Source organism: Thalassophryne amazonica, chromosome 11 (assembly GCF_902500255.1).
Source record: "Thalassophryne amazonica chromosome 11, fThaAma1.1, whole genome shotgun sequence".
NCBI classification, from domain to species: domain Eukaryota; kingdom Metazoa; phylum Chordata; class Actinopteri; order Batrachoidiformes; family Batrachoididae; genus Thalassophryne; species Thalassophryne amazonica.
In genome coordinates, this window is record NC_047113.1 from 5906616 (window position 1) to 6421028 (window position 514413).

General features: G+C 41.3%; 6 protein-coding genes and 2 long non-coding RNA genes across 11 annotated transcripts; 4 read left to right on the plus strand and 4 right to left on the minus strand.

Moving 5' to 3' along the window:
• Positions 1 to 3976: 3976 nt before the first annotated feature.
• LOC117520519 (stimulator of interferon genes protein-like) lies at positions 3977 to 34935 on the minus strand. The gene is made up of 3 exons (XM_034181848.1): positions 34870 to 34935; positions 14674 to 14900; positions 3977 to 4226 (listed from the first exon to the last, which is right to left on the minus strand). The coding sequence occupies exons 2-3, from the start codon at positions 14898 to 14900 to the stop codon at positions 3977 to 3979; spliced, it is 477 nt and encodes a 158-aa protein (XP_034037739.1). The 5' UTR covers positions 34870 to 34935.
• An 11242-nt stretch (positions 34936 to 46177) lies between these two features.
• LOC117520142 lies at positions 46178 to 46923 on the plus strand. Its single transcript, XR_004563545.1, has 2 exons — positions 46178 to 46327; positions 46368 to 46923. It is a non-coding gene; the product is annotated as an uncharacterized LOC117520142 (long non-coding RNA).
• A 799-nt stretch (positions 46924 to 47722) lies between these two features.
• LOC117520140 (serine/threonine-protein phosphatase 2B catalytic subunit alpha isoform-like) lies at positions 47723 to 202751 on the minus strand. Of its 4 annotated transcripts, XM_034181442.1 has the most exons (15): positions 202623 to 202751; positions 144415 to 144615; positions 127290 to 127414; positions 120580 to 120691; positions 113649 to 113794; positions 102738 to 102877; positions 99737 to 99814; positions 95457 to 95555; positions 95298 to 95302; positions 95120 to 95245; positions 92349 to 92426; positions 89668 to 89752; positions 77370 to 77467; positions 51690 to 51737; positions 47723 to 48465 (listed from the first exon to the last, which is right to left on the minus strand). In XM_034181442.1, the coding sequence occupies exons 1-15, from the start codon at positions 202645 to 202647 to the stop codon at positions 48287 to 48289; spliced, it is 1545 nt and encodes a 514-aa protein (XP_034037333.1). In that variant the 5' UTR covers positions 202648 to 202751; the 3' UTR covers positions 47723 to 48286. The 4 variants fall into 4 exon arrangements, with proteins under 4 accessions (XP_034037333.1, XP_034037334.1, XP_034037335.1 ...); XM_034181443.1 differs by lacking the exon at positions 95298 to 95302 and having other exon boundaries at positions 95461 to 95555; XM_034181444.1 differs by lacking the exon at positions 51690 to 51737.
• An 8217-nt stretch (positions 202752 to 210968) lies between these two features.
• Positions 210969 to 289589, plus strand: ube2d2 (ubiquitin-conjugating enzyme E2D 2 (UBC4/5 homolog, yeast)). Its single transcript, XM_034181367.1, has 7 exons — positions 210969 to 211221; positions 236349 to 236412; positions 250355 to 250386; positions 265552 to 265629; positions 266454 to 266559; positions 268348 to 268441; positions 288381 to 289589. The coding sequence occupies exons 1-7, from the start codon at positions 211198 to 211200 to the stop codon at positions 288424 to 288426; spliced, it is 444 nt and encodes a 147-aa protein (XP_034037258.1). The 5' UTR covers positions 210969 to 211197; the 3' UTR covers positions 288427 to 289589.
• A 30217-nt stretch (positions 289590 to 319806) lies between these two features.
• Positions 319807 to 339694, plus strand: zgc:110843 (uncharacterized protein LOC541492 homolog). The gene is made up of 3 exons (XM_034181751.1): positions 319807 to 319970; positions 330318 to 330520; positions 338919 to 339694. Exons 1-3 carry the CDS (start codon positions 319916 to 319918, stop codon positions 339006 to 339008), a joined length of 348 nt encoding a protein of 115 aa, XP_034037642.1. The 5' UTR covers positions 319807 to 319915; the 3' UTR covers positions 339009 to 339694.
• A 2417-nt stretch (positions 339695 to 342111) lies between these two features.
• On the plus strand, positions 342112 to 344574 carry LOC117520828 (CXXC-type zinc finger protein 5-like). Its single transcript, XM_034182164.1, has 2 exons — positions 342112 to 342345; positions 343186 to 344574. The coding sequence occupies exon 2, from the start codon at positions 343339 to 343341 to the stop codon at positions 344215 to 344217; it is 879 nt and encodes a 292-aa protein (XP_034038055.1). The 5' UTR covers positions 342112 to 342345; positions 343186 to 343338; the 3' UTR covers positions 344218 to 344574.
• A 2169-nt stretch (positions 344575 to 346743) lies between these two features.
• LOC117520658 lies at positions 346744 to 364687 on the minus strand. The gene is made up of 3 exons (XR_004563721.1): positions 364675 to 364687; positions 359196 to 359200; positions 346744 to 346851 (listed from the first exon to the last, which is right to left on the minus strand). It is a non-coding gene; the product is annotated as an uncharacterized LOC117520658 (long non-coding RNA).
• A 3366-nt stretch (positions 364688 to 368053) lies between these two features.
• On the minus strand, positions 368054 to 440253 carry zgc:92242 (uncharacterized protein LOC436899 homolog). Its single transcript, XM_034181928.1, has 6 exons — positions 440142 to 440253; positions 428895 to 429326; positions 376205 to 376322; positions 374525 to 374615; positions 374227 to 374428; positions 368054 to 368371 (listed from the first exon to the last, which is right to left on the minus strand). Exons 2-6 carry the CDS (start codon positions 429064 to 429066, stop codon positions 368208 to 368210), a joined length of 747 nt encoding a protein of 248 aa, XP_034037819.1. The 5' UTR covers positions 429067 to 429326; positions 440142 to 440253; the 3' UTR covers positions 368054 to 368207.
• Positions 440254 to 514413: the final 74160 nt, after the last annotated feature.

A 514413-nucleotide genomic window follows, 5' to 3' on the forward strand; every position in this document is an offset into this window, starting at 1 on the left:
CCGAACTCACCCACCAGGACAGAGGGGAGCTTTGTACAGGCTGCTAAATGCCCAGAGTGTCCCACCCACTTGCCTGTGCGACATCAACAATACTCCCCCCACACACGAAATGCCTTCCCCCTTGTACTTCCTGTCCCCTGGACTGCACAACCTTAATCTGGTCATGGTCACCCCACAGGACATGGCAATCTTGGTTCGAGAGCTTCATCTTCCACAAGAGTCTGTTCCAAAAACCTTGGAGCAGCTCCTGCCCCTCTCAAATCACATTCCCCATGAGCTATTTGAGGAAATCATGCCACAACTAAGTCAGACAGCTGCATACCTGTTCAGGATACACCGTGACAATGCCAACATCTCTTGTGCTCAGGAGGGCCTCCATACTCAACTGTGTGGTCTTCAGTCTAGTATGGACATGCTAGCCTGCATGATGGAGCATATGGAAAGGGAACAGCTAGGGCTGGCCACCACCACCCTGAATGTGGGCAAGAATTCTCTGGGGGCCCTGTACAACCTGGCCAAGCAGCACAAGGAGCTGGAAAGATCCATCAGAGAACTGCACGACTGTCTGAAAGCCAGAATTCCTGATCCTTCCCCCACTACCCCTGAAAGGCCAACCTCCCCATGTTCCCCAACTTTTCCCAAAACTTCAGATGCTGAGTAAATGCTGAGGAGCGCGGACTGACGTAATGGCACTGAACACGGACTATGATCTTGGTTCTTGAGTTTGAATTGCGGACTGGTTTCAGAAATCTGAGTGTAACTAAAAACAAAGAAGGATATATGTTAGTAACGAAGTTGGGTAAATGTCTGTCCTTACCATCATCTGCGTAACACAGATAAAGCTAAATGCATACACATAGATATCACATTGCAAAGTTATAAAAAGGGGACCCTTACACGGCGTGTTTGTAGATTTAGTAGTAAAGATGCACCATAGCACCCTTTTTTCTTAAATTATAGCATGCCTCAAGAGACATGCATTGCCTAAATTTGGTGTCTGGCCAAAACGGGCATTAGAAAACAAGCTGAAAAAGAAGAAAAACAAAGTGGAGAATGTTGAGAAATGGCCTATAATGAAAACCATTATATGATTGACTAAGGCAAATGACTTAAGGACGGACATGAAGGGAAACCATTTATTGTGTTTATCATTTAACTAGACATAGCTGCGCTAACCTTAGAATAGTTTCTTGATTGGTTGACTAAATAGTGGTAACGTAGGGGTTATTTGATGCATTTAAATAATAAATGTGTGACGCTTTAACAAAATAATATGTAGAACCAAGTATAATGGGTTGGAGCCTCTGGTTGAGTGAGTCAATAGATGCCAGAAGATGATTGGTTGCACTGATGTCAATGTGAAGCCTTTACTTTGCCATGATTAAGAGGTTGATGTAACTTGTTTTATGTGGCCATTTTAAGTGCCTTGAATTACACCAAAACTCAATGTTTGAATGTCACCTTGTGTTGATATAATCCAGCTAATTGCTCACCTTGTGCCTTAGTATGTAGGTTCACCTGCACTGCAATATATTTACCGTGTGAAGTATCACTGATATTCATATCCGCACCAGAGTTATCAGTAACTCGAGTGATGTGTTTTTCTTTTTTATTGCAATGCACAAATGAGGATGTCTTGTCAGTAAACAACCCAAGAGTATAGTTGATGTAATGGGACTCTTTCGAGTCCCAGAGGAGGGACTGTAGAAGAATTTTTAGGTCCATATTTGAACTGTGATGAACTATCAAGTGTCCTGATCCGAACTGTATGTCCTCTGGTTGAACTAGCAGGTGTTCAACCCAAAAAAAGGGCTCTATTAGTCATTTAGTCTGTCAGGGGCTTTCCAAGGCCTTTTAGGTGCTTTCCCGCAGGCCACGTGCGGGGGCCTCAGGCCAGCTGCACGTGTGGCTGAGGCCACGTGCGGAGGGGGCCTCAGGCCAGCTGCACGTGTGGCTGAGGCCACGTGCGGAGGGGGCCTCAGGCCAGCTGCACCTGTGGCTGAAGGTCTTTTAAAAAAATCAGTTGTAAATCCTTCATGTTTTAATGGGAGCGTTTGTCACATTGAAATAATGGCCTAACACCTGCTTAGGGTTCACTAGAGGACGCTTCCAATAGAAAACCATGTCTTGGGAATGAAATAAATAAAAAAGTCGAAGGAGGAGCGATGCCCGCGGGTCTCCAATAAATAGACGAGCGCGGTTGTCATATTCAGTCTCTCTAGAGGACTCAGTTTGTCTAAGCTTTGTGTCGAAGGCTTAAATAAACTTAAAAACTCTGTGCATTTTATCTTGCTTAAGGCTGAATTATTCTAAAGTGTTGTGTCCTCTTTCTAGCATATCACTTGCAATTAGTTTGTGTTATCTAAAAGACGACATCCTGAGAAGACCAAAAAGACGAGCCGCGACAATAATTTTAGAAATTTGAATATAGAAAAGCCTGAATTACATTTTTCATTACAAATTAATACTTTTGCAAGGCATTATATTTAATTGTTTGATTTATTCATAAAACGTACTTAAATAAAATTTTTACTTTATATTAAGTTACTGTGAAGGACTTACTCTATTTTAAGGTGCACTCTAAGTTGGGAGTTGTTTTCTGATTCAATAAACCTCTTTTTCCCAGGGTTTGGCTGCAGCTACTGTAAGTAGTTCTGTTTTTAAATTCATGTACATGGCTTTTGACAATAAATACATCAGCTATTCAAAATACAATATAATACAATATACAATAAATCCAGTATAGAATGTAACATGTTTTACATTTTCTGTTTTTGGCTGAGCTCACATGTACATTAGCTGACACTGGCGAAATAACATCATCATTTAAGTTTTTTTGTACGTCATTATTTGTTGTGTGTTGGGGGGGGGGGGGTTTGGCTGGACAAGGTTGGGTTGTTTGTGTTTATTTTCCTTCCCAGGTGATTTGGGGCTGTTCTCTGAGGAAAATGTGCTGCAGAAGAGTCTCTCTCCTCTGTTGCGATGATTGGCTGCACCTGTTGCATTCTCGTGCAGCTCTCTATCAGGACAATCCACGACACCTGTGATGTTCACGTGCAGATCTGAGGACTTCCAGCTGGTACCAATGTAGTGATGAAGAACTACATTTAAACCAGCAGTGAGTTGGATAAGATGGCCAGAGAATACGACCTTGTGACGACCGTGTGGGGACGCTGAGGGCCGTTTCAGAGTCTGACATCGCGCCTGTGAAGGAGGACGAGGGTGAGAGACAAACGTTGTCAGCACACGGCAGAGGTGAATATTCAGAAAAGTTTATCCGTGAATGTAAATTGGTGTCTTATACGCAGCTATAAGTAATTATTGGTGGAAAGTGTTTGGCGTGCTCCTCACGGCAGTGGCGTGTGGATTAATGATCCTCCACTAGCTGTGAGCAGCAGCCTCCTTGAATTAAGTTGGAATTCAGACCTAAACGTGTAGCTGATAAGTTTGCCTCCAAACAATATTTCGTAGTAATAGTGTTGAATAATCTCATCTCTGTTCCTCCTTCGCAGAGTACAGTTCTGGGAAAAAGTCACCTGGGGGGGTGTCGGCGGCTGAGAGAGCGCGCCGCCTTTTCACCTCACCAGAACTTTAATTAATTAGTATTTTATGTATAGCACAAAAGGGAGAAAAATAAATGTTTTCTTTTTGGAACTGCTTCTGATTATTTCATGCTGGGTTCAGTCAGATACTGGACCACTCCTCACTCCGTGTCTTATCCATAACATTATTTGTCCTAAATTACTCCCATCCCAACTTTTCTGGAATATGCTTCAGGCCTTAAATCCAGGAATGTATAAATATTAACACCCCCATCACACACAGCCAGAATGAGGCCAAATGGTGTCAGAATGATGATTCGGCCCACATCAGAAAAGGTGCATTTTGAGGTGCATTTCGAAACACACACAGAGATCAGTCTAACGTGATCTGTGTGTGTGTGTGCGTGTGTGTTGTACTGCTGATAAAGTAACAGTCATGCAAAAGAACACAGCCTGTGATGTTTGTAGTGTGTCATTGCTGCGGCGCTCACCAGGACTCCTACACTTTTCAACACAAGATATGAGGCAGGGAGCAGGAAGAGGAAGCTCCAGCACTGGCTTTCGTAAGACAGAGGATGTGCTGTCAGGTAGAACATCAGGCCTGCCAGGGCTGCAGTCAGTAGGACCTTCAGCTCCAAACCACAAGCTGGCAACACATAGGTCAGCAGGGGCTGACCTCGATATCTGGAGATAACAAAGAGTGGAAAATCGTGGAGTCTCTCAGTGGACTGAATCATAATGTTATCAGTAACAGGTCGGCATTATAACACCAATTCATCCGTGAGGTCAGATTTTAAGGTTCTGTCAGTAACGGCCCTGTCACACTATGATTATTTAGCCAGTGTATGCTAACAGCCCCGTTTCCACCGAGTGGTCCGGGTCAGAATGGTACGGGTGGGAACGGTTAAGTCTGGCTTGGTTTGCATTTCCACCACCAGCAGAATACTTTTATTTGGCAGGCGGAGCACGTAGATATTGGTGAGCACGTCACCAAGTGTATGTACACTCTTGCATGGCTCCTCCCCTCCACATGGAGCCCAAACAGAGGAATTTAACATTTTTTCAATTAATTGAATTTTATTTTTGTCTTGGTGGATCATGGGATTTATTTTCACTGTGTGCAGAATGCTGAAGAATCGACTGATGCCTGTGGTAAAGGCCCCTTCACACATAACATGAATGAGACCAAATGGCGCGTGAAGGATTCAAACGGGCACTATCCGAGCCACACTCGAACGCCTAGTACAGCAGTTGGCACAACCGTTCTGCCACAGCACATGCTGCACTCCACATTCGCGTCATGCTCATGCTGGAAACCGAACGGCGGTCAAGATGAGATTGTACTGCTATCTGACCGTGGTTGCAACATTGCTGCTCTGCTTGGATGTCATTCAGCATCTAGCACAGAAGAAGCTGACCATGCTGTGCCATGCCCGTCAACAACTGATTCCCAGAAAGAGAGAGTATAGTCCATGATGGAGATTTTATGAGTTGTTATCATTTATTTAATTTATCATTGCCTGCTTACATGATATTCAATGTAATCAAAAGTAGTCTGAGTTAAGTTTCTGTTTCTTGTGAAATGAACTGTATCAACTATCTGTTATCTGTGTGATGTGGGAGTGAAACCAGCCACAAGACTGAAAGAATATGTGTCTTAGCTGACTTGTTAAAGGATTCTACATTTATTACTGTCTGAATTATATTCTTTTATACTTCATTTACTCATTTAATCATAATAATTATGTACCCATTCATATATGCTGCACTTAAGCCATAGTGATGAACTAAAGATTGCTTCAGGACTCTGTTGACATCGAAACTTAACTGCTTACTGCTTTCGGTGAAAGAAACGAGCATGTTTCACAGGAAACCATAACTCACAAGCAACCGTTCACACCTCCCTTCCCCAAACACAATGTACCCTGATGCTACGTTGTATTGTTTATGATTTATTTTTCTTTTCTAATAAAAGAGCAGAGCGCCGGAGGGGCGGCGGAGAGGAGCAGGAGAAGCAAGGTTGGTCTTAGGTTTGTACGCGCTCTCCAAAGGTTCTCCCCTTTGTGCAAAGCTCACAAAAGAGATCTCTGTCTAACAGTTGTCTTCTTTATGTGTGATTGTGCTTTAAGAAATTGTGTTTTGCAGGATACGATCTCAGGCACAGTTTAAGTGCTAGGTCCAGTTAGGGCGACGGACCTGACAGTCTACATGATGCAGTGTCCAGTGCCCACAAACCAGCCAGGGACAGCTGGACATACGGACCCTCTGTGTGGCCGGCTGCTGTGTTCATGTTGTGAGTCCATGGACGCCTCAAGTCCATGTGGGACATAGCTGCTCCAGGCAGGTGGCCCGCAACAGCCATGAAATTTGCTGACCTGACCTCTGGTCACTGCGTGTGCGAGGGAGGGTGGATGGGATGTTTTTATTTCATGTCATTTTGTCTCATTCATGTAATTTCATTAATTCCTTCTTTACTTCCATGGACATGGCTCATGAACAAAAAGGAACATAAGGATGATAATTCTTGTATTCTCTGCTCCTCATAACAGGAATGAAATATTTTAACAGACAAAAAGAAATCCATTTGTTTCCTCAGTTCCAACACAGATGCCCTCCCAGCGTCAAGTCATCAAGCATCAATTATACGTCATTACCAATAATATGACTGCCTTACATTTAAACGGTACATTCGTTGTTCTTATAATCTTCTATAGTCTCTCACCATTTTGTCCTTACACATTTTCTTTGATTTCTGAACATTTGTACATCATTTAATTGCGTCCACTGCTGTGAGAGCACGATGTGGTATCATACCTGTCACCATGGTCACACTGCGTTCGTGCGTGTGCACATGATCGTGCATCAAACCATCACCACGCCATCCGCTCACATTCTCAGTGGTCGTACAGCATCCATACACGGCTGTCTGACCATCTGTTCCTCCTGACTGCGGCTGGAATTTTTTGAATTTCGCCCATTCGGCCTGTTTCTTCCACATTCGTGTTATGTGTAAAGGGGCCTTATATGCTGACGTGAATGAATGAGGTACTGTGACACTTTCAACTTTTAAAATAAGTTAATTGTCTTGTTATGGTACAAAGCACTGATGTCCTCTGAGAGCATACTGGGAGCAGACAAACACAGAGAGACCTCTTTTAAAACACTACGTTTCTTCAGCAATGATAATGAACTAAAGTATTTTCAGACATCGTTTTCCAAAATCAGGACGCTTTATGTTGATAAGTTTTCATCCGGCTGTGATGATGAATCCGACTGAAACGAACAGGTAAGTTTAAGACTTTATGTTTATTTTCTGTGTTAATGGTTTTAATATTTGTAATAGTCTAAACTGTTTGCAAAAGGACTGCAGCTTTCACTTGTTCAGCCAATGGACAGCATCAATGGGCATATTTTGACTTATAAGTAACTTACAAGAAACGTATGTCAACAATCACATAACTTACCTACAACTTATGGTCCGTGTATGCGGGACGTATGAGTCATATTTTGAATATATTGTGCATGCCAATTTTTTTTGACGTACTCACAGTATTATGATGTATATCAGCGTGCTTCAACATGCTCTTAACTTATATAAAACTTACCCAAAACTTATTAGACATAGACCAGCATACGCCAGCATTTTTAATACAGTCAGCATACGCTGGCTAAATTGTCAAGGTGTGACAGGGGTGTAATTTATAAAATTATGCATGGATTAGCACCTCCCTACCTAGCTGACCTAATTACACTCTATGTGGCAACCCGTACTCTGCCTTCTCAGGATGCAGCACTACTTTGCGTCACTAAAGTTAAAAAAAAAAAGTCTGCAGGCTCCAGAGCCTTCTCTTATCATGCACCTGTCTTGTGGAATGATCTCCATGCAAAGATATAACAGTCAGATTCTGTGGAGTCATTCAATTTCTCCCTTTTGTATGACTAAAATAACGACGTAGTATGGAAGTATGACTCCTGTCCTTTAAATTCATATTAATAGCAGCGAAACAGGTCTCAGCCTCACTATATCTAAATTTTGGGTCTGTTAGTGAGCACAGGGCTAGCTGCTGGTGACCAATTTAGTAATCTCTACTTCCCTGTAGGCCTACTGCTGGTGAACTACCTTAGGTGCAGTTCTTTCCACTCAACTGATTCTGCTCTTTTTCTCTCTGTCCGAGGCACTGACAAGACCTTCAATGGATGCTGACCCAGGGATGCACCCCAGGGCACTGAACTGACCTCAGGATGCCCTGCCTGCTGCACCAATGAGTGGAAGCCCTACCAGAGAATAAAGACTCAGGATGACTGTTTTTAAATTTTAATTAAGGACTCTGTTTTTGTTTCTCTTGTTGTTTTTTTTTTGTTTTTTGTTTTTTCCCATTTCTGTCTTCTGTTTATTCCAAGGACTAAAGCTCTCCATCACTAAAATGGATTTCTATCAATTTGGCTGCCAAAAGGCAGATTATGCGCTGACGCTGCCCTGATGACAATTCAAGGCTGGACACAAGATATAAAATTTACTGCATTTAAAATGTTGAAATATCAATTTTTAGGTCGTGAGTCCCTGTGTGTGTCTCTGTGTCCTGTTGGCACTCTGGAAGCAGGCAGCAGTGTGTTTGAGTGTGTCAGTCAAGTGGGTGACTCTTTTTTTCTAACATCTTAGTTTAAGACCTTTAAGCTATAAAGTTCTATATAATTGGGGGCGTGGTGCCTTTGAGTGCCAGCTGGCGGCTGCTGAGCGGAGGGTCTCTGTGTCTCGTCTTCAGCTCAGAGTCCACTCGATGCGGCTGGTCGTGGAGACTGTCTGCTTGTTTGGAGTATTTTATGTCAAACACCTGGTATAATATGGCTCACTGGGTGGTAAAATGTCCTAATGGATCAGATGTCTCTGTTGCAGTAGACGCACTGAGTGAAGCTCTCGTCGGATTTAATGTTGTGCGCTAACAGCATTAGCACTTTTAGCAGCTGTCAGTATGTTCACTCAGATTCACGTAACACATGATTCCTGAGAAAATACACAGCTCATCACGTTTAATGTCCACAACAAGGTAAACCGCCGCGCAGACCCAAAAAATAAACACCTGAAACCAGGGTAAGTGGTTCCGATTTAAGAGAGGGGTGCATTCAGGCATCTTTCATTACAAGTAGAGCCACATACACGCCACCCATTTATGCATTAATGAATTTGTCATTTAGCTGCTGTGAACATGGCGCAGTACAGAACATAGCCCAGACACTGGCTTCATTTTGACTCCTCTGGTTCTCTATAGAAAATCAGTGGGTGACATCACGCATGCACCATCCATTATATATGAGGTCTATTAGAAAAGTATCCGACCTTTTTATTTTTGCAAAAACCATATGGATTTGAATCACGTGTGATTGCATCAGCCAAGCTTGAACCTTCGTGCGCATGCATGAGTTTTTTCACGCCTGTCGGTTGTGTCATTCGCCTGTGAGCACGCTTTGTGTGAGCAGTGGTCCACCCCTCTCAGCAGATTTTTATTGCCAATAAACGTCTGAACGATTTGAAGCTTTGCTGCATCAAATTTTTCCAGAAACTGTGAGAGACCTCCAGGTGGAAACCATTCGGAAAATTCAAATGGCTTTCAGGGACGATTTTATGGGGATTACACAGATTAAGGAGTGCTCCAGCCGGTTTAAAGACCGCCCACAGTGTCTGAGAGCGCGGTGCACTCCGAGCGCCAATCAACAGGCTGACACCCCCGCTGAAATAACCAGATCATTTCCAACGTGAAGGCTTTGTTGATCCAGGACGTCGTCTGACTTCCACAAAAATGGCAGAAGACGTGGACATCAAGACTTTTTCGGCACATTCCACTGTTACAGGAGTTTTTTTTTATGGAAAGAGGAGTGGAGGAATGCGCCACAGAGCCGCGAATGGCGCAGGACAAAAGCACCTCCGTGTTGGTCTCACAGGACGGCTTTCAGATGGCTTTCAGACGGCTGTCGGTGGCTTTTCAGTCATGTGACTATCCGAGAAATTGTGCATGACCTGGACATGCCAGGACATGTCCTGTGAGGCTTCATCACAGCATTGCTTTGCGCCATGCGGTGGACGCTGTGTTGATCCGGGACGTCGTCTGACTTCCACAGGAATTGCGGAAGATGTGGACATCTGCACTTTTTCGGCACATTGAGACAGACGTGCGGAGGAATTCCGCGCGTCGCGGTGGAGCCGCTGTGAGTCTATGCTCGCAGCTAGGGATGGGTATTGAGAACCGGTTCCTTTAGGGTATCATTAAGAAATGATTCGATCCATCGACATTAATAACCTTTTTGCTTAACGATTCCCTTATTGGTCCTTCAGAGTGGCCGTTGTTTTTTGAGGGTGTTTGTCAGGAAAATGATCATTTCTCTACATTGATTACAAACCCTGCAGCAGGTCTGTGAAACCGACCTGTTATGGTCTTCTGAAACAGCTGATAGATGTATTTTATAACTTAAAAACTGGGCCAATGCTAACGCCTTAGCATGTTTATGGCGTTTTCAATATTAAAGTTAGCATTAAGCTGTTCGCATCTCAGCACATTTGTTTTCTGCATAATAATTAATGGCTCAGCGTTCATTGTTGTAAAAGAGTCAAATTGTAATTTTTTTGATTTATTTTTATTCATATATTAATAATAATAGCAACAACAACAATAATAATAATAGTAACTCATAATAAGTAATAATGCTACAATACAATTTTAGAGAGACAAAAAGAACCTGATGAAACAAAACAACAGAAAAGATACAAACAACTAACAATGAAAATAAATAAATACATATAGAAATAAATAAATGTTTCCTGTGAACACCTAGTGACTCTTACACCTCCACTTCATCCCTTTTATTTAAGTTTAATGACAATTTGTTTCAGTCAAACCATATTTTCAGTTTGTTAAATTCTTCAGCGATTTCCTCCAGAATTATCTGCCAAGTTAGAAAACTGCTGCATCCTAGTAAGAGCAGAATACTACTGGAATAAATTTGAATAAAGAAAGTTGGGTTTTTTCTCACTAAATGGATGCTGCACTCACTGCAGTTTATTGTCTGGAATAGTCCCAGATTGCATTTCAGAGCTTCTAGAATTCAAACATTTTCATGTGGGTGGTGTTGGGGGTAATTTTGGGTTAGACCTTTTTTTATTTTTCACCACTTTCATCCCTGAATATGTCAATCGTGAGTCACTTTTGTGCGGATTAAAGTTACTAACTGGGACTCCTGTCTTGTTGGGAGAAAGAAACAAGAATCGTCCTCCGTTCTGTTCACACAGCTCCAAACACTGCGCGGCTCTCTGCCGAGTCAAGTTAGAACGATAGATTCCAGTCAGAATTAATCATTTCAAAGTGAAACACTGTTTAAATCAATTGACACCTCTTTCTAAATGTTGTAATACAAACAGACTATCAAATCGATCAAAACATTTTTTTTCCTCCCAAAACCAGACGTCCTGCGCTGATGTGCAGCAGCCGACTGAGCTCAACTCAGAGATACGGAGAGACATTCATGCCAAAATGAAAGGAAATGCTTTTGACAAAAACTACAGATTTTATTTATTTTTATTTATGTCCAGAGATCAAGGATCCAGTGACCAATTTAAAATGTTGACATAGAAAACCTGTAAAATCTACTTTTAGTACACAGAAAATTCACAAGAGGTATCGATAAGGAATCAGATCGATAAGCGGAATCAATAATGGCATTGATATCGATAAAATCTTATCAATACCCATCCCTACTCAGAGCGCAGTGACGACCAACACAGCGAGCACAGTGCAGAGTTTTACAAGCATATTTTTAAACTTTTCATTTCAAAGTCTGCTCTGAGCGTCTCTGTGAGTGTCCTCACTGTGGTTAATCTAAAAACAGCTGCAGACCCACGATGCATAACAACAAACACTAACGTTTTTTTGTTTTCTCACAATACTCCTAAAATCTCTACCTGAGGATGACATAAAGTAATATGTGCTTATAAAACCATCTTACCTCTCAATCAGGTTGCACAAAAAACCCTCCAGAATGCAACCCTGAACATCAAAACCCCCAAAATTTCAGGGGGGACTGAGTGGCCCCAGACCCCCTATGGACAAATGTCCACTTTCACCAAGAACCCCCCCCTTCAGATCATGGCTACAAGCCTGAGATTTTAATTGGTATTAAATGATGTAATAGCTCTAGAAATGTGTTTATCCTGAAGTATTTAAATAATATCTCGGTTAAAGTATTTTTGTAATATGATGCTGCATTAGAAAAAAAGCATTATTATTATTATTATTATTATTATTATTATTATTGCTTTAATCCCTGTTCTACAGTTTGTTAAGAAAATCTTGTATAATTCCTAAGCAGTGGGTCACCCCTCTGAGTCTGGTCTGCTTGAGGTTTCTTCCTCATTATCATCAGAGGGAGTTTTTCCTTACCACTGTCGCCTGTGTTGGTAAGATTAGACCTTACTCACGTGAAGCACCTTGAGGCAGCTTTGTTGTGATTTGGTGCTATATGAGTATAAATAAAATAAATTTAACTGAACAGTTTTCAGGAAGTTGATTAAAAATTCAACTTTTACGATAACAGTGAGAAGGTCATAGGATCGATTCCCACCTGTGGCCTTTCTGTGTGGAGTTTGCATGTTCTCCCCGTATTTGTGTGGGTTCCCTCTGGGTGCTCCGGCTTCCTCCCACAGTGGATTAGAAACTTTAAACTGTCCGTAGGTATGAATGTGTTTGTCTGTATGTGGCCCTGCGACAGACTTGGTGTCCTGTCCAGGGTGAACCCTGCCTCACGTCCTATGACTTGCTGGGATAGGCTCCAGCCCCCCGCACCCTGATCTTGGATAAGTGGCTGAAGATGAATGTGTGTGTGTGTGTGTGTGTGTGTGTGTGTGTGTGTGTGTGTGTGTGTGTGTGTGTGTGTGTGTGTGTGTGTGTGTGTGTGTGTGTGTGTGTGTGTGTGTGTGTGAGACAACATGGTCGGACTGGGAACAAATTTCGGCCCTGGCATATTTCCTCTGGACCAGCCCACTATTGGCCCGACGAATCCACCCCCAAACACGCACACCCACCCGTCCATACCGAACCCCCAATGAACAAATACTAGACACCTAAACACCATGAACACACACCTAAACACACACTTTCACTGTCATTTCACCTTGATCCTGATAACATTAAAAGCAATTACATATTTTGACGAAATTACAAGTTTAAATGACTATATATATATATATATATATATATATATATATATATATATATATATATATATATATATATATATATATATATATATATATATATGTATATATATATATATATATATATATATATATAAAACATCATGAGGTTTATGTCACAGAAATCCTACTTTACAATCACACTGCAGTCATTGTTAAATTATTTCCTTTTGCATTTATAATAAACATTTGTATTTATTTAGTGTTTGTTTTTCTGGTTGAAATAAGATATAAATAATCTACCAGACTTCAAAAAATATACACGTTTCCATGTTATTTTATTTGTGTAAAAATAAATGTCTGAGGTTCCTTATGTTAAACAAGAAATTATCTAATCTGAAATAACAGGTGGTTTTAATACAGATGAAAGGTTTCTAAAGAACCATTTATTGATTTATTTACCTGTTTTAATTACAAGTGTTCTAAACTTTTTTTTTTTAACAGTAATCAGAAATTTTGAGGTAACAACAACAAAAAACATTTCCAATGATTTTTCTTCAGAAAACTGCTCTATAAATGAGCAGTCCTGTCACACGTTAATGTTTTGTACAGATCAGTGGTTTCTGCACCAATCGGATTGGTCCAATCCATTTTGTAGAGATCCGTGGTTTCTGCCACGAGTCTTCCGTGTTTTGGCCCTACGCGTCGTTCCTATTGGACAACACGAAGGTACGTCACAGCTCAGAGTGTCGAAAGTTGGCGCACCTCATCTCGACAGAACACCGGCTCTGTGGTATGCAAGAGATCACTTGACCGAGTGTCTACACGTTCAAATAATAATTAAAAAAGATACTGTCATAACTCTTCACTCTTGGTCAGTCTCTTACAACGGTGCAGCGTAAATACACGCGCTTTCCAGGAGCACATGTCTCCTCCGGTGCAACTTTTTTGTTGGGGGGGGGGGGGGCGACCCCGCCCCCTGTGATTTTTTTTTTTTTTTTTCTGGCGCCGGGTCTGACAAAACGGAAGCAAAAGCACACAAGCGGAAAAAAACGTTTTTGTGTCTCCAAAGTGTGTGTGTGAGAGAGCGAGAGAGAGAGAGGTAATGTGTAACCACTGCTAGGATTCACACAGCAGCAAATTAAGGAGCTGAAGTCCGTAGCTGTTGCATTTAAAGATTAACAAACGTAAAGCACAGTTAATTAAGATAAAAGAAACAATTCCAACCTTGTATCAGTAGAAGAGCAGAGAGAAGTCCAGGTGCCGAGGACTCAATCCATTCACAGGGGTGGGAGCGGCCGCCTGCTCTTCCTGCAATCTGATTGGCCACCCTGTATGCTTCTCCACTGTCATTGGCTGTTGGTCATGTCAATCATTGTGCTCAATGTAAGTCTCCGTTGTGTGATGAAACGGAAACAAAACTGAAACCTAGAATAAGACTGCGCCGTGTATGAAACACTACAGAACTTTTATTTTGACACAAATTCAGGAAGTGGCTCTGCAGCTATGCCGATTACATGCTGTAGCTTCACCAATCACGGATTTTCCTTGTGTTGACAGCAGCGCATGATTCGAGAACACTGTATATTTCCATAATCTCTATAAATATGGGACGGCCAGCCCACCGGGCAAATGCCCAAAATCACAGATTACTAGTCCGAGCCTGTGTCACAACATGTTGCAGTGCACACGTGCCATGCTGATAACATTTTTTGTTTGTCTTGCTTCATCAGTATACTTCCTGTTTCACCCATGTAATTTGCAAATTAGTGCACAAAGACAGGAAAGACGAGGGAGAAGAACAAGTGCTAATAAAACCACCGTGTATCAAAGTACCACAGCTTGACAGCTTGGTGGATAAGAAGAACAAATATTTCACCTACCTGCCTAGTCAGACTTTTCAGCAGACCAATCTAAATAGATGAACACACACACACATACACACACACTCACCTGGTGTTTGCGTGGTGCAGCAGCTCCTCTGTCAGCTGGCAGAATCCGTACACCACAGGGCCCAGGGTTAACATGAGGGTTGCCATGGCAACCAAGTTAAATATCCGTTCAGGTGAGGAAAACACGTCAGGTCCTATAGTGATGGCAGCCATGCCGAGTGCACACAATTTAGGCAAATTCCCACGAGGCCGAGGGACGACAGCATCCTGCTCACTGAGGCTGTGCATCTGAAAGAGTCAGGATCATGGAAAACTCAGTGGAGTGTATGTCTTCATCCTGGCACATTATCCTAGGATCATGGAAAACTCAGTGGAGTGTATGTCTTCATCCTGGCACATTATCCGAAAACTCAGTGGAGTGTATGTCTTCATCCTGGCACATTATCCGAAAACTCAGTGGAGTGTATGTCTTCATCCTGGCACATTATCCTAGGATCATGGAAAACTCAGTGGAGTGTATGTCTTCATCCTGGCACATTATCCTAGGATCATGGAAAACTCAGTGGAGTGTATGCCTCCATCCTGGAACCTTATCCTAGGATTATGGAAAACTCAGTGGAGTGTATGCCTCCATCCTGGAACCTTATCCGAGGATTATGGAAAACTCAGTGGAGTGTATGCCTCCATCCTGGAACCTTATCCTAGGATTATGGAAAACTCAGTGGAGTGTATGCCTCCATCCTGGAACCTTATCCTAGGATTATGGAAAACTCAGTGGAGTGTATGCCTCCATCCTGGAACATTATCCTAGGATTATGGAAAACTCAGTGGAGTGTATGCCTCCATCCTGGAACCTTATCCTAGGATTATGGAAAACTCAGTGGAGTGTATGCCTCCATCCTGGAACCTTATCCTAGGATTATGGAAAACTCAGTGGAGTGTATGCCTCCATCCTGGAACATTATCCTAGGATTATGGAAAACTCAGTGGAGTGTATGTCTCCGTCTGGCCGTTTCACTTACTGGTGGTTGGCTCTCACTGCGGTATTGTATCACTTTCTGTTCCGGAGCACAGCGGTGTTTTTCTGTATCTGTTAGCTGTTTAATCTGCGCAGTTAGATTGATCTAGTTATCTAGATTACGATTTGTTTCCCAGTGTAATCTTTACGTGCCTTAACTAAAGCACTCCTTCTGCTGAATCACCTCTAAATTATTTACACATTATTCACTTTGCGTGTTTTTAGGAATCCGCTAGCTTAGCATAGCTACTAGCTCTTAGCCGATTTAGCATGGCGGCTTCTCCTGTCTCTCCCGCACTTTTCTGCTCTGGGTGTGAAATGTTTAGTTATTCCTCGGCCTCCTTTAGCAGTAACGGTACTTGTAATAAGTGTAGCTTATTCGTAGCTTTGGAGGCCAGGCTGGGCGAATTGAAGACTCGGCTCCGCACCGTGGAAAATTCTACAGCTAGCCAGGCCCCTGTAGTCGGTGCGGACCAAGGTAGCTTAGCCGCCGTTAGTTCCCCCCTGGCAGATCCCGAGCAGCCGGGAAAGCAGGCTGACTGGGTGACTGTGAGGAGGAAGCGTAGCCCTAAACAGAAGCCCCGTGTACACCGCCAACCCGTTCACATCTCTAACCGTTTTTCCCCACTCAACGACACACCCGCCGAGGATCAAACTCTGGTTATTGGCGACTCTGTTTTGAGAAATGTGAAGTTAGCGACACCAGCAACCATAGTCAATTGTCTTCCAGGGGCCAGAGCAGGCGACATTGAAGGAAATTTGAAACTGCTGGCTAAGGCTAAGCATAAATTTGATAAGATTGTAATTCACGTCGGCAGTAATGACACCCGGTTACGCCAATCGGAGGTCACTAAAATTAACATTGAATCGGTGTGTAACTTTGCAAAAACAGTGTCGGACTCTGTTGTTTTCTCTGGGCCCCTCCCCAATCAGACCGGGAGTGACATGTTTAGCCGCATGTTCTCCTTGAATTGCTGGCTGTCTGAGTGGTGTCCAAAAAATGAGGTGGGCTTCATAGATAATTGGCAAAGCTTCTGGGGAAAACCTGGTCTTGTTAGGAGAGACGGCATCCATCCCACTTTGGATGGAGCAGCTCTCATTTCTAGAAATCTGGCCAATTTTCTTAAATCCTCCAAACCGTGACTATCCAGGGTTGGGACCAGGAAGCAGAGTTGTAGTCTTACACACCTCTCTGCAGCTTCTCTCCCCCTGCCAAAGCACTGAAAACCAAATCGATATGTGACCAGTTTGAACTGTAAAAAATATTTGTATTTTTATACAAATATGTTTGAATCATATTTGTCTAATAGATTACAATTTGTTCATGTAAATGGGGAATCTTCTTCACAGACTAAAGTTAATTATAGAGTTCCACAAGGTTCTGTGCTAGGACCAATTTTATTCACTTTATACATGCTTCCCTTAGGCAGTATTATTAGACGGTATTGCTTAAATTTTCATTGTTACGCAGATGATACCCAGCTTTATCTATCCATGAAGCCAGAGGACACACAGCAATTAGCTAAACTGCAGGATTGTCTTACAGACATAAAGACATGGATGACCTCTAATTTCCTGCTTTTAAACTCAGATAAAACTGAAGTTATTGTACTTGGCCCCACAAATCTTAGAAACATGGTGTCTAACCAGATCCTTACTCTGGATGGCATTACCCTGACCTCTAGTAATACTGTGAGAAATCTTGGAGTCATTTTTGATCAGGATATGTCATTCAAAGCGCATATTAAACAAATATGTAGGACTGCTTTTTTGCATTTACGCAATATCTCTAAAATCAGAAAGGTCTTGTCTCAGAGTGATGCTGAAAAACTAATTCATGCATTTATTTCCTCTAGGCTGGACTATTGTAATTCATTATTATCAGGTTGTCCTAAAAGTTCCCTAAAAAGCCTTCAGTTAATTCAAAATGCTGCAGCTAGAGTACTGACGGGGACTAGAAGGAGAGAGCATATCTCACCCATATTGGCCTCTCTTCATTGGCTTCCTGTTAATTCTACAATAGAATTTAAAATTCTTCTTCTTACTTATAAGGTTTTGAATAATCAGGTCCCATCTTATCTTAGGGACCTCGTAGTACCATATCACTCCAATAGAGCGCTTCGCTCTCAGACTGCAGGCTTACTTGTAGTTCCTAGGGTTTGAAAGTAGAATGGGAGGCAGAGCCTTCAGCTTTCAGGCTCCTCTCCTGTGGAACCAGCTCCCAATTCAGATCAGGGAGACAGACACCCTCTCTACTTTTAAGATTAGGCTTAAAACTTTCCTTTTTGCTAAAGCTTATAGTTAGGGCTGGATCAGGTGACCCTGAACCATCCCTTAGTTATGCTGCTATAGCCGTACACTGCTGGGGGGTTCCCATGATGCACTGTTTCTTTCTCTTTTTGCTCTGTATGCACCACTCTGCATTTAATCATTAGTGATTGATCTCTGCTCCCCTCCACAGCATGTCTTTTTCCTGGTTCTCTCCCTCAGCCCCAACCAGTCCCAGCAGAAGACTGCCCCTCCCTGAGCCTGGTTCTGCTGGAGGTTTCTTCCTGTTAAAAGGGAGTTTTTCCTTCCCACTGTAGCCAAGTGCTTGCTCACAGGGGGTCGTTTTGACCGTTGGGGTTTTACATAATTATTGTATGGCCTTGCCTTACAATATAAAGCGCCTTGGGGCAACTGTTTGTTGTGATTTGGCGCTATATACAAAAATTGATTGATTGATTGATTGATCCTGGCACATTATCCTAGGATCATGGAAAACTCAGTGGAGTGTATGTCTCCATCCTGGCACATTATCCTAGGATCATGGAAAACTCAGTGGAGTGTATGTCTCCATCCTGGAACATTATCCAGGATTATGGAAAACTCAGTGGAGTGTATGTCTTCATCCTGGCACATTATCCTAGGATGATGGAAAACTGACTGGAGTGTATATCTCCATCCTGGCACATTATCCTAGGATCATGGAAAACTCAGTGGAGTGTATGTCTCCATCTTGGCACATTATCCTAGGATCATGGAAAACTCAGTGGAGTGTATGTCTCCATCCTGGAACATTATCCAGGATTATGGAAAACTCAGTGGAGTGTATGTCTTCATCCTGGCACATTATCCTAGGATGATGGAAAACTGACTGGAGTGTATATCTCCATCCTGGCACATTATCCTAGGATGATGGAAAACTGACTGGAGTGTATATCTCCATCCTGGCACATTATCCCAGGAACAAGGAAAACTGCCGGGAGTGTATGTCTTCATCCTGCACTAAAAAAAATAAAAATAATAATAATAATAATAATAATACTTTAAATCAACTTAAAAAAAAATGGATGGAATTTGTTATAGCTATTTTTTTTTTACATTGTATATTCATGATTTGGTAAAGTGATTCCAGCAGATTTCAACTGGAAACCACAATTTTCCTTTAGACCAATGTAAATAAGTACTTTGAATGAAGTGCACTAATGTTTCACTTTGTTCAGTGTGACACATTATCCGAGGATGGAAAACTGACTGGAGTGTATGTCACCATCCTGGCACATTATCCCAGGAACAAGGAAAATTCAGTGGAGTGTGTTCCATTCTCGCACATTATCCCAAGATCATGGAAAACTGCCGGGAGTGTATGTCTTCATCCTGCACTAAAAAAAAAAAAAATAATAATAATAATAAATAATAATAATAATAATAATAATAATAATAATAATAATAATAATACTTTAAATCAACTTAAAAAAATGGATGGAATTTGTTACAGCTATTTTTTTTTACATTGTATATTCATGATTTGGTAAAGTGATTCCAGCAGATTTCAACTGGAAACCACAATTTTCCTTTAGACCAATGTAAATAAGTACTTTGAATGAAGTGCACTAATGTTTCACTTTGTTCAGTGTGACACATTATCCGAGGATGGAAAACTGACTGGAGTGTATGTCACCATCCTGGCACTAACCCTAACCTTAACCCTCACTAACCCTTACACTAACACTAACCCGTACACTAACACTAACCCTAATCATAACCTTAACCCAAACATGAACTCTAACCTTAACCCTAACCTAACCCTAACCTTAAGCCTAACACTAATCCTAGCCCTATTTTATTTTATATATACCCACTGCAAAGCGAGTACACTCCAACAAAATATATCTCTCCATTAAATAGGATAGAGCTTGAAAGTTGGTTCTCAAAAACTGAGTGACTGTGAAAGAAGGAGAAGAGTGAGGAAAGCCACCAAGATACCCAGACAACACAGAAGAAGTTATAGGCTTCTGTGGCTGTGATTGGAGAAATTGTGCACAGTGCAAGCTTTGCATTTTTCATCACTACTCTTAGCTTCATAGTGGAGTAGAGCACCAAAACAGATCAAATCCAGGCTGTACCTTCTGGCAATTTGTAGCTAAACTTTCAAGTCTTCTTTTTAAGAAAATCCTCCTCTATACCACTTCATCATGAAGATGGATAACTGGTGATACAAAATGCAAAACTTGCACTGTGCACAATTTCTCCAATTACAGCCACGTAAGCCTATAACTTCTTCTGGGTTGTCTGGGCGTCTTGGTGGCTTTCCTCACTCTTCTCCTTCTTGCACAGTCACTCAGTTTTTGAGAACTGTCTACTCCATGCAGATTTACCATAGAGTGCCATATTGTTTGTATTTCTTTTTAATTAATGTAAATAAAGTCCAAGACATATTCAGTGGCAGCTTCACCATCAGAGAGCCTCGACCACAACCACCACAAAAGACTCCAAGCTGTCACTGATGTTAAAGGGGGAATACAAAGTATTAAGAACAGGGGTATGTAAACTTTGGATCAGGGTCATTTGTGTAGTTCTCTTGTCATTTTGATTTAAAAAGAGGAAACACAGTTGTTTGACAATAAATGGTTTCACCCAACCACTAACCATGAGTGAAAAAAAGTTTTTGTGTTGTCATTCATATTCTCTTAAAAATGGCCAAAAAAGCAAAAATTCTGCCAGGGTATGTAAACTCTTGAGCACAACTGTATTTATCTATTACAGAATTCAGCTTTAATCATTATTGCTAGAAAAGTTAGACAAAAATAACTTTCACTTTACTTCTTTATGGTTACTGGGCAACAAGTAATTTAATGCTTTAACCTATTCTCTTTATCTATTTATCTATTACAGGAAGCAGCTTTAATCATTATAGCTAGAAATACTCTATACCCAGGGATGCACATAACTGGTACTCATTGTGCTCATGTGTGCTAAACATCACTGATGCATGCATAACACTCTTTCTACAGTCTGTCATTGCTTTCCTCTTATGAAGCACTTCCTTTGTGTTTTCTGCTGCGCATCATTTATTTTTAGCACGCACAAGCACCATGAGTACGGGTTATGTGCATACCTGTCTATACATCTATTACAGAATTCAGCTTTACTCGTGTGCTAGAAATGTTAGACAAAAATAACTTTCACTTTAATTCTTTATGGTTACTGGGCAACCAATAATTTAATGCTTTAATCTGTTCTCTTTATCTATTTATCTATTGCTGAATTCAGCTTTAATCATTATTGCTACAAATAATTTATAAATCTATTACAGAATTCAGCTTTAATCGTTATTGCTCAAAAACGTAGACAAAAAGAACTTTCACTTTAATTTTTTATGGTTACTGGGTGAATGCTTTAATCCAGTGGTGCGCAAACTGTGGTACGCGTACCACCAGTGGTATGCGAGCGCTCTCTGGTGGTACACGGGGGAATGTCATGATTTTCCACATTTTTTCCAGATTTTCACTTAAAAAAAAAATCGGAAAAATACAATGCATTACAACCCCTGGCAAAAATTATGGAATCACCGGCCTCTGAGGATGTTCATTCAGTTGTTTAATTTTGTAGAAAAAAAGCAGATCACAGACATGACACAAAACTAAAGTAATTTAAAATGGCAACTTTCTGGCTTTAAGAAACACTATAAGAAATCAAGAAAAAAAGATTGTGGCAGTCAGTAACGGTTACTTTTTTAGACCAAGCAGAGGAAATAAATATGGAATCACTCAATTCTGAGGAAAGAATTATGGAATCACCCTGTAAATTTTCATTCCCAAAACTAACACCTGCATCATATCAGATCTGCTTGTTAGTCTGCATCTAAAAAGGAGTGAACACACCTTGGAGAGCTGTTGCACCAAGTGGGCTGACATGAATCATGGCTCCAACACGAGAGATGTCAGTTGAAACAAAGGAGAGGATTATCAAACTCTTAAAAGAGGGTAAATCATCACGCAATGTTGCAAAAGATGTTGGTTGTTCACAGTCAGCTGTGTCTAAACTCTGGACCAAATACAAACAACATGTGAAGGATGTTAAAGGCAAACATACTGGTAGACCAAGGAAGACATCAAAGCGTCAAGACAGAAACCTTAAAGCAATATGTCTCAAAAATCGAAAAATGTACAACAAAACAAATGAGGAACGAATGGGAGGAAACTGGAGTCAACATCTGTGACCGAACTGTAAGAAACCGCCTAAAGGAAATGGGATTTACATACAGAAAAGCTAAACGAAAGGCATCATTAACACCTAAATAGAAAAAAACAAGGTTACAATGGGCTAAGGAAAAGCAATTGTGGACTGTGGATGACTGGATGAAAGTCATATTCAGTGATGAATCTTGAATCTGCATTGGGCAAGGTGATGATGCTGGAACTTTTGTTTGGTGCCGTTCCAATGAGATTTCTAAAGATGACTGCCTGAAGAGAACATGTACATTTCCACAGTCATTGATGATATGGGGCTGCATGTGAGGTAAAGGCACTGGGGAGATGGCTGTCATTACATCATCAATAAATGCACAAGTTTATGTTGATATTTTGGACAATTGAAAGGATGTTTGGGGATGATGAAATCATTTTTCAAGATGATAATGCATCTTGCCATAGAGCAAAAACTGCAAAAACATTCCTTACAAAAAGACACATAGGGTCAATGTCATGGCATAGGGTCAATGTCAATGAGCAGATCTGATTTGATGCAGGTGTTAATTTGGGGGATGAAAATTTACAGGGTGATTTCCATAATTCTTTCCTCAGAATTGAGTGATTCCATATTTTTTTCCTCTGCTTGGTCTAAAAAAGTAAGCGTTACTGACTGCCACAATCTTTTTTTCTTGATTTCTTATAGTGTTTCTTAAAGCCAGAAAGTTGCCATTTGAAATGACTTTAGTTTTGTGTCATGTCTGTGATCTGAATGAACATCCTCCGAGGCCGGTGATTCCATAATTTTTGCCAGGGGTTGTATAAATACAATGTTTCAAACGAAATGTGTAGCTTGAGATAATTAAAATGGTGTCTTTTAAAAAATATTTGTTGCAAACGTACTCTGCTTACATAGGCATGTACAGGCTGCACGGAATCATGGGATCACTCACTTCAAATTGTTGGTGCGAGCAGGAACAGAAACGTAAATGTGAAGGGTAAATAAATGTAATGTTCTAACGTCGAAATGAGTTTAAAACTGTGGCTAAGTGGAGAGAAAAAGACAGAGAAAAGAAAAGTTGCAGATCAGGATGGAGAGGATATTGGTTCGAGCAATGTGGAAGCAGAACCGAGTAGCACTACTTCAAGTGCTAACGAAAGATGCAACTCTGACCCTGAAATGCCCGCGGATTCTTCGAACAGAAAGCACCGCAAAGCTGCACGAAAATATGACCCAACATATCTCGAGCTCGGGTTCTTTTGGAGCGGGACTGAGGAAGAACCAAAGCCACAATATGTTGTGTGTTCTGAAGTACTGTGCAACGACTCAATGAAACCAGCCAATCTCAAACGGCACCTACATACTAAACACCTGACTTTAAAAGACAAGCCGGTGGACTTTTTTCGAAGAAAACGTGATGAGCTGAAGCAGCCAAAGTCCGCCATTCGTTCCTGTACTGCACCCTCAGCCGACGCACAGGATGCTTCCTACGAAGCTAGCCTGCTCATAGCTAGGTCAGGTGAGCCACACACCATCTGCTCGAAGCTATGTCTACCGCTTGCTAAAAAAATAACACACATCATGTGTGGGGAGAAGGCAGCAAAAAGTTGGACTTGGTGCCACATAGTCTGATTCAGTAAGGTAACAATTCAGGTAACAATAAATAACCACAATAAGGAATAAACATCTCTCCTGTGTGTTTAAAGCTAATTGAGAAGGCATATATGGCTATATTTTAAAATCGGTCATCATGGTGGTACTCACACAGCTGAATTGTTTCTCAGGTGGTACACAGTATTAAAAGTTTGAGAACCACTGCTTTAATCTATTCTCTTTATCAATTTATCTTTTATGGTTACTGGGCAACCAATAATTGAATGCTTTAATCTATTCTCTTTATCTATTTATCTATTACAGAATTCACCTTTAATCATTACTGGTCGAAATAATCTATAAATCTATTACAGAATTCAACTTTAATCATTATTGCTAGAAATCGTAGACAAAAAACTTTCACTTTAATTCTTTATGGTTACTAAGCAACCAATAATTTAATGCTTTAATCTATTCTCTTTAACTATCTATTACAGAATTCAACTTTAATTATTATTGCTAGAAATCTTAGACAAAATAACTTTCACTTTAATCCTTTATGGTTACTGGGCAACCAATAATTTAATGCTTTAATCTATTCTCTTTACCTGTTTATCTATTACCAAATTCAGCTTTAATCATTATTACTTTAATGTGTGTGTGATGCTTTAATCTAGTGTGTGTGTGTGTGTGTGTGTATACGAGTGTTTGCGCACATGCGTTTTTCAAAACAAAGGCCCCAAAGAAGTCACTTATGTACCTTGATGATTTGAAGTCACTTCTGTACTTAAGAACTTTCACTTTAATTCTTTATGGTTACTGGGCAGATCTACAGATCTATTACAGAATTCAGCTTTAGTCATTATTGCTAGAAATGTTAAACAAAAAGAACTTTTACTTTAATTCTTAATGGTTACTGGACAACCAATAATTTAATGCTTTAATCTATTCTCTTTATCTATTTATCTTTTACAGAATTCAACTTTAATCATTATTGCTACAATTCTTAGGCAAAAAGAACTTTCACTTTAATGTGTGTGGTGTTTTAATCTAGTGTGTGTGTGTGTGTGTGTGTGTGTGTGTGTGTGTGTGTGTGTGTGTGTGTGTGCATACGTGCGCTTTCAACTAAAGGGCCCCAAAGACATCTGCCTCGGTGCCCCCAGTCACCATACCAGGAAATTCACGCCGAACACAAATCGTGCCACATACATACATACAGGCTATTTTATATATATACATTTATTCATGAGACTGGGATTTTGTCCACTTTTGTAATAAGGAGTTGGGATTGCGTCTACTGGGATTTTATCCTGTCACCCATTGACGCACCTACAGCCAAATACTCTGCACCAAGTCTACTACAATGAGTGGCAAACAGTCATGTCTGGTAGTTTAGTCGATTCGTAATCAAGTGTGACTCAAAGCAGAAGTTTGACCTTGTTGTCTTTTGTCCTGTTTTAGCATTCGTGTTCGCCATCAACTTTTTTTCATGTTTTTTGTCGGAGCGTTACAGCACCACATACAGGCCTGGCATACATACTGCAGTGTTTTCAGCCGTTTTCAGTGGTTTTGTGCGTACACATATATTTCTTGAATTGGTGTGTTATAGATCACTTTTTGAAAATAGCAAAGGAAAAGATCATATAGGGAAAATTTTGTTTCTGTGTGGATAAGGCCTACAATGGCCATTGCAAGAAAAACAGAATGTCATGAATGACCACACAAGCATGACTTTTCCATCCTTGCAAATTCCAGCACTCCAGTAAAGAGCAGGTCAGACACACCTCTGAACAGTTCTATGTGGCTCAGCAATCTCAAGATATCAGGCCAAACCGAGTCAAAAAAGTAGACTGACATTGTCAAGTCTGACCACACCAGGCCTGCAGTTAAGGAGCTACCTTGAAGGAAAAGACAAACTCACTCTGCCTGTCCTTCACAGAATCCTCAGTGGTCATTACTAGAGTCGATTCATTATGCAGCCCGACCTGCAGCCTTACCTCCTAAAGACAGACACCTCAGACGAGCTGCTGCTGGAGAAACTAATCATTGCCTGTACGTACTAATGAGAAGGAGAGACGACAAAAAGAAACACGCTGCTTCAACACGAGTAATTAGTGCAAGTACAGTGCAGACAGCTGAAGTTCTGCTAGAAAAGAAAAATGGCTACCAGCAAAACAAAGCCGCCCTGCCCCGATCTGCTGTCTGAAATCAAAGAAATGCAACATGAAATGGTATAACTACAGTTGTATGATTTCCATGATTTTCCTTTATAAATCACTGGATGCTTGGATCAGCAATTTCAGTTAAATACTGTATATCATATAGCAGACAAACACTGACATTTGAGAAGTGAAATGAAGTTTATAGGATTTACAGAAAGTGTGCAATAATTCTTTAAACAAAATTGGGCAGGTACATAAATTTGGGCACCCCAACAGAAAAAAAATACATCAATATTTAGTAGATCCTCCTTTTGCAGAAATAACAGCCTCTAAACACTTCTTATAGGTTCCAATGAGAGTCTGGATTCTGGTTGAAGGTATTTTGGACCATTCTTCTTTACAAAATATCTCAGGTGTGTTGGTTTCCGAGCATGGACAGACCGCTTAAAATCACACCACAGATTTTCAATAATATTCAGGTCTGGGGACTGAGATGGCCATTCCAGAACATTGTACTTGTTCCTCTGCATGAATGCCTTAGTAGATTTTGAGCAGTGTTTAGGGTCATTGTCTTGTTGAAAGATCCAGCCCCGGCGCAACTTCAACTTTGTCACAGATTCTTGAACATTGTTCTCAAGAATCTGCTGATATTGACTGGAATCCATGTAACCCTCAACTTTAACAAGATTCCCAGTACCTGTACTGGCCACACAGCCACACAGCATGAAGGAAGCACCTCCAAATTTTACTATTGGTAACAAGTGTTTTTTTCTTGGAATGCTGTGTTCTTTTTATAAATAACTCAGTTTTAGGTTCTTCAGTCCACAGCACCTTATTCCAAAATGAAGCTGGCTTGTCAAAATGTGCTTTAGCATACCTCAAGTGACTCTGTTTGTGGCGTGTATGCAGAAAAGGTTTCGTCTGCATTACAGCATCTCTTTGTGCAAAGTGCGCTGTATAGTTGAACGATACACAGAGACACTATCTGCAGCAAGATCATGTTGTAGGTCTTTGGAGCAGGTCTGTGGGTTGACTATGACTGTTCTCACCATCCTTCCTTTCATCTTATCTGAGATTTTTCTTGGCCTGCCACTTCGGGCCTTAACTAGTCCTGTGCCTGTGGTCTTCCATTTCCTCACTATGTTTCTCATAGTGGAAACTGACAGCTGAAATCTCTGAGATAGCTTTTTGTATCCTTTCCCTAAACCATGATGTTGAACAATCTTTGTTTTCAGGTTATTTGAGAGTTGTTTAGAGGGTCCCATGTTGCCACTCATTAGAAGAGATGCAAAGAGGTGAAACATTTGCAAATGGCACCTTAAATACCCTTTCTCGTGATTGGATTCACCTGTGTAAGGAGGTCAAGTGTCAATGAGCTTACCAAACCAATTTTGTGTTCCAATAATTAGTGCTAAATGTATTCAAATCAATAAAATGACAAGGGTGCCCAAATGTATGCACCTGCCCAATTTTGTTTAAATGATTATTGCACACGTTCTGTAAATACTAGAAACTTAATTTCACTTCTCAAATATCAATGTGTTTGTTTGCTATATGATATACTAGCTGGGGTACCCGGCGCTGCCCGGGTTAACCTGATTTAGACATAAGCCAAGCCATAGACAATTGCCCAACATTTGTTTTTGTAATGCTGATGTCTTACAAATGTAATATTTAATGGGCTAAAGTTTGTCCAGCAGAACTATAAAAGGTGGACTCCCAAAGTAAGTGGAAATACTTGGTTAAAAGACAAACATTTAAAGTCCTTCATGCAGACTTTGTATCTTTGTATTAGACTTTGCAATCAAATTTATAACAGGATAGCACACTCGCTCATTCAGTTGTGGTTCTGGTAGTTACGCTGGAGGTTTGGAAAGACTTTGGCAACCAACTCACATATGTCATGAACAGTGTGATCAAAGGGCAGCTTGACCTCGTCATCCAGAGTGTCAGGGTGCCCAGTAACCATAAAAGATAGATAAAGAGAATAGATGAAAGCATTAAATTATTGGTTGCCCAATATTCATAAAGAATTAAAGTGAAAGTTCTTTTTGTCTAAGATTTCTAGCAATAATGATTAAAGCAGAATTAGTTAAAGTGAAAGTTCTTTTTGTCTAAGATTTCTAGCAATAATGATTAAAGCAAAATTCTGTAACAGATAAAAAGATAAAGAGAAAAGATTAAAGCATTAGTCCAGTAACCATAAAGAATTAAAGTGAAAGTTTGTTTTGCCTACGATTTCTAGCAATAATGATTAAAGCAGAATTCTGTAACAGATAGATAAAGAGAATAGATTAAAACATTAGTCGAGTAACCATAAAGAATTAAAGTGAAAGTTCTTTTTGTCTACGAATTCTAGCAATAATGATTAAAGCAGAATTCTGTAACAGATAAATAGATAAAGAGAATAGATTAAAACATTACTCCAGTAACCATAAAGAATTAAAGTGAAAGTTGTTTTTGTCTAAGATTTCTGGCAGTAATGATTAAAGCTGAATTCTGTAATAGATAAATAGAATAGATTAAGACATTAAATTATTGGTTGCCCTTAATTGTCTCTTTAGGAAGTAAAAGATGTCTTTAACCTTTATGTATCTCACCAGCTTTTTTTGTCTTGTAATAAATGATGAAAATACAAAGTTTTCAGACAGCAAATCTTCAAACTGTACTTGGTTGTACACCAAAGGTAATTATATTTTACAGATTCAATATAATGTTATGTTGAATCAAATAGCTTCTTTGGTTGATTGTATTCAGACAGGAAGGCAAACTGGGTTGTACAGGACAGTCAGGTGCTTAACAGTTGAGAAACCACATGGTACAACACTGTATGGTGTTACATAAAAGGGTATTTCTTACATAAAAGGCTATTTGGGGGTAATTTTCAGTTCAGCTTTTAAAAATGGCACCAGTTTGTTCCCCATGTCACGAGGATTCAGAATATATGTAGTTTTTAGGGCTACATATTATAGTTTGGGTGAGGTGGAATTAGAATTGACCATTTTATACTTTTGTACCCGGGCTTTCTTGATGACATCATCAGGATGGGAGGAGGGATTAGAATTCTGACCACTTTCTAATTGTTGTACTCAGGCTTTCTTGATGACCTCATCAGGATTGGGGGGGGGGTGGGGGAGTGGAATTAGAATTCTGACTGCTTTATACTTTTTGTAGTCAGGCTTTTTTTGATGACATCAAGTAACCATAAAAGATGAATAGGTAAAGAGAATAGATTAAAGCATTAAATTATTGGTTTGCCCAGAACTTAAAAAAAAAATTCTACCAGTTTGTTCCCCATGTCATGAGGATTCAGAATATATACGAGGTCTGTCTGTAAAGTATAGGTCCTTTTTATTTTTTTCAAAAACTATATGGATTTCATTCATATGTTTTTACGTCAGACATGCTTGAACCCTCGTGCGCATGCGTGAGTTTTTCCACGCCTGTCGGTGACGTCATTCGCCTGTGAGCACTCCTTGTGGGAGGAGTCGTCCAGCCCCTCGTCGGAATTCCTTTGTCTGAGAAGTTGCTGAGAGGCTGGCGCTTTGTTTGATCAAAATTCTTTCTAAACCTGTGAGACACATCGAAGTGGACATGGTTCGAAAAATTAAGCTGGTCTTCAGTGAAAATTTTAACAGCTGATGAGAGATTTTGAGGTGATTCTGTCACTTTAAGGACTTTTCACGGTGCGAGACGTCGCGCAGCGCTCTCAGGCAGCGTCATCAGCCTGTTTCAAGCTTAAAACCTCCACATTTCAGGCTCTATTGATCCAGGACGTCGTGAGAGAACAGAGAAGTTTCAGAAGAAGTCGGTTTCAGCATTTTATCCGGATATTCCACTGTTAAAGGAGATTTTTTTAATGAAAGACGTGCGGGCGGATTGCAGCGTCGGCTCGCAGCCGCCGCGACGCTCCGCCACAGGAAAAACACCTCCGTTGGAAGCCTTAAGGACAAGTTGGAACATCTCCAGCTGATAAACAATTTCTCATATACTCACTCCACTGAAAGCCATCAAAAGCCGCCTGGATTTTACAAATGGTTATCAACACGGAGGTGTTTTTCCTGTGCCGCCGCGCTGCCGTCCTCACGTCTTTCATTAAAAAAATCTCCTTTAACAGTGGAATATCCGGATAAAATGCTGAAACCGACTTCTTCTGAAACTTCTCTGTTCTCTCACGACGTCCTGGATCAATAGAGCCTGAAATGTAGAGGTTTTAAGCTTGAAACAGGCTGATGACGCTGCCTGAGAGCGCTGAGCGACGTCTCGCACCGTGAAAAGTCCTTAAGCGACAGTATCACCTCAAAATCTCTCATCAGCTGTTAAAATTTTCACTGAAAACCAGCTTAATTTTTCGAACCGTGTCCACTTCGATGTGTCTCACAGGTTTAGAAAAAATTTTGATCAAACAAAGCGCCAGTCTCTCAGCAACTTCTCAGACAAAGGAATTCCGACGAGGCGCTGGACGACTCCTCCCACAAGGAGTGCTCACAGGCGAATGACGTCACCGACTGGCATGGAAAAACTCACGCATGCGCACGAGGGTTCAAGCATGTCTGACGTAAAAACATATGAATGAAATCCATATAGTTTTTGAAAAAAATAAAAAGGACCTATACTTTACGGACAGCCCTCGTATAGTTTTTAGGGCTACATATTATAGTTTGGGAGTTTATCCTGGACAGACAGACAGACAGACAGACAGAATGAGCCCTTTATGTATATAGATTTAACTAAGATTTCTGATCCAGACAACCAATGATTTATAAAGGAAAATCATGAAAATTATCAGGGGTGCCCAAACCTTTGCATACAACTGTAAAAGACTTAAGAGCAGAGATCTCTCAAGTCAGAGACACCATCAGCAGTCCACACCTGAATGCTCACAGTGTCCTCCATCAAATGTGTCTGACACTTATCCAGTGTTACCACATCCCCAGTTTCCACCTTATGAGACTGAATCAAAGCCTGTGCCATTTTACCACCAGCAGTCAGCCACAGCATTGCCACAGTGCCACCCACACAGTACCACTCCAATCTGATCAGCAGAGTCCTTTAAACTAAGAGAGGTTGCCCACTTGACATGGAGCAACCAATAACATGAAAAGTCCCAAATTTGTGCAAGGTGGAAAGAAGAGAAAGAAAGTGGGTCACTAAAATGTTTGGTTTGTAAAATGACAGTCTGTTACTCAAAAGAATGCCATGGAGAGCACTATATTCAGGTGCCCAAAATCAGAAGACACCTTCAAAAATGATAAGTGCAAAGAAAGTCTCAATCAGCACAGTGGCCTCCATCATCCATAAATGGAAGATGTTCAGAATGACCAGGACTCTTCCTAGAGCTGGCCACATGTCTAAACTGAGTGCTCGGAGGAGAATGGCCCTAGTCAGAGAGGAGATCAAGAACATGATGGTCACTCTGTCAGAGCTCCAGCATTCCTCTGTGGAGAGAGGAGAACCTTCCAGAAGGACAACTATCTCTGCAACAATCCACCAATCAGGCCTGTCTGGTACAGTGGCCAGACGGAAGCCACTCCTTTAGTAAAAGACACATGGCAGCCCACCTGAAATTTGCCAAAAGGCACCTGAAGGACTCTTAGATCATGATAAACAAAATTATCTGGTCTGATGAGACAAAGATTGAACTCTTTGGCATGAATGTCAGGGGTTATGTTTGGAGGAAACCAGGCACCATCCCTACAGTGAAGCATGGTGGTGGCAGCATCATGCTGTGGGAATGTTTTCCAGCAGCAGGAACTGGGAGACTAGTCAGGATTGAGGGAAAGATGAATGCAGCAATGTACAGAGACATCCTGGATGAAAACCTGCTCCAGAGCGCTCTTGACCTCAGTCTGGGATGACGGTTCATCTTTCAGCAGGACAGTGACCCTAAGCACACAGCCAAGATATCAAAGGAATGGCTTCAGGAGAACTCTGTGGATGTCCTTGAGTGACCCAGCCAGAAGCCAGACCTGAATCCAGTCTCATCCACTGCCAACTTCAGTATTTAAGTCGGGTTAACCATGATTACAGCCTGCGTGGGAGACTGCCTTAGAGCAACCTCCTCTTCACAGGTCTCTGTCTTCACCTGTTGGAAGCATGTCTGTACTCTGTGAGAGTTAATAATCACCCATTGTTATGCAGGGCTATGAGCCATTCTTCCTGAGATTGCACCATCAACGGTAAATCCTAGACTGTGATGCTCACAATCAGAATGACGCTGTGTCTGATATATCCAGGCACATACAGGTTCACATTGTAGAAGATGCAATACCTGTTTCTGAGGCCAAACTTGAACGTGTGCAATGAGTTTCACCACAGTCTCTTCACACATTCTTTGTTGTGGTGTACAGTAGAGATATGACCCCCTGATGCCCACAATTAAAAGCAAATCATACCCAATATTGAACTTGTGTGAGATCTTTGTTTTTCAATGCTATGTATCAAATTTCACCTTGATACATGAAGTGTTTGTCACGATACTGTATCACACAAGATTGGGGTGGCAAGAATTACAAGCAAAATGTGCCCAAAGTTGAACTTGTCTCAGCTTCTAGGGTACTATCTCACTGGACTGCAACATCTTGCAAACAGCAATTGCAAGGGCATTCCCTTGACTTCATGCAATGTTCGCTAGGTGTTGCAATTCCCTTGCTTGAGTCACAGGGCATCACATGCATCGTGTGCGGATTTTGAACAATCCAATTGGGGGGAGGTGACAGACGTTCTCGCCACACACTCCCAGAGCTGTCGCTGGTGTTGCAGTGCCCTCGGAAACTAGTATCCCTCATTCAAAACGTGCTAGAATCATGAGAGAACTTTGTGAGGGGTTGGAGAGCCATGAAACTACATTGTGAGTGATTTGAGAAAAGAAAAAAAAAAGATGAACAGGCATGAGCTGCTTTGGGAGCACGCCAAAATAGCAGACATGATTGGAGAGGAACAGCGCTTCTGGAAGTGGCTGAGCAAGTCCGGCAGCCCCAGCAGCCCTGGCAGCCCCGGCCCTGCTGGTCATGGCCTGGCCATGCACACAGTTAGAGCGGGCTTCAGGACTCCCATCCCCATCAACTGGACTTACACTTTACTCATCTTCAACTATTTATCCAGGATTGGGTCACGGGGGATTTATACTTTTAATTATTTATTTATTTTTATGGTGGAGCACAATGGAAATAAGTTCATGCTGCTGGGATGCCTCTGACCTGCCATGTACTCAGATGGGCAGTGGCCTGCACAACACCAGTGGACAGGAGGAGGAAGACAATGCCAGCACTCTGAGTTTTTTTTTTTTTTAAATGAAGGAGCACAACGGAAATAGGTTTAATACTATATTGTGCTATCCTCAGCACTTTTATATACTGTATTGTTCATTACATATATGTTATTGTAGAATAAATAAAATCAAAAGATATACACCCTGAGGCACTGCTGGATATCATGGCACGTCATGGAGAAAAGGTTGGCCCAGTACATGGACGAGAGCTGTGTGTGGATCTCAGAGTGGAGGACAAAAGGATCGTATAAGTGGGGATCGTATACTGGTCATTCCCAGGAGCAGTAGACAGTGAATCCAGCGGGGACATCATTCTGCAAGTTGGTGAGTGCACTGTCCACACTTTTGTTCCTGTACACACCCCCCCCGTCCCTCCCTCAGTGGAGCCACACTAGGCTTTTTTAAATAATTATTATTTTATTATTATTTAGAGTGCTATACCTTCTTGGCTGCAGTCAGCAGAATTTCCACAGCATCGTTTCACATAATAGCAGGATATTCACAGGGCAGTGTCAGCCCACGACCATGAATACTTTGTTTGCAAGCGTGTCATAATTTCAGGTGGCGCTCGACATTTGAGAGACTGCTGTGCAGCATTCACCTGATATGTATGTGGACACTTTCTCCGTGAGTCCATGCGATATTCGGACAACATTCGGGCGACATTCAATAATGTGTTTTTAGTACCAATTCAGTGAACTAGCTACTGTGAATGTAGAGAAGCTTGACTCTTCGACTGGACTGGGTTGCTTGACGTAAGGACATTTCGCTTCAAATCACAGGAGCTTCCTCAGCTAAAATTCTTGCTCTGGTAGTCTGACTTCTGTCTTGACTCTTGTAGAGAAGAATAAACCAGAAGCCAACAAAAGCTGGAGTTTTTAACCTAACCAGACCTCTCCTACCGAGAGGCTGACTGCTATAGGCTAGTGACTAAACAATAGCTCTAATTAGCACCTAATGTGCGCTAGTTAGCACTCTCCTAATGATGGGATGGAAACCTCCCCTGATGGCTCCCTTGACGACTCCCAACAAACAACTAAAAAATGACATGTTAAAACATACTCAAAAAATAAAAAAATAAAGCAGTACTTGTATTTTTTGCTCTCATTTTGACCAGGTTCAGGTAAGAAAAAGAATAATAATAATAATAATAATAAAACAGGTTTCTTCATTGCACATGACTTGTGTCACAGTGTCCAGCTGGTTGGATTTTATTGGGGGGAAAACTGCTCATTAACATGAATTTGAACAAATTTGTGAACAGAATAAATTTGAAAGAAGACTTTTGTGTGCATTGAAGAAATTGTAGATATTTTAATTACATTTATGAAAAATATGGGAGCAAACACAAAAATGTTGCATTGATATTTTTTGTTGCATACATGTAATTCAACCCAATAGTATATTTATTATATAGTTGTGTTCAACCTGGATACTAACTGTATATTAAAATAGATAATGATAGAAATTAAAATTCATTAATCGGGTGAAAACAATGTCCCTTTTCTAAAAAAAATAAAATAAAATGAACAGCCCATCCTTGACTCATTTCTAGATCAAATCTGTCAGAAAAAATGTGTTTCAGATACAAAATGTGTTACAGATGAACAAACTGTGATGTCTCTCTGAGCCCTGTTTCCAGTGCAGAGGGAGAGTGTAAACTATGACAGAACTGCATTATGTGATGGCATTAAAAAAAAAGAAAGAAAGAAAAAAAAAAAGTGCATTTTAAGTTCTGGCTGAGAAATAATGGACAGATACCTTGATGTGGTGGAATCGGGAAAAAAGAAATTTGCTTCTTCTTTACTCTCTCGTTTGTGACTGAACGTTTCATTGACTGTGTAACACTTTCAGTTTTGTTTCTGTTAAAATTCTTTGCATCTTAACTCAACAGCCACACAAGGTGAAGTCATACAGAGAGAGATAAGAAGAAAAGGAAACAAACAGCAGGTGAAGACTGCTATTAACAGGTTTTTCAGCTTTAACTAATTCCCAAATTATTAGGCTCTTACAGTAAAACAGCTGTTGATAGTTTCACACACCAAATTGGAAAAGTACAGCACGTACTGCAACCAAACACAGTTTAACACTGCTGCAAAGTTTTCTGTCACATCTGGTGTTGACATGTAGTTTGAGAGTTTGTGTGGATCAGAGTTTTCTCATGTTAATTCTCACATTTTGATACTGTCTTTGACCATGTTACATAATTCATACATCACATGTGATCTCAATTGTTTCTAGTTCCTGGAGCCACGTGTGTCTGGCTTGGCATCATTTTGACAGATAAATTAGTTAGATTGTTATCCAAGATTAGGTATGATAATACAACTACCACTTTTCATTAATATTTATGTAATTAGTCCATCAATACCTTTAATAAAATTTGGGGGATGCAAGGACTCAGTCCTCCATATTTCCTCAAATTTCACTCCCCCGTGAGGTGTACATTTAATCCATAAAGCTGAGCCTTTTATCTAATGGCCCCTTCACACATAGCACAAATAAGTAGGAATCAGGGCGAAACAGCCCAAATAAGCGAACCCCGAAAACACTGAGCTGACGTCGGGAGGGACACACGGTCAGGCAGGCGAGAACAATCCAGCTGCGATGTGGGAGCAGCTGGAGCGTGTGGAATCACATCACACAGCCACTGTTGAGAAAAAAAAAAATAAATAAAAAACTACACACAATAAAAAACACTGCAATGTCCAATATTTAATCCCTCTTATTGAGCGGACAAAATAAGTATGATCCCTCTGTGTCTGACCCATGGTCAGACTTACAGTCATGAAATGACATGAATGAAGCAGTGCGCTCTCAATGTGATCAGCCGGATATATAAATACAGTAACTGCTACAATCACAGGACACTGATAGATTAGATATTGGTATATAATTCGTGAAAATCACTGGGTTGATATAAATAATAAATAAAAGGGGACCCAATACAGAACCCTGCAGTTAAATAACCCTGGTAAATAAAAAATAAATGCCACTGATGGGATTCAAACCTGCAATTTACAAAAGCTCTGATTAACAGACAGAAACTTTCCCACTGTGCTACAATCACTGTCTTATAAGAGGAGTGTAAAATGCCTAAAATCAACAAGGAGATAAATGTATTTTTAAAAAGAGAGAGAAATCAGACAATGTAGATGAAGTTTTCGTCATCTTCAATTACAGCGAGAAAGGTGCCGTAATTACTGACAAAACAGCGTTTGTTACGGTGTATTTTTTGGTGATACGTGACTGAAAGTGCCGTATTTGTCGCACTGTTGGCTTGTCATAGTGCTGCGGCACGCCGTGTACAGAACACGTGTGTCCTGTCAGACAGACGTGACATTCAGATCACCTGTTGCATGTCCACATGATCTGACAATGCGTTTTACCTGGGACAGTCTGTCAATGTGCAAATTTTTTGTATTTCCACATGACGACAACAAGCACACACACACGCGTGCGTCACGGTGGACAGTTGTTAGGTCATGTCCGTCAAAACATGGTACATGTTCTACAGCTGTGACATCCAGGGCCGGAAATCTCAACAGCTGCTGCTGTTGGCAGCCAACCACACCCCCTGTCCATTCAGCGCAAAGACCAAAGTGTCACTCTTTATTTCTGTGTTATGTGATTTTTTTTATTTTTTTTAGTTACTTTGGCATATAATTGTGTATGTAGTTATTGTAGTAATTATTTCTATACCTGATTTCTTCTATTTCTATAGCAGCTCTCATTTCTAGAAATCTGGACAATTTTCTTAAATCCTCCAAACCGTGAATATCCAGGGTTGGGACCAGGAAGCAGAGTTGTAGTCTTACACACCTCTCTGCAGCTTCTCTCCCCCTGCCATCCCCTCATTACCCCATCCCCGTAGAGATGGTGCCTGCTCCCAGACCACCAATAACCAGTAAAATCTATTTAAGCATAAAAATTCAAAAGAAAATAATATAGCACCTTCAACTGCACCACAGACTAAACAGTTAAATGTGGTCTATTAAACATTAGATCTCTCTCTTCTAAGTCCCTGTTAGTAAATGATATAATAATTGATCAACATATTGATTTATTCTGCCTTACAGAAACCTGGTTACAGCAGGATGAATATGTTAGTTTAAATGAGTCAACACCCCCGAGTCACACTAACTGCCAGAATGCTCGTAGCACGGGCCGAGGGGGAGGATTAGCAGCAATCTTCCATTCCAGTTTATTAATTAATCCAAAACCCAGACAGAGCTTTAATTCATTTGAAAGCTTGACTCTTAATCTTGTCCATCCAAATTGGAAGTCCCAACAACCAGTTTTATTTGTTATTATCTATCGTCCACCTGGTCGTTACTGTGAGTTTCTCTGTGAATTTTCAGACCTTTTGTCTGACTTAGTGCTTAGCTCAGATAAGATAATTATAGTGGGCAATTTTAACATCCACACAGATGCTGAGAATGACAGCCTCAACACTGCATTTAATCTATTGTTAGACTCAATTGGCTTTGCTCAAAATGTAAATGAGTCCACCCACCACTTTAATCATATCTTAGATCTTGTTCTGACTTATGGTATGGAAACTGAAGACTTAACAGTATTCCCTGAAAACTCCCTTCTGTCTGATTATTTCTTAATAACATTTACATTTACTCTGATGGACTACCCAGCAGTGGGGAATAAGTTTCATTACACTAGAAGTCTTTCAGAAAGCGCTGTAACTAGGTTTAAGGATATGATTCCTTCTTTATGTTCTCTAATGCCATATACCAACACAGTGCAGAGTAGCTACCTAAAACTCTGTAAGTGAGATAGAGTATCTCATCAATAGTTTACATCCTCATTGAAGACAACTTTGGATGCTGTAGCTCCTCTGAAAAAGAGAGCTTTAAATCCGAAGTGCCTGACTCCGTGGTATAACTCACAAACTCGCAGCTTAAAGCAGATAACCCGTAAGTTGGAGAGGAAATGGCGTCTCACTAATTTAGAAGATCTTCACTTAGCCTGGAAAAAGAGTCTGTTGCTCTATAAAAAAAGCCCTCCATAAAGCTAGGACATCTTACTACTCATCACTAATTGAAGAAAATAAGAACAACCCCAGGTTTCTTTTCAGCACTGTAGCCAGGCTGACAAAGAGTCAGAGCTCTATTGAGCCGAGTATTCCTTAACTTTAACTAGTAATGACTTCATGACTTTCTTTGCTAATAAAATTTTAACTATTAGAGAAAAAATTACTCATAACCATCCCAAAGACGTATCGTTATCTTTGGCTGCTTTCAGTGATGCCGGTATTTGGTTAGACTCTTTCTCTCAGATTGTTCTGTCTGAGTTATTTTCATTAGTTACTTCCTCCAAACCATCACATGTCTATTAGACCCCATTCCTACCAGGCTGCTCAAGGAAGCCCTACCATTAATTAATGCTTCAATCTTAAATATGATCAATCTATCTTTGTTAGTTGGCTATGTACCACAGGCTTTTAAGGTGGCAGTAATTAAACCATTACTTAAAAAGCCATCACTTGACCCAGCTATCTTAGCTAATTATAGGCCATCTCCAACCTTCCTTTTCTCTCAAAAATTCTTGAAAGGGTAGTTGTAAAACAGCTAACTGATCATCTGCAGAGGAATGGTCTATTTGAAGAGTTTCAGTCAGGTTTTAGAATTCATCATAGTACAGAAACAGCATTAGTGAAGGTTACAAATGATCTTCTTATGGCCTCAGACAGTGGACTCATCTCTGTGCTTGTTCTGTTGGACCTCAGTGCTGCTTTTGATACTGTTGACCATAAAATTTTATTACAGAGATTAGAGCATGCCATAGGTATTAAAGGCACTGCGCTGCGGTGGTTTGAATCATATTTATCTAATAGATTACAATTTGTTCATGTAAATGGGGAATCTTCTTCACAGACTAAGGTTAATTATGGAGTTCCACAAGGTTCTGTGCTAGGACCAATTTTATTCACTTTATACATGTTTCCCTTAGGCAGTATTATTAGACGGCATTGCTTAAATTTTCATTGTTACGCAGATGATACCCAGCTTTATCTATCCATGAAGCCAGAGGACACACACCAATTAGCTAAACTGCAGGATTGTCTTACAGATAAAGACAAAGACATGGATGACCTCTAATTTCCTGCTTTTAAACTCAGATAAAACTGAAGTTATTGCACTTGGCCCCACAAATCTTAGAAACATGGTGTCTAACCAGATCCTTACTCTGGATGGCATTACCCTGACCTCTAGTAATACTGTGAGAAATCTTGGAGTCATTTTTGATCAGGATATGTCATTCAAAGCGCATATTAAACAAATATGTAGGACTGCTTTTTTTGCATTTGCGCAATATCTCTAAAATTAGAAAGGTCCATCCCTTAGTTATGCTGCTATAGACTTAGACTGCTGCGGGGGTTCCCATGATGCACTGAGTGTTTCTTTCTCTTTTTGCTCTGTATGCACCACTCTGCATTTAATCATTAGTGATTGATCTCTGCTCCTCTCCACAGCATGTCTTTTTCCTGGTTCTCTCCCTCAGCCCCAACCAGTCCCAGCAGAAGACTGCCCTTCCCTGAGCCTGGTTCTGCTGGAGGTTTCTTCCTGTTAAAAGGGAGTTTTTCCTTCCCACTGTTGCCAAGTGCTTGCTCACAGGGGGTCGTTTTGACCGTTGGAGTTTTTCCGTAATTATTGTATGGCCTTGCCTTACAATATAAGGCGCCTTGGGGCAACTGTTTGTTGTGATTTGGCGCTATATAAATAAAATAGATTTGATTTGATTTGATTTGACCTGTGCTGGCTGTGGTCTCTGTGGTTTTAATGTGATACATTATGTACACTGAGCCATCATTTCTAGCTGTCACTGATGGCTGGTTTACACACAGACGGTTTTGTCGGCGAGTAGTACGTAGACCGAAGTTCGCGGTAGTTCCGGCTGTTTTCACGGAGGAAAGGGGCAGAGCTCGCCAGCTCCGGTTCTTCTTCTTCTTCTTCGTCTTTTGGCTGTTCCCGTTAGGCGTCGCCACAGCAGATCAGTCGTTTCCATCTCACCCTGTCCTCTGTATCTTCCTCTGTCACACCAACTGCCTGCATGTCCTCTCTCAGCACATCCATGAACCTCCTCTTTGGTCTCCCTCTTCTCCTCCTGCCTGGTGGCTCCATCCTCAGCATCCTTCTCCCTATATACCCTGGGTCCCTCCTCTGCACATGTCCAAACCATCTCAATCTCGCCTCTCTGACTTTTAGTTTTTTGTTTTTTTTATTTACCCAGGTAAAAAACTCATTGAGATTGACATCTCTTTTCCAAGAGTGACCTGGCCAAGACAACAGCCAAAACATTGTTACAGCGATGAGACAAGACAACAATCAAACACAATTTCACACAAGAGTAAAACAATTAAAACCATTAAGACCATTAAAAACCACAGTGAAATTCAGCATGTACTAGAAGCAGTCACAATGTCCAATAGTGTTAGTTTCACGTTCCTTCAAAAGAGATTTAAATTCACCCAAAGTCACAGGATCTGTTAATTTCAGATCCTTTTGGAGTTTGTTCCAAGAAGCGGGGGCAGCATATCTGAAAGCAGTTTTTCCCCAGTTCAGTTCTCACCCAAGGAACTGACATCTGAAATGTTTGTTGGGAAAGTAGGCCGTAAGATGGTTGATTTTTAAACATATATACACACAGATAAGATGGCAGGAGCCCAAGAATACATTTATAGACAAATAAAAACCAGTGTGACAATCTACGAGCAGACAGAGATGGATACTCAGCTGTAGAATACAGTGTACAGTGGTGAACACGGTTTCCACAACCAGTGATAAAACGCAAAGCACTATGGTACACACTGTCCAATTTCTTGAGGTGCTGTAAAGTTGCATTCATGTACAATAAATCTCCATAATCCAACAAAGGTAAAAAAGTTACAGAAATTAGACGCTTTCTTACAAGAATTGAAAAACAGGATTTGTTCTGAAAGAAGAAACCCAATTTCAACTTTAGTTTTCGAACTAGGACCTCAATATGGGGTTTAAAAGACAAATCTTGGTCAATTAATAAGCCGAGGTACCTGTAAGTTGACACAATTTCTATCTCTGTGCCCTCGGTGCTTTTTATCTTGGGGAGATTTGCGGGTAACCATTTAGCATTTGAAAAAAGTATTATTTTTGATTTGTCTGCATTTAAAACCAGTTTAAGATTCATCAAATGAGACTGAATTATATTAAAAGCCGACTGTAAAACTGCAAACGCTTGTTCAACTGTGGCAGAAGAACAATAGATAACGGTATCATCTGCGTAAAAATGACAAGATGTATTGGATATATTACAGCAGAGATTATTAATATAAATAGAAAATAACAGTGGGCCTAGGACAGATCCTTGGGGAACCCCTTTTGTTATGGGAAGAAACAGAGAGGAAGACCCTGAGAAATGAACGGATTGCATCCTCCCTGATAAGTAATTACTAGATAGAATTTCTGATTTATCAGTAATAAATTGTGAATTACTGACAATATGAGTTGGGAAATCATTAGTTTGGATTTTTCCAAAAGTTGATTTGTCTCCAAACCGTCCCACCTGAGCTGTCCCTCTGATATGTTCATTCCTAATCTTGTCCATTCTTGTCACTCCCAAAGAGAATCTCAACATCTCCAGCTCTGCCTCCTGTCTTTTTGTTAGTGCCACTGTCTCTAAACCATACAACATAGCTGGTCTCACTACTGTTTTGTAAACTTTCCCCTTCACTCTTGCTGATATTCTTCGGTCACAAATCACTCCTGCCACCTTTCTCCACCCACTCCACCCTGCCTGCACTCTCTTCTTCACCTCTCTACCACACTCTCCATTACTTTGAAAAGCTCGCCAGCTCCGGTTGTCAGTCAAAATTAACATGACGGACCTTGATCACACGGCGCGAGTTGCTGTGGAAAGCTCCCAATACAGAGAGTATCATTATTATTATTTGCTCCAGGAGCTGTCTGGATGATGGCTGCTTTCAGCGGTCCTTCCGTCTCTGCAGGAGCCAGTTTGAAGATCAACCGTCCCGTTCACGCACGCACATGTAAACAATTAAAAAAAATAAAAAATAAACTCCGCTGCTTGCTGCAGCTCGCTCTTTCCCCGAAAAAACTCTGTCAGAATTGTGTTTAGAAGCCAGTCACCATTTCCTTCATTATACAGCTGTGTAGCTAATAAGTAAAATAATCTCCAGGACGATTTGCGCGTGCACGCATGTAAAATAAAATTTAAAAGAACCTCCGCTCCACGCTGCTGTGGTGCTGCTGCTTACTCCAAAAACTCTGTCATGATTGTAAAATAAAGGACAAAAGAGACATAAGTCCTGCTCACAGGCTGCTACCAGATACAGGACATGTTCACATCTTCAGTCAAACTCCAGACATCTCCATGTCACTACATATTCAGTCCCTGATTGGTCATCGCGGTGCGACGAGAACTGCGGCACTACAGGAAGCGGCAGGATGAAACGGCGATTATAAAGTATCACATGCGTTGTTCGTCATCACGGATGGTCTCCGGGAATTGCTCCCGGAATTATTTGACATGTTGAATAATTCCGGGAGCGATTCCCGGTAAAGCTGGAACTAAACCACGCCCCCTAGTGCCGGCGTTAACAACGGCGTGTGATTCTTAAGACGGCCAAAAACTCTTCCGGGATGCTTCCGGGAGCTCTTACCGTCTGTGTGTAAACGGGGCTTGAGTCTCTGGCCAGTGATCAGCTGAGAGGCGCCTCGCTGTGCTGTGTGCGCTCTGGGTGGCCACTCCCCATCTGTACATACATACATATCAGCATTCTATACAAGTGTGCCCATCCCCCACACGCCCCATGTGTTGTGGGGGGGCAGCACGGCATGCGAAACACGTGTTGCCACGTGTGTTGCTTGGCAACTCCACAGTTGTGGGGGCACGTAGACAAATTCCACATCCAGCTCGAAAGTGATCGTCTGCTCCTTATTTTCTAAGTGTCCCTTTGAGCGGTGTTGGATGTTTGTGTGTGTCACCTGGAATTTGGCTGACACCTGCCACGAGAGGGATCAAATGGGCTCTCACAGGGCGCTCTGTCTTTCGACCGCTGGTGTGGGCGAGTAGTTGTAGCAACAGGTGCACGAGAAGTTAGAGGCGACTCCAAGTTTTCACGACTGGCGTGCAATTCCCCCTTTGTGCGCTTCAATCGTGTTATGTGTGAAGGAGCCATAAGGGATTCTTTCTTTTGTAACCTGTTTTCTTGATCATCTGACACAATAATTAAATAAGGGCTAAATGGGACAATGAACTGCAGATTATTCTGTCCAATGACTCCTGGAAAAGCTTTTCGTGCTGTGAATTCCTCCTCCAGCTGTGCCAGACTCAGCTTAATACAATTCAAAGTACAACATAAAGTTCACTAAAGTAAAGCCGGACTAGACACCCTGTGAGTTGACCCACGTTTTGTTTGTGCCAGAAATTGTTGAGTTACTGGCATACCTGTTTTATTGTAATCTCAAAGATTTTGGATTTGAGCATCTGTCCCACCCCAGATGATAATAAAGTGTCGGTGACTCAACAGAGTGTCACTGCCTTTACTTATTTCCTCACTTTCCGGAGAATTTTGCTTTTGCAGAAATCACACTTGCCACCTTCAGTTAAGGTCTGGTTGCATAATATCTGGTTTCTTTTGAAACTGGAAAAATCTAAGACACTCTCAGAGGCTGATAGGTTCTATCACCACTGGAAGCCTCTGAGAGTGTCTTAGATTTTTCCAGTTTGCAAAGACAAAGTGATGATGCTTTGGAAAGCGGACATATGTTTATGACCTGGAGCTCAAATGTGTCGAGGGGGTTGTGCAGGTGAGAGATCGCAGCTACTCTGGTTTGCTGTGTAGGCAAACACTTACCGACACTTCTCTTCTTCACTGGGAACAAAAAAACAAACAAACAACCCAAAAAAAACAACAACAAAAAAAAACAACACTTTTGATGTCTGGTTCTGTGTTTGCAGCTGAAAACAAAACAGTACACGATTTTATTAGAAGTGATGCTGTTTGTGGGAAGAGACTAATCCACGGGTGGACTGTGGGAGTGTCGGCACAAACCATTCGGAGGGTGGGGGTTTCAGTGGAAACCATTTGAACTGGCACATCCACTAGGTGACTGTGAGTATGCTTTTAAATTTTCCGAGCCAGGCCGAATAGTTTGTGCTGAAACTCCGACACTCCGCCCAGGGATTATTCTCTCCCGCGTCTGTGCCAGCTATCCCCAAATGTGGTCAAATCCCACAATATCATGTAGGGGTTCAAACGAGACTGCGCTGCCCTATTGTGATAACCTGACTCTTGATCATGTTTCACCATCAGCACATCTGTCATTCACACAGTCGCAGTAGCCAGTGGATCTTTTTATTTTTGTTGAATACAGATCAGTCCTCTGTATGCTTTTGTTTGTTTTCTTTGTGTTTTTTTTTCTTCTTCATTTTCCTTTGTTCAGTTTTTGAGGTTTGAGTGCATTTGTTTTTAATTGTTTGCAGCATTCCATAAAATATTTAGATTTAAAAATTGTTTCTGTGGGGTTGAGTGGATTTGTGAATGTGCTGTTCATGTTTAAGTGCTTGCTTTGAGTACATTCATACTAAATGTTTTTGGAGGGTTGTGTGGACTTGGTACCATGTTGTTGGAATTTAGGTGCCTGCTTCAGCTACATTTACACAAAATCCTTTCTGAAGGGTGGTGTGGACTTGTGAATGTGCTATTGGGGTTTACATGCCTGCTTCAGCTGCATTCATACAAAATCTTTTCTGGAGGGTTGTGTTTGCTTTTGCCCACACTGTGCATCCAGAGAGTATTCACAGCACTGAACTTTTTCCAAATTTTATGTTACAGCCTTTTTCCAAAATGGAATAAATTCATTTTTTCCCTTCAAATGTCTACACACAGAACCCCATAATGACAACATGAAAAAGGTGTTTTTTAATTTTCCAAATTTATTAACACTGAAAACAAGTATATAAGTATTCACATCCTTTGCTCAATACTTTGTTGATGCACCTTTGGTAGCAATTACAGCCTCAAGTCTTCTTGAATAGGATACCACAAGCTTGGTGCACCTATCTTTGGGCAGTTTTGCTCATTCCTCTTTGCAGCACTTCTCAAGTTCCATCAGGAAGGATGAGGAGTGTCAGTGCACAGCCATTTTCAGATCTCTCCAGAGATGTTCAATTGGATTCAGGTCTGGGCTCTGGCTGTACCACTCAAGGATATTCACAGAGTTGTCCTGACGCCACTCCTTTGATATCTTGGCTGTGTGTCATTGTCCTGCTGAAAGATTAGCAGTCATCCCAGTGTGAGGTCAGGAGCGCTCCCCATCCAACCTGATGGAGCTTGAGAGGTGCTGCAAAGAGGAATGGGCAAAATTGCCCAAAGATAGATGGGCCACGTTTGTGGCATCATATTACAGAAGATTTGAGGTTGCAATGCTGCCAAAGGTGCAACAACAAAGTATTGAGCAAAGGGTGTGAATACTTATGTACAGGTGAGTTCTTAGTTTTTTGTTTTATTTTTAATGAATTCACCATTTTTATTTATTTATTTATTTATTTTACTTTTTCATGTTGTCATTATGGGGTGTTGTGAGTACAATTTTGAGGGGAAAAAAATGTAATTACTCCATTTTGGAATAAGGCTGTAAAATAACAAAATGTGGAAAGGTGAAGCCCTGTGAATACTTTCCAAATGCACTGTATATATGGAAAATTGAGATTTAAAAAAAAAAAAAAAATCCAATTGTCATTTTCTCAATACAAAACAATTCACTTCTCTTACATACAATAAATAAAAATAGCAGAGCAGAATGAAAACACTTGGATACTGGATAATGTTGTGCATTCTGTACGTCAGCAAGTCTTATAGTGCAAAAGTGCTGTGCATCACAGCCGGTGGAGGAGGAGCTCATTCTGATGAACATTTTCATGCAGTTGGTATCAGTTTATAAAAAGTCATATTTTACTGATTAATATCATGATGAAATAAATGCAGTGTGACATTAAAGGACCTCAGACAACACACAAGGAAATGTACTTGGTTACGGCCTCCGGACTGTGTGTGTGTGTGTGTGTGTGTGTGTGTGTGTGTGTGCTCTTTGACGAGGAAATAAAGGTGCCGTGTCCATAGCAAAGGTTCATGCATATTTTATTCAAGAGTAAAAAAGTGGATCGTCCCATGGGGCATGCGTACAGTGTTTGTGACTGGGGAGTCGAACAGAACAAAAGCAAAAAGAAAGAAAGAAAGAAAGAGAAAGCGAGAGAGAGAAAGAAAGAGAAAGAACCGTGGCACATTTCCTATGGCACAGGGTCTCCCAGGGGGCTTCCACAGTCCCAAAGAAGCACAGCAAGATCAACCGAGGAACAACGCAACGTGAAGAGCAACCAGTAGACAGAGAGCTTAAATATTAAGAATAATGTCCATAATAATAAATAGAATCATAAATATCAAATAACATGAGGAGTCCTCAGGAATTATGATCAGAAAGAATACACGTTTTCCTTTTAATTGTGACGGCATCACACCGGCTTTTCAGTCATAATGTGTCTTACTGCTTTTATTTTTCATCAGTGCAGTTTTAACCATGCAAGCATGCTTTTGGCTGCCTGGACCTCTATAGTGTGACTATTCATCAACGCCAGTTTAATATTTGTTATTCATATTATCCTTTAAAACAACTCCTGTACATCGGCAAAGAAGAGATTAGAGGATGTGGACTGACATTCTGGATTAGAAACGCACCGTCGTTCTGTACAGCGTGGAAAAGAAACCTGAACGTGTCCAACATAGGTCACGAAGAAGAAGAAAACAAGTAAAGCATCAAATGAATACAAAAAATAAATTAACATTACATACAAAATAAATTATTCATTATTCCTCTGTTCATTTATCTTATTGAGAAAAAGAAAATAAACCCTACCGTAGTGAAACACAGAGCACAAATATAACCTTCACATTATTATCAAAGAACTTAACTCTGCATGCGCTGATATAAATGCTTTACACGCCTTTTCTTCTTCTCGCCTTGGCTGCTGCCTGTTTGCACTCTATGTTACATTTTGCTTTTTAGACCAGACTCCCGGCCATCACTGCTGTTTAGGAACAGCACGTGGGAAGAAAAGGAGGCTGTAGAAAGAAAACAAACAGAATATGACTTCACATTTCAACTCGTCCCCCGCCGCTCCAGTACATACATAAAACGTCCTTCGTGTGCTGGACTGCATCCTGTCATCATATGCATCAGATGTACAATAAAACCTCTATGTGTCCTATTTACATGCGTCGGGTTCAAATCTGATCCCTGACCAGTTTCAGGGCTTTACCGTGAGCCGACTGGCCACGGATCAGACGGGGTGATGGGGGAGCTCCACTCAACTTCAAGCTGAAGATGGGCGCGATGCTACAAAAGCAAAGAGCAACCTCCTCTCAAGACAAAAAACAAAACCAAAAAAAAAAAAAAAAGAGTGAGGGCTGAGATTAGACTGCGGCTGAGATTATCTGCCCACATCTGTTGGCGTCAGATAAGACGCCACATGTCGCCGCTTTGTTAAATTTCTGTCGCCGTTCCAAGGCTGACGACCGGCCTGTCTGCAAAACACGCTTTCAAATACAAAGGCAAAAACATTTAAGAATGCGGGTCAAAGCATGTGCACGCACACGGGCATTCCCATAGCAACCACAGAAAATCACCACAATACCTCCAAGTGCACACATACAGGAAGTGCCCCCTTCTTAACTCCCAGCGCTGTCCGTCACATCCTGGGGCAAGCACTTGAGCGCGCTCTCCCTGACACGACGGTCCACTTTTCCACTGTGGTGGTGCTGATGGTCTCGCACGGCGAACAGCAGCTCCTCCTTGGCTGCGCGGGAATTGTTGTTGTCGTTTTCTTCCTGTTGTGTGGGAACACAGGGATTGTAGTTCTCTAAACAGGGCCGATCAGTCCAAAGAAGGGACTCGTCCTTTGTCAGTGAAGTCTGTTTCGGCTCAAGTCTTAACATACAGCTGAGGGCAACGAGGAAGGTAAGTGTGTGTTGTTGTGTGTGCATGTTGTTTCTTCAGTGAATGAAATCTCGTGTGCGGTTTGCATGTTTGTATGCCTATGTACACTTATCGATAAATATGGTACCATATTAGTGCGGTAACTGCGAGCGTGTGAGAGTGCACGTCCATCACTGTATATTGCTGTTGCTGTCGGTCCCATTGGGCTCCCCCATGTTCATGCGGCCCATGGACAGGCCCACGCTGTTGACGGCGTCACGGCGCGGCGGCATCCTCTCATTGATGCGGTCAAGACCTTTGGCCTCCTCAAAACTGCTAATCCGATGCTGCGGGGAGAAGCCTCGGATGGCTGCAGAGACACACACGCACACAAATAAAAGTAATACACACACATACACAAACATTTAGTGCGCGCACCACGAGTTAATATTTAACAAGATATTTAGTAGAATCTTGTGTATCTAAACCTCTGGGAAATATTCAGCAAGCTGAAATAGACTGAACCTTCAAGACCATTTTTATTCGTTTATGAAATGTTAATGTGAACACAATCTGAAGTATTAAAATTGTACTTTTAAATGACTACTTTTGGGATAGAAATATCATAATTTAGTTTCTGTCATCTATAGAAATTTAATCAGGACCATAAGTATTTGGATAGTGACAATTTGTGTGGGATGTCAGGATTTTACAAGAGCATCATGTTGATCGATTCGTGACTTGGTTATTTTCCTGAGCCTTTGTCATCTTTTTGGAATAATTTGGCTGCAAACCTTCAAAATAATGAGCTTTTTAAATAATTATTTTCTTCAATGTACTATTTTTTTTTTTAACAGGCAACATGCCAGTGCACGTACAAACCCTATGATGAATGTAGCCTTTAAATATGAATTTCTTAATTTGATATGGGTGCACATTCCTGAACCATCCAGCAGGTGGAACTACAGGAATGCAGCACTTGGGGAAACTGACTAAGGAATCGGAGGGTCTGGGTTTGCAATTGTCCTTTTTGCACACTATTGCATTTACCACTGTTTTAAACTTTTGGACCAGCACTATTATTAGGACCTACAGCAGTGGACCAACATCCTCCATCGCACCACTTTGGGCAGTGGAAATTAGGGACAGACTGATAATCAGCTCGGCCGATTATTGGCTGATTATCAGCCAGGCCAATTATCAGCATTGGCCGATATCAGCCCCGGCTGATTATTGGTCTGGCTGATCATTGGTAAAGAAGCTAAAGAGCACCCAGAGGGATTATTGGACAATGCCAATTATCGACCCAAGTGATTATTGGTCTATCCCTAATGGAAATAATGATTTTGTTAAATGAAATCTTAACAGACACCCCCAACACAGCAGTCGTTTGTATTTGCTCCACACTCACGTATGACGAAGTGGAATTATAGCAGGTGGAATCTGATTACCAAATCACATTTGGTTGGGTTAAAAAAAAGTACACAAACCTAGAGCGGTGTACGTCAGCAAAGTATTTTAGAACAGAAAATTGTCTATTTAGTATGTACGGCTGAAATAGGATTTTCATTTTGTTGCTGCTTTAAAAGCAGCTGATCTGTGGCGTTTGTGCAAATAGAAGCTCCAGTGTCGTTCAGGAGGCCTGTGAGGAGAGAGGAGCAACACAACTGGATGACTACTGCAGCCACTCACAAATACACCACGTCACCTTAAGACCTGCTACAACAACACACAAATAAACAAATCCTAATGCACAAGATTATAGCCATAATTTATTTGCTTTGAACAAATTATGGGCTGTAGTTCAGGTAGGCCGTGGACAGACACAAACACTACAGCATGCACACTGACGGCTACAGTGCGAACACACACTAAGGGCCCTGTCCCACAGGGGAGAGGATCAATTGCGCATGAATTGAGTACACAAATTACGAGCGTTCGTTGTCGTCCGCAACAAAAATGGCCAAAAATGACAAATGTCCCAGTATGAATTACGGAGATATTAATAATATATAGCGAATATATGATGAACAATCACGGTTATATAACGTATGTAGTGAGGAAACGGGACAGACGCATTGCGATTATCACGGCAGTATTACGGGTGTATTATGAATGCATCGCGCATGTGTTGCGTGTGCACGGCATCTGCACTGCGGTCATAAAATAAGCTCACTCGGGCCGTCGGCATCACTATTCACACCAACAATACAGCCTCTGGAGCATTTCCTGGACTTGGACAAGTTGATCACAGAGTTAATGTTCATGTTGTCATGCGAGGGTTAACTGTTCATGAGTTTGGGGAGCGGGAGGGGGGAAACCGCTCGGGGTGTGAGACGGCGTTTTTTTTTTTTTTTTTGAGTGAGTTGTGGCTAAACAGCAACTCTTCCTTTTGTTGGTGTTAAATAAAAGTCCTGGATTGCAGCAGCTACGTCTTTCCGCAAATCAGCTCCAAAGCAGATGTAATAAAAAGGCTTTATTCGTGGCCAATTTGTCTGCATTCGCTACAACATATTTTAGTTTGTCATGTGGACATGATGGGCACGATATATATCTGTTTTACACACTGTCCCGGTCCACTGTGAAGCCGCAAATCCCCGTCAGTTGCAGATATCAGCGGTTAACGGTAGATATAGAGCGCACAGAGTGAGTATGTATTGTGTATGAATTGAGTATATATGGAGTATGTAAGGCGGATATTGGCTGCGGACATGTGTGCCTCTGTGGATGATCATGGACGTGTTTGGATGACGGCCGACTCATACAGGCATGTTACACGGATATTGCGGATGTTTGGCGAATATGGGCCAATTTTGTGTGCAATCCATACGCAAATCCTCCTAAACGCCAGTGGGACAGGACCCTAAAGACAAACAGCATAACAGCATGACCACAATCTGTTCAGGAGCACTGAAGAGCCTGGCAGACCTGTCCCGCCTTCACTCACGCACACATGTTGCTAATACAGGCTCAAGTAAAATGTGCAGTAACGCTACACAAAGGCCAGATTGTTCGTTTTCCTTTTTGTGTCTTTGCCCATCAGTGGAGAAAATTCTCACAGATTCTAATTCTCTCTGCATTTTTATCCACTTTTGTCACTGCAGGTGACACGTGTTTTGCCGTAGCCGGTGGAGAAACAGATTGATTGCATGTTAACCCTCAACAGAAAGAACTCCATGGTGTCCACGAGAGGCCCCGCCCCCCTGCACCTCAGCCACACCCACTCGCCCTGCTCTTCTTGGCCGCAGCAGAGTATGATGAAAAGAAATGTTAGTGTTTGTTGGGGAGGCAGTGTGCAGGGTTTATCATGCAACGAGAAAAACGCACATGTGCTTGTGCACAAGCGTGCGCTTTAATGTGGTGGAGTCAGAAGGTGACAGATTTTAGGCTTTGGTGTGAGTGCTGATGTGGATAGAAGAGCTCAGTGCATCGTGGGTAAGTAAAATCCATGACCTCATGAACATGGGTGGCTCCGAGCGCGCGCGCGCACACACACACACACACGCACGCACGCACGCACGCACACACACACACACACACACACACACACGCACGCACGCACGCACACACAGAGTGAAATGAGTGGGCTTTTACCTTCAGCATCCTTAACTGTCTCGATGGCTTCTATGGCCTCAATGGTAGCTGAAGGATGGTCAAACAGAAAAGGAAGAAGATAAAGAAAAGACGAGAGGAAGAAGGGAAAAATGTCCCAGAGAAGAGATGAAGTACAAAGGAAGGAGGAAAAGAAGAACTGAGTGAAGGCTGAAAATGCTATTGTGCAGGTGCCCTAGCTAAACAGAGGAGGATTATGGGTAAGTGATGTTCACAGAGGTGTCAGGGTCCACACCTCCAAAACGTCCCATTCCCACATTAGTGTGGACCCAAATCGAGGCACGTTAGGGGGTACTGATGATTCTGTCCAACAGCAAAACTTTTATCAACATTGTGTGCATGATTCCATTTAGTTTGTTTAAATTTGATACTCAACTTTAGCTCAATAGATAGAAATGTCAGGACAACAAAATGTCAGCTGGAGTTCTTGGTATGGGATAAACAGAATCAGAATCTGACCGATTTGAAATTATTTTTACAAAAAATACACAACAACTCAAAGCGTTAGAATAAAAGGAGTGTAAGGACTGAGCATCATCACCCAAACACAAAGTCAGAACTGGGAGAAAAAACGATTAAACCCCGGTCGCAGAACAAAGTCAAAGTTTTCAATATGGAATATGTGAAATGGCTATTTTGAGGAATTGGTTTAAGATACAGTAGTGTTCAGAATAATAGTAGTACTATGTGTCTAAAAAGATTAATCCAGGTTTTGAGTATACGAGGTCTGTTAGAAACGTATCCGACCTTATTATTTTTTTAAAAAACCATATGGATTTGAATCACGTGTGATTGCGTCAGACAAGCTTGAACCCTTGTGCGCATGCGTGAGTTTTTTCACGCCTGTCGGTTGCGTCATTCGCCTGTGAGCAGGCTTTGAGTGAGGTGTGGTCCACCCCTCTCGTCTATTTTTTATTGCGAATAAATGTCTGAACGATTTGCAGCTTTGCTGCATCAGTTTTTTTCCAGAAACTGTGAGAGACCTCCAGGTGGACACCGTTAGAAAAATTAATATGGCTTTCAGGGACGATTTTATGGGGATTAAACAGATTATGGGGTGTTTACTGCCGCTTTAAGGACGGCCCACAACTGCTGAGAGCGCAGCGTGCTCCCAGCCCCCATCGACAGGCTGACACCCCGCTGGAACAACCAGATCATTTCCAACGTGAAAGCTTTGTTGATCCGGGACCTCGTCTAACTTTCACAAAAAGGCAGAAGATGTGGACATCAGCACTTTTTCCGGCACATTCCACCATTACAGGAGTTTTTTTCATGGAAAGAAAAGTGGAGGGACGCGCCATGCCTCCGTTCATTACGCGGGACAAAACCACCTCGGTGTTGGTCTCTCAGGACGGCTTAAAGGTGGATTTCAGATGGATTCCGGTTGCTTTCCAGTCGTGTGAATATCCAATTGTGATTGTGCATGAGCTGGACATGCCAGAACATGTCCCGTGATGCTTCATCATGGCGTTGCTTTGCGCCGAGCGGCTGCACCACGAAGCGGGGTGGAGCAGCTTCTCTTTCCATGACAAAAACTCCTGTAACAGTGAAATGTGCCGTTCATTTTTAAACTGGACGCTGTCTTGATCCGGTATGTCGTCTGACTAGCACAGGAATTGTGAAAAGACGTGGACATCAGCACTTTTCCGGCACATTAAGACAGACGTGCGGAGGAGTTCCACGCGTCGCGGTGCAGCCGCTCAGCGCAAAGCAACGCCGTGATGAAGCCTCATGGGACATGTTCTGGCATGTCCAGCTCATGCACAATCACAATCGGATATTCACACGACTGGAAAGCAACCGGAATCCGTCTGAAATCCACCTGAAAGCTGTCCTGAGAGACCAACACTGAGGTGGTTTTGTCCCGCGTAATGAACGGAGCCGTGGCGCTTCCCTGTTCTGTGTGCCGGCGCGGCCCGGAGGACCTGAACCAGCGTCTGACCGGACCCAGCGTTAAAAGAACAGAGCGGTTCAAAGAAAACAGATTTATTAACCAACTGTGTAATAATGTGCAAAAGGGAGCAGCGGTCTGGCGTGGGAGGACGGCGCGCGCAAATGGACCGGAACCACAAATGTTCTGGACTCAGGAACCCTGCTGACACCCCCCCAGGCGGCTGCACGGACCACCGAGTCTGTGAACAGGAGAACGAGGTTAGTCAGCCCAAACCTTCAACTCAGAGGGAAGTTCACACAAGCATATACTCAGCAAACACTTCCAGGCTTACGTTAAAGGTAGCTCCTCACCGCAAGTGCCAACCAACATTTTCCATGAACGGCGGTGAGGAGCGAACCAAACAATTAACGTAACACGCTCAATTACAGCTGTTAATTATTAGAAACCATAAACATTAAGGTACCTCAGGAAGTGCGCAGTACAGCTTGAGAACCTCACTTCTCCTCTCTCACAGACACGTGCGTCAAACCTGGAGCGGTCCTCAGCGTCTATTGTAATGAAGCTGATCTCTCCAAGTCAGCCTCACACGGATGGCACAAAGGTAATCCTCTGGCAAAGAAGCCCTGTATCTTCAGAGCTTAAATCCAGCAGGCCTCATCAGGGAATGCACTCCAGCTGTTCTCCTGTTGATCTGCACGTGTAGACAGGCAGCAGGTGCAGGCAATGAGTAAGGTTCTCTGATCCTCTGCACACTTCACCTCTTCTCAACTCAGGACCAAATGCAAACCACCTGGGGAGACACAGAGAAAGCAGGCCCAGCCAAACACCCCCCACTCCATGACAATAACCCCCCCCAGAACCACCTGGGGAGACAGAGCAAAACAGGGCCAGCCAAACACCCCCCAATCCATAACAATCCCTCCACTTTTCTTTCCATGAAAAAAACTCCTGTAATGGTGGAATGTGCCAGAAAAAGTGCTGATGTCCACATCTTCTGCCTTTTTGTGAAAGTCAGACGAGGTCCCGCATCAACAAAGCCTTCACGTTGGAAATGATCTGGTTGTTCCAGCGGGATGTCAGCCTGTCGATGGGGGCTGGGAGCGTGCCGCGCTCTCAGCAGTTGTGGGCCGTCCTTAAAGCAGCCGTAACACCTCGTAATCTGTTTAATCCCCATAAAATCGTCCCTGAAAGCCATATTAATTTTTCAAACGGTGTCCACCTGGAGGTCTCTCACAGTTTCTGGAAAAAAACTGATGCAGCAAAGCTCCAAATCGTTCAGATATTTATTCGCAATAAAAAATAGATGAGAGGGGTGGACCACACCTCACTCAAAGCCTGCTCACAGGCGAATGACGTAACCGACAGGCATGAAGAAACTCACGCATGCGCACGAGGGTTCAAGCTTGTCTGACACAATCACACGTGATTCAAATCCATATGGTTCTTTAAAAAAATAATAAGGTCGGATACTTTTCTAACAGACCTCGTATTTCTTATTGTTACATGGGAAAGAAGGACACACACCAATTAGCTAAACTGCAGGACTGTCTTACAGACATAAAGACATGGATGACCTCTAATTTCCTGCTTTTAAACTCAGATAAAACTGAAGTTATTGTACTTGGCCCCACAAATCTTAGAAACATGGTGTCTAACCAGATCCTTACTCTGGATGGCATTACCCTGACCTCTAGTAATACTGTGAGAAATCTTGGAGTCATTTTTGATCAGGATATGTCATTCAAAGTGTATATTAAACAAATATGTAGGACTGCTTTTTTGCATTTACGCAATATCTCTAAAATCAGAAAGGTCTTGTCTCAGAGTGATGCTGAAAAACTAATTCATGCATTTATTTCCTCTAGGCTGGACTATTGTAATTCATTATTATCAGGTTGTCCTAAAAGTTCCCTAAAAAGCCTTCAGTTAATTCAAAATGCTGCAGCTAGAGTACTGACGGGGACTAGAAGGAGAGAGCCTATCTCACCCATAGTGGCCTCTCTTCATTGGCTTCCTGTTAATTCTAGAATAGAATTTAAAATTCTTCTTCTTACTTATAAGGTTTTGAATAATCAGGTCCCATCTTATCTTAGGGACCTCGTAGTACCATATCACCCCAATAGAGCGCTTCCCTCTCAGACTGCAGGCTTACTTGTAGTTCCTAGGGTTTGTAAGAGTAGAATGGGAGGCAGAGCCTTCAGCTTTCAGGCTCCTCTCCTGTGGAACCAGCTCCCAATTCAGATCAGGGAGACAGACACCCTCTCTACTTTTAAGATTAGGCTTAAAACTTTCCTTTTTGCTAAAGCTTATAGTTAGGGCTGGATCAGGTGACCCTGAACCATCCCTTAGTTATGCTGCTATAGACGTAGACTGCTGGGGGGTTCCCATGATGCACTGTTTCTTTCTCTTTCTGCTCTGTATGCACCACTCTGCATTTAATCATTAGTGATCGATCTCTGCTCCCCTCCACAGCATGTCTTTTTCCTGGTTCTCTCCCTCAGCCCCAACCAGTCCCAGCAGAAGACTGCCCCTCCCTGAGCCTGGTTCTGCTGGAGGTTTCTTCCTGTTAAAAGGGAGTTTTTCCTTCCCACTGTAGCCATGTGCTTGCTCACAGGGGGTCGTTTTGACCGTTGGGGTTTTACATAATTATTGTATGGCCTTGCCTTACAATATAAAGCGCCTTGGGGCAACTGTTTGTTGTGATTTGGCGCTATATAAAAAAATTGATTGATTGATTGATTGATTGAAAGAAGGTACCAGTAGATTCAGTAGATTCTCACAAATCCAACAAGACCAAGCATTCATGATATGCACACTGTTAAGACTATGAAATTGGGCTATCAGTAAAAAAAAAGTAGAAAAGGGGGTGTTCACAATAAGAGTAGCATCTGCTGTTGATGCTACAAACTCAAAACTATTATGTTCAAACTGCTTTTTTAGCAATCCTGTGAATCACTAAACTAGTATTTAGTTGTATAACCACAGTTTTTCATGATTTCTTCACATCTGCGAGGCATTCATTTTGTTGGTTTGGAACCAAGATTTTGCTGGTTTACTAGTGTGCTTGGGGTCATTGTCTTGTTGAAACACCCATTTCAAGGGCATGTCCTCTTCAGCATAAGGCAACATGACCTCTTCAAGTATTTTGACATATCCAAACTGATCCATGATACCTGGTATGCGATATATAGGCCCAACACCATAGTAGGAGAAACATGCCCATATCATGATGCTTGCACCACCATGCTTCACTGTCTTCACTGTGAACTGTGGCTTGAATTCAGAGTTTGGGGTCGTCTCACAAACTGTCTGCGGCCCTTGACCCCAAAAAGAACAATTTTACTCTCATCAGTCCACAAAATATTTCTCCATTTCTCTTTAGGCCAGTTGATGTGTTCTTTGACAAATTGTAACCTCTTCTGCACGTCTTTTATTTAACTTTGCAGGGACTTTGCAGGGGATTTTTTGTCTTTGATCATCCTGGAGCTGATCAGTGGGTGAGCCTTTGCCATTCTGGTTAGTCTTCTATCTATTTTGATGGTTGTTTTCCATTTTCTTCCATGCGTCTCTGGTTTTTTTTGTCCATTTTAAAGCATTGGAGATCACTGTAGATGTACAGCCTATAATTTTTTGCACCTGCGTATAAGTTTTCCCCTCTCCAATCAACTTTTTAATTAAACTACGCTGTTCTTCTGAACAATGTCTTGAACGTCCCATTTTCCTCAGGCTTTCAAAGAGAAAACCATGTTCAACAGGTGCTGGCTTCATCCTCAAATAGGGGACACCTGATTCACACCTGTTTGTTCCACAAAATTGACGAACTCACTGACTCAATGCCACACTACTATTATTGTGAACACCCCCTTTTCTACTTTTTTTTTTACTAATAGCCCAATTTCATAGCCTTAAGAGTGTGCATATCATGAATGCTTGGTCTTGTTGGATTTGTGAGAATCTACTGAATCTACTGGTACCTTGTTTCCCATGTAAAAATAAGAAATATACTCAAAATCTGGACTAATCTTCTTAGTCACATAGCACTACTATTATTCTGAACACTACTGTATGTCTGTGATGACTATTAAGCTCCAATATGAAGTCATAGATCAGTACTGTTGCCTCACAGCAAGAAGGACGTGAGTTCGCCTCCCCGCTGTTCCTTTCTGTGTGGAGTTTGCATTACAAAATCATGACAATCCCTTTCTAAGATGGTAGACAAAAATGTCATGGTAAGGAGCTTGATGTCCACTCATGGTTTTTTCCTCTCAATAGGGCAGCACAGTCTCGTTTGAACCCTGCGTGATACTGTGGGATTTGACCACTTATGGGGACTGCCGCTCTGGTGTTCTGGTTTGTTTTCGGCTGCAATCACCGAAGCAGTCGCCAAAAGTGCAGGGTTTTTTTGGTTCCCAGTGGAGAAGGGAAGACGAGGCAAATGGAAGAGGTCGTGTCGGTAAGTGTTAGCCTACACAGCTAACCAGAGTCTTGCCTGCAAAACCGCCTTGACACATTTGTGCTCCGGGTCAGAAACAAACCACAATACATCTCCACTTTCTCACCATATCATCACTTTTTCTTTGCATTTTAATTTTGTTTGCATGTAATTTGCTCAAAATCTCAGAGAAAGTGCCGTGTTTCTGTCCCCGGAAGTAGAGAAATTACGTTATATGTGTCATATTTTAATCCTTTAGTGCCCGCCATCAAACGAGACTGCGCAATGGCCTGAACACAGCAGCAGAATAAGACCTTTTGTGACTAAAGTGAATACTGTGTACTGATATACAACCCCAATTCCAATGAAATTGGGACATTGTGTAAAATGTAAATAAAAACAGAATACGATTTACAAATCCTCTTCAACCTATATTCAATTGAACACACCACAAAGACAAGATATTTAATGTTCAAACTGATAAACTTTATTGTTTTTGTGCAAATATTTGCTCATTTTGAAATGGATGCCTGCAACATGTTTCAAAAAGCTGGGACAGTGGTATGTTTACCACTGTGTTACATCACCTTTCCTTCTAACAACACTCAATAAGTGTTTGGGAACTGAGGACACTAACTTTGTGTCATGATTGGGTATAAAAGGAGCATCTCCAAAAGTGCAAATATAAAAACTGAGCAAATATTTGCACAAAAACAATAAAGTTTATCAGTTTATTTACATTTCACACAACGTCCCAACTTCATTGGAATTGGGGTTGCTCTTTTAAACAAATATTAGCAATGTAACACATCAAATTGTAAGTACACCATGTATGAAACGTAACTTCTAGTTTTTACCCTAAGGGAGTCTTCCCAAGGGATCAATAAAGTTCTGTCTAATCTAATCTAATCTAATCTTTACCCAAGGCCAAAATGTAGCCATCGGGTATAGCGAAGGCCTTGCGTCCATCTGTCTGTCTCTCTGTGCTCAGCATAAGTCCAGTCCCATTCCTGCCAGGGTCTTCAAATTGATAGGGAACATTCTTGGGACACCAACCTTGGAGAAGTTCAAATATGGCTAGCCTTGACTTATGTTAAGAGGTCAAAAGGTCAAATTCAGTGGACATATGACGTGCACTTGATCTTCCTGGGGAAGGCTTAAAGGACAACACTGTAAGTAGCAAACTTGGAGGGTTTTGTCCAGTTTTACAGAATTGGCTTTGACTGAATTGGACTCCATAAGAGGAGTACACAGACTGCTACAGTTGTCTCAGAAATACTTTTTTCTAAAATTTAAGTGCTGTCCAGTCATCTGTTCACCGTAAATTAAAGGATATTTCACATGCCCATGAAGGGGAACAAAGCCAGTCAGCCAGATGGGGGCAATATGACATAAACAGCTCTCGAGGACAACAGTAACCTCATCCTTGGTTGTTACCATGTATGACCATTTTTGGTTCCCAATGAAAGGTGGTGTTGTTACGTCAGGTCACCTAAAAGATGTTTTGTAGTACTTTGGACAGACTGGCTGCCAACCAGTGTTAAAATCCTTTAAAAAAATACAATGATATCAAACAAAATGCATAAATCTATACCACTGACACTTTGACATCTGTGCCAGCTTCACGCACTGACTGGTCAACTGTGAGCTAGTATCATTTGGCTGGCTATATATATATACACTCAACAAAAATATAAACGCAACACTTTTGGTTTTGCTCCCATTTTGTATGAGATGAACTCAAAGATCTAAAACTTTTTCCACATACACAATAGCACCATTTCCCTCAAATATTGTTCACAAACCAGTCTAAATCTGTGATAGTGAGCACTTCTCCTTTGCTGAGATAATCCATCCCACCTCACAGGTGTGCCATATCAAGATCAATCAATCAATCAATCAGTTTTTTTTATATAGCGCCAAATCACAAGAAACAGTTGCCCCAAGGCGCTTTATATTGTAAGGCAAGGCCATACAATAATTATGTAAAACCCCAACGGTCAAAACGACCCCCTGTAAGCAAGCACTTGGCTACAGTGGGAAGGAAAAACTCCCTTTTAACAGGAAGAAACCTCCAGCAGAACCAGGCTCAGGGAGGGGCAGTCTTCTGCTGGGACTGGTTGGGGCTGAGGGAAAGAACCAGGAAAAAGACATGCTGTGGAGGGGAGCAGAGATCAATCACTAATGATTAAATGCAGAGTGGTGCATACAGAGCAAAAAGAGAAAGAAACACTCAGTGCATCATGGGAACCCCCCAGCAGTCTACGTCTATAGCAGCATAACTAAGGGATGGTTCAGGGTCACCTGATCCAGCCCTAACTATAAGCTTTAGCAAAAAGGAAAGTTTTAAGCCTAATCTAAAAGTAGAGAGGGTGTCTGTCTCCCTGATCTGAATTGGGAGCTGGTTCCACAGGAGAGGAGCCTGAAAGCTGAAGGCTCTGCCTCCCATTCTACTCTTACAAACCCTAGGAACTACAAGTAAGCCTGCAGTCTGAGAGCGAAGCGCTCTATTGGGGTGATATGGTACTACGAGGTCTCTAAGATAAGATGGGACCTGATTATTCAAAACCTTATAAGTAAGAAGAAGAATTTTAAATTCTATTCTAGAATTAACAGGAAGCCAATGAAGAGAGGCCACTATGGGTGAGATATGCTCTCTCCTTCTAGTCCCCGTCAGTACTCTAGCTGCAGCATTTTGAATTAACTGAAGGCTTTTTAGGGAACTTTTAGGACAACCTGATAATAATGAAATACAATAGTCCAGCCTAGAGGAAATAAATGCATGAATTAGTTTTTCAGCATCACTCTGAGACAAGACCTTTCTGATTTTAGAGATATTGCGTAAATGCAAAAAAGCAGTCCTACATATTTGTTTAATATGCGCTTTCAATGACATATCCTGATCAAAAATGACTCCAAGATTTCTCACAGTATTACTAGAGCTCAGGGTAATGCCATCCAGAGTAAGGATCTGGTTAGACACCATGTTTCTAAGATTTGTGGGGCCAAGTACAATAACTTCAGTTTTATCTGAGTTTAAAAGCAGGAAATTAGAGGTCATCCATGTCTTTATGTCTGTAAGACAATCCTGCAGTTTAGCTAATTGGTGTGTGTCCTCTGGCTTCATGGATAGATAAAGCTGTGTATCATCTGCGTAACAACGAAAATATAAGCAATACCGTCTAATAATACTGCCTAAGGGAAGCATGTATAAAGTGAATAAAATTGGTCCTAGCACAGAACCTTGTGGAACTCCATAATTAACTTTAGTCTGTGAAGAAGATTCCCCATTTACATGAACAAATTGTAATCTATTAGACAAATATGATTCAAACCACCGCAGCGCAGTGCCTTTAATACCTATGGCATGCTCTAATCTCTGTAATAAAATTTTATGGTCAACAGTATCAAAAGCAGCACTGAGGTCTAACAGAACAAGCACAGAGATGAGTCCACTGTCCGAGGCCATAAGAAGATCATTTGTAACCTTCACTAATGCTGTTTCTGTACTATGATGAATTCTAAAACCTGACTGAAACTCTTCAAATAGACCATTCCTCTGCAGATGATCAGTTAGCTGTTTTACAACTACCCTTTCAAGAATTTCTGAGAGAAAAGGAAGGTTGGAGATTGGCCTATAATTAGCTAAGATAGCTGGGTCAAGTAATGGCTTTTTAAGTAATGGTTTAATTACTGCCACCTTAAAAGCCTGTGGTACATAGCCAACTAACAAAGATAGATTGATCATATTTAAGATCGAAGCATTAAATAATGGTAGGGCTTCCTTGAGCAGCCTGGTAGGAATGGGGTCTAATAAACATGTTGATGGTTTGGATGAAGTAACTAATGAAAATAACTCAGACAGAACAATCGGAGAGAAAGAGTCTAACCAAATACCGGCATCACTGAAAGCAGCCAAGATGCTGATTAGACACCATGATTAGTGCACAGGTGTGCCTTAGACTGCCCACAATAAAAGGCCACTCTGAAAGGTGCAGTTTTGTTTTATTGGGGGGGGATACCAGTCAGTATCTGGTGTGACCACCATTTGCCTCATGCAGTGCAACACATCTCCTTCGCATAGAGTTGATCAGGTTGTCAATTGTGGCCTGTGGAATGTTGGTCCACTCCTCTTCAATGGCTGTGCGAAGTTGCTGGATATGGGCAGGAACTGGTACACGCTGTCATATACGCCGGTCCAGAGCATCCCAAACATGCTCAATGGGTGACATGTCCGGTGAGTATGCCGGCCATGCAAGAACTGGGACATTTTCAGCTTCCAGGAATTGTGTACAGATCCTTGCAACATGGGGCCGTGCATTATCCTGCTGCAACATCAGGTGATGTTCTTGGATGTATGGCACAACAATGGGCCTCAGGATCTTGTCACGGTATCTCTGTGCATTCAAAATGCCATCAATAAAATGCACCTGTGTTCTTCGTCCATAACAGACGCCTGCCCATACCATAACCCCACCGCCACCATGGGCCACTCGATCCACAACACTGACATCAGAAAACCGCTCACCCACACGACGCCACACATGCTGTCTGCCATCTGCCCTGAACAGTGTGAACCGGGATTCATCCATGAAGAGAACACCTCTCCAACGTGCCAAACGCCAGCGAATATGAGCATTTGCCCACTCAAGTCGGTTACGACGACGAACTGGAGTCAGGTCGAGACTCCGATGAGGATGATGAGCATGCAGATGAGCTTCCCTGAGACGGTTTCTGACAGTTTGTGCAGAAATTCTTTGGTTATGCAAACTGACTGTTTCAGCAGCTGTCCGAGTGGCTGGTCTCAGACGATCTTGGAGGTGAACATGCTGGATGTGGAGGTCCTGGGCTGGTGTGGTTACACGTGGTCTGCGGTTGTGAGGCTGGTTGGATGTACTGCCAAATTCTCTGAAACGCCTTTGGAGACGGCTTATGGTAGAGAAATGAACATTCAATACACGAGCAACAGCTCTGGTTGACATTCCTGCTGTCAGCATGCCAATTGCACACTCCCTCAAATCTTGCGACATCTGTGGCATTGTGCTGTGTGATAAAACTGCACCTTTCAGAGTGGCCTTTTATTGTGGGCAGTCTAAGGCACACCTGTGCACTAATCATGGTGTCTAATCAGCATCTTGATATGGCACACCTGTGAGGTGGGATGGATTATCTCAGCAAAGGAGAAGTGCTCACTATCACAGATTTAGACTGGTTTGTGAAGAATATTTGGGGGAAATGGTGATATTGTGTATGTGGAAAAAGTTTTAGATCTTTGAGTTCATCTCATACAAAATGGGAGCAAAACCAAAAGTGTTGCGTTTATATTTTTGTTGAATGTAGATATATCAAAAAAAATCTTCCATGCCTATGTGGAGCATCTCCCTGCCACATCTTAAATAGACGGAGGCAAAATAGCAGTAAAATGTCAAATGGATCACAATGATGAAGAAAAACTCTATTTCAGTATCTTTGCAGCTTTTCTACCCGGTGTGACAGATAAACTGTCTGCTGGACTGTGCAGTGGTATTCAAACTGAAGAAGTTAAGTGGTTGAACATGAAGCCAAACCAAGAAGTCCAGTTGCTTTTGACTGAATTACTCAATATACTCCAAAAAGAATATTGAGATTCATTGACATGTCATGTCCTAGTTAGTTGTTAGTTGTGTCTGACAATATGATGGATGTGTAAGACAGCACATGATGCGTGACGTCAACTGACATTCTCGATTTGGCAAATGTGACAGTCCTCTGATAATCATATTGTATCAGAGTACATATTATACAGTGACAATTGAGGACCGCGGTCCTTACTTAATATCGGTTAGCTAAATTTAAACAAGTTTAACTGTATCTTAAGGCAAAGTTAGAAACTATCTAATACTGGCATTAATCTGTGGAGCCTTGACACAATCTAATTCAGAAACTGTAATCAAGTGTACTAAACAAGCTAGAAAGCTATTTAAATTAACCCACTACAGAAATCTTTGGTTGGTGCCTCACACTGGACCATAGACGTAAATGTGCCATTGCAAAGACGGAGTGAGACAGGCAGATGAGAGGGTCAACTAATGGTAAGAAATGGTATGATACTTTAGGGGTGTTTGCGCATATTAAACAAATATGTAGGACTGCTTTTTTGCATTTACACAATATCTCTAAAATTAGAAATGTCTTGTCTCAGAGTGATGCTGAAAAACTAATTCATGCATTTATTTCCTCTAGGCTGGACTATTGTAATTCATTATTATCAGGTTGTCCTAAAAGTTCCCTGAAAAGCCTTCAGTTAATTCAAAATGCTGCAGCTAGAGTACTAGCGGGGACTAGAAGGAGAGAGCATATCTCACCCATATCGGCCTCTCTTCATTGGCTTCCTGTTAATTCTAGAATAGAATTTAAAATTCTTCTTCTTACTTATAAGGTTTTGAATAATCAGGTCCCATCTTATCTTAGGGACCTCGTAGTTCCATATCACCCCAATAGAGCGCTTCGCTCTCAGACTGCAGGCTTACTTGTAGTTCCTAGGGTTTGTAAGAGTAGAATGGGAGGCAGAGCCTTCAGCTTTCAGGCTCCTCTCCTGTGGAACCAGCTCCCAATTCAGATCAGGGAGACAGACACCCTCTCTACTTTTAAGATTAGGCTTAAAACTTTCCTTTTTGCTAAAGCTTATAGTTAGGGCTGGATCAGGTGACCCTGAACCATCTCTTAGTTATGCTGCTATAGACTTAGACTGCTGGGGGGTTCCCATGATGCACTGTTTCTTTCTCTTTTTGCTCTGTATGCACCACTCTGCATTTAATCATTAGTGATCGATCTCTGCTCCCCTCCACAGCATGTCTTTTTCCTGGTTCTCTCCCTCAGCCCCAGCCAGTCCCAGCAGAAGACTGCCCCTCCCTGAGCCTGGTTCTGCTGGAGGTTTCTTCCTGTTAAAAGGGAGTTTTTCCTTCCCACTGTCGCCAAGTGCTTGCTCACAGGGGGTCGTTTTGACTGTTGGGGTTTTTTACATAATTATTGTATGGCTTTGCCTTACAATATAAAGCGCCTTGGGGCAACTGTTTGTTGTGATTTGGCGCTATATAAATAAAATTGATTGATTGATTGATTGATTTTCCAGGCATGAATATGGTAAATATATTGTAATATTTACATTTACAGGTGAGAAAGAAAAATACTTGTTTTAACACCCCCAAAAACCCTAAAATTTTTTTACCTCTTTTATTAATCACGGTGGAATTATCCTATGTTTCAGTTGCCTCAAAAGCCTTAAGTTGTGACTGGGAATCATGTCACATCAGAGTTAAATGCACTCCAGTTTCAACATCATAAAGGGCCTTTCACACTGTGAGCGAGGCGCGTTCACTTTTTCGCGTCTGGAAGTGCGGAATGTAAATAGGGGTAGAGTTTTCTACATCACTGTTTCTGATCTGGAGGTTGAACAAGTCTGAAAGTCTCCGTGTTTGTGAAGACGTGTTCCTGAAAAAAGAATTAAATAAAAAGCAAAGCACTCAGTCTGTGAGTCATAACCACAAGATTAGCAGCAAAAAGCAGAAGAAGGAGTGACGGACATCATCCTGCTGGGAGAAGCTTTTTTCAGTGCCCGTTCGTCAGTGAGGGGCGGAGCCGAAGCAGCCAACCAGAGAGCCAAAGCAGACGCACTCGGTCCAAAATTCTTCACTTTTGGACATATACACAGATCCAGTTTGAGCAACAGAGATTCTGCAAATTTGTCCAAGGTGCATGAGAAATTTTTAATGCACCCCTGAACACTGACGTTTTATTGGCTAACTTTAGCTGATCCTTTAGCAGCAGTATGCTGGATCAATCACCGAGCTCACTGAATGCTTTGTATTTGTAAATTGTTCGATCTGTTTTTATTTTTTACCAAATAAATCTACACAATAGTTTTTTTTATTGTTACTGCTCTGACTACAAGAACAGTCTCAACTGTAAATAACTTAGATTATCTAGTAACTATCTAGTAATCAGACCTTCAGAAAAATAGCACAGCACTGTTTCATGTTTCTTTATATTTTAAGAAATATATTTTTTTCACTTGTCCCACATTAGGAATATTTTAATAAAAATTCACAATGTTCAAATTTCAGAAATTCACAACTTTTAATGTTCTTTTTTTTTTCTTCTTTTTGTCTCATTTTTCAACAAGGAGGAATGTTTTGAGGCCTGATCCTGAAGAAGGGATCTTATATCTTAAATACAGTTGCACTTCAAAACTTCCAGTGATGGAGCTGAACACCAAGAAGAAGAACACATGAAAGAAGAGTTTCTTGTTGTGTGGGCCACTGAAGAGGAGGTACTGCTGGCCCACCACCACCAGAGGGCACCCTGCCTGGAGTGCGGGCTCCAGGCACCAGAGGGCGCTGCCACCTCACAGGAGCAGCCGGGGTGACAGCTGTCACCTACGACAGCTGTTACCAATCATCTGATCCGCAGCGGTATATCTGCAAGACGTCATCTCCACTTCTTTGCCGAGATATCGCTCTACCAAGGAGGTAACGTTCTCAGCTGACTGTGTTGACTTTCCGACAGGAATATCTGTTCCTTGTGTGTGTTGGACAGCAGATATTCTGTTTCTTTTTTCGACGAGAGGTGGAGGTGGTTTTCCCACCATACGTGTTGCTGGGTGCACACGCACCCACATCTAACTGTTTTTGTTCCTCGCCAGCAGTACCAGATCCGACAAGCGGAGGCAGTGGCCACCTGGGTGTTCGGGACTTGGCGGCTCCAGTATTCCCGGGGTTCGGTGGCGGAGGAAATCGTGTGGTTCCGGTTCTGCTTTGGACGGACGTCTCTTATCTTCGAGCCTGCCCATGTGACACATTTTTTGTGAATTGACTACTTGTCTACAATTGTAATTCGCCGTGTTGGTTGTGCTTCTTCACAACAGTAAAGTGTTGTTATTTGACTTCCTCCATTGTCCGTTCATTTGCGCCCCTGTTGTGGGTCCGTGTTCCTACACTTTCACAACAGGATATCTCGGCCAACGTCATGGACCCCGAGGGGCGTCAACCGGCTGTTGAACGGCCAATGGAAGAACAGGGCGCACAGGCGTCTGCAGGAGGAATGATCGGTGAGTTGCAGCGAATCCTCACCGCCTTTACAGCTCGGTTGGATCTAATGACCGAGCAGAACGTCCTCCTTAACCGCAGGGTGGAGGCTCTCGCCGCTCAGGTGGAAGCGCACCCTCAGGGTACTGCTGCGGCTCTCCCTCCTGTCGATCCTGTGCACAACGTTGACATTCCACAGGTCGTTCAACGACCCCTCCCACCTTCCCCTGAAGCATACATAAGCCCTCCAGAGCCGTACGGGGGTTGTGTGGAGACGTGCGCGGACTTTCTTATGCAGTGTTCGCTCGTCTTCGCACAACGTCCCATCATGTACGCGACTGATGCTAGCAAGATAGCTTATGTTATAACTTTGCTTCGCGGTGAGGCACGCGCTTGGGCTACAGCGCTCTGGGAGCAAAATTCACGGCTCCTTCAGACATATGATGGGTTTGTGAGGGAGTTCAGAACAGTGTTCGATCACCCAAATAGAGGAGAGACCGCTTCAGCCGTGCTGCTGTCAATGAGACAGGGGCGCCGGAGCGCAGCTGCTTATGCAGTCGACTTCCGCATCGCGGCAGCGAGGTCCGGCTGGAATAGCACTGCCCTCCGTGCCGCCTTCGTAAACGGACTGTCGTTGGTCCTGAAGGAGCACCTGGTGGCTAAGGACGAACCGCGGGATTTAGACGGGCTTATTGATCTGGTTATACGATTAGACAATCGGTTAGAAGAACGCCGTCGGGAACGAGACGAAGGGCGTGGCCGGGCACGCGCCGTCCCTCTCCCTTCCGGTTCCAACCGAGCTCCGCCCTCCCCACGCTCCACGGCCTCTACGCTCCGTGTGGTTACAGCTCCCCCTGCTGATGAAGCTATGGACACGAGCAGGGCCACATTTAGACCACCGGATAGACAGAGGAGGCTGGTCCGCGGAGCATGCTTTGTTTGTGGCTCGATAGAGCATCAAGTGAGGGACTGCCCCGAGCGGTTAAACACCAACGCCCGGCCCTAGAAACTGGGCTAGGGGTGGGCCAAGACATTCACGTGGGACACACCCATATTGCCACACGACTCCCGGTTACAATCCTTTATGAGGATTTAACCCTTCAGGCCCCAGCACTGGTGGGCACGGGCTCTGAAGGGAATTTGCTAGACAGCAAATGGGCCAGGGAGGCAGGGCTCCCTCTGGTGGCACTTACTTCACCTGTGCAAGTACGGGCACTAGATGGCTCCCTACTCCCTTTAATCACACATAAGACACCTCCAGTAACTCTGGTGGTGTCAGGGAACCACCGGGAGGAGATCGAGTTTTTTGTGACTCCTGCCACCTCCCGCGTGATTCTAGGGTTCCCCTGGATGTTAAAACACAATCCCCGGATCAATTGGCCGTCCGGGGTAGTGGTTCAGTGGAGCGAGACCTGCCATCGGGTATGTTTAGGTTCCTCGGTTCCTCCCGGTTCTCAGGCTAAGGAGGAGGTCAGAGTCCCGCCCAATCTCGGGACAGTGCCGGTGGAGTACCATGACCTTGTGGACGTGTTCAGCAAGGATCTGGCGCTCACCCTTCCCCCGCACCGCCCGTACGATTGTGCCATTGATTTGGTTCCAGGCGTTGAGTTCCCGTCCAGCAGGCTGTACAACCTCTCACGACCTGAGCGCGAATCAATGGAGACCTACATCCGGGACTCTCTAGCTGCCGGGTTGATCCGGAATTCCACCTCCCCGATGGGTGCAGGTTTCTTTTTTGTGGGGAAAAAGGATGGCGGACTACGTCCATGCATTGATTACAGGGGGCTGAACGAAATCACGGTTCGTAACCGATACCCATTGCCCTTGTTGGATTCAGTGTTCACACCCCTGCATGGAGCCCAAATGTTCACTAAGCTGGATCTTAGAAATGCGTATCACCTGGTTCGGATCCGGAAGGGAGACGAGTGGAAGACGGCATTTAACACCCCCTTAGGTCACTTTGAGTACCTGGTCATGCCGTTCGGTCTTACAAACGCCCCCGCGACGTTCCAAGCATTGGTTAATGATGTCTTGCGGGATTTCCTGCACCGATTCGTCTTCGTATATCTGGACGATATACTCATCTTTTCTCCGGATCCTGAGACTCATGTCCGGCATGTACGTCAGGTCCTGCAGCGGTTGTTGGAGAACCGGCTGTTTGTGAAGGGCGAGAAGTGCGAGTTCCACCGCACTTCTTTGTCCTTCCTGGGGTTTATCATCTCCCCTAACTCCGTCGCTCCTGATCCGGCCAAGGTCGCAGCGGTGAGAGACTGGCCCCAACCCACCAGCCGTAGGAAGCTGCAACAGTTCCTCAGCTTTGCTAATTTCTACAGGAGGTTCATTAAGGGCTACAGTCAGGTAGTTAGCCCCCTGACAGCCCTGACCTCACCAAAAGTCCCCTTCACCTGGTCGGATCGTTGCGATGCCGCGTTCAAGGAGTTGAAACGGCGCTTCTCGTCTGCACCCGTTCTGGTGCAGCCCGATCCTAGTCACCAGTTAGTGGTTGAAGTGGACGCCTCGGACTCAGGGATAGGAGCTGTGCTTTCCCAGAGCGGGAAGACCGATAAGGTCCTTCACCCGTGTGCCTATTTTTCCCGCAGGTTGACCCCGGCCGAACGGAACTATGACGTCGGCAATCGAGAACTCCTTGCGGTGAAAGAGGCTCTTGAAGAGTGGAGACATCTGTTGGAGGGAACGTCCGTGCCATTCACGGTTTTCACTGACCACCGGAACCTGGAGTATATCAGGACCGCCAAGCGGCTGAACCCCAGGCAAGCCCGCTGGTCACTGTTCTTCGGCCGTTTTGACTTCCGGATCACCTACCGTCCCGGGACCAAAAACCAGAGATCGGATGCCTTGTCCCGGGTACATGAAGATGAAGTCAAAGCGGAGTTGTCGGATCCACCGGAACCCATCATCCCGGAGTCCACTATCGTGGCCACCCTCACCTGGGACGTAGAGAGAACCGTCCGGGAGGCCCTGGCACGAAGCCCGGACCCCGGAACTGGGCCGAAGAACAGACTCTACGTCCCACCAGAGGCTAGGGCTGCAGTCCTGGACTTCTGTCACGGCTCCAAGCTCTCCTGTCATCCAGGGGTGCGAAGAACCGTGGCAGTTGTCCGGCAGCGCTTCTGGTGGGCATCCCTAGAGGCCGACGTCCGGGATTATATCCAGGCCTGCACCACCTGCGCCAGGGGCAAGGCTGATCATCGCAGGGCTTCGGGACTGCTCCAGCCGCTACCCGTGCCTCATCGGGCACGATGTGGTCCCACATCGGCCTGGATTTTGTCACAGGCCTCCCACCGTCCCAGGGCAACACCACCATCCTCACGATAGTGGACCGATTCTCCAAGGCGGCCCACTTCGTGGCCCTCCCGAAGCTCCCGACTGCCCAGGAGACAGCGGACCTCCTGGTCCACCACGTCGTTCGGCTGCATGGGATTCCAACAGACATCGTCTCCGATCGCGGTCCCCAGTTCTCCTCGCAAGTCTGGAGGAGCTTCTGCCGGGAACTGGGGGCCACGGTGAGTCTCTCATCTGGGTATCATCCCCAGACCAACGGGCAAGCAGAACGGGCCAATCAGGAGGTGGAACAGGCCCTGCGTTGCGTGACGGCCGCGCACCCGGTGGCCTGGAGTACCCATTTGGCCTGGATCGAGTATGCCCATAACAGCCAGGTGTCGTCAGCCACCGGCCTCTCCCCTTTTGAGGTGTGTCTGGGGTACCAGCCTCCTTTGTTTCCGGTGGTTGAGGGAGAGGTCGGTGTGCCCTCGGTCCAGGCCCACCTGCGGAAGTGCCGTCGGGTGTGGCGTGCCGCCCGTTCTGCTTTGCTGAGGGCCCGGATGAGGACGAAAGCCCATGCAGACCGTCGGCGGACCCCGGCCCCTACGTATCGGCCAGGGCAGGAAGTGTGGTTGTCAACAAAGGACATTCCCCTCCAAGTGGTCTCCCCTAAACTGCAGGATCGGTACATCGGTCCATTTAAAATCCTCAAGGTCATCAGTCCAGCCGCGGTGAGGCTTCAGCTTCCAGCCTCACTGCGGATCCATCCTGTTTTCCATGTGTCCCGGATTAAGCCACATCACACCTCACCCCTCTGTACTCCGGGTCCGGCACCACCTCCTGCCCGGATCATCGATGGCGAGCCGGCTTGGACTGTGCGCCGGCTCTTGGATGTCTGAAGGATGGGCCGGGGCTTCCAGTATTTGGTGGACTGGGAGGGGTACGGCCCCGAAGAACGCTCCTGGGTGAAGAGGAGCTTCATCCTGGACCCGGCCCTCCTGGCCGATTTCTACCGCCGCCACCCGGACAAGCCTGGTCGGGCGCCAGGAGGCGCTCGTTGAGGGGGGGGTCCTGTTGTGTGGGCCGCTGAAGAGGAGGTACTGCTGGCCAACCACCACCAGAGGGCACCCTGCCTGGAGTGCGGGCGCTGCCACCTCACAGGAGCAGCCGGGGTGACAGCTGTCACCTACGACAGCTGTTACCAATCATCTGATCCGCAGCGGTATATCTGCAAGACGTCATCTCCACTTCTTTGCCGAGATATCGCTCTACCAAGGAGGTAACGTTCTCAGCTGACTGTGTTGACTTTCCGACAGGAATATCTGTTGCTTGTGTGTGTTGGACAGCAGATATTCTGTTTCTTTTTTCGACGAGAGGTGGAGGTGGTTTTCCCCCCATACGTGTTGCTGGGTGCACACGCACCCACATCTAACTGTTTTTGTTCCTCGCCAGCAGTACCAGATCTGACAAGCGGAGGCAGTGGCCACCTGGGTGTTCGGGACTTGGCGGCTCCAGTATTCCCGGGGTTCGGTGGCGGAGGAAATCGTGTGGTTCCGGTTCTGCTTTGGACGGACGTCTCTTATCTTCGAGCCTGCCCACGTGACACATTTTTTGTGAATTGACTACTTGTCTACAATTGTAATTCGCCGTGTTGGTTGTGCTTCTTCACAACAGTAAAGTGTTGTTATTTGACTTCCTCCATTGTCCGTTCATTTGCGCCCCTGTTGTGGGTCCGTGTTCCTACACTTTCACAACATTTCTGCTCTGACATTTCTGCTCTTCAAAATGTGAGGAAAGTGTCTCAAAAAACTCAACTAAGAGGTCGAAGCTCCAGAGGAGACCTTCATCTGGTTAAATGTCCTGAGACTCCAGCTCACCTTTTGTCTCTGAAAACTAGCACCTGCTGCCACGTTTCTAAATAAAACAAAGGCTCTTTAAAGCGCAACTATTTTATTATTTGAAAGAGCTGTTTCCTTTATAATTTAGCATTAAATTAATCATTAAACATGTCCACAAAGTCAAAGTTCAGTCAATAAGACTTTTGCACAAGTAGAACTCCCACCCTCATTGTGCATAATTCCAAAGCATTCACAATCACTAGAATAGTTAAATTCATATTTTAGTAATTACAACATTAAAAGCAATCACACAGTCAATGAGGATGTGATTAAATGTTGAAATGACTAAATTAAAAAAAATGAAATGTGACTGTAGAAAGTATACATTAATCTTTAACAGACACAGTACAGTCATTGCTGTGTCGTCTCCTGTTGTGTTTATAATAAATATTTATATTTATGGTGTCTTTTTTCCTGGTTGAAATGCAGATACGAATGAATCAATCTACAAGACTTAAAAATGTACATGTTCATTTTCATGCTATTTTATTTGTCCACAAATAAATGTCCAAGGTTCATTATAATGTTAATCAAGAAATCATCTCATCTAAAGCAACAACAACAGATAAGTTGCGGCATTAATTTAAAGATGAACATCAAAGATTTGTTTACTTCATACTATATTAATTACAAGTTTTCTACTGTAAGAAGTGTTTTATAACTTCAAAATGTAATCAGAAATTAATCTTGAGGTAAAAAAAAACATTTTTAAGGATTTTCTTTAGAAAACTGTATAAATGAACAGTTCTGACAATCCTCGGACACACATTCCTGCACTCTTGTCTTCCGTGTTTTGGCCTGATGCCTCATTTCTAGTGGATGCACGAAGATACGTATGGAGCCCTGGAAGTGTCATTGCAAAATGTTTTGCATGTGGAGAGAATGTGCGCACATTATATTGTGCGCACATTTTATTACATTGTGCGCTCGTTTTATTATATTGTGTGCACGTTTTATTATATTGTGCACTCATTTTATTATATTGTGCACCCATTTTATTATATTGTGCACCCGTTTTATTATATTGTGTGCACGTTTTATTATATTGAGCGCGCGTTTTATTATATTGTGCACTCATTTTATTATATTGTGCACCCGTTTTATTATATTGTGTACTCATTTTATTATATTGTGCACTCATTTTATTATATTGTGCACCCGTTTTATTATATTGTGCGCATGTTTTATATTGTGTGCTCGTTTTATTATATTGTGCACTCATTTTATTATATTGTGCACTCATTTTATTATATTGTGCACCCGTTTTATTATATTGTGCGTATGTTTTATATTGTGTGCTCGTTTTATTATATTGTGCACTCATTTTATTATATTGTGCACACATTTTACTATATTGTGTGCTCGTTTTATTATATTGTGTGCTTGTTTTATTATATTATGCACTCATTTTATTATATTGTGCACTCATTTTATTATATTGTGCACTCATTTTATTATATTGTGTGCATGTTTTATATTGTGTGCTCGTTGTATTATACTGTGCGCTCGTTTTATTATATTGTGCGCACATTTTGTTATATTGTGCGCATGTTTTATATTGTGTGCTTGTTTTATTATATTATGCACTCATTATATTGTGCACTCATTTTATTATATTGTGCACTCATTTTATTATATTGTGCGCACGTTTTATATTGTGTGCTCGTTGTATTATACTGTGCGCTCGTTTTATTATATTGTGCGCACATTTTATTATATTGTGTGCTTGTTTTATTATATTATGCACTCATTTTATTATATTGTGCACTCATTTTATTATATTGTGCACTCGTTTTATTATATTGTGCACTCATTTTATTATATTGTGCGCACGTTTTATATTGTGTGCTCGTTGTATTATACTGTGCGCTCGTTTTATTATATTGTGCGCATGTTTTAAGCATTGTGTGAGTAAAACAAGGTCACGATCTACTTAAACATGGCCACAATTTGTAAAATGTGCACTCAACATTGTCTAGACACATAAATGTTGGCTATTAGTTAACAAACCAGGAGACAGTGTAACACATTTCCCCATTAGAAATGGATCTGGTCATCATGGTTTGGGCAAACAAACACATATAGAGAACTCCGGCTGCCCAGCATGGCATCATCTGGCGTTTAAGCACATTAAAAAGGATGCTGAGGGCGAAGTGTCTCCCCTTTGTGAGGATGACAATTTAGGTCATATTATGGAGTTCATTTTGAACGAAAGGAAAACGTACGCGTGCACGTGTGTTTTATTAATGTGAGAGCACATTTTATTAATTCGTGGGTCAATTAAAGGAAAACGTTTGCACAAATTATCATGGCCAGAAAAAAATATCACTTTAAGTGACCTCTCCCAGGTTCTGTAGATACGTCACGGTGTGCAGCGGCAAAAGTTGGATTGAGCTGAACTTTGACCACAGTGAGCTTGACATCAAGCAGCAGTGTGAGCTCACAGCGTAGTGTCGTATAAGCTCGGTTTTTGCGCATTGTGCCGCAGCATGTTGTTTGTGCGAGGCTTCTCATTGAAAAAATGGGTTTTAGAGCAAAGCGTGATATAGCTGCGTGTGGTGTGAAAGGCCCTTAAGTCAGATGCCTCCAAGAAAGCCTTTACTGTGCTCCATCTTTCTCAATAAAGAGAGTGAAAAACAAATATCCGGCCTACCTGAGTGGCCCCATGGAAGAGAACAGATGGCACAGAATGTAAATTTGTTTTTCAGTGTAATTCTTAGTTTGTAGCTTGTGTCGGCTGCTGTTGTTAGCAACACCTACTAGGATAGCCAATATTAATGCCAACAATTGATAAACTATACATTACATCAGGGTTCTAGCTAGGACCATTTTACTGCCGGGTCAATTATGTGATTGTGGCTCATAGCTTCCCCCCACCGAAGCTACATGGTTTTATACCACTAAAACATTCTTGGCAAGCCTTATTTTAACTCATTTTGGGTGGTTTTAGATGCACTGAATGCAAGAATAAACAAAAAATTATGTTGTAACATTTGTAAGATCTAATTTATTTTTTGCATGTTTCTGTCATAGTCTAAGTTAACAAATGAAATAACATTGAAAATGTAAAAAATAAAATAAAAAATTACTATTTAATGGAAATAGCATTTACTATCGTCTTCAAAAATGACACACAGCAGTTTTTAGCAGCCAGTTTTTCTGTCATCCTGACAAGTTTTGTTTTTTGTTTTGTTTTTATTTTTTCAACAATTTTAGTGGGATTGCAATTCTTTTTCTTTTTAAATAATATAACACCTAATTGTCAAACCTGCTGTTTTAAATAAAAAACTTTCTGAATCAGTTTCACTTTCTTTTCACTGATGCTGTGCCCCTTCTTCTCTCTCTCTCTCAGAAACATGATTGATTTCTGAATGTATCTTAAGATACGGATACAGAAAGACCTCTGAAGGACTTTCATGACGGGGTAAATTTGTTTGCCTTCAGCTCAGAGCGGAGCAGAGACGCTGTTTCCAGCTGCTGCCGCTCACAGCTCTGTGGCCAGAGAACGCGCTGACTCTCTGATCTCTGCTGTTTGCGATTTGATACGAAGAAAATGAGAAATATATTTCTTATTACTTTAACTAATGGTTTAAAATTGCAAAACTATGACTCTATAAGCTTGAAATACAATCGAAGTCAGAATTTTCAGAAATTCTGTTATGACAGCACACCCAATTTGAACCAGAGAGCCGGGCGGAAATTTGCAGTACTGGGCGGGGCCACCCGGCGTGCCCACCATGGCTAGAACCCTGCATTACACGGTATTTCACACGTAAAAATACTGTAACTGTTGTGTGGGCCGCCAGAAGAGGAGGTACTGCTGGCCCACCACCAGAGGGCGCCCTGCCTGAAGTGCGGGCTTCAGGCACGAGAGGGCGCTGCCGCCATGGACACAGCCGGGGGTGACAGCTGTCGCTCATTACCTCTTGACAGCTGTCACCCATCTACTCAACATCATCTCACTCCATAAAGACCAGACGTCATCTCCACCTCGTTGCCGAGATATCATACTTCATTGGAGGTAATATCCTCAGCCATTTGTGTTTCTAATAAGCTGTATATTGTGAGTGTTTGCAGGAGTACTGGTCCCTCTTCTTGTGGAGGCTGAGTGAGTGCAGGACGGCACTCTTTTCCTCTGAGGGATCACTGTAAATACCTCAGCATTCTGAGTGAGAGGTGGAGGTGGCATTCCCACCGTTGTTGTTACTGGGTGTACACACACCCACACTTGACTGTCTTTGTTCTTCGCCAGCAGTACCAGATCCGACAGTCGGGGACGGTGATCACCTGGGAATTCGGGACTTGGCGGCTCCAGTATTCACCAGGTTCTGGGGCGGCGGAAATCGTGTGGTTCCGGCTCTTCTTAGGACAGACGTCTTCTATCCTCGAGCCTGCCCACACGTCACCTTTGTGTATTGACTGTTATGATATTCTGAGATTGTCTGTATGTTCGTTGTGCACATTCACAACATTAAATTGTTATATTTTGGCTCATCTATTGACCGTTCATTTGCGCCCCCTGTTGTGGGTCCGTGTCACTACACTTTCCCAACAGTAACAAAAACTGCACTGACAGCAGTAGCACAGAACTCTTTATATTTATAGGACACAAAACAGAAATCAGAAATGCTAAAAATAAAATAAATCGTGACAACTACTGCTCTCTTACTACTGCTAATGCTTGGAGCAGCCATCTTGGATTTTGACCTTGGGCTAAGTCGTGTTTTAACAAGCTGGATTACGACTTCTGAGGGCTTTCCAATTGAAACTTCTTACTGGTAATTGGGGAATTACGACTCAGTGTCTCTCTCACTGACTGCCCATTTCTTACGAACTAAACTTTATGTCACACAAATCCAGCAGGATCTGCCCTCAGCACCACTGAAGTGGACTGATAGAAGGATGAGAGGAGATGAACAACAGGACAGGAAGGAAAAGATGAGGGGAAGAAGGAACTGGAGGATGGTTCAAAGTAAGATTTAATATCCGTGTGTATTTGCATGCAACCATTTCAGTTCGATTATGTGTGCACTGGTGTGTGTGTGTGTGTGTGTGTGTGTGTGTGTATGCTACATATGTGTGTGAAGCGCTCACCGCTCTGCAGAGTCTGTTTGCCGCCGGACAGGACTCCACTGGGCAGCATGCCTGTTGGGGTCAGTCCCTTCAGGGTCAACACGTTCTCACTCTCCTCCCTGACACACAGACACAGTGCACCACACAGCAGGTGAAAAACACACAATTACAGGGAATTACACACTTCCCCAAACCTGCAAACATTCAAAAATACAACCGTGTGAAAAGAGTTTAAATGTGTGGGGAAAAAAACAGGAACAAATCTGATATTTTTGATTTTCAAAACAGAAAAAAACAGAAACAAATGATGTGTAATTAACTGACTAGACTATTGTGTAGAAATATTGAACAAAAGGAGCTTACTGGGGATAGATTTAGAGTTTCACTCAATCACAGATCCTGTTATCTTCACTTTGGTTCACTTGTCGAGACCAGCGGGGGAAAAAGCTTTTACGGTGTAAAAAATAAACTTTCATATTTTCTAATCCATAAAAAAATACCACTCCACATCTGTTTTTGTACAAACGCATGGTGTGAATGCAGTGTCCCGTGTACCCCTACTAGCCAAAGCTATGAACTCATAACGTAGTGCAATTTATTTCCACATTTTCTTACCAATCAAAACTTAGCCAAGGGGCATGCAAGCAAGTGCATTCTGAGTGCTGGTCACAAGACCAGATAAATGAGAAGGCTGTGTCAGAAAGGGCATCTGACGTAAAAGTTACAAAACCATACATGCATATCATAAACTGAATTTCCATACTGGACTGGTTGAGGCCTGAGTTAACAATGACTGGAACTGTTACTGTTGACCAGCTGGGGGCCATTGGAAACTGTGCTAAGAAAAGGTGAAGAATGAAACCCTGGAAGAGGAGACAAGTTAAAAATGTGGAAGTGAGAGTCAGGACTTTGAATGTTGGCAGTATAAATGGTAAAGGGAGAGAGTGGGCTGATATGTTGGAAAGGAGAAAGTTAGTTATTACACTGTGTGTACAACCCCTGGCAAAAATTATGGAATCACCGGCCTCTGAGGATGTTCATTCAGTTGTTTAATTTTGTAGAAAAAAGCAGATCACAGACATGACACAAAACTAAAGTCATTTCAAATGGCAACTTTCTGGCTTTAAGAAACACTATAAGAAATCAAGAAAAAAAGATTGTGGCAGTCAGTAACGGTTACTTTTTTAGACCAAGCAGAGGAAAAAAATATGGAATCACTCAATTCTGAGGAAAAAATTATGGAATCACCCTGTAAATTTTCATCCCCAAAACTAACACCTGCATCATATCAGATCTGCTCGTTAGTCTGCATCTAAAAAGGAGTGATCACACCTTGGAGAGCTGTTGCACCAAGTGGACTGACATGAATCATGGCTCCAACACGAGAGATGTCAATTGAAACAAAGGAGAGGATTATCAAACTCTTAAAAGAGAGTAAATCATCACGCAATGTTGCAAAAGATGTTGGTTGTTCACAGTCAGCTGTGTCTAAACTCTGGACCAAATACAAACAACATGGGAAGGTTGTTAAAGGCAAACATACTGGTAGACCAAGGAAGACATCAAAGCGTCAAGACAGAAAACTTAAAGCAATATGTCTCAAAAATCGAAAAATGTACAACAAAACAAATGAGGAACGAATGGGAGGAAACTGGAGTCAACATCTGTGACCGAACTGTAAGAAACCGCCTAAAGGAAATGGGATTTACATACAGAAAAGCTAAACGAAAGGCATCATTAACACCTAAACAGAAAAAAACAATCAACTCAATCAACTTTTTTCTTATATAGCGCCAAATCACAACAAACAGTTGCCCCAAGGCGCTCCATATTGTAAGGCAAGGCCATACAACAACCATGAAAAACCCCAACGGTCAAAACGACCCCCTATGAGCAAGCACTTGGCAACAGTGGGAAGGAAAAACTCCCTTTTAACAGGAAGAAACCTCCAGCAGAACCAGGCTCAGGGAGGGGCAGTCTTCTGCTGAGACTGGTTGGGGCTGAGGGAAAAAACCAGGAAAAAGACATGCCGTGAAGGGGGGCAGAGATCGATCACTAATGATTAAATGCAGAGTGATGCATACGGAGCAAAAAGAGAAAGAAACAGTGCATCATGGGAACCCCCCCACAATCTATGTCTAAAGCAGCATAACCAAGGGATGGTCCAGGGTCACCCGATCCAGCCCTAACTATAAGCCTTAGCGAAAAGGAAAGTTTTAAGCCTAATCTTAAAAGTAGAGAGGGTATCTGTCTCCCTGATCTGAATTGGGAGCTGGTTCCACAGGAGAGGAGCCTGAAAGCTGAAGGCTCTGCCTCCCATTCTACTCTTACAAACCCTAGGAACTACAAGTAAGCCCGCAGTCTGAGAGCGAAGCGCTCTAATGGGGTAATATGGTACTACGAGGTCCCTAAGATAAGATGGGACCTGATTATTCAAAACCTTATAAGTAAGAAGAAGAATTTTAAATTCTATTCTAGAATTAACAGGAAGCCAATGAAGAGAGGCCAACACGGGTGAGATATGCTCTCTCCTTCTAGTCCCCGTCAGTACTCTAGCTGCAGCATTCTGAACCAACTGAAGGCTTTTTGGGGAACTTTTAGGACAACCTGATAATAATGAATTACAATAGTCCAGCCTAGAGGAAATAAATGCATGAATTAGTTTTTCAGCATCACTCTGAGACAAGACCTTTCTGATTTTAGAGATATTGCGTAAATGCAAAAAGGCAGTCCTACATATTTGTTTAATATGCGCTTTGAATGACATATCCTGATCAAAAATGACTCCAAGATTTCTCACAGTATTATTGTGGACTGTGGATGACTGGATGAAAGTCATATTCAGTGATGAATCTCAAATCTGCATTGGGCAAGGTGATGATGCTGGAGCTTTTGTTTGATGCCGTTCCAATGAGATTTATAAAGATGACTGCCTGAAGAGAACATGTAAATTTCCACAGTCATTGATGATATGGGGCTGCATGTCAGGTAAAGGCACTGGGGAGATGGCTGTCATTACATCATCAATAAATGCACAAGTTTATGTTGATATTTTGGACAATTGAAAGGATGTTTGGGGATGATGAAATCATTTTTCAAGATGATAATGCATCTTGCCATAGAGCAAAAACTGCAAAAACATTCCTTGGAAAAAGACACATAGGGTCAATGTCAATGAGCAGATCTGATTTGATGCAGGTGTTAATTTGGGGGATGAAAATTTACAGGGTGATTCCATAATTGTTTCCTCAGAATTGAGTGATTCCATATTTTTTTCCTCTGCTTGGTCTAAAAAAGTAACCGTTACTGACTGCCACAATCTTTTTTTCTTGATTTCTTATAGTGTTTCTTAAAGCCAGAAAGTTGCCATTTGAAATGACTTTAGTTTTGTGTCATGTCTGTGATCTGCTTTTTTTCTACAAAATTAAACAACTGAATGAACATCCTCTGAGGCCGGTGATTCCATAATTTTTGCCAGGGGTTGTACAAGAGACCAAGAGGAAGAGAAGTAAGGACATGGATTCATACTGTTGTATTATGGTTTGGATGGGAAGAGAAATGGTGTTAGAGTCATTCTAAAGGAAGTGTATAATAAGAGGGTGTTGGAGGTGAAATAAGTGTCTGACAAGGTGATGCGTGTGAAGTTGGAAATTGAAGTGGTGATGATGAATGTCATCAGTGCATATGCCTCACAGGTAGGTTGTGAGATGAAGGAGAAAGGAGATGTTTGAGGTGAGGTAGATGGGGTGGTAGAGAGTGTACCTGAGGATGAAATAGTGATTAAAGCAGACTTCAAAGAGCATGTTGATGAAGGGAACAGAACTGATGAGGAAGTAATGGGGAGATACAGTGCATCTGGAAAGTATTCAAAGCACTTTGCTTTTTCCACATTTTATGTTACAGCTTTATTACAAAATGTATTAAATTAATTTTATTCTTCAAAAATTCTACACACAATACCCCATAATGACAATGTGAAAAAAGTTTTTTTTTTTTTTTTTTTTTTTAAATGTCAAAAAAAAAAAGGATTGTCTCAAGACTTAAATCTGGGGAAGGGTACTGAAACATTTCTGCTGCTTTGATCATCATCCATAAATGTAAGAAGTTCTGGGCCACCAGGACTCTTCCTAGAGCTGGCTGCCCGTCTAAACTGAGCAATCAGGGGAGAAGGGCCTTAGGCAAGGAGGTGACCAAGAAACCAATGGTCACTCTGTCAGAGCTCCAGCATTCCTCTGTGGAATGTGTGTTTTTTTTTTTTTTTTTTTTTTTTAGCACTGTTGTCGTGCGTTACCTGTGCTGCTCCACAGCCTGTCCAGTGGATTTTTATTTTATTTTTTAGCACTGTTGTCGTGCGTTACCTGTGCTGCTCCACAGCCTGTCCAGTGGATTTTTATTTTATTTTTTAGCACTGTTGTCGTGCGTTACCTGTGCTGCTCCACAGCCTGTCCAGTGGATTTTGATTTTTATTTTATTTTATTTTTTAGCACTGTTGTCGTGTGTTACCTGTGCTGCTCCACAGCCTGTCCAGTGGATTTTTATTTAGCGCTGTTGTCGTGCGTTACCTGTGCTGCTCCACAGCCTGTCTAGTGGATTTTTATTTTGTTTTAGCACTGTTGTCGTGCGTTACCTGTGCTGCTCCACAGCCTGTCTAGTGGATTTTTATTTTGTTTTAGCACTGTTGTCGTGCGTTACCTGTGCTGCTCCACAGCCTGTCCAGTGGATTTTTATTTTTATTTTATTTTATTTTTTAGCACTGTTGTTGTGCGTTACCTGTGCTGCTCCACAGCCTGTCTAGTGGATTTTTATTTTGTTTTAGCACTGTTGTCGTGCGTTACCTGTGCTGCTCCACAGCCTGTCCAGTGGATTTTTATTTTGTTTTAGCACTGTTGTCGTGCATTGCCTGTGCTGCTCCACAGCCTGTCCAGTGGATTTTTATTTTTATTTTATTTTTTAGCACTGTTGTCGTGCGTTACCTGTGCTGCTCCACAGCCTGTCTAGTGGATTTTTATTTTGTTTTAGCACTGTTGTCGTGCGTTGCCTGTGCTGCTCCACAGCCTGTCCTGTGGATTTTTATTTTTATTTTATTTTATTTTTTAGCACTGTTGTTGTGCGTTACCTGTGCTGCTCCACAGCCTGTCTAGTGGATTTTTATTTTATTTTAGCACTGTTGTCGTGCGTTACCTGTGCTGCTCCACAGCCTGTCTAGTGTCGGATTCCCTGTTTGGGAATCCGCTAGCTTAGCGTAGCTACTAGCTCTTAGCCGTTTTAGCATGGCAGCTTCTCCTGTCTCTCCCGTACTTTTCTGCTCTGGGTGTGAAATGTTTAGTTATTCCTCGGCCTCTTTTAGCAGTAACGGTACTTGTAATAAGTGCAGCTTATTCGTAGCTTTGGAGGCCAGGCTGGGCGAATTGGAGGCTCGGCTCCGCACCGTGGAAAATTCTACAGCTAGCCAGGCCTCTGTAGTCGGTGCGGACCAAGGTAGCTTAGCCGCCGTTAGTTCCCCCCTGGCAGACCCCGTGCAGTCGGGAAGGCAGGCTGACTGGGTGACTGTGAGGAGGAAGCGTAGCCCTAAACAGAAGCCCCGTGTACACCGTCAACCCGTTCACATCTCTAACCGTTTTTCCCCACTCGACGATACACTCGCCGAGGATCAAACTCTGGTTATTGGCGACTCTGTTTTGAGAAATGTGAAGTTAGCGACACCAGCAACCATTGTCAATTGTCTTCCGGGGGCCAGAGCAGGCGACATCGAAGGACATTTGAAATTGCTGGCTAAGGCTAAGCGTAAATTTGGTAAGATTGTAATTCACGTCGGCAGTAATGACACTCGGTTACGCCAATCGGAGGTCACTAAAATTAACATTGAATCGGTGTGTAACTTTGCAAAAACAATGTCGGACTCTGTTGTTTTCTCTGGGCCCCTCCCCAATCAGACCGGGAGTGACATGTTTAGCCGCATGTTCTCCTTGAATTGCTGGCTGTCTGAGTGGTGTCCAAAAAATGAGGTGGGCTTCATTGATAATTGGCAAAGCTTCTGGGGAAAACCTGGTCTTGTTAGGAGAGACGGCATCCATCCCACTTTAGAGGGAGCAGCTCTCATTTCTAGAAATCTGGCCAATTTTTTGGGATCCTCCAAACTGTGACTGTCTAGCGTTGGGACCAGGAGGCAGAGCTGTGGTCTTATACACCTCTCTGCAGCTTCTCTCCCCCTGCCATCCCCCTATTACCCCATCCCCGTAGAGACGGTGCCTGCTCCCAGACCACCAATAACTAGCAAAAATCTATTTAAGCATAAAAATTCAAAAAGAAAAAATAATATAGCACCTTCAATTGCACCACAGACTAAAACAGTTAAATGTGGTCTATTAAACATTAGGTCTCTTTCTTCTAAGTCCCTGTTGGTAAATGATATAATAATTGATCAACGTATTGATTTATTCTGCCTAACAGAAACTTGGTTACAGCAGGATGAATATGTTAGTTTAAATGAGTCAACACCCCCGAGTCACACTAACTGTCAGAATGCTCGTAGCACGGGCCGGGGCGGAGGATTAGCAGCAATCTTCCATTCCAGCTTATTAATTAATCAAAAACCTAGACAGAGCTTTAATTCATTTGAAAGCTTGTCTCTTAGTCTTGTCCATCCAAATTGGAAGTCCCAAAAACCAGTTTTATTTGTTATTATCTATCGTCCACCTGGTCGTTACTGTGAGTTTCTCTGTGAATTTTCAGACCTTTTGTCTGACTTAGTGCTTAGCTCAGATAAGATAATTATAGTGGGCGATTTTAACATCCACACAGATGCTGAGAATGACAGCCTCAACACTGCATTTAATCTATTATTAGACTCTATCGGCTTTGCTCAAAAAGTAAATGAGTCCACCCACCACTTTAATCATATTTTAGATCTTGTTCTGACTTATGGTATGGAAATAGAAGACTTAACAGTATTCCCTGAAAACTCCCTTTTGTCTGATCATTTTTTAATAACATTTACATTTACCCTGATGGACTACCCAGCAGTAGGGAATAAGTTTCATTACACTAGAAGTCTTTCAGAAAGCGCTGTAACTAGGTTTAAGGATATGATTCCTTCTTTATGTTCTCTAATGTCATATACCAACACAGAGCACAGTAGCTACCTAAACTCTGTAAGGGAGTTAGAGTATCTTGTCAATAGTTTTACATCCTCATTGAAGACAACTTTGGATGCTGTAGCTCCTCTGAAAAAGAGAGCTTTAAATCAGAAGTGTCTGACTCCGTGGTATAACTCACAAACTCGTAGCTTAAAGCTGATAACCCGTAAGTTGGAGAGGAAATGGCGTCTCACTAATTTAGAAGATCTTCACTTAGCCTGGAAAAAGAGTTTGTTGCTCTATAAGAAAGCCCTTCGTGAAGCTAGGACATCTTTCTACTCATCACTAATTGAAGAAAATAAGAACAACCCCAGGTTTCTTTTCAGCACTGTAGCCAGGCTGACAAAGAGTCAGAGCTCTATTGAGCTGAGTATTCCATTAACTTTAACTAGTAATGACTTCATGACTTTCTTTGCTAACAAAATTTTTACTATTAGAGAAAAAATTACTCATAACCATCCCAAAGATGTATCGTTATCTTTGGCTGCTTTCAGTGATGCCGGTATTTGGTTAGACTCTTTCTCTCCGATTGTTCTGTCTGAGTTATTTTCATTAGTTACTTCATCCAAACCATCAACATGCTTATTAGACCCCATTCCTGCCAGGCTGCTCAAGGAAGTCCTACCATTATTTAATGCTTCAATCTTAAATATGATCAATCTATCTTTGTTAGTTGGTTATGTACCACAGGCCTTTAAGGTGGCAGTAATTAAACCATTACTTAAAAAGCCATCACTTGACCCAGCTATCTTAGCTAATTATAGGCCAATCTCCAACCTTCCTTTTCTCTCAAAGATTCTTGAGAGGGTAGTTGTAAAACAGCTAACTGATCACCTGCAGAGGAATGGTCTATTTGAAGAGTTTCAGTCAGGTTTTAGAATTCATCATAGTACAGAAACAGCATTAGTGAAGGTTACAAATGATCTTCTTATGGCTTCGGACAGTGGACTTATCTCTGTGCTTGTTCTGTTGGACCTCAGTGCTGCTTTTGATACTGTTGACCATAAAATTTTATTACAGAGATTAGAGCATGTCATAGGTATTAAAGGCATTGCGCTGCGGTGGTTTGAATCATATTTGTCTAATAGATTACAGTTTGTTCATGTAAATGGGGAATCTTCTTCACAGACTAAAGTTAATTATGGAGTTCCACAAGGTTCTGTGCTAGGACCAATTTTATTCACTTTATACATGCTTCCCTTGGGCAGTATTATTAGACGGTATTGCTTAAATTTTCATTGTTACGCAGATGATACCCAGCTTTATCTATCCAGGAAGCCAGAGGATACGCACCAATTAGCTAAACTGCAGGATTGTCTTACAGACATAAAGACATGGATGACCTCTAATTTCCTGCTTTTAAACTCAGATAAAACTGAAGTTATTGTACTTGGCCCCACAAATCTTAGAAGCATGGTGTCTAACCAGATCGTTACTCTGGATGGCATTTCCCTGATCTCTAGTAATACTGTGAGAAATCTTGGAGTTATTTTTGATCAGGATATGTCATTCAAAGCGCATATTAAACAAATATGTAGGACTGCCTTTTTGCATTTACGCAATATCTCTAAAATCAGAAAGGTCTTGTCTCAGAGTGATGCTGAAAAACTAATTCATGCATTTATTTCCTCTAGGCTGGACTATTGTAATTCATTATTATCAGGTTGTCCTAAAAGTTCCCTAAAAAGCCTTCAGTTGGTTCAGAATGCTGCAGCTAGAGTACTGACGGGGACTAGCAGGAGAGAGCATATCTCACCCGTGTTGGCCTCCCTTCATTGGCTTCCTGTTAATGCTAGAATAGAATTTAAAATTCTTCTTCTTACTTATAAGGTTTTGAATAATCAGGTCCCATCTTATCTTAGGGACCTCGTAGTACCATATTACCCCATTAGAGCGCTTCGCTCTCAGACTGCGGGCTTACTTGTAGTTCCTAGGGTTTGTAAGAGTAGAATGGGAGGCAGAGCCTTCAGCTTTCAGGCTCCTCTCCTGTGGAACCAGCTCCCAATTCAGATCAGGGAGACAGATACCCTCTCTACTTTTAAGATTAGGCTTAAAACTTTCCTTTTCGCTAAGGCTTATAGTTAGGGCTGGATCGGGTGACCCTGGACCATCCCTTGGTTATGCTGCTTTAGACGTAGACTGTGTTTCATAATTATTGTATGGCCTTGCCTTGCAATGTGGAGCGCCTTGGGGCAACTGTTTGTTGTGATTTGGCGCTATACAAGAAAAAAGTTGATTGATTGATTGATTGATTGGAGAGAGGAGAACCTTCCAGCATGACAACCATCTCTGCAGCAATCCACTAATCAGGCCTGTATGGTAGTGTGGTCAAACGGAAGCCACTCCTTAGTAAAAGGCACATGGCAGCCCATGGAGGTGAAAACAAGGAAGTGAGTAAGAGCTGAACAAAGGATGAAATGGTGGAAGCTCAAGGAGGAAGACTGTCATGTGCCAGACAGGCACTGGAGGAATGTAAAATTAGGCTGGACAACTGTACAGCTACTTCAGAAGTGGTGAGAGAGACAGATAAAAAGGTACTGAGTGTGACATTTGGACAGAGGAAGGAAGACAATTTGAGTTGGTGGTGGAATGAGAAAGTACAGAAAACAATAAAGGAGATATAGCATAAGGTTAAGAGGGGTGTTGCAAAGGTTAAGAAAAGGATATGGTAACAAGCAATATGTGGAGATGAAAATACACGTTTTTGTTTGAAGCAGTGTTTGTCGACCTCCCTTCACAAGTTGCACTGATTGGCCAGACAAAGGGACAGAGCTGGAAAGGATATGCAGTAGATTAGGGCAATAAAGGATATTAAGAAAATGCAGATGGAAATGTGCCTACAAGCAAGGAGTGTGTGTTGAGAAGGTGGAGGGAATACTTTTAGAAGTTAATGTATGAAGAATATGAGAGGGAGAAGAGGCTGAATGATGTGGAGACAGTAATTCAGGAAGTGTAATGCAATAGCAAGGTTGAAGCGAGAAGAGTGGAAAGGCAGTTGGTCCAGATGACATTCCAGTGGAGGCATAGAAATGTTTAGGAGAGATGGCAATGGAGATTAGGAAAATGTTGACAAGTAAGAGAATGCCTGAGGAGTGGAGAGGGAGTGGAGTGCGACTGATTTTTAAGAATAAGGCTGCAGACCTGGAGCAACTACAGAAGTTGATCACCCATGAAGTTTGGGAAAGAGTTGTGGACACTAGGCTGAGAAGAGAGGTAAAGATCTGTGAGCAGGAATATCATGCAGAGAAAAAGCACTACAGATGCAGTATTTGCTCTGAGAATACTGATGGAGAAGTATAGAGAAGGCCATAAGGAGTTACATTGTGTGTTTGTGGATTTAGAGAAAGCGTATGACAGGATATCAATGGCAGAGTTGTGGTATTGTATGAGGAAGTCTGGAGAGGCAGAGATGTATGTGAGGGTAGTACAGGATATGTACAAGGACAGTGTGATGGGGTGAGATGTGCAGTAGGAATGACAGATGTGTTCAAGGTGGAACAGTGAGACTGTAAGGAGTAGAGGTGGTGAAGGTAAACACACTTGGGTGGAGTCAGCTTTTCGAACTAATGAAGAATGTGGTCCAGAGGTGAAGAAGAGAGTGCAGGCATGGTTGAGTGGATGGAGAAGAGTGGCAAGAGTGATAGGGGAAGTTTACAGCACAGCAGTGAGACCAGTTATGTTGTACAATGTAGAGGTGATGGAACTAACAACAAGACAAGTGGCAGAGCTGAAAATGCTGTGAATTTCTTTGGGAATTATGAGGATGGACAAGATAAGGAATGAACATATCAGAGGGACAGCTCAGGAAGGACAGTTTGGAGACAAAGTCAGAAAAGCAAGATTAATATGGTTTGGACATGTGCATGGGAGGGACCAAGGGTATATAGGGAGAAGGATGCTGAGGATGGAGCCACTCGGCAGGAGGAGAAGAGGGAGGACAAAGAGGAAGATTATGGATGTGCTGAGGGAGGACATGCAGGTGGTTGGTGTGACAGCGGAAGATACAGAGGACAGGGTGAGATGGAAACAACTGATCTGCTGTGGAGACTCCTAACGGGAGCATCTGAAAGAAGGTTTTCCACCTTAGTCAACATTGCTCAGTTGATTTACAGAATATACCTTGATTAAGTGTCCCTCGATTGAAGTTTAATTTCTGTGGTTCATAATTGCTGTTAGAGTTAAAATAATACAAACATAATGGAGAGTAATGAAGTTACATTACTTTAATATGTGATACTTAGATTAGGTTACAAATTATATTTTTTTTAACTATTAACTCATAAATATTATAAAAATAATGAATGTTTATGAATTCAGTGGTATGAATATTTCATGATGTGATCCATCTATCACCGAATTAAATATTCGTTCCATTGAAAGAATGTAAAAACATTTATTATTTGTTTTGTATAACGGCTAAAATAGATCCTTGTCATTTTATATTATATTAATTTACAAACAACAGAAAAGGGACTTACATTTTGGTACCTCTGCAGTGAAAAAAAATCACGTGAGAAATGAATCCAGCTTTGGTGCATCACTGCTGCTTTGACATCAACAATCCAACACGAACTTTAAATAGGAATCCACAAATAATTCTGACGATGAAGTCGCCATGCCGCAAATCAAATTGTCATCCATCAGCAAAACACACTCCGCCATGTTTGCTTAAAAGTTAAGCGCCATCCGGCTTGTGTGAGCATGCGCATGGTGTGTGCTCACACAAGCGGGATCGCGCTTGTGCGTGCGTGTACTACCAAAAAAAAAAAAAAAGACTGTGTACTTCCTCAGTGCAGTGAAGAAAATCACATCAGACGGCTTACAGCGCAGTGAATTTGTTTTATGTGTGCGCGTATGTGCGTTGGTGTGTGTGTGTGTGTGTGTGTGTGTGTGTACACACAGAGTTCAATGGTACCAAATGTATGGAACCAATTTTGCACTCTAAATGGAACCAAATTGCACTTTAAATGCAATGCAACACAAATGGGATGAATAATCCATGTCACGTGACATACAACGCATCAATCAAATGACAAACATCCACTCAGCCGTTAAATAAACAAGAATATATTTTCAAGTAACCTTCAAAAACTGAGTGACTAGTAATGAATTTCTCAATAAGTTCAAGAAGTGCACCCCGTGTCAGTGTACACGTGCAAACACGCACACAGAAGTTGACTCACCGTAGAACAGAGAACATTTTGGCCATCTTCCCAATAGCTCGGATCTTGTTTTTGATCACCTCTTTCCTGGCTGCTGCTGCGCTGGCTGTTAGAGAGTTAAACACAGGTAGTTTTTAAAAAGCAGTCAGTGTTGTTCTTTGTACCGTGAGAGAACATACAGTAGTGTTCAGAATAATAGTAGTGCTATGTGACTAAAAAGATTAATCCAGGTTTTCAGTATATTTCTTATTGTTACATGGGAAACAAGGTACCAGTAGATTCAGTAGATTCTCACAAATCCAACAAGACCAAGCATTCATGATATGCACACTCTTAAGGCTATGAAATTGGGCTATTAGTAAAAAAAAAAAAAAAAGTAGAAAAGGGGGTGTTCACAATAATAGTAGCATCTGCTGTTGATGCTACAAACTCAAAACTATTATGTTCAAACTGCTTTTTTAGCAATCCTGTGAATCACTAAACTAGTATTTAGTTGTATAACCACAGTTTTTCATGATTTCTTCACATCTGCGAGGCATTAATTTTGTTGGTTTGGAACCAAGATTTTGCTGGTTTACTAGTGTGCTTGGGGTCATTGTCTTGTTGAAACACCCATTTCAAGGGCATGTCCTCTTCAGCATAAGGCAACATGACCTCTTCAAGTATTTTGACATATCCAAACTGATCCATGATACCTGGTATGTGATATATAGGCCAACACCATAGTAGGAGAAACATGCCCATATTATGATGCTTGCACCAACATGCTTCACTGTCTTTACTGTGAACTGTGGCTTGAATTCAGAGTTTGGGGGTCGTCTCACAAACTGTCTGCGGCCCTTGGACCCAAAAAGAACAATTTTACTCTCATCAGTCCACAAAATATTCCTCCATTTCTCTTTAGGCCAGTTGATGTGTTCTTTGGCAAACTGTAACCTCTTCTGCACGTCTTTTATTTAACAGAGGGACTTTGTGGGGGATTCTTGCAAACAAATTTGCTTCACACAGGCGTTTTCTAACTGTCACAGCACTTACAGGTAACTCCAGACTGTCTTTGATCATCCTGGAGCTGATCAATGGGTGAGCCTTTGCCATTCTGGTTATTCTTCTATCCATTTTGATGGTTGTTTTCCATTTTCTTCCACGCGTCTCTGGTTATTTTGTTCATTTTAAAGCATTGGAGATCATTGTAGATGAACAGCCTATAATTTTTTGCACCTGCGTATAAGTTTTCCCCTCTCGAATCAACTTTTTAATCAAACTACACTGTTCTTCTGAACAATGTCTTGAATGTCCCATTTTCCTCAGGCTTTCAAAGAGAAAAGCATGTTCAACAGGTGCTGGCTTCATCCTTAAATAGGGGACACCTGATTCACACCTGTTTGTTCCACAAAATTGACAAACTCACTGACTGAATCTGAAATATACTCAAAACCTGGATTAATCTTTTTAGTCACATAGCACTACTATTATTCTGAACACTACTGTAAATGACAAAAAAATAACCCCAACAAAAAAAAAATCACTGTGTGAAATCAATATCAATAAATCCTCTGAACATACGTCGGTTTTACTTGTACAGTTTGAACCTTCACAGACACTAACCACAACAGAAATTGAACAAGATGTGTTCTCACAGGAAACACAAGCGTTCCAGCGGTGGAGTTCAGTGTGACGCAGTGTTCATGGACATTTTTGTGCGGTCTTGCTTTAATGATTCATGCAACCCTTGCATTATGTTTCTTTCATTTCTGCCACTGAGAGGTTATTTTTCAGTTACTGTTTATCTGTCTGGCTGTCAGTTCATTAGATGAGCCAAAAATGTAAAAAAAAAAAAAAAAAAGTCTGGTGCAACTCTGTACAGCTCATACATTAAAGCTACTGTATGGACATTTTGGAACAGGGCAGCAAACACTATCCAATACTAATGTGTTCTTCACATTTCATACATCATTTACGACGAATATATAACATCAAATGACAAGAAATATAACACAAAATTAAGAAATATGAAGTTGGAATCATGTTTACAGTCCATCTGGAAAGTATTCACAACAATTCACAATTGTTGTTACAGCCTTATTCCAAAATTGAGTAAATTATTATTTTTCCCCTCAAACTTCTACTCACAACATCCCATAATAACAACAGGAAAAAGTCCAAAAATGTCAGATTTTCCAGTGTACCTTTAGTGGCTAAACATCAGCGATATCAAAGTTGAAAATTATCAAAGCAGATTTGAACTTTATGGCTCACAAACATACAGAGAAACATGCAAAGTCAAATTTCTTCTCCATCAGCTGTTCAACAGCTCAGTTACACTACCAGGTCAGAATGTCTTATGTCTAAATAGCTCTAATTTTTAATAAATAGACACCATTTAAACTTTACCGTAGCTGTGTCATGATATGTCATTTGACTGTAAATAAAAGCTTACCATCTTGTTATGATATTTATCATTAAATAAACATCTCTAAGTGGAAGTATGCAATATTTTACAAATAGTAAGGCATTATAATAATAAGGCATCCCACATGACAAAGACCATGTGAGTGGAAAATAACAGGAGTGTAACCACTGTGTCCAAAGTAAGATCATCATCATCATCATCACCATCTCCCATTGTTGTCACCGTAGCTTATAAAAACAGGTCCAATTCAGCCGTCACTCTAGTACCTCCTTCAGTAGGATGTGTTTCTTACCATCAAAGATTTCTTCTCCATCATTCATGAGTTCATCATCAGAACAGATACTTAAGACGTTGACCAGCATCTCAGTCACTGCACCATAAAGACACAAGCAGATGAGTTACCCAGCAGTCTGCAGTCCTGGAAGCAGGGTTCCTTTAAACATCACATCTTCTCCTCGTTAAACACAAAGCAGCTTCCATGTTGTGTGTCGCTACAGCACACGGTGAAAGTTGTAAATTTTAAACTTTAATTTTTCTCTGGTCGAATGTAATAATGTGCCAAATGAACATCAGATGCACGCATGTGTACAAACCAGTCCATGTCAAGTGTAGAGAGACACAGCCTACATAGATGATGACATTGGGACATAATTATAGTATGACAAAAGTTCTTTAATTTGAATGCAACATTGCAGTGTGAAACCAAACCAACTGGGCCAAATGTATATAAACATGAAGATGTTTCTCTGGACCTTCAGATGTGACAACGCCCTTGGTGGATGACTAATATTGAACACAACCATATTTAACTGTGAAAGGGCCTAAAAATCCAGTTTGCACAATATGGCCCAATTAAACATTTGCAAACAAGTCAAGAACCTGTTCTGGTAGGAGAGAGAAGCACCACCGAACACTTCTATCAATCAAAAGTTACTATAACTTGTTCTTTTACAAAATGTAAAAAAAAGTGAAAGTTTAAATCCGAGCTAAAAAGAAGCCAAAATCAAGATATACTGAAAGGAAAGATGTGGCACAGAGACAATGTTCTATGTGCTATGAACATATAACACTCCTTTTAATTATTAGCTAACCGCAAATATTAGCATAAATGCTAGGAAGTATCATAATTCAACACCCCCATTCCACAGGGTGCCATTCTACTATGATTACCCACGATCCAAAAAAAGTGCAAAAATGGGATCAAACAGGTTAATCTGGATTGCCTTCTAACAGGCTGACTCATAGAGTGTGGATCTGGCAACTGGCTGGTTTATAAAGTGCAGACCTGGCAATCTGCCCGATCACAAAAGTAAGAAGCTGCGCCTTCGGCCAGAACCACAACAAATGCTGCTTTAGCTTCAAAATTTTTACCCCGATGGACACGATCAAAGACGTTTCAAGCTGTACTCACTCGGAATACTCTGTTAAAAGAAGTTCAAACATGACTGAAGCAGTTAAGACTATGAACACTCAGACATTACCACACAAATTCTCAAACTGAAACTGTCATGAGTCAGATTTTATTTTTTGCTGACTCATGACATAAGCATGTCTGGATCTCACTTGTGTCGCAGAAAATAATGGGAAATTAAGATGCTGACATTAATGTTTATCCATATAAAGCTGCCTTTCTCAAAGAGTGGTCTGCAGACCGCTAGAGGTCCATGAGTGACCCCTTGTGGTCTGGGAGTATATTGGAGAAATATTGCATTATAAATTAATATCATATTCTAATTTAAAAGTGTTTCTAAAAACAACTCCAGCGTTTTTATAGATACGTAGCAGCACATATGTGACTGAGTACAAAGCTATTTGTAAAACTGTCAATATTAGGCAACATTTACATCCACCAAGGATGTAATAAAATCATCGGCATTTATTTATTTGTCTGCCTGACTGTTAGCAAGATTACGTCAAAATTACTGCATGGATTTTGACAAAATTTTCACCATGACAGATATTAGGCCATGGAAGACTCCATTCAATTTTGGAGGTGATCCAGGTCCGGATCTGGATTCTGTATCAAGATTTCACTTTATATAAGCTTTGAAGGATTACGTTAAAAAAAACTACTTCATGGATTCTCACCAAATTCGCACCACAGATAGATACGTATTAGACCATGGAAGACTCCATTACATTTTGGAGGTGAGCCAGATCCGGATCTGGATTCTGGATAAAGATTTCACTTTATATAAGCTTTGAGGGATTATATTAAAAAAACCTACTTCACAGATTCTCACCAACTTTGCACCACAGATAGATACGTATTAGACCATGGAAGACTCCATTACATTTTGGAGGTGAGCCAGATCCGGATCTGGATTCTGGATCAAGATTTCACTTTATATAGGCTTTGAAGAATTACGTAAAAAAAAAACCTACTTCACAGATTCTCACCAAATTCGCACCACAGATAGATACGTATTAGACCATGGAAGACTCCATTACATTTTGGAGGTGAGCCAGATCCGGATCTGGATTCTGGATAAAGATTTCACTTTATATAAGCTTTGAGGGATTATATTAAAAAAACCTACTTCACAGATTCTCACCAACTTTGCACCACAGATAGATACGTATTAGACCATGGAAGACTCCATTAAATTTTGGAGGTGAGCCAGATCCGGATCTGGATTCTGGATCAAGATTTCACTTTATATAGGCTTTGAAGAATTACGTAAAAAAAAAAACCTACTTCACAGATTCTCACCAAATTTGCACCACAGATAGATATTAGGGCAGGTAGACTCCATTGAATTTTGGAGGTGATCCGGATTGGCAGATGTCAACAATCTTCGATTGCTCTTGTTTTAATGTAGTGTTGCAGTTTTAAGCAGACTTTTTTTTGGATATATGAGGATTTAGATGGTCTGAAAGATGTCTCTTTTAACTGATATAAAGCGATGAAGACAAATATTTGACAACGTCACACTGATGTTCCAAGCAGCTTGTAACATCTGGTAATCTATTAGTTGCACATTTAACAAGGCTTTTGGTAAAATTTATGCTTGAATACATTTCAAGGAAAACAGTTCAAGTTGATGTAATGAGCAGTCTGACCTTTTTCTCCCACAAAAGGCAGCGACCAGGTGAAGACGTCCATGAAGTTGGGCAGCCAGTAGGGGTGAGGAGAGCAGTTAAACTGACGGATGTTCATGACATTGTTCTCATACTTCAGTACTGCCGCTGTTAACACACAGATGTTCATCAGATGACAATATGAATGTATCATAGAGGCATATGTTTTCAAAAGCAGTTCCAGCTTTGATGGTGTGTGTGTGTGTGTGTGTGTGTGTGTGTGTGTGTGTGTGTGTGTGTGTGTGTGTGTGTGTGTGTGTGTGTGTGTGTGTGTGTGTGTGTGTGTGTGTGTGTGTGTGTGTGTGTATGTTTCTGTGAAAGACCTTTGTTGTTGTAAACATCCAGGTAGTTTGGAGCTGAGAAGATGGTGATGAGTGAAGGAAATCCTGTAGTCTGACTCTTCCTGTACATACGATACCTGTAGAAAGAGTCAACCAGACACATTACAGCTCTTCATACAAAAAAAAATAAAATTCAAATAAAAAAGCCACACTACAGATGCAAACAAATGAAGTGTTCAGAAATTTTTAAAGCAACCATGATGGGTCAATAATTTCACTCCTACAATGATACACGTGTGAAGCCTCCCCATAATGTGCAGAATAGAGGAAAGTGACATAAATCACCAGCTTCAGCTCTACTTTTTACATTGATGATCACAGGTTCTTGTCCAAATTTTCTATCCCACTTCTAAAATGCCATTGGTACCTGTTCCTCACTTTTATCCTGTCTCTTGGAAAATGTGGGTTTCTACTTATTATCTAATTTTAAGGAGGTGACCCTCAGTTTAAAAGTATCACTTGCATTGTGAGGGAACATCAGCTATGGTATTTTGGCCATGTGGCGCATTTCTCTGGGAAAAATCTGGCACATTTTAGGCCCCAGTTAGTAGATGAGGACAAAGGGATGAAAATATCGCACCAGGCTGTGCCAAGTAAATGGTTATTTTGAGAGGTGGGAATGGAGAGGTTGTCTGCCTGGTGGCTGCCATCCAGGACACAAGGCAGTTCTGTAGTGTGGTGGACGCAGCAATGTGTAGCACCAGCACATGCTTCCAGACCTAACATGATCAAGGTCCTGAGGCCCATTGGTGCCCGTGCTTATCCACGGATTCCATAGTGTGAACTGCCAGTACTTATTTAGAGCTGGGTGGACTAAGACAAGGCAGGTGACGTGTCTTGTTCAAGGACACAGGAAGCGTGTCCTGGAATGTAACCCGGGACTATATATTGGTGGACCAACTCCTCATCTCACTGGACTACATGAACATCACATGAAAAAAAGACCCAGGTCACGGAACATCAGGAAAAAAAAGGAAATAAATCTTAACTGTATTTACATTAATGGCTGTAATATTCTGACTGAAATAATACATGTAAATTTCATGGTTGGCAATAACACATAAATAAGAAATACTGTAGTTAAACTGTAGTTTTACACTCATGTTCCTTGGAGGACAAGCTATCTGCCAAATTCACCAGTAAAAGCACTTGGTGTCCCTCTCTAGAAAAGCTAAGGTGGTCACCTGGACCTGCACTTATGCTGGGAAAAGTACCGAAAGCCACTCAGTGATTGATCCAGAAACTGGTCTGGTTTCATGCCCCACAGTTAAACCACCAACTGGGTCCTAGTTGATGATTTAATTCTCATTAAGTCATCAACCATGTTCTCATTAAATACAACCATGAATACCAGCAGTGATTCTTTGCACACTATGTTTATTTTCACAAAGGGGTTTGTTTTTGTTTTTCAGTTGACCAGGCTGGTATCTGGGACATCTTGGGATTTCACGGATCCCCAGTAAGTTGTTGGACATCATAGCCAGCCTATACGCAAATACTGTGTATGCTGGACAGAAACTCTGACTTCTTCACAGTACATTTTGGTATTCATCAGGGATGTGTTCTGGCTCTTTCTCTGTTTAGCACTTGCATGAACTGGGTGTTGGGTAGGTTTGTGGAAACCAGTTCAGGTGCCTTTGTTGGCGAAGAAAGGTTTACTGACCTCGACTTCACAGATGATGCTGTGATTTTGATGAAATCAGTGGATACACTGAATGCTGAAGTTGTGAAGCTGAGTAAAGAATCAGAGTGACTGGATGTGCAACTATTTTGGATTAAGAAAAAAAAAAAATTCCAGGCTTTCAGTGACTGCATGCCATCCAGGACCCGGGGTGGTTTCTGTGATGTGGTGGATGTGGTGACTCGTGACACCAGCACATACTCTGAGACTTGACTTGAATGACGTGCTACATGTGATGAATTCATTGAACTTGCAGAAAGATTCACGTATGTCAGCAGTGGCATTCACCTCCCTGAGTCATCAGCATTTGAGATCAAGAGACGACCGGGAAGAATTTATGGAGTTACAGTAGTGTTCAGAATAATAGTAGTGCTATGTGACTAAAAAGATTAATCCAGGTTTTCAGTATATTTCTTATTGTTACATGGGAAACAAGGTACCAGTAGATTCAGTAGATTCTCACAAATCCAACAAGACCAAGCATTCATGATATGCACACTCTTAAGGCTATGAAATTGCGCTATTAGGGAAAAAAAGTAGAAAAGGGGGTGTTCACAATAATAGTAGCATCTGCTGTTGATGCTACAAACTCAAAACTATTATGTTCAAACTGCTTTTTTATTAATCCTGTGAATCACTAAACTAGTATTTAGTTGTATAACCACAGTTTTTCATGATTTCTTAACATATGCGAGGCATTAATTTTGTTGGTTTGGAACCAAGATTTTGCTTGTTTACTAGTGTGCTTGGGGTCATTGTCTTGTTGAAACACCCATTTCAAGGGCATGTCCTCTTCAGCATAAGGCAACATGACCTCTTCAAGTATTTTGACATATCCAAACTGATCCATGATACCTGGTATGCGATATATAGGCCCAACACCATAGTAGGAGAAACATGCCCATATCATGATGCTTGCACCACCATGCTTCACTGTCTTCAATGTTAACTGTGGCTTGAATTCAGAGTTTGGGGGTCGTCTCACAAACTGTCTGCAGCCCTTGGACCCAAAAAGAACAATTTTACTTTCATCAGTCCACAAAATATTCCTCCATTTCTCTTTAGGCCAGTTGATGTGTTCTTTGACAAACTGTAACCTCTTCTGCACATGTCTTTTATTTAACAGAGGGACTTTGCGGGGATTCTTGCAAATAAATTAGTTTCACACAGGCGTCTTCTAACTGTCACAGCACTTACAGGTAACTCCAGACTGTCTTTGATCATCCTGGAGCTGATCAATGGGTGAGCCTTTGCCATTCTGGTTATTCTTCTATCCATTTTGATGGTTGTTTTCCATTTTCTTCCACGCATCTCTGTTTTTTTGTCCATTTTAAAGCATTGGAGATCATTGTAGATGAACAGCCTATAATGTTTTGCACCTGCGTATAAGTTTTCCCCTCTCCACTCAACGTTTTAATCAAACTACGCTGTTCTTCTGAACAATGTCTTGAACGTCCCATTTTCCTCAGGCTTTCAAAGAGAAAAACATGTTCAACAGGTGCTGGCTTCATCCTTAAATAGGGGACACCTGATTCACACCTGTTTGTTCCACAAAACTGACAAACTCACTGACTGAATGCCACACTACTATTACTGTGAACCCTTTTCTACTTTTTTTTTACTAATAGCCCAATTTCATAGCATTAAGAGTGTGCATATCATGAATGCTTGGTCTTGTTGGATTTGTGAGAATCTACTGAATCTACTGGTACCTTGTTTCCCATGTAACAATAAGAAATATACTCAAAACCTGGATTAATCTTTTTAGTCACATAGCACTACTATTATTCTGAACACTACTGTATGAGGTTGTGGGACAGAGAAGTTTGGTGATGCTGATATCTTTGCAGGAGAATGAAGTTTTTAGGGTCCTGGATTTTCCTGTCTTACTGTACGGTTGTGAGACTTGGATGCTAATCACCAACCTAAGGCGAGTAGTGGACGTTTTTTGTACTAAGTCTTCTGGAGCATCTTTGGGTACCGCTGGAATGACTTTGTCCCAAATTAACAATTACTTATGCAGGGAAAGAGAGACCAGGTGTATTATTTGCATCATGAGGGAACATCAGCTATGAGTATTTGGTGCAGGCATGCTGAGAACCCCAGCACCTGAAAAGGACCTTGGGTATGGCCAGGTATCATCTGGTGGCGATAGACCTGTTGTCTGCCTGGGTGGTTGTCATCCAGAACCCAAGGCAGATCTGTCATGTGGTAGATGTGGCACTGCTCGGTGCATACTCCTAGACCTGAGCGTGGAAGTTAGTTACATTATCTTTGCAGTATATTATTAAAATTAATATATTTTCTCTTAATCATGTTGTGCTGACACACAGTAGTTAACCAAACAAAATGATTCAGCTGTTGGCTCTTGTATGTACATGTTTTCATTCTCTAACAATCCAGCTATCACTGTGAGGCAAGGAAAAGTGAGTAATGTCATCTCCCGTAAAGTGCCGAAGGGAATAAAAAACGGCTCTGAACATGAAACGTCAAGGTAAGCCGTTAAATTAAATGGTGCTCCCTTTTAAGCTGAGAGAAGAACTGAGCCGTGTCAATCATTCAGCAGGAGCAGCTTACCCAGCATCCTGTGCTTCGTGAGCTCTGATGATTGACAGCAGGTTGTTGGTCTGTAGGAACTCACACACTGCAGGGTAACTGAGGACAGACACACAAAACGCTCATAAGTGCTTCAGAACTGGAGAAATGCGAATAAATGCAACAAAACAGAGGTTTTAGTGAACGTGTTTGTACGGAAACACGTCATATGTTTGATTATTAAAAGCTGCAGTAAACAGCAACGTGGGTCATGGTCAGCAGGCTTCTTTCCTGCTTCCTGCATCTTTACATGCGTTATGACTGTGGCCAGCAGGGGGGATCAGTGAGCGCTGGCAGACCTGAGTTGGGTTTGTAGCCTCCTCAGTGCTGTGAGTGCAGCTCTTTGGTCTGTTGATGCTGCTGCTAAACATAGAAAAACTACAAACACGCCTTAACATATGCCTGTGCATATGTGGACCGCAACACACCTGAACACATCGCCTTTAATACCTCACTTCATCGCCGCCCACCTCCTATATAAGTAAGGATTAAACAACGAGAAGCTGTGCATTATACAGTTTGAATGCACGACACATTCAAACTGTATAATGCACAGCTTCTCGTTGTTTAATCCGATTATTCCATGGTGCCACACAGTGAGCTAACACACAAATATTTATTTAAGTTAACTTTTTTCGTGTGCTCTTGATGTTAAATCTTTATGCTGTTGCTTTTGCTGTTTTTCTTGTTTGCTCTCCTCCTCTTCCCATTCCTCAAACGTTTTATTTTGGCCAAAAATATTAAAATTCACTTGGAAATCCATGTTTTATGGCGTTTCTGTCATTCATCTGTCAAAACTGATCTGCGCCAACTGATTTGCGCGTTGCTATGGTGACAACCAGAGCGAAGGGATATTACAGTGACTTAACTCGCCGAACTACGTGTGCATATATATATATATATATATATATATATATATATATATATATATATATATATATATATATATATATATATATATATACACACACACACACACACACACACACACACACACACACACACACAGTGCAACTGGAAAGTATTCACAGCACCTCACTTTTCACACATTTTATGTTACAGCTTTATTCTAAACTGTATGAAATTGAATGTTTCCTCAAAATTCTCCTCACAACACCCCATAATGACAATGCGAAAAATGTTTTTTTTTTTTAAACACACACCTGTCTACATATAAGGTCCCACAGTTGATAGTGTATGTCAGAGCACAAACCAAGCATGAAGTCAAAGGAATTGTCTGTGGACCTCTGAGACAGGATTGTCTCGATTCACAAATCTGGTGAAGGGTACAGAAACATTTCTGCTACTTTCAAGGTCCCAGTGAGCAGAGTGGCCTCCATCATCCATAAATGGAATACGTTTGGATCCACCAGGACTCTTCCTAAGCTGGCCACCTACCTAAACTGAGCTATTGGGGGAGAAGGGCCTTAGTCAGGGAAGTGACAAAGAACCCAATGGTCACTCTGTCAGAGTTCCAGCATTCTTCAGTGGAGAGAGGAGAACCTTTCAGAATGTCAACCATCTCTGCAGCAATCCACCAATCACACCTGCATGGCAGAATGGCCAGACGGAAGCCACTCCTTAGTAAAAGGCACAAGGGAGCGCACAAGGCAGCCACCATGGAGTTTGCCAAAAGGCACCTGAAGGACTCTCAGACCATCAGAAATGAAATTCTGTGGGCTGATGAGACAAAGATTGAACTCTTTGGTGTGAATGCCAGGTGTCATGTCAGGAGGAAACCAGACACCATCCCTACAGTGATGCATGGTGGTGGCAGCATCATGCTGTAGGGATGTTTTTCAGCAGCAGGAACTGGGAGACTAGTCAGGAATGAGGGAAAGATGAATGCAGCAATGTAGAGACATCCTGGATGAAAACCTGCTCCAGAGCGCTCTTGATCTCAGACTGGGGTGACGGTTCATCTTTCAACAGGACGATGTCCCTAAGCACACAGCCAAGATATCAAAGGAGTGGCTTCAGGACAACTCTGTGAATGTCCTTGAGTGGCCCAGCCAGAGCCCAGACCTGAATCTGATTGATGGTTGTGGCATCATATTCAAGAAGATGTGAGGCTGTAATTGCTGCCAAAGGTGCATTAACAAAGTATTGAGGAAAGGGTGTGAATACTTTCTGCATGTGATTTCTTAGCTTTTTATTTTTAATAAATTAGCAAAAATAATAAAAAAAATGTTTTTCTTATTGTCATTATGGGGTGTTGTGAGTGGAATTGTCAGGGGAAAAATTAATGTACTCCATTTTGGAATAAAGCTGTAACATAATATGTGTAAAACTGAAGTGCTGTGAATACTTTCCGGATGCACTGTACGTTGCGTTCCCTCTTTCTCTCACTGTATCTTCATATCACTCCATATCTGGCAGGAGTAGCCAGTCGTCATAGCAACAGAACCGTGCAGTCTCCCTGGGGATTGTGGGATATCGTTTCATGCAGCAAAGAATTTGTGTGTGTTTGCGAGGGTATCATGTTTATGCCAGGGTGTGTAAACCGACCAAGATTTATGTGTCTTGAAGAAAAGTAAGTGGTTGTTAATGGGTCTTGGATGTGGCGTAACTGCACAGGAAGCATCTCTCGCTCATCGGAAGTCGAGCTAAAACTTACGACAGTTCTAATTTGTGGATGAAAGTCACATTGCATCAACGGCAGGCGTTCATGAGGCATCCAGATCATTAAAACTGAACTGACTAAAAGATGAAACAGACACAGAGGGACACGTTAGAGAGCCAGTTTGGGTTCTGGATCCATCTGTCAGCTGATTTCAAATAATAATGTTTGTGTGTTTTGTGCCTCTGAATATTGGATTCTCTCTCTCTGGCTGTTTGGATATCGGGTCAGTGCTCGTGTCTCAGGGATCGACTGTGTCAAGGCGTTGCTCACAAATGAAAGTCAGTCATGTTCATGTTTTACGTTTATGATGGAGTGTTTTGTGGTGCGGGTGTGTAGCTGTGCCACACGTCAGCGCTGTACCTGTAGAAATAGGAGCAGCCTCTGACTGTGTTGTGGCCAAAGTACTCCTGGGTCTTCTCATTGCCAAAGTCTTCAAGGGGGTCAGCCCATAACAGGTCACACATGGGCCCAAACGCCGGGGGCTCCTTGAACCGGTCCAACTAGGCCGAACCACACAGAGAAACACAAAGACGCACACATGCGAGTCAGTTCACAGACGCACAAACTCTCACAAAGAAATGCTCAAAACGGGGCACAAATTAGATACGCCCGCAGTCAGACAAAAAAACAAACAAAACAACAACAAAACAAAAAAAAAACCCATGTAGAATAAGTCACAGGAGAGCGAAGAGCAAACACACACGCAGACACACACTGTCAGAGCAGAGCATCGCCATGGCAACCCTCACCACACAGGAGGGAGAAGATGTCACACCAGCAGATTCACCATGGAAACGCTGACATTAGATGAGGAAGTCTGTGTTCATATGTGTGCCTTTGTATTCCATGTCACTCCGTATGAATACAGCATGTGTGTGTGTGTGTGTGTTGTTGGTTTTTAAATCCAGCTCACATTCAACTCAAAATGGGCAAAAACTGTGTAAAATAATAAGTAAAAAGCTGAAAATTGGTGTGTGCACTCCTCTCAGCAGCCTCAATAACACACTGAAAGTGCCAGTGTGTCCTCTTTGAGTTCTCACCATTATGATGTCATATCTTGGATTTATGTGAAGCCTCATTGCAGATGTATTTTAGTGTACACATAAGCATACAGTATTATTTGATTATTATTTTTTTTTTACCTACATGATGTCATAACCTCATTTATGATGTTGCAGTAGGATGACATCGTGGAATTACACAGAAGAGAGAAAACCAAATAAAAATCCTTCATTCAATAACATTCAAATGAGTTAAGAATGTCAAATTAACAAATTGGCTGATAAATTAAAGATAAATTGGACCTGTTTCGTTCTAGTGTTACCAAGTCAAGTTTTTTTTAAGTGATCCAATACTTGAGTTTTTTCAGTGTACTTCACCGTCTGTAACAACAGTGATTTCCTTATGATGCTGAAACCTTTTCTTAAAATATGATGTTATACAGTTCTACCCAATTTTTTGAACTTGAAGTCTTATGACCAGGGTTTACATTTCAAACATATAACATAGCATCAGACCTGCTCTTATATGACAGGTTATGAGTTACATTTTTGCTGATGTTTTTTCAGTTGTAAATGAAAAGTCACATTCACCAGAATAAGCAAAATTTTCATCAACCAAATTCAGTGTCTGAATCTTCACTTACTGATGATGTCTTCTAATAAAATGTGGAAAACCATCCTGATACTGTGAAAGAGTTTAAAAATAAATCAACTTGAAGCTCAAAGATGACATATTTACAACATGAGATTGTCATGACATCTATTTGATGTCATAATACAACAACTGTTATCTGTTAACAACATTATGTTGGATGGTCAAAGGATTGCATCAAGCAGTTTCCAGCTGGAAAGTATTCACAGCGCTTCACTTTTTCCACATTTAATGTTATGTTGTAGCCTTACTCCAAACTGGATGAAATAATTTTTTTCCTCAAACGACTACACACAATACCCCATAATGACAATGTGAAAAAAAGTTTTTTTTGAGATTTTTGCACTATTTAAAAAAAAAGAAGAAATCACATGTCCATTAGTATGGATGAAATTAATTTTTCCCCTCAAAATATTACACACAATACCCCATAATGACAATGTGACAAAGGTTTTTTGAAAATTTAATTTTTATAAATCCCTAAGAAATCACATGTACATCAGTATTCACAGCCTTTGCCATGAAGCTCAAAATTGAGCTCAGGTGCATCCTGTTTCCACTAATCATCCTTGAGATGTTTCGACAACTTAATTGGAGTCAACCAGGGAAAAACTCAGTTGCCTGGACATGATTTGGAAAGACACACACCTGTCTACACATAAGGTCCCACAGTTGACAGACCACGTCAGAGCACAAACCAAGCATGAAGTCAAAGGAATTTTCTGTAGACCTCCAAGACAGGTTTGTCTCAAAGCACAAATCTGGGGAAGGGTACAAAAACATTTCTGCTGCTTTCAACATCCCAAAGACCACAGTGGCCTCCATCAGCTCTAAATGGAAGAATTTTGGATCATACTTTAGATCTTGTTTTGACTTATGGTATGGAAATTGAAGACTTAACAGTATTCCCTGAAAACCCCCTTCTGTCTGATCATTTCTTAATAACATTTACATTTACTTTAATGGACTACCCAGCAGTGGGGAATAAGTTTCATTACAGTAGAAGTCTTTCGGAAAGCGCTGTAACTAGGTTTAAGGATATGATTCCTTCTTTGTTATGTTCTCCAATGCCATATGCCAACACAGAGTAGCTACCTAAACTCTGTGAGTGAGATAGATTATCTCGTCAATAGTTTTACATCCTCATTGAGCACAACTTTGGATGCTGTAGCTCCTCTGAAAAAGAGAGCCTTAAATCAGAAGTGCCTGACTCCATGGTATAACTCACAAACTCACAGCTTAAAGCAGATAACCCGTAAGTTGGAGAGGAAATGGCGTCTCACTAATTTAGAAGATCTTCACTTAGCCTGGAAAAAGAGTCTGTTGCTCTATAAAAAAGCCCTCTGTAAAGCTAGGACATCTTACTACTCATCACTAATTGAAGAAAATAAGAACCCCAGGTTTTTTTCAGCACTGTAGCCAGGCTGACAAAGAATCAGAGCTCTACTGAGCCGAGTATTCCTTTAACTTTAACTAGTAATGACTTCATGACTTTCTTTGCTAATAAAATTTTAACTATTAGAGAAAAAATTACTCATAACCATCCCAAAGACATATCGTTATCTTTGGCTGCTTTCAGTGATGCCGGTATTTGGTTAGACTCTTTCTCTCCGATTGTTCTGTCTGAGTTATTTTCATTAGTTACTTCCTCCAAACCATCAACATGTCTATTAGACCCCATTCCTACCAGGTTGCTCAAGGAAGCCCTACCATTAATTAATGCTTCAATCTTAAATATGATCAATCTATCTTTATTAGTTGGCTATGTACCACAGGCTTTTAAGGTGGCAGTAATTAAACCATGCCTTAAAAAGCCATCACTTGATCCAGCTATCTTAGCTAATTACAGGCCAATCTCCAACCTTCCTTTTCTCTCAAAAATTCTTGAAAGGGTAGTTGTAAAACAGCTAACTGATCATCTGCAGAGGAATTGTCTATTTGAAGAGTTTCAGTCAGGTTTCAGAATTCATCATAGTACAGAAACAGCATTAGTGAAGGTTACAAATGATCTTCTTATGGCCTCAGACAGTGGACTCATCTCTGTGCTTGTCCTGTTAGACCTCAGTGCTGCTTTTGATACTGTTGACAATAAAATTTTATTACAGAGATTAGAGCATGCCATATGTATTAAAGGCACTGCGCTGCGGTGGTTTGAATCATATTTATCTAATAGATTACAATTTGTTCATGTAAATGGGGAATCTTCTTCACAGACTAAGGTTAATTATGGAGTTCCACAAGGTTCTAGGATTGGTCCTAGGTGCTAGGACCAATTTTATTCACTTTATACATGCTTCCCTTAGGCAGTATCATTAGAAAGCACTGCTTAAATTTTCATTGTTACGCAGATGATACCCAGCTTTATCTATCCATGAAGCCAGAGGACACACACCAATTAGCTAAACTGCAGGATTGTCTTACCGACATAAAGACATGGATGACCTCTAATTTCCTGCTTTTAAATTCAGATAAAACTGAAGTTATTGTACTTGGCCCCACAAATCTTAGAAACATGGTGTCTAATCAGATCCTTACTCTGGATGGCATTACCCTGACCTCTAGTAATACTGTGAGAAATCTTGTCCTTCAATGTGCATATTAAGCAAATATGTAGGACTGCTTTTTTACATTTGCACAATATCTCTAAAATTAGAAAGGTCTTGTCTCAGAGTGATGCTGAAAAACTAATTCATGCATTTATTTCCTCTAGGCTGGACTATTGTAATTCATTATTATCAGGTTGTCCTAAAAGTTCCCTGAAAAGCCTTCAGTTAATTCAAAATGCTGCAGCTAGAGTACTAACGGGGACTAGAAGGAGAGAGCATATCTCACCCATATTGGCCTCTCTTCATTGGCTCCCTGTTAATTCTAGAATAGAATTTAAAATTCTTCTTCTTACTTATAAGGTTTTGAATAATCAGGTCCCATCTTATCTTAGGGACCTCTTAGTACCATATCACCCCAATAGAGCGCTTCGCTATCAGACTGCAGGCTTACTTGTAGTTCCTAGGGTTTTTAAGAGTAGAATGGGAGGCAGAGCCTTCAGCTTTCAGGCTCCTCTCCTGTGGAACCAGCTCCCAATTCAGATCAGGGAGACAGACACCCTCTCTACTTTTAAGATTAGGCTTAAAACTTTCCTTTTTGCTAAAGCTTATAGTTAGGGCTGGATCAGGTGACCCTGAACCATCCCTTAGTTATGCTGCTATAGACGTAGACTGCTGGGGGGTTCCCATGATGCACTGAGTGTTTCTTTCTCTTTTTGCTTGCTCACAGGGGGTTGTTTTGACCGTTGGGGTTTTTCTGTAATTATTGTATGGCTTTTGCCTTGCCATATAGAGCGCCTTGGGGCAACTGTTGTTGTGATTTGGCGCTATATAAATAAAATTGATTTGATTTGATTTGAAGGACCTTAACCAACTATCTCTGCAGCAATCCACCAATCAGGCCTGTATGATAGAGTGGCCAGAGGGAAGTCACTCCTTAGTAAAAGGCAGATGGCAGCCAACCCGGAGTTTGACAAAAGGCACCTGAAGGACTCTCAGACCAGGAGAAACAAAATTCTCTGGTCTGATGATACAAAGATTGAACTCTGCGGTGTGAATGTCAGGCATCATGTTTGGAGGAAATCAGGCACCATCCCTACAGTGAAGCATGGTGGTGGCAGCATCATGCTGTGGGGATGTTTTTTAGCAGCAGGAACTGGGAGGCTAGTCAGGATTGAGGGAGAGATGAATGCAGCAATGTATAGAGAAAACCTGGACGAAAACCTGCTCCAGAGTGCTCTTGACCTCAGACTGCTGGTTCATCTTACAGCAGGACAATGACCCTAAGCACACAGCCAAGATATCAAAGGAGTGGCTTCAGGACAACTCTGTGAATGTCCTTGAGTGGCCCAGCCAGAGCCCAGACCCGAATCTGACTGAACATCTCTGGAGAGATCTGAAAATGTCTGTGCACTGACACTCAACATCCAACCTGATGGAGCTTGAGAGGTGCTGTAAAGAGTAATGGACAAACCTGCCCAAAGATAGGTGCACCAAGCTTGTGGCATCATATTCAAGAAGACCTGAGGCTGTAATTGCTGCCAAAGGTGCATCAAAAAAATTATTGCACAAAAGGTGTGAATACAATAAAAAAAAAATAAATCACCTAAACAGTCATCATATAAACCAGATATTTGCTTTTACCGGACAAAAGTCCCAATGCTTTTTTATGGTTTCCCATCTAACCCTGTATATAGCAGATTTTGTATAATGGATTTTCGCTCACATCGGACAAAACGTCTTGTCTGATTGCAATGCATTTTCATTAAAAACCCCTCGCATGTATCCAGAGCAGTCTGGATGTGCCCAGTAACAAAGGTATGAAATGAGGTTCAGTAGTGACACTTGCCAATTCAAGGAAAGTGGGTACCGTATTTCCTTGATTAAAAGACTGGCTGTTTAGTTTTTCAAACCGTGCTCAGACACAGGACCTAAATGAGGCAGGGCATAATTTAAGGCCAGTGATTATTAAGAAAATTACGCTTGCTGCCTGCACTGTAATATGGTGTTAAGTTTCCCACATATCCCTGGGTTTGATGAACCAACCCACTTTAGATCACAGCCCTCTGCGTGGCTGGGAACTCTACCCAGATCCTGGCGTGCACCTGCTAAATCAGAGACCACAAAGGGCTGTGATTTGTCGTCACTTTTACGTTTTCAATCCTCCTATCCTGACATATTGTAAAGTTTTTGCAATGCACTCACCGATTACATTTCCATCATGGATCAAATACGTTTGGCAAAAAAGTCTGCAAATATGACCAACTTCACAACCCAAATTCGGAAAAAGATGCTCAAATGACCCCCAATTCATGGAGGAAATTGTACGTACCATATCATACCATATCATTGGTTTGGAGGTTGATGATTGTTTTATACTTACAATAGATTTTGTCCATTTTATACATAAAATAGATTTTGTCCATTTTATACATAAAATAGATTTTGTCCATTATATATATATATATATATATATATATATATATATATATATATATATATATATATATAAAACAGATTTCAATTATAATGGACAAAATTCACTGGTCCACCTGAATCCAATATATGCGAGTTTTACTGTACTTATGTTCATATGATTTCTTAGTCTTTTATTTTTAATGAATTTGCAAAAAATTAAAAAAAAAATCCATGTTGTCATTATGGGGTGTTGTGAGTACAATTTTGAGGGAACAAATTAATTTACTGCATTTTGGAATAAGACTGTAACACAGCAAAATGTGGAAAAAGTGAAGTGCTGGGAATACTTTCCGAATGCACTGTAATATTACTAAACTAACCCCACTGCTGCTACATTTCTCCATGTAATGTGGAGTTTCATCAGGAAGGGCATCCAGCGTAAAACCTGTGCCAAATCAACATGCAGATTCTCATTGGATCTGCTGTGGTGACCCTGAGTGAAAACAAGGAAGCAGCCAAAAGGACTTACTTTAACTGTATCTTGAATGCACCGTGCAGAAGGGCCCCTTCACACATAGTGTGAAGTTTGGACGAAGTGCACACTTAGTGCGCATGACACAGGAATCTTGTACAAACAGTGTAATGTCATCCCTGCCTCCAATGCCTCATACACCTGTTGCTACAACTATTTGTGCACATAAGCGCCTGAAAGACAAGTGTGCACTGCGCGAATCCATCGCACCCTCTCACAGAAGGTGCCGGCCAAATTCCAGGTGACACGAACGAACATCTAACACTGCTCGCATGGCACTTAGAAAATGTGTGGCCAGCCGCACTCTTGGCACGACAACAAACTGCAGACAACTGTCTAAGTCCCACACAAGTGTGGCTTTGGTCTGTCTGCTGACATGACAGGAGGTGTGTCCTCCCACTGAAGCAGCTGTGGAAATCTGTGGATCTGGACAGTCCAGCTGGACACCATGTATTGTGTTTGGACAGACATGGACAAACAACTGCCCACTGTGACGTGTGTGTGTGTCTGTTTGCTGTTATCAAGTCGACATAAACAAAAATGTATATCACTGTGGCGACATGCTGCAGTGAGGGAGAGCGCGCGCACATAGACAGGCTGCTCTCAAGTTGAAACGGACCATCAGATCAGAACACGCAGCAGGTGATCTCACTGTCACGTCACACACGTGAGCTCTGCTACACATGGCGTGGTGTATCATCTTGATATCTTAAAGTTTAATTTCATGTGAAGGAACTTTACATGTGAGCTCTTGCCCCACTGACATTAGCATCATTTTTCCATATTTTTGTCTCATTACTCTTCCTTACAATCATCTATTCCTTCACAAACCTTTCATATTTGGTTTACATGCTGTCTCAAGAATATTCTTTGATTCTGGTTTTAAATGACATTTTAAAACGACAACCATGATCAAGGTCAACTGAGATCAGGTGCAAAATACAAGCTTTGAGTGTGTAGATAACTTGGTGAATGTTTCATGTTTTAGTCATGAAATGCACAAAACCTTCCATATATGAGCTCATCCCCCCCCCCAAAAAAAATGCCATGAATTTTAAAGCATTTTGAATTTGTGATTTATCTGTAAATTTCAGTTTTATTCTAATCAATAAATAATATTTTTTTTTATAGCTGGAAACACAAAATGATCTCAGTTCCACACTAACATGACAGGTCAGCACAATCATACAAGATATCTAAAGGTGTATTTACAGTAGTGTTCAGAATAATAGTAGTGCTATGTGACTAAAAAGATTAATCCAGGTTTTGAGTATATTTCTTATTGTTACATGGGAAACAAGGTACCAGTAGATTCAGTAGATTCTCACAAATCCAACAAGACCAAGCATTCATGATATGCACACTCTTAAGGCGATGAAATTGGGCAATTAGTAAAAAAAAGTAGAAAAGGGGGTGTTCACAATAATAGTAGTGTGGCATTCAGTCAGTGAGTTCATCAATTTTGTGGAACAAACAGGTGTGAATCAGGTGTCCCCTATTTAAGGATGAAGCCAGCACCTGTTGAACATGCTTTTCTCTTTGAAAGCCTGAGGGAAATGGGACGTTCAAGACATTGTTCAGAAGAACAGCGTAGTTTGATTAAAAAGTTGATTGGAGAGGGGAAAACTTATACGCAGGTGCAAAAAATTATAGGCTGTTCATCTCCAATGATCTCCAATGCTTTAAAATGGACAAAAAAAAAAAAAAACAGACACGTGGAAGAAAACGGAAAACAACCATCAAAATGGATAGAAGAATAACCAGAATGGCAAAGGTTCACCCATTGATCAGCTCCAGGATGATCAAAGACAGTCTGGAGTTACCTGTAAGTGCTGTGACAGTTAGAAGACGCCTGTGTGAAGTTAATTTATTTGCAAGAATCCCCCGCAAAGTCCCTCTGTTAAATAAAAGACATGTACAGAAGTGGTTACAATTTACCAAAGGTCTGTTAGAAAAGTATCGGACCGTATTTTTTTCAAAAACCTGATGGATTTGAATCACATGTGCACACTCTTAAGGCTATGAAATTAGGCTATTGGTAGAAAAAAAAAGTAGAAAAGGGGGTGTTCACAATAATAGTAACATCTGCTGTTGATGCTACAAACTCAAAACTATTATGTTCAAACTGCTTTTTTAGCAATCCTGTGAATCACTAAACTAGTATTTAGTTGTATAACCACAGTTTTTCATGATTTTTTTCACATCTGCGAGGCATGGAGTCAACCACCTTGTGGCACCTTTCAGCTGTTATTCCACTCCAAGATTCTTTAACAACATTCCACAATTCATTCACATTTCTTGGTTTTGCTTCAGAAACAGCTTTTTTTTATGTCACCCCACAAGTTCTCAATTGGATTTAGGTCCAGGGATTGGGCAGGCCACTCCAAAACATTAATTTTGTTAATGAATGTTAAAGATTTTGCTCGTTTACTCGTGTGCTTGGGGTCATTGTCTTGTTGAAACACCCATTTCAAGGGCATGTCCTCTTCAGCATAAGGCAACATGACCTCTTCAAGTATTCTGACATATCCAAACTGATCCATGATACGTGGTATGCAATATATAGGCCCAACACCATAGTAGGAGAAACATGCCCATATCATGATGCTTGCACCACCATGCTTCACTGTCTTCACTGTGAACTGTGGCTTGAATTCAGAGTTTGGGGGTCGTCTCACAAACTGTCTGCGGCCCTTGGACCCAAAAAGAACAATTTTACTCTCATCAGTCCACAAAATATTTCTCCATTTCTCTTCAGGCCAGTTGATGTGTTCTTTGACAAATAGTAACCTCTTCTGCACGTCTTTTATTTAACAGAGGGACTTTGCGTGGGATTCTTGCAAATAAATTAGCTTCACACAGGTGTCTTCTAACTGTCACAGCACTTACAGGTAACTCCAGACTGTCTTTGATCATCCTGGAGCTGATCAATGGGTGAGCCGTTGCCATTCTGGTTATTCTTCTATCCATTTTGATGGTTGTTTTCCATTTTTTTCCACGCCTCTCTGTTTTTGTTTTTTTTTTTTGTCCATTTTAAAGCATTGGAGATCATTGTAGATGAACAGCCTATAATTTTTTGCACCTGCGTATAAGTTTTCCCCTCTCCAATCAACTTTTTAATCAAACTCAATCAATTCAATCAATTTTTTTTTATATAGCGCCAAATCACAACAAACAGTTGCCCCAAGGCGCTTTATATTGTAAGGCAAGGCCATACAATAATTATGTAAAACCCCAACGGTCAAAACGACCCCCTGTGAGCAAGCACTTGGCTACAGTGGGAAGGAACGAAACTACGCTGTTCTTCTGAATAATGTGTTTTCCTCAGGCTTTCAAAGAGAAAAGCATGTTCAACAGGTGCTGGCTTCATCCTTAAATAGGGGACACCTGATTCACACCTGTTTGTTCCACAAAAGTGACGAACTCACTGACTGAATGCCACACTACTATTATTGTGAACACCCCCTTTTCTACTTTTTTTTACTAATAGCCCAATTTCATAGCCTTAAGAGTGTGCATATCATGAATGCTTGGTCTTGTTGGATTTGTGAGAATCTACTGAATCTACTGGTACCTTGTTTCCCATGTAACAATAAGAAATATACTCAAAACCTGTATTAATCTTTTTAGTCACATAGCACTACTATTATTCTGAACACTACTATATATCTAGTCAAAATGACATCACTAAAGTAAATGATACTTTGTCACAACACCTTTTCAGATTTGTAGATATCTTTAAAAAAAAAAGGTGGGGGGGGGGCGGAGATACATGAAAAACTGAATCCAGAAACTCCCTAAAATCACAATTGCAAATAAGATATCAACTTTAAATTTAGATAGCTATATTTTAAGTGTAAATATCTGGAATTCACATATCAGATCATAAATTACATTCTCAGGTTAGAATGTAACAAGAAAAAAAAACAATATCCAAATTTTAGGGAGCCTACAATCTTCTGGTTACAAATACACTTTTAGAAATCATTTCAAATACTGGAAAAGGAATTCACACTTGTCCCATTATACTTATTGCTATTTTTAATATATAACTCCGATTAGTGATATTCAAATTGTGACTAAGTTTTAAAAAATGGCATGCCTCATGCTCCTCGTGCATTGTACCTTCTTGATGTCGTCCAGCGTGTGGATCTCTGGTGAAAGCCCCCCGTGCACACACAGGAACTGCTGGTTCATCAGGGCAGCCAGCGGCAGGCAATCAAACGCCTCCATGCAGGACTCGTACACCTGCTCTGAGTACTTGATCTTACCTGGAGTGGATTTGGGCAGGAAATTTCAAGTCTTCAGAGAAATGAGCGCCTGAGTACATTTTAACATGCTTTGAACAGCTTCCACACTTGTAAATGTACACACAGTCCCTCTCACTCAGAGTGTGACTGTTACATATCACACACACACAAACACACACACACGTCTGCAAGAAGGAATGTTCAGAACAAACAAGCACGAAGCCTTCACATTAAAACCTCCGTTATAGGAAAGCTGTCATCTCACACACACACACACACACACCACACACACACACACACACACACACACACACACACACACACACACACACACACACACACACACATAGTAAAACTCGCCTAAAATGTCATCTTAGAAATTGGATATTGGCACTCACTGGACAAAAGCAAAAGTCACAATTCTTTTATAAGCTTTTCCATGTAATAAATATATAATTCATTTATTGGTATTTACATTAATTATTAAGATCCTATTGTCTTATGTACAATTTCAATAAAGCCCCTCAATCAATCAATCATAAACAATATTTATGTTTTAATGGCGTCTGCATGAGGGCGTGCGTGTGCGCATACATGAGTTTTTGACAAGAGCGGAAGTTAGCATTCAGGCTGATGTCCGCAAAATTTCTTCTAAAATGCTCCAGAGGTGTTATCAGGTAACAAAAGCAGCGTTTTCAGTTTTAGAAGTGTTTATTTCTCGCTAGCTTTTACATAATATTTGACAAAGGGGATATATTTACACACAAATGAAACAGAGTTTGTAGCTAGCTAGACCAGCCAATGACATCACGGTGCACTTCCGTGACAGGTTTCAAAGTATATGGCAATCTCAGCAAACAGCTACGGAACCGTCTGAAAACAAAGTACTCATGAGTACTCGTGTGTTTCCAACAGGTGACGTCGTTACTAGAAGCGCCCCAGCATGTGCTTCAGTGGAATATAGCTATTAACGTTAAGAACAGAGGCACAGATTAATTCCAAAGTTTACACAAGTGTGATGTTGTGTTATGATGACTCATTTTTAAGTGATACCTGTTCATTTTGATGCAGTCACGGTAAAAGGAGCAGCTGTGATAAGGGTTTTTTTTTGCACCTGCGGCATTTAGTCATAAACGTAGCATGTTAAAAACGCTCAGAACTGTTGTATATAACTGTGAAAAATCTAATAAATATATATATCTGTGTCATCATGTTGCCTGTACAAATGTCTCAGAGACATTCCAAGTCCATTAAGTGACAATAAACAGCTGACTTGGGGGATAAAACAGCATAACAGCCGTTGTAACCCGCATGTCAGATGTTTTTGTTAAAAGGGATTATTCAACATTAAATCTCTTATAAAAAGTTCCTTATAGAGACTGACAGTTTTATGACAGTTGAGAGAGTCTACAACGTCTACAATGTAAATTTATTAGTTGTTTCGTTTCATAATGTGTTTTCTCTCTGTTCTATTTTGCTTTGTCACTTTGTTTCCTTTGTTACTTTTCATACTTCTGCCATGGTTTAGTTCCATTCTTGTTTTGCTCAGTCAGTCTGTGTTTTCATTGTTTATTGTTTAGTTATCATCTGTCTCTTTTTAGTATTCTTTTCTATTATCTGTTCTGCTTTAGTATCGGGTTTTTGGTTTCTGTTTTGTTCTAGTTTTCTTCAGCCATTTCATGGTTGCATTACTGATCATTAGTTTGTCAGTTGTTTATTTTCTCATTTGTGTTGTACCATTGGGTTTTGTATCTGTTATCATGTAGTCTCTGTTTTTCTTGTTCTTCTGCTTGAGTATTCATTTGTTCATGTATTCCCTGATCAGTTCTCATGTTCTTGCCCAGTTCAGTGTTATATGTTATTCTGTCTTATGTTTAGCCTGTTCATTGTTCCCTGTTACTCCTTACACCCAGTTAATTATGTTCACTCCACGTCCTGCACCTGCCCCATGTCTTTGTCTTTCTCTTTGTTTTTGTCTGCTTTGTGTTTTCATTCACTCACGCTCTTGCCACCTGTTTACATATCTTTGTCTATTACTTCACGCCACTTTGCGCACTCCCTGCCTCACCATCTTGCCCCATCCATACTCTTTGTTCACCAGCCACACCCGCTTTCTAGATCCTTCTCCTCATGTGCACCTTGTTAACACCTGCCTATTTAATCTCCTCCCACCCACCACACATTTGCCAGTTTGTCATTGCTTCTAGCACACATTCCAGCCTTTTTGCATCCAGTCACGATTTGTCTCACCGTGTACCTGAAACATCTATGTGTTTCTTGACCGTGCCTTTTGCCTCAGCCCATATGTCAGTGTTTGCTTGTGCCTCAGACCCCTGCCTGGAGATAACTGTGTTTTTGCCTTACCCTGTTTGTACCTCTGCTCCGCTGCCTGACAACCTGTGTACCAAACCTCAGCCTGGAATAAACACGACAACTACTTTTACTACAAAGTCTGGTCTGGGCGTTTGTACTATGGGTCCACCCTCTCCAGGAGCCGGTCTCCCGCCCGTTCTGACATACAAGCTTAATACTGATTATATACGAGGTCTGTCCGTAAAGTATAGGTCCTTTTTATTTTTTTCAAAAACTATATGGATTTCATTCATATGTTTTTACGTCAGACATGCTTGAACCCTCGTGCGCATGCGTGAGTTTTTCCACGCCTGTCGGTGACGTCATTCGCCTGTGAGCACTCCTTGTGGGAGGAGTCGTCCAGCCCCCCGTCGGAATTCCTTTGTCTGAGAAGTTGCTGAGAGACTGGCGCTTTGTTTGATCAAAATTTTTTCTAAACCTGTGAGACACATCGAAGTGGACACGGTTCGAAAAATTAAGCTGGTCTTCAGTGAAAATTTTAACAGCTGATGAGAGATTTTGAGGTGATTCTGTCGCTTTAAGGACTTTTCACGGTGCGAGACGTCGCGCAGCGCTCTCAGGCAGCGTCATCAGCCTGTTTCAAGCTTAAAACCTCCACATTTCAGGCTCTGTTGATCCAGGACGTCGTGAGAGAACAGAGAAGTTTCAGAAGAAGTCGGTTTCAGCATTTTATCCGGATATTCCACTGTTAAAGGAGATTTTTTTAATGAAAGACGTGCGGGCGGATTGCAGCGTCGGCTCGCAGCCGCCGCGACGCTCCGTCACAGGAAAAACACCTCTGTTGGAAGCCTTGAGGACAAGTTGGAACATCTCCAGCTGATAAACAATTTCTCATATACTCACTCCACTGAAAGCCATCAAAAGCCAACTGGATTTTAACAAATGGTTATCAACACGGAGGTGTTTTTCCTGTGCCGCCGCGCCGCGTCAGCTGCGTCCCGACGCGCGGACCCGTCCGCACGTCTTTCATTAAAAAAATCTCCTTTAACAGTGGAATATCCGGATAAAATGCTGAAACCGACTTCTTCTGAAACTTCTCTGTTCTCTCACGACGTCCTGGATCAATAGAGCCTGAAATGTGGAGGTTTTAAGCTTGAAACAGGCTGATGACGCTGCCTGAGAGCGCTGCACGACGTCTCGCACCGTGAAAAGTCCTTAAAGCGACAGAATCACCTCAAAATCTCTCATCAGCCGTTAAAATTTTCACTGAAAACCAGCTTAATTTTTCGAACTGTGTCCACTTCGATGTGTCTCACAGGTTTAGAAAAAATTTTGATCAAACAAAGCGCCAGTCTCTCAGCAACTTCTCAGACAAAGGAATTCCGACGAGGGGCTGGACGACTCCTCCCACAAGGAGTGCTCACAGGCGAATGACGTCACCGACAGGCATGGAAAAACTCACGCATGCGCACGAGGGTTCAAGCATGTCTGACGTAAAAACATATGAATGAAATCCATATAGTTTTTGAAAAAAATAAAAAGGACCTATACTTTACGGACAGCCCTCGTATTGTTCAAATTCAGCCAGAAGTCTGTGTAAATTGGGGGGTTATAACAGCTGCCCCCCTCCCCCCACACATACACCCAGACACCAACAAAGTAAAAAAAAAAGTACTTTCATTGAAAGAACACGAAGCAAAAGATGGAAAAAATAATAAAATTCCACTCATCCATAGCATGTTCTGAGTTTTTCCAATATGTGACATACATCTGCGTGTCCAGGCACGTCCAAGACCACAGCAGCAGTAAAATCAGCAGCTGTGACAAACAGCAGCGTCACCGCACTTTAAGTTTCAAAATCCGACAGACTCTGATAAAGTTAAGAGTTTCGAGGAGAAGTGTGTCGTCAAAGAAAAGCTCAGAAACTTAGCTATTGGACAGAACCGCATTTGTTTCCCTCTGTCTGTCTCGGTCTGGGATGTTTCTGTTTTGCTATTAACTACGTCACATGCAGAGAAATACTGAGAATTGCCGAGTGAGATGTTTTCTGGAAATGCACCTGTATCCTCGCTTTGGGTGAGGAATAAAAAACCATCATAAACCACTAATTATGAGCGCATGTGCACAGGGAGACTTAGAATCATGAGTACTTTGATGTTGTATTGCTAACTTGGACGTTAAAACATGACCTTTAAAATAGGTCAAGGTTAGCCATCTTTTAACTTGTCCAAAGGTCTGAGCCCCAAGAATGTTCCTTGTGTGTTATGTGTCGGACGCAGCTCGGAGAACCGACCAGCGTTTGAAGGACCCAGTATGAAATAAGCAGAGCACGGTACAAAGGCTAACTGAATTTAATACATAACAGTGATACAAAAAATAACAAAAGAAAGTGCGGTCTGGCGTGGTGCGCTCCCAGCAGCGCTAACAATCCGGAGCCAGAAGCTGTTCAGACCCAAGGACCCCGCCGACACCCCCCAGGTGGCCGCAACAAACCGAGTCTGTGAAAGAAGGAACCATTATGTGAGTCCACACTCTACACACAGAGAGAACACTTAAAGGTGTACAAACAGCAAACACTTCCTGGCTTGATTACTAATCAGCTTCCCAACCTGCAGGCATGGAACATCCAGTTCACAAAACTCCACTGCAGTGGAAGCCGATACATGGCTAACGTACAGCTCAATATAATAAGGTGTGAGGGACACCACATTTACTGACTGTATAAATGTTAGTCACAAAATCTAACGTACCTCAGGAAGTGTGCTGATGAGCGTGAGACCTCACCCCCTCCTCTTTCACAGACCGTGCATCAAACCCTGGACGTTCTCTGCATCCACTGATGATGAGATGGCTCCCGAGACGACGATCTCACCCGTCTGGTCACAAGGTCAAGTCTCTGGCAAATACACACTGTATACTCCAGTCTTAAATGCCACCATGTTCCAATCCATATAGATGCACCTCAGCTGTGAGTCCTGACGAGCCGCAGGTGATCAGGGTGAGGTCCTGATAACCTCAGCAACACAGCCACTCAGTCCCAAATGCAAGCCACCTGGAAGGAAAAACAAAAGACAGAAACAAAAAGGCAGCCAGGCCCCCCAGCCATACAACATTGTGAATTTGAAAACTCTGGCAGTAATAGAACTGGACTTATGCTGAGCACAGACAGACGGACAGACGCAAAGTCTTCGCATCACCCGATGGCCATATTTGATGGCCTTGTGTAAAAATAGGTGGTACAGAGAAAAATGTTATGCTAAATAAATCAAATCAAATCAACTTTATTTATATAGCGCCAAATCACAACAAACAGCTGCCCCAAGGCACAATAAGGCTAAATAAGATGACAAAGACCCTGATTCTGTTTTTAACTCAAGGTTCGAAGAAGAATGTGAGCATAAGGCCACACAGAGGCGACACTGTAACTTATTTTATGTTAGACTGTTTGATTTGGCAGCAGGATCAACTCAGAAACACAACACGCAGCATCCCTAAAGTACGTTTCACACACGGCCGTTACAACACATCTGACAGCAGACATAATCACTGGATTAAAATAGCTGAGAAGACATCAGAGATGGACAGAAGGCAGAAAGGGAAAAGCGCGGCATTAAGATGAGAGCAAACGGGACAGAAAGAGGAGTAAAAAAAAGAAGAAAAGAGGCTGATAATTTCATAAAGAGAGAGCTCAATGAGTGAAGACAGGAGAGAACGAGAGACAGGAGATGTTACGAGCTGAAAATAAGAGTCGAGGGAAGAGGAAAGAGAGACTGGAAGGACAATGGGGGGGGGGGAGACAAACAGTGCAAGAAGCAAATCAAAAGCAGTATTGTGGAGACGCCGTGCGACAGCAAGTGTGTTTGTCTACCTCTCCATCTGCATCGTGTCGAGTGAGAGCTCATTATTACTCCTCCACCAGTTGTCATCTCAGTCCACACACACTCAAACATTCATGAAGACACACACACACACACACACACACACACACACACACACACACACACACACACACACACACACACACACGTACAGCAGATGGTAATTGAGGGCGGCCTCTATTCGCCACAGGCACCAGGGGAAATTATCTTCCTTGTCCCTTGGCCAATCAGACACAGAGGAGAAAGTCCCTGAGCCAATCATTAAAGGCCAAATTAATTTGCTGCTAATCACCTGCTGTCGGACAGGACGCCAAAGCTCTGAGAGTCTGGAGGAGGAGACGAGAGAGAGAGGGAGAGAGAAGGAGGAGAGATTTGTAGTGAGGAAGAAAAGAGGAGGATGGAGACAAAGGGGGAAGGAAAACGTGAGGAGGAACTGAAGGATGTGCAGGTGATGGGGGGGGGGGGATCTTAAAACAGAAGTCTATCAGAAAGACATCACTTCATTGTAACTTTGAAAGATGGGACATTTTGGAATGAGTAGGTAACATACGGAAGAACAACAGAGACGTGTGAAGGGAGAGAGAGTGAGAGAGAAAAGTGACAGATCTTACTCACATTCTTGTTTGAAGGTGAAATATTCTGTCAGATGTCTACATTCATGGTTTCCCCGTAGAAGAAAGAGCGTCTTTGGGTAAAGGATTTTCAGTGACCACAAGTACAGCACACACTAGAGGTGTGGAAGACAAAGAATACAAACAGTGCAACAAAAAAACATCATTAAACCTGCAGAATACATCATTTTAACTTCAAGGACCAACATAAACAGTGTCTCTTAAAGGGGTCACATTTCCAAAATCTGGTTTTAAATATTTTTTGGAAAATGTTTGAGGTTTTAAAAGTGGACACGGCCACAGGTTCACTGACTTGTTACGTGAGTGAAGATCAGGGAGTGGCGCTCGCTGTTAGGAACATATACAGGTGAACCTTGTTAACTCACGCAAGTTGGGGTCCACAAAATCGAACCGCGAGTTATCTGAAACCGTAAGTTAATGTGGTTGACCAAAAACATACAGCAGCCTTTATACAGTAATCTAATTTTTGGGGTCCACAAATCGACCGTGGGTAAAGCCAAAACACGAGTTACGCATACGCTAGTTAACGGGGTTCACCTGTACTACATATCTGCTCTCTCGTATCAAACCCGGAGATGATGCAACTCAAAATTTGTGGTAAACCAGAAGCAGGAAACAGAAGCAAACCTTGTTTTTATTTCTTCGCTCGTATAAGTCAATTACAACTTAGAACACCTTATGGCACTCGGCCAACCTCAGGCATTGTTGTGCGGTGTCATGAAAATGGTCGAGCAGTTCTGAGAGACCTCACATTGCCACTTCTGGACTCACCCAGGTGGCACCAAGTTAGCAAAGTCTACTGCTGAACGTTCGTGGGTTGCCTTATGACAGCAAAGACGTTTACAAATAACCCAATCTGCTGTAATTCTGGAGCAGAGGTTGGCTCACTTTATTGTCATCTCACAGTGTATCACTTTATATGTTTTAAAATTCTCGAATCATCTGCATACCAGAACAAAGAACTGTGTGAAATTGTCAGTTTTATTGTCAGTGAAGCTCATACATGACCAGACAGCTCAGCGAAGATAGTATAAGATACTATAAGGTCATGTGTTGCGGAATTTGCACTAAGATGTTAATATGCTTTTGATTGATTGTGTATTTATATTTTAACTATGATGTAGTATGTGGTTGTTTTGTTTTTGATGCATGGGTGGTATGTATCAGATGTGTTGGTGTGTAGCAGACCCCTCTGCTCGAGGCAAATTTCTCCTTAGGGAGACAAATAAAGACACTTTGGCCTTTGGAAATCCTGATCCACCTGGTACAGTCGAACAAACAGAGTGTAATGTGGAATGCCGTGGCTATTTGGATTTTGGTTTAGCAGTACCTTGAACTAAATTTGTCAACGCAAGAGTCTGCTTGTTAAAAAGTGTCTGATAATAATAATAATAATAATAATAATAATAATAATAATAATAATACATTTTATTTGTAATGCACTTTACATTTGACACCAAATCCCAAAGTGCTACAGTATAAAACAGAAGAACACAGAAAACTATAAATCTGTATAAAAGCAATAAAACAGTAACAATAAAATCAAAATAAGAACGATAAAACAGCAGCAGTTATTTAGCTAAAGGCCAGAGTAAAAAGGTAGGTTTTGAGTCCTTTTTTAAAAGCATCCACGGTCTGTGGAGCCCTGAGGTGGTCTGGGAGGGCGTTCCATAGACGGGGAGCAGCCACTGAGAAAGCCCTGTCACCCATGGTCTTGAGCTGTGTCCTGGGCACGGCTAGACAGTGCTGTTGGCCTGACCGGGTCCTAGTGGAAGTGTGTGGTGTGAGCAGTTCAGTGAGGTAAGTGGGGGCCACACCGTGAAGACAGTGATGAGTGTGCAGGAGGACTTTGTATTGAATACGGCAGCGAATGGGGAGCCAGTGGAGGGAGTGAAGAATGGGGGTGATGTGCTCGTGCCTGCGCACCCTCATCAGGACCCTGGCAGCGTTGTTTTGGACATACTGGAGCTTTTGAATGCTCCTGCCAGAGATCCCAATGAGGATCGCATTACAGTAGTCCAGCCTGGAGGAGACAAAGGCATGGACGAGCTTCTCTGCAGCAGGGAGGGAAAGAGAAGAGCGAAGTTTGGTGATATTACGGAGGTGAAAGAAGGCAATTTTACAGATGGAGGTGACATGATTGTCAAAGCAGAGGTGGGGGTCAAATTTGACCCCCAGGTTTATCACAGAGGGAGAGAGGGGAATGTTGTGTCCAAAAAATGGAACAGGAGTTGATGGTGGGTACCAGTTTAGATGGCTTCTGTTTTGGAGCCATTTAGCTGCATGAAGTTTTGACTCATCCACGCCTCTATCTCCTCCAGGCAGGAGCTGAGGCGGGAGACTGTGACCGAGGGGGGACAAGAAGGAGATATGGTGAGGTAGAGTTGTGTGCCGTCAGCATAGCAGTGAAAATTAATTCCATGCTTGCCGAAGACACGACTGAGGGGAAGCATGTAAATGGTGAAGAGGGCTGGGCCGAGTACGGAGCCCTGGGGGACCCCACAGGTAACAATGTGGGATGTGGATCTTGCTTCCCCCAGAGCTGATAAACCTTACTGCTCCAACAAAACTTAATTCCTGACCCAAAACTTCACTCACAATCTTGGTATAGAGATTCATTCAGATTAATCATTTGGATAACAAAAACTTCATTTCATTTGTGAAGATCGATCCATTCCTGCATTTAAGGCCTGTGGTTGTGAGTGGAAAAACTGGGAATGGTGCAACATTTGTCTGTTGCGTCTCCATTCACAGCTTCACATTAGGTTGGAGTAGAAGAGATTGATTGTAAAAAGGAAAAAAAAAATCAAATCTAAGCTCGGGTTTCCAATGTGCCTTCTTGAAGGTGAAATTTCACATGTACATTTTAAGAAAATCCTTCCCTATATCACTTCATCATGAAGCTAAATAAACTGGGCCCTGATGTAAAAAGACACATGGATTTCCTACTGAAACATGACGTACTCTAAAACTGAGAAACTGTTGCACGCACATAAATATCCAGATGTATCAAAGTGTGCATACACATGGATCCAAGCACATTCTGTTTGTACATCCCACTGAACGTGGAATTGAGCACACATGCAGATGTATCAAACTCCTCCCTCTCCACACCTCTATTTAAATATGCAAATTCATGTAAATAGGCCCTGGGAACTGGGATTCCCCTCTCTGTCCGATCATTCCACATGAACACAGAAAAGAAAATTATACCAAGTGTGAGCTACAGAAATGACATAGAGACACGCAGGGATAATATATTTGGTTCCCTGTCAAACAGAATAAACATGAAACGTAAATCAAGTTAGTGGGAGTGGGAGTGTGTGAGGCCATAAACGTTGTGGGCTCAAAGCAGTGCACACACACTGATGTAAAAAAAAAAAAAAAAAAAAAATGAGGCGCACCACAGCTGAAAGTGTGTGACATCCACAACTTTACGCATGCAGTTATTGAGAAATATTGAACACAGGGAGACAATTGGTTAATAAGCTCTGCTGCCTAGTTTCACCATCTAGAAAAACAAAAAATACATTAATAATAATAACAAAAAACATATTTGAATGCGCACACACCCAAATGTGCTCGGGCTGGTTTTCATTCGGAACAATTACACAAATAATCTATACTCATTAAGCAGCTATCTGTCACGCACCATGCCAGCCCCTAGCCTGTTCCCAACACATTGCAATTGCACATCACATATGATTTGAACATTGATGGAATGAAATTGTTTCCTATTAACAAAGAAAAATCCATCATGTGATGGCTCCTTTATAGTAATATACGAGGTCTGATAGAAAAGTATCCGACCTTTTTATTTTTTGCAAAAACCTGATGGATTTGAATCACGTGTGCTTGCATGAGCAAACCTTGAACCTTCGTGCGCATGCATGATTTTTTTCACGCCTGTCAGTTGCATCATTTGCTTGTAAGCAGCCTTAAAAAAATAAACAAAATTCTATACAACAATTCACATGAAAATGTAGGAAATGCTTCTGCCGTTTTTTTTTTTGTTTGTTTTTTTTGTGGCTATTTACATGCAATAAGATGCCAGACAAATTAATTATTTTTGTGTCACTTAGAAAAACATTTCCTGTTCAACGCACATCAGAAGCCCCAATAATTAATATCCATGTGTATTTTTCCTTAATTTCTTGTTTTTGTAGCATTTTTTTTTTATTGGTGTTGCCTGTGTTAGTGGCAAAAAACACAAACAAAACAAAACAATAGAAAAAGGTGTTTTGGACTTTGGGGTCTCGACCTGGAATCCTGTGTTCTCTGCCCCTGGAGCCTGCTGACTGCTGGGGCAGTGTGTGTGTCCACTCTGTTCTGTGTTCCAGGACTCGGCGCTGTCATGGAGAAGGTGGAACAAGCACGCGGTCCCATCCACTGTGCTGATCTGTGCGCACAGATCTGTGACTCCATCCGCTCTCATTCATCCAGAACAATAAAGTCCACTTCATCATCAGATTGATCGCGCAGTGCTTCAATCGTCTTCATGCAGTTCAAAAAAGAGAGAGACTTGACGCACTGTTCCAAGATGCCTGATTATTTTGATGCACTAAATAAATAACTACACCACACACGCTAAAACACTCCACCACACACACTAAAAACACACTCCAAGCACGGCAAATATCACACAACTTTCAAAACTGATTGTTTTCTGCTTTCCGTACCACATGAAACCAGAATTTCTTCACTTCCCAACCAAATTACATGGGTTGGGGATCATTGTTTATTAGGTAATATTAATATTTTACACCAGTTATAAATAAAAATTTGTGTAAAAGTCCTGTTCACAAAATGTGCACACGTGCACACACAGACTGCAGGTCTGCTGGTTGTCATCAAACCCACGTGGGGTGTGTGATTTTGATTGGTTAGTTCCTGAGTTTTCCACCAATGGTAAACACCCCTTTCTCCTGCTGCATTTAAGGGAGTCATATTTCTTTCCAGCCCTCTCGCTCCTGCAGCAGAATGAGGAAATTTGTCATTTTTGCTGTGAGTGTCTGTAAACTGCGCAGCAAATATGAGCATATTATCCCCCCCCCCCCCACAAAAAAAAAAAACTTGTGTAAATTATTAATCAGAATTCAAGTTATACTTGGCCTATTAACAAAATTTAAAAAGTGGTGTGCAGGTTGAATTAGACACGTTCAACACATATTCAAACAGACACTCAGAGTTTAGCAGATTGTGTGCTATGTCCGCTTAATTAGGTCATGTGACATCTGACGTGGAGGTGTGTCAATCGGCTCCAGAGGGTTAAACTGAAAATTAAAAAAAAAAACAGGTCTACAGCAGTCAATTTATTGCTGGTGAACCCACACCTTGGGTGTAATTTTTCCTGCTGACTGACTCTGCTCTTTTTCTCTCTGTCCGAGGTACTGATGACACTGCACAAGATTGACAGTTGCACACCACAGGGTGCTGGACTGACCATGAGATGCCATGCCTGAAGGTGATGCAGCGCACTGCAGTCTGCGTTTGGAATAAACTTTGCCACAGTGACAGGCCCACTGACGGCGTGATGGAGGAATGCTGGCCCTGCACCGCAGGGCGCTACATGACCTCCTGCCTGTGGCATAAATGTGTATGTGGTCATCTCAACAATTGCACTTTCTTTTGATGTTGCTTTGATTTCCTGTTTTCTGTTTCTTCAGCTTTGTAAAAATCTTGTAATGGCCTAAGCAATGGGTCACCCCTCTGAGTCTGGTCTGCTTGAGGTTTCTTCCTCAATCTCATCAGAGGGAGTTTTTCCTTACCACTGTTGCCTGTGTGCTTGCTCTAGCGGTTGGTAAGGTTAGACCTTATTCCTGTGAAGTGCCTTGAGGCAGCTTTGTTGTGATTTGGCGCTATATAAATGAAAATATAACACAATGCTAAAATACCCTCGGCTGTATAAGCATTGTGTTATTTACTGTATAATTTGCAGTTGTTTAGTTAATTATTATGATCCTATTGTATTACGTACAATTTGTACATGTTCAAATCAAATCATCATTTGTTCATTTTGTGCAAATCAAGGAATATTTGTAGATCACCCTCTGTGCATTTGCACATATTAATATTTATGACACAAATTTAACTCCATAGAAAGTTAGCTTTGAGTTATCTAATGTTAGCATGCAAGCTAATGTCCACAAATGTAAATGACACCAGAGGTGTTATCAGGTCACAAGAACAGCGTTTTCAGTTTTAGAAGTGGTTATTTCTCGCTTGCTTTTACATAATATATGAGAAGCATGTATATAAACACACAAAGCGAAGCGGTTTTGAAGAAACCAGCAACTGACATCACAGTGCAGCTCTCCTCTAAATGGCTGTCACCCGTGTCACTCAAGCACGAAACGGATCAGATTATAGAATGTGACTTTTTAAACCTCTTAAAATACCTCTTAAAATACATCAAGGTGAGCCATCTTCGAACTTGTTCAAGGTCTGCGTCCCAAGAATGTTCCCTGTGAATTTGAAGACTGTGGCAGTAATAGGACTGGACTTATGCTGAACACAGACGGATGGATGGATGGACAGATGGACAGACAGACGGACGGACGCCACATCTTCGCAATACCCGATGGCCATACGTTGGACTCGGGTAATAAATTGAAATTTGAAATGGAATTGTCTAGTATAATTCAATCACAACCAGTTGCACAGTAAGTTGTAGTCTAACGGGTATTTTCTGACCTCAATACTGAAGTAGCCCCTGTCCACATAGTCCCCGAGGAAGAGGTAGCGTGTGTTAGCAGGAGAACCTCCAACTTCAAACAACTTCATCAGGTCGAAGAACTGTCCATGTATATCTCCACACACTGCGAAAACAGAGCACAGTAATGATGGTCTGATGAGACGTGCTGATTTTCAGCAGCCACCTCAAGTTTCAATGTTGTTACATATATGATTTATTTGAATCTAAAATATTAAGCATCCATCTGCTCCTTACAAAAATGTCACTAAAAGTGCCAGAAAATTATATGCATACACTCACCGGACACTTTATTAGGTACACCTTGCTAATACTGGGTTGGACCCCTTTTTGCCTTCAGAACTGCCTTGATTCTTTGTGGCAACGATTCAAAAAGGTGTTGGAAACATTCTTCAGAGATGTTGGTCTAAACCGACATGATAGCATCACACAGTTACCAACTGAACCAGACTGCCCATTCTCCTCTGTCCTCTGACATCAACAAGACATTTTTACTGGATTTCACTGGATATCTTCTCTTTTTTGGATCATCAGATGGTTGTGCGTGAAAATCCCAGTAGATCAGCACTTTCTGAAATAGGCAGACCAGCCTGTCTGGGATCAACCACGTCTAAAGTCACTTAAATCCCCTTTCTTTCCCATTTTGATGCTCAGTTTGAACTTCAGCAAGGCATCTTCACCAGATCTAGATGTTTTTCAATTTTCAATTTCAATTTATTTTCATTTATATAGTGCCAAATCACAACAGAGCTGCCTCAAAGCGCTTCACACAGGTAACCTTACCAACCCCCAGAGCAACAGTCGTAAGGAAAAACTCCCTCTGAGGAAGAAACCTCAAGCAGACCAGACTCAAAGGGGTGACCCTCTGCTTGGGCCATGCTACAAACACAGACTGCAGAACAATTCACAGAACAATTCACGGACGAATACACAAGAAATGTTATTGGCGCACAGGACAGGAGGGTCACCGACACAAATATAACTCCCATCTCTGGATGGAGCTGCACCTCTGCTGTTGGGACACATAGATGTACAGCGCCCCCATCAGTAGTACTAACAGTAGTGTTAAAATCAAGAATCTGAAGTTCAACAAATTCATCTCAGTATCTGAGTCAATCCAGGAGAGTTCACCTCGTCCAGTAAGAGCCACCTGATCCAGATGATTGACAGTTGCTGTTCCTTGTCAATCTGACCTGTGTGGAGTCCAAATCAGGTCCTGATCTCCCTCCGGCATGGCCCCAGGCTTTGTAAAAGCTTTTTGTGTTTTATTCTTGCACTGTGTTCTATTCCTTGTACTTTTATGGTAGCATTTTGAGATTTGCTTGTCAAATGTAAAGTGCTTTATAAATAAAACTTATGAATATTATTATTATTAGATGCTGACATGCATGGAGCTTCTACCTGGTAATTGGCTGATTAGCTATTTGTGTTAATAAGCAATTGAGCAGGTGTAGTTAATAAAGTGGCCGGTCAAGGGGAATTATTAGTTAAACAATGGTTCTTGAAAAGAAATAATCTTTAAATTTTGTTGAAATTTTAGCTTATGGCTTCCATATTTATCTTGTGTTTTCACATAGGTGAAAACATAAAGTGGTGGTTTCAGGTGTCTTCTCTTGGCACCAGTGAGGCACAGCTACTGTCACCTCTGCATCATTAGAGTAACAGTGTCCCTTTAGGTGTTCTTTCAGCTTGAGAAAAAGGAAAAAGTTGCAGAGCATGAGATCCGAACTACACCAGCGGGTGTGGTAAGATCTTTCAATTTTCTGCGCATGGCTGAAATACAGGCAAAAAACATTGTGTTGCGACAGTCAGTAAGTAAAGAATATTCTCATACCAGTTTCATGTTGATATCTTGCTTGTTATTGAAATAATCACATTATAGTCACAACATTCCAGCTGACCCTCATGTATATCCTGCACTGCCCTTGCAGACTCCAATATCACAACTCTTCTCTTGGCACCTTGTCATAAGCTTGCTCAAAATCCACAAATAAATGGTAAATGGTAAATGGACTGCATTTATATAGCGCTTTTCGATCTGCATCAGATGCTCAAAGCGCTTTACAATAATGCCTCACATTCACCCCGATGTCAGGGTGCTGCCATACAAGGCGCTCACTACACACCAGGAGCAATAGGGGATTAAAGGCCTTGTCCAAGGGTCCTTAGTGATTTTCCAGTCAGGCAGGGATTTGAACCCATGATCTTCTGGACTCAAGCCCAACACCTTAACCACTAGACCATCACCTCCCCTATACACAATGACCATCACCAAGACACACACCATCATTAGCAATACACAATGCAGCTCCTTCTGGCCTTTTCAATTCTTCTCCATCAGCACTCTCAGAGCAAACATTGCATCTGTAGTGCCCTTTCTCAGCATGAAACCATATTTCGGCTCAGGAATCTTCACCTGGTTTTTAAGACCAGATTCTCTTTCCCATAACTTCATACTGTGGCTAATCAGCTTTATGTCGCTGTAGCTACTGCAGCTCTACACATTTCCATTGTTCTTAAGAATCAGTACAGTTCTTCAACATTCCTCAGGCATCCCCTCACTTTCCAAAATTTTACAAAACAATCTGGATTAAAACTCCACTGCTATCTCTCAAACGTTTTCATGCCTCAACTGTTATGTCATCTGGATGAACTGCGTATCCATTTTTCCATCCTCTTCATAGCTGTCCTCATCCTACATCCTTACTAATCTCATTTACTTTCTCCACATCATCCATTTTTCTCTCTTTCATTTTTTTCATTCATCATCTCCTCAAAATATTCCCTCCACCATCTCAACGCACTCCTTTTTTGTCTTCAATCTGCATCCTTTATTAACCTAACCTGCTGTGCATCTTTTCCAGCTGCTGAGAACCATGGCCTCAGATTTAGAGGTGTTGATCCTCATCCCAGCTGCTTCACACTCAGCTGCAAACTGACACAGTGAATGCTGGAGGTCACGGGCCGATGAAGCCAATAGGAAAACATAATCTGCAAAAAGCAGTGATTAGACCCTGAGCCCACCAAACTGAGGACCCTTCTCCCTCCGACTACACTTTGATATCCTATCCATGAATATCATAAACAAGACTGGTAACAAGGCACAGCCCTGGCGGTGGCAGACTCCCACCAGAAATGAGTCCAATTTACTCCCGAGAACCCAAACAAATCTCTCACTTCATGAGTACAGAGACTGGAAGGCCCTGAGAAGAGAACCCCTCACTCCATACTCCCTCAGCACCTCCCACAGTGTCTTGGGGTACCAATCATACGCCTTCCCCAAGTCCACAAAACACATGTAGACTGGATGGGCATACTCCCCGGCCCCATCCAGGATCCTTGTGAGAGCGTCTGGCTGTTCCATGGCCATGGCAGAGCCCACATTGTTCCTCTTCAATCTGAGGTTTGACTATTGGCTGAACCCTCCTTTCCAGCACCCTGGAGTAGACTATACCAGGGAGGCTGAGTAGTGTGATGTCCCTGTAATTGGCACACATTCTCTGGTCCCCTCTTTTAAATATGAGGATCACCACCCCAGTCTCCCACTCATTAGGCACTGTCCCAGACCTCAACACAGTGTTGAAGAGATGAAGACAGTCCCTCCACACCCAAAGCCTTCAGCATTTCTGGATGGATCTCATCAACACCAGGGCTTTGCCACTGCGTAGTTGTTTGAGTACCTCAGTGACTTCCTCCAGAGAAAATGATGATGATCCCCCATCAGCTTCCAGCTCTTAATCTACTAAAGTGGGCACTCCAATCTGATGCAGGAGTTCATCAAAGGGTTCCTTCCAGCACAATAACCTCCTCAGTTGAGTTTCAACAGAATCCCATCCTTACTGTAGACAGCTTGGATGGTTCCCCATTTTCCCCTCTTGAGGTGCCTCACAGTCCGCCAGAAGCACCTTGGGTCTGACCAAAAGTCCTTCTCCGTGGTTACTCCAAACTCCTCCCACACCCAGTGCTTTGCCTCCCTAGTGGAGGCTGCCATCCTTCATGCCTGTTGGTACCTTGCAGCTGCTTTCGGAGTCCTCTGAGATAACGTATCCTGGAAGGACTCCTCCTTCAGTCGGACGGTTTCTCTGACCACCGGTGTCCATCATGGCATTCAAGGATGGCCGCCCCTTGAGACACCTAAGACCTTCAGGCCACAGCTCCCTGCTGCAGCTTCAGCAATGGAATCTTTGAACACTGAACATTCTAGTTGAATTCCCCCAACCTTCACAGGGATGCCAGAAAAGCTGTGTCAGGGTGTGAGTTGAAGTCAGACAGTGGACTCCTCCAGATGTTCCCAGTTCACCCACCCTATCCATTTGGGCTTACCAGGTCTGTCCAACTGCACCCCCCCCCCCCCAAACACACACAACACACACACACACACACACACACCCTCTGATCCAACTCACCACCAGATGGTGATCAGTTGACAGCTCTGCTCCTCTCTTCACCCAAGTGTCCAGATGATACAATCACAAAATCGATCATCGATCTTTGGTCTAGGGTGCTCTGGTACCACGTACGCTTATGAGCATCCTTATGTTTGAATATGGTGTTTGATACGGACAGCCCATGACTAGCACAGAACTCCAATAACAAGTGACCACTTGGGTTTACATCAGGGAGGCCATTCCTCCAAATCACGCCTCTCCAGGTGTCTCTGTCATTGCTCACATGTGTTGAAGTACCCCAGCAGAACAACGGAGTCCACCATTGAAGCCCCATACAAGACCAAATACTCCAAACTGTTGTTCGGTGCATATGCACAAACAACAGTCAGTTTTCCCGCCACCACCCAAAGGAGCAGGACCCTCTCCTGATTCCCGAGTTCCATGCCCCCAGACGTAGTCTCTGCCACCCAGGTCTGATCCATTGAGACCCTCGATTTTCGCTGCCACCCATGGGGCAGTGCACCCGACCCAAGCGGTTTCTCCCTGTGGGTGGTGAGCCCAAAGTGTGGAAATGGAAAGTCCACGTTCCCTTTTTGGGCTCTGCCTGACTGGGCTCCGTGTTAAGCCCGGCCAACAGGCACTCCCTGATGGACCCTCCGTCCAGGCCTGGCTCCAGTTGGGGGCCCCAGGCTTACTCTAGGCTGGCTCACGTTTTATTCATGTTTTCATTGTGTCATTGGGAACCATTCTTCATCCCACCCCTCCCCTGAGACCAGTTTGCCATGGGAGACCCTACCAAGAACATGAAGGCTCCAGACAACACAGATATCAGGTTCATAGGGGCATATAAACCTCTTCACCATGATAAGGTGATGGTTCCCAGAGAGGTCATGTTACAGTCTTAATCCAAAATGGATATTTTTTTCCTCTACACACAATATCCCATCATGACAGTGTGAAAGATGTCTTTGAGGTTATTGCAAATTTATTAAAAAAAAAAAGAAAAAAAAAGAAATCACATGTACACAAGCATTCATAGGTTTTGTGATGAAACTCCAAATTGAGTTCAGATGCATCCTGTTTCCACATCATCTTTGAGATGTTTCTACAGCTTAATTGGAGTCCACCAGGGGTAAATTCAGTTGACTAGACATGATTTGGAAAGACACACACCTGTCTACATATAAGGTCCCACAGTTGATAGTGCATCTCAGATCACAAACCAAGGATAAAGTCAAAGGAATTGTCTGTAGATCTCCAAGACAAGATTGTCTCGAGGCACAAATCTGGGGAAGGGTACAGAAACATTTCTGCTGCTTTGAAGGTCCCAATGAGCACAGTGGCCTCCATCATCTGTAAATGGAAGAAGTTCAGATCCACCAGGATTCTTGCTAGAGCTGGCTGCCCGTCTAAACTGAGCGATGGGCGGAGAAGGGCCTTAGTCAGGGAGGTGACCAAGAAGCTGATGGTCACTCTGTCAGAGCTCCAGCATTCCTCTGTGGAGAGAACATTCCAGAAGGTCAACCATCTCTGCAGCAATCCACCAATCAGGCCTGTATGGTAGAGTGGCCAGACAGAAGTAAAAGGCACAAGGCAGTCCTCCTGAAGTTTGCCAAAAGGCACCTGAAGGACTCAGTGTAGCTGGTGTCAAAGGCAACTTTCACTTATTTAATTAATTATTTTAATATTCATTTAAAAAGACAATAAATACATATTAACATTTCATTTAAAATGTTCAAGATTAAATAAGTCATCATTTCAAGTAAATATAGGGATTTAATTTTGATTAAAAACACTTTGAGAAAAAGGGGAACTTGTGTTTTGTTCCGCATGTACACGTTCAGGGCATACAGTTAATTGGTGCATATTTAGAGCAGTGGGGATGTTTTCCATCAGCAGGAACTGGGAGACTAGTCAGGATTGAGGGAAAGATGAATGCAGCAATGTACAGAGACATCCTGGATGAAAACCTGCTCCAGAGCGCTCTTGACCTCAGACTGGGGTGACAGTTCATCTTTCAGCAGGACAATGACCCTAAACACACAGCCAAGATATCAAAGGAGTGTCTTCAGGACAACTCTGTGAATGTCCTTGAGTGGACCAGCCAGAGCCCAGACCTGAATCTGATTGAACATCTCTGGAGAGGTCTGAAAATGGCTGAACACTGACGCTCCCCATCCAACCTGATGGAACTTGAGAGGTGCTGCAAAGAGGAATGGGCAAAATTACCCAAAGATAGGTGCACCAAGCTTGTGGCATCATATTCTAGAAGACTAGAGGCTGTAATTGCTGCCAAAGGTGCATCAACAAAATACTGAGCAAAGGGTGTGAATACATATATACTTGTGTTTTCAGTGTTAATAAATTTGGAAAATTAAAAAAAAAACTTTTTTCATGTTGTCATTATGGGGTGTTGTGAGTAGACGTTTGAGGGAAAAAATGAATTCACTCTGCTTTGGAATAAGACTGCAACATAACAAAAATGTGGAAAAAGTGAAGTGCTGTGAATACTTTCTGGATACACCATATGTTAAACAAAACTCTGCCACATTGGAGGCGTTTCTTAGCAACTGCACTGGTGAGGCCACTTATGCCCATGAAAATCATTGACTAACATTAGACAGCTAATCTACAAGTTTAGCCACTGATGTGACACGGAGATTAGGCGGCTAATGCTGGGCGACTAACCTTCGTCGAAGATTTGACTGCTCTATAAAACCGGGCTCAGATGTATTTCCTGATGCAACCCTATTCATTTTTCATGGCTTGGGACCAGCACGCGAGTAATCAGTGGATGTACATCCATATATGGCTGAGTTAGGAAACATTATGATATATGGGTTTTTTGTTGTTGTTGTCATTTTGTCATGAAATAATGCAAAAGGTGGCAACATTGGATGGAATTAATATGGCTGAAGAGCCTGTTGGATTTTGACAGAGGTCAAATCAAATCAAATCAATTTCATTTATATAGCGCCAAATCACAACAAACAGTTGCCCCAAGGCGCTTCATATTGTAAGGTAAAGCCATACAATAATTACAGAAAAACCCCAACTGTCAAAACGACCCCCTGTGAGCAAGCACTTGGCGACAGTGGGAAGGAAAAACTCCCTTTTAACAGGAAGAAACCTCCAGCAGAACCAGGCTCAGGGAGGGGCAGTCTTCTGCTGGGACTGGTTGGGGCTGAGGGAGAGAACCAGGAAAAAGACATGCTGTGGAGGGGAGCAGAGATCAATCACTAATGATTAAATGCAGAGTGGTGCATACAGAGCAAAAAGAGAAAGAAACACTCATTGCATCATGGGAACCCCCCAGCAGTCTAAGTCTATAGCAGCATAACTAAGGGATGGTTCAGGGTCACCTGATCCAGCCCTAACTATAAGCTTTAGCAAAAAGGAAACTTTTAAGCCTAATCTTAAAAGTAGAGAGGGTGTCTGTCTCCCTGATCTGAATTGGGAGCTGGTTCCACAGGAGAGGAGCCTGAAAGCTGAAGGCTCTGCCTCCCATTCTACTCTTACAAACCCTAGGAACTACAAGTAAGCCTGCAGTCTGAGAGCGAAGCGCTCTATTGGGGTGATATGGTACTACGTGGTCCCTAAGATAAGATGGGACCTGATTATTCAAAACCTTATAAGTAAGAAGAAGAATTTTAAATTCCATTCTAGAATTAACAGGAAGCCAATGAAGAGAGGCCAATATGGGTGAGATATGCTCTCTCCTTCTAGTCCCCGTTAGTACTCTAGCTGCAGCATTTTGAATTAACCTAAGGCTTTTCAGGGAACTTTTAGGACAACCTGATAAAAATGAATTACAATACTCCAGCCTAGAGGAAATAAATGCATGAATTAGTTTTTCAGCATCACTCTGAGACAGCACCTTTCTAATTTTAGAGATATTGCGCAAATGCAAAAAAGCAGTCCTACATATTTGTTTAATATGCGCATTGAATGACATATCCTGATCAAAAATGACTCCAAGATTTCTCACAGTATTACTAGAGGTCAGGGTAATGCCATCCAGAGTAAGGATCTGGTTATACACCATGTTTCTAAGATTTGTGGGGCCAAGTACAATAACTTCAGTTTTATCTGAGTTTAAAAGCAGGAAATTAGAGGTCATCCATGTCTTTATGTCTGTAAAACAATCCTGCAGTTTAGCTAATTGGTGTGTGTCCTCTGGCTTCATGGATAGATAAAGCTGAGTATCATCTGCGTAACAATGAAAATTTAAGCAATGCTGTCTAATAATACTGCCTAAGGGAAGCATGTATAAAGTGAATAAAATTGGTCCTAGCACAGAACCTTGTGGAACTCCATAATTAACCTTAGTCTGTGAAGAAGATTCCCCATTTACATGAACAAATTGTAATCTATTAGATAAATATGATTCAAACCACCGCAGCGCAGTGCCTTTAATACCTATGGCATACTCTAATCTCTGTAATAAAATTTTATGGTCAACAGTATCAAAAGCAGCACTGAGCTCTAACAGAACAAGCACAGACATGAGTCCACTGTCTGAGGCCATAAGAAGATCATTTGTAACCTTCACTAATGCTGTTTCTGTACTATGATGAATTCTAAACCCTGACTGAAACTATTCAAATAGACCATTCCTCTGCAAATGATCAGTTAGCTGTTTTACAACTACCCTTTCAAGAATTTTTGAGAGAAAAGGAAGGTTGGAGATTGGCCTATAATTAGCTAAGATAGCTGGGTCAAGTGATGGCTTTTTAAGTAATGGTTTAATTACTGCCACCTTAAAAGCCTGTGGTACATAGCCAACTAATAAAGACAGATTGATCATATTTAAGATTGAAGCATTAATTAATGGTAGGGCTTCCTTGAGCAGCCTGGTAGCAATGGGGTCTAATAGACATGTTGATGGTTTGGCGGAAGTAACTAATGAAAATAACTCAGACAGAACAATCGGAGAGAAAGAGTCTAACCAAATACCGGCATCACTGAAAGCAGCCAAAGAGAACGATACGTCTTTGGGATGGTTATGAGTAATTTTTTTCTCTAATAGTTAAAATTTTATTAGCAAAGAAAGTCATGAAGTCATTACTAGTTAAAGTTAAAGGAATACTCGGCTCAATAGAGCTCTGACTCTTTGTCAGCCTGGCTACAGTGCTGAAAAGAAACCTGAGGTTGTTCTTATTTTCTTCAATTAGTGATGAGTAGTAAGATGTCCTAGCTTTACGGAGGGCTTTTTTATAGAGCAACAGACTCTTTTTCCAGGCTAAGTGAAGATCTTCTAAATTAGTGAGACGCCATTTCCTCTCCAACTTATGGGTTATCTGCTTTAAGCTGCGAGTTTGTGAGTTATACCACGGAGTCAGGCACTTCTGATTTAAGGCTCTCTTTTTCAGAGGAGCTACAGCATCCAAAGTTGTCCTCAATGAGGATATAAAACTATTGATGAGATAATCTATCTCACTCACAGACTTTAGGTAGCTACTCTGCCCTGTGTTGGTATATGGCACTGGAGAACATAAAGAAGGAATCATATCCTTAAACCTAGTTACAGCGCTTTCTGAAAGACTTCTACTGTAATGAAACTTATTCCCCACTGCTGGGTAGTCCATCAGAGTAAATGTAAATGTTATTAAGAAATGATCAGACAGAAGGGGGTTTTCAGGGAATACTGTTAAGTCTTCAATTTCCATACCATAAGTCAGAACAATATCTAAGGTATGATTAAAGTGGTGGGTGGACTCATTTACATTTTGAGCAAAGCCAATCGAGTCTAACAATAGATTAAATGCAGTGTTGAGGCTGTCATTCTCAGCATCTGTGTGGATGTTAAAATCGCCCACTATAATTATCTTATCTGAGCTAAGCACTAAGTCAGACAAAAGGTCTGAAAATTCACAGAGAAACTCACAGTAACGACCAGGAGGACGATAGATAACAACAAATAAAACTGTTTTTTGGGACTTCCAATTTGGATGGACAAGACTAAGAGTCAAGCTTTCAAATGAATTAAAGTTCTGTCTGGGTTTTTGATTAATTAATAAGCTGGAGTGGAAGATTGCTGCTAATCCTCCGCCCCGGCCCGTGCTACGAGCATTCTGGCAGTTAGTGTGACTCGGGGGTGTTGACTCGTTTAAACTAACATATTCATCCTGCTGTAACCAGGTTTCTGTAAGGCAGAATAAATCAATATTTTGATCAATTATTATATCATTTACTAACAGGGACTTAGAAGAGAGAGACCTAATGTTTAATAGACCACATTTAACTGTTTTAGTCTGTGGTGCAGTTGAAGGTGCTATATTATTTTTTCTTTTTGAATTTTTATGCTTAAATAGATTTTTACTGGTTGTTGGTGGTCTGGGAGCAGGCACCGTCTCTACGGGGATGGGGTAATGAGGGGATGGCAGGGGGAGAGAAGCTGCAGAGAGGTGTGTAAGACTACAACTCTGCTTCCTGGTCCCAACCCTGGATAGTCACGGTTTGGAGGATTTAAGAAAATTGGCCAGAGTTCTAGAAATGAGAGCTGCTCCATCCAAATTGGGATGGATGCCGTCTCTCCTAACAAGACCAGGTTTTCCCCAGAAGCTTTGCCAATTATCTATGAAGCCCACCTCATTTTTTGGACACCACTCAGACAGCCAGCAATTCAAGGAGAACATGCGGCTAAACATGTCACTCCCGGTCCGATTGGGGAGGGGCCCAGAGAAAACTACAGAGTCCGACATTGTTTTTGCAAAGTTACACACCGATTCAATGTTAATTTTAGTGACCTCCGATTGGCGTAACCGGGTGTCATTACTGCCGACGTGAATTACAATCTTACCAAATTTACGCTTAGCCTTAGCCAGCAGTTTCAAATTTCCTTCAATGTCGCCTGCTCTGGCCCCCGGAAGACAATTGACTATGGTTGCTGGTGTCACTAACTTCACATTTCTCAAAACAGAGTCGCCAATAACCAGAGTTTGATTCTCGGCGGGTGTGTTGCCGAGTGGGGAAAAACGGTTAGAAATGTGAACGGGTTGGCGGTGTACACGGGGCTTCTGTTTAGGACTACGCTTCCTCCTCACAGTCACTCAGTCGGCCTGCTTTCCCGGTTGCTCAGGATCTGCTGGAAGGGAACTAACGGCGGCTAAGCTACCTTGGTCTGCACCGACTACAGGGGCCTGGCTAGCTGTAGAATTTTCCAAGGTGCGGAGCCGAGTCTCCAATTCGCCCAGCCTGGCCTCCAAAGCTACGAATAAGCTACACTTATTACAAGTACCATTACTGCTAAAGGAGGCCGAGGAATAACGAAACATTTCACACCCAGAGCAGAAAAGTGCAGGAGAGACAGGAGAAGCCGCCATGCTAAACCGGCTAAGAGCTAGTAGCTGCGCTAAGCTAGTGGATTCCTAAAAACACGCAAAGTGAATAATGTGTAAATAATTGAGGTGATTCAGCAGAGGGAGTGCTTTAGTTAAGGCACGTGAAGATTACACTGTGAAACAAATCGTTATCTAGTTAACTAGATCAATCTAACTGCGCAGATTAAACAGCTAACAGATACAGCAAAACACCGCTGTGCTCCGGAACAGGAAGTGATACAATACCGCAGTGAGGTATGCATAATCCTGAGTGCCGCAACGTTTCTAAATTTGCTAAAATAAAACTGTCCAACTTTCTTCTAGGCTCCTTGGCATCTTTAATTGTGGTGGTATTGATCTTTCTATATTGTGATCAGGTCTGTAGTGTTTACACAATTTCCTGATTTTGTTATTCCCCATTCATTCATCCATTTTCTAAACTCGTATATTCCAGTTAAGGGTCACAGCTGCTGGAGCCTATCCCAAAAGGTCACCCCATCAGTGTAGACATATCGGCAGACACTCTCACATACCATCAATTTAAAGTTTCCACTTCGCCTAACCTGCGTGTCTTGTACCTGATGTCATGGTTCCTCTCTGTAACCATTTTGTATCTGTTTGTATGTCAAACCATCCATCTGGTGGCCACTTTATTGCCTCCTTTTTTGTTGACTCCGAAGTATTTGCTTTGATTTGTACTGGGAATCCAGACTGACACAAGTGAGACTGAGTCGTATACCTGTCAGTCTCCTCAGCCTCATCTCTGTATTCTCCCCGAAGCCTCCTAAAAGCCTGTCAGTTCAGATTTTAACTGTCCATCTGTCTGTCTCTTCACCAGTGGTGAAAGTGCCCCTATCAAATAGGTAAAACGTCAAGAATTTTTCTGTTTTGTATTTGCCTACAGCCCTCTACGGTATTTTGCTCTGACATTTATACACTAAAAGAAAAAAAATCCTCTGTGTTATGGGTCAGAATCCGGGAAAGTAGAGCTGCTTGGAAATGTGGATCAATATGTTGCTCCTTGGGAATGAACAGCTTTGAGAACCTCTGAGCTAAGCTGCTCATGACTGACTGTCTCTCCATCTGTCTGTGTGTCTGTCCTCATCGCCGATATGTGTACCTGTGAAAGCCGAGTGATGTACCCACACTGTGTGGGCACACAACCCACACAGAATTATGTCACCTCTAACATTCACATAAATGCACAAATATGTAGGTGCATGTAAAAAAAAAAAAATACTGTCTATAGGTGGTTGTTGTCTGAGTCTCCCAGCTGGCTTATCCAGTTCCTCCATGCTGGCATAAACTTGTTTTCCATTTTGTTCTCCATTGATCTCATTTTTTTCCTCCTCCCTTCGACATTCTCCTCAGTTTATGCCTTTTCCTCATGCAGCAGTGGAATATGTGCAGACATTATCAAAGCCAGTGCCAGTTATTGTGTGGCACATAAGTGCCAATTGGTTCTCTCAGTCAAGTGTGACCGAATAACAGTACATATTAAAAGCCTGGCAGATACACATAGCAGATTAATGAATCAACAAATAGAATCTAATTAATACATCATTGTGATCTTTCTGTGTTTTTGCTTCCCGGTTCCATTTCTTCATCTGTCTCTCTTACTGTCACTATAAGTGCCTTCACCCACGCCTAAGTGTGAACTTGGCCCCAGCCCACAAATGCAGGCCTCAATATAACACAATGGCTCCAAAAGAAATTGATATTAAGGCAGATCTAGTGTGTTGGGGAAAGTGTAGTGACACGGACCCACAACAGGGGGCGCAAATGAACGGTCAATAGATGAGCCAAAAGGTAACAATTTAATGTTGTGAATATGCACAACGATTATACAGACAATCACAGAATCTGATAGCAGTCAATACACAAAGGTGACGTGTGGGCAGGCTCGAGGATAGAAGACGTCTGTCCTGAGAAGAGCCGGGACCACACGATTTCCACCGCCACAGAACCCGGTGAATACTGGAGCCGCCAAGTCCCGAATTCCCAGGTGATCACCGTCCCCGACTGTCGGATCTGGTACTGCTGGCGAGGAGCACAAACAGTGAGATGTGGGTGTGTGCACACCCAGTAACAAAAACAGTCAGAAGGTGGAAAGTCACCTCCACCTCTAATCACACACTCGTGCAGCTCCTGTTAAACCACTTATCTGGTTTGGGTGTGAAGCGTAGCTGTCGCTGTTCACACCAAATGCCAATCCAGCTTCACAGGTAGATGATATCTCGGCAACGAGGTGGAGATGACGTCCAGTCTTTATGGAGTGAGATGATGTAGTGTAGATGGGTGACAGCTGTCAAGAGATAATGAGTGACAGCTGTCACCCCCGGCTGTGTCTGCGGCAGCGCCCTCTCGTGCCTGAAGCCCGCACTTCAGGCAGGGCGCCCTCTGGTGGCGGGCCAGCAGTACCTCCTCTTCTGGCGGCCCACACAACATAGAGAATGTGTTTAACCCGTACTGGATAGAAGAACTGTGGGGTAAAACAAGAAGAATGGGGCAGCACAGTCTCATTTGAAGCCCTGTGTGATATTGTGGGATTTGACCACGTCTGGGCACAGCCTGCCAGTGCACAACACAAACACAGCATCACTTCACACAGAAAGATGGGGTACTGTTTTGTTTTTGGCTGCAATCACTGAAACAGTTGCGAAAAGTGGGGGGGGGGTTCAGTTCCCAGTGGAGAAGGGAAGATGAGGCAAATGAGAGAGGTTGTGTTGGTAAGTTTTAGCCAGATTTAATGTGAATAATGATAATGGAGCTGTCCCAGGAAGTATAATTTTTGTGTCATATGCTCTTTCATTTAACCCCTTTATCCCCCCACCCCCACCCCAAAAAAAACAAGACTACAGTGCCCAATTTCTCCTGTTGTACTTCTACTGACAATGTAGCTATGCGCTGATCTATGATGGTTTATTGTAGACTGCACAACCACCTCAAAAAACTCCAACTGAGGGGCTAGATTTTTTTTAATCCCCTACTTCTCAAGCAGAGCTGGCAAAACCAAAAGCAAGATGAGGGTATTTCACTGGGCATGGAGAAGCTCTAGAGTATAGACTTTCTAAAGTAGGGCTGCAACTATCAATTACTTTCTTTGCTGATTAATGTGTCCATTATTTCCTTCATAAATAGGTCAATTAGTTTTTTGGTAAAGATTCAAATGTCTTATTTTGTCCACAACCCAAAGATATTCAGTTTACTGTTAGAAAAAAGTAAAGAAACTACTACATAGTCAAAAATATTTAAGAAACTTAAATGAACAAATTTGGACAAAAGAATGAAAAAAAAACAAGACTTAAAACAATTAATCCCTTATCAAAATAGTTTGCAATTAAAATGTTAGTCGATTGATAATTGATCATTTGATTAATCATTACAGCTATATTATGATGGAAGACGTGCTGTCAGCATCCAGGGCCAGAATCAGTAAGACTTTTTGTCTATGAGATGAGCTCCTTTTCAAACATGCAGCTTCAAGTGGCTCAGGGAAACGCTTACTAAAAGGGGTCACTGAAGCCTTTATAATTGGTCTATACAGAGAAATTTGATATATATGGAAAGAGCTGAGCCTTCATGAGCTCATTCAACTATCGTATTACTCCAAGGTAATATTACTTCCTCCTTTTCACATACTGTATTTGTTGCCAGATTGTCTTGAGGGTTTTATTCATATATTGCGATGGCTATAGCACCATCTTCTGGTGGGTGAAATGAATGAAAACGTAGCAATGGGCTCTCGACAAAACAGGTGTTATTGTCTGCATGGCAAATGAGTGGAATACAAAAAACACTAAAGTATTTATCACCCTCAGCAATTATTCGGGCACTTGGACTTAATTTCTGTAGCCAGCCACAAACAATACGATGATACAATCAACATACATTTTGTTTGGTCAGATAGATATCTAGTCTCTCTCATTGTATCTTGCATAATGACATGACATCAAAACTTGTTCTGATAAAATATAAGGTACTTCAGGGGTCTGTACGAGGCCCTCTGCTATTCTGTTTCTGCATAGCACATCTTGAACTATTGAAAAGTTATGAAGTTACCTTTGAGTGCTATGCTGATGACACTCATCTTTACATGCCACTAAACGCAGATCATACACTGAAACCCATCTTTGTGTGTATGGGGCCTAAGTGTAGGTGCTGGACAACCAATATATACTGTGGGTTCAATTCCAGGGGTGTCTGCTTCAGGCTACCACTTTGTATCGTTGGACAAGACACTTGATCTGCATCGTCCCAGTCCACACAGCTGTAAATGGATTCCGGCTTTGGCTGGAAAAGTATCCTGTAATGGACTGGTGTCTCATCCCAGGAGCATCATCCACACTATCCTGATGTGCCTCAGAGCCTGTACAGGACTTACAGTGCATCCAAGGCTACAATCTCATACTCTGACCTTGTTATTCCATAGTGCAGTGGTTAATGCATGGATTTCTGAGCTGAATGGTGCGAGTTTGACTATTAGTGGAGCTTTAACTTGTTTCCGGACAAAGGGCAAGCCTCATATTTTGCCTGTTAACATATTCTTTATTTCTGAAATAGCTCCTTTTCATGGTGCTTACACAAGAACTAACTTTGGCTAATTCTACAGTGTGTAGAATTTATTGCCATCTGGTGGTGAGGTTACAGATTGCATTATACAGTCACCAGTCATGATTTTGTTTCCATTCACGTTTTTGCTTCGTTGGTGACAGTGATTCATACTCTATTGACTCCTCTTGTGATGCACAATATGCATGATGCTCCATTTAAAACAAAAGAAAAAACAAATTTGGTGATTCTCAATGTTGTTAGCCTACTCTAGCACCTGGTAAAGGGTACATTCGGGAACAACCACTGACTCCTGTTCTTGTTTCTTATTTTTCCCGCTGCAGTGCAAAATGTGTACCTTGTGTACCAATATGGCACTTCAACATGGCGGCCTCCAAAAGACAGCCCGCTCCCATTGTAGATAAAAAAACACTCTTTCTAATCTAATGAAAACACAATGATTCATTGTTGCAGGTAATTATACACTAATTAACGGACATGAATGTTATATTCCATTTCTGCTCATAAACATGCCTAAATGCAACACACTGTAGCTTTAGCATTAGGGTCTGTGTAGTCTCTCCTGTTATTTTAACTCTTGTGTATGAGGTGAGGATGTTTAACTCCCATGCTAAAGCCAAGAAAAAGAAAGAATAAGAAAAGAAACTTCAGCACAGTGTGAACAAGGTGCCCTCATGATTTAAAGCCTTACGTAATTAACTGGGGACAGGATTCCACTTGGATAAACCATCACTGATTTTCTACTCATAGCACTAATGTTTTAAATAAACTGAACTCAGCAAACTTAATGTTTAAGCTCTCCTCCATAATTTCCTGTACCATACCAGTGACCGGCGCCTCAATATCCAACATAGTGCGCTCCTGGCGCAGTATGGCAGCACCCTCGTCAATGATGCGCAGTGCCACAGCCTCTTCCAACCGGCCCTCTTTGGTGAGATGAGCTTTGAGTAGGTCTACTCGCGGGCGTCCCTCAGCATCAAACACCTCCTTCATGGTGAGCCTGTGGGCCAGAGGGAAGGGCACCGCTGAGGAGAGAGAAATAAGGAGAAAGTGGGAAGGAAAGATGGATGAAGGAGGTCATCGATGATGATGTGAAAGTGGGAGATTAGGGAAGTGAAGAGGGAGACAGGAGACATGGTGACAAATTAGAAAGATGGATTCTGGGCAAAATTACAAAAGTAAGTAAAGTACAACCCCAAATCAGAAAAAGGTTTCATTGCAGACAGCATGAATCAAAGATATTTCACGGTTTATGTGGTCACTTCATTTGTTAATATGAATGCAATCCTGCATTTAAGGCCTGCAACACATTCCAAAGAGGTTGGGACGGGGGCGATTTAATGCTAACAGATGATTGGAATAATGATTTTGCACAAAAGCAGCATCCATGGAAGGTAGAGTCTTTGAGGAGCAAACATGGGTGGAAATCTCCAGTTTGTCAACAAATGTATGAGAAAATTAATGAAAATGTTTAAACATATTGTTCCTGAAAGAAACAGTGGAAAGGTTTTGCATATTTCTCCCTGTACGGTGCATAATATCATTACAAGATTAATGGAATTTGGAGGAATTTCAGTGAGTAAAGGGCAATGGTGCAAGCCTAAGATGGACACCACTAATCTGTGATCTGTCAGATGGCACTACATCAAGAACTGTCATTCATCAATAGCTGATATAACCACATGGGCTATCACAACAATACAAAGATACATTCACAAATGCCACTTCAATCTTTACTGGGCAAAAAAGAAGCCTGATGCTAATCTTGTCCAGAAGCAGAGTTATACCTCTGGGCTCAGAGACATCTGAGTTGGACCATCACACAGTTGAAACATGTATTGTGGTAAGATGAATCAGAATTCCAGATCTTTTTTGTTTTTGGAAAGAAAGAGACACCATGTGCTCTGGACCAGCAATATAAAGGACCATGCAGACTATTATCAGCAACAACTCCAAAGGTTACGTTGTGTCATGGAGTGGGGTTGTGTCAGAGCCTTTAGCAAAGATAATTTACACTTCTGCAATGGCAGCATTAATGCAGAAAGATACACTGAGATTTCACAGGAACACAGACTGCTTTCCACAGACATCCATGGATTATTAAATGACAATGCAAAACCACATTCTGCACACATTATAAAGGTATGGCTGCAGAAGAAGTGGGTACAGGATTCTGGACTGGCCTGCCTGCAGTCCTGAAATTTCCCCAATACAGAATGTTTGCAAAATTTTGAAACAAAAAATGGAACAATGATGATCCAGTACTGTTTCACAACTTAAGATGTGTTTGCAGTTAGAATGGGATAAAATAACACCCAACTCTCTTCTTCACTCGCATCCTCAGTGGCAAAATGTCAGAAGTGTTGTGAGAAGGAGCAGCAACATGCTGCAGGCCTTAATGCAGGAATGGATGCATATAAACTTTCAAGTCCAGACTTAAGAAGCACTTATTTTCCCTTTCATATGGCTAGCATACTGGTACAGTTTTGTTTTACGCTTTTTACTCTTTTAATTCATTTTATTAGTAATTGGAGCGGGCTGCGGCCTCAACTTTACCTAAATTCTGGGTCTTTTAGTGAAGTTTAGGGTTAGTGGCCGGTAATCACTTTAGTATCACTCTGTTTTTCTTGTTGATTAATGCTGACAAATTATACAGTATTTCTTGTCTTTCTGAAGCCTGATTGTTTTTTCTCTGTTTAAGGTGCAGCTCTATCCAGAGATGGGAGTTGTATTCGTGTTGGCGACCCTCCTGTCCTGTGCGCTAACAGCATTTCTTGTATATTCGTCCGTGAATTGTTCTGTGAATTGTTCTGTAATTTATGTCTGTATCATGGCCCAAGCAGAGGGTCACCCCTTTGAGTCTGGTCTGCTTGAGGTTTCTTCCTCAGAGGGAGTTTTTCCTTACCACTGTTGCTCTGGGGGTTGGTAAGGTTAGAACTTACCTGTGTGAAGCGCTTTGAGGCAACTCTGTTGTGATTTGGTGCTATATAAATGAAAATAAATTGAAAATAAATTGAAAAATTGAAATTGAAATTGTGCACATAACTGGTACTCATTGTGCTTGTGTGTGCTAAAAATCATTGATGCACAGCAGACAGCACACAGAGGGAAACACTTTTCCTACAATATGTCATTGCTTTCGACTTGTGAAGTGCTTCCTTTGTGTTTTCCGCTGCACATCATTTATTTTTAGCACGCACAAGCACACTGAGTACCAGTTATGTGCATGCCTGCATATAAATGCATGAACAAAGTTGACCACACAAAACATGAAATACCTTGGATTCACAGCCTGCAATAAAAAAGCCCAATCAAATATCACTGCAGATTTGTCCCCCCCACCACCCTGTTGCATTTTCCATACCACACAACTTTATCTATTTGGAGTTGCAGATGATGGAGAGGAAAACAGGACATTCATTAAAATACAGAGCAAATGATTAATTGATATTGATTAATGATATTGATTAATGTATTCTTCAATAAGCCACAAACGTTCTAATGCATCCACCGTTATCCTGATCACACCTCTGCTGCAGGGTTTCGATGTGTGTCTGTGAGCGCATGTGCGTGTGTGTGTGTGCACCCGCGTGTGCATTGGTGCAGTTATGAAGGCTGCCTGCCTCTGTTCTGCAGTAATGTCTTTCTTACATAATGAAGGCCCCCAGGGTGCTGCTGGAGAGGGGGGCTGACGAAGGGGGTGACACAGCAAGAGTGCAGAGCCGCACACGAGGAGTCTCTCTCTCTCTCTCTCTCTCTCACACACACACACACACACACACACACACACACACACACACACACACACACACACACACACACACACACACACACACACACACACACACACACACAAAAATACTACAACCCCTGGCAAAAATTATGGAATCACCGGCCTCTGAGGATGTTCATTCAGTTGTTTAATTTTGTAGAAAAAAAGCAGATCACAGACATGACACAAAACTAAAGTCATTTCAAATGGCAACTTTCTGGCTTTAAGAAACACTATAAGAAATCAAGAAAAAAAGATTGTGGCAGTCAGTAACTGTTACTTTTTTAGACCAAGCAGAGGAAAAAAATATGGAATCACTCAATTCTGAGGAAAAAATTATGGAATCACCCTGTAAATTTTCATCCCCAAAACTAACACCTGCATCATATCAGATCTGCTCGTTAGTCTGCATCTAAAAAGGAGTGAACACACCTTGGAGAGCTGTTGCACCAAGTGGACTGCCATGAATCATGGCTCCAACACGAGAGATGTCAATTGAAACAAAGGAGAGGATTATCAAACTCTTAAAAGAGGGTAAATCATCATGCAATGTTGCAAAAGATGTTGGTTGTTCACAGTCAGCTGTATCTAAACTCTGGACCAAATACAAACAACATGGGAAGGTTGTTAAAGGCAAACATACTGGTAGACTAAGGAAGACATCAAAGTGTCAAGACAGAAAACTTAACGCAATATGTCTCAAAAATCGAAAAATGTACAACAAAACAAATGAGGAACGAATGCGAGAAAACTGGAGTCAACGTCTGTGACCAAACTGTAAGAAACCGCCTAAAGGAAATGGGATTTACATACAGAAAAGCTAAACGAAAGGCATCATTAACACCTAAACAGAAAAACAAGGTTACAATGGGCTAAAGAAAAGCAATCGTGGACTGTGGATGACTGGATGAAAGTCATATTCAGTGATGAATCTCGAATCTGCATTGGGCAAAGTGATGATGCTGGAACTTTTGTTTGGTGCCGTTCCAGTGAGATTTATAAAGATGACTGCCTGAAGAGAACATGTAAATTTCCACAGTCATTGATGATATGGGGCTGCATGTCAGGTAAAGGCACTGGGGAGATGGCTGTCATTACATCATCAATAAATGCACAAGTTTATGTTGATATTTTGGACAATTGAAAGGATGTTTGGGGATGATGAAATCATTTTTCAAGATGATAATGCATCTTGCCATAGAGCAAAAACTGCAAAAACATTCCTTGCAAAAAGACACATAGGGTCAATGTCAACGAGTAGATCTGATTTGATGCAGGTGTTAATTTGGGGGATGAAAATTTACAGGGTGATTCCATAATTTTTTCCTCAGAATTGAGTGATTCCATATTTTTTTCCTCTGCTTGGTCTAAAAAAGTAACCGTTACTGACTGCCACAATCTTTTTTTCTTGATTTTTTATAGTGTTTCTTAAAGCCAGAAAGTTGCCATTTGAAATGACTTTAGTTTTGTGTCATGTCTGTGATCTGCTTTTTTTCTACAAAATTAAACAACTGAATGAACATCCTCTGAGGCCGGTGATTCCATCATTTTTGCCAGGGGTTGTATATACTATAATAAAAGACACTTAGCAAAGCGCACACAGGCGACACCAACAAACAGGCACAAACTCAGTGACAACAAACAAAGGCATCAATGGTGAAGGTGCATGTGCACATCATGTACCATGTACACGACGTGTTAACATGCAAGCATGTGTGTGAGCATAAAAAGGTATACACACACACAGACACACACACACAAAAGGTATTGTTGTACAGGATCCACAGCGTGTGCTGGTGCCCCACCAGTACTAACACAGATAATGGCCTAGATCACACACTAAAAGTAGGCCTGCTTCCCCCCCCCCCCTCACACACACACACACACACACACACACACACACACACACACACACACACACACACACACACACACACACACACACACACACACACACACACACACACACACACAGTCTCCATCTCTTCTCCTGCCTCCATTTCTTCCCATTTTTTTACTCCTTTTCTCTTTCTCGCTAACTGATCTCTGTCTCTTCAGCAAACTGACACACTGATTATCTTCACTTTAACAGATGAAGATTTTTAAATGTAATTCCCAGGGCTGTGCTCCTCTCTCTTAACCAATAAGTAACTACACACATGAACTATGATACAATTCAGGAACAATACTTTTTATTAAAGAATGAGTCAAAGCCATTTGATGCCACAGAATCGTTTCTTTAATGCAGGCATTCATTTTATATAATAAATTAGAATAAGCTGAAAGTGGCATTGCTTTTCTTCAAATAGTGTTTCATGAATGACCAGGGGTCCTTCAGGTTTTTACTACTGTACTGAAGAATCATTAGCAGTGCTTCCTCTCACCTTTTGTTCACCACATACAGTAACAGAAAATGAAGCATCTGTTGTTAAGTATAGTACAACTAGTACAGCACGACATTTCTGTTCTGAACCGCTATGACACATCGACACCGAATACTGAGACAGTGAACAAACTGTGAACCAAATATAAAGTTCAAATGGGTTCGTTTTTCCATATCGGACATGATGACTTTGTTTTTGCTTCGCAAAGTTAAAACGTTCCTGTGAACAGTCTCATGAGATGTTGCTTTGAGCTTTGAACTTTTACGAGAGTTTGAAGATGTGGCAGCAGCAGCAAACTAAAATTAATACAATTTATACTGTCAAAATCGATCCACTGACCAGTTCATAGTACATTTAGAATGATTCAGGAGTCTGTGTATCAATTTATAGTGACTATAGAAGTTACATGTACAGTAATGGTAAATGGACTGCATTTATATAACGCTTTTCCATCTGCATCAGAAGATCAAAGCACTTTACAATTATGCTTCACATTCACCCCGTCACACTCACACACGGATGTCATGGTGCTGCCATGCAAGGTGCTCACTACACACCAGGAGCAACTAGGGGATTAAGGACCTTGACCAAGGGTCGTTACGGATTTTCCACTCTGGTTGGGCTTTGAACCGAGGATCCTCTTGTCTGAACCCCATTGTCTAAAGAAGGGCAAGCTTTAGTGTATAATTTTTATTTTTTTCTGATAAAACATAATAAAAACATGCATTTCCCACCCATCATGGTTTTTATTTTTGCTAATTAATAAATTGCTAAAATAAAAAATTATAAAGAATGCACCTGATTGGTCAGAAATTTTATGACGTATGCGTATGGGGACCAAGCTCACGTGATATTGTATCTACATACTGTATGTGCAAGTGAGAAAAAGTAGGAGCGCGTTTTAGTGAAATGGGGGTGTTATGCATAGCTCCCAGCTGCACTAACAATGAATACAGAAAAAAGAATGTGAGCTAATATGTGTATGTCGCCGACATGAACGAGTGAAGCTCTTCAGCATCTCACCATGTCATTTCGGTCCTTCAGACTTTTTTTTGAGCAAATGCTTCAGGGGGGAAATACCATGGCTAAAACCTTTCAGTTTCCCCGATCCTCTGCCTTGCCTTTTCTTTTTTCCTTTCAGCTTCGGGGGGGGGGCTCCACCCCGCCAGTCCTCCCTAATTCCAACCCTTTTAACCTCCTGCCACTTTAAGCATTTGTTAATGTTAAAAAATGGCAGGGAGGGGTGGTGGCCAAGTGGTTAATGCGCTTGGTTTCAGTGCAGAAGGTTCCGGGTTCAAATCCCACCCCTGCCACATTTCTCCATGTAATGTGGAGTTGCATCAGGAAGGGCATCCTGTGTAAAACCTTTGCCAATTCAACATGCAGATCCACCTCGGATTTGCTGTGGCGACCCCAAGTACAAACAAGGGAGCAGCCGAAGGGACTTACTTTAATGTAGATGTAAATTAATATTCAAACTTTTCAGCTGGCTGACAGTAGGGCTGTACAACATGGCCAAATTACCGAATCTCAATAATGTCATATCAATATGATATACAACCCCAATTCCAATGAAGTTGGGACGTTGTGCAAAATGTAACACCTCCATTTCGGCGTGTCAGAGGACAAGTTTGGACATGTCTATCTCAGCTTTCAATGCTTACCAGTCCAGTAAGTATCAGTGAAATTGTGGAGAGCTGGACATGTCCAAACTTGTCCTCTGACACACCAAAACAGAGGTGTTCCTTTGTCTCGCTTCCAAAGCGAATCGGTCTTTACGCACGAAGCCTCTGCGCGGCTTTGACAAAATCTCTTGTTAAAAGTGAAATCTGCTGGAAAATGGCTGATGTCCAGCTCTTGTGATAACCAGAGAAAGAGCACACGATGGTCTCGTATCCAAAGAGCCATCCGTTTAGAAATGGTCCGGTGGCTTGTGCCGCGTCGTCGCAGCTCGGAGCGCGGCGCACCGACAGTCCTTAAAGGGGTCCTTAAAGCTGTAGTAACAGACATTATTCTCTGTGAAGCCCGTAAAATTTTCACCGAAAGCCAGATAAATTTTTCGAATGGTTTCCAGGTGCCAGTCTCTAACAGCTTCTGAAAAAATTCTGATGGAAAAAGAAACCCTTTTCATTCCACCATTTCCAGACAATGAAAATCCGACGAGGGGGCGGGACCACTCCTTCCCAAGGCATGCTCACAGGCGAATGACGTAACCGACAGGCGTGGAAAAACTCACGCATGCTCACAAGGGTTCAAGCATGTCTGACGTAAAAACATATGAATGAAATCCATATAGTTTTTGAAAAAAATAAAAAGGTACGATACTTTATTGACAGACCTCGTATGTCGTCCCAACTAAATCAAATTCAATTATCTTCCATGGAAGCACTTTTTTTGAGATGGGGCTACATATACAGTATTTATTAGATGGAAATCCTGCTCATAATTGAATTAAGTTCATCCAATGCATCAGTTTTCTGAGTGCTGCTGCAATGGAGAACCCCCACATTCTGTTCACCTTGTTGCAATGTAGCTCCCCACCTGCGTGTGTCGCCCCATGCTGCAGCAGAGAAGCTCCAAAAGTGTCAACCCCATGAAAAAAGCAGCAGGAATGCATGTTTCTCAGGGAAGCTGAATTTGATTGCTCATTTATGAGTAATATGTGCAAATACGATATTGAACGAGATTCTACCTATGAAACACTTGAAGATGAACATGAAGACCAGTCAGACACGGACAATGAAGATGAAGATCAAGTTTCTCCAGTAGATGATATAAAGTACATTGTATTTAATGACTCGCTAAAGCAATTATTTGAGAAGTGCCAAGGGAACATTTTTTTTTACAGCCCCTGTGGTTGATCTTCACCAAAAACACAGAGGCAGCATGGTGACTGTGCAGGGGACTTGTCTCAACAGCCATGAATCCACCTGGAGGTCACAGCCAGTTGTAAGAAGGGTTGCAGTTGCAAATTTGCTGCTTGCCTCATCCGTTTTGTATACAGGCCATACTTACACTACATTAGCTGAAATCTGCAACACAATGAATATCAAGATATTTAGTGAGAGTCAGTTTTATGCCCTGCAGAAAGAGAACATGTTCCCAACAGTGAACAAGATGTGGAAATGCCACCAGGAACAAGTCCTCTCAGGGTATGTTGGCAATCCTGATTGTGTCCTAGTGGGAGATGGATGCTGTGATTGTCCTGGCCACACTGCAACCTTCGGTACATATTCCCTCATGGATGTCTATACCAGTGGTATCAAATGTGGTGAAAGTGACAGAAGTACAGAACTCACACAATATGGAGAATGAAGGACTGATCAGGAGTATTGGTGATCTTGAGGATGCAGGTTTTACAGTCTCTACCCTTGCTATCAGTCACCAGTACAATGTTTGTCATTTGGGAGAGAGCCGAGGGAAAAAGTTGGCTAAAGTACCCAATAGAAATGAGTGTGTCAACTTGCCGCCTTGGGTTCAATCCATCAAACATCATCTGTGCTGATGTGCAGACACGTGATGGAGATGTCGCTCAGCTTAAGGAAAGGTGGATGTTAATTCTTCGACATATTGTCAGTAAGCATGAATGGCATGTGGCAAGTGTGTATATGAAATGTGCCCATGGAGAGCTGACTCCAGATGAGGAACGCAGTAAAGGTTCAGGGTCCCCTTCTCACAAAGCTCTACAGGTCATTGTTTGTGACAAGCGATTCATGAAGGACATTGAATCAATCACTGAATTTTGTCACACTGGTGACTTCCATAATGTTCTACTCAAGTAGGTGCCAAAGCACCTCACCTTCAGCTACGAGGGAACAGTAGCTGGAACTCTGCTGGTAGCAATGGATAACAACATGAACACTGACAGGAAGCAGGTCGAAACAAAAACTGGTGAGAAAAGAGTCAAACTTTGTACTGAGGAAAGTCAAAGATTCCAATGATTTCACATTCAGGAGGGAGCTCATGGAAGCCACTTTAAGCAGACATATCCATGGGACCGATTCCAAAGATGGTGCCATACCTGTACCAGAACAAGAGAGGAAACCATAGGCAAGAAGGACAAGCCAAACAAGTTGGAAGCCATCTGAAATCATGTCTCAAGATTCCGTAAAACTTGCTGAATGAGTAGTTAAGGGGAAATTTAAAGGTCTGTTAAATTAAAGATTCAAAACAATGACTGACACGTGGAAAAGTAGTTAACATTTTCTGTTGTCAGTTTTGAACTTTTATGAAACAAAATGCAAAGATTTCCAATATATAAATGAATGTGAGACAAAATTTAGCTTGATGATAACAGTATAAATATTTGCAAGTTTGCTCATCTGCCTTGTGGTAAATGTAACATTGAATGGGCCTTTGAACAGTTGCAGCTTGAAGGTCGCAAAGGACGGAATAAAATCATCTGTGTATATTTATTTATGTGTCTATCTGTTAGCAGGATTACGTCAAAACTACTGCATGGATTTTGACAACATTTTCACCACAGATAGATATTAAGGCATAGTAGACCACTGAATTTTGAAGGTGATCTGGATCCAGATCCAGATTCTGGATCAAGAGTTCACTTTATATAGACTTTGAAGGATTATGTCAAAACTACTTCACGGATTCTCACCAAATTTGCACCACAGATAGATATTAAGGCATGGAAGACGCCACTGAATTTTGGAGGTGATCTGGATCTGGATTGGTGGATGTCAGAAATCTCTGTTTGCTCTTGTTCGTTTTGACTTTTAATTAAGCAAACAGCACCTTGTTGTTGTCCTTTCAGCTGCTCCTGTTTGTTTGGGGTCGCCAAAGCAGATGCAGCCAGAGTCGCATTGGTATTTGGCACAAGTTTTACGCCAGATGCCCTTCCTGATGCAACTCCAGGTTTACCATGGAGTTTATGCGGGAAGCGATGGTCTTGTGGTTAAGGCGTTGGGCTTGAGACTAGAAGATCCTGGGTTCAAATCCGGGGACCTGGACCTTACCGTAAGGTCTATTCCAGAGTACTGGAGAGGAGAATTTGACTGATGGTCGAACCTCGGATTCAGGAGGAGCAGTGTGGTTTTCGTCCTGGTCGCGGCACACTGGACCAGCTCTACACGCTCCATTGGGTGCTCGAGGGTTCATGGGAGTTCGCCCAACCAGTCCAAATGTGTTTTGTGGATCTGGAGAAGGCATTCGACTGTGTCCCTCGGGGCACCCTGTGGGGAGTGCTCCGGGAGTATGGGGTCCGGGGTCCTTTGCTAAGGTCCCGGTCCCATCCGGTCCCTGTACAACCGCAGCAGGAGCTTGGTTCGCATTGCTGGTAGTAAGTCAAACCTGTTTCCAGTGCATGTTGGCCTCCGCCAGGGCTGTCCTTTGTCACCGGTTCTGTTCATTATTTTTATGGACAGAATTTCTAGGCGCAGCCAGGGTGTAGAGGGGGTCTGGTTTGGGAACCACAGAATCTCGTCTCTGCTGTTTGCGGATGATGTGGTTCTGTTGGCTTCGTCAAATCAGGACCTTCAGCGTGCACTGGGGCGGTTTGCAGCCAAGTGTGAAGCGTCCGGGATGAAAATCAGCACCTCCAAATCCGAGGCCATGGTTCTCGACCGGAAAAAGGTGCTTTGCCTTCTTCAGGTCGGTGGAGTGTCCTTGCCTCAAGTGGAGGAGTTTAAGTATCTCGGGGTCTTGTTCACGAATGAGGGACGGATGGAGCGTGAGATCGATAGACGGATCGGTGCAGCATCTGCAGTGATGCGGTTGCTGTATCGGACCATCGTGGTGAAGAGAGAGCTGAGTAGGGGGGCAAAGCTCTCGATTTACCGATCGATCTACGTTCCGATCCTCACCTATGGTCATGAGATTTGGCTCATGACTGAAAGAACGAGATCGCGAGTACAAGCGGCCGAGATGAGTTTCCTCCGCAGGGTGGCTGGGCGCTCCCTTAGAGATAGGGTGAGGAGCTCGGCCACTTGGGAGGAGCTCGGAGTCGAGCCGCTGATCCTCCACATCGAAAGGAGTCAGTTGAGGTGGCTCGGGCATCTTTTCCAGATGCCCCCTGGACGCCTCGCTGGAGAGGTGTTCCGGGCACGTCCCATTGGGAGGAGGCCCCGGGGAAGACCCAGGACACGCTGGAGGGACTACATCTCTCGGCTGGCTTGGGAACGCCTTGGGGTTCCCCCGGAGGAGATGGGGGAGGTGTGTGTGGATCGGGAGGTCTGGGCGGCTTTGCTAGAGCTGCTGCCCCCGCGACCCGACTCCGGATAAAGCGGAAGAAAATGGATGGATTGATGGATGGCCCTTGGGCAAGGTCTTTAATCCCTATTGCTCCCGGTGTGTAGTGAGCGCCTCGTATGGCAGCACCCTCACCTCGGGGTGAATGTGAGGCATTATTTGTGAAGTGCTTCGAGCGTCTGATGTAGATGTTATATAAATGCAGTGTATTTGCCATTTACCCAGAGAAACACACACAGCCTCTGGTGTTCCTGAGAGGTCTAACATCTAAGTACCAGGCCCCACACTGCTTAGCTTCTGAGATCTGACGGCATCAGCCTTAGACAGAGCAGACTGGCTGCTATCAAGCAACCACATCCAAAACGTTTATGTTGGCAGGTGTTATTTTACAAATGTAAAGTCATGTGTTAATCCTGGAGAAGGTGGACCGAGTTCCCACTCAATGCAGCGTGGAAGCCTTCATAAATGCCATTGTCTTCTGGGAACCTTTTTCTTATCATCATAACTGCACAGTCTGGATTCACCGTTCTGCATTTCTGCCATAGACCCATCAAGTAAAACTGCAGTATGCTGTGTATGTGCACAATCTGAAAGAATAAAATTCAATAATTTAGAAAACATTTCCTGACAATCCAATAACAGGAGTCAGATTGAAATTTGCAGTCATGGATTCTTTTGGCAATTATTATTGAAATGCATGGCATTTTTACACAGAGGTTATCTAAGTATCATTCATACTTGGGCTAATTTGTCCTATATTTTGGAAATAAAAAAGGTTAGTGAATTATCAGTAAAATGACAATATCCATGCAGACCGACTAAAATCTGTGAGATAAATAAGGACCTGTTTGAAAATGTGTCTCTCCAATCCTCGCCAACAATGTCTTTTAGGGATGCCATTATATTTTCCAAAATTAAAAAAATAAAATATAAATTACAAGCTCTTTTGAATGATTCCATGTTTGAGATACAGTGAGTCCCAGGTTCACGGTCCATTTTCAGTCCAAACACGTCTTTTTCTTGGCAGCAGAGCAACTCCAAAACTGATGGCATCAAGCCACAATGTCCACAAATACACCAAAGAAAATTTTCTGTCCTTGAAGATTGTCCGACATCACTGCTGTCTGAATCGTCAAAATCACTGTCATTACTCTCACAAAATGCCCAAGGAGGTTCAAAAAGAAAACCCTGTGTTGTGATACTAGTCTCTGCCATCATCTTACAGAATAAAATGAAAAACTGACTTGCAAAAATGTGTAAGAAGTGAAAGACGTGCAGAGCTTATGGCTTCCTGTTGTATTGTAAAATTTCCCCATACACATAATTACCATTTCAGTTTGAATGCAGCGCATCCAGCGGTGATTTATTTTTAGCCCACGGCAGGCCAAATACCAGGTGACACATATGAACATCCAACACCGCTTACCTGACACTTACAAAATGTGTGGCCATTCGCGCTGTCAGCACGAAAAAATAGTGAGCAGACAATCACTTTTGAGCTAGATGTGAAATGTGTCTAAGTGACCCATGAGTGAGGCACTGCAAAAAGCAACACATGTTGTGCATGTGTCTCACACATGTGCGCATAGGTTGCACCCCCCCCCCCGCTCCCCCCGAAACACGTGGCATATGTGTGTTTCGCCCCCCACCCCTGCTCCCCCCTACCCATGTGGTGTGTGGGGGAGCGCACTTGCATAAAATGCTTATATGTACAGTTGAGCTCAAAAAACCCTGGCAGACGTTTTGCTTTTTTGGCCATTTTTAAGAGAATTTTTCACTCATGGTTAGTGGTTGGGTGAAGCCATTTATTGTGAAACAACTGCGCTTCCTCTTTTTAAATCAAAATGACAAGAGAAATACCCAAATCCACCTGATCAAAAGTTCACATGCCCCTGTTCTTAATACTGTGTGTTGCCCCCTTTAACATCAATGACAGCTTGGAGTCTTTTGTGGTGGTTTTGGACGAGGCTCTCTGATAGTGAAGTTGCCACTGAATATGTCTTCAACTTTATTTACCTTAATTACAAAAAAATACAAACAGTATGGCACTTTATGGTAGATCTACACGGAGTAGACAGTTCTCAAAAACTGAGTGACTGTGCAAGGAAAAGAGAGAGGAAAGCCACCAAGACACCCAGACAACCCAGCAGACGTTATGGGCTTATGTGGCTGTGTTTGGAGAAATTGTGCACAGTGCAAGCTTTGCATTTTTCATCACTACTCTTAGCTTCATAGTGGAGTAGAGCAGAGAAGGATTTTCTTTCACCAAAACAGATCAAATCCAGGCTTGCATCTCAGATTGTACCTTCTGGCAATTTGTAGCTAAACTTTCAAGTCTTCTTTTTAAGAAAATCCTCCTCTATACCACTTCATCATGAAGATGGATAACTGGTGATACAAAATGCAAAGCTTGCACTGTGCATAATTTCTCCAATCACAGCCACGTAAGACTATAACTTCTTCTGGATTGTCTGGGTGTCTTGGTGGCTTTCCTCACTATTCTCCTTCTTGCACAGTCACTCAGTTTTAGAGAACTGTCTACTCTGTTTGTATTTCTTGGGTGGACATGCGTGTCCTGTGGACGACGCGTGTCCTGTGGACAACGCGCCGCAGAACACGCGTGTCGGGCCGGACACACACGCAGGGCCGACTGGACACACAGTGCCAGCAGATGTGGACATGATAAGAGTGCACTGCTTCATTCATGTCGTTTCACGACTGTACGTCTGTGACCATGGGTCATCTACAGAGGAACAGAAGGATCATACTTGTATTGTTGGCTTGATAACAGGGATTCAATAAAATGTGTTTTTTATGGTGTGTGGTTTATTTATTTTTTTTAAATACGTTCATCTCCTTGTTGATTTCAGGCATTTTATGCACCTTTTATAGGACAGTGACAGTAGCGCAGTGGCAAAGTTTCTTGCTGCCAATTACAGTTTTTGTAAATGGCAGGTTCAAATGCCGTAGGTGGCATGTATTTTTTTTCCACAGCAGCTGCACAATGTGATTACACATGCTCCAGCTGCTCTCACTGTGATCATTCACGCCTTCCCAACCACGTGTCCCTCCGGATGTAGGCTCGATGTTTTTGCGGTTCACTCATACGAGCTGTTTCGCTGTGATTTGCACAGATTTGTACTTATTCATACTATGTGTGAAGGGGCTCTTAACCACTAAACCAGAGGTCTCAAACCGGATTCATACTGTGTGAAGGGGCTCTTAACCACTAAACCAGAGGTCTCAAACCGGTTCCAGAAAGGGCCGAGAGGGTGCAGGTTTTCTGTGCAACCACCCACTCCAGCAGGTGATTTCACTGATTAACTGATTTCACCTGCTCAAAGTGATGTTAATCAGTGAAATCACCTGCTGGAGTGGGTGGTTGCACAGAAAACCTGCACCCTCTCGGCCCTTTCTGGAACTGGCTTGAGACCTCTGCACTAGACCAACACCTCCCCCAAATATCTGATACTGCCAGTCAAATGTATGGACACACTTTCCCATTCAACTCCATGCCCTGACTTGTCTAAACAAACTAAAAGTGAAAAAGTGATGGGTTTGTATTTAAAATAGTCATCTTTTTTGTCCACTTACTTATGGCCTCTGAACATGGAGACACTATGTACACACAGACACAATTCCTAAATGGAATTACTTTTTGTTTTATTTCAACTCTACTGTGGTGCATACATTGACACCCCCGTCTTCTCCCTAGGGAGGTGTTCTAACTGGGAACTCCATGCTGGAGGGATATTTCCCAGATGGCTTGGGAACACCACGGAATCCCCCTAGAAGAGTTAGAAGACTTGGTTGAGGATTGGAAAGTGTGGGATGAGCTGCTTGGTCTGTTGCCACCGTGATCCATGTACTATGCAGCAGAAAATGAGCCAAATGAACAGGGAGAACATTGCTTCTATTATTTCTTATGATGCCCTTATGACGTGTGATGACGAGCAGTTTCATATCAACAATAAGCAGTCCTGCAAAAGTAGGTCCAAACCCGCTGCAGTGGTTCATGAATCACGTCCCTGTCGTGTAAATGAACTCTAAATACTGCTGCAGCAGAGTCTGGTGTACTAAAGCCTTGTTGTTGAATCCAAACAACTACTGATGAAACGGTCCTCAATCACTTTTACAGACATACAGTAGCCGCCCCCCCCCCCCCACCACCACCACCAATAAATAAGCTAAATTCTCCTTCCTTCAGACGTCGTACACCATGCACCGCAACGTGAGACATCACAGAATATGAAAACCTGCCAGACTCAAGGGTCTGTCTTCTGTCAACTCAGAACAAGGTTCTACACACTAAAAACACTTTTGCTTTTCAGGTTAGGACTGATTCATATTTTAAAAGGTCTGTGCGCTGCAGGCTGTTGGAGAACATAAGCCAGAGGAGGAATTACTCATGCATGGAGGTATTCATGGGACTTCATATTTATTTATAAAAGAGAAACATCAGGCCCCAGTCAGTGTGAGACCAAAGTGTACTACTGTGCACTGTCCTGCACCGTATTACACACTGCAGCGATACAGTTACTGCTCACAAAAACAAAAAGAATTGTGGACATGCACAGTGAAAGAAACCTGCAGCACACTCGAAGCACGAACTCAGTGCCTGGATGTGTATTTTTGATTTACAGGTAAGTGTGTGTGTGTGTTGTGTGTGTGTGTGTGTGTGTGTGTGTTGTGTGTGTGTGTGTGTGTGTGTGTGTGTGTGTGTGTGTGTGTGTGTGTGTGTTGTGTGTGTGTGTGTGTGTGTGTGTGTAATGACAGCAGTGTGAAAGTAGGGCAGGTACGAGAGTGAACAGCAGCAGAGACACTGAGCTCCGGGAAAGAACTATACTTGGGGAAAACTACACTTGGCAGTTTGGGAAGAAAAACAACACAACCTCAACACCAACACAATAATAAAAAACACTTTTGGACCTGTCAGCTCTCTAGTCAGCATCATTGAACACAGACAAATGTGACCAGCCGAGAGCTCAGAGAAAATCATTTCTGAGCTTAACGTGTTGATATCAAGAACTGTGAAGCCTTTGGTTTTTTGCAAATATGGACCAACAGCTCTGAAGGCCCCTTCACACATAACACGACTGAAGCCGACTGGTGCACAAAGGAGGAATCGTATGCCACTCGTGAAAAATTGGAGCCGCCTCAAACGCTTCGTACAGCAGTCACCACAACTATTTGCGCAAAGCACATGCACTCTACATTCGCGTGCTGCTCGCGGCGGAGACCTTCGAACGGAGTGCAAGATGAGGTGGCACTGCCATCTGATCGTGTTCACAGCATTCGGACAGCGTGTCAAATGCAGGTCGAACATATCGCGTCGCGGCCACGGAGCTCAACAAAATCACCGGCCATGCTGAACCGTGGCCGAATGGCATGATTGAGGCAACCTTCACAGCAGTGGCCAAATGTCGGCAAATCCCGGACTAATGGCCATTCAACCCACTCTCGGCCAAAGTCCAGGTGCCACCCACAAACATCCAACACCACTCGTGGGGCACTTAGAAAAGACGGGGCTAATCGCGCAGGTGGCACAAGAGTAGAGTGCAGGTGACCACATTCGAGCTGTCTGTGTGAATTGCCCCACATGTTCTAAGTGCCCCACGAGTGTAACCTTACCAAGCAAGACAGATGTCATGCAACACAAATGATGTGAGGAGTGTGTCTACACCCCCCCCCCACACACACACACACACCATGATCCAACATTGTCAGGTGCAGCTGAAGTCGGCAGAGTGCGATCCCTGTCCAGTGCACCATGCATGTGGAGGCTGTAATGTCCAGCTGGAACAGCTGATTGCTGTGTACTCACAACTCAGCTGGAGAACACATGTTGCGCCACGAACATCATGACAACACTCCACGCAATGCACATGTGTGGGTGGGCTCTCATGCTCTCATGACATGCTGATAATTATGTACAGACATGGTCACATGGGGACCGGCCAGCCACGTCTTAGTGTGCACACTGTGAACTTTGTTATCAGCCAGCCGGCCCGATGAACCTCCAATCATGTAAATTGTAGTCCACATGACAGACAAAAAGAGTGGCAAATAAATAAAACATGGGGAAAGTCGTGAACTCATTCAGGTGTGATCGCTTCGCTCATAGCGCTCTGGACACATGGCTGATCGCCGGACAGTGACTCACTGGAACTGACAGTGCACATGACGTGTTAAATTAGAACACAGAAATCAGGACAAATAAATAAATACATCAATAACTACACACATATGTCCATAGGAAATACATAAAATAAATTATCACAGAACAAAGGAACAGAGAGTCAGACGTTCTTTCTGTTGAGATCTGTGGACTCGCAAGTCACAGCTGGAGAACACATACCATGCCATAAAGGATATCACCTGACAACACTCCACCGTGAGGCACGTGCATGAGCTTGTTGTCCTTAATTTATTTCATTTTTTTATATATAGCGCCAACTCATAACAAAGTTGCCTCAAGGCCCTTCACACAAGTAAGGTCTAACCTTGCCACCCCCAAAGCAAGCACACAAGCGACAGTGGTAACAAAACTCCCTCTGAGGAAGAAACCTCAAGCAGACCAGACTCAAAGGGGTGACCCACTGCTTGGGCCATGCTACAGACAGAAATTACAAAACAACTCACAAAACGAATATACAGGAAATGTTGCAGGTGCACAGGACAGGAGGGTTTCAGAAACAGACACCACACCCATCTCTGGATGGAGCTGCACCTCAAACAGAGAGGAAAAAAAAAACAGAATAAGGCATCAGAAAGACAACAAATACAGTATAATTTGTCAGCATTAAACAAAAAGAAAAACAGAAGTAATACTAAGATGATCACCGGCCACTAGCCCTAAGCTTCACTAAAAAACCCAGAATTTAGATCAAGTTGAGGCCGCGGCACGCTCCGTTTACTAATAAAATGAATTAAAAGGATAAAAAGCATAGTAACATACTATGCCAGTATGCTAGCCATACGAATGGGCAAATAAGTGCATCTTAAGTCTGGACTTGAAAATCTCCACAGAATCTGACTGTTTTATTGATGCAGGGAGATCATTCCACAGAACAGGGGCACGATAAGAGAAAGCTCTGTGACCCGCAGACTTCTTATTCACCTTAGGGACACAAAGTAGTCCTGCACCCTGAGAAAGCACAGCACATTCCTTAGGTGGAAATACATAAAAACACATATCACCTTTGAAACGGGCAGCAGCGACGCGTCGGCGCGCACAACGGCAGGCTGCCCCATGTGAAAAGAACCATCTGATCATGTGTACAGTCAGCTGGCGATCTGAATGTCATGTCCACCACGTGAGCTATGGTCCATATGATGCAATTTCCTTCGACGCGCCACTCGCCGGGGCCAGCAGATGTGGACATGATAAGAGCGCATGGCTTCATTCATGTCAGTTCATGACTTTACATCTTTGACCATGAGTCAAACACAGAGAAACAGAAGGATCATACTTCTATTGTCTGCTCTTCATAAGAGGGATTAAATATTAGAAACTGCAGTGTCGTCCCCCCCACAGCAGCGGCGCGATGTGGTGCCACACTTTCCATGTGCTCGCACTGTGTTTGTGTGCGCATAGGAGCGTGCACGAAACCGTCACCGTGGTACCGTTCAGGCCTGTCCAACCGTGTGTTCCTCCTGACAGCAGGTGTGATGTTTCGCCGTTCCCCAATTGTTTTTTTTTTGTTTTGTTTTTTTTTGTGTTTTTTTTGACTGGTTCCTGCTTCTTTCACCCAACTTCATGATATGTGTGAAGGGGCCATGAGGAATATTTCCACTTTGTTGATTCTATGCCACAAAGAAATAAGACAGTTCTGAAGGCAAAAGACAGTCCGACCCTGTAAGTAGCAAGGTGTACCTAATAAAGTGGCCGGTGAGCGAGCATTCGTATATAATTTATTTTTTGTTGCTGAGCTTTGTACATTGCAGTTTCCTGGTGAAGCTATTTGTGACCACCTTCACGATAAAGTGAAAGAATTCAAATACAACATCAATAAAAGGTTGATTATGGAGCTAAACAAAATATCCAGTGGCGTCTGAGCTGGAGGTAAATTTGCATTCAATTCAGACAATTCAAAACATAAATAGTAACAGCAAGTCACTGCTAAATATATATTTTCGCTAAACATTTGGACGTCTGGCTAAATTTCAGTGATTAAACCTGAAAGTGCATTGACCTATTCACATAAACACACACCACAGTTATGAAATTTTCATCTGTGAAGGGGAAATAAATGCTTCCTATATATATATATATAAATGAATTTTCTCACTGTTGTTACCAGCATCATAATGGACGATAGCAGAATGCTGAAGAGAAGAAGACATGGCCGTGGTGGTGGTGAATAAAGGGACTGTTGTGACACTAATAGATTAATTGCAGAAAAGACTTTTAGCTTTTAAAAAAGTTGTATTTTTCTTCTTGTTGGTGGACAGGACAAGCCAGAGTCATCCGGCTTGGGCTGAGAAACGCACCCCGAGAAGACTCGTCTGTTGGCTCCTGTCCACTAGCATCGACAGCAAAAATCAAATGGAAATAACAAATACAGTGGGACTTCCTTAAAAACACCTCCTCCTCCCTGCATTTATCCACAACAATTTCCACAAAAGGAATTAAAACATTTCCATATGTGGTCTTCTAAAACAATGGCATTTTATGTGGATACATTTTTTGGCAGGCTGGGATGATGAATCCAGCTAAAAGGATGCAACAGGTCAGATTAAAACCCTTTACGTTACTCAGTGTGCTGCATTATAATGTTTTCACTTTTGCTGCTACAACCCCAATTCCAATGAAGTTGGGACGTTGTGTAAAATTTAAATAAAAGCAGAATACAATGATCTGCAAATCCTCCTCAACCTATATTCAACTGAATACACCACAAATACAAGATATTTAATGTTCAAAATGATAGACTTTGTTGTTTTTGTGCAAATATTTGCTCATTTTGAAATGGATGCCTGCAACACATTTCAAAAAAGCTGGGACAGTGGTATATTTACCACTGTGTTACATCACCTTTCCTTCTAACAACACTCAATAAGCCTTTGGGAACTGAGGACACTAATTGTGAGTGTCATGACTGGGTATAAAAGGAGCATCCCCAAAAGGCTCAGCCGTTCACAAGCAAAGATGGGGTGAGGATCACCAATTTGTGAACAACTGTCTGAAAAAATAGTCAAACAGTTTAAGAACAATGTTTCTCAACATTCAATTGCAAGGAATTTTGGGATTCCATCATCTACAGTCCATAATGTAATCAGAAGATTCAGAGAATCTGGAGAACCTTTTACACGTAAGCGGCAAGGCTGAAAACCAACATTGAATGTCCGTGACCTTTGATCCCTCAGGCGGCACTGCATTAAAAACCAACATCATTGTGTAAAGGATCTTACCGCGTCCAGAAATGTCGCCACCTTCTCTGGGCCCAAGGTCATTTGAAATGGACAGACACAAAGTGGAAAAGTGTGCTGTGGTCTGATGAGTCCACATTTCAAATTGTTTTTGGAAATCATGAACGTTGTGTCCTCCGGACAAAAGAGAAAAAAGACCATCCAGATTGTTACCAGTGCAAAGTTCAAAAGCCAGCATTTGTGGTGGTATGGGGGTGTGTTAGTGCCAATGGCATGGACAACTTACACATCTGTGATGTCACCATCAATGCTGAAAGGTGCATCCAGGTTTTGGAGCAACACATGCTGCCATCCAAGCAAGCCCATCATTTGTGGGAGCATCACAGCACCACATACAGGCCTGGCATATATAGTACTACATCAGGGGTGGCCAAGTTCGGTCCTTGAGAGCCACCTTCCTGACACTCTTAGTTGTCTCCCTGCTCCAACACACCATGAATCCAATGAAAGGCTCATTAAAAGTCTGCTAACAAGTCTTTCATTGGATTCAGGTGTGTTGGAGCAGGGAGACAACTAAGAGTGTCAGGAAGGTGGCTCTCAAGGACAGAACTTGGCCACCCCTGTACTAGATCATTTTCAATGGATTTGTGTGTACACAAATACAGTATTTCTTGAAAGGCTGCCCCCCCAAAGTACACAACAAAATTGAACTGAAAATAATAATGAAACAAAATAAGAGTAAACATTCATAGAATAACACCCACAACTTGCGGCACTGCTTCACCTCAGGGAACTTTGGTGGAGGCTGTCCCCTGGTGGACAATGACAATTTGGTCAAAGACTAAAGAAATAGGAGACAAAATTCTCATGCTCTTTTGACAACAGCCAACATTTTGGAGTGAAAGGACTGACAATGGCAATGGGAACAACATAAATATAAACATAAATATAATATAAAGGGATCTGAACTTTATTTGAAAAGGAATTTTTTTCTATTCCTACAGCTGTTCATTTCTGGAAACGTCATCTGAATTTCAGTTGGGGAGATAAATTTATTCCCTGTCTAATAAATTTTCACTGAGGATTTTTTAAAAAAAAAATTTTCATTTAAAACTAGACCTGACAGCAGTTATACACGGGGTCCAAACCTTATAGCAAGGAACCTCAAGCACACCAGACTCAATGTGGTGACTGACCTTGCACAAATCCTGCACCTCACTTCTCTGCCACACCAGACTTCCTCATACAATACCACACCTTTTTTCTTGGCACTCTGTCATAAACCTAAACCCACAAACAAACTATGCAACTCCTTCTGGCCTTCTCTACACTTCTCCATCAGCACTCTCAGACCAAATATTGCATCTTCAGTGTTCATTCTGTGTAATTTAAAGCTATTCATATTTAAAATTATAGAAAATTCTTCTTTGAACATTGCTGGTCTTTGATGGATAAATTGTTGAGATATGAATTTCATGCTTTTCTATACATCTGATTTCAGATTATTACTCCCCACTTGAGACACCAACCTGTGAGGGACTACTACGAAATCTGACAGACAGCTTTTTTGTTCATTTTTCTGTGTCATTGAACCATATTTTATGTTTATTTGACTTGATCATCTTTATAACATAAACATGTGAGTGTCCATTGAATGCATGTGCAGATTGTGGCACAGATGACCACTGATGCCGGTAACGCTTTACTCAGTAACGTGTTACTCTAATCTGACCGCTTTTTTCAGTAATGAGTAATCTAACACGTTAATCTTTCCAAATCAGTAATCAGATTAAAGTTGCTTCTCCAAGTCACTGTGCGTTACTATTATTTTTGTATTGTGAGTCAATTGCAGCATTAAATCTGGCCCATGAGCAGAGGGAAGTCCGGGTTCAGTTGAACTGCACACTCCACCCACTTTCAGCAAGCTGCGAGCACAGAGCCATGTCGCTGACCAAACGGTCCCCCTAAAAAAATCGGTCCTCTCTGAAGATGTGGTTCACAGATTAACACCTCGTTTCTGCTTCAAACTGGACTCCAGCCATCATCTATCTCAGCGACAGATATCTGAAGCTTTTGTACAACAATCATTTCCCCATAAATTCAGCATTATTTCATAATAAAAGGAGCCAGAAGCAATCAGAGCACCGAAGTTACACGAGCTGCTACCTGATGCATTCACTGCATGTCGGTCATTTCAAAGCATCATGGAATTTCGCCGAGTTTCTGTTTAAAACTGACCTTAGAATGATTTAAGAGGTTTTACCTTTACCTTTATCATCTGATGGTTAATAATCCCATTAATACATTTGATTGCTTTGGGTGAAGAGACTCCGTCTCAGATGTGCTAATGTGGTCCGAAATGACGCATGCGCAGATGCAAAAGGCGGACCGATTTTTTTAGGGATGGACCATTCAGTCTGCAACACCGGAGCTGCTGTCCAGCCGAGCGGCTCCCCACTCAGCTGTAGATTAAAGGTCCACTTTTGAGGACATTTTTTTCATATGATTACTACTAATAATACTACTTACAATAACAATAAAAATAACTAGGACTGCAAAGAGTCATATATGGGCCCTCGTTCCGTGCAACCGCCTACCCAGGCCAGTGGGTGCCCTTGTGACCACATGTGGGCATGTGCATGCAGGGGTAACCACTCATCACACAGTTAAAATTTTAAACAAATTACACAATGCATCAAGGAGTTATGACATGTTGATTGTTCATCCACTAGGGGGCGCTCAGTGTACAAACAGAGGGGCTGGGTGTGTTGAGGGGCCAACCGTCATCATACATGTGAAGTTTCAAGTCAATCAGGCAAAGCATGAAGGAGTTATCATGATTTGATGTTCTATGGCGAAGGGTCAAAATGGCGGCACCACAGCGGCCACACCCTTCAACATAGAGAAAAGCTTTCGATAACTTTTGGTTAGTATCATCTGTGGATGCTGTTAAATAAATTTGAAGTGCATTGGACAAAATCCCTAGGAGGAGTTTGTTCAAATACAACATGTGGAAATCAAAAAACCCCTATGGGGAGGGATTTTTGAAAATTTCAAGGGGCGCTATTGAGGCATTTTGCCCCGGCCATGGGCGACGCCCTTATGAATTGTAAGAGGTTGTCGTGGTTGACCTGTGTATCAATTTTCATGATGATGTGACAAAATTAAAGCCGTCAAAAGGAAGAACGTAATTTCATGGCGAATGGGCAATATTCGGCACGCCGCCACACGGACGCCGTTACTCGTAACTTCACGGCGTTCATCGCCTACGTTCACCAACTTGTTCTGCATGTTTTAGAAGTGGAATGAAGTTGATTGGGTTAAGTATGTGACATCAGGACCTCTTAAAGTAAAAATAGGACATTTCCCGCCAGAACCGGGGGGCGCTATGGTGCAGGTGGGAACTTAAGATATGTAGACGTTCAGAGCGGAGCCCTCATCATGTCCAGCAAGTTTGAAGGATCTCCGATGAAGTATGTGGGCGTGACAGCCGTTCGAAGTGAAATGGCGGAAACAGAGGTTGAAAAAGCAAATTTTCAAGATTCAAGATTCAAGACTCAAACAACTTTATTGATCCCTAAAAGGGTAATTCATGATTTTACATGTGATGCAATTTTGCATAAAAAATGCAACGGCAGAAAAATTCAGTACACTTAACAGAATGTGGGAACAGATGAATTTTGATTGACTGTTTGATTGTTGACACAAAGTGCAGGAATTTAAAGGCAAAATGCATTATTCTTTATTCTAGTGCCACCTGCAGGTGAAGAAATGTAATTCTTTGCAATATGAGTAACATTAGCAGATCTGTAACAGCTGTAAAATTTTCAGGTTGATAAGTTGTATGGTGTGAGCCACGTCCCCTTTAATATCATAAGTTTACAGTCATGCTCAAAATTTTACATACCCTGGCAAATTTTTGATTTTTTGGCCATTTTTCATAGAATATGAATGATAACACAAAAACTTTTTTAATGCATAGTAAGTGGTTGTGTGAAGCTATTTATTGTCAAACAACTGTGTTTACTCCTTTGGCAAGAAAACACAGAAGGGAGGGGCAGATGGTCCCCCCCCCCATTCCCACTAAATGCAATACTGCAATACTTCAGACCTCTGCAGCCCAGACCTCTAGGGGTTCAGGCACTTGGCGGTTTCCCCCTTATGTCCATCACTCACCGCACTATCCCTTTTCACCTTATTACTTCAGGCAACCACCACGAGGAGATGCAGGTTTGCATCATCTCCTCTTCCACTCCCACAGTCGTTGGGCACCCGTGGCTGCGGGGGCCGGCTGGAATACTACGGTCCTTCAGGCAGCTTTTAGTAACGGGCTCTAAGATAGATTATGGGACGAGTTGGCCGCTAGGAAAGAACAACAGTCTCTGGACGACCTAATCACACTGTGCATCCGCCTCGACAACCGGTTGTAGGAGCACAGTAGGCAACGAGCCCAGAGGAGTTGGCCATCTTGGTTCTCCCTCTCTCTGGCCCCTCTGGTCGTCTCTCCCTCCATAGGACTGGCGTTTCCCAGTCCTGTGAAGTCCCCTTCTGACTGTCCCATGCAGATCGCCAGGTCCCGGTTCTCTTGAGGAGTTAGCACACCACCTACAGGCTGGGGAGTGCATCTACTGCGGGCTGACAGGGCATATCCGAAAGGATTGCCCCATTCAGCCAAAAGAGTGTGCTTTCCAACCGTGTCCAGGTTCTCGGTGAGCGGAAAATGTACCACTGGTGACTCCATCTCCAATACCAAAATCCTGGTCACTCTGGAGGATAATCAGAAGCACTTTTCCACCTCTGCCCTGCTTGATTCCAGGGCAGAGACCAGTTTCATTAATCAGGAAGTAGCTGATCATCACAGGATCCCCTGGAGGAACAGCACAGACCTCTAGGGGTTCAGGCACTTGGTCTCCACAAGGAGATGCAGTTTTACATCATCCCCTCTTCCACTCCCACAGTCCTTGGGCACGGCTTTACAATCTGGCTTCAGATTGGCGACCAGCACTATTAACCGGTGCAGTGAACGGTGCCACTCCCATTGTTTACATTCTGCCATCCCTATTAGCCAGTCCTCCATTACCTCCTCTGCAGACACCCTGCAGGATTTGTTTCAGATACCCACAGCCTTTCACAACCTCACTCCTGTTTAGTAAAAACAGGGCCCAGTCTTTAACCCCCGCATCGTCCTGATGACTGTTCCATGGATTTGCTTCCCAGCACCACTTTGCCATCAAGTAGGCTATCCAATCTTAATCACCAGAAACACGAATCAATGGAACACTTTAAACAGGAGTCCCTCGAGTCCAATATAATCAGACCCTACTCCTTTCTCGTGGATACCAGCTTCTTCGTGGGGAAGAAGGATGGCAGCCTTTCCAGGGAACTTTCTTTTTTTGTGTGTTTTGGCTCAGTTTAGCAGCACAACGCAACTCTGGACACTGTGATGGTTGGATTATCACATGGGATTTATTTTTGTGTGGCTGATTACAGCACACAGCAGCCAGGTGAGAGGATATTAACCACAGGCTGCTGTCTCGGCTCCACATCCACCCTACACTGTGAAACACTCACAGGCTGTTGTTGGAGGTGAGATTCATGTTTATTAATGCTGTCACGGCCTGGCACAGCAGTTCCACGTCATATCTCCTACAGATTTAGAAGATGATCAAGTAATAATATGTATATTACAGCGGTGCAATCCATTCAGCGCATGAGACGACAGAGAGGCGCAGCTGTCTGTGGTATAGATATAGATAGAGTTAGAGACAGATATAGACAGAGATATGATGGAGACAACAGCTTACATTATTTACGTTGCCCATGGGAAGGAATGAACAAATATCTGTACTGTAAGGTCTATTCTGAATATAACAGCCTGTTCAGATTTGCAGTGGCGTGCACACAGTAGCACACAGTGCTTTCGGTTTAATAGCCGCTGTTCACGTTCACTGTACAGGATCAATGAGTCCCACATACATATCAGCAGTTCCTTTGCTGGCTGATGTTGCTTCCTGCTTCAAAAGTCTTCGTAACCTTACATACACTCACTGGCCACTTTATTAGGTACACCTTGCTTGTACCGGCTTACACACCTTTATAACTTCAGAACTACCTTAATTCTTCATGGTATAGATCCAGCAAGGTGTTTGAAATATTTCTCAGAGATGTGGGGCCATACTGACATGACGGCATCCATTCAACCAGTCTGCCCATTCTCCTCTGATCTCTGACAACAAGAAGGCATTTTCATCCACACAACTGCTGCTCACTGGATAGCTTCTCTTTTTCAAACCATTCTCTGTAAACCCCAGAGATGGTTGTCTGTGGAAAAATTCCAGTAGATCAGCAGTTTCTTAAAAACTCAGACCAGCCCGTCTGGCACAAACAAACAAGCCATATTCAGCGTAACTTAAATCCCCTTTCTGGCCCATTCAGATCCTTGGTTTGATCTTCACCAAATCTAGATGCCTAAATGCTGCCATGTGAAGGGCTGATTAGCCATTTGTACTCAACACCTGAACAGGTATAAAGTGGCCGGTGTGTGTATATTACATACATATATATTCCCGTATAGACTGAGCAAGTGGGGTTAATAATTTTGTTTCTTATATGGTTATATATCATTAACTCAGCAACATGGGGTGTGCAGCCAGTACATTCTGAGTACCGGTCCCAAGCCCGGATAAATGAGGGTTGCGTCAGGAAGGGCATCCGGCGTAAAACATGCCAACCCAACTATGCAGACTCAGAAATGAATTCCCATACCGGATCGGTCGCGGCCCGGGTTAACAACGTCCGCCACCGTTGCTATTGCCCAACAGGGTGCCGATGGAAATTGGGCTCCTGCTGGGCGAAGACAACGAAGAAGAGGAGGAAAACGTTGCCATGAACAGTGGGAGAAGAAGAAATCTAGAAGGGTGGAAATGAGAGTGGGGACTTTGAATGTTGGTAGTATGACTGGTAAAGGGAGAGAGCTGACTGATATGATGGAGAGGAGAAAGGTAGACATATTGTGTGTGCAAGAGACCAAGTGGAAGGGAAGTAAGAGCAGGAGCATCGGCGGTGGGTACAAGTTGTACCATGGTGAGGACAGGAAGAGAAATGGTGTTGGGGTCATTTTAAAGGAAGAGTATGTTAAAAGTGTGGTGGAGGTTAAGCGAGTGTCTGACAGGGTGATGAGTGTGAAGTTAGAAATTGAAGGGGTGATGATGAATATCATCAGTGCATATGCCCCACAGGTAGGTTGTGAGATGAAGGAGAAAGAAGATTTCTGGAGTGTGTTAGATGAGGTGGTGGAGAGTGTGCCCAAGCATGAAAGAGTGGTGATAGGAGCGGACTTCAATGGGCATGTTGGTGAAGGGAACAGAAGTGATGAGGAAGTAATGGGTAGATATGGTATCAAGGATAGGAATGGGGAAGGACAGATGGCTGTTGATTTTGCAAAAAGGATGGAAATGGCTGTGGTGAATACCTACTTTAAGAAAAGGGAGGAGCACAGGGTAACATATAAGAGTGGAGGAAGGTGCACACAGGTGGACTACATTCTTTATAGGAGATGCAAGCTAAAGAAATCACAGGACTGTAAGGTGGTAGCAGGAGAGAGTGTCACTAGACAGCATAGGATGGTTGTTTGTAGGATGACTTTAGAGGTAAAGAAGAAGAGAGTGAGAGCTCAACAAAGGATCAGATGGTGGGAAGCTGAAGGGGGAAAGACTGTTGTGTGAAATTTAGCGAGCAGGTGAGAGAAGCACTAGTTGGAGGGGAAGCAATTTTGGACAACTGGAAAAGTACTGCAGATGTGGTGAGGGAGACAGCTAGGACAGTACTGGGTATGACATCTGGACAGTGGAAGGAAGACAAGGAAACTTGGTGGTGGAATGAAGAGGTCCAGGAAGGCATAAAGAGAAAGAGGTTGGTGAAAAAGTTTTGGGATAGTTGGAGAGATGAAGAAAGTAGACAGGAGTACAAGGAGATGTGGCGTAAGGCGAAAAGAGAAGTGGCAAAAGCAAAGGAAAAGGCATATTGCAAGCTGTACAAGAAGTTGAATAGTAAGGAAGGAGAAAAGGACTTGTACCGATTGGCCAGACAAAGGGACAGAGTTGGAAAGGATGTGCAGCAGGTTAGGGTGGTAAAAGATGCACATGGTAATGTGCTGACAAGTGAGGAGTGTGTGCTGAGAAGGTGGAGGGAATATTTTGAAGAGCTGATGAGTAAAGAAAATGAGCGAGAGAAAAGGCTGGATGATGTGGTAACAGTAAATCAGGAAGTAAAAGAGATTAGCAAGGAAGAACTGAGGGCTGCTATGAAGAGGATGAAGAGTGGAAAGGCAGTTGGTCCAGATGACATTCCAATGGAGGCATGGAAATGTCTAGGAGAGATGGCAGTAGAGTTTCTAACAAGATTGTTTAATAAAATCTTGGAAACTGAGAGGATGCCTGAAGAGAGGAGACGAAGTGTGCTGGTTCCTATTTTTAAGAACAAGGGTGATGTGCAGAGCTGCAGTAACTACAGAGGCATAAAGCTGATCAGCCACAGCATGAAGTTATGGGAAAAAGTAGTAGAAGCTAGGCTTAGAAAACAGGTGAAGATCTGTGAGCAGCAATATGGTTTCATGCCGAGAAAGAGCACTACAGATGCAATGTTTGCTCTGAGAATACTGTTGGAGAAGTACAGAGAAGGACAGAAAGAGTTACATTCTGTGTTTGTGGACTTAGAAAAAGCTTATGACAGGGTGCCAAGAGAAGAGCTGTGGTATTGTATGAGGAAGTCTGGAGTGGCAGAGAAGTATGTTAGGGTAGTGCAGGACATGTACAAGAATAGTGTGACAGTGGTGAGATGCGCAGTCGGAATGACAGACTCATTCAAGGTGGAGGTGGGATTACACCAAGGATCAGCTCTGAGTCCTTTCTTCTTTGCAGTGGTGATGGACAGGTTGACGGATGAGATCAGACAGGAGTCCCCATGGACTATGATGTTTGCAGATGATGTTGTTTTTTTTTTTTTTTTGCTTTTAGAATACTTATTTTGTCATTATGCACGCTCTTAACTATTGTTCCGAGATATAAACACAAAATACTGAGCAAAAAAACAATACCCCGACAACATATTCCATTTGAACGCACATCTTCAAATCTGACACCAACACTGGAAGGTTTTTGTTTAATCATAAAGTCAGCTCACATTATAGCTGATAGGTTCTTGAGTGAAGCAATGGTGCATTTCTTAACTGCTGCTCTCAGAAGCTTTCTCACTTGGTGATGCTGTCAAATCTTTCAACCTTGGGAAACAACTTTGCTCCCCGACACCACGGCGAACGTGTCCGTTGCACAGACGACAAGCGTGTTGAACTTTACGCCATGAAGCAGCGTAAAGTCAAGTGGAGAAACCAACTACCCTGCATGCATACAAGCAACATGAGGGCAGAGATACAATCCAACTGCTCCTTAATGTATTTCTCACTTGTTTTTGTCTGTTTGTGGCTCACTACCACTAGCTGACCTCTCCGACGTGGGATTCGGTAAGCAGCAAACCTGCCAGCTCAGGCAAAAATCTCTGTACCTCAGAGCAATGAGGGAGAGCCTGGCAGAAAATCTATAACACAGCTTTCAAGCAAATCTCCTAAATTTGTTTGGGCTGGCCTAATAGCCTAACTGGAGCAGAATCTGATCAGAATCATCCTATTATTGTGCGCATCCTCTCTAATGGCTAAAGTTAATTATGGGGATATTTCATCAGTTTTAATAATGTGAGGAAACCGTTCACAATCACAGTGGCAAGTGCAGGATGAAGGAAGAGAGAGCAAGCAGGAACAGACAGACTGGAGAAATGACTGCTGAAATCAGCATGCTCCATCTGTCCTCATTTGTTTCTGTCCTCCAGACGCTGCAAAATATAACTAAATGGGTGTTAAGCAGCCAAACCTTTGCCTCTCTGTCACACCATGGTCATATGACGATCTGTGCTTTCTCACTGGTCTTTGTCTCAGAAGTCAAACAGTCGTAAAACTGCACACAGTAAAAGCAGCCTGCATGTGCAACATGCACTGTACACACTGTACACACTGTACCTGAAACTGTCTGCTGGGGTTCATCAAATGACATTAGCCAGGACTGACGAAGAGCAACAGCCTTTGCTGTCGGGCTGCTCAGCTCTGAAACGCTATACTTTTTGCCCGTTACAATTTCATGTTTTTACCAGAAATGGATGTTTAGACATTCTTAAAATGTCAACAAACAAAGCAAGTAACATATGTGCATGTGCACAAACAGACTGTAGTCTTTAAATAAAAAATAAAAAAAACAGTGTGACTCCAGTTCATTCACTTGTGTTTTAATCCCTTTGAACACCAGATGGCACAAATCCACTGGAAGCTTTCAAAGTTTGTTTTGAAACAGTTGGTGAAGTAATGAAGCCCCACACAGCACCCGAACCCTGGCGACTAGACTCTGGAACAACATTTTGATTATTGCAAAGGCTTTGAAATCTTCTGCTGCAGTGATTACAGTTTGTCATTACTGTTTTGCAGTACCAGTAAAAATTATTTGGTCCCAAGCCCAGCCACACATTTTATCTATTCTTTAAATCTATATTATAATAGCCAAGTGGCCTCTGGGTGTGTGTGTGTGTGTGTGTGTGTGTGTAAGCATTTGTGCGAGCGTGTGTATGGCTTCGATCACGAAGAAACTGGGGAAAGCTGACATTTGCTGTTTGACATGTCTATGTATTTTATGATTTTACTTATTTTATGATTTTATGATTTTACTTTATTTTAAATGCTGTGAAAACAGAAAGTTGGTAGGTCTAATATTTTGTAGAAATTAGAGATATTAGCTAACAACAGTGAACAATGGCCACTGTGCTGCAATGCATCATGGGAGTTTGGGTTTTAGAGTTTTAAATGTTTTAACAGTGTTGTTAGTGTTATTGATTTGTGTTTTTGTAGTTCAAATAGTTTAGTCAGTTTAGTTAAGTGTCATGTTCCCATTACCATCACTGAGTTAAGTGTCATGTTGCCATTACCATGAGTGAGAAGTGTAGTGTATTCAATGTCTTCCACCACCTTCTCTGTTTGTGGGTGTGTAAAAATAAAAGCACCTGCCTGCTGCTGAATGCAGAAAGGACAAAAAGCTGTGTGTATGTGTGTGTGTACATATAACTTCAATCATGAACAAACTGGGAAGAGCTGACATTTGCTGTTTGGTATGCATATGCAGTGCTGCGTTAATAGTGTGGATCATCATATTCTTCTTGATAGTCTGGCGAATCATTTTGGGATTACTGGGAGTGCCCTCGCATGGTTGACGTCATACCTGACCAGTCGTTCTCACTGTGTTTTGTACAGTAACACTACCTCTAACCTTAGTGACATGAAATTTGGGGTTCCACAGGGGTCTGTCTTAGGCCCCCTGCTTTTCTCCCTTTATATAGCACCCTTTGGGCACATATTGCAGTGTTTTGGGGTTAATCTTTCATCTACTATGCTGGTGACACTCAGTATACATGCTGATAACTGCTGGTAATCTCATCCACATAAAATCCTTAGAAGATTGCCTTGCATCAATGAAAAGCTGGATGTTTAGCAACTTCCTACTTTTAAACTCTGATAAGACTGAAATGATGGTTCTCGGTCCAGTGAGACATCTGCACCAATTTGACCAGTTAACGCTTCGCCTAGGCTCATGTGTCATACATCACACTGACAAAGTGAGGAAACCTTGGGTTAATTTTTGATCTTAAGTTGCCCTTTGACCTCCACATTAGAAATATTACGAGGACTGCTTTCTTCCACCTGTGAAATATAATGAAGATTCGTCCCATCCTGTCTGTCTATGGCGAATGCTGAGACCCTGAGTCATGCGTTTGTCTCTTCTAGATTGGACTACTGCAATATTCTATTTTCTGGTTTACGCAGATGATACCCAGCTTTATCTATCCATGAAGCCAGAGGACACACACCAATTAGCTAAACTGCAGGATTGTCTTACAGACATAAAGACATGGATGACCTCTAATTTCCTGCTTTTAAACTCAGATAAAACTGAAGTTATTGTACTTGGCCCCACAAATCTTAGAAACATGGTGTCTAACCAGATCCTTACTCTGGATGGCATTACCCTGACCTCTAGTAATACTGTGAGAAATCTTGGAGTCATTTTTGATCAGGATATGTCATTCAAAGCGCATATTAAACAAATATGTAGGACTGCTTTTTTGCATTTACGCAATATCTCTAAAATCAGAAAGGTCTTGTCTCAGAGTGATGCTGAAAAACTAATTCATGCATTATTTCCTCTAGGCTGGACTATTGTAATTCATTATTATCAGGTTGTCCTAAAAGTTCCCTAAAAGCCTTCAGTTAATTCAAAATGCTGCAGCTAGAGTACTGACGGGGACTAGAAGGAGAGAGCATATCTCACCATATTGGCCTCTCTTCATTGGCTTCCTGTTAATTCTAGAATAGAATTTAAAATTCTTCTTCTTACTTATAAGGTTTTGAATAATCAGGTCCCATCTTATCTTAGGGACCTCGTAGTACCATATCACCCCAATAGAGCGCTTCGCTCTCAGACTGCAGGCTTACTTGTAGTTCCTAGGGTTTGTAAGAGTAGAATGGGAGGCAGAGCCTTCAGCTTTCAGGCTCCTCTCCTGTGGAACCAGCTCCCAATTCAGATCAGGGAGACAGACACCCTCTCTACTTTTAAGATTAGGCTTAAAACTTTCCTTTTTGCTAAAGCTTATAGTTAGGGCTGGATCAGGTGACCCTGAACCATCCCTTAGTTATGCTGCTATAGACGCAGACTGCTGGGGGGTTCCCATGATGCACTGTTTCTTTCTCTTTTTGCTCTATATGCACCACTCTGCATTTAATCATTAGTGATCGATCTCTGCTCCCCTCCACAGCATGTCTTTTTCCTGGTTCTCTCCCTCAGCCCCAACCAGTCCCAGCAGAAGACTGCCCCTCCCTGAGCCTGGTTCTGCTGGAGGTTTCTTCCTGTTAAAAGGGAGTTTTTCCTTCCCACTGTAGCCAAGTGCTTGCTCACAGGGGGTCGTTTTGACCGTTGGGGTTTTACATAATTATTGTATGGCCTTGCCTTACAATATAAAGCACCTTGGGGCAACTGTTTGTTGTGATTTGGCGCTATATAAAAAAATTGATTGACTGATTGATTGGTTTACCACAGTCCAGCATTAGGGCTCTCCAACTGGTTCAAAATGCTGCTGCCAGAGTTTTGAGACAAAGCAGAAAGTTTGACCACATTACATCCATTTTGGCGTCTCTTCACTGGCTTTCTGTCCCAGTGAGATCAGATTTTAAGGTTCTGCTACTAGCCTATAAAATTATTCACGGACTGGCACCTCCCTACCTAGCTGACCTAATTAAACCCTATGTACCGGACCGGGCTTTGCGTTCTCAAGGTACAGGACTACTTAGTGTCCCTAGGGTAAATAAGAAGTCTGTGGGTCACAAAGCTTTCTCTTATCGTGCCCCTGTTCTGGGGAATGATCTTCCTGCGTCAATTAAACAGTCAGATTCTGTGGAGACTTTCAAGTCCTGACTTAAGACGCACTTATTTTCCCTTTCGTATGGCTAGCATAAATAGTATGTTTCTATGCTTTTTACTCTTTTAATTCATTTTATTAGGAAACAGAGCATGCTGCAGCCTCAACTTTATCTAAATTCTGGGTCTTTTAGTCAAGCTTAGGGCTAGTGGCCGGCGATCACCTTAGTATTTCTTCTGTTTTTCTTGTTGCTTAATGTTGACAAATTACACTGTTTGTCTTTCTGATACTTGATTCTGCTTTTTTTTTCTTTTCTCTCTGTTTGAGGTGTGGCTCCATCCAGAGATGGGTGTAGTATCTGTTCCAGAAACTGTCCTGTGCACCAGCAACATTTCCTGTATGTTCGTTCAAGCAGAGGGTTACCTCTTTGAGTCTGGTCTGCTTGAGGTTTCTTCCTCTGAGGGAGTTTTTCCTTACCACTGTTGCTCTGAGGGTTGGTATAAGGTTAGACCTTGCTTGTGTGAAGCGCCTTGAGGCAACTCTGTTGTGATTTGGCGCTATATAAATAAAATAAATTAAAATTGAAATCTGTATTTACAGTCTAGTCCAGTTTGTTGTCTATGTGGACACCCAGGTACTTGTAGTAGTCCACAATGTCCACCTCAGTTCCATTGATGGTGCTGGGTTCGGAAGGGTTTTCAGTCTTCTGAAGTCCACCACCAGCTCTGTTGTCTTAGATATGTTGAGCTGTAGGTGGTTGAGTCCACACCACTCCACAAACCTGTCCACCACACTCCTGTACTCAACCTCCTGGTCATTGCCAATGCAGCCCACAATGGCAGAGTTGTCTGAAAACTTCTGCAGGAGGCAGGACTGTGACCAGAACCTGAAGTCTTAAGTGTAGAGTGTGAACAGGAAGGGAGACAGGACCGTCCCCTGTGATGCCCCCATGCTGCTCCTGATGGTGTTGGATGTAATGTCCCGAAGCCTCACATACTGTAGGTGGCCTGTTAGGTAGTTGGTAATCCAGGCCACCAGTGGAGCTTCCATCTTCATGTCACATCGCTTATCGCTGAGCAAGTCAAGCCAAATGGTGATGAACACACTGGAGAAGTCAAAGAACATGACTCACAGTGCTGCCTGCCTCCTCTAGGTGAGAGTAAGCTCTGTGCAGCATGAAGATTATGTCATCCTCCACTCTCCTGTTGGGCAGGTACGCAAACTGCAGGGGGTCCAGTGATTATTCAACAACTGTGCAAAGGTGCCTCAGGACGAGCCTATCAAGTGACTTCATAACGTGATGTTACGGCCACAGGTCTGTACTCATTAAATGTGTTGGGGTTCTTCTCCTTGGGCACAGGGACCAGACATGAGGTTTCCCACTGCTCAGGAACAACCATCTGGCTCAGGCTCAAGTTGAAGATGTGTTAGAAAATCCCACACAGCTGGAAAGCACATCCTTTCAGCACTCTGGGGCTGAGGCCACCAGAACCCGCAGCCTTTCCTGGACACAGGCAGGCAACTAAATTCTCTTCTCACATCCTCAGCTGTGATAGTGATGGGAGACGTTGAAAAGAATGAGAGAGTAGTGGAGGGAGGGGAGTGGGGGCAGATTGGTGGGAAGAGGGGGTGGTGTTGATTGGGGAGTGAGGTGAGTGCCCAGGGAAGGGGGAGCAATGAGAGGAGCTGATGGAAGGGTGGTCAGAGTCTACCCTGTCAAACCTGTTGAAGAACAGGTTTAGCTCATTGGCTTCCAGTAGGTCTCCTTCTATCATCTGGTGCCTTCCTACCATGACCAGTGATGGTTCTCATCCCACTCCACATCTCCCTCATGTTGTTCTGCTGAAGCTTGCTCTCCAGCTTCCTCTTATAAATGTGCTTCCCATCTGTGATCTTCTTCCTCAGTTCAAGCTGCACCCTCTTCAGCTCCTCTCTGTCTCCACTCTTGAATGTAGCCTTCTTTAAAGTCCCAATTCACCTACCCCGCATGTCTTTGGATGTGGGAGGGAGCTGGAGAACCACACGGGCAATATGCCAGTCTGGTTTTATTATCCTGTTCTGTTTAATATTTCATTTTGGGTTTATCTACATAGTGGCCAACATGTTTCTCCCTGCGGTCACGAGGTTAACTTGTTTGCTGACACTCGCTAACACTGTATCAAAATGACAACGTTTACGTACATTGAGTGATGGAATGTGATTGTTGGGGTTTGTCTTCTTGTGATAACTGTCATTCCAGCAGGTCTCTTGCGAGAACTATGGTCAACGTTGTGTCCCAAAGTTCTTGAAATGGAATAGCTCCACCTGGTGGACATTTACAATTAATACAAGTACAATAGAATTTCGCCAAGAGCTCTTGTCATTCAAGTAGTTATGGTGATGGAAGGATAAGTATTGCTAAATATTGCTATTTCATTGGGTTTTTTTATTTCAAATTCAGTATTGTCTTAACTTTAAAAGTTTTAACAAGCGCTCCGTCTCTTACTCAGTCCACACACACTCTGCCACATGACTGTTACTGTATTAATGTGAACTGTAATAGCAAAGTGTTTCTGTTGCAGTTATGCGATGTATGGCTTTTTCAAATTGCTTAAAAATCCATCTCATATGAACCCATTCTCCATAAAAATGGAGTTGCATCAGGTTGTCACCTTAAGTCACTTGTTAGTCTCACAACCATACAGTAAGACAAGCAGCAACAGGACCCTAAAGACTTGAACCTTCATTCTCCTGCAAAGGAATGGGCATCACCAAACATCTCCGCACAACGACTCCATAAGCATCCCAGGTGTCGCTTGAGCTCAGAGGCCAAGGGACCTAGAGACTTGAATGTCATTGCATCAACACAAAGTGAATCTCTGCAAGTTTAACACTTTCACTAAGACAAATGTACCCTTGATTTTTGAGTCCCAGAAGTCACTGACAGCCTGGATCTTACTTGAGTTCAGCTAAACTGCTCGTAATTTATGATGACTTATCCAGCATCTACTAACCATCCAGAAAATGGTAGACACATCTATGGGATATTACTACATGAGCAAAGCAACATTGCTTTTTCAGTTGATCTGATGCATCAGGGTTCAGCAGATGCAATAGGGCTCGTATTCATTCTAAAAGATTTTAATTTGATGAGTTACAAGATCACAGCATTTATTGTTTTGAAATATCATCAACACAAGCTGGCTGGAATGGACTGTGGGAATATTATCTGCTGACTTTCAGCTCAACACTTCAAAACTCAGTGAACACCACCTGACACTGAAAATGGGGAATGATGCACAACATACTGTCTAAGCATCCCAAAACCTTTTTAAGGGAAAAACAGTAGAATGCCCTCCTTTTTCCAAGTCAGTCTCATGATCGGAATGTGACTGAGATGAAGTCAAAATACCTCAACAATAAGCATGAAACATCACCAGGAAGAAACTGCCTGGGAACAAGTCCCAGACTTCAGATACTCTGGCAACAAGGAATTTGCAATCAGGTACTTAAAGTAGACCTGCACTGAAATAAATGCAGTCAGATCTTTGGACCAAAAAATGACTTATATTTACACATAAGATCCTTCTGAATGTAGTAAAGTAAATCTTCAAGCCCAGATCTGTCATTCAACGGAGAAATCTTCATTTAAAAATAACAAATTTACAGCTAACATTTAGCCCTCCGCAAAACTGTCCCTCTCATGCTGAGACGTCATGGAGAAGACTCTCTCCCAGCATGCATTGCGCGCCAACTGTAATTTGTGGATTTACGTCACGTTTCATCTGCACCTTTTTCTTGTCTTATGTCTTTTTCTTGGAAGGATCTACTTTTTTAAACTTCATATTGTCTTGGGGTACGCTTGGTGAGTACACATTTCTTTTATTTGCGCTTGAAAATTATTTTGGGGGACTTTTTCATATGCCCGTTTGATTGAGTGGTGTTGCATTCAAAGTCTACTGTCTTTCGCCTCTGGTGTACCGTCGCGGGCTACGGAGGCGAGACCCGCAAAGAATTCAAGTCATTAAAACAATATAAACCTCTCTCAGCGGCCACGGAGCTCTGCGGCTCTGATTACCGAGACGTGCGTCGCTGCGGATTTTGCCGCAAGTCTGTCCTTGCGAGCAACAGGTGTCACCGGCTGCTTCACATTAAAACGGCGAGCGTAGTCTCTGGACTTGTGCCAAGGCTGCACCATTCAGTAGAAAGAGCCGTGTCTGCAGCTGCACAGCAGACACGGGGTGTGAGTGGCCCGTGGCGGAATTTAACGAGCGCATGCACTCGTTAAGCACAGCGGAGGCAGAGAGAGAGAGAGAGGCATGGGGGAAGAACGTCGCCCGCTGTCGATGTCACCGCTGATCTGAGCATGTATCATGTATCAGAGCTGTATCTCACTTTCATTGCAGCTTACTTTTGCATGTTGAAACCAGGATGTGTATAACAGTAACATTACTAACAGATAAAATCAATTTCAATGCGGGATCGGACTGAAGGCGGGAGCGCATCGTCTTGTCCCTGACGTCATGGAAATGATCCGGATGTACAAACTGTTTTCACAGAGGGCTAAATTTTAGCTGCAAATTTGTCATTTTTAAATGAAGATTTCTCCGCTGAATTACAAATTTGGGCTAAGAGATTTACTTTACTGCATTCATAAGGGTCTTATAAATACATATCAGCTATTTCTTTCTGAAATCTGACCACATTTATTTCAATGCAGGTCTCCTTTAAAAATGACCACTTAATTTAACGTCCTGTTTGTTTACCCAGGGGGCTGGTTGCAGGATTAGCACTCAGAGTGCTGTAGAAACATTCAGCCAGCTGAGGTGTAAATACAGGGGTGGAGTATAGTGTGGTGCTAAGGTGTCTCTGGATAGGGATGAGCCCACATATCAATTTCAATTTCAATTCAATTTTTTTTTATATAGCGCCAAATCACAACAAACAGTTGCCCCAAGGCGCCTTATATTGTAAGGCAAGGCCATACAATAATTATGTAAAACCCCAACGGTCAAAACGACCCCCTGAGAGCAAGCACTTGGCTACAGTGGGAAGGAAAAACTCCCTTTTAACAGGAAGAAACCTCCAGCAGAACCAGGCTCAGGGAGGGGCAGTCTTCTGCTGGGACTGGTTGGGGCTGAGGGAGAGAACCAGGAAAAAGACATGCTGTGGAGGAGAGCAGAGATCGATCACTAATGATTAAATGCAGAGTGGTGCATACAGAGCAAAAAGAGAAAAAAACAGTGCATCATGGGAACCCCCCAGCAGTCTAAGTCTATAGCAGCATAACTAAGGGATGGTTCAGGGTCACCTGATCCAGCCCTAACTATAAGCTTTAGCAAAAAGGAAAGTTTTAAGCCTAATCTTAAAAGTAGAGAGGGTGTCTGTCTCCCTGATCTGAATTGGGAGCTGGTTCCACAGGAGAGGAGCCTGAAAGCTGAAGGCTCTGCCTCCCATTCTACTCTTACAAACCCTAGGAACTACAAGTAAGCCTGCAGTCTGAGAGCGAAGCGCTCTATTGGGGTGATATGGTACTATGAGGTCCCTAAGATAAGATGGGACCTGATTATTCAAAACCTTATAAGTAAGAAGAAGAATTTTAAATTCTATTCTAGAATTAACAGGAAGCCAATGAAGAGAGGCCAATATGGGTGAGATATGCTCTCTCCTTCTAGTCCCCGTTAGTACTCTAGCTGCAGCATTTTGAATTAACTGAAGGCTTTCAGGGAACTTTTAGGACAACCTGATAATAATGAATTACAATAGTCCAGCCTAGAGGAAATAAATCCATGAATTAGTTTTTCAGCATCACTCTGAGACAAGACCTTTCTAATTTTAGAGATATTGCGTAAATGCAAAAAAGCAGTCCTACATATTGTTTAATATGTGCTTTGAATGACATATCCTGATCAAAAATGACTCCAAGATTTCTCACAGTATTACTAGAGGTCAGGGTAATGCCATCCAGAGTAAGGATCTGGTTAGACACCATGTTTCTAAGATTTGTAGGGCCAAGTACAATAACTTCAGTTTTATCTGAGTTTAAAAGCAGGAAATTAGAGGTCATCCATGTCTTTATGTCTGTAAGACAATCCTGCAGTTTAGCTAATTGGTGTGTGTCCTCTGGCTTCATGGATAGATAAAGCTGGGTATCATCTGTGTAACAATGAAAATTTAAGCAATACCGTCTAATAATACTGCCTAAGGGAAGCATGTATAAAGTGAATAAAATTGGTCCTAGCACAGAACCTTGTGGAACTCCATAATTAACTTTAGTCTGTGAAGAAGATTCCCCATTTACATGAACAAATTGTAATCTATTAGACAAATATGATTCAAACCACCGCAGCGCAGTGCCTTTAATACCTATGGCATGCTCTAATCTCTGTAATAAAATTTTATGGTCAACAGTATCAAAAGCAGCACTGAGGTCTAACAGAACAAGCACAGAGATGAGTCCACTGTCCGAGGCCATAAGAAGATCATTTGTAACCTTCACTAATGCTGTTTCTGTACTATGATGAATTCTAAAACCTGACTGAAACTCTTCAAACAGACCATTCCTCTGCAGATGATCAGTTAGCTGTTTTACAACTACCCTTTCAAGAATTTTTGAGAGAAAAGGAAGGTTGGAGATTGGCCTATAATTAGCTAAGATAGCTGGGTCAAGTGATGGCTTTTTAAGTAATGGTTTAATTACTGCCACCTTAAAAGCCTGTGGTACATAGCCAACTAACAAAGATAGATTGATCATATTTAACATTGAAGCATTAAATAATGGTAGGGCTTCCTTGAGCAGCCTGGTAGGAATGGGGTCTAATAAACATGTTGATGGTTTGGATGAAGTAACTAATGAAAATAACTCAGACAGAACAATCGGAGAGAAAGAGTCTAACCAAATACCGGCATCACTGAAAGCAGCCAAAGATAACGATACGTCTTTGGGATGGTTATGAGTAATTTTTTCTCTAATAGTTAAAATTTTGTTAGCAAAGAAAGTCATGAAGTCATTACTAGTTAAAGTTAATGGAATACTCAGCTCAATAGAGCTCTGACTCTTTGTCAGCCTGGCTACAGTGCTGAAAAGAAACCTGGGGTTGTTCTTATTTTCTTCAATTAGTGATGAGTAGAAAGATGTCCTAGCTTTACGGAGGGCTTTTTTATAGAGCAACAGATCTTCTAAATTAGTGACACGCCATTTCCTCTCCAACTCACGGGTTATCTGCTTTAAGCTACGAGTTTGTGAGTTATACCACGGAGTCAGGCACTTCTGATTTAAAGCTCTCTTTTTCAGAGGAGCTACAGCATCCAAAGTTGTCTTCAATGAGGATGTAAAACTATTGACGAGATAGGGGGTCGTTTTGAACGTTGGGGTTTTACATAATTATTGTATGGCCTTGCCTTACAATATAAAGCGCCTTGGAGCAACTGTTTGTTGTGATTTGGCGCTATATAAAAAAATTGATTGATTGATTGATTGATACTCTATCTCACTTACAGAGTTTAGGTAGCTACTCTGCACTGTGTTGTTATATGGCATTAGAGAACATAAAGAAGGAATCATATCCTTAAACCTAGTTACAGCGCTTTCTGAAAGACTTCTAGTGTAATGAAACTTATTCCCCACTGCTGAGTAGTCCATCAGAGTAAATGTAAATGTTATTAAAAAATGATCAGACAGAAGGGATTTTTCAGGGAATACTGTTAAGTCTTCTATTTCCATACCATAAGTCAGAACAAGATCTAAAATATGATTAAAGTGGTGGGTGGACTCATTTACATTTTGAGCAAAGCCAATAGAGTCTAATAATAGATTAAATGCAGTGTTGAGGCTGTCATTCTCAGCATCTGTGTGGATGTTAAAATCGCCCACTATAATTATCTTATCTGAGCTAAGCACTAAGTCAGACAAAAGGTCTGAAAATTCACAGAGAAACTCACAGTAACGACCAGGTGGACGATAGATAATAACAAATAAAACTGTTTTTTGGGACTTCCAATTTGGATGGACAAGACTAAGAGTCAAGCTTTCAAATGAATTAAAGCTCTGTCTGGGTTTTTGATTAATTAATAAGCTGGAATGGAAGATTGCTGCTAATCCTCCGCCCCGGCCCGTGCTACGAGCATTCTGACAGTTAGTGTGACTCGGGGGTGTTGACTCATTTAAACTAACATATTCATCCTGATGTAACCAGGTTTCTGTAAGGCAGAATAAATCAATATGTTGATCAATTATTATATCATTTACCAACAGGGACTTAGAAGAGAGAGACCTAATGTTTAATAGACCACATTTAACTGTTTTAGTCTGTGGTGCAGTTGAAGGTGCTATATTATTTTTTCTTTTGAATTTTTATGCTTAAATAGATTTTTGCTGGTTATTGGTGGTCTGGGAGCAGGCACCGTCTCTACGGGGATGGGGTAATGAGGGGATGGCAGGGGGAGAGAAGCTGCAGAGAGGTGTGTAAGACTACAACTCTGCTTCCTGGTCCCAACCCTGGATAGTCACGGTTTGGAGGATTCAAGAAAATTGGCCAGATTTCTAGAAATGAGAGCCGCTCCATCCAAAGTGGGATGGATGCCGTCTCTCCTAACAAGACCAGGTTTTCCCCAGAAGCTTTGCCAATTATCTATGAAGCCCACCTCATTTTTTGGACACCACTCAGACAACCAGCAATTCAAGGAGAACATGCGGCTAAACATGTCACTCCCGGTCCGACTGGGGAGGGGCCCAGAGAAAACTACAGAGTCCGACATTGTTTTTGCAAAGTTACACACCGATTCAATGTTAATTTTAGTGACCTCCGATTGGCGTAACCAGGTGTCATTACTGCCGACGTGAATTACAATCTTATCAAATTTACGCTTAGCCTTAGCCAGCAGTTTCAAATTTCCTTCAATGTCGCCTGCTCTGGCCCCCGGAAGACAATTGACTATGGTTGCTGGTGTCGCTAACTTCACATTTCTCAAAACAGAGTCGCCAATAACCAGAGTTTGATCCTCGGCGGGTGTGTCGTCGAGTGGGGAAAAATGGTTAGAAATGTGAACGGCTTGGCGGTGTACACGGGGCTTCTGTTTAGAACTACGCTTCCTCCTCACAGTCACCCAGTCGGCCTGCTTTCCCGGCTGCTCGGGATCTGCCAGGGGGGAACTAACGGCGGCTAAGCTACCTTGGTCCGCACCGACTACAGGGGCCTGGCTAGCTGTAGAATTTTCCACGGTGCGGAGCCGAGTCTCCAATTCGCCCAGCCTGGCCTCCAAAGCTACGAATAAGCTACACTTATTACAAGTACCATTACTACTAAAGGAGGCCGAGGAATAACTAAACATTTCACACCCAGAGCAGAAAAGTGCGGGAGAGACAGGAGAAGCCGCCATGCTAAACCGGCTAAGAGCTAGTAGCTGCGCTAAGCTAGCGGATTCCTAAAAACACACAAAGTGAATAATGTGTAAATAATTTAGAGGTGATTCAGCAGAAGGAGTGCTTTAGTTAAGGCACGTGAAGATTACACTGTGAAACAAATCGTAATCTAGATAACTAGATCAATCTAACTACGCAGATTAAACAGCTAACAGATACAGCAAAACACCGCTGTGCTCCGGAACAGGAAGTGATACAATACCGCAGTGAGAGACATATAGCTACAGGGAATCCTGCTTATCCTGACCTGACCAATATTAGTTTGTCTAATTACTTTTCATCCTTACAAAAAGAAGTAGAAGCAAGTCGAATACATGCCCTGGTCCACCGGACCAGTTCTTATCTCTTGACACTGTAGTATGAATCAGAAGAGAGCCCATGATTCCCTCTGGATGGGATGCCGGTCCAGTGCAGGTTACTCCTGACCAAGACTGGTACCCATTTACAGCTGGGTGGACCATGAGGACGCAGATTAAGTGTCTTGCCCAAGGACATAGACATACAGCATGAAGCACAGACCTGGAATTGATTTCCGGCCTATATATTGCTATTCCAACCTGTAGACTATCATGCATGTGAAAGGGTTAGCACTTGTAATACTTGGCCAGATCTGGCAACAGGGAACTGAACAGTAGACTGAAAGGCACTCTTCTAATTAATACAAGGTGGTAGTTGTTTCTTACCTGCGTACCACTTCTGTTAGTCTTTAAGTGCAACAGATACTAATTTTAGCTCATTAATTAATTCTTGAGTGAATCCTGGAAATGGTTAGTTTTTCGTTAGCGCTTAGCTTGCACTAGCTTTTACTACATGTTTAGGTTCTCTTGGTGCACAACACTTTACAATAATCTTAGATGATGTTGTCAGACAGGGTGGCCCTCTTAGAGAGCAGTGTCTGTAAGTTAGAGCAGCTTCTTAATTCAGTGGAGTTAGAGATCATGGGCACTCCAGGCGAGGTTAGTGTTGGGCTGGCCAGCACGTCTGTTAGCATTAGCTTAGCTTCTCTGGCTGAAGACAACAAGGGCAAAAAAGGGCAGACAGACAAAAGAACACACTAGTTATACCCACATAGTTATTCATGTTGGCGCCAATGATGTTAGGATGCAACAATCAGAGGTCACAAAATGGACACAGAGAGAACTTGTGACCGTGCCAGAAAGATGAGTCAGCCTCAATTATTGCCCTCTCTTCTCTGAGAAATGACAAGGCATTAAGCAGGCTGATATCTTTGAATAGGTGGCTGGTGCAATTCTGCAGACAGCAAGGCTTTAGTTTTATTGATAACTGGCAGTCTTTCTGGGGACGCCATGGCTTGCTGATGCTGGATGGCTTTCACCCTAATGGAGAAGGCATCGCCATCTTATCTGCGAAAATATATACAGTCCTACAGGGAGGGTAACATTAGGACTGTACAGCAGACCATGGAGCAGGTGATTAGAGAACCTGCAGGGCCAACTATAAATGTGGTTGTGGAATCCATTAGCCTACCAGGGAAAGTAGTGCAGGAAATCCACTGTGGTGACAGCGTAGTTTATGTGCCAGGGAGGGAAATTTTTCAAATTGAAACTGTAGCCTGTTTCCGCAGACGTACCCATAAAAAGCAAAGAGGGACATGCAATGCAAACTTGGTTCCCATTACTACACTGGATAGCACTAAAACTAAGGGTGCCCCACTAGCTGTTTCTACAACATCAGATATTCTGTGTCTGCTATCTCTAGGCTGTGTGGCACTTCACAAACCCAAACCTATTCTAAGAAAGCATGCCTGAATCCAAACAGTCAAAATGCCAACCCATTGAGGTCCTCAGTTTGGGTCTGATTAATATAAGGTCACTGTTGATAAATGATCAAATTATTGAACACTGCCTAGATATGATCGGTTTAGGTGAAACCTGGCTGAAACCTACCTTTGTCCTTCCTTTAAATGAAGCCTGCCTACCTGTGTACATATTTTTTCATGTTCCTCACGATCAGTGGTGGGCACAGTTCTGCTGATCCGCTAACCGTTAATTAGCGAAGCGAACTTTTTGTTAGCAGATTAGCTTTTCAACTAATTTTGAAAACCATTAGCAGACCAATTAGCTTCCACTAAATTTAGCTTCACTGACTTTCAGTCCGCTAACATTTTTTTGCTAGCATAGTGAGCAAAGCTTAACAGCCAAAAACATTTGTAAACCCTATAATCATACATGTTAGTTCCTGTTCATTGCGTGTTTTGCAAGAGTCAGACCACTGTGAGCTCAGCAGAAGGGGTCAGGCTGGCTGCTGTTGCAAAAAAAAGTATAATTTACTTTCCACATACAACAACACAGACAGTGGGCAATTACACCCATAGTTTATCTGAAAAGTGGGTCTGAAGTTCTATTAATTGAAGTTTTATTAGTTGTCACCATGTTGGCAGGGGTTACTCTGCCTAAATCCCAGCCAACACAAAAATGGGGAAAGAGGTGGAGCGTGGATAAGACCACTATAACCTGAGCCAGATGAATTAAACCCCAACACATCCACCTATTGGTAACTTAATAAGTAGGTACTAAAGTCACCTGAATTTGGAAGACTGATTAATGCATGTTTTTCAGGTGGATGGTGGTTCTTATAATGGGGGGCTTGGGTGTGGGTATTAAAAAGCTACTGGTTGCTATAACTATACTGGCCCTATAGCTAACATCACCAAGCTACAGTATCAATGTCTGCTAATTAGTGTCAATGGTGTTAACAGAGAAATTAAATAAAACAAATTTTTTTCTAAAGGAAATACTGGAGCACAGACTTCTTTGATTTTACATTTGTATAATTAACAGCAAGCCATATTATCTCAGATATTTCTAATAAAATGCCAAAAAAGGACAAACATCTTGGAGTCACACAGCAACCAAGACCCTCAACCCAGCACATTAGCTATCACTGAAAGTGCCACACCCCTAATTATTCATAATTTAATGTCTTAAAATATCTTAAATGGATGAGTACAGTTCATTGTACAGTTGTTATAAATAGGGAAACTAACTATAGAGATAGTTGAGATGGTCCCATTCATTCATTGGTGGGCATAGTTCCATTAATCCGCTAACCACAAATTAGTGAAGCGAAATTAGCTTTTCAGCTAATTTTGAAAACCATAGGTGGACCAATTAGCATCCGCTAAATTTAGTTTTGCTAACTTTCCGTCCGCTAACATTTTTTTTTTTTTTTTTTTTTGCTGGCATAGTGAGTAAATCTTAACAGCCAAAAACATTTGTAAACCCTAAAATCATACATGTTAGTTCCTGTCTGTTGTGTGTTTTGCAACAGTCAGACCACTGTGAGCTCAGTCCTCCCTCAGCAGAAGGGGGTGGGCCAGCAGCCGGCTGCTGTTGCAAAAAAAAAAAAAAAAAAGAAAAAAAAAGTGTCATTTACTTTCCACATACTATGACACAGACAGTGGGTAGGTGATGTGAAATGCAAAGCACTTCTCACTCATGGTTTCACTTCTAAACATCTAAATCTGGACAGTTCATCGACATTAATGGCAACTCTGTCATTTTTACAAAGTCAAAATATTGCACATATATTTTAAAGTAATGCGCTAATTCTGAAGGTTGGAGCATTAACAGACACACACGCCAAAAGGCATAATGGGAAAAATTAGTCTCTTTCAATCACTTCTCCTCCCCCCATCAAAATGCATAGAATACTGCCATCTACTGGATGGGAGTGTGACCAGTGACCAACGTTGTTCACTAGTCATTGCAAAAATTACATTTCTCAAACAGAATTTTCACTTTTACAGATGCCTTTTTTTTTTACAAATGAAAGAAATTATATATTTACAAATACACATTTATTTGTAAAAACTAACACACACGTTACAGTAACTTGTGTGTTGGTTTTACAAATAAATATGCATGTGTGTTTGTTAACATTCAAACCTTCAGAATTAGCACATTACTTTAAAAGATCTATGTGATAATTGTACTTTGTAATGTCGATAAACTGTCCAGAATTAGTTGTTTATAAGTGAAACCATGAGTGAAAAGCACTTTGCCTTTCATGTCTCCTGCCCACTGTCAGTGTTGTTGTATGTATGTGGAAAGTAAAAGACAATTTTGTTGGCAGCGGTGGGCAGAGTGCATAAAGACAGAAGCTCTGGCTCATTGTTCGATTGGGGTTTGTGATCACCTTTGATTTTACTCAGAAGCCTCGGTGGTGCTTAAACTAAAACTGGCTTCTCAGTAGGCAACAGTGTACCGAGTCAGTACTAAAGGTTAGCAGTCAACTGTAACTTCTTTTTAGCGATTTATCAGTTTACCATTATAAAAGCTAACTTTTCCGTTAGCGGATTAGCAGTTATCGAAGCTAACTTTTTGGTGAGCTGTGCCCACCACTGCATTCGTTTATCTAGTCACTAGTTGAGATGCTCCCATTCATTCATTCATCCATCTTTTAATTCATTGCATTTCACGAGGTGCACTCCAAGGCTTTACCAAAACCTAGGAATTTATAATAATAATAATAATAATAATAATAAACAGCGCAATTACAATAGGGTCCTCGTAGGACGTTGCCTACTCGGGCCCTAATAATGATAATAACACTACATCTGCTAGTGTGCACCCCCTACAGGTCCTCATCAAAACTGCTGTCCTACATCTAAACAGACTGCATTTATATATATCTCTCTCTGCAAGAATTAAAGAGAGATGGATGAAAAACTATGGCATCAGATCAGCGCCAAAACCATACTCGCGTAAAAATGCATTCACACAGAGATAATTCATATCACTGAGAAATAATTAATCTCAGGTGATTTTTATGACTTTCTGTAATTTATTATGAAATAATGCTGAATTTATGTGGCAATGATTGTTGTACAGAAGCTTTGGAGATCTATCGCTGAGACAGATGATGACTGGAGTGAAGTTTTATGCAGAAACAAGGCGATAATCGCTTAACGCCGTTGTCTCCGACTGACTTCCGTGTCAAAGAGGAGGGCTGTCAATCAACCCTCACTCTCCAGAGATGACCAATCACAGCAGAGCCAGTGCCGACCTGCTTCCTCCCCCCATTGTGCCAAATTCCAACCCTCATAGTGCCATAAGTTTCAAGCAAGAGAGCAGAAATTCCCTGCGCGTGAGCAGAAATCAACTTCGAGTGGGTGGGGAGCGTGCTGCGCGAGCGCAGAGATAATTTGCACACATGTATTTAACACATTTTTCATGCAAGTGTGGTTTTGGCACTGATCTGATGCCATAAAAACAGCACTGAATGAGTAGACAGAGTGATAGAAAGACAAAGACAGCAAGAATTTGGAGTGTATAAGACAGGAGAGGCCATCTCTGACACAGATCAACAAATGCAGATTCATTGGCCTTTGAAGCTTGTGTGTGTGTGTGGGGGGGGGGCAACTTTAGATGTGTGTGAAGTCATTCAATTAATGCACAGCACACACATGAAGGACCATCTGTCCACATGCATGGAAACAACGATCCATCCCCTACCAGCCTGCCCTCATTATTCTCTCTCTCTCAAAAGGTGGTATTCTTGGGTCACAGAGAGAACACCCAATTGTAGACACACAAAGCACAGCATGTTGCACAAAAATGAAAAATGCCAAGTGTGCTCCAAGCCTGGCCAGAAGTGGTGTGTATTTGTAACTGTGTGTGCACAAGTGCATGTAGACGGATGCAGGCATGCATGTGTGCCCGTTGTTTATAGTTCCGCTCATAATTGCTCGTACAGATATTTGTCATTGCCATTATTCCCCCAACCAAACAGGTTACATCTCTGCAAAACTCTACCAAGGAAGAGTTTATTTTCATGGACTTCCAGATCAGGTATTATCAAGCTGAAATTTTGTGCCACTGTCAAGTGCGAACCGATTTCTTTCTGTTATGTATGTAAAAACATGTCCTCTTTGCTGCTATGAATCTTTTAATTTTGCCTAACATTTCATGGATGGCGAGGCATGAGTACAGTTCTCACTTTCAACACACATGATGATTAAATCCTTCATGAACCACTTTTGTAAGCTGTTAAATGTTTGTCATTGATGGACAAACATACTCTATGCCACATTTATTATTTATTTATTTATTAACTAGTTATATGATGTGTAATGTAATTAGTGCCATCAAGGGTGCCACCAGGGACTTTGGGCCCCATGAAAAGAAATCTTACTTGGCCACCCCCATATTATTTTGTTAGTATTATAATTGCATTAGGAACCTCTCAGTGCCCCTGCCAGTCATGGTCCCCGAGAACCCTTCTCCTTATTCTCCCCTTTTCTGCACCTCTGAGTGCCGATGTCGTCTTAAACACGCAGTTATTAAACACAAATGTTTTGGCTTTTAGGGTCCTAGTGTAACGGAGGCCAGCAGGTATCGCTGTGTAGATGTAGTTAGTAAACCTCACTCCCAACAGCTCAAAAGGATTCTCTGGTCACAAGGCCAGAGCCCTGGGTTTTAGCCTTCTGGTTAGAGAGTCCGACTCCCATGCCGGAGCTCGTGAGTTTGTGTCCCGAGGAGAGCGAATGGGCGGAGTCATAACAACACAACGCATAGTGCAGCCGCTACACTAGTTTGTAAGAAAAATCTAAGTTAACTTTCTGGAAGCTGGTGTCCACTCTAGTGGTCTTTACAGATCTGCACTCAAACACACAGCAGGATGACCTCCGACCTCCTCCTGTAGATAGGAGACGGAGGAGCTGACATAGCAGCTACGAGACAAACAAAAGTGAGAAAACATTGTTTTAAAAACACGCACATTCTCAAATGCTTCCACAGTACATTTTATATATTATATCCAGCCTTGATGGTTTTGCGTTAGCACAAATTCTGCTGAATGCGACACATTTGGGAAACATTTCCAAAGCGTAAAAGCTTGTATAAAACAGACAGAGATTTAATTTCATGCAAAACATTTTAGTCTCATGTTTTTTCATCAACAGTCAACTGCTCCCTTATTTGCACTCGGGGTCCCCACAGAAAATCCAAGGTGAAATTGGATGTTGAATTGGCACAAGTTTTTTGCCGGATGCTCTTCCTGATGCAACTCCACATTAAAACATGGCAGGGATGGGTTTTGAACTGTGAACCTTCCACACCGAAAACCAAGTGCAATAACCACTTGGCCACCACCCCATTTTTTTTTCAACACTAAGGGTCCCTTCACACATAGTGCGAATACGTACAACTCAGGGTGACTCACAGCGGTGCGACGCTTCATGCATGTGACAGCGTCTTTCGAGCAGAGACACAGTGCTAGCTGCTGCAGCTGCTCGCAATGTGTTCCATGGGATGAGGTGCACCACATCACGCCAAGGATGTGGAGGAAAATAAAATAAAAACCAACTGTATAATTAGTGAATATCACTGGGTTGATATAAATAATACATCAAAGGGGACGCAATACAGAACCCTGCGGTTAAATAACCCTGGTTAAAGATACTCATGGGGTTTGAACTCGCACCCTCCGATTACCAGACAGAAACTTTATCACTGTGCTACAATCACTGTCTGTAACATGCTGTGATAACAGCATTTGGTACAGCATATTGCTGCTGATACATGACTGAAAGTGGCGCATTTGTCATACTGTTGGCTTGTCCTGGTCCTGCGGCGCACTGCTCGCAGCCCTCATGGCCCGACATGCGTGTTCTATCAGACATGACATTCAGATCGCCTGCTGCATGTCCAAATGAACTGACAGTCCATTTTTATGTGTTATATGTATTTCCACACAAGCACACACATGCGCGTCCTTCAAAACACGGAACGTGTGCTGCAGCTGTGATGTCCAGAACCAGAGATGTCTCAACAGCTGTGGGCAGCCAGCCACGTGCCCTGTCCTGTCAGTGCACAGACCAAGATAGAGTGTGCGAACCACACGTATACACTGGGGGAGCCAACACTCTGGCACACCACATGTGCAACTTCACAGTTGTGGGGCACTTAGACAAATTTCACATCCAGCTCAACAGTGATTGTCTGATGACTGTTGTCGTGTTAATAGTGCGAATGGCCACACATTTTGTAAGTGCCAAACAAGCATTGTTAGATGTTCATGTGTGTCACCTGGAATCTGGCCGACACCTGCCACGAGAGGAATTGATGGGTTCACACAGCACACACCGTCTTTCAGCCGCTGGTGGGCGCAAATAGTTGTAGCAACAGGTGTACAAGACAGCTACGATTTTGCATGTTTTGGACACGATTCCTGCTTCATGCACACTTTATGCACAAATTGACCAAATTTACACTATGTATGAAGGGGCCCTAATGCATGTCAATTTTGTCTTCGTCTGTGTTTTAGAACATTGACATAGTATCATCCTTGTCTTGTTTTTGTCATGAAAAAAATGGCTGTTGATTAAGAGATTTAGTCTCGTCTGACAAAATTAACACAACCACAAATTTGAACACAGAAGTAGGCAATTTGAAAAAATTTGAAATAAAGCAATAGACAGACAGACAGACAGACAGACAGACAGACAGACAGACAGACAGACAGACAGACAGACAGATAGATAGATAGATAGATAGATAGATAGATAGATAGATAGATAGATAGATAGATAGATAGATAGATAGATAGATAGATAGATAGATAGATAGATAGATAGATAGATAGATAGATAGATAGATAGATAGATAGATAGATAGATAGATAGATAGATAGATAGATAGATAGATAGATAGATAGATAGATAGATAGATAGATAGATAGATAGATAGATAGATAGAGGAGAGGAGATCTGCATGGAAGAATGGACCAAAATACCAACTACAGTGTGTGCAAACCTGGTGAAGACTTACAGGAAACGTTTGACCTCTGTCATTGCCAACAAAGATTATGTTAAAAGTATTGAGTTGAACTTTTGCTATTGACCAAATACTTATTTTCCACCATAATTTACAAATCAAGTCTTTTAAAATACTACAATGTGATCTCCTGGATTTTTTCCTCATTTTGTCTCTCATAGTTGAAGTGTACCTATGATGACAATTACAGACCTCTCTCATCTTTCTAAGTAGGAGAACTTTCACAGTCAGGGGCTGACTAAATACTTTTTGGCCCCACTGTATGTCATAAATGCCAAGGGAAAAAACCCTGAGTGCTTCATTGAGCACACTATTTGAGGTTTTTTTGGTTGGCTTTTGTTTATTTTAGCTGTTTCAGACACTTGCAGGACAAAAGGTTCATAAAATACCACTATTTTGATTCAATTTTTGAATGCTAGGTGGAAAATTAACCCTAGTCACATACTATCAAAGCACTACAAGCCATTTCAAAGGAGCAGTTGGATTGAAAGGCTCATTTGGCCAAATACAATAAATGACTTAAAATTTCAAAGGGCCATATTTTAAAAAGTATAGCTGATAGAAACCTAATATATGGCATTTCTACATATGTTTGGTTTAGGAACACCTCCGAATTCAAGGAAATTTGAGAGGGGCAGCACGGTGGATGAGTGGTTAGCACTGATGTCTCACAGCAAGAAGGTTGTGGCTTCCCACCTGGGGCCTTTCTGTGTGGAGTTTGCATGTTCTCTCCATGTTTTGGTGGGTTCCCTCCAGGTGCACTGCCTTCCTCCCACTTCCAAAGACATGCAGGTTAGATGAACTGGAAACTCGGAATTGACCCTCTATGTGTGTGTGACTGAGTTTGTCTGTCTACATGTGGCCCTGCAATAGACTGGCATCATGTCCAAGGTGTACCCAGCCTCTCATCCTATGCCTGCTGAAATAGGATACGCTTGATTGGAGTTTGTGGTATAGAAAATGAATGAATGAGTGATTGTAAAACATCAACAAATAAAGGCAAATGGCTATGAGTAGCTATTGAAACCCAGTCACTGTCATCCAAGAGCAGCCATCATATCACAAGGTATTTCACCCAACAAACAAACCACACACGCAGTGGCACGTGCACGGTAGAGGCGCTCTCTGTATTCCTCTTATGACAATCCTAATCGATTTGTCTTGAATGGATACACCTGTCCTGATTCACCATGGCTTTGGATCTCCTCCTAAAACACTACACCCAAGTATCGCCTGACAGAACATTGCTGATGGGTCTGAAGGAGCCATTTCCTATTTCTTCTTACTAATATCTTGCACAGGTTTTGATTTACCAGCACTCGATCCTGATGACACGGTGGTTCTTCTCTGTGCCATCATAAAGTAAGATTCAAAAGGTGTCTTTACCTTTGCTAAGGATATTATGTCTTCAACCTTGTTTTGGTTGGTTATTTTGTTTGTCGGGAGTATGACTTATGTAACCATAACTGCAACCAAAGCAATAACTGTCACGCCCCTCCCTTACCAAGCATGTGCACATGTGATTGGTTGAAGTTACATTGTTGTACTGCTACAACGATTATCAACTTTTTCAGACTATGAAACGTCAAGGTTAGCAAACTAGCCAGTTTTGCTATCACTAGCTATCTTTCACAGAGATTCAACACTCTGCAAAACCGATGATACTGAATGATAATGCAAATACTGTTACAAAACCAGACACCACTAATCCTAATCCAATGTCTAGTATAAACAAAACAATAAAGTAGAAGAGACGTCCAAGTCCATGTTAGCTGTACAAACCTCGATGGCTCAAATGTACAAGGAAAAGCACAAATGACTAACTTTTCCAGATTCCCACAGCTTTTCCGTAAAAAATTCGGATCAGCATTTTGGTCCTTTTGCTCAAACCAGCCCCATGTGAATTTATACCTGATGAACTTTAAATCGTCTCCCTGCAGCAGAATGTTTCTATCCACTTGCTTTGTAGTTTCAACACGATGTGGAGTTCACTCTAAAATCTGTAATGGTATCTCTCACTGGCTGCTGTGTGGAAGAGCAGTGGCGCGTTACATTTATCCTTCAGTCTTGGATCAGGACATGAAAATGTGAGACTTAATATCTACTGTGATGTCCCATCAAAAACATTTTCAAACTATTTTACAAATACAGTATGAACATCATGAAGTCAGACCACTGACTAAATCCAACACGGGCCAGAAAAACAAAAATAACCCCAAAATGGTCACCACGGAAGTAAAAACCCAGATTTCCGGGAATTCCAGGAAAAACTCCCATCTCTGATTGGTTGTCAGGACATATCAATGTTTTCATTGTGACAATTTGGGACCCGTTAATACTGGTTCTCAATAGATTTGTCACCTTTGTCAACTTTACAAGAGATGGCATTTTCTCCTATTTGGATCAAGAGATGAAAAAAGATGAGAACCGAGATGACATTCACAGAACCAAACAGTAAGGAGTTCCATCAGGCTGCCATCTTGCTTAAGGAATTAACACTGTAAATAAAGCAATGTGCTTATTGCTTACACCCCAAAGCAAAAGTTTGGGGAGGGGGAACAGCTGGACATCCAGTCCTCTGACTAACCGCTGAAGGCTTCAGAGTCAGAGTCGTAACAATGCCACAGCCGTGTCCAGAGGGATAACAGAGATAAATGAAAATAGGACATTTTACATTGCCGACACAAACATTATTTCAGTAACTGTTCTGTTTATCAGAAATTATCAGTGTTCTATCGGCAAAATTTCAGCTGATAGTGAGTACTTTGAAAAGGGCTCATATTGGCTGATAATATCGGCCGGCCGATATATATCGGTCGGGCTCTAGAAAATACCTCAGAAACAGCTCTCACTTTAAAAACAAAAACCACATATACAGAATTGTATTGTCTATAAACAGATGAGTTGAAGTCACGTGTCTGGATTTGTCAGTTCAGCAGTTAATGGTTGGAAAATGGATTGGGATTAATACAGTGGGTTGTAAAAGTATTCAGCCCCTTGTTATTTCACACATTTTAATTTGTTTATGGTATTTCAAATACGAAACGTAAATCAGGCTTCTCAATATAAAAAATTCTAAAATTATCTTCCTTAGACTCAAACTGAAAGTAAATCTCTACAACTTGATATCAATTCATTTAAAATAAAAAAGCCAAGGTGATGGGTTGCATAAGTAATCAGCCCCTTTGGTATAATACCTGTAAATAATCAGTTTAATTACCAGTTTTGTTTTGTTTTTTTCAGACAAGTCAGGAGATGGATACATGAACATTTACAAGTCACTGAATATGTCTTGAACTTTATTTACATCAGTTATGAAGAAATACAAACAGTATGTCACTCTATGGTAAATGTGTGTGGAGTAGACAGTTCTCAAAAACTGAGTGACTGTGCAAGAAGTAGAGAGTGAGGAAAGCCACCAAGACACCCAGACAACCCAGAAGAAGTTACAGGCTGCTGTGACTGTGATTGAAGAAATTGTGCACAGTGCAAGTTTTGCATTTTGTATCTCCAGTTATACAGCTTCATGATGAAGTGGTATAGAGGAGGATTTTATAAAAAAAAAAAAAAGACCTGAAAGTTCAGCTACAATTTGCCAGAAGGTACATCTGAGATGCAAGCCTAGACTTGATGCTTTGGTGAAAGAAAACCCTACTAACCTTCTAAGAAAGATAATTTTAGAAATTTTTATATTGAGAAGGCTGATTTACTTTTTGTATTTGAAATTCCATAAACAGATTAGAATGCATGAAATACCAAGGAGCTGAATACTTTTGCAAATCACTGTATGTCTGAAGGGGCATCACACTGAGTGCCGCTCTAGTTCTAAATACAGTAATGTGCTATCAGGAGGTAAAGGAACACTTGTCAGTTCTGTTGCGCAGGAGCCAGGCTTTAATTCAAAAATAACGAAGGATCAATATCTTATATATTACTGGACGACTTCAGGTTTTAAGCATCACGTTGTGGCTGCAGGAATGTTAATCAAACAAACAAGTCCGATAATTAAGTCTGCCTGAAACATATTTTTTTCATCTTTCCTCTTTCTCTCCACAGCCTGGTCACATCATCTCCTTTGCTGTCTCCCTCACCTCGCCCACACACTCCCTGCCTCTCGGCCTGTTCCTCAGTGTGTGCTGTGTCCTTTGGCTCCTCTTTCACACTTGAGCCACTGAACATTGCCAACATCCATAACGCTCTGGAAGGACTGCACACAGTCCATCGGCACAGAGGTTTACTATCTCTTACTGATGTCCTCATCCCTCCACCTTCCCACACTCACTAAATCATTCCCACCTGACTGATAGATGGTGTTGTTTTGCTGGCTGTGTGTGTGTGTGTGTGTGTGTGTGTGTGTGTGTGTGTGTGTGTGTGTGTGTGTGTGTGTGTGTAAGAGCTGTGATGGATGATGTGCAGGATGCAGGCAGCTCGGCTTTTCCGGTGGTGATGCAGTTGAGGTACATGCGCAATTAAAGACACACAAACAAAAAGATGCAGGGATGGGGGGGGGGGGGGGTGCGCGTGTGTGCGTGCGTGCATGTAGGCGGGGTGGGGGTGGTAGACAAATGATTGGTGGAGGCAGAACGGAATTCCTAGCAGCGCCCCTGCACTCATTTTACACGCACACCCTGAGGAAAGTGCAAGAGTCTCCCACGCCTCTTGCCAACCCCACCCTCATCTAAGCACGACGCACGCACGGAAATACCGGGCATGCCCGAACGTCGCATCCAAGTGTCATCTCCGCTTCTTCCGGCGGAGAGACCTCATGAGTTTATTCAGGGGGATCCAGGAGAGAGAGAGAGAGAGAGAGAGAGAGAGAGAGAGAGAGAGAGAGAGAGAGAGAGAGAGAGAGAGAGAGAGGCGTTGACAGGCTGCGTGCGTGACGCGCCACGGCCACACCAGCCTTCTCCCGACCCGATAAAAACCACGGCAAATCTGTCGCGTCGCCATCCGAGCCCCCCCGTGCCTCCCCTATAGTCACCCACGCGGAAAGCGGGAGCACACACGCGCACGCTTAAAAACACATTAAATATTCCGTAATCCTGCGATGCGCACACCACGAGGGCTCACACGCGCAGCGCAGCATCCCCAAACTCCATTTTGTCTCATTTGACACAAACAGGGGGGACCTGGACGCACGGAAGAGGCGCGCTCACGTTCAGACCGAGTTGAGAAAACGTAGACTTAAAACATACTGTATATAAAAATCTAATGCGAACAGCTGCATTGTGATTTCATCCTCACGCACGGCGCGCGCGCTCTGGCCTCTGCCAAGCCCCCCCCCCCCCCCCCCCCCCACTGTCATTTAAAGAGATCAATATACCCCGAAGACTCGCGTGTGGCTAAAATATAAATAAAAGCAGCTCGCAGATGCTTCATTAGTCGCCACGTCACGGCGCGCCGTGTTCGTCCACGGACCAACACTTCAAAACGCATAAAGAAAGAGGGTTCATGCGTGAGAAGTCCCCCATAGAATCCCATCCTTCCACCACCCCGCCAATCCCTCTCTCTTTACATCGCTGCGTTCGTGCAACATCATCTCGCGTGACATATCCACAGCAGAAGCCAAACACCAAAGAGCGCGCGTGTAATATTTATTTACCTTTGTGTCTGCCTTTCGCCGTCATCGTCACACTGCTTGATGTTTCATGGGAACAAGATGCTCATCTCTCTCTCTCTCTCTCTCTCTCTCTCTCTCTCTCTCTCTCTCTCTCTCTCTCTCTCCGGTATTAATCAGTAACACGAAACCACCGGTAGGAGTGGAGCGCGTAAATGGAGCTCATGCAGCACACAGGGTGTCGCACAATAACTTTGGCTGTACAGAGGACGAGGTACCCCCCCCCCCCCCCACGACACACACACACACACACACACACACACACACACACACACACACACACACACACACACACACACACACACACACACACACACACACATCATGTTATAAATGGAGTAATGCCTCGGTGAGGGGGTGAATTCTAATACAAAAAAAAAAAAAAAACGAGGGAAGACCCTGATTATGGCGCATCATGCGGGATACCCCCTCCCCTCATCCACTGCGCCTCCCCCCGACTCCCAAAACCTTCACAGCCACATGCACAGCGACTGTTTTATTATGAAGGTGCAAGAAATAAATGCAGAAATAGATAAATAACTAAAGCAAACATAAGTGGAGTTAAAAAAAAACAAACAAAAACGTGCGGATCTGCGCTGAGACACGCGTACAGGGATGCAAACAGAAAGAAAATGAATAAATAGATATAGTTTGCACAAAGGTGCAGCTGTCACTGGCCCGTGCACGATGTGGAATGCCTACATTTAATCACCCAGTCGGCGGGACTCGGGTTGCAGTTGGACATCCTGGAGTCGGGACGGGAGCGAAGCTGAGGGGGAGCGGAGGTAGGGGTGGGGTGGGGTGGGGGAGCGCTCGCTCTCTCTCTCTCTCTCTCTCTTTCTCTCTCTCTGTCTCTCTCTTTCTTCTGTCAAGGGCCGAGGTTTCGGCGTTCGGGCCTCCTGCAGGCGTTGGTGATGTGCGCGATGGATGGATGTTTTTCTTGCTGCAGCAGGAGCATCACTCGGTGGAGTGTCCGCGCGCTCTGGGACGGGGAAAGCCTGCTGCTGCTGCTGCTGCTGCGATGACTTTGGGGGAGGATCGGCGGATATCGAGCTGCTGAGGTGGCATGCTTTGGATCCAGAATCCAGAGAGGGGTTTTTTTTTCTGTTTTTGGGGGGTGGGGGGAGTAGTAGTGCTGTGAGGGAAGACTACAAGAGGGCAAAAAAGAGGCGCCTTGGAGAGGACCAGAGATGCGCAAGCTCTGCCTCTCCAGGATGCCAAGGAGGAAAGAAAGAAAGAAAGAAAGAAAGAAAGAAAGAAATGCGTGCTGTGCAGCTGGCAACACCCCGGAATGGCGAAAAAAGAAACTCCCACACAGATTCGCGAACACGCTGGAGGGCTGTTTTTTACAAACACACACACACACACACACACACACACACACACACACACACACACACACACACACACACACACACACACACACACACACACACACACACACACACACACACACACACACACACACACACTGCAGAGTCACACTGCCACCCCGTGGACGCGTTGATTCGAGTGCGCATCAGTACGCGGGGGGTTTGTGACTGTGTACAGTTTGACACCATCATCATTCAGTGGCAACATCCCAATAAATCATTAACTAGTTACACTGCAGAATTGGCATGAAAACGTATTTTGAAACATGATATAAACACATTTTTTGAAATTAGAATCAGTTATTGAGGCTGTAATAAAATAATAAGAGTTTATATATGCATTTCATTACTGCGTGAGTAACCTCGGTGTCATTTCCATTCTAAACAGAAGGACTATACAAACTGCTGAGGAACAGAGTGATCAGTCTTCCTGATCTTTGATCACTGATTACTCTTTGATCCTGATCTTTGATCCTCTGCCTTGATGCTGATTGTTGTGCACTCTTTTTTTTATGCTAGCCTTAGCTTGCTGATCTTTGAACATCACGTTTTCATTGCATTGGCCTTTGTTTGATATGGAAATTAATATTAAGGGACCTTTGATTCTAACCACTAAACTAATTTATAGTCCTGACAGAGGTGTTTGGCAATGTCAAGATTTTTGCAGAACTAAGTTATGAATGTTCAGTCTCCCAGTGATTAGAATGTAACTATTTGATTGTGATTACTTGGAATCTAACCAGCAACCTAAGGCAATAAGTAGGTCTGTAGAATCCTTGCTGCAATGACAAATGCGTAGTTAGATTAGAGAGATTCAGATGACCACTTGCATTGTGAGGGGACTTCAACTATGACACAGTCATGTGACATGCTTCCCCAAGAATGATCCAGCCTGCAGGTGCCTCAGAGATGAGAACCCCAGCACCTGGGAAAGCTCAAGAGGAAGCCCACGTATCACCTGCCCGTGGCAGATATGGTTACTTTTAGGAGATGGGGCATCCCATCCAAGAACCAAAGGTGGTTCTAGTGTGTGGTGGAAAGTGGAATGCATGGCACCAGTGAACACTCCCAGACCTGATGTGACCTAGCTCTGTAGCTCCTCTACAGTTTACTGATCAGGCAGAGAGCAGTAATATATGACTGCCTGTAAAAGCCCATAAATTAGTCCAACTCAAACGAGGGGCTAAATAAAACCATTCAAGTTTAATTAAATCAAATATTTCAAGCAAAAACAATGATTTTAATTAAGCAAAATAAACTTTGTTGATTCGTGTTGAATTAACTTAAATACAAAGAGAATATTAATAATTCTACTCACTTTGTGGGACTTAAGAATTTTAAGCAGGTCACCGACTCGGATGATTTATTTATTTATTTATTTTATTTATTTTTTTTTTTGAGTTTTTGGAAGTACCTAAAAATATCTGACGAACACATGCAAAATATTTCTGCTGAATTCCAAGTAGTTCTTTTTAATATAATTTTTTCAATCAGGGTCCCCACAATCCTATTTTTCACGCACGAATGCATTTCCAGCTTTCTTTCATTTTTAAAAGGTATTATCTCAGCTAAAAATGCAGATATAAAGCTCAAATTTGGAATACACCCTATTTGGGCACCCCAGATACAGTAGTAAATTTCAAAAATGGGATACAGAGCTAATTTTTCATTCAGTAGCATCACAAAAATGGCAGTTTATCCATTCTCACAAAAAATTACAAAATTTCAAAGAGCTGTACTAAAGAAGAGAATCCGAGTTGGTGACCCGGGAAGATTTTGGAAAATTTGATGATTTCACATGGAATGACCCAGTTTGATTTCTAGTTTATGGACAACCTGCGCTACCAAACACTTAAACCTTCTTTCCACAAATGCTCATGCCCCATTCTGTTTTAGCGTTGTTAATTCCAAATACCAATACATCAACGAAAGGAAAACTAACAGACAGCAAGAACAGTGACTTTTCATGAAGAGCAGGTTGCTCCCAAACCAGAATGTGATTAGATTTAACCCTGACAGCAATGGTGCAAATAATTAATTGAAGATGTAACGTTAGGTTACCTTACCTATCTTCTTCTGGCCCAGTAGCTCAAAAGGCTGCAGTCAGTGGATGTCTTCAAGCTTTGTCTGTCTGTGTTCCTGCCTATATTCCAACTACTCCATGTGATGCTTGGACTGTGGCCATTCAAAAGCCATTTTCAGCTTCTGCTGTGCTTAGAGATTCACTTGCAGTTTCTGGAACAGCAGATTGAGCTGGGGGTTTATTTTCAGGGTTTTCCTTCCTTAGGTCAGAGCCTTGTAAGCCTAATTCCAAAAGCTGTTGGTTTCACGGGTGAATCACTTGCAGTTGAGGTCAGCTTGAGTGTCCTAAAGTGAATCACCTCAACAGCAAGTTACCATACTAATTTTCATTTTATCCAAAGACCCAACCTCAACACCACAGCCTGTGGCAGTGAGAACACGAGCACCCCTGACACCATTCACTTAAGCTAATTTTATACTAATTAATTAAGTTTATTTTACTTAAAATAAATGAACATGAGTTTAGATGGAAAGGGGCATAGGGAAGCCCCACAGCCTATTTCTGCACTCTAAAACATTGCAGCCTCATTTAGTTATGTCCACTTGCTACCTCTCTTTAACATAAAGACCTCTTACAAGTTTTGAATGCTGAACTCCACTTTACAAGTTGAGTTAAGTTGTAAAGTTGAGTTCAACATCCAAAACTTGTAAGAGCTCTTTATGTTAAAGAGAGGTAGCAAGTGGACATAACTAAATGAGGCTGCAATGTTTTAGAGTGTGTTATTCTGGTCTTCATATGTCTTGTGGTGTACTTTTTAGACTTTCAAATACATTTACTTCTCTTTTTGTGTATGCATGTTTCCTTCTAATTTATTTTTGCTTCATTATAATAATCATCAAAAACTACTTTCAATGTTATGTTGTGGCTTACTGGATATAGAGTATTGGAGGTTGTCATGGAATGACAAAACATGTTTTTGGGGTCCACATTATGAACATATACATTAGAATAATAGCAGAATATTTCTGATGGCAAAGTACACACACATACCATTGGCAACAGAAAGAGTATGTAGGGGAAACCAGGGCACGGTGAATCAGTAGCTATATCTGCAAAACTACATATATATTTGCAGCAGTTATGCCATATTTTTATGCACAAAAACATCCCCCCTTATAAATTAGTGTTTTGTTTGTGGATACATTAAGGGTAAAACTAAGTGGCAAGTGAAGTCAGTTTTTTTCCTATCAAAAGTAAGTTTTCTGGATGTCAGTGTCTTTGTATTTAGTTTTCACAACAGAGGAAAGTTGGCCCAAAAAATTGTTATTAGTTAGAAGTCTACCCCGTCCAACTGATGAGCATGTGTTATGTCTTCTCCAGACTATCAGATATTTGATAACATGACTCATGTGTGTCACATGCACCCGGGGCACAGTGAATCAGTCTAGAAAGTGATTTACTAAGGCCCAGTATCAAGTGGATGACAAATATTACTTGTTGAAGCTTATACATTTATTTTTACATTAATTATTTCTATAATTTGTGTATATAAACAACAGTTTTCGCGTTTGAACAGAAATTATGACAGTTGTATTTGTAATAGTTTCTAAAGGACTTATATCACTATAGAAAACACTCACACATTACATAGCTGGTTTGCTGGATTATAGTGTTTATATGCATCAGCACATATTTAATAATTTTGAAGAAATCTTTATAATCATGTGTTTTTTTATTATTATATTCTAAGTTGAGTCACTGTGCTCCTGTCACTGATTCACCATGCCCCGTGAATTTGTGTTTGGGGCATAGCAAATCAAAAATTTTGAAAACGATTTTAACTACCTGTAAATTACATTCGGGGAGACATAAATAACACAGCCTTATAAACAATAACTTGTTGTATTAATCCATAATAGAATGACCTAAACCTATGCATAATGTGTTTACCTCATTTTATTATGTCTTGTACTGTTACAAGTATTATTATTGCTTATCCTTGCACATGCTGTTTGATGAACATTTTCCTCTACTTGCATCCATCTTGTGTGTTTTTTAAGAGCTGCCGTAACATGTGAATTTCTCCTCTGTGAGATCAATAAAGTTTATCTTAATCTTAATCTTATGCTGCCACAAAACAACATTTCTGATCCACTGTGCCCATATATATATTTCTACATGAAAACAACAGTTCATTTGACTGTGTGAAAGTATGAAATAATTCCATTTGAGCACATCTACTATCCATATTATCTGTGTTCTTGACAAACTGATAAAAGACTACAAATATGCCGTTCACAAAATCTCGCGATAGCAGCCGCTGCCATTCTGTGTCACTCCGCATTTTAAAAAGCAAAAGTGTAGTTCAGATATAGTTCAATAATCTTTCAAAATATCAAAGTTCACATCGAACACTGGTCCGAAAAAATATGAAGGAAAGAAGTTGCAACTATTTTCGCTGTCTGTACATGGCTGTAACTACAGCTGAAGAGCACTTAGCCGACACCGGAAGTAGATCTGTGCAAAATGTAGTTGTTGAGCAGGCATTTTGGTTCAAGCACGACCATGTAGACAAACGGACTCACCCAAACACACTGAGAGCCACAATGACGCCAGTTGCAGTATGACGCTCGCGGAAGACTTTCATCACCAGAATTTGTATGTCAAGTGTGATGCAACACCAACACTTCCGCTTTTGGCGCCTGGCTTTCAAGATAACACATACAACCTTCAAGATATATAAGAATAAGAGTAAGAAGAACTTCATTCATCCTGAAGGAAACTGTTTTCCAGAGTGCCAAAACAGTAAACATTGCCTTTTTTTTAGAGAACAGTGAGGAAAACATGTTTAATATATATATAAAATCTGGGGCAAGATTAATAAATTAATTAATAATCTAATTGAGCACATTGATGAAAGGTGCTCATCACTGCCAAAGGTGTCATCTTCTAATGCCTTGTTTTCTATAACTAATGGTCCAATTCCCCAAAGAAATTCATAGAAATTCAAGATTCAAGATATACTAAAACAAAAGAAAGTCTGGCATCAGATGGCCCAAAACAGAGAGTGTGTCTAAATCTTCCTATACAGGCTCTGAGACCAGTCAGGACAGTGCTTATCCCTGGAAACTATAGTGAAGCGGTTGAGAGTCTACGACCCCATCTAAATGGGGCAAAGGTCCATCACAGGTTTCTCCACAGCTAAAGCCACTACCATTTATTGTGCATATGTGTGGACTGGAACCATGCAGATGAAGGGTCTTGTACCTTCAGTACAGGACTTACTAAAATGTCACTATGTATACTTCCATCATTATCTGTTCCTGTTATGTTACTCCATGTTCTGTTGATTTTGGGCCATGGTACATGACCACCCCTCTGAGTGTAGTCTGCTTGAGATTTGTTCCTGAAAAGCAACATAAAACAATTTAGTAGTTTTTCCTCACCCACACTGTCTTGCTCATGGGACCTGTAAAGTCTCTGCCTTGCTCTTGTATTGTGCTTTGAGGTGGCATATGAATGCATGGAATTAACTCTGTTATCATCCTTAAATATGTTGATGTTAACAGCATTATTCATTATTATTCAGTGAAAAGACTTTCAGTCCATGCTCTGTGCATTTGACTTTGCATACAAGAAAAGGGGCACTCTATCAACCTGAACAAAACCAAGACTCTTGATCAGGGAAGAACAACCTCCTGTTTATTAAGTTGCCAAGCCAAGTTCTACATAAATTTAACAGTTTTTGGTGACTTGAGAAGTTACTTCTCCAGTACCTCTGATTTCGACTTTGAGATACAATATTTTCTGAAATATAAGGCACTTGCTTTCAGACATCTAAGACAATGAGTCAAAGTGGGACATCAAGTATGAAACCAAAATTTTCCTCTTGCCATACTTCTATATAGATTAGATACCTGGGTCACTTGCAGGAGGCATCTGAACTACCTGCACATCTATCCATCAATGTTGTCTTCTCTATGTCTGGAAGAATAGGTGGCCAAACTACAGAATCAATCTGAAGCCAAGTCCACCAGCATTTAATAACAATCAATAACAATCTTCTTTCATGGGTTATTCACATTTCACTGGTCCTTTATGGTCAGCTCAAGGAAGGAAAATGATCAAGAGGAAGCACCTTAAAAAACAAATAACAGCAAAAACCCCCCCCCCCCAAAAAAACAAACAAACAAAAAAAACAGAATAAAACAGAAAAAAAATACTCAAGAGCAGCAGTGTTAACAAATGAGAAACACTTGCCCAAGACAAGATTTCCTGGAGGTGCTACATGTATCAAGGAATGGATCTCTAAATAAATGGAATTATGAAAACAAGACTTTTATTCAGAAAGGGTTAGGCGGAGCTACTATCGTTGTAGGTGCTGACTGAACACAGGCCGCAGTGATTTGGTGGTCGCCGCTGCAGCAGTAGGAAGTAGTGACGAACCGTCTAGTACCGGAGCTTCGAAACCTGTGTCGACACTTGTGTCATTTTGCGGCGGTGACGTCATTGATGACATTGAGGCAACTCTTCAAACTTTATGTGGTACACGCTGGGTGAAGAATAAATACATAAACAACAGGGATGATGATGATAATAACAATAATAATGCTTCTAAAAATTACAAAAACTTGAATATTCTTGTAAATTCAGGAGACATCTAAAACGAGTTATGTAGTTCTAATACCTAAATTAATACTACATATTATTATTATTATCATTATCATTATTTGTGCTGTAATAAGTTACACAATTATTCATAAGCTTAATAATTTGTGCCAGATATCAATAAGTATTTTGTCAGTTTATTTCGAAGTTCGTAATAAAATCAAATCAGATTAATATGATGACGTAGAGTTCAAAGATTTATGCTGTATCTTCTTTGAAGGGCCAGCAGGTGTCTCATGAAACCTGCTTTAACACAAGGTTCGGTTCTTCAACAAGGCTTCATTCTCACCATCACTAGGAGGAAGAATCGCGGTTCTACCCCTTCTATATCTCACTTTCGACTCAAATTTGTAACGGTGGTTCCTTGTGGTAGCGATTAATTTGAGTGTCTCGTAGCGATATTCCATCATATGTATGTGGTAGTTTAAGAAACGAATAGTGGTATCAATCGCCATTTTAACAGCACGGTTTCCCTTACAGAGGCGCTAGCACAACAATGGCTCTGAAAAGAATTCACAAGGTAAGGAAGTGGACGTCGAGGCCCACGATTTCGCATTTTGGTTAGAAAAGTAGCCTCAATGCTGTTCAACGAAAGCCTGTCTGTGGGGAGAACAAGTAGGAAATGTTGACCAAACAGCTTAGGCTAACTGGCTAACGGTCTTGTGAATAGCGGGTGACGACAGTAGCAATGCGTCGCTTTTCTGTGCTACAAATTGGCCAAGTCCATCGTAATCCTTGGTTTAACCGGTTATTTAGTACCTTAACAACAATGAAATTAAGTCTGGATCCATCTATTTCCGAAACTTACTTATTTCAGTTAAGGTTCGCGGGGGGCTGAAGCCTACCAACGCAAACCAGCGGTATGCTGGATGGCTAACTAAGCTAACTGCTGCTACTTGCCAAGCTAGCTCACTCTGTTATGCTTTATAATAAATTCACACTTGTTACCGAACTTAAAAGGTTTTCTTCCGCCAGTTGTATTTGAGACGGATCTCCTGTATGTTAATAAACACGCACTTTTCCCCATTAAAGTTCGTTTCACACGCGCCTTGATTTGACAGATAAGTGATTCAGATAATGGTGGCTAACGTGATCTCCCCCTCCCCCCGCATTTACCTTTTTATATTTAAGTAAATAATTTGATTTGTAGCTCACATCTTTTTGCGTATTGTAAATGTGTTAATGTAAGCATATAATTTGGATACATGATATACAAGCTATGCTAACGTTACTGTGCCTCCACAGTTTTTTCCTTTTTTTTTTTCCTTTTGTGAAACGGGTTTCTCTTGTGAATAATTTATTTACATTCGTGATCAAATCGGTGCGCTTTTGCTTCTAGGTGTTTGTAGTTGACAAATGAGCCTAGTGTTCGAAAAGCTTTAGCTCAGGCTGGCAGCAGGCCCCACGCCTTGCTCGCCTTTCATGTTGCTGACAGCAGGCACCGCTGTGCCATGTTTCCTTTAGCAGTGTGCTAGCACAGCTAATTCTTCTTCTTTGGCGTTTACCGGCATCCTTTTTGGTGCATTGCTGCCGCCTGCTGCATCAGTCCATTACAGTTGTACTAAATCCTCTTGATAAGTCCAGTGTCTTTCAGGTATTTGAAGAACCAGGACTACTTCCTCCCTTTTGACCCCATGTCCAAAATGCTGCCCACAGAAACTCTATCCAGACCTATCCTTCGAAATTCTGACTAAAGCTTTTCCTTTCCCTGGAATATTTCTCACAATCCACAAGGACATGGTCCACTGTCTCTGGCTGGTGACATTCCAAACACAGCCCATCCTGGTGTTTCCCTAAGAGGAAGAGAGGACTATTCAAGAATGTGTGCCCAATTCTCAGTCTAGCAATAGTGACTTCCTCCTTTCTTGTCCACCATTTTCTTCCACAGCTATTCCGTGGATTTGTCACTCTATTAGCTATTGAAAATGAATGCCTAGCCTTAGCCTCCTGTTCCCAAAAATTTTGCCATTGTAGGTTAATTTCTCTCCATATGATCCACTTACCCTGCGCTTTGGAAAGATGGGTACTGATGTCTTTGCTTTCCTGTCACAGCTTTTTTGGCCAACCTGTCCACCCTCTCATTTGTTGGGATACCCACATGTGCTGGAACCCACATCAATATTACCTCCACTCCTTTCATTGTCATATCCATAATTGTCTAAAGAATCTCATAGATAAGGTCTTTGCCAACTCTTGGATGATCCTGTCCCAATATTACTGATAGCTGATCACTGCACACCAACACTTTATGATGAAAAGCTGTGATGCCCACTGGACTGCCATTAAAATAGCCAACAGCTCCACTGTATACACACTCAAGAAATCTGATGTTCTCTTGTATAACAAAATATTCCAGCCCTGGACGACAAAAGCTGCTCCGGTGGCCCCCTGTATCAGGATCCTTCGACCTGTCAGTAAAAAGTAAAACATGGTCTTGATATCTCTTTTATGTGCTCATAAAATGCATTAACCATGATGCCATTATTATTCTCTGCCCTATGTCCAAGCAGTGCAAGGTCAACCCTCGGCATTTTCAGCTGCCACAAAGGAATGGGAGACCACAAAAATCCCAGACAGAAGACTTTGTCATGCACCATCAGTTCTTTTGCGATTACCTATCCTGGCCACCCAAAGCTTGATAAGCTAGCCACTTCTCTCTCCCAGCTTGGCTGAATCACTGCTTTAACAGGGTGATCATCCCTCTGATCCATCAGGTTTATCCAATAATTTGCTTGTAGTTGCTTTCGCCGCAAGCTAAGTGGCATTTCTCCTGCTTCCAGTTGCACAGTACACACTGGAGATGGCCGCACCGCTCCTGTACATATCCTGAGCGGGCCTGAACTTTAACTAGGTCCAACCAGGACAAAGCTGTCTTGGAGGCAGATCCATATACCAAACGTCCGTATTCCAGTCATGATCTTATCAGATACACATAAATTTGCTTTAAAGAGGCCATATCTGCACCCCACTCTGATCCAGCCAGATACCTCATTATGTTCCTCACCTTCTTGCATTTTTCCACCACTTTCAGTATATTATCCCTCCATGTCACTTTGGAATCAAAAGAAACTCCCAAGAACTTTAAACTTGACACTCTCTCCAAACTTTTACAATATAACAACAGTTTTATGTCCTCTCCAATTTTCTTCCTGGTAAAGAAGATTGTCTTATTTTTCTCAACAGAGAGTCTGAAGCCCCACTTTCTTCCCCAATCTTCTACTTGAGTTACTGCTTCTTGTAACTTTCCCACTATAAATTTAACACTTTTCCCTCTTTTCCATAAACGTCCATCCTCTGCAAGCAATGACTTACCAATGCCTAACTGAATATTTGAGAAAATATAATTTATCATAATATTAAACAGTATAGGGTTTATCACACTCCCTTGAGGGGTTCCATTTCTACCTGACATTTTCTTGATATTGCCGATCCTATCTTAACTTGAATACTTCTCCCTTTCAAGAAGTCCATTACCCAGTGAAATATATTTCCTCCTATTGCTATCATATCCATCTTTATTAAACGGCCCTCCACCCAGAGCATGTCAGAAGCTCTCTCTACGTCCAAAAATATTGCCACCACAGTCTCTTTGTTTATCTGAGCTTTCCTTATCTCATCTTCTATGCACAAGATTGACTCACAGGTGCTTCTCCCTTTCCTAAACCTGCTCTGGTAGTTGGCCATCAGCCCTCTTTCTTCAATTAAGTGTTCTATTCTTCCATTAACCAAGCTTTCCATTAATTTACAGACATGAGATGTCAAAGCTATCGGTCTAAAGGGCAATGCAGTCTTGTTTGGGGTGGGCACTAAAGGGGTAAAATATGACGCATTTTCAATGGGGTTTTGGGCAAATTACACGCAGACAAAGTGAAAATGCAAAGAAAAAATGACGATGCATTCGGACAGTGGACATGTTGCGGTTTGTTTCTGATCTGGAGCACAAATGTGTCGAGGCGGTTTTGCAGGCAAGAGAATGGAACTACTCTGGTTAGTTGTGTAGGCTAGCACTTATGACACGACATCTCCTACCTCGCCTTTTCTTCTCCACTGGGAATCGAAAAAAAAAAAAAAAACTTCAACTGCTTTGGTGATTGCAGCCGAAAACAAAACTGTACGCCATTTATCTGTGTGAAGTTATGTTGTGTGTGTATATATTAAATGGAGGTCCCCGTAAGTCGTCAAATCCTGCAATGTCACGGAGGGTTCAAACGAGACTACAGTCTCCTATAATTCAGTGGATTGCTAGCATCTTTCCCAGGTTTCCTGATCGGGCAATAACTGCTTCCTTCCACCTTGACGGAATCTTTCCTTCCTCTCACACCTTATTATACAAATTTAACAGTTTTTTCGCTGCTCTGCCCCTCTTCTCCTCTTCAGAGAGATTAGAAGAACTATGCACTCTACTCAGAGTTCTCACCATCATTTCTACTTTTTCTGCATTAGATATTGCCACCTGCTCTCCATCAGTAAGGATTGGTTCGCTCCACTTTCTCCTGTTACCCTCCGTCCTCTTGATCATCCCCCATATATCGTCTACAGAAGTTTCCTATAGAGCCACAATAATCCCTCCACTGTGTCCTTTTTGTTTACTTTATAATTCTCCTGACTACTGCCTGTAACTGCTTATACTCAATTACGTTTGTAATTAATTATAATTGCATAATTGTAATTATGCTAGACACTAATGTGAGATTTACAGTTGTATGTAAAAGTTTGGGCACCACTGATGATTTCCATGATTTTCCTTTATAAATCATTGGTTGTTTGGATCATGCGTGCGTTACTTGTGCTGCTTCGTGGCCTGTCTGGTGCCTTAACTAAAGCACTCCTTCTGCTGAATCACCTCTAAATTATTTACACATTATTCACTTTGCGTGTTTTTAGGAATCCACTAGGTTGCGTAGCTACTAGCTTTTAGCCGATTTAGCATGGCGGCTTCTCCTGTCTCTCCCGCACTTTTCTGCTCTGGTTGTGAAATGTTTAGTTGTTCCTCGGCCTCCTTTAGCAGTAACGGTACTTGTAATAAGTGCAGCTTATTCGTAGCTTTGGAGGCCAGGCTGGGCGAATTGGAGACTCGGCTCCGCACCGTGGAAAATTCTACAGCTAGCCAGGCCCCTGTAGTCGGTGCGGACCAAGGTAGCTTAGCCACCGTTAGTTCCCCCCTGGCGGATCCCGGGCAGTCGGGAAAGCAGGCTGACTGGGTGACTGTGAGGAGGAAGCGTAGCCCTAAACAGAAGCCCCGTGTACACCGTCAACCCGTTCACATCTCTAACCGTTTTTCCCCACTCGACGATACACTCGCCGAGGATCAAACTCTGGTTATTGGCGACTCTGTTTTGAGAAATGTGAAGTTAGCGACACCAGCAACCATTGTCAATTGTCTTCCGGGGGCCAGAGCAGGCGACATTGAAGGAAATTTGAAATTGCTGGCTAAGGCTAAGCGTAAATTTGGTAAGATTGTAATTCACGTCGGCAGTAATGACACTCGGTTACGCCAATCGGAGGTCACTAAAATTAACATTAAATCGGTGTGTAACTTTGCAAAAACAATGTCGGACTCTGTTGTTTTCTCTGGGCCCCTCCCCAATCAGACCGGGAGTGACATGTTTAGCCGCATGTTCTCCTTGAATTGCTGGCTGTCTGAGTGGTGTCCAAAAAATGAGGTGGGCTTCATAGATAATTGGCAAAGCTTCTGGGGAAAACCTGGTCTTGTTAGGAGAGACGGCATCCATCCCACTTTAGATGGAGCAGCTCTCATTTCTAGAAATCTGGCCAATTTTCTTGGATCCTCCAAACTGTGACTGTCCAGCGTTGGGACCAGGAGGCAGAGCTGTGGTCTTATACACCTCTCTGCAGCTTCTCTCCCCCTGCCATCCCCTCATTACCCCATCCCCGTAGAGACGGTGCCTGCTCCCAGACCACCAATAACCAGCAAAAATCTATTTAAGCAAAAAAATTCAAAAAGAAAAAATAATATAGCACCTTCAACTGCACCACAGACTAAAACAGTTAAATGTGGTCTATTAAACATTAGGTCTCTCTCTTCTAAGTCCCTGTTGGTAAATGATATAATAATTGATCAACGTATTGATTTATTCTGCCTAACAGAAACCTGGTTACAGCAGGATGAATATGTTAGTTTAAATGAGTCAACACCCCCGAGTCACACTAACTGTCAGAATGCTCGTAGCACGGGCCGGGGCGGAGGATTAGCAGCAATCTTCCATTCCAGCTTATTAATTAATCAAAAACCTAGACAGAGCTTTAATTCATTTGAAAGCTTGTCTCTTAGTCTTTTCCATCCAAATTGGAAGTCCCAAAAAACAGTTTTATTTGTTATTATCTATCGTCCACCTGGTCGTTACTGTGAGTTTCTCTGTGAATTTTCAGACCTTCTGTCTGACTTAGTGCTTAGCTCAGATAAGATACTTATAGTGGGCGATTTTAACATCCACACAGATGCTGAGAATGACAGCCTCAACACTGCATTTAATCTATTATTAGACTCTATTGGCTTTGCTCAAAAAGTAAATGAGTCCACCCACCACTTTAATCATATCTTAGATCTTGTTTTGACTTATGGTATGGAAATAGAAGACTTAACAGTATTCCCTGAAAACTCCCTTCTGTCTGATCATTTTTTAATAACATTTACATTTACTCTGATGGACTACCCTGCAGTGGGGAATAAGTTTCATTACACTAGAAGTCTTTCAGAAAGCGCTGTAACTAGGTTTAAGGATATGATTCCTTCTTTATGTTCTCTAATGTCATATACCAACACAGAGCAGAGTAGCTACCTAAACTCTGTAAGGGAGTTAGAGTATCTCGTCAATAGTTTTACATCCTCATTGAAGACAACTTTGGATGCTGTAGCTCCTCTGAAAAAGAGAGCTTTAAATCAGAAGTGTCTGACTCCGTGGTATAACTCACAAACTCGTAGCTTAAAGCAGATAACCCGTAAGTTGGAGAGGAAATGGCGTCTCACTAATTTAGAAGATCTTCACTTAGCCTGGAAAAAGAGTTTGTTGCTCTATAAAAAAGCCCTCCGTAAAGCTAGGACATCTTTCTACTCATCACTAATTGAAGAAAATAAGAACAACCCCAGGTTTCTTTTCAGCACTGTAGCCAGGCTGACAAAGAGTCAGAGCTCTATTGAGCTGAGTATTCCATTAACTTTAACTAGTAATGACTTCATGACTTTCTTTGCTAACAAAATTTTGACTATTAGAGAAAAAATTACTCATAACCATCCCAAAGATGTATCGTTATCTTTGGCTGCTTTCAGTGATGCCGGTATTTGGTTAGACTCTTTCTCTCCGATTGTTCTGTCTGAGTTATTTTCATTAGTTGCTTCATCCAAACCATCAACATGTTTATTAGACCCCATTCCTGCCAGGCTGCTCAAGGAAGTCCTACCATTATTTAATGCTTCAATCTTAAATATGATCAACTTATCTTTGTTAGTTGGCTATGTACCACAGGCTTTTAAGGTGGCAGTAATTAAACCATTACTTAAAAAGCCATCACTTGACCCAGCTATTTTAGCTAATTATAGGCCAATCTCCAACCTTCCTTTTCTCTCAAAGATTCTTGAGAGGGTAGTTGTAAAACAGCTAACTGATCACCTGCAGAGGAATGGTCTATTTGAAGAGGTTCAGTCAGGTTTTAGAATTCATCATAGTACAGAAACAGCATTAGTGAAGGTTACAAATGATCTTCTTATGGCTTCGGACAGTGGACTTATCTCTGTGCTTGTTCTGTTGGACCTCAGTGCTGCTTTTGATACTGTTGACCATAAAATTTTATTGCAGAGATTAGAGTATGTCATAGGTATTAAAGGCACTGCGCTGCGGTGGTTTGAATCACATTTGTCTAATAGATTACAGTTTGTTCATGTAAATGGGGAATCTTCTTCACAGACTAAAGTTAATTATGGAGTTCCACAAGGTTCTGTGCTAGGACCAATTTTATTCACTTTATACATGCTTCCCTTAGGCAGTATTATTAGACGGTATTGCTTAAATTTTCATTGTTATGGTGTCTAACCAGATCTTTACTCTGGATGGCATTTCCCTGACCTCTAGTAATACTGTGAGAAATCTTGGAGTCATTTTTGATCAGGATATGTCATTCAAAGCGCATATTAAACAAATATGTAGGACTGCCTTTTTGCATTTACGCAATATCTCCAAAATCAGAAAGGTCTTGTCTCAGAGTGATGCTGAAAAACTAATTCATGCATTTATTTCCTCTAGGCTGGACTATTGTAATTCTTTATTATCAGGTTGTCCTAAAAATTCCCTAAAAAGCCTTCAGTTAATTCAAAATGCTGCAGCTAGAGTACTGACGGGGACTAGCAGGAGAGAGCATATCTCACCCGTGTTGGCCTCTCTTCATTGGCTTCCTGTTAATTCTAGAATAGAATTTAAAATTCTTCTTCTTACTTATAAGGTTTTGAATAATCAGGTCCCATCTTATCTTAGGGACCTCGTAGTACCATATCACCCTAATAGAGTGCTTCGTTCTGACTGCAGGTTTACTTGTAGTTCCTAGGGTTTGTAAGAGTAGAATGGGAGGCAGAGCCTTTAGCTTTCAGGCTCCTCTCCTGTGGAACCAGCTCCCAATTCAGATCAGGGAGACAGATACCCTCTCTACTTTTAAGATTAGGCTTAAAACTTTCCTTTTCGCTAAGGCTTATAGTTAGGGCTGGATCAGGTGACCCTGGACTATCCCTTGGTTATGCTGCTTTAGACGTAGACTGTGGGGGGGTTCCCATGATGCACTGTTTCTTTCTCTTTTTGCTCTGTATGCATCACTCCGCATTTAATCATTGGTGATCGATCTCTGCCCCCCTCCACAGCATGTCTTTTTCCTGGTTCTTTCCCTCAGCCCCAACCAGTCTCAGCAGAAGACTGCCCCTCCCTGAGCCTGGTTCTGCTGGAGGTTTCTTCCTGTTAAAAGGGAGTTTTTCCTTCCCACTGTAGCCAAGTGCTTGCTCACAGGGGGTCGTTTTGACCGTTGGGGTTTTTCATAATTGTTGTGTGGCCTTGCCTTACAATGTAAAGGGCCTTGGGGCAACTGTTTGTTGTGATTTGGCGCTATATAAAAAAAGAGTTGATTGATTGATTGATTGATCAGGAATTTCAGTTAAATATATAGCAGAGGAACACACTGATATTTGAGAAGTGAAATGAAGTTTCTAGGATTTACAGAAAGTGTGCAATAATAATTCTTTAAACAAAATTGGCTAAGTGCATAAATTCGGGCACCCCAACAGGAAAAAAAAATACATCGATATTTAGCAGATCCTCCTCTTGTAGAAATAACATCCTCTGAATGCTTCCTGTAGCTTCCAGTGAGAGTCTGGATTCTGGTTGAAGGTATTTTGGACCATTCTTCTTTACAAAACATCTCAGGTTTGTTGGTCTCTGAGCATGGACAGCCTGCTTAAAATTACCACAGATTTTCAATAATATTCAAGTCTGGGGACTGAGATGGCCATTCCAGAATGTGGTACTTGTTCCTCTGCATTAATGCCTTAGTAGATTTTGAGCAGTGTTTAGGGTCGTTGTCTTGTTGAAACATCCAGCCCCGGCACAACTTCAACTTTGTCATTGATTCATGAACATTATTCTCAAGAATCTGCTGATATTGACTGGAATCCATGGGACCCTCAACTTTAACAAGATTCCCAGTACCACCACTGGCCATGCAGCATGATGGAACCACCTCCAAATTTTACTGTAGGTAGCAAGTGTTTTTCTTGGAATGCTGTTTTCTTTTTCAGCCATGCATACCGCCCCTTGTTATGTCCAAATAACTCAATTTTAGTTTCATCAGCCCACAGCACCTTATTACAGAATGAAGCTGGCTTGTCCAAATGTGCTTTAGCATACCTCAAGTAACTCTGCGGCGTGTACGCAGAAAAGGCTTCCTCTGCATTACTCTCTCATCCAGCATCTCCTTGTGCAAAGTGTGCTGTATAGTTGAATGATGCACAGAGACACTATCTGCAGCAAGATCGTGTTGTAGGTCTTTGGAGCAGGTCTGTGGATTGACTGACTGTTCTCACCATCCTTCGCTTCAGCTTATGAGATTTTTCTTGGCCTGCCACATTGGGCTTAACTAGTCCTGTGCCTGTGGTCTTCCATTCCCTCACTATGTTCCTCACAGTGGAAACTGACAGCTGAAATCTCTGAAATAGCTTTTTGTATCCTTTTCCTAAACCATGATGTTGAACAATCTTTGTTTTCAGGTCATTTGAGAGTTGTTTAGGGGCTCCCATCTTGCCACTCATTAGAAGAGATGCAAAGTGGGGAAACATTTGTAAATGGCCACCTTAAATACTCTTTCTCGTGACTGGATTTACCTGTGTAAGGAGGTTAAGGGTCAGTGAGCTTACCAAACCAATTTTGTGTTCCAATAATTAGTGCAAAATGTATTTAAATCAATAAATGACAAGGGTGCCCAAATTTATGCACCTGCCTAATTTTGTTGAAATAATTATTGCACACTTTCTGTAAATTAGGGATGCACGATCCATAATTTGTCACTTTCAATCCTATCCCGATACCTGAATTTGGATATATAGTGATATTTTTCCGATCCTATACCAGGGCTCTGTCTGCTTTAATATTATCATTATTGTTGATTTTGTATGAGGATTTTCTTAAAAAGGAGACCTGAAAGTTTAGCTACAATTTGCCGGAAGGTGTATCTAAGATGAAAGCCTAGATTTGATGTTTTGGTGAAAGAATTAAGTACTTTTTATTTATTTTTTTTAGAGCTTAAAAGAGAAAAGACAGCACTCTCTGTCTGTCTCCTCAATTTTCAATTTCATTGGAGCTTTATTGATATGGGAGACCTGTTTACATTGGCAAAGCAAGTGTTACAGAGTAAAAATTAAGTCCTCTGTCTCTATCTCTGCCCATCTCTGTCTGTCTCTCATTTGCTCTCTCTGTCCCTCGCTTTCTCTCCCTCTTTTTCTTTCTCTCTTGCTGTTTTTCTCCCTTTCAACGGACAGAATCTCTGTTTGCTGTCCTTCTCGGCTGCACGCTGAGCTGGCTTTTCACAGCCTCGAGACAATGAAGTGGCAAACTTTTTAGCACATTTTCAGCAACAATTCGGTTCATTTTTTGGAAAATCCATGCTTGACGAACAGACAATTTGAACCCGACAGCTGGGCAGAAGTTTGCCACTAACCGTAGCTAGAACACTGCGGAAGAGAGCGCTCTCAAACAGCTCGGATTTAGAAAACCTCCCCTCTCCTCCTCCCGCTTGTCAGTAAACAAGCAGATAGCAAACAACAGCAGTTGAGAGGATTCACAGTGGCTGTTCTCTGGTATTGGAAAATGTCTCGGGTTGGATCGGTATTTTCCGATGCGTGAATTACATCTGTATCGGAACCCGATACTGATCCGGGATCGGATCGGCCCCATCCCTGCTGTAGATATTAGAAACTTCATTTCACTTCTCAGATAGGAGTGTGTTCATCTGCTATATCAGAATCAGAAAAGTTTTATTGCCATATGAGTGAACAAGTTCACAACATTAGAAAATTGCTGCGGTACTTGGTGCTAACATAAAAGACAAAAAAAAAAATAGAGCAGTAAAACAAGTAATATATAATAAAACTTTATGCTATAACAGTGTTACAAAATGTACAGAATGTATGAGCTAAGATAAATATATAAGATGTATATACATACACATTGCTAATCCAGACAACCAATGATTTATAAAGAAAAATCGTGAAAATTATCAGGGGTGCCCAAACTTTGGCATATAACTGTAACACCGACTCTTTGCCTGTTCTTATATCAATCCTTGTCTTTTTCCCGTCATTGAGACACACCAAGTTTCTTTCAGTTAACATATCCTCTATAATCTGACCATTATTATGTCCTTTCCCCTCCCCATAAGGCATTATGGGTGTTGAAATCCCCACAGCAAATAACATTATCACTATCAATTCCTTTCACTTTATCTAGTTCATCAAATTCTAACAGTTTACATGGATTATAATATTTTATTACCACTATCTTCTTCCTTTCCACCTATACTTCCACCATCACACATTCATGCTGTTTCCCTATACCTGTCACTATATGGTACTCCCCCCTTCATAATAGTACCACACCCTCTCCCTGTCCTTGTTCCCTATCTTGTCTTAACACCAATATATCCAAACAACACAAAATCCAACCTAGACTTTAACCATGTTTCTTGAATACAGTGGTCCCTCGCTATAACACGGTTCACCTTCAGCGGCCTCGCAGTTTTGCGGATTTTTTTAGTCCAATTTTGCATGCTTTTTTTTTTTTTTTTTTTTTTTTTGCACATTGTGTTCTGCGTCCTCATCAAGCTGGCCGGTCGCGGCGCCGCGAAGGCAGAGCATGCGCATTGTGTTCTGCATGTCTTTATAAGAATCTTCTCGCCCGGAAGAAAAAAGTGCGGCAACAACTACCCATAACTGTGTTCTTCACTCGGAAAAAGACACCTGCACCGAGGTGTCACTCAGTGGAAAAAGACGCTAGTGGAGCGGCGCGATCAGAGGAACTGTGAAATACTGGTCAGTCACTATTAATAATTTCTTATGTGTCCAACCTCGTAGGTTGATCGTTAAAATTAAATTTGTTAGTTCTAAAAGCCATCATCATTATTTATAGGAAAACGTTGTCTGTGTCTTGTCTGTGTCTCAAACAAATGTTTGGGCCTGAAAACAGGTTGGTCTTATTTTTCTACTAAGGTTTGAACTTTGAGAGTGTTTACACACGAGAGAAAAGTGAGAAATGTTAATGCCTGTTTGAGAAAAGTGTATAAAGTGTGTTGTGTAGTGAGGGGTTTTACAGCCTTAAAACGTCTAGAATAATTGTAAAAAAAATAACGCTGACTACTTCGTGGATTTCGCCTATCGCGGGCTATTTTTAGAATGTAACTCCCGCGATAAACGAGGGACCACTGTACATATATTTGGTTTCTTTCTCAGTTCTACTATTGATAAACTGTTTAAAATCTTGTCTGTTTGCTAGTAAACTTTTTGCATTCCATTGTAAAAGTAACATAATCAGGGGCATCCCAAACTATTCCCTTCCTGACTTGGTTGCACACTGAGTCCATGCCGTATCTCTTCCCACTTTAAACCCACCCTATCCAAATGCTGTACTGCTGCCTTTGTAATAATTTGAATCCTGTCAGTTTTTGACATCCACTGTTGCCTTTATTACCCCTGCAATAAAGGTAACCAAGTCCTTCTTTTCTTCCAATGTCCTAGTTTCTTTCTCTTTGAGTATTTCCTGTCTCTGTGTCCATGCAGCCACTGACACACTTTTCCATCTGATATGTCCTCTATTGACGGTCTTTGGTGGATCGACTCTCTTGAGTGCTTCTTCATATGACATCTTCCCTTTTACTTACGTTGTGAAGCTCAGCTTCTCTTTTCATAACTTCACATCCTCAGTATGCAGCACTATGGCCTCCACCACAGTTAAAACATTTTGAATAAGAATAGAAACTTTATTTTTGGCTCACTCCCTTCCCACATTCTCCATAATCATGGCCTCCACCACAATTGGCACATCTCATAGCTAATGGACATGCTCATAGACATTATTAAGAGTAGGCGCCGCATCGACCGCACCGCTACTGCCTATTGGCACTGTCGAGCCGTGGGCAGACTTCACTTTCCCCCTAATGACGTGAACAGGAAGCGATCGTAGCTCACGGCAATTCCCGTTGAAAATAATGGAGAAACAACCTGAGCTTCTTGCATGTTTACATAAAACAAACACAGTAACGTCTGAAAACCCAGATAATATATTCACGAGAGTTTTCAGCATAATATACAGAGTTTTATGTTGTGATGTTAATGCTGTTGTTCGTGTGCAGCAGTTAAATTGCAGTCTTATCAGACTGACTCAGTGCAGTTGTCAATGTTATTGACATCTTGCAGAGCGGCAGACTTTGAAATTTTGAGATTTTGTGTGATTTGAAACCTCAATGGGGCGAATAGCCTAGACTATAGACAGGTATTTTGCAAACACTGTACTCACATTATATATATATATATATATATATATATATATATATTGAATTCGCTGCTCTTCAGAAGTGGAAAGTCCACTTCACTTCTTAACCCCTCTGAGCCATTAAAATGTTAATCGTGAGTCACTTTTGTGTGGATTAAAGTCACTAACTTGGACTCTTGTTGCAGTCAGGAAATGAGAATCGTCCTCCGTTCCTTTGGCACACCTCCAAACGCTGTGCCGCTCTCTGCTGAGGCAGAAGCCAGTCAGAATTAATAACTTCACAGCAAATCGCCACTTTAAATAAAATGGCACCTCTTTTCAAACGCTGTAATACAGAGAATAACCCACAATAGACTAAAACGTTTTTCCTCCCAAAATGAGACGTCCTGCATTCTTTATGAATTACATCCTAATGTGCAGCACAGCCAGCTGCAAGATCTCAGCTCAGAGGTATGGAGTGACATTCATACCAGTAATGTCTGAAAGGAAATGCTTTTGAGAAAAACTACAGATTTTGTTTATTTCTATTTATCTCCAGAGATCAAGGATCCACCATGTAGAGTTCATTATGTCCAGAGTTTAAGGATCCAGTGACCAATTTCACATTTATTTACTTTAAGACTCAATAAAATGTTGTTGACATAGAAAACCTGCAAAGCCTTCTTTTAGTACATAGAAAATTCACAAGAGGTATCAATAAGGGAATTGATAAGGAATCGCCTCGATAAACGGAATCGATAATGGTATCGATATTGATAAAATCTTATCAATACCCATCCTTAATCACGGTTCGATATGTACCTCGGTTTTGAGGTCATGGTTCAATTTATTTTGAGTACAGTATGGGAACAAAGCGCAAAACCTAAATTTGCTTGTTGTTTAAACCAACAATTTATTGTAATATTATATAAACAGGAAAATAAAATAATTGCAACGTGCTACCTGGTAATAAGTTAAATAAAATCTTCTCAATAAACAACAGATATGTCAGTTGATGCTGTCAATTGATTTTCTGAAAACTGTGCTCCTCATGCGGTATGAATTCACACACACACACAGTGTAAATATAAGGTCTTACCTGTGGGTTGTACTGAAGAAAAGTGGCTCTGCGGCACTTTGCGCTGTCAGATCAGTTAGCAGAGCCTTCTCCCCCTACGTTTCCACACAGGTTCTCTGTCTTGGTGCAACAAGTCGAAACACATGCACAGTCTCATTTACCACAAGCTCCATGTGATCCTGACTGCAAACGTGATGAAATCTGAAAACATTACAAAATTATTCAGTTCTCCGTGTGGAGCAGGGACACTGTGCGCGTGCGCAGGATGACGTGCGTGTCAGTATTTATGTGTAACACTTCAGGGGAAAAAAGCATTTATGATACATATTTAATTAAAAGTTAAAAAATCTTTCTGTGTAAATATGTCATGTTACAACGTGACTTATAGACAAGTGCGGCTTACGTATGTACCTTTTCTTTTTAAAATTGGTGGATGGGCTAATATTCAGGCGCACTCTATAGTCCAGAAATGATGGTAAACACACGCAATGCAAACTCACCTGTGCATAGCCCTGTACCGAACTGAACGTCCCGTACGAAAACGGTTCAATACAAACACGTATCGTTACACCCTTAGTGTTCATTTATACATGCCGTACAGAGAGAATACAGCTCAAACTGAAGTCAAAATCCTTGTATTCTTATGGATACTTGGCGAATAACACAGCCTGTGATAAACGGCTGTGGAGTGCAGATTCCACTAAAGCTTTTTTTTTTTTAAACATACAAGTGCACTGCTTCACTTTAAATGCATAATAAGTCCATTTCAGATGATCAGCGCAGACCCTCTTTCTCTTAAAAAACTTTATTTTACTCAGCGTATGGCTTTGTAAAGTTGTAGCGTCACCTGCTACATTGATTAGCTCTTGCATGAGTTATGCACATGCTCTATGGTCTTCTCCATTTTTGTGGGACCGTTACAGCGCCGCATATGTACTACAGCATTAAACTAAGCCTTGAGGCAAAGAATTTTCCTCAAACATTTTTTTTGTAATCAAATTATTTGAGTTACTCCATTAATACACTCAACAAAAATATAAACGCAACAGTTTTGGTTTTGCTCCCATTCTGTATGAGATGAACTCAAAGATCTAAAACTTTTTCCACATACACAATATCACCATTTCCCTCAAATATTTTTCACAAACCAGTCTAAATCTGTGATAGTGAGCACTTCTCCTTTGCTGAGATAATCCATCCCACCTCACAGGTGTGCAGTGTTGCCACAGTTACTTTGAAAAAGTAATCCAATTACTGATTACTCCTTGAAAAAGTAACTTAGTTACTTTACTGATTACTCAATTGTAAAAGTAACTAAGTTAGATTACTAGTTACTTTTTTAGTTACTTTTCCCAGCTGTCGACAACAACCCTCTGCCACCTCAACATGACAATGATACCTGTTTTGGCAAAACTCACTTTATAGTCACCCTTTCTTGACTTCAATGAAAATAAATACTTGTTTTATAAAAAGTAAAATAAAGACCTCTTTCTTGACCTCATATTTAACTGTTGACAGCACTGTAACAGTAAAACTTGCAATTTCGAACCTACATTTTTTATAAATGTAACTATTAAATTCTAACATTTTTCTAACATTTAAATTCTCTCTAAACATTTTACTTGTCGAAATTATTATTATTTTAAGCAATATTAGTAGTTGTAGTAAAAAACGGCTTCAAAACTGGACCTTTAATCTAGGGGTGTTGTGAGGGGGGGCACATCCTTGCCCCACGCCCCCATTCCATCTGGATTCGCCCCTGCTTTGGCATTTGAGCACAAAGAATGGATTACATTTATTTATGCAGAAAACATGACCAGATTTACAGGTAAGAAAGTTTTATTGCGTTTTCACATCATGTGGTCCTCAGAAAGAGAGTTTAGGTGCATTTGAGTGGAAAATAGTGTTAGTTGTTGACACGTCGCGGAGGATCAGCTGTTTTTAACGACCAGATACAGAGCGGCTCAGCTCAGAATTCTAAATAAAGGAGGAAAAAAAGTATAAAAATGTCTTTGTAAAGCTCAGTGCAGGTGTGCTGATCACCGCGCTTTAAGAGGTGAGGACGAGTCGAGCAGCTGCAAAAAAACGCGGATGAAAAGCTCACAGCTCACTGAAAGTGGGCAGTTCAGTCGAACCCCGACCTCCTGCCCACAGACCAAGTTTAATGCTGCTATCGACCCACAATGAAAAATAATAGTAACGCACAGTGACATGGAGAAGTAACTTTAATCTGATTACTGATTTGGAAAGATTAACGCGTTAGATTACTCGTTACTAAAAAAAGTGGTCAGATTAGAGTAACGCGTTACCGGCATCACTGCAGGTGTGCCATATCAAGATGCTGATTAGACACCATGATTAGTGCACAGGTGTGCCTTAGACTGCCCACAATAAAAGGCCACTCTGAAAGGTGCAGTTTTATCACACATCACAATGCCACAGATGTCGCAAGATTTGAGGGAGCGTGCAATTGGCATGCTGACAGCAGGAATGTCAACCAGAGCTGTTGCTCGTGTATTGAATGTTCATTTCTCTACCATAAGCCATCTCCAAAGGTGTTTCAGAGAATTTGGCAGTACATCCAACCAGCCTCACAACCACAGACCACGTGTAACCACACCAGCCCAGGACCTCCACATCCAGCATGTTCACCTCCAAGATAGTCTGAGACCAGCCACTCGGACAGCTGCTGAAACAATCGGTTTGCATAACCAAAGAATTTCTGCACAAACTGTCAGAAACCATCTCAGGGAAGCTCATCTGCATGTTCGTTGTCCTCATCGGGGTCTCGACCTGACTCCAGTTCGTCGTCGTAACCGACTTGAGTGGGCAAATGCTCACATTCGCTGGCGTTTGGCACGTTGGAGAGGTGTTCTCTTCATGGATGAATCCCGGTTCACACTGTTCAGGGCAGATGGCAGACAGCGTGTGTGGCGTCGTGTGGGTGAGCGGTTTTCTGATGTCAATGTTGTGGATCGAGTGGCCCATGGTGGTGGTGGGGTTATGGTATGGGCAGGCGTCTGTTATGGACGAAGAACACAGGTGCATTTTATTGATGGCATTTTGAATGCACAGAGATACCGAGATGAGATCCTGAGGCCCATTGTTGTGCCATACATCCAAGAACATCACCTCATGTTGCAGCAGGATAATGCACGGTCCCATGTTGCAAGGATCTGTACACAATTCTTGGAAGCTGAAAATGTCCCAGTTCTTGCATGGCCGGCATACTCACCGGACATGTCACCCATTGAGCATGTTTGGGATGCTCTGGACCGGCGTATACGATAGCGTGTACCAGTTCCTGCCAATATCCAGCAACTTCGCACAGCCATTGAAGAGGAGTGGACCAACATTCCACAGGCCACAATTGACAACCTGATCAACTCTATGCGAAGGAGATGTGTTGCACTGCATGAGGCGAATGGTGATCACACCAGATACTGACTGGTATCCCCCCCCCCCCCCCCAATAAAACAAAACTGCAACTTTCAGAGTGGCCTTTTATTGTGGACAGTCTAAGGCACACCTGTGCACTAATCATGGTGTCTAATCAGCATCTTGATATGGCACACCTGTGAGGTGGGATGGATTATCTCAGCAAAGGAGAAGTGCTCACTATCACAGATTTAGGCTGGTCTGTGAATAATATTTGAGGGAAATGGTGATATTGTGTATGTGGAAAAAGTTTTAGATCTTTGAGTTCATCTCATACAAAATGGGAGCAAAACCAAAAGTGTTGCGTTTATATTTTTGTTGAGTGTAGTTTCAGCCCTATTTGGATGTATGAATTGATCTGTGGGAATTAAAATGAGAATTGATTTTAAAATTGGCAAATCAATCTTTTCAGCCCAGCACTGCTTCTAACTAATAATTACTGTGCGAAATTTTAGGCCAATATCTCAGCTCGTTTCTGAGATATTAAGCCTTCAAAAAGGGGGCATGGCCCCATATTTGGCATTAAAAACAAGTGTTAGAATCAAAGATCCATAGTTTGATGGCTAATAACTTTTGAACTGTTCACACTAAATGGTTCAGATTTTCACATATGGTTCTTTGATATAATAAGGCTCTGTACACAGAAGGAGACCTTTGTGTGTTGCATATTTGCAGATTTATGGTGTGCCAAATATGGCTTCCTGGAATTTGCATTTGTCCGTGGTAGCACATTTGTCTCTATATCTCCAGATTTAATGGCATCAGATGTCTGATTCTTTTGAATATATGAGCCATGTTATCGTACTACTAGGAAAACATATCTGTGACAGAAATTATACTTGTCTCATATAGCGACCTAATTATGGTATAAAAAAAAAGCTTGTCATGTCTGAATCTGACAAGGACTACCAGTAAACAAATTAGATCAGTGAAAAGAGCAAGGTCTAACTAGAAGCACTCAGAGTGCAAACCTCTACCAAGGCCATGGGGTCACAGACGCCATAACATATAAAAAAATTGATTGATTGATTGATAACATCTACACATTCACCGCAGCAAGCGGAACTTCATATTGTCTACCATATGATGTGATTGGTGCATCTATAAGCTTCATGATGTGTATCAGTGGAACCCAACAGATATTCTCTCTTCTGGGCCAACTTTAAGACTTTGCAGGACCTTGAGGGTGCATAAATTGTACTTGCACATCCTGTTCCTCCTCTGATATTGCACAGATATGATCAATCCACCTTTGCTGGTCATAGAAACATGCATCATATTTTCCTGGGATCATGTCTGACAGGGTATAACCTAGGGATGTCCCGATCGAGATTTCTTGGCTTTCGATCCGATATTTTAAATGATTAATCTTGCTGATACCGATCCGATACCTATTTTGAAAGCTTCAGAAAACACAACAATTATTATTACTCCTTATTCTCCTCTCCTGAATAAGATAAAAGTATATACTATAGTGAAGACGATTTGACTTCATACTTTCATTCATTGTGTGACAGACAGAAAGCATGGCCAAATATAGATAGTGTAAATAAAAATGGAAATAGGAATAACGGATAAAAATATAATTGATGATCAAAATTAAAATATTGACACAGATGAACATTGAGAACATTGATCACTCCTACATTTTTTTTAAGCACTTATCAGTTTTGCACCAGCCAGGCAACTTTAACTTAAACTTGACTTTTCAGCTGGAGTGATGACTGTTCTAAGCGTGTCATGAACTTTATTTATATTTATGATAATATCTTGATTTTTGTTTGCAAATTGACGAGCTTTCTACTGGTGTAGTTTTCTGGGTGATGTCAGCCACGACACACACGTGCCAGAAGGAAAATAAAAAATATTAGAAGTGCCAGACTGTGATAAGCTTCATCTATACATCTCTTATAAATGCAGTAACTTACCGAGCGAACTGTTCGTGAGGTTGGCCTTGCAGCGATGACTGCACATCACAACACAGTCAGAAGCTGCAGGCAGTGTGTGCTCATGCAGGCCGCCTTTGTAGGTAAAGACTACGATTCCCATGGTGCACTGGAAAGCTTTTCTCATTGGCTAACAGAAAATATCAGTCAAAGGTTTGATACGTCACTGGGTGTTCTGACTCTGATTCGGCAAATTCTTCAATGTGGAAGTGCCTTGGAGCGCACATTACAAACGAGCGTCCACCAGACGAATGCATGTATCGAGAACGGAGCTTACGGAGAACAGCTTAGTGAATAAGCCCAAGCCACATGAAAAATCCGAAAGTATCGAAAACCAGTTGTTATTCACGGGAAAGATGCGTTTTTATCATCATATTTTTACTTTTTCATGGAGTAAAATGGAATTTGATGGATTATATAACATACAGCATTACTTTATGGGACATACATTATTTTTCTGTGGAGTGTCACAAACAAAATGAGCACACTTATGGCTGGATTCGTCTTGTTTTGGCGGTCCAAAAGACCCAGACAAGGTAAGAACGGAAAATTCTGAATTTTAATATGATGACAAATTATTACTTATTGGAGTTTGTGGTGGTTTGTTTGCTTAGATTGGAGTTGATGGTCATTTTCTTTGAGATTGCCTGATTCTAAAGAGGTACATCGTGCAGGTAGTGGTTTAAATATGTACGTGCAATAGTGGGCATTACAAAATATTATGCAAAACCCCACCGAGCTTGGGTGGTGGGTGTATACAGATTATATGCATTCAGCAGCCACTGCGGCGCTGAAAACTCAAAACTGGCTTATTTGTGTTGTCAATGATGCTGAAAAGAGTGCTGAAAAGTAACGTCAATCAGCCCGATACGTTCCCAAATCCGATACCAACCGATTGTCACAAAATAGCCGTATTGGCTCAGGACATCCCTAGTGTAACCTCTATAACAAATGTGTGAAACATACTAGTACAGTTGTGTATCTACAAAACCTGCTGTGTGACCTTTGTAGGTCAACATGTGATGACAGAGTGTAAACTTTTCTTTAACTTGCCATAACTAGGTTTTAGGCTATATTTTAATCATTAAATTACAGATCTGTTTTTGATAAACATACAATTAATTTAACAGATTTAGAATCTATAAAAATGTTTAATTTTGAAATATAAATGTACACAACTGATTCAAGTTAAACATTCAAAAAGCAAGTTGTTACTCTGGTATATTAAGTGTCAAAAATAATTAATTCTGAAATTTTTGTCTCTTAAAAAAATAATTTAAAAACTTCAACATGTCACTTTATTAGGGAGCCTCAAATGAAGTCAGTGCTGATCAGTCAATAACCCGGGAACATACATTTATTTATTTATCTAATATATAAAGCTGACCATGTGCGTGCGTGTGTGCATGTTTGCTATTCACAGCCACAGTAATTAAAGCTCACGCCACACACAGCATGAATGTGCAGGAATCAGGTTGAAACAGCAAATATTACTATCATCGGATGCAGTCGGGAGGGAAAGGGGCGTGGTCAACTGTGTCAGAACGCATCCAGATTACCTCGTCCACACCTGCACGATGGCATCCAAAGTGCATGTAGACAACAGATAGATGGCACAGACTGCCGTCAGACGGCCATAAAAGGTGCCGAAGACTGCCCAGTGTCCAAACGTCTGGATGGCAAACACGAGACCAGAGTGGGAGGCAGCGCTGTGTTCCTCACGTGCATGTGCACCCTGTAAACATGCGTGGGGCTGAAATTATCACTCGGCTGTGTGTGTGTGTGTGTGTGTGTGTGTATGTATTCTTAACTGCTGCATGAGTCATTAAGCGCATCTACGTGGCGTGCATGCACGCTTTGCAATTCGGCCTCAATCGGCATATGTGTGATGGAGTATTAGCGACACCAAGCTTGCTATGGTGGCTGGGGGCACCAAGGGGGAGGCCACTGGGGCCCTTAGGTTGAAAGCGTATGTGTGTGAGCGCGCACACGGTCAGCCTTATATATGAGATCACGACCCGCTCACTGGAGCCCTTATTTTCACAGTTCACATGATGCTCAGGTCAGGTAGCAAACATCACGTTTTACTTACTACATAGTTGCAGCTGGCTAGGGTGCACTTTAATTACAATCCAAACTGGCCAGTGTGCACCACGTGTTATTTAAAGCCTGTGTTTTTTCAGTTAAAATGTACCTGCTGTGTACGTCATACCAGAGCATTGCAGTGATATGACATGCTATCACCTTTTATCATCATTCATTTGAGTCTGAATGTCAGAAATTGCTCTATGAAAATTAATGAGAACATACACACTGTGCAATGTAATTTAATACAGCTTAACTAAAGTGACGTGAAATATATAATGACATGGCTAAGGACCCCTTCTCACACAGTGCGAATTTGGTCGATTTGCGCAGAAAGTGTACATGAAGCAGGAATCGTGTGCAAAACGTGTAATTTCGTAGCTGCTTCCAACACCTCGTATACCTGTTGCTACAACTATTTGTACACACCAGTGGCTGAAAGACTGTGTGCGTTGTGCAAACCCATCGAACCCTCTTGTGGCAGGTGTCGGTCAAATTCCAGCTGACACGCATGAACATCTAACACCGCTTGCATGGCACTTAGAAAATGTGTGGCCATTCACACTATTAACACAACAGTCAGCAGACAATCGCTGTCGAGCTGGATGTGAAATTTGTCTAAGTGCCCCACGACTGTGAAGTTGCCGAGTGCACATGTGGTGTGCCAGAGTGTCAGCCCCCCCTCCCCCACAACAACACATGTGCATGTGTTTCGCATGCTCCCCCACCCCGCAGGGAGGTATCAGCAGAAATACGCCGTACCAAACAATGTTTGGTCACTTATCACAGTGCTTTTTTGAAAATACATTTATCTGCTTGTTGATTTTACCCATTTCATGCTCCTGTTACAAGACAGTGATTGTAGCGCAGTGGTAAAGTTCCTGTCTGGTAATCAGAGTGTGTGGGTTTGAATCCCGTGGCATTTTTTTCTTTATATTTAACTAGGGTTATTTAACGGCCCCTTCATGACTGTATGTCTGTGACCATGGGTCATCTACAGAGGAACAGATGGATCATATTTGTATTACCCGCTTGATAAATGCAGTGTTTTTATATGGTGTGTGTGGGTTTTTCAGTTTAAACATGTCTATCTCCTTCCTCATATCAGGCACGTTCCCACAGCTTTCACAGGACAGTGATCGTAGCTCAGTGGTAAAGTTTATGACTGGAAGGCGCAGTTCGAGACCCGTGGATGGTATCTAAAATTTTTTTTATTTCAGCAGCTGCACGATGCAGTTACACATCGCGCAGCTGCTGCGAAAAGCTGCTGTGTTCCTGCGTGCACAAAACTGTCACAGCATGTATTTTTTATTTATTTATTTTTTCTTCACAGCAGCTGGCAGTGTGTTTCCACGTGCACGAACCGTCGCACCAGCATCGTGCACGCCTGCCTGTCAGCGCGATGTTTCGTGGTTCAATCAATCGAGCTGTTTCACCGTGAGTTGTCCTGAGTTGTACTTTATTCGCACTATGTGTGAAGGGGCCCTAAAATTCATCTGTATTACCAGTGCGTTTTTTTTTTTAAATTTATTTATTTTTTTAATCTAATATGTAAAGTTGACCCGTATGACATAGCTATGCACAGCCACAGTCCACAAGCAAGCCACACCACACTTGCTATGGTGACTGGGGGCAGTCACTGGGGCTCTTAAGTCAGAGTGTATATGCGCGAACACACACGTGCGTCAGCCTTGCATATTAGGTCACAACTCGCTCACTGGTGCTCTTATTTTCGAAGTGCATATGGTGCTTGGGTCAGGTAGCAAGCATGACATTTTACTTACTACGTAGTAGCGGCTGGCTAGGGTGCACTTGAATTACAATCTACATGGGCCAGCGTGCACCGTGTGCCAGTTAAAGTGCGCATTTTTTCTGTTAAAATGTATGTTCTGTGTACAGCATGCCAGAGCATTGCAGTGATATTGCATTGCAGTGAAATTAATGTTGATAGCATACACACAATGCAGTGCAACTTACTACACTTTAACTAAAGTGACATGAAATATACAATGGCATGGATTAAATTCATCTTTATTACTTGTGCGTAGAACAGGTAAGCTAGTACCACTATATAAATGATGAATATGCTAACTCAATGTGACTATCTTAAAGACAAAAATTCACCTGTTAATATTTATCTGAGTAATTAGTACATTAGGCTTGAGCTACCCTATCATATGGTTAGAGTGTACACTGTATTGTACTTAACATGTCTTGTATGTAAAAAAACAAAACAAAAAACAAATCAGACTTCTGATGTCATTAAATTTGGAGTTACAGAGAGCCAAAAGTGCTAACATGTACAAATGCACATTCCAGGAAGTCATATTTGGCATGTCATAAATCTGCAAATATGCCGCATACAAAGCTCTCCTTCTGTATACAGAGCCTTATATCAAAGAATCGTGTGAAAATGTGAACCGTTTAGTGTGAACAGTTCAGAGTTATTAGCCATCAAACTGGATGTTTGATTGTAACACTTGTTTCTATATGGGGCCATGCCCCTTGGCTTAGTATCGCAGAAACTAGTGGTGACATTGTCCTAAAATTTTGCACAGTAATTATTAGTAGCAAGGATATCAAATACAAAAATTACTCATCTGTCACACCAATAATCAGAGAAGATGGTTACACTTACACAATGCTGCTTTAATTGTTACTGCGGTGTGCCTTTACCTTTTAATGTGTTTACCTTCACTAGGTGCAAGAAATTCAATTACGTTTTTGGATAAATATTGTTCGTCTCTGTGTGCCATTCTGCTTTCTGTACACCCTATCCCATCAGATCTCAGACGCTAAACAGGGTAGGTCCTGATTAGTACCTGGCTTGGAGACTGCATAGGAAAACAAGGGGCCATGCGTTTCTCTCCATGTGAAACTGGACTGCATCAGGAGGGGCATCCGGTGTAAAAATTGTGCCAGATCCTGGTGCAGATCTGTGTGGGATCTGCTGTGGTGACCTTTTTTGGGGGCAGCCAAAAGATGAACAACATTGTTGAACTCTGCATCAGTTCTGGCTTACATTTTTGCCTGTGTAAATATGGTGAACACCACTGCAATCACAACATTGGCTTATTTGTTTGTGTTTCAGGAGTTAAATGATTTGGCACGGGATCCACCAGCCCAGTGTTCAGCAGGACCAGTAGGAGATGACAGTAAGTTTACTATCCAAACAAACGTAATACTGGTAGCTGATGTAAACATTATTTGTATAAAAGCCATTTGTAACTCACTGTTGAACATTTTACCTATCAGTGTTCTGAAACATACACAAAAGTAAGGCTTTGATCAGATCGTAGGAATAAAAACCAGAAACAAAGGCCAGAAATGATAGATATCACAAGGATAAAAAAAAAAAACACCCCAGAAACTCCACTGTTTCCCCGACAGGATCCTTATTAGGATCCCCCACCAGGTAAAGTGTCGCCAACCGAACGACCCCCCCCCCAAAAAAAATTGGTCTGCCCTGCCTTCACTGCGCATGCGTCATTTCGGAGCTCAGCCACGTCATTTCTGATAGTCACCAGCGATTCACTGATTATCACCTCGTTTCTGCTTAAAACCGACTTTAGAATGATTTAAGAGGATTTAATTTGTCATCTGATGGTTAATAATCATATGTTTCTCTTTGATCACTTTGGGTGTAGAGAGTCCGTTGTCACAGATGTGCTTCTGTGGTCCCAAATGATGCATGCACAGTGAAGGCAGGGCGGCCCAATTTTTAAGGAGGACCATTCGGTCTGCGACACTGCCAATGAAGCTCAAAAGTTTGGGAACATTTTAACCAAATTAAAGAGGAAAAAACATGCAGTGCAAAATCTGCAAAGCAGAAGCTGCCTTCCATGGCAGTACAACGGCAGTGCAGCAGCATCTGAGAGGGAAACACGTTGTGGCCGCTTCTGAAGAAGCGAGAGTGGTCTCGGTAAGCTAACTGGCTAACATTAACGTCTATTGTGAGCTACTTATATTAATACCTTTAAATATTAACGATGACGGTTTCATTAGCCTTAGCATAATATGTGTTTGCTGTAACGTTACAACAGCAAAGTCATGTATGAATTAGGGATGTCCCAATCAGGTTTTTTTTTTTTGGCCCAGATCCGAGTCATCTGAATTTGAGTATCTGCCGATACCGAGTCCTGATCCGATACTTTAAAAACTTTTAAAAACTGAATGAACAATGAACAAATGCTAAATATATATTTACATTTTAATCATCTTATTTTATTATTTATCACTTAAACAGTGCACGTCTGCTTGAGGTAGCTAGAACAGTCAAGTAATAATCTACCAGACTTAAAAAATGTACAAATTTCCATGTTGTTTTATTTGTCTAAAAATAAATGTCCAAGGTTCCTTATGTTAAACAAGAAATTATCTAATCTGAAATAACAGGTGGTTTTAATTTACAGATGAAAGGTTTCTAAAGAACCATTTATTGATTTAGCTATTTTAATTACAAGTGTTCTAAACTTTTTTTAAACGGTAATCAGAAATTTTGAGGTAACAAACAACAACAAAAAAACATTTCCAAGGATTTTTCTTCAGAAAACTGCTCTATAAATGAGCAGTCCTGTGACACGTTTCTGTTTTGTAGAGATCAGTGGTTTCTGCCACTAGTCTTCCGTGTTCTGACCCGACGCGTCGTTCCTATTGGACAGTGTTATGTCACAGCTCAGAGCGTCGAAAGTTGGATTGGGTTGAACTTGTGATGTTTTTTCTTTTGTTCAGTAATAAAAAATAATAATAAAATGAAAAAAAAAAAGATTGGGTTGAACTTTGACTGCGTCAGCCTGCCGACAAGCGGCAATGCGCTCTCCCGTCAGAAGCGTCGCTTTAGCTCGACTTTTGACGCAACGCTTCTGACGCATGTAAAAAGCAACACGTGTCATTGAAAGTAATGCTTTTTAGACCGTTTCTTGACACCTCTGAAGCGTCCGACGCATGAAAGGCCCATTAATCTACAATAATGAGCTTGAAATAGCGCTGATCAAAATAATGAGGATAAAATCTATATTGGATTCCTGATCGGGATGCAGCGTCCGATTTCGATCAAGTCTGAAACCACGTGATCTGGCCCGATTTGCGATCACGTGATCGGATTGGGACATCTCTAGTTGAATAGGAAATGTTTTGTTACGCTACATTACAGTGCTAAAAAAATGTTCCTCTTCAGTGGACAACTTTGTTACCAAGTAATAGTTGAATGAACGATCATCTTAATTGTCTTTATTTTTAGTTGGCACATAACTTAAACACTGCAAGCTTGAAGCTAATGATTGTTGTATGAGCAGCTGCATGCTGGTGCATTAAGCCGCAATTTCTGTGTGAATTCATTAGTCGAGTAATCACAACAATAATCGGTGGTTATCAAAATAATTGCTTGCTGCAGCCCTGGATGAAAGTTGTCACTTTTAAATTGGATTTATGTTTTTGAGAAAATCTGTTTTGGACCGCAGTCTGAATGCCACTGTGGTTTTTTTTTTTTTTTTTTTGTTATTTGTGTGGCTGCTACAAGCACTCTTAAGTTGAAAAATCACTGAAATTTTCAGGAAGTTGCTGTGGTGTCCAAAAACATCTCTGCTTCAAGGGATGAGACGTTTATTTTTGCATTTAACTGTTTACAATCACCTTATGTGTCACATAATCTATTGCAGTAGAGATAAAAAAAAAAACCTCATCAGTGATAGCAGATTAGACAGGTGCTATGGTCCTGCAGATGGTGGATGCTTTTAACTGGATTACATCAGCTAGCTGTTAGCTGTTCGTTGTCATAGAAACACAACTCACAAGGACCACTTTTTCTTTCATGAAAGCACTGAGATGAGGTGCTCTTGGCATCCTCTGTGTTTTTTTTCTGCCAGGAAAAAAAAACCCTCCGTAACCTCAGAGCTGTAGAATGATCCTTCATTCCACAGGTCTATTGAGCCATCAAAGGCGAATGTAGTGCCAAGTTTTCTTTTATTATTACTCTCAGCCCCCAACATTGTAAAAACATGTTATTTTTAGATATAAACACTGTTTTGTGGTCAAATGTTTTCAAAGCATAACGCATGCATCCATTGATCTTGTCTGTTTTGTCGCCACCTAGCTGGCAACATAGTGACCACTTGCTGTAAAACACCCACTCTAATTAAGAATGGCAGCTGTCTGCTTTGCCTCTGTGTCTTCTAGCTAATGGTAACGTGGTGTGATGGGGTCCAAGCCATGCTTGGCAGCATTATAAACAATGCCATCTGAGCACCCTCTGCTGGGCATACTAAGTAATGACACCATTTGCAACTCCCAAGCTGTTTTTATGTTTTGTTTATGTCATGTGCCCGTGGCTCAGAGGACAGTGACGAGGAGACAAACGAGAGGATTAGAAAAATATAAGTATTATTTGCAATAGTTCAAGCCAATAAGTTAAAAGGTGCAAAAATGTGCAGCTGTGCAAAAAGGTGCTCTATTACCGGTCGGCGCAGCAAGACGTCCTAGAAAGAGAGAGGGAGAGAACAAAATGAATTAGTTGGGCCCACTTAAATAAGAGACAGGGACACCGGGCCCAGGTGCCCCTGATTATGGGCCCGCCACGCTACAGGACGGCAGGGCCGTCACACCCTCCCCCTTCAAAAGGAAAGTCCACCTAAGGACTGTCCAAACCAATTGCAAACAGCACAATTTTCTCTTTTTTTTTTTTTTTAGTAGTACTACATTATATTTTTTTGTTGCACCAAAATTACATTTACAGCTTACCTATATTCAGCTGTACAATTTTTTTTTTTCCTTTACAAACTACTTTAAAATCTGATAGGACTAAGTTTTTTTTCTTCTATTTTCTATTACCAAACAAGATGAGTTCTACCATTTACAAGGAATCAAATTAGACTTAGCTATACAAGGCTAAAGATGACACCAATTGGTAAAGTCACAAGCTTAGCACACATGTCCTCTGCTGCACCTCCAGAGTTCCGGCGCCTGAAACTGAGGAGGCAGAAGAGAGACGGGCACAAAAATTAAGGCAACTTTGCGTTTTCCTTTTTTAAATTGGCGCACGTGACAAAGCATCAGCCAACAAGTTATCAGAACCTTTAATATGACGAATGTCTAAACTGAACACCTGTAGAAACAGCACTTTCAACGTTTTTTTCACACCTAAGTGACCAAAGTCATCATGGGCAACTCTGAGCACATCATCACGAAACATCTCAGGAACAACAATCTGAAAAATGGTCTCACCAACGAAGTCACCATGACATGGGACCCACTTGCGCACCAATAGACCCTCCTGCATGAAGTACCCATGAGCAGCACTCTGTACCTTGTCACTTGGAAGAACATTTTCAAACAAAACTGAAAGAGTTGGATCAGACTTTTGATGCTGACTCCATTCCTTCACAGAGACAGATGCGGGGAGCTCAGGCAACAAGACTGAGCTCTCAAGCACATCTGACTCAGACGCACGAAATTGAGCGCGCGTCACGACACAAGCCGGAAACACCTCTGGACACTGCTCTTCAAATGGAGATGATGAGCGTGGCTCAGGGGTCACCATGAGCAAAAGAGACCTCGGCCACACCGCACTACCAACCAAATCATTGTCTAAAATCAATGAAACCCCAGGAAGCGGCAGAGCGGGGCGCCCGCCTACAATCACCAGACCATTAATAAACCCACATTCTAACATAATTGTGTGCCTCGGCATGGAGACCACACCCAGCTCCATCCCATGCATAAGGACAGAGTCACCCGTTTCTGTAGCAGAGGAGAATGGAAGCACAGAAGCCACTATAAATGAGTGTTTAGCCCCTGTGTCACGCAGCATCTTAATATGAACACGTTGCTTGCTCCCCACAATTGACACATACACATCATGGATAAAAGGAGCAAAAGCTTTATCGAACTTTTTCCTGGACTTATTGAAGCTAACAGAGCAGGAGCTGAAGGGACGTACATTTTACGCCTGCTTTTAGACTTGAGCACAGGACACTGAGACTTCCAGTGGCCCGTTGCCTGACAGTAATTACACCTGCTAGAGTGCCCTCTGAATGAAGCAGAGCGACCCTGCGCAAAGGTCTGCGAGTAGGAGCGACTTTAACGACCTATAGGCTTGGTCCTAGATGGAAAAATTTCACCCACAGCCCCCTTGTGAGTCAGGACAAAGTCATCTGTCAGCTCAGCTGCCTTCAGAGCGGTGCTGGGTTTCTGTTCAGTAACATAAGTAGCTACACGCTGAGGAATACAGTTCTTAAACTGCTCCAAGATCATCAACTCTGACGAACCCTCAAAAGTGTCAATATTCAAAGCAGAACACCAACGATTAAATTGACAGGTTAAATCTCTTAACGAATTCCACGTGAGTTTGACGTTCATTTTTCTCAAAATTCCTGAATTTCTGGCGATAAGCTTCTGGGACTAATTCGTAGGATTTTAGAACCGCAGCCTTTATTTTGGCATAATCCAGACACTCTGCAGCGCTCAACGCAGAATAAGCCTCCTGGGCACGACCAGTAAACATGGACTGCAACAACAAAGCTCTATCACAATCCGCCCAATTTTTAACATCTGCAATGCGCTCAAACGGAACGAAAAAAGTATCTGGATCTTTTTCATTAAACTTTGGCATTAGGTGCAGACTAGCACCCACGTCAAACGCGTTAGGAGCAGGCCTACAAACAGCAGAGGAAAATGATTCTTCACTCACCTCACCTATAACCTTACCATCCCGAATCAAATTCAGTTTATAGTGTTCCAATTCCAATCTCATTTCTTCAGTCTCTAGTCTGACACGTTCCAATTGAACCTCTTTCAGCTTCAGTTCTGTCTCATTTGTTCCAATTGAAGTTCAGCATCTTTTCTGCTTTTCTCTTGTTCAATTTGCAGCAACATTAATTCCTTACGCTGCTCAAAACTCAGTCCATCAAACGAAACAGACAACTGGGGTTTAGAATTGACATATAAACCCGACTGTTGCTGTCCCCCTCTCAGGACGCCTTTATTAAAAAGCGCAGCAGTGATTATATCTCTAACATTATCTTTGCGTGTATTATTTCCCACTGTAATGCCATAGTGTTTAGCTATCTGCAATAAATGTTTCTTTTGACAGTTTTCCAAAAAACTTTCAGAAGGAGTGGAGAAAAAATGCGAAACAGAAACCATGGTTACAAAAAAAGTAATGTGAACCGAACTGAATGCAAACTGTCAGTCTCACATAACCGAGGCTGAGGGCCAGCGCGTCCCTCGGAGTCCCCCGCCCTGAACTACTTAACCCAAATCTACCTGCTTAACCTAGTCTTGCGGTCTCATATGGTGGGTATTTATGCACTAAAACCTGATGGGTCTGAGCAGCGACCACCAAGCTGACAACCCCCAGAACACCACGGACGCGCTCCCAAGCCGAAGCTTGTAATCACGTTCACCGCTGCCCTCACAAAATAAAAGCAGGCAAATCTCCTTATGAGAAAAGCCACTAAAGCCTAACGAAGGACTCCAAAACACCATGCAGCACGAGACAGCACTTACCTCGGATCATAAAAAAAAAAACACAATTTGGCTTCAAACCTCTCGCGTGTCCCCACAAACAAACGAACGCGCAATCAGCAGGTGCGCACCGGATTCTAATCATGTAATCAGCGCGCTGCAAAGCCCCAACACAAAAAACAGGCCTAAAAACAAACTTTAACCAAATAAATTTACAAAAACTAAACGCGCTGACTACAAAAATTAAATTTAAAGGACGAGCCCCCACTCTTGTCACGTGCCCGTGGCTCAGAGGACAGTGACAAGGAGGAGACAAACGAGAGGATTAGAAAAATATAAGTATTTATTTACAATAGTTCAAGCCAATGAGTTAAAAGGTGCAAAAATGTGCAGCTGTGCAAAAAGGCGCTCTGTTACCGGTCGGCACAGCAAGACGTCCTAGAAAGAGAGAGGGAGAGAACAAAATGAATGTTGGGCCCACTTAAATAAGAGACAGGGACACCGGGCCCAGGTGCCCCTGATTATGGGCCCGCCCCGCTACAGGACGGCAGGGCCGTCACAGTTTATTCTGTGAAATAAAAGTTATAAGATCTGCAAAAAATAATGCTGATACCGATATGATTGTGGAAGGTTCATGCCAGCCAATATGATTGGTGAAATGATATTTTGGTTGAGCTCTAGTGCTTTTATCTCGTGACATCCTCAGATAGAGACTCAAAAAAAAAAAAAAAAAGCAAAGCACTAATTTTAGTTTTAACTCACTACTGGTGTGCTGCTGTTCTGTTTTTAACTGCTTCATCAGCTCTGCTAATACAACCAGATGATGTGCACAGACTGACTGTAGTTGAAAGAAAACAAGTGTAAAAATATGAATATGTTTTATAGCCAATTACTATTGTAGAAAGAAGGGGGAGAAATGGGTGAAAGAAAAGGAAAAAAAATAGTGTAGAGCCTTGCAGATGGGAGTTTGTGCTGTTTTAGAGAAACACTAGTTTGAAAAACACTTCGGCCCAATCTCAATTCTCTTTTGTACCCCTTCCCCTTGGCCCTACCCCTTTAAAACAAGGGGTAAGGTGAAGGGGTATGCCTCTAGCCCTATGAATTGAGACACCCCTCCGCCTTGGGGGGTGAAAAAACTGCCCGTCTCAAACTGCCGTCTTCACTGTTTGTCAACATGGCAACCGAAGCGCAACTTGTTGCAGTAGCCTGTTTGCTCTTTTTATTTTCTTGCCTTTCTGCGTAAATGCAAAGAAATAGAAGTCGCAGATTTCTTCGACACATAGCAATCATGTCGGAGAATTTTGTGGTATTAATAATTAATTTGTAATTTATAATAGTAATTAATAGTATTAATAATTAGTAATTCATCAATGTTAATAATACTGATAATTAGTCATTAAAATAGCAATATTAATATTGTTAATTGATTAATAATTAATTGATTAGTAATTAATGGGTTAATTAGGAATTAAAATAAACACTTGAAATATATCAGTCTGTGTGGAATGAATGTATACATTATACATGTTTCACTTTTTGAATGGAATTACTGACATAAATCAACTTTTTCATGATATTCTAATTATATGATCAGCACCTGTATGTATGTTATGGGCTGCATCTAGTTCTGTTAACCTTATATTTCTTTTTCAAATTCTCCCATTTTTTGCATCCAGCCCTGTTTCCTTTAGAAATTTCCTTGACAAATATCAGTCTGTTAGGACATCAGGTTATGTGTTACACATATACATGTGTGTGTATATTTTCCCATTGATGAAATTTCTCATTTTGTGCCTGAAAGTTTATTAGGAGATGAGTGTGTTCAGGGCTCCTGTTTGTTTACAAAATACACACACGTTACAGACCTTGAAATCCAACAGCAGGGGTCGCTATATCTAAAGATTTATGAAAATGCAAATTAACGTGCTTATCCTTTATCATGATTTTCTCCATTGTGAGATATAAAAGTGTCTTATCGTAGCGTTCATGTATGCGCATTATAACGCCTCAGCGCACGAGTGAAGTTACAATATTCTTCAGAACGACTGTATACGCAACATGCATCCAACAGCATACATGTTGCTGTCATAGACAACTGCCTGTAAAGTTTTTTTTTTTTTTTTTTTTTTTTTTTTTTGTCAAGTTATAACTTTCTAAACAGCGTAATTTGTAATGAAAGCCACTTTCATTTGTGTGGCTCTGGGCGCCATGTTTGTTTCTGTGGAGACAGCAGTAAGCTCCTCCCACCCCTCCAAATGGAGTGAATCTGGATGCACACTCTGTTTGGAGGGGTTTGAAGCCCTCCACCTACCCCTCCGCCTCGCTCCAAAAAGAGAATTGAGACACCCCTCTGTCTCTTGTGCCTGTGTAAAATGGAGGGGATGGGGTAAGGGGGAGGGCCATGGGGTAGAATTGAGATTCAGCCTTAATCACAAATCTCAAAATTTTTAGTCATGGTATATTCAGTTGTATCATTTCAATTCATGTGAGTCCTTGTATTGGGCATTGTAGTGGCCAAGCAGTTGTGCGCTTGTTTCCAGAGCAGACGGTTTCCAGTTCATGACCACCACTGACCATTCACCATGTTATGTGGATTTGCATTAAGGGCATCTGGCAAAAAAAAGAAAACTCTTCCTAAATTAACATGCAGATCCATATCAGAATTGTTGCCATAAGGGTAAAGCTGAAAGAACTTATGTGAGTTCTATGTTATAATGTGACTGAAAAACGTCAGTAAAATTGCAATACTACACACAACATATTTGGATTTTCACCATTGTGCAACATTACTTGATGCCAAAATAAGATAATGGGAAACAGCAGTGTGACTGTATTCAGTGTGCAGCAATGTGATTGTAAGATCTGAGTCGACTTAGTATAGAGTATCTGCTGGTACGGAGTCCTGATCCGGTGTCGCCGACCGAACGGCCCCACATAAAATTAGTCCGGCCTGCCTTCACTGCGCATGTGTCATTTCGGAGCTCGGAGAAGGCAAGGCGGATCAATTTTTAGTGGGGGGTGGGACCATTCAGTCTACGACACCGGTTCAAATCTCACTCCTGCCACATTTCTCCATGAAATGTGGAGTTGCATTAGGAAGGGCATCTTGTATAAAACGTGCCAAATCAACATGCAGACCCACCTTGGATCTGTGTGTGTTTTTGTTTTGGTGATGGTGAATCTGATTAAAATTAATCCTCTAAGTTGGCATGATGTCACTGTTTTATAATTGCCGTGGCATGGACATTCGGAACCGAGCCGAAAGAGCAGCAGGAGCGAGTCCAGCGGAGAGGGAGAGATAAAGGTTATCAGTCGGATCTGCGGCCCGGAGGACCGGCACCCAGCCGGTAACAGACGGTGGCAGCAGCAGAGAACGAGTCACTTGGAAGAAAAGCGCTTAGTGATGCTCCATAAAAAGCACACATAAAGGATATATATATATTTTTTCTTTCCTTTGTTACACGGGGGGCCATAACTTCAGCTTGTAGGTGAGCCGACGTGACACCGGTAACACCGGCAGCATTTCGAAGGAACGAGCCACGTGTCACATAACAGAGGACATTTTTTTAACTTCAGTTGATGAACTGGCAAAGTGGCAGATATTAATGATCCACTCCGGGTCTGAGAGTTGGCTGCCCCTCGGAAAAGCCTCGTTAATAAGGAACGAATAAAAACTCCCGTCGGACACGGTGAGCGAGCCTTGTTTCTTGATCGCACCACGAGTCCTGGTTAGCGCCTTTAGGCACAGAAAGTTGAGTCACAATTAGGGTTGCGTATTGAGAATCGGTTCTTTTCGGGTATCGTTAAAAAATGATTCAATCCACCGACATCAATCAGAATATACAATATTTTTTTAAATTTCTTTGGGAGATCCCCCAGAATCAAGACTACACCCCCGCCCCCCACCACCCCTTTATGTACCTTTATGAAAATTCAGTAAGGTATATCTTATATATTATATTCCAGTTCTAAGGTGGAACTATTCCAGTATACAAGGTATATCTAAATATCTAAAAAAGGAAGAGTAAAATAGGAGAGTAGAAAAGAGTAGAGTAGAGCCACTTAGGTGCCTGGTCTTGAGAACCAGGGATGGTAGGTTATTATGCTTTTTCTCTCTCTCCTTAAAGGCTTTTTACAATAGATTTGTATACTGTATAATGTGTTTATTGTATTTATTGAGGGGAAAAAAGAGTGTGTGCCCCCACTACGCCACATTTTAGGGAATTGCTGGCATTGATTTTTGCCAGGAAAAAATTATTGCCCATGCTCCAGTGCAGACTTGATACTTGATAAATCTTTACTAAACCGAAGAGATTTTGAGAAAACCATTCATGCTTTTGTCAGTTCACGTCTGGACTATTGTAATGCTCTATACACTAGACTTAGTCAAGCCTCTCTTTACCATCTGCAACTGGTGCAGAATGCGGCTGCTCGCCTCCTCACCAGCACTCGCAAATACGACCATATCACACCAGTTCTTTACTCCCTCCATCGACTCCCGGTTCAGTTCCGAATACAATTTAAACTCTTGTTGTTCATCTTTAGTTCAATCCATGGCCTTGCACCGACTTACCTCAGTGACATTTTGACCCTTCACCAGCCCAGCAGAGCCTTGCGCTCTTCAGACCAACACCTGCTGGTGGTTCCAAGGTCGAGGTATAGACAGTGGGGTGATTGTGCCTTTGCTGTGGCAGGTCCTAGACTCTGGAACTCTCTTCCTCTGGAGTTACGATCCATCTCATCCCTGCCCCTGTTCAAAGCCAGGCTGAAAACGCATTTGTTTCAACTGACCTTAGAGCTGTGACTCCCTGGAAATCGACAACTTTAATATATTTTAGATGTATATGTTTTATCTTATGGTTGTTTTTAACTGTGTGCAGCACTTTGATCAACTTTGGTTGTTGTAAAGGGCTTTAGAAATAAAACTTGATTGATTGATTCTACTAAATCTGCATTTTATGGATTCTTCTGTTACATGGGTGTGAAATATTCATGTGGAGGAAAATAGGATAAACATTTAACATGCTTGTAGAAGTCCAATGTTAATGTGAAAAAAACGTTTGTGCATCATTTTGCACAACACACAAATCGACAGTACCCCAGAAATGCTGACGTCAGCACTGGATGAAAAACTGTGTTGTTGCTTTTCCCATTTATATAAGTGAATAAGAATCAAATTTAAACCCAAATCAGTGTTCCTGAAATTAAAAGTAACAATGATGATTTTATGAACAGTAAGTGCAGCGTTACTTGTATCAATTTTTTTATTCATGTTCAGACACAATCAGTTGTTATAAAGCACAAATTACTGAAGTCAAATGTTTAGATAAAAGTCAAGATAGAACAGTAACAGTCCAATGCAAATATGTGGCTTTATGAAATGGTAATAACACTGTATTCTAATCCATGTGAAAGGCTGTGTATTATAATTCCGTCATCTTAACCAATATAAGAAAGTATTATTTTATGATTAAAAGGAGCAAGAAAATGGGACTGAGAAATAACTAATTTAGCTTATTAATTGCACCAAATTGTATGTAATATTTCAAAATTTTCTGGTGGAGGTCCCTCAGTACTCCCAAAAGGTGCAGCAGCCCTGACATCAAGAAAAAGTTGTTTTTCCAGGTTTCTTTCCCCCCCCAAAGGCCACTCATCACTGCATATTGCAGTTGCGTTCTAGAAATCACAACCTGACTAGCTAGGAGGAAAATCATATCACATACTCTGTTCATCACAAACAGATTTGGTATGTATTTGAAGCAATGCCCAATGGTTTTGAAAGTGATGTTTTGGAAAGTTGAGTTTTTCTGCCCCATGCTTCTCAAGCAGAAGGAGACCAACGTGCACTGTTGATCTGTGTGAATAAAATAGGCTTGTTGTGAATTTAGAGCAGACTGTTAAATTGTTTTTAAAACGTGCGGTGTGGCTCTGTTGAAAAGCAGCAGCTGTCATTACTGTCCAGTCCACTAACTAGCTCAGCGCTTATAAAGTGAAGCAAAGACAGCATGCATGCACTTAACGTATGTGATGACTTGGCTTTAATTTGACTGATACCCATGAAAATGCCTTGATGAAATGCCAAAAAAAAAATGCCTTGATGGGCTGATTTTAATGTGATCCAATCAAAGGGAAGGTATTAGACACAAAAGTAGTGTATACGAGGGCTATTAGATAAGAAACCGACACTTTTTTTTTTTTTAACTATATGGATTTGAATGACGTGCGATTACACCAATCATGCTTGAACCCTCGTGTGCATGCGTGAGTTTTTTCACGCGTGTCGGTGACGTCATTTCCCTGTGGGCAGGCCTTGAGTGTGGTCCTGCCCTCTCGGCTGAATTCCTTTGTTTCACATGCTGCTCGAGACGGCGCGCGTTGCTTTATCAAAATTTTTTCTGGACCTGTGAGGAATATCCGAGTGGACACTGTTCGAGAAATTAAGCTTGTTTTCGGTGAAAAGTTTAACGGCTGATGAGAGATTATGGGGTGTTTCTGTCGGTGTAAGGACGTCGCGCAGCGCTTCCAGGCGCCATTGTCGGCTTGTTTCGACCTGAAAACATCCTAATTTAAGGCTTAATTCACCCAGGACATTGTGAGAGAACATAGAAGATTCAGAAGAGGCCGGCATGAGGACTTTGTGGACATTCCACTGTTTAAGGACATTTTTTAATGAAAGACGTGTGCGCAAACGACTCGGCGAATCTGTGTGCGCCGCGACAGGAAAAACACCTCCGTGTTGAAAACCATTTGTAAAATTCAGGCGGCTTTTGATGGCTTTCAACAAGTGAGTAACTGAGAAATTGTTTAATTAGCTTGGGCATGTTCCAACTTGCCCATTAAGGTTTCCAACGGAGGTGTTTTTCCTGTCGCGACCCCCCACGGTCGGGTCCGGCCCGACATGCGACTCTGCCCGCACGTTCTTTCATTACAAAATGTCCGTTAACAGTGGAATGTCCGAATAAACTCCTCATGCCGACTTCTTCTGAAAGTTCTCTGTTCTCTGATGACTTCCTGGGTCAACAGAGCCTGAAATGTGGACGTTTTCAACTTGAAACGGCGAGACGACGCCACCTCGAAGCGCAGATCGCCGTCAGGCACCGTGGGCCATCCTTATTGCGACACTACCAGACCAAAATCTCTCATCAGCCATTAAAATTTTTACCGAAAACAAGCTGAATTTATCGAATGGTGTCCACTCAGTTGTGCCTTACAGTTTTGAAAAAATTTTGATCAAACAAAGCAGCAGTCTCTGAGCCATTCCTAAACAATGAAAAAATCGACGAGAGGGTGGGCCACTCGTCACTCAAAGACTGCCCACAGGCGAATGACGTAACCGACAGGCGTGAAAAAACTCTGGCATGCCCACGAGGGTTCAAGCATGTCTGATGTAATCACACGTGATTCAAATCCATATGGTTTTTGAAAAAAATAATAAGGTCGGATACTTTTCTAATAGACCTCGTATCTGTCATTATCTTGTCCTTTGAGAAGAATATTTGCTCTGAGTAATACTTTGATGTAAGAGTCACAGCATACACACTTCATGTAGAATTATTAATTCTGATTCTCAGCTACATATTTTTTTTTATTTGTTTTGTTTATAAATTCAACCTTTTTTTTTTTGTTTGTGTCTTACAGTGTTTCACTGGCAAGCCACAATAATGGGACCTGTAAGTATCTTCCACTTAGTCAAACTAATGTATTTGCAGAACTCTGAACAGTGACGCTTTCATGAAAGGGAGACCTTTTTGGTGTTTTTGTAGTTTCTTGAAAAACTGAAAAATTTTACTTTGAATTGTATTCCTGAACTGATGCACGACAGCCACAGCATTTGATGATGCTGTGGTACACAGATTTGCAGAACTCTGAACAAAAATGCTTTCATGAAAGGAAAACTGAAAATTTATACTTTGAATTGTATTCCTGAATTGATGCACAGCATCCACAGCATTGGATGAGGCTGTGGCACACAGAGCTGATTGCCAATCAGGGAAGTTGCTATCTCATCGTGCACAATGAATCATGGCTACGGCCAAAGGTCATTTGTGATAAATTTGACCTGGAAGCGATAAGCAGCCACGGTTTTGATAGCAGTGTAGAAAAGGTCAATGCAAAAAGCAATAGAAAACTTGATTTTGGACAGGACGCATGAAATTCATGGAAATGGATGATACAAGGATGAGTTTGGATGATATTTGGTGATGGACAGTGGTGAATTTAAAAGTATTTTTGAAGAAACAAGGAAAAGAAAAGAGCAGTTGGTGGCATGAGCGTTCAAGAAATGAACATGGCAACCTTGCCAGACTCGGAACTAGTTATGAATTGATACTTCGGACCAGTGACGGAGAAACACTACCAGACCCCATGAAGATTAACCAAGAAAAGTGGACGGGGAGAAGGGCGGTAGTCCTTTGTGCCTGAAGTTAATCTCCATATTATTAAAGTTGATCATTTGAGATAACAAAGAAGTTTAGATTGACTTAAGGTGCCTTGACACTTGTACACATTTGATCCCCAGTGAGTAAACTCATTGTAAACTGTGTGTGAGTTGTGTGCAGCTGTGTACCAGTGCACAAAGAAAATTTAGAAATGTTATAAACTTATGGCTTACATTAATTTTGTGAACTAGACGTGACCATTGCGCAACCTATTTGACAGTGTCAATGCATCCCATAGCCGCAGCTTACTGAACAATTATGACGAGATGTTAAATCTATAATAAACACAATTTTGCAGATATATGATCTAACTTATAAGACAGAATGAAAATGCAATGTTTTACCCAGCCATTACAATGTCGATGTCCATTGGATTCTGTGACATATGACGTGTTACCCTGTAACATGATAACTAAGCATGACAGATGGTGGAACTATTCCTTTTAAAAATGCTAGTAACTCAACCAATAATTTGCATCACTTTTCGCCAAAATTGGGGCAACTTTAACTTTTGACCCCTGTATTAGAGGTCCAGGATGGCTCCATATCTGAAAATAAACATTAGCTAAATTAGAATATGTGTGCCAAATTCTATGCTTTTTATCACAAAATTAACAATTTTTATGGAAATTTTAGCTAAACTGCACCACTGTGACTAGTGTCCCAGTTCTTGCTGCTGAAAATACGGCTCACAAATCAGCCATGTTCCATTTCAGCAGCATCAGCGGCACAAAATGGTCCTACAGTAATGTAGACAATCATATTGCGATATAAAGTCAAGAAAAATTAATGACATGCCTACCCCTTGACATAGGAATCAAAGAGCAAATCAGACCTGTCAGTCCCTTAACCATCCATCCATCCATCCATCCATTTTCTTCCGATTTATCCCTTAACCACTTGTTGAGAAATAATTCAGAAACTGTTCACCAAAATTTCCAAATGTCTTTAGATCTTATCTTTCTGATGTTAGACACCATCAACTAAACATGAGTCTGTAACTGTCTTGCTCGAGTTTTATAATTTTTGGTGAGTCGGGTCTCTAGTTCCTGCACAAGTGCAGTTTTAAGTGGTTTGGTCATCAGTCCTTCCTGATTACAGAAATGGGAAGCCTCAATTGATCATTTATCCTTCTTTGGTTCTTTCCTCTGGTTCTTTTCCTGGTTTATGTATGCTAAGGAATGTCGTTATGTTTTAGTCAATAGCTGAGGAGAATTTTCACTGATTGTCTACAAATGAGTCTGTTGTCATACTTTGTTCCCAATAGCCGTTATTGAAAACAGCTTTTTTTTTTCTTATGCCAGCCCCTGGGTGAGAATAATGTGAAGTTTTAGTTGGTCGGGGACAAGGTGAAATCGATATTCATTCCTGTTTTTGAACTTGAACTTTCTGCTCACCTACAGCTATTTCAGCTTCACTGATTCTACCTCCTTGTGACAGACCCCACTTAACCCCACTGCACCTCACTTAAATATATTTGTAAGTTGTTTATTGCTAATTTTTCATGATAGATGATAAGGTCCCACATGACCACAGATGTCATCTTTCCTGTGTTGCCAACAGGCATGCTATGAATTAGAGGTGGGCGGATCGATCCTAATATTGATAATATCGATACCAACGCTGGTATTGCTATTGAACGATCCTCGCGTAAAAAGATCGATACTCAAGCTTTTTTCTCTCCCGCATGCACTGACTGCTGCACACGCAGATTCATCAAAGTCTACTCTCTGTCTGTAAGAGCAGCTCTGCACTGTGTCACACAACACGGCACAGCACACCCTTGTATTGTGGTTTGTCAGCCCTCTACCTCAGGAGATTTTGTTTTAAGTTGTGTTGAGTGATATTTTTTTAAACAAAAATGTTGATTGTGATAATAAAGTATTTTGTTGTCACGTATAATGTTTGGCGAAATTCTATCCTAGGTCTTTTGGATCCTTTGGATCTATGAAGCTTAAATATGAAAAAGTATCGATATCGGCGATACTGGGACTGTATTTACTTGGTATCGGATCAATACCAAAATTCCCGGTATCGCCCACCTCTACTATGAATTACAAAAGCCGTGGTTCAAATCTGATACTTTTTAAACCACAAAACAGATGTTTTTTTGGATTGACAAGAAAAAGCACACATACTGCTTTGCTTTCCATTTTTAAAAATAACTTGAGCAATGAAAATAAGGAGCTTTTGCCTATGATCCTGGATGAAAACAAGGTGTTTTTACATAATATTTTAAAATAAAATATTGTTGTATTAAATTGCAATATGAACAGCATCTGTGAATTAAACAGCCTTTCTCAAAATCATGAAACGTACAAAGAAAATATATATCCTGTGAATTGTAGGGATGGATATCGAAAGCCGTTTCCTGTTAAGAATGGATAAGATATTATTGATTCACAGACATCAACAGCCTTTTTGGCTTAATGACTCGCTTATCGGTTCACATTACGCTGGAGCGGCCATTGTTTTTGAGGTTGTGTATCAGGAAAAATGATCATTTCTCTACATTGATTACAGACCTTCTGCTTCTAATAAAGAACAGGATTCAGTTTGGTGTTGGCATATCAAATTAAAATGATGTTGAACAATATATAAATATTGAATGTTTGAGTTCAGTGGCACAAATATTTCATGAGGTGAAAGATGGAACGTGCCATTCTACAAGGTAAAGCCGAGTTGAATGGTAGCTTTCACCGAATTGTTATTGGAAGAGACTGACAAAATTAAACATTTAGAATATTTGAAACACAGTACTCCATCTCCTGAGCAGTTTATTTAAACTTGAGTTCACAGCAAATATAAGATTTTATTCAGTTTATGTACTTAATGAAACATTGCAGAAGTAGTGAAATTTGTTGGTGTTAGCAAAAATGGATTTTAGCTAATGTCTCCTCAGTGGTGGTAAGTTAAACTCAGTCGCAAAGAACACTGACAGCATGCATTTCACAGTAAAAGTATTTTCTTGGCTGCTGGCATTAAACGTTTTATTGTGAAATGGTGCAAGCAACATCAACTGTCTGATGTTTAACTTTGCTACCAGTAACATCAGAGCCATGCCATCTTGGAAGTGCAAATGTTACAATGTTAATCAAAATAAAGGTTTTGAAAATTAATTCCTAAAATTTTCATAATAAAGGATGCACATCATCGTGCCATGTTCAAGCCATATCAAAAAAGCTGAGGCTGATCTGATGAATATGTATCATATGCATCTGTATGTGGATATGCGAGCCACATATCCACATACAGACGCTTCTTGCTTTATAGATAGATAAATTGTTTTTAGCCCAAGTACTGTGTTTTTTCGCTGACACACAAAATGAAAACAGAACAGTAAAATTAGTACAGCAGATAACTGTAAGAATTATTCAAATCCGGTTACAAGCACCAAAATTTGACTGTGTATACCTTTTGGTACATATTGTAGAAAAATAACTTTTGCCATGTGAATTTTCAATAGGGGGCCAAGTAGGTGTCAATTGAAGAAACGCATAGGGGTCAAAAAAATGTTCCAATCATATTGAAAGCTATACCATGTTATGTGTCTGATCACAAAGATTCCAAAAAGGTATAGTTTGGACTATCTATAACTGAATGTTCTGGAGTTATGGGGTAAAAACAGCAAGAATGGTGACAAAGTTCAGTTTGTACAGGAGTCAAACGTTAAGTTGCTCCAGTTTTGGTAAAACGTGGTGCAAATTATTGGTTGAACTAATAGGATCAATAAACGGAATAGTTCTGACTGTGTTGAATGTTTGGTCTCCGAAGTAAAGGTCAAACAATGTCGACGTCCATTGGATTCTATCACATGTGACATATGTTACCCCGTAAGCATGATAACTAAGCATGACACATGGTGCAAACTATTCCTTTTTAAAATCCCACTAATTCAATCACTCGCACTCACACGCACTGTTTTTTAAATGTTTGCGCAATGTTCACGTAAAGTTCATGTAATGAATGCATGATGAAGATTTTGAACATTTCAAAATTTTCTTTGCACACTTGCACAGTTTACACTGGTTTATCCTGCACGGCAGAGTGCGTGCAAGTGTATCAAAGTTGTGCAATTGTCAGGGCACCTTTATCATTAAGGGCCCTTGGGCAAGCTCCTTAATCCCCTTTTTGCTCCCTTTGTGTAGTGCACGCCTAGTATGGCAGCACCCTCACATCGGGGTGAATGTGAGGCATTATTTGTAAAGCACTTTGAGCGTCTGATGCAGATAGAAAGGCGCTATATAAATGCAGTCCATTTCATATATGCCCTTTCCTTAGACTGTGCTACTTCCCTTTTCTTCTTATGCTGCATCTTCTTTATCTGAAATTGGGCATAGCAAGGGGCACAGGGGGATATTGATTTAGGTAATTACGGTCACCTGCCCAGGGCAGCAAGTTGGACGGGGTTCCATGAGCGCTTGCAAAAAGACTTTCATTTGCGTGAACTGGCTTTGGATCATTCCTTGGCATGTCAGAAGGTGTCACAGGCAGCGGACGCTCAGAGGAAGCACTCACAGCAATGGGCCTGTCTATAAGGAGAGAAAACTGATATGTGCCTCACCTGCTGAGGAAGCAAAGCAGAGCAGGAGTTCCCTCTAATAATACTATGCATAGACGAGAGAGAGAGATGGCATGCCCCCCCCCCCCCCTTCAGTTTTAAAGCTATAGGGCTACCCACATTTCACTAAATTGACAAAATTTAGTTTATCCACAAAATCCAAGAATTATAATGTAAATTTATTTTCGAAATGTCTTGTAAAATTATAGCTCATTTTAATCAAGATAACATATTTATCTGGGGAAATTTCATAACTAATATTTTCTTTTCTTTTTAAGGCTGCAGGAGGACGTGTGTGTATGTGCATGCATGAGCTTTTTGACAAGACTGGCAGTTACCTTGAATCAATATGTGACGCTGATGTCAGCAAAATGTCTTGTAAATCACGCCAGAGGTGTTATCAGGTTACAAAAACAGCATTTTTTGTTTTAGAAGTCTTTATTTGGGATATTTATTTGGGAGTGTGCAAAATTTCATTGTGCCTGCATAATGACAATAAAGATCTTGATTGATTATTTCTCGCTGTCTTTTACATAGTATCTGAGAAATAGCTTAGATTTACATATAAACTGTGTAGTTTTGGAGCCTTTTTTACAATGTTGGAGAAGCCAAAGAGACGTGAGCCAGCATACCTCACTCTACCTCTCTAATCTGATTGGCTGACACCATGTGCTTCCCATAATGGTTTGTGCAAGTCTGGGGAAGCCCCATCTTACCTTTGACATCATAGACTGTATTGGTCTCTACGGTCAATGCCGTAAGTAGTTGAAGGCGGTCTGTTCCTTTGACATTTGGCATTTTTGACTACTTTTTGTTTTACCTTCAAAACCTACCTACCTTAAAAAAAACTTTACTTTGCCTTGTTTTGTGCCTGTGTGACTTTACAGTTTTTCTTTCGTTCTGGCATACTGTATTAACACAGTGAACCTAAATTCGCACAAAACATAAAATCTGAACAGAAAAGTTTGTTTTTGTTGTTTTGGTTTTTTTTGTTTTGTTTTGTTTTTTTACTGTGAGAACCACAGACATATTTAATAATAGAGTACCTAGCTGAGACATGTGTGCACATCACTTAAGATAGGATAACTCAACTGTTCCATACTAATATGACCCCAGTGAACAACTTGGGATATGTGCCAAAAGCTATTTCTGGGATGAACAGCCTGACAATGACCACACTCTTTATAAAAAAAAAAAAAAAAAAAAAAAAAAAAAAAAGACCGCTGCCTTTTTTGCCCCAAGGGTCATAGAAAAGTGTAAAATTTCATATTTTAAGAGAAAATGGCTAAAATAAGTGGGTCAACATAATACCATACATCGAAAGAAAATGAACATTTTCCAAATATAATAAAAATTTTATTTTCAGTCATACTGTTATCAATGCTGCATTGATTTAAAGTGAAAAATGCAAAACAAAACTTGTAGTAGTAATCTGAGCTCTTAAATGTTTAAAAGATTATCAGGGAAATTTTCCAACAGCCAATAATACAACTTATAACAACACATTTCTGTTTCTTTTTCAAACACGTAAACACAACAAAATCCAGATATACACTCAACAAAAATATAAACGCAACACTTTTGGTTTTGCTCCCATTTTGTATGAGATGAACTCAAAGATCTAAAACTTTTTCCACATACACAATATCACCATTTCCCTCAAATATTGTTCACAAACCAGTCTAAATCTGTGATAGTGAGCACTTCTCCTTTGGTGAGATAATCCATCCCACCTCACAGGTGTGCCATATCAAGATGCTGATTAGACACCATGATTAGTGCACAGGTGTGCCTTAGACTGTCCACAATAAAAGGCCACTCTGAAAGGTGCAGTTTTATCACACAGCACAATGCCACAGATGTCGCAAGATTTGAGGGAGCGTGCAATTGGCATGCTGACAGCAGGAATGTCAACCAGAGCTGTTGCTCATGTATTGAATGTTCATTTCTCTACCATAAGCCGTCTCCAAAGGCATTTCAGAGAATTTGGCAGTACATCCAACCAGCCTCACAACTGCAGACCACGTGTAACCACACCAGCCCAGGACCTCCACATCCAGCATGTTCACCTCCAAGATCGTCTGAGACCAGCCACTCGGACAGCTGCTGAAACAATCGGTTTGCATAACCAAAGAATTTCTGCACAAACTGTCAGAAACCGTCTCAGGGAAGCTCATCTGCATGCTCGTCGTCCTCATCGGGGTCTCGACCTGACTCCAGTTCGTCGTTGTAACCGACTTGAGTGGGCAAATGCTCACATTTGCTGGCGTTTGGCACGTTGGAGAGGTGTTCTCTTCACGGATGAATCCCGGTTCACACTGTTCAGGGCAGATGGCAGACAGCGTGTGTGGCGTCGTGTGGGTGAGCGGTTTTCTGATGTCAATGTTGTGGATCGAGTGGCCCATGGTGGTGGTGGGGTTATGGTATGGGCAGGCGTCTGTTATGGACGAAGAACACAGGTGCATTTTATTGATGGCATTTTGAATGCACAGAGATACCGTGATGAGATCCTGAGGCCCATTGTTGTGCCATACATCCAAGAACATCACCTCATGTTGCAGCAGGATAATGCACGGCCCCATGTTGCAAGGATCTGTACACAATTCTTGGAAGCTGAAAATGTCCCAGTTCTTGCATGGCCGGCATACTCACCGGACATGTCACCCATTGAGCATGTTTCAGATGCTCTGGACCGGCGTATATGACAGCATGTACCAGTTCCTGCCAATATCCAGCAACTTCGCACAGCCATTGAAGAGGAGTGGACCAACATTCCACAGGCCACAATTGACAACCTGATCAACTCTATGCGAAGGAGATGTGTTGCACTGCATGAGGCAAATGGTGGTCACACCAGATACTGACTGGTATCCCCCCCAATAAAACAAAACTGCACCTTTCAGAGTGGCCTTTTATTGTGGGCAGTCTAAGGCACACCTGTGCACTAATCATGGTGTCTAATCAGCATCTTGATATGGCACACCTGTGAGGTGGGATGGATTATCTCAGCAAAGGAGAAGTGCTCACTATCACAGATTTAGACTGGTTTGTGAACAATATTTGAGGGAAATGGTGATATTGTGTATGTGAAAAAAGTTTTAGATCTTTGAGTTCATCTCATACAAAATGGGAGCAAAACCAAAAGTGTTGCATTTATATTTTTGTTGAGTGTATTATTATGCTCATTCAGTGTTAGGGTTTGTTCAGCAGTTACCTCATTTGCAGTACTTGCAGCAATGGGATCCCAGCAACCTGAAAATACAGCTGTATTTGAAGGAACATTCTGGATGAAAAGGGCAGTCACTTTTTAAAGGGTGTGGTCATTTTTGGGCTGTTTGTCCTGGATAGAGATTATGGCACAGATCCATGGTGTTTATTGGGTTCATATTAGTCTAGAACAGTTGCGTTATCCTCTCCTAAATGATGTGCATATATGTCTAATCTAGGTCTTAGACTACAAACCATTTTTATAACTTGGAATGCAAATGTGTGAATGAGAGGGAGCCCAGTAGAATATTGCAGTTCCAAGGAGTAGAAGTGGTGAAAGTACAACCCCAATTCCAATGAAGTTGGGATGCTGTGTAAAATGTAAATGAAAACAGAATACAATGACTTGCAAATTCTCTTCAACCTATATTCAATTGAACACACCACAAAGAGAAGATATTTAATGTTCAAATTGATAAACTTTGTTTTTGTGGAAATATTTGCTCATTTTGAAATGGATGCCTGCAACACACATCAAAAAAGTGATGTAACACAGTGGTATATTTACCAGTGTTACATCACCTTTTCTTCTAACAACACTAAGCGTTTGGGAACTGAGGACACTAATTGTGAGTGTCATGATTGAGTGTAAAAGGAGCATCCCCTAAAGACTCAGCCGTTCACAAGCAAAGATCGTACATCAACAACATCCAGAAATGCCGCCACCTTCTCTGGGCCCCATCTCATTTGAAATGGACAGACGCAAAGTCAAAAAGTGTGCTGTGGTCTGATGAGTCCACATTTCAAATTGTTCTTGGAAATCATAGACGTCGTGTCCTCCGGATAAAAGAGGAAAAAGACCATCCAGATTGTTACCAGTGCAAAGTTCAAAAGCCAGCATCTGTGATGGTATGGGGGTGTGTTAGAGCCCATGGCATGGGCAACTTACACATCTGTGATGGCACCATCAATGCTGAAAGGTACATCCAGGTTTTGGAGCAACACATGCTGCCATCCAAGCAACGTCTTTTTCAGGGACGTCCCTGCTTATTTCAGCAAGACAGTGCCAAGCCACATTCTGAAGCAGAAGCAGAGGTGAAGATGAGATTCTCTTTGGGAGTGATGAGGATGGACAGGATTAGGATGGAACATTTCAGAGGGACAACTCAGGTGGGACGGTTTGGAGGCAAAGCCAGAGAGGCGAGATTGAGATGGTTTTGATTATGGCTGAAACGATTCGTTGAGTAACTCGAATAATTCGATTACAAAAAAAATAGTTGAGGCAAATTCTGTGCCTTGAAGCTCTGCTTAACATGGTAGTACATATGTCAAGCTTGTGTGTGGTGTTATGACGTTCCAGAAAAAAAAACAGAAGACTAAAGCATGCGTATACGCCATGTAAGAGCTAATCAATTTAGCACCAGAAGCTACAACTTTCCAACGCAACACGCAGCGTAAAATAAAGCCTTTAAAGTGAAAGAGGGACCACTCTGTTCATCTGAAATAGACTTCCTGCACATTTAAAGCAAAGCAGTGTGTTTGTGTATTTAAAAAAAAAAATGCACTGTTTGGTCCACTGGCTGCTCTCCACTCTACATGCACTTTAAGTCAATCAAGTTTATTCAGAAACTGCCTTGGTTCGGATTTGATCAGAGTTCTCATCGACAGGATGCAGAGCGGATTCATCAGTGTGGCTTTGCACTCCAGAGACCAGTTTTTCCACAGGCTGTGCTCACGTTCACGTGCAACCTGACTGACTAGATCACATGGACTACCTGCGCTTACGGTCCGGGAAAGATCCAAAACTTGGAAAGATGTGAAAAAATAATTACCCAGCAAAACAGAAAGGGATACCCCAAATTTGACAATCTGCGTGATGCTGCAGCGACATTATGCCATTTCTTAGGGGGCGCCCTGGACTATTGATGTACTTTTTATCCAATTACTCGATTAATCAATTAAATAATTGCTAGAATACTCAATTTCAAAAATTTTCTATAGCTGCAGCCGTAGTTTGGACATGTGCAGAGGAGGGACCCAGGGTATATAGGGAGAAGGATGCTGAGGATGGCGCCACCAGACAAGAGGGGAAGAGGGAGGACAAAAAGGGTGTTTATGGATGTGCTGAGGGAGGACATGCAGGTGGTTGGTGTGACAGAGGAAGATACGGAGGACAGGAAACAATTGATCTGCTGTGGCGACCCCTAACAGGAGGAGCTGAAACAAGAAGAATACAAATATAAATTGTAAATTTCAAAATCATATGTATAAATGTAACAAACTACAAAGTTATATACAACTATTTACATTATAACGCAGCAAATGCTTCAGGAGTTTTTGTACAACTATTTACAAAACAATAAGATGCTACATAAATTATTTGTGCCACTCAAAAAACAATTCCTCACTAACGTAAGACAAAGTCCTTTGTTGAACAAAGTCCCATTCACAAGTGTGCTGCACGAAGCACCTCTCCGCAACCAAATACGTGGGTTGGTGATCATTTTTGATTGGTTTAGGCCATGCATTTTCCACCAGTGATAAAGGGAAAGCCATGTTTTTTCCTCTTGTAATTGCTCTGGCCAGAGAAGAGAAAAGAGCACAGTGCCACACCACACATTATCATAATATTCAGGAAAAAGTCTGGCAAAATTTATTAATCATGATCAAAGTTTTACTGGGCCTATCAACAAAATTTAAAAACTGGTATGTAGTTTGACGTCCACACTTTCAACACACATTCAATTGGAACCTCAGTGTTGTAGATTTGATGGGACACCCGCTTAATTTGGGCATGTGACTTTGACGCGTCTCCGCATCAGACGACTCCAGAAGGTTAAAGGCTAATGTGGTGCCAGTGTTAATCCTTTTTATGCCTTATGGCCTGGTCATATGGCACACAGCCATAGCTGAACAAAGGGGGGAAAAAAGTCACAAATCGAGAAAAAGTAGACGAATGAGCCTGCACTTCTCCCATCACCGAAAAGCCTGTGAGTCCAGAGCACATAAAACAATGAAACAAAACCGACACTAACAAAAGAAACTAAGCGAACAGCGACCTTGACGCTTTCAACAACATCAAAGCGAAACATTCATGATGACGTGACTTGACAGTGGGTATCGGACCGAGCTCCAGTCTGTGATCATTTCTGCAGCCACCCTGTGCAGGTCTACGTAGCCATGGTGGATAGGTTGGAGTGTGATTGATTGTGTGGGCAGGTGTCATTTATACATGTAATGAGTTCAAACAGGTGCAGTTAATACAAGTAAAGTGTGCAGAGTAGGAGGGCCTCTTAAAGAAAAACTTAACAGGTCTGTGAGAGCCAGAATTTTTGCTGGTTGGTAGGTGATCACATACTTATTTCATGCAATAAAATGCAAATGAATTATTTAAAAATCATACAATGTGATTTTCTAGATTTTTTTTTTTTTTTTTTTTTTTTTTTTTTTTTTTTTTTTTTTTTCCTGTCTCACAATTGAAGTGTACCTACAATAAAATTTACAGACCTCTTCCTTCTTTGCAGGTGGGAAAACTTGCAAAATCGACAGTGGATCAAATACTTATTTTCCCCACTGGGTATCACTTGTATACTGAGACTAGCATTTGTTTCCCAGTGATGTCATGCACATATGGATAATTGCTTCCTTCATGGTTTCCTTTGAAAGCTTTCCATCATTGTTCATTTTCTGTTCGATGGGTTGCTGCTTCTTCTCTCTACTTCATCTTTCTTCCTGACCAGGGCCAGTATTATGTGGTGCATACAGGCATAGAAATTAAGCATTTTCAAGGACTTGTCTTATTGCTCTCCTGATTTGTCCCATGTCAGCGGGTTTGGCAACTGCAGCTTAAGAAACATTGTTGTAATTGCATAACTTTCATTAATATGAAATGTTTGCCAAAAATGCACACTCCTTCAGTGTTTCTGTATGTGTATATCAGAGATGTGATTCAATAATTGAGAAATCTGAGAAAAAATAAACCCTCAGGATGGGAATCTATGGCCCACCTAGGGTTATACATTGGGCTGACGGGTTCTCGATGCTCTGAAATGCATTTTGGAGCAATAAATTGAAGGCATTTCATGAGACTTTCATAAGAAGATTTGAAAATTTTGTGAAATACAGCTGTCTGTTTATTAGCAAAGTTACACATGTTGTGACAATCTAATAGTACATGTGCACAGTAGTAAAAGTATCCAAGTTGTACTTAAGATTCTTCAATATTCAATTGCGCTAATATAAAAAACAGACTTTGACAATCTACTATACAAAGCTTGACTTAGCAATTAAAAGGATTATAGCAAGTCTTGTTTCTGCAGTAATGTTCACCATTTGAACAGAGAAATAGTCATGAAGCAGAGATCCATCTATAGGCTTTGAAATATTATCAGCAGAAGTTATTCTAAGATAATGTACCAATAATAAAGGTGCCCATTAACAATAACTTAATGAGTAATGAAAATAAGGAACTTTTCTCTGTGGACCTGTGAGAACAAGGTGCTCAATGTTTTACAGAATATTTTTGGATTAAATTGCAACATGAACAGTGTCATTGAAATAAAAAAACTGTATTTGGCAAAGCCATGACAAGTCCAAGAGAAAAGGAGCAAAACGGATCTGAGTGTTTAAGTCAGTGCACACACTTTTAAACAGTCAAAATAACTTGTTCTTTTCCGGAGCTGTGGAGTTTCCTTGCTGGTTCCCACCTTGGAGGAGGAGGCGGAAACCAGCCAGTGGACTCTCCGGTCAGCTTGGCTACTGTGTTCACACCCGCGTAGGGAAGAGACGACAGACACTTTGTTCTTAAAATTAACCGAGGTTTATGTGTGTGGTTGGATCTGAAGTGCTGAGCTTGTTTAAAAGTCTGTATGAGCGGAGCTGTGGCATTTCTTCCAATCAGACAGGTTTTTACCGCAACTGCATCAAAATTAATGTAGTCATCACTTTAACATAAAGTCACCATGACACACAATCACACTTATGTCAGCTCTACAGTTAAGCCATGGTTCACGTCACAGAAAAATTGGGCTTTTCCGATTCGGGCAACGTTATAGGAGACCTGTGTTGTCCGATCACATTTTCTACTTGTCCCGGACAAACCGTTAACATCGATTGCTGTGCACGCATTTGTGAATTTAACAGTAACTATAAATTGACCTCTACCAGACTGCATGGGAGGAAAACAATAACTTGGTTACATTTTTTTTAGCATAGCCCAACAACTCAAACAAAAACCCATGTTTTTAATTTTTTTTTTTTTTTTTTAACCTACAAACATAAGTTGTGAACACAATGAAGGACATTAACTCAGGACATTGTGATATCCTCAGAACGTTGTATCAGGTAGCTGATGGCTCCCTCAGACATCAGAATGCTGAATGTTAAGGCTCCTTGACACTTGCACGAATTTGAGCCGCACATTTGCATGCAATCTGCTGTGCAGAAGAGTAAACTTGTTGCAGACCGTTGTAAACTGTGCGTGGCTTTGTGCAAGCGTGCAAAGAAAATTTTGAAATGTTCAAAATCTCTGTCACGCATTATGTGAACTTCATGTGAACATTGCGCAAAGAATTAAAAAACAGTGTGATTGTGTCATCGCACCGTTTCACAGTGCAGCTTATCTGTGAAATGAACATGCAACTGTTTTACCTAGCTATTGCAATATAAATATTACAAATGATTACCTTTTAGACTATTCCAAATGCGTTCTCCACCTCATGAACCGGGGGGTGTAGCTAGCTAGCTTGCTGCTGAAACAGTCCGTAAGTGATTAGAGGTGTTTTCAACAGCCAAATTCTGAGAGAAAATGATTAATCCACTACGAAATAATTATTTTATATACAGCGTCCAGCGGCACAAAACACGAAAGTGCGTAGCTAAAAGTTGTGCAAGTGTCAAGGCACCTTTAGAGTGTTATCTTTGTGTTGAGGTGGCAGCCAGTGTTGAGTGCTTGGCTGTAGTGGCTTACACAAATTTCTCATAATGGACATCCATACAGGTACCTTCTTTTGTGTATGCTAAATTGCTATGAGTTTTTATGTTTTTAGCTCAGTTGGTTGAATGGAGGACTGTGAATATATGAGAATCTTGATGCCACAGGTTCAAGTCCTTTCCCTTTTCAAAAAAAAATTCTGTTTAGCATATTTAGCTGCACCTGTGTGTCACAGGCATGGGGAAAAGGCATATTAAATCTATAAAGACATTGAAAACTATCGTTATTGTGAAGGATCATTAGTGCAACACAGAATTATTGACTTGGAGAAAATTGAAAACCATAGAAAAACCTACATTCACAGTCTGGTAACCTATGTATGTAGGCTCAGCATTGCTTGTTTAGTTTGATTATACATTTCCATGTACTGTCTCTCTGACCCTTTAGTAGTCCTATGTCACTCTGAGGAATTGATTTAATATTGTGAGGAAATGTCGTCTTTTGTTTCTGTCCAAATCACATTATGTTGGAATTGCACAGGAGATTGACATTTCTTCATTTTCTGGGTTGTGAACAGCCATAAATTTTTATATTTATTTTAATTATTTACTTTTGTGATTTTAATTTTTGTCTATTCATTTAGCTGTATAATTCAGTCACTAAATGATCTGAATGGGTTTCTGTTTTCCTGTGGTAGAATGACAGTGCTTACCAGAACGGGGTTTTTTTCTTGACCATACACTTCCCAACAGACTACCCATTCAAACCACCAAAGGTGAGCAAGATACACACAACATACGAGATGACAAATTGTAGCTGTTCCTTCAGTGCCTTACATCATTTAAATCAAATCAATTTTATTTATATAGCGCCAAATCACAACAAACAGTTGCCCCAAGGCGCCTTATATTGTAAGGCAAGGCCATACAATAATTACGGAAAAACCCCAACGGTCAAAACGACCCCCTGTGAGGAAGCACTTGGCAACAGTGGGAAGGAAAAACTCCCTTTTAACAGGAAGAAACCTCCAGCAGAACCAGGCTCAGGGAGGGGCAGTCTTCTGCTGGGACTGGTTGGGGCTGAGGGAGAGAACCAGGAAAAAGACATGCTGTGGAGGGGAGCAGAGATCAATCACTAATGATTAAATGCAGAGTGGTGCATACAGAGCAAAAAGAGAAAGAAACACTCAGTGCATCATGGGAACCCCCCAGCAGTCTAAGTCTATAGCAGCATAACTAAGGGATGGTTCAGGGTCACCTGATCCAGCCCTAACTATAAGCTTTAGCAAAAAGGAAAGTTTTAAGCCTAATCTTAAAAGTAGAGAGGGTGTCTGTCTCCCTGATCTGAATTGGGAGCTGGTTCCAGAGGAGAGGAGCCTGAAAGCTGAAGGCTCTGCCTCCCATTCTACTCTTACAAACCCTAGGAACTACAAGTAAGCCTGCAGTCTGAGAGCGAAGCGCTCTATTGGGGTGATATGGTACTATGAGGTACCATATGGTAATACATATACATATATGGTACTACATTTAGTTTCCTGTTGTCTCTCTTGCTTTCCCCTATTTATCACCAGCTTTTTGTTTCTTCTCCGTCTGTATCTAGGTTGCATTTACCACAAGAATCTACCACCCAAATATCAACAGCAACGGCAGCATTTGTCTTGACATCCTGCGATCACAGTGGTCTCCAGCTCTCACCATCTCTAAAGGTATGTCTGTGACTGTACCTCAGACATATCACTGGTAAAGTGCACAACAAGTAATAGTGTAGGTGTAATATTGGTAGTTAATTTCTGTGTCAGAATTGGAATCAGAATAGCTATTATTCGCCAAGTATCTTCAAAGACAAGGAATTTAACTTCAGTTTGAACTGTACTCTTCTCTGTGCAAGCAAATATACACTAAACACTAAATAATTCACTATTTAAAAAAATGTGCAGGAAAAAAACAGATTGAAGTTGTACATGAGGTATATGAATAAGATTCAATTCAAACAACTTTATTGATCCCTAAAAGGGCAATTTATATCACATCCAATTACCTCAGACTGCACATATACATTTGTTTATGTATGCTAAACTTTGAAACAGCCAATTGAGGCAATGTCAGTGTGGGCTGCAGCAGCTTCATGCTGCACAACCGAGCTTGGGGGTGGAGTCTTAATGGCAGTTTAAATTGTTCATCAGTGTGATGGCCTGTGGAAAAAAACTGTTCCTGTGTCTGGTTGTTTTGACGTACAGAGCTCTGTAACATAGACCAGCCACGAGGAGTTTAAACAGTGTGTGTCCAGAGTGCGAGAGGTCTGCAGAGATGTTACCGCTCACTTCCTGGTCCTGGACTGTGTTTGACTTCTTGGGCTGTCTGAGGAAGTACATCCTCTGCTGTGCCTCTTTCCTGATGGAGTCTATGTGGAGTTCCACTTCAGATCCCGGGAGAGAGTGGATGCCATGAATTGGAAACTGTCTGCAGTGTTGTTGAGGATGGGGGTGATGGAGGGTTTCTCTGGAAAGTGTCCACAGTAGACACTTGGTGTTGAGGATAGAGGAGGGGTGAAGGAGGGTTTCTCCTGAAGTTCACAATCACCTACATGGTCTTCATCGGGTTCAGCTCGGAGTTGTTCTGACCACACCAGAGGACCAGCTGTTCCACCTCCTATCTGTATGCAGCCTCATCACCATCCAGGATGGTGATGAGGCTAACAGAGGGGTTCCTTGTGATGCACTTACCGTGTAGTGGGGGGAAAGCACACACCACTGAGGGGCACCAGTGCTGATTGTCCGTGTGCTGGATGTGATGCTCCCCAGCCTCACCTGCTGTGTCCTGTCCGTCAGGAAGTTGGAGATCCACTAGCAGGTGGGAGCTGGCACGGATTGGAGAGTTTTTAGTGGAGAATGTCGGGAATGATTGTGTTGAACATCGAGCTGAAGTTCAAGAACAGGATGCTCATGTACGAGGTCTGTTAGAAAAGTATTCAACCTTTTTATTTTTTCAAAAACCTGATAGATTTGAATCACGTGTGCTTGCATGAGAAAACCTTGAACCTTTGTGCGCATGCGTGAGTTTTTTTTCACGCCTGTCGGTTGCGTCAATAGTCCCATATTGTCTGCATCCTCAACTGACCTGTTTGCTCAGTAGGGAAACTACAGGGTGTCCTGCAGGGGTCCTGTGATAAAAAAAACTTTGTGTGTGCATGCATATGAGTGTGAGACCTCAGAATACTTATTTAGCAGCCTGGGAATAGAGGAGACACTGATATGTAATTACTTGAACACTTATTGTTGCAAGCATATGTAACATTGTACATATCATGTTTTGTGATTTACTGTGCAATTGTAGATTTGATTGAGCCCTGATTTAACAGTTTGACTTCCTTCCACAAATTAATCTTTTTAAGTGAACTTCAGCTGAACTCCATGTTCTGGTTTGGATGTCCCTGTAGGACATCAAAGTCTGAAAGTGTTTATGTGAATGCTGATTATCTGTCGTACTCATTCCAGTCCTCCTGTCCATCTGCTCTCTGCTGTGCGATCCAAACCCGGATGACCCATTAGTACCTGAGATTGCCCGCATCTACAAGACTGACAGGGAAAAGTAAGAGATGTACTTTGTATCTCCTGGGGGTCTTTAACAGCTTGGGGCTTCTTCTTTCTAATGGTGTCTGTAACTGAAGCTGATTGTTTCCACTTGCCCAAGTGGACTTGTGTTTATTCTGACATTAGTCACAGTCAGATTCTGGCTGCATGCAGACAGGACCTCAAAATACTTATGTTACTTACATTGGCCTTATGTAAACCGATAATAACTGGAAATGTGAAAAATTAATTTATAATAATGGTGGGGGGTGTCGTGTGAGACACTCAGATCAGATGCCATCAGTGATTGGTTTTCTAATTTCAAAACACTAAATATTCACTTTTATGTTAGTGGGACTTCATACCAAATTCAGGCTATAAGACTTCAAGTCTTTGAAACATTTGGTTGACAAATATTCACATTCACAGGCTACAAGAACTCTTTAATAAGACAACAGTGACATTATGCTTCATATACATTGAAATTTATTGATTTACAGTAATTATTGTTATGGGTCTGAGTAGGCATGGGCCAGTATGAGATTTGGACGGTATGATAACCGTGGGCAAAAATGCCGCAGTTTCACAGTATTATGTAGAGCTTTAAAATGTGCTTTAACAACATTATAGCTATTTGCATATGAAGCGCACGTGATTCAGGTGCACTAATTGGCGCAGTGTCTACTGCTACAAGCACTATACCACTGATAACTTTAGAGAAAATACCAAAATGATAGTCACTCTTTTAGACATGTAGCATCTGCCCCGTGGGAAACATGATTTACTTGCTTCGGGAGAAACGTGGCTGGAATAAGTTCCAGAACTCCGGATGCTCAGTATTGGCCCCGCTTCACCAACAAAGTGCTTGGAATAGATGTATTTGTTCTTCTTGACATGTTTGTGGGAGAAATTTGGTCGACCACAAGCACGACTCGAGTCCACCGCTTGTACTTCTCAGTGGTTTCAAGGATGGGATAAAGTTTACTCCTTCCATATAATCCTTTGCAGGTATCTTGAATCGCTCCGTGTCCGACACACGCCATAGTTACGGTGCTTTGTTGCCACCGTTTTTGGCTTGAAGGGCAATTCCACAGAAAATAAAACAAAAAAGCCGACTTGGTCCTTTTAGATAGAGGGAAAAGTTCAGTGCAGGCTTCACCTTCTTCAGTCATGATGCAGAGCTAGCTAATGTTAGCTGCCTGTTTGTAAATGGAGACAGAGGTGCGCGCCAGAGGGAAGGGCGGCAGCGGCTGCCTCCGCTCTCCCTGTCAAGAATTCTCATAACCCGCTCATACCGTAGGGACGGTATAACGGAAAATTTTAGTGGTTTTGATTCCGTGGCTTTTTCATACTGCGGTATACCGTGAAACCGGTTATCGGCCCATGTCTAGGTCTGAGTTGAGGTTGCTAGTTTATTTTTAGTTAATGTAATAACATTTGTATTGTAAGTTTTTGAGACATGTAAATTAGAATATGTTAATTAAAAATTAACCAGCTGTTTGTGTATTGTGCATAGTGACAACCTGGTGCACTTCAAGTGATGGCAGACTTGTTAACATCAGATGTGAGAATTTTTTTTTTTTTTTTTCACCTTAAGCTGTGGGGGAAACAAACCGAGGTATCTGCTATCTTTGCAATCATCAGCACTGCACTCAATTTCACATCTTGAATGGCTGCAGGCGGTCCCTTGACAGCGGAAGATATAATTGGAGACGTGACCAGATGCTGTATCTTATGCTGTATGGAAGCAAACACTAATCTTCTGTGTGTTAGCACCATGATGATGATTCCATATTAAGAAGGGTAAAGAGAGAAATCTACTGTGCATCGAAAACGTATTCACATCACTGCACTTTTTCCATATTTTTTATGTTACAGCCTTATTCTAAAATTCTACACACAATACCCCATAATGACAATGTGAAAAAAGTTTAGATTTTTGCATATTTATTAAAACAATAAAAAGCTAACAAATCACATGTTCATAAGTCTTCACAGTCTTTGCCATGAAGCTTAAAATTGAGCTCAGGTGCATCCTGTTTTCACTGATCATGCTTGAGCTATTTCTCCACCTTAATTGGAGTCCACCTGGGGTAAATTCAATTGATTGGACATGATTTGGAAAGGCGCGCACACTTGTCTACATACAAGGTCCCACAGTTGATAGTGTATGTCAGAGCACAAACCAAGCATGAAGTCAAAGGAATTGTCTGTAGACCTCAAAGACAGGATTGTTTGTAGGCACAAATCTGTGGAAGGGTACAGAAACATTTCTGCTGTGTTCAACAGCAGATTCACCAGGACTCATTCTAGAGCTGGCTGCCCATTTAAACTGAGCAATCCAGGGAAAAGGGCTTTAGTCAGGGAGGTACCCAACAACCTGATGGTCACTCTGTCAGAGCTCCAGCATTCCTCTGTGGAGAGAGGAGAACCTTCCAGAAGGACAACCATCTCTGCAGCAATCCACCAATCAGGCCTGTATGGTAAAGTGGCCAGAGGGAAGCCACTCCTTAGTAAAAGGCTCATGGCAGCCCACCTGGAGTTTGCCAAAAGGCACCTGAAGGACTCTCAGACTAAACAAAATTCTCTGGTCTTATGAGGCAAAGATTGAACTCTTTGGTGTGAATGCCAGGTGTCATGTTTGGAGGACACCAAGCACCATCCCTACAGTGAAGCATGGTGGTGGCAGCATCATGCTGTGTTATGTTCTTCAGCGGTAGGAGCTGTGAGACTAGTCAGGCTTGAGGGAAAGATGAATGCAGCAAAGCACAGAGACATCCTGGATGAAAACCTGTTCCAGAGCGCTTTTGACCTCAGACTGGAATGACAGTTCATCTTACAGCAGGACAATGACCCTGAGCACAGAGCCAAGATATCAAAGGAGTGGCTTCAGGACAACTCTGTGAATGTCCTTGAGTGGTCCAGCCAGAGCCCAGACCTGAATCTGATTAAACATCTCTGGAGAGATCTGAAAATGTCTGTGCACCAACGCTCCCCATCCAACCTGATGGAACTTGAAAGGGGCTGCAAAGAGGAATGCGCAAAACTGCCCAAAGATAGGTGCACCAAGCTTGTGGCATCATATTCAAGAAGACTTAAGGCTGTAATTGCTGCCAAAGGTGCATCAACAAAGTATTGCTCAAAGTCTGTGAATACCTATGTACATGTGACATTTTAATTTTTAATAAATTTACAAAAATTAAAAAAAAATTAAAAAAAATTCATGTTGTTATTATGGGGTGTTGTGACTAGAGTTTTGAGGGGGAAAATGAATTTACTCAATTTTTCAAAAAAAGAGGTGGGCTTCATAGATAATTGGCAAAGTTTCTGGGGAAAACCTGGTCTTGTTAGGAGAGACGGCATCCATCCCACTTTGGATAGAGCAGCTCTCATTTCTAGAAATCTGGCCAATTTTCTTAAATCCTCCAAACCGTGACTATCCAGGGTTGGGACCAGGAAGCAGAGTTGTAGTCTTACACACCTCTCTGCAGCTTCTCTCCCCCTGCCATCCCCTCATTACCCCATCCCCGTAGAGACGGTGCCTGCTCCCAGACCACCAATAACCAGTAAAAATCTATTTAAGCATAAAAATTCAAAAAGAAAAAATAATATAGCACCTTCAACTGCACCACAGACTAAAACAGTTAAATGTGGTCTATTAAACATTAGATCTCTCTCTTCTAAGTCCCTGTTAGTAAATGATATAATAATTGATCAACATATTGATTTATTCTGCCTTACAGAAACCTGGTTACAGCAGGATGAATATGTTAGTTTAAATGAGTCAACACCCCCGAGTCACACTAACTGCCAGAATGCTCGTAGCACGGGCCGAGGCGGAGGATTAGCAGCAATCTTCCATTCCAGCTTATTAATTAATCAAAAACCCAGACAGAGCTTTAATTCATTTGAAAGCTTGACTCTTAGTCTTGTCCATCCAAATTGGAAGTCCCAAAAACCAGTTTTATTTGTTATTATCTATCGTCCACCTGGTCGTTACTGTGAGTTTCTCTGTGAATTTTCAGACCTTTCGTCTGACTTAGTGCTTAGCTCAGATAAAATAATTATAGTGGGCGATTTTAACATCCACACAGATGCTGAGAATGACAGCCTCAACACTGCATTTAATCTATTATTAGACTCAATTGGCTTTCCTCAAAATATAAATGAGTCCACCCACCACTTTAATCATATCTTAGATCTTGTTCTGACTTATGGTATGGAAATTGAAGACTTAACAGTATTCCCTGAAAACTCCCTTCTGTCTGCTCATGTCTTAATAACATTTACATTTACTCTGATGGACTACCCAGCAGTGGGGAATAAGTTTAATTACACTAGAAGTCTTTCAGAAAGCGCTGTAACTAGGTTTAAGGATATGATTCCTTCTTTGTTCTCTAACGCCGTATACCAACACAGTGCAGAGTAGCTACCTAAACTCTGTGAGATAGAGTATCTCGTCAGTAGTTTTACATCCTCATTGAAGACAACTTTGGATGCTGTAGCTCCTCTGAAAAAGAGAGCTTTAAATCAGAAGTGCCTGACTCCGTGGTATAACTCACAAACTCGCAGCTTAAAGCAGATAACCCGTAAGTTGGAGAGGAAATGGCGTCTCACTAATTTAGAAGATCTTCACTTAGCCTGGAAAAAGAGTCTGTTGCTCTATAAAAAGCCCTCCGTAAAGCTAGGACATCTTACTACTCATCACTAATTGAAGAAAATAAGAACAACCCCAGGTTTCTTTTCAGCACTGTAGCCAGGCTGACAGAGTCAGAGCTCTATTGAGCCGAGTATTCCTTTAACTTGAACTAGTAATGACTTCATGACTTTCTTTGCTAATAAAATTTTAACTATTAGAGAAAAAATTACTCATAACCATCCCAAAGACGTATCGTTATCTTTGGCTGCTTTCAGTGATGCCGGTATTTGGTTAGACTCTTTCTCTCCGATTGTTCTGAGTTATTTTCATTAGTTACTTCCTCCAAACCATCAACATGTCTATTAGACCAATTAGCTAAACTGCAGGATTGTCTTACAGACATAAAGACATGGATGACCTCTAATTTCCTGCTTTTAAACTCAGATATAAATGAAGTTGTTGTACTTGGCCCCACAAATCTTAGAAACATGGTGTCTAACCAGATCCTTACTCTGGATGGCATTACCATGACCTCTAGTAATACTGTGAGAAATCTTGGAGTCATTTTTGATCAGGATATGTCATTCAATGCGCATATTAAACAAATATGTAGGACTGCTTTTTTGCATTTGCGCAATATCTCTAAAATTAGAAAGGTCTTGTCTCAGAGTGATGCTGAAAAACTAATTCATGCATTTATTTCCTCTAGGCTGGACTATTGTAATTCATTATTATCAGGTTGTCCTAAAAGTTCCCTGAAAAGCCTTCAGTTAATTCAAAATGCTGCAGCTAGAGTGCTAACAGGGACTAGAAGGAGAGAGCATATCTCACCCATATTGGCCTCTCTTCATTGACTTCCTGTTAATTCTAGAATAGAATTTAAAATTCTTCTTCTTACTTATAAGGTTTTGAATAATCAGGTCCCATCTTATCTTAGGGACCTCATAGTACCATATCACCCCAATAGAGCGCTTCGCTCTCAGACTGCAGGCTTACTTGTAGTTCCTAGGGTTTGTAAGAGTAGAATGGGGGGCAGAGCCTTCAGCTTTCAGGCTCCTCTCCTGTGGAACCAGCTCCCAATTCAGATCAGGCAGACAGACACCCTCTCTACTTTTAAGATTAGGCTTAAAACTTTCTTTTTTGCTAAAGTTTATAGTTAGTGCTGGATCAGGTGACCCTGAACCATCCCTTAGTTATGCTGCTATAGACTTAGACTGCTGGGGGTTCCCATGATGCACTGAGTGTTTCTTTCTCTTTTTGCTCTGTATGCACCACTCTACATTTAATCATTAGTGATTGATCTCTGCTCCCCTCCACAGCATGTCTTTTTCCTGGTTCTCTCCCTCAGCCCCAACCAGTCCCAGCAGAAGACTGCCCCTCCGTGAGCCTGGTTCTGCTGTAGGTTTCTTCCTGTTAAAAGGGAGTTTTTCCTTCCCACTGTTGCCAAGTTCTTGCACACAGGGGGTCGTTTTGACCATTGGGGTTTTTCCGTAATTATTGTATGGCCTTGCCTTACAATATAAAGCGCCTTGGGGCAACTGTTTGTTGTGATTTGGCGCTATATAAATAAAATTGATTTGATTTGAATTTTGGAATAAGACTGTAACAAAATGTGGAAAAAGGGAAGCACTAAAATCCATATGCAGTGTAAGTTAACAAGTCAAAGAAAAACATTCTGGACATTTGAGTGGTGACTGAGAAGTTTGGAGTCTGTCCCAGGACAACTAGGGTGTGGTTTTCCATCTTTTGCATTCTAAGAAAACACAGTTTTGTCAGAATGTGTGAAGTTTTAACTCACTGGGTGCAATGTTAAGAAATGTTGCAATGTTAAGAAATGCTCCCCATGCAACCTGGTGTAGTTTGAGAGGTGCTGGAAAGAAGAATGGGCAAAACTGCCCAAAGATAGCTGCACCAAGCTTGTGGCATCATATTCAAGACCTGAGGTTGTAATTGCTGCCAAAGATGAATCACCAAAGTATTGAGCAAAGGGTGTGAATACTTACAGTACATCCAGAAAGCATTCACAACTCTTCACTTTATCAACATTTTGTGTTGTAGCCTTAGTCCAAAATGGAGTAAATTCATTTTTCCCTCAAAATTCTACTCACAAAACCCCATAATGATGACATGGAAAAGTTAGGTTTGTTTTGTTATTTTTCTTTGTACAATGTTATCAAAATAAAAAGCTGTGAAGTCAGATGTACATAAGTATTGAGCCAACTGTCTTAGTGCCACAGCACAAATTCTCCAGGTGTAAATATATGTATGCCCATGATCCATGGCAGTCCAGCAGCTCAACAAGTGCTTAAAATGGGGCTTGCTTGCTTGCTGTGCAAGATTTGGCCTGATGAGGAAGAGGAGTTGCAGTAATAAGGCTGTTTCATTTCAGGGAGCTGTGGTGTACTGCTGCTTGTCGGCTTTAACTGGTTGTGTGCAAATGTGTTTCCTCAACAGAAAACCTCTCATTTCTATGTGTGACATCTAAAGAACAATTTTCTATGTTCAAGTGTTCTCGGTTGTTAAAGAGATGTTAAATTGATTTACCCATTATTAATTGAGAGACTTTATCCTAATTCCCACCACAGAAACCCCCCCCCCCCCCCCCCAGTAACTGGCCTTCTCAACCATTGTTTGTGTCCACTGGACTTGCAGTGACACCAAACATCTAATGCTGGTGTTAACTACCAAACAGACTTTTGTCTTTAAGGGCACCTTCACACATAGTACAAATAAGTACAGATCATGGCGGAACACCTCGTATGCGCGAACCATGAAACATTGAGTTGACGGGCAGGCGTGAATGATCCCTTTGTGACGGTTGCGTGCACGCTCGTGCGAGCAGCTGGAGCATGTGTAACTACATCGCGCAGCTGCTGTGAAAAAAATAAATACATGCCACCCACGGGATTCAAACCTGCAATTTACAAAAGCTGTGATTGCCAGCCAGAAACATTACCACTGAGCTACCATCGCTGGCATGTAAAAGTGTGGAAAAAATGAGTGAAATCAACAAGGAGATGGACGTAAAAAAAATATATAAATAAATAAATAAAACCACACATCATAAAAAAAAAAAAAACAGCATTTTATTAAATCTGTCTTATTAAGTGGACAATACAAGTATGAACTGTGTGTTCCTTTGTAGATGACCCATGGTCACAGACTTACAGTCATGAAATGACATGAATAAGAAGCAGTGTGCTCTTATCATGTCCACATCTGCTGAACCCAGCATGTCCGGCCCGACACGCGTCTTGTGGACGGCGCGCTGCAGTGACAGACACTGTACCATGCGGAACAGAAGTCACGTGGGTGATATGACATTCAGATCACCCGCCGTGTGTTATGATTGACAGTCCGTATCACCCGGGCAGCTTGTAAATGTGCGCGCTCTCCAGCCCGTCGCAAAAGCATTATGTTTTTATGTATTGCCACGCGAGGACACCAAGCACATGCGCGTGTCTGTCAAAACATGGTACGTGTTCTGCAGCTGTCACATCCAGGACCAGAGACCGTTCAGCGCACAGAAGAGGGTGTGACTCTGTGATCAGATGAGAGGCACCTCGCCTGTGGGGGGACAAACCACACGCATGGCATGTGTTTTTGGGGGGGAGCGGGGCGAGTGCGTGATGCACACGTGTTGTGGGGGAAGCTGACACTCTGGCATGCCACGTGTACTTGGCAACTTCACAGACGTGGGGGCACTTAGACAGATTTCACATCCAGCTCAAAAGTGATTGTCTGCCAAGCGAGCGGTGCTAAATGTTCGTGTGTGTCACCTGGAATTTGGCCGACATCTGCTGCGAGAGGGATCAGATGGGCTCTCACAGGGCACACTCTGTCTTTCAACCACTGGTATGTGCAAATAGTTGTAGCGACGTGTGCGAGGTGTTGGAGGCAGCTCAGATTTTTCAGAATTGGCATGCAATTCCTCCTTCGCGTGCTAGTCGACTTAAATAGTGTTTTGTGTGAAAGGGCCCTAATGTTTGATGCAATGAAACATATGCTTGGTAGCTATTGCTACCATCCAATGTCAGTATGCTAATCAGAAGGCATTTCCATTTCATTTTCTTCTTAGTTTTAGAAATGGCATTTGCTGGTGGTGTTATCGTCTTCTCGTGCATGAGTTTGAGCAATTAGCATTGAGTCCCACCCAGTGGCATTTCAGGGCTGCTCAGAAGTCCATACCCTGAAGTAGTATCTTATTTTGCCCCTGATAAAAGGCTTGAAATAATCACCTTTCAGTCCCTGCGGTGGAAACAAATACAAAGGTGTTGGACACCCTAAAATGGCCTGCAGTTTCCTGCAGTTTAAATTGGTCTGAAGTACCCCATCTTTGCACCCTGTGTCTTAAGCTGCCCATAGGTTACACGAATCATCCGATCTGATATTGCCATATCAGAAACCTGAGTGACAACATAACACAGCAACATATTGCACAAGAACTGCAGAACAATGACATACACATTACAATGTATGTCCCGATGGTAGTCCAAGCTGTGCACCAAAGGACGACACTGTAGCTGCGCACAAAGTTGTGGTCCCATCTGTGGCCAGTGCATAGTGAAGGAGAGAAAAAAAGATTTAGAAGCCCCGATTTACTGCAGTGAGTTTTTTTTTAAATTCTGCTATGTGCACATGATACAATTCTCTGGTTTTGATGGTTATTTGCACAAGATAAGTGTCTTTGCTCTCTGTGCTGTGCCAAGTTGAGCATGTACAGAGATGTTGAGAAATTAAATCAAATCAATTTTATTTATATAGCGCCAAATCACAACAAACAGTTGCCCCAAGGCGCTTTATATTGTAAGGCAAGGCCATACAATAATTACGGAAAAACCCCAATGGTCAAAACGACCCCCTGTGAGCAAGCACTTGGCGACAGTGGGAAGGAAAAACTCCCTTTTAACAGGAAGAAACCTCCAGCAGAACCAGGCTCAGGGAGGGGCAGTCCTCTGCTGGGACTGGTTGGGGCTGAGGGAGAGAACCAGGAAAAAGACATGCTGTGGAGGGGAGCAGAGATCAATCACTAATGATTAAATGCAGAGTGGTGCATACAGAGCAAAAAGAGAAAGAAACACTCAGTGCATCATGGGAACCCCCCCACCAGTCTAAGTCTATAGCAGCATAACTAAGGAATGGTTCAGGGTCACCTGATCCAGCCCTAACTATAAGCTTTAGCAAAAAGGAAAGTTTTAAGCCTAATCTTAAAAGTAGAGAGGGTGTCTGTCTCCCTGATCCAAATTGGGAGCTGGTTCCACAGGAGAGGAGCCTGAAAGCTGAAGGCTCTGCCTCCCATTCTACTCTTACAAACCCTAGGAACTACAAGTAAGCCTGCAGTCTGAGAGCGAAGCGCTCTATTGGGGTGATATGGTACTATGAGGTCCATAAGATAAGATGGGACCTGATTATTCAAAACCTTATAAGTAAGAAGAAATTTAAATTCTATTCTAGAATTAACAGGAAGCCAATGAAGAGAGGCCAATATGGGTGAGATATGCTCTCTCCTTCTAGTCCCTGTCAGTACTCTAGCTGCAGCATTTTGAATTAACTGAAGGCTTTTCAGGGAACTTTTAGGACAACCTGATAATAATGAATTACAATAGTCCAGCCTAGAGGAAATAAATGCATGAATTAGTTTTTCAGCATCACTCTGAGACAAGACCTTTCTAATTTTAGAGATATTGCGCAAATGCAAAAAAGCAGTCCTACATATTTGTTTAATATGCGCATTGAATGACATCCTGATCAAAAATGACTCAATATTTCTCACAGTATTACTAGAGGTCAGGGTAATGCCATCCAGAGTAAGGCTCTGGTTAGACACCATGTTTCTAAGATTTGTGGGGCCAAGTACAATAACTTCAGTTTTACCTGAGTTTAAAAGCAGGAAATTAGAGGTCATCCATGTCTTTGTCTGTAAGACAATCCTGCAGTTTAGCTAATTGGTGTGTGTCCTCTGGCTTCATGGATAGATAAAGCTGGGTATCATCTGCGTAACAATGAAAATTTAAGCAATGCTGTCTAATAATACTGCCTAAGGGAAACATGTATAAAGTGAATAAAATTGGTCCTAGCACAGAACCTTGTGGAACTCCATAATTAACCTTAGTCCATGAAGAAGACTCCCCATTTACATGAACAAATTGTAATCTATTGGATAAATATGATTCAAACCACTGCAGCGCAGTGCCTTTGATACCTATGGCATGCTCTAATCTCTGTAATAAAATTTTATGGTCAACAGTATCAAAAAGCAGCACTCAGGTCTAACAGAACAAGCACAGAGATGAGTCCACTGTCTGAGGCCATAAGAAGATCATTTGTAACCTTCACTAATGCTGTTTCTGTACTATGATGAATTCTAAAACCTGACTGAAACTCTTCAAATAGACCATTCCTCTGCAGATGATGAATTAAGCTGTTTTACAACTACCCTTTCAAGAATTTTTGAGAGAAAAGGAAGGTTGGAGATTGGCCTATAATTAGCTAAGATAGCTGGGTCAAGTGATGGCTTTTTAAGTAATGGTTTAATTACTGCCACCTTAAAAGCCTGTGGTACATAGCCAACTAATAAAGATAGATTGATCATATTTAAGATCGAAGCATTAATTAATGGTAGGGCTTCCTTGAGCAGCCTGGTAGGAATGGGGTCTAATAGACATGTTGATGGTTTGGAGAAAGTAACTAATGAAAATAACTCAGACAGAACAATCGGAGCGAAAGAGTCTAACCAAATACCGGCATCACTGAAAGCAGCCAAAGATAACGATATGTCTGCGGGATGGTTATGAGTAATTTTTTCTCTAATAGTTAAAATTTTATTAGCAAAGAAAGTCATGAAGTCATTACTAGTTAAAGTTAAAGGAATACTTGGCTCAATAGAGCTCTGACTCTTTGTCAGCCTGGCTACAGTGCTGAAAAGAAACCTGGGGTTGTTCTTATTTTCTTCAATTAGTGATGAGTAGTAAGATGTCCTAGCTTTACGGAGGGCTTTTTTTATAGAGCAACAGACTCTTTTTCCAGGCTAAGTGAAGATCTTCTAAATTAGTGAGACGCCATTTCCTCTCCAACTTACGGGTTATCTGCTTTAAGCTGCGAGTTTGTGAGTTATACCATGGAGTCAGGCACTTCTGATTTAAGGCTCTCTTTTTCAGAGGAGCTACAGCATCCAAAGTTGTCTTCAATGAGGATGTAAAACTATTGACAAGATACTCTATCTCACTCACAGAGTTTAGGTAGCTACTCTGCACTGTGTTGGTATATGGCATTGGAGAACATAAAGAAGGAATCATATCCTTAAATCTAGTTACAGCGCTTTCTGAAAGACTTCTAGTGTAATGAAACTTATTCCCCACTGCTGGGTAGTCCATCAGAGTAAATGTAAATGAGAAATGATCAGACAGAAGGGAGTTTTCAGGGAATACTGTTAAGTCTTCAATTTCCATACCATAAGTCAGGACAAGATCTAAGGTATGACTAAAGTGGTGGGTGGACTCATTTACATTTTGAGTGAAGCCAATTGAGTCTAATAATAGATTAAATGCAGCGTTGAGGCTGTCATTCTCAGCATCTGTGTGGATGTTAAAATCGCCCACTATAATTATCTTATCTGAGCTAAGCACTAAGTCAGACAAAAGGTCTGAAAATTCACAGAGACACTCACAGTAACGACCAGGTGGACGATAGATAATAACAAATAAAACTGGTTTTTGGGACTTCCAATTTGGATGGAGAAGACTAAGAGTCAAGCTTTCAAATGAATTAAAGCTCTGTCTGGGTTTTGGATTAATTAATAAGTTGGAATGGAAGATTGCTGCTAATCCTCTGCCTCGGCCCGTGCTACGAGCGTTCTGGCAGTTAGTGTGACTCGGGGCTGTTGACTCATTTAAACTAACATAATTATCCTGCTGTAACCAGGTTTCTGTAAGGCAGAATAAATCAATATGTTGATCAATTATTAGATCATTTACTAACAGGGACTTAGAAGAGAGAGACCTAATGTTTAATAGACCACATTTAACTGTTTTAGTCTGTGGTGCAGTTGAAGGTGCTATATTATTTTTTCTTTTTGAATTTTTATGCTTAAATAGATTTTTACTGGTTATTGGTAGTCTGGGAGCAGGCACCGTCTCTACGGGGATGGGGTAATGAGGGGATGGCAGGGGGAGAGAAGCTGCAGAGAGGTGTGTAAGACTACAACTCTGCTTCCTGGTCCCAACCCTGGATAGTCACGGTTTGGAGGATTTAAGAAAATTGGCCAGATTTCTAGAAATGAGAGCTGCTCCATCCAAAGTGGGATGGATGCCGTCTCTCCTAACAAGACCAGGTTTTCCTCAGAAGCTTTGCCAATTATCTATGAAGCCCACCTCATTTTTTTGGACACCACTCAGACAGCCAGCAATTCAAGGAGAACATGTGGCTAAACATGTCACTCCCGGTCCGATTGGGGAGGGGCCCAGAGCAAACTACAGAGTCCGACATTGTTTTTGCAGAGTTACACACCGATTCAATGTTAATTTTAGTGACCTCCGATTTGCGTAACCGGGTGTCATTACTGCCGACTTGAATTACAATCTTACCAAATTTACGCTTAGCCTTAGCCAGCAGTTTCAAATTTCCTTCAGTGTCGCCTGCTCTGGCCCCCGGAAGACAATTGACTATGGTTGCTGGTGTCGCTAACTTCACATTTCTCAAAACAGAGTCGCCAATAACCAGAGTTTGATCCTCGGCGGGTGTGTCGCCGAGTGGGGGAAAAACAGTTAGAAATGTGAACGGGTTGGCGGTGTACACGGGGCTTCTGTTTAGGGCTGCGCTTCCTCCTCACAGTCACCCAGTCGGCCTGCTTTCCCGGCTGCTCGGGATCTGCTGGAAGGGAACTAACGGCGGCTAAGCTACCTTGGTCCGCACCGACTACAGGGGCCTGGCTAGCTGTAGAATTTTCCACGGTGCGGAGCCGAGTCTCCAATTCGCCCAGCCTGGCCTCCAAAGCTACGAATAAGCTACACTTATTATAAGTACCATTACTGCTAAAGGAGGCCAAGGAATAACTAAACATTTCACACCCAGAGCAGAAAAGTGCGGGAGAGACAGGAGAAGCCGCCATGCTAAACCGGCTAAGAGCTAGTAGCTGCGCTAAGCTAGCAGATTCCTAAAAACACACAAAGTGAATAATGTGTAAATAATTTAGAGGTGATTCAACAGAGGAAGTGCTTTAGTTAAGGCACGTGAAGATTACACTGTGAAACAAATCGTTATCTAGATCAATCTAACTATGCAGATTAAACAGCTAACAGATACAGCAAAACACCGCTGTGCTCCCGAACAGGAAGTGATACAATACCGCAGTGAGAGCCAACCACCAGTAGAGGCCTGTAGAAAGCAAATAACACACTGGATTTGAGACATTAGATGTGTTTGGGTTTTTTAGGTGGATAATGGCAAACGCAAAAATATATTTAATAGTAACACAATCTATTTTTATTTGCTTCTAGAGATTTAGATGAGTGAGATGAGAATAGCATAGTTGTGGGCTGTATATCAATTCAGAGGCCGTATTCTTCAAACCCTGTGCTCATAGACTACACATGTGATGGTGGAGCGACCAGCCTGTTTCATTACGAAGGCTAGTTGGAATGCGACCAGTGAGTGCATACTACTTTGTCCAAAAAATAAAGGATATGACAGGTGTATCCTTGACAGCCCAGATAACCCCAAGAGTCACTGTGCAATTTTTTTTTCTCTCAAAAATGGTTTGTTTAAAAAACAAGACAATGTTCAGACTCCATATGTGCAGTTGTAAATAAGTAATATTTGCATTTCTTGCAGTGACTCATGGCGTCTATAATACATCAATAAATATAGTTAATCTCACACCAATTTCACACTTTGTGAATATGTTATTGAAGACGTGCTTTCCAGTGGTTGAATTCTTTTTATAGTAGACCTTTCATAGATGAGCAGTATGCATTTGAAATATTGGTGTGAATTTTGTTCTTTCTTTTTTTAATGCCTCATAAATCAGAAAAATGTATTCCTTTTACAAAAATACTTGGTCACCAAAATAATACTATAACATGACAAATACCAACATTTTAAACATCTGATGTGCTTCATTGTGAAAAATACAGGTAGCCCAAAATGGCCCCAAAGCTTAATTTTGTCTGAGGGGGTTTTTTGTGTTGTGTTTTTTTTTTTTTTTTTTTTTTTTTTTTTTTTTTTTTTTTTTTTTTTTTTTTTTTTTTTTTGTATCTCAAAACCTAATAAAAATGTAATAAATTTTGTATGCTGTTTACTGGGAATAATACCATTTTGTGAAAGTATGATGCAAATCGGAGCTGGTCAGTGAGGAGTCCTCTTGTGATTTCACATGGACTGGCTCAGTTATTTATATTGGACTTTCCCAGAAATGATAGCACTAAACAAAATAAACTGGAATAATTCAAGAATTAATGCCAATAATAAAAACTCGAGCTTTACCCGTGGAGACCCACAGGCTCAAGATTGTGTAGTGTTTAGCTGAATTTTTCAAAGGTGGTAATAAATTATGCAAAGTTTCTATAATGAGTTGGAATATCGTGTGAGTCCAGAATATTTTTAGAACCTTGGACCTAAACAGTTTTTAGAATAACTCGACCCTTTTATGTCCTGTTAATTACATAGCTTTTTTATGTTAGCTTACTGTCTTAATGTATTTATAAATTAAGTTCTTGTTATCATATGTACATTATTATTATTCTTTTTTGTCATTTGATTTTAAATATACCACAGTGGAAATAAGTTTCACTTTCTTGTGTCATCCATGTATTTTTAACATATTTACAATTCTATTATGTGAACTTACTAAATAAAGTCACAAACGCATGCTTTCAATATATAGATTATTTACCGCCCCCTGCTGGAATAGTGTGCAAGTCCAGAATGTAATTATCAATGGCAATTGTTCAGTGTTGTTAGCTCATATCCATAGTCTCCAAAAATATTAGTCCTATCAATGTTCCATTTTGGTGGTGTTCATCCTTGACCCAAAATACATAAGCATACCAAACAGCAAATGTCAGCTCTTCAATTAGTGATCGATGTCATATGCAAAAAGAGCTTTTTGTCTTTTCTGCATTCTGCCGCAAGCAGGTGCTTTTATTTTTACACGCCCACAAACAGAGACGGTGGCAGAAGACATCAAACACACTATGCTTCTCACTCATGGTAAAAGCAACATGACACTTAACTAAACTGACTTAAACAGTTGAACTACAAAAACACAAATCAATAACACTAACAATACTGTGAAAGTAACAAGAACCACAATAACATTTAAAATCCAAAGTCCCGAACCCCCATGGTGCATTGCAGCATACCAACCAGCAAATGACAGCTCCCCCAGTTTCTCCATGATCGAAGTTATACACACGCACGCACACACAAATACACGCACACAGACACCGCTTGGCTATTATAATATATATTACACTACAACACTGCACAGTGATCACAAATTATAGAGCTGATAATACTGAAAAGGGTATGACTTGTACTTTGGTGCAACGTGTACATTTTTTTCCCGTCCTCCTCCTTTGAGGCATTTCTATGACAGTTGCATCTTGTACTCTGGTGCAACTTATACTTTGTAAGATACTGTTATTTCGGAACAGTTGGTTTGTTCTTAGAAGTCTATATTTTTGTAGGATGCAGCCTTTGAATGATATGGCCCCTGAATTGAGAAACAGGTGCAGACGCTCATCTGCTTCACACTGCTGAATCTGGGGCTAAGCTCCAGCACTCATGAGTGTGAGGGCCTGTGTATGACTTGTGTCTATTCAGAAAGTATGTGTGCAGAGAGTGTACAAACTGATAACTATATCTATATATCAAAGTCAAAATTATTGAATTATGTTGTGTGCACAAATATGTCTGCCAAGGACTTAATAAAATTATTGGAATTTGTCTGTCTGTCAGCAAGTTTACATCAAAACTACTGCACGTATTTTGACAAAAATTTCACCACAGATAGATATTAGACCAAGGAAGACTCCATTAAAGTTTGGAGGTGATCCGGATCTGGGTCATGATTTCCATTTACAGTAGTGTTCAGAATAATAGTAGTGCTATGTGACTAAAAAGATTAATCCAGGTTTTGAATATATTTCTTATTGTTACATGGGAAACAAGGTACCAGTAGATTCTCACAAATCCAACAAGACCAAGCATTCATGATATGCACACACGTAAGGCTATGAAATTGGGCTATTAGTAAAAAAAAAAGTAGAAAAGGGGGTGTTCACAATAATAGTAGTGTGGCATTCAGTCAGTGAGTTCATCAATTTTGTGGAAGAAACAGGTGTGAATCAGGTGTCCCCTATTTAAGGATGAAGCCAGCACCTGTTGAACATGCTTTTCTCTTTGAAAGCCTGAGGAAAATGGGACGTTCAAGACATTGTTCAGAAGAACAGCGTACTTTTGATTAAAAAGTTTACTGGAGAGGGGAAAACTTATACGCAGGTGCAAAAAAATTATAGGCTGTTCATCTACAATGACCTCCAGAAGATGTTACAATTTGCCAAAGAACACATCAACTGGCCTAAAGAGAAATGGAGGAATATTTTGTGGACTGATTGTTGTGAAAGTGTCGTGACACGGACCCACAACAGGGGGCGTTAATGAACGGACAATGGATAAGCCAAAAAGTAACAATTTAATGTTGTGAATCACACAGCGACGTACAGACAATAACAATATGGTGGACTGTCAATCATACACCAGGTGACGTGTGGGCAGGCTCGACGATAGAAGACGCCTGGCGAGAGAAAAGCCGGATCCACACAGCTTCCACCGCCAACGGAGCTGAAGAACACCGGAGCCGCCAAGCCCTGCGCCCCAGGTGGCCGCTGTCTTCAGCAGTCAGACCCGGTACTGCTGGCAGAGAACAGAGACAGTCCAGATGAGTGTGAGGTCGCACACTCAGTAATCCCACAGTCAGTGTTTAGTTAGGAGGGAGCACCTCCACCTCCAATCACACACTCGTGCAGCTCCTGTCTAACCACTTATCTGGTTGGAGTGTGAAGCGAAGCCGTCGCTGATCACACCAAACGCCAATCCCACAGATAAGGACACACCACAGGAAAATGGCTGCAAAGAAGTACAGATTATTACTCACTGTTTTGAGTCAGCAGAGAAAGTTACCTGATTTGGTAGTTGATTTCTCGGCGGGGAGGTGGAGTTGCAGTCAGGCCTTTATGGTGGTGGTGATGAGTAGTGGATGAGTGACAGCTGGTACGGATGATGAGTGACAGCTGTCACTCCTGGTCGCTCCGACGCCCCCTCGTGCTTGAAGCCCGCACTTCAAGCAGGGCGCCATCTTGTGGTGGTGGGCCAGCAGTACCTCCTCTTCAGCGGCCCACACAACACTGATGAGAGTAAAATTGTTCTTTTTGGGTCCAAGGGCCACAGACAGTTTGTGAGACGACCCCCAAACTCTGAATTCAAGCCACAGTTCAGTGAAGACAGTAAAGCAAGCATCATGATATGGGCATGTTTCTCCTACTATGGTGTTGGGCCTATATATCGCATACCAGGTATCATGGATCAGTTTGGATATGTCAAAATACTTGAAGAGGTCAATCAATCAATCAACTTTTTTCTTGTATAGCGCCAAATCACAACAAACAGTTGCCCCAAGGCGCTCCACATTGCAAGGCAAGGCCATACAATAATTATGAAACACAGTCTACGTCTAAAGCAACATAACCAAGGGATGGTCCAGGGTCACCCGATCCAGCCCTAACTATAAGCCTTAGCGAAAAGGAAAGTTTTAAGCCTAATCTTAAAAGTAGAGAGGGTATCTGTCTCCCTGATCTGAATTGGGAGCTGGTTCCACAGGAGAGGAGCCTGAAAGCTGAAGGCTCTGCCTCCCATTCTACTCTTACAAACCCTAGGAACTACAAGTAAGCCCGCAGTCTGAGAGCGAAGCGCTCTAATGGGGTAATATGGTACTACGAGGTCCCTAAGATAAGATGGGACCTGATTATTCAAAACCTTATAAGTAAGAAGAAGAATTTTAAATTCTATTCTAGCATTAACAGGAAGCCAATGAAGGGAGGCCAACACGGGTGAGATATGCTCTCTCCTGCTAGTCCCCGTCAGTACTCTAGCTGCAGCATTCTGAACCAACTGAAGGCTTTTTAGGGAACTTTTAGGACAACCTGATAATAATGAATTACAATAGTCCAGCCTAGAGGAAACAAATGCATGAATTAGTTTTTCAGCATCACTCTGAGACAAGACCTTTCTGATTTTAGAGATATTGCGTAAATGCAAAAAGGCAGTCCTACATATTTGTTTAATATGCGCTTTGAATGACATATCCTGATCAAAAATAACTCCAAGATTTCTCACAGTATTACTAGAGATCAGGGAAATGCCATCCAGAGTAACGATCTGGTTAGACACCATGCTTCTAAGATTTGTGGGGCCAAGTACAATAACTTCAGTTTCATCTGAGTTTAAAAGCAGGAGTCATGTTGGGGTCATGTTGCCTTATGCTGAAGAGGACATGCCCTTGAAATGGGTGTTTCAACAAGACAATGACCCCAAGCACACTAGTAAACCAGCAAAATCTTGGTTCCAAACCAACAAAATTAATGCCTTGCAGATGTGAAGAAATCATGAAAAACTGTGGTTATACAACTAAATACTAGTTTAGTGATTCACAGGATTGCTAAAAAAAAGTAGTTTGAACATAATAGTTTTGAGTTTGTAGCATCAACAGCAGATGCTACTATTATTGTGAACACCCCCTTTTCTACTTTTTTTTTTTTACTAATAGCCCAATTTCATAGCCTTAAGAGTGTGCATATCATGAATGCTTGGTCTTGTTGGATTTGTGGGAATCTACTGAATCTACTGGTACCTTGTTTCCCATGTAACAATAAGAAATATACTCAAAACCTGGATTAATCTTTTTAGTCACATAGCACTACTATTATTCTGAACACTACTGTATATGGGCTTTGAAGGATTACTTCAAAACTACTTTGCGGATTCTCACCAAATTTGCACCACAGGTAGATATTAGGGCATGGAAGAATCCACTGAATTTTGGAGGTGATCCAGAACCGGATTCTGGATCAAGATTTCACTTTATATAGGCTTTGGAAGATTATGTGAAAACTACTTCTAGATCTGGATTGAGAGCCATCAGAAATCTGTTCTTGAACATTGCTTTCTTGCCACTTGTGTCTCTGTTTGTCAGGGGAAAAATGATTATAGTGTCTGTTCAGCAATACCGCTAATATTTCCCTCCTTTGTCTCTGCTTCTTCACAGGTACAACAAAATAGCTCGGGAATGGACAGCAAAGTATGCAATGTAGTGTTGGGATAGTGTTGGTCAACCACCTCTACGGCATAAGGTTAGGGGAGCTTCAGATGTAAAGAGGAAACAAAACAAACAAAAAAAACATACAAACGAAAACTTTAAAACAAGATCTTGTTGGTTTCCATTGGAGTGCTTTCTTTGAGCCACGCCTCCCCGACACCAGAGTACCTGTAAAACTCCCTCTGCTCCCACCTCACTCCCTCCCATTTCACATCAGCCGCCCGCCCGCCCTCTACTGTACATAATGTCACCTTTCAGCGGTAACACCCTCCTCTCCACGCTTCCCTTTCACATCCACCTTCCCATGTGACCCCTCCACCCACCTCCTGACCTCCTGTATTCCGTTGCATCTATCACCATGCAGGTTGGGTACTCCCAACCCCCCAGTCCCTGATTTTTCCGCACGCACACCCGCACCCATTTCTTCCAGATGTTAAAAAGCATCATTTTGAGCATCTCTAAAACTTTGAGGGGACCTCCTCCCTCACTCCTCTTCTCCCCCCCCCTCCAGTGGGGGGGAGGAGAGGGGACAAAAAAGGAGGGATTTTTACACTCTGCACCCTTTCTTGTTTTGTTGTCCTTTATAATTTTCATCTGTTGAGGTGACGATACAAGAAAGCAGTTTTCACACGCGAGTCAAAGAGCACTCTGAGTTTTATACCACAAATAGTTAAATTCCAGGCTGTGTAAAGCGGGGGGGGGGGGGGGGAAATGCACATGGCCTATTCTGATCTTCTGTTGGATTCTGTGAAAGGACTTGAATTTATCCCCACACCTCGTGCTCCTCACTCTCTCCCACCCTTCTGAGGTTGACCTCTTTATATACACATACATGCACACGCCCAACTGTACATGTAACATCGTGTCATCACCATCTTTTCTTGACTCAAAGTAAAGGTGTTGGACCAGGTGTTTAAGCAAAATTATTATTTTTTTTTTTAAAGTTTAACCTGTTTTTATCCCCCATAACTTGTTCCCCCCCCTCTCTTTCAATTATTGAATTAGGGCCTAACATCATAAAAAGGCTATTGGACTGGCTTTGGCTCTGGGTGCGAGGAGAACCCACTCTTCTTGCACAAATCCTCTGTATATTGAATTACCTGAAAGGCTCATTGAGCTTTGTGTGTTGATTAAACTGTAATAAAATGGTATGACTCCTGTGCTGTTTCATTCTCTGCTTCCTTTTAGAGGAGATTATAGGGAGAGGACAGGGACGTATAGCTGGGACACATTTATCTCACAGGTCAGCAGGTCGATTGCTGCTACCACCACATTTACCTACATTGTCATTTGATGATTCTTGATTATTTTTGTTTTATGTAGCTTATGAATAACTTTTTTTTTTGGGGGGGGGGGGGGGGGGTGTTATTATTTTATAACTTGTCAGAAGCTGTAAGTGAGTGGGAGAAGTTGTTCCATGTGTTCATTGTCAGTTCTTCTGCTTATGAATTAGAAACTGAATACATTGGTAGAACAATCAAATATATAGATGAGCTATATAGGTTAATTTGTCACCATCTAGTGGTGCTTGTAAGTATGACTGTGTTGTTTTAACACCCCTTTATCGCCTTAATAATGTCCCTGTGTGTCCTTGAACTTTCACCATTATAATATATTTGTGAGAGGTAGCCTTATTGGAGATGTACTTGATTATTTTTTACTAAATGGCTTTATCTGAACCCTGCATTAAAAATAAGAGCTTGAGGTCATGATGTCATAACATCATTTTCCACTTAATAGTATGACCTCACGCTGAATAACCTCACAGATAATACTCAGTGTCAAGCTGAATAAGAGGAAAAATACTTTTAAAATATGACTTCATATAATTCAGGTGTGGAGGGCTATCCGGCCTTTGAAATTTGGTGACTTGGGTTCATAAAGTATTACAGTACACAGATATAATGGTATTGAAATGGTGCTACATGCCAAGTTATGATTTAAATTTTTGTTTTTGTCAGCTTTCATTTACTGATGAAAAGTCACTATCAGTGATCCTAGTCCGCCCTATGGAAATCAAATGCTTCATACCAGAGTATTGGTCAGAATTTAATTAGGGAATAATCCTGTTGTATCTGATGATTTGCAGCTGTTAATGCTGGATTATATGGTCTCAAATTGAGTTTTACGGCAAAACGGATATTTGCGACCATAAAATCCAGCATTAACGTCCGCAAATCATCAGACACAAGGGGGTTATTCATATTCTAATCCAATTCCATCGTTTGCATGGTTTATTTTTCTATAAGTAATTTGACCTGAATCCGTGTTTTCAGTGAAAGACTGCTTCACTGCTGAAGACTACATCTAAACCTGCATAATAATGTATTTCAATAAAACTGTTGTACAAACTGTAGGTTTAAGGAAATGTTGCAAGATTCCTGGTCCCGAGTCGTCAGGTAATCATCATTAGTATTGTATTTATGTTATCACAGCAGTAATTGCAATATTTATATTGGTCAGCGAAGCTAAATGTAGCAATGGTGTCTTCATGCCAAACTGGAAATTCTGTGAGCAGATCCACAGATTTCTTCATCTGGTCAACTGCATTGAGTAATTCTGTATCAGAATCTACATCAATACTTTCATATGATAGATTAAATTCACCCATTTCAGCATTGTTGTCTCTCCACCAGTTTCTTTCGCTCTCACCTGATAGTACCATTATTGACATTTGCCTAGCAACGCGGTCAAGGTGGTAAGTAATGCATCAAATGTGAAATGGTTGAATATTTTGCTGTCAACATGATATGATTGGAAATCTCGCACGATTAGCCAATCAGATTTGCAGAACAAATGTAATTGGATTAGAATTCATCTTTGCTGTCTTTTGCACTAAATTCATGAAATCAGCAGTTAAAACCAACTGGTTATTCAGAAGGACATTGCTTCATAACAGGAAAAGCTACAAGATACATGTGGACTTTTGGTTTGATGTTGAGGCTGGTTAAAGGATTGGCTCAACCAGATTTTTACTCATTTTTTCTGACCTTGGCAAAAAAAAAAAAAGTGTTACTGAATAGTAGATTAAATCTCACAGAACTCGGAGAGCTGACATCAGTGTCATGATGTTGCATTGGCAGGAAGAGCTGGAATAAGAGATGCATATACACTACTCAAAACAATTAAGGGGCTGCCCCAGGATTCTGGGTTATTTCATCAAATATCTAATTTACATTTTTATTGATCTTTCTTTTGGCAAGCAGTGTGTGTTTACCTGATGTAACAATGCATGCTACTGAGAACCTATTTTAACCCATGATTCAATAAAAGGGTGATTCTTTAACTACGGGCACTATTTGCCTTGTAAATGTAATTTCCGCCACACCATTGCCTTACAATATAAAGCGCCTTGGGGCAACTGTTTGTTGTGATTTGGCGCTACATACATGTGCTCTGATGTCACTGTTTATCTCCATAGAAACTACCCAAACAATCTTTAATACAAACTGTTTAAAGGGACATTACAGTGTTGTGGAAATTACGGCAATAGTGTGGGACAACTACATTTTCTTTAAAAAAAAATCAACAGTTGTATGACATTGAATACCCCAATTATGTTTTGATTATTTTACTGATATTTTATTCAGAGATATTTTAAAACAGAAAAAACATTTCTTTACCATTCATTTTTATCATTGAAGATCAAAAGTCTGGGTGTGGGACAAGCACAAAACGGCAATATTTGCATATAATGATGCTGAAAAAAGGTGAAAGTCATCATAGACTACTAGAACAAATTTCTTAACACACTTTCATTGTAAAGATAACTAAAGGCGTGAAATTTCCCCTTTTTTTCTGTTTTTCATACAATATGATCAAAGGACATAAGTGCCTGTAGTCTAAGAATCACCCAAAAATGATATGCAAAGTAAATATAAAAACACAAATGATTCATTTTCACAATGGGTGGGTAACACTGAGACAAAAAAAAAATTGACATTGACAAACATTTTCATCCATTTGTGACAGTCCAGGTCCTCTGATTTGTGGAAAAAAAAAAAAAAAATTATGCTACAACCTAGTGTTGCTCTTAATTGTTTTGAGCATTGTAGATAAATTGACAGCCAGTGTCCGAAGTGGGTTTCAGTGATCCCAAACCACTGCCCAACAGGAACCCCACATAAGTGATGTGTGATTTAAGATAAAGTACGAGGTCTGTCCAAAAAGTATCAGACCTTTTTATTTTTTTCAAAACCCATATGGATTTGAATCATGTGTGCTTGCATGAGCCAACCTTGAACCTTCATGCGCATGCGTGATTTTTTTCACGCCTGTCGGTTGCATCATTCGCCTGTGAGCAGGCTTTGTGTGAGCACTGGTCCACCCCCCTCGTTGGATTTTCATTGCGAGGTGGAACCGTTTGGAGCTTTGTTGCATCAAATTTTCAGGAAACTGAGAGACAGCCAGGTGGAAACCATTCGGAAGATTCAGACGGCTTTCAGTGACAATAGTATGGGCATCACACAGATTGAGTGTTACAACCGGTTTAAAGATGGCGCACAATGGTGGAGGGTGCGCCGCGCTCCGAGCGGCCATCGACAGACTGAAACGACCAGATCATTTCCAAAGTGAACGCTGTGTTGATCCAGGACGTCGTCTGACTACCAGAGAAATTGCAGAAGAGGTGGACATCAGCACTTTTTCGGCACATTCCACTGTTACAGGAGATTTTGTAATGAAAGACGTGCAGAAGTTGGAAGTCTCACAGGACATGTTGTGACATGTCCAGCTCTTACACAATTCCTCGGATACTCACTCGACTGAAAAGCCACCGAAAGCCGTCTGAATCTTCTGAATGGTTTCCACCTGGCTGTCTCTCACAGTTTCTGGAAAAATTTGATTCAGCGCTTCTCCAGTTGTTCAGACATTTTCCTCGCAATGAAAATCCACGAGGGGGGAGGACCAGTGCTCACACAAAGCCTACACACAGGCGAATGACGCAACCGACAGGCGTGAAAAAACTCACGCATGCACACAAAGGTTCAAGGTTGGCTCATGCAAGCACATGTGATTCAAATCCATAAGGTTTTTGAAAAAAAATAAAAAGGTCTGATACTTTTTGGACAGACCTCGTAGTTATGTTGAAAGGAGCCAGCTGAGGTGGTTCAGGCATCTGGTAAGGTTGCCTCCTGGGCGTCTCCCAAGTGAGGTGTTCCAGGCATGTCCATCTGGGAGGAGACCCTGGGGAAGATCCAGGACTAGGTGGAGAGATTATATCTCCACACTGGCCTGGGAACGCCTCGGGATCCCCCAGTCAGAGGTGGTCAATGTGGCATGGGAAAGGGAAGTCTGGGGTCCCATGCTGGAGCTTTTGCCCCCACACCACGAACCCGGAAAAGTGGTTGAAGATGAGTGAGTAGTTCTGCGAGACTTCAAGATGTAAATTTATTTTTATTTATTTATTTTTACTTTATTAGCTATTTGAACATAGTACAAAGAATTGACCTGTTCATTACTAGCAGCCATTTCCAATGCATGGAACTGGGTCACTGAAGTTTTCAATGAATAAATCCATTCTTGCCTTTCCTCAGATCCACACTGGTTTTGGCTCTTAAAATCAACTTGATACCAGAAACCTATTTAGTGGATAAGGAGCTGGCCTGCCACTCTGTAGGCTTGGGTTCAAATCTCACTCATCCTACCTGTTGTCCTTGGCAGAACACTTCATCTGCATTAACTCAGTCCACCCACCTGTGAATGGGGAAACAGCCTCTGCTGGGGAAGTAACTTTCATCAGACTGGCTTCCCTGTCCAGGGGGAGTTGTACGTTTTCATCCACTTCCCTCTACGGAATCCAGAAATGATCACCAGCAAGCCAAACCTCAGGGCTTGCATAGGACTTGCTTCTTCCTTCATTTGAGATCTCTAAAAAATATATGAGAAGAAAGTAGCATCCTTTACTGCTTGAGTTATAACTGATTCTTAAGCAAATAAAGCAATAACATATAAATTTTCAATTTATTTTCATTTATATTAGCGCCAAATCACAACAGAGTTGCCTCAAAGCGTTTCACACAGGTAAGGTCTAACCTTGCCAACCCCCAGAGCAACAGTGGTAAGAAAAAACTCCTTCTGAGGAAGAAACCTCAAGCAGACCAGACTCAAAGGGGTGACCCTCTGCTTGGGCCATGCTATCAATCAATCAATCAACTTTTTTTATATAGCGCCAAATCACAACAAACAGTTGCCCCAAGGCGCTTTACACTGTAAGGCAAGGCCATACAATAATTATGAAAAACCCCAACGGTCAAAACGACCCCCTGTGAGCAAGCACTTGGCTACAGTGGGAAGGAAAAACTCACTTTTAACAGGAAGAAACCTCCAGCAGAACCAGGCTCAGGGAGGGGCAGTCTTCTGCTGAGACTGGTTGGGGCTGAGGGAAAGAACCAGGAAAAAGACATGCTGTGGAAGGGGGCAGAGATCGATCACTAATGATTAAATGCAGAGTGGTGCATACAGAGCAAAAAGAGAAAGAAACAGTGCATCATGGGAACCCCCCCACAGTCTACGTCTAAAGCAGCATAACCAAGGGATAGTCCAGGGTCACCTGATCCAGCCCTAACTATAAGCCTTAGCGAAAAGGAACGTTTTAAGCCTAATCTTAAAAGTAGAGAGGGTATCTGTCTCCCTGATCTGAATTGGGAGCTGGTTACACAGGAGAGGAGCCTGAAAGCTGAAGGCTCTGCCTCCCATTCTACTCTTACAAACCCTAGGAACTACAAGTAAGCCTGCAGTCTGAGAGCGAAGCGCTCTAATGGGGTAATATGGTACTACGAGGTCCCTAAGATAAGATGGGACCTGATTATTCAAAACCTTTATAAGTAAGAAGAAGAATTTTAAATTCTATTCTAGAATTAACAGGAAGCCAATGAAGAGAGGCCAACACGGGTGAGATATGCTCTCTCCTGCCAGTCCCCGTCAGTACTCTAGCTGCAGCATTTTGAACTAACTGAAGGCTTTTTAGGCTACAAACATAAATTACAGAACAATTCACAGACGAATATACAAGAAATGCTATTGGCGCACAGGACAGGAGGATCGCCAACACGAATACAACTCCCATCTCTGGGTGGAGCTGCACCTTAAACAGAGAGAAAAAAACAATCAGGCATCAGAAAGACAAGAAATACTGTATAATTTGCCAGCATTAAACAAAAAGAAAAACAAATACTAAGGTGATCGCCGGCCACTAGCCCTAAACTTCACTAAAAGACCCATAATTTAGGTAAAGTTGAGGCCGCGGCCCACTTCAATTACTAATAAAATGAATTAAAAGAGTAAAAGCGTAAAACAAAACTGTACCAGTATGCTAGCCATATGAAAGGGAAAATAAGTGCATCTTAAGTCTGGACTTGAAAATCTCCACAGAATCTGACTGTTTTATTGACACAGGGAGATCATTCCACAGAACAGGGGCACGATAAGAGAAAGCTTTGTGACCCGCAGACTTCTTATTCACCTTAGGGACACAAAGTAGTCCTGCACCCTGAGAACGTAAAGCCCGGGCCGGTACGTAAGGTTTAATTAGGTCAGCTAGGTAGGAGGGTGCCAGTCCATGAATAATTTTGTAGGTTAGTAGCAGAACCTTAAAATCAGGATCTTAAAACTATAAGCTATAGATTGTTGGTTTTAGAAAAGGTAGATCCTGTCTCACTAATGTGCTTACCGCACTAGAAGAGTGGAGCACTTTTTATGATGAGGGCTCACCATTTGATGTGTTAGATTTTGATTTCAAAAAGCCTTTGATTCCGTTCCTCATGCCAGATTAATTTATAAACTTTGGACCTATGGTATTGTTGGTAAACTTTATTGGGTTGAAGATTTCCTTAGAGACAGGAAACAATGGTTATGTGTTAACAATGCAAAGTCTAAATGGTTGAGTGTAACTAGTGGGGTGCCTCAGGGATCGGTCCTAGGGCCGGTCCTATTTTTACTATTTATTAACGACTTGCCTGGTGCAATATCAACTAAATGTAAACTCTTTGCAGATGACACCAAGGTGTATCATCCAATCTTGTCCCTAGTTGACTCAGAAAATTTGCAAAAAGATATCGACAATTTAATGTTATGGTCAAAACAATGGTTATTAGGTTTTAATGAAAACAAGTGTAAAGTATTACATGTAGGTCATCAAAATCCATGTCATGAGTACTTTATAAATGGTAGTATGTTAAATTCTGTAAGAGGAAAAAGATCTAGGAGTTTTAATTACCAACAAATTGTCTTTCTCAAAATACATAGCCAAAGCTGCTGCTAAGGCTAATAGTGTCCTAGGTATGATCAAGAGAGCATTTGCATTTATTGACAAAGAGGCATTTTTAGTTTTGTATAAAAGTTATGTACGACCACATCTTGAGTACTGTGTACAAGTATGGTCACCATATTTGAAAAAGATAAATTGTTACTGGAAAAGGTTCAAAGATGTGCAACCAAATTAGTACCTGGGTTGCAAAATTTGAGTTATGAGGAAAGATTAAGTGAATTAGGTTTAACAACTCTTGAGGATAGAAGAGTTCGGGGTGACATAATTGAAATGTATAAAATTTTACATGGTTTTGAGGCAATAGACCCCAATATTTTATTTACTAGATGTAGGTATCTTGGCCTTAGAGGCCATGAACTCACTGTGGAAGTGAAAAGATCATGTCTTAATATTAGAAAGTTTAGTTTTAGTAATAGAGTTGTATGTTTGTGGAACAGCCTCCCTGAACACATTGTACTCTCACCTGATGTAAATTCTTTTAAAATGAATTATGACAGATATTATACCACCTCAGTTTAAGTTTATATGGTATAAAAATGTATTTAATATCAAGATTATTTGAGGCTCAATGTGTGCTTCTTTTTAACCTCATAATATTGATGGGATTTTAAATTAATGTTCCTTTGGCCTATGGCCTTGGCAGAGGTTTGCACTCTGAGTGCTTCTAGTTGCAACGTGCACCTTTTCCAGAAGCTACTGTCATCTGAGCACTGATACTGATATTGCATGTGCTTATAGACTAAAACAAATAAGAGACAAAATTCTATTTATTATTCAACTAAACTGCAAATATATGATTTTTTTTTTTTTTTTTGAAACACTTCTCTAAACAAGGCCATAGGGTCACTGACCCTAAAGAGATTCCCTCCTTGGCACAGTGATCTATTCAACAATTCAGTGTTACAACCAAAACTATGATACATACACTTTTCTTTCCTTTATATTTGACATCCTTGACCATGAAAACATACCACTAGAACTTGGAATCACTTTTATGTCTTTATTAGTTAAAATTATTGTATAAAAACAATTTTTCGGTAATGCCGGTTTTCTTCTGGATCTAGCTCCATAACATATGAAGCTACATCAAATGTGATGACACCTTACTGAATCAGTACAGATTCAGCTACAATTTGGTGTTAGTTGTGCATCTCTAGCTTCATTTGTCACCTCACACTGACACATTTTCTATTTTCCCTATATTTTTGCATATTCTGGATCACCAGATCCGGAATCCGGATCTGATCATCACCAAACTTTGTTGTTTGATAGAACATTTGACTATGTTACACCCTAATTTTTTTTCAAGCCTTTCTGCCTTGTTTTTGTGGAGTTAGAAACTAGAATGTCAAAATTCCCCCTATCCCGCAATGGTGAATAATACTTTAAAAAATTCCTGGATCCGGATTGTGATCCAGATCACCACTAAAATTTAATCACTTGTTCCTCTTGTCATTTCCAACCACTCCACAAAATTTCATCAAAATCCATTCAAAACCTTTTGAGTTATCCTGCTGACAAACAGACAAACAAACGCTACCGAAAACATAACCTCCTTGGCGGAGGTAATTATGTTGAATGCATGTCAGTCCACTATGTATATAGAATGTATAAAGCACAGAACTCACATTCATACAAATAAGATTTCAAGGATAACTAAACAAATTTTTCAGAGCTTTGGTCCACTAAAGTCACCAGTAAAGCAGAAACTGACATTCGTGGGAGTGGAAGGGACTCCTCTTGACTCAGCAGAACATCTTTGTTGTGCTTGCATTCCTATTGGATGCTGCTCCGTGACGCGGATGACCGAGCGGAGCGTTTGCTACGGACAGTGGAGTGGCTGGTGACCTTGCTGCTGCTGCGTGTCTGCTGACATTAAAGACCGTCCAGGAAAAGCATCATAACCCCAAATCTACCTGCAATGTCGCATTTATCAGTGCCTCCGTTGCCCACTTCGGGGTTCCGGTTTTCAAAAGGTAAAGTATTAAACGAAGCTAATAGCATGCTAACAGGCAAATAAATGTTTATCAGCTTTGAGACCGAGCGCATGAACGTGGTCTATCATCGTACCGAACTGTTTCTGTTAATTTGATATTAAGTGTAATAGTGACCTGGAACCTACAGTCAAGTTTAAACATTGAAGTAGTTAATTTACATGTATTTGTTAAAATCGCCAACTGTAACGCGGGTGGCTATCAGTGCTAACTAGCTTTAGCTGTCCAGTTAGCTACAGGTTGTTTTCAAACTTAAGACACTTGGCGCTGTTTGTATCCTTCAGCTGGAGTCTGTCTGCTAAAGCCACACTCGAAGAAGAGCCTTTCTTTCACAGTAGGAGTGTCTTTATCTGTCGTGGTATCGAAGAGCTGAAGTTGTTTGAAACCAATAATTTGTCTGTGGTTTTTAAAAAGAAGTCTCAAAAGGTGTCAAAGATTAGAATAGCAAATCCTTAACACAGAACTTTATTACAGCATAATTCAGAGAAATAGTTCACAGAACCTTTCCATAGGACCGTCGCACAAAAACTGCACAGAGCCATAAGCAGCATTGTTATGAAGTTGCACAAATACAGTCAAGACAGACCCGGTCTGCAAACTGCCCTTCTGTGCCAGTTTGGACAGTAGCCTTCAGCCCTGGTTGGCTGAACTCCTGACTTCCAACAAATCAGGTAGTGCTGTGGGTGGGACATTTGCTGAAGACCAGAAAGCTGGTGGGCAATTCCACGATGATTGACGCTACATTCAGAGAAGCAGCAAACTTTTTGAAGTGACCGGGGCTTAAAACATGCAGTCCCTGAGTGTTCCTATCTTGTGGAAGACATAATAGGGACATGGTGTACTTGGTAGGGGAGTACATGTTGGTGGTACTCAGTACTATGGGCGTGACTGATGTTACAAAAAACTAGCCATTAAGAAAATCCATAAACTTTATTGCAACTTTTAGTGCAGCAGATAAGAGAATATTTAGAGCGGAATCCTGCATATGGTGACACAAGCATCAAATTCGGCACAAAACGCTTAGACATTCCTCTTTTGATCAAATCTATTGGCCACTTGATTTTCAATCGGTGGTCAGGTAGGGGGTCAATTCAAGAATTACACTGGGGTCAAAATGAAAAGATGCTCCAATCATATTGAAAACTATACCACATTATTTGCCTGATCATAAAGTTTCCAAAAAGGTATAGTTTGGACAATCTGTGACTGAATTCTATGGAGTTATGGGATATAAACAGCAAGAATGGTGACTAGGGATGGGTATTGAGAACTGGTTCCTTTCAGGTATCGTTAAGAAATGGTTCGACCCACCAACATCAGTAACCTTTTTGTTTAACGATTCCCTTATCGGTCCTTCAGAGTCGCTGTTGTTTTTGGGTGTGCTTGTCAGGACCCTGCAGCGGGTCTGTAATCAACTTTTCTGCAGCACCGATTTGCTTTGAAACTTGAACCAATTGAAGCAGTGGTTCGATTTGATGCTTCCTTGAGTCAGTTTCGCTTTATCTTAATTTTTCCTGTTAAAATCCTAAAGAGCATATGTCTGTGAGTAATATTTACCTTTTTTATGTTAAACTGACCTGTTACGGTCTTCTGAAACAGTTGATAGATGTATTTTATAACTTAAAAAGGGAACACGATGCTAACATGTTAGCATGTCTATGGCATTTTCAATGTTAAAGTTAGCATTAAGCTGTTCGCATCACAGCATGTTTGTGTGCATGTTTTCTGTATAATAATTAATGGCTCAGTGTTTGTTGTCAAATTGTATTTTTTTATTCATATATTAATAATTGCAACAACAATAATAGTAATAACTCATCATAACTAATACAATCTAAAATACATTTTAGAGAAAGAGACAAAAAGAACCTGAAGAAACAAACACAACAGAAAAGATAAAACCAACTAACAATAAAAATAACAAATACATATAGAAATAAGTGTTTCCTGTGAACACCTAGTGGCTCTTACACCTCCACTTCATCCCTTTTTTATTTAAGTTTAATGACTATTTGTTTTGGGCAAACCATATTTTCAATTTGTTAATTTATTCAGTGATTTCTTCCAGAACTATCTACCAAGCTAGAAACTGCATCCGAGTAAGAGCAGAATACTACTGGAATGAATTTGAATAAGGAAAGTTGGGTTTTTCTCACCTAAATGGATGCTGCACTCACTGCAGTTTATTTTCTGGAATAGTCCCAGATTGCATTTCAGAGCTTCTAGAATTCAAACATTTTCATGTGGGTGGTGTTGGGGGGTAATTTTGAGTTAGTTTTTTAGTTTTTCACCACTTTCATCCCTGAATATGTCAATCGTGAGTCATTTTGTGCGGATTAAAGTTACTAACTGGGACTCCTGTCTTGTTGGGAGAAGAAATGAGAATCGTCCTCCGTTCTGTTCACACAGCTCCAAACGCTGCGTGGCTCTCTGCCGAGTCAAGTTACAATGATAGAGTCCAGTCAGAATTAATAAATTCAAAGCGAAATGCCGTTTAAATCAAATGACACCTCTTTCCAAATGTTGTAATACAAACAAACTACAATCGATCTAAACGTTTTTTCCTTCCAAAACGAGACGTCCTGCGCTGATGTGCAGCAGCTGACTGAGCTGAACTCACATGTACGGAGAGACATTCATGCCAGAATGTCTGAAAGGAAATGCTTTGGACAAAACTACAGATTTTATTTATGTCCAGAGATCAAGGATCCAGTGACCAATTTAAATGTGTTGACATAGAAAACCTGTAAAGCCTACTTTTAGTACACAGAAAATTCACAAGAGGTATCGATAAGCGGAATCGATAATGGCATCGATATCGATCAAATCTTATCAGTACCCATCCCTAATGTTGACACAGGTCAGTTTCAGTTTGTACAGGGTTCAAAGTTAAAGTTACTCCAGTTTTGGTGATTCAGATTATTACTTGAGTTAACAGGGTTTTTTAAAAAAGGAATAGTTTAGGTAGCACAGTGGATTAGTGGTTAACACTGTTGCCTCACAGCGAGAAGGTCATGGGGTCGATTCCCGCCTTTGGCCTTTCTGTGTGGAGTTTGCGTGGGTTCTTTCTGGGTGCTCCGGCTTTCTCCCTCATCCAAAGACATGCAGGTTAGGTGGATTGGATACTTTAATATTATATGTAATATGTTATATTAGTGGCTTTGTCCCTGAATCACCACTGATAACCTGACAACCTCAAGTGCACATAATATTTTATCTCCTGCTGTCAAGCAGATGTTTTTCAGGATAGAGCTGTCAAACCGGTCATGCTTCGGATGTGAGCACACTCTCCCTACATTCAGGTTTTTTTTGGTAGTCTGCTGCTGTTATTTGCTCCAGTTGGAGCAAATCAAAGACTGTCCTGGTTAGAGAAGTGCAGGGGACAGCGAAGACAAGTTAAGTCAATTAAGAATTTTGTCAGGGTCCTTATGTACAACAAGTAGTGCAGGGGTGATGGCCAAGTGGGGAGTACGCTTGTTTTCAGTGCAGAAGTGCTACCTTTCTTCATTATGTGGAGTTGCGTCAGGAAGGGCAACCGACGTAAACGTGTGCCAATTCAACATGCAGATCCACCTTGGATCTGCTGTGGTGACACCAAGTGGAAAAACAAGGGAGCAGCCAAAGGGACTTCCGTAATCTACAACAAGAACGTATTTTGAAGGCTATTTACTGAAACATTTATTCATACCATTGTAGCCAGTAGTGGAAGTGGTAAAACAAGTCCTTCAAGTGACAGTAGGGCAAATTGGAGTCATTTTATGAATTGATGCAGTTGGATACGTCACTCTGAAAACCAGACCCAGAACAATTATGGGCATTTTCAGACCTAAAAGTCTGAACTAAGGTTCATGTTTTTATGAATGAATGAATGAATGATTTTTATTCAGCACGCACGCACGCACAGACAAAATCTCTCATTTACAAAACAAGTCAAGAGAAAACAAAAATTAAAACCATATAGAACAAAACTAAAATAATTTACCATTATGCAGCTGAAAGGGTGTGAGCAGAAGCTTCTAAAACACAAAAACAATTTCCAGTCAACAATGTAACGCAGTGAAACATACAAAGTAATACAACAGACAAACAAAAAAATAGCCACACAGTCAGTTTACTTAATTATGCAAACTATAACACTTTAATATATTATTTTTATTAAGTCTTTTAAAACAAGCCAATGTACTGGATACTTTAATACAATCCAAAGAGTATTCCACACTCTAACACCCTTTACGGAAATGCAATGACTTTTAGCAGTAGTTTGAATATTTCTTCTATCAAACACCAAAGATCCACGCAAATTATAACTGGACTCTCTCATTTTAAACAGCTCCTGGACATGATGAGGCAAGAGTCCATTTTTAACTTTATACATTATCTGTATTGTAAAATAATCAACCAAGTCATAAAATTTCAAAACTGAAGACGGACAAACAGTGAATTTGTTGGTTCACAATATGGTTTTTTACTTATCACTCTTATAGCTTTTTTTTTTGTAACAGAAATATTGCATTAGTATTTGTTTTATATGTATTTCCCCAAACTTCAATGTAGTAAGTCATATAAGGGACAAGTAAGAGTGATACAATGAAACCAACAGATGTTGGGGGAGAAAGTATTGTACTTTGTACAAGATAGTAATAACTTTTGATATTTTGGACTCAATATGTTTCATATGAGTTTTCCAACTAAGCTTGTCATAACAAAAACTCCAAGAAATTTAGTTTGAGATACAATTTCAATACCATTCAACAATAATTTACTGCTTACATTTCTAGGCATTATTTCCAAATAATGCACTTAGTTTTACTGAAATGCAGTGATAATTTGAGTCAAACCAGTATTTAAATTTTTGCAGTTCCCTCTCCACCAAGTCCAAGAGCTGTCTCAATTATCTCCACTACCAATCACAGTTGTATCATCAGCAAACAAAATATAACCAAAGACTTAGAAACCAAACCTATATCATTAATATACAGCAAAAACAATAATGGCCCGAGAACTGACCCCTGGGGCACTCCACATGTAATCCTCAAAAATTCTGATTTATCCCACCAAGGTGAACACACTGATATATTATGTAAATACTAGCTATCCAGTTAAAGGCCAGTCCTCTAATACCATACATCTGTTTTTTCCAATAATACTGTATGATCAATAGTATCAAATGCTTTCTGTAAATCAAAAAAAAAAAAAAAACCCCAACAGTGTATTGCTTCTTCTCTATTGCATTTGTAACTTGTTTCACAAATCTATTAATGCCAAAGAATTGTTCGATTTTTTTCTGAACCATACTGCTGTTCGTTAAGTATATGATGTTTTTCTATAAAATCATTCAACCTCTTTACAAATATTTTTTCCAGAATTTTAGAAAACTGTGGTAACAAAGAGATTGGCCTATAATTTGAAAAATCGTGTTTCTCACCAGATTTAAACAATGGTATCACCTTAGCAATTTTCATTCTGGAGGGAAATTTCCTAGTCATAAGTGACAGGTTACAAATATATGTTAAGGGTTTGATAATACAGTCATAATGTTCTTAATCAAAACCATATCAAAGCTATCAATGTCAGTCGATTTTTTTCCCCTTAATTTTATGAACTATGTTAAAAATTTCTTTTCATCCGTTTCTCTAATAAACATTGAATGCTGAATTTTATTAATTAATTTACAGTTGTCCATAGAACACTTTGCCGTAGTTACAATTGAGTTTGATAAATTTTTACCAACATTAACAAAATAATAATTAAAATAATCATCAATAATTGTATTTCCTTTTACAGTTTTATCAGAGTCTATATAAAAGTAAGATGGATAATCTTTAACAAGTTTTTTTCTTTTTAATGATTTCGCCCAAGAGCTTCCAGGTTCCCCTAATGTTTTTTTTCTCCAACAAATCAGGTTTGTTAATTTATTTTATATGTCTTATATTGCCTATCGGCTTCATTAGTTCTAAATTTTAAAAACTGCTTATACAATAAATTTTTATTTTTACATGCATTCAGGAGTCCCTTTGTTACCCAAGGTTTATCAGTCCTGTATCTCTGGTTTTAGGCACCCCCAGACAATGTTTATCATATAGATTAGATACAATAGAAATAAATGATTCATATGATTCATCAACATCACAATCAGTTTCACCCATTCTGGTGCAATATATCTCTTCTGAGGTTCTCAATATTAACATTAGTTATTTTCATAGTAAAATGTGCAGGTTTTTTTTTTTTTTGGTGCACGCTGTCTACTGATGATTGAAAGGCTACAAAACTGGCAAGTGATCACTGATATTGGAAATACGTAAGTATTCCACCTGTTATATTCCCTACAATAACATTTGTTAATATGTTGTGAATGAGTGTTGATGTGTTCCTAGTTATCCTGGTTGGATGTGTGATCACAGGATATTTATATATTTGGTCCGGTTATTTTGGTTTCACAGGTTTCCAAGGTTACACTGAAGAACTATTCATGAAATAATCTGTGTAGGCCATGTCTCCCCATACTTAACATTGATTGGCTTGTAGAAGGATATGCGTCTGACATCTGTTTGTGTATTGTTCCGTTTGAACAGATACAGTAGTGTTCAGAATAATAGTAGTACTATGTGACTAAAAAGATTAATCCAGGTTTTGAGTATATTTCTTATTGTTACATGGGAAACAAGGTACCAGTAGATTCAGTAGATTCTCACAAATCCAACAAGACCAAGCATTCATGATATGCACACTCTTAAGCCTTTCATAGCCTTAAGGCTATGAAATTGGGCTATTGGTAAAAAAAAAAAAAAAAAAAATAGAAAAGGGGGTGTTCACAATAATACTAGCATCTGCTGTTAATGCTACAAACTCAAAACTATTATGTTCAAACTGCTTTTTTAGCAATCCTGTGAATCATTAAACTAGTATTTAGTTGTATAACCACAGTTTTTCATGATTTCTTCACATCTGTGAGGCATTCATTTTGTTGGTTTGGAACCAAGATTTTGCTCATTTACTAGTGTGCTTGGGGTCATTGTCTTGTTGAAACACCCATTTCAAGGGCATGTCCTCTTCAGCATAAAGCAACATGACCTCTTCAAGTATTTTGTCATATCCAAACTGAATCATGATACCTGGTATGCGATATATAGACCCAACACCATAGTAGGAGAAACATGCCCATATCATGATGCTTGCACCACCATGCTTCACTGTCTTCACTGTGAACTGTGGCTTGAATTCAGAGTTTGGGGGTCGTCTCACAAACTGTCTGCGGCCCTTGGACCCCCCCCCCCCCCCCCCCACCAAAAAAAAACAATTTTACTCTCATCAGTCCACAAAATATTCCTCCATTTGTCTTTAGGCCAGTTGATGTGTTCTTTGACAAATTGTAACCTCTTCTGCACGTCTTTTATTTAACAGAGGGACTTTGCGGGGGATTCTTTCAAATAAATTAGCTTCACACAGGCGTCTTCTCACTGTCACAGCACTTACAGGTAACTCCAGACTGTCTTTGATCATCCTGGAGCTGATCAATGGGTGAGCCTTTGCCATTCTGGTTATTCTTCTATCCATTTTGATGGTTGTTTTCCATTTTCTTCCACGCCTCTCTGGTTTTTTTTTTTGTTTTTTTTTTGTTTTTTGTCTATTTTAAGCATTCGAGATCATTGTAGATGAACAGCCTATAATTTTTGCACCTGCGTATAATTTCCCCCCTCTCCAATCAACTTTTTAATCAAACTACGCTGTTCTTCTGAACAATGTCTTGAACGTCCCATTTTCCTCAGGCCTTCAAAGAGAAAAGCATGTTCAACAGGTGCTGGCTTCATCCTTAAATAGGGGACACCTGATTCACACCTGTTTGTTCCACAAAATTGACAAACTCACTGACTGAATGCCACACTACTATTATTGTGAACCCCCTTTTCTACTTTTTTTTACTAATAGCCCAATGTCATAGCCTTAAGAGTGTGCATATCATGAATGCTTGGTCTTGTTGGATTTGTGAGAATCTACTGAATCTACTGGTACCTTGTTTCCCATGTAACAATAAGAAATATACTGAAAACCTGGATTAATCTTTTTAGTCACATAGCACTACTATTATTCTGAACACTACCGTACAAACAATTTCTGTTTAAATGGAGAAAAATTAATGAATGGATTTTGTAAATAATCTGGATAAATTTGTCAAGTTTTACAACTGACGCAACTCCAGTTGGGGGGTACCGTTAGTCTGAAGCCAATTTTGAACTAATCTGTACCACTTAAGGTGTCTATGCAACATTTACAATCCAGTCTTAGTATACCATGGCCTTCCAGAGTGGCAGCTGTTATGTAGGGGTCAGTGAAGGGTTGCACAGTGGTCAATATTTAAATTGCACCAATTATATTGACAATCATACCACATTATTTGTCTGATCATAAAGATTTCAAACAGGTAGAGTTAGGATTATCTAAAGCTGAACATTATGGAGTAGGAACAACAAAAATGGTGACATATCTAGATCTGTACGGGGATCAAAAGGCAAAGTTTCTCCAATTTGGGAAGAAATGTTGCATATTATTGGTTGCGCTAGTAGATTAGTAATGGAATAGTTTTTGACTGTGTTGGTTGCTTGATTTCCAAAGTCATGGTTAAAGTCAGCATCCACTGGATTCTCTGACATGACATATTACCACTTTATACAAATACCCTCGCCATCATGATTGCAGAGTGACCACTCCACAGATATAACTTATCTGGTTGGAGTGTGAAGCGAAGCCGTCGCTGATCACACCAAACGCCAATCCCACAGATAAGGACACACCACAGGAAAATGGCTGCAAAGAAGTACAGATTATTACTCACTGTTTTGAGTCAGCAGAGAAAGTTACCTGATTTGGTAGTTGATTTCTCGGCGGGGAGGTGGAGTTGCAGTCAGGCCTTTATGGTGGTGGTGATGAGTAGTGGATGAGTGACAGCTGGTACGGATGATGAGTGACAGCTGTCACTCCTGGTCGCTCCGACGCCCCCTCGTGCTTGAAGCCCGCACTTCAAGCAGGGCGCCATCTTGTGGTGGTGGGCCAGCAGTACCTCCTCTTCAGCGGCCCACACAACACTGATGAGAGTAAAATTGTTCTTTTTGGGTCCAAGGGCCACAGACAGTTTGTGAGACGACCCCCAAACTCTGAATTCAAGCCACAGTTCAGTGAAGACAGTAAAGCAAGCATCATGATATGGGCATGTTTCTCCTACTATGGTGTTGGGCCTATATCGCATACCAGGTATCATGGATCAGTTTGGATATGTCAAAATACTTGAAGAGGTCAATCAATCAATCAACTTTTTTCTTGTATAGCGCCAAATCACAACAAACAGTTGCCCAAGGCGCTCCACATTGCAAGGCAAGGCCATACAATAATTATGAAACACAGTCTACGTCTAAAGCAACATAACCAAGGGATGGTCCAGGGTCACCCGATCCAGCCCTAACTATAAGCCTTAGCGAAAAGGAAAGTTTTAAGCCTAATCTTAAAAGTAGAGAGGGTATCTGTCTCCCTGATCTGAATTGGGAGCTGGTTCCACAGGAGAGGAGCCTGAAAGCTGAAGGCTCTGCCTCCCATTCTACTCTTACAAACCCTAGGAACTACAAGTAAGCCCGCAGTCTGAGAGCGAAGCGCTCTAATGGGGTAATATGGTACTACGAGGTCCCTAAGATAAGATGGGACCTGATTATTCAAAACCTTATAAGTAAGAAGAAGAATTTTAAATTCTATTCTAGCATTAACAGGAAGCCAATGAAGGGAGGCCAACACGGGTGAGATATGCTCTCTCCTGCTAGTCCCCGTCAGTACTCTAGCTGCAGCATTCTGAACCAACTGAAGGCTTTTTAGGGAACTTTTAGGACAACCTGATAATAATGAATTACAATAGTCCAGCCTAGAGGAAACAAATGCATGAATTAGTTTTTCAGCATCACTCTGAGACAAGACCTTTCTGATTTTAGAGATATTGCGTAAATGCAAAAAGGCAGTCCTACATATTTGTTTAATATGCGCTTTGAATGACATATCCTGATCAAAAATAACTCCAAGATTTCTCACAGTATTACTAGAGATCAGGGAAATGCCATCCAGAGTAACGATCTGGTTAGACACCATGCTTCTAAGATTTGTGGGGCCAAGTACAATAACTTCAGTTTCATCTGAGTTTAAAAGCAGGAGTCATGTTGGGGTCATGTTGCCTTATGCTGAAGAGGACATGCCCTTGAAATGGGTGTTTCAACAAGACAATGACCCCAAGCACACTAGTAAACCAGCAAAATCTTGGTTCCAAACCAACAAAATTAATGCCTTGCAGATGAAGAAATCATGAAAAACTGTGGTTATACAACTAAATACTAGTTTAGTGATTCACAGGATTGCTAAAAAAAAGTAGTTTGAACATAATAGTTTTGAGTTTGTAGCATCAACAGCAGATGCTACTATTATTGTGAACACCCCCTTTTCTACTTTTTTTTTTTTACTAATAGCCCAATTTCATAGCCTTAAGAGTGTGCATATCATGAATGCTTGGTCTTGTTGGATTTGTGGGAATCTACTGAATCTACTGGTACCTTGTTTCCCATGTAACAATAAGAAATATACTCAAAAACCTGGATTAATCTTTTTAGTCACATAGCACTACTATTATTCTGAACACTACTGTATATGGGTTTGAAGGATTACTTCAAAACTACTTTGGCGGATTCTCACCAAATTTGCACCACAGGTAGATATTAGGGCATGGAAGAATCCACTGAATTTGGAGGTGATCCAGAACCGGATTCTGGATCAAGATTTCACTTTATATAGGCTTTGGAAGATTATGGTGAAAACTACTTCTAGATCTGGATTGAGAGCCATCAGAAATCTGTTCTTGAACATTGCTTCTTGCCACTTGTGTCTCTGTTTGTCAGGGAAAAATGATTATAGTGTCTGTTCAGCAATACCGCTAATATTTCCCTCCTTTGTCTCTGCTTCTTCACAGGTACAACAAATAGCTCGGGAATGGACAGCAAAGTATGCATGTAGTGTTGGGATAGTGTGGTCAACCACCCTCTACGCATAAGGTTAGGGTAGCTTCAGATGTAAAGAGGAAACAAAACAAACAAAAAAAACATACAAACGAAAACTTTAAACAAGATCTTGTGGTTTCCATTGGAGTGCTTTCTTTGAGCCACGCCTCCCCGACACCAAGTACCTGTAAAACTCCTCTGCTCCACCTCACTCACCTCCCATTTCACATCAGCCGCCCGCCCCGCCCTCTACTGTACATATGTCACCTTTCAGCGGTAAACACCCTCCTCTCCACGCTTCCCTTTCACATCCACCTTCCCATGTGACCCCTCCACCACCTCCTGACCTCCTGTATTCCGTTGCATCCTATCACCATGCAGGTTGGGTACTCCCAACCCCCAGTCCCTGATTTTTTCCGCAACGCACACCCGCACCCATTTCTTCCAGATGTTAAAAGCATCATTTTGAGCATCTCTAAAACTTTGAGGGGACCTCCTCCCTCACTCTCTTCTTCTCCCCCCCCCCTCCAGTGGGGGGGAGGAGAGGGGACAAAAAAGGAGGGATTTTTTACACTCTGCAACCCTTTCTTGTTTGTTGTCCTTTATAATTTTCATCTGTTGAGGTGACGATACAAGAAAAGCAGTTTCACACGCGAGTCAAAGAGCACTCTGAGTTTTTATACCACAAATAGTTTAAATTCCAGGCTGTGTAAGCGGGGGGGGGGGGGGGAAATGCACATGGCCTATTCTGATCTTCTGTTGGATTCTGTGAAGGACTTGAATTTATCCCCACACCTCGTGCTCCTCACTCTCTCCCCACCCTTCTGAGGTTGACCTCTTTATATACACATACATGCACACGCCCAACTGTACATGTAACATCGTGTCATCACCATCTTTTCTTGACTCAAAGTAAAGGTGTTGGACCAGGTGTTTAAGCAAAATTATTATTTTTTTTTAAAGTTTAACCTGTTTTTATCCCCCATAACTTGTTCCCCCCCCTCTCTTTCAATTATTGAATTAGGGCCTAACATCATAAAAAGGCTATTGGACTGGCTTTGGCTCTGGGTGCGAGGAGAACCCACTCTTCTTGCACAAATCCTCTGTATATTGAATTACCTGAAAGGCTCATTGAGCTTTGTGTGTTGATTAAACTGTAATAAAATGGTATGACTCCTGTGCTGTTTCATTCTCTGCTTCCTTTTAGAGGAGATTATAGGGAGAGGACAGGGACGTATAGCTGGGACACATTTATCTCACAGGTCAGCAGGTCGATTGCTGCTACCACCACATTTACCTACATTGTCATTTGATGATTCTTGATTATTTTTGTTTTATGTAGCTTATGAATAACTTTTTTTTTTGGGGGGGGGGGGGGGGGTGTTATTATTTATAACTTGTCAGAAGCTGTAAGTGAGTGGGAGAAGTTGTTCCATGTGTTCATTGTCAGTTCTTCTGCTTATGAATTAGAAACTGAATACATTGGTAGAACAATCAAATATATAGATGAGCCTATATAGGTTAATTTGTCACCATCTAGTGGTGCTTGTAAGTATGACTGTGTTGTTTTAACACCCCTTTATCGCCTTAATAATGTCCCTGTGTGTCCTTGAACTTTCACCATTATAATATATTTGTGAGAGGTAGCCTTATTGGAGATGTACTTGATTATTTTTTACTAAATGGCTTTATCTGAACCCTGCATTAAAATAAGAGCTTGAGGTCATGATGTCATAACATCATTTTCCACTTAATAGTATGACCTCACGCTGAATAACCTCACAGATAATACTCAGTGTCAAGCTGAATAAGAGGAAAAATACTTTTAAAATATGACTTCATATAATTCAGGTGTGGAGGGCTATCCGGCCTTTGAAATTTGGTGACTTGGGTTTCATAAAGTATTACAGTACACAGATATAATGGTATTGAAATGGTGCTACATGCCAAGTTATGATTTAAATTTTGTTTTTGTCAGCTTTCATTTACTGATGAAAAGTCACTATCAGTGATCCTAGTCCGCCCTATGGAAATCAAATGCTTCATACCAGAGTATTGGTCAGAATTTAATTAGGGAATAATCCTGTTGTATCTGATGATTTGCAGCTGTTAATGCTGGATTATATGGTCTCAAATTGAGTTTTACGGCAAAAACGGATATTTGCGACCATAAAATCCAGCATTAACGTCCGCAAATCATCAGACACAAGGGGGTTATTCATATTCTAATCCAATTCCATCGTTTGCATGGTTTATTTTTCTATAAGTAATTTGACCTGAATCCGTGTTTTCAGTGAAAGACTGCTTCACTGCTGAAGACTACATCTAAACCTGCATAATAATGTATTTCAATAAAACTGTTGTACAAACTGTAGGTTTAAGGAAATGTTGCAAGATTCCTGGTCCCGAGTCGTCAGGTAATCATCATTAGTATTGTATTTATGTTATCACAGCAGTAATTGCAATATTATATTGGTCAGCGAAGCTAAATGTAGCAATGGTGTCTTCATGCCAAACTGGAAATTCTGTGAGCAGATCCACAGATTTCTTCATCTGGTCAACTGCATTGAGTAATTCTGTATCAGAATCTACATCAATACTTTCATATGATAGATTAAATTCACCCATTTCAGCATTGTTGTCTCTCCACCAGTTTCTTTCGCTCTCACCTGATAGTACCATTATTGACATTTTGCCTAGCAACGCGGTCAAGGTGGTAAGTAATGCATCAAATGTGAAATGGTTGAATATTTTGCTGTCAACATGATATGATTGGAAATCTCGCACGATTAGCCAATCAGATTTGCAGAACAAATGTAATTGGATTAGAATTCATCTTTGCTGTCTTTTGCACTAAATTCATGAAATCAGCAGTTAAAACCAACTGGTTATTCAGAAGGACATTGCTTCATAACAGGAAAAGCTACAAGATACATGTGGACTTTTGGTTTGATGTTGAGGCTGGTTAAAGGATTGGCTCAACCAGATTTTTACTCATTTTTTCTGACCTTGGCAAAAAAAAAAAAAAGTGTTACTGAATAGTAGATTAAATCTCACAGAACTCGGAGAGCTGACATCAGTGTCATGATGTTGCATTGGCAGGAAGAGCTGGAATAAGAGATGCATATACACTACTCAAAACAATTAAGGGGCTGCCCCAGGATTCTGGGTTATTTCATCAAATATCTAATTTACATTTTTATTGATCTTTCTTTTGGCAAGCAGTGTGTGTTTACCTGATGTAACAATGCATGCTACTGAGAACCTATTTTAACCCATGATTCAATAAAAGGGTGATTCTTTAACTACGGGCACTATTTGCCTTGTAAATGTAATTTCCGCCACACCATTGCCTTACAATATAAAGCGCCTTGGGGCAACTGTTTGTTGTGATTTGGCGCTACATACATGTGCTCTGATGTCACTGTTTATCTCCATAGAAACTACCCAAACAATCTTTAATACAAACTGTTTAAAGGGACATTACAGTGTTGTGGAAATTACGGCAATAGTGTGGGACAACTACATTTTCTTTAAAAAAAAATCAACAGTTGTATGACATTGAATACCCCAATTATGTTTTGATTATTTTACTGATATTTATTCAGAGATATTTTAAAACAGAAAAAACATTTCTTTACCATTCATTTTTATCATTGAAGATCAAAAGTCTGGGTGTGGACAAGCACAAAACGGCAATATTTGCATATAATGATGCTGAAAAAGGTGAAAGTCATCATAGACTACTAGAACAAATTTCTTAACACACTTTCATTGTAAAGATAACTAAAGGCGTGAAATTTCCCCTTTTTTTCTGTTTTTCATACAATATGATCAAAGGACATAAGTGCCTGTAGTCTAAGAATCACCCAAAAATGATATGCAAAGTAAATATAAAAACACAAATGATTCATTTTCACAATGGGTGGGTAACACTGAGACAAAAAAAAAATTGACATTGACAAACATTTTCATCCATTTGTGACAGTCCAGGTCCTCTGATTTGTGGAAAAAAAAAAAAAAATTATGCTACAACCTAGTGTTGCTCTTAATTGTTTTGAGCATTGTAGATAAATTGACAGCCAGTGTCCGAAGTGGGTTTCAGTGATCCCAAACCACTGCCCAACAGGAACCCCACATAAGTGATGTGTGATTTAAGATAAAGTACGAGGTCTGTCCAAAAAGTATCAGACCTTTTTATTTTTTTCAAAACCCATATGGATTTGAATCATGTGTGCTTGCATGAGCCAACCTTGAACCTTCATGCGCATGCGTGATTTTTTTCACGCCTGTCGGTTGCATCATTCGCCTGTGAGCAGGCTTTGTGTGAGCACTGGTCCACCCCCCTCGTTGGATTTTCATTGCGAGGTGGAACCAGTTTGGAGCTTTGTTGCATCAAATTTTCAGGAAACTGAGAGACAGCCAGGTGGAAACCATTCGGAAGATTCAGACGGCTTTCAGTGACAATAGTATGGGCATCACACAGATTGAGTGTTACAACCGGTTTAAAGATGGCGCACAATGGTGGAGGGTGCGCCGCGCTCCGAGCGGCCATCGACAGACTGAAACGACCAGATCATTTCCAAAGTGAACGCTGTGTTGATCCAGGACGTCGTCTGACTACCAGAGAAATTGCAGAAGAGGTGGACATCAGCACTTTTTCGGCACATTCCACTGTTACAGGAGATTTTGTAATGAAAGACGTGCAGAAGTTGGAAGTCTCACAGGACATGTTGTGACATGTCCAGCTCTTACACAATTCCTCGGATACTCACTCGACTGAAAAGCCACCGAAAGCCGTCTGAATCTTCTGAATGGTTTCCACCTGGCTGTCTCTCACAGTTTCTGGAAAAATTTGATTCAGCGCTTCTCCAGTTGTTCAGACATTTTCCTCGCAATGAAAATCCACGAGGGGGGAGGACCAGTGCTCACACAAAGCCTACACACAGGCGAATGACGCAACCGACAGGCGTGAAAAAACTCACGCATGCACACAAAGGTTCAAGGTTGGCTCATGCAAGCACATGTGATTCAAATCCATAAGGTTTTTGAAAAAAAATAAAAAGGTCTGATACTTTTTGGACAGACCTCGTAGTTATGTTGAAAGGAGCCAGCTGAGGTGGTTCAGGCATCTGGTAAGGTTGCCTCCTGGGCGTCTCCCAAGTGAGGTGTTCCAGGCATGTCCATCTGGGAGGAGACCCTGGGGAAGATCCAGGACTAGGTGGAGAGATTATATCTCCACACTGGCCTGGGAACGCCTCGGGATCCCCCAGTCAGAGGTGGTCAATGTGGCATGGGAAAGGGAAGTCTGGGGTCCCATGCTGGAGCTTTTGCCCCCACACCACGAACCCGGAAAAGTGGTTGAAGATGAGTGAGTAGTTCTGCGAGACTTCAAGATGTAAATTTATTTTTATTTATTTATTTTTACTTTATTAGCTATTTGAACATAGTACAAAGAATTGACCTGTTCATTACTAGCAGCCATTTCCAATGCATGGAACTGGGTCACTGAAGTTTTCAATGAATAAATCCATTCTTGCCTTTCCTCAGATCCACACTGGTTTTGGCTCTTAAAATCAACTTGATACCAGAAACCTATTTAGTGGATAAGGAGCTGGCCTGCCACTCTGTAGGCTTGGGTTCAAATCTCACTCATCCTACCTGTTGTCCTTGGCAGAACACTTCATCTGCATTAACTCAGTCCACCCACCTGTGAATGGGGAAACAGCCTCTGCTGGGGAAGTAACTTTCATCAGACTGGCTTCCCTGTCCAGGGGGAGTTGTACGTTTTCATCCACTTCCCTCTACGGAATCCAGAAATGATCACCAGCAAGCCAAACCTCAGGGCTTGCATAGGACTTGCTTCTTCCTTCATTTGAGATCTCTAAAAAATATATGAGAAGAAAGTAGCATCCTTTACTGCTTGAGTTATAACTGATTCTTAAGCAAATAAAGCAATAACATATAAATTTTCAATTTATTTTCATTTATATTAGCGCCAAATCACAACAGAGTTGCCTCAAAGCGTTTCACACAGGTAAGGTCTAACCTTGCCAACCCCCAGAGCAACAGTGGTAAGAAAAAACTCCTTCTGAGGAAGAAACCTCAAGCAGACCAGACTCAAAGGGGTGACCCTCTGCTTGGGCCATGCTATCAATCAATCAATCAACTTTTTTTTATATAGCGCCAAATCACAACAAACAGTTGCCCCAAGGCGCTTTACACTGTAAGGCAAGGCCATACAATAATTATGAAAAACCCCAACGGTCAAAACGACCCCCTGTGAGCAAGCACTTGGCTACAGTGGGAAGGAAAAACTCACTTTTAACAGGAAGAAACCTCCAGCAGAACCAGGCTCAGGGAGGGGCAGTCTTCTGCTGAGACTGGTTGGGGCTGAGGGAAAGAACCAGGAAAAAGACATGCTGTGGAAGGGGGCAGAGATCGATCACTAATGATTAAATGCAGAGTGGTGCATACAGAGCAAAAAGAGAAAGAAACAGTGCATCATGGGAACCCCCCACAGTCTACGTCTAAAGCAGCATAACCAAGGGATAGTCCAGGGTCACCTGATCCAGCCCTAACTATAAGCCTTAGCGAAAAGGAACGTTTTAAGCCTAATCTTAAAAGTAGAGAGGGTATCTGTCTCCCTGATCTGAATTGGGAGCTGGTTACACAGGAGAGGAGCCTGAAAGCTGAAGGCTCTGCCTCCCATTCTACTCTTACAAACCCTAGGAACTACAAGTAAGCCTGCAGTCTGAGAGCGAAGCGCTCTAATGGGGTAATATGGTACTACGAGGTCCCTAAGATAAGATGGGACCTGATTATTCAAAACCTTTATAAGTAAGAAGAAGAATTTTAAATTCTATTCTAGAATTAACAGGAAGCCAATGAAGAGAGGCCAACACGGGTGAGATATGCTCTCTCCTGCCAGTCCCCGTCAGTACTCTAGCTGCAGCATTTTGAACTAACTGAAGGCTTTTTAGGCTACAAACATAAATTACAGAACAATTCACAGACGAATATACAAGAAATGCTATTGGCGCACAGGACAGGAGGATCGCCAACACGAATACAACTCCCATCTCTGGGTGGAGCTGCACCTTAAACAGAGAGAAAAAACAATCAGGCATCAGAAAGACAAGAAATACTGTATAATTTGCCAGCATTAAACAAAAAGAAAAACAAATACTAAGGTGATCGCCGGCCACTAGCCCTAAACTTCACTAAAAGACCCATAATTTAGGTAAAGTTGAGGCCGCGGCCCACTTCAATTACTAATAAAATGAATTAAAAGAGTAAAAGCGTAAAACAAAACTGTACCAGTATGCTAGCCATATGAAAGGGAAAATAAGTGCATCTTAAGTCTGGACTTGAAAATCTCCACAGAATCTGACTGTTTTATTGACACAGGGAGATCATTCCACAGAACAGGGGCACGATAAGAGAAAGCTTTGTGACCCGCAGACTTCTTATTCACCTTAGGGACACAAAGTAGTCCTGCACCCTGAGAACGTAAAGCCCGGGCCGGTACGTAAGGTTTAATTAGGTCAGCTAGGTAGGAGGGTGCCAGTCCATGAATAATTTTGTAGGTTAGTAGCAGAACCTTAAAATCAGGATCTTAAAACTATAAGCTATAGATTGTTGGTTTTAGAAAAGGTAGATCCTGTCTCACTAATGTGCTTACCGCACTAGAAGAGTGGAGCACTTTTTATGATGAGGGCTCACCATTTGATGTGTTAGATTTTGATTTCAAAAAAGCCTTTGATTCCGTTCCTCATGCCAGATTAATTTATAAACTTTGGACCTATGGTATTGTTGGTAAACTTTATTGGGTTGAAGATTTCCTTAGAGACAGGAAACAATGGTTATGTGTTAACAATGCAAAGTCTAAATGGTTGAGTGTAACTAGTGGGGTGCCTCAGGGATCGGTCCTAGGGCCGGTCCTATTTTTACTATTTATTAACGACTTGCCTGGTGCAATATCAACTAAATGTAAACTCTTTGCAGATGACACCAAGGTGTATCATCCAATCTTGTCCCTAGTTGACTCAGAAAATTTGCAAAAAGATATCGACAATTTAATGTTATGGTCAAAACAATGGTTATTAGGTTTTAATGAAAACAAGTGTAAAGTATTACATGTAGGTCATCAAAATCCATGTCATGAGTACTTTATAAATGGTAGTATGTTAAATTCTGTAAGAGGAAAAAGATCTAGGAGTTTTAATTACCAACAAATTGTCTTTCTCAAAATACATAGCCAAAGCTGCTGCTAAGGCTAATAGTGTCCTAGGTATGATCAAGAGAGCATTTGCATTTATTGACAAAGAGGCATTTTTAGTTTTGTATAAAAGTTATGTACGACCACATCTTGAGTACTGTGTACAAGTATGGTCACCATATTTTGAAAAAGATAAATTGTTACTGGAAAAGGTTCAAAGATGTGCAACCAAATTAGTACCTGGGTTGCAAAATTTGAGTTATGAGGAAAGATTAAGTGAATTAGGTTTAACAACTCTTGAGGATAGAAGAGTTCGGGGTGACATAATTGAAATGTATAAAATTTTACATGGTTTTGAGGCAATAGACCCCAATATTTTATTTACTAGATGTAGGTATCTTGGCCTTAGAGGCCATGAACTCACTGTGGAAGTGAAAAGATCATGTCTTAATATTAGAAAGTTTAGTTTTAGTAATAGAGTTGTATGTTTGTGGAACAGCCTCCCTGAACACATTGTACTCTCACCTGATGTAAATTCTTTTAAAATGAATTATGACAGATATTATACCACCTCAGTTTAAGTTTATATGGTATAAAAATGTATTTTAATATCAAGATTATTTGAGGCTCAATGTGTGCTTCTTTTTAACCTCATAATATTGATGGGATTTTAAATTAATGTTCCTTTGGCCTATGGCCTTGGCAGAGGTTTGCACTCTGAGTGCTTCTAGTTGCAACGTGCACCTTTTCCAGAAGCTACTGTCATCTGAGCACTGATACTGATATTGCATGTGCTTATAGACTAAAACAAATAAGAGACAAAATTCTATTTATTATTCAACTAAACTGCAAATATATGATTTTTTTTTTTTTTTTTGAAACACTTCTCTAAACAAGGCCATAGGGTCACTGACCCTAAAGAGATTCCCTCCTTGGCACAGTGATCTATTCAACAATTCAGTGTTACAACCAAAACTATGATACATACACTTTTCTTTCCTTTATATTTGACATCCTTGACCATGAAAACATACCACTAGAACTTGGAATCACTTTTATGTCTTTATTAGTTAAAATTATTGTATAAAAACAATTTTTCGGTAATGCCGGTTTTCTTCTGGATCTAGCTCCATAACATATGAAGCTACATCAAATGTGATGACACCTTACTGAATCAGTACAGATTCAGCTACAATTTGGTGTTAGTTGTGCATCTCTAGCTTCATTTGTCACCTCACACTGACACATTTTCTATTTTCCCTATATTTTTGCATATTCTGGATCACCAGATCCGGAATCCGGATCTGATCATCACCAAACTTTGTTGTTTGATAGAACATTTGACTATGTTACACCCTAATTTTTTTTCAAGCCTTTCTGCCTTGTTTTTGTGGAGTTAGAAACTAGAATGTCAAAATTCCCCCTATCCCGCAATGGTGAATAATACTTTAAAAAATTCCTGGATCCGGATTGTGATCCAGATCACCACTAAAATTTAATCACTTGTTCCTCTTGTCATTTCCAACCACTCCACAAAATTTCATCAAAATCCGTTCAAAACCTTTTGAGTTATCCTGCTGACAAACAGACAAACAAACGCTACCGAAAACATAACCTCCTTGGCGGAGGTAATTATGTTGAATGCATGTCAGTCCACTATGTATATAGAATGTATAAAGCACAGAACTCACATTCATACAAATAAGATTTCAAGGATAACTAAACAAATTTTTCAGAGCTTTGGTCCACTAAAAGTCACCAGTAAAGCAGAAACTGACATTCGTGGGAGTGGAAGGGACTCCTCTTGACTCAGCAGAACATCTTTGTTGTGCTTGCATTCCTATTGGATGCTGCTCCGTGACGCGGATGACCGAGCGGAGCGTTTGCTACGGACAGTGGAGTGGCTGGTGACCTTGCTGCTGCTGCGTGTCTGCTGACATTAAAGACCGTCCAGGAAAAGCATCATAACCCCAAATCTACCTGCAATGTCGCATTTATCAGTGCCTCCGTTGCCCACTTCGGGGTTCCGGTTTTCAAAAGGTAAAGTATTAAACGAAGCTAATAGCATGCTAACAGGCAAATAAATGTTTATCAGCTTTGAGACCGAGCGCATGAACGTGGTCTATCATCGTACCGAACTGTTTTCTGTTAATTTGATATTAAGTGTAATAGTGACCTGGAACCTACAGTCAAGTTTAAACATTGAAGTAGTTAATTTACATGTATTTGTTAAAATCGCCAACTGTAACGCGGGTGGCTATCAGTGCTAACTAGCTTTAGCTGTCCAGTTAGCTACAGGTTGTTTTCAAACTTAAGACACTTGGCGCTGTTTGTATCCTTCAGCTGGAGTCTGTCTGCTAAAGCCACACTCGAAGAAGAGCCTTTCTTTCACAGTAGGAGTGTCTTTATCTGTCGTGGTATCGAAGAGCTGAAGTTGTTTGAAACCAATAATTTGTCTGTGGTTTTTAAAAGAAGTCTCAAAAGGTGTCAAAGATTAGAATAGCAAATCCTTAACACAGAACTTTATTACAGCATAATTCAGAGAAATAGTTCACAGAACCTTTCCATAGGACCGTCGCACAAAAACTGCACAGAGCCATAAGCAGCATTGTTATGAAGTTGCACAAATACAGTCAAGACAGACCCGGTCTGCAAACTGCCCTTCTGTGCCAGTTTGGACAGTAGCCTTCAGCCCTGGTTGGCTGAACTCCTGACTTCCAACAAATCAGGTAGTGCTGTGGGTGGGACATTTGCTGAAGACCAGAAAGCTGGTGGGCAATTCCACGATGATTGACGCTACATTCAGAGAAGCAGCAAACTTTTTGAAGTGACCGGGGCTTAAAACATGCAGTCCCTGAGTGTTCCTATCTTGTGGAAGACATAATAGGGACATGGTGTACTTGGTAGGGGAGTACATGTTGGTGGTACTCAGTACTATGGGCGTGACTGATGTTACAAAAAAACTAGCCATTAAGAAAATCCATAAACTTTATTGCAACTTTTAGTGCAGCAGATAAGAGAATATTTAGAGCGGAATCCTGCATATGGTGACACAAGCATCAAATTCGGCACAAAACGCTTAGACATTCCTCTTTTGATCAAATCTATTGGCCACTTGATTTTCAATCGGTGGTCAGGTAGGGGTCAATTCAAGAATTACACTGGGGTCAAAATGAAAAGATGCTCCAATCATATTGAAAACTATACCACATTATTTGCCTGATCATAAAGTTTCCAAAAAGGTATAGTTTGGACAATCTGTGACTGAATTCTATGGAGTTATGGGATATAAACAGCAAGAATGGTGACTAGGGATGGGTATTGAGAACTGGTTCCTTTCAGGTATCGTTAAGAAATGGTTCGACCCACCAACATCAGTAACCTTTTTGTTTAACGATTCCCTTATCGGTCCTTCAGAGTCGCTGTTGTTTTTGGGTGTGCTTGTCAGGACCCTGCAGCGGGTCTGTAATCAACTTTTCTGCAGCACCGATTTGCTTTGAAACTTGAACCAATTGAAGCAGTGGTTCGATTTGATGCTTCCTTGAGTCAGTTTCGCTTTATCTTAATTTTTCCTGTTAAAATCCTAAAGAGCATATGTCTGTGAGTAATATTTACCTTTTTTATGTTAAACTGACCTGTTACGGTCTTCTGAAACAGTTGATAGATGTATTTTATAACTTAAAAAGGGAACACGATGCTAACATGTTAGCATGTCTATGGCATTTTCAATGTTAAAGTTAGCATTAAGCTGTTCGCATCACAGCATGTTTGTGTGCATGTTTTCTGTATAATAATTAATGGCTCAGTGTTTGTTGTCAAATTGTATTTTTTTATTCATATATTAATAATTGCAACAACAATAATAGTAATAACTCATCATAACTAATACAATCTAAAATACAATTTTAGAGAAAGAGACAAAAAGAACCTGAAGAAACAAAACACAACAGAAAAGATAAAACCAACTAACAATAAAAATAAACAAATACATATAGAAATAAGTGTTTCCTGTGAACACCTAGTGGCTCTTACACCTCCACTTCATCCCTTTTTTATTTAAGTTTAATGACTATTTGTTTTGGGCAAACCATATTTTCAATTTGTTAATTTATTCAGTGATTTCTTCCAGAACTATCTACCAAGCTAGAAAACTGCATCCGAGTAAGAGCAGAATACTACTGGAATGAATTTGAATAAGGAAAGTTGGGTTTTTCTCACCTAAATGGATGCTGCACTCACTGCAGTTTATTTTCTGGAATAGTCCCAGATTGCATTTCAGAGCTTCTAGAATTCAAACATTTTCATGTGGGTGGTGTTGGGGGGTAATTTTGAGTTAGTTTTTTTAGTTTTTCACCACTTTCATCCCTGAATATGTCAATCGTGAGTCATTTTTGTGCGGATTAAAGTTACTAACTGGGACTCCTGTCTTGTTGGGAGAAAGAAATGAGAATCGTCCTCCGTTCTGTTCACACAGCTCCAAACGCTGCGTGGCTCTCTGCCGAGTCAAGTTACAATGATAGAGTCCAGTCAGAATTAATAAATTCAAAGCGAAATGCCGTTTAAATCAAATGACACCTCTTTCCAAATGTTGTAATACAAACAAACTACAATCGATCTAAACGTTTTTTCCTTCCAAAACGAGACGTCCTGCGCTGATGTGCAGCAGCTGACTGAGCTGAACTCACATGTACGGAGAGACATTCATGCCAGAATGTCTGAAAGGAAATGCTTTGGACAAAAACTACAGATTTTATTTATGTCCAGAGATCAAGGATCCAGTGACCAATTTAAAATGTGTTGACATAGAAAACCTGTAAAGCCTACTTTTAGTACACAGAAAATTCACAAGAGGTATCGATAAGCGGAATCGATAATGGCATCGATATCGATCAAATCTTATCAGTACCCATCCCTAATGTTGACACAGGTCAGTTTCAGTTTGTACAGGGTTCAAAAGTTAAAGTTACTCCAGTTTTGGTGATTCAGATTATTACTTGAGTTAACAGGGTTTTTAAAAAAGGAATAGTTTAGGTAGCACAGTGGATTAGTGGTTAACACTGTTGCCTCACAGCGAGAAGGTCATGGGGTCGATTCCCGCCTTTGGCCTTTCTGTGTGGAGTTTGCGTGGGTTCTTTCTGGGTGCTCCGGCTTTCTCCCTCATCCAAAGACATGCAGGTTAGGTGGATTGGATACTTTAATATTATATGTAATATGTTATATTATTGGCTTTGTCCCTGAATCACCACTGATAACCTGACAACCTCAAGTGCACATAATATTTTATCTCCTGCTGTCAAGCAAGATGTTTTTCAGGATAGAGCTGTCAAACCGGTCATGCTTCGGATGTGAGCACACTCTCCTACATTCAGGTTTTTTTGGTAAGTCTGCTGCTGTTATTTGCTCCAGTTGGAGCAAATCAAAGACTGTCCTGGTTAGAGAAGTGCAGGGGACAGCGAAGACAGTTAAGTCATTAAGAATTTTGTCAGGGTCCTTATGTACAACAAGTAGTGCAGGGGTGATGGCCAAGTGGTGAGTACGCTTGTTTTCAGTGCAGAAGTGCTACCTTTCTTCATGTAATGTGGAGTTGCGTCAGGAAGGGCAACCGACGTAAAACGTGTGCCAATTCAACATGCAGATCCACCTTGGATCTGCTGTGGTGACACCAAGTGGAAAAACAAGGGAGCAGCCAAAGGGACTTCCATAATCTACAACAAGAACGTATTTTGAAGGCTATTTACTGAAACATTTATTCATACCATTGTAGCCAGTAGTGGAAGTGGTAAAACAAGTCCTTCAAGTGACAGTAGGGCAAATTGGAGTCATTTTATGAATTGATGCAGTTGGATACGTCACTCTGAAAACCAGACCCAGAACAATTATGGGCATTTTCAGACCTAAAAGTCTGAACTAAGGTTCATGTTTTTATGAATGAATGAATGAATGATTTTTATTCAGCACGCACGCACGCACAGACAAAATCTCTCATTTACAAAACAAGTCAAGAGAAAACAAAAATTAAAACCATATAGAACAAAACTAAAATAATTTACCAATTTAGTGCAGCTGAAAGGGTGTGAGCAGAAGCTTCTAAAACACAAAAACAATTTCCAGTCAACAATGTAACGCAGTGAAACATACAAAGTAATACAACAGACAAACAAAAAAATAGCCACACAGTCAGTTTACTTAATTATGCAAACTATAACACTTTAATATATTATTTTTATTAAGTCTTTTAAAACAAGCCAATGTACTGGATACTTTAATACAATCCAAAGAGTTATTCCACACTCTAACACCCTTTACGGAAATGCAATGACTTTTAGCAGTAGTTTGAATATTTCTTCTATCAAACACCAAAGATCCACGCAAATTATAACTGGACTCTCTCTCATTTTAAACAGCTCCTGGACATGATGAGGCAAGAGTCCATTTTTAACTTTATACATTATCTGTATTGTAAAATAATCAACCAAGTCATAAAATTTCAAAACCTGAAGACGGACAAACAGTGAATTTGTTGGTTCACAATATGGTTTTTTACTTATCACTCTTATAGCTTTTTTTTTTGTAACAGAAATATTGCATTAGTATTTGTTTTATATGTATTTCCCCAAACTTCAATGTAGTAAGTCATATAAGGGACAAGTAAAGAGTGATACAATGAAACCAACAGATGTTGGGGGAGAAAGTATTGTACTTTGTACAAGATAGTAATAACTTTTGATATTTTGGACTCAATATGTTTCATATGAGTTTTCCAACTAAGCTTGTCATTAACAAAAACTCCAAGAAATTTAGTTTGAGATACAATTTCAATACCATTCAACAATAATTTACTGCTTACATTTCTAGGCATTATTTCCAAATATAATGCACTTAGTTTTACTGAAATGCAGTGATAATTTGAGTCAAACCAGTATTTAAATTTTTGCAGTTCCCTCTCCACCAAGTCCAAGAGCTGTCTCAATTTATCTCCACTACCAATCACAGTTGTATCATCAGCAAACAAAATATAACCCAAAGACTTAGAAACCAAACCTATATCATTAATATACAGCAAAAACAATAATGGCCCGAGAACTGACCCCTGGGGCACTCCACATGTAATCCTCAAAAATTCTGATTTTATCCCACCAAGGTGAACACACTGATATCTATTATGTAAATATCTAGCTATCCAGTTAAAGGCCAGTCCTCTAATACCATACATCTGTATTTTTTCCAATAATACTGTATGATCAATAGTATCAAATGCTTTCTGTAAATCAAAAAAAAAAAAAAAAAACCCCAACAGTGTATTGCTTCTTCTCTATTGCATTTGTAACTTGTTTCACAAAATCTATTAATGCCAAAGAAATTGTTCGATTTTTTTCTGGAACCATACTGCTGTTCGTTAAGTATATGATGTTTTTCTATAAAATCATTCAACCTCTTTACAAATATTTTTTCCAGAATTTTAGAAAACTGTGGTAACAAAGAGATTGGCCTATAATTTGAAAAATCGTGTTTCTCACCAGATTTAAACAATGGTATCACCTTAGCAATTTTCATTCTGGAGGGAAATTTCCTAGTCATAAGTGACAGGTTACAAATATATGTTAAGGGTTTGATAATACAGTCAGTAATGTTCTTAATCAAAACCATATCAAAGCTATCAATGTCAGTCGATTTTTTTCCCCTTAATTTTATGAACTATGTTAAAAATTTCTTTTCATCCGTTTCTCTAATAAACATTGAATGCTGAATTTTATTAATTAATTTACAGTTGTCCATAGAACACTTTGCCGTAGTTACAATTGAGTTTGATAAATTTTTACCAACATTAACAAAATAATAATTAAAATAATCATCAATAATTGTATTTCCTTTTACAGTTTTATCAGAGTCTATATAAAAGTAAGATGGATAATCTTTAACAAGTTTTTTTCTTTTTAATGATTTCGCCCAAGAGCTTCCAGGTTCCCCTAATGTTTATTTTTCTCCAACAAATCAGGTTTGTTAATTTATTTTTATATGTCTTATATTGCCTATCGGCTTCATTAGTTCTAAATTTTAAAAACTGCTTATACAATAAATTTTTATTTTTACATGCATTCAGGAGTCCCTTTGTTACCCAAGGTTTATCAGTCCTGTATCTCTGGTTTTAGGCACCCCCAGACAATGTTTATCATATAGATTAGATACAATAGAAATAAATGATTCATATGATTCATCAACATCACAATCAGTTTCACCCATTCTGGTGCAATATATCTCTTCTGAGGTTCTCAATATTAACATTAGTTATTTTCATAGTAAAATGTGCAGGTTTTTTTTTTTTTTGGTGCACGCTGTCTACTGATGATTGAAAGGCTACAAAACTGGCAAGTGATCACTGATATTGGAAATACGTAAGTATTCCACCTGTTATATTCCCTACAATAACATTTGTTAATATGTTGTGAATGAGTGTTGATGTGTTCCTAGTTATCCTGGTTGGATGTGTGATCACAGGATATTTATATATTTGGTCCGGTTATTTTGGTTTCACAGGTTTCCAAGGTTACACTGAAGAACTATTCATGAAATAATCTGTGTAGGCCATGTCTCCCCATACTTAACATTGATTGGCTTGTAGAAGGATATGCGTCTGACATCTGTTTGTGTATTGTTCCGTTTGAACAGATACAGTAGTGTTCAGAATAATAGTAGTACTATGTGACTAAAAAGATTAATCCAGGTTTTGAGTATATTTCTTATTGTTACATGGGAAACAAGGTACCAGTAGATTCAGTAGATTCTCACAAATCCAACAAGACCAAGCATTCATGATATGCACACTCTTAAGCCTTTCATAGCCTTAAGGCTATGAAATTGGGCTATTGGTAAAAAAAAAAAAAAAAAAAAAATAGAAAAGGGGGTGTTCACAATAATACTAGCATCTGCTGTTAATGCTACAAACTCAAAACTATTATGTTCAAACTGCTTTTTTAGCAATCCTGTGAATCATTAAACTAGTATTTAGTTGTATAACCACAGTTTTTCATGATTTCTTCACATCTGTGAGGCATTCATTTTGTTGGTTTGGAACCAAGATTTTGCTCATTTACTAGTGTGCTTGGGGTCATTGTCTTGTTGAAACACCCATTTCAAGGGCATGTCCTCTTCAGCATAAAGCAACATGACCTCTTCAAGTATTTTGTCATATCCAAACTGAATCATGATACCTGGTATGCGATATATAGACCCAACACCATAGTAGGAGAAACATGCCCATATCATGATGCTTGCACCACCATGCTTCACTGTCTTCACTGTGAACTGTGGCTTGAATTCAGAGTTTGGGGGTCGTCTCACAAACTGTCTGCGGCCCTTGGACCCCCCCCCCCCCCCCCCCCACCAAAAAAAAACAATTTTACTCTCATCAGTCCACAAAATATTCCTCCATTTGTCTTTAGGCCAGTTGATGTGTTCTTTGACAAATTGTAACCTCTTCTGCACGTCTTTTATTTAACAGAGGGACTTTGCGGGGGATTCTTTCAAATAAATTAGCTTCACACAGGCGTCTTCTCACTGTCACAGCACTTACAGGTAACTCCAGACTGTCTTTGATCATCCTGGAGCTGATCAATGGGTGAGCCTTTGCCATTCTGGTTATTCTTCTATCCATTTTGATGGTTGTTTTCCATTTTCTTCCACGCCTCTCTGGTTTTTTTTTTTTGTTTTTTTTTTGTTTTTTGTCTATTTTAAGCATTCGAGATCATTGTAGATGAACAGCCTATAATTTTTTGCACCTGCGTATAATTTCCCCCCTCTCCAATCAACTTTTTAATCAAACTACGCTGTTCTTCTGAACAATGTCTTGAACGTCCCATTTTCCTCAGGCCTTCAAAGAGAAAAGCATGTTCAACAGGTGCTGGCTTCATCCTTAAATAGGGGACACCTGATTCACACCTGTTTGTTCCACAAAATTGACAAACTCACTGACTGAATGCCACACTACTATTATTGTGAACACCCCCTTTTCTACTTTTTTTTACTAATAGCCCAATTTCATAGCCTTAAGAGTGTGCATATCATGAGTGCTTGGTCTTGTTGGATTTGTGAGAATCTACTGAATCTACTGGTACCTTGTTTCCCATGTAACAATAAGAAATATACTGAAAACCTGGATTAATCTTTTTAGTCACATAGCACTACTATTATTCTGAACACTACCGTACAAACAATTTCTGTTTAAATGGAGAAAAATTAATGAATGGATTTTGTAAATAATCTGGATAAATTTGTCAAGTTTTACAACTGACGCAACTCCAGTTGGGGGGTACCGTTAGTCTGAAGCCAATTTTGAACTAATCTGTACCACTTAAGGTGTCTATGCAACATTTACAATCCAGTCTTAGTATACCATGGCCTTCCAGAGTGGCAGCTGTTATGTAGGGGTCAGTGAAGGGTTGCACAGTGGTCAATATTTAAAATTGCACCAATTATATTGACAATCATACCACATTATTTGTCTGATCATAAAGATTTCAAACAGGTAGAGTTAGGATTATCTAAAGCTGAACATTATGGAGTAGGAACAACAAAAATGGTGACATATCTAGATCTGTACGGGGATCAAAAGGCAAAGTTTCTCCAATTTGGGAAGAAATGTTGCATATTATTGGTTGCGCTAGTAGAATTAGTAATGTGAATAGTTTTGACTGTGTTGGTTGCTTGATTTCCAAAGTCATGGTTAAAGTCAGCATCCACTGGATTCTCTGACATGACATATTACCACTTTATACCAAATACCCTCGCCATCATGAACTTGACAGAGTGACCACTCCACAGATATAACCTGAACTGCTCTACCTCTGTGTTATTTATTTTAGTAGACCTTAATTTACTTTTTCTTCTATTCCCATGTATTTTAGTAGCTATAGCTTACCTCTGTTTTTATTGTGACTATTATATGATTTTATGTATGACGATACATGTATTTTAGTGCTGTCTGTCTCCTGTGCTGTTGAGCCGAAGACAATTTTCCACCTTGGTGGACAATAAAGAATTATTCTATTCTATTCTAACGTAATAATTAAGCCTAACAAATGCTACACACTATTACATTTTCATACCCTGTGAGCCCAAGCCGTAATTTGGATCACTTTGAACCAAAATTGGAGCAGCTCTCTAACTTTTGACCCCTGTAAAAACTGAAATTGATCTTTGACATCTTTTTTTGTGTGTTCTTGCCCCATAACGCCACAACATTCACTCACAGATGGTTCAAACTATACCTCAGGAATCTTTATTATGAGACACATAATGAAGTATACTTTTCTATGTGGTTTGAAGATTTTTAAATGTTGACCCCTGTGTGATCCTTCATTGACCCCTACCTGGCTACAGCTGCTTCCCTGGGATGGCCATCATACATTCCTGAGTAGGTCATGGTTTGTTGAGGCTGGATTGTGATTGTTGTTAGGCATTTTTAAGCAGAACTGAAAACCTGCTAGGCCCATGGATGAACTCGAGCATTGGCCAAAAACAAACACCAAAGTGACACATCAAGAAAACGCATTTGTCTTGACATGGACCAAGACCTTCCTGGAGTGAAAAAAAAAAGTACAATTTTAACACAAGATGGAGACTTTAGCTGACATTGGTTTATTTTAATAAGGTGGTTGTATAAATTGCAGAGGATGTTAATATTAGAAGAGTCCTGTAGTACTTTGTATTGGAGCCACAAAAGACCAACTTATGGGATGCAGACTGCCATTTGGCTACCCCTGGCCAACACCGTTGGAGGCAATCCTCGGTCTTCTGTCATTAATCCTACATTTGATGGTGTACGGTTGCACCTCTCAGGCTTCCTTCATTCGGTATTACGAGGTATGTTCATGTAACGGAGCCCAGCAGGTCCTTCTTGAGTAAAGTCATCTTATCTGGCGAAACAAACAGGCAAGCACACAATAAAACATTTAATATCACAGTGTGAATGTGTGGATTATGTTTTGTTTATTGGTTCATTTCACCACCCCGTTAGTGTAGCATCACTGAAAATATTATAAATCAGGAATTTCTGACCACAAAAGTGTACAGATTTTTAGAGTGTGGATTTATTTTATCATTGTATTCATTTTGCAAGTTAATTATCGGCTGCTGTGCCCTCAAAAACTGAAATGTTAATCAGTAATGTTGGCACTTCCAAACCAATGCTATTGATCCGTCACATTCTGTGATCTGGTTCTGGTGAAGCAAAACTGACACCAAAAACTTTGATGACACTCTTTGGTACCATCTATCAGTACACATATTGTGAGTATAGTTTTGTTTTTTGAATGTAGTTGGTACATTGCTGTAATGAAATTTTCGGAGTTGATTACCCAATGTCTATTGTGAATGTCCGTGTGTCTCCAGAGCACTTGATTGTTGCGCTGCCTGTGGCGGTGGTCGCAGCTGCGGGAGGTTTCCTTGTCAGTAATTACCTGAGTGGGCGGAGCTGTAAGAAGGGACAAGTCAACACGTGTTTCTGCAAAGACAGTCCCAAAGTGGTCCACAGCTTCGACATGGAGGACATCGGCACCAAAGCGGTCTACTGCCGCTGCTGGAGGTCAAAGCAGGTCAGTCCTCACTAAAGCCTTCTTCACACTGGGCCTGCATACAATTGCATATGCTGCCTTATCTAATAATGCAGGAATGTCTGCGTCAGTTGCGCACAAAAGGGGGGGGAGGGGGGAGAAGCTTGAAGAGGTGAGCGCGCCGAGCAGCTGCAGCCAGACTGTAACAGCAGGTGTGCGCTCTGATTTCTGTTATAGTTTATCATTCTCGTGCAGCACCGCAATGTGCGCTCTGATTTCTGTTATAGTTTATCATTCTCGTGCGGCGCCGTAGTGTGCGCTCTGATTTCTGTTACAGTTTATCATTCTCGTGCAGCACCGCAGGTGTGCGCTCTGATTTCTGTTAGTTTGTCATTCTCATGCAGCACCGCAGGTGTGCGCTCTGATTTCTGTTATAGTTTATCTTTCTCGTGCGGCGCCGCAGGTGTGAGCGCTGATTTCTGTTATAGTTTATCATTCTCGGGCAGCACCACAGTGTGCGCTCTGTTTTCTGTTATAGTTTATCGTTCTCGTGTGGCACTGCAGGTGTGCGCTCTGATTTCTGTTATAGTTTATCATTCTCGTGCGGTGCCGCAGGTGTGCGCACGAGAACGATAAACTATAACAGAAAACAAAGCGCACACTGTGGCGCCGCCTGAGAATGATAAACTATAACAGAAATCAGCGCGCACACCTGCGGCGCCGCACGAGAAAGATAAACTATAACAGAAATCAGAGCGCACACCTGCGGTGCTGCACAAGAATGACAAACTAACAGAAATCAGAGCGCACACCTGCGGTGCTGCACAAGAATGACAAACTAACAGAAATCAGAGCGCACACCTGCGGTGCTGCACAAGAATGACAAACTAATTTCTGTTAGTTTATCATTCTCGTGTGGCGCCGCAGGTGTGCGAATCACAACCCACTTAGGACTTAACTTTTTTTCTTTAAATCCTTTTGTTTCACTCTGTGATGCCGCTTGTGTGCCAATATCTTGCTCGCAAAAAAAAACAAAAACAAAAAAATGCCCTTTTAGAAAGAGGTTCTTTCAGTCATCATTTTTATATTGTGGTATTTATACAATCAGTTGTGTTTGGAGGGCACTGTGATTGATTATTGGCCTTCCAGCTGAGGGCTGCTAAGCATAGATAGATGGCCAAAAATCAACCACAGGTCCCGGAAAAAAAATCATATTATCACCACACAAGCACCTAGACACTAGGGGGCACCATATAACTTTAAAGTTTATTTATATCTCAAAATTGGATAATCAGAATTTTACAACATTTGTGTTGGGGCAACTCTTACTTGAAATACATAAGTTTGTCATGATTGTTGAAAGGGTGTGGCCTATTGGCTTTTAAATTAGAAAAGTGTGTGTGGCTAATATACATTCAGTTTATCAAACTGAAATTTTAAGAAATGATGTGGACCACCTCACATTAGTGGCATATTAAGGTTTAAGTTTTTTTTCACCTCCAGGTGGTACTATAATAAAGGAAAATGCATCTTTGACCAATATTCCAAGACTGTGTATCGCACTGTCAATATTAATATGTCCCTGCAGTCTTTGGAGTGTGGCAAATTTTTGGATATAGCTCACACCGTTTTCTGTTTTTACGCACTATTCCAATATACGTGAAACCTTTAAAATCAATGTCGTCCCAGGGTGTCACGTTTATGAACACCAATTATTTGGAAGTCCAATCAATGGACCATTTAGAGCTTAAGTTATTAAAGGGAGAATGATGGCTCAAAAGATGCCAACTTTATAAAGGAGAAGAGACTGGAGGGAGCAGTCAGAACAGAAATTCTTATATATCTTTGCAATTGTGCCTCCTATAAACATGAATCTTATGTTAAGGATACAGATGAATGAGCAAAGGGTGTGTGCCAAATGTGGCAAACATCTGTCATTAGGGGCTGCCACAAACGCAAAAGGAATAATCTGAAAAATCGCGCACAGAATTCACCTGGTGTTGTCAGGGATCATGTCCGAGTTGATCCCTACAGTTTGGTGATGATTGCATAATCAAATCAATTTTATTTATATAGCGCCAAATCACAACAAACAGTTGCCCCAAGGTGCTTTATATTGTAAGGCAAAGCCATACAATAATTACAGAAAAACCCCAACGGTCAAAACGACCCCCTATGAGCAAGCACTTGGCAACAGTGGGAAGGAAAACTCCCTTTTAACAGGAAGAAACCTCCAGCAGAACCAGGCTCAGGGAGGGGCAGTCTTCTGCTGGGACTGGTTGGGGCTGAGGGAGAGAACCAGGAAAAAGACATGCTGTGGAAGAGAGCAGAGATCAATCACTAATGATTAAATGCAGAGTGGTGCATACAGAGCAAAAAGAGAAAGAAACACTCAGTGCATCATGGGAACCCCCCAGCAGTCTAAGTCTATAGCAGCATAACTAAGGGATGGTTCAGGGTCACCTGATCCAGCCCTAACTATAAGCTTTAGCAAAAAGGAAAGTTTTAAGCTTAATCTTAAAAGTAGAGAGGGTGTCTGTCTCCCTGATCCGAATTAGGGAAATATTGCGCAAATGCAAAAAAGCAGTCCTACATATTTGCTTTATATGCGCATTGAAGGACATATCCTGATCAAAAATGACTCCAAGATTTCTCACAGTATTACTGGAGGTCAGGCTAATGCCATCCAGAGTAAGGATCTGGTTAGACACCATGTTTCTAAGATTTGTGGGGCCACAATAACAGTAACGTCAGTTTTATCTTTATTTAAAAGCAGGGAATTAGAGGTCATCCATGTCTTTATGTCTGAAAGACATTCCTGCAGTTTAACTAATTGGTGTGTGTCCTCTGGCTTCATGGATAGATAAAGCTGGGTATCTTCTGCGTAACAGTGAAAATTTAAGCAATGCTTTCTAATAATACTGCCTAAGGGAAGCATGTATAAAGTGAATAAAATCGGTCCTAGCACAGAACCTTGTGGAACTCCATAATTAACCTTAGTCCGTGAAGAAGACTCCCCATTTACATCAACAAATTGTAATCTATTAGATAAATATGATTCAAACCACCGCAGCGCAGTGCCCTTAATACCTATGACATGCTCTAATCTCTGTAATAAAATTTTATGGTCAACAGTATCAAAAGCTGCACTGAGGTCTAACAGGTCAAGCACAGAGATGAGTCCACTGTCTGAGGCCATAAGAAGATCATTTGTAACCTTCACTAATGCTGTTTTTGTACTATGATGAATTCTGAAACCTGACTGAAACTCTTCAAATAGACCATTCCTCTGCAGATGATCAGTTTTACAACTACCCTCTCAAGAATCTTTGAGAGAAAAAGAAGGTTGGAGATTGGCCTATAATTAGCTAAGATAGCTGGGTCAAGTGATGGCTTTTTAAGTAATGGTTTAATTACTGCCACCTTAAAAGCCTGTGGTACATAGCCAACTAATAAAGATAGATTGATCATATTTAAGATCGAAGCATTAATTAATGGTAGGGCTTCCTTGAGCAGCCTGGTAGGAATGGGGTCTAATAGACATGTTGATGGTTTGGAGGAAGTAACTAATGAAAATAATTCAGACAGAACAATCGGAGAGAGAGAGAGTCTAACCAAATACCAGCATTACTGAAAGCAGCCAAACATAAAGTTATGTCTTTGGGATGGTTATGAATAATTTTTTCTCTAATAGTTAAAATTTTATTTCCAAAGAAAGTCATGAAGTCATTACTAAAGTTAAAGGAATACACCCATAAAGTGGGTGTGCCTCATTATGCAAATGACACTGAAATATCTCCCCCCTCAAAATTTCAAAACTTAACCAAAAATCACCCATTTGTCCAACAGAGCTGAAATTGTTTCAACATATCCAGTGAATAAAGACCGAACTTTCATACACTGGTTGTATGGTCTATTTTGTAGTCCGTCACTCTCTATTTTTCAAAATATGAAAAAATGATATTAAAAGTAATATCTTTCTATATATCACATTAAATACCACCAAAGTTGAGAGAAACACTCTCTTTCATGTAGCAATTGTTTAATTTCTTTTCACATTTGGTCAATTTCAATTCAGTTTATTTAGTTTATGTAGTGCAAATGACAAAAAAGCTGCATTAAGGCGCTTCACACAAATAATGTCTAACCTTACCAACCCCTAGAGCAAGCACACAGGTCACGGGGATAAGGAACAACTCACTCTGATATTGAGGAAGAAACCTCAAGCAGACCAGACTCAAAGGGATGACCCACTGTTTAGGCCATTCTAACAATTACAAGATTTTGCAAAGTTTTACAAAACAGAACATAACACAACAAAAGAAGATGCATTTGATGGTGTCCATCAAATGCATCAAAATGGTCCATCTTTACTATTTCTTTTAATTTTTCACAGTAAGACTTATGAAAGGGGCGTAGCCTACACTGTACAACTTTTCAAGCTGAAAATTTATGGATGATAAAGATCACTCACTCATCTTCAACCGCTTACTCCAATTAAGGGTCCCGAGGGGCTGGAGCCTATCCCAACAGTCACAGGGCATGAGGCGGCGTACACCCTGGACAGGACGCCAGTCTGTTGCAGGGCCCATATAGACAAACAAACACATTCACACCCGCATATACCCAGAATTACATTTATTCACCTGCAGGTGGCATGAAAATAAAGGGAAATGCATTTTGGACTGAAATGCGCATTACAAAAATCTGTCAACAGTCAGTCAAAATTCATACATTCCTATATTCGTTTATGTGTAGGGTTAAGGTTCTAGAGGGTTAGGGTTCCAGCATGGTTGGGGACCCTTTTTGTTCTGTTTTGACTTTCTGAGATGCAACTCAGGAACGTTGATCTGATCAACAACAAACTTTGCACACAGAGTCTACTGGACCTCGGAAGCTTAAAAGGAGAACAGAAATGCCCACGGGTTATTTATAGCATGAATAAACACAAAAAAATGCATTCTTTTGATAGTTGAAGAAACACTAAAGACCATAAAACATCTACAGAAAACCTTGTTTTAGTCGTGGTCTGAGAGGCTTTGACATCGACCGGCTGCCGCCATTTATGCAGGTCAGGTGGGTGACGTCACTGTTTGGTGGGGGAGATGAGCCTCGTTCTGGGATTCCCTGCCAGAGGCACCAACAAAGAGGTTATATATGTCTACTAGAGTCCGCACTCCCAAGGCTGCCCACTAAATGCGAACATCCCTTCATGGACAGCGACATGACGCCTCCTAACCGGGCAAAATAGTTCCCGGATGTTAATGCATTTTCAATGGGTATTCATGACTGAACACACTCAGAAAAACACTTGCAAAATACGTGTTAAAATACCATTCTGACCTGGATATCAAGCCAGTAAAATTAATTAATATTAAATCATGTCAGGAAAGTATTAAACTTACTTTGACACCCACACATTCCCAAATGTTAGTGTTGAATCCTTTATTGACCAAGTTTCATTCATGAAGTCAGTGGTGTGTGTGTGTGTGTGTGTGTGTGTGTGTGTGTGTGTGTGTGTGTGTGTGTGTGTGTGTGTGTGTGTGTGTGTGTGTGTGTGTGTGTGTGTGTGTGTGTGTCGTCCATGTCTTCGGACGGCACAAGCAGGAAACATACACCTTTTTTATCAACCAAATGTCATGGACAAAGTGACAAGAATAATCAAAACCACTTACTTATGGAAGGAAATATTGTCTCCCTTGTTCCTCCGTTTGTGGCTTTGCCAACATGCGCAGCTTTCCAGCATATTCCACCTGTTTCTTGACTAGACTAATAGAACTTCAATGAGCGAGCTCAGTAAACTGCCCAGAATACCCCAACTAGTGACGTCAACCGGAAGTGCCCTCCACTGACTTCAGCCAATGGTGATTTGCATGTCAATTTAGCGGAAAAATTTGATTAAAATAATATCTACACTGCACTCAAATATTCTGCAAGTGTATGAATAACACTTAAGTTTTACCAAGGAATGCACAAACAAATTCTCACACAGGAAGTTGGCCTCGTCTTCATAACAGTAACTAGGATTTGGATGAAACTCATTTGTCTGATGCACAGTGGTGCAGAGAGGCTGCCTAAGTTTCAACTGGACACTAGGTGGTGCCATCAATCTCATCTAAGTTGTACCAAATTTGACATGTAGTCTTGAGGCAGTTCTTTATCGTCATGACTGTTGAAAGGGGGTGTGGTCTATTGGCTTCTTAATTGGAAAAGTGGGCCTGGCTCACACCATTCAACCTATCAAGCTGAAATTTTTAGGGTTATACAGATATACAGTTTTACTAAGACTCCAACACCATACATCATAGAATCAACATTCATGCATTGACAGATTCTTTGGACTGTGACAAATCATTTGATACAGACCACACCCATTTCCGTTTTTCCATTTTTACCTAGTACTGCAAAATGTGTAAAACCGTAAAAATGTATTTCACTCCAGACCATCACTTCCATCAGTACCACTCTTTGGTTGGTTTGTTTATTCCAAGTCAACATAATATATAAACAATAATATAAACAATATAAACAAATAGTACAGTTTTATGTACACACTTGACACTGTTCATAAGATGGTGAAAAGAAAAAAGAAAATAAAGACAAAAAAAGGCATAAATGAATTAACATAACAAACAGAATCAACTTGGAAAGGAGTGGGATGAAGACAAGCTTATTGACTCCCACCCCTGTTCCATCCTCAATTAAATTAAATTACACAGTTGCCATCATTTTGAGCTTAATATTTCATATATAATATATAAAGCATATAAATAATACAATTATATATGTATGTGAACATACACCCACACACACATACATATGAACACACATACATACATACATACACATACCCATATATACACACATACACACACACCCATACATATACATATACTCTCTTTCTGCAAGTGCTATCTACAGACAAATTACAGTTTAAATTCTAAAACAGAGCATGATAGCTCAAAAGATACCAACTTTATAAAGGAGAACAGACCGCTGGGACCAGTCAAAACAGAAAGTGTTACATATCTTTACAACAGTACCTCATATAAACATGAAACTTGTCACAACTGGGGCAACTGTTTGTTGTGATTTGGCGCTATATAAATAAAATTGATTGATTGATTGGATACAGAAGAACATGCCACAAGGATACAGAAGAACATGCAAAGACTGTGTAAGAAATGTGTAAACGTATGTCAGTAGTGGGCAGTATAAATGCAAAAAGAATCTGAAAAATGTACATGAAATATGCGTGGTTTAAGGGGTTCATGTCTGAGTGGAACCTTACAATTTGATGTTGATTGCATAAAGTAGATGTTCTCATTATTTGGCAAATGCATTATGAGTGACATGGTCCTCGCGGGTGCTCAGGTGGCTGTCCGTGTAAGGGGCTTGGACCCCGTGTTTACCTGCTACCAGGTCTAGTTTATTTTGTTTTTGTTAGTATGGCCAAAGCAGATTGTCACCCCATTCAGTCTGATCTGGGGTTTCTTTTCCTGTTTTTTTTTTTGTTTTTTTTTTTTGTTTTTTTTTCTTCTTCTCATCGCTGTTGCGTGTGCTTGCTGGGTAAGGTTAGACTTTATACTTAGAAAGCATCTTGGGACGACTTATATTGGAGTTTGGTGCCGTATAAATAAATTAAAATTGAACAGAGCTGCTGTTCTAAAACTGTCATCATCACTTTATGGTCATGTTGCCACGTTTGTGTGTATTGGACACCTCTGGTTGATAATCTGCACACCAAATAACATTGGTGCCAGTATCAGTGCTAGCCTTTGATGTACCACATCCCCTGTCACCATGTAATGGAAAGAGGGGCCATTAGAGCAGTCTGAACCGGACTTCCACCCCAGGTTGTATGGGACGAGTGAGAACATAAAAGACTGAGCAGAATTACTTGAAATTTGTCAGGGTTTTCAAGCGTGTCCCTGCCATCAGTGGGATTAATGTTGAACTTTGTGCACACATTCACACAGTTATGGCACGTGACTTAGTCTGGTCATAGTTTCTGCAAAAATCAGCCTTCTGAAAGGCTAAATAATTAAGGCCGTGATTCACTTTGAGTGATTCCTAACTTAAGAGAAAACGAACCCATGGCGAAGGGGATTGGCTGCAGCAGTGCAAACGTAATCGTGCAGGTTTGATCCCACAGCAGTGTGTGTGCTGTACTGTGGGCGTACAGCACACACCTTTACAAGAATGAGGTTCTACACTCTGGCTTACTGCACTTTCTGTTACTCTGTATCTCTTTAGTTGTAAGTACAAGCTCTTTAAATGGTGGCCATTTATGACTGTTCACATCCTACATGTCAGTGTTGTGGATCTGAGAACTATGATTTTTTTTTGGGGGGGGGGGGTGACTTTGCCTTTATACCATAATGAAGGAAAAAATTGGTAAGAGCAAATGTCATTGTCTAACACTGCGCTCTCCTTACAGTTCCCTTATTGTGACGGTTCCCACACCAAGCACAACGAAGAAACCGGTGACAACGTTGGACCACTCATCATCAAAAAGAAGGATGCATAAATCAACCAACCAGAGAGCTCCATTCTCCCTTGATCTCCTCCACCTGGTCTCAATTTGTCTTGCCATTTATAACCATTACAACGCTGCACTGTTTACAGTTGATCTCCCGCCCCTCCCAAATTAAAATAATAATAAGTCATGCTATAATCTTCATAATCCAGTATTGAATGCTGCATTCAGGTATACTCTGAAGGTTCCATCCTCCATGCTCTGCTCAGATAGTGTTGTAAATGTGATTTTTAATTTGAGCTACTCCACGTGGTCTCTTCACTACTTTATGAATCAAAGATTGTTTGAGGTAAGATTAAAAAGGGACTTTGACCTTCAGAACAGACTGAGGTGTTATAACTGTACTGTGACATATTGAACAACATACCATGAAGAGTTCAGCACAAGTGGTCAGTGTATGTGATGAACTCTGTGAACAGACACTGTACTGAGGTGTGACACCCGTGTTGTTGTCACCTTTTCCTCCTCCTCTTCTTCAGTCCTCTTTTTATGGACTGCAAGGTGTGGAGCACCAGCTGGAACATAAGGCAGCCCTCACATGGCCTCTCACTGAGTCCAGTTTTTCTTTATAGTGTAGCACCGCACTTACACGCAGCACTTGCTGTTTAAAAAAAAAAAAAAATAAGCCCACTTATTAGGAATTTACCTTCTAAAGTACACTTAAAACAAAACCTCATTGGATGAACTCCATTCAATTTTTTTATATGATTTTCATTCAATAAATGTATGCAACCCCACCTCAAAGAGTTGGTGAGAACATACATTTATCGAATGGAAATGGTAAACAGAATTAAATGAATCCAGTCACGTTTGTCTAGTTGTGTGTTAGTAACCATCAGACCTCATCTTTGGAGAAGAAACTGACAAATGAGCTAATTTCATGATGCAGGTAACTTCAAAATAGCACATGTCGAGAGAGAAGGAAGAAGTGTGTGGATTTTGCAGCGTTATGGCCGTGTTAATTGAGCTTTAGTGTTAATGCTTTATTTAATAATTCAATGAATTTGAATTATTTCACTGATGTAAACTTTTTTTGCACAGTCTAACTTTTGTTGTTAAAAGGTCCCCATATTTTGCATCACTTGACCACCTCCCTCACTCTTTGATTTTGGCAGCAAAATTCATACAAAATCCTTTCTCCACGCTTGTCTGGAGGTATTATGATACTGGAGCAATAAAAGATCAGAACAACTCTCACTGCCAGTCACACCTGCTCCTAATTTCCAGTTTATTTTTTTGTTTTGATCTGGTGCATTAAAGCTCACCAGTTTTTAATGAGTTTGTCCTCATGATATTCTCTTTGAATCTGGTGACTTATGTGTTTTTGTTGTTGTTTAGATGTGTTAACATAAAGAACAATGGTCAGTATGTTTCACTCGTGACAGGTTGGAGTGTGTTGATAGATTATGGAGTTCTCTGCGTGCAGTTTGATATTTTTGGAGATTGTGCGGGATGAGTCCACGTTGAAGCTGTGCTCAGTACACTACAAATCATTAACATAAAATACATTCACACAGGCAAACTGCAGATAATAAGTACAAGTGAGAATCCTCAGTTCATTCAGATATTCCTGCTCGTTATCCGTTTAAAGGTTTAGTGTTTGACTAAAAGTTCTGGTGCTCGTCAGCGTTGTGCAACAACTTTAGTTTGATCGTGGGATTGACGCTTTCATCCCATAACTCTTTCCGCCGGGAATGCATGTTTTGACGGGCGTTACTTGGTGGCACATGATTTAAACAGAGCTCCCACCTTTGCACCATGCACGCTGCGCTTGGCAGAAACACACACGCCACGTTTCAGTGCCACCAAAATGTCAGCTCGACTTCAGCGTGGTTTGTGCCGCACGTCGCGTCTCTGCAGAAATCAGGAGTTTGCACACACCGTGTGTTACGTGCTGCTGCGATGGATCTTGAATGAGACGATAACGTCCTGTCTGGATGTTGGAAGACTGCCCTGCTGATTGTAAAATGTTTTGGAGCTTTTGTGTGTTTAAGATAAAGTTTAAGATGCAAATATAATACTTGTTTTTTTCATAACTGCGGTGCCTCTGTAATGATTCGTTGCTCTGCCTGATGTGAATAAATGTATTTGCACAGTCTGATTTTTGGCCTTCTGTCTCTCTTCCCCCCCCACCCACCCACTTTGGGGTTAGAGGTCAAAAGTCTGCAGGAGTCGACCTTTTTATCTTTCATGCACCAACTCAAATGACTCGGCTGCGGCTCTAGAGCTCGGTGCCGCCCGGCTGCAGAGGTGTGTCTGTGGACTAACTGTGGATAATGAGTGGACGGGCCTGCGTGGTCACTGCAGTGGGATCAGGCTGTGGGGGGGGGGGTGTAGAGCTGCAGTGTCCACCAGCACCAGTGGCCATTTTGAGATGTGGCAGTGTCTGAGGTGACCACTAGAAGACGCTGTGTGTACAGGGAGAGTCCGGGCCAGACGGTGTGTGCGAGTACGGTGGGCCCCTGCTCCCGTCGTGACACGCGCACGCACGCTGACACGCACGGTGGATCTGGCTGCGTGCCAGAGTGAGCGGAGGACTCCACGAAGAGCTGGACTGGACTCCAGGTCCGGACCCAGGACTCTCACACACACACACATCTTTTGAGGTGTTATGAAATTTATAAAATAACTACATTAGACTTTTTATCATTTTAACTTTCACCAACTTGTGAAACAAAATCACTTAAGTGATTATTTTCTGATGTGGTTTCAGAAGGTTTACAGTTACAGTTTCTCTGAGATAGACACAATAAAAAATGAATTATGTCTTAATTTGTGTGTTGCAAAATTGTGGTTGCCTGTTAATTTTGCAAAATATATATTAATGCCATTTAGTATGTAAACTTTGAGGGTGCACAATATTGCCTTGGGTATTTTTTAAATTTTTGATTTGGTTTATTTGGAAATAAAATATACACACGTAAAATCAATATAATATATAAATTTGACCTGGCGACCTTTTCTGTGTCGATTAAAACGCTTGTTTTTTGTTTTTTTCAGTGTTCTTGTGTGAAACATCGTCTGTGTCATTAAGATGATGATGATTTAAAGGCGGTGATGTGTTCGTTGTTCACTCCTGCCTCCGTGTCGTCGTTATAATCTGACAGCGTGCTGAGATGTTGGCGTGGATTTTTCTCGACCCGCTTGAGTCCACTTCGCATTTTGAGCGACGCCCCCAAATTCCGTGCAGGGTGTTTGCAGACCCTCCGGGACGGAGAGGTGGAGGAGGAATCGGCAGCTCCGCCGTCCGTGAACGCCACAATCACCACGCCATTCCTTAATGACTTCATAGCGTCTGTGACAGGACGGTTCGGGCTGATTTTGGGAGGTAAGCGCGCGCCTTTGACCGTGCTCTTCCTGTTGTTGTCGCATGTGTATTTTTATATATATATATATATATATATATATATATATGTATATTTTTATTAGATTTTTCTTTTTTTTTTGGCTCGTGTTGTTCCTGCGCGCGCGGAGCCGTGTCGCAGCGCGCGCTCGGACGGTGGTCAGCGCGCGCGCCGTCGTCTTAAATCTCACCGACCGACAAATAATCGATCGTTCATCCCGATCCGGTCGTGGAACGCGTCACGCGCTCGGCGTGTCACAGCGTTCGTGTCCCGTGTTTAACCGCCGGAATAGTTTTTCAATAAACGCGGAGCTCGAGCTTCTCTTTTTTTTTTTTTTTTTTTTTTTTTTTTTTTTAACGGCAGCCGCATCGTTGCGCACTCGCCGTCAGTCCACAGCAAACAAAAGACACGGTGTGTTTTTTTTTTTTTTTTGGTTAGTCTCGCGGTCCGGCGTGTCTGTGCCGAAGCTTCGGCTGCACTTCATAACAACAGTCGTCAAAATGTATTTGAAAAGCGCGCTCCACATTTGACCTGCGCATATGCGCATATCTTTGCATATTGTTGTCGCTCTGTTATTGATTGCATTGATATACCGTGAAATTCTTAAAGGGATACCGCCTCCTGCATGCGGAAACCACTGGCAGCCTCACGCACACGGGCCTGCCGGGCCACTTTCAGTTCACTTTCAAAGCTTTTATTCCCAAATATTCTGTTCCTGTTTGTATTCTGGTTTTAATTGGGACAGAACCTCTCCCAGTGCTCTGTGCTCCTCTCCAGCTCTTCTATTCTTAACCTTCCTCTCTTCATCCTCTGTTCATCCGTAGCTCTCCAGGACTGCCAGGCGGCTGCAGAGAATGGGAATAGGGACACAGGCCAAGGCTTGCCGTTTTGGCTGAGGTAACAGCAGGACGCCTGTCAGCCCCACATCAGCTTCAGTCCCTGTATTTGTCTTCACGCAGACACACGCACACACTGCTATGTCCACCGCCGTAGACATCACCGGCTCTTCCTCTCCGGATCAGGCCCACAGCAGTGCGAAAATCCCAAACGAGCCACTGAGACCGAGCCTGAAGCACTCCAGCCACCCTTACAGCCTCTCCCACTACATCTCCGCCCCGTCCCCAGCCGTGGACGTCAAAGGGCTGATCCAGCCTTCAATGGCAGAGCAGCAGGCCGTTCAGCCCGGCCACGCGAAGCCACGCCGGGCACCTTCTTGGCCTGACATGTGGGAGTCACCCAGCGGGCTCCACCTGGCCCACGCCGCAGAGCTGCTGATGCGCGCCGGGCTCCTGGCTCTGACCCCAGCCGCCACAGAACAGGCTGGGCTCGTCGCGCAGAGCAGCCAGCTGGCTAAGAGCGAGGCTGCAGAGGCGACGAAGGCGGGGAAGGCAGACCGGGCGGGTGGTGGCTCGGGGCCTGACGAGGAGGAAGAGGACTCCTCTGGGTGCGGGACTGATTTCCAACCCTTCCTGGGAGCCTGGTTCCCCTTCAGCCCGGCTCTGTTTCCACTGGCAGGTTTCCAGATTGGGGGAGGCCACTGGAGGAGTGCGGCGGTGGGAGCCGAGGGCATAGAGGGGCTGGTGGCCGAGGGCTACTCTCCCGCTTCTCTGGGCGGGAGCAGCGGCGGGAGGAGGAAGAGAAAACGGTGTGGCGAGTGCGTGCCGTGTCGGCGTCAAACGAACTGCGAACAGTGCAGCAGCTGCCGCAACCGCAAGAGAGGACACCAGATCTGTAAATACAGGAAGTGCGAGGAGCTGAAGAGGAAGCCGGGGGGCCCCGGGTTCGAGGGCAGAGTGCCTACAAACTTTACTCTGGGTCTGGCACAGGAGAGGAACAACGGAGCCTTGGATGGATAGTGACGTGTGACATCAGCATTTGTCAGAGGATTCTGGTTGAATGATTGTTGAAGAGCTGCAGTGTCACAAAATAAACAAACAAACAGGACGTCTGGTTAACAGAGCCATAAAAAACAAACAACAAAACAAAACACCAGACCTGCAGTTCGGCTTCAGAATGTTCACACTCATCCTTTCTTTTGACAATCAGTGAATCAGAGACCAGAGAAAGAAGGATCCGTGTGTCCGTGTTCAAACGGTGACAGAAATGCTGTAAATAGACTGTAAATATCTGGGAAAAAAAAAAAAACATTGTCTTTTTTACATCCCTTTCCAGTTTGGATGTACTGTGTTTCAACATTTAAGGAGAGGAAAGAAAAGAAAAAAACGACAACAAAAAAAGAGGAGCCAGATGTTTGTCAGGGGGAGTTTTGAGTTTGTTGCTCTGACGTCACTGCATCAGTACGAACGATCGAGTTCATTTTAGGATAAATTATTTCATGTGCAGCTTGTACTGTAAAAGCTCTGTTTTTGTTTTTTTTTTGTTTTGTTTTTTTTCCAAATAAAGAGAAGCTGGCCGTGTGCTCGTCAACAGGCTGCTGGATTCATCGTGTGTTCACATTTAATTGAATGCGTGTGCCTGTCAGCCGCCGTGCACGCGCACGTGTGCGTCTGTGTGGATTATGAGTCACCTAATGGTGCGCGAGCCTTATCGCAACCCCGCAGACACAAACACACACCTACACGCCACCTTGGCACATCCACTCTAACACACTGAGCCTGACGCGCGCCTTTGCAAACTCTATGTACGCGCACGTGCAGCGGGTGAGAACAGCCAGCTGAGCTGAGGGTGTAGTGTAGTGTGTGTGTGTGTGTGTGTGTGTGTTTCTGCTCGTTGCCGTAACGATGGCTGATGTGATAAGACCTTCTTCCTCGGCGCCACACTCCAGGGGACCACAGGGAAGACGTAACCATGGCAACGGCCGGCCCGAGGTGTCACGCTATAATTGGGCCATGGCTGCACTTCCTGTGCGCCTTCAGTCAGGGGGATCGCAGAGGGACTGTGTGCACGTCTGTGGGGGTGGGAGGGAGTGGTGTGTGTGTGTGTGTGTCAGAGCAAGAGCGCACAAGGCTGCCAACTCACGGAGACGAGCGCTGAGCTCCAACATCACGCTGTTCCAATGTTCACACCGAACACAGTGTGTGCGACTTAACTCGTGTTTCTTCATCTCCCACACAAAGGGGGGAATTTCACATTCTTGGATCTGCTGCTTTTCTCTCCCCCACTCTTTGGTGCCTTTCTAGCGATTTGGAGCTTAATTCCCCCCCCAAGCCACCACCACCACCCCTGCTCTCGTCTCACACACACACACACACACCGGAAATCTGTGTCACCCGCTGCCCAGCAGGTCTAGTGACTCCCTGAACGCCTGCAGTCTGGCTCCACTGGCCTGCAAGATGGCAGGAGAGAAAGGGAGGGGGGGGGGATTGAACGGAGGACAGGGGGGAGGGTGGAGAGAGAGAGAGTTAGGAAGGGAGGTGGTCGAAAGCAGATCCAGGCAGAGGAGGTGGGGGGGAGTAGGGAAGGAGACGTGGTGAAGGGCAGGAAGGGAGGAGGAGGAGGTGCAAAGCAGGCCACGGGGAGAGAAACGAGGGAGAGTGGGAGATGGACAGCAGGGGATGAAGATAGCGTGGGTCAAACAAAGAGATGGAGGATGACGAGGAGCCGGGTTAATGCGTTGTCCGGACAGCCGGTGTGTGGCGTCACAGACACCCGCCGAGCTGTATATGTTAGTGCCGGAGGCCCAGCACCCCCCCCAACACACACACACACACACACAAAAAATAAACTCAGCAACAAACTCGTCCTCCCACATTGCGGCGGAACAACCTGCGCTGGAGCTGGGCAGGCCCACAGTCATCAGCCAGACCTTTGAAATTTTGGCCACTGCGCCTGCCTGGAGACACTGTGTCTCATTGTGATTCTACCTCACCCCCCCCCCCCCCCCCCCCCCCCACTGGCTGCGTCCCCGGTGTTAGAAAATGTGTAACAGAAGTGCGCGAGCAGCGTCACTCAGAACTCGCTCAGCGTTACGCCTCCTTTCGACATTTAAAGAGTCAATACGCCAAAAGTCGTTCTCCAAAAGCTCAGTGTCATCAAGCCTCTGGGTAGATTTTCTTGACACCAGGGTCAAAGGGGAGACTTGACCTTTGACCTTCAGAGCAGTTAAAGTGGATTCAGATCAACAATCTTGTGGTTTTGTCTTGTTAAAAATATGAACCAAACATTTATGTTATGTGACATCAGCTTTAAATCAGCTTTGGGGATTCGTGTCAAACATTCTCACAGTTCTGTGTCTGTACATGTAGAAACCGGCCTGATGGAAGCAAAGTGGTGCCTGAAACGGCTCATTTGTGTCTGGAATCCTGCCGGCTCTGAGGCACGCCCACGGCGTCGGTTTACCACGTGGTCACATTAGCTACAACCCACAGAGTCAAAATGACAAGCTGTCACTCATTTTCAATCAGGGGGCGTTTGACAGCGACAGCTAGGTGGCGCCAAAATAGACAAGAAGTCTGTTTTATGCAAATGCTGAGTGATGCGACACGGCAACTGCCAATCGGAGTGAAGGCAGCGTGACATACGTTGGTTTGCTCGCTCAATCAAAATAATCCAAGGTACGCTGTGAAACACCTGTATGTCTATAAATCTCATACATTTTTTTTTCTCTTGTATTTTGTAAAAGTAAGAAACAAACACTTGTAAATCTAAAAAGTGCTGTTTTTGTAATCGGCTAAAGCCTCTGAAGTGATTTATAAGACATCTTACGGAGACGTTAGCATGCTAGCTACCGATATATGAATGCCAGTGTGAGAAACACTGAAAGAATCTCAGCTTTGCTTTCGTTAAACACTCAAGCATGGACGAACCTCTTATAGTGACTGTGTCAGGTTGTAATAGTGGCGAGCTAATGAGCCACGCCCAGCAATCAACAAACACCAGTTGTTTGTCTCCCTCATTTGTAGCTAAACTGATTTTAGCTTTATCATCTGTGACACACACACTGGGGATGGGCAGTATAGACTTTAAATTCTATCATGATGTGGTATTTTTGGTGATAATGATACTAATGACAATATGAAAATAGTACCACTCCTCATATTCACCTGTGGACAAAAGTCACGGGATGTCTGTAAAGAAATTGTATGAGGTGGTGATAGAGCTTTGTTTAAAATCTTAAATGGGAGCAGCTGAAAAAAAAGAAACACATTTTTTTTTTCAAAAGTGCACATGAAGGTGTCACAGCTCAACCGTAGAGCACCAGAGGGACCACCGGGAGGTAAAAATAGGAAATAAATAAATACATCAGCACTTGATGTGTTGCGTGCACAACATATACTACACTCACCAGCCACTTTATTAGTTACACCTGCTTGTTAATGCAGTTCTAATCAGCCAATCACGGCAGCAATTCAATGCATTTAGGGATCTAGATTTCAATTTCAATTTATTTTCATTTATGGGTGATTCTTTAACTACGGGCACCATTGGCCTTGTAAATGTAATTTCCACCACACCATTGCCTTACAATATAAAGCGCCTTGGGGCAACTGTTTGTTGTGATTTGACGCTATATACATGTGCTCTGATGTCACTGTTTATCTCCATAGAAACTACCCAAACAATCTTTCATACAAACTGTTTAAAGGGACATTATGTGTTGTGGAAATTACGGCAATAGTGTGGGACAACTACATTTTGTTTAAAAAAGTCACAACAGTTGTATGACATTGAATACTCAATTATGTTTTGATTATTTTACTGATATCTTATTCAGAGATATTTTAAAACATTAGAAAAAACGTTTTTTTACCATTCATTTTTATCATTGAAGATCAAAAGTCTGGGTGTGGAACAAGCACAAAACGGCAATATTTGCATATAATGATGCTGAAAAAAGGTGAAAAAGTCATCATAGACTACTAGAACAAATTTCTTAACACACTTTCATTGTAAAGATAACTATAAAAGTGTGAAATTTCCCCTTTTTTCTGTTTTTCATACAATATGATCAAAGGACATAAGTGCCCGTAGTCTAAGAATCACCCTTATATAGCGCCAAATCACAACACGGTTGCATCAAGGTACTTCACACAAGTAAGGTCTAATGTTAACAACCCCCAGAGCAACAGAGGTAAGGAAAAACTCCCTCTGAGGAAGAAACCTCAAGCAGACCAGACTCAAAGGGGTGACCCTCTGCTTGGGCCATGATACAGACATAAATTTCAAAACAATTCACAAAACGAACATACAGGAAATGTTGCCGGTGCACAGGACGGTTTCTGGAACAGAAACCACACCCATCTCTGGATGGAGCCACACCTCAAACAGAGAGAAAAGAAAAAAGCAGAATCAAGCTTCAGAAAGACAAATACAGTGTAATTTGTCGGCATTAAGCAACAAGAAAAACAGAATAAATACTAAGGTGATCGCCGGCCACTAGCCCTAAGCTTCACTAACAGACCCAGAATTTAGGTAAAGTTGAGGCTGCGGCATGCTCCGTTTTCTAATAAAATGAATTAAAAGAGAAAAAAGTATAGAACTATACTATGCCAGTATGCTAGCCATACAAAAGGGAAAATAAGTGCGTCTTAAGTCTGGACTTGAAAGTCTCCACAGAATCTGACTGTTTTATTGATGGAGGGAGATCATTCCACAGAACAGGGGCACAATAAGAGAAAGCTCTGTGACCCGCAGACTTTTTATTCACCCTAGGGACACAAAGTAGTCCTGCACCTTGAGAACACAAAGCCCGGGCCGGTACGTAAGGTTTAATTAGGTTAGTGAATTAGATGTAGTGAAGGCAACTTGCTGAAGTTCAAACTGAGCATCAGAATGGAGAAGAAAGAGGATCTAAGTGATTTTGAAGGTGGCATGGTTGTTGGTGCCAGACGGCACATACTCAGATGGGCTGAGTATTTCAGAAACTGCTGATGTAGTGGGATTTTCAAGAACAACCATCTCTAGGATTTACAGACAATGGTTTGATAAAGAGAGGATATCCAGTGAGTGGCAATTGTGTGGATGAAAATGCATTGTTGAGGTCAGAGGTGAATGGGCAGACTGGTTGAACGGGCGACTGTGTGATGCTGTGATGTCAATATGGACCATCACCTCTGAGGAATGATGTCAGTCTTGAACAAACTTTGTATACATAGTCATTATGGCCGTCATTGGCACCAGATTTGAAATCGGTATCCAGTTTTTGAACTGTTCAAAACTTTCCTTCTGATTCTAGAAATCGTTGATAGTACAAGGTAACTTCAAGGTCAATCATGTTCAAACTTCTTTAAACGGGGTAATTGCAGTAAGTACGGCTTGAAACGTGTTTGATTGTGGTTTATCGCGGTAAAAAAATTTGAAGCCAAAGCAGCATTTGTTGCAGTTTTTGCTCAGAGTTGAGCAGCTCGAGCGCCTTGCTTTTGTTTTCCGGTGGGCTGCCAGGCCCGCAGTTTATATGCCAGCCAGTAGCCACGTCTGCACGTTATAAGACAGTTTGTTAAGAGGCAAGCCGGATTAAGCCATTTCATCCTGTTTTGGCACTTTTTTGGATCATGTGCGACCGTAGTAGAATGGTGCCCTGTCAGATAGCCCCGTAAATGCCACAGAGAGCTGGGTTTACACTGGACTCACCTTTTTCTTGTATCCACTGTCACTCAGGAAAATGTTTCACATGCATATATATATATATATATATATATATATATATATATATATATATATATATACAACCAAAACCAAAGTTTGCCCAAACAGCAAACCCCACATTGTGAATAGAGACTCAAATAAAATCCAGTCTTTGTTCCAATTATGAATAAGAATTGTCCCAAACACTTAATATATGAGCAGGGCTACCTTCTTCTTCTCTTTCTTCTAAAGACGTAGTGTGGAGGAAGAGGAGGAGTAAGAAAAACAATGTTCTTTGTTCTTCAAGAATCACGTTTTTTTACCTGGAAGACCACACTTTTGAGTAAAAAGAGGGAATATACTTTTTATTCTTTTGGGAAGAAAGCTTTTTTGGACTATGTAAAACAACAAGCACAGCTCTTTTAAGAGTCCTGTGCAAAAATTGAAGAAGAAAATTAAGGGTGAGTTATTATCTTTTACAAATGCACTAAAGAGTTTCTAAACTTTTAATGGCATTGCATGTTTACCTCACAGTGTTCACATGTTGAGTGGCTTAAAAAGCAGTTAACTTGTGTTTTGTGCCTCTTATAGTAACACTCGTGTTGCCTGTGGGGATCCATGTGCTCTAGATTGGGTAGTGTTTATAAAATAGGTAGCTGACATTTTTCAAGGGTGGTAATGAATTATGCAAAGTTTCTGTGAGTTGGAATAATGTGAGTCCAGAATGTTTTTAGAACCTTCAACCTCAATAATTTTAAGAGGAAGAACTCAACCCTCTTATTTCCTGTTAATTACATAATTGTTTAATGTTAATTTGTCTTAATGCATTTATAAATTGTTTAGGTTCTTGTTATCATATACACACTATTATTATTATTATTATTGTTGTTGTTGTTGTTATCAGTATTATTTTTATTTTCTTACTACTTCTATTTTGTCATTTGATTTTTTTAATCAACCACAATGGAAATAAGTGTTTTCACTTTCTTGTGTCATCCATGTATTTTTAATGTATTTACAATTATATTATGTACTTACATTGAACGTATTAAATAAAATCACACATGCAGGCATGCACTCATGATTTTAATAAAAAGATGATCTACTGCCCCCTGCTGGAATGGCATGTGAGTCCAGAATGTAATTATCAGTGTCCATTGTTTAGTGTTGCTTGGTGATATCTGTAGTTTTTCCAAAAATATTAGTCTATTCAACATTCCCTTTTGGCAGTATTCATCCTTGAAAATACATATGTACGTATACCAAACAGCAAATGTCAGCTTCCCCAGTTTGTCTGTGATCAAAGTTATGCACGCACGCACACACGCACAGCTTTTTGTCTTTTCTGCATTCTGCCGCAAGCAGGTACTTTTATTTTTACACACCCACAAACAGAGATGGTGGAAGACATCAAACCCACTACACTTCTCACTCGTGGTAACGGCAACATGACACAACTAAACTAACCAATTGAACTACAAAAACACAATAAATCCATAACACTAACAGCACTGTTAAAATAACATGAACCACAATAACAATATTTAAACCCCAAACCCTGAACTCCCAGGGTGCATTGCAGCACAATGCCCATTATTTACTGTTGTTAGCTAATGTCCCTAAATTCTCCAAAAACATTAGTCCTATCAACTTTCTGTTTTCACATATTTCATCCTTGACCCAAAATACATAAGCATACCAAACAGCAAATGTCAGCTCTCCACAGTTTCTCTGTGATCGAAGCCATACAAAAAAGCACACAGAGGCCACTTGGCTGTTATAATATAGATTAATTAGCTCCCGAGGTGTGCTCCTTAATACTCTGAATGCCTTAAAAATAAATAATGCACCAATTATTTTCATTTTGCTTCTTGTTGCATGAAGTGGTAAATTATATTCTGGTGTGACATATATAGTTTCTTTCTCTTAAAGAGGTATTTTTATACAGGTGTGACTTATACTCCACAACGTATGTTTGTGAAAATTTGTATCAGTGATGAAATCTACATTCTATATGAGGAAATACAAGTCAAATAACAAATGCTGCTATTGAAATTAAACAAGAAAATTACACAGACAAAAAATAAAATAAAAGGCAAAATAGAGATCGGTACCTGGGTTAAAATTTAAAGTATTAAAAGTAAATACTGGTGGATTCTTATTTGTGGTATTGTAACAGGGCTGTTACACAGAGTGCCGTTCCTTCCTGTTTAATCCCAAATTGCAAATTGGGGTGTGTTTTGAAGCATCATATTATCTTCTTGGTTCATCTTTGTTAATCTTCAACAAATGTGGTATACATACGAAGTAGTTATGGCAAACATTTTGGTTTTGAAATTGGATTTCAAATTTCAGTCCTATTCCTAAAATCGGCATCATTACGCGGCCAATTCCGGGTGTTTGTAATCACAGCTTCAGTCACATTTGAACATCTTTAAACAGGGTATTCCTCTTGAGTACGGCTTACGACTCGTTTGATCACGTTCCATTGGAGTAAAAATTTTAAGCTGAAGCAGTGTTTGCTGCAGCTTTGTTCAAAGTTGAACAGCTGTACCGCGTCTGGTCGCGGTACAGCTCCTTAACTTTTGCTTTTGGGTGGGTTGCCAGGTCTGAACTTTATAAGCCAGTCAATTGCTATTTCTGTACTTTATAAGCCAGCCTGTTAGGAGGCAAGCCAGTGTCGCAGACTGAACGGTCCTCCCTGATGATGCGGTTCATGGATTAACACCTCATTTCTGCTTCAAACTGCACATCAGTCGTCATCTCAGCGACAGATATCTGAAGCTTTTGTACAACAATCATTTCCACATAAATTCAGCATTATTTCATCATAAAAGGCGGCGGAAGTGATCAGAGTGCCGCGGCTAAACAAGCTGCTAGCTGATACCTTCACTGTGCATCAGACATTTCAAAGTGTCACAGAATTTCGCCTCGTTTCTGCTTAAAGCTGACTTTAGAATGATTTAAGAGGTTTTAACTTTATTATCTGATGGTTAATAACCCCAATAATCCATTTGATTGCTTTGGGTGAAGAGACTCCGTCTCAGACGTGCTGCTGTGGTCCGAAATGAGGCATGCGGTGATCCAGAAGGCGGACCGATTTTTAGGGGTGGACCTTTCGGTCTGCTACACCCGGATCAAGCTGTTTCATTTCATTTGGCACTTATTTTGGATTGTGGGTGATTGTAGGTGAATGGCCCTCTGTGGAATAGGGGCGTAAGGAACCCTTGACATTAACGGGCGATGTTCTGGAACCAAAAACCAAAGCCAGAAAAACAGGCTTAAACCACCTCAACTAGGTGGTCTAAATTTTAAACCTTTGGACTAGAGTCAGATGGGTCTAACTTGCATAATCTGTCCTCTAACATGCTGCTACTTTTTGTCTTTGATTAAAGTTTGAGTACTAAGCTTTATTCTCAGTTTGCCTGCCGTCATAAGAACGAGCCCATTTTGCTTATATTCATTTGGTGAAAAGGTGAGTAATATGACCCCTTTAAATAGAAATATAGTTGTCTCATCAGTCACGGATTGATATCTTAAAAATGTAATCAAAACATACGATGAGCTATTATTGTTCACTTTTTCTGGTCCTCAGTTGAGTTTTCTCAGTGTTTATTTCTGAGGCAATGCATAAACAAAATTGTGTTAATCTTTAGCCGGCTGCTGATTTAGAAGAAGCGTTGGGGCGAGTGTGCTGATAAAGTCCGCCTTCAGTCATATTTCACCACGGCTTCTTTTCACGCCACCTCCTAATGTGGAATTGATTGGTGCCTTTGAGTATTGAGCGACGATTCTCTTGCACGGCTCAATTTGCATGGTTTCCACCCACATTTCCTTTTTATCAATGTGGCACATCAGGAACTGAGCTGTAACACGAGATCGTGGGGCTTTTGGTGGGGCGGCCTGTGAATCTGGATCTGTTTTTGAGACCACCGCTGCTTATGAATTGGTTTATTTACTGTTTCAAGTGTTTCAAAACAGTAGATTATTGTCTGAAATAGCAGTTTAGTGCTTCACACTTATAAAACATTCAGCTATTTTCACAAATAACTGTTTTGTGTACTGTTTGAACCATTTCAAACAATGAATCATTTTTCTGAAGAAACTGATTTGTTTAGTGTTTACTGGAAAAACTATATTTTGTGAGGCGTTTGGCTTATTTACTGTTTCCAGCATTCAAACCACTGAATTATTTCAGGAACCGATTATTTAATATTCTGTCCAAAACATTTCAAAACAATGAATCATTTTCTGAAGGAACTGTTTCATTTGCTGAGACTTTACTTCATGTGCAATGTTATTATGACCAAGCTGATTGTATTTTATTTATCACCAACGTTCTCATGTTGATGTTAACCTGTGTGCTGCTGCCTTTCTTGGCTGGTCATCCTTGTAAGGGCCCCTTCACACATAGTACGAATAAGTTCAAATCAGGGCAAATCACAGCAGAACAGCTTGTATGAGCGAACCACGAAAACATCGAGCCGACAAGCAGGCATGAACGAACCCACTGCGCCGGTTTTGTGCACGTCACGGTGTCGTGCACGCTCATGAACTGACGGTCCATTTCAGCTGGGACAGCCTGTTAATGTGCGTGCTGTGTGTGCTCTCCAGCCCGTCACAGAAGCAATATACGTTTTTATGAATTTCCACGTGAGGACAGCAAGCACACACATGAGCGTGTCTGTCAAAACATGATACGTGTTCTACAGCTGTGATGTCCAGGACCAGAGATGTCAACAACAACTGCTGCTGTTGGCAGCCAGCCACGCCCCCTGTCCGGTCAGTGCACAGACCAAGGTGTCACTCTGTGATCAGATGAGAGGTGCCTTGACTCCGGGGGGTGATATGAACCCACATGCACGCCATATGTTGGGGGAGAGCGAATTGGAGCTAGGGGAGCATGCGAAACTCAGACACTCTGGCATGCCACATCTGTACTTGGCAACTTCACAGTCATGGGGGCACTTAGACAAATTTCACTGCCAGCTTGAAAGTGATCATCTGCTGACTGTTTTCATGCTAACAGCACAAATCGCCACACATTTTCTAAGTTCCAAATGAGTGGTGTTAGATATTTGTGTGTGTCACCTGGAATTTGGCCGACACCTGCCACAAGAGGGATGGAATGGGCTCTCACAGCGCACACTCTGTCTTTCAGCCGCTGGTGTGCACAAATAGTTGTAGCAGTAGGTGTACGAAGCATTAGAGGCAGCTCTGATTTTACACATATACGATTTCTGCCTCATGCGCAATTCAGCCACATTCGTACTATGTGTGAAGAGGCCCTAAAAGAGGTTTTGATCTCAACGGAATTCTACCTGGTTAACTAAAGGTTATTATTATTATTATTAGTAGTAGTAGTAGTAGTAGTAGTAAGTCCCTTTGGCTGCCTTGTTTTTCACTCAGGGTCACCCCAGCAGATTCAAGGTGGGTCTGCATGTTGATATGGCACAAGTTTTACACCGGATGGCCTTCCTGATGCAAGTCCACATTACATTGAGACATGTGCACATCAATTTAGTGCACCTGGAAGCATTTACAGCGCTTTTGTTGTTACAGCCTCATGACAAAATGGATGAAATTCATTTTTTTTTAGACACAATACCCCATAATGACAGTGTAAAAAAAGTTTTTTTTTTTATTTTTGCTAATTTGTTAAAACAACATCAACAACAACAAGCTAAGAAATCACATTCCACCTGGGGTAAATTCTTTTGACTGTCTACATATAAGGTCCCACAGTTGACAGTGCATGTCAGAGCACAAACCAAACATGAAGTCAAAGGAATTACCTGTAGACCTCCAAGACAGGATTGTCTCGAGGCATAAATCTGGAACAAGGGTACAAAAACATTTCTGCTGTTGTGAAGGTCCCAATGAGCACAGTCACTTCCATCATCCCTAAATAGAAGAAGTTTGGATCCACCAGGACTTTTCCTAGAGCTGGCTGCCCGTCTAAACTGAGCGATGGAGGGGAAGGGCCTTAGTCAGGGAGGTGACCAAGAACCCGATGCTCACTCTGTCAGAGCTCCTTCGAAGAACCTTCCAGAAGGACAACCATTTCTGCAGCAATCCACCAATCACACCTGTATGGTAGAGTGGCCAGATGGAAGCCACTCCTCAGTAAAAGGCACATGACAGCCCACCTGGAGTTTGTCAAAAGGCACCTGAAGGACTCTCAAACCATGAAAAACAAATTCTCTGGTCTGATGAGATAAAGCTTGAACTCTGACATCAATGCCAGGCATCATTTTTGGAGGAAACCAGGCACCATCCCTACAGTGAAGCATGGTGGTGGCAGCATCATGCTGTGGGGATGTTTTTCAGCAGCAGGAACTGGGAGACTAGTCAGGATTGAGGGAAAGATGAATGCAGCAATGTACAGAGACATCCTGGATGAAAACCTGCTCCAGAGCACTCTTAACCTCAGACTGGGGCGATGGTTCATCTTTCAGCAGGACAATGCCACAGCCAAGATATCAAAGGAGTGGCTTCAGAACAGCTCTGTGAATGTCCTTGAGTGGTCCAGCCAGAGCAGAGACCTGAATCTGATTGAACATCTTTGGAGAAATCTGAAAATGGTTGTGCACCAATGCTCCTCATCCAACCTGATGGAGCTTGAGAGGTGCTGCAAAGAGGAATGGACCATACTGCCCAAAGACAGGTGCACCAAACTTGTGGCATCATATTCAAGAAGATTTGAGGCTGTAATTGTTTAGTAATTAGTAATTGTAATTATTTGTTATTTTTAATAAATTTGCAAAAAAAAAAAAAAACAACACAAAAAATAAAACTCTTTTATCATGTTGTCATTATTGGGTGTTGTTTGCAGAATTTTGAGGGGAAAAATGAATTTCATCCATTTTGGAATAACGCTGTAACATAACAAAAAGTGAAGCACTGTGAATACTTTCTCGATGCACTATATTTTCTGAGTACACAATAGATTGTGCACTCAGATGAGAATCGTACTCAGTTTGAAGTTGTTTGTCAAATTCACGCCTCAGATTTCACGCTCACAGTTTAACAGTGTGATATTATTACATATACCTTCTGCAAGGTTGTCAGATTTAAAATCACATTCTGCATTTAATTAGAAGTGCAGCAATCACAGAGACATTTACTGTCTTATTGTCTGACAGCGGATCGCTTCACAATGACTTCATTCATAAGGTGAGAGACTTTATATTGTTCTAAAGGGAAATAACATCATATCAAAACCAAAATGTTTAAAGTTTACCATCGAACAAGTGCAATACATGAAGCCTGCAACCTCAAAATGATGTGTGTGTGTGTGTGTGCACGTGTGTGTGTGTCTGTCCTCGTTTCCCCTCCACACAGGACACAGCTCCATGAGGTTATTAGCACTCGGTGCCGTGCACTTTAAGGGGACAAACAGACGCCTACCACGCTCTGCTGGGAAACCCAACACGTCCAGCTATATATAGCCGAGCTTTTTACACTGTGCGTGACTGCTCGTGGAAAGTCACATGATTGAAGATATATGGCTGCGCAGACACACAGGAACCCTGAGCCAGAGGGCGGGGAGGCCTTGAGGGACTGCGAAAAGGTTTATTGAGTTGGCCGTGACGCGTTGCTCCGCGTGACTTGACTTGCCTTTGCTGTGTCGCCACAGTGTGAGCCACATGCTAATCAGCTGGGCCTTTGATCTCCCGCGGCCTATTTTCTTTTGCATCTGCTCCAAAAGATGATCATTGTGTAAACAGCATGTGGATTCATGGGTTGTTTCAAATGACATATTTCTGAAGTCGTTACACACAGTGCAGAAGGAAAGTCAAATCCAAACACGAGCAGGAGCAGAGCGGCGCTCTGCTAATTCACTCAGGAAGGAATTAGTGACCAAGTAAATGCAACATGTGACCAAACGGTTTAGAAGTAACCTCACAGAGGCGCTCGCCTCCTCTGCTCTCACACCGTATGTACTCAAAAAAACTTTATTTTTCTGCAGCATATGACCTTCACAGTGACTGTCTGTCAATATTTGGACAGTAGGACGTTTTCAGCTGTTCTGCTTCATGCACACTGGCTCTGAAATTAAACCCTCACAGTGTTCAGATCTGCAGCATATTGGCTGAAGAGGCCTAAGCGAGACGTGTTGTGAACTGCAGAGGTCACCTGACCTCAGCGTGCCTGGAAATGAGGTCCTAAAACTACCAGAAAAAGGCTCAGTGCAGGTCAGGGACATGTGTCTCCTGAAGCCATCAACTTCAGCAGACTTCTGTTTTCTAACATCTGTCAGACTTAAACACTGCAAAAACTGATATCGAAGAAAGTTTAAAAAGGACTTGATTAAAGAAAATTTTACTTAATTTTTGTCTAAACAGAAAAATAATTGTGTCAAGCATTTTTTACATAAGAAAAATGTCTTATTTTGGGAAAATGTATCTCACTTTTTCTTAATTTTTTTTCCAGCTAATATCAAGCTGTATTTAACTAACAAGGAAAGACAATGGACTTCAAATCACCCAAGCAAAGGAACAAGATTGTTTTCCTTTTTTTTTAAGACAGAGGCTAATTCTCTGTCGTTTTAATGCACATTTTGATTATTCATATTTTACTGGTTTTGAGAATTCTAACCAAGCAATTTTTTCTTACCCCACTGGCAGTTTTTTTTTTTTTTTTGCTTAATGCAAGACAATTTGGCTAGATTTCAGATTATTTGGCTTATTTTTAGAGGGGCAATTTTTGCAGTGAAAGAACTGCATCCAATTATGGAACAAGTAGTAGTGGTCTTAGGGCAATTAACAACTTCTAGGAGTTTGATAAGTCAACCACTTTGCAGGTACTTGTCTGAACAAGCCCAGACACTCCCCTAAACTTCAATTTACACATAAAATAATATCTGCAATTGTGATAAAAGATGCCAATATGATCCCAAATAGGAGGTTCACTCATCCTCATGTGTATCAGAACCCAAAATTTTAAAACTGACAAAGCAGTTTTCACAGAGTTACTAGTGAATATTTTGCAGACACACTGACTCAACTCCCTGCATTAAAGGGGAAATCTGATATTTTTCAACTTAGGCTGTATTTGTAGACATTTTGTGGATCATCTTTTTGCTAGGGACAAAATGTCTTTTAATCAGTTCTGTATTTGATTTGAACATTTAAATGGTCACAAGCTAAACAGCTAATAATGTAAGCTTATGGGGCAACCTAAAAATATCACAGTAAAATGCTTCTTGTTGTCACTGAATGGGCTAAAATATAATTTAGCATGTCAGGTAGGACTGCTGAGATAAGCAATAGTCTCTCTAATCAGTCATTTAATACATTTTCTTTACATTTACTGCAGTAAATATGCAAACATGTACCTCGGTAGGTATACTTCCTGAACTTCCCTTGAGATTTTAATTATCTTGGTCATGGAGGTATTTTTTTCTCATTTAGTCCTTCATTGTTAGCAGGATTAGTTAAAACCAAATAGATTGTCATAAAACAACATGAGACAATTCATTCCATTAAATTTTGGAGGTGATCCGGATTCTAGATCAAGATTACACTTGCTTTGAAGGATTATGCCAAAAGTACTTCATGGATTCTCAACAAATTTGGACCACTGACAGATATTAGGGCATGGAAGACTCCACTGAATTTTGGAAGTGATCAGCATCAAGATCTTGATTCTAGATCTTTTGTTAAATTTTCACCATTTTGAGGATCATCTCAAATCTGCTTGATGGATCTTGACAAAATTTAAATCACATGTGGCTATTGTACAAAGGAAGACCCTGTTAGTGTTGGATGTTGGGAGAGATCCAGATCAATATGCAGGTTCTGCAGCAGAACCAAACAACATCACGATGTAAAACCAATATCAGGAAGACACTGTTTTGTTTCAGCTTGTGAATTAAATATCAGATTGCAACATCTTGATCAGTCGGACCATTCTGGATCAGTATGCAATTATTGCATTGTGTTGTGGAATCTGGATCCAGGTAAAGTCCGGTGTCACAGACTGAACAGTCCCCCTTAAAAATTGGTCCATCCTGCCTCCACTGTGTAATTTCTCCTGGTTCTTTATGTAATTTATTGCCCCTTACCAAGAACCAAATCGATATATTCCTCATTTTGAATTTATTGAAAGTCACGTTGAAAATGGTCCCGGGTTCCCACAGACAGACTCCATCTTGTGAAAAGACCAAGAAGATGGCTCATACAACACCTTTATACAATGTGGGCGTTACAGTGGGTGTGGTTTAGTCTCACAGTTCTAAACTTACTGGCTTATATAAAAAAGCCCTCCGTAAAGCTAGGACATCTTTCTACTCATCACTAATTGAAGAAAATAAGAACAACCCCAGGTTTCTTTTCAGCACTGTAGCCAGGCTGACAAAGAGTCAGAGCTCTATTGAGCTGAGTATTCCATTAACTTTAACTAGTAATGACTTCATGACTTTCTTTGCTAACAAAATTTTAACTATTAGAGAAAAAATTACTCATAACCATCCCAAAGACGTATCGTTATCTTTGGCTGCTTTCAGTGATGCCGGTATTTGGTTAGACTCTTTCTCTCCGATTGTTCTGTCTGAGTTATTTTCATTAGTTACTTCATCCAAACCATCAACATGTTTATTAGACCCCATTCCTACCAGGCTGCTCAAGGAAGCCCTACCATTATTTAATGCTTCGATCTTAAATATGATCAATCTATCTTTGTTAGTTGGCTATGTACCACAGGCTTTTAAGGTGGCAGTAATTAAACCATTACTTAAAAAGCCATCACTTGACCCAGCTATCTTAGCTAATTATAGGCCAATCTCCAACCTTCCTTTTCTCTCAAAATTGTTGAAAGGGTAGTTGTAAAACAGCTAACTGATCATCTGCAGAGGAATGGTCTATTTGAAGAGTTTCAGTCAGGTTTTAGAATTCATCATAGTACAGAAACAGCATTAGTGAAGGTTACAAATGATCTTCTTATGGCCTCGGACAGTGGACTCATCTCTGTGCTTGTTCTGTTAGACCTCAGTGCTGCTTTTGATACTGTTGACCATAAAATTTTATTACAGAGATTAGAGCATGCCATAGGTATTAAAGGCACTGCGCTGCGGTGGTTTGAATCATATTTGTCTAATAGATTACAATTTGTTCATGTAAATGGGGAATCTTCTTCACAGACTAAAGTTAATTATGGAGTTCCACAAGGTTCTGTGCTAGGACCAATTTTATTCACTTTATACATGCTTCCCTTAGGCAGTATTATTAGACGGTATTGCTTAAATTTTCATTGTTATGCAGATGATACCCAGCTTTATCTATCCATGAAGCCAGAGGACACACACCAATTAGCTAAACTGCAGGATTGTCTTACAGACATAAAGACATGGATGACCTCTAATTTCCTGCTTTTAAACTCAGATAAAACTGAAGTTATTGTACTTGGCCCCACAAATCTTAGAAACATGGTGTCTAACCAGATCCTTACTGTGGATGGCATTACCCTGACCTCTAGTAATACTGTGAGAAATCTTGGAGTCATTTTTGATCAGGATATGTCATTCAAAGCGCATATTAAACAAATATGTAGGACTGCTTTTTTGCATTTACGTAATATCTCTAAAATCAGAAAGGTCTTGTCTCAGAGTGATGCTGAAAAACTAATTCATGCATTTATTTCCTCTAGGCTGGACTATTGTAATTCATTATTATCAGGTTGTCCTAAAAGTTCCCTGAAAAGCCTTCAGTTAATTCAAAATGCTGCAGCTAGAGTACTGACGGGGACTAGAAGGAGAGAGCATATCTCACCCATATTGGCCTCTCTTCATTGGCTTCCTGTTAATTCTAGAATAGAATTTAAAATTCTTCTTCTTACTTATAAGGTTTTGAATAATCAGGTCCCATCTTATCTTAGGGACCTCGTATTACCATATCACCCCAATAGAGCGCTTCGCTCTCAGACTGCAGGCTTACTTGTAGTTCCTAGGGTTTGTAAGAGTAGAATGGGAGGCAGAGCCTTCAGCTTTCAGGCTCCTCTCCTGTGGAACCAGCTCCCAATTCAGATCAGGGAGACAGACACCCTCTCTACTTTTAAGATTAGGCTTAAAACTTTCCTTTTTGCTAAAGCTTATAGTTAGGGCTGGATCAGGTGACCCTGAACCATCCCTTAGTTATGCTGCTATAGACGTAGACTGCTGGGGGGTTCCCATGATGCATTGTTTCTTTCTCTTTTTGCTCTGTATGCACCACTTTGCATTTAATCATTGGTGGTCGATCTCTGCTCCCCTCCACAGCATGTCTTTTTCCTGGTTCTCTCCCTCGGCCCCGGCCGGTCCCAGCAGAGGACTGCCCCTCCCTGAGCCTGGTTCTGCTGGAGGTTTCTTCCTGTTAAAAGGGAGTTTTTCCTTCCCACTGTAGCCAAGTGCTTGCTCACAGGGGGTCGTTTTGACCGTTGGGGTTTTACATAATTATTGTATGGCCTTGCCTTACAATATAAAGCGCCTTGGGGCAACTGTTTGTTGTGATGTGGCGCTATATAAAAAATTGATTGATTGATTGATTGAAGCTCCACCTCTTGTCTTCAGCCAAGTTACTTGATACATGGTGAAACTTAATTCCTTGTTTCTGATCAGTTCAGACCAGTTGACTCAAACAGATGACCAAAACTCACCAAAAACATAACCGTTTAAGCATAGCAAATATTTGACAACCAACATGAAATAACAGAATAAGGAATTAGCATGGATATTATCTAACTACTGCGCATGTGTCATTTCAGAGCTCAGCAGCTCGTCTGAGACGGAGTCTCTTCACCCAAAGTGATCAAATCGATTAATGGGATTATTAACCATCAGATGACAAGGTAAAACCTCTTAAATCATTCTAAAGTTAGTTTTAAGCAGAAACAAGGTGATACACCGTGATGCTTCGAAATGACTGACGCGCAGTGAACGCATCAGCTAGCAGCTGATACGTTCACCGCTGAATTGACTGATGAAATAATGCTGAATTTATGTAGACGTGATTGTTGTACAAAAGCTTCAAATATCTGTCGCTGAGATAGATGATGACTGCAGTACAGTTTGAAGCAGAAAACAAGGTGATAATCGGTGAACCGCGGCTAATGACGCACAGTGAAGGCGGGGTGGACCGATTTTTAGGGGGGGACCGTTCGGTCGGCGACACGGGGTCACGATGTGAATCACATATGTTTTATTTTGAGTCCTCGTCAACCCTTGGTGGACGTCAGAAATCTCTGATTGCTCTTGTTTAAAATGGAACATGTTAGAATCCTGGCCCGTGGGTTCATTTATTGTTTTCCCCACACATTTAGTAAATCATTGCTGTAATCATGTCAGTAAGGAGTCTCTGAAGTAGCAAAGACAACAATGTTTGGTATGTCACTGTGGAATTTACTCTGATGTATAAATATTTTTGAATTTATCTTAGGGTCAGCATGAAGAGCTTTTACAGTATTTACGACATAGTACCTGACCCCTGACCTCCACTCCACTGTAATTACTGAAATCGATGTGCAACCACATTTAAACAGTGGCAAAATCACATCTGTCAGGATGGCAGTTTGCTTTTAATGATGTGAATTTAGCTGAACCAACTAAAAAACAAAAGTATTTATGGAACTGTACAATTAAAAAGCTTTCAATTGCGATTTCTGGTGCACTTCTAAAATATTAAATAATAATAAAATAATAAAAATGGCTGTGCAAAACTTGTGTTTTCTTTTTTGGAGTAGGTGGGTGGGACACTCGAAAGGTTTCTCACCGGGGAGTAATTCAGTGTAGAACTGCCACTAATAAAGCTAAACGCTCATTGGCCCAAATTAAAAATACAACAGTACTTTGACATCTGACCTAACTGAAATTAATTCTGTTTTTAAATCATTTTTATGCCAGTCTTTACACATCAGTTTTCTCCCAACTCTGAAAATATGCAGTAATTCCTTGATGATCTAGAAATCCTTACAGTCAATACTTTAAAAGTAGAAGTTGATGCTCTCCTTAATCTGAAAGAGGTTTTATCCTGGATTAAATTGTTACAGTCTGGCAAATCCCCTGGCCCTGATGGATTCCCTTCTGATTTTTATAAGTCCACCATCCATCCATTTTCTTCCACTTTATCCGAGTCGGGTCATGTAGCCCAGTTACTTTGTCAGCTTTTGAGGAATCACTGGAATAGGTTCTGTCCCCACAACGCTGAGACAGGTCTCCATTTAATTACTGCTCAAGGAAGGAAAAGATCAGACTTCTTGTGCTTCTTATAGACCTATTAGCCTTCTTAATATGGATTTGAACATTTTGGCCAAACTGTTAGCGCCCCATGTAGACGGAATCCTCCCTTCTATTATATCAAATGAACAGACGGGTTTATCAAAGGAAGGCATTCCTTTTTTAATATACATACCCTTTTCAATATAGTGTACTACAAACACCATAGTAACCTCCCTGAAGTGGTAATTTCATTGGATTCTGAAAAAACGTTTTGAGTGGGAGTACCTTTTTCACAGTCCTGAAGAAATTTGGTTTTTGGGGTTCATTTATAGAGATTTAGAGATTTATTTCTTGGATTCATCTCTGGTATACCCCCCAGCTTCTGTCTGTACTAATAATGTAAAATCTGACTATTTTACTCTGGTCACGTGGTACACGTCAATGTTGTCCCCTCTACTCTTTACTTTAAGCTTAGCAATAAAGCCACTATCAGTAAGTCTCAGAACCTTTTCCTTGTTCCAGGGTGTGACTCATGGGAGTACAGAACAAACGGTTGCTCTATATGTAGACGATTTACTTTATATGTCACAATCCAAACTAGTCATTTACAACCCAGATTCAAATGAAGTTGGGACGTTGTGTAAAAAGCAACGTCTTCTTCAGGGACGTCCCTGCTTATTTCAGCAAGACAATGCCAAGCCACATTCTGCACGTGTTCCAACAGCATGGCTTCGTAGTAAAAGAGTGCGGGGTACTAGACTGGCCTGCCTGCAGTCCAGACCTGTTGCCCATTGAAAATGTGTGGCGCATTATGAGCGCAAATACGACAACAGAGACCCCGGACTGTTGAACAACTGAAGTCGTACATCAAGCAAGAATGGGAAAGAATTCCACCTACAAAGCTTCAACAATTAGTGTCCTCAGTTCTCAAATGCTTATTGAGTGTTGTTAGAAGGAAAGGTGATGTAACACAGTGGTAAACATACCACTGTCCCAGCTTTTTTGAAACGTGTTGCAGGCATCCATTTCAAAATGAACAAATATTTGCACAAAAACAGTAAAGTTTATCAGTTTGAACATTAAATATCTTGTCTTGTGGTGTATTCAATTGAAATATAGGTTGAAGAGGATTTGAAAATCATTGTATTCTGTTTTATTTACATTTCACACAACGTCCCAACTTCATTGGAATTGGGGTTGTAACATCTGTTATGGCGAGTACTCCAAAATTGTGGCTCTTTTTCTGGATATAGGCTTAACATACAAAAAAGTGAATGCTTGCCTGTACGTGTAGCTGCAACTCAAAACTGATATTCCTTTTCATCTGACCCATTCTTGTTTTAAGTAATTGGAGGTGAATGTAACTGGTTCACATCAGGCTCTGTGGACCAGAAATTCTACTCCTTTATTGTCCAATATATGGTCAGATTTTCAAAGATGGGCTAATTACCCAGCATCTCTTTTAGGTAGATGAATATAGTGAAAATGAATGTTTTGCCAAAGTTTTTATACCTTTTTCAGTGTATTCCTTTGTTCTTACCCAAAACCTTTTTAAAAAACATTAATCAAATGATTTTCTTCATTTATATGGGGAGGTAAAACTCCAAGAGCACATAATCATTATTACAAAAATGCTGGCCCAGTGGAGGGTCTATCTTTACGTACTTTGATGTTTTATTACTGGGCAGCTGACATCAAACTTTCAAACATTACTGGCTAAAAAGATCCTCATACAACTTGGGGTCAGTTCGAAGCTCAGTTGTGTTTATTACCTCTCTACCTGCCTTATTATTTTCATTTCTCCCTGTTTTGGTACACAGATAATCCTGCTGTACTTGCCTCTCTTAAAATATGGTATCAATTTGGACTTCACTTCAAAATGTGTTCTGTTTCTGCTTCTGCTCTTAATCTTTATGTAATAATTATCTCTTTCCTCCCTCCTTCTTAGACACTGCATTTCATCTATGGGATAAGAAGGCATTACATTTTTAGTGATCTTTTTAAAGATAATACCTTTCTTAATTTTACTGATATGTCTTCCTTATATGGCTTGCCCTCATTTCATTTACTTCTTTTTTTTCCACATTAGACATTGTGTATCTACTATTTTTATGGAGTTCCCCACTCAGCCCCCTAAACATCCTTGGGAAGACCTCTTTGAACTTATGCCCCATAAGAAAGCTCTTATATCACGGATATATAATCTCATTCTTTCAATGGACAATCATCCAGTCTATCTGTAATTAGGAACAAGAGTTGGGTCTGGAGTTTGGGGAAGGTTTTTGGGATAAGGCAGTTGACAGAATTTGTACGACATCATCTTGTGCAAGACCTTCCCTTATTCAATATAAAGTAGTACACAGGTTGCATTTGTCAAAGTCCAAATGATACAAAGTTTATCCCAATATCTCTGATCTGTGTGATAGATGTAACTCATCTCCCTGTGATTTAAGTCATATGTTTTTTCTTTGCCCCAAACTTCAGCCATATTGGATTTTGTATTTGATGATCTCATGTTCTTGGCGTCAGGCTGGAGCCTTGTCAGCTGATCGCTATTTTTGGAGTTCATGGAGTCTCCACTGTGTCTCTTACTAATTCGCGGGCCGATGCCTTTACCTCATTGCTAGCAGGTCACAGAATATATTATCCTGGAAAGCTCCACATACCCCCATCTATTTCTTTATGGTTGAAAGATGTGTTTTTCTTAAAACTTGATCAAATCAAGTTTAGTCTTAGGGCTGATGGGTTTCTCAAAGTGTAGCAACCATGTATTCTTGTTGTGTGGGCCGCTGAAGAGGAGGTACTGCTGGCCCACCACCACCAGAGGGCACCCTGCCTGGAGTGCGGGCTCCAGGCACCAGATGGGCGCTGCCGCCTCACAGGAGCAGCCGGGGTGACAGCTGACACTCATCACCTGTGACAGCTGTCACCACTCATCTGATCTGCATCGGTATATCAGCAAGACGTCATCTCCACCTCTTTGCCGAGATATCGTTCTACCTGAAAGGTAATATCCTCAGCCTGACTGCTTGATAGAAAGCCCTTTTGTGATTTTTGTGAGTGATAACAGACTTTTTCTCCAACGAGAGGTGGAGGTAGCTTCCCCTGCCGTGCAGATTGCTGGGTGCAGACGCACCCACGTTTAATTGTGTTTTTGTTCCTCGCCAGCAGTACCAGGTCCAGCACGCGGAGGCAGTGGCCACCTGGAGGAGTTCGGAGCTTGGCTGGCTCCAGTATTCCCGGGGTCTGGTGGCGGAGGGAAATCGTGTGGTTCCGGTTCTGCTTTGGACAGGCGTCTCCTATCTTCGAGCCTGCCCACACGACACCTTGTAATTTGACCTCTGATCTATTGTGTAATCTGTTGTGTTGTTGTGCACGTTCGCAACAGTAAAGTGTTGTTATTTGACCTATTCCATTGTCCGTTCATTTGCGCCCCCTGTTGTGGGTCCGTGTACTTACACTTTCCCAACAATTTCTTATCTTCTATCCGTGAAAAATACTGAAATGATTGTCATGGGAGCGTGTTTTTCCCTTTTTAAAAAAAATTATTATGCATTTAATTATTTTAATTGTTATTATTTTGGAGGGCCTATGGTTGGTATATTGGTGTTGGGTATTTGTGAACATTCAGGTTGTGGCACATTTACACCTATTTGATTGCACCTTTATTATGTTTGCACTTTGTAAGTGATGTGCTGGTGTTTTATTTTGCCCTTTGATGGAAAAAGAGATAAATGAATGATTTAAAAATTAAAGAAACACAAAGATTTACAGCAAAAAACAACAACAAAGACAAATGTTCTGCAGGTTCTAACCAACATTTCTCAATAACTACTCTTTGATGTTCATCGCTGAGTGATTTTCGCCGGCACTCATGGACGTGTTTGTTTGTTTCTCTGCACATTTTTCACCACATCCATCAAACAATGTCACAAACGGAAAGAGTGAATTTGAAATCAGCATCATAAAACGCTTCATTTCATCATCCAGTTTGATGTGAGAACAGAATGCTTCATTGGCTCAGCCCCTGATCTGTCTGTCTGTAGGCCATTGCTGTTCAGGTTGGGCCAGTTTTTCTCTTTCCTGTACATGGTTCATTGCATCCAGAAGGTTATGAGTCCTCTTGGAGTCCTAGCAGAGCATGGGCTTGCTCCTTTTCTGCAGGTGTAGGGGTTTGGCAGGTGGAGGAGGTTTGGTGCAGGCGGGTGGCGTGCTATGGTCGCTGGTGAAAGCCTTCCTGAGCTCCGCCACACGTCCTCCATATGCTGAGTTTTTCTCTTCACAGACCACAACCGCTGAACAGAAACACAGAGTGAGAGTGAAATCACAAATCTGACGTATGTGTCTGCTTTGACTGTCACAGTTTTATTTATGTACAAAAATGATCAGCAGTGTGCAACAGGTAGGTGTGCATTTTTTATACATTACCATCAAAAGTTGTGACATAGTAGGGGCGATGCACGACCTGCCAGTGCATGTGATATTGAGTCTGTACAGTAGTGTTCAGAATAATAGTAGTGCTATGTGACTAAAAAGATTAATCCAGGTTTTGAGTATATTTCTTATTGTTACATGGGAAACAAGGTACCAGTAGATTCAGTAGATTCTCACAAATCTAACAAGACAAAGCATTCATGATATGCACACTCTTAAGGCTATGAAACTGGCCTATTAGTAAAAAAAGTAGAAAAGGGGGTGTTCACAATAATAGTAGCATCTGCTGTTGACGTTACAAACTCAAAACTATTATGTTCAAACTGCTTTTTTATCAATCCTGTGAATCACTAAACTAGTATTTAGTTGTATAACCACAGTTTTTCACGATTTCTTCACATCTGCAAGGCATTAATTTTGTTGGGGTGGAACCAAGATTTTGCTGGTTTACTAGTGTGCTTGGGGTCATTGTCTTGTTGAAACACCCATTTCAAGGGCATGTCCTCTTCAGCATAAGGCAACATGACCTCTTCAAGTTTTTTGACATGTCCAAACTGATCCATGATACCTGGTATGCGATATATAGGCCCAACACCATAGTAGGAGAAACATGCCCATATCATGATGCTTGCACCACCATGCTTCACTGTCTTCACTGAACTGTGGCTTGAATTCAGAGTTTGGGGGTCGTCTCACAAACTGTCTGCGGCCCTTGGACCCAAAAAGAACAATTTTACTCTCATCAGTCCACAAAATATTCCTCCATTTCTCTTTAGGCCAGTTGATGTGTTCTTTGGCAAATTGTAACCTCTTCTGCACGTCTTATTTAACAGAGGGACTTTGTGGGGGATTCTTGCAAATAAATTAGCTTCACACAGGCGTCTTCTAACTGTCACAGCACTTACAGGTAACTCCAGACTGTCTTTGATCATCCTGGAGCTGATCAATGGGTGAGCCTTTGCCATTCTGGTTACTCTTCTATCCATTTTGATGGTTGTTTTCCATTTTCTTCCACGCGTCTCTGTTTTTTTTTTTTTTTTGTCCATTTTAAAGCATTGGAGATCATTGTAGATGAACAGCCTATAATTTTTTGCACCTGCGTATAAGTTTTCCCCCTCTCCAATCAACTTTTAATCAAACTACGCTGTTCTTCTGAACAATGTCTTGAACGTCCCATTTTCCTCAGGCTTTCAAAGAGAAAAGCATGTTCAACAGGTGCTGGCTTCATCCTTAAATAGGGGACACCTGATTCACACCTGTTTGTTCCACAAAATTGACAAACTCACTGACTGAATGCCACACTACTATTATTGTGAACACCCCCTTTTCTACTTTTTTTTTTACTAATAGCCCAATTTCATAGCCTTAAGAGTGTGCATATCATGAATGCTTGGTCTTGTTGGATTTGTGAGAATCTACTGAATCTACTGGTACCTTGTTTCCCATGTAACAATAAGAAATATAATCAAAACCTGGATTAATCTTTTTAGTCACATAGTACTACTATTATTCTGAACACTACTGTATAATATTTTAGGACAGTGGTTCGTGGGGTGAGGTTTGAAAGGTTGCCGACATTTGTGGCTGAATACTCATATGAGCACACTATAATTTAGACAAAAAGCAGTATCTCACAATCCATAGGGTATTCAAATACTCAGTAGACATTTAATAGAAGAGGATTGGTACCCAGATGATGGACTATCTCCATCATGTACAAATGGCTATACTACACTATCCAAAGAAAAACCTCCCGTGAAAGTTCAAAGAAGCTAGTGGACAAACATGATAAGAGTAGCGGTGTCCAAGGCGCCGTTCCAGTGCACAAACACATATCAGGAGCTGGTTAAAAAAGTCTGTTCTTGCAACATAAATATTTGTGTCATACTTGGGTATGTGCATATGCGTCATCTGATAACATCCGGGCCAAAGGACAAGTAAGAATGCTGTGGCATAGTACGAGGGGTGACTAAGAAGTTTTGAGGCTGACCCAGAAAAACTAGGGTGTGGCTCTCCATCTTTTGCATTCTGAGAAACCAACATTTCTTAACATTGCATCCAGTAAGTTAAAACTTCACACATTCCGAGAAATGGTGGTTTCTCAGAATGCAAAAGATGGAGAACCACACCCTAGTTTTTCTGGGTCAACCTCAAAACTTCTCAGTCGCCCCTCATATGTCCAGATTGTTTTTTTGTTTGTTTGTTTTTTACTTTTTCACTTACTTACAGTGCATTCCGAAAGTCTTCACAGGGCTTCATGTTTTCCACATTTTGTTATGTTACAGCCTCATTCGAAAATGGAATAAATTCATTTTCCCCCTCAAACTTCTACTCACAACACCCCATAATGATGACAAGAAAAAAGTTTTTTTTTTTTTTTTACAAATTTATTAAAAATTAAAAACTAAGAAATCATGTGTACATAAGTATTCACACCCTTAGCTCAATACTTTGTTGATGCACCTTTGACAGCAACTACAGTTTCAAGTCTTCTTGAATATGATGCCACAAGCTTGGTGCACCTATCTTTGGGCAGTTTGATCCATTCCTCTGTGCAGCACCTCTCAAGCTCCATCAGGTTGGACGGGGAGTGTCGGTGCACAGACATTTTCAGATCTCTCCAGAGATGTTCAATCAGATTCAGCTCTGTTCTCTGGCTGGGCCACTCAAGGACATTCACAGAGTTGTCCTGAAGCCACTCCTTTGATATCTTGTCTGTGTGTTTAGGGTCATTGTCCTGCTGAAAGATGAACCGTCACCCCAGTCTGAGGTCAAAAGCGCTCTGGAGCAGGTTTTCATCCAGGATGTCTCTGTACATTGCTGCATTCATCTTTCCCTCAATTCTGACTAGTCTCCCAGTTCCTGCCACTGAAAAACATCCCCACAACACAATGCTGCCACCACCATGCTTCACTGTAGGGATGGTACCAGGATTCGCCAGACCAGAGAATTTTGTTTCTCATGGTCTGAGAGTCCTTCAGGTGTCTTTTGGCAAACTCCAGGTGGGCTCCCATGTGCCTTTTACTAAGGAGTGGCTCCATCTGGCCACTCTACCAGACAGACCCGATTGGTGGATGACTGCAGAGATGGTTGTCCTTCTGGAAGGTTCTCCTCTCTCCACAGAGGAATGCTGGAGCTCTGACAGAGTGACCATCGGGTTCTTGTTCACCTCCATAACTAAGGCCCTTCTATCACTCAGTTTAGACGTGCAGCCAGCTCTAGAAAGAGTCCTGGTGGATCCGGAATTCTTCCATTAATAGATGAAGGAGGTCACTGTGCTGATTGGGACCTTCACAGCGACAGAAATGTTTCTGTACCCTTCACCAAATTTCTGTCTCAAGACAATCCTGTCTTTGAGGTCTACAGATAATTACTTTGACCTCATGCTTGGTTTGTTCTTTGACATGTACTCTCAACTGTACGACCTTATGTAGACATGTAGACAGTGTGTCTTTCCAAATCATGTCCAATCAACTGAATTTACCCCAGGTGGACTCCAATTTAACTGGAGAAACATCTCAAGGAAGATCAGTGGAAACCGGATGCACCTGAGCTTCACGGCAAAGGTTGTAATGTACGTGATTTCTTAGTTTTATTTAAATTTTTAATACATTTGCAAAATATATATAAAAACTTCTTTCACATTGTATTGTGTGTAGAATTTAGAGGGAAAAAAAATGAATTTCATCCATTTTGGAATAAGCCTGTAACAACAAATTGTGGAAAACTTAAAGCGCTATAAATACTTCCCAGGTGCACTGTATGCACTATACAGGCCAAGTGATTTCATGAAATGGTATAACATGGTGGTTAGTGATGTCATCGTGATGTCACTTATATCACAGGATGACAAATGATTATCTGAATATTATCTGATTATCTGATTATAGACGCTTTGATCACCTCTTTAACCCTACTCTGGGCTCGACAGTAGCACTGGTCCGATGGCCCGGTGGCCTTTTTTTACATGTTCCGGGCCACCACGGGCCAGTGAAGTTCATATTTCACTGGTCCGTATGGGCCAGTAAGAATTAAAATCGCTTTGGGCAAATTTATTAGTCTAATGCTGCATTCACACCGGGCGCGATCAGATGCTATAAATTCGCGGGGGTCGCGTGGCAACGGACGCGCCTCCTTCGCCGGGTGTGTCGCTCTGCTTTTGCTGCGAAAATTCGCCCCGGTGCGTCATCAAATAGGAGGAGCTTCCATTCAGCTCGCCAGCTCTCGCACACACATGTAAACAATAAAAAAAAAGAAAAAAAAGAAACTCTGCTCCCGCTGCTGTGGGGCTGCTGCTCGCTCCAAAAACTCTTGTCATAATTGTGAAATAAAGAACAAAAGACATAAGTCCTGCTCACAGGCTGCTGAGACAGGACATGTTGCGCCACTTCGCAATGTTTGGAACATTGCCGAAGTGCAGACAAACTTCGTCTGCAGGAGCATCTTCTGATGTGGCGCGAATTTCGCTTCAACATCAACGCATCATTTTCGCTTAAGCAAGATCGAGCGCAGTGAATATTATGAATTTCTTGAAACCTCCTGCCCCTGGGCAGAAACCAGGGAAGCAAAGGAAAGAACAGCTATCACCCTCAAAACAAGCACAGAAGAGGAAGGCTGCTGATGCTGAATATGAGAAGAAAAGGGTGAGGAAAACTTGGCAAGCTTCATGGAAGAAAAGACGGCCATGGCTGGAGTGTGATGAGGAGAGCGAGGTTGTCTTCTGTGGAACTTGTAGGGCCATGCCAGAATATGCTGACAAGTATAAATAAAAGTCTAATCAGTATGACCTTGTGGACACCCCAAGGTGACAACATTAGCAAGGGAGCTTGGTATATGAAATTTAACATATTAATTTTGTAAATGATCAAGAAATAAATTTATTTTTGTATTAATGTCTGAGTGTTGAAAAAAATCCTATCAGTTACCTACTGACATTTTTTTCAAAGTTGACTCACTTTAAGGTTTTTATCATGTAGTATAAGAATATTGTGTTTGTTTTCAAGTGTTTTTGCATTAAGGAAACCCAATTCTAATGTCTGAGTGTTGATTTAAAAAATTCATATCGGTTACCCCCCGGTTCTGGGCCAGTGATATTTTCATCCGGGCCAGTAACTTTCAAATTCTACTGGCCCTGTGGGCCAGTGCATAAATTGCCTTATTGTCAAGCCCTGCTACTGGTTGTTTAGATACCCTGGAATATAAATCTATTTTTGGAACTATGTTTTGATGACCTTGGTGTTGACCTTTGACCAATCTGCTCCAAACATCAATCATCTGGAGACAGTCAACCAAGAAATATACCTACCAAGTTTGGTAAAAATGTACTCACCTGCTTCTGAGTTATTTTGTACAAAAAATGCAGCTCACAACACCGTGACAGACAACTACAGCAAAGGCGTGAGCTGACAAACTATATCAACTGGTTTGAATATTTGATGTCTTTATTCTTTCATCCACTCTACTTTCTCCAACTTCACTTTGTAAGCATATTGAAGATTAAAAACCAAAACCAGACATTTTTGTTTTGTGGATTTAGTTGTGAAATATTGCAACCAGGTTAACTTTAAACACTTTCTTAGTACACAACAGAAAACTCAGGAGTATCGCTGATTCTGAATGAGCATAATTATTTTATTTTCTGAGACAAAGCTCAGAGATCACAGAACACCGTTTTCCATCTCCTTGAACCCGCTGCGGCCCGCGCTCATTGCCTCACCTCCGTTCTGCTGGTCGACTCGCTCTGCGGCTGACAGCATGGCTTTGACTGGCGGCTGGTTGCCATGGTGACTCAGATGGGTCCTGTAGAGCGGAGCCCAGTTGCTGAGGTGGTCTGAGCTGCTGCCTGAATCGCTGTCGCTGTCCTCGGCGGCTTCACCATCCATCTCCTCCTCAGACCACTCGTTTGCACCCAGGCTGTCCTACACACACACACACACACACACACACACACACAGCTTACACAGACCCTTACACACACACGCTGTTCAGAGCCACATACAAACACTAATACTCACGTGCACGTCTGTGAGGGGCAGCTGGATGTGTGGTGTCAGGCCTGGCAGCGTGTCCGCTGTCTGGATGCTGTTCACCTCGTCACTGTGGCGTCTGCAGGACACACAGACATCAGTCCTCCACTCAGTCCCATCACAAGAAACAAACTGCAGAACCTTCAGCCTGTTGCTGAAATGACCACAGACAGTCAGAGCGTGCGAGGAGGGGATTCATGAATAAGAACTGCTGCGGGACACAAACACAAACCTGATTATCAAGACTTCAGATAAACAGGTTTTCTTTACAATAATAAAGGACATTATGTGGTAACGGGTCTAATATTTATCACCTGTACTGGGAACATGTGCACATTTTGTGCAGTGTGTCATGTCAGGCTGGAGCAGGGGCAGATCCAGGGGGGGTGCATGAAAAGGGGGTGTGTGTGCAAATAAAGAAAAGAAAGAAAGCAAAAACTCCCTGACGAATACTGTTCTATTCTGCAACAAGTGACTCAGCTAGATAAATTTATACCAGACCATGATTCAGCAAAATGTAGCAAGAGTGTTCACTTCTTTAGCCGCCAACATTTCAAATGTTCTCTATTTTTATCATTACTTCAAAGCATCACGTTCAAGATTGTGCAATACAAGTTCAAATTAATAATAATAAAAAAGTTATAAAGTATCTTTTCTCTGTGGTGTATTTTGTAGTGAAATATACATCAAAAACGCAGGAAATGGCAACTAAAAATTCTAAATTTACATCAACTACAAAGTTTTCCTTAATCATCTGCTGAAAAGTAAAGAAAATACTGTTAATGTGAATGTTTATTAGCTGTAATAAGCATGAGTAAAAAAAAAAAAAAAGAATTAAAAAACTGAATTACATTGAGAGATTAAAAACTAAGAACTGATTTCTTTTTTTTTTACTTCATTAAAACATGACGTAACGTTTGATGTTTTCTTCATCAAAATAAAAATGGATTCTGGTTGCATCACAAATCAAAAGTAAGTTTTTAAAATTTATCATAGAAAATAATTATCAAATTGCAACAGTCATTAAAAAAAGTGTTATAAAAATGTCTACGCACTTCCTGGAACACACAACATAAATGACAACACAAAAACAATTGCTGGACATCATTCAGTTTTATCATAAAATCCTAATTAAGTACAACACAAGTGCAAGAGATGTGAAAACTGGTCAAAGATTTCACCCAGTTGCATTAATTATGAATGTGAGATATTTAATAGATTTTTATAGCATTTTTAAAAAAGGTTTGAAAATAACAAATGCACAAACAATGTGTCGTTGTTGGACTCAACTGTATGCTTTTTTTTTTAGTAAGCTACCCAGTGGGGTTTGGGGGCATGTCTTCTGTGCCATATGTCACAGAGGCCAAAACACGCCATTTCAGAGTAAATCTTCCTTTAAACAAGGCCGTTTCTACACACAGTCATAGACTTATGGGATGTTGGGGATGTTTAATATGAGACTCTGACCATATCTAAGTGTATCAATGTATTTTGTACAATATGACCCCTTTAAGATTTATAGAATTCTGATCTCCAAAGGAGCCTTAAAAGTTACATGTGTAACAGTACAACAAAGTGCTGCCAAGATTACGATATTAGTGATCAAATAAAGCAAGATAACATAGGATCATCATATGAAATGGTTGGGTGTGTGTTCTACGTGTTGACCTGTTGTTGAAGAGGCCCTGAAGGAGACGAGAGGACCTGAACTCGTCCATCTCTCCAATCACACTCACGCTGACGTCTCCGTCCCGACTGAGCAGCCAGCTCACACGTTTAGTGCAACCTGAACAAGAAGGAGAAATAAATAAATCAGACATCACCTTCAGTTACACTCATCTGCCAATCCTGCATTATAAAGTGTGATTTTAGCATTCATCCAGAAGATGGCGCTCTGCTATAACTATAAAACAATACAATTCCAGTGAACTTTGTCCTCTTTTAACCTTTCCCCCACTTTCTCTCGTCTTTTGTAGTCTTTTCCCACCACTTCTTTCTACATTTACTTTCTTTTTCTGTCATTTTAAGAAAACTTTCCATTATTTATTCATGTGTCACATTACAAACTTCTGATAACGGTTTGATTTTCTTTAAAATAATGAAAAATATTTGAAGTAAAACAGCTTTTACATTATGTTATTTCCACACAGTGCTTTCACAGAATTGAGCAGGATACATCTTTTATTCCCTACACAAATAAGTTACAGCATCCACTCAGTTAAAAGCACAGCCGGTACTTGTGGAATATCTGGAAAATATCTCATTTTTAGTGGTTATTTCATGGACACTCAGCAGATAGAAACAAGTCCCACACCCTGATAGGGGCGTGGCAGGAGAGGCTGGAGAGCTCTGAAGTGACGGTTTGAGCGGAACTTTCCTCTTTGAAGCTGAGTCTTTAAAAATGATTGGACAATGAGGCGTCAGAGACAAACAGACAAAACCAGTTCTGTTTTGGAAATGGCACAGGCAAAGACAACACAAGAGAATGCTAAGTGGAAGACGGTGTGATGTCACCTGTCCAAAGGCCACTGATGAATAAATCGTGATCTAATCTGTGCATCACACCTGTGGTGGTCACACCCAGACGCTACACTCCATGACAGGAAAAATATTTCCATTACAAGGCTGTGACATTACTACTATCAACACACAACCCTGAAGGGAACTGATTTTAATTATAACTAGCTGAGTTACCCGTTCTACACACAGGCACTAGAGACGAACTTTAGTCATGTCATTGTATATTTCATGTCACTTTAGTTAAGGTGTAGTAAGTTGCATTGCATTGTGTGTATGTTATCATTAATTTTCATTGAGCAATTTGTGACATTCATGAGACTCAAGTGAATGATAATTAAAAAGTGATTAGAATCTCATATCACTGCAGTGCTCTGGCATGATGTACACAGCAGGTACAACCCCAATTCCAATGAAGTTGGGACATTGTGAAATGTAAATAAAAACAGAATACAACTAGAAGCACTCAGAGAGTGCAAACCTCCGCCAAGGCCATGGGGTCACTGACGCCATAACATCTACACGCCGTGGAATCACTGAACCTAAAAAAGTCTAACAATGATGTTTGCTCAGTAGTAAAAGAGTTTCATCTGCTGTGACTGGATAGCATGTATCCTTAGCGCTTGGCATCACAGTTTATTGCAACTTGCACTTTTCCCAGAAGCTACTGTCATCTGAGCACTGATATTGATATTGCATGTGCTTATAGACAAAAACAAATAAGAGACAAAATTCAATTTATTATTCAACTAAACTGCAAATATATGAATTTTTTAACATTTATGAAACACTTCTCTAAACAAGGCCATAGGGTCACTGACCCTAAAGAGATTCCCTCCTTGGCACAGTGATCTATTTCTTTTTGTCGCTTTCTCTAAAATTGTATATAATAATCATTAGATTATTAATATAAACAAAAATAAATTTAAGAAATATTACAATTTGAAAACAAATGCACCCGAACGTGATGACAGCTGCAACTGCTTAATGCTAACTTTTAACATTGAAAATGCCATAGACATGCTAACACGTTAGCATCGGGATCCGGATCGTGATCCGGATCACCACTAAAATTTAATCACTTGTTCCTCTTGTCATTTCCAACCACTCCACAAAATTTCATCAAAATCTGTTAAAAACTTTTTGAGTTATTCTGCTGACAAACAGACAAACAACAAACAACGCAACCGAAAACATAACCTCCTTGGCGGAGGTAATAATTTGCAAATCCTCTTCAACTGAATACACCAGAAAAACAAGATATTTAATCTTCAAACTGATAAACTTTATTGTTTTTGTGCAAATATTTGCTCATTTTGAAATGGATGCCTGCAAAACGTTTCAAAAAAATCTGTGACAGGGGCAACAAAAGACTGGTAAAGTTGAGGAATGCTCAAAGAACACCTGTTTGGAACATTCTACAGGTGAACAGGTTAATTGGAAACAGGTGCGTGTCATGATTGGGTATAAAAGGAGCATCCCCAAAAGGCTCAGCTGTTCACAAGCAAAGATAGGGAGAGGATCACCACTTTGTGAACAACTGCGTAAAAAAGATAGTCCAATAGTTTAAGAACAATGTTTCTAGATGTTCAGTTGCAAGGAACTTAGGGATTCCATCATCTACAGTCCATAATATAATCAGAAGATTGAGAGAATCTGGAGAACTTTCTACACATAAGATGCAAGGCCAAAAACCGACATTGAATGTCCCTGACCTTCGATCCCTCAGGCAGCACTGCATTAAAAACCGACACTGCATGGGCTCAGGAACACTTCAGAAAACAATTGTCAGTTAACACAGTTCGTCGCTAGATCTACAAATGCAAGTTAAAACTCTACCATACAAAGTGAAAGCCAAACATCAACAACATCCAGAAAAGCTGCTGCCTTCTCTGGGCCCGAGCTCCTTTGAAATGGACAGAGGCAAAGTGGAAAAGTGTGCTGTGGTCTGATGAGTCCACATTTCAAATTGTTTTTGGAAATCATAGACGTCATGTCTGTGATGGTATGGGGGGGTGTAATTTGCCCATGGCATGGGCAACTTACACATCTGTGATGGCACCATCAATGCTGAAAGGTACATCCAGGTTTTGGAGCAACACATGCTGCCATCCAAGCAATGTCTTTTTCAGGGACGTCCCTGCTTATTTCAGCAAGACAATGCCAAGCCACATTCTGCACGTGTTACAACAGCGTGGCTTCGTAGTAAAAGAGTGCGGATACTAGACTGGCCTGCCTGCAGTCCAGACCTGAAAATGTGTGGCGCATTATGAAGCGCAAAATACAACAAAGGAGACCCCGGACTGTTGAACAACTGAAGTCGTACATCAAGCAAGAATGGGAAAGAATTCCACAAACAAATCTTCAACAATTAGTGTCCTCAGTTCCCAAACGCTTATTGAGTGTTGTTAGAAGGAAAGGTGATGTAACAGTGGTAAACATACCACTGTCCCAGCTTTTTTGAAACATGTTGCAGGCATCCTTTTCAAAATAAGCAAATATTTTGCACAAAAAAAAAGTTGATGAGTTTGAACATCAAATATCTTGTCTTTGTGGTGTATTCAATTGAATATAGGTTGAAGAGGATTTGCAAATCATTGTATTCTGTTTTTATTTACATTTTACACAACATCCCAACTTCATTGGAATTTGGGTTATACATTTTAATTGAAAAACACACGCTTTAATTGGCAAGTGGTGCACACTGGCCCGTTCAGATTGTAATTAAAGTGCACCGTAGCCAGCCGCTACTATGTAGTAAGTAAAGTGTGATGTTTGCTACCTGACCTGAGTACCATGTGAACTGTGAAAATAAGGGCTCCAGTGAGCGGGTCGTGATCTAATATATATGGCTGACCGTGTGTGTGTGTGTCGCGCACACACGCTTTCAACCTAAGGGCCCCATTAACCTTTTCGATTGCTTAATAACTGTGGCTGTGCATAGCGAACACATATGCACACATACACACACGGTCAACTTTATATATTAACTAATAATATTATTAATACTATTAAGAAGAAGAAGAAGAGATAAAAAGTGTTTTCAAGGTTTTGCAGTGGTTACAAAACCAACCAGAACAAACTCAAAGCAGGTGGTGGCCAAGCGGTTAAGTGCACTTGTTTCTCGTGCGGAAACTTCTTGGTTCAAAGCAACCCCTGCCTATTCTTGATGGAATGTGGAGTTGCATCAGGAATGGCATCTGGTGTACAACTTGTGCCAAATCAACATGCAGATCTGCTGTGGGGACCCCGAGTGAAACAAGGGAGAAGATAAAGGGACTTGGAGTAAAAAAGTTCTTTTATTAGCAGTTATCTTAGAGAGTGGCAATTTGGACACATTACATATACTATAATATGTTTCAAATATTTTAGCTATAGCTAAAAAAAAAAAAAAAAAGTAAAAACAAATTTACAAAATACATTTTAGCTTTTAATAACACTATGCAGTATACATTCCATGAACCGCTCACTCTGGTTCAGTACACACAATTAAAATCATGGGGAAGACTGCTGACTTAACAGTTGTCTAGAAGACACTGACACCCCCCACAACCATGGTCAGCTACAGTAGGTCATTGCTGTATGGACGGGTTGTTCACAGAGTGCTGTATCAAAGCATACTAATAGGAAGGTGACTGGAAGGGAAAAGTGTGGTCGAAAAAGATGCACATGCAAGAGGGATGACTGCAGCCTGTCAGGCAAAGCTGATTCAAGAATGTGTGGGGGCTTCATATGGAGTGGACCATTGCCAGAATCAGTGCATCAAGAGCCACCACATTCAGACATGTCCAGGAAATGGACTACATGTCTCATTCCTTGTGCCAAGACATCCTTGAACATGAGGCAATGTCAACGTCTTACTTGGACTAAGGAAAAAAAGGAAAAAAAACTGGACTGTTGCTCAGTGATTCAAAGATCTCTTTTCAGATTAAATAAAATTTTGCATTTCATGTGGAAATCAAGGTCCTATAGACCCAAGAAAGAGTGAAGAGGCACAGAATCCAAGTTGCTTGAAGTCCAGTTGAGGTTTCCACAAGACAGTAGATGACATGAGACCCCAAATCCTCACTGAACTGCTGTTCAGCGTATACACCCAAAGAACAGTTAGAGCTGTACCCCCCCCTCCCCCGCAACCCAAAGGTGCAGGGAGGCAACCCTCATACCTACCTGGGTAAACTCCAAAGCAGCGGGTTCGTGAGTATCCCCACGCCTGCCCAGTGCCTTGGACCCTGGGCAACTCCAGAGAAGAATAAGGTCCACCCCCTATCAAGGACAGTGGTTCTGGTGTCGAGGCTGTGTGTGGAGGAGAGGCCCACCAGATCTGACTGGTATCGCTCCACCTCCTGCATAAGTTCCGGCTCTTTCACCCCCGAGTGAGGTGATGTTCCACACCCCCAGAGCTAGCTTCTGCCACCTGGGTCTGGTCCGTCGAGACACTCAACTTTCACTGCTGCACATGGGACAGTGCACCTGACTCCAGCAGATCCCCCTGTGGGTGGTGAGCCTCCAGGGCGGAGATGGAACGTGCATGTTCCCTCTTTGGGCTCCGGTGCAAGCTCAGTCACCAGTACTCACTGACTGCCCTCCATCCAGGCCTGGCTCCAGATGGGAGACCCAGCCTTCCTCCAGGCCGGGTCACATTCCCTCTGCCTCGTTTGTCCACAGAATCTTTATGAGTCTTTCCCAGCAGTCGTGGGGCGTGAGGTGGGGTACACCCTGGACAGGACACCAATCTATCACAGGGCCAAGACAGATTTCCTTCTCTGGATAGTCATGGATTAAAATTTCTATTCCAAAATAAATAATCAAATCTAAATCTAAATCAAAATAATCACATCTTTCTTTTATTTTTGATCTAATAAGACAAGCAAATTACCCTGAAAGCCTTTGTCACTCTTGTGTTGCTGTAGTCAAGTGGTACACCATTTGGCCACGTACCTATTCTTTGGGCTTCTATATTTATTTAATTCAGGTCATGCTGTTGAGATTTGTTTTCAATGTGGGTTTAAAGGGTACCGTTTTAAACATTTTAATATAAAGATGCCTGAATTTTTAATTTGATTCCATACAAAAAATGTAAATGTGTAGAAGTTGGAGGGGCCACAAACTTTTCACAGCACTGTATTGTGTAATTTTCAGTGGAACCAGGTCTACATGTGAGGATTGTCTTACATGGCGTAGTGAGCAAACAACAAAGATGCCTCACTGGTTGTTGTGTAATCCAAACATGGCTGGGTCTCAGGTGTCATGGCACAGATTGGCGTAAACAAAGAGGGTCACTTGATATGTGGTTTAAAGCGTGGCGATGCCCCAAACTGCAGAGTTTACCCCATCCTATTCACCTTCCAGCATGTAGGACGAGTGGACAGGTGGTGATACAGGTCAGGTGTTACAAACACACCAGCACACACACTCTGTCATTGTGCGGTGCACACAGCGGAGGTCCATGATTCAGATAAACACTGTAAGGGGAGAATGGGTGTTTAAAGTGATGACAACAGAAAGGTGACGCAACTGAGGTAACAATCAGAACATGAAAAAGATCTGTTGTTTTGGTCTAAATCATCATCTTACATTAATCGTCCTGGTGACCTGAGACAGTGTTACAACACAAACAGTGACCTGAGAGACTTTATGCTGAGAGTACATGGATATACACTTTAACAAAACCTTTAAGACACGGTGCAGTCCAGAACTACACATCCATCCATCCATCCATCCATCCATTTTCTATACCCACCTACTCCAATTAAGGGTTGGGGGGGGGGGGGGGAGCACTGGAGCCTATCCCAGCAGTCATAGGGCGTGAAGTGGGGTACACACCCTGGACAGGACACACACACACACACACACACACCCATGGAGAACTTTTTTTTAAAGTTTCCATTTCACATAACCTGCATGTCTTTGGTAGAGGTGGGCGGATCAATCCTAATATCGATAATATCGATACCAACACTGGTATTGATATTGAACGATCCTCATGTAAAAAGATGGATACTCAAGCTTTTATTTTCTCCCGCACGCACTGACTGCTGCACACGCAGATTTATCAAAGTCTGCTCTCTGTAAGAGCAGCGCTGTGCTGTGTCACACAACATGGAGCAGTTCACCCTTGTATTGTGGTTTGTCAGCCCTCTACCCCAGGAAATTTTGTTTTAAGTTGTGTTGTGTGATATTTTTTAAACAAAAATGTTGATTGTGATAATAAAGCATTTTGTTGTCATGTACAATGTTCAATCAATCAATCAATTTTTTTTTATATAGCGCCAAATCACAACAAACAGTTGCCCCAAGGCGCTTTATATTGTAAGGCAAGGCCATACAATAATGATGTAAAACCCCAACGGTCAAAACGACCCCCTGTGAGCAAGCACTTGGCTACAGTGGGAAGGAAAAACTCCCTTTTAACAGGAAGAAACCTCCAGCAGAACCAGGCTCAGGGAGGGGCAGTCTTCTGCTGGGACTGGTTGGGGCTGAGGGAGAGAACCAGGAAAAGACATGCTGTGGAGGGGAGCAGAGATCGATCACTAATGATTAAATGCAGAGTGGTGCATACAGAGCAAAAAGAGAAAGAAACAGTGCATCATGGGAACCCCCCAGCAGTCTACGTCTATAGCAGCATAACTAAGGGATGGTTCAGGGTCACCTGATCCAGCCCTAACTATAAGCTTTAGCAAAAAGGAAAGTTTTAAGCCTAATCTTAAAAGTAGAGAGGGTGTCTGTCTCCCTGATCTGAATTGGGAGCTGGTTCCACAGGGAGGAGCCTGAAAGCTGAAGGCTCTGCCTCCCATTCTACTCTTACAAACCCTAGGAACTACAAGTAAGCCTGCAGTCTGAGAGCGAAGCGCTCTATTGGGGTGATATGGTACTACGAGGTCCCTAAGATAAGATGGGACCTGATTATTCAAAACCTTATAAGTAAGAAGAAGAATTTTAAATTCTATTCTAGAATTAACAGGAAGCCAATGAAGAGAGGCCAATATGGGTGAGATATGCTCTCTCCTTCTAGTCCCCGTCAGCACTCTAGCTGCAGCATTTTGAATTAACTGAAGGCTTTTTAGGGAACTTTTAGGACAACCTGATAATAATGATTACAATAGTCCAGCCTAGAGGAAATAAATGCATGAATTAGTTTTTCAGCATCACTCTGAGACAAGACCTTTCTGATTTTAGAGATATTGCGTAAATGCAAAAAGCAGTCCTACATATTTGTTTAATATGCGCTTTGAATGACATATCCTGATCAAAAATGACTCCAAGATTTCTCACAGTATTACTAGAGGTCAGGGTAATGCCATCCAGAGTAAGGATCTGGTTAGACACCATGTTTCTAAGATTTGTGGGGCCAAGTACAATAACTTCAGTTTTATCTGAGTTTAAATATTTGGTGTTTGGTGAAATTCTATCCTAGGTCTTTTGGATCCTTTGGAGCTATGAAGCTTAAATATGAAAAAGTATCGGTATCGGTATCGGCAATAATGGGCCTGTATTGACTTGATATCAGATCAATACCAAAATTCCACCCACCTCTAGTCTTTGGATGTGGGAGGAAGCCAGAGCACACGGGAATCCAGACAAACACGGGGAGAACATGCAAACTCCACACAGAAAGGCCACAGGTGGGAATCAATGACCTTCTTGCTGTGAGGCAACAGCGGTAACCACTAAGCCACCGTACTACACTCATAAAAATTTCTGTCTTCTGTTTTTGTATATGCACTAAGTCCTACAGGCCCAGAGGCTCATGGGTACTGGAGCTCATCCCCAGATTCTGTAGTGTGGCGCGAATGACAGTCCCCAATTCTCCCAGATGGGACTCCAGTCTATCATGTGTTCCTTCCACAGCCCGGGACGCATTTACAGCTGGGTGGACTGAGACAATGAAGTATCCTGTTCAAGTAGGTAGCGTGAAGCATGTACCTGGGCTCAAACTCCAGGTTGATGTTTCTCTTTTTCTCTTCCCATTTGTTCAGGGTCACCACATGATACTTTGAAAGCTTCAGTGAAATCCCTCAACACTGATGTAGCCTCCTGGAAACCCTCCCATAAGCTCGCTCTGCACGGCGTAGCAGCATCAAGAAAGGTTTCAGAAGCCTTGGGGCAAAGTTCATTGCCAAAGCTAAACTCAAGTGTGAGCTATGCAAAGCTAAACGCTCTAACGCACCATCCACCAAGCTGCTACATGGGCAGGACATTCTGTGCCAGAATTGGATTGGTCAGTCACCTCAGAACTCATCGTCCACCATCAACCGCCAATCAAGATGTCAAGGTCTTCATCAAGTATGAGGGTCGAAGAGAGAGACCCCCGTTTGTTCAGGGTCACCACAGTGGAGCCAGAACAGATCTGTATTGGGATGTGGCACAAGTTTACATTAGATTCCCTTCCTGATGTAACTCCAGTGTTACTGGGAGAAACACAGACAGCCCCGCGTCTTCTAAAGAGGTCTCCATCCAAGTACCAATCAGGACCTACCCTCCTGAGGTTCTGAGATATGACAGGATGAGGGTTACACAGGGCAGAGCAGCCTCAGAAATATTTCTTTAATTTGAGAGTGTTCGTGCAAACACCACAGAAGTAAAAGGCCAAAAGTCTTTGGACGACATTCATTCATTCATTCATTCATCTTCTACCGCTTAGTCCAATTAAGGGTCACGGGGGGCTGGAGCCTATCCCAGCAGTCATAGGGCGCGAGGCGGGGTACACCCAGGACAGGACGCCAGTCTGTCGCAGGGCCACAAACAGACAAACAAACACAGACACACCCACACACACACACCTACGGACAATTTTTTTTTTTTTAAAGATTCCAATCCACCTAACCCGCATGTCTTTGGATGTGGGAGGAAACCGGAGCACCCGGAGGAAACCCACGCAAACACAGGAAGAACATGCAAACTCCACACAAAGGCCAAGGGAATTGAACCCATGACCTTCTCGCTGTGAGGCAACAGTGCAAACCACTAAGCCACCGTGCTACCTTTCTTTGGATGACATACTTTTCCAAAAAAACAAAGACAAAGGGAAAAGGTGATATACAGTACAGTACCTAACAAAAACCACAGACACGATAAGCAAAAATAACAATAAAGCACCAGTGCTAAATATAATAAAAGCATAATAAAGAATAGTCAGGTCCATAAGTTTTAGACAATGACACAGTTGTTGTCATTTTGTCTCTACACACCACCACAGTGAAACTGACATGAAACCATCAAGATTAATGTCTTACGTTACCTTTGGCTTAAATTAAAGGAGTTTATCAAAAATATAATATTGACTATAAAGGAATTACAACTTTTTATACACAGTTCCTTCTTTTTCAGAGCCCATAATTGGACAAAATAAACAAAAGGATAATTTTAAGACAAATCATCACTTTCAGAGCCAGTTTTCTTGAGACAAGTCAGGAGATGGACTTATGAACATTTCCAAGTCATTAAAATAAGTCTAGGACTTAATTTACATCAATTATTAAGAAATGCAAACAGTATAGTCCTCTGTGGTAAATCTGTTTGGAGGGTGCAGGTCTCAAAAACTGAGTGACTGTGCAAGAAGGAGACAAGGACACCGTGAAGGACTTATAGCCTTCTGTGGCTGTGATTAAAGAAACTGTGCCGAGTGTGACTTTTTGTCTATTGCACCACATGTCCTCGTTTTATAGTGGAGTGGCACAAAGAAGGATTTTCACATAAGAAAACAGATCAAATCTCAGCTCCAGTCTCCCATATGCCTTCTGGCAAACTGTAGCTGAAATTTTACATCTTATTATTGTTATCATTATTATCTTGTTTAATTTCAAATCCGTTGTGGAATCCCTATAGACACACTAATAGACTAAGACCTTTGCAAAGTACTATACATAACAAAAAAAATATTTGGGGCACAGCTGATACTGAATACACTAGAATGTGAGTGTTTTTTTTTTCATCAGCCTGCATGAGATCGTACCTGGGGAAAGGTAATCAAAAAGAAATCTAATTGTGCAGCATATTTGAATATTCTGTTCATTAGTGAAGATCACTGATGGTGTTTCTCAGCTTGCAGCAGGCACCAAAGGGGTGAGAAGTGATTTTAGGAAACAGGATTTACAATGTGTGTGGTGTTTTACATCATGAGTCTAAAATTCTGCTGTCAACCTCTGGTGTTCAAATCCCACTGTTCTTGTTAGTGTGTGTCAAAAATTATGGTTCCTTTTAAACTTCACTATTCCTATATTTCCTGTTACAATATATTTTTAAAAACTCATTGGTTTTCCTGTCACACAGGACTGAAATAGTAGTGTTTTGCGTTTTGGAATGAAACAATGCCTAGATGCAGTTGGCTAAAATTATGGCTTGCCTCTACTGGTGGTTGGCTCTCACTGCGGTATTGTATCACTTCCTGTTCCGGAGCACAGCTGTGTTTTGCTGTATCTGTTAGCTGTTTAATCTGCGCAGTTAGATTGATCTAGTTAACTAGATAACGATTTGTTTCCCAGTGTAATCTTCACGTGCCTTAACTAAAGCACTCCCTCTGCTGAATCACCTCTAAATTATTTACACATTATTCACTTTGTGTGTTTTTAGGAATCCGCTAGCTTAGCGCAGCTACTAGCTCTTAGCCGATTTAGCATGGCGGCTTCTCCTGTCTCTCCCGCACTTTTCTGCTCTGGGTGTGAAATGTTTAGTTATTCCTCGGCCTCCTTTAGCAGTAATGGTACTTGTAATAAGTGTAGCTTATTCGTAGCTTTGCAGGCTCAGCTCCGCACCATGGAAAATTCTACAGCTAGCCAGGCCTCTGTAGTTGGTGCGGACCAAGGTAGCTTAGCCGCCGTTAGTTCCCTTCCAGCAGATCCCGAGCAGCCGGGAAAGCAGGCCGACTGGGTGACTGTGAGGAGGAAGCGTAGCCCTAAACAGAAGCCCCGTGTACACCGCCAACCCGTTCACATTTCTAACCGTTTTTTCCCCACTCGGCGACACACCCGCCGAGGATCAAACTCTGGTTATTGGCGACTCTGTTTTGAGAAATGTGAAGTTAGCGACACCAGCAACCATAGTCAATTGTCTTCCGGGGGCCAGAGCAGGCGACATTGAAGGAAATTTGAAACTGCTGGCTAAGGCTAAGCGTAAATTTGTTAAGATTGTAATTCACGTCGGAAGTAATGACACCCGGTTACGCCAATCGGAGGTCACTAAAATTAACATTGAATCAGTGTGTAACTTTGCAAAAACAATGTCGGACTCTGTAGTTTTCTCTGGGCCCCTCCCCAATCGGACCGGGAGTGACATGTTTAGCCGCATGTTCTCCCTGAATTGCTGGCTGTCTGAGTGGTGTCCAAAAAATGAGGTGGGCTTCATAGATAATTGGCAAAGCTTCTGGGGAAAACCTGGTCTTGTTAGGAGAGACGGCATCCATCCCACTTTGGATGGAGCAGCTCTCATTTCTAGAAATCTGGCCAATTAATCCTCCAAACCGTGACTACCCAGGGTTGGGACCAGGAAGCAGAGTTGTAGTCTTACACACCTCTCTGCAGCTTCTCTCCCCCTGCCATCCCTCATTACCCCATCCCGTAGAGACGGTGTCTGCTCCCAGACCACCAATAACCAGTAAAATCTATTTAAGCATAAAAATTCAAAAAGAAAAAATAATATAGCACCTTCAACTGCACCACAGACTAAAACAGTTAAATGTGGTCTATTAAACATTAGGTCTCTCTCTAAGTCCCTGTTAGTAAATGATATAATAATTGATCAACATATTGATTTATTCTGCCTTACAGAAACCTGGTTACAGCAGGATGAATATGTTAGTTTAAATGAGTCAACACCCCGAGTCAGAATGCTCCCCAGAATGCTCGTAGCACGGGCTGAGGCGGAGGATTATCAGCAATCTTCCATTCCAGCTTATTAATTAATCAAAAACCCAGACAGAGCTTTAATTCATTTGAAAGCTTGACTCTTAGTCTTGTCCATCCAAATTGGAAGTCCCAAAAACCAGTTTTATTTGTTATTATCTATCGTCCACCTGGTCGTTACTGTGAGTTTCTCTGTGAATTTTCAGACCTTTTGTCTGACTTAGTGCTTAGCTCAATAGATTTATAGTGGGCGATTTTAACATCCACACAGATGCTGAGAATGACAGCCTCAACACTGCATTTAATCTATTATTAGACTCTATTGGCTTTGCTCAAAATGTAAATGAGTCCACCCACCACTTTAATCATATCTTAGATCTTGTTCTGACTTATGGTATGGAAATTGAAGACTTAACAGTATTCCCTGAAAACTCCCTTCTGTCTGATCATTTCTTAATAACATTTACATTTACTCTGATGGACTACCCAGCAGTGGGGAATAAGTTTCATTACACTAGAAGTCTTTCAGAAAGCGCTGTAACTAGGTTTAAGGATATGATTCCTTCTTTATGTTCTCTAATGCCATATACCAACACAGTGCAGAGTAGCTACCTAAACTCACAAACTCGTAGCTAAAAGCAGATAACCCGTAAGTTGGAGAGGAAATGGCGTATCACTAATTTAGAAGATCTTCTTTTAGCCTGGAAAAAGAGTCTGTTGCTCTATAAAAAAGCCCTCCATAAAGCTAGGACATCTTACTACTCATCACTAATTGAAGAAAATAAGAACAACCCCAGGTTTCTTTTCAGCACTGTAGCCAGGCTGACAAAGAGTCAGAGCTATTGAGCCGAGTATTCCTTTAACTAGTAATGACTTCATGACTTTCTTTGCTAATAAAATTTTAACTATTAGAGAAAAATTACTCATAACCATCCCAAAGACATATCGTTATCTTTGGCTGCTTTCAGTGATGCCGGTATTTGGTTAGACTCTTTCTCTCCGATTGTTCTGTCTGAGATTTTCATTAGTTACTTCCTTTGTTAAAACAACATCAACAACAACAAGCTAAGAAATCACATTCCACCTGGGGTAAATTCTTTTGACTGTCTACATATAAGGTCCCACAGTTGACAGTGCATGTCAGAGCACAAACCAAACATGAAGTCAAAGGAATTACCTGTAGACCTCCAAGACAGGATTGTCTCGAGGCATAAATCTGGAACAAGGGTACAAAAACATTTCTGCTGTTGTGAAGGTCCCAATGAGCACAGTCACTTCCATCATCCCTAAATAGAAGAAGTTTGGATCCACCAGGACTTTTCCTAGAGCTGGCTGCCCGTCTAAACTGAGCGATGGAGGGGAAGGGCCTTAGTCAGGGAGGTGACCAAGAACCCGATGCTCACTCTGTCAGAGCTCCTTCGAAGAACCTTCCAGAAGGACAACCATTTCTGCAGCAATCCACCAATCACACCTGTATGGTAGAGTGGCCAGATGGAAGCCACTCCTCAGTAAAAGGCACATGACAGCCCACCTGGAGTTTGTCAAAAGGCACCTGAAGGACTCTCAAACCATGAAAAACAAATTCTCTGGTCTGATGAGATAAAGCTTGAACTCTGACATCAATGCCAGGCATCATTTTTGGAGGAAACCAGGCACCATCCCTACAGTGAAGCATGGTGGTGGCAGCATCATGCTGTGGGGATGTTTTTCAGCAGCAGGAACTGGGAGACTAGTCAGGATTGAGGGAAAGATGAATGCAGCAATGTACAGAGACATCCTGGATGAAAACCTGCTCCAGAGCACTCTTAACCTCAGACTGGGGCGATGGTTCATCTTTCAGCAGGACAATGCCACAGCCAAGATATCAAAGGAGTGGCTTCAGAACAGCTCTGTGAATGTCCTTGAGTGGTCCAGCCAGAGCAGAGACCTGAATCTGATTGAACATCTTTGGAGAAATCTGAAAATGGTTGTGCACCAATGCTCCTCATCCAACCTGATGGAGCTTGAGAGGTGCTGCAAAGAGGAATGGACCATACTGCCCAAAGACAGGTGCACCAAACTTGTGGCATCATATTCAAGAAGATTTGAGGCTGTAATTGTTTAGTAATTAGTAATTGTAATTATTTGTTATTTAATAAATTTGCAAAAAAAAAAAACAACACAAAAAATAAAACTCTTTTATCATGTTGTCATTATTGGGTGTTGTTTGCAGAATTTTGAGGGGAAAAATGAATTTCATCCATTTTGGAATAACGCTGTAACATAACAAAAAGTGAAGCACTGTGAATACTTTCTCGATGCACTATATTTCTGAGTACACAATAGATTGTGCACTCAGATGAGAATCGTACTCAGTTTGAAGTTGTTTGTCAAATTCACGCCTCAGATTTCACGCTCACAGTTTAACAGTGTGATATTATTACATATACCTTCTGCAAGGTTGTCAGATTTAAAATCACATTCTGCATTTAATTAGAAGTGCAGCAATCACAGAGACATTTACTGTCTTATTGTCTGACAGCGGATCGCTTCACAATGACTTCATTCATAAGGTGAGAGACTTTATATTGTTCTAAAGGGAAATAACATCATATCAAAACCAAAATGTTTAAAGTTTACCATCGAACAAGTGCAATACATGAAGCCTGCAACCTCAAAATGATGTGTGTGTGTGTGTGCACGTGTGTGTGTGTCTGTCCTCGTTTCCCCTCCACACAGGACACAGCTCCATGAGGTTATTAGCACTCGGTGCCGTGCACTTTAAGGGGACAAACAGACGCCTACCACGCTCTGCTGGGAAACCCAACACGTCCAGCTATATATAGCCGAGCTTTTTACACTGTGCGTGACTGCTCGTGGAAAGTCACATGATTGAAGATATATGGCTGCGCAGACACACAGGAACCCTGAGCCAGAGGGGGGGAGGCCTTGAGGGACTGCGAAAAGGTTTATTGAGTTGGCCGTGACGCGTTGCTCCGCGTGACTTGACTTGCCTTTGCTGTGTCGCCACAGTGTGAGCCACATGCTAATCAGCTGGGCCTTTGATCTCCCGCGGCCTATTTTCTTTTGCATCTGCTCCAAAGATGATCATTGTGTAAACAGCATGTGGATTCATGGGTTGTTTCAAATGACATATTTCTGAAGTCGTTACACACAGTGCAGAAGGAAAGTCAAATCCAAACACGAGCAGGAGCAGAGCGGCGCTCTGCTAATTCACTCAGGAAGGAATTAGTGACCAAGTAAATGCAACATGTGACCAAACGGTTTAGAAGTAACCTCACAGAGGCGCTCGCCTCCTCTGCTCTCACACCGTATGTACTCAAAAAAACTTTATTTTTCTGCAGCATATGACCTTCACAGTGACTGTCTGTCAATATTTGGACAGTAGGACGTTTTCAGCTGTTCTGCTTCATGCACACTGGCTCTGAAATTAAACCCTCACAGTGTTCAGATCTGCAGCATATTGGCTGAAGAGGCCTAAGCGAGACGTGTTGTGAACTGCAGAGGTCACCTGACCTCAGCGTGCCTGGAAATGAGGTCCTAAAACTACCAGAAAAAGGCTCAGTGCAGGTCAGGGACATGTGTCTCCTGAAGCCATCAACTTCAGCAGACTTCTGTTTTCTAACATCTGTCAGACTTAAACACTGCAAAAACTGATATCGAAGAAAGTTTAAAAAGGACTTGATTAAAGAAAATTTTACTTAATTTTTGTCTAAACAGAAAAATAATTGTGTCAAGCATTTTTTACATAAGAAAAATGTCTTATTTTGGGAAATGTATCTCACTTTTCTTATTTTTTTTCCAGCTAAATATCAAGCTGTATTAAATAACAAGGAAGACAGGACTTCAATCACCCAAGCAAAGGAACAAGATTGTTGTTCCGTGTTTTTTAAGACAGAGGCTAATTCTCTGTCGTTTAATGCACATTTTGATTATTCATATTTTACTGGTTTGAGAATTCTAACCAAGCAATTTTTTCTTACCCCACTGGCAGTTTTTTTTTTTTTTTGCTTAATGCAAGACAATTTGGCTAGATTTCAGATTATTTCGGCTTATTTTTAGAGGGGCAATTTTTGCAGTGAAAGAACTGCATCCAATTATGGAACAAGTAGTAGTGGTCTTAGGGCAATTAACAACTTCTAGGAGTTTGATAAGTCATACCACTTTGCAGGTAACTTGTCTGAACAACCCAGACACTCCCCTAAACTTCAATTTACACATAAAATAATATCTGCAATTGTGGATAAAAGATGCCAATATGATCCCAAATAGGAGGTTCACTCATCCTCATGTGTATCAGAACCCAAAATTTAAAACTGACAAAGCAGTTTTCACAGAGTTACTAGTGAATATTTTGCAGACACACTGACTCAACTCCTGCATTAAAGGGGAAATCTGATATTTTTCAACTTAGGCTGTATTTGTAGACATTTTGTGGATCATCTTTTTGCTAGGGACAAAATGTCTTTTAATCAGTTCTGTATTTGATTTGAACATTTAAATGGTCACAAGCTAACAAGCTAATATGTAAGCTTATGGGGCAACCTAAAAATATCACAGTAAAATGCTTCTTGTTGTCACTGAATGGGCTAAAATATAATTTAGCATGTCAGGTAGGACTGCTGAGATAAGCAATAGTCTCTCTAATCAGTCATTTAATACATTTTCTTTACATTTACTGCAGTAAATATGCAAACATGTACCTCGGTAGGTATACTTCCTGAACTTCCCTTGAGATTTTAATTATCTTGGTCATGGAGGTATTTTTTTCTCATTTAGTCCTTCATTGTTAGCAGGATTAGTTAAAACCAAATAGATTGTCATAAAACAACATGAGACAATTCATTCCATTAAATTTTGGAGGTGATCCGGATTCTAGATCAAGATTACACTTGCTTTGAAGGATTATGCCAAAAGTACTTCATGGATTCTCAACAAATTTGGACCACTGACAGATATTAGGGCATGGAAGACTCCACTGAATTTTGGAAGTGATCAGCATCAAGATCTTGATTCTAGATCTTTTGTTAAATTTTCAACCACTTTTGAGGATCATCTCAAATCTGCTTGATGGATCTTGACAAAATTTAAATCACATGTGGCTATTGTACAAAGGAAGACCCTGTTAGTGTTGGATGTTGGGAGAGATCCAGATCAATATGCAGGTCTGCAGCAGAACCAAACAACATCACGATGTAAAACCAATATCAGGAAGACACTGTTTGTTTCAGCTTGTGAATTAAATATCAGATTGCAACATCTTGATCAGTCGGACCATTCTGGATCAGTATGCAATTATTGCATTGTGTTGTGGAATCTGGATCCAGGTAAAGTCCGGTGTCACAGACTGAACAGTCCCCCTTAAAAATTGGTCCATCCTGCCTCCACTGTGTAATTCTCTCCTGGTTCTTTATGTAATTTATTGCCCCCTTACCAAGAACCAAATCGATATATTCCTCATTTTGAATTTATTGAAAGTCACGTTGAAAATGGTCCCGGGTTCCCACAGACAGACTCCATCTTGTGAAAAGACCAGAAGATGGCTCATACAACACCTTTATACAATGTGGCGTTACAGTGGGTGTGGTTTAGTCTCACAGTTCTAAACTTACTGGCTTATATAAAAAAGCCCTCCGTAAAGCTAGGACATCTTTCTACTCATCACTAATTGAAGAAAATAAGAACAACCCCAGGTTTCTTTTCAGCACTGTAGCCAGGCTGACAAAGAGTCAGAGCTCTATTGAGCTGAGTATTCCATTAACTTTAACTAGTAATGACTTCATGACTTTCTTTGCTAACAAAATTTTAACTATTAGAGAAAAAATTACTCATAACCATCCCAAAGACGTTATCGTTATCTTTGGCTGCTTTCAGTGATGCCGGTATTTGGTTAGACTCTTTCTCTCCGATTGTTCTGTCTGAGTTATTTTCATTAGTTACTTCATCCAAACCATCACAGTTTATTAGACCCCATTCTACCAGGCTGCTCAAGGAAGCCCTACCATTATTTAATGCTTCGATCTTAAATATGATCAATCTATCTTTGTTAGTTGGCTATGTACCACAGGCTTTTAAGGTGGCAGTAATTAAACCATTACTTAAAAAGCCATCACTTGACCCAGCTATCTTAGCTAATTATAGGCCAATCTCCAACCTTCCTTTTCTCTCAAAAATTGTTGAAAGGGTAGTTGTAAAACAGCTAACTGATCATCTGCAGAGGACTGGTCTATTTGAAGAGTTTCAGTCAGGTTTTAGAATTCATCATAGTACAGAAACAGCATTAGTGAAGGTTACAAATGATCTTCTTATGGCCTCGGACAGTGGACTCATCTCTGTGCTTGTTCTGTTAGCCCTCAGTGCTGCTTTGATACTGTTGACCATAAATTTTATTACAGAGATTAGAGCATGCCATAGGTATTAAAGGCACTGCGCTGCGGTGGTTTGAATCATATTTGTCTAATAGATTACAATTTGTTCATGTAAATGGGGAATCTTCTTCACAGACTAAAGTTAATTATGGAGTTCCACAAGGTTCTGTGCTAGGACCAATTTTATTCACTTTATACATGCTTCCCTTAGGCAGTATTATTAGACGGTATTGCTTAAATTTTCATTGTTATGCAGATGATACCCAGCTTTATCTATCCATGAAGCCAGAGGACACACACCAATTAGCTAAACTGCAGGATTGTCTTACAGACATAAAGACATGGATGACCTCTAATTTCCTGCTTTTAAACTCAGATAAAACTGAAGTTATTGTACTTGGCCCCACAAATCTTAGAAACATGGTGTCTAACCAGATCCTTACTGTGGATGGCATATCCTGACCTCTAGTAATACTGTGAGAAATCTTGGAGTCATTTTTGATCAGGATATGTCATTCAAAGCGCATATTAAACAAATATGTAGGACTGCTTTTTTGCATTTACGTAATATCTCTAAAATCAGAAAGGTCTTGTCTCAGAGTGATGCTGAAAAACTAATTCATGCATTTATTTCCTCTAGGCTGGACTATTGTAATTCATTATTATCAGGTTGTCCTAAAAGTTCCCTGAAAAGCCTTCAGTTAATTCAAAATGCTGCAGCTAGAGTACTGACGGGGACTAGAAGGAGAGAGCATATCTCACCCATATTGGCCTCTCTTCATTGGCTTCCTGTTAATTCTAGAATAGAATTTAAAAATTCTTCTTCTTACTTATAAGGTTTTGAATAATCAGGTCCCATCTTATCTTAGGGACCTCGTATTACCATATCACCCCAATAGAGCGCTTCGCTCTCAGACTGCAGGCTTACTTGTAGTTCCTAGGGTTTGTAAGAGTAGAATGGGAGGCAGAGCCTTCAGCTTTCAGGCTCCTCTCCTGTGGAACCAGCTCCCAATTCAGATCAGGGAGACAGACACCCTCTCTACTTTTAAGATTAGGCTTAAAACTTTCCTTTTTGCTAAAGCTTATAGTTAGGGCTGGATCAGGTGACCCTGAACATCCCTTAGTTATGCTGCTATAGACGTAGACTGCTTGGGGGTTCCCATGATGCATTGTTTCTTTCTCTTTTGCTCTGTATGCACCACTTTGCATTTAATCATTGGTGGTCGATCTCTGCTCCCCTCCACAGCATGTCTTTTTCCTGGTTCTCTCCCTCGGCCCCGGCCGTGTCCCAGCAGAGGACTGCCCCTCCCTGAGCCTGGTTCTGCTGGAGGTTTCTTCCTGTTAAAAGGGAGTTTTTCCTTCCCACTGTAGCCAAGTGCTTGCTCACAGGGGGTCGTTTTGACCGTTGGGGTTTTACATAATTATTGTATGGCCTTGCCTTACAATATAAAGCGCCTTGGGGCAACTGTTTGTTGTGATGTGGCGCTATATAAAAAAATTGATTGATTGATTGATTGAAGCTCCACCTCTTGTCTTCAGCCAAGTTACTTGATACATGGTGAAACTTAATTCCTTGTTTCTGATCAGTTCAGACCAGTTGACTCAAACAGATGACCAAAACTCACCAAAAACATAACCGTTTAAGCATAGCAAATATTTGACAACCAACATGAAATAACAGAATAAGGAATTAGCATGGATATTATCTAACTACTGCGCATGTGTCATTTCAGAGCTCAGCAGCTCGTCTGAGACGGAGTCTCTTCACCCAAAGTGATCAAATCGATTAATGGGATTATTAACCATCAGATGACAAGGTAAAACCTCTTAAATCATTCTAAAGTTAGTTTTAAGCAGAAACAAGGTGATACACCGTGATGCTTCGAAATGACTGACGCGCAGTGAACGCATCAGCTAGCAGCTGATACGTTCACCGCTGAATTGACTGATGAAATAATGCTGAATTTATGTAGACGTGATTGTTGTACAAAAGCTTCAAATATCTGTCGCTGAGATAGATGATGACTGCAGTACAGTTTGAAGCAGAAACAAGGTGATAATCGGTGAACCGCGGCTAATGACGCACAGTGAAGGCGGGGTGGACCGATTTTTAGGGGGGACCGTTCGGTCGGCGACACGGGGTCACGATGTGAATCACATATGTTTTATTTTGAGTCCTCGTCAACCCTTGGTGGACGTCAGAAATCTCTGATTGCTCTTGTTTAAAATGGAACATGTTAGAATCCTGGCCCGTGGGTTCATTTATTGTTTTCCCCACACATTTAGTAAATCATTGCTGTAATCATGTCAGTAAGGAGTCTCTGAAGTAGCAAAGACAACAATGTTTGGTATGTCACTGTGGAATTTACTCTGATGTATAAATATTTTTGAATTTATCTTAGGGTCAGCATGAAGAGCTTTTACAGTATTTACGACATAGTACCTGACCCCTGACCTCCACTCCACTGTAATTACTGAAATCGATGTGCAACCACATTTAAACAGTGGCAAAATCACATCTGTCAGGATGGCAGTTTGCTTTTAATGATGTGAATTTAGCTGAACCAACTAAAAAACAAAAGTATTTATGGAACTGTACAATTAAAAAGCTTTCAATTGCGATTTCTGGTGCACTTCTAAAATATTAAAATAATAATAAAATAATAAAAAATGGCTGTGCAAAACTTGTGTTTTCTTTTTTGGAGTAGGTGGGTGGGACACTCGAAAGGTTTCTCACCTGGGGAGTAATTCAGTGTAGAACTGCCACTAATAAAGCTAAACGCTCATTGGCCCAAATTAAAAAATACAACAGGTACTTTGACATCTGACCTAACTGAAATTAATTCTGTTTTTAAATCATTTTATGCCAGTCTTTACACATCAGTTTTCTCCCAACTCTGAAAATATGCAGTAATTCCTTGATGATCTAGAAATCCTTACAGTCAATACTTTAAAAGTAGAAGTTGATGCTCTCCTTAATCTGAAAGAGGTTTTATCCTGGATTAAATTGTTACAGTCTGGCAAATCCCCTGGCCCTGATGGATTCCCTTCTGATTTTTATAAGTCCATCCATCCATCCATTTTCTTCCACTTTATCCGGAGTCGGGTCATGTAGCCCAGTTACTTTTGTCAGCTTTTGAGGAATCACTGGAATATGGTTCTGTCCCCACAACGCTGAGACAGGTCTCCATTTAATTACTGCTCAAGGAAGGAAAAGATCAGACTTCTTGTGCTTCTTATAGACCTATTAGCCTTCTTAATATGGATTTGAACATTTTGGCCAAACTGTTAGCGCCCCATGTAGACGGAATCCTCCCTTCTATTATATCAAATGAACAGACTGGTTTTATCAAAGGAAGGCATTCCTTTTTTAATATACATACCCTTTTCAATATAGTGTACTACAAACACCATAGTAACCTCCCTGAAGTGGTAATTTCATTGGATTCTGAAAAACGTTTTGAGTGGGAGTACCTTTTTCACAGTCCTGAAGAAATTTGGTTTTTGGGGTTCATTTATAGAGATTTAGAGATTTATTTCTTGGATTCATCTCTGGTATACCCCCCAGCTTCTGTCTGTACTAATAATGTAAAATCTGACTATTTTACTCTGTCACGTGGTACACGTCAATGTTGTCCCCTCTACTCTTTACTTTAAGCTTTAGCAATAAAGCCACTATCAGTAAGTCTCAGAACCTTTTCCTTGTTCCAGGGTGTGACTCATGGGAGTACAGAACAAACGGTTGCTCTATATGTAGACGATTTACTTTATATGTCACAAATCCAACTAGTCATTTACAACCCAGATTCAAATGAAGTTGGGACGTTGTGTAAAAAGCAACGTCTTCTTCAGGGACGTCCCTGCTTATTTCAGCAAGACAATGCCAAGCCACATTCTGCACGTGTTCCAACAGCATGGCTTCGTAGTAAAAGAGTGCGGGTACTAGACTGGCCTGCCTGCAGTCCAGACCTGTTGCCCATTGAAAATGTGTGGCGCATTATGAAGCGCAAAATACGACAACAGAGACCCCGGACTGTTGAACAACTGAAGTCGTACATCAAGCAAGAATGGGAAAGAATTCCACCTACAAAGCTTCAACAATTAGTGTCCTCAGTTCTCAAATGCTTATTGAGTGTTGTTAGAAGGAAAGGTGATGTAACACAGTGGTAAACATACCACTGTCCCAGCTTTTTTGAAACGTGTTGCAGGCATCCATTTCAAAATGAACAAATATTTGCACAAAAACAGTAAAGTTTATCAGTTTGAACATTAAATATCTTGTCTTTGTGGTGTATTCAATTGAATATAGGTTGAAGAGGATTTGAAAATCATTGTATTCTGTTTTATTTACATTTCACACAACGTCCCAACTTCATTGGAATTGGGGTTGTAACATCTGTTATGGCAGTACTCCAAAATTGTGGCTCTTTTTCTGGATATAGGCTTAACATACAAAAAAGTGAATGCTTGCCTGTACGTGTAGCTGCAACTCAAACTGATATTCCTTTTCATCTGACCCATTCTTGTTTTAAGTAATTGGAGGTGAATGTAACTGGTTCACATCAGGCTCTGTGGACCAGAAATTCTACTCCTTTATTGTCCAATATATGGTCAGATTTTCAAAGATGGGCTAATTACCAGCATCTCTTTTAGGTAGGATGAATATAGTGAAAATGAATGTTTTGCCAAAGTTTTTATACCTTTTTCAGTGTATTCCTTTGTTCTTACCCAAAACCTTTTTAAAAAACATTAATCAAATGATTTCTTCATTTATATGGGGAGGTAAAACTCCAAGAGCACATAAATCATTATTACAAAAATGCTGGCCCAGTGGAGGTCTATCTTTACTTACTTTGATGTTTTATTACTGGGCAGCTGACATTCAAACTTTCAAACATTTACTGGCTAAAAGATCCTCATACAACTTGGGGTCAGTTCGAAGCTCAGTTGTGTTTATCTACCTCTCTACCTGCCTTATTATTTTCATTTCTCCCTGTTTTGGTACACAGATAATCCTGCTGTACTTGCCTCTCTTAAAATATGGTATCAATTTGGACTTCACTTCAAAATGTGTTTCTGTTTCTGCTTCTGCTCTTAATCTTTTATGTAATAATTATCTCTTTCCTCCCTCCTTCTTAGACACTGCATTTCATCTATGGGATAAGAAGGGCATTACATTTTTAGTGATCTTTTTAAAGATAATACCTTTCTTAATTTTACTGATATGTCTTCCTTATATGGCTTGCCCTCATTTCATTTACTTCTTTTTTTTTCCACATTAGACATTGTGTATCTACTATTTTTATGGAGTTCCCCACTCAGCCCCCTAAACATCCTTGGGAAGACCTCTTTGAACTTATGCCCCATAAGAAAGCTCTTATATCACGGATATATAATCTCGTTCTTTCAATGGACAATCATCCAGTCTATCTGTAATTAGGAACAAGAGTTGGGTCTGGAGTTTGGGGAAGGTTTTTGGGATAAGGCAGTTGACAGAATTTGTACGACATCATCTTGTGCAAGACCTTCCCTTATTCAATATAAAGTAGTACACAGGTTGCATTTGTCAAAGTCCAAATGATACAAAGTTTATCCCAATATCTCTGATCTGTGTGATAGATGTAACTCATCTCCCTGTGATTTAAGTCATATGTTTTTTCTTTGCCCCAAACTTCAGCCATATTGGATTTTGTATTTGATGATCTCATGTTCTTGGCGTCAGGCTGGAGCCTTGTCAGCTGATCGCTATTTTTGGAGTTCATGGAGTCTCCACTGTGTCTCTTACTAATTCGCGGGCCGATGCCTTTACCTCATTGCTAGCAGGTCACAGAATATTATTATCCTGGAAAGCTCCACATACCCCCATCTATTTCTTTATGGTTGAAAGATGTGTTTTTCTTAAAACTTGATCAAATCAAGTTTAGTCTTAGGGCTGATGGGTTTCTCAAAGTGTAGCAACCATGTATTTCTTGTTGTGTGGGCCGCTGAAGAGGAGGTACTGCTGGCCCACCACCACCAGAGGGCACCCTGCCTGGAGTGCGGGCTCCAGGCACCAGAGGGCGCTGCCGCCTCACAGGAGCAGCCGGGGTGACAGCTGACACTCATCACCTGTGACAGCTGTCACCACTCATCTGATCTGCATCGGTATATCAGCAAGACGTCATCTCCACCTCTTTGCCGAGATATCGTTCTACCTGAAAGGTAATATCCTCAGCCTGACTGCTTGATAGAAAGCCCTTTTTGTGATTTTTGTGAGTGATAACAGACTTTTTCTCCAACGAGAGGTGGAGGTAGCTTCCCTGCCGTGCAGATTGCTGGGTGCAGACGCACCCACGTTTAATTGTGTTTTTGTTCCTCGCCAGCAGTACCAGGTCCGACACGCGGAGGCAGTGGCCACCTGGGAGTTCGGGACTTGGCGGCTCCAGTATTCCCGGGGTCTGGTGGCGGAGGAAATCGTGTGGTTCCGGTTCTGCTTTGGACAGGCGTCTCCTATCTTCGAGCCTGCCCACACGACACCTTGTAATTTGACCTCTGATCTATTGTGTAATCTGTTGTGTTTGTTGTGCACGTTCGCAACAGTAAAGTGTTGTTATTTGACCTATTCCATTGTCCGTTCATTTGCGCCCCCTGTTGTGGGTCCGTGTACTTACACTTTCCCAACAATTTCTTATCTTCTATCCGTGAAAAATACTGAAATGATTGTCATGGGAGCGTGTTTTTCCCTTTTTAAAAAAATATTATTATGCATTTAATTATTTTAATTGTTATTATTTTGGAGGGCCTATGGTTGGTATATTGGTGTTGGGTATTTGTGAACATTCAGGTTGTGGCACATTTACACCTATTTGATTGCACCTTTATTATGTTTGCACTTTGTAAGTGATGTGCTGGTGTTTTATTTTGCCCTTTGATGGAAAAAGAGATAAATGAATGATTTAAAAATTAAAGAAACACAAAGATTTACAGCAAAAAACAACAACAACAAAGACAAATGTTCTGCAGGTTCTAACCAACATTTCTCAATAACTACTCTTTGATGTTCATCGCTGAGTGATTTTCGCCGGCACTCATGGACGTGTTTGTTTGTTTCTCTGCACATTTTTCACCACATCCATCAAACAATGTCACAAACGGAAAGAGTGAATTTGAAATCAGCATCATAAAAGACGCTTCATTTCATCATCCAGTTTGATGTGAGAACAGAATGCTTCATTGGCTCAGCCCCTGATCTGTCTGTCTGTAGGCCATTGCTGTTCAGGTTGGGCCAGTTTTTCTCTTTCCTGTACATGGTTCATTGCATCCAGAAGGTTATGAGTCCTCTTGGAGTCCTAGCAGAGCATGGGCTTGCTCCTTTTCTGCAGGTGTAGGGGTTTGGCAGGTGGAGGAGGTTTGGTGCAGGCGGGTGGCGTGCTATGGTCGCTGGTGAAAGCCTTCCTGAGCTCCGCCACACGTCCTCCATATGCTGAGTTTTTCTCTTCACAGACCACAACCGCTGAACAGAAAACACAGAGTGAGAGTGAAATCACAAATCTGACGTATGTGTCTGCTTTGACTGTCACAGTTTTATTTATGTACAAAAATGATCAGCAGTGTGCAACAGGTAGGTGTGCATTTTTTATACATTACCATCAAAAGTTGTGACATAGTAGGGGCGATGCACGACCTGCCAGTGCATGTGATATTGAGTCTGTACAGTAGTGTTCAGAATAATAGTAGTGCTATGTGACTAAAAAGATTAATCCAGGTTTTGAGTATATTTCTTATTGTTACATGGGAAACAAGGTACCAGTAGATTCAGTAGATTCTCACAAATCTAACAAGACAAAGCATTCATGATATGCACACTCTTAAGGCTATGAAACTGGCCTATTAGTAAAAAAAAGTAGAAAAGGGGGTGTTCACAATAATAGTAGCATCTGCTGTTGACGTTACAAACTCAAAACTATTATGTTCAAACTGCTTTTTTATCAATCCTGTGAATCACTAAACTAGTATTTAGTTGTATAACCACAGTTTTTCACGATTTCTTCACATCTGCAAGGCATTAATTTTGTTGGGGTGGAACCAAGATTTTGCTGGTTTACTAGTGTGCTTGGGGTCATTGTCTTGTTGAAACACCCATTTCAAGGGCATGTCCTCTTCAGCATAAGGCAACATGACCTCTTCAAGTTTTTTGACATGTCCAAACTGATCCATGATACCTGGTATGCGATATATAGGCCCAACACCATAGTAGGAGAAACATGCCCATATCATGATGCTTGCACCACCATGCTTCACTGTCTTCACTGAACTGTGGCTTGAATTCAGAGTTTGGGGGTCGTCTCACAAACTGTCTGCGGCCCTTGGACCCAAAAAGAACAATTTTACTCTCATCAGTCCACAAAATATTCCTCCATTTCTCTTTAGGCCAGTTGATGTGTTCTTTGGCAAATTGTAACCTCTTCTGCACGTCTTATTTAACAGAGGGACTTGTGGGGGATTCTTGCAAATAAATTAGCTTCACACAGGCGTCTTCTAACTGTCACAGCACTTACAGGTAACTCCAGACTGTCTTTGATCATCCTGGAGCTGATCAATGGGTGAGCCTTTGCCATTCTGGTTACTCTTCTATCCATTTTGATGGTTGTTTTCCATTTTCTTCCACGCGTCTCTGTTTTTTTTTTTTTTTTTGTCCATTTTAAAGCATTGGAGATCATTGTAGATGAACAGCCTATAATTTTTTGCACCTGCGTATAAGTTTTCCCCCTCTCCAATCAACTTTTTAATCAAACTACGCTGTTCTTCTGAACAATGTCTTGAACGTCCCATTTTCCTCAGGCTTTCAAAGAGAAAAGCATGTTCAACAGGTGCTGGCTTCATCCTTAAATAGGGGACACCTGATTCACACCTGTTTGTTCCACAAAATTGACAAACTCACTGACTGAATGCCACACTACTATTATTGTGAACACCCCCTTTTCTACTTTTTTTTTACTAATAGCCCAATTTCATAGCCTTAAGAGTGTGCATATCATGAATGCTTGGTCTTGTTGGATTTGTGAGAATCTACTGAATCTACTGGTACCTTGTTTCCCATGTAACAATAAGAAATATAATCAAAACCTGGATTAATCTTTTTAGTCACATAGTACTACTATTATTCTGAACACTACTGTATAATATTTTAGGACAGTGGTTCGTGGGGTGAGGTTTGAAAGGTTGCCGACATTTGTGGCTGAATACTCATATGAGCACACTATAATTTAGACAAAAAGCAGTATCTCACAATCCATAGGGTATTCAAATACTCAGTAGACATTTAATAGAAGAGGATTGGTACCCAGATGATGGACTATCTCCATCATGTACAAATGGCTATACTACACTATCCAAAGAAAAAACTCCCGTGAAAGTTCAAAGAAGCTAGTGGCAAACATGATAAGAGTAGCGGTGTCCAAGGCGCCGTTTCCAGTTGCACAAACACATATCAGGAGCTGGTTAAAAAGTCTGTTCTTGCAACATAAATATTTGTGTCATACTTGGGTATGTGCATATGCGTCATCTGATAACATCGGGCAAAGGACAAGTAAGAATGCTGTGGCATAGTACGAGGGGTGACTAAGACGTTTTGAGGCTGACCCAGAAAAACTAGGGTGTGGCTCTCCATCTTTGCATTCTGAGAAACCAACATTTCTTAACATTGCATCCAGTAAGTTAAAACTTCACACATTCCGAGAAATGGTGGTTTCTCAGAATGCAAAAGATGGAGAACCACACCCTAGTTTTTCTGGGTCAACCTCAAAACTTCTCAGTCGCCCCTCATATGTCCAGATTGTTTTTTTGTTTGTTTGTTTTTTACTGTTTCACTTACTTACAGTGCATTCGAAAGTCTTCACAGGGCTTCAGGTTTTCCACATTTTGTTATGTTACAGCCTCATTCGAAAAGGAATAAATTCATTTCCCCTCAAACTTCTACTCACAACACCATAATGATGACAAGAAAAAGTTTTTTTTTTTTTTTTTTTTACAAATTTATTAAAAATTAAAAACTAAGAAATCATGTGTACATAAGTATTCACACCCTTAGCTCAATACTTTGTTGATGCACCTTTGACAGCAACTACAGTTTCAAGTCTTCTTGAATATGATGCCACAAGCTTGGTGCACCTATCTTTAGGGAAGTTTGATCCATTCCTCTGTGCAGCACCTCTCAAGCTCCATCAGGTTGGACGGGGAGTGTCGGTGCACAGACATTTTCAGATCTCTCCCAGAGATGTTCAATCAGATTCAGCTCTGTTCTCTGGCTGGGCCACTCAAGGACATTCACAGAGTTGTCCTGAAGCCACTCCTTTGATATCTTGTCTGTGTGTTTAGGGTCATTGTCCTGCTGAAAGATGAACCGTCACCCCAGTCTGAGGTCAAAAGCGCTCTGGAGCAGGTTTTCATCCAGGATGTCTCTGTACATTGCTGCATTCATCTTTCCCTCAATTCTGACTCGTCTCCCAGTTCCTGCCACTGAAAAACATCCCACAACACAATGCTGCCACCACCATGCTTCACTGTAGGGATGGTACCAGGTTTCGCCAGACCAGAGAATTTTGTTTCTCATGGTCTGAGAGTCCTTCAGGTGTCTTTTGGCAAACTCCAGGTGGGCTCCCATGTGCCTTTTACTAAGGAGTGGCTTCCATCTGGCCACTCTACCAGACAGACCCGTATGGTGGATGACTGCAGAGATGGTTGTCCTTCTGGAAGGTTTCTCTCTCTCCACAGAGGACTGCTGGAGCTCATGACAGAGTGACCATCGGGTTCTTGTTCACATCCATAACTAAGGCCCTTCTATCACTCAGTTTAGCCGTGCAGCCAGCTCTAGAAAGAGTCCGGTGGATCCGGAATTCTTCCATTAATAGATGAAGGAGGTCACTGTGCTGATTGGGACCTTCACAGCGGACAGAATGTTTCGTACCCTTCACCAAATTTCTGTCTCAAGACAATCCTGTCTTGAGGTCTACAGATAATTACTTTGACTCATGCTTGGTTTGTTCTTTGACATGTACCTCTCAACTGTACGACCTTATGTAGACATGTAGACAGTGTGTCTTCCAAATCATGTCCAATCAAACTGACTTTTACCCCAGGTGGACTCCAATTTAACTGAGTGAAACATCTCAAGGAAGATCAGTGGAAACCGGATGCACCTGAGCTTCACGGCAAAGGTTGTAATGTACGTGATTTCTTAGTTTTATTTAAATTTTTAATACATTTGCAAATATATATAAAAAACTTCTTTCACATTGTATTGTGTGCTAGAATTAGAGGGAAAAACAAAATGAATTTCATCCATTTTGGAATAAGCCTGTAACAACAAATTGGGAAAACTTAAAAGCGCTATAAATATCCCCAGGTGCACTGTATGCACTATACAGGCCCAGTGATTTTCATGAAATGGTATAACATGGTGGTTAGTGATGTCATCGTGATGTCACTTATATCACAGGATGACACCATGATTATCTGAATATTATCTGATTATCTGATTATAGCCGCTTTGATTCACCTCTTTAACCCTACTCTGGGCTCGGACAGTAGCACTGGTCCGATGGCCCGGTGGCCTTTTTTTTACATGTTCCGGGCCACCACGGGCCAGTGAAGTTCATATTTCACTGGTCCGTATGTGCCAGTAAGAATTAAAATCGCTTTGGGCACATTATTAGTCTAATGCTGCATTCACACGGGCGCGATCAGATGCTATAAATTCGCGGGGGTCGCGTGGCAACGGACGCGCCTCCTTCGCCGGGTGTGTCGCTCTGCTTTTGCTGCGGAAAATTGCCCCGGTGCGTCATCAAATAGGAGGAGCTTCCATTCAGCTCGCAAGCTCTCGCACACACATGTAAACAATAAAAAAAAGAAAAAACAAAAGAAACTCTGCTCCGCTGCTGTGGGGCTGCTGCTCGCTCCAAAAAACTCTGTCATAATTGTGAAATAAAGAATCAAAAGACATAAGTCCTGCTCACAGGGCTGCTGAGACAGGACATGTTGCGCCACTTCGCAATGTTTTGGAACATTGCCGAATGTGCAGACAAACTTCGTCTGCAGGAGCATCTTCTGATGTGGCGCGAATTTCGCTTCAACATCAACGCATCATTTTCGCTTAAGCAAGATCGAGCGCAGTGAATATATGAATTTCTTGAAACCTCCTGCCCCTGGCAGAAACCAGGGAAGCCAGAAGGAAAAGAACAGCTATCACCCTCAAAACAAGCACAGAAGAGGAAGGCTGCTGATGCTGAATATGAGAAGAAAAGGGTGAGGAAGAAACTTGGCAAGCTTCCATGGAAGAAAGACGGCCATGGCTGGAGTGTGATGAGGACGAGCGAGGTTGTCTTTCTGTGAACTTGTAGGGCCATGCCAGAATATGTGACAAGTATAAATAAAAGTCTAATCAGTATGACCTGTGGACACCCAAGGTGACAACATTAGCAAGGGAGCTTGGTATATGAAATTTACACATATAATTTTGTAATGATCAAGAAATAAATTTATTTTTGTATAATGTCTGAGTGTTGAAAAAAATCCTATCAGTTACCTACTGACATTTTTTTTCAAAGTTGACTCACTTTAAGGTTTTTATCATGTAGTATAAGAATATTGTGTTTGTTTTCAAGTGTTTTGCATTAAGGAAACCCAATTCTAAGTCTGGTGTTGATTTAAAAATTCATATCGGTTACCCCCGGTTCTGGGCCAGTGATATTTTCATCCGGGCCAGTAACTTTCAAATTCTACTGGCCCTGTGGGCCAGTGCATAAATTGCCTTATTGTCAAGCCCTGCTACTGTGTTGTTAGATACCCTGGAATATAAATCTATTTTTGGAACTATGTTTTGATGACCTTGGTGTTGACCTTTGACCAATCTGCTCCAAACATCAATCATCTGGAGACAGTCAACCAAGAAAATAACCTACCAAGTTGGTAAAAATGTACTCACCTGCTTCTGAGTTATTTTGTACAAAAATGCAGCTCACAACACCGTGACAGACAAACTACAGCAAAGGCGTGAGCTGACAAACTATATCAACTGGTTTGAATATTTGATGTCTTTATTCTTTCATCCACTCTACTTTCTCCAACTTCACTTTGTAAGCATATTGAAGATAAAAACCAAAACCAGACATTTTTGTTTTTGTGGATTTAGTTGTGAAATATTGCAACCAGGTTAACTTTAAACACTTCTTAGTACACACCAGAAAACTCAGGAGTATCGCTTGATTCTGAATGAGCATAATTATTTATTTTCTGAGACAAAGCTCAGAGATCACAGAACACCGTTTTCCATCTCCTTGAACCCGCTGCGGCCCGCGCTCATTGCCTCACCTCCGTTCTGCTGGTCGACTCGCTCTGCGGCTGACAGCATGGCTTTGACATGGCGGCTGGTTGCCATGGTGACTCAGATGGGTCCTGTAGAGCGGAGCCCAGTTGCTGAGGTGGTCTGAGCTGCTGCCTGAATCGCTTGTCGCTGTCCTACGGCGGCTTCACCATCCATCTCCTCCTCAGACCACTCGTTTGCACCAGGCTGTCCTACACACACACACACACACCACCCACACACACAGCTTACAAAGACCCTTACACACACACGCGTTCAGAGCCACATACAAACACTAATATCACGTGCACGTTCTGTGAGGGGCAGCTGGATGTGTGGTGTCAGGCCTGGCAGCGTGTCCGCTGTCTGGATGCTGTTCACCTCCGTCACTGTGGCGTCTGCAGGACACACAGACATCAGTCCTCCACTCAGTCCCATCACAAGAAACAAACTGCAGAACCTTCAGCCTGTTGCTGAATGACCACAGACAGTCAGAGCGTGCGAGGAGGGGATTCATGAATAAGAACTGCTGCGGGACACAAACACAACCTGATTATCAAGACTTCAGATAACAGGTTTTCTTTACAATAATAAAGGACATTATGTGGTAACGGGTCTAATATTTATCACCTGTACTGGGAACATGTGCACATTTTGTGCAGTGTGTCATGTCAGGCTGGAGCAGGGGCAGATCCAGGGGGGGTGCATGAAAAGGGGGTGTGTGTGCAAATAAAGAAAAGAAAGAAAGCAAAACCTCCCTGACGAATACTGTTCTATTCTGCAACAAGTGACTCAGCTAGATAAATTTATACCAGACCATGATTCAGCAAAATGTAGCAAGAGTGTTTCACTTCTTTAGCCGCCAACATTTCAAATGTCTCTATTTTTATCATTACTTCAAAGCATCACGTTCAAGATTGTGCAATACAAGTTCAAATTAATAATAATAAAAAAGTTATAAAGTATCTTTTCTCTGTGGTGTATTTTGTAGTGAAATATACATCAAAAACGCAGGAAATGGCAACTAAAAATTCTAAATTTACATCAACTACAAGTTTCCTTAATCATCTGCTGAAAAGTAAAGAAAATACTGTTAATGTGAATGTTTATTAGCTGTAATAAGCATGAGTAAAAAAAAAAAAAAAGAATTAAAAAAAAACTGGAATTACATGAGAGATTAAAAACTAAGAACTGATTTCTTTTTTTTTTTACTCATTAAAAACATGACGTAACGTTTGATGTTTTCTTTCATCAAAATAAAAATGGATTCTGGTTGCATCACAAATCAAAAGTAAGTTTTTAAAATTTATCATAGAAAATAATTATCAAATTGCAACAGTCATTAAAAAAAGTGTTATAAAATGTCTACGCACTTCCTGGAACACAACAACATAAATGACAACACAAAAACCAATTGCTGGACATCATTCAGTTTTATCATAAAATCCTAATTAAGTACAACACAAGTGCAAGAGATGTGAAAACTGGTCAAAGATTTCACCCAGTTGCATTAATTATGAATGTGAGATATTTAATAGATTTTTATAGCATTTTTAAAAAAGGTTTTGAAAATTAACAAATGCACAAACCATGTGTCGTTGTTGGACTCAACTGTATGCTTTTTTTTTTAGTAAGCTACCCAGTGGGTTTGGGGGCAGTCTTCTGTGCCATATGTCACAGAGGCCAAAACACGCCATTTCAGAGTAAATCTTCCTTTAAACAAGGCCGTTCTACACACAGTCATAGACTTATGGGATGTTGGGGCTGTTTAATATGAGACTCTGACCATATCTAAGTGTATCAATGTATTTTGTACAATATGACCCCTTTAAGATTTATAGAATTCTGATCTCCAACAGGAGCCTTAAAAGTTACATGTGTAACAGTACAACAAAGTGCTGCCAAGATTACGATATAGTGATCAAATAAAGCAAGATAACATAGGATCATCATATGAAATGGTTGGGTGTGTGTTCTACGTGTTGACCTGTTGTTGGAAGAGGCCCTGAAGGAGACGAGAGGACCTGAACTCGTCATCTCTCCAATCACACTCACGCTGACGTCTCCGTCCCGACCTGAGCAGCCAGCTCACACGTTTAGTGCAACCTGAACAAGAAGGAGAATAAATAAATCAGACATCACCTTCAGTTACACTCATCTGCCAATCCTGCATTATAAAGTGTGATTTTAGCATTCATCCAGAAGATGGCGCTCTGCTATAAACTATAAAACAATACAATTCCAGTGAACTTTGTCCTCTTTTAACCTTTCCCCCATTTCTCTCGTCTTTTGTAGTCTTTTCCCACCACTTCTTTCTACATTTACTTTCTTTTTCTGTCATTTTAAGAAAACTTTCCATTTTTAATTCATGTGTCACATTACAAACTTCTGATAACGGTTTGATTTCTTTAAAATAATGAAAAATATTTGAAGTTAAAACAGCTTTTACATTATGTTATTTCCACACAGTGCTTTCACAGAATTGAGCAGGATACATCTTTTATTCCCTACACAAATAAGTTACAGCATCCACTCAGTTAAAAGCACAGCCGGTACTTGTGGAATATCTGGAAAATATCTCATTTTTAGTGGTTATTTCATGGACACTCAGCAGATAGAAACAAGTCCCACACCCTGATAGGGGCGTGGCAGGAGAGGCTGGAGAGCTCTGAAGTGACGGTTTGAGCGGAACTTTCCTCTTTGAAGCTGAGTCTTTAAAAATGATTGGACAATGAGGCGTCAGAGACAAACAGACAAAACCAGTTCTGTTTTGGAAAATGGCACAGGCAAAGACAACACAAGAGAATGCTAAGTGGAAGACGGTGTGATGTCACCTGTCCAAAGGCCACTGATGAATAAATCGTGATCTAATCTGTGCATCACACCTGTGGTGGTCACACCCAGACACTACACTCCATGACAGGAAAAATATTTCCATTACAAGGCTGTGACATTACTACTATCAACACACAACCCTGAAGGGAACTGATTTTAATTATAACTAGCTGAGTTACCCGTTCTACACACAGGCACTAGAGACGAACTTTAGTCATGTCATTGTATATTTCATGTCACTTTAGTTAAGGTGTAGTAAGTTGCATTGCATTGTGTGTATGTTATCATTAATTTTCATTGAGCAATTTGTGACATTCATGAGACTCAAGTGAATGATAATTAAAAAGTGATTAGAATCTCATATCACTGCAGTGCTCTGGCATGATGTACACAGCAGGTACAACCCCAATTCCAATGAAGTTGGGACATTGTGTGAAATGTAAATAAAAACAGAATACAACTAGAAGCACTCAGAGAGTACAAACCTCCGCCAAGGCCATGGGGTCACTGACGCCATAACATCTACACGCCGTGGAATCACTGAACCTAAAAAAGTCTAACAATGATGTTTGCTCAGTAGTAAAAGAGTTTCATCTGCTGTGACTGGATAGCATGTATCCTTAGCGCTTGGCATCACAGTTTATTGCAACTTGCACTTTTCCCAGAAGCTACTGTCATCTGAGCACTGATATTGATATTGCATGTGCTTATAGACAAAAACAAATAAGAGACAAAATTCAATTTATTATTCAACTAAACTGCAAATATATGAATTTTTTAACATTTATGAAACACTTCTCTAAACAAGGCCATAGGGTCACTGACCCTAAAGAGATTCCCTCCTTGGCACAGTGATCTATTTCTTTTTGTCGCTTTCTCTAAAATTGTATATAATAATCATTAGATTATTAATATATAAACAAAAATAAATTTAAGAAATATTACAATTTGAAAACAAATGCACCCGAACGTGATGACAGCTGCAACTGCTTAATGCTAACTTTTAACATTGAAAATGCCATAGACATGCTAACACGTTAGCATCGGGATCCGGATCGTGATCCGGATCACCACTAAAATTTAATCACTTGTTCCTCTTGTCATTTCCAACCACTCCACAAAATTTCATCAAAATCTGTTAAAAACTTTTTGAGTTATTCTGCTGACAAACAGACAAACAAACAAACGCAACCGAAAACATAACCTCCTTGGCGGAGGTAATAATTTGCAAATCCTCTTCAACTGAATACACCAGAAAAACAAGATATTTAATCTTCAAACTGATAAACTTTATTGTTTTTGTGCAAATATTTGCTCATTTTGAAAATGGATGCCTGCAAACGTTTCAAAAAAATCTGTGACAGGGGCAACAAAAGACTGGTAAAGTTGAGGAATGCTCAAAGAACACCTGTTTGGAACATTCTACAGGTGAACAGGTTAATTGGAAAACGGGTGCGTGTCATGATTGGGTATAAAAGGAGCATCCCCAAAAGGCTCAGCTGTTCACAAGCAAAGATAGGGAGAGGATCACCACTTTGTGAACAACTGCGTAAAAAAGATAGTCCAATAGTTTAAGAACAATGTTTCTAGATGTTCAGTTGCAAGGAACTTAGGGATTCCATCATCTACAGTCCATAATATAATCAGAAGATTGAGAGAATCTGGAGAACTTTCTACACATAAGATGCAAGGCCAAAAACCGACATTGAATGTCCCTGACCTTCGATCCCTCAGGCAGCACTGCATTAAAAACCGACACTGCATGGGCTCAGGAACACTTCAGAAAACAATTGTCAGTTAACACAGTTCGTCGCTAGATCTACAAATGCAAGTTAAAACTCTACCATACAAAGTGAAAGCCAAACATCAACAACATCCAGAAAAGCTGCTGCCTTCTCTGGGCCCGAGCTCCTTTGAAATGGACAGAGGCAAAGTGGAAAAGTGTGCTGTGGTCTGATGAGTCCACATTTCAAATTGTTTTTGGAAATCATAGACGTCATGTCTGTGATGGTATGGGGGGGTGTAATTTGCCCATGGCATGGGCAACTTACACATCTGTGATGGCACCATCAATGCTGAAAGGTACATCCAGGTTTTGGAGCAACACATGCTGCCATCCAAGCAATGTCTTTTCAGGGACGTCCCTGCTTATTTCAGCAAGACAATGCCAAGCCACATTCTGCACGTGTTACAACAGCGTGGCTTCGTAGTAAAAGAGTGCGGATACTAGACTGGCCTGCCTGCAGTCCAGACCTGAAAATGTGTGGCGCATTATGAAGCGCAAAATACAACAAAGGAGACCCCGGACTGTTGAACAACTGAAGTCGTACATCAAGCAAGAATGGGAAAGAATTCCACAAACAAATCTTCAACAATTAGTGTCCTCAGTTCCCAACGCTTATTGAGTGTTGTTAGAAGGAAAGGTGATGTAACAGTGGTAAACATACCACTGTCCCAGCTTTTTTGAAACATGTTGCAGGCATCCTTTTCAAAATAAGCAAATATTTTGCACAAAAAAAAAAGTTGATGAGTTTGAACATCAAATATCTTGTCTTTGTGGTGTATTCAATTGAATATAGGTTGAAGAGGATTTGCAAATCATTGTATTCTGTTTTTATTTACATTTTACACAACATCCCAACTTCATTGGAATTTGGGTTATACATTTTAATTGAAAAACACACGCTTTAATTGGCAAGTGGTGCACACTGGCCCGTTCAGATTGTAATTAAAGTGCACCGTAGCCAGCCGCTACTATGTAGTAAGTAAAGTGTGATGTTTGCTACCTGACCTGAGTACCATGTGAACTGTGAAAATAAGGGCTCCAGTGAGCGGGTCGTGATCTAATATATATGGCTGACCGTGTGTGTGTGTGTGTTCGCGCACACACGCTTTCAACCTAAGGGCCCCATTAACCTTTTCGATTGCTTAATAACTGTGGCTGTGCATAGCGAACACATATGCACACATACACACACGGTCAACTTTATATATTAACTAATAATATTATTAATACTATTAAGAAGAAGAAGAAGAGATAAAAAGTGTTTTCAAGGTTTTGCAGTGGTTACAAAACCAACCAGAACAAACTCAAAGCAGGTGGTGGCCAAGCGGTTAAGTGCACTTGTTTCTCGTGCGGAAACTTCTTGGTTCAAAGCAACCCCTGCCTATTCTTGATGGAATGTGGAGTTGCATCAGGAATGGCATCTGGTGTACAACTTGTGCCAAATCAACATGCAGATCTGCTGTGGGGACCCCGAGTGAAACAAGGGAGAAGATAAAGGGACTTGGAGTAAAAAAGTTCTTTTATTAGCAGTTATCTTAGAGAGTGGCAATTTGGACACATTACATATATACTATAATATGTTTCAAATATTTTAGCTATAGCTAAAAAAAAAAAAAAAAAAAGTAAAAACAAATTTACAAAAATACATTTTAGCTTTTAATAACACTATGCAGTATACATTCCATGAACCGCTCACTCTGGTTCAGTACACACAATTAAAATCATGGGGAAGACTGCTGACTTAACAGTTGTCTAGAAGACACTGACACCCCCCACAACCATGGTCAGCTACAGTAGGTCATTGCTGTATGGACGGGTTGTTCACAGAGTGCTGTATCAAAGCATACTAATAGGAAGGTGACTGGAAGGGAAAAGTGTGGTCGAAAAAGATGCACATGCAAGAGGGATGACTGCAGCCTGTCAGGCAAAGCTGATTCAAGAATGTGTGGGGGCTTCATATGGAGTGGACCATTGCCAGAATCAGTGCATCAAGAGCCACCACATTCAGACATGTCCAGGAAATGGACTACATGTCTCATTCCTTGTGCCAAGACATCCTTGAACATGAGGCAATGTCAACGTCTTACTTGGACTAAGGAAAAAAAGGAAAAAAAAACTGGACTGTTGCTCAGTGATTCAAAGATCTCTTTTCAGATTAAATAAAATTTTGCATTTCATGTGGAAATCAAGGTCCTATAGACCCAAGAAAGAGTGAAGAGGCACAGAATCCAAGTTGCTTGAAGTCCAGTTGAGGTTTCCACAAGACAGTAGATGACATGAGACCCCAAATCCTCACTGAACTGCTGTTCAGCGTATACACCCAAAGAACAGTTAGAGCTGTACCCCCCCCTCCCCCGCAACCCAAAGGTGCAGGGAGGCAACCCTCATACCTACCTGGGTAAACTCCAAAGCAGCGGGTTCGTGAGTATCCCCACGCCTGCCCAGTGCCTTGGACCCTGGGCAACTCCAGAGAAGAATAAGGTCCACCCCCTATCAAGGACAGTGGTTCTGGTGTCGAGGCTGTGTGTGGAGGAGAGGCCCACCAGATCTGACTGGTATCGCTCCACCTCCTGCATAAGTTCCGGCTCTTTCACCCCCGAGTGAGGTGATGTTCCACACCCCCAGAGCTAGCTTCTGCCACCTGGGTCTGGTCCGTCGAGACACTCAACTTTCACTGCTGCACATGGGACAGTGCACCTGACTCCAGCAGATCCCCTGTGGGTGGTGAGCCTCCAGGGCGGAGATGGAACGTGCATGTTCCCTCTTTGGGCTCCGGTGCAAGCTCAGTCACCAGGTACTCACTGACGGCCCTCCATCCAGGCCTGGCTCCAGATGGGAGACCCAGCCTTCCTCCAGGCCGGGTCACATTCCCTCTGCCTCGTTTGTCCACAGAATCTTTATGAGTCTTTCCCAGCAGTCGTGGGGCGTGAGGTGGGGTACACCCTGGACAGGACACCAATCTATCACAGGGCCAAGACAGATTTCCTTCTCTGGATAGTCATGGATTAAAATTTCTATTCCAAAATAAATAATCAAATCTAAATCTAAATCAAAATAATCACATCTTTCTTTTATTTTTGATCTAATAAGACAAGCAAATTACCCTGAAAGCCTTTGTCACTCTTGTGTTGCTGTAGTCAAGTGGTACACCATTTGGCCACGTACCTATTCTTTGGGCTTCTATATATTTATTTAATTCAGGTCATGCTGTTGAGATTTGTTTTCAATGTGGGTTTAAAGGGTACCGTTTTAAACATTTTAATATAAAGATGCCTGAATTTTTAATTTGATTCCATACAAAAAATGTAAATGTGTAGAAGTTGGAGGGGCCACAAACTTTTCACAGCACTGTATTGTGTAATTTTCAGTGGAACCAGGTCTACATGTGAGGATTGTCTTACATGGCGTAGTGAGCAAACAACAAAGATGCCTCACTGGTTGTTGTGTAATCCAAACATGGCTGGGTCTCAGGTGTCATGGCACAGATTGGCGTAAACAAAGAGGGTCACTTGATATGTGGTTTAAAGCGTGGCGATGCCCCAAACTGCAGAGTTTACCCCATCCTATTCACCTTCCAGCATGTAGGACGAGTGGACAGGTGGTGATACAGGTCAGGTGTTACACAAACACACCAGCACACACACACTCTGTCATTGTGCGGTGCACACAGCGGAGGTCCATGATTCAGATAAACACTGTAAGGGGAGAATGGGTGTTTAAAGTGATGACAACAGAAAGGTGACGCAACTGAGGTAACAATCAAAACATGAAAAAAGATCTGTTGTTTTGGTCTAAATCATCATCTTACATTAATCGTCCTGGTGACCTGAGACAGTGTTACAACACAAACAGTGACCTGAGAGACTTTATGCTGAGAGTACATGGATATACACTTTAACAAAACCTTTAAGACACGGTGCAGTCCAGAACTACACATCCATCCATCCATCCATCCATCCATTTTCTATACCCACCTACTCCAATTAAGGGTTGGGGGGGGGGGGGGGGGGAGCACTGGAGCCTATCCCAGCAGTCATAGGGCGTGAAGTGGGGTACACACCCTGGACAGGACACACACACACACACACACACACACACCCATGGAGAACTTTTTTTTAAAGTTTCCATTTCACATAACCTGCATGTCTTTGGTAGAGGTGGGCGGATCAATCCTAATATCGATAATATCGATACCAACACTGGTATTGATATTGAACGATCCTCATGTAAAAAGATGGATACTCAAGGTTTTATTTTCTCCCGCACGCACTGACTGCTGCACACGCAGATTTATCAAAGTCTGCTCTCTGTAAGAGCAGCGCTGTGCTGTGTCACACAACATGGAGCAGTTCACCCTTGTATTGTGGTTTGTCAGCCCTCTACCCCAGGAAATTTTGTTTTAAGTTGTGTTGTGTGATATTTTTTAAACAAAAATGTTGATTGTGATAATAAAGCATTTTGTTGTCATGTACAATGTTCAATCAATCAATCAATTTTTTTTTTATATAGCGCCAAATCACAACAAACAGTTGCCCCAAGGCGCTTTATATTGTAAGGCAAGGCCATACAATAATGATGTAAAACCCCAACGGTCAAAACGACCCCCTGTGAGCAAGCACTTGGCTACAGTGGGAAGGAAAAACTCCCTTTTAACAGGAAGAAACCTCCAGCAGAACCAGGCTCAGGGAGGGGCAGTCTTCTGCTGGGACTGGTTGGGGCTGAGGGAGAGAACCAGGAAAAAGACATGCTGTGGAGGGGAGCAGAGATCGATCACTAATGATTAAATGCAGAGTGGTGCATACAGAGCAAAAAGAGAAAGAAACAGTGCATCATGGGAACCCCCCAGCAGTCTACGTCTATAGCAGCATAACTAAGGGATGGTTCAGGGTCACCTGATCCAGCCCTAACTATAAGCTTTAGCAAAAAGGAAAGTTTTAAGCCTAATCTTAAAAGTAGAGAGGGTGTCTGTCTCCCTGATCTGAATTGGGAGCTGGTTCCACAGGAGAGGAGCCTGAAAGCTGAAGGCTCTGCCTCCCATTCTACTCTTACAAACCCTAGGAACTACAAGTAAGCCTGCAGTCTGAGAGCGAAGCGCTCTATTGGGGTGATATGGTACTACGAGGTCCCTAAGATAAGATGGGACCTGATTATTCAAAACCTTATAAGTAAGAAGAAGAATTTTAAATTCTATTCTAGAATTAACAGGAAGCCAATGAAGAGAGGCCAATATGGGTGAGATATGCTCTCTCCTTCTAGTCCCCGTCAGCACTCTAGCTGCAGCATTTTGAATTAACTGAAGGCTTTTTAGGGAACTTTTAGGACAACCTGATAATAATGAATTACAATAGTCCAGCCTAGAGGAAATAAATGCATGAATTAGTTTTTCAGCATCACTCTGAGACAAGACCTTTCTGATTTTAGAGATATTGCGTAAATGCAAAAAAGCAGTCCTACATATTTGTTTAATATGCGCTTTGAATGACATATCCTGATCAAAAATGACTCCAAGATTTCTCACAGTATTACTAGAGGTCAGGGTAATGCCATCCAGAGTAAGGATCTGGTTAGACACCATGTTTCTAAGATTTGTGGGGCCAAGTACAATAACTTCAGTTTTATCTGAGTTTAAATATTTGGTGTTTGGTGAAATTCTATCCTAGGTCTTTTGGATCCTTTGGAGCTATGAAGCTTAAATATGAAAAAGTATCGGTATCGGTATCGGCAATAATGGGCCTGTATTGACTTGATATCAGATCAATACCAAAATTCCACCCACCTCTAGTCTTTGGATGTGGGAGGAAGCCAGAGCACCACGAGGGAATCCAGACAAACACGGGGAGAACATGCAAACTCCACACAGAAAGGCCACAGGTGGGAATCAATGACCTTCTTGCTGTGAGGCAACAGCGGTAACCACTAAGCCACCGTACTACACTCATAAAAAATTTCTGTCTTCTGTTTTTGTATATGCACTAAGTCCTACAGGCCCAGAGGCTCATGGGTACTGGAGCTCATCCCCAGATTCTGTAGTGTGGCGCGAATGACAGTCCCCAATTCTCCCAGATGGGACTCCAGTCTATCATGTGTTCCTTCCACAGCCCGGGACGCATTTACAGCTGGGTGGACTGAGACAATGAAGTATCCTGTTCAAGTAGGTAGCGTGAAGCATGTACCTGGGCTCAAACTCCAGGTTGATGTTTCTCTTTTTCTCTTCCCATTTGTTCAGGGTCACCACATGATACTTTGAAAGCTTCAGTGAAATCCCTCAACACTGATGTAGCCTCCTGGAAACCCTCCCATAAGCTCGCTCTGCACGGCGTAGCAGCATCAAGAAAGGTTTCAGAAGCCTTGGGGCAAAGTTCATTGCCAAAGCTAAACTCAAGTGTGAGCTATGCAAAGCTAAACGCTCTAACGCACCATCCACCAAGCTGCTACATGGGCAGGACATTCTGTGCCAGAATTGGATTGGTCAGTCACCTCAGAACTCATCGTCCACCATCAACCGCCAATCAAGATGTCAAGGTCTTCATCAAGTATGAGGGTCGAAGAGAGAGACCCCCGTTTGTTCAGGGTCACCACAGTGGAGCCAGAACAGATCTGTATTGGGATGTGGCACAAGTTTACATTAGATTCCCTTCCTGATGTAACTCCAGTGTTACTGGGAGAAACACAGACAGCCCCGCGTCTTCTAAAGAGGTCTCCATCCAAGTACCAATCAGGACCTACCCTCCTGAGGTTCTGAGATATGACAGGATGAGGGTTACACAGGGCAGAGCAGCCTCAGAAATATTTCTTTAATTTGAGAGTGTTCGTGCAAACACCACAGAAGTAAAAGGCCAAAAGTCTTTGGACGACATTCATTCATTCATTCATTCATCTTCTACCGCTTAGTCCAATTAAGGGTCACGGGGGGCTGGAGCCTATCCCAGCAGTCATAGGGCGCGAGGCGGGGTACACCCAGGACAGGACGCCAGTCTGTCGCAGGGCCACAAACAGACAAACAAACACAGACACACCCACACACACACACCTACGGACAATTTTTTTTTTTTTTAAAGATTCCAATCCACCTAACCCGCATGTCTTTGGATGTGGGAGGAAACCGGAGCACCCGGAGGAAACCCACGCAAACACAGGAAGAACATGCAAACTCCACACAAAGGCCAAGGGAATTGAACCCATGACCTTCTCGCTGTGAGGCAACAGTGCAAACCACTAAGCCACCGTGCTACCTTTCTTTGGATGACATACTTTTCCAAAAAACAAAGACAAAGGGAAAAGGTGATATACAGTACAGTACCTAACAAAAACCACAGACACGATAAGCAAAAATAACAATAAAGCACCAGTGCTAAATATAATAAAAGCATAATAAAGAATAGTCAGGTCCATAAGTGTTTAGACAATGACACAGTTGTTGTCATTTTGTCTCTACACACCACCACAGTGAAACTGACATGAAACCATCAAGATTAATGTCTTACGTTACCTTTGGCTTAAATTAAAGGAGTTTATCAAAAATATAATATTGACTATAAAGGAATTACAACTTTTTATACACAGTTCCTTCTTTTTCAGAGCCCATAATTGGACAAAATAAACAAAAGGATAATTTTTAAGACAAATCATCACTTTCAGAGCCAGTTTTCTTGAGACAAGTCAGGAGATGGACTTATGAACATTTCCAAGTCATTAAAATAAGTCTAGGACTTAATTTACATCAATTATTAAGAAATGCAAACAGTATAGTCCTCTGTGGTAAATCTGTTTGGAGGGTGCAGGTCTCAAAAACTGAGTGACTGTGCAAGAAGGAGACAAGGACACCGTGAAGGACTTATAGCCTTCTGTGGCTGTGATTAAAGAAACTGTGCCGAGTGTGACTTTTTGTCTATTGCACCACATGTCCTCGTTTTATAGTGGAGTGGCACAAAGAAGGATTTTCACATAAGAAAACAGATCAAATCTCAGCTCCAGTCTCCCATATGCCTTCTGGCAAACTGTAGCTGAAATTTTACATCTTATTATTGTTATCATTATTATCTTGTTTAATTTCAAATCCGTTGTGGAATCCCTATAGACACACTAATAGACTAAGACCTTTGCAAAGTACTATACATAACAAAAAAATATTTGGGGCACAGCTGATACTGAATACACTAGAATGTGAGTGTTTTTTTTTTCATCAGCCTGCATGAGATCGTACCTGGGGAAAGGTAATCAAAAAGAAATCTAATTGTGCAGCATATTTGAATATTCTGTTCATTAGTGAAGATCACTGATGGTGTTTCTCAGCTTGCAGCAGGCACCAAAGGGGTGAGAAGTGATTTTAGGAAACAGGATTTACAATGTGTGTGGTGTTTTACATCATGAGTCTAAAATTCTGCTGTCAACCTCTGGTGTTCAAATCCCACTGTTCTTGTTAGTGTGTGTCAAAAATTATGGTTCCTTTTAAACTTCACTATTCCTATATTTCCTGTTACAATATATTTTTAAAAACTCATTGGTTTTCCTGTCACACAGGACTGAAATAGTAGTGTTTTGCGTTTTGGAATGAAACAATGCCTAGATGCAGTTGGCTAAAATTATGGCTTGCCTCTACTGGTGGTTGGCTCTCACTGCGGTATTGTATCACTTCCTGTTCCGGAGCACAGCTGTGTTTTGCTGTATCTGTTAGCTGTTTAATCTGCGCAGTTAGATTGATCTAGTTAACTAGATAACGATTTGTTTCCCAGTGTAATCTTCACGTGCCTTAACTAAAGCACTCCCTCTGCTGAATCACCTCTAAATTATTTACACATTATTCACTTTGTGTGTTTTTAGGAATCCGCTAGCTTAGCGCAGCTACTAGCTCTTAGCCGATTTAGCATGGCGGCTTCTCCTGTCTCTCCCGCACTTTTCTGCTCTGGGTGTGAAATGTTTAGTTATTCCTCGGCCTCCTTTAGCAGTAATGGTACTTGTAATAAGTGTAGCTTATTCGTAGCTTTGCAGGCTCAGCTCCGCACCATGGAAAATTCTACAGCTAGCCAGGCCTCTGTAGTTGGTGCGGACCAAGGTAGCTTAGCCGCCGTTAGTTCCCTTCCAGCAGATCCCGAGCAGCCGGGAAAGCAGGCCGACTGGGTGACTGTGAGGAGGAAGCGTAGCCCTAAACAGAAGCCCCGTGTACACCGCCAACCCGTTCACATTTCTAACCGTTTTTTCCCCACTCGGCGACACACCCGCCGAGGATCAAACTCTGGTTATTGGCGACTCTGTTTTGAGAAATGTGAAGTTAGCGACACCAGCAACCATAGTCAATTGTCTTCCGGGGGCCAGAGCAGGCGACATTGAAGGAAATTTGAAACTGCTGGCTAAGGCTAAGCGTAAATTTGTTAAGATTGTAATTCACGTCGGAAGTAATGACACCCGGTTACGCCAATCGGAGGTCACTAAAATTAACATTGAATCAGTGTGTAACTTTGCAAAAACAATGTCGGACTCTGTAGTTTTCTCTGGGCCCCTCCCCAATCGGACCGGGAGTGACATGTTTAGCCGCATGTTCTCCCTGAATTGCTGGCTGTCTGAGTGGTGTCCAAAAAATGAGGTGGGCTTCATAGATAATTGGCAAAGCTTCTGGGGAAAACCTGGTCTTGTTAGGAGAGACGGCATCCATCCCACTTTGGATGGAGCAGCTCTCATTTCTAGAAATCTGGCCAATTAAATCCTCCAAACCGTGACTACCCAGGGTTGGGACCAGGAAGCAGAGTTGTAGTCTTACACACCTCTCTGCAGCTTCTCTCCCCCTGCCATCCCCTCATTACCCCATCCCCGTAGAGACGGTGTCTGCTCCCAGACCACCAATAACCAGTAAAAATCTATTTAAGCATAAAAATTCAAAAGAAAAAATAATATAGCACCTTCAACTGCACCACAGACTAAACAGTTAAATGTGGTCTATTAAACATTAGGTCTCTCTCTTCTAAGTCCCTGTTAGTAAATGATATAATAATTGATCAACATATTGATTTATTCTGCCTTACAGAAACCTGGTTACAGCAGGATGAATATGTTAGTTTAAATGAGTCAACACCCCCGAGTCAGAATGCTCCCCCAGAATGCTCGTAGCACGGGCTGAGGCGGAGGATTATCAGCAATCTTCCATTCCAGCTTATTAATTAATCAAAAACCCAGACAGAGCTTTAATTCATTTGAAAGCTTGACTCTTAGTCTTGTCCATCCAAATTGGAAGTCCCAAAAACCAGTTTTATTTGTTATTATCTATCGTCCACCTGGTCGTTACTGTGAGTTTCTCTGTGAATTTTCAGACCTTTTGTCTGACTTAGTGCTTAGCTCAGATAAGATAATTATAGTGGGCGATTTTAACATCCACACAGATGCTGAGAATGACAGCCTCAACACTGCATTTAATCTATTATTAGACTCTATTGGCTTTGCTCAAAATGTAAATGAGTCCACCCACCACTTTAATCATATCTTAGATCTTGTTCTGACTTATGGTATGGAAATTGAAGACTTAACAGTATTCCCTGAAAACTCCCTTCTGTCTGATCATTTCTTAATAACATTTACATTTACTCTGATGGACTACCCAGCAGTGGGGAATAAGTTTCATTACACTAGAAGTCTTTCAGAAAGCGCTGTAACTAGGTTTAAGGATATGATTCCTTCTTTATGTTCTCTAATGCCATATACCAACACAGTGCAGAGTAGCTACCTAAACTCACAAACTCGTAGCTAAAAGCAGATAACCCGTAAGTTGGAGAGGAAATGGCGTATCACTAATTTAGAAGATCTTCTTTTAGCCTGGAAAAAGAGTCTGTTGCTCTATAAAAAAGCCCTCCATAAAGCTAGGACATCTTACTACTCATCACTAATTGAAGAAAATAAGAACAACCCCAGGTTTCTTTTCAGCACTGTAGCCAGGCTGACAAAGAGTCAGAGCTCTATTGAGCCGAGTATTCCTTTAACTAGTAATGACTTCATGACTTTCTTTGCTAATAAAATTTTAACTATTAGAGAAAAATTACTCATAACCATCCCAAAGACATATCGTTATCTTTGGCTGCTTTCAGTGATGCCGGTATTTGGTTAGACTCTTTCTCTCCGATTGTTCTGTCTGAGTTATTTTCATTAGTTACTTCCTCCAAACCATCAACATGTTTATTAGACCCCATTCCTACCAGGCTGCTCAAGGAAGCCCTACCATTAATTAATGCTTCGATCTTAAATATGATCAATCTATCTTTGTTAGTTGGCTATGTACCACAGGCTTTTAAGGTGACAGTAATTAAACCATTACTTAAAAAGCCATCACTTGACCCAGCTATCTTAGCTAATTATAGGCCAATCTCCAACCTTCCTTTTCTCTTAAAAATTCTTGAAAGGGTAGTTGTAAAACAGCTACCTCATCATCTGCAGAGGAATGGTCTATTTGAAGAGTTTCAGTCAGGTTTTAGAATTCATCATAGTACAGAAACAGCATTAGTGAAGGTTACAAATGATCTTCTTATGGCCTCAGACAGTGGACTCATCTCTGTGCTTGTTCTGTTAGACCTCAGTGCTGCTTTTGATACTGTTGATCATAAAATTTTATTACAGAGATTAGAGCATGCCATAGGTATTAAAGACACTACGCTGCGGTGGTTTGAATCATATTTATCTAATAGATTACAATTTGTTCATGTAAATGGGGAATCTTCTTCACAGACTAAGGTTAATTATGGAGTTCCACAAGGTTCTGTGCTAGGACCAATTTTATTCACTTTATACATGCTTCCCTTAGACAGTATTATTAGACGGCATTGCTTAAATTTTCATTGTTACGCAGATGATACCCAGCTTTATCTATCCATGAAGCCAGAGGACACACACCAATTAGCTAAACTGCAGGATTGTCTTACAGACATAAAGACATGGATGACCTCTAATTTCCTGCTTTTAAACTCAGATAAAACTGAAGTTATTGTACTTGGCCCCACAAATCTTAGAAACATGGTGTCTAACCAGATCCTTACTCTGGATGTCATTACCCTGACCTCTAGTAATACTGTGAGAAATCTTGGAGTCATTTTTGATCAGGATATGTCATTCAGTGCACATATTAAACAAATATGTAGGACTGCTTTTTTGCATTTGCGCAATATCTCTAAAATTAGAAAGGTCTTGTCTCAGAGTGATGCTGAAAAACTAATTCATGCATTTATTTCCTCTAGGCTGGAGTATTGTAATTCATTATTATCAGGTTGTCCTAAAAGTTCCCTGAAAAGCCTTCAGTTAATTCAAAATGCTGCAGCTAGAGTACTAACGGGGACTAGAAGGAGAGAGCATATCTCACCCATATTGGCCTCTCTTCATTGGCTTCCTGTTAATTCTAGAATAGAATTTAAAATTCTTCTTCTTGCCCCTCCATGAGCCTGGTTCTGCTGGAGGTTTCTTCCTGTTAAAAGGGAGTTTTTCCTTCCCACTTTTGCCAAGTGCTTGCTCACAGGGGGTCGTTTTGACCGTTGGGGTTTTTCCGTAATTATTGTATGGCTTTGCCTTACAATATAAAGCGCCTTGGGGCAACTGTTTGTCATGATTTGGCGCTATATAAATAAAATTGATTTGATGCAGTTTTGAATCACTCAAATAAAAGAAAAAAAAACTATGCAGAACAATGACTTTACAAAATAATGGGTGCAGATCCATTTGGTGTGTGCTCAAGCTGAGGCTAATCCCGCAGTTATGAGTCAAACAAAAGTATCTTTGAATGATATTTGGGTAATCTATGGGCGGGTCAGTGAAAATAAATTTGTCAAATATTACCAAATGTCTGATAGCATTGTATAAGAAATTAGTCCTCGAGCCAATAGTCAGTTTTGTCCTAATCACTCTCACTTAAGGGAACTAAATTACACTTACAATCCAGTCTCCATAGCCGACACAAAAAACATATGACAGCCATCCCAGGGTGGTAGGTGGTCATTAATCCCAGGATTAATAATGGAAGATTATTGACCGTGTGATATTCTTGGTGTCCAAAGTAAAGGTCAAACAAGCTCAACGTCCGTTGGATTCTCTGACATGTTACGCCATAACATGATGACTAAGCATGACAGATGGTGCAAACTATTCCTATTTACACTGATTTCCACTGAGGCACCACGAGCTACCACAGGTTGGCACTGAAGTGCCACAGGTTGGCAGTGAAGTGCCACAGGGTGCCACTGAAGTGCAACAGGCAACCACAGCTTGTCACTGAGGTGCTACATGTCATCACTGAGGTGCCAAAAGGTGCCACTGAGGTGTCATATTTTGCCACTAAGGCACCACAGGAGGCCAATGAGATGCCACTGGGTGTCACTGAGGTGTAACAGATTGTCACTGAGGTGTCATAAGCTGTCACAGGTATCACTGAAGTGCCACAAGTTGCCAATGATGTTTCAACAGGCTGACAATGAAGTACAGGGTGCAACATGTTGCCACAGAGGTGCCACCTGCGACCACCAAGGTGCCATATGTTGCCAATGAAGTGACATAGGTTGCCACTGAGGTACCACAGGGTATTACTGAAGTGCCACAGTAATCATTAGTGATCGATCTCTGCTCCCCTCCACAGCATGTCTTTTTCCTGGTTCTCTCCCTCAGCCCCAACCAGTCCCAGCAGAAGACTGCCCCTCCCTGAGCCTGGTTCTGCTGGAGGTTTCTTCCTGTTAAAAGGGAGTTTTTCCTTCCCACTGTAGCCAAGTGCTTGCTCACAGGGGGTCGTTTTGACCGTTGGGGTTTTACATAATTATTGTATGGCCTTGCCTTACAATATAAAGCGCCTTGGGGCAACTGTTTGTTGTGATTTGGCGCTATATAAAAAAATTAATTGATTGATTGATTGCCACTGAAGTGCAAGAGGCAACCACAGTTTGTCACTGAGGTACTACATGTAATCACTGAGGTGCCAAAAGGTGCCACTGAGGTGCCATATTATACCACTAAGGCACCACAGGAGGCCACTGAGGTGCCATATGTTGCCACTGAAGTGCCATAGGCTGCCACTGAGGCAACACAAGATGTCACTGAAATGCCACAGGGTGCCAATGAAGTACAACAGGCAACCACAGTTTGTCACTGAGGTACTACATGTGATCACAGAGGTGCCAAAGGGTGCCACTGAGGTGCCATATTATACCACTAAAGCACCACAGGAGGCCACTGAGGTGCCAAAAGATGTCACTGAAGTGCCACAGGCTGACATTGTGGTGCTATATTTTGACACAGGTTGCCACTGATGTGCCACAAGGTGACAATGAGACACCACAGGCTGCCACTGAAGTGTCACACTGTATCACTGAGGTGCCACAGGCTGTCAATGAAGCAAATGCTTTAGCAAATTCTCAATTTTGACACAAAAAAACCCAGTTGTAATCATTTCTTGAGAAAATGATTTACCTTTTAGCAACACTCAAAAAACTAAATGAAACTAGAAGCACTCAGAGATTGCAAACCTCTGCCAAGGCCATGGGGTCACTGACGCCATAACATTTACACTGGAATCATTGAACCTAAAAAAGTCTAAGAATGATGTTTGCTCAGTAGTAAAAAAAGTTTCATCTGCTGTGACTGGATAGCATGTATCCTTAGCGCTTGGCATCACAGTTTATTGCAACTTGCACCTTTCCCAGAAGCTACTGTCATCTGAGCACTGATAGATATTGCATGTGCTTATAGACAAAAACAAATAAGAGACAAAATTCAATTTATTATTCAACTAAACTGCAAATATATGAATTTTTTTTTAACATTTATGAAGCACTCTAAACAAGGCCATAGGGTCACTGACCCTAAAGAGATTCCCTCCTTGGCACAGTGATCTATTTCTTTTTGTCTCTTTCTCTAAAATTGTATATAATAATCATTAGATTATTAATATATAAACAAAAATAAATTTAAGAAATATTACAATTTGAAAACAAATGCACCCAAACGTGATGACAGCTGCAACTGCTTAATGCTAACTTTTAACGTTGAAAATGCCATAGACATGCTAACGCGTTAGCATCGGGATCTGGATCGTGATCCAGATCACCACTAAAATTTAATCACTTGTTCCTCTTGTCATTTCCAACCACTCCACAAAATTTCAACAAAAATAAATTTAAGAAATATTACAATTTGAAAACAAATGCACCCGAACGTGATGACAGCTGCAACTGCTTAATGCTAACTTTTAACATTGAAAATGCCATAGACATGCTAACGCGTTAGCATCGGGATCTGGATCGTGATCCGGATCACCACTAAAATTTAATCACTTGTTCCTCTTGTCATTTCCAACCACTCCATAAAATTTCATCAAAATCCGTTCAAAACGTTTTGAGTTATTCTGCTGACAAACAGACAAACAAACAAACAAAAAAACCTGACTGACAACATAGCCTCCTTGGCGGAGGTAGCAGTTGCTTCAGAAAATGATTCACTAAAGCAAGAGCAGTTTTTGAAAAGTCTTTCCCATTCTGACAGACTAAAACAAGTAATTGTGATCATTTATATTGAAAATAATTAACATAAAAAAACACTTTAAAGAGTGAAGGAAGCAATTGTTTCAGGAAAAGATTCAATGTTTTGAAGATGCTCGAAACACCGTGACATGACACTTGGACAGTGGGAACCCCCCTCCCCCAAAATAAAAAGTCTGTTGGTACTCCACCTTTCTTTGGCCGGCTGTAGGTGCTGTCTTGTCCTTCCCTCTCCTCCCGCTCTCTCCAGCGGCGTACCTGCTCCTCTCTCATCTTCAGGAAGAGGATTCTCTTCTGCTCCTCACTGAGGGCCTCCAGCACCTCAGGCTCAACCCACATGTCCTGGAGGATTTTAGCCAGCATCCTGCCTGTGTGCCTGTGGAGTCGGACCCTCTGCTGGTCTCGTCACCGGGTAGAGTTTCAGCGACTGGGCTTTGAGTGCTGCTTCTCCTGCTCAAAGTTGGGTTAGGTTCCCTTTGTTTGAAGGAGCCTGCTTCAGCTGTGGGATCAGATGCAGTCTAATTGCTGGAGGTCATCTGCTGTACAGTGAGCTTTTCAGCACAGCAGGATGGTGTCGCAATGACAGGAGGCTTCCGGTGGAGCGTGTCAGAACCAAGTGCAGTCTGAGAGAGAGAGAGAGAGAGAGATTATATCACCTGCAGTGTTCTTTTCTGTTGAACTCCCCTATTTGCTGGCAGCGTATAACAATAGGCCCTAAACAAATAAACCATGTGCCAACTGAAAGGTGTGTGCGTGCACCTTTATTCATTATGTTTTAGGGACACAGATCTGTGGACACAGACTAATTATGAGGACTCAGGTCTGATTTGGGGACACATGGGTTTGGGTTTGCACTTGTTCTGAAATGATAATGTGCTTTTAACACACAGACACATACATACACACACACAATTGTTTTTATCTACGCTGAGGCTGAAGTGTTTGAGAGCCATTTCCCAGAATTCTCCAAAAACAATGCCTCAGCCATTTCAAAGCAGGCTCCACCTACACAGATTTGAAAGATGTAGAAAACTGAGTTGATCAGCCAGAGCCAATGGGAGTCAGGTGTGTGATAACGGTTCACCAATCAGTGCATGGCAGCGGTCTGCTAATAAAGCAGCAGAGGCGCTGACCGCCAAAGGTGAAAGGTCATTCTTTGTATCAGACTGTGAGGTTGAGTCAGTGTGTGAAAGTTGAAGGCTTGAAGCAGCTGCACGTCCGTCTGGCCGGGTGTCACTTATGTATGTATAAATCTGTGGTTTCAACTAAAACACATGACGACATAAAGCTTTACAGAGGACACGCCTTGTTTTGATAATGATTTATTATATCTAATGATGTATTAAAGCTGTGGTGGGTTGGATTCACAAGTGTTTAGAAGCAGAAATGAATACAGCATTCATAACCACCTGTTCTGGAATGTGTAAATGACCTGAAATAACATCAAAGTATTTCATAAGCTTAAAAGGATGGCGCGTTCCATTTACCTTGGTAAGGTAAAAAGCAACCGGGGATGATGTCACACTCGCAGTAAATGAGTTTGAGTTTCTGTACAACACTGCAAGTCAAAAAAAGTGGGATGCCTCCAAGATTTTAGAGTATAGAGCACTATAAAAAATGTGATCCATTAAAGAGACCTCATTGACGCCTTTATAGTGTCAAATCTCACATGTAATCATGTTCTCACTGGGGAGGCTGAGATTTCGTTGTCAGTGTAAACAAGCGTTTGCGGGTGGTGGAGTGGACAAGCAACTTGTTTGCAACACTGCGTCCTTATGGAGGTGAGTTCAACCAAAATATGTATTTAGGTGTTTAACTAAGATAATCATGAGCCTTTAATGTGAGTTTTACATATATATATATATATATACCTTTTTTTTTTTTTACTAATAACCCAATTTCATAGCCTTAAGAGTGTGCATATCATGAATGTTTGGTCTTGTTGGATTTGTGAGAATCTACTGAATCTGCTGGTACCTTGTTTTCCATGTAACAATAAGAAATATACTCAAAACCTGGATTAATCTTTTTAGTCACATAGTACTACTATTATTCTAAACACTACTGTAACAGCAGAGGAGAAGAATCTGCTTGACTGAAAAGAAACAGAAAAAGTCTCCACTGGTCGCGCTTCAGCACTTTTAAATGACACTTGTCACATTTCTGCAACATTTTGAAAGGCAGGCAGAAGCAAACATCCTTGGATTGGTTTTTATCCAAAAGACCTGCAAGTTTACAATTATTTACAGTTTAAATTTAGTTTGTATTTACAGTGTCCACAAACCTCCCTCCCTCCTTCCGTCTCCACCTCCATTAACCGCATTTGTCTGTTGAACCCTTAATAAAACTTTTTCTTTTGTTTTCTTTATTTTATTATGCACAGGTAAAGTATACATGTCTATTTGTTAATACAAAATGTATTTATTCCTTTAGAGTGGTTTGGGGATGTTTTACAAGGCTGGAACGGATTAAAATTAGTATTTTCATTATTTTCAATGGGGAAAATTCATTTGAAATACGAGCAGATTGGCTTACAAGCTTGGTCATGCAATGAATTAAACTCGTATCTCGAGGTTCCACTGTACTTACTCCACCTGTCGCATTTTACATCACAGCCTGAAGACTGAAGAAAAAAGAAGAGGAATCAGCTGCTGCTCCCCTGTCTACTGGGTGAAGAAGTTTCACAACCCTTATTTTTGTGACACACTCGATGATACATATTACTCATCACACGAGATGACAAGGAAACACGAGTCCATAGAGGCCAAAATATAAAGGGAAACAAAATCCTGACAGGCAACAGCATAATGTAATCTGCAACCTCACCACCAGATGACACTAAATCTTACCCGCTGTAGCTTTAAAAACACACAGAGTCAGAACTTGCTGTCAAAGTAACCGGGTCGAAGAACAGCAACTGTGTTCATGTGGCTAATTTAAGAGTGCCAGTAGGACACCTCATGCCCATTATGTTGCCCTGGTTAAAACTCATTTTCAATAGGACTCATATTTCATACAGTTTTTCAGCAAATTAATGTAGGTTACCAGGTGTCTGACAATATGAAAAGACAAGCTCACTTTTTACAACTGGGTTAGCAATCGAGCCTCTGAGTGCTGTACTCAAATTCAAAAATCCCTTCATGCAACAGAAACACTGTTTAAAGACAAAAAAAAAAAAAAAAAAACCTTGAAAACACTTATACCGAATGAAGTTGCCTTAAACAACTTTAAAAAAAAACAAAACACATGACCAAACTAAACAGGTCAAGTAATGTTGGCAAATAACTTTCACTGGTTGTAGCAGACTTAGGACACAAGGTTTCATCACATATTTCTAATAAAGTCAAGTAATTCACAACAGAAGTGAAAGGAAATACATGTAAGTCATTAAGACACCAGTAATTAATCTCTAAATTAACTTAAATTGGATTTTCCTGAACATTCAAACTGTCATGTAATAATGAAAGCATACTTGAATTTTACATTTACTTACAACATATATTTCTGGTGATATTATCAAATTTATGGTTCTTTCTAGTGGCTGTTCTTGTTTTTTTTTGGGGGGGGGGGGGGGGGGGGTTGGCACATGTTTTATGCAGGATGTCCTTCCTAATGTCCTTCTATATGTTCTTGCAGAATGGCTCACAGGTGTGTGTAAACCAGGGACCTTCTCTTTGGAGGCAAACATGCTAACAGAGGTGGGACGAAGTCACCAGCAAGTCAAGTCTCAAGTCATAATGACCACCAAGCTGACTTGAGACTTGCCGATTCATGACTTGAGAATGACTTGACAGTGACTTCGTCCCATCTCTGTATGCTAAGCACTTGTGACCCCGTTCTATAGAGACAGTTTGCCATCTGCTGTAATGAAACTAATCAGAAGTATCCTGTAAACTGACGCAGGGTTGATATAAACCAGTTTATTGGAAAAATACACCTTGGTGGTTTTATAATTTTTTTTTTTTTTTGCAGATGTTGTTGTACTACAAATGCACAGATTAAGATTTGCACAGATTTGCCTCTACTGGTGGTTGGCTCTCACTGCGGTATTGTATCACTTCCTGTTCCGGAGCACAGCGGTGTTTTTCTGTATCTGTTAGCTGTTTAATCTGTGCAGTTAGATTGATCTAGTTATCTAGATTACGATTTGTTTCCCAGTGTAATCTTTACGTGCCTTAACTAAAGCACTCCTTCTGCTGAATCACCTCTAAATTATTTACACATTATTCACTTTGTGTGTTTTTAGGAATCCGCTAGCTTAGCGTAGCTACTAGCTCTTAGCCGATTTAGCATGGCGGCTTCTCCTGTCTCTCCCGCACTTTTCTGCTCTGGGTGTGAAATGTTTAGTTATTCCTCGGCCTCCTTTAGCAGTAACGGTACCTGTAATAAGTGTAGCTTATTCGTAGCTTTGGAGGACAGGCTGGGCGAATTGGAGACTCGGCTCCGCACCGTGGAAAATTCTACAGCTAGCCAGGCCCCTGTAGTCGGTGCGGACCAAGGTAGCTTAGCCGCCGTTAGTTACCCCCTGGCAGATCCCGAGCAGCCGGGAAAGCAGGCTGACTGGGTGACTGTGAGGAGGAAGCGTAGCCCTAAACAGAAGCCCTGTGTACACCGCCAACCCGTTCACATCTCTAACCGTTTTTCCCCACTCGACGACACACCCGCCGAGGATCAAACTCTGGTTATTGGCGACTCTGTTTTGCGAAATGTGAAGTTAGCGACACCAGCAACCATAGTCAATTGTCTTCCGGGGGCCAGAGCAGGCGACATTGAAGGAAATTTGAAACTGCTGGCTAAGGCTAAGCGTAAATTTGGTAAGATTGTAATTCACGTCGGCAGTAATGACACCCGGTTACGCCAATCGGAGGTCACTAAAATTAACATTAAATCGGTGTGTAACTTTGCAAAAACAATGTCGGACTCTGTAGTTTTCTCTGGGCCCCTCCCCAATCAGACCGGGAGTGACATGTTTAGCCGCGTGTTCTCCTTGAATTGCTGGCTGTCTGAGTGGTGTCCAAAAAATGAAGTGGGCTTCATAGATAATTGGCAAAGCTTCTGGGGAAAACCTGGTCTTGTTAGGAGAGACGGCATCCATCCCACTTTGGATGGAGCAGCTCTCATTTCTAGAAATCTGGCCAATTTTCTTAAATCCTCCAAACCGTGACTATCCAGGGTTGGGACCAGGAAGCAGAGTTGTAGTCTTACACACCTCTCTGCAGCTTCTCTCCCCCTGCCATCCCCTCATTACCCCATCCCCGTAGAGACGGTGCCTGCTCCCAGACCACCAATAACCAGCAAAAATCTATTTAAGCATAAAAATTCAAAAAGAAAAAATAATATAGCACCTTCAACTGCACCACAGACTAAAACAGTTAAATGTGGTCTATTAAACATTAGGTCTCTCTCTTCTAAGTCCCTGTTGGTAAATGATATAATAATTGATCAACATATTGATTTATTCTGCCTTACAGAAACTTGGTTACAGCAGGATGAATATGTTAGTTTAAATGAGTCAACACCCCCGAGTCACACTAACTGCCAGAATGCTCGTAGCACGGGCCGAGGCGGAGGATTAGCAGCAATCTTCCATTCCAGCTTATTAATTAATCAAAAACCCAGACAGAGCTTTAATTCATTTGAAAGCTTGACTCTTAGTCTTGTCCATCCAAATTGGAAGTCCCAAAAACCAGTTTTATTTGTTATTATCTATCGTCCACCTGGTCGTTACTGTGAGTTTCTCTGTGAATTTTCAGACCTTTTGTCTGACTTAGTGCTTAGCTCAGATAAGATAATTATAGTGGGCGATTTTAACATCCACACAGATGCTGAGAATGACAGCCTCAACACTGCATTTAATCTATTATTAGAGTCTATTGGCTTTGCTCAAAAAGTAAATGAGTCCACCCACCACTTTAATCATATCTTAGATCTTGTTCTGACTTATGGTATGGAAATAGAAGACTTAACAGTATTCCCTGAAAACTCCCTTCTGTCTGATCATTTCTTAATAACATTTACATTTACTCTGATGGACTACCCTGCAGTGGGGAATAAGTTTCATTACACTAGAAGTCTTTCAGAAAGCGCTGTAACTAGGTTTAAGGATATGATTCCTTCTTTATGTTCTCTAATGCCATATACCAACACAGTGCAGAGTAGCTACCTAAACTCTGTAAGTGAGATAGAGTATCTCGTCAATAGTTTTACATCCTCATTGAAGACAACTTTGGATGCTGCAGCTCCTCTAAAAAAGAGAGCTTTAAATCAGAAGTGCCTGACTCCGTGGTATATCTCACAAACTCGTAGCTTAAAGCAGATAACCCGTAAGTTGGAGAGGAAATGGCGTCTCACTAACTTAGAAGATCTTCACTTAGCCTGGAAAAAGAGTCTGTTGCTCTATAAAAAAATCCCTCCGTAAAGCTAGGACATCTTTCTACTCATCACTAATTGAAGAAAATAAGAACAACCCCAGGTTTCTTTTCAGCACTGTAGCCAGGCTGACAAAGAGTCAGAGCTCTATTGAGCTGAGTATTCCATTAACTTTAACTAGTAATGACTTCATGACTTTCTTTGCTAACAAAATTTTAACTATTAGAGAAAAAATTACTCATAACCATCCCAAAGACGTATCGTTATCTTTGGCTGCTTTCAGTGATGCCGGTATTTGGTTAGACTCTTTCTCTCCGATTGTTCTGTCTGAGTTATTTTCATTAGTTACTTCATCCAAACCATCAACATGTTTATTAGACCCCATTCCTACCAGGCTGCTCAAGGAAGCCCTACCATTATTTAATGCTTCGATCTTAAATATGATCAATCTATCTTTGTTAGTTGGCTATGTACCACAGGCTTTTAAGGTGGCAGTAATTAAACCATTACTTAAAAAGCCATCACTTGACCCAGCTATCTTAGCTAATTATAGGCCAATCTCCAACCTTCCTTTTCTCTCAAAAATTGTTGAAAGGGTAGTTGTAAAACAGCTAACTGATCATCTGCAGAGGAATGGTCTATTTGAAGAGTTTCAGTCAGGTTTTAGAATTCATCATAGTACAGAAACAGCATTAGTGAAGGTTACAAATGATCTTCTTATGGCCTCGGACAGTGGACTCATCTCTGTGCTTGTTCTGTTAGACCTCAGTGCTGCTTTTGATACTGTTGACCATAAAATTTTATTACAGAGATTAGAGCATGCCATAGGTATTAAAGGCACTGCGCTGCGGTGGTTTGAATCATATTTGTCTAATAGATTACAATTTGTTCATGTAAATGGGGAATCTTCTTCACAGACTAAAGTTAATTATGGAGTTCCACAAGGTTCTGTGCTAGGACCAATTTTATTCACTTTATACATGCTTCCCTTAGGCAGTATTATTAGACGGTATTGCTTAAATTTTCATTGTTACGCAGATGATACCCAGCTTTATCTATCCATGAAGCCAGAGGACACACACCAATTAGCTAAACTGCAGGATTGTCTTACAGACATAAAGACATGGATGACCTCTAATTTCCTGCTTTTAAACTCAGATAAAACTGAAGTTATTGTACTTGGCCCCACAAATCTTAGACACATGGTGTCTAACTAGATCCTTACTGTGGATGGCATTACCCTGACCTCTAGTAATACTGTGAGAAATCTTGGAGTCATTTTTGATCAGGATATGTCATTCAAAGCGCATATTAAACAAATATGTAGGACTGCTTTTTTGCATTTACGCAATATCTCTAAAATCAGAAAGGTCTTGTCTCAGAGTGATGCTGAAAAACTAATTCATGCATTTATTTCCTCTAGGCTGGACTATTGTAATTCATTATTATCAGGTTGTCCTAAAAGTTCCCTAAAAAGCCTTCAGTTAATTCAAAATGCTGCAGCTAGAGTTCTGACGGGGACTAGAAGGAGAGAGCATATCTCACCCATATTGGCCTCTCTTCATTGGCTTCCTGTTAATTCTAGAATAGAATTTAAAATTCTTCTTCTTACTTATAAGGTTTTGAATAATCAGGTCCCATCTTATCTTAGGGACCTCGTAGTACCATATCACCCCAATAGAGCGCTTCGCTCTCAGACTGCAGGCTTACTTGTAGTTCCTAGGGTTTGTAAGAGTAGAATGGGAGGCAGAGCCTTCAGCTTTCAGGCTCCTCTCCTGTGGAACCAGCTCCCAATTCAGATCAGGGAGACAGACACCCTCTCTACTTTTAAGATTAGGCTTAAAACTTTCCTTTTTGCTAAAGCTTATAGTTAGGGCTGGATCAGGTGACTCTGAACCATCCCTTAGTTATGCTGCTATAGACGTAGACTGCTGGGGGGTTCCCATAATGCACTGTTTCTTTCTCTTTTTGCTCTGTATGCACCACTCTGCATTTAATCATTAGTGATCGATCTCTGCTCCCCTCCACAGCATGTCTTTTTCCTGGTTCTCTCCCTCAGCCCCAACCAGTCCCAGCAGAAGACTGCCCCTCCCTGAGCCTGGTTCTGCTGGAGGTTTCTTCCTGTTAAAAGGGAGTTTTTCCTTCCCACTGTAGCCAAGTGCTTGCTCACAGGGGGTCGTTTTGACCGTTGGGGTTTTACATAATTATTGTATGGCCTTGCCTTACAATATAAAGCGCATTGGGGCAACTGTTTGTTGTGATTTGGCGCTATATAAAAAAATTGATTGATTGATTGATTAAGTAGTTTCCCAGCATTATTTCATTGCTGTTTTAGGCGTATGGTGTATTATTAACTGGCTGGACAGTTGCCCCGCTCTTTGGTGCACATTAACTTTCTAAATAAATTTTTCGAAAGATTTCTGACAAACAAAAAAATCACCAAAGGTGAGCACACAGCCCAGATGTTTGATTGCAATTTTTTTTCATATGGGTGTAAAAACATTATATTTTAACATTCGTAGAATGTTAAATACCCCACAGACACTGAGGTGATACACTCTTCAAAAAAACTGAATATTTACAGGTGCATGTGCCTGTGTTTGAGGGGGTGTTTCTTTGCGGGTCACCCACAGAATTTGTGGATTTGTGGCACAGAGCTGAGCAGGCTGCACCACTAACAGACACTAACAACAATAAACACTTCTGAAATGAATGGCTGATGCAGACCCTGTGTGCCCGACATACCACAATATAAATGTGCAAGTAAATATACACTGTCTGTAGTGTTGTTTTTTTTAGAGCCTGACCGATATTGATTTTTTTGAGGCCAATGCCGATAACGATATTTGGATTAAAAAAATGCTGATAATCGATAAATCGGCTGATTTGCCTATAGCCGATAAATTAGCCAATATCATTATTATTTTTTTTTAATTAATAAAATGTTCTTTTTTTTGGACCCTTAATAAAAAAGTATGAGCTAAAAGCCTTTATAACAGAGAAGAATTTTCAAGTTCAAAAAATGCAAAAATGCAGTTGGAGCAGTTAGGGGGCTATTCAAACGGGCCAACTAGTAAGATATCACTCCTGAAAATGATCTTTGCCATATCACATGAGGTAAATCTGCCCTCCGATTGGATTTTGAAAAACCATGTGACGGAGAACCAATTCCGATTGGACATTCACATTGCGCACGTCATCACACATCTTCTATGAAGAGTACCAAGATGGGTGACGGTGGATCGAAAGTCCGCGTAGTTAAGTTTTCTGCAAAAAAAGTAAGTTTCTATCTCATATCATTAAAAAGTTATTTACAATTTAGTAAAGCTTGGTCCCAGCTGCCGTATACAACGGCGTCGGCCCCAGAGGGTTAATGGCGAATGGCAGTATGTCCCAGAACTCTTCCAGATGACCAGTGAATCTGAATGTTTCTACCTCTTAGCAGTAAACGAAAGTTTTTCATGCTAGAAATAAGGTCTACACAACGTGGGCTTAATAAAAAGCGTGACCGACGCAATGAAGCACATTTGACACATTACTACATAAACTGAGTTAATCAAACTGAGTTGAACTGAAACAGGAGAAATCTGGGGTGAATGTAATCGCAAAGTTATTACAAACAACATCCTTATAAACTTACTTGTATGCTTTTGTCAGCCGATCAGTGCAGTGTGACGGCGAACTACGGGGGCCGGTGATGAACATATTTAAGCAGGGGTGTATGCATCTCTCAGTTGAATGGAGTCAGAGCTCCATCTACTGGACAAATGGTGCAAGGACATTTTACATTGCCAACACAAACATTATTTCAGTAACTGTTCTGTTTATGAGAAATTATCAGCGTTCTATCGGCAAAATTTCGACCGATAGTGAGTACTTTGAAAAGGGCTTATATCAGCCGATAATATCGGCCGGCCGATATATCGGTCAGGCTCTAGTGTTTTTATTATGTGTGAGTTCATTATGAAGCCATTCATACCAATCAGTCACAAATATTTTGCTGATCAATGAACACTCACTGGCCACTTTATTAGGTACACCTGTTCAATTGCTTATTAACGTGTTGTCCATTTGGCTGCTCCCGTTTTGTGTTCGGGGTCACCACAGCGGATACAACCAGATCCGCATTGATATTTGGCACACGTTTTATGCCGGAGAAACACACACAGCCGTTGGTGTTCCAAAGAGGTCTCCCATCCAAGTACTAACCAGGTCCCGCACTGCTTAGCTTCTGAGATCTGACGGGATCAGGCTCACACAGAGCAGATCGGCTGCATTCAATTGCTTGTTAACACAAATAATTAATCAACCATTCACACAGCAACTCAATGCATTTAGGCATCTAGATGGGATGAAGATAACTTGGTGAAGTTCAACCCGAGCATCAGAATAAGGAAGAAAGGGAATTTAAGTGACTTAATATGGCATGTTGTTGGTGCCAGACAGGCTGGTCTGAGTACTTCTGAAACTGCTGATCTACTGGGATTTTCACACACAGTTATCTCTAGGGTTTACAGAGATTGGTCAGAAAAAGAGAAGACAACCAGTGTGTGGCAGTTGTGTGGATGAAAATTCCTTGTTGGTGTCAGAGGTCAGAAGAGAATGGGCAGACTGGCTCGATGCCATCATGTCAATATGGACCAACATTTCTGAGGAATGTTTCCAACACCTTGTTGAATCTATGCCATGAAGAATTAAGGCAGTTCTGAAGGCAAAATGGGGTCCAACCCGGTACTAGTAAGGTGTACCTAATAAAGTGGCCGCTGAGTGTATATGTCAAAAAGGAGCTGATCACCATCCACATGCACACACACCGTTTGTGTTCAATTATTCCAACAAAGATAAAAGCAAAACCACAAATAAAAGGATTTGGATTTACTTCTGCCTCACATGAGGAGAAAGAAGAGGAGGGAAAAATATGTGCATCGAATACTGAGAGAAAACTTTGGAAAGTGTCTCAGATAGCTCACAGTGAAAGAAAGAGAGAGAGAGAGAGTGATAGAGAGAGAGTAATGGATGGATGAAAGTTAGACAACTGATGGCAAAAAGAAACTGAGTGAAATACTTACTGTGCTGTAGAATCAGTGGTGCCGTGGACCTCAGACCCTGTGGGACTGTGGCGTGACAGTATCTGTGTGTGGGACTGTGTGGCTGTGTGACGTCACGTCAGACATCAGAGTCACTGGAATGCAGTTGGAGCTGCTGCTAACTATTTAACAGGAGTGGGAGGGACTGACATCACAACATTTATTCTTTCTCCTCCTCTCCTTCTCTTTTGTTTCCTTTCTGCCAGTTTAAGTCTTCCTGAACAGGTTGGCTTTTTTGTGTCTTGAAGGCTTGGCTTTCCTCAAGGATCAGTTCTTGGGCCTTCGCTGTTCAATATATGACCTCGTGAGCGGAAATGATCCAAAACAAAAATTCAAGTGATCTGTTCTTGGATCAGAAATTAAAATGTTCCTGGAGTTCCAGGATTTCTTAATGTGCAGCAAACTGATATTTATACCTGGCAGACACATTCGACTTCTGATGCCTTCTCTTATCGTGCACCAGTTTTGTGGAATGATCAGTCAGATTCTGTAGAGACTTTCAAGTCTAGACTTAAGACGCAGCTATTCTCCCTCTTGTATAGCTAGTATAATGGCATCGTATGGAACTATGCTTCATAACCTTTTAAATTCATTTTATTAGCAACAGAACGGTCTCAGCATCAACTTCATCTAAATTCGGGGTCTGTTAGTGAAGCTTAGGGCTAGCGGCCTGCGACCAGCTTAATATTTTCTCTACTTCCCTGTCGATTTACTGGTTAATTATACCTTAAGTGTAGTTTTTTTGTCCAGCTGATTCTGCTCTTTTTCTCTCACACATTGCTAATACTCCTGGGTTCTGTTGTAGCCACTCAGATTGCCAGAGCGCCACTACACATAAATGCCTCATACTTGAAGTCACATCCACTAGGGATACGGGTCTTGTGCCTGTAAACACACCCTTAAAGGAAATGTATGCAATAAAAATTACCAGTTAGCTTTAGCTTATGCAATAATGCTAACCATTGTAGTTGCTAATGCTAACTGCTAAGATTTAAGCACTAATGCTAACTGTTGTTAGCATGTTATTGAATGCAACCAGTCAGGAGTCAAAGCTGGCATGTCAATGTACCAATGTCCAATTCATTCCACATCCCGAACTCTGTGAAAAGTATCTTTTCTGAGCCACACTTAAGCTGAAATCTAAATGTCGAGAAGCAGCAGTTCTGAAGACTCGTGTCTTGATTCTTTCAAATGAATTGAAAAATATTCATGTTCTACAAGAGCACATAAATATGACCATGTTCATTTCTGTGCTGTTAATCCTTTATAATTTTTTTGTACTATAATTCTACTATAAAAGTACAAATATTCATAAAATTTAGTTGTGCTGTTTTTTATGTCTATTTTAAAAACTAAAACACTGCATTGTATGTGCGATATACTGGGAATAATCGTTGCTTAAATTTTATCCATCCAGTCTTTTGTTATTACCCATAATGATGCATGTGCATATAATAAAGGAAATGATTCATTCTTATTATCATAGGAACAGTTAAACTGCGCTTTATTTCAAGGTGCTTGTGTTCTTGTTTGTGTTCTTAGCTTGAGTATTCAAGCATACGTAAATGCACTGCACAAAATTCCTGACAGTTGTAATTTACTTTGCTTACAGTCCCCTAAACTTTGACACTCTTAGGACAGATCTTTTAGATCTGAAAGCACTGAAATATTGTCAATGAAAACTGGAACTCTGGCACACATGCACTGCTGCGTTAGTGTTGTGTTGCACTATGAAGAATAACAATACACTGCATTGCTATTAATGCATTCAAACATTTATGTCTTTAGCATGTGGCATTGTGACATTTATTGTATAAAAGGATCTCTGACATTTCCATTTGTAGTAAAGTGGGAAAACTGGGAGGATAAAACAGGATTTCAAAGCTGGTCTGTTTCAACTTTGACCTGACTGACTGTGACTTTGAAGCTGTGTCTCTTCCTCACCCTTTCATTTTCTTCGCTTTCCTTCTTTGCATCCTGTTTCCTTCTTATGAAACTATTTGTCACAACACCACATGTGCAGGAAGGAACCTGGAAATTTATTCCTCTGAAGCTTTCCGTCAACAGGTTGTTGACACACTGATAATGATTTTCCAGGAGTCACTGTTTAATCCCCCCCGCCACAGTGAGTTTACTACTGATATCGCCACAGAGCTGAATGTAGAATAAATAATCAGAACATGTGTGTGGGTGCCGTCTGTAAGAAGTGTTTACTGTACATTTGTTATTAGTAGAAATACTGTATTCTTGACTTACCTTTATTTTGGGTTAGATGGTATAACCTCAGATGATTCTGCACAGCAGTGCGGAAAAGGTTCAGACTTCCTGAATTAAAATTACTCTTACAGTGTATCCAAACAGTATTCATAGCGCTTAATTTTTTCCACATTTTATGTTACAGCCTTATTCCAAAATGCATGAAATTCATTTTTTCCCCAAATTCTACTCACAACAACCCATAATGACATTTTTTTTTTTTTTTTTTTTTACATTTTTTGCAAATTTATTAAAAAAAAAACTAAAAAAAAAAAATCACATGAAGATGCTCAGTACTGAGAAAAGGGTGTGTTTATCTAAAGCCTGCACAGGGCAAAGCCAATTATAGCCTCAAGTCAACTTGAATATGATGCCACAAGCTTGGTGCACCTATCTTTGGGCTGTTTTGCACATTCCTCTTTGCAGCACCTCTCAAGCTCCATCAGGTCGGTGCACAGACATTTTCAGATCTCTCCAGAGATGTTCAGTCAGTTTCAGGTCTGGGCTCTGGCTGGGTCACTCAAGGACATTCACAGAGTTGTCCTGATGCCACTCCTCTGGCTGTCTTGGCTGTGTGCTTAGGGTCATTGTCCTGCTGAAAGATGAACCGTCATCCCAGTCTGAGGTCAAGAGCGCTCTGGAGCAGGTTTTCATCCAGGATGTCTCTGTACATTGCTGCATTCATCTTTCCCTCAATCCTGACTAGTCTCCCTGTTCCTGCTGCTGAAAAACATCCCCACAACATGATGCTGCCACCACCATGCTTCACTGTAGGGATGGTACCTGGTTTCCTCCAAACATGACACCTGACATTCACACCAAAGAGTTAAAGTTTTGTCTCATCAGACCAGAGAATTTTGTTTCTCATGGTCTGTGAGTCCTTCAGGTGCCTTTTGGCAAACTCCAGGCAGGCTGCCATGTGCCTTTTACTAAAGGAGTGGCTTCTGTCTGGCCACTCTGCCATACAGGCCTGATTGGTGGATTGCTGCAGAGATGGTTGTCCTTCTGGAAGGTTTTCCTCTCTCCACAGAGGAATGCTGGAGCTCTGACAGAGTGGCCATCAGGTTGTTGGTGACCTCCCTGACTAAGGCCCTTCTCCCCGATTGCTCAGTTTAGACGGGCAGCCAGCTCTAGGAAGAGTCCTGGTGGATCAGAACTTCTTCCATTTATTGATGATGGAGGTCACTGTGCTCATTGGGACCTTCAAAACAGCAGAATTGTTTCTGTACCCTTCCCCAGATTTGTGCCTCAAGACAATTCTGTCTTGGAGGTCTCCATACAATTCCTTTGACTTCACGCTTGGTTTGTGCTCTGGCTGTTGACTGTGGGACCTTATATGTAGACAGGTGTGTGTCTTTACAAATCATGTCCAACCAACTGAATTTACCCCAGGTGGACTCCAATTAAGCTGTAGAAACATCTCAAGGGTGATCAGTGGAAAGCTCAAGTTGGAACTTCATGGCAAAGACTATGAATACTTATGTTGATGTCTTAGTTTTGTGTTTTTTAATAAATTTGCAAAAATCTAAAAAGCAACAACAACAAAAAAAATTTCACATTGTCATTATGGGGTATTGCATGAATAATTTTGAGGAAAAAAATAATTTCCTCCATTTTGGAATAACACTGTAATGTTAAAAAATGTTAAAAATGTGAAAACAGTGCAGCGCTGTGAATACTTTCTGGATACACAGTACAAACTCACAAACAAACTCATTTTCAACAAGCTTGAAAGGTGAAAAGTCTGAATGTCACCCAAAATAGAAACCATTTAATTTTGGTTTGAGGCACAAAAGGGTACAATCAAGATTTTATGAATTACTTTTTACACATTACATAATGGTACACTTTGGTGTTTGTCAGTACTAAGTACCCTTGTAGTCAACAGTACCTCTACCAAGAAGATTAATGTGGTTTTGTTTGTCGGTTAGCAGGATTACTCAAAACATTTTCAGCCAATCAAAACATTTATAAAAATAATTATTAAATTCTGGTTTGTTGACAGAGATACATATTTTGATTCTGGTTTATCATCATCATCATTATTATTATTATTTTAATTTTCTATACTAGCTAACCCCAATCAAGGGTCATGGGGAGCTAGAACCTATCTCAGCAGTCATAGGGCAAGGGGCTGGGTAGACTCTGGACAGGACGCCAGTCTATTGCAGGACCACATATAGACAAACTCAGTCACACCTACAGTCATTTTAAAGTTTACAATTCAACTAACCTACATGTTTTTGGAAGTGGGAGGAAGCCGGAGCACCCGGAGGGAACTCATGCGAACATGGGGGAGAACATGTAAACTCCACAGAGAGTGGTGGATTTTTGGTTCAAATCCCTGTCAGACCAGAAAATCACTAAGGACCCTTGGGCAAGGTCCTTCATCCCTAAACTGGCACTGGCGAATGTATGTGAGGCATCATCATAAAGTACTATGAGCTTCCAATTCAAATGGAAAAATCACTACATAAGTGCAGTTCTATTCTATTCTATTTTATTTACTCCATTTATTATTATTATTTCTACTTTAACATTCCAGTCAAATTCTTTGATCTTGATTAAATTTATCCAGTTACGTTGCTAATCCAAATACAAAATTTGAGGAAATAAAGTTTTTTTTTTTATTATATTTATGATTTGTATAAGCCTATGCCTGTCTGTTGGATATCTAGGTGATCAGGTGAGGCATCCACCTTCACCACACCACTATACCACCTTGGGTCCTCGATGGCAACCCCACTTGACAGACAACTGGTCCATTCCACCCCCCAGGAAGGAACCATATGTCTGATGCAGCCAGGTCAAATGTGGGCGTGTCCTTGACCTTCTTCAAGCCATTGTCCACTGCACGGAAATGCCCAGGTCCGAATCTGAGGCAGGTAATGTGACAGAACACCTGGAACCCAGAACATCTCTTACCAGTGATGACAGCTTCCAGTCTTTTTGGAGGACAAATAATGAACCAGTTATCACCAGTCTAACTTAACCCCGCATCCCCCACCCTTTTATTTATTTATTTATTTTGAACAATAAAAAAATGGGATGTTTCGGGGCTTGGCAGTGGCAAAGTCAATAATAAATTTAAATCTAGAGGACTAATTCTGATGCAACAAATGATGTGAAGGCAACAGAATCCTGGCAGCTCTGTGAGATTTCCCCTAAATTTCTTGTTTGACATCAAGCGTGACTCACAAGTGATACCAGACACACGTCTGTTTGTCTTTGAGTCTGCTGTCAGGTTAGAACGCTCAAGGTCCTTCACACAGACGGACAAACAATCTTGTACTGAATTCTAAATTTAGAAAGTAATAATATGAAAAAGGCTGAACTGACTGAACCCAAACTATTCATCCAAACTGTGAAACTTACATTTTTTTGATCACCTTCAAAATTCCAAGTAACTGTAATTATAGTTTATCATTAATATCAGTGAAACAGAATCCAATATGTCACAGAAAGGGGATTTTTTTTTTTTTTTTTTACTGTTTTTTACTAAATGTTTTCCTGTTCTGAAAACATTTAGTGATGAAAACATAATTACATATTTTCATTGTTCCCTGTGTTTGCATGTATACAGATATCTACAGATAGAGGTCACACTTTATTTTTTTTCTGGGTAATTTCAATTAAAAGAAAAAATCCTGAAGCATTTTTGCACAGCAAACGTGTATTTTGTGCTTGTCTGTTATGGTCATATCACCAGGTCATACTTCACTTTGCGGCTGTTTGTGCACTTTGCGGCTGTTTGTGCACATGGCGGACATTAGACAGTCACAGGTCAACTATAAATTCAGAGTGCACAGCACCCTCTGCTGGAGAATATTATATTGCAATATGAAGCAACGTCAGACGTTTTAAAGAGGAAGTTACACATTTTTTCAACCTGGGCTCGAGTTTTACAAGTTGTGAGGCCCACTTTTTTCAGTTGAGGCAACTGGCACAATATATGACACAATACTGATTGTGAACGCAAACACTAGCGCGGGCTAACTGTCTCCATAATGGAATAGTGTGGGGCAACTTAAAAACACTCTCTGTTACCTGCTTCAGGTATCTGGTAGCATAGAGAGGATCCCAGCGGAGGTAAACGTGCTTATTTCCCAGCCTAAATGCAAATAAGCTTTTATAATCAACCATTATACAGTTAGCTGCTTGTATAGTAGCCTCCTAGCCTTCCGGCAGTGCTGCTGTCCCCTAAGTCAGTAGAGTTATTTGCTGGTGTGGGACTCAGTATGATCTATTTCAGCATCTTAGTTTGTCTGGATTTAAACACTAGGGAAACAAACATGTTTGTTCCTAACCACGTAACATGACTACAACAGCACTGGTGGGGTGATTCTGTCAGTAAAAGCTTGTAAAATGTGGAAACCACCTTTTTTAAAGCTAATATGAGGCACGCACTCAAGCAGCAATCATGTTGTGGCATTCAGTAATAACACTTATTTGAATAAAAGGTACATGCGGAGTAAAAAAAAAAAAGATGCGTTGATTAAAAATATTGATGTGGACACATTTTCAGCATTGGTGATCCTAAATAAGCATGCCTGGTTTGAGACGTGGACTCATGGATATCACCACATCGGGAACCTAATTTTCCTTTTTTGTTTATGATTGTTAAGAACAGTAATGTATTGAAACACGTGTAATTTGAGATCAGTGTTACAGTACAATATGTTGAAAAGTAATTACCTCCGCCAAGGAGGTTATGTTTTCGGTCACGTTTGTTTGTCTATCTGTCTGTCTGTCTGTCAGCAGGATAACTCAAAAAGTTTTGAAAGGATTTTGATGAAATGTTGTGGAGCGGTTGGAAATGACAAGAGGAACAAGTGATTAAAGTTTAGTGGTGATCCGGATCACGATCCAGATCCAGGAATTTTTTAAATGATTCTTCACCATTGAAGATTCTTCACCATTCTTCACCAATATATATATATATATATATATAGTATTTTTATTTGGAACAGACATGAAAAAGCCAACAAGGCCTCATTACAAAAGATAAAAACAATTTGCTTCCATTTTTGTGTATTTTGAGGCCAGAAAATAAGTGACACCATCCTTCAGGGTATATGAGTCCACTGAATGTACATTCACAGATCACAAATTAAACTTTGCCCATTATGACGCCCACCAGCCTCTAGTAACCTAGACTTCATCGAACTCATGAAAGGGTGGCACTTGCAGAAACACTACTGCTCTCCACTGGCCCGCACCACCAATTTGTCTGGATAAACTTGAACTATATGGGGCTCATAATTCACTTTGAGGGAGCTCTGCTACAGCTTAGTGAAAGATGGACCATTTTACACACACAACTATGTACATAAACCAATGGGGGGTAACGGTGGTGGTGGGGCTCCCCTGCTGCTGCTGTTACAGAGATAATCATCAGAGGATTTGAGCATGATTGGATTGCCAGTTATTTGTACAATAGGTATCAATATGTTCACTTGGGTGGGATAAATTTGGAATTCTTGAGGTGCACTTGTGGGGTGCTCCAAGGTTCAGTACTTGGTCCTTTGCTGTTTCTTTTATATATTAATGACATTTGTTTAGTTTCTAAGTTTGTGAGTTGTATTTTATTTGCTGATGACAGAACTGTGTTTTGTAGTGTGGATCATTTGGGACAGGTCCTGGACATGATGGAGAGGGAACTACAGAAATGTAAGGTATGGTTTGATTCTAACAAATTGTCGCTTCACTTTGCCAAAACAAAGTGTATCATACTTGGCAATATGCCCAGGGATGTAGATAGAAATTTACGAGTACACAATGTGGAAATTGAACTCATAAATGAAACTATATTTCTTGGGGTCTTTATTGACAATAATCTAAGTTGGAAAACGTGTATAAATTATGTTAAATCTAAAATGTCAAAGATCATTGCCATTTTGTATAAAGCACAAGACTTCCAGTCATTATTTACCTTATATCATTCATTACGTGTTTCATACATGACCTACTGTATTGATGTTTGGGGAACCACCAACAAAACTAATACAAATCCTATATTTTTACTTCAAAAGAAAGCTGTAAGAATTATTAGTAAGAAACCACATCGTGAGCCGACAAATCCATAGTTTGTCCATTTGCATGTTTTGAAATTTTGGGATTTGATTGATTATCCCTGATTACCTTTCCTATTTACCTTTAATTTGTAGTGTTGTTATTATTGACATTGGAAAAACCTGAGTACAGCTCTGAGTTGGCCCTAGAAGGGGTCACAGTCAAGGCAGTTTTCAGAATGAGGTAGTCAGTTTACATTTGCGATTGATATAAGAACATATTTGCATGTATCCAGGCAAGGGTAGAATCCCTTTATTCAGGTATTAGCATCATGACGAGCTGAAAAAAAAAAAAAAACAGTCATTAACATCTTGGGGCCAAAATAGCGTTCACTGTTAATCTGTCTGCATGTAAATCCAGCTATTTTATTGATTTATTCGCTGAAAATGCCAGGTTGCTGTGCATTTGGAGGCAAATAGACACAACAAGGGGTTCATGATGTACAGATTCCCTTCAGATCTGAACAGAAGAAAAATTTGGGAAATTAAAGTCAGCTATGTGGGATGGAAGCGACTTCATCGTCAAAGTTTTGAGAGATAAATTTATTGTTCAGTCCCATGTAGAGTAAAACTCGCCTAAACCATTTAATGGTTTAGGCGAGTTTTACTCTGGATGTTTTGTATGGTTTCCATGTAATGAACACCGCATATAACATGTTTTGTTTAAGGGATTTTTGCTTACATTGGATAAAATCTCCTGTCCGATCACAATGTATTTCCATTAAAAACCCCTCACATATACCAGACAGACCAGTCTGGAAGTGCACAGTAACAGAGGTATAAAATTAAAGTTCAGCTCTGACATTTGCCGATTTGAGTAAAGTGGGACCGGACTAATTTCTGTGATTAAATGCCCGACCATTAATTTTTTTCAAATCATGCTCAGACATACAGCCTGCACGTGCACCTGTTAAATCAGACACAGCAAAAGGCTGTGATTTGACACTGTCCTCTTATATTTTAATAGTTTTTGCAGTGCGCACGATGATTACAAATGGATCAGAAAAGTCTGCAAATTTACAACATGGAGTCGTGAAAAAGAGGAAATTGTACACCTTACCTTTGAATTGGCAGTGATGATTATAGAAAGAAAATCCTGTTGAGGGACAAATTAGTCCATAATAAAGCATAATCCATCAACGGACAACTTTAAAATTGTCACACACGTTGGCGTCATGACATAGAGTTACAGAACTGCAGAAGCATAAATCAGGCTTTAAATTAATTAAATAAATCATCATCAGTTGTAAATTTATGTAAATTTGATAGCTTAACTATTTTTATATTTATTTTGATAGTACATGTACCTGGATGTGTTGTTGTATGTGATTAACTGATTAAAAAAAATGTTGAAAACACAAAAGGTTCATTCAGTAGTTCAGCAAGATTGCCCCCCCAATTGGCGCCATGTTCTCTCTAGGCAAGGGAGGCCCAACCCTTTCTTTCTCTTGGCGAGTTGAAGGGTGGCATCCTTGGTTTCTGGCCCTACCAAATAAATCTGGAGGTCCATTTGTCACACTCCCTAAATTGATTATTGCTCACGTCTATGGGCAAATTCCTAAAACCATAAAGCAAACAGGGTAGCAAATTCATCGTAACTGCACTTATCCTAGCACTAAGGCTCAATAAGGAGACCAGGTTCCATGTGTGTAAATCTGTTTTTATGCTTAAAGAGAGTGGTTCCCAGTCCCCAGTCAGATGTATCCCTAAATATTTAATATTCTCATTTTCCCAATTGATCTTAAAATTTTTACATAAAGTGGCAGAGGTTTTATATTTAAATGTCATCACCTAAATGTTTAAATGTTAGCTTTGTAGCCAGATAACTTACCAAACTGGGTCAGAGTCGATATCAATTCCCTGAATGATCTCTCCGGTTCCCCTAGGCAGACCAACACATCATCTGCAAACATTGCTACAGGCCCCTTCACACATAACACAATTGAAGCCGACTAGATCACAAAGGACGAATTGCATGCCATTCGCGAAAAATTGTAGCTGTCTCTAACGCCTCGTACACCTGTCGCTACAACTATTCACGCACACCAGCAGCCGAAAGACAGAGTCTCAATCTTAATCTCAATCTCAATGTATTTACAAAGCACTTTAAAATGCACCAACAACCAAAGCGCTGTACACAACAAAAACAGGCAAGTTAAAATAAATAAATAAATAAAAAGCTACAGTTAAAAGCAGAAACACTAAAAAAAAAAAATAATAAAAAAAAAAGTGTCAAGCTGCGTTAAAAGCCAAAGAGAAAAAAATGTGCTTTAAGAGACAATTTAAAAGCAGAGAGAGAATCAGCCTGCCTAATGTGCAAAGGAAGATCATTCCACAGTCTCGGGGCAACGACTGAAAAAGCTCGGTCACCTCTACGCTTCCTCTTTGACCTTGGGATAACCAACAGTGACAAATCAGCTGACCTGAGTGAGCGTATAAATGAAGCAGGTCAGACAGATATAGCGGGGCAAGGCCATGAAGACATTTAAAAACAAATAAAAGAATTTTAAAATCAATTCTAAAACAAACTGGGAGCCAATGAAGTGAGGCCAAAACCAGTGTAATGTGCTCGCACCTTCTAACACCACCCAAAAGTCGAGCAGCAGCATTCTGCACCATCTGTAGGCGAGTAAGCAGCGTCTGATTCAGCCCAATATAAAGTGCATTGCAATAGTCCAGGCGATTAGTGATAAAAGCATGAATTAAAATCTCAAAATGATGTCGTGAAAGAAATCGTTTCACCTTGGCCAGTTGTCTAAGTTGACAGAAACTAGACTTGACAGTCTCACAGGGCACTAGAGGGTGGCCTGTGAGAACCCATTTGATCCCTCTCGTAGCAGTTGTCGGCCAAATTCCAGGTGACACACACGAACATCCAACACCGCTCGCTGGACACTTAGAAAATGTGTGGCCATTCATGCTGTTAGCATGAAAATAGTGAGCAGGCGATCACTTTCGAGCTTGCGGCGAAATTTGTCTAAGTGCCCCCATGAGTTTATCATTGCAAAGCAACATACATGTGGCATGCGTGTGTGCCGCACTCCCCGCCCCAACATGTGGCGTGTGGGGGGAGCACACTTGCATAAAATGCTGATATGTATGTACAGACATGATCACATGGGGGCTGGACAGCCACATCTGAGCACACACAGCACAGCGAGGTGCCTCTCAGCTGATCGCTGCACACCGACAGCTGGAAATGACGGTTCAGTGCACACGACATGTAACATTACAAACACAGAGACCACTGCCAGGACAGGTATATAAATAATTACTACAATAACTACATACACAGTTGAATGCCAAATAACTAAAATGAATGACCACATAACACAGAAACAGAGTGTGGCACTTTGGTCTGGGTGCTGAATGGACAGGGGGGCGTGTCCCCAAACAGCAGCAGCTGTTGAGATCTCTGCTCTGGACGTCACAGCTGGGCTATATAATATACATAATATTTTTGCTACAACCCCTGGCAAAAATTATGGAATCACCGGCCTCGGAGGATGTTCATTCAGTTGTTTAATTTTGTAGAAAAAATGCAGATCACAGACATGACACAAAACTAAAGTCATTTCAAATGGCAACTTTCTGGCTTTAAGAAACAGTATAAGAAATCAAGAAAAAAGATTGTGGCAGTCAGTAATGGTTACGTTTTTAGACCAAGCAGAGGAAAAAAATATTGAATCACTCAATTCTGAGGAATAAATTATGGAATCACCCTGTAAATATTCATCCCCAAAACTAACACCTGCATCATATCAGATCTGCTCGTTAGTCTGCATCTAAAAAGGAGTGAACACACCTTGGAGAGCTGTTGCACCAAGTTGACTGACATGAATCATGGCTCCAACATGAGATATGTCAATTGAAACAAAGGAGAGGATTATCAAACTCTTAAAAGAGGGTAAATCATCATGCAATGTTGCAAAAGATGTTGGTTGTTCACAGTCAGCTGTGTCTAAATTCTGGACCAAATACAAACAACATGAGAAGGTTGTTAAAGGCAAACATACTGGTAGACCAAGGAAGACATCAAAGCGTCAAGACAGAAAACTTAAAGCAATATGTCTCAAAAATCAAAAAATGCACAACAAAACAAATGAGGAACGAATGGGAGGAAACTGGAGTCAACGTCTGTGACCGAACTGTAAGAAACCGCCTAAAGGAAATGGGATTTACATACAGAAAAGCTAAACGAAAGCCATCATTAACACCTAAACAGAAAAAAAACAAGGTTACAATGGGCTAAAGAAAACCAATCGTGGACTGTGGATGACTGGATGAAAGTCATATTCAGTGATGAATCTCGAATCTGCATTGGGCAAGGTGATGATGCTGGAACTTTTGTTTGGTGTCGTTCCAATGAGATTTATAAAGATGACTGCCTGAAGAGAACATGTAAATTTCCACAGTCATTGATGATATGGAGCTGCATGTCAGGTAAAGGCACTGGGGAGATGGCTGTCATTACATCATCAATAAATGCACAAGTTTATGTTGATATTTTGGACAATTAAAAGGATGTTTGGAGATGATGAAATCATTTTTCAAGATGATAATGCATCTTGCCATAGAGCAAAAACTGCGAAAACATTCCTTGCAAAAAGACACGTAGGGCCAATGTCATGGCACAGGGTCAATGTCAACGAGCAGATGTGATTTGATGCAGGTGTTAGTTTTGAGGATGAAAATTTACAGGGTGATGCCATAATTTTTTCCTCAGAATTGAGTGATTCCATATTTTTTTCCTCTGCTTGGTCTAAAAAAGTAACCGTTACTGACTGCCATAATATTTTTTTCTTGATTTCTTATAGTGTTTCTTAAAGCCAGAAAGTTGCCATTTGAAATGACTTTAGTTTTGTGTCATGTCTGTGATCTGCTTTTTTTCTACAAAATTAAACAACTGAATGAACATCCTTCGAGGCCGGTGATTCCATAATTTTTGCCAGGGGTTGTATATAATATTTTTGGGAGTACTGCCATCTTGATAAGGTTGATTCTGCCTAGGGAGATCCTTCCATCTAGTTAGCATTTCTTGGACACTTTTAATCAAAGGATTAATAATTTCTGCATATAACTGACTCATTTGGGGGGTGACTTTAATTCTTAGATAATTAAACCCAGATGGAGCCCAACAAAAAGGCTGAATACACGCTGGTTCAATGTTAATGTCCTTGTCCAGGATAAGTACTTTTGACTTGTCAAAATTTACTTTGTATCCAGATATTAAACTGAATTCTTGTGTACAATTAGTTAAAGCCAGTAATGATTTAGGGGGGATTGTTAATGTCAAAAGTACATCATCGGCGTAAAGCAAAATTTTATGTTGTTTCATACCAATCGTTACTCCTTGGATATTTACATTTTGTCTGATAGCCAATGCTAATGGCTCTATAGCCAGAGCAACAAGGTAGGAGAAAGTGGGCTTCCTTGAGCTGTACCTCTCTTTACTCTAAAGGGAGCAGAAAACAGACCATTTGTCAACACTGAAGCTATAGGTTATGGCTGATTTTTGACAAACCTAGCATGTGTATGAAAGCTGATGACACAATTGCCATTATACGGTTTGTTTTGGGAAAGGTCAAGGTCATTGGGGCCAAAGGTCAAAATTCTAGTTTTTCACTCCAATTGACACTAAATTTGGCACATACAGAGGTGAGTTCCAGAACTGTACCTTGGTGGACCCATGGATATTGGAGACAAAGGTCAACATTTGATTAGTATCACTATTCATCACCACACCTCAAATCTGTAGCAAATGTGGCTCACATATGATGGTGGGTTGTGTCATCACGTTTCCCAGGTCTCGGTGCCAATCAGTCACGTCACGTGCAGGCATGTATGTCATTGTAACACACTTGATACAGTGACCCCGGTCAAAGAAACACACACACACACACACACACACACACACACACACACACACACACACACACACACACACACACACACACACACACACACACACACACACACACACACACACACACACACACACACACACACACAGCTCTCCTCCTAATGAACAGTGTTGAAAGAGAAGTTACACAACCTAATTTGGAGGCCTGACAAGGTTCAAAAGCAGTAAAACACATTTACAGGCCGTGACCCTACCGTCCACTAGATGTCACTATTGTAGCTGTTAGTGTTTACAGTATTTCACAATTGCTGAAAAACATTTTGTGAAACTTCACACCCTTTTCACAAAACCCAAATGCTCAAACTAGATTCACAGAACCTTTGAATCCTCTTACATAATCAAATAATCGCCTCAAAACAGTTCGAACTGTGCTCAGGGCACACAGTCTGGAAAAACATTAACTTTATTCCTACCGTAAATACATTGTGTTTTCAAAGAGAAATCTACAACACCTCATCTCTTCTCACATCTCTTCTATATTGGACTACTGCAATGTTCTATTTTCTGGTTTACCACAGTCTAGCATTAGGGGTCTCCAATTGGTTCAGAATGCTGCAGCCAGACTTTTGACACGAAGCAGAAAGTTTGACCACATTACACCCATTTTGGCGTCTCTTCACTGGCTTCCTGTCCCAGTGAGATCAGATTTTAAGGTTCTGCTACTAACCTACAAAATTATTCATGGACTGGCACCTCCGTACCTAGCTGACCTAATTAAACCTTATGTACCGGCCCGGGCTTTACATTCTTAGGGTGCAGGACTACTTTGTGTCCCTAAGGTGAATAAGAAGTCTGCGGGTCACAGAGCTTTCTCTTATCGTGCCCCTGTTCTGTGGAATGATCTCCCTGCATCAATAAAACAGTCAGAATCTGTAGAGACTTTCAAGTCCAGACTTAAGACGCACTTATTTTCCCTTTCATATGGCTAGCATACTGGTACAGTTTTGTTTTACGCTTTTACTCTTTGAATTCATGTTATTAGTAATTGAAGTGGGCCGCAGCCTCAACTTCACCTAAATTCTTGGTCTTTTAGTGAAGCTTATGGCTAGTGGCCGGCGATCACCTTAGTATTTCTTTTGTTCTTCTTGTTGTTTAATGCTGACAAATTATACAGTATTTTTTGTCTTTCTGATGCCTGATTCTGTTTTTTCTCTGTTTAAGGTGCAGCTCCATCCAGAGATGGGAGTTGTGTTTGTGTTGGCGAGCCTCCTGTCCTGTGCGCTAACAGCAATTCTTGTATATTCGTCTGTGAATTGTTCTGTGAATTATTTCTGTAATTTATGTTTGTAGCATGGCCCAGTGAGTCACCCCTTTGAGTCTGGTCTGCTTGAGGTTTCTTCCTCAGAGGGAGTTTTTCCTTACCACTGTTGCTCTGGGGGTTGGTAAGGTTAGACCTTACCTGTGTGAAGTGCCTTGAGGCAACTCTGTTGTGATTTGGCGCTATATAAAGGAAATAAATTGAAATAAATTACAACACGCTAAGCAGTGTAGATACTGCATGCAATAAAATACAACACTTGCATATACTGCAATACTGTTTAAATGCAGTACTGCAAAAGGCCAAATGACACAACATTGAAATGAAAAGGACATTACAGTCAACTGTAAATGTAAATGCAACATCAAACTTAATTCTCAATCAACAAGACTCTTCTCCTCCTACTCAGATTGAACCCGGTGTAGCAGACCGAACTGTCCGCCCCTAAAAATCGGTCCGCCTTTTGCATCTGCGCATGTGTCATTTGGGACCACAGCAGCACGTCTGAGACGGAGTCTCTTCACCCAAAGCAATCAAATGGATTAATGGGATTATTAACCATCACATGATGAAGGTAAAACCTCTTAAATCATTCTAAAGTCAGTTTTAAGCAGAAACTCGACAAAATTCCGTGACGCTTTGAAATAACTAACGGGCAGTGAACGCATCAGTTAGCAGCTTGTTTAGCCGCAGCGCTCCGATCACTTCCACCGCCTTTTATGATGGAATAATGCTGAACTTATGTGGAAATGATTGTTGTACAAAAGCTTCAGATATCTGTCACTGAGATAGATGATGACTGGAGGCAGTTTGAAGCAGAAACGAGATGTTGATCTGTGAACCGCGTCATCGGGGGGCCGATTTTTAGGTGGACTGTTCGGTCGGTGACACTGGTGCCGTCAAAAAATACACCCGTGTGGTCTTTCCATGGAATCCAATTCAACATTCTCTGTAAAAACAGATAAAGCTTTGTAAGTGTTACAGAAAGACAGATGCTGTAGAGTGTATATACTTCCAATTTACACACATTACAGTAAAGTGTAGCTTGACAGTAGTATGTATACTGTAGTATTGTACTATTGTGTACCCAGTTAGTAGTGAATGTGTCATTTTGAGTGTACACTTACTTGCACATACTGAAATCGTTGGTCTTTAACCCTCTGAGTTGCGCTCAATGGGTAGTCTGTACACTGTCTTCATGTGCACCCTGTTGCATTGGAGAACATGATCAGTGGTGGAAAGGCTGACACGGTTGATTCCTTCAAAGTTTATATTATCTTTGAGAACACGCGGTTGTATTTCACGCAGTCTGATGGGATTATTCTGAACCACCATGTCAAAAATGAGAGCCTCTTGTTGTTGGTTGAAGATAAGAGTCCTTCCACCCTCATGTGGCAGTCTTACAATTCTACAAAAAGAGAACATGCCTTTACAGAAACATACAAGCAGTACTGTATAAACAGTGGTGGACCCCACAGACACACAGACAGTCCTTTATATTGCACAAGTGATAAACCTTTCAATGACCAAAACAAAGAAAGAAATACAAAAACCATGTAATGACGTGAATGAAGCAGTGCATTGTTAACATGTCCACATCCACTGGCCCTGTGTGTCGGGCTGGCCCCACCTTCGTGTCCGCTCCGACACGCGTGACCTGTGGATGGCATGCTGCAGGCCAGACACTGTGTCATGTGGAACACTGCTCACATGGGTGACGTAACATTCAGATTGCCCACTGCGTGTTATGATGTGACGGTCTGTTTCACTTGGGGCAGCCTGTCAATGTGCGTGCCGTGCACTCACTCGCTGCACCCTGCCACAACAGCGATATATGTTTTTATGTACAAGGTCTATTAGAAAAGAAACCAACCTTTTTATTTTTTCAAAAACTATATGGATTTGAATCACGTGTGATTGCGTCAGACAAGCTTGTACCCTCATGCGCATGCGTGAGTTTTTTCACGCCTGTAGGTTGCATCATTCGCCTATGGGCAGGCTTTGAGTGAGCACTGGTCCACCCCCCTCGTCGGAATTCCTTTGTCTGAGAACTTCCTGAGAGACTGGCGCTTTGCTTGATCAAAATTTTTTCTGAAACTGTGAGGCATATCCAAGTGGACACCATTCGAGAAATTCAGACGGTTTTCGGTGAAAATTTTAATGGCTGATGAGAGATTATGGAGTGTTACTGTCGCTTTAAGGACTGCCCACAGAGCCGGACGGCACGCCGCGCCCCGAGCCGCCGTCGTCAGCCTGTTTCGAGCTGAAAACTTCCAAATTTAAGCCTCTGTTGACCCAGGACGTCGTGAGAGAACAGAGAAGTTTCAGAAGAGCTCAGGATCAGCAGTTTATCCGGAGGAGATTTTGTAATGAAAGACGTGCGGACGGATTCACGCGTCAGCACCCAGCCGCTCATCGTGCGGCGCCACAGCAAAACACCTCCGTGTTGATAACCATTCGTAAGATTCAGGCGGTTTTCGATGGCTTTCAGTCGAGTGAGTATCCGAGAAATTGTTTAACAGCTGCGCATGTTCCAACTTGTCCCGTAATGCTTCCAACGGAGACCCCTGTCAGTTCAGCGCACACACCATGTGTCACTCGCTGTTATGTGAAAATTCAGTAAGATATATCTTATATATTATATTCCAATTCTAAGGTAGAACTATGCCAGTATACATAGGCATATCTAAATATCTAAAAAGGAAGAGTAAAATAGTAGAATAGAAAAGAGTAGAGTAGAGCCACTTAGGTGCCTGGCCTTGAGAACCAGGGATGGTAGGTTAAAAACCTTTTTTATCCCATGGGAACTCTCCCTACCCACCCACACAGCTCAAGAAAAAGGTATATATAATATAATAAGTAATAAGACATAAGAAGGGTAAGACATCACAGGAGAAGATTGTTATCAAACACAAAGGAACCAACTATTTTGTAAGCTACGATGAACGTTGCTAAGGCCGGCTAGATAAGCTAACGTTAGCTGTTGGGTATAACTAATTGTATCCCACTCCTCCCATATTTACTTAAAGATAATAATATTAAAAAGGGGGGGAACAAGAAAAAGTAAAGCATGTAGAAATGTATATGGAGACATAAGTACATATATGTGCAGAAAAGAGAAATACGGCGGCCGTTTTATTTCACCAAACCTGCAGCTGCCAGCATTACAGATCTGGCTATGATCATTATTTTTTTTAGTTATTTGTTATGTAATTGTGTATGTAGGTAGTGTAGTACTTAATAATATACCTGTCCTGGCTGTGGTCTCTGTGTTTTTTAATGTGACACATTGTGTGCAGTGAGTCGTCATTTGTGTCTCTGGTCAGCAGCTGGGAGGCGCCTCCCTGTGCTGTTTGCGTTCAGACGTGGCTGTCCGGCCCCAAATGTGCTCATGTCTGTACATACATATAAGCATTTTATGCAAGTGTGCTCCCCCTGCATGCCACATGTATGTGTGTGTGTGTGTGTGTGTGTGTGTTGGGGGGGCGCAAGACACATGCACCACGTGTGTTGCTTTTTGCAATGCCACACTCATGGGGCACTTAGACAAATTTCACATCCAGCTCCAAAGTGATCGTCTGCTCACTGTTTTCATGCTGACAGCGTGAATGGCCCCACATTTTCTAAGTGTCAAGCGAGTGGTGTTGGATGTTCGTATGTGCCACCTGGAATTTGGCCGACACCTGCTGCGAGAGTGATTGAATGCGCTGTCACAGGGCACTCTGTCTTTCAGCCGCTGGTGTGCGTGAATAGTTGTAGCGACACGTGTATGAGGCGTTGAAGGCAGCTCAGATTTTTCACGAATGGCATGCAATTCCTCCTTCGTGCACTAGTCAGTTTAATGTTAATGTTATGTGTGAAGGGGCCCTTAGAGTTGCTCGTATTTCATCTGAAATTATTGTTCTTGGTCTCACTCTTGCTCATCCTCCTTCTCTTCCTCCTTGTCCTCCTCTGCCTCTCAGATAGTTTCCCTCCATCTTTGTATCAACCTTCAACTCACCTGTGTCCTCTGAACCGGCTTATGTTGGCTTCATCACATCATTAGCAACAAGTGTGTACAATTTTGAGTCGTTATGTGTAAGTGATGACATCAGTGCTGTAACTGTGTTTAATGTGTGACACCTTTGTCTTCCAATTCTGCATCACAAATGCGTCACAGTGAAAACTGTTTAGTGAATGAGAATGTGTTTAGAGTTTTGCAAAAAAAAAAAAATGCATTAGATCTGCAATTGTGTGTCACTAGGTGAAAACTGCTTAAGGTTTTGCCAAAAGCATTGCTGTAAAACAGCATTTCCAGGACTTTGTCATTTTCTCAAGCAATTGTTATGTTGTATTTGTATTGTATTTTGCTGCAAAACAACAAATTATATTTTGAAACAGCTGTATAATTTCATGTTTCTATCCCCTCACAATGACAGGTTTTCTTTATTCTGTGTCTCTGCTGGGCAACATGGTGGTTTAGTGGTACACAGCTGTTGTTTCACAGCTGGAAGGTTCACTTTCTGTGTGGAGTTTACGTGTAAACAGGTTCAGTGAATTGGTGACTGAATTGTGTGTTGGTGTGCATGTGTGTTATCAGCCCTGATAGACTGGCGGTCCGTCCACGGTCTACCCAGCCTTTCGTCCAATGACTGCTGGGTTTGGTTCCAGTCACAACCCCCTTGACCCTCATCTGGATTAAACAGGTTTACAAAATTGATGGATTGTGTTTAAGTGCAGCTTTAAAGGAGTTCACCAATTTTTTTTAATCTTTTTTTATGATTTACTGATTCCATCATTTTAATACAATGAATTATTTTCTGAAGTTATTGTTCTACTTTGTGTAGCTACAAAAATATCCCTGTCCACTAGATGCCACTGTTGTAGCTGTTTTAGCATTTCAAAAGCATTTCCAGCACTTTGAAAGAGTGAATCTTTTATTTTCAAGCAGTTCTTTCATGTTATATTTCTAGTGTTTGAATATAGTCTTCAAATACAAACTGACGTGAAGTGGGGGCCCTGAGTGTTTCTAGGACTTTGAAGCTTTAAATCGTTATCTGCACTGTTTAATTTCACATTTCCAACACTTCAGTGACTGATATTCTGGGGAAAAAAATAACATTTTATTTTCTTTTTCTACAGTTTTGAGTGAGTTCACCATTTATTATTTATTTCTAGTGAATATTTTTATATATTTTTAATACATAAAATATTTTATATTTTTAACAAAGGTTTTGATGACAGAGCATCAACTACGGCGCAGATCAGCCAGCTTTCCACTTGTATGTGGCTTTGAAACAAAGCCACATACAAGGGGACATACAATCCATATACAATCCCTAATAACAACACTGTTGTTATTAGGGATGCACCGATCCCAATACCAGTATCGGGTATCAGCCCGATCCTGTATTCATTTACTCACATTTGTAATCATAAAATGTCTCTGATACTCCGTGACCCAATACCCCTTTACAGGAGTGTGATGTCAACTTCTCAATGTGTGATTTTCACGCACACGTTTTGAAATTTCTGGACTATAAGCTGCTACTTTTTTCATCCGTTTTGAATGCTATGGCTTAAACGATGCGACAAATTTATGAATTTTTACAGGATTTCAATTAATTTACTCATAAACTGAATTACATCCTCCATCAATGCTGTCCACTGACTGGCTGAAAGCCACTGTCCATCATGCAGAGTAAATTCACACACACAGAGTAAATAAAATGTCTTACCTGTTCTTTCAGGGGAATTCATCTTCATCATATGATCTTGAAGAAAAATAATCCCCAGAAAGCCTTCTGACTTTGGAAAACAATATCTGAAAATACTTTAATTCCTCATGTGGCTGAAAAAGTTCCTCCGTGACACCACACTTTGCGCCAGTTCTTCTGTCAGAACTCCAATCATGGTTTCAGTGGTTGGAGGTTGGTGAGTTTCAGCCCTTGGTGTGGGTGTTCAGGCCGATGGGAGACCAGCTCGGTCCGCTACAGGTGTAATCCGTTTGCCTAATCTCTGTGGCGCTACATTCAGAACCTCCACTCCTCCTGCACAAGCCGCGATTTGGGCAAGAGGTTATGTCACTGCTCCTCGTTAATGGCTCATTTACCACAGTCAACAGGCTTTTCTGTCAGAACACGAGGAAATTATCCCATGATCCACAATGGAAAAAATAAAATAATGTTAAAATTACTCAGTTTTGCCTCCGTATGTTGTGGAGATTCTGTGCAACACTGTGTGTGTGTGTACTTCCCCTCTTTTCTAACATTTATAGTATATATTTGTGTATGTTACCAGTACGCATTTAGTTTCAGTTCTGTTCCTGGTGTTGTATATTTTGTAGTGCTGAAGTCCACAGGTTACATTTCAGTGAGATTTTCGGCAGTGTCATGTTTGTTAAGAAACACACAATTAATGTTAAAGGACAATTTGTTGTAGTCAAAAAGTGATGTTACATGATTTAAGTGAAATGTTTGTAAATAAAAACAAAGCTAATGATACTGTTAGCAGTTATAGTCAAGAAGTAAGGAACAACTGATGAATAAAACATGTTTTCAAAGTCATCATAAAACTGTAATGGTATCATTAAGTACACGTATTGGTACTCGGTATCGATGAGTACCACAATGTATGTACTTGTACTCAGTCTGGAAAAAGTGGTATCAGTGCATCTGTAGTTGTTATAAGTGTACTAAATACAGATGTGTTAAAGGCGTTAACATATGGAATTATGAGTGTGATTAAACTTAAATGGAACTCTTGTTATGTACAAAAAAGGTTTAAAGATGATTAACAAATACATAGTGTTTGACTGCTTTACTCCAAGGTTTGTAATTTGCATACATTGGCTTTTGTAGTATATTATAATTGCTGTTGTTTATTTACAGTTAATGTGCAGAAAAGCTTAATTCAAAGTTGTTGCTTTAGCCTCAGCTTTGGCTTTCAACTTCTCAGTCGTAAGTGACAATATTTAATTTGAACTTGCCGTGTTTGTTATGTTTGGGGGTGCTTTGGTTTGTGCGTGCATTGGATATGCACATAGTAAATGAGTAATAATACAGTTTTAAACTAGACCGAAATTTTAAAATAAAATAAAGGATATTGATAACAATATTATCTGTTTAAACGAGTCGTCTCAGTAAACTGAAACTCCAGCTTCTGCCTGTAAACCAGGGGTGGGCATGAAGGGACGAGGTGGTGCAGGTTTTTCTTGCTACTGATGACCTCGGCAGGTGATTTCACATACAACCCCTGGCAAAAATGATGGAATCACCGGCCTCGGAGGATGTTCATTCAGTTGTTTAATTTTGTAGAAAAAAAGCAGATCACAGACATGACACAAAACTAAAGTCATTTCAAACGGCAACTTTCTGGCTTTAAGAAACACTATAAGAAATCAAGAAAAAAAATTGTGGCGGTCAGTAACGGTTACTTTTTTAGACCAAGCAGAGGGAAAAAATATGGAATCACTCAATTCTGAGGAAAAAATTATGGAATCATGAAAAACAAAAGTACGCTCCAACACATCACTAGTATTTTGTTGCACCACCTCTGGCTTTTGTAACAGCTTGCAGTCTCTGAGGCATGGACTTAATGAGTGACAAACAGTACTCTTCATCAATCTGGCTCCAACTTTCTCTGATTGCTGTTGCCAGATCACCTTTGCAGGTTGGAGCCTTGTCATGGACCATTTTCTTCAACTTCCACCAAAGATTTTCAATTGGATTAAGATCCGGACTATTTGCAGGCCATGACATTGACCCTATGTGTCTTTTTGCAAGGAATGTTTTCACAGTTTTTGCTCTATGGCAAGATGCATTATCATCTTGAAAAATGATTTCATCATCCCCAAACATCCTTTCAATTGATGGGATAAGAAAAGTGTCCAAAATATCAACGTAAACTTGTGTATTTATTGATGATGTAATGACAGCCATCTCCCCAGTGCCTTTACCTGACATGCAGCCCCATATCATCAATGACTGTGGAAATTTACATGTTCTCTTCAGGCAGTCATCTTTATAAATCTCATTGGAACGGCACCAAACAAAAGTTCCAGCATCATCACCTTGCCCAATGCAGATTTGAGATTTATCACTGAATATGACTTTCATCCAGTCATCCACAGTCCACGATTGCTTTTCCTTAGCCCATTGTAACCTTGTTTTTTTCTGTTTAGGTGTTAATGATGGCTTTCGTTTAGCTTTTCTGTATGTAAATCCCATTTCCTTTAAGCGGTTTCTTACAGTTCGGTCACAGACGTTGACTCCAGTTTCCTCCCATTCGTTCCTCATTTGTTTTGTTGTGCATTTTCGATTTTTGAGACATATTGCTTTAAGTTTTCTGTCTTGATGCTTTGATGTCTTCCTTGGTCTACCAGTATGTTTGCCTTTAACAACCTTCCCATGTTGTTTATATTTGGTCCAGAGTTTAGACAACCAACATCTTTTGCAACATTGCGTGATGATTTACCCTCTTTTAAGAGTTTGATAATCCTCTCCTTTGTTTCAATTGACATCTCTTGTTTGGAGCCATGATTCATGTCAGTCCACTTGGTGCAACAGCTCTCCAAGGTGTGATCGCTCCTTTTTAGATGCAGACTAATGAGCAGATCTGATTTGATGCAGGTGTTAGTTTTGGGGATGAAAATTTACAGGGTGATTCCATAATTTATTCCTCAGAATTGAGTGATTCCATATTTTTTTCCCCTCTGCTTGGTCTAAAAAAGTAACTGTTACTGACTGCCACAATTTTTTTTTCCTGTTTTCTTATAGTGTTTCTTAAAGCCAGAAAGTTGCCATTTGAAATGACTTTAGTTTTGTGTCATGTCTGTGATCTGCTTTTTTTCTACAAAATTAAACAACTGAATGAACATCCTCAGAGGCCGGTGATTCCATCATTTTTGCCAGGGGTTGTATAATAAAGACTTTACGCTGAAACAAGGAACTCATCTGTAAACAAACCTGCTAAGGCGATCTGCAACATCTTGGCCCTTCACGGTCCACCCCTGCTGAAAGCCCAAGTGGCATAAGGATACTTAATGCTGAACATCTGTTTAATTGTTCAATCAAAATAAATCTAGTCTAAAATAAGTCTATGCACAGATGACAGACACCACACTGAAAAAGAGAATGTTTGAACCAACTTAAAAAAGTGTCACAATTTGTAAAAACCTGAATGAATTAAGTTGTTTGAACTTAAGTTTGAAAGTTAAATCAACTCTAACTTACAAACTTAAGCTCAAACAACTTAATTCATTCAGGTTTTTACAAATTGTGACACTTTTTTAAGTTGGTTCAAACATTCTCTTTTTTCAGTGCATGAGGGTCCGGTGGGTGTGGTACCCTTTCATAGTGAGTCATGACACTTGTTGGAAAGTCTTCTTTGTTGCACAGCTGGTATGAGGAGTGTAACAACATGAAGGCCGATGCCTTACTTTATCAAGAGATTCTTGTCTTCATTGTACTTCCCCTCTTTTCTAACACCACCCAGAGAACCATCACTAACTGGGCATTTATTCTTCCATTTGTATACCTTACAGATGGTTGTACAGTACATGTAAATAATAGTAGATCAGTAGTTTCTGAAATCCTCAATCCAGCTTTTTCGTCGCCAACAGCCATGTCACGTTCAAAGTAACACAGCAGAACAGATGAGACAGAAGAAAATGCATCAGTTCAAGGCTCAAGTCTCTCATTTGAATCAGTGCAAACTCGAGCTGAAATTGCATGTATTCTTCTCTGAAGAAAATCCTCTGTTACACTCCAGTATGAAGCTGTATAACTGATGATGCAGCAGACAAAAGTTGCACAATTTTTACAGTCAAAGAAACCTACAACTCCTTCAGAGAAGTTGTCTTGAGTGTCTTAGTGGCTTCCCTCACTCCTCTCCCTCATGCATGGTTAATCAGTTGTTGAGAACTTTCTGTCTCCCGGTGTCAGTGAAGTCCAAGACATGTTCATTGACTTGGAAATCTTCATATACCCATCTCCTGACTTGTGTAAAGAGTGATGATTTGAGGTAGTTTGTCAGTAGAATGGTGTGGTTGTTAGGAGTAGAGGTGGTGAAAGTAGATAGGTATGGAAAAGAATGGCACGCACACGAAGGAGACAAGACGGATACTTGGGGTGGATTGTGACAGCTGCGATTTTTCTTGGGAGTGACGAGGATTGATGGGATTAGGAATGATTGGATCAGGTAGGACTGTTTGGAAACAGAAAGATGAGATTGAGATGGTTATACATGTGCAGAGGAAGAATGTCGATTATATCAGGAGAAGGATGCTGAGGGTGGAGCCACCAGGCAGGAGGTCAGAGAGAGGTTTATATTGATGTGGTGAAGGAGGAAAGAAAAGAAGAACATTTTTCTGGCTTCTAAAAATTGGAGGAACTGTGGTTATAAAGTGACTTTAATTCCTAAATATTTAATGAAAAATTTTTGTAAAACCCCTTGAGCCAAAATCCCACAGTACAAACAAACACGTTATGTTTGTTGAATTTCAACTTGACAGTGGTGGAGTACAGCTGCGAAATTATAATGAAGAGCATCAGAGAGCTGATGCCCTGCATGCGCTACACACCACAATAAAAATCAACAAGTAAATAAATATGTCTGTAATAGTGTTTTTTGACTATGTACCGTATAAGTCATGTTTTTTTTTAAACTAGATCTTAAGGTTCTGCGACATATATACCTTAAAATCACACATCCATTATTATTATTAATTGTTATAATGACTATTTATATAGAATATTCTCAGGAATAAAAGCACAAAACAAAATACATTCTAATAATAAAAGAATAAATGCTAATAATAAAACGTAAACTACAGCAGCACACAAAAATCCCAAATTAAAGTGGTGATAATATAGAAAAAAGGAGCGACTTATATATGGCTTTTTCCTCTTCAAGAGGCATTTTTAACAGCTGGGATTCAGAACGACTTCATCATATGACTTCTGGGTGACTTCATTTTGAAGTAATTCATACCAATCAATCACAATCATTTTGCTCCATCAAGGCTTCTTAATTGTTGAGAGAGATATATATTAAAAAACAAGTTGTTTTTGGACCATGATCTCCTTGACCTTGGTCTTTGACCACTGACCAAACTACTCCAAAATCTAATGATCCATCTTGGCATCTTGGATGTTGAAATGTACAAAACAAAATGTATTTTCTGGACTATGTTTTCCTTGAAGTTGACCTTTGACCAAACTACTCCAAAATCTAATCACCTCTAGGTATCTACACAAGTAATATTCCCATGATGTTTGATCCACCTGGGCTTTTTGATTGTTTAGCTATACAAAAAAAGATGTTTTGTTTCTTTTGGGGGGGGGGGGCATGTTGTTCTTGACCAAATTACTTCAAAATCTAAATACATGCTTCATCATCCATCTAGGCTTCTTGGTTGTTCAGATATACAAAAAAGGTGTTTTTCAGACCATGTTTCCATTGTCCTTTACCTATGACCTTTGACCAAACTACCCTAAAATCTAATCACCTCTAGACATCTGTCCAAGTAATATTCCCACCAAGTTAGAAGGAAATCCATCCAGCTGTTTTTGATTTGTCTTGTACACAATCATAGACACACCCACACACCCACCCACACACACACACACACAGCAGTGAAAACAATACCCTGCTTGCTGCTTTGCTAGCACTCTGGGTAAAACTGTTACTGTCCAAATATTTTTGGTGCCTTACTGTAAATCTCTGTGAATCCACAGAGTGAGGTGCATCACACTGAATTGTGCTGAAATGAGATCATAATAAATCACAATGTAATGAGTGTTCATGAAGGCAGCTTGATATATGAGACTAGTGAAACCAGCTTGTGCAGATTCTACTGCAAACTCCATATTTCACCTTCAGCAGCCAATCTGTGCATGTGCGTGCACACACACACACACACACACACACACACACATAACCGCACTAATTAAATATACACACATGCTTTTCAGCTCCAAAGTACAATCTTCTGTGAAAGTCTCTGATCAAAATCAGAGACCCACAGTGTATGTGTTCACACAAATTCTGCACTCTGCATGTGCGTGATCACACGCAGTCCAGCTGTCAATCACAGCTCCCTGTTGTTTGGCCTGCCGTGGCAGGAAGAATCAGCGCCGTAAACTCTGTGGATCGAAGCTCGTTTGGTGAATTTCTCTCTGTCATTCCACCTCAGTCAGCAACACTTTGCTCTTATTGGTGTGTACGTCTACGTCCTCGTATTGAGTTGTGTTAGCAAGTACAGCAAAATGCTGCATGAGGACAAAGAGTTACAGCCGCTGTACAATGGACGATAAAGACAGATGCTGTAGCTCTGTCGCTATTTCACACATTTGCTCCCACCAGCTCCTTCCTTTGATTATTCAAGAGTTTCCTTCAACATCAGCGGGCGCTGCAGTGGCATGCAGCCACGTGCACTGACGTTGGATTCATTTTGGCGTTACTTTCAAGCATCAATTTATGATAGAAATGAGCCGAATTAACAATCTGTGCCAGTGTTGTGTCCCACATGTAACGTGAACACAATATAAGTTTCTATGTCATGACAAGAAAATAAATGAGGAGGCCACCGTGACTAAAAGGGGAGAGGTTAACGTTACCACGTTTTAAGCATTTTTTAATTATTATTATTAAAATATAAAATTAAACACATCATTAGAATCAGTGCATCAACAAAGATGTTTTAGGCTATAAATGAACTACAACACCCAGAGTGCTTTTGTTCAGTCTTTTAAAAGTGCTGATTGTGCTGAAAATACCAAAATTGCACTGTTTCCGAATTGTATTAAGACATTTATTGTACATTTTGATTACACTGGTCAAGTTTTCTTGCACAGAGTTTTCAGTGGATTTGGGGTAATTTGGGGGCACTGAATCTGAATCTGGTGTTAGTTTTTGCCAATCACATCATGTTTTTGAGATATGAAAACATATTTCTCGTATCAAACATTGACGCAAAAGCTGCAGTCTTGCACACCTCTTCTGCACCATAAATGATATTACGGCTCTTTTTGTGCATGATTAGTGGTGTGAAACTCATGAGTGAATGAGCAACTTTTGCATAATCCATCAAAGAACATGCAGATTGCACACAAACGTGGTGTGATAGACGAAATCTGAGCTCAGATTCGGATTCAGCAGCCCAAAATGACCTTAAATCAGTTCTCAAAGTCCATGCAAGAATTTTTTTTTTGACCAGTGTTATTTTATTTATTTTTCATTGTATTGTTTTATCTTCTGTATTGTATTGACTTAGAATAATGAATGCCATGATTCCACACACTCCAAAACAGTAGGTGGCGACACGCACATCTAAAGCTGCTTTGCGATCTGTCAATAAACACAAAAAACCTCCATGACTAGTGAAAGATCAAGGACCGAGACGTCGCCCGGTATGGCGGAACCGGGGTCCCACCCTGGAGCCAGGCCTGGGGTTGGGGCTCGCGCGCGAGCGCCTGGTGGTCGGGCCTTACCCCATGGGGCCCGGCCGGGCTCAGCCCGAAGGAGCAACGTGGGCCCGCCCTCCTGTGGGTTCACCACCTGCAGAGGGGGCCATGGGGGTCGGGTGCAGAGAGGATTGGGTAGCGGTCGAGGGCGGGTGGCCCGGCGGCCCGGTCCATGCTCACAGCCCCTGGCTGTTGGGACGTGGAATGTCACCTCGCTGGGGGGCAAGGAGCCTGAGCTTGTGCAGGAGGTTGAGAGATACCGACTAGAGATAGTCGGGCTCACCTCCATGCACAGCATGGGCTCTGGTACCCAACTCCTAGAGAGGGGCTGGATGCTTCATTTTTCTGGCGTTGCCCACGGGGAGAGGCGGAGAGCTGGTGTTGCATTGCTTATTGCTCCCCAGCTCAGTCACCATGTGTTGGAGTTCACTCTGGTGAACGAGAGGGTCGCGTCCCTATGCCTTCGGGTCGGGGAAAGGTCTCTCACCGTTGTCTCGGCCTACGGGCCGAGCAGCAGTGCAGAGTACCCGACCTTCCTGGAGTCCCTGGCAGGGGTACTAGATAGTGCTCCGGCTGGGGACTCCATTGTTCTCCTGGGGGATTTCAATGCCCACGTGGGCGGCGACAGTGAGACCTGCAGGGGGGTGATCGGGAAGCACGGCTTCACCGATCTGAACCTGAGTGGTGTTCAGTTGTTGGACTTCTGTGCTAGTCACAGTTTGTCCATCACGAACACCATGTTCGAGCACAAGGGTGTCCATAAGTGCACGTGGCACCAGGACACCCTGAGCCGGAGGTCGATGATCGACTTTGTAGTCATATCATCTGACCTTCGGCCATGTGTCTCGGACACTCGAGTAAAGAGAGGGGCAGAGCTGTCGACCAATCACCACCTGGTGGTGAGTTGGATCCGCTGGGATGGGAGGAAGCCGGTCAGACCTGGCAGGCCCAAACGTATCGTGAGGGTCTGCTGGGAACGACTGGTGGAACCCTCTGTCAGGGAGGTCTTCAACTCCCACCTCCGGGAGAGCTTCTCCCAGATCCCGGGGGAGGCTGGAGACATGGAGTCCGAGTGGACCATGTTCTCCACCTCCATTGCTGATGCGGCCGCTCAAAGCTGTGGTCGCAAGGTCTCTGGTGCCTGTCGCGGCGGCAATCCCCGAACCCGGTGGTGGACACCGGAAGTAAGGGATGCCGTCAAGCTGAAGAAGCTGAGTCCTACTTGTCTTTGTTGGTAGGTGGGACCCCAGAGGCAGCTGACAGGTACCGGCAGGCCAAGCGTGCTGCAGCCCGTGCGGTCACAGAGGCAAAAACCCGGGTCTGAGAAGAGTTCGGGGAGGCTATGGAGGAGGAATATCGGTCGGCCTCGAAGAGATTCCGACAAACCTGGAGGCGGAAGCTGCTCTCCCACCGGCACTGTTTACGGAGCGGGTGGGGAGCTGTTGACTCTGACTGGGGATGTTGCTGGGCAGTGGAAGGAGTACTTCGAGGATCTCCTCAATCCCATCGTCACGTCTTCCGAAGAGGAGGCAGAGACTGGGGACCCAGAGGCGGACTCATCCATTACCCAGGCAGAAGTCACCGAGGTGGTTGGAAAGCTCCTCGGTGGCAAGGCTCCTGGGGTGGATGAAATCCGTCCTGAGTACCTTAAGTCTCTGGATGTTGTGGGACTGTCTTGGCTGACACGCCTCTGCAACATCACGTGGTGATCGAGGACAGTGCCTCTGGATTGGCAGACCGGGGTGGTGGTCCCTCTGTTTAAGAAGGGGGACCGGAGGGTGTGTTCCAACTATAGGGGTAAGGTCTATTCCAGAGTACTGGAGAGGAGAATTTGACCGATGGTCTAACCTCGGAATCAGGAGGAGCAGTGTGGTTTTCGTCCTGGTCGCAGCACACTGGACCAGCTCTACACGCTCAATCGGGTGCTCGAGGGTTCACGGGAGTTCGCCCAACCAGTCCACATGTGTTTTGTGGATCTGGAGAAGGCGTTCGACTGTGTCCCTCGGGGCACCCTGTGGAGAGTGCTCCGGGAGTACGGGGTCCGGGGTCCTTTGCTAAGGGTTATCCGGTCCCTATACAACTGCAGCAGGAGCTTGGTTCGCATTGCCGGTAGTAAGTCAAACCTGTTTCCAGTGCACATTGGCCTCCGCCAGGGCTGCCCTTTGTCACCGGTTCTGTTCATTATTTTTATGGACAGAATTTCTAGGCACAACCAGGGTGTAGAGGGGGTCTGGTTTGGGAACCACAGAATCTCGTCTCTGCTGTTTGCGGACGATGTGGTTCTGTTGGCTTCGTCAAATCAGGACCTTCAGCGTGCACTGTGGCGGTTTGCAGCCGAGTGTGAGGCGTCTGGGATGAGGATCAGCACCTCCAAATCCGAGGCCATGGTTCTCAACCGGAAAAAGGTGCTTTGCCCTTTTCAGGTCGGTGGAGTGTCCTTGCCTCAAGTGGAGGAGTTTAAGTATCGCGGGGTCTTATTCACGAGTAAGGGACGGATGGAGCGTGAGATCGATAGATGGATCGATGCAACGTCTGCAGTGATGCGGTCCCTGTATCCCTGTATGTGGTGAAGAGAGAGCTAAGTAGGGGGGCAAAGCTCTCGATTTACCGATCGATCTACGTTCCGATCCTCACCTATGGTCATGAGATTTGGCTCATGACCGAAAGAACGAGATCGTGGGTACAAGCGGCCGAGATGAGTTTCCTCCGCAGGGTGGCTGGGCGCTCCCTTAGAGATAGGGTGAGGAGCTCGGTCACTCGGGAGGAGCTTGGAGTCGAGCCGCTGCTCCTCCACGTCGAAAGGAGTCAGTTGAGGTGGCTCCGGGCATCTTTTCTGGATGCCCCCTGGACGCCTCGCTGGAGAGGTGTTCCGGGCACGTCCCATTGGGAGGAGGCCCCGGGGAAGACCCAGGACACGCTGGAAGGATTACATCTCTCGGCTGGCTTGGGAAGGCCTTGGGGTTCCCCCGGAGGAGCTGGGGGAGGTGTGTGTGGATCGGGAGGTCTGGGCGGCTTTGCTTGAGCTGCTGCCCCCGCGACCCGACTCCGGATAAAGCGGAAGAAAATGGATGGATGAAGGTGTTACTGTATGTTTATTTTCACAGAGGTTAATGGCATGACAAAGATGAATGCCTTAAAGCAGGGATTCATGATGGATATAATTGTTCATGTGCACCTAACAGATCATCTAAAGTTTGGCTTATATACACAGAAAGCCACAACTCCGAGAGTGCTCCAGACACATACAGAGGCACAGAGCCACACATGTAAGTAAAACACATGTAAGCCACTTCATATGTAGGGTTCATGGCTCTGAGTTTCTGCGTGTTAGTTTCTCTTCACACTCTCCAGTGATATTTTCTCCATTTAGATTCTCTCCTGCACTTTGTGGTTCTCTGCACTGGGGTCATCTTATACTTTTTACATATCACAGATTAAAAGTTCACAGCTGTTAAAAGCTGCTGCTTCGACCATTGGACAGACTGTCAGAGAAAACCAAATCCAGAATAACCCGGCCGTCTGCTTCCAGTGTCAAAAACAGGAAAGGTGCACCTGACAAAAATCAGCAGCAATGATCAGAATTGCCACCATATCAACACAAAATCTCACAAATAAGATATGACTATAATATGCATAATGGAAAAAGTGCAAAACTCTCCTTTAAATTCAGAGTGCATTGCGTGTTTTCATCGTTATATAATATGGACAGTGATTATGAGCAGCACATGCTGCTGAAAGCTGCAGCTGAAGAGGAAAAATATCTTCTGTCACTTGATCCTGACCACATGTTGGTATTTTGTGGGCGGTGCATGGTGAACTTTGTGCTGCCTTCATCGTGGCTTGTTGTTCGTCCGTGGGCTTTTTTTTTTCTATAATGTTTCACTAAGAATATTCATGATTCAGCAAGATGCTAATGTGTAACCGCCAAGAAGCAACAATACATCATCACCACATAACACATGTCCAGATGATGGACTTCATCAGCGGGACCCAATAGCACGGCACATCATGTTGGACACATGAAAGTGGAGCCCCCCCAACTCTGCCACTGCCTTCCATTGGATGATGGCAGGCATTATAAAGGAGATCAGTGGAAAAGAAGAAACCACCAAAGAGCACTAATGGTCTTTTCTCTGGGTTGGTGGCTGGTGTCATGCCGAGGGGTAACCCAGTACACAGCGGATCCCCAGTTCAAATTTGAGGTGGGTCATGAGGGTGGGGCACTTGGAATATCTGTTCTTTGTCTGAGCCTCTTCCACTGTCGTTTTGGGAGTCTGGAATACTGTCACTGAAGCTGAAGATCTGCATTGCAGTCTGAGGTCTTCAGACCTGGAAGTTGTCAGCTCTCAGAGATCATTCTGGCATTGGGCTCACTGTTGATGATGGTGATGAAAACCATATAAAAATGAATGTGACTCATGCTCAGATTGCTGAGTTGTTATTTCCATGTTGCCTTTGTTCCTTTCCAGGCCACAGTAACTGTTTTGGGCCCCTGTCTTCTCCCAGTAAGCCAAACCTGTGTGGAATGAGTCACAAACTGAGGACTGATGACCCTAAAGCAAAGAACATGCAGCAAAGTTTAACACCAGTAATTTTGCTGTTGTGCAATTGCAGAATTCTTGGATATGCACATATGTGTGTTACGCACTGACATCGGAGTCAAATGACTGCTAAAATGACGGTGGTGTAACGCGTCCGAATTGTGTCCCTACTACTTGCTTGTTTAACGGTTGGGTAGTATGTAATCAACGTTAAGTACATACTAAGTATTCTGATGCAGGGCATGAAACAAGAATGCAAGTAGACTGAACCAGATGACGTAAGATACACTGGCCCTGAGGAACTGGACTGAGAGGTCTGAGTACACGCAGAGGTGATTAAGAAAATGAGAAACAGGAGCGAGAGGAAAGAGGAAAAAAGCAGAAGAAACAGATACAAGCAGCGAATGACAAATAAAACAGGACGTGAACATAAAGTGATTAAAACAGGGAGTGCAGACCTCCTTCAAGACCACTGTATTTCCCACCACCAAAATGCCCACTGTCACTTGCATTTTGTGTCAAGCATCAAACTTTGTTCCCTAACAATTTATCTACGTATATGCTCAGAAAAGTTCATCATTCATTCATTCACAACTTTTTGAGTTCAGTGTTGCGATATTTCAAATGTTCCTCTGAATCCTGCATCCAGAATATGCTCCAGATCAACTGAATTATTTACTGAGATATTATTCATCTGCTCATAAAATGTTGTCATTATTGAATTAAATGTTCCTGAATGCTTTAAACCTTCTGGATCCAAAATGTGTTCTTGATCAAACTGAAATTTCTCTGTCATTATCCATCTGCTCACCAGATTTCATCAACATCCTCTCATAAATTTTTGGAGTTAAATGTTGGTATGTGAATGCATTCCTCTAGAGCTCAGTTCCAGAATATTTACAATGACCTCCAAAATGTAATAAGGTATTTTCCAGAACATTATCTATCAACTCACCAATTTTCATTGAAATCTGTTCACTATTTTTTGAGTTATCCTGCTAAGAGACAAATAGACAAATGTTGGCAAAACCCTAACCTCCTTGGAGGAGTTCATTTACCAGAATTACAAACACAAGGAGAATTAATGAGAATTGTTAAACCAAAACCCAGACACAACAAAATAACCAGAATTATTAACACAGGAGAATAAACAAAAATAATTATCAGACCAAAAACCTACACGGGGGGACATTTAATAACAATAATAAAAATAAATAAATAAAAAAAAGATACAAGAAATAACGAGAATAAGCCAAAATGAAACCACAAAATAAACAGGAGTGCTATGGTCACTCAAATCCAACACTAATAAATCAGAATCAACAAACTTATCACAAGAAATAAGTCAAAACAAAACCCAATAAACAGCCCCACAGTCATTACAGACTGTCTGCATAATTAATACTATATATAATTAATAAATAATTAACGCTATATATATGAGTTTCTGAGTGCTTCTGTCTCTCTTTACTCTGGCTTGTGCTGCAATTGGACAAGCCATCCAAAATTTAAAATTTGCAAGTTTTTCCATTTGCTGCAGCAACAAGAACAAATGAGATGTTATCAATTAAACAACACGGTAAGACGTGCTGTGAGAGATGAACCACTGAGGTACACAGACAGCTGATTTTTTTATTTTGTTATTACTATTTTTTAATCAGGTAAGCATGAATAATTCATATATTACCAAGAGAAACTGAGCAGTAGCCCCACAAAAACATAATTTTTTAAAGCAACCTTCAAAGATAAACTTCCTGTTTTAATATAACATTGTGCAAAGTGTTAAAACTTTATATTTTAATTAAGTAAATTATGGTCCGTCTCATTAACACAAAAATAACTGCATGGCCGATCATCATTTACCGCCTGCTAGTACAGACAACACTAATTCATCTATAACGAGCGGTATGACGGTTTTTATATCGTTAACACGTGAATAAACACACGGCTGGTGCACGTAGGCAGACGGACACATGAACAAGTAGACGTTGGGGCACTGAATGGTGCTCTGAGTGGATCGGATTTCTTTACCACGAGTAGGATGGCGACGAGTGTTGATAACCACAAGTTGACGAAGGCCCAACCTCAAGAACAGGAATTATGGATGAGTGGGCAGGAACAGGAATAACATGGATGTCACGTCATTCTTTGAGCTGTCCAACAGTAAAATACTGATTTACTGTCACCACGAGCTGCTTTCATTTCATGTGCACACACGCCCGTCATGCCAATGCAACTTGCATAAGAGAACGCACAAGTCATCACATGCTTGATGGCACACACACACACACCGCCGCAGACCACCCACCCAAGCAAATCAAAACACAAGCTGTCAGCTTTCCTCCTCGCCATTATTCCCCGCAGCACCGTCCCATTGTCACATCAGGGATCTCTGGTGCTTCCCGTCATCCCCACCATCTCAGCCCCGCAGATGTCACCAAGCAGACACACCTCTTCATTTCTCCATCCATCCCTCTCTCTGCTCGTCGGGAGGCCCAGGGGTGCCGGGTTGTCCATGTTTGTGTGCATAAGGGGGTTGGGAGGGGGATGGGAGCCACGCAGGTTAATGAATTAGTAATTAGGATTGACATATACGTCTGCAGCGGGTTTCCCCCAAACTATCTCTCTCCGGTCATCTGTGCATGCTTACGCTCTTTGTCATCTTCATCCTGCTCTGCTGCCCTCCCCCCCCTCCTCATCTCTCTCCTTGCATCCCCCCCCCCCTCCCCCATCACCACCTGTCTGGCTTTGGGCCTCGTCTCTTTAACCTTCTCTTCCCCTTGTCTTCAAACACACCAGACTCTTTTGTTCTGTCCACATCTTCTCTCTTGATTTGCACATCTTTCTCTCCTCCAGCTCGTCTTATCGCTTTTTGGCCACTCCCCCTTTCTTCGTTCTCTCTATAATGTGCTATTGATCACTGGAGATCTGGATTGCAAGGTTTAGGTGATGTGTTAAAGAACTATACCTCTGTCTTCATGACCTTCAGGTGTCCCAGTGAGAAGATCAGATACATTGTAGATTATTTCTTTGGTCCAAGTAAACCTGGGCATATTTGAGGTTGTAGGGTCTTGCTTTAATTCTTGGCTTGATTTACTTGTGGAGATGGGACAGCTTCAAATTAAAGCAGAGTGAAATGTGGCTGTAGAACATATATGGGTGCAGCGGATAAAAAGCTCTTTAGTTTTTGGCCATCGCTTTTTCTTTTCTTCTTTATGCACAAAAATATAAGAACTGGCGACAGACCGCTGTCCTGTCCAGGGTGTACCCTGCCTCACTCCCTGAAACTGCTGGGATAGGCTCCAGCACCCCCATGACTGGAGTAAGTGGGTATAGAAAATGGGTGGATGGATGGATACAAGGTCGAAGGGAAACACAGCAGAGGAACAGAAAAGGTAAAATCCAAACATGTTCCAGTTGAGTTGGTGCTGAAACCTGAAGCTCCTTTCACACCAGGCCTGTGTACAGTTGCGTTGTGCTGCGTAGCCATTACACAGGAATGGCTGCGTATTAGACCTGTTCAAAATGTCAAATGTTACAAAACTTTTTGGGCCGCATGTTGTTTTTGTTCCACTAATAAAATAAAAGATCTGTGCCAAATTTTAGTGTAATCGGATATTGTTTAGGGTCCCCCACAAAGCAACAATTTTCCCCAAACAAGCAATGTAGTAATCTAGTAATTCCAGTAATGTTCTCCTCTGGATGACCTATCAACCACCACTTTTTAACGATTAGAAGCCATCACATGTACCTGTAAAAGAAAATAATGGCATCAGTCTTCTCCCGTTAGGGTGACATTGCCTTACCAGTGGAGGGAGAAGGAAATGTACTCAAAAAATCCTCAATGGATTTCAATTAATGTTTTACCAGGGGTGTATCTTGGCCTAACTTAGAAGTCATTAAATTTTGCTAATGATCCAGAACACGATCCGGATCCAGTAATTTTTTTAAGGATTCTTTATCATTGCAGGATAGGGCCAATTTCAACATTTTTGCATCTAACTTCATGAAGACGGGTCACAAAGGTTGAACAAAAATTAAGTTACGACGCAACAATAATTTATCATTTGTTTCTCCTCAATGAATAAACTTATTAGAAAATAAAAAACGTGTAGTTCATGCAGTTTTTTATAAATACATTTGCTGACGATCTAAGCTCTGGGGTCGACAGCTGAGACCAAGCCTTACTAAATTATAAATAACTTTTTAATGATATGGGATAGAACTTGCTTTTTTTGCTGAAAAGTTAACTCCGCGGACTTTCGAGCCACCGTCCACCATCTTTGTACTTCTCATAGAAGCTGTGAGATGTCGTGAGCAATGTGAGTGTCCATTCGGAATTGGTTCACCGTCACATGGTTTTCCAAAATCCAATAGTAGGGCAGATTCACCTCACGTGACACACCAAAGATTGTTTTTAGGAGTGATGTGTTACTAGTTTATTATAGTTTGCTGTGTGTTTTGAATAAATGTGTGTGGAAAATAATTTCCACTTTACTTTTTCCTTTCTTATTTCTGATTGTAAACCTTTATTACACTTATAAAACACAACAATAGCATATATATTTTGAAAGTACAGGTTGTCCTGAAAAAAAGAGACATAAAACTTGATTGTGGGATGCAGGGAGAGCTGGTAACAGCAATAATAAAATATTTATGCCAGGCGAGTGAACTGTCCAAAAAATGCCCATGAAACATGACGGTAGATGCATAAAACAACGTGGAATAAGTCTCTTTGCCAAAGGGTATTCCATGTGATGTCAGTGACCCTATGGCCTTGGTGGAAGTTTGCGCTCTCCGAGTGCTTCTAGTTTACCATGTTTTTTATTGTGCTATGGACTCCATAAGTTGTAAATGGCCTCACTTGGTCATTTTAGTTGCTAAAATAGTTTGGTTGCTTGAGGGTTAATGACTACAGTCAGTGCACGGTCTGCACATGCACTAGCACATACTTGTACATTGCTATTATTTCATTATTTAATTTATTTCAGGATTGGGCAACAAAGAAGCAAAATTTCTGGGAAAGGTCACTCATGGCCAGTGGTTAAAAAAAGTAGTCTGTGGTTCTTGGTCATCTTGGGGGATGACAGAACTATGGTGACACCTGGTCTTGGGGAAAATATTTGTGAATGTTAGACCAACAGTGTCCCTGTGACAGACTGGCGTCCTGTCCAGGGTGTACCCCGCCTCACGCTGTATGACTGCTGTGATAGGTTCCACCCCCCCCTCCCCGCAGTGACTGAGTGTGAGTTTTTGAGAAAAACATTCAAACAGAAACAATTGCAAACTGTCACCCGTGAGGAGGGTGCAGCCATGTGTTCATGTCCTCTGTCCCTTCCATCTATCTTTATCATAGCTGTCAGAATGAAGCGCCCAGAACAATTCCATACCTACAGCATACACATAACAGAAAAAAAAAAAAAGTGTAAACAAATTGTATTTATTTATTTACAATCAGTTTTACAGCTGTCAGCAGAGATATTCCTCTTTGTTCAGCAGCCTAGATAACTGAATGTCCTCTTTCCGGGGATTTAATTAGTGGTATTTGCCTATTGGAGAGGCTCTACTTATACAGTACAGTCACTCCACCACAAAGAACGGAGTACAATAATGACTACGTTTTAGACAACAATCAGCAGAATAAGATCAGCAGAAAACAAATGTCACAAATAATGAATGTCTTTTGTAGCTAGCAAAACTTTATCTATGAGAACCTGGATATCAGAACTTTGGTTTCTAAATATTCATGCAATTTTTTAGCTGTGTAATTTGGGAAATACTGTTGTTCTTAATAACAGCAAATTATCAGTGTTAATTATGTCCAAATGGTCAAAGGCCTGGCCGACTGTAGTGCTGCACCACTCTGCATCCACCACATGATAGAACTGCCCTGGATCCTGAGTTACAAGAACCAGAGTCTGCCACCAAGGACCAGTGTGGCAACCACCTAAGCAGACAACTGGTTCCTCCTCATTTTCTAAAAGTAGCCATCTACCTGTCACTATCAGCGGGTGTGCAGTTGTCCTTTTGGTCTTTTCCAGTTGTTGGGACCCTCCACCACATAGCCAAAATGTGGCACGTGACATTCCCTCACAATGGGCCTCATGTATCAATGTTGCGCACTTGTGGCGTAAATTTACGGCGTAAACTTGAAATACACCAAAGTCGCCGTGACATGTATCAAGCAGTGTGCACCTGCCCATTTCTAGCGTACGCCTGACGTGATCTTGATAAATGCGGCGGGTGGAAACGATCGTAATTATAATAAACACGCCCATAAATATTCAGACTCCGCTTCAGACACACTCTCATTTTACGACATGGAAGCCGGAAAGACGGCAAAGAAAAAGAACTCCACCAATCACGACGCGTGCCAATAGAGCGTCAAAAGCGGCTGTCGTATCAATTGTTTTGTAGTATATAATCAATAAAGTGTTCCAGTGGTCCCTCATTAATCGCTGGAGTTATGTTCTAAAAAATAGCCAGAAATATGCGAAACCGCGACGTAGTCAGCGTTATTTTTCACAATTATTATAGACGTTTCAAAGCTGTAAAACCCCTCACTACACAGTTTATACACTTTCTCAATCAGGCATGAACATTTTTTCACTTTTCTCTCGTGTGTAAACACTCTCAAAGTTCAAACCTGAGTAGAAAAATAAGACCAACCTGTTTTCAGGCCCAAACATTTGTTTGAGAAATAAAAATAGAACGTTTTCCTATAAATAATTATGATGGCTTTTAGAACTAACGAATTAATTTTAATGATCAACGAACGAGGTCGGACACATAAGAAATTATTAATAGTGACTGACCAGTATGTCACAGATCGCTCCTCTGCGTCCTGGCGCTGCGCTTTTTCCCACTCACATCTCGTTGCAGCAGGTGTTTGTTTCCGTGTGACAAACGCAGTTATGAGTAGTTGTTGGCGCTCTTTTTTCTTCTGGGCAACAAGATTCTTATAAACAGATACGCAGAACACTGTAAAAAAAAAAAAAGGCATGCAAAATTGGACTTAAAAACTCTGCGAGACTCCGAGGCCACGACAGGTGAACGGTGTTATAGCAAGGGACCACTGTATTCTCTTTTCACATGTCAATAATTCTTGACATGTGGATATTTGCTCGCTCAATTAATAAGACACACCTAATCTGTCAGATTTCTTTATTTTTTAAATGTATTTCTGTATTTATTTTATTGTGACAACCGAATGGAGACGACAAAACCTGACTGCAGCACGGGCGAATTAAGGGAATCAATCAATCAATCAATTTTTTTATATAGCGCCAAATCACAACAAACAGTTGCCCCAAGGCGCTTTATATTGTAAGGCAAGGCCATACAATAATTATGTAAAACCCCAACGGTCAAAACGACCCCCTGTGAGCAAGCACTTGGTTACAGTGGGAAGGAAAAACTCCCTTTTAACAGGAAGAAACCTCCAGCAGAACCAGGCTCAGGGAGGGGCAGTCTTCTGCTGGGACTGGTTGGGGCTGAGGGAGAGAACCAGGAAAGACAAAACTACAGTTGTAATTATCAATTTCATTGTCTAAAACGATCACACCACATGAAGTTAAGCTCAGCGCTGCTCTGGCTCCAGGCTTGAAGTCTGGAGAAAAAGGGCAAGCAGCGCTTTCTTTGCAGTCAGCGCTGTGACCACGGATCGTGCTCCATAACAAACCCGCAAAAGCAGAATTTGTATTGATTATTATGTAGTATAATCAGGAAAGTGTTATTTATGTAACATATGCATTGATTTGTATAATGGCACTGTTTATCATGTTGATCATCTTCATTTTTATGTGGATTCCAGCGCTGGTTCATTTTGGTGTATAATTTACGCCACCTCTCGACCTGGTGTATATTTTCAGCGCAGCGTACGCCAACGATCACATTGATAAATGCCAAGTAGCGCAGCCGTTTTGGCGTACACCCCATATACGCTCAAATATCGCTGCACGCAACGTTGATACATAAGGCCCAATGTAAGTACTACGCCTTATTGTTTGACACAAAGTCATTCCAGTAGTGTCCAAGGATCCCTCAAAGTACCAAGGACATTCTGTCATCATTTTAGATCACTGGTTCATCACAGTCTCACAACCATCCAGTGCAACAGGCAGAACCAGGACCCTGAAGACTTGGCCAATGCTGCTGAAATATCAGAATAAAAAAAGAGTGACCTCATGACTAAATGCACTGTATTTGAAACAACTTTATGACAATATACTCCAATTACTATATCGTTGTTGTTTTATTATTTATTTATTTAACTTGTTACATATTAAGTTTACACAGACTGCAAACACAGAATATTTTAATAGTTTATGTATTATTATATGTATTTCATGTATTTTAAGTTTCCTAATGCGTTTTGGGGTGGAGGCTTAACGGCTGTTTTCTAAGAAACCATAAAAGTAGGTTATTGACTGTTTCATAGGTTGTGTTTTCCCACAGAGAAATCCAATTCCTATCTCCAGCATGACCAATGCATCCAGGATAACAGCTGCAGGACTTTAGACTTTGGCCAACTCTGTTTGGCTGTCTGTGAATCTGTTCCACACTATTCATTTACAAATTAAAAACAGTTTATATACTCCCTGTAACCCTTAACTAGAATAAGTGGGTTTAGAAAATGAATGCATGAATGAACAACCCAGTTTCACGGCAAGTCATGATTCAGCAGCACGAAATATACATTAATCTATTGGTTTGTGATATTATGACAAAAGTGCCACATTTTTGTCACAGCATCACAAATTCATTCTAATTCATTCTGTGATGGCTGCACAAAATTAAAAATGAAGGGTGGGGGGATCGGGGTGGTTATGGTTTGGGTTGGGGGTAGGAGTAGTGTTAGTAATAGTGAGTTAAAAAAAAAACCTGTCACCAAAAAAAAGTGAGACTGGGCTGGAATGAATGAATGAATGAATGAATGAATGGATGGATGGATGTGTCCTGGGATTGTGGCCGAAAGTGGTGCATGCACAGAGAAAGGATACACTGTAAAAAACAACTGTTGTTTTTACAGGAAAACGCTGGCAGCTGTGGTTACCAGGGAATCCATCCATCCATCCATCCATTTTCTTCCGCTTTATCCGGAGTCGGGTCGCGGGGACAGCAGCTCAAGCAAAGCCGCCCAGACCTCCCGATCCACACACACCTCCCCCAGCTCCTCCGGGGGAACCCCAAGGTGTTCCCAAGCCAGCCAAGAGATGTAGTCCCTCCAGCATGTCCTGGGTCTTCCCTGGGGCCTCCTCCCAATGGGACGTGCCCAGAACACCTCTCCGGCAAGGCGTCCATGGGGCATCCGGAAAAGATGCCCGAGCCACCTCAACTGACTCCTTTCGACGTGGAGGAGCAGCGGCTCGACTCCAAGCTCCTCCTGAGTGACCGAGCTCCTCACCCTATCTCTAAGGGAGCGCCCAGCCACCCTGCAGAGGAAACTCATCTCAGCCGCTTGTACTCACGATCTCATTCTTTCGGTCATGAGCCAAATCTCATGACCATAGGTGAGGATCAGAACATAGATTGATCAGTAAATCGAGAGCTTTGCCCCCCTACTCAGCTCTCTCTTCACCACGATGGTCCGATACAGCGACCGCATCACTGCAGATGCTGCACCGATCCGTCTATCAATCTCACGCTCCATCCGTCCCTCACTCGTGAACAAGACCCCGAGATACTTAAACTCCTCCACTTGAGGCAAGGACACTCCACCAACCTGAAGAGGGCAAAGCACCTTTTTCCGGTCGAGAACCATGGCCTCGGATTTGGAGGTGCTTATTTTCATCCCGGACGCTTCACACTTGGCTGCAAACCGCCCCAGTGCACGCTAAAGGTCCTGATTTGACGAAGCCAACAGAACCACATCGTCCGCAAACAACAGAGACGAGATTCTGTGGTACCCAACTCCTCTAGAGGGGCTGGACGGTTACCAGGGAATTCCTGTAAAAAATACAACAGCACAGTAGATAACTTTACAGACATATGTAAGTGGATTTTACAGTGATCGAACTACGGCTGACTCACATTAAAAAACTGTTAAATCTACAAAAAAGAGAGCCTTGTCTGAGTATCGTATCGCATTAAAATTAAAAGAAACAAAGCATGCAAGGATTATGACTGAACAGAAGTACTTAGACTAGCGATAATAATTTCTAATAGGCCTACTCCCTAGCCTACTCTACAAGCTGCAACTAGCCCACCTGTAGCCTATAGGCCTACCCGAATTTGCATCGTTTCATCACTCATTTTAAAGTTACGCTACAGCATAAACTTGTAAAGTGACTTGCATATAATTCTTGTATTTTTAAAAACAACTGACTAAAACTATAGGTTTTACAATGTTTGCATGTCAATTTCCCATAATTGTTTTGTAATGAGTATTACAGTATTAGTTTTTGTTACAAATAGTTGTAGTTTCAACAAATACATTTGATTAGAATCACATATTGTTGTTGTACATCTAATAAAAACATTTTGTTTAATAGTTTACAAAAGTCCACTGTGATTGAAACAAAACATATGTGTTTTTGGATTTACAATACTTTTCTGTAGTGATTTTACATTGTTTTTATGTAAATTTCACAGAATTTTTTACAGGAGGATTACACAAATACAAACAAGCTTGGACAGGTTCACGTTTCCATACCTTGAATTGTTTAAATAAAGTTGTCTTAAACAGTGATATTTGTCCATCTGTGTTTGGAACTGAAGCTAAAAGTCAACTGTTCCAACTCTGTTGTGATGGTGTTTCACAGGCAACATTGCTACACTATCCAACAACTTGTTGACCTGACTGTACATACGTATAATGATTTCTTTTGGTTGCTCTCATTTTTCTGGCTGCAAGAAAAAGGTGGTGAGAGGATTTCTGGTGAGGAAACAGATTTGCTTATGCAGAGCAAGTGCACATGGGCCACCAGTGGAGCTTGACATGAAGGTGGAAGCTCCACTGGTGGCCTGGATGACCAACTACCTCACAGGCCGCCCACAGTATGTGAGGCTTTGGGACATTACATTCAACACCATCAGAGGCAGCACGGGGGCACCACAGGGAAGAGTCCTGTCTCCCTTCCTGTTTACACTCTACACCTCAGACTTCAGGTTCTGATCACAATCCTGCCACCTGCAGAAGTTTTCAGATGACACTGCCATTGTGGGCTGCATCGGCAGGAACCAGGAGGATGAGTACAGGAGTTTGGTGGACAGGTTTGTGGAATGGAGCAGACTTAACCACCTGCAGCTCAACGTATGGAGCTGGTGGTGGACTTCAGAAGACAGAAGACCTGTCCAAACCCAGTTACCATCAATGGAACTGAGGTGGACATTGTGGACTACTACAAGTACCTGGGTGCCCACATAGACAACATACTGGACTGGACTGTAAATACAGATGTTGTGTATAAGAAAAGTCAGAGCCAACTGTACTTCCTCAGGAGGCTCAGATCTTTCATTCATTCATTCATTCATCTTCTACCACTTAGTCCAATTAAGGGTTGCAGGGGCTCAGATCTTTCAATATCTGCAAAAATATATTGCAAATGTTTTAACACTCGGTGGTCTCCAGCGTCATCTTCTATGCTGTAGTGTGCTGGGGCAGCAGGCTGAAGGCAGCTGACACGAACAGACTCAACAAGCTCACCAGGAAAGCTGGCTCTGTCCTGGGGGATGAGCTGGAGTCGGCGGTGGAGGTGTCAGAGAGGAGGATGTTGAGGAAACTGTGCAGCATCCGGGACAACACCTCCCACCCCCTGTGAAGACTGTCCACTGACCATTGTGCACAGTTCATTCACGTAAGATATAGCTTTTTCTGTCGGACGTTGAGATGGACCTCACCCATGCAGATGGACCTAATGCATGCAATACTTTTCAAAGTAAGGTAAGCCTGGCAAGTTCTGTGATACAGTTGAAGTGTTTCTTTCTTGTCTGTTATAAGGTTGGAGTATATGATTCATGTTTGTAATGTGTGTTGTGTGTGTGTGTTTTTGCAAAGCACAGGCTCTTTTGCAGCTTAATTATGCTGTTAGCCAATACAATTTCCATCAGTGTTTACCATCCAGACCATAACTGAATTCTCCCACTTTCATCCACCTGATCTCCACAAATCCCCAACTGCTGATGGAAAAAAAAACATCATTAAAATATGGTATAAACCAGAGTAATTACAGTTGAGTTTTCCATGAGTTTTATTTCATTATTAGTCTTTCTTTAAATTGGTTTCATGTTCCTATTATGCACGATTTACAGTGTGCACAAGAGCATGTATGTGGTAAACCCATTTGCACAAGGGTAAGTCTGTTCAGTTTCTCCCTTCATTCACTCGGGTTTACCACAGCAGATCTGAGGTGGATCTGCATCTTGCTTTGGCACAGATTTTGTGTTGGTTGCCCTTCCTTATGCAACACCACATTGCATGGAGAATGGGCTGGCCTTGAACTGGAAATCTTTTGCACTGGAAACAAGCGCACTTAACCACTTGGCAACCACCCCTGACCATTAAGGTACATCTGACAGCTGCATACTTAAAACAGCACTAAGTCACTGCACTTGACTTTAAACCTGGTTTTTGATGGTCTAAAGCACAAATGCTTTCTTATGATGGACAAGAGGAACCTGCCAGCTTTGTCCTTGAACAGATTTCACTTTTAGATGAGCATGCCCATGGGTGAGGGTGAATACAGTTGACATTGCAGGAAAGTGGGAGAATGTGAAAATTAAAACCGGATTGAGTGGAAGCTACCAGTGACACTGGCACTGTGTCATGCATCACTTTGCACAGGCCCCTTGGTGTTATTGCTTGACGGAGTTGTGGACTCCCAAGAGCGCCCTAGCCTTGAATTTAAATACACTCAACAAAAATATAAACGCAACACTTTTGGTTTTGCTCCCATTTTGTATGAGATGAACTCAAAGATCTAAAACTTTTTCCACATACACAATATCACCATTTCCCTCAAATATTGTTCACAAACCAGTCTAAATCTGTGATAGTGAGCACTTCTCCTTTGCTGAGATAATCCATCCCACCTCACAGGTGTGCCATATCAAGATGCCGATTAGACACCATGATTAGTACACAGGTGTGCCTTAGACTGTCCACAATAAAAGGCCACTCTGAAAGGTGCAGTTTTGTTTTATTGGGGGGGGGTACCAGTCAGTATCTGGTGTGACCACCATTTGCCTCATGCAGTGCAACACATCTCCTTCGCATAGAGTTGATCAGGTTGTCAATTGTGGCCTGTGGAATGTTGGTCCACTCCTCTTCAATGGCTGTGCGAAGTTGCTGGATATGGGCAGGAACTGGTACACGCTGTCATATACGCCGGTCCAGAGCATCCCAAACATGCTCAATGGGTGACATGTCCAGTGAGTATGCCGGCCATGCAAGAACTGGGACATTTTCAGCTTCCAAGAATTGTGTACAGATCCTTGCAACATGGGGCCGTGCATTATCCTGCTGCAACATGAGGTGATGTTCTTGGATGTATGGCACAACAATGGGCCTCAGGATCTCATCACGGTATCTCTGTGCATTCAAAATGCCATCAATAAAATGCACCTGTGTTCTTAGTCCATAACAGACGCCTGCCCATACCATAACCCCACCGCCACCATGGGCCACTCGATCCACAACATTGACATCAGAAAACCGCTCACCCACACGACGCCACACTCTGTCTGCCATCTGCCCTGAACAGTGTGAACCGGGATTCATCCGTGAAGAGAACACCTCTCCAACGTGTCAAACGCCAGCGAATGTGAGCATTTGCCCACTCAAGTCGGTTAGGATGACAAACTAGAGTCAGGTCGAGACCCCGATGAGGACGACGAGCATGCAGATGAGCTTCCCTGAGATGGTTTCTGACAGTTTGTGCAGAAATTCTTTGGTTATGCAAACCGATTGTTTCAGCAGCTGTCCGAGTGGCTGGTCTCAGACGATCTTGGAGGTGAACATGCTGGATGTGGAGGTCCTGGGCTGGTGTGGTTACACGTGGTCTGTGGTTGTAAGGCTGGTTGGATGTACTGCCAAATTCTCTAAAACACCTTTGGAGACAGCTTATGGTAGAGAAATGAACATTCAATACACGAGCAACAGCTCTGGTTGACATTCCTGCTGTCAGGATGCCAATTGCACGCTCCCTCAAATCTTGCGACATCTGTGGCATTGTGCTGTGTGATAAAACTGCACCTTTCAGAGTGGCCTTTTATTGTGGACAGTCTAAGGCACACCTGTGCACTAATCATGGTGTCTAATCAGCATCTTGATATGGCACACCTGTGAGGTGGGATGGATTATCTCAGCAAAGGAGAAGTGCCCACTATCACAGATTTAGACTGGTTTGTGAACAATATTTGAGGGAAATGGTGATAAAACGTTTTAGATCTTTCAGTTTATCTCATACAAAATGGGAGCAAAACCAAAAGTGTTGCATTTATATTTTTGTTGAGTGTAAGTAAAAACATTTGTTTGTTGAAGAGTAAATGTGACAAAGTGGGTGACTTTGTTAACTTGCATAACATTTGGATGCGACATGACATATGTAACTTTCAATGAGCAAATTCAGAATTATCTATCTAATAAAGTGTCCAAGGTGTCAGTGTACACGTAAGTGTGTTTTTTTTTTTCTTTCTTTCAAAAATGATCTTGCATGGTGCCTGTGTTAGTTTTCACAAACCATGTCTTTCAGATGTGCAACCTGCTCTGTATGATACCCTGAAAATATATGGAATCTCCAATAATTTGTTGAACATTATAGTTGCCTAATACACAGGTGCTGTGAGTGTTGCACATAGTTGGTGAGGAGTCTGACATCGTACCGGTGGTTTATGATTAGAGCCCGGCCGATATTATTGGCCGATATAAGCCCTTTTCAAAGTACTCACTATCGGCCGAAATTTTGCGGATACAATGCCGATAATTTCTCATAAACAGAACAGTTACTAAAATAATGTTTGTGTCTGCATTGTAAAATGTCCTTGCACCGTTTGTCCAGTAGATGGAGCTCTGACTCCATTCAACTGAGAGCTGCTTACACCCCTGCTTAAATGTGTTCATCACCGGCCCCCGTAGTTTGCCGTCACACTGAACTGATCGGATATATGAGGACAAAGCTTCAGCTTTTAGCTGATACGTTTTTTGTTAAGGGTCCAAAAAAGAACATTTTATTCATTTAAAAAAAATAATATCGGCTGATTTATCGGCTATCGGCAAATCAGCCGATTTATCAATTATAGGCATTTTTTCATCCAAATATCGTTATCGGCATCGGCCTCAAAAAATCCATATCGGTAGGGCTCTATTTATGATATCTGTCTGGGATTTGTTCTGACTTTTACACTGTTCAGTGCTTGTATGGACTGGGTGTTGTTTAGGGTTGCAGAGAACAATGGTTATGTGCCTTTTGTCTGTGATGAAATGTTTACTGACTTTGAATTCACAGCCGATCTTGTGATCTTTTGCTTTGGATACCCTAATTGTAGCACTTGAGAAGCTGCGTGAGCAGTCAGAGTGCTTGGGTTGTGATTGTCCTGGATCAAGGTGATCCAATTTTCAATTTCTTCGTTGACTTGCCCATCAGAAGTCTAGCTTTGTGTGGTGAATGTGTTGAACTTGTAGAGAGACTGACTTATCAGAGCATTCATGTCTATAGGTCCTTAATCTTTGAGATCACGAGAAGCCTGGGAAGAGTCATGAGGTCCCTGGACAGAGGTGTTTGGCAATACTGATACCTTTGTAGGAGAACAAAGGTCCACATCTTTAGGGTCCTGGTGTATGGAAGTAAATCTGTACCATCAGAGTTTGACCTTGAATTTTTTTTTTGTTTTTTTTTTTGCATCAAAATCAGTGTGAAGTTGAAATTCTAAGGTTGAATTTGTTTAAGCATAAAAATATTCAGCCTCAAAAACTTCAACCTATATAAAAAAAATTCAACCTATAAAAAAAAATTTCAACCTAAAAAAAACAATTCAACCTCAAAAAATAGACAAGCAGGGAGAAGCAATTGATCCCTGTCTCAATCATCCAACGTTCAGCCAATCACGTTTTGCTCCATTGGTCATGTCACACCGAGATCAAATCGAAAAAAGAAGAAGAAGAAGCCGTGATACATTGCTGAAGGCTGGATGATTGAGACAGGGTTTGATTGCTTCTCCCTGCTTTTCTATTTTTTGAGGTTGAATTTTTGTGAGGTTGAATTTTTGATGTTGAAATTTTCTTTTAGGTTTAATTTTTGAGGTTGAAATTTTTTTTAGGTTGAAATTTTTTTTAAGTTGAAGTTTTTAAGGATGAATATTTTGATGCTAAACAAAGTCAACCTTAGAAATTCAACCTCAAACTCTGATTTTGATGCTAAAAAAAAAATTCAACCTTAAAAATTCAAATTAAAACTCTGATGACACAGATTTACTTCCATACTGGTGCTTCCTGTTGTACAGCTGTGAGACGTGGATGCGAAGAAGTGACCAAAGGCGGCAAATGGATGTCTTTGGGTCTAGGTCTCTTTGGATATTCCTTGGGTACTATTAGAATGACTGTGTCAAATCAGCAGTTGCTTTGGGAGTACCTTTTGGTGATTCCTGTCTTACTGTATAGTTGATACTTGCAAAGTAACCAGTCACCTAAGGTGATGCTGAATACCTTTTGGTTTCTTCTTAGGATCCTTGGGTACCCTTTGAATGACTTTGCGTCAAAGGAACATCACTTGCATTGTGAGGAAAAGTCAGCTATGATATTTTTGGCCATGTGGCATGTTTCTCTTTTGCACAGTGGTACAGGTGCCTCAGTGCTGACGTTTCCAACAACTGCAAAAGGCCAGAGGGCACCCTTGTATTACCTGCCTGTGACAGACAGACGCCTACTTTTGAGAGGTGGGGTATGGACCAACTGCCTGCCATCCAGGATGCAATTCAGGTCTGGGGTGTGGTGAATGCACTGAAATGTGGCGTATTGTGTCTGACACTTCTTTGTTCCTCACTGAATGCACAGTCGCCACCTTGGGCATGAGAGGCAGATGCTCTAATATGAAGAGTAAAACTGTCTAGCACCTGCTGTCACCTGTGTTTTGGTGTCGGGGAGTGAGGTTCACTCACTGCACAGCACTTTCTGGCACATATGTTGAATATTAGCAGCGACAATGTTTTTTTTTTTAATATTTAAGACCTGGACCACTTTTGATGTTGAAGCACAATGCGTTTTGAATTGCTTGTTAACACAAGTAGCAAATCAGCCAATCACATGGCATTAACTCACTGCATTTAGGCATCTAGACGGGGTGAAGATGACTTGCTGAAGTTCAAACTGAGCATCGGAATGGTGACTAAAGGGGATTTAAGTGACTTTGAATGTAGCATGGTGTTGGTGCCAGAAGGGCTGGTCTGACTATTTCAGAAACTGCTGATCTACTGGGATTTTCACAGACAACCATCTTTAGGGTTTACAGAGAATGATCCAAAAAAGTGTAGCTATCCAGTGAGCCGCGGTTGTGTGGACAAAAAATGCCTTGTGGATGTCAGAGGTCAAAGGAAAATGGACAGACTGGTTGACTGGGAGACTGCATGATGCCATCATGTCAATATGGACCAACATCTCCGAGGAATGTTTTCAACACCTTGTTGAATCTATGCCACAAAGAATTAGTTCAGTTCTGAAAGCAAAAGGGGACCAACCCGGTATCGCCGTCCAAACAGTCCCCCTAAAAATCAGTCCCCCCCAAATAAAAATCGTTCCCCTTTCCTTCACTGCACATGTATCATTTCTGAGCGTCACCAGCTGTTCACTGATTATCACCTCGTTTCTGCTTAAAACTGCGCTCCAGTCATCATCTGTCTCAGTGACAGATATCTGGAGCTTTTGTACAACAATCATTGTCACATAAATTCAGAATTATTTCATAATAAAAGACAGGGCAGCGATCAAAGTGCCACAGCAGCACATCTGAGTCTGACTCTCAACACCCAAAGTGATCAAAGGGAATAATATGATTATGAACCATCAGATGACAAAGTAAAAACTCTTAAAGTAGACCTGCATTGAAATAAATGTGGTCAGATTTCAGAAAGAAATAGCTGATATGTATTTATAAGACCCTTGTGAATGCAGTAAAGTAAATCTGTAAGCCCAAATTTGTAATTCAGTGGAGAGAGAAAAGGCTGGATGATGTGGTGAGAGTAAATCAGGAAGTAAAAGAGATTAGCAAGGAAGAAGTGAGGGCTGCTATGAAGAGGATGAAGAGTGGAAAGGCAGTTGGTCCAGATGACATTCCAATGGAGGCATGGAAATGTCTAGGAGAGATGGCAGTAGAGTTTCTAACCAGATTGTTTAATAAAATCTTGGAAAGTGAGAGGATGCCTGAGGAGTGGAGACGAAGTGTGCTGGTTCCTATTTTCAAGAACAAGGGTGATGTGCAGAGCTGCTGTAACTACAGAGGCATAAAGCTGATCAGCCACAGCATGAAGTTATGGGAAAGAGTAGTAGAAGCTAGGCTTAGAAAACAGGTGAAGATCTGTGAGCAGCAATATGGTTTCATGCCGAGAAAGAGCACTACAGATGCAATGTTTGCTCTGAGAATACTGTTGTAAAAGTACAGAGAAGGACAGAAAGAGTTACATTGTGTGTTTGTGGACTTAGAAAAAGCTTATGATAGGGTGCCAAGAGAAGAGTTGTGGCATTGTATGAGGAAGTCTGGAGTGGCAGAGAAGTATGTTAGGGTAGTGCAGGACATGTACAAGAATAGTGTGACAGCGGTGAGATGCGCAGTCGGAATGACAGACTCATTCAAGGTGGAGGTGGGATTACACCAAGGATCAGCTCTGAGTCCTTTCTTGTTTGCAGTAGTGATGGACAGGTTGACAGATGAGATCAGACAGGAGTCCCCATGGACTATGATGTTTGCAGATGACATTGTGATCTGTAGTGAGAGTAGAGAGCAAGTTGAGTCTAGTCTGGAGAAGTGGAGATATGCTTTGGAGAGAAGGGGAATGAAAGTCAGTAGAAGCAAGACTGAGTACATGTGTGTAAATGAGAGGGAGCCCAGTGGAATAGTGCAGTTACAAGGAGTAGAAGTGGTGAAAGTAGATGAGTTTAAATATTTGGGGTCAACTGTTCAAAGTAATGGAGAGTGTGGAAGAGAGGTGAAGAAGAGAGTGCAGGCAGGGTGGAGTGGGTGGAGAAAGGTGGCAGGAGTGATTTGTGACCGAAGAATATCAGCAAGAGTGAAGGGGAAAGTTTACAAAACAGTAGTGAGACCAGCTATGTTGTATGGTTTAGAGACAGTGGCACTAACAAAAAGACAGGAGACAGAGCTGGAGGTGGCAGAGCTGAAGATGTTGAGATTCTCTTTGGGAGTGACAAGAATGGACAAGATTAGGAACGAACATATCAGAGGGATAGCTCAGGTGGGACGGTTTAGAGACAAAGTCAGAGAGGCGAGATTGAGATGGTTTGGACATGTGCAGAGGAGGGACCCAGGGTATATAGGGAGAAGGATGCTGAGGATGGAGCCACCAGGCAGGAGGAGAAGAGGGAGACCAAAGAGGAGGTTCATGGATGTGCTGAGAGAGGACATGCAGGTGGTTGGTGTGACAGAGGAAGATAGAGGACAGGGTGAGATGGAAACAAATGATCTGCTGTGGCGACCCCTAACGGGAACAGCCGAAAAACAAAGAAGAAGAAGTGGAGAAATCTTCGTTTAAAAATGACAAATTTGCAGCTAAAATTTAGCTGTGAAAACAGTTTGTACAGCCGTATCATTTCCATGACGTCAGGGACAAGACGACGCGCTCCCGCCTTCAGTCCGATACCACATTGAAATTGATTTTATCTGTTAGTAATGTTACTTATACACGTCCTGGTTTCAACATCCAAAAGTAAGCTGCAATGAATGTGAGATACAGATCTGTGCGCTCAGATCAGCAACGACATCGACAGCGGGCGCCGTTCTTCCTCTCCCGCTCTCTGCCTCCGCTACGCTCGCTGTTTTAATGCGAAGCGGCTGGTACACCTGTTGCTGCAAGGACAGACTTCTTGCGGCAAAATCCACAGCACCACACGTCTCGGCAATCGGAGCCCCAGAGCTCCATGGACGCTGAGAGAAGTTTATATATTTTTAATGACTGGGATTCTTTGCGGGTCTCGCCTCCATATCCCGCGATGGTACCGGAGGCGAAAGACAGTAGATTTTCATTGCGACACCACTCAGTCAAACGGGCGTATGAAAAAGTCCCCCAAAATAATTTTCAAGCACAAATAAAAGAAATGTGTACTCACCAAACGTGCCGCAAGACAATATGAAGTTTAAAAAAAAAGTAGATCCTTCCGTATAAGACAAGAAAAAGGTGCAGATGCAAACTGACGTAAATCCACAAATTACAATTGGCGCAATGCATGCTGGGAGAGGGTCTTCTCCGTGACGTCTCGGCAGCGTCCATGATGAGAGGGACAGTTTGCGGAGGGCTAAATGTTAGCTATAAATTTGTCATTTTCAAATGAAGATTTCTCCGTTGAATGACAGATCTGGGCTTGAAGATTTACTTTACTACATTCAGAAGGATCTCATGTGTAAATGTAAGTCATTTTTTGTTCAAAAAATCTGACTGCATTTTTTTCAATGCAGGTCTCCTTTAAATCATTCTTAAGTCTGTTTTAAGTAGAAACAAGGCAGTTTTAAGCAGAAACGAGGTGATAATTGGTCAGTCAGTGCTGACGCTCCAACATGATGCATGCGCAGTGAAGGCATGGGGGACAGATTATTAGGGAGAACTGTTCAGTCTGTGACACCGATACGAGCAAGTTGTACCTAATAAAGTGGCCAGTGAGTTTCTTATATGTGAACAAAGAAATGTATCTTAGCGTGAAGCTGATGTATGGCTGGGGCTCAATTTTGCATTAAAACTAACTAGCGTGTTGAGGACCGCAGGCTCTAGATTGAGCCGTGTTTAGAAAATAGGTAGCTGGTATTTTTCAAGGGTGGTAATAAATTAAGCAAAGCTTGTATAATGAGTTGGAATGGCGTGTGAGTCCAGAATGTTTTTAGAACCTTAGACCTCAACAATTTTTTTAGAATTTTTTTTTATTTCCTGTTCATTATGTAAATTTTTAATGTTAATTTGGTGTCTTAATGTATTTATAAATAGTTTACATTCTTGTTATCATATACACACTATTATAATTTTATTTTTCTCCTTTTTTGTCATTTGATTTTTAAATGGACCACAATGAAAATAAGTGTTTTCAGTTTCTTGTGTCATCCATGTATTTTAACGTAAATGGAATGCATTTATATAGTGCATATATATATATATATATATATATATATATAGCTGTGGTGGCACTGGCCACTATCATCAGCCTTCTGGATTCACCTCTGGATTTCTTCAGACTGTAAACCGTTTTTATTGTATTCATCCACTGTGCATCAAGTTGGGATCCTTCAGATTGTAATGACTTCCAGTCATTTCCAGGCCTGGTCAGTTCTCACACTGGGGGTCACAGAGGAGAAAAGGGCTCGTGTCAACAAAAGTGTCCGTGCTCATCTTCACTGCAGGCTGCGTGCTGGTGCTTTCGTGCAACAGCGGAATTACAGTCATCAGCAGCCGTTCAAACACACCACAGAGAGGAGCAGGAGAGCAGGAGCGCAGGAGAGCAGGAGCAGGGGACCGCCAGGACGCCTCCGTTCATCCATCACTCCGCCGCGCGGACCTTCCGCGTGTCCCTGCAGCCTGCGCGGAGGCGCGAGACGACAACACGAGGTTCGCCTGGCGGCCGCGAACAACGGCCACACGCGGAGCAGTTGAGGGAAGAGAGCTCGGCTGTTAACGTCCTTCTCCGGTGACCGACGCCGATAAAACTCTCCTTTTTGTGGCTCAGCGCTGGTGAGTGAACGTTTTCTGTGAAACGCGCTTAAAGTGTTTTTTTTTAATGCGCAGGCAGAATGACGCTGATGTGTGTGTGTGTGTGTGTGTGTGTGTGTGACCTGACCGGCGTTTATCTCGGTTATAGTGTGTTTTTGACTTAAACCAGGGGAACGCTATCGGGTTTCTCCTCTGTTTTAATTCATTTACTTATTTGTTTGTTTTTTCTAATCTGTTTTCCCAAAATGCACTGCAGCCTGCAGCAGCCGTGTTTGCTGAGCTCATTCCGGACCGTGGGATTTTATCGAGGTGTGCTTTTTTTATTACTCTCTGTTCACCGAGAAGTGAAAGGAAAAAGCGTTTCCTTTCCGCTTCAAGACGACAAGCCGATCTTGAAACGCGACCAAGGTCTATTTTGGAGGAAAAGAAAGACACCGGCCTCAACTGAGCTTGAACCGTGTCTCCCAGCCATTGTGTTGTCATGGTTACCGGCTGGAGGAGGCTGAGAGAACGCCGCTGTCTCTCTCTCTCTCTCTCTCTCTCTCTCTTTGTCTCTCTCTCGGGCATTTAAAAGCAAAAGTACACTGAAAAAAGTATAACCCTGCTTAAAAAATAAATAAATAAATAAATTGATGTCTAGATATCACATCTAATATATTTGACTTCACATAATCTAAATTATTTCATTTCACAGAATCTAAATGATTTAACTTCCTATGACCTGATTATTTTATGTTGATATAAACAATAATATTTCAGTTGACTCTATCTAAATTCTTTGCCTTGATCCATATTATTAACGTTTTTGTTATTGAATCAAATTAATAAATTAAAACTGACCTAACCTAATTCTTTGCCTCATTTGAAGTTCTCTCTCATCGTCAACCGCTTACCAATTAAGGGTCGTGGGGGGCTGGAAAGCTAGAGCTGGACTAAAGCTAGAGCTATTAGAGCTATTGTTTAGTCACTAGCCTGTAGCAGTCTGCCTCTCAGTAGGAGGGTTCTGGTTAGGTTTAAAACTCCAGCTTTTGTTGGCTTCTGTTTTATTCTTCTCTACAAGAGTCAGACAGAAGTCAGACTTCCAAAGCAAGAATTTTAGCTGAGGAAGCTTCTGCAATTTGAAGCAAAACGTCCTCGCGTCAAGCAACTCAATCCAGTCCAAGATTCAAGCTTCTCTACAATTCTGACAATACAAAACACTCAAACTTTAATTATCAGCAACAGCTTTGCGACTTACGTTTATTGTTGGATGAAATCCACCCAGTGCATCCACGTCTGGCCGGCTCCCCAAAGGCGAATGAGACTAGTGCGCAATTCACATTTGAGTCAAACTAAAAATATTAATTGTAGGTCATAAAGAAGAAGAAAACAATTGAGCAAACGTGAGTCCATTAGATATATATTTAGTTCAGTTCAAATCAAACTTGATGTCACTAAATGTAAAGAAAATGAGTTTCACAATCAAATCAATATCTTTATCTTGTTTTAAATGACAGTGTTTAGTTTGAATGAACAACTGCATGTTACACTTAGTCCTCACATGAATAACATGATAAAAACAGATAAACTCTGAATACACTATGGATTACCCACAGACACAATGTTAGTGTCTATGGAAATATTTAGAATCGTCCCTTTTGCCACTGTGAAGCAGTTTAGGACGATTTTTTTCCCCCTCTGGATCTTTGAGGTTTTTTTTAAACAGGTCTTTGATAACATCTTATTTTTCACCCCAAAAGCAAAGTTGCTATTAACTTAATTAAAGGCATGTCCTGCACATTTCTCGTCTAGATCCATTGTAATTCATTCTACGGTACAATTATAGGCTTTAAAGTGCAGCTCTATCCATTTATGAAATCAAGGTACCAGACACCTATGCATCAGCAGCAGACCCAACTGAATCTCTATGCTTTTCTGCTGCTCTCTTATCTTTCCATCTGTTCAGGATTTCTGTTTGTTTCTTTTAAGCCAACAACACACACTGCAGCTTTACACATGTTGGGAAACTATATTAATTAGAGTGGAACAATGTAAAAGATGTGACAGAGAAGAGTGGAGGCTACTTAATCACTTCTCTGTTGTTGTTGTTTTTTTTTCCTTTGGCCATGCACAAATGTCTCAGAAATGAAATGACTGGATTTGAACTGGGGTTGGGATGACTAATGAAAATCACTAGTTGACTAGTTGTTGACTGACCCTGACAATAAATTAATAGTCAAATTGAGCAGTGAAACTCCATTGATTGATTGATTTTTATTTGTTTAAACAATGTAAATATAAAATATTACAAATAAGTGTATTAAATACAATGTAAATACATAAAAATACAGGGTAACAAAAAAGCATAAAAACTGGTCCCAAAACTGATAAAAAAAAACCCAACTGTTTAACTACGAGCTGAAAACATCACTAACACATTACAGTGGTATGTAAAAGTTTGGGCACCCCTGATGATTTCCATAATTTTCCTTTATAAATCATTGGTTGTTTGGATCAGAAATTTCTGTTAAATATATCATATAGCAGACAAACACAATGATATTTGAGAAGTGAAATGAAGTTTCTAGTATTTAAAGGAAGTGTGCAATAATTACTGAACCAAAATTAGGTGCATACATTTAGGCACCCTTTACATTTTATTGATTTGAATACATTTAGCACTAATTATTGGAACACAAAATTGGTTTGGTAAGCTCATTGACCCTTGACCTCCTTACACAGGTGAATCCAGTCATGAGAAAGGGTATTTAAGGTGGCCATTTGCAAATGTTTCTGCTCTTTGCATCTCTTCTAATGAGTGGCAACATGGGAGCCTCTAAACAGCTCTCAAATGACCTGAACGCAAAGACTGTTCAACATCATGGTTTAGGGGAAGGATACAAAAAGCTATCCCAGAGATTTCAGCTGTCAGTTTACACTGTGACGAACATAGTGAGGAAATGGAAGACCACAGTCACAGTGCTAGTTAAGGCCTGAAGTGGCAGGCCATGAAAAATCTCAGATAAGCTGAAGCGAAAGATGGTGAGAACAGTCATAGTCAACCCACATACCTGCTCCAAAGACCTGATCTTGCTGCAGATAGTGTCTCTGTGCATCGTTCAACTATACAACGCACTTTGTACAAGGAGATGCTGTATGGGAGAGTAATGCAGAGAAAGTCTTTTCTGTGTACACGCCACAGAGTCACTTGAGGTATGCTAAAGCACATTTGGACAAGCAGCTTCATTTTTGAATAAGGTGCTGTGGACTAATGAAACTAAAATTGAGTTATTTGGACATAGCAAAGGGCGGTATGCGTGGCTGAAAAAGAACACAGCATTCTAAGAAAAGCACTTGCTACCTACAGTAAAATTTGGAGGTGGTTCCATTATGCTGTGGGGCTGTGTGGCCAGTGCAGGTACTGGGAATCTTGTTAAAGTTGAGGGTCACATGGATTCCAGTCAGTATCAGCAGATTCTTGAGAACAATCTTCATGAATCAGCGACAAAGTTGAAGTTGCGCCAGGGCTGGATCATTCAACAAGACAACAACCCTAAACACTGCTCAAAATCTATTAAGGCATTCATGCAGAGGAACAAGTACAACATTCTGGAATGGCCATCTCAGTCCCCAGACCTGTATATTGTTGAAAATCTGTGGTGTGATTTTAAGTGGGCTGTCCATGCTCAGAGACCAACAAACCTGACTGATGTGGAGATGTTTTGTAAAGAAGAATGGTCCAAAATACCTTCAGCCAGAATCCAGACTATATAGGAAGCATTTAGAGGCTGTTATTTCTGCAAAAGGAGGATCTACTATGATGTATTTTTTCTATTTGAGTGCCCAAATTTATGCACCTGCCTAATTTTGTTTTACATAATTATTGCACACTTTCTGTAAATACTAGAAACTTCATTTCACTTTTCAAATATCAGTGTGTTCATCTGCTATATGATACTGTATATTTAACTGAAATTGCTGATCCAAACAACGAACGATTTATAAAAGAAAATCATGGAAATCATCAGGGGTGCCCAAACCTTTACATACCACTGCAAATGGAAAAAAAAATGTTTGTGGTACTACTAGATTAAATATATTTTTTCAAAGCCCTTAAAGATAGTTATTAGAATTTAGTGTCATGAGGTTGCAGACTGCATTATGCTGTCGCTATTCAAGATATTGTTTGCCTTTAGGGCCCCTTCACACATAGTACATATAAGTACAAATCAGGGTGAGCCACGGCGGAACAGCTTGTTTGAGCGAACCACGAAAACATCGAGCCGACGGGCAAGCGTGCACAGTCCTGCTGCGACGGGATCGTGCACATGACGGTGTTGTGCGAGCAGGAACACAGTGCAAGCAGTTGAGACGTGTTTCACCACATCACACCACTGATGTGGAGAAAAATAAAATAAAAAACAGCTGTATAATTAGTGAATATCACTGGGTTTATAGAAATAATACATAAAAGGGGACGCAATACAGAACCCCGTGGTTAAATAACATTGGTTAAATAAATAAATGCCACTCACGGGATTCAAACCTGTAAGCTCTGATTACCAGACGGAAACTTTACCACCATGCTACAATCACTGAAATGGCTAAAATCAACAAGCAGATAAATGTATTTTTTTTAAAAAGAGAAAAAAAAAAACGCAGTGATAACTGACCAAACGGTGTTTGTTATGGCGTATTTCTGCTAATACGTGACTGAAAGTGGCACATTTGTCGCACTGTTGGCTTGTCATCTGGTCCTGCGGCACTCACAGGACACTTCAGTCAACTGTTGTGACTGTTGTTCCTGGTTTTTAGTGCCGCGCTGTTCAAAATCTGAATATTTATCGCTTCAGTAAATGCGCACCAGGAAGGGATAAATTTCAAACTGTTGTTTAATTTTAGTCTCAAATATTCAATAAAACATAGCATAATGTGTCACCTTACATTTTAAGTGAAGGGAGTGATGGCTACTGTGGATGTTGGCCTGTGTTACTTCCCGATTGATGTCTGTCCTTGGTGAAATGATCTTTGCAAGGGTACCTACCCTGTCTGTTTTTGATAGCTGTGCAGGTAAATCTGAATTACCCAACTAGTCAACCAGTCTGGTTCTCGCTAGTCATAGCCAACAATTACGACAAGTCTTCCCAAGACAAATTTTAACAATTGTTTGTGGTAAACTGGTTCTTGGATCAAGAAGGAATTGATTCCGTTTTGTTGCACTAAACATATTTTAAATTCTCCTCTTGTCTGCAAGGTTTGCTTTGTATGTTTCTTTAAAATTATTTGAAAACCTATTCTATGATATCACAAAAGGTCAACCTGCTGACAAACCAACAGATTTGTGTTCACCCTCCCTAGTTAGTTATTAATAGGTTTTTGGATTATTACTCAGTTGGAGGAGGTATGCACTTGCCTGGTGATGCATCTATTTTATTAATGAAGAAAATCCCAAATTTAAGTAGATAAAAGCTGAAAATGATGTATTGCATTATCTGCTATCCAATATGGAGTAATTTTGCCTGACATCCAGATGGAAATGCCCAGGGCACAAAAGCAAAACAAAAATAAATCATCATCTGTTTAAATGTAAGCATTTAGAGTAACCTTGACAGCACATAAGTGACTTATTGGTGTGATTTGGTGGAGCTGGCTGTCATGCTCTGATGGCTGGTGTGGCTCATTGGAGGTTCTTTATTCATGTTGGTGTGACTTATAGACACGTAAGTAAGGAAACACACTGCAGTCCATCCAAACGTCATACGTCCCTGGTTTCCTGGCTCAGGAAAATATTTTATTTTCACTCCTGTTTACGTGTGTGCATGTTACACAACAGTGCTTTAAAAAGGTGACCTTATTTCACCATCATGTGTGAGGGCATGTGGGAGTGTATGTGCAGGCTGCAGTTCCAGTGCTGCATTCGGGCTACATGAATAGGGTCAGTAGGTCATGTATACTATGATACTGAAGCATTTTTTTTCACAGCATCTCTCTCTGACAGAATGAGGAAGGGAGGAGAATTGGAGGAGAGAAGGAAATTACACAGATGCTCTGCTTTTACGCTTGTTTATTTTTATATCTATTTTGTGATGCTGTACATTGACCTTGTATTCAGTTTTAGCACATTCATTAGTGCTGAGCTAATTACTTGATATATCAGTGTTAATATTTGATTAGCTTCATGTAAAAGGTGTCCCATTGATTGTCAGTGGTTAATGCTCATATTTTAGTGTCGCTAACTGTCTCGGTTTGGAACTGGAATTGTGTTTTTCTCCCTCTTGCTCGCCAGTACAACTCTGTTCAGAATTATTAACACCCTTGGATTATAATTATGGAATTTAATATTTTTTTAAATCAATGCAATGTGGGTGGACACCTAGAACATCCTTTCTCTCAGCAAAAAAGACCATCTTCCATTGGTCTTGAGGTAGCTTGGAAGGCTTCTTATTACACTGGATGTGCTGTGCTGTCTGAAGTTTGGAGACATAGAAGTGGCCAGATATCAGTGGGAGGATACACCTACTTTTGCTCTTGTTGCCCCAAGGGTTAATGTATTGCAGGAGTGGCATTGGTTTTTCTTTTCCACTTTGCGTCTGTCCATTTCAAATGAGCTCGGGCCCGGAGAAGGCGGCAGTGTTTCTGGATGTTGTTGATGTTTGGCTTTCACTTTGCATGGTAGAGATTTAACTTGCACCTGTAGATGTAGCGATGAACTGTGTTAACTGACAATGGTTTTCTGAAGTGTTCCTGAGCCCACACGGTTAGATCCTTTACACAATGATGTTGGTTTTTAATACTGTGCCGCCTGAGGGATCAAAGGTCATGGGCATTCAGTGTTGGTTTTTGGCCTTGTTGCTTACGTGTAGAAAGTTCTCCAGATTCTCTGAATCTTCTGATTGAATTATGCACTGTAGATGATGGAATCCCTTAATTCCTTCCAATTGAACATTGACAAAATATTGTTCTTAAACCGTTGGACTATTTTTTCATGCAGTTGTTCACAAAGTGGTGATCCTCACCCCATCTTTGCTTGTGAACGGCTGAGACTTTTGGGGATGCTCCTTTATTATTGAAAAATTAATGGAGAAAGGCCAAATAATACAGGAAAGAGTAACTTTGACCATGACTGGGTTCCACTAAACCCTTTAAGGGCCCGCAATTGTCTAAACAGAGCATTGTAATTTGTTATCCCCTGGATAGTGTAGCGTTATTTTTTTTGTTTTTTGGTTCATATCAGCTGACACGTTTTCATATCCCTACAACTAACTAGCCACAAAATGAATGAATGAATAAATAAACTAGAAGCACTCAGAGAGTGCAAACCTCCGCCAAGGCCATGGGGTCACTGACGTCATAACATCTACACGCCGTGGAATCATTGAACCTAAAAAAGTCTAACAATGATGTTTGCTCAGTAGTAAAAAAAAGTTTCATCTGCTGTGACTGGATAGCATGTGTCCTTAGCGCTTGGCATCACAGTTTATTGCAACTTGCACCTTTCCCAGAAGCTACTGTCATCTGAGCACTGATATTGATATTGCATGTGCTTATAGACAAAAACAAATAAGAGACAAAATTCAATTTATTATTCAACTAAACTGCAAATATATGAATTTTTTAACATTTATGAAACACTTCTCTAAACAAGGCCATAGGGTCACTATGGTCACTATATATATATATATATATATATATATATATATATCTTTATATATATATATATATATATATATCTTATATATATATATATATATATATATATATATATATATATATATATATATATATATATATATATATATATATATCGGCAAGGGGGTGTGAACCAAAACAAGGTGGTGTGGTACCCCTATTTCCAGGTTTAAAACACTCCTACCATCTGTTAAGTATGGTGGTGGCAGCAGTTTGCTGCCAGTGGAACCCGTGCATTGCACAACATAGATAGAATAACAAAGGAGGCGGGAAACTCACTCAGGTGCTTTTGAGCAAGGTGCTTGATCCCAAAGTTGCTTCCAGTGTGGAGTTGAGCATCTTTCATGGCAGCAAACTGACATCGGTGTGTGAGTGTGTGTGATTGGGTCAGTGTGCATCATCATAAATCAGTTGGAATCATGAATCAATTCGAAACTCATTTATCATTTAAGGGCAGGGGTGGGGAGATGAGGTGTTATCACTTATTTAAGACCCCTGTCACACCTTGATGATTTAGCCAGCGTTTGCTCATCATATTAAAAATGCTGGCATATGCAGGCGTACATCTAATAAGTTATGAGTAAGTTTTGTATATGTGGCAATCCCGCCCCAGTGGTCTGTTTGGCCGTGGTTTTTGGGTTCTTTTGTATATTTTTGGGTTGTCATGTGTTTGTTTGCCCATGATGTCTGTCCTGTAGTTTAGACGTTATATTCCGCTTTTGTCTCGTGCCTCCTGTATGTGTGTGGGTGTGTTTCCCCTGGTCCATTGTGTGCACTTGTCCCTGACTGTGGTGTGTGCATGTGTGTCGGTGTGTCTACCCTGATCTGTTGTCTGTACCTGTCCCCCTGCATCCTGTGTGTGTGTGTGTGTGTGTGTGTGTGTGTGTGTGTGTGTGTCATGTACGTTGCCTCCGTTCGTCCTCTGTCTTGTGTGTGTGCAGGTCCTTCTCTGTGTCCTTTCCCCTCTGTATGTTTATCAGCGGGTTTGGGTTATGTGACAGTCTGCAGTACTCGCTTTGTATGTGCACGGTTTTGTTCTTTGTTTCACATCTTTGTTCTATTGTTATTCAGGTTTTGGTTTTGATCATAGTTATGTTTTGATTGTCATTCATGTTTTTACCTCTGTGATGTTTCATTCTTAGTATTTTGTATGGGTTTGTGTTTCCTCACCACCGAGGTTGTCATTTATGCCCGTGTTTTTACTTCTCTTATTCTGTGGGTTTGGTCAGTTATTGTTATTTATTTTCTACTCACCCCTTGTTTGTATTATTTTTCTGTCACCAGTTTTTGTCTGTTTAGTTCTTCTTCTGCTTGAGTTCCGTTCATTCACGTGCCTCCTTTAGTTCTGCCTCTGTGTTTGTCGCACACCTGTTGTTACTTCTATCTTTATTATTTAAGCATTTCCTCGTTTGTCTATGATTTGCCGGATCATGTATGTCTCAGTCTGCGATACTCGTTGTCTTTGCCCTAGTTCTCTCTTGCGTAAGTGCCAGCTCTCCATGTTTTCCCTGCCTTGGTCCTGTGTTTCTCCAAGTTAGCTTTGATCATTCTCCTTGCTGTTATCCTGGTTTGTGTCGTCACTGGAATTGTGGAGTTTTTTTGGGACTTGTGTCACCTTTTCACTTGTTGAACTTTTGTCACAATAAATCATGTGGATAAATATGCTTCCCTGGTTTCCTCTCCATCGGCATATGAGGTTCAACATCTTTTAACCAATGGCTTCGGCATGAAGCTGATGGCGCAGTAAAAGCAACTCTGTGTTGAAGTCTCACAGGACATGCTGGACTCCGAAAAATGATGCCCACCTCTTCCACCATTCAGAAGATTCAAACCCCTTTCGGTGGCTTTTCAGTCGTGTGACTATCCGAGAAATTGTGGAAGAGGTGGGCATGTTACAGCATTCCACAATTTCTCGGATAGTCACACGACTGAAAAGCCACAGAAAGCCGTCTGAATCTTCCGAATGGTGGAAGAGCTGGGCATGTCACAACATGTCCTGTGAGACTTCAACACGGTGGTGCTTTTGTTCCTCCATCAGCTTCGTGCCCAAGCCATCGGCATGAATTTCGCTGCAACTCTTTTCATGGCAAAATCTTCTGTCACAGTGGAATGTGCCGAAAAAGTGCTGATGTCCACCTCTTCCACAATTTCTCGGATAGTCACACGACGGTCCCACATCACCACAGCGTTCACTTTGGAATGATCTGGTCATTTCAGCATGTTGATGGCCGCCCGGAGCGCGGCTTGCTCTCCACCGTTGTGCGGTCATGTTTAAACCGGTTGTACTGCTCCTTAATCTGTGTGATGCCCAGAGGATCATCACCGAAAGCCATCTGAATAATCCGAATTGTTTCCACCTGGCTGTCGCCCAGTTTCTGACAAAATTTGATGTAGTCGTACTGCTCCAGTCGTTCCTCCATTTTCCTTGCAAAGAAAAAAACGACGAGAGACTCCACCCATCCTCACACAAAGGCTGATTACCAGCAAATGACGCAATTGACAGGCGTGAAAAAATTCATGCATGCGCACGAAGGTTCAAGGTTGGCTCATGCAAGCACGCATGATTCAAATCCAACAGGTTTTTGAAAAAAATAAAAAGGTCGGATACTTTTCTAACAGACTTCGTATACATCAACTAAACTATGGAATTACATTTTTGAACATTTTAATAGTGACATATGGAGACACAGTCTTACTGCATAGCGTGCCGGCACAGTTAACTTCTGGCTGCCTCACCGCATGTCTGGTAAATGTGAAAATTCAGCAGATTTGATTTTGAATAAAAAATAATCTAAAACTGGTGAAGTTAAAAGGAAAATATGTTTATAGTACAAATCACTGGATAATTATAACCATTTATTTTATTTTTAAATTTTACATTGTTTTCTTTCCATGATGACAGGTGAGGCACCGCCTCCCCTGAACGCACGTCAGTGAAACACCAATATTATTGTTAATGTTCATGATGAGTGTATGTAAAATTGCTGCCACAACTGCATTTCCACCCCAAGAATTATGAAGTACTTTTCAGAATTTCTGTTCTGATGTAATGACATTAAAAAATAAGTAAAATGAAAAATTATGAGGAAGATCTTGATCTTTCTCCAAATGTAATTAACTGTACTTAGCACGGCGTACTGTAGTTTTATGTCATTGGTATTAATAACATTGATTTGTGTGCATATTAGAGTTTGTGTATGTGTGTGAATGAATAACACTGGCAGACAGAGCTTGGAGATAAAAAAAAAGGCAGAAGAGACAGAAGAAAAACAGTTTAATATATGGATTTGGCCTTTTCCCCATTCTTATCCACATTGGATTTGCGGTTTATTTGTTTGGGTTTCATGTTTTCAGATATGTCTATGCATGTTTATGTTTGTGTTTTCCACACATGACAGCCAGATGGACTGATGACAATTAAAGGAAACTGACAAGACTTTGGAGCCCCACTGTTCTGCTGACAATAGTGAAATGCAATAATTCTCAACAGAGTCACTGTGCAGAGACACAAAGACTCACATAGACACAGTTTGAGTATCGCTGGCTGTGTTTGTGTTTGTGGGGTGTCTGAGCACATCTGCTCTCTCCTCAGCATTGGAATTCATTGTGCTGTTCTCTTCCACAGCCCTCCATTTCTGCTGTCTAAGACCCATTTAGCTCAATTACTGCAAAATGAGAAAAGAGAAAGTGAAGAACAAGTTAGGATAGAGACAAAATAACATTGAACACATGAAGAGTAGTGAGGGAGAGGAAAACAGACACACACACACACACACACTCTCACACACACACACACACAGACATTTCCCACTTTACATATCTGTTTTCATAGCGGTTCACTGTTTCCACTTTTGGTGATGTCTCACTGTTTATATTCTGTGTGGATTTGAATTTGTGTTAATTCTTGTTAATGTATCTTTGTATAATACATTTGTGCAAATTATACTTTTCTTTTTTTTTTTTTACCCAAGGCCAACATATGGCCATTGGGTATTGCGAAGACCTGGCGTCCATCCGCCTGTCTATCTGTCCGTCCGTCTGTTTGTCTGTCTGCATAAGTCCAGTCTTATTACTGTCACAGTCTTCAAATTCACAGAGAACATTCTTGGAACACAGACCTTGGACAAGTTCAAAGATGGCTAACCTTAACATATTTTAAGAGGTATTTTGAGAGGTTAAAAACTCACATTCTGTGTGAGCCTGTCATGGTATGAGTATTGTTTAGTTTTCTATTTTATTTTGTTCTTGTGTTCTGTTAGTTATTTTTGCATTTCACTGGTTTTGGTTTGTTTATTCTTTTGCTGGGTTTTTCTGCTTGGGTCTGTCTGTCTGTGTTGCTCTTGTCTCTCTCTTGGTTCTTGGTAATGGTTGTTTGTCTCTCTCTCTCTTGTTCTGGTGCTTTCCATGCACACCTGTTTCTGATTGATTTGCTGATTACCACCTGGGGTTATATCAGTTCACTGGGTGTGTTTGTCCCTCGCCAGTTTGCCGTGCCTTGTGCCTTCATTCCAGCTCTGTTCCTGCGTTCGTATTCCTGCCTGTCTCATAGTGTGTACCTGACCTCTCGCCTGTTGCCTAGACCATGCCGTCTATCTGATGTTGTTTGTACTGCTGCTTTTTCTGGACTACTTACTTGTGTACTGACCTCGACTATCCACCTCAGAAAAGCCTTCTAAAAACCAGAGCTATTTGTATGAACCATGCATTTGTGTCCTGCGGCTCCTCACCATCCAGCCTGATAGAGCCTGTTCCATTTTGTTTTTGAGGGGCGGGCATGATAGCCAATCAGAGTAGAGCTATACAGTGATGTCAGTGTCTGGTCTCTCCAAAACTGCTTTGTTTTGTGTGTTTATATATGTTTCTCATATATTATGGAAAATCAAGCAAGAAATAAATACTTCTAAAAGCAAAAACACCATTATTTGGAACCGAATAACACCTCTGAACTTATTTCATGGCCGTTAGCATGGTGACATCACAGGTTGTTAGTTAGCTGCAAAACTCAGTTTTATTTGTCTGTAAATATATCTTCTTTGTCATATATTATGTGAAAGCGAGCAAGAAATAAACACTTCTAAAACTAAAAATGCTGTTTTTAGAACCTAGCCTAATAATACCTCTGAAGTGATTTAAAAGACATTGAGCAGACATTAGTGTTCAATCGGTTCAGTTTAGTTTTTGAGTGGCAGGATCGACAGCCAATCAGAGTAGAGCTGCACCATGACGTTACAGTCTGGTTGCTCGCTGCAAACTCAGTTTTTGGAACCTAATAATTACTTAAACAACTGCATATTACTTAACTCGAACTACTTAAACAAGATTTCCTTACCACTGTTGCTCTGGGGGTTGGTAATGTTAGACCTTACCTGTGTGAAGCGCCTTGAGGCAACTCTGTTGTGATTTGGCGCTATATAAAGGAAATAAATTGAAATAGCAAATTATAAAGAACATAGTGCTCATACGGCCGACTGGGGATAAGCACTGAGTTTGAGTTTTGAGTTTTTTGAGTTTATTCGGCAGACAATTCAACAACAAAAACAAAAAAACTCATAACAAAACAACTTTACAAAAGTCCTGCGTGGCAGAAAGGGTGAGAGCAGAAGCAGAGCTTATAAATAACCCCCCCCCCCCGCATACTAAAAAATAACAAACATATACAGACAAACAAAATTTCATAAATACATATCTACACAATCACACACACACACACACACACACACACACACACACACATATATATATATATATATATATATATATATATATATATATATATATATATATATATATATATATTTATACGAGGTCTGTCCAAAAAGTAACGGACCTTTTTATTTTTTTTCAAAAACTATATGGATTTGAATCACGTGTGATTGCATCAGCCAAGCTTGAACCTTTGTGCGCATGCATGAGTTTTTTCATGCCTGTCGGTTGCGTCATTCGCCTGTGAGAAGGCTTTGTGTGAGCACTGGTCCACCCTCCTCGTCGGATTTTTATTGCGAATAAATGTCTGAATGATTTGGAGTTTTGCTGCATCAATTTTTTCCTGAAACTGTGAGAGACCTCCAGCTGGACACCATTCAGAAAATTAATATGGCTTTCAGGGACGATTTTATGGGGATTACACAGATTAAGGAGTGCTCCAGTCGGTTTAAAGACCACCCACAGCTGCTGAGAGCACGCTGCGCTCCGAGCACCGATCGACAGGCTGAAACGACCAGATCATTTCCAACGTGAAGGCTTTGTTGATCCGGGACGTCGTCTGACTTTCACAAAAAGGCAGAAGGCGTGGACATCAGCACTTTTTCGGCACATTCCACTGTTACAGGAGTTTTTTTCATGGAAAAAGAAGTGGAGGAATGCGCCACCATGCCGCTCATGGCGCGGGACAAAACCACCTCCATGTTGGTCTCACAGGATGGCTTTCAGGTGGCTTTCAGACGGCTTCCAGTTGCTTTTCAGTCGTGTGAATATCCGAGAAATTGAGCATGAGCTGGACATGCCCCAACATGTCCTGTGAGGCTTCATCACGGCGTTGCTTTGCGCCATGCGGCTCTGCCGCGACGCGCAGAATTCCTCCGCTCCTCTTTCCATGACAAAATCTCCTGTAACAGTGGAATGTGCCGTTCATTTCTAAACTGGACGCTGTCTTGATCCGGTATGTCGCCGTCGTGTGACTGTCAGAGAAATTGCGGAAGAGGTGGACATCAGCACTTTTTCGGCACATTCCGCTGTAGAAGATTTCCACTGTAGAAGACAGAAGATTTGGCCATGAAAAGAGTGGCTGTGAAAATCATGCTGCTTCTGACGGTGGAGCAAAAGCGCCTTCGTGTTGAAGTCTCACAGGACATGCTGTGACATGCCCACCTCTTCCACAATTTCTCGAATAGTCACACGACTGAAAAGTCACCGAAAGCCGTCTGAATCATCCGAATGGTTTCCACCTGACTGTCCCCCAGTTTCTGGCAAAATTTGATGCGGCGCTGCTCCCGTCGTTCCATCTTTTTCCTTGAAATGAAAATCCGCTGAGCGCACTACACACGTCCTCACACAAAGGCTGCTTACCAGAAAATAATGCAATCAACAGGTGTGAAAAACTTCAACATGCGCACGAAGGTTCAAGGTTTGCTCATGAAAGCACACGTGATTCAAATCCATCAGGTTTTTGCAAAAAATTAAAAGGTCCGATACTTTTCTAACAGACCTCGTATATACATACACACATACATACACATATATACATACACATACACAGATATATACACGTATACATACCTACATGTACATACATACATACGCACACACGATGACAGTACCAAAAAGAAAAAACATGCAAACTTAGTCAATGAATTCAAATTTACAAAATATAACCAAACAATACTGGCACACAACACACAAACCTGAAAGTAATAACAAGACCTAAGTCTTCAACTATAGCATGCAATTTTGTTATTCTTGTAATGTCTTTTAAAGCCTACTAACGTACCAAGTACTTTAATTTTGTCGGGACAGTTGTTCCAGATGTTAACACCTTTGACAGATACACAATGACTTTTTGCAGTAGTTCGGATCCTTGATTTTTCAAACAATAAAATTCCTCTCAAATTATAACTGGACTCCTTCAGTTTAAACAGATCCTGGACATGTTGTGGCAGCAGTTTATTTTTAACTTTATACATAATTTGTATTGTAAAGTAATCAACCAAGTCCCAGAATTTTAGAATATGCAAACAGGCAAACAATGGATTCGTTGGCTCACAATGTGATTTGTTACAAATAATTCTCAGCAGATATCCAGATAGCGCTACTATTTGGATATCTGTAAGTATCCAGTAAGTAGGTCCTGTGCTGCTGGCACAGGACCTACTTACTGTACACATGCACAATATGTAGACTCAGTTGGAATTTGAGTTTAGAATTGTACCAGTTCATACTAATGACACTAACCCAACACTTTTTTGAAATCTATTTGCTGCAGATAGCCAGATAAGAGTCATGACCTTCACCTCCTCCACTGTCAGTGCAGAGGCAGTTATGTCACAAACAAAGACACAAAAATATACTTTGCTTAGCTTTTTGGGTTGTAAATAATTTGCATCATCCCATTCCAGAACTGATAAAACATTTATTGTGTCATCCTCATGGTTACGGACTAAAACAAAGTACTTGCAATCTCATGGAAGGGAATTTGTTTCACATCATAGGTAGCTACTGTTTTTTTTTAACCATTATCCCTGTTTTCCTCCACAGATTAATAGCAAAACAAGGGCAAAGAATAAAACATTTTTGTGAGTTTGTTGTTAGGATTCATAATGTTAAACTCAACCTAACTTAGTCTTTACCTGTATCTATGCAAAAAGAATTGGAGATATTTTCATGCAGTTCTGCAACTTCCCTGCTGCAGATGATTCAGCAGAGCAGAGATTTGTGTCTAAAATTACAGTTTGTATCAGGCAGTCATGGCTTACTCCTGCTGGTGATTGCAGCGGTTTCACATTTACTTCACCATCATCGGACCAACTATCTTCTGTTAAATTTAGTTCCAATAACTTTTAGACCTTTTAGAGCTAGCAACATTGAAAAACATTTATAATCCCTTTTGTTCCTGTCTGCTATCTATTTTGCAGCAGTGAGGTAGCTAAGAAGAGCTGAGCTCAACTCTGCCCCAGCAGAAGGGGCCTGGTCGCCAGACTGCCGCCAGACTGCCGCAAAAAACAAACAAACAAAAAAAAACATCATTACTCCTTAACACCATACAGCGGTCCAGCCATGAGGCAGAGGTCTTGAAATGGAAAGCAGGTGTGACTTATGGTTTTGATTTATAAATCTAATTATTCGGTATAGAATAACTACATTAATGTAAACTCTTAAAATGTACAAAGTGAATATAGAACACATATCTGTTAATTTTAAAATAATGCACTAATTCTGAAGATTTGAACATCAATCAATTTCAATCAATCAATTTTATTTATATAGCGCCAAATCACAACAAACAGTTGCCCCAAGGCGCCTTATATTGTAAGGCAAGGCCATACAATAATTACGTAAAAACCCCAACGGTCAAAATGACCCCCTGTGAGCAAGCACTTGGCGACAGTGGGAAGGAAAAATTCCCTTTTAACAGGAAGAAACCTCCAGCAGAACCAGGCTCAGGGAGGGGCAGTCTTCTGCTGGGACTGGTTGGGGCTGAGGGAGAGAACCAGGAAAAAGACATGCTGTGGAAGAGAGCAGAGATCAATCACTAATGATTAAATGCAGAGTGGTGCATACAGAGCAAAAAGAGAAAGAAACACTCAGTACATGGAATGACATATCCTGATCAAAAATTACTCCAAGATTTCTCACAGTATTACTAGAGGTCAGGGTAATGCCATCCAGAGTAAGGATCTGGTTAGACACCATGTTTCTAAGATTTGTGGGGCCAAGTACAATAACTTCAGTTTTATCTGAGTTTAAAAGCAGGAAATTAGAGGTCATCCATGTCTTTATGTCTGTAAGACAATCCTGCAGTTTAACTAATTGGTGTGTGTCCTCTGGCTTCATGGATAGATAAAGCTGGGTATCATCTGCGTAACAATGAAAATTTAAGCAATGCCGTCTAATAATACTGCCTAAGGGAAGCATGTATAAAGTGAATAAAATTGGTCCTAGCACAGAACCTTGTGGAACTCCATAATTAACCTTAGTCTGTGAAGAAGATTCCCCATTTACATGAACAAATTGTAATCTATTAGATAAATATGATTCAAACCACCGCAGCGCAGTGCCTTTAATACCTATGGCATGCTCTAATCTCTGTAATAAAATTTTCTGTACTATGATGAATTCTAAAACCTGACTGAAACTCTTCAAATAGACCATTCCTCTGCAGATGATCAGTTAGCTGTTTTACAACTACCCTTTCAAGAATTTTTGAGAGAAAAGGAAGGTTGGAGATTGGTCTATAATTAGCTAAGATAGCTGGGTCAAGTGATGGCTTTTTAAGTAATGGTTTAATTACTGCCACCTTAAAAGCCTGTGGTACATAGCCAACTAATAAAGATAGATTGATCATATTTAAGATCGAAGCATTAAATAATGGTAGGGCTTCCTTGAGCAGCCTGGTAGGAATGGGGTCTAATAGACATGTTGATGGTTTGGATGAAGTAACTAATGAAAATAACTCAGACAGAACAATCTGAGAGAAAGAGTCTAACCAAATACCGGCATCACTGAAAGCAGCCAAAGATAACGATACGTCTTTGGGATGGTTATGAGTAATTTTTTCTCTAATAGTTAAAATTTTATTAGCAAAGAAAGTCATGAAGTCATTACTAGTTAAAGTTAAAGGAATACTCAGCTCAATAGAGCTCTGACTCTTTGTCAACCTGGCTACAGTGCTGAAAAGAAACCTGGGGTTGTTCTTATTTTCTTCAATTAGTGATGAGTAGTAAGATGTCCTAGCTTTACGGAGGGCTTTTTTATAGAGCAACAGACTCTTTTTCCAGGCTAAGTGAAGATCTTCTAAATTAGTGAGACGCCATTTCCTCTCCAACTTACGGGTTATCTGCTTTAAGCTGCGAGTTTGTGAGTTATACCACGGAGTCAGGCACTTCTGATTTAAAGCTCTCTTTTTCAGAGGAGCTACAGCATCCAAAGTTGTCTTCAATGAGGATGTAAAACTACTGACGAGATACTCTATCTCACTTACAGAGTTTAGGTAGCTACTCTGCACTGTGTTGGTATATGGCATTAGAGAACATAAAGAAGGAATCATATCCTTAAACCTAGTTACAGTCTTTCCTGAAAGACTTCTACTGTAATGAAACTTATTCCCCACTGCTGGGTAGTCCATCAGAGTAAATGTAAATGTTATTAAGAAATGATCAGACAGAAGGGAGTTTTCAGGGAATACTGTTAAGTCTTCAATTTCCATACCATAAGTCAGAACAAGATCTAAGATATTAAAGTGGTGGATGGACTCATTTACATTTTGAGCAAAGCCAATTGAGTCTAATAATATATTAAATGCAGTGTTGAGGCTGTCATTCTCAGCATCTGTGTGGATGTTAAAATCGCCCACTATAATTAGAGAAACTCACAGTAACGACCAGGTGGACGATAGATAATAACAAATAAAACTGGTTTTTGGGACTTCCAATTTGGATGGACAAGACTAAGAGTCAAGCTTTCAAATGAATTAAAGCTCTGTCTGGGTTTTTGATTAATTAATAAGCTGGAATGGAAGATTGCTGCTA

Coding starts and splice junctions, on each gene's coding strand:
- LOC117520519 (XM_034181848.1), bottom strand. CDS start 14,900: ATGCACAGCCTCAGTGAGCAGGATGCTGTCGTCCCTCGGCCTCGTGGG. Junction 4,227..14,673: donor CTGCACCACGCAAACACCAG/GTGAGTGTGTGT, acceptor TGTTATCTCCAG/ATATCGAGGTCAGCCCCTGC.
- LOC117520140 (XM_034181442.1), bottom strand. CDS start 202,647: ATGACGGCGAAAGGCAGACACAAAG. Junction 99,815..102,737: donor GGCTGCTCCTATTTCTACAG/GTACAGCGCTGA, acceptor GTCTGTCCTCAG/TTACCCTGCAGTGTGTGAGT. Junction 92,427..95,119: donor GCCTTTTGTGGGAGAAAAAG/GTCAGACTGCTC, acceptor TTTATGGTGCAG/TGACTGAGATGCTGGTCAAC.
- ube2d2 (XM_034181367.1), top strand. CDS start 211,198: ATGGCTCTGAAAAGAATTCACAAG. Junction 211,222..236,348: donor CTCTGAAAAGAATTCACAAG/GTAAGGAAGTGG, acceptor TTTGTGTTTCAG/GAGTTAAATGATTTGGCACG. Junction 236,413..250,354: donor AGGACCAGTAGGAGATGACA/GTAAGTTTACTA, acceptor TGTGTCTTACAG/TGTTTCACTGGCAAGCCACA.
- zgc:110843 (XM_034181751.1), top strand. CDS start 319,916: ATGTCGCATTTATCAGTGCCTCCGTTGCCCACTTCGGGGTTCCGGTTT. Junction 319,971..330,317: donor GGGGTTCCGGTTTTCAAAAG/GTAAAGTATTAA, acceptor GTGTGTCTCCAG/AGCACTTGATTGTTGCGCTG. Junction 330,521..338,918: donor GCTGCTGGAGGTCAAAGCAG/GTCAGTCCTCAC, acceptor CTCTCCTTACAG/TTCCCTTATTGTGACGGTTC.
- LOC117520828 (XM_034182164.1), top strand. CDS start 343,339: ATGTCCACCGCCGTAGACATCACCGGCTCTTCCTCTCCGGATCAGGCC.
- zgc:92242 (XM_034181928.1), bottom strand. CDS start 429,066: ATGCTGGCTAAAATCCTCCAGGACATGTGGGTTGAGCCTGAGGTGCTG. Junction 376,323..428,894: donor CTACAGCCGGCCAAAGAAAG/GTGGAGTACCAA, acceptor CTTCTTGTTCAG/GTTGCACTAAACGTGTGAGC. Junction 368,372..374,226: donor AGTCGACCAGCAGAACGGAG/GTGAGGCAATGA, acceptor GTTTCTGTTCAG/CGGTTGTGGTCTGTGAAGAG.